The 496445-nt window shown below is 43.3% G+C and overlaps 1 protein-coding gene and 1 pseudogene across 8 annotated transcripts; both read left to right on the top strand.

Annotated features, from left to right (window-relative positions):
• LOC129147177 (phosphatidylinositol 3-kinase regulatory subunit beta-like) overlaps positions 1-3490 on the top strand; it is a 34520-nt pseudogene extending 31030 nt beyond the window's left edge.
• Positions 3491-27890: 24400 nt separating this feature from the next.
• Positions 27891-495893, top strand: CADPS (calcium dependent secretion activator). Of its 8 annotated transcripts, XM_054729904.1 has the most exons (32): positions 27891-28030; positions 28136-28331; positions 147999-148112; positions 157581-157913; positions 235310-235390; positions 246594-246827; positions 251631-251752; positions 308640-308751; positions 315459-315598; positions 335860-335926; positions 342908-343016; positions 349146-349324; positions 354293-354312; positions 357734-357744; positions 362304-362440; positions 365977-366164; positions 381544-381645; positions 383042-383105; positions 383439-383562; positions 399355-399461; positions 400422-400430; positions 405626-405782; positions 406563-406704; positions 413976-414110; positions 417405-417560; positions 421251-421398; positions 428155-428229; positions 429109-429192; positions 452313-452345; positions 458968-459075; positions 492253-492357; positions 495515-495893. In XM_054729904.1, the coding sequence occupies exons 1-32, from the start codon at positions 27891-27893 to the stop codon at positions 495692-495694; spliced, it is 3912 nt and encodes a 1303-aa protein (XP_054585879.1). In that variant the 3' UTR covers positions 495695-495893. The 8 variants fall into 8 exon arrangements, with proteins under 8 accessions (XP_054585879.1, XP_054585883.1, XP_054585882.1 ...); XM_054729908.1 differs by lacking the exon at positions 413976-414110; XM_054729907.1 differs by lacking the exons at positions 400422-400430; positions 413976-414110.
• The last annotated feature ends 552 nt before the right edge of the window (positions 495894-496445 follow it).

The following is a 496445-nucleotide window of genomic DNA, read 5'->3' as shown; positions in this document are numbered from 1 at the left end:
CATATGTCCATGCCTTTGTTTGAACATCACAAAAATGAACAAATATAAAGCACTTATTTAGGACAGTGCTTGGGACATAACAATTGCTATATAAATGTTAGCTGTGAGCCCTAGCTGGTTTGGCTCCGTGGATAGAGCATCAGCCTGTGGACTGAAGGTCCCAGGTTCAATTTCAGTCAAGGGCACATGAAGACATGCATCTATACATGGACCTCAAGCTGGCACTAATGCAATTAAATAAAACTTCTGGAAGCATGTGCATAATCCACTCCATCTAACTATACTATTGTTTTATTCACTTCTTTCTTTTTCTAAGTTTTATGACAAATTTTGGCAGACGCATTTGATACAGTTCAGATATGCTACACCTAGAAGAAGATTGCAGAGAAAGAAGACCATAAAGGGAAGCAGGATATAATATTTGGGGATTTAACAAGTTAATATACATAAAACACTCAGCATGGTGCTGGCACAGAGCCTTCAGTAAATGTTAGCTATAGCTATAGCTGCCACAAATAACAATATTCCCCAGTGCTAGTAATTTATTCATTTTCTGCCTTTTCTCTAAAACCTTTGGCTGAATGAGGTAAGCCAAATTCACCAAGCCATTTATTGGCCTCTTAATTTTAACCACCCTGGTGAGTTACACTAGAAAGAATACACTTAGCTATTTGGCAATATTCATCATGGTGACTAATTGCCTCCCAAGACCTGGGTCTCCCACGGAGCTTCCACCTTGAGCAGTGTCTCCCTGGGATGGTAATCTGTTTCTCTCCATAAGATTGCCATCTTCAGATGATTAGAAGTGCACCTGTGTTCTAAACCAAAGAAGTTTGTTACAAACTTTACAGTGTGAAACATGTTTGGATTAAACCCAGGATAGGACAAAATGGTACACCGAATTTCTCATCAGCTAGAAATGGGTGGTATGTTCAACAGGGCCAAGGCCATGATCAAATTACCAACCAATAGACATGCAACAACACAGTGCCTGGCACACAGTAGATCATCAATAAATACGAGGGTGGGTGGGTGGGAAGTAATCAACCAAAGACCTTGTTTGCATATATGTATGGCCCATGGACAGACAATGGGGCGGTGAGGTCCTGGGGAAGGGGGGTGGGGGTGAGTTAGAGGTGATCAATAGGGGGAAGAAAGGAGACATATGTAATACATTCAACAATAAAGAATTATAAAAAAAAATACATATGGGGAGGATGAATGAAGGAAGGAAGGAAGGAATTAGATTATAATCAAACCCAAAGTTTCTAATGAGAATAATATTTCAGGTCTTAAGCCACTCTGTGTTCTTTAAGGATTAAGGCAGGATATTAATTAATTGCTTAAAATCCCCAATTTACCAGTTTTATGGCTCCCTCAAGAAAAGAAAATCAGATTAGATTACAAATAATTACCTTAACAATCTTCCTCTAGGGATTTTTCTCCTTCTAATCATACTACAAATAGCCACCAAATTAATCTTTGAAGTTTAGTCTTTTATGAATTTATTCCTAACACCACCTATCATTTCTTTCTCTCTCCTAGTTTCTCCACTCATTTATCAAGTATTCAAATTAGACAATAATAACTATAATTCTAGGTAATATTTCCATTTCAATGGGAGTAAGTAACTGTTGTGATTTCTTTGTCCAAGATAGAAATGTTTCAGAAATGCACTGTTTGATGAGAAAGACAAATTTCCCTCACAAACTATGCTACTCTTTCATTCTCTTTGGATGACAAGTTATTTAAACACTTAGAATGGTGGTCCCTGGAGCAAATAGCATCATCCAGCTTATTCAGATCCTCCAATGGAATATACAGGAAAATAGATTTATGCAGCTACTTTGAAAATAGAGCATTTAGACTGAGAAAACTAAAAAAAAAAAAAATAGACTCAGAAAACTACCTCTTGTGGAAAGCTAAATGTTGCACAACTCTCTTAAAGTAGCTTGATTTATTAAGACCTTATGAAATAATTAATAATCATTTCCCAGAAAATAATATTTATACTAATGATAATAACACCTACCATTTATTGAGTACTTTTTTTGTATGTCAGTCACTATGACAAAGGTTCTAGATCTATCAATTTATTTAATCTTTACTTCTCTATGAAATAGTTACTGTTGAAATTCCAGTTTCATAGATGAGAAAACTGAAGCTCAGAAATGTTGAGTAATTTTTAAAAAGATATATTTTTATTGATTTCAGAGTGGAAGGGAGAGGGAGAGAGAGAGATAGAAACATCAATGATGAGAGAGAATCATTGACCTGCTGCCTCCTGCACACCCCACACTGGGGATCGAGCCCACAACCCAGGCATGTTACCCTGACAGGGAATCAAAACATGACCTCCTGGTTCATGGATTGACACTTAGCCACTGAGCAAAATGTTGAGTAATTTGACCAAGGTGAACACATGGTAAGAATGGAATGGGATTCAAAAGAAGTTGTTTGACACTACCTCCTCCCTTTTAACCCCTTGCTTTATTGACCCCATATATTTCTTTAAATAGTAGAGAGTTGGAAAGAGAAATAGCATGAATATTTCAGTATTTCTTCTTTGAGTTGTTGTATAGACAGGATAGCCACTGCACTAGACACTGTTAATCACTCTGATCAATAGATCAATATTTGACTGTTGACAAAGGAGAGGGGAAGGAATGCAATCATTTTTAGCATTGAACACATATCAAGTACTATGCCAAGTGCTTTCCAAAGTTATTTCTTTATGCACACAGCAGCACTGCCCAGCACTGTGCTTGCCACAGAATAAGTACTCACTAAACATGTGTTGAATCAAACAGGCAAACTAATGCTTTAAAGTAGGAGCATCAGATGACAAATCGGGGTGGGGGAACCCAAAGAGTCCTCTCTTAGTTACTGTCCACAACATTTGTAGTCAGGAGAGCTGTGAGAATCTTCTTCACAAACATGGATTCTTAAATGGAAAAACAATAGTTAAAAATGTGAATATATTTTTAGACTGGTGGTACAGCTTAAGTTTACCTCTGTAGAGCACTAGAAATAGTGGTAAAAGTGTGTTAGTTAACATATGAAGTATGAATCAGATCTGTGACGGGTCCAGGGTACATTTTCAGGGATTACATGTGAAGGCAGAGTCCACAGAGGGTGGTCAGAGGGACATGAGGACATGAAGGGAGCCCCACTCTCTGGAGAGAATCCCCACATGAGAACCCAACAGCAATGGATACAAACTTGATGTTTGCACAAACAGAGCAGCTTGCTAACCGTTCCACCCACCACCCAATTAGCTGCAAAATGCTCCTCCTGCCAGCCCCCAGGGCCCAGCCCATTCCAGGCAGGGGTCCATATGAAACCAGCGTTGGCAAACACTTGGCGAATGGTCATGCATCCCTTTTACCTTCACCTGTGCTTTTTATTCTCCAGGTGTTTGACGGTGTTGGAGGAGAAAGAGAACCAGAAGCAGCTATCTCTGTGTTTAGAGTGTTTCATTCCTGGCTAACCGCAGGGTAATAGCAAATAGATACAAAGAGAACAACTCAGAAAATATTAAAGGTTTTGAAAATCCAACCCAGAAGACCACCTGTTGCCCCATTTTACAGATGAGGAACTGGGGGCTCAGGGAAGGTAAGTAGTTGCTTGAAGTCTTGGTGTGGGCGGCAGAGCTAGAATCTGAGTTCAGTCTCTTTGTTTCCAAAGTGTGTACTCTTAGCTTAATGTAAAGAGGATAACACAGAGCACTTTCAAAATAACTGTTCAATTTAGAATTCAAAACAGATGTTATGGAGAGGTGGTGACAAAAATCAAGCAGCAAGATTGATTTTGGACATTCTGCTTCGGCAACAACTTCAACACTTAAATAGTTGGAGCTCAAACAACAGATTGGGGCATGGAGCTTGTGGGGTGGTATCAACAGATTGTTTAAAGAACCTCGTTAGAGGAAACTACTATCTATTTGTAGAGTACTGAAGGTGGAGAGGGGGAAAACCCATTTCACACAATCTGTCATGGTGGCATAAAACTATGTGGATACTTTGGAATTGAAGGTTTAAATTACTTGTACAATTAGTTAAGTCAGAACTAAGATTATGTGCTTACCAGCCAGAAACATGCCCTTCTTGGTTGTCATGACTGCCTACTGTCAAAGGATTCACATGAAGCAAACATATCAGACACATCATTTGCCCGTCTTAAGAGTCTTGAGGACTATTTTATCTGCATAGGAGCCACAGCAAACACAAAAGAAGCAATAATGCAACAACTCAACCTCACTCAAAGGAGTAAACTTTTATAACATTCTGGGCAGATTACAACCCTTTCTAAAATAAAGACTGAGAAATTGTTAGAGGATGCAGAAAGCTTGGGGGCGTGCTGGAGAGATGGGAGGCATAATAACTGAAGGCATTATAGATCCTTAAAGTGGATCCTGGAACAGAAGGAGGACATCAATGAAAAAACTTGGAACCCAATAAAGTCTGAAGCTTAGTTGATAACAACATGCCAATGTCAGTCTCTCAGTTTTGACAGTGTACCGTGCTAATATACGTTGGGGGGGGGGGAATGAGTGAGGGGTACATGGGAGCTCTCTGTAACTATCTTTGTAACTTTTCTTACATGTAAAATGATTGCAAAAATAAAAAGTCAATTTAAAATACCTGGTATAGCCAACTGCAATATTTTTCCAGTGGTCTCCCAATTCAGCATTCTCTTCCCCATCACCATAGTAACAGGGTTCCCAGAGAGGAGGAGGAAGCAAGCAGGCAATGTGACCTTGGTTCCCAGTCAAGGACTTTGCCCACAGAGGGCTCCTCCAGAAAGCTTGTATTGTCAGTACTTAGTATCTCGGGCTATAGAACACCTGCCCATGAACATGGGAAGCATCCCAGTTTGTTCTGCTGATGATCTTGGCATTTAAGGATATTGCTTAGTCCATAAGTGTGGTGCCTGGTTTCAAGAACTCAAGGATCATAAAAATGTTTATAGTACATAAATGTACCCATCCCAAAGGGGAAAAGGCTGAACTTTCTAAGAAAAGACTATGTGGGAAGACCCTAACCTTAGAGGTAAAGATTTCCAAAGTTAGAAAACTACCATGGTATCCAACGTAGAGATAAAAATGAAAGATAATTACCAGCCACATTCTAACTCTTCAAGAGAGAGGAGAAAAGACACAAAAAGCTCTCACAACTGGGAAAAGCCCCCAAAACATTTAGGACATAGGATGCTGTCTTCTGGGAATTCTATTATTTAACATCAACTAATTACTTACTAACTCCCCACTGTGTGCTAATTGGACTCATGGATATGTATGATTCTTTTCACTTGAAGAGTGATTAACAGCTTTTAGGAAAAGTCTCTATAATAAATTGCTCAACAGAAGTAACTGATTTGCTGAAATATATGTGATTCCCCAAAGTATGAGATAAAACAAAAAACTAAGATGCAAGCTGAATTCAGCATAAACTGAGAAAAGTCTATAAGTTCTAACGTGGTAGACATCCAAATGGACTTTTGGTTTTAAATGTAAAGTGATACAGAATATTCTGTGATTTCCATTGTAATATATATCTTACTATAAATCAATGAAGAATATAATTTAAAGACTAAATTGCTCACTTCTTTACCTGCAATCCAAATAATTGAATAAAATAATTTAAAATATTAAATAAATAAAATTTTAAGAAATAAAGGAGGAAAGAACATAAGAAAGAGAGAGAAGGAGGGAGAAAGGAGGAAAGAGACAAGGGAGGAAAGCAGGGAGGAAGAGGCGAGAGGGAGGAGGGAAGAACAGATTTGTTCAGATACTTCCAGGGGCCTAATTTAATCCACCAGCATTTCTTCTCCCACTCGAAATGCTTAAACAGTGCTCTTCTTCCAGGAATACTGAGTTTGGGAAACACTCCCACAGTTATATAATGCTTTCTAAGAGGGAAGGAAAAGAATAGATTTGTCTACTTGGTCCTTGTTAGGCAGTAACCATTCTACTGGTTTCATTGAAAATGCTATTATGAAGGAGAACGTTAGTAGATAACAGCCCAACCTCTCCCTTTTCTTGGATTTGTTATTGTTTTTGGTCATAAGATGTAGGTTCTAAAGATCAGAAGAATCTCAGCCAGCAGCACCTGTGCTGGCTTCCCAGATCACTGGCCAGGGGCAACATTCAGGCACAATGGTTGCCTTAAAGCACTTTCCTTCCCCCTTCTCCCTTTATTATTAACTTTAATTTATTACATTATTTTAAAAGTATAAATTGTACAGTCATGCATTGCTTAATAATGGGGATGCATTCTGAGAAATGCATTGTTAGGTGATTTCGTCCTCATGCAATATTATCAAGTGCACTTGTACAAACCTAGATGGTCCAGCCCACTACTACACACTATGCTGTATGGTGCAGCCTATTGCTCCGAGGCTATAAAGCTATACAGCATGTCACTGTACTGAACACTGTAAGCAACTGTAACACAATGGTAAGGATTATGTATTCAAGTAGATCTACACACAGAAAACGTACAGTCAAAATACAGAACAAATGGTAAAAATGGTGCACCTGTATAGGGCACTTACCACAGGTGGAGCTTGCAGGACTGGAGGCTGCTCTGCGTGAGCCCCTGCGTGAGGGGTGAGTGAAGGTGATGGCCCAGGACATTGCTGTGCACTACTGTTGACTTTATAAACACTGGGCACTTAGGCTACACTAAAGTTATAAAAAACACCAGATCAAAGCAAGCTCAAGAGAAATGATGCAATCAAAAGACATGGTGTCTGAGGCTGCTGCTGGTGTAATACACACACGATTTTACAACAAACTTTTTATTTTTGATAAGTACAAAGAGTACACTTTAAAATAACAATAAAACATATAGTAAAGTTAATAATAAACCAGTAACATGATCATTGATTCTATTTTCAAGTATTGTAGCACAATAAGTTTGTTTACACAAGCATCACTACAGACACACGAGTAACACATTGAGCTAAAATGTTACGACAGCTGCTAAGTGGCTAGGCGATGGGGATTTTCAGCTCCATTATAATCTTACTAGAGGCCTGGTGCACGAAATTCATGCATGGAAGGGTGTGTTCCTCAGCCCAGCCTGCACCCTCTCCAATCTGGGACCCCTTGAGGGATGTTCAACTGCCCGTTTAGGCCCGATCATGATAGGATCGGGCCTAAACAGGCAGTTGGACATCCCTCTCACAATCCAGGGCTGCTGGCTCCCAACTGCTCGCCTGCCTGCCTTCCTGATTGCCCCTAACCGCTTCTGCCTGCCAGCCTGATCACCCCCTAACCACTCCCCTGCCAGCCTGATTGATGCCTAACTGCTCCCCTGCAGGCCTGGTCCCCCCAACTGCCCTCCCCTGCAGGCCTGGGTCCCCCCCAACTGCCCTTCCCTGCAGGCCCAGTGGCCCCAACTTCCCTCTTCTGCCGGCCTGGTCACCCCTAACTGCCCTCTCCTGCAGGGTTGATCACCTCCAACTGCCCTCCCTTGCAGGCTTGATCGCCCCCAGCTGCCCTCCCTTGCAGGCCTGGTCCCTCCCAACTACCCTCCCCTGCTGGCCATCTTGTGGCGTCCATCTTGTGTCCACATGGGGGGCGCCATCTTTGACCACATAGGAGTAGCCATCTTGTGTGTTGGAGTGACGATCAATTTGCATATTACTCTTTTATTAGCTAGGATTAGAGAGGATGAGATAACCATCATGTATGTGATCTGTAGTTGACTGAGAGTATGAGGTTCATAACTATACTTATACAAGTCAAACAAAAATTAATAATATTCCCTTCCTTCCAAGCATCCTTCCTATTCTGAAGCTTGTTTTTTTTTATTTGACAATTATATCATGAACATCCCTCCAGGACAATACACACAGATATAATTTACTTTATTTTTGTTTATACCTATGTAGTACTTCATGATATAAATGTGTGTCATAATGTAATCAACCTGTTCTCTATTGGTGGACTTTGTTTCTGCTTTTATTTTCCACTATAACAATCCTATATAATAAAAGGCTAATATGCAAATTGACCAAACGGCGGAACCACTGGTTGCTCTGATGTGCACTGACCACCAAGGGGCAGATGCTCAATGCAGGAGCTGCCCCCTGGTGGTCAGTGTGCTCCAACAGGGGGAAAGTCGCTCAACCAGAAGCTGGGCTCACAGCTGGCGAGCGCAGCGGGGGTGGCGGGAGCCTCTCCCGCCTCCGTGGCAGAGCTAAGGATGTCCCACTGCTAAGGATGTCCCATTTAATGTCCCCAGGGCCTAAGCCATCAGCGGGACATTCCCCAAGCACTCCTGGACTGCGAGAGGGTGCAGGCCAGGCTAAGGGACCCCCCCCCTCCAAGTGCACGAATTTTGTGCACTGGGCCTCTAATGTTACAATAAATATCTATATCCATCTATATCTATTTATATATTAGATATCTACAATTTTATATAGACATAGATGCTTTATTTCTGTAAGAGAGATACCCTGAAATGAGATTACTGTCTCAAGAAAGCAACCCACTTTCCAAGCCAGATGTAGAGACAATTACAAGTATCCATTGTTCCTCTTTTAATATTTGAGTCCCCTTGAGAGTCATATGATAACACAAAAAGACAATGTTCAAAGTGAATTTATTATCACAAACACCCTGCACAACATGCAACCAAGCAAAGTCCCCAATTGAGCTTGATGGAAAGAGCTTTTCACAGAGATTTTGTAAACCAAAGTGTGATGATAACTTCACTAGGCCTTGCTCCACCATCGGCCATTCTTATCACCATGACAACTTCTTCCAGGGAGTAGGAAAAGAGGTTTCTAATAGTACGTTAGTCAGGGTGCTTGTCTCCTCCTGGAAATGCTAAGATTTATCCATCACTAATTTTTCCTGTTTTGAATAATCATGGACCTTCTTTTTTGGGGGGAGGGGTTGTGGCAGCCTTTGAAGCTAGCAGCAGTTGTATAAATAATGAGTTAGGGGCATACAAATGACAAAGGAAAGCCATCTGATCTGCAGGGTGATGTAGCCCTCTGTGACCTCAAGAAGACTTACTAGGGAAGGGGGAAAAGGTCATTTTCTTAAATCAGAGCACATTTGAGATATTAGATTCCTTATAATGAACATCTATTTCTTTATGATTATTAATGTTATACCTCAACAGAATCTTTGGCACAGGGATGGCTATGAAAACAGATTAGTCTCCTTTGGTCTTTCCAAATGCCCAGTGAAGAAGAATTTCTGTTATAAAAGTCCAAGCTAGAATCTTAACTCAGCCACTTCTGCTCAACATAATGGCAACTACTTAGATTAGAACTCAGGAGACCCTGGTAACATTGAGTCATATAAACTGAGTTTACAGTTCCTTTTTGCAAAATGAGGCTGATACTGCTTCTTGCTCTCGTTACCTACTGTGGCCAATGGAATAGCACACCTGGAAGATCACTGAAACCCATATAAGGGTAGAGCTTGAGCACACAGCCTGGAGTCACCCCATCTCTGACTGTGCTGCTCCTCACTACCCATGAGCAATCTTGATCTCGTTACCTGCCCTCGGAGCTTCAGCTTCCAAAAAGAGGATACATACCTAATCTTACCACTGATTTAAGGATGAGATGGGATCATACCTTCAAAAGTGCAAGTGCAGTCAGTGCCTGGTGCATCCTGAGAGCTCACTAAATGAGAGCTGTTATTTGTAACGCTCTAGTCCAAGGGGATAATTCCTTAAGGAAGCTCAAGCTTTCCTCTAAGGCCACTTACGCATTGTCTTCATTCAGTAGCTGCTTTTCTTCCTCTCCCGAGCCCTCTGTTCTTGCTAAGGCCCATTTGTCTTGTCTCTGAAAGATAAATAGAGGCCTCAGTGATAGAACCAAGGCTGCAAAAAGGGGGTGAGAACATGAGATCTAGCCTGTGGTATGACACAGGCCACAGCGCAAACACCACATGAACTGCTCATTGCTCTGCATCTCAGAGCAAACGAAGAGATCAAAGAGCAGCGAGGAGAGCCAGATGTAATTAGAGAAACTTCCTTCAATCCACTCTGAGATGCAGTATGTTGGTTTGGGGGAACTGAGGAATCAGCAATGTATTCCCCTGCCTCGGCTTTCACTAGCTTCCATGTCATCTTGATTTCTACTTATTGCCCTCAAATCACGAAGTAGAGATTATTTGAATCAGTCACTTCAGAATAAGTATGGAGGCCTCTTCTATTTTATTTTATTTTATTTATTTTATTTTATTTTATTTTGGCTCGACTGGGGCTGGATTATTCTACCAGCTCTGGGGTAAGGGACAGCTCTGACTTGAGGTTGTACGGCCTGAGGGAGGTCGTTTGGCCCTTGTAACATGGTGATAAATTAGAGAGCTGGGAGTCCCTTCTGGAATTACACAACTTATGGACACTACAAGTAGTAATAGTTATGATCCAATATTAAACTTCTGTTTTCTGCTTTGTAATTCCCTTCCTTAAGTTTATTAAATACCACAATCTTGTTATCATTGCGTTTTGGAGGGCTTAGAGAAGGCCCTGTGGTTATGCTTGGCGTGGATAAAACAAAGAGGAAAACGTATTGCAAGACGATGAAATGAACTGACCCATGTTGTGCTGAAAGTGTAGTTCAGACCAAAGAGGGGTGCCAGGAAGTCTCCAAGACAGATTGCAGAGTGTCCCAGAAATTACCGAGGGAGTTGATCATGGTCTACTGAGTCTGGCTCAGGGTATTATCTTGTCGGTCTTAAAAAGTTGATCCCGCAGTCTGGAAAACTCTGTGTCCTGTGAGTTATGTAATCAGTATAACAGTGACTTCAGCAGCTGCCAGTTCTTGGCTACCAGACACTGTGTCAAGAACACCAATGACGACGTAAGGTAAGTGGTCAATACCATTTTAAGTCCATTTTATAGGTGAAGATCAGAGGCTCGAGCCACTTATTTGAGGTCCTTCCATAGAGGTATGTGGTGATGTGGAGTTCAGAGCCAAGTCTGTATGTCTCAAAAAATGAGGCTTTTCACCACACAGGCAGTAACCTGTAGGTTATCAAACTCAGACTTTTATGTTCAGCCCCACCTTTGGCAGGAATTCCTGCCAACAATGCAGCCAGATTTTCTGCCTGAAAACTCAGAGTGGAACTTGGGGGAAGCATGGCAGTTATGAGCTATTGACTTCTGCCTGCTGTGGCTGTAGAGATGCCCAGAGCAGTGTGCAAGGGGCGGGGCATGGAAGGGCGTGGCTGCCCATTTGATGAGGAAGGACACTGCAGATAGGGAAGGGCAGCCAGCATGGTGAGGAGGGATGCTCCACTGAAAACAGTCAGTGCCCCCTCCCCATGTCAAGATTGAAAATGACATTTCGAATTCATCTACTATTGCCACCCGGTAGAATTTTCTGTGAGAATAAAATAATAAAATTGTTCTGTATCTGCACTAGTCACCTGGGGCTATTGAGCACCTGAAATTTAACTAGTATACTGAAAAACCAAATGTTAACCTAATTTCAATCTAAATGGCCGCCTGCGGCCAGTGACATTTTGGAACAGTGTAGGTACTGACCATTTCTCTGCTGTCCAGTATGGTGTGCAAGTCAGGGAACCAGGTCCTGATCTCCAAGTCCACACCCCTGAGACTTGGTTTAGGGGAGACTCTCCATTCAGGCTGCCTGGGCTGGAACACGGATCCTCTATTCACTACTGTGTAACCCCTCTGTGCTTCAGTTTTCTCATCTATAAATGGATATTAAAAACTGTAACTACTTCACAGGGTTGTTATGAGGATTAAGTTAGTTAGGTTTAAAAAGTGCTTTACATAGTGCCGGAACCTAGTAAAAACTGAATAGATTAGTTAGGTGGGCATGCATTCATTCAACCAACATTTAACATGCCAGATCCTGTGCTCAGTTAAATGATATAAAGATGCAGAAATGAACTAGATATATTGATAATTTTCTATCCTCAAGAAGGTGTTCTTTTAAAAAACACTGCTGTTTCTTTAGGATTTTTATTTCTTTCACTACCCCAATCCAGTGTGTCTAAATAGTATGCATACATCAGTAGTATGAATCTAAATAGTTTGTATAGATTAGCAATATCTGCTGTGTGTGTGTGTGTGTGTGTGTGTGTGTGTGTGTGTGTGGTCGGGCATGGCACCTGGTCCATTGTAGAAACTTGCTAAATCATAGAATTTTTATCTTGTTGAAAGAGATTATGTGATATGCTTAGCTTCCTGTGCACTGGACTCAGTGGTAGGACAAGCAGGTGGTAGCATGATAGGGTTTGCCTTCCTGCTTCTTTTCCCTTGGCCATATTTTAGAGGCTTAATGAGATTTGGAGGTATGAGGGACCTGAGGGTAGTAGGTGCTCCCCCAAATTCAGAAGTCCAGCAAGTGACTAACAGTCACCATTTGTAATCAAGTAATATTAAGTTGTTTTTCTTTTTTCCCCCAACATCAACTGATTTTCCTCTGAAGACCAAACACTTATTTTCCTTAAGAAACCACTCCTTCCTCTCGAAGTTCATGTCCTTCTGTGGGCGATTCTGTCTCTGAGGCTGAGCGTGGGATTTTGGATTGCCTCATCAGAGCACTGCACACCCTTAGCCATGGCGATTGAACATGAGTGGCATCTGGCTCAAGTCAGTCCAGTGAGGTTCAAGTCACAACTTTTGGAGGTTTCTTGAGAAGAAAGAGTATTTCTTTCCAAAGGACTTAAACTGAAAGGACATTGTCCGGAGTTGCCTCATACGAAGAAGATCTGACCTTGAGTAAAGTCAACACAAGGCGAAGCAGAACTGAGAGAAAAGGAACGGAAGAAGCCTGATGGTTTCTCCTGAGCTCTGGACCGGCGGTGCCCAAAGCTCTGTCACTGCACATTAGGGAGGTGAGCCAATACATTCCTTTCTGTGCTTAAACTACTTTGAGTTGAGTTTCTATTCCCTGTGACCACAGGCCGCTTCCTGTGCCATTTCCTCTGTGCTGAGTGTTTGCTCCCAGGAACTCTGTAGGAGTCGAGGCCAGATGTCCTGCACTCTGCTTCCCTCTGGAGCCCTAATCATAACAGAGCAAATGACCAAACGGCTCACGTGCTCATGGCAGCAATTTAAGGATGTCCTGTGTAAGACTGACCCTAAGAAGGGATTCTAAAAGGCCTTGCTTATGTAATTTAAATTCTTAAAATAGCTGCAGATTGCGTATGAGAATGCCGCTGGGGCTCCTGACTGCCTAACCTGGGGTGGGAAGGTCAGAGATTCTCAGTGAATGAAAAATAGGCTGACAGCAAAACAGGCTAAGAATGAAATGCTCTCTGATCCTCGCTGAGCATGAGTCAGGGCTCCAAGGGGCAAAACTAGTGACTTTGCAATTATCTAAGGACTTCTTAAAAATACCTTTAGCAGCACAGGAGGAGAGCTGACCCATTTCTGGGTCTGGAATCAATAGACTAATAAAAGGAATCCTTAAAAATAGCTTTCCTGTCTTAAAATATATTTCCCATTGAGCAGTAATCAGAAGAAAATTTTTATCTGGGCCCTGGCTCATTTTTTTTATGGTTTGACATAAACCTTGGTGTTCTGGGTAGTTCTTTGCCTGGACACTGGCCCCAGGGACTCCATTCCTGAGTGGAGACTCCAGCCCAGGTTTCGCACTCTCTGTGGTGAGCAGCTGTTTCTCCCTCAGGTGGGGAAGGGGGCGAGGCCAGAGAGGCTCTCAGAGGTCACTTTGCCAAGAGGGATGAACCTGGCGTTCACATTCTGTTTCCATCAAACTGCAACCTGGAAGCTAAGAGTAAGAAGCAGGGTCTGAAGTGCTGAGAATGATGACTTGAAGTAGGCCTAGGAAGTCCTACGGGAGGGAGGAGTGGCTACTTAGATGATCCGGGAGCTGAGTGGATAGGAGAGGGAGGAAACCAGTCTTCAGAAAAGGGCAGATCCTTCAGGACTGGTGGTAATTTGTGGACAATGTTCTTTTCCTGGGCTTCAGTATTTCCTGATTCTGACTCCTTCAGAATGAGACTGTCATGAAGCCATTCTGCCCTGCCCTCCCCCGCCACCCCATGGGCTCTCTTTCCTACATATGTAGATGAAAATGTCTTTCTTCCTTCCAGGTTCTGTCCAGTACTTCCTACACAAGTAATAATTTGGGATCTTGTTTCATCTCCTCCATCTATGTGTCATCAGAATGAAAATTCCCTAGGGAGCATTTCTCTAACAGGGACATGGACCATTTGCACCAATTCTTTCTAGGGCATCTGACAAAAATGTGTATTTCAGAAATCTACCACAGACCAAATACATCAAAAACATGGGGAATGGAGTCCCAAAAGTTCCATCTTTAAGTTTGTTCCCAGGCATCCTTTATGCACACTAAAATTGGAGAGCCATGGCCCAATGGTAAGAGCAATGTATTATGCAAAGTGGGGCTTCCTATCACCAGACCCCTCCGATCATGTGGAAGGCCCCACATGAAGTTGTGGTGCTCAAATATGATTGAATGGGAAAGTAAAAAAGAAAGGACAAAAGTAGTGGAAACCTGCATTTTCCTTCCCACCTCATTGCCAAAGCAATGAGTCCTGTTTCTTCCCAGTTCAGGGGGAGAGACCTTAAAAATTCCAGAAGTTCCAAGCTCCTTCCTAAATGCAACTCAGTGTCACTTTCACGAATGCTGTGGTTAATGCTATTTTATGGACCTGAGAGGTTTGTCTCTCATGCCACACAAGATGGCGGTGTGCTCTGAAGCTCACTTTATTGCAGAGCATAATGTGGATTTTTGTAATGGGGACAGAGGTGATTTCACAGCCATGCCTTTTGAGCTTCGAGGCTAAAATAATGCCCATGGGAGGGACAAAAGAAAAATGAAAAACTTGTGTCTTTCAAGATTTCTTAATGGAAATTTGAAAAGGATGAAAAATAGAGGTTAATAGCTACAGGTTACTGATGGGACATGGAGCATAAAATTAACAGATGCAAATTGAACAAAAGGGGCTTTCTAGGAAGCAGACAAAATAAGGTAAGAGTTGTCCATAATGGTATTGGAATGTTGTCCATGGAGGCAATATAAAGGTGGGACAATGATGATTAACCCCACAAGTTCAAATATATTTATTCAGGAACCTTCCCTTAAAGTGAGAAGACTGAAAATGAGAGAGAGAGAGAGAGAGAGAGAGAGAGAGAGAGAGAGAGAGAGAACCAAAGGAGAAGTCCTGCGCTATGCTGTTGCTGTAGTAGCTGTATCCATCAATAGGGAGAAAAAAACTAAGAGATGATTATGATGAAATCAAATAGTTACATTTCTTAAACCTTATTTGAAATGATCCTTTGAAGTCCCATAGCAAAGCAAAACAGGGGCCTGAACCATTAGTATCTTGCTCAAGACCCATTTATTTATTTATCAGGTAGTATGGCCAGGATCTGATCCAGGTTACTGTGGTAAAGGCTTTGACTCATATCTTTTATTATTTCTTTATTTCTTTTTATCCTCATCTGAGGATATGTTTGCTGATTGTAGAAAGAGAAATGGAGAGAGACAGAGACGTCAGAGAAATGTTATAGGTGGGCTGCCTCTGTATCCCCATCTGCTACTGGTGGAAGTGGAGTTCTTGTGATGTCACAAGGAAAGTGTTAGGTCTGATCAAATAATTGAATCAACACCCCCTCCCCTGGGAACTGATCTTTAGACCACTTCACAACTGACAATCCCTTTTGCTTAGACCACATTCCATTTGCTAAGACCATTATCATTCCCCTCTGGACTTGCCCAGGATCCAGACTGGCCCAGAGAATTCCCTGCTGAAAAAGCCCACCTAGAGTCCTTTAAAATCTCTGACTCCCCGCCCCTGGGTGCTGGTGCCATTTTGGGGCTTAGCCCGTTTAGGTTTCCAGATGAGCTAATAAATGTGTAATTCTTTACCACGTTCAGCCTCGCGAGTACCTCCTTCGGTGACTCTAATAGAAAGGAATTCCCAGAGACTCACACAGGCGGAGAAGTGATCTTTATATCCATGAAATTAAATCTCTGAGTTTCCAATGTTGCATTTTCCTCCATCCCACCATGGAAAAAGTCCAATCTTGTCTTCAGCAGGGCAAGAATTAAAGCCACTGCCCAGAGTCTCCATTCATATTAAAACACAGTCCAGTCCAGCATCCTGGAGTCTGCATGGCCCTGGACCATGTGGCTGCTCAAAGCCGTATGGCTATGACTAGAGGATGGGTGAGGGTGGGTCACGGAGCAGGAGAGAAGCAAGTAGGCAAGAGCAAAGCAAGAGAGAGACAACTGTGTGGGGATTATTACTTCCAAGATTTTCTACACTTACAGTGCTCCACCCCCTGGCCAATGATCTTTTCCCCAGGTTGGACAGACAGGCAAGCACCTTCCCTACCTCACTCCGACTTCACTGTCTCCCTTTTTGTTTGATCCCTCCCCCCAGTGATTTGCAGGGAATGTTTGCAGGGAATGGACCAGTGGTTTCCCTGTAGCTTCCTGATGAAACAGCCAAGATGACCATGCTTACAATGTCTGTTCTTCCCTTTGCTCCCCTCCTACTATTAATACCAAGAACTAGCTGATGACTACAATAACAAAACAACAATGAACAAGTGATCTTAGAACCTCATTTGCCCATGGTATACTGAGGTGTCTAACAAAACAAGTTCAAATCAAGACCACAAGATGCTTTGTTAGAAAAAAAAAATTAGAGAAAACTTATAAACCCCTTAGTGTCTACGTAGATTAAGCAAACACCTCATTAATGAATGCTGTGTTCATCATCATTATCTCAACAACAACACTTATCATTATGAGCATTACCATTATTCCCCAAATAGGATAAAATTTTAAAGCTTACTAACCTTAGACTTCTCTAAAGCTCACAATAAAAGTCTAAATTAAAAATAGAAAAGTAAAGTGGGTTGTGAGACGATTCAACTGCTCTAGGAAATTTCTACCTAGTTTAATGTTAGCTAGAGAGTCACAGAGTTGGGATTTGAACCCAGGCCCACCTGATTCCAGTATCTGAGCAGATCCTTCCATGTACCATTCTGCTTCACATAGTTCTCCCTACCCAGAAAATCCCCTCTGCCCCTCTCCTTTTATTTTATTTATTTATTTATTTATTTATTTATTTATTTAATATATTTTATTGATTTTTCCACAGAGAGGAAGGGAGAGGGACAGAGAGCTAGAAACATCGATGAGAGAGAAACATTGACCAGCTGCCTCCTGCACACCCCCTACCGGGGATGTGCCCGCAAGCAAGGTACATGCCCTTGACCGGAATCGAACCTGGGACCCTTCAGTCCGCAGACCGACGCTCCATCCATTGAGCCAAACCGGTTTCGGTAGCCCCTCTCCTTTTAGAAAGCTATCACCTCACGACCTTTCTGCCACTATCATGGAGACATATTTCAAAATAGAGATTCTCCCCAGATAACCCTCTTTGATACACTTTCCGTGTTTCAGACACTTTGGACTGTATAGCCCATTGTCAACTGTGCTTTTCTAGTTCCTCATACTATTTCATATCCCAGTTCTAGGTTCCTCCTAGCTGATCCCATAACACCCAGGGGCTATAGCTATATGCTTGGACCTCCCAGAGGACATTATCATTTTCTTTTACTATCTTCCCAACTAGTCTGTGAGATCGTTTGGGAGTAGGATTAACCTGGTGCTCAGGATCCAATCCAGAAGCTTGTACATAATAACAGTTCAATGTGTGTTTATTAATCAGTGAAAAAAGAATTAAACTCTAAAGTCGAGTTACTTAATGAGTATTAGAAGTTCCCATATACCTGCCATAAATTATAAAGTTTGTCAGAGCCTCTGCTCACAAAATCTAACTTAAATGATAAGGGATGCCTGTTGCAATGGTAGAAATGCATTCACATTTCAACAGCAGAATTGAAATGCCGTGAAGGCCTGGAATGCACGGTCAGGGCCCACACACCAGAGCTCTTGGCTCACTGGAAGATTTCACATATATTTCTTGTCACTTAGCATCCCCAGGCTTGAAAATTGGTGCATGCTGAAAGGAATCTCCCAGATAAGAGAAAATCCCGATTCCCTGCTATGTTCCAGCAGGGACAGAAGGATTGCAGTTTCATTTCCTGCCAATTTTTAAATTATGAATATTTTGGTATGATTATAAGTAAGCAAGACAAGCCTACCAGGGAATCAAATAATCCAGGAACATGAAAACATGGATTATTGTTTTCCTTCCCCTTTCCTCTCAACTTGATTTGTTTTGCTTTTGCAAAAGAAAATAAGGTCAGGTGGCAGGAAAACTACTTTGGGAAATTTAAATCTACAGAATCATAGCAAAAGAAAATGTGTTCTCTCTTACTCAGTCACACCATCCATGTGCATAACTCTTCTCTGGTGTCCTTAGAATTACAGACAAATTATTTAATAATTTTAAGCCCTCTTTTATGTAAAAAAAAAATCACCTTGCTTGATCCCCCAAATACCTCTGCAGCTGAGGTAAATTCCTTAGGAACCACCTCTTTGAAATATTCATAGTAAAATGTAGACAGTTTAAAAAGAATTCCTAATTCAGAACAATTAGAGGTGACAGCAGACTTCCTTTTAAGTTTCTGGAGTGAAATAAAAAAGCTTAGCTTTTATGGCATCTTTTTGTAGTAACCTGAAGCCCGGGTTTTGTTATGTTAATGAAACACGTTACTATTTGAGGACTCACTATATTTTCCTTTCATACAAAAGCACGTTCAGAATCCAGACAGATTAGATTAGGGCAAGACTACCTTTCTTTCCCATCACCATTTTATAAGCAAATCTACCCACATCCGCCATATGTTAGTTGAGTTAATGAGAGCAATAAACAAAGAAACCAAGATTAGTGATGAACACAATCAACAGAAAACTTCACTTTGCTCTGAAATCTTCCCTTGTTTTTGTTATTTGAATGTTATTGCTAACCATAAGATGAGAATGCTTTCTTGTGTACTTCCCTTTATGTTCACAGACTTTCTGACTCACCGCTATTCATGATCAAACACAAATTTCACAAAAGGTTTAATTGCATCTAGACTTTGATAAATATTCTATTTGGGATCTGCAACTAAGACTATAGGAAGGTGGGGGGATCTTTTTGTTATGCAAATGCAAACCAGTGGAAGCTCTTTCTGAAAGCTATTTAGCTGAGCCCACAGAGAGCAATGTTTGAAAGGCCTTTTCTTTCTTTTTTTCTCCTAGGAATGTCAACCTCATTACAAGTCTGGTTATAACATCTTTATTTCATGGACATTTGGCAAATCAGTTCTTTTTGAGATGACTTTTGATAAAGTATGTAATGATAACTTCATGTATTTTTATAAGCTGTCTCAAATGCAGTTCTTTATTCAGGGATGGAAGGTCAATTTCTTGATAACACAGAATTTTTGCAGAAGTTTCTCCAAGAGGACTTATCTCTCTGCAGAAGGCAAATGTACATATAGCTCTTCTTTTAGTGTTCCCATTCAGCAGGACACAAATTCATAGCCTCTTTCCTGAACTTGTGCCAGACATTGTGCTGAGCATTTTAGATGGAGCCATGAACTTGATTCACCTTTATAAAAACTCTATGCATTGTTCGTACGTTCATTGCCAATTTCGAAGTTGAACTGAGAATCAAAGAATGAACTATCTTTTTCCAACTCACACAACTGGTAGAATCAGTATTTGAACCTCAGTCTGTCTGACTCCAAAGGCACAACTCACAGCCTTTATGAAAATGAAATGATTTGATTTTCAGCTTGAGTATTTTTTTTCTTGAAACAACCCAATGAATAAAACAATAGGTACACAGACACATTTTATCCAGTGAGTCATGTCTATAAGAATAAGAAAATATGCAAACAATGGCAATAACAAGGGTAATTGAGAGGACAAATAATAATTATTTGACCTTGGGACTTAATAATTATGGACTATAAGGTTGATATGGGGATGTCAGAAATTTGCCGATATCACCTAGAGGCCAAATAACCTGGGAAAACTTAGGGGGGAGAAACTCACAACAGGCTACAATTTCTCTTATTTTTAAAAGAGTTACTCCTATGAAAATTAATTTTAAAGGTACATATTTAGTACCATGAATTTGGGCACAGTTTTAATATTTATCACTTTTTATCACTCAATTGAAAATGTCAACAAGGAATTGAAGACTCAGTTGCCCTCAATAACCCTGAGTAGGTCATTGAGCCCCACGATGAAGTTACTCCATGGTTAGTCATTCCTACTACCTATGAAGTCTCCAGAGACTATGCATATGTTTGGGTGGGAAAAAAATGATTACTGGGTTTCATGGGATTACTCAACTGACTGCCTGAAGGCGTCATCACACAGGTAAGGTTTTCCCTTTTCCACAAATATTCTGAAGTAATCAAATGGGTAATGGCCACTGCATGGCAAATGTGCTGTTTTAACGGCTAACAGTACAAATGACTCCATGACTCATAGGCAGCTCCTTTTGTTATGCAGTATAAATAATAATGCAAGGAGAGTTGAGGCCTTATCATTTAGGTCTAGCTTTTTGCAGTCTCTCTACTGTGAGTTGACTTCCAGTGCATCATTTACTGCATTTTCTGTGATGAGTTGATTAAAATGCAGATGGACTTTCTCCAATCCAAGGAAAGTCTGTATACTGGTCTTTCTAGGGCATGAAATAACATATTTTCCTCTGCAAGGGAAATATAGGAAAGTATTTCTATGGCAGTTGATGTGCCTGCTCAGATATGCTCCACAGTTCCCCTTAGAGTGCTTGCCAACTCTTCCAGCTTTCCTACTTTGCCCCTTTCTTTCATTTAATTCTCCTCTTTATGATAATGTACCTTCTCAAAGTATAAAAGTGGACCAAGATATCAGAGTGGGTGAAGAAGGGGTAGGTATTACAGGTCCACTACTGAACTGAAAGAACACAGGTCCACTACTTCCAAGACCTGTGCTGTGCCTCTGATGTTGACTCTCTTGGCTACTGCAGGTGTCTAGTCTTAACTTGCCTTTCTTTTAAGGGGCAAGAGGTTTGTCACTGGGCTCAGTTAACTGTGTCCCCTCCCCCCAAAAATAGGGCCTTGACTTGTTATTCGCAATAAAAGTTTCATAGTAGTTAACTGCATCTCCACTAGCATACCAGAAGCTTACTATGGGCTAGAGTTTATTCTAAGCACATACATGCATTATCTCCTTCAAAGATATTGCCAAAGTAGTGCCAAAAATTCCAAATAAGTACAACTGATGAAGAGAGATCCACTCTTGAGGAACAAGTACAGGGGCCCATCTGGATTCTTGGTTGCAGGACAATTAGGGGTCTGACAGCCTGATCCACTCGGTGAAAGGTGGTAGCTTGAGTTATGATCTTGTATGGCAGCAATTTTCAACCTTTTTAATTTCATTGTACACATACATTTTAGTTAATAAAATTCTGCAGCACATCAACATTTGTTATATTTTTTGCTGATCTAATAACAACAACGAAAAGGTATAATTTTTATTCATTCACACCAAATGGCTATTGTCGTATTGGTTGTTGTCATTTTCTTATCTGACAGTCTAAGGTAAAAGAGGTCATTGCCCCTGACTAAATAGTCAGTTATTGCGTGTTTTAAAAATTCTCATGGCACACTGGTTGAAAATCACTGCTGTAAGGAGAAAGGCAAGCTTCTAGCTCTCTGCCAGCCTGCTTTGCTACCCTCTTCTCTCTCCTCCACTAGAAGAGGGCATAGTAATCAGATTGATCAGGTGATGTTTGCCAGTTGGGGCATGTTTATGAGCGGTCAGGTCACCATGCAATAAAGTACTCTGGCACCCAGGTATATATTTTTCGCTTTCTTTTTCCATGTGGCTGGGCTGAGTTGATTCAGGGCTGGCAATCTTGGGCAGGCTCTTCTCTCTCTCTCTTTTTGTAGGCATGCCTAAATGTACTAATTTTTATTTCAGTTTCCTGTACCTTAGCACTGATAAGAAAGTGATACAATATCAAGAGATGAATTCTGGATAGGAAAGGCTGAGATTTTGTTTAGATACGAAGCCTAAAATATATGTGTAAGTCAATTAAGCCCTGGCCCTGTTGTCTTCGTAATGGCATTGTGATTTTAATCTGCAACTGTTCCTTGTATATCTCTCAGGAGCCACATGGGATGAAAGAATGAAAAGACAGAAGTTACAGTGGTTGAAATAAACCAAAACCCCATTATAATACAATCCAAGGTTTTCATAGAAGTCCCTTGCTCCTTACCATAAATTGTTAGGTATGACTTAAAATGAAAAATAATAGCATGTCAGCATCTTCCTAAATATTCTTTTGAATCAGCTTAGGCTGAAATTTCTTATTGATGATAGAAGAATAATGGCATTCTTACAAGCACTGGGCTGGACTAGTGAACTCCACCAAGAAGACTCAGTGTCACCCTAAGAAGAAGAGGAAGATGAAGAGGTACACTTAGGAGCAGAGCGCAGACCATAAACTGTGAAATTCCCTTTTGCTAGTTTGGTTTGGCATTTAGGTGACTATACCTTGCTTAGAGCATTTTCCCCAATATGTTCACACCTATCAGCCCCTGACTCAGATGGTAGTCTTTTATGGACCCATCCTTACTTTTCACTTACTTTTCCTTCATTCATCAAGCTTCTCTTGACTTCTTACTCCTACTCACTTTCTTCCTCCAAAAGATTAAGACTCATATTTTTTTGAATAGTCTAAGTTGAAAGAACTCTCCATTTTCAGTTGTATAAATGAAACTTATTAATATGAAATGCTGATTCCATCATCCCCATTTACAATCTGCAGAAATCCTCCCAGTCTAAAGCCACTGTAGTTTGTGAAAATAAATACAACTGAGACAATCAACCTAGAAAACTATTTTGAGAAGGTAGAGATGTAAAGGCAGCATTTACTCAGGTAAACCAAACTGAAGAATTGGGCTAGGCAAAGCATTTACCTAATATATTATCATGTGGGAATAGCTAGCTATTTGGGTATGCATTTCAATGTAGACCACATCTAGCTACCCACTTCTATTCAAATAAATTGTGTATGCAAGAAGTTTGGTTACCCTTGTGAGTAGTTGATTTTCAGAATTCAAGTTAAATATTTATTGTAAAATATATTGTTCTATTTTTCCTTTTTATATTTTTTTCCTTTTTACCTTTTTATATTGATTTTTGAGAGAGAGAGAGAGAGAGAGAGAGAGAGAGAGAGAGAGAGAGAGAGAGAAACATCCATTTGTTGTTCCACTCATTTATGCATTCATTGGTTGATTCTTGTATGTACCTTGACCCGAGATCAACTCCACAACCTTGGCATATAGGGACAATGTTCTAACCATCTGAGCTACTCTGCCAAGGCTCTTTTATATCTTCTTAAGTAGGAAAACCTTAATAAGGTGGTTTTCCAAGACCAATTCCTGCAATTATCATTATTTATCATTCCAAAGCATGTTTTATTGCCTACAATGAAAGATATATTTGTGTGACCTGATTTTATTATTTTTAGTCTTATGACTATCCTTTAATTTCATCCTAACCCATTTCATTTCACATCAGCAAGAATCACCAGATGATAAAGAGTAATGATGAAGAGAAGATTTCTCAAACAAATAAGCCACTAAGTCCCTGAAAATACTATCTAAAATAAGACAAGGATCAATTAAATAAATTAGCAAGTGAACATTGTTTTACTCAAGAATCTATTTCTAGATTATTTGATTTTTTTAATTTTAAAGTTTTTATTTTTTATCTTCACCCAAATATATTTTATTGATATTTAGAGAGAGAGAAACATTGATGTGAAAGAGAAACATCAATTAGTGATTAGTTGATTCCCTGACTGGGAATCAAACCAGCAACCTTTTTTCTTTTAACTGAGCCACTCAGCCAGGACTTGATTTTTTTAATGTTGTTTTTTCCATTCAATTATTTATTTCCAATTTTGGTCATCTCATTTATTGCAAATTCCTCTTTTACTAGTTGAAAAAATATTTAAGCCAAAAATCTGTTGAAACAGATTTTTAATATAACATCTAATTTAATTTTCATGTCATTCCACAGTGAATGCTATTATCCCTTATTTTACATGAGGAATTTCTATCTAAGTCATTAAATAATTTTCTCAGAATAATTCTGCTATTAGGATTGAAAGACCAAGCATTTAACTCAACAGAGGCATACCATAAGGTTCAAATGACCATTTTGGTGCTTGTGAGCTATTCTTCAAATTACAAATAAAATGTTGATTGGATGAGATTATTACCCTCTAGATAACATAAACTTTATTGTGAGATTTAAAAAATTTCACTTGGCCAAACTCTTTTAGTAACAAACACACAAAAACATTAAAATAGGCATTAAATTCAGTTTTATTTCACTGAAACATGTTATATGAGTAATGTAAGGATGTGATTGTTTTTCACCAAAGTGTCTATCAATTGCCAAAGAGTTAGACATCCGCTCACACTTGTGGTCTTTTACATAATCACATCAAACACTGCAGAGGAGAATGGTGATAATCTAGGTCTAGATTAGAAAACCTTGGTTTAGTGTCTTACTTATTTCCATTTCCTCTAGACTTTGCTCCTACTTGGTGGGATTAAAAAAGCAATGCTATAACTACTACTTTCATGATATGGTCTCCAGATGGCTGACTAAAATTTATTCCATCACCTTGAGATTATTCAAGTTATTCCAAGCAGAACTGGAGGAGGTGGGGGTCAAACATGCAAACATAAAAGAGCTTATTTGAGGATATAAATACTTGTGCATATTGGAATCTTTGGTAGAATTGTATTTTTCTAAAATAAGAAGATGGATGTTAACAAAAGGTGGATGTTAAGAGCCTTTGAATGTGTTCTGGGGTTATTTTCTTTCTTATTTATCAGAATTTGAATCTAGGAAAGCTATATTTCCTGGTTAGATGTCTGAGTCCTGCTTGGCATATCTGATCTTCAGCAGTAGAAGAGTTATGATATCACCAAGGACATTGACTTGGCTTTTAGCTAATGTAAAAAATATCTTTGAAAGGATATACATTTTAATAGACATCAAACAGACATTAAAATTATAAAAGTATTTATATTAAAATCTGTTAATGTCCATTTGAATATATATGGGGGCATTAAGAAGAGCATTATATTTGTCTAGTTTATGTTATACTTAATAACCAAAGCAGAGATTTATATGATTAACGAAGGTAGATACTGAGTTTATATTTTAATTAGTTTAATAGGCAAAAACCCACAAATCTAAAGGAATTTGTAAAATTATAAAACTCGCTCAGCCAGTGTGTCTCAGTGGTTGAGCATCAGCCTATGAATCAGGAGGTCATGGTTCCATTTCTGGTCAGGGCACATGCCTGGGTTGTGGGCTCGATCCCCAGTGTGGGGTATGCAGGAGGCAGCTGATCAATGATTCTCTCTCATCATGGATGCTTCTCTCTCTCTTTCATATATATATATATATTCACAACAAAACCTTATTATAGCATTTAAGAAGTTCCAAATGGTTCTGAAGACAGAAGTCATGGTCACTCTCTACCTGTGTCTAAAAAAGAAACATTTGATGAATGGTCTTTTTCTGACCTTCAAGAGCACCCCTTCCGCAAATCACCACATGCTCCTTATCTAACTAAATTCATTTGTGTCTTAAACATGGTCCCTCCTTTTGGCCAAATGAGTTATTATTTCAGCTCTTTTTTTCCCTTCTTTGTTTCCCCCTTACCTGCCCACACCCCATCTCCATAACACTTTGTACCTCATTTGGTCCCTTGTCCTATCACTATGGCTTGGCAAATCGCTTTTCCCATTTGTAATACCTTCTCTTTGCACCATCCATGCATATGGTTCCTTCCTTTAAAACAGAACTCTTTTCTTTGAGAAATATGTGATTCTGTTCCATTCTCAGTTACTTCGTCCATGCAAGCTTTTAGCAGTGTACTAACTTGGATTTGTTGGTATGTTGTCTTGAAGTACGTGCTGTCAGTTTTTTTTTTTCACCTGTTTATGTTGTATCTCCTAAAGGAGATTATAGACTCTTTAAGAGAATGTCTTCTAAAAATTGCATCCACCCTAAGTGCCTAGAACCATGTTCACCCCATAAAAGGTGCTGAAAAAAAGTTATTGCTCAATTGTTTGGCTTGCTACATTTTCTGTTCCAGGGAAACCAGTACAACATACTTTGGACATCTTTTATGTCTTTAAAATAATTATAACGTGAAGACTGCCAAATTGTAACAATTTCCACATCACTTGATTATTTATTTTAAATTGGTAGAGAATGAGTGATGACCACAAAAGTTATGCCCTTGAAGAGAGTATGGTAGTAAAGTCAAATATATTATTTAATTAAAAAAAATCAAACAGGGGTGGTTAGGGTTAAGTTGAAACTTAGGTTTATTTTTAGTTCTCAGAGACTAGTTAGGGAGCTTCACTTGAATATCAAAGCCTCTAGCAAACTCAGATGCATTTGAAGGTACATAAAGACAGATGTGATGTAAACTTTAAGTTCCCACTACACATTTACAACAACTCCCACCAGTACCTACGAAAAATTAGAGCATTAGAAAATACATAAATATAGCCCATGGGGTGGAAGGGGGGGGTGTGGAGAGAAGTCTCTAGATAGCTTAAGATCCAAGGGTGCAGAGTGTTGGTTTGTTTTCAATCCATCTGCGGGTCGCTGATTAGATTCAGCACGCTGGCCAGCTCCGCTCTCGGCGGATTTATTGGCCTAAGAGCACAGGGAGGAAGGCACCATCTGCTGCTTTTGAATTAATAGATAACTGGGAGCCAGGGATGAAGACGGTGCGACAGAGTCATCGTATTAGATGTTGATGCCACGAGTTTTCTTTTTTTTTTTTTGGGGTGGGGGGAGGAGACTTTGTCTAATCTCGGGGTCCCCACGCCTCTACCCAGATCCTCCAGCGAGCTAGAATGGAGAAAGGGCCGAAAAGCAGAAACCCTTCTATTTCTCTGCTTGGCTCATCACGGCAAGAAAGTGTTCCCAGTTCTTGGAATTGAAGAATGTCCATCATAGCTTTTTTTCTACTTAAGTTAGTTGAGCTGCAAGGCCGATACACAAACCCGCCCTAATCTGATCACTTTTATTTTAACGAAAGGGGGCGTACGTAAAGCAAATTGCTGGAGTCCGAGTTTACACAGGTGGGACACAGACGCTGCCCACGCCCCAGGTGCGCATAAGACTGGGGAAAGGCGGTGGGCGCTTTACCACACCGCATCTCGCTGGCTTTCTCTCGGTGAGACCTCTGGATTAAGCATCCTCGCTAACAAGTCATCACTGGTTAGTGTATTTCTTCCTCCCTCAAGAACTTTTGTCCGAGGGAGGGGGAGAGAGGTCGGGGCAGTGAGAGCTGAGGATCAAGGGGGAAACTGTCCACAAAAGGAAGGGGGAGAAGAGGGTAGGAAAGCGTTAGGGTCAGTGCTGAGGCTCTGAGGCTTTGGGGTCGCTCGCGCTCTCCTCCTCCCGCCCTCTGCAGCCACCCTTTACGCCACGGACACTGGAGAGTTAAGCCAATAAACACGTAAGCGCCGCTCCCTCCCCAATCGGCAAGTTGCCTCTTCGGCTCTTGGCTGCATCGACAGCTTGCAACACTCGGCATCTTTTCTGCAGGCGCCTCCTTCAGCGGCTGCAGATGGCATTCGGCTGCGGGCTCCGGGCTTGCCATTGACTGTCGTCCCCTTTGCCCACCTCGGGCCCACGGACGCACCTCTCTCTTCCCTTCCTCCCCTCGCGCTCCTGGGTTTGAGCGCAGCTCCGGATCGCCGGGCGAAGGAAGCAGTCGCGGCGGCCGAGGCTGAGCTGTAGGGCGCTCGCTCCCTGATTTGGGGAGAAGCGCCCATCCGGGAGAGCCGACCCCGGGAGCTGCCTCCAGCGCCCCCCATCTTTTGCACCCCAAGTCGGGGCTCCAGGGACCCCCCTCTCCAGGCGGCACCATGCTGGACCCTTCGTCCAGCGAAGAGGAATCGGATGAGATCGTGGAGGAGGAGAGCGGCAAGGAGGTGCTGGGCTCGGCCGCGTCCGGCGCGCGCCTGTCTCCCAGCCGCACCAGCGAGGGCTCGGGCGGCGGCGCCGGGCTCGGGGGCGGCGGCGGTGCGGGCGCCGGGGCCGGGGTAGGCGCCGGCGGCGGGGGCAGCGGCGCGAGCAGCGGCGGCGGGGCCGGGGGGCTGCAGCCCAGCAGCCGCGCCGGCGGCGGCCGGCCCTCCAGCCCCAGCCCGTCGGTGGTGAGCGAGAAGGAGAAGGAGGAGTTGGAGCGGCTGCAGAAGGAGGAAGAAGAGAGGAAGAAGCGGCTGCAGCTCTACGTGTTCGTGATGCGCTGCATCGCCTACCCCTTCAACGCCAAGCAGCCCACCGACATGGCTCGCCGGCAGCAGAAGGTAGGTGCGCCCGGGAGGCCCAGCAGCAGCGCCGGGAAGTCGCGGGGCGGGCGGGCGGGCGGGGCGAACAATGGGAGCTGGCGGCGCAGCTGGCGGGGAGGAGCAGGGGGTGGAGACCGCGCCCTGGGGAAGGGGCTGCGAGGCCCCCTTTCCGCGGCCGGGACCCCGGAGGGGCCTGGAGTGCAGCGCCGCGCTCCGGGCCTCCCCGGGAGCGCGGGATGCGAGCCTCGCAGGTCCTGCTTGGTGGCCCGGGAGGCTCTGGGAGTGACTGGCAGCCTGCGGCGCCCACAGAGGCCTGGCTCGCTCGCGGGCTCCCGGCACCCTCCGGCGGCGGGCGGCGGCTCTCCGCTCCAGGCCCGCCCTCCTGGGCGTGCGCTCGCCCGCCCGGCGGGGGCGCCGGCAGGTGGGGGCGCCCGAGTGGAGCCAGCAGAGCGCCTCTGTGCGGCGCTTGGCTCTCGGAAGCGGAGAGCCACCGCCGGCCCGGCGGGAGAAAGCAAGCTCGGAAGGCGAAGCTTCCAGTCTCACCGGGAAGGGCACCCTCCTCCCTCCCCCGGGTCAGCAGATCGCGACTGGGGTCGTCTAAGGGTCCTGGGGCACCGCTTCCCTGGGTGCCCTCCGATCCCCCATCTTCTTCCTCACTAACCCCAAAGCAGGGCACCCCCTCTGGTCCTTCTTGCCCGGGTCAGGCCCTCTACCTTCCTCCCTATATGACCCTCTTCCTCCCAAGGTGACTTCGCCGCGACCTTCTGGCTTCCCGAGGCCCTCAATGCCTGGCCGCCGCTGGCCCCTTAAAATGCTCCAGCAAAAAGCCTCGCAATGATAAGCTTGGGAAGCTTTCTGTGTCTGAGGTTGGAGCAAGGCTGAGGCGGCTGCGGGCCGCCTTTGATGTGAAAAAAGCGCCTATTTCTATCTGCTGTTCTCCAGCCAGAGAAAGGAGGCGGGTGGCGCCTGCAGGAGGAGGGGCCAGAGGGGAAGGAAGGGGTCAGCGCTCAGGTGGAGCGAGTCAGAGAAGAAAGTCAGCGATGTGTTTTGTCTCCTCCCTCCGTGAATGTGCAGCACGTGAGCTCTCAGAACAGCCAGTGAAGGCCCCGAGGGGCGCTGTGCGAAGCCAGCTCCAGCCCCATCGAGGTTGTGAGACCAGTTTCTTAAAATAGTGAATTTCTGGTTGCTGCCAGTTAGGACTGAATTTTATGTTGCTGTAGTAGAGTCTGAGGTTTTCCTGTATTTATCCACCCTTATCTTGAGTGAGCCCAGGTTTCTCTATTTACTTTGCTTACATATGTACACACACCAGCCAGCACTGATGATTTATTTCAGCTAGCTCAAGCTTGCGGACCAGTTTTATTAAAAATAAAACTCATTTCCTGGTTGAGAAATAGCAGGTGGACTACACACTCCATTCTCCACCCCCGTCACCAGCTCCTTGCTTTTTCAACCTGTATTTGGGACTACAGGAGAGCAAAAGGACCCTCAGAACAGTAAAAGTTTCTTGGATATTCTTTTATTACTGGGTGAGGGGTCCACACATGGGGCCTGATATTTCAGGTTGCAGTTTGGAATTATTATGGTAACTGTGTCTTTAGAGCAGGGGAAATTCCATCTTTAAAATCTATCCCATTAATAAATCACCAACAATCAAAGATGTCCTAGTTATTGGGCAATGAAAACTGTTGTGATTTACAGAAAAAAATAAGAAACTTCCCTTTATCAAGCAAAAGGCTCTTGCGCTGTCCTTTAAATAGACGCTGACATCCAGCACTAGAATGAGAGAAATCTGTTCTCACAGAGACCCAGTTCTAAACAACAGTCAGCCACCTGAGAAAGATTATCAGGAGGCTCAAGTCTTCTCATCTGATTGTACCTTTTATCTGAATCCATTCAAAGCTGTGCTTTTGAGGAGCAAGAGGGTTTTGTTTTTACACATGACCTTAACATCAGAGAGTCCACAAAACAGATTGATAACACTGGTATTTGGTCAAACTATTTTTAGTTATTGCAACAAATTAGTGCTAATACACATCCTAGCAAAGCTGCCTCAGGAATGTTGACTGTCTTAGGAAGCTGAGTATCTGTCTTCTTATTACAAGAAAAGCCAAACTTTTCCATTGCTATATCTTTGTTTTTAGAGTCTTTCTGGAATAGGGTGTTTTGCCATTTTTTTTTTCTCCCAGTAGAAAGCTTGGAACTTTGAAGGAAATAATAATTTTTAAAAAAGGACCCCGACCAGTGTTGCTCGGTGGTTGAACGTTGACCCATGAACCAGGAGGTTCCCCAGTTTGATTTTTGGTCAGGGCACATGCCTGTGTTGCAGGCTTGATCCCCAGTATGGGGACATAGGGGAGGCAGTTGATTGATGTTTCTCTCTCATCCATGTTTCCATCTCTCTGTCCTTCTCCCTTTCTCTCTAAAATCAATTTAAAAAATTAAAAAAAAATTTAAATGACCCATCATTGAAAGTAACTAAAATTTGCATAATTACTGTGGTAAAATTCAAATCCAACAAATAAGATTGATGAACTAAAATTAGTCTTGGAGAAATATAAACAAGTTGTTAACTAAATATGAGTTTGTAGTAGACTGGATATGAATGAACTAGAATTGATGTAGAGAAAGGGAACAGAGTGACATGGAGGGAGAGAAAGATAACTGCCTATGAAAAAGAGTTGCTGAATTGGGGAAAAGAAGAGATCATATCAAATCATCATACTATGTGCCTTCAACTTAGACAATGTTATATGTCAATTATCTCAATAAAGCTGGGGCTAAAAATAAAAATCATATCATACTGCATATAATGCACATTACAAAACCAAAGAGTCTATATTTATAATACTGGCAACCATTTTTCAAGCGCCTACTATGTGCAGGGCACTTTACTTAGGTCATATTTAAAAATAGACTTTATTTTTTAGAAGTTTTAGATTTGCTAAAATATTGAGAAAACTGTACAGAAAGTTTTGATATAACCCTCACCTAGTTTCCCCCATTATTGATATTTCACTGTAATATGGTACATCTGTTACAACAAAGAACCCATATTGATACTTACTATTAACTAAAATATATAGTTTATTCAGATTTTCTTAGTTTTTACCTAAATTTCCTTTTCTGTTCTTAGGTCATTTTAAATTTCTGTTCTTAGGTCATTTTAAATTAACTCTAACAACATAAGGGTAACCATCCTCATTTTTAGAAGGGAAAACAGACTGAGAGAGGTTTTGTAATTTTCCTAAAGCACTGTGCAAATAGGTGAAAGAGTGGGGACTGAAGCACGGGGGGGCATGCTGATTCCAAATCCTATCTTTTTAAGAAGCAACACTGGCCAGAAATATTCTAAAGTGAAAAACAGCACCCTAGCATCCTGAGAACATATGTGTACTTCTTACCCAGGGTTATTTCTGTTTGAGTTGAGAGAGGCCTACACCCCTTCCTTAGGGCATCTGTCACGTCCAGTGGTCCCCTCTGAGCCACAGCATAAGTTCCAAGGCGTCCAGGGGATGCCTGAAACCACTTATGGTACCGAACCCCATATGTAATTTGTTTTTCCTGTACATACATTCCTATGGTAACATTTAATTTGTAAATTAGGCACAATAAAGATTAACAGCAATAATAAAAATAAAGTAGAGCAATTTTAAGTTATGCAAATGGCTTTGGGGTCATTATTAAGTAAAAGTGTTACTTGAACATAAGCACTGTGAAACCATGACTGTCAATCTGATAACCTAGGCACTCCTCAGTGACTGATGGAGAGGCGGCATACACAGCCTGGACACGCTGGACAAGGGGCGATTTACAAGGGATGGAAGGGGGTGACACGAAATCAACATGCTACTCTGAAAGGCACACAATTTAAAACATGAATTATTTATTCCTGGAATTTTCCATTTAATATTTTTGGATCATGGTTGACCACAGGTAGCTGAAACCACAAATAAGTGGGGACTACATGGGCAATATATACATTTAGGTACTAACGTCATAAAGAATATGAAGGAGAGAAATGTTAGCTGATAAATCTGAACACCAGATTGTTGTCAGTCTTTCTATGTGGTTCGAGCTGAAAAAAAAAAAAGAAAGTATTTTAGCTCAGAAGACCAACAGGGAAGGAGCAGAGGCTGAAGGTGCTGTTGCTAGATAATTCTGATAGTTAATTACTTTGGATTTACTTTTACTGGAAAAAAGAGTTCCGGGGCATTCCAACAATTGTCCCAGTTAAAAGATGAGACTTTAAGCAGACTGTGTGAAAACATAGTGTATCATTTACAGGTGTATTTTTCTGGTACTGCTATGAATCTAAATATAACATGCTGGTAATGATAATTTATGACCAAAATAAAAACCTGACCATCATACTGGCACAGTGTACCATGTTTCAGGAGCTCAAAAATGATGATCTGTAAGACAGTTCTGTGCTTAGTTTTCTTCTTTTGTCAAAATGCAGAGTGAATACCTAGAAGTTGGCATGGCAAAGTGACACCATATGTTTGTAAATTCTGTAGTGGCGGCGATGGGTGGCTGCCTCCTGTGAAACAGCTACTATAGATATTGCTGTGGGAATGTAAAAGAAGGCACCGTAAACAGTTGTGTACTGTTTAGATGGACATAACCCACTTTTTAAAAAGTGGATAGGAATTATTTATAATGCCTGGATTACAAATGTCCAAAATGAATATTGTGTGCATGTGTAGGTTTGTGTACATGTGTGTCTGTGTGTGTATGTATGTATATGCTGAGAAAAAGAGGCAACCCTAAAATTATGCCTATTCTATATGAACTCCCATATCGTTCAGGAGGACTTTAGACCAGGTGAGTTGTAAATTCAAGCTACTCACTTCCATGTAATTTAGCTTATATCTTGCCATGAAAGTATGACTAACGTTGAATCACTGTTAGCCATAGAAATTCATCTTTATTCACTTACTTACTTGACCTTGTTAGTTGGTCATGACTCAAGAGCCTATACCTTTCATAAAATTTAATAAGACCTACTGCTAGTTAACTATATATATATATATATATATATATATATATATATATATATTAATTAAGTTTATTAGGGTGAAATTGGTCAACATGATCATATTGTATTTTAAGTCAATACTAGTGATTCACCCATTCAGATATGTTTTGAAGCATTTGGATTAGCTCCACTACTCAGAATTCTTAAGGGTTGCTTAGTCAGTGCAATATATGATTTGCATTTCAGAAAATAAATATTTTAATCTTTGAGAAAACGAAGTGACTATTAAACCAGACTGCTTTAAAAATAATTACATGTTTCTCTCCTCATCAAGGAAAAGATGCATTCTTTAAATATGCTTTTTGGCACCCCCACCCTGCACACCTCCTCGGTGCAATAGGCAGGAACTGTTATGCACTGCTAGCGGCAGAGGCATTCTGAAGATGTGAAACACTGCAAAAGTAATAAGAGAGGTTCTTGCCTCATTACACATTTGGAATAGCCTTCTGATTCTCTAAAAACTAGACTGAAGAACAAAGGAAATTAAATATTTCATTCCAGAAGGATTGTACTGTGTAAAGTGGTAAAAGTCAAATGACTCAGAGATCTTTCCCTTCTAAAGGCAAATTTAATACACAAATTTAATAGGCTATACATGAAAATATACTCAGTACTTGTGACTTGGGGCTAGGCGTCTTTACAACTTAAGCTGGAGTGATCAGTAGAGTTCTATTAACTTAGAACTAAGTTTTAATATGTGTTCTCCTTGCACTAAGCACTCTCCCAGGCTTGGTGATTGAACCAGAAGGTACCTGTGAGATATGCAGCTGAATTGGGAATCTATGTTCTAGTTTGGAAGATAACATATAAGCTGATAATTAGAAAGTGTTTAATTAAGATGCTGATGACAATGCAAAAGTAGTGGAGAGATATGCATGCCCACACAGGATTGGATTTAATAGTAGGAACATATTTATTGAGGAAGTTAGATCTTAAGGAATTTGTATGACCTGTAAGCATAAGGAAAGACAGGTATTCCAGTCTGGAGAAGAGCATGAGATAGCAGAAGTATGGAAAGGAGTCATTGCTTGTGGGACACTATTAGTCTGATTCTTTTGGCTCCAAGCGACAGAAACCTAACTCAAGAAGAAAATAATGGGAAGGGGACAGATTTATTAGTGCATGTAATTAGAAAATCTAGTACAGAGGTGACTGCAGGAATGGCTGGATCTATGAGTTCAAATTACTTCCTCAACAGAGTAAGAAAGCTGGCTGGTGATGGAAAATGATTATATTAAAACCTGTGTCTGAGCTCAAACTCTGCAACTTGATTGTAGGCAAGTCATCTTCTGTCTCTGTTGTCATCTGTCATGTAGAGATGGGGGATGGAGAAGCTTCAGATATTGTCTAATGTCCCCTCTATATATAATAATTGATCTTTTTTTTCTGGACAATGAGGTTACTTATTACCAAGACTTAACAATTTCATTCAAACTTGTATTTGGTATGTTTTTGCATTACAAAATAAGGCAGTGTCTTCAAAGAATCTGAGGGGGGTTATACACACTGAGTGGCCAGATTATTATGATCTCTGAATGCATAATAATCTGGCCACTCAGTGTGTGTGTGTGTTTGTGTGTGTGTGTGTGTGTGTGTGTATATATATATATATATATATATATATATATATATATATACACATACATACATATATGTGTGTGTGTGTATATATATATATGTATATATATATATATACACACACATATAGTATCTCTCTTAGAACAAGCATAGTTTTAGTTAAAAGTGATCAACGTGCCACTACTAGTATTTATATAGTAGTATATATATATTAGAGACCTGGTGCATGAATTCGTGCATGGGTGAAGTCCGGCCAGCCTGGCCAGGGGGAGGGGACATGGGTGGTTGGCTGGCCTGCCTGCTGGTCGAACTCCTGGTTGAGGGGACAATTTGCATATTAGCCTTTTATTATATAGGATATACACTGAGTGGCCAGATTATTATGCATTCAGAGATCATAATAATCTGGCCACTCAGTGTGTGTGTGTGTGTGTGTGTGTGTGTGTGTGTGTGTGTATGCTAGGACTATCTGGTTCTTGCCAACAACATCTCTTCTTGCCACGGCTGCACAGATATTGATGGTCTGACCTTGGCATCTATAAGGCATCCAAAAAGAGAAACTGGAATTTGGAACTCTATGTTCCTGTTTCTGGCAACAGTTTCCATGTTAGGATCAGATTTATCTTTTCTGCAGAATCGGAGAGCTTATGATCAGAATTACTTTGTTACTTTTTCATTTCTCAGTCCAAGCATGTGATAGAATTACTTCTCTGTCAATTGCAGGTAAAGAAAGGGGAATGAGGTTATTCAGTGGGTTGAGTTCTGATCATTGTTTTTGACAGACGATGGACAGTGAAGAACAGTAGCTAAGAGCATAGACTCTGAAACTCAACTGCCTTGGTTTGCTTCTTGGCTATCCGCCTAACTGGCTGTGTGATACTGGCCAACTTAACCTCTCTATGACTCAGTTTACTCAATAAAATGGAGGTAGTAGTGGTGTCTTCTTCACTGGGTACTTGTGAAAATTAAGATAATACAGTAAAGCTCTTAAAGCAATATCTGGCATGTGGTAAATGTTATGTGTTGTTATTGCTAAGTTGGTATGTACAATGTTGTTTTATTTTTATTGGTGAAAGGATTAAAAAGTGTAATATATGTGACGTACTGACCATAGTAAGCCTTGTTTGTTATTGCTGTCATCATTGTAATCATCATCATTATTGCTATGATAAGCAGACTTGCAAGGCAGTGGATATGATTACAGCATTGTCTATGAAACAAATGAGGTAGAAGGTACAATGCACCCCTATTCCTCTTTTGCTGAGACATTTCACTAACTCTGCAGTCTCTGGTGCAAATCCCTAGTCAGTTTTGTGACCTGGAGGCTATGTGACCTTGGACATATTTTCCAACCTCTTTAAGTCTTAGTTTCCCCACCTGTAAAATGGGGGGAAGTAATATTGAGTGTTACAAGAAAAAAAAGCATGTTAATTGCTTAACAAGTCCTTAATATGGGATAAATGTTATCGGCAACAGTTAAAATAGCCTTCTTGCATTTTTGTCCATCAAAGGCTCCAATGCTATTTTATACTACAATTTCTTATTTTAGAACATCTTTCTCACCTTTTTCCCCTGACTTGCTCTTGTTTGTCCTTTAATTAATTCAGGTATTATCTCCTTCAAAAACCTTACCAAACCTTTATATTGGACTAAAAGTTCCCGTAACTCCCTGGTTCATGCCCATGTTACATCCTGTACACTATAATTAACTATCCTTTTGTGTGGATTCATCTCTTCCACTAGACTGTAACAACCTCAAAGACATGGACCACACTTTATTACTTCTCGATTCCTCATCTCCCAAAACAGTGCCTGGCACATAGTAGGTGCTTGTAAAAATTCCAACTGTTTAAACTCTGCTGCTTTATTTCCCAAGGAGATTCCAGGAGAGGAAGTGGAGTCATAAATACAATCTGCCTCTATTAAAGAAAAACGACTTATTTACTTTTATCAAAACTTCTCAGTGGAAAACATGAAGGGTAAATAAATTACCAAATGATTTCAAAATTATTTATGTTGCAGAAACATACCATCAATCACTTCCCAACTTAGCTTCTTTATACCAACAACTGATTAATTTCTAGATTCATTACAAAGAAAAGTCTTCTTTCAAAAACCATAAGCAATTATGAATTTCTTGCAATGGCTGAATCCCAGTTGAACTTGAATCACTATAGTGCATGTTTAAGTGGCCAACATCAAGTCAGGAAGAGCCCAGGTGAGAACAGAATCTCTATATTGGAAATATGTTCTTTAGGATGTTTTATTTGCTTTAGTTCTTTATGAAGGAAAATAAGGCAGTCACAGTATTATATTGAAAGTTAGGTGTTTTTAATATTATCAGTCTCAATGTTGCCAAAGTTATAGAATAGAACCTATAAGTTCTATATATTTAGACACAAGTAAATATGCTGCTTTTCTCTAATTTTATTCTCTGTAGGGTTTGGGCACTATTTTACCTCTTACATTGGAGGTCTTTTATGATTGTAGTTAGGATATAAATAAATAATAACTATGGCATACTGTATTGGATAGGGGAATAAGAATATGATGGGTGTGAAATAGCTATAAAAAAGTAAAACCACTTAGGTATGGATTTTTCTGATGCCTTTAGTCAAAGGGAAAATTATCCCATTTCTTTCATTTTAACAAGCAGAGGAAACGCTGAGAAGTTTAAAAAATAAATTGAATTATCAATCCCCAAGTGTTCCATGCTTCCAGCTACTGTTCTAAAATTGAGAGATATGGAGTAAACTGACAATGTGTTAATAATAGTAATGATACTGATAATAATCATTGATAACGTATTATACAACAGCCAATGGGAGGAAAATATCAGCCTGTCATATGTATGGTGTTTATCAGTAGCTCTCATGTGCAGTAGGAAAGTCGGGAGAGATTTTGAAGTTAACTTTTAAAAATTACTCCTACGTGTTCCAGGAGCACATGCCTAGTTTCCAACCAGAGGCTGTAGTGCTTTCAAAAAATACAATAGGATTTTGGCAAACATGTGGAGTGGTACAGTGAATCTACTGTGCCACTTAGGAAAGCAAACGATAAACATTGAAAATTTTTGCAAATAATTATGCCTTCTGTTGCCCATGCAGGAAAACAGCCTTTTGGTGTGGATGATAGGCATGGAGTTGTTTAAGCAAATGAGTTAAAACATATCTTGAACATCTACTTTGGCGATTTTTCTGACAAGTACAGCAACTGTTGTCTATATGGCAGAGTGTCATAACATACTCTGTTCAAAACATTTCTTAGGGGCTCTTCCATATTCAATTTTTGTTTGTTACACATCATCAGACAACATTGTTTTGAGCTACTTATACATATAAGAAACTCACTAAATCCTGTAGGCAAAATATGCAAAGGCACTTTAGACAGTCTTCCTGATCTCCAAAAGCCTACCCATCTGGTTGAGAAGTTGAGGTGCACCAACTTAGAACACACCTTGTACTGTAAGTCAGGGTGTGATGAGTATCTGAATCTTAAATATTGGTGTTCTTCGGGTCTCCATCCTTGGCTCTTGTTATGAGTTGTTTGTGTCTGCACCCCCCCCCCCCCCCGCCCCCACTCCCCAAATCCATATGTCTAATTCTTAACACCCTTCCTTCAAAATGTGACCTTATATGGAAACAAGTTCTTGGCAGATGTAATTGTTAAAGAAAAACTTGTTAGGACCCTTATCCATTATGCCTGGCATCCTTATTGAATAGGAAAATTTAACATAGACATGCACATAGGGAGAACACCATGGGAAAAAAGAAGGCAGACATTGGCGTGACACTTTTACAAGCAAGGGACACCAAAGATTGCCAGAAAACCACCAGAAGCTAAGGGGGAGGTAGGTATGGGATATATTCTTCCTCAGAGCCCCCAGAAGGAACCAACTCTGCCTACACCTTGATCTCAAATTTCTAGGCTCCAGAACTGTAAGAAAATAAATTGCTGCTGTTAAAATCACCTGGTCTGTGGCACTTTGTTACAGCAGCCCTAGTAAACCAACACAGCCCTCTTTTCATCTCTATGCTGTCTCTCAGCAACCTCACCTCTGAACAATGGTAGTAGCTACTAACATTTCTACGTTTCCATTCTCAGTGATCTCCAGCACAGGTCTCTCAGGAGACCTCAAACCCATATATTTAGTAATTTACTGAAGGTGTGATCTCAGACTGGTCCTAGTCATGGGTCTATAAGAAGGTAAGGAACTTACATTTAAATGCAAATCAACTCTGCTCTCTTCAGGAAAGTCTCCCTACAAAAAGTCATCAGTTGAATAGTTTAGTGATGAAGTTGATGTAATTTCCAGCACTAGAACTTTATCTTGGTGAAGACCAATAAAAACAGTTCACAGACCGGACAGGTCTACAGAGTAGGGAGAGCACTGACCTCTAGGACACCTCCCCATGGAAGTCTTCCGACCACTCAATAATAGAACCTCTCACCCCTTCTCTTTTCTAATTCAGCGAAGACACACGTATTGTCTCATGGTTGTGGAGTACCATTCTGGTGCTACTATATAAGCAAGGCAGTAATGCAAAACTCCACTTCAAACCTTTACTGTTGCTCATCCTCACCACCAAAGGGTGCACATGTCCTGTTGATGTTCCTGCTGAGAAAATTTTCTTCTCTTTCTCCTCTTCTTCTTCATCACTTGTGCCATGCTTTGGGTCCTTATGACTATTTACATGGACTTTTGAGATAACCTAACTGTTCTCCCTGCCTCCTTTCTTGCCTACATTCCATCTAGCTTCCAGAGTGATCATTCTGAAACAAAAATTTAATCACGACCTTTCCCGGCTCAGAATTCTTATGTAGCTTTTAGTTGCATGCACAGGATAAACTCTAAACTTATTGGCATAGTATAATTGCATCCTACTACACCATCCAGCCTCAACTCCTGCAATTCTGTACACAACCTCAGCTTCAGCCCATTAAATCATGTAACATTCCTACACTGTTGTATACTGTTATCTGTGCCTCATTGTCTTTGCACATGCTGTTTCTCCTGTGTGAAAAGCCCTTCCTACCTTGTCTTTCATCACTCTCCTAGGTAGACAATGACACTCATACTATATAATAAAGAGGTAATATGCAAATTGACCATCACACCCTCACAAAGATGGCTGGCAGAGAGGTTAGTGAAGGAGGACCGAACGACTGAACAAGCAGGCTGCATGGGGCAACCAGGCCAGCGGGAGGGCTGTGAGGGGTGACCAGGTCAGCAGGGGGGGCTGTTGAGGTGACCAGGCTGGCGGGGTGGGGGAGGAAGTTAGGAGCGACCAGGCCAGCAGGGAGGGGGCAGTTGCGACCTGGCCGGCAGCGGGGGCCAGTTAGGGGCAACCAGGCCGGCAGGGCAGGCAGTTAGGGGCGATCAGGCTGGCACACAGAGGCAGTGAGGGGCGATCAGGCCAGCAGGGGGGACAGTTAGGGGCAACCAGGCAGGCAGGCAGGTGAGCAGTTAGGAGCCAGCAGTCCCAGACTGTGAGAGGGATGTCCTGGATTGGAGAGGGTGCAGGCTGGGCTGAGTGGACCCTCCCCCCCATGCATGAATTTCGTGCACCTGGCCTCTAGTTCATTATAAAGAACAGGACTGCCCTGACCGGTTTGGCTCGGTGGATGGAGCGTCGGCCTGCGGACTGAAGGGTCCCTGGTTCGATTCTGGTCAAGGGCATGTACCTTGGTTGTGGGCACATCCCCAGTAGGGAGTGTGCAGGAGGCAGCTGATCGATGTTTCTCATCGATGTTTCTAACTCGCTATCCTTCTCCCTTCCTCTCTGTAAAAAATCAATAAAATATATTTAAAAAAAAAGAACAGGACTAAATAGTGACTATTGGATGTTTACTTAGACAGGTACCATTCTATACATTCATAAGTCATAGCTCATTTAATCCTCACAGTAATTCTATAAGATAGGTACTAATCATCTCAATTCTACAGATAAAAAACAAAACCAAACAAACAAACAAACAAACAAAAAAAAAACCAAGAGGCAAAGCAGTTAAACTTGCCTTGGATATATACATTTAGTCAGTGGTAGAGCTGCGTTGGGGCCCAGGCAGTCTCACACCAGCATGCACTCTTAACCATGTGCTATATTTACTATATTAAGGCATTGAGCACACCTTACTTCATTGTATACTTGTTTCTTTCTCCTAACTCTACAGAGATGATTTCATTTAGTATCCCCTGGTGCCTGATGGATAGCATATTACCTATAGGTGCTCCAAAAAATAGTTGGTGCACAAATTCATGACTATTTAGAGAACAGCAATTTCTCACCATTTATGCATGTTCATTAAGATGATCTCATTTCTTCTTTAAAGCAACCTTTTTTAGTAGGTGGGGCAGGAACTCTAAAATCATGTTTTGTTAATGGCAAAAGTGAGGTCCAGAGAGGTCCCACTGGCTGGACAGAACTACAGAACTTCCACCTGGGCCTCCTAAATGCATGTAGGGCTCCCTACTGTGCAGTCAGGTTCAGATTCACACTAAGTATGGCCAGGCCATTGCTGACTTTTGAAGGTCAGAACACACTTTCAGAAGGTCCACCTCAGCTCGTAGCAAACATGTACCTCTCATCTCACATCCACTATCTTTTTTGTTATGAAAAAAATTGGGAAATTTTTTTTAATCTTTGGAAACTATTTGTCTACATAACTTGGTTAATAAATGACTATGATATCTGAGGAATCATGGTGTATTCACAGGAATCCTTGTGAACTGAAAAAAAAATCTCATCAATTGTTTTTGATTATTAGTACTAAATTTAACAATTAGTGAATTTGAATATGTTTTAAAGTCATTTAATTGAACATTTAGTAATTTCAATTTTCCAATTTTAGTTTTCCATTTGGGAAACAATACATTTTATTTAAGATCTTGGGCTTTTTAGGGCCCTGGGAAGTTTGATGTCGCTGGTCGCCATGCATCTGTTGCTTAAGCCTTTGATGAGAATTGATGGAAGAAGTGGTATTTGAGGTAAGCCTCAAACTGGGAAGATCAAAGGATAGAAATGTGATATGTTTTGAGAAGAAATATACTTTCAAGTATTCAGAGATGAGATCATGCAAAGCAAGTTTGAAGACCTCTGAACAAATACAATTGTATAAGGTTCCAAAAGTGGAGATAAAAGAAAAAAGAACAGAGGTTGGTTCCTGATCATGGATGAACTCCTGAGTAAAAGGGCTGGTGGAAGGGGTGGGGGCTTTATCTTGTAGGCAGTGGAGAACCACTGAGGAATTCAGAGAGAGCAGCAACCTGAGTAGTATAGTGTTAGGAGATTGATCCAAGTGACGTGTGTAGAGAGTATGGAGAAGGGAGAGAAAGAAGGAGCACAAATGTCTCCACATTATGAAAAAGGTCACAAATTATGCTTAAATGTTTTAGCCAGCCCAGTCTATCTTTACCATTTTGTGGGGAAATTGGTGGAAAATCTCAGAAAATTAATGCTATAGGTAAAAGTGTCTTGAATTACTAGTTCAAAGTCATTTTGTTAGGACAATTGTTGATTCTTGTTTTTGTTTTATTTTAGTATTTTTATGTATTTGTCATAATGTGTAAGGTATGAGTGTTCATTTCTCTTCTTACAAGCTTAAAAATGTGAAGCAAGGTGCCTGCCCTCAAAATTATACTTAATTTCAATGTCCAATGTTCTTATGCCTTCCTGTGCAGGTGCAAAAACACTCCTGCATAACATTGCGGAGAACATAATGTTTCTTGGACAAAGATCATAGAGCCAGACGTGATGTAATTTCAGAAATGGTACATGTGATTCCATTCCAGGTTCCAGCTGACCTAGAGGATTCATATGGAGCTTAATATGGGCCCAAAAGGGAATGAGCCTCACAGTAAGCCCAGGTTTATATCAAGCTCACAGGAGGATAGAGGAAGGAGACTGGTTTATGGTATCAGTAAGGAATCTGGAGCGATAATTTCAAGGCGTGCCTAACCAGACTAGAAGAGAAACTTGGACTTGTCCCTACCACTAAAACTGATGAGGTTTGCATAAACATCCAGGGCATTGGGTACATTTTTCATCCCTGCCCTTCCTCATTCCTAAGATTTTGACCTTAGTGATGATTGGAGAAAAGATATTGGATCACATTTATTAGTGGTGAGAGTCACATCAAAAGGGTAGCATAAGGTTCCCAATAATTTTTCTGTTCTTGCACATCCTTGGGAACCATTATCTTTTCTATCTTTCATCTGTTAATAGAAATGGTAAGATTTGGAGGTGGGCATTCCTGTAGAGAAATGTTACACACTTCAGCCCAGTCTCCTAAAGTTCTAATAATAAAAAAGAGGTTTTTTATTTTCCTTCTGTCATTTCTGGCTGTGTGTGTAGCTCTCCTGAGAAGATAGGTACTTCTGAGTCACCATGTCATTACACACATCTTTATGGCCTCAGGACACCACACGACTTACCAGAAGTTGCGTTGTATCTGGAGAATCGGTACTATTTGAACATGAGGAGGCAGGAGAATAGGTACTCTGGGGACATCATGAGCAAAGACAGAAGCCATACAAAGCTAGAATAAAGAGCATATACAAGGCATGAGATTAGAAAGGAGGGCTGGAACCAGGTAGTGGTAAACATTGACTACTACTAGACTTTGTCAGTTATCCTTTATTTAGGCAGCTGGCAGCCTTTAAAAATGACCTGTACCCCTGTGTAGCCCCAATGGAAATACCACTGAACTGAGCTATAGGCTCAAAGATAATACAGCCATGTGGGTGACTGCCAAATGGGAGGGTGATTGGTCTTGCCCTTATCTTTTTTTTTTTTTTAATATATTTTATTGATTTTTTACAGAGAGGAAGAGAGAGGGATAGAGAGTTAGAAACATCGATCAGCTGCCTCTTGCACACCCCCCACTGGGGATGTGCCTGCAACCAAGGTACATGCCCTTGACCGGAATCGAACCTGGAACCCTTCAGTCCGCAGGCCGACGCTCTATCCACTGAGCCAAACCGGTTTCGGCGGTCTTGCCCTTATCTTGAAGTGATGAGTTTTTCTATGAGGCACTTAGAGATTAAAATTTTTCAAAGAATATTGTCAACACAAGCAAAATGTCTATTTGCAAAGGATATGCTTTGCTCCAGCATTTTTGCATGGCCAGGTTAGATACAACTTCCTATGGGCATTGACAATGGCCCCACATAATTTGCCAGTTTTCCTGTTTACCTGGCAGCGGAGAAAAGAAAAGGATTCTTTTCTTCTATTTACTCTCCACAGGCAGCCTATATACTGCTGTGTATTATGATTCAGCATTAACAGACCTTCAAAGGGAACAGACACTGGGTAAGATTTGTACTTGTTTTAATTAATCAGAAATACCTTCCCCTACCTACCCCAGAAAGCAGCAGTTCTAAACCATTGTCAATCTGTCATTTAGTCCAAAGAGCTTTTCATATTTTCCCCTTCATTTCTATGCACTAAGAGCTCAAAAGCTGTCTTTTAGTCAATATTCAGTTAGGCGTTGAGACAGAAGGCCGTGTGGAGTTCTTATAAAGAGGCAGAATGTAGCCACTTGCTCTCGCCTCCATTTGCTTGTGTAGAAAACAAACCATAATTTTTCACTTGTACGTCTGCTCCAACGTAAGTTAAAAATTATGCCAAATCAAGTGTTTACTTCCTTACAACCTCATAGTAAATGACAATGTAAGAAAAACAATTTTGGAAAAGAAAACCAAATTCAACATTATATGTTTTGTATATGCCAAAATTTAGGAGGATTTATGACCTAGAACATTTCCTTCTCTGTTCACAGTAAGAACTCTGCATTTCTGTTTTGTATATCAGCCAAATTCCTTTATATAATGCTTTCTCTAATCACCGTCCTTTGATCTATTCTTTTTTTTCCAGCACAATCTATTACTCAAGATTATCGTTGTCACTGAGCTATGGTGTCAGAAACAAAAATAATTTACTCCTAAGATTTAACAAAGATTTCCTACAAATATGATAGCACCAAAGATACTTAGAGAATGCATTCTTTTTAAAAAATTTGATTTAAGCTAAATTTACCTCCCTATTTTAAATGCCTTATCTTTAGGAACAACCATCAATATGAGACATTTAAGTTGGATGAAAATTTATACTTGTTCCATGACCTCAGATTTATATAAGCAACACATAGCATTCAAGTGATGTGGATAATCCCCCAAATTACAGAGTAAATTTAACCAATTTAGCCAACCAATTGAAATATTCCAATAAAACTATCAGTTGTATCTTGTAAACATATATAGATATAAATTTATATATCCTATTTTTAGTGGAAACTATTGGTATCTATTATTTACACCCCAATCCTAAACAGAATTGCAGTTTTTTAGGTAATTTTCCCCATACCCAATGTTAGAAATAAATGCAGATTAGTCCAACCCAATCAACACATAGCATTGTACTGAATGTACAATTGGCTCATGAGTAACCATGTGTCCTAAGTGGATTCACTCATACTGAAGGGAAAACTTGTATTTTATGCTTGGGAGAAAAGGTTTACTCCTCTCTTGATGGACAGACCAAAGAAGCACGTGCCATCAGTGCTATTGCCATCTTAGAACAATGAGACCTAATTTTGGCTGGAGTTGAGGTTGAAGATAGTGAAGTAGTTGAGATTTGGAAATAACCTGAATTTCTGGTGACTATATTGGGCCATTCTCTTATTGTGTAAGTCATTTTACAGTAAAGTTTTCTTTTTTTCCATGATGCTAGCATTACCCTATTTCCAAAACCATATAAAGACATTACAAAGAAAGAGAATTACAGGCCAATATCCCTGATGCACATAGGTGCTAAAATCCTCAACCAAATATTAGCAAATTGGATCCAGCAATACATTGAAAAGATTATACACCATGACCAAGTGGGATTTATTCCAGGGCTGCAAGGCTGGTACAACATTCACAAATCAATAAATGTGATCTATCACATAGATTGCAAGACAAAAATCACATCATATCAATTGATGCAGAAAAAGCCTTTAACAAAACCCAACACTCTTTGCCAAGAGTTTGATAAAAACGCTTAGCAAAGTGGGAATAGAGGGATCATACCTCAACATAATAAAAGCCATGTATGACAAACCTACAGCCAACATCATACTCAATGGGCAAAAACTAAAACCATTTCCACTAAGAACACGACAGGAACAAGACAGGAATGACTGTTTTCAACACTCTTGTTCAACATAGTACTGGAAGCCCTAGCCATAGCGATTAGACAAGAAGAAAAAATAAAAGGCATCCAAATTGAAAAGGAAGAAGTAAAACTCTCATTATTCACAGATGACATGATATTGTACCTAGAGAACCCTAAAGACTCCACCAAAAAAAAAAAAAACCTACTAGATTTAATAAGTGAATTCAGCAACATAGCAGGATACAAAATTAACACCCAGAAATCAATGGCATTTTTGCTATATACACCAATAATGAACTCTCAGAATGAGAAACTAAAAAAACAATTTAATTTACCATTGCAACAAAAATATTAAGATACTTAGGAATAAACTTAATCAAGGAGGTAAAAGACCTGTACTCAGAAAACTACAAGACATTGGAAAAAGAGATAGAGGAAGATATAAACAATGGAAGAATATACCATGTTCATGGATTGGTAGATTCCACATCATTAAAATGTCCATACTTCCAAAGCAATCTATAGATTCAATGCAATCCCCATTAAAATGCCAACAGCATATTTCACAGATCTAGAACAAACATTCCAAAAACTTATATAGATCCAAAAAAGACACTGAATAGCTGCAGCAATCTTGAGAAAGAAGAACAAAATTGGAGGAATCACAATAACAGATATCAAGTTATTCTGCAAAGCCACTCTACTCAAAACAGTCTGGTACTGGCAGAAGAACAGGCATATAGATAAATTGAATAGAACAGAGAATTCAGACATTGACTCAAGTCATTATGCTCAATTAATATTTGACAAAGGGGGCAATAGCATACCATGGAGTAAAGACAGTATCTTCAATAAATGGTGTTGGGAAAATTAGACAGGTACATGCAAAATAAATGAAACTAGATCACCAACTTACACAAGAATAAATTCAAAATGGATAAAAGAGTTAAATGTAAGTCGTGAAACCATAAAAATCTTAGAAGAAATCATAGGCAGCAAAATCTCAGACATCTCTCATAGTAATATGTTTATAGATACATTTCCTAGGGCAAAGGAACCTAAGGAGAAAATAAACAAATGGGAGTACATAAAAATAAAAAGCTTCTGTACAGCAAAAGAAACCGTCAATAAGATGAAAAAGGAGGGTAGGGTGGTGGGAAAGGAGTGATTAACCAGGGAACTCAAATGCATATATGCATAACCCATGGACACAGACAGTAGAGTGGAGAAGGCCTGGGACGGGTGGGTCCAAGTTGGAGGGGGTCAATGGAAAAAACACACACAAAGGGGACATCTGTAATACTTTCAATAATAAAGATACATTTAAAAATATTTTTATTGATTTTTAGAGAGGATGGGAGAGGGAGAAAGAAAAACATTGATGTAAGAGTGAAGCATTAAAAAAAAAAAAAAAAAGAGTGAAGCATTGATGGGCTGCCTCCTGAATGCTCTTCTGGGGAAATTGAGACCCCAACTGCTCATGTGCTCTGACCAAGAATTGAACCAGCACCCTTTTGGTGTATGGGATGGCCCTCAAACAATTGAGCTACACTGGTCAGGGCTAAAGTAGAGTTTTCTTTACTTACTTTTTAAAAAAAATATATATATTTTATTGATTTTTTACAGAGAGAAAGTGAGAGGGATAGAGAGTTAGAAACATCTAAGAGAGAGAAACATCAATCAGCTGCCTCCTGCACAACCCCTACTGGGGATGTGCCCACAACCAAGGTACATGTCCTTGACCAGAATCTAACCTGGGACGCTTCAGTCCACAGGCTGACGCTCTATCCACTGAGCCCAACCAGCCAGGGCTTTTTCCTTACTTTTAAAATTAGTCTACCCATGCTCTTCAGAATAGAAATTCTGGAACTTGACTTAACTATGTAATTTATTTTTTATATTTAGATTCAGACATAAGTACAAATAAAATCTTATTTACCATGTAAGAATAAAAAAAAACAGCAACAACCACAAACAAAAATGAATTATTTCTTTCTAACTCTATAATTTGTCCAAAAAATTTGTTAATAAGGTATTAATCATGTATTACCACAATGCTATCTTTTATTATAACTAAGAGGCTAAAGTGAATTCAATAAAATATTCTTCCTCACTGACTTAAATTGGTTATTTTAAATATTTTCAATAAACAATATAAAACATGTTTATTACAGAAAAATCAAATAATATGGAAACATATAAAGTAGAATTAAAAGTAATCCCCTAGCACTAACTGGTTTGGCTCATTGGATAGAGTGTCCACCTGCAGTCTGAAGGATCCCAGGTTTGATTCTGCTCGAGGGCACATGCCCGGGGTTGTGGGCTCTATCCCCAGTAGGGGGTGTGCAGGAGGCAGCCAATCAATGATTCTCTCTCATCATTGATGTTTCTATCTTTCCCTCTCCCTCCCTCTCTGAAATCAATAAAAATATATTTTCAAAAAGTAATCCCCTGGTCCCACCACCCAAAGACATCCACTCTACATGTAAAATATATTTTTATCATCTTCATGGATATATAGACGTATGCATATATAGATATGTAAATATATAGATAGATCAATATTGTATATACTTTTATATGAAAGTAATAATCCTATATAAGTACACTTTTACATCCTGCTTCTTTGCACAAAAATAATTTTTTTCATGTTAGTAAATATAAAAAAATACGTCTTCTAAATGGCTTGTAGCAATTCAGTTTATGAATGCACCATAACTTAACCAGTTGTCTGTTGATATTTGTTCCTTACCACAGTATATACTCTATAATGAGCATCTTTGTGTACATATTTTAGTACACGTCTACAAATGTGTATGCCCTTAAATATAAAGAGTATGTTTATTTAAAATTTTGTTACCAATTTCCACAGCATCTATTAATAGTTACACTCCCACTAGTGGGACATGAGACTGTCTGGTTCCCCACATTAAACCTAGACATCTTTTTTTTTTTTTTTCCAGTGTTGCCAACCTGTTGGATGGCTTTAAAATTTTGTATTGCATTTCCTTTTTTACATGTTTATTGCCTCTTTTGATTTTTTAAAATGTAAATTTCCTGTTTCTTCCCATCCATTTTACTGTTTGTTTTTAAGAGCAGTTTCTATTTTAGTGGTATTAGTGCTTAGTCATATCTGTATAATTTATGTTCTGTAGTTTGTTGTACATTGTTTTCTGTTTGTTATTTTGTTGGCCTATTTATGTTTACCTGGACAAAGTTTCTTAATGTACTGAAAGCTACCCACTTTCCCCCTTTGTGGCTTATGGGTTTCATGCAATGAAATACCTTTTTCACCCAAAGATTATAAAACTGTTCATACATATTTCTTCATGGTTTCATTTTTGCCTCTATATTTTTGATTCATCTGATATTTATAATGGTGTAATGAATGAAGTATGAAAGCGGCGTACTTTTCTTTCCAAACAACTAGCTAGTTTCAACATCATAGATTAAATAACCTATTTGCTCTCCAGTTATGTTAAATGTCTCCTGATCAAATACGCTAAATTCTTATTAATAGTTGATTTTATTTTCAAGTTGTGGGTAGAAAGCCTTTAACCTAACTTTACCTTCCTGTTCCAAAATTACTACGATTTTATTACTATAAATTATGATAGGTTTTAGGATATTTTAATAGGGACGTTTCTCCTATTACCCTTCTTCAGAATATCCCTGCCTCTTCTTCCATTTTTTTATTCTTTGAGGGAAAATTTTTTTAATGATTCTCTCTGTCTAAATTAAAGACTGTTTGGATTTTGATTGAAATTCCTTTGCATCTATAGAGTAATATAGAGAAAGCTGACATTTTTGTGACATTTATGACTAATCATAAGAACTAAGAATATCTCTGCATTAATTCAAATATTTTTAATATACCTTAGTTTATTTTTTTATCTTTCAACATATATGTTCTAAATATTTATTTTTAAATTTATTTATCAGTAAACTATAACATTTATTAGATGTGTGCCCTTTCCTGCATTAACCAAAACCCCCCATTCCATTTGCAAAGCATAGGTGCTCAGGGCTAATGGGCTACTTCCTAATACACCTGGCACTTCTGCCCTATCAGCTGAGATGTGTGCTCAAGAGTAATTGTGTTTCCCAAACCTGTTGAAGCTAGTTTCAGCAGTTATTGTAATTTCATAATTTAATATTATATAACTTAATACGATATGATTGGGGAAAAATTGTGTTTATGTTAACCAAATTAATTGCTTTGAGAAAACTCAATTACATCTAAAAATGTCTTATTTTGTAGCTGGGCAAAACAGTACAATTCTGATGGAAAAGTCATACAATCTAAAAATTCTTTGGTCAGATTACTTCACAATTTTTAAAATTTTTTACTCTTTAAGCAAATTAAAACTGAAGATTCTAGACTATATACTCTGGGTGTTAATGAGGTTGTGGAACTTTAATCAGTGAATGTATATATAAAGGCAAGGGTGTAATTTTTTTTACATTAAAAAAATCAGAAAATGAATAATTATAAATTTTAAGTAAAATTAGATATTTGTTACCTTGTGTGCTAAGATTCTCTACTTCAGCTAATTTTTAAAAAATTAACCCACAATAATGGCATTGAGAGGAATTCTACAGTATTTTTGTTGTTGTTGGCATGTAAAAAAATATAAACTTAAAAATATTTTTTTGCTTGTCATTCTAAATAATTTTAAGGTATTTTTAGTGTCTCTTGGTCCTGAATTATTTCAAATTAAAATAATTTTCCTTGTTTTCCTATATGTTTACCTTTTCTTCTAATTTCATTGGCTAACATTGACTTCTCTGTCACTACTAAACATGGTACACTTTGGCATACATACATTTTGAAACACTTAAAATCAGGACAATTAACTTTATTAGGGTCTATAGATTTCTTTGAAATTAGAACTTATATCTAGTAAAAATTGAGTTTTCCTCAAGAAAGGAAAGTCCAGTTTTCATGTGGGGAGATCTCTTTATTGTGAATAGGGCTCATTCTTAAAAAGCTCATCTATACTAATAATAGAGGAATATGCAAATTGTCTGGGACTCCATCACAGTAACAACCAAACAGCAGGCTGTGTGGAGTGACAAGGCTGGCAGGGGCGTTAGTGAGGGACAACTGAACAGCAGGCTGCATGGGGCGACCACACCGGCAGGGGGGTTAGTGAGGGATGACCAAACAACTAACCATCAGGCTGCGTGGGGTGACCAGGCTGGCAGGGGGGACAGTTGGGGGCGACCAGGCCAGCAGGCGGGGGGGGGGGGGCAAGTTAGGGGTGATCAGGCAAGCAGGCAGGTGAGCAGTTAGGAGCCAGCAGTCCCAGATTGTGAGAGGGATGTCCAACTGCAGGTTTAGGCCTGATCCCCAATCAGACATCCCCGAGTGGTCCCAGATTGGAGAGGATGCAGGCTGGGTTGAGGGGTCCCCCCGCCCCCCTGTGCATGATTTCGTGCACTGGGCCTCTAGTACTAGAATAAAAGCTTAATTAAATTCATTTGTATTAAATAAATATTTCCAGTTTTGAATCTTAGAAATATAAATGTATAAAATAAAAGGGGCAACCAACTTTTAAAAAGCCAAATAACTAGCACCTCATCACCATTTAAATTTCACTATTATTCTACTGAAGATTTTATCATGCATTCACTGGGAAGTGTTTTCAGGCTCAGGTAGGAGCTTTGTATTGGGAAGAAGAAGATGAGGAACAACATTTTGCTTATGACTGCACAATCCTAGACAATCAAATGATATATGTCATCTTTTGCAAGCTGGACTTTTCCTGCCTGTTCATATTTCTCACCCACATCCATGTAGGAAAGCTACATTTAAACTCCTGAGATAGGAGTTAATACTCGTATTGGTTTCCATATTCCTTGATAGTTGAGAACACTCAATCCTTATAGGCATTTCCCAAAATCCCCTTTGTCATTAATGAGTATTCTCCCTCAGAAAGGTACGATTTGAAGCTTGAAATTACGCTCTTTGTATTAGAGACTCTAGAATAAAATTCCCTGCACCAGAAAAGAAAAGATGAATGTGCCTGTCACCAGTTCATGGATAGCTTGCTATGACCTTCACAGGGCAAAACTGTGAAAGAAATGTACGGAGTGAAACTTACTGCTCTAACAGGGAGATTAATAATTTTATTCTACAAATCTCAACCAAATAGGTTCTATCTCTAGTTTGCATACTTAAAAAAGTAATGAACTGTCGACTGGTGTTTTTAACAAGCAAGTAATTTTTAAAACTTTCTGAGCTGTGATTGTGATATTTTTGTTCATCCCAAATATTTTTTTTGAACAAATGGTCTTGAAAATGCTGAGATACATGACACCAAGAGAGAATTCAACCTTTTTGCTTACTTATTTTGTCACCTGTATTGTAGATGCTCTCTCACAACATCACTATATCCTTGACTACAGACCAAAGTCCTGAAAACTGTGCATGAGTGTGATGGTAGAATTGTGTTTTATTTTCTAGAGATTCTTTCTGCTTTTAGCCTGCTTATAGAAAAAAGGTAAAAAAAGTGGTTGTGATCACTGTGATGTTTTTCTGATTAATTGGCAGTTCCTTTAGGAATTCAGTTCATTCTGTTTGTGCAAAATTAATATGTCAAGTGTAAGATAAAGCGTTTGAACCATTGCTCAGGCAGACTTCCTAGGGCTTGCAGCTCATTTACATATCACTGGAGAATTGGGGAAAAGATGCTAGGAGATATTATCAATCTGATATCTTTTTTAAAATGTATCTTTATTGTTGAAGGTATTACATATGTCCCCTTGTTTCCCCCATTGACCTCTTCTAGCCCCGCCTCCTCCCCAGGCCTTCACCACAGTATTGTCTGTGTCCATGGGTTATGCATATATGCATATACTAGTAAGTTCTTAGGTTAATCTCTTCCCATCCACCGACCCTCACCCTTCTTCCCTCTGAGATTCCTCAGTCTGTTCCATGCTTCTGTGTCTCTGGATCTATTTTGTTCATCAGTATATTTTGTTCTTTAGATCCTACATATGAGTGAGGTCATGTGATACTTGTCTTTCTCTGTCAGTCTGATTTCTTTTAAACATTTTTTTTAAAAAAGGAACAATGGAATATAAAAAGAAAAAAACAGTAACATAGCTCTGATCTGAGTATTTTAAGTTTGTAGTTATTTATTCATTTTCATGCTATGTAGATATGTGGATAAGTACCTAAAATGTGAAATATTAAGTATAAAATGTCATAGTGAAGAGACAAAGAAAGATGGTTTATGGCTTTTAAAAACTCCCAGAAGGAGGTGGCTTCTAACCTGTGTCCTGAAATATTCTGGAATTTCAAAAAGTGAAAATTATGATTAGCTTAGGCAAAGTCATGAGGTAGAGAAGTGCAGGGAATTTTTGAAGAATTGGGGTAACGTAATTTGGCTGGGGCATAGGAGATGCTTCAGGAAATTCAAAGTAAAATGGGGCTAATGGGTTAAATCAGGTGAACCTCAAAACTCAGTGAATTCAGACTTAATATATGTTTAATGAGGATGAGCTACTAAATATTTTAAAATATGGGTAAACTGCTTACTCATATTTTAAAATATTTTGGTAAACCTATAGAGTGTGGCTGAGGAGGAGAGATTAGAGAAAGAAGGTCAAGTTAAGGAGTAAATGTTAACAATCTGTTGATGGGGCCATTATGAATTGAACTTGCCCCTGGCAGAAGGAAAAGAAAGAAAGGATGAGAAAGTCATCTCAAAGGCTGCTGGTGGGATTTTGTAACTGAAAGTGGTGGGTTGGGAACATTTTGTTATATCAAAAAGCAAAGAAGTTATCAACAAAGCCACAAGACAACGAGGACCCTGCCAGAAGGATCCCGAGTTACTATAATAGACTCTGACAGGCCAGAGATGGGCCACAGAAGCATTAGTAAGGACAATAACTGAAACAGTTTGAACCTATTAAATGTATTCAAATTCATAAGATTATGATAATACTAGGAAAAAAATACTCATTTATTAATTGGTCACTTTTGGAAGATGCTAGAACACCAGTTTTTGTAAAAACTGGTAAATGTAGGTAAGGAAGCATTTATCCTGTCCTTCCTTATGACTACATTTTAGGGCAACCAGAGAAGGGAAAGTTTTTTCTTACAGAACATTTCGAGTAACATATTGCAACTCCTAATTAATCAGCGGGTCTAGGCAGTGCTCTAAGTGTTGACAAAATAAAAAGACAAATAACTAGACATTATGTATCTTCTGATAGGAGCACAACACCCTGCCTATGGAGAAGTCTTGCCAGAAAATTGAACTTGAGTCTGATCAGTCATCAACATCTAACTATCAAAGTACAGAAAGTCCAAATGAGAGAAACTGTACCCCATGCCAGATGGGGATGAAATCAGGAGAATTTGGGCTGTCAGAAACTCTTCAGAATAAAATATCAGGTCTCCTTAACCACAATAACAAAATTGGAGGAAGAGATAGATGAGAATAAGAGAAAGGGGAAGGAAGCAGAAGAGAAGGAAATGTTGATAGATTAAAAGAAATTTAAGAGACATATCAACCGATTACGTCAATATTTTAGGGCATCACAGATGAAATGGAGTTTGGAATTTAAATTCTCAAAATCCAGTTATGATGATGATAACAGTCAAGAAAATTGTTAATGTTGGTGAAATCACCATTTTTCCTCACAGCTGCATGTTAGGCCATTGAATGCTTACTATGGGCCTCAAAACTTAGAGTTACATGTATAACCTCATTTGATCCTCAAAATGACCCTAGGGAGATATGCATTAATTATCTCTTTTATAGAGGTAATGTATTTGAGTCCCTGAAAGTTTATGTAACTTGCTCATGATCACACATCAGACAAGTTGCAGTTTCTATGTGCACAGCTACATTTTCACTGCTCAACATCTGGACACTCCTATTTGGGGGACATAGCAGAAATGTGAGTCTTGGGATATTGGGCTGTCTTCTACACCAAACTCTCAAAAGACCAGACTTCTGACAAGGCCTGAATACTGACCTAAGATAGACCAATCTGATGGACATTTCTTTCTGAGCTGAAAAGTGTGGAACAGTTGAAGCAAAGGAATAGGAAGCACTCAGAATGCATTCTCCCCACAGTATGCTATATTCAGTGGGAATAAGGGTGTCAGAGTTACAAGCTACCCTGCCTGTGATGGTGAGGGTCCATGACTGTCTCCAAGTATGATCTGGCTCTTTTCTCAGGAGCCCAGCTTTGGTTTGAGCCTGTTTTCCAAACCCATTCTGCCTTCCTAAATACCCTGAAGCCTACCCATTTTTTCCCAATAAGTTCTTTTCTTGATTAAGTTAACAGAATTAGTTTCTCTTATTTTCAATCAAGAACCCTGATTAGCTTGGCCAGAGTTTGACCACATGTTTGTATGAGACTGAGCCTGTGACTTTGCCACATAACTAAATAAGATGAACAGTCAGAGAGCAGTCAGCTATTTTTCCTAGTTTATATATTATACTAAGAATCCATTTTTTTTCACTTGCATTGGTATGTTGAATAATCTACCCCTTGAGATTAATGTGTGTTTTTTTTTAATTTCAGAGAGGAAGAGATAGAAACATCAATGATGAGAACCGTTGATCAGCTGCCTCTTGCATGCACCCCACTGGGGATCGAGCCTGCAACCCAGGCATGTGCCCTGACAGGGTATCAAATCGTGACCTCCTGGTTCACAGGTTGACACTCAACCACTAAGCCATGCCAGCCGGGCTCCCTGGAGATTTTTAAGTCTCTAGTTTTAGTCATTAAATTTAGTTCCAAGATCCTGGTAACTACAGATCCTATGACCTCCTTAAATTTAGATTATTTGCTGTTCCCCTCCAACCTGGGTGCTGTGTGTCCTTGGGTTTGACAAGCCATTCGGGAGAGGGGATTGCTCCTTAGGACAGGATAGTGAAAAAGATAAAGCAGAAAGGACAGGGGAATCTTCCCATGAATTGAACATGAAAAAAAAAAAATCTGAAATAACCCACAGGCACAGGCAATTATGTCCAAGGGGGTATTATCTGTCTGAATTGGATTTCCTTTGGTCACACAATTTAGCTTGAATTCTTGTTCTCAACAAGGTGGTTTTGCTGTTTTATATTTCCCCTTTTATAACAGTTTTGCCAAGTCTAAGACTTCTGTCATTTGTTAGCCTGGTGAGTTTATATCTGATGAACCACAGTTGGACTAATGACATGCTTGTTAACTTTATCAGAAGAGTTCTGACCAGAGCTCAGTGGTCTGGCACTCCCCCTCCTTTCCTAGGCAGTGGAGGTAGAGGCTCAATGAAAGACCTTTGAAAAGACCGTAGCAACAGCATCCACTCCTACGTATAAAATGCCTACATTTGGCCCTGGATCACCCGATCCCAGTTAAGATTGTATATAGTTGCCAGGGCCTAGGTTTGGGGCTGAGAGGGGAAAATGTGTACAAAGATCAAAGGTATTAGCTTATTTAAAGGAAAAGAGTATTAATCTTTTTATATTCGTAAGCTCTGATAGAGACTTGGCCATGAATCTTCATCCATTCTCCTCTTCTTCCTAAAAGCAGGGTCCTAATTTTCAGCTGGAGACAAAATAAAGACACTTCCCAGTCCCCCTCTTGTAGCTGGATATGGCCTTGGACTAAGTTCTGGTCAATCAAATGAAAGCACAGGTTTCTGTGTGATTTCCAGGACATGTCATTAAAAAAGGGCCCTCCCGTCCTCCCCCTCCTTCCTGCCTGCTGTCTGGAAAGCAGATGTGATGGCTGGAGCTTGAGCAGCCATTTGGGACCATCAGGCAGAATTTTGCTTTGAAAATGGTGGAGCAACAAAATGGAAGTGGCTTGGGCTCAGATTCGGTTGAGTCCAACTCTGTACCACTCTCCCCAGCTTTAATTTGCATGTGTGTGCATGCAAGCGCACGCGTGCGCACGCACACACACAAACACACATACACACCTGCTACACGTTTACTAATATGTCACTGTTAATAATTCAATTGTATTTCCATTAGAAATATAAGCATGAGATGTTGTCTGTCTGTAACGTAGAAACCTCAGATATATCTGTGTCATGAGCATGAATCTTCATTATTTACTAGAAGCCCGATGCACGAAAATTCATGCAAGAATGGGCCTTTCTTCCCCCGGCTGCCGGTACCACCAGCTTCTCTCCGGCACCCGGGACCCAGGCTGCTTCCCTCCTCCGGCTGCCAGCAGGCACCTGGGACCCGGGCTGGCTTCCCTTTGGCCCTAGCTTTGTCAGGAAGGACATCTGGAATGATATCCAGAAGACGTCTGGTCTAATTAGCATATTACCCTTTTATTATTAGAGATTGATTTTACTAATAATGCAAAATACATGTGGTTTTAGACAAACAGAATAAAATAATGTAAACTTAATTTTTTTCTGTTTAATAGTGATTATTAATAATCACTGAAATGAATATTTACATCTAATACTTGGAAGATTAATTTACTTTAACTTGAAACAGCATTATTTGTCTCATGGAAAAGATCATTTTGATAGAATTACCTGATAATGTTTTTGCAGTTCAAAAAAATTGGAAATTAATTATCCCATGGAAAATGGATAAAAAACATTTCATTATAGCAGAGCCTGATAGTGACACTAAACTTGATGATTAATCATCTTTTTATTTAAACACATTTGTCATGTGTTTCACAAAGTGCCATGCCTCCGTGGCTATGAAGAACTTGAGTTCTCAACCAGGCTCCTTGGCTACAGCTCAAAGAAACTTTGAAGCAAACTTTGGTTAAGCAGTGTGACCTATTGCAGTGCACACATATGTATGCCTAGTCCTGTCCATTATGAAGGGGAGTTTAAAATTTTATCATAACTCTAAGCCAAAGCTATGTCTATCGAGTGAGATGGAAGCAATATATCATTATTGGAGGCCATGGGCTATGAGGTCTGCATTCCTGACTAGCTCTCTAACTTTTTGTTTTTGACCTTGGGAAAGGCACTTAACTTCCAGGAGCCACAATTTTCTTATCTATGAAATGAGTCTCATATCTGCCTTGGTAGAATTTTTATAAAAAAATCAATTAAATGAGTTAATCTAGGCAATGTACCTATTATAATGCTAGGCACATCATTGGCATGCAATAAAAAGCTCTTATGATCATTATTATTTATATGGTGGTGATGATTAACTAGATAATTGAGGTGATCATGCAGAAAATTAAACACACAGTCTTGTTGTGAAATAAAAAACAGGATTATCTTGATTGGCTGTATATTGGACAGACTTACAAAAATCCTCACAGTGGTTTAGAGTGCAGATTCTGGCACTAGATTACCTGGATTCTAATCTCATCCCTACCACTTATCAGCTGTGTGATTTTTGGCAAGTTACTTGACCTCCCTGTGTCTCAGTTTTTTCATCTGAAAAATAGGGATGGTAGTACTTCATTGGGTCCTAGTGAAATTAGATGAAATACTATTTATGAAGCTCTTGGAACACTGCCTGGGCACTGCTAAGTGCTATATTAATGCCTGCTCTTGTTATTGCTAAGTAGATGTGCCATGTAGACCTGTGAACATTGTGCCCTTTTGACCCAGGATGGATGAGGTCCATGTAGATTTTATCTTCTGTATAAACTATCCTGAATATTTTGCTTTATTTCAAATAGGATTATCTGCTTCTTGGATGTGGTTTCATCTGAGGGTATATCATGCCTAGATCTACATTCATGGCTAAAATCCATGAATATGAGAACTTTCATGGAAACATTTTTAGTAATGAACAATGGCTTTCACTTAAAGGAAATAAATAATTTTTCTCAACCTTAATTTGTAGGGAAAGAGATATAATATATTGATGTATTTGGGAGAGAACAGTTTAGTTAGCAGACATAGTTTCAAAGCTCCTTCTTGGGGAAGTCCCAGTATTACAAGGGGATGCCACGTGACCATAGGATTTTCTATCTTATATTCTTCTGAGATGAATTATTTTATGTATTGGAGACCCATATGCCAACATGAGTACTTAAAAGATAAGGATTTCCCCCTCTCCAATGAGATAGTAAGGTATTTGTGAGAGAAACTCATACAGACACTTTTTATTGCTATTGTTAATCCTCACCTGAAGATATTTTTTCAATTGATTTTTAGAGAGAATGGAAGGGAGGGAGGGAGGGGGAAAGAGAACGAAACATCAATGTGAGGGAGAGAGACACATCGATTGGTTGTCTCCCATACATGCCCCGACTCAGCCTGGGGATTAAACCTGCAACCCAGGTATGTGCCCTTGACTGGAAATTGAACCCACAACCCTTTGCTGCATGGGCCAAGGCTCTAACCACTGAGAAACACTGACCAGGGAACAAATTCATAGTGTTTAAATGTGCCAATGTCCTCAGCACATGTCACTCTGAGGACTATACAATGAAAATCTCTGCTAGTGGCTTTCCTTTTGTTTGTTTTTGACTGAAAGTCTTTTCTTCTTACTTACTCACTAGTTGATAAGTTTTTCTCTCAACATTTTGCATGCTGGTTGGTGCCTAATAGTGGATTTAGAGTTGATGGGTGGTTATTATTCCCATTGAATTGATGGAAAATTTAAGGCTGAGAGAGGTTAAAGAAGAACATGTGAGGCTCATGCTATAAGCTAAGGGCCATAGTAATGCAGATAATTAGTTTTTTGTAGTTTACAAGTAATCCATGTGCATCATCTAACTTAATCTGTATTAGTGACCTAGTCAGAACTCACTCAATACATTCTACTCAATTTGCTCCATCACTATGTCCCATACTGAGCTCATGCTTCCCCTAAACATATCATTAGCTCCTGCTCACTTTCTTAATTTCAGAATCACCACATACATACTTAGTCACCCAAGCCAGAAATCTCAATGGTTATACTTGAATGCATCTCCCTTGCATCTCATGTGTAATCTATCTCCAAGTCATTGAGATGTTTCATGTATCTTTCTTCCTGGTAGTATCTCCTCAGCTAAGAACCTAGTACATACTTGGGCCTTTGTTCTGGCCATCCTTGTTTCTCTCTTTGTATATTTCAAAATCCTTCCATCCCTACTCTCTTCTATCCATTCTTCACACTCACTGCCAGATTCACACCTCCATGGAAATCCTATAATGTTCCCTATGGGATAAGTCTTAGCTCCTCTCCAAGGCATCCAGCCCTGCATGGTCTAGCCGCCCCCGCCCCCACACACACACCTTTTCCTCCATCTCCCCACTGCTCCCTTCTCACCACTTCTTGTCCCATAGTTTGGACTCTAGTACCATGAATCCACCTCAGCCCTTCACACTGTGCATTGGTGAACTCGTCTCTTGGCCTCTGCTAATACTCTGTGCGTGTAAGACCTTTGCCATTCCCTTCCCCTAAAGTACCAGAGCTTTAAGCAAAACTTTCCTAGACACTTCTTCCCACAACTGAATTAGCATCTCTCATGTGTGTCCCCATAAGCCTCTGAATGTAGTTCTGTTGTTGAACTTATCAGTTAATTATAACGATCTCTGCTTATTTTGCACCTATCTACCCATCTCAGACCACGAGTTACTCCAGGGAAGGGCATATCTTACCTTTATATTTAGAGGGCTCCCCCAGTGCCTGGTACAAAGCAGGCCTTGAATGCTAAGATATTAGAGCTGAGAGGCATCACATTATATTGGACATTTGGTGCCCAGGTTTCTCAAGTGTCTTGTTCATTAATTTGAGGGCAAGGTTTATTCAGGACCCAGGGATAAGCGGTTCCTTCTATATCCAAGATTATGATGATGATGAATGAACACTATGTCCCAGGCACTTTTCTGCTTGTGTTATAAATGTTAACACATTTAATGATCTTAACAGCAGTATGGGGTACATTTTATTAGTATTCCCAGAGAGATTAAGCAACGTTCATAGCAATCACACAGTTAGAAATTAGGAGAGCTGGGATTTGGGCAGAGTCTGTGCCCTTAACCCTTTTGAAAACATACTCTACCAGGTACACAGTCATAGGGTCTCTGAGGACCATCTGAGAATCCCTTGTTTGACAATCCCAGCTGAACAACCCTAATGTTGGATTTTCCTACTTAGAGTATCTGAAAGCTATTTGATCTTCAAAGTATTGCATGGTGTATACTCTTTCCCTCCTGCCCCATGACTTTGATCTTTAAATTTATCTTCTAAAAACCAACTGTTTTCCCTCCATCACATTTTAAATTGTGTGCCTCACCTCTGTCCAACCAGGGACGTGTTTCTGAGGCATCTCCAAGTCTCATCACTCCATTGTTAGTGAGGACAGTAGTACCCACAGCCAATGAGACCAGCCCCTGGGCAGTCCTCCAGGTGCCCCATAGGTATCATGTCTTCTCAAGTCTGCACAGAAGCTGGCTCTCAGAGCCCGCTCCTTGGTTATATACTTAAGGCGCATGAGGATTTCTCACCTGTATCAGAAAGCGACATCTGCTTTCCTAAAAGCTAGTCCATTCATGCAAAACCAGTCCTCTCTGTCCACTTTAGCATGTCCATTTTGGAAGCTGTTTCACTAATGCCAAATTAATCCATCTTTAGTCATAGCAGAAGCAAATTCTACATTTGTTGAGGCCTCACAATGGGACAGGACCTTGACTTTCATGTGTTATGTGGGCCAGTTTCCCAGCATTTCACAGATGATGAAACTGAGAGCCAGACCGGCTAAGTCTTTTGCCCCAAGTCAACTCAGTTAATAAGTGGTAAAACAGACATTTAAATTTGTATTTGACCAAGTCCATACTCTTTGCTCTATAATAGCTTGCTCTGTGTTCTGCTTATGTCAATAAATATTTATTACTTAGTTATATCCTGATATACTGGCATTGAGTCACCACACAATTCATTGTGAAACATAATGTAGGGAAGCTCAAATGATTAAAAAAAAAAAAAAAGCAACAAGTGTAAAGAGGTTGGAATATTGAGTAACCCACGCCATGAATCAGGGACTATTGCACATTTTGCTTTGGCTATTGCACATTGCTTCTGGAAGATACATCCGGCACATAAAGCTCCCCTGATTGGCCCCATGCCTGGGCCCTAATTAGCACTCACGAGGCTCTGACCTTGTCACTGAAAGAAACTGGCCATGCTTTCCTCACCTTCCCTTTCAGGCTGATCTTCATGTCAGGGCTGTTATTGAGGGCTTTGGCTGGGTGGCTGATGCTGTGGAGTCCCCACCTGCTGGCAGGCCATGGGGAGCAGGGACCCCCATTCTCTGAGTGGGCTGGGAACTCAAATGTGTGAGATGAAAGAGCCCTAACTTCACAGTCAGATGTGAGTTCTCTCCCAGCTCAGTCACATACAAGCTGTGTGATCTTGGGTAAGTTACTGAGCTTCACTGAGCTTCCATTTCACCTTATGTAATAGTATTATTACCGTTGTGTTACCTGAAAGAGGAGTCTTAGTATCTTTCAAATACTAAGAAATGGTAAAGGCTTCCCCTTGCATAGAGACAAGTTACCTACAAAAATATTTAATAAATTCAGGCTGAGCAGTCGAGTGTCCACATTGGCCTAAAGATGGGTGGAGAAATTGAGTACTGTGTAAATCTTGGCGTGAACAAATTTGTTCCTGATTCCTTCTTGTATCAATAGAAGGTTCCAGGATTTGCCTCAAAACCTGGATCTCACTAGTTTCACGTCCTGCAGAGCTTCTCCGTAGCCATCAGGGCCCAGTTCCAACTCCTGGGTGTGGCAAACGATACTTTCTTATAATCTCACTCTAGCTTCTCCGATTGTGCTCCCACATGTACCTTTTACTGGTATTTCAGTCCCATTGACAAACCCACGGCTCCATAGATGCACAGCCTTCTCATCTTTATGCCTTTTTGCACATGCTCTTTCCCTTTGACTATAATGCCCTTGACATAATATATGTATACGCACCCGTGTATACACAAGTGCACATATATATGTACGGGCTAACACCAGCTCCACAGTGAACATTCTGGTCACATATTACCTCCTTAAAAAGACTGCTCCCTAACCCTATGTTCTGGATGGCCAAAGGGCCTTCCTTTTGAGATCCCTTTGAATTCAGTGCTTATCTTTTCCCTCACCTTATTTTTTTTTTAATTGATTAAGAGAGGAAGGGAGAGAGAGATAGAAACATCAATGATGAGAGAGAATCAGTGGTTGGCTGCCTCCTGCATGCCCCACATTGGGGATCGAGCCCACAACCCAGGCATGTACCCCTGACTGGGAATCGAGCCATGACCTCCTGATTCATAGGTCGACTTTCAATCACTGAGTCAAATTTGGGTCTGATTTAGGCTGATGATTTAGTAAGTTACTAGAGAGGGGAAATGCCTGATTTATCTTTGATAAATCTCATATGTTTAGACCAGCTATTCTCAAACTCTTACACACTGAATTAACCCAGGATCTGTAAAAGATGCAGATACCCACTTTCAGTTTCTTCTTTCTCTTTCATTTCTAATTCCGTTGGGCATGGTCAAGTCTAGGTTTGGGATAGGGCAGCTGAGTGTCCCTGAAATGCTATGCGTGTACCTTGATAAACATCACAGTGAACAGGAGGTGCCTGGCAGTTCCTCCTGTCAAGACCACAGGACTCAATTTTGCTCCTTCTGCAACTTCCATGTCCCCTTTGTGAGGTTTGTGCAGCTGCTCTCATAATGGGACAGCTAATACTGACCTGCATAATTCATGATTACAAGGTGTATACTGGTGATGATAAAGGAAACTGATGTTTAATTTACTTGGCCCGTATTTTCTCTTAAAGGGCCAAGCACAAACAAACCACAGACTCAGAAATGAAAAGTAACAGGGAGGATGTGTTTGGGTGTCTTTTACAGAGATAATACAGGAAAATTGAATTTCAAGATGATGCTATAAATACCTGTATCAAAATAGGGTTTTCAAAGATTCTACTCCTGTGGCATTTTACATGGAATTTTCTGGATTAGACATACCAATCTCCTTACCATTTTCTGATTAGGTTAATTTGCTGCAAAGAAGCCTATAATATCAGTTCTTTTTGTTTTTATTTCAAGATAGTACTACTTAATGGGAAAAGTAACTCTACTATCTTATATATCTTTCTTTATTTCCATGAAACTAAAAAAAAAAATGTGCTTTAACTTTCTTTTTCCAGTTCGAAACCTATGTTGTTTCTTATAAAATGGATTTACATTTTGCAAAGATTTAGAAAACTTTCAAATTAAATTATATAAAGATCTCTGCTTCATCAGACTTTATAATTTGTGTTCCAAACAGTGAGCCATGCTTCTCCAAATATTATCCACTCTTTTAAGCAAATGGAAAATGGATGTAAAATTCCATATTTGAATTTGATGACAGACCGGATATGATTCTAACCATTGTTACCCATTACCTGGGCAGCATATTTGTGTAAGAGGATTGTAATTGGGAGAACATTTCAGTCTCTTGCCTTATTTTCCCAAATGTCAGAGACACCCCTTACCTAAACTTATGTTGTATCATCCTCTGTAAGTTGGCTGAACTTATAATCTAATACAATTTTGATGCTTCCAGGGAAAACAGATAGATGGAGGAGCAAAAGAAATACAATAATGATATTTATTGTGCTAGTAGAATTTGGTGAGCCCTGACCAGGTCCAGCCCTGTGTTAGCCAGCATTCCTGAGATCTTGGAGCTACACCTCACAGGGACTGCACACACTACTATCATGACCCAATGTTTCAGTGGGGAAAGCTGAGGCATGGAGAATGTAGGCGGCCTTCGAAGCTGATTAGGGGTGGAGCCAAGATTCGACAGATGTCTAACCCCAAAGTTGGTGCCTTTAACTCTAAGCTTCTGACTCAGTTTGTCACTGAAGAAGGGATAATACCCAGTTGACTGAGAGGACCTCAGGAGACCAAGGATCAAGTCCAGATTTTCTGTAACCAGTGTGTGGTGGGCATCAGCAATCACTTCTCTGTCCTCTTGTCTATAAAAGCAGGGCATCTGCTCAAGTGCATTATACTGCTCTTTAAATCTGAATGGCCTGCTATTGGATATCCCACCACCATTAGATGGGAAATGGTGATTCTATAGGATGGTGGGTGGGGTCAATGGAAAGCCAGCAGTGTGCCCCATTTATGGATGTGGGAGCTTCATAGATGCCCAGGGCAGGTGCTTCCACACCAGGAGCAGGGTGTTTCCCTCAAGTGGCATTTCTAGGAGTGCATCCTCATGTGGTACCCAACCACACCTTCATGCCATGAGGAGTCCTCAAGGGCTCAAATGTGTTGGATACATCACTTTTCTTTTTTAACTACACTAGTGATTCTCGTTTCTCCTCACAAAACCCATGACAGAGAATTTAGAAAATACAAGTAAGCAGAACAGTGAAAATATGAATCGTTGCTAATTGCATCAGTAAGAGATAATTCAGTGCACCTATTTCTAGTATGCTTTTTTCTGGTCATTAAAAACACACACATATATATTTTGAAAAGTTAGATTATCCTAAACACATGGTTGATAATCTTTTCTTCAATTAATACTTTGTAATAACAAATAGTTTTCTAAAAAGCAATCTTATACAGAACCCCCATAGGTAAAAAGATAAAAATGAAAATGATCTTTTTGGGGGAAGGGGTGCAGAGGAAGAGGAGTGAGCCCACACTCAGCACCAACTTCTCTTTCTGTCTCCCTTATGCCCTCACAGGGGATCTCGAAACACCACAGGCCAAAGCCCAGAACTTAGATAAAGAACATCTCCTTTAGGATAAAATTAGTAAAAGGTAGTAGTCCTGGCAAGTGTGGCTCAGTTGGTTGGGTGTCATCCTGTGCACCAAATGGTTGACAGTTCAATTCCTGGTCAGAGCACATGCCTGGGTTGTGGGCTTGATCCCTAAGGCGGGTGCAGGAGGCAGCCAATTGATGTTTCACTCTCACATTGATGTTTCTCTTTCTCCCTCTCCCTTCCTCTCTCTCTAAAAATTATCAAAAACATACTTTATTTAAAAGGGTACTAGTATTCATAATAGTTGAAACTATCATTTGTCCAAAATTTCAGAATAATAGAAAAACCTGTGCTATCTTCTCCCAGGTTAGAAAAGTAGTCTAGATTCTCCCTAAGCCTAGACCTTTAAAGGAGAAATGGGGACAGAAAGTACCGAGTGGTTTTCACATTCTTTTCTAATTTTAGACATACAAACATATTGAGAACACTCCATACCTAGAAGCAGTTTCTCCAAAAATGAACAAGAAGTTGTTGGTTGTGTTGCTTCTTTTAAAGAGGCGGAGGGGCTCTTTAGTCTATCCAAGCGCAAATGTATCTGTAGCCAGCGAGAAGCAGATGGCCCCTCTCCCTGCCCTTCAGTTCTGTGACTGTGAGGCTGGGAGAGTTTTCAGCAGTTGCAATAGTTGGCTTCATCTATCATACAAGCCTTAGTGGCAGCCACTTGTCTCTTTACATTTAGGATCTATAGATACGAACTAAGTAAGCTTTGTGCTTTCACATCACAAATGATGATGAGCGACGTGCGGAGAGACAGAGTCAAACGGATTCTGTCCCACTCTCCATTTCTTAGTCCTATTGGTGACACGGAGCTTCAAGCTGGCATGATGGTGCTGGGTGAAAGCTCTGCTCCAAAGGTGCAATAGATTCTCTAAACGTCCTCTGATGGAATGAAATCACCTTCCTGGTCACATTTTTATGCCATCTGCGGTAGCAACAGCATCTTTATCTCATGAATGCTTCCTAAGACCCAGGCCCAGGGTTTCTGGAATCTGTTTTATCTTTGACATATTACAGTGTGTGGCCTTGGCCAAGCCATTTACGCTTTCTGCTCCTCTGAGATCACGTGCTACCTTACTGATCCCTTAGAGCTTAACATAAGGCACTTTTTGAAGAGATTTGCATGGTTTGGCTATCTCCTAGGATCACCTGGAGTATTTTTTAAATTACTAGTACAAGCATAACTTATTTTACTGTGCTTTGCTTTGTTGTGCTTCACAGATGTTGATTTTTATTTTTTATTTTTACAAATTGAAGGCAAGACTTTTCACCAGCAAAAAGGTTAGGATCTGCTTTATGGCAGTGGTCTCGAACCAACCCCACAGTACCTCCGAGGTGTGGTGTACCACGCTCCAATGATCCTACAGTACAGCCAGGATTCAGCAACACTAGCCTGGCAAACCCATTCACAATTATACTCCTGTGTTTGCTGTTTTTCTTGTATAACTCTTAACCCAATAAGTCCCATTTTTTTCTTTCTGCAAGTAGCTTGCCTATGAATGAACTACAGGCTTCCTGAGAAGAGACTGATGCGTGCTTCACTTTGCATTGCCGTCATATCTTGACCAGAGGGAATCTGGGTTCAAAAATTAGCTTTAAGGCTCATTAGCTGTGCATTCCTGGACAAGATCCTTAGCTCTTCTGCATCTCTTTCCTTACCTGTTTCATGAGTGAGATACAAGTTCCCACGCTGAAGGGTGGTCTTGGGACCCAATGAAATTATTTAGAGTAGGTTGTAGCATCTAAAAGGTAGTCAACTCAGATCAGCTGTGCAATAAATGTTTGTTGAATTTAATGCCGTTGGTGTAGTGACTTTTCCTTGGTTGCATCAACCATTTATTTCACTCAACAAAAATTTTTTTAGCACTTTCTACTATGACTCCAGGTGTTTGGGATACAGTGGAGAATATGTTCATGGGATTTACATTTCAGAAGGTCATATCTGTGACCTTATTTAATTTTTACAAGCTCCGGTGTTTTCTTATGCTTTAATCAAATGAGACTCTGAAGGTTAAGGAGATTAAGTGATTTCTCTAAGGCCTTACAGCGATTTGGTGATGGAGCCTGCCTGCAATCCAGGTCTGAAGACATTGACCCTATGCTCATTCCAAAGGACAAAATCACCAGCTAACCAGTGACTGTGCCAATGTGGCTGTTGTCACAGAAATAATCTCATGTAGGGGATAAGTCCAAGGCTGGCCCAAGTGTGACTAGTGACTCACTTTTTAGCTGTGCGAGTTTGGAAAAGTTTTTTTTTTTTTTTTTTAACCTTTGCATTTCAGTTTTTTCATCTGGAAGATGAAGAGAATAAAATTTACTTCAGAGTTTTTGTGAGGATTAGGTATATATAGTGTTGCCTAGTACCTGGCACATGGCACGGAATAGATGTCAGCTATTATGATACTTATTATCATATCTACAGTTAAAAGTGATTTGTCTCTGTTTGAAAGCTGTCCAGGACTTTAGAGACGCTCTATAGCCTGCTACCCTTAAAACGGTGGGTGTTTGTTATTAAGTTAATATCCTGGTTATAATCTTTGAAATGTACATACTTTTATAGAATTGTATGTCTAGGAAATGCACTGACATTTGTGCGTATGAAGAAATAAATCCTCCCCAGGAAATTGGAACTGTTCCATGGCTGACAGTTGGTAGAGTCCACAACTTGCATGAGCATATATGAGGATGTTATATATCCATTTATTGAAAGACTGACTGGATAATAAAAATGTCCTACTGCATCTACAGCCTGGGCTTGGATGAGAGGATCTCTTGTGTGTGTTTGTGTTCTCCTAATGTAAGAATAATCTAATTGAGTCACCACAGAACATGGGGAATATTATCTTAGGAGAGAAACATCCAGCCCCGCACACCACATCAGTCAGTGTAATAGCTTTAACATCATCGGAAAGGCCATGGATTGAAAGATTTCTTAAATCATGTCTGTGCTGCTATAGACCCAATTTCCTGTCGGGAGACTTTGTTTATGACTGAGTGGAGTTGTGGGGTTTCTAATTAATTTAGCTTCTAGCATTCAGCATAGCCATTATCCCTTCACCTTGTCTTTCCTGTATTTACTCTTCTAGGGAAAAAAACAAGGCGGGGGGAGGGTGACAAAGATAAAAAGCACAAATATTTTTCAGCATTTCTCTCAGTGTACCAATTTGGTTGATAAGCATATTCAAGGGGTGGGGGTAGGAGGGAAGATGGCTAGCAGATGATTAAGATTAAAGTGGACTGAGAGAAAGCTTTTAACTCAGATGGGGGTAAATGTTCTCTTTTATGTTAAGATGATCCTGATTTGTAAAAATGTCAGAACTTTGGTGACTAGCTGTGTGCTAGAATGGAGGGAGAATAAATTTTCAAAGATGAACTCTAGATGGATCTTTCAACAGGCTTCAAAGATGAGGAACTACTAAGTGCCAGACCTCCACCTGAGCCATGGCATTTTGTGAAGATGCTTATGTTCTTTTGTAATGAAATGATTGCAATAGGATGTGATAGGTTCTTTGATAGAGCTCAGCACAGGATACTATAGGAGAAAAGAAAGGGGAGCCCATCCCCCTGGCATGGATAGGTTGACATTTCAGTGGAGGAGATGCCCTTGTTTATTGACAACAGGTTGGCTATTGGGCAGAAATAGCTCCTGAAAGTTACAATTAAGTGGTAGTTGAAAGTCTTCTTGCGTTCTTCTCAGTATGAACTATCATTTGGTCCCATATCGAGAGCTGGCTGTCAGAAATGAGTGGAGTAATCTTTAATGTTGAGTTTGAAGCCTAAAGAGCTAATACCAGCTCTGTGAAGTTTTGACTTGTTCATTTTTCTTGGCCCAGAACCCAAGAACCAAGAGTGTCTAGTAAATCGTAGGCTCTTGGTAAATAGTTTGTGGGTGGGTAGATGTTGTACTTTGAGATTCAAAGTGTTTTCATATTTATCTGTTAATTCAATCTTCATGTGATATGGGTGGATTTATCATTTATCATAGGTACATTTTTTTTTATGCTTGGAAACCAAGGTCTCAGAAGGTGAAAAACCTGAATAATTTTAAACTATTAGCCATTAGGTCCCTAAGATCTTGATATGCCATCATTTTTGTCAATTCTCAAACTTTTTTTATTTGTGATTTGATGACCATATAGAGGTGCACAGATCAGCCCTGATCTGTGCACCTCTATATGGTCATCAAATTCAGTTGCCTAAAGGGATTCTATATAGGAGGTGAAAGACAAACTAAACAAAATGAAATACAGTTAGAAGTGGTGGAGACTGTGATGAAATGGAGCATGTGTTCATCAACTGAAGGAAAGCAAAATAAAATTCTTAGTAAAACACACAGGTAGGTCAAAGCAAACATTCTTATTTATTGATAGGATTGGGACCATAAGCATCCATTTTGCAACCTCAACAGAAAATTTGAATATAAAATAAATCCTAAGCAGAATAATAAGCATGAGAGATAATTTTTAAAAAGCTGTTGGTATACTATTCTATAGAGTTGCATGTTAAGTAAGATAATATATGCTCATTATTTAGCACAATGCAGATTCATTTAAATAATATAGTGATGATATGCCTGTGTTGAAAATGATTATATTTTCTATTTGAGAAATACTAGTCAAGATTTGACCCTTTGTAGTCCCTTTATTTGTATTAAAAGAAAACACCTTAGACCCCTCAGTAAAGACATCTATGATGCCATGTTAATAAAATTTTAGAACTTAAAAAAATCTGTTGATTATATATTTACATGTTATTTAAAGCATACTTAAAGATCTAATTTTGCTTCTCAAATATAAACATACCATTACATTAAATGAAATAGTCAAAGGTTACTGATATGAGAGGTACATCTAAACCTAACCTTTGTGTCCTACAATGCTCTTTTGTATCCATTTGCCTTTTGGTGCAGATTCTGCTAACTTACTTTTTAAAAAAAGCTTTCATTGCAAAGGTAGGATTATTTCAATGACCAATTGGTCATTTTCTTAGTTCTTTAGTGATAATCTTAGTTTTGCTCGGTTACTTTAAAATGCTCTCTCTCTCTGGTGAGTGAAACAATAGGAACTGTTTTACAGAGCCCGCCCATTCCTGGTTAGGCTGCTGCACATTTGATGGTTTAGAAAGGCAATGTGGTAGATAGAGTGCTAGTATTGTTACCTGGAGACCAGATTGGAGCCCCTGCTCCATGACTTATAAAAAGTGTGACCCCATCCCGACCTCCGCCACGTATCAGTGATTCTCCATAGGATGTGGGGTTCAACTCCCCTAGAGCACATTTGAAAATGTGGTTGGGTGGGGTGTGGTTGTGACAACAACTAGGCAGAGCTCTTGCCATTTAATGGGTGGGAGCCCAGGACTTCACTGGACGGTGCACTGGACACCCCCACACGATGAAGCAGTGACTGGGACAAAACTTGTGAGTTCTCTTTGAGAAACTGTGCTCTAGGCAATTTATTTACCCTCTGCGAACCTCCTTGTCCTCACCTGTGAAATGTTCTACTGAGCTTATAGGATTAAAATGATCACATGAGATAATATATGTGAAAGTGCTTTGTAAGCCCTAAAGCATTGTGTGCGTGGGAAGTGTTAGGATAATTTCTCCAAGTGGCAGAGAGGCAAAGCTCTTTACAGAAAATTGTGAACTCTACAGCCCCACAATCTCCCTTTTTATTTTAATATGGCTTAATCTGGACCATCTGGGCCAAAAATGTTTTGATCCATTAAGACTTTTTGGTTCTTTCTATTCTTAGGAAAACCCCTCAGTTTACACGATGTGTTTATTTTTGATAGTGTCAATTTACCAATAGCTAACATCAAAGCTATTCAAAATTTGAAAGAATTGTTTCCAGGTCATTTATGAAAAATGCACAATTGGAAAGTCTACATGGTGTGTGCAGCATAACTGCAAGGAGTATGAATTTAGTATCCAAAGGCATCAGGTTCGAGGCCTGACCCTATCACATTCCTACTGGCTATGGGATCTTGGCAAATTCATTCACTTTTCTAATTCTCAGTTATCTATAAAATGGGGATTAAAATACTTAGCTCATGGGTGTTGTAAGGATTAAATAATATATCTTTGGCATAATGAGTATGTCCAATAAAAATATATTTCATCTTGTTCAGTTCTCAACATTTGCTTGAAAAGTGGCCATCCTGCCTGTTTTCACACCTCACTACTGATGAAAGCATTCATTCCACTTTTAGACTTCTGGTTAGGGACTACATTGTATGTCTGGTCAAGGGGTGGGGAGATTCCTTCATAAAACTGGAGGAAAAAAATAACAAATAGCTTCCACCCTGCTCTGCAGTACACTGTCTGATCTCTGCTATCAAATTATGTAGTGGAAGTGAGCATGTCACATCAAGCCTCTCATCAAAACCATTAATAGCAGATAGGCAGTCAGTTGATGTGTCATTCTTGGCTCCCAACAACAGCTTAGGTGTATTTTTAAATACTCCGTCTGGCAGTCCGGGGTGGATGGGGGTGGGGATTGAATAGACAGCAACCAACAGATTTCTTTCTAACAAAGGTTCTTTCCCCACAACATGTCTACCCCTTTCTAGGAAGAAATGGGTTGAAATATGCTGTACCAATATAGCAGAGTGGCCATGTTACCTAGCAACCATGCCCAGGATAGGTGCTAGACGTGCCCACCAATTGCTAGGTCAAGGAGACCTTCCCTCAGAGTGTGACTGCAATGTGAGCAGAAGCATCTGGTCTCAGTGACTCTGTGAAAGGGTGAGATGATGTGAGAACCTCTCTTTCAGCTGCTTGGGAGCAACAAGGACTTGAAGGCCCAGAAAGGATGACAGCTAAGGATCTAAGACAGTATGACCCCAGGTTTCTCTCCCCAGACCACACTTTCTGCTCTTCTTGCCATGATACCAATTTTTTTGGTACCAGCTCTATTGAAGTATGATTGGCAAATAAAGAGGATCTATATTCAGGTTGTACGTACATTCTTTTTAAATGTGTATGATGTGATGACTTGATATCTGTATACTCTGTGAACTGATTACCACAATCAAGTTAACACGACTAGTTTTTTACTTTTTGTGTGTATGTGTGGTAAAATACCCATAGCCACCATGCTATATGTTAGATGTCCAGAACTTATAACTGAAAATTTGTACCCTTTGATCAATATCTCTCCATTTCCCCCATCTCCTAAGATGACACCAATTTTGTATAATTTTTTTGAGATAATAGTAGGTTCACATGCAGTTATGACAGTACAGAGAGGTCCTACATACCCCCATTCCCAAACCACACCCAGTTTCTCCTAACAGTAGCACCTGCACAGTTACGCTACAATATCACCACCAGAAAATCAATAAAATCCATCAACCTTATTCAAATCTCACAAGTTTTACCTGTACTATGATGCCAGTTCTAAAGAAAATATAAACCTAGTGTCACAAATCCCATTTTAAATAAGTTCTTTATGATAACTCCGATCAATGGAAAACATGGCCAGAACAAAATGGTCTCAGGAAGGTCTCAGTAGCTCCACAGAATCTGCCTGACTGTCTCCCTTGCTCTGTCTTCTACCTCACTGTGTCTTCTATCACCTGGTTCAGAATTCTTGGGATGGAGTGAAGTGTTATGTCTCAAGGTCACATTAGGATGTAGGATAAGGCTCAGCAACCCATGTTTCAGTTACGCAAGCCCATGGCCCGCGTACAGTCAGGACGTTGCAGTCTGAATTCTGCGAGGTTAAGAAATTTGAAAATCTGTCACCCTGAGCTACTACTCTGCTGTTCACTTGCTACAGGGGTTCAGATCCTGGTCTGTCAGACAGAGCTGCGGTAAAGGAAGGGTTTTGACTGCCGGTGTACACATAGGAAGCACTATTACACCGTCATGCCTGGCAAACTGCTTCATTTCTGGGCAATGAAGCTATTTTCTTTAGTCAACAGTGGCCAAATATTGGACGCTGCATGGAAAGGGTTCAAGGTTAGAGCCCGAACAATTGGAGTTTAAAGTCCCAGTCCCATTATTGACCAGCTATGCAACAAATGACCTCCCTCTCAGCTTTGCTTTCCTCATCCTTTGAAAATTGGAGATGGAGATGACAATTTGTCCTCATAAGGCAGTGACGGGGCTTAAATGCTCTAAAGCCATGGTTCTCAAGCTTGTGCACACTTTCAAATCACCTCAAGTCTGATCCCGTAGGTCCTGGGGGAGGCCTGAGAGTGTGCATTTCTAACAAGTTTCTAGGTGCTGCTGGTTTGGGGAATCACACTTTGGGGACCCCTGTGATTCCTTTGGGATCCCACTTTGGGAGCCCCTCATATAAGGGATGTAAAGTGCATTCCTGACCACTGGTATTCACCCAGGGGAAGCTAGTTCCCCTCCCCACCAATAAGCAATGAGATACCCTCCATCCCTGCCCCCCGCAAAAAAACCCTCCAAAACGGAGTTCTTTGAATTTCTAGAAACTGACACTCTGGGTTAATTTGTAAACAAGCAATGTATATCAAAAGGCTATGAAATTATTAAGCATATTTGACAAGCGTGCACAGCCACTTTTTATATTTCCCAGTTTAGAAGAGCCTTTCCCCCTAAAAGCAAATTTGGGGTTAGGGGCTTCATGCTAGAAGTATGTGCACATGTGTGTGCCGGCATGTGTGTATGCACACACACTTCCTGGATATTTATGTGCCAGCCTCGCCCAACACATACTGTTTTACCCAGTCAGGGCCCACCCTACATGCCAGTTTTTGGCATGTGTATGTGGGAGAAGGAAGCTGGGAAAACAAGAGTTCTTAGAAGAATTGCAAAGAACCTCTCATTAAAGAGGCGAGTTAAAATATTTCAGTCTCTGGGCTATTCTCTAAATACACTAGGTTACATCAGTTCTTGATAGAATAAACTGTAGGCTATGAAATTGTCTTTTTCTAAAAAAATAGTGATATAATTCACTTGTGCTATGAGTGCAAAAATATCACTCTACATGTTATTTTCTTTGCCATCACTGATGCTTTCTTATAAAGTGGGAACCCCAGGTGGGAACCTAAGAGATTACTTTAATAATCTTCAGCGCCCTGGATCTCCTGACATTGCCTGCAACCCTTGGTCTCTTTTTACTAATTCATCTTCCAGACTCCTTACATGCTCTGACTTCCAGCACTGAAGACAACACTCTCACAGTGTGTGATAAAACTTGGATTTATTGTGTGAGACTCAAACTGACGTCCAGATTCTAGGTGTTATTGAACCCATTGCTGCAACAAATGGTATAATTGACTCCATTTTTAGCAGATGCTAGCTGTTGAATATTCATGCATTATACAAACATCAGTGACTTCAGCTTTTTGTCCAATAATTGGCTGGGTTTGAAATGTATCTATGAAGATAGACCGTTTTTTTGTTTTGTTTTGTTTTGTTTTCTGAGGTTACAGCAGCAGACACCAAAACACAAGCTGCAAAATGTTTCAGAATCAGGAAATTTGAATGGCAATGGCGAGCTCAGCTTTGGATGTCAGTTTGGATTTGTTTCTTTGTCCAAGTCCTCCTAATCAGAGATTATTTCGGGCCATTTCCCCTGGTACATTATGTAATGTCTGCAAAGAGAAGTCGGATGGAGAACATCAGCACAGCCATGGCAGAGAAGCGTGGCAGGGTCACTGCAGGCCATCACTCAGCTTTAAACCTGCCGCCCCCTGAGGGCCAGCAAAGATGGAATTGCCCGATCCCCAGTCAGTTCATTCCTAGGAAAGGCAAACCAGCAGAAATTGAATTCGTAATTGCTTTCCTTCATTCAAAGAAATCATGGATGAAACAATTAATCAGATGAAGGCTTACCTCCTTCAGTGCACCAGAATAAATGTAGTCTTCTTTTCTGATAAGACTGTGATGTCAGTCAAAGGGTTAGGCCTTTAGGGGGTGGAGAAAAGGGACAGCCTTAAAATGTATTTTTAAACTGCAGCTGTGTATTTTAATCTAGAGGTTCACATTAATCTTGCCCCCTCTTTGACATCTGCTTTTCTACTAGCTACAGGCTCTGTGCTCCCAACCATTTTTCTTACATTATGGATAGACTTGGAGAGCATTATGCTAAGTGAAATAAGCCAATCAGAGGAAGTCAAGTACCATATGATTTTGCTCATATTTGGAATCTAACAAACAAAATAAACTAACAAACAAGATAAAAACAGATTCATAAATAGAGAACACACTGGCAGCTGTTGGGGAGGGGGGGCTGGTGGACACTGGGTGAAAAAATGGGGAGGGATTAAGAAAAAAAAATTCAGCCCTAACTGGTTTGGCTCAGTGGATAGAGCATCAGCCTATGGACTGAAAGGTCCCAGGTTCGATTCTGGTCAAGGGTATGTACCTTGGTTACGGGCACATCCCCAGTAGGAGGTGTGCAGGAGGCGGCTGATCGATGTTTCTCTCTCATCGATGTTTCATACTCTCTGTCCCTCTCTCTTCCTCTCTGTAAAAATCAATAAAATATATTTTTTTAAAAAGAAAAAATATTTATAGGCACAAACAACATATGGTGATTATAAGAGTAAAAGGGGGGTGGGGAGAGGTAGAAGGTGTAGGGGGATAAATAATGATGGAAGGAGACTTGACTTGGGGGGTGAACAGACGATGTAATATACAGATGATGTATTACAGAATTAAACACCTGAAACCTGTATGATTTTATTGACTATTATCATGCCAATAAAATCAATAACAAGGGGAAAAATTAAAAAATAAAAATTTTAAAACTCAGTTAAAAATAGTACTGCACTGAGTCACCGGAAGGGGAAATGTAATTAAACATAATCATTTGTATTTCCCTAAGCGAGGACAAACTTCAGAAGTGTGCTTAACTTTGGAATATATGAGTCTGATTATTTCATCAGAGATGCAGCATTGTATATTTAAATTTTTTTCCAGCCCATTCGGGATTTTGTACTTACAAGGAGGCTGTTTATTGATTTAGCAATGCAGCTGAGGGCGAAGTGTAGGCTTTTAATCTTAGCAGCACAAGTATGCCTATGGTTGAAGTTGCATCAGCTGAGTTAGTACAGCTGCAAAAGGCACATACTGTTTTCGCACAAGCTGTCATAGAATTGTCAGCAGCTATTAATTTTTTGAAAAGGTAATAGATATTCCTGGAGAAACCAAGAGAAAGTGGCAGAGTAAGTGGCAGGTCATTCCTCATTTGGTGACAGAACGTAAGCTTTTGTAAGTTTCTTTCTGACTGTCATCAGTCACAGTCTTGGGTTCATTATCTCAACCTTGACACTGGGATTCTTAATCTACAAACCCAACTTCTTCCCACCATTTTCCTGCCTGAAAACAAAAGTCCCATTAGTCAAGACTGTGTTTCTTAATGTTTCTATATCAAATGAACAAGCTAATGGGTCAGCTACTATACCGATAGAAATCCATTTATCTTTCCATCTGCCCGTCCATCCATCCATCCATCCATCCATCCATCCATCCACCTACCCACCCACCCATTTGTTGATTGATTCATTCAACAACAGCCTTCTCAGTCTCATGCTTGGTTCTCAAGACACCAGTTGTGAACAATAAGCATTTACTTCCTACCCTCAGGAAGCTTACATTCTAACATGGAAGATGAATTTTAAATAAGGAATTAGACATTTGAGGGAAGCTGCTAAAGAGACTGGCAAAGAAGATATGGTGGGCAGAATTCCAAGTGATGTCCAGGGCCCCTCACCATTGTATAATGCTGTGTTTTGTGAGGGTAGAACCTATGAATGTAAAAAGATATCACTCTTTGCTTATGTTGTACTAGAGGCCCACCATGCGAAATCAAGTGAGACTCAGTCCCAGCGCACTGAGGGACCCAGCGTCAAGTCCCCGCCCACCTGCTCACGCCTCGCCGCAGCCCCGCCCACCTTGAAGACAATTGTGGACAGAGATAAGAATAGTTTCCTGCTCTAACCTTTCCTTCTCAGGAGCACTCAAATTGACCTTCATTGGAAGATGAGAATTGAACAGAGCAACACTTACTTGTTCCCATGAAGAAATCATATGACATTCAGCAGGTGCCTTTGGCATTTGGTCGTTATGGCCTCACGGCATCACGGCCACAGGGTTTTTTTAATAGAGGTCATAGGGCAAGAGGGATATTGTCCCAGTGGGCCTAATCTAATTACATGAGGCCTTTGAAACCAGAGCATTTTTCTCTAGCTGGAGAGCAGAAGAGGAACTCAGAGAGATTTCAGTCCTGGGAGGATTCGATGCTCCATGGCTGCCTTGAAGATGGAGGTGGCCATGTGGTGAAGGGTGTTGGTGGCCTCTAGGAGCTGAGAGCAGTCTCTGGCTGGTAGTCGGCGAGGAAACAGAGACCTCATTTCTTCCTCTCCCTTCCTCTCTGAAATCAATAAAAAAATATATATTTTTAAAAAGTTAGGTTTCGGGGAGGAACCAAGATGGCGGCAAAGTTAAACAACTAACTGCCGCCTCGCAAAACAATTTCAAAAATACAACTAAAAAACAAAACGTCTATCACCCAGAACCACGGGAAAGCTGGCTGAGTGGTAGATTTACAACTAAGAAGAGAAGGGAGCGCAAACTCTGGAGAGCTGAGGTACAGAGGTGTGTGCGAAGCGGGCTGGCGGCAGGCGACTGGGCATGCGGCTTTTCTTCAAACCGAAGGGAGACAAACTCCCAATCACTCTGAACTCCAGTTTCTGGGGACACACGGGGGACCCAGATGCCTACGGGGAGAAGCTGGGCTCTCCGCCAACGGTCGGAGAGTGAGAGTGACTTTTCTGCAGAGGTGTGCCCAGCAATCAGGGTTTGCTGCGCTGGAGCATGGGACACGGGGACTTGGAAACACAGAAAGGCAGAGACGACTGAAGGCAGCCATGGCCGTTGGCCACGCCCCAGCCAAGTGACGCCCTGAGATCCCGTCCTGCCCTGAGACCCCACCCCGCACATTCTACAAACCCACCCAGGCTCCACACAGCGGCCTTTACATATAAATGGCTTGTTCTGTGGCAGCTCAACCAAATTAACTGCAGCTCCAGTCAGACTGCTCCAAAACCGCCCAAGCAAAGAGGAGAAAACTGTAGCTCTTGCTGTAGCTCCTGCTGGGAGGCCTCAGACCTGCACCCCATTGGAGATCCAGACACTAGGGTAGCTAGTGGTCGGTGTGGACGACACCAGATTTCAACCATTCTCATAAGGGACACATTCAAGAGGCAGACTCAGTGAGCACCAAAGCCCTACTGTGTCTCCAGCACAGCAATTCTTCCGTTATAGACATAGCAGGTCCTCACAGCCAATTGGCCTGGAGGTCAATTCCTCCCAGTGTACCAACAGCAATCAAGGCTTTTAACTATACCAAGGCTTTCCACTCAGCTCACAAAGGGGTGTACCAAGAGCGACCACCTAGAGTGATTGGGGAAGCTGAGCTACCGGCCCCTATAGGTCACTGACCACACAAAGCCACTCCATCAACACAGGGAGGCAGCCAAAATGCGGAGACACCGAAGTATGTCACGAGTAGGAGAGATGGAGGAAAGCAAACTAATGGACGACACAGTGTTCAGAACCACATTTATAAGGTTACTCAAGAATCTTCTAAAAACCGCTGAGAAACTTGAAGAGACCTTCAAGAACCTTAATGAGAATACCAAAAAAAAAAAAAATGGAAAAGGACCAGTCAGAAATTATGCATACACTGTCTGAAATAAAGAATATACAGATACACAACTGTAGACCACCATACTCGAAGAGTCAAACCAAAGATCTGGAATATGAGGAAGAAAAAAACACCCAACCAGAGAGGCGGAAAGAAAGAAGAATCCAAAAGTGTGAGGATAGTGTAAGGAGCCTCTGGGATGGCTTTAAGCGTACAAACATCTGAATTTTTGGGGTGCCAGAAGAAGAGAGAGAGCAAGATACTGAAAACATATTTGAAGAAATAATGACAGAAAACTTCTCCCACCTGGTGAAAGAAATAGACTTACAAGTCCAGGAAGTACACAGAACCCCAAACAAGAGGAATCCAAAGAGGACCACACCAAGACACATCATAATTAAAATGCCAAGGGCAAAAGACAAGAGAGAATCTTACAAGCAGCAAGAGAAAAACAGTTAGTTACCTACAGGGAGCACCCATACGACTGTCAGCTAATTTCTCAACAGAAACTATGCAGGCCAGACGGGAACGGCAAGAAATATTCAAAGTGATGAATAGCAAGAACCTACAACCAAAACTACTCTACCCAGCAAAGTTATCATTCAGAATTGAAGGGCAGATAAAGAGCTTCACAGATAAGAAAAAGCTAAAGGAGTTCATCACCACCAAACCAGTATTATATGAAATGCTGAAAGGTATTCTTTAAAAAGAGGAAAAAGAAGAAAAAAGTAAAGATAAAAATTATGAACAACAAATACATATCTATCAACAAGTGAATCTAAAAATCAAGTGAATTCAAAATCTGAGGAACAGAATAAATTGGTGAACATAATAGAATCAGAGGCATAGAATGGGAGTGGATTGATAATTCTCAGGGGGAAAGGGGTGTCTGTGTGGGGGGTACGGGAAGAGACTGGACAAAAATCATATACCTATGGATAAGGACAACAGGGGGGAGGTAAGGGCAGAAGGGGGGTGGGAACCGGGTGGTGGGGAGATATGGGGGGAAAAAAGGAGAAACAATTGTAATAATTTGAACAATAAAGATTTATTAAAAATAAATAAATAAATAAAATAAATATATTCATACTCTTGGTTACCCAAGAATAATCACTCCAAAAATAAATAAATAAAAATAAAAAGTTAAGTTTCTACTCTATAATTTCTTCATACTGATTTGCAGAGCATATTGAATAAGCTATCAGCTTAAGGGCCTCAATTTAACCTCAAAAGAAAAGATTAACAAAGAATTCTACCAAATTATTTAATAAACCCTGGACATTTTCTCTTTAAAGGAAACTCCAGATTTGGAAGTTGTTTTGACCCTTGTTTCATGATTCTAGAGGGTTAAAGAGTAAAAGAATCAGAGTATTTCAGGAATCAAAAAGTTTCTACAAACATAGGCATCTGAAAATGTAGCTATTGATGGGCTCTCTTTCCCAGGATGCTCTACTGCTTTAACAAGCTAATAGAATGATGACATGCAGTTTGAATCTTATATGAAAATGCAGAGTGATGTGGTTTCCCAGAAAGTCATGCAGAGGCCCTTCCCTGTTCCTTAGGAAAGTGGGAAGCAGCTGATTTGCAATGCCCACCATCCCTAAGCAATAAAGCATCTTTTTCAATACTGTATACTTGGCCTTTCAAGATATGAGGTTCTGAAGTTAGCCAGAGAGCAAAAGCAAACAAATTACGCAGTGTCTATTAAATATTCTGTTATCGCAATGTTTAAAAAGGCTCATTAATCAACCTTTGATTCTCCATGTGAGTGGAAGCAGATATTTTAAATCCTCAGGAAGGAAGATGTTCAAATCCTCAGAGGCTCTAGGGACCTTCCCTGTCTTTGTTTTTATTTCTGGATCTTGGACTATTTTGTGTTATTCTTAGTAGGTCAAGGTTGAGAAAGACCAAGGAAAGTTCAACCCAGATCCTTCGCTTCATTTGCAACTCTGGCTGGAACATTTTGCTGAGGAGAAGACCAAGGACAAGCTGAGCTGCGTGCAGCTTCTGGGTCACTAGTAGATTTCCGTTAGCCTGTCCCTGCAGACTGGGGAGATTTGAAAGCTGGGGGATTAGTGCAACGTGCTGAAATGTGAAAAGAGTGACGACTATGTGTCAGCTCTGCTCGATGTACTCCAGGAGAAACCACGTTTTAAAAACTCGCCTGTGTAAAACATCGTCATGCTATTCTGCACCGAGGCAGGTTCCTGCAGATAGCAGGGTCATCTTTCCCAGTAGTACCAGCAAGGCTTCAGTTAGCCATGCCTGTATTTTATTTATCTTTTAAAAAAAATATATATTTTTTATTGATTTCAAAGAGGAAGAGAGAGGGAGAGATAGAAGCATTAATGATGAGAGAGAACTATTGATCCGCTGCCTCCTGCCAATCCCCTACTAGGGATTGAGCCTGCAACCTGGGCATGTGCCCTGACCGGAAATCCAACTGTGACCTCCTGGTTTATAGGACAATACTCAACCATGTAACCACACCGGCTGGGCTCTCTCTTTTAATTTATTTTTTTCAAGTTGCCACAAGGGAAAAATTTATTCTCTTTTCTCACCCTGGAGTAATGTGTTTGCTCTAAATGACTGCCCTAAGCTGTGAATAGATTTTTTAAAGTTCTCTGATCACATTATTTTGTCCTTTTGGCCACACCTATATTTCTTATAAATATGCTAAGTGTTCATAGCAAGACAGGGTCCGCAGTCTATCATGTAATTGTTAAATGTATGGCTTTATAAAAATAGATTCATCTCCCACAGTCACTCTCCATGGGAGCTAGATGGGTGGAGAAAAATTGATCCCTTGTCCTGCTCAAAATGAAAAATAAAATGAGAAGTGAACAGTAAATATTTTAACTATTCAAGTTCCACACATCACCATCACAAGATTAATTTGAAGCTTTCAGAGACAACCGTCAGCTGTTCTGATTCAATCAGAAGTTTTGTTATGACTAATCTCGCTTTTGTCAGTGAATTTGCCCACCTGAAGAAGAGAGTAGGCCCGGGAGAGAGAAACAGTCAGACAGAAAGGGAGAAAACAAAAGTTGGCAGGCACACGGAGAGAACATGCCTTTTATGTAAAAGCCACAGAAGTTGTTTTATTTCCTTAGAAATTCAAAAAGCAGAAGCACGAGGCAGCATAAGGTGACCAATCTTTAATAGAAACACATGTGGCAGGAGTGTATGCCACCAGGCTTCTCTCTTACATATCTAGTTATTATTTTTTCTTTTTTTGTTGTTTTTTACTAAAATTTATCTTTATTGTTTAAAGTATTACAGATGTTTCCTTTCCCCCTACCCCTCCACTTCCATCCATCCCCAGGCCTTCACTGCACTAGTGTCTGTCCCTGGGCTATGCATATCTATATATCTAAAATGCTAATATGCTAAGTATCCGACCATCTGAGCAGTCACTATGATGCGCACTGATGACCAGGGGGCAGATGCTCAATGCAGGAGCTTGCCGTGATGCACCTTGGCCATTTAGAGAAACGGCACTGCCGGCCTGGCAACCACAAAGTAACACTCAGCTTCCCCCAAGTGGGACACAGGCTCTACCACCACCACAGAGTGACAGCCTACCAAATTGCAGTCAACACTGCCGAAACCCCATGGCGTAAAATGTGACCCACAGCCCAGCGCAGCCCAGAAACCATGGCTGTGGGCGCCAGGTAATGACGTCACGTAGCAACGCCCGGCTTCCTCTCCCTAGTGACTAGCCTCCTTGAAGTTTCTTCAGCCCAGGGACCTGACTTGCTTTATAGCCAGGTGGAAACATTTTACACTTTAACCAAATGTCTGTGAAGCGTTTTCTCATGTCTCATCTCATTTGAGCCTCACAGAAGTCCTGGAGTAGGTAAATAGGAGACTCGGTGGAATCCTAGTTTCTTTTCATTAGCCAGAAAACGGAGATTTAGAAAGTTTAGAAACTTGACCCAACTGAAAAAAAGTAAGAAATGGTGGACCTTGAAAATGACTTCAGGTTTTCTCACAGCACAGAATAGAGTCAAATACTGCTGCAGTTAAATATTTTACCCTTTGTTCCCCTCGCGTGATCTACAATAATAATCTGCTTTGTGTTGCTATTTGCTGCCATGTTGCTGACAATTACCTGAAAGAGAAGTTGGGGTGGAACTGGGCTGGAAAAAGTTTAGCTAAATCAGCAAGTTTATTAGTTGACTCACTCATACACTATACATATGAAGCTCTCACTGGCGCCAATTACACGCGTGTGTTTTGATCTATCATTGTTGATTGTGAATTTGGTTGACACTTCTATTATAGAGAAAGGGCGAATAGTGATATTAAAATATTTCTTCTAATTAATTTCCTTTCAATGTCACGAATTCATGCACCAGGCCACTAGTATGCATATAAGTTCTTTGGCTAATCTCTTCCCTCTCCCCACCTTTCCTTCTGAAATACATCAGTCTGTTCCATGCTTCAGTGTCTCTGGAACTATTTTGTTCATCAGTTTATTTTGTTCATTAGATTCTGCATATGAGTGGGATTATGTGATACTTGTCTTTCTCTGGCTTATTTTGCTTAGCATAATACTCTGCAAATGTTATCAAAGGATAATGAACATACAGAACATTGCACAGATCTTACATGTACACACCTGTGTTATCTGCATTCAGATCAAGAAATAGATGTTACCTGTCCCCTCTCAATCACTTTCTCCGCTGCGGGTCACCACAGTTCTGAGTTCTGGCATCATGGATTCCTTTTGCCTGTCATTGGACTTTATATAAATGAAGCATACAGTGTGACATCTCCTTATCTGGCTGGCTTCTGCCGCTCACTGATTTGTTTGTGAGGTTCATCTGTGTTGTTGCATGCAGCAGAAGTAGACTAATTTACATTGTGTGTATATTCCATTAACTATGCCACATGTGTTTAGCCATTCAGCTGTTTGCAGTTTGGGACTATTACAATTCACGATCCCATGATCAACCTAGTGTCAGTATCCCCCCACTTTTAGAAAGTTTGCATTATGCCTCTTTGCTTTTATGAAATGTAATGTCCTTTAGCATCTGTTGTTGCTAACTAAAAAAAAAAAATCAGAGAGGATTTTGCTTTTATAAAAAAGGCAGAAATTGAGAATAGCATTCAATGTTTGTCAGGGAGTCATTATGGAGACAGGGTACCCCCAGCAGCAAGAGTGTCCCTGCCAGGTCCTGCCCAGGAGCTACACTCCGCATCACATTAAGGCAGCTTAGCTTTGAACTGTGTCTGTGAGCATCTGTGCTTTATCTCCATTTACTTTGTGAAACCTTTAGCAAAATGTGACTTGGGTGTCAAAAAAGCCCAAGAGAGCTTGTAAGGGCATTACCACTAGCGTAAAACTGGATGGAATTCGGTGTTTCAATCATGGTCTATGAAATAAAGACATTGTGGGTGCAATGAAGGTGCAAGCATCCACTATCCATACTATTTTCACACAGAGAAAAAGAACCTTGGCAGCTGTTGGAGTTACTATTGGTTCTGTTAATAGCAAAGTGATCCTGTAGTAGGCAGGTAACTATTTCATCACTTTATGCCATTTAGGCTTTAAAAACATTTCATAGAATTTCACCACCTTTGGATAGCAAGGGCAAGGGGGTACCTGTACATTATTTTTTTTGGAGAATATATACATACATATTTTTGTATGTTTTTTTAAATAAATCTTTATTGTTCAGATTATTACAATTGTTCCTCTTTTTTCCCCCCATAGCTCCCCTCTACCTGGTTCCCGCCTTTACCGCCCCCCCCCCCCCCGCAACACTGTCCTCATCCATAAGTGTACGATTTTTATCCAGTTTCTTCCTGCACCCCCTACATCCCTATCCCCCCGAGAATTGTCAGTCCACTCCCTTTCTATGCCCCTGATTCTATTCTATTCACCAGTTTATTCTGTTCATCAGATTTTTTATTCACTTGATTTTTAGATTCACTTGTTGATAGATATGTATTTGTTGTTCATAATTTTTATCTTTACCTTTTTCTTCTTCTTCCTCTTCTTAAAGAATACCTTTCACCATTTCATAGAATACTGGTTTGGTGATGATGAACTCCTTTAGCTTTTTCTTATCTGTGAAGCTCTTTATCTGCCCTTTAATTCTGAATGATAACTTTGCTGAGTAAAGTAATCTTGGTTATAGGTTCTTGCTATTCATCACTTTGAATATTTCTTGTCACTCCCATCTGGCCTGCATAGTTTCTGTTGAGAAATCAGCTGACAATCATATGGGTGCTCCCTTATAGGTAACTAACTGTTTTTCTCTTGCTGCTTTTAATATTCTCTCTTTGTTTTTTGCTCTTGGCATTATAATTATGATGTGTCTTGGTGTGGTCCTCTTTGGATTCCTCTTGTTTGGGGTTCTGTGCACTTCCTGGACTTGTAAGTCTATTTCTTTCACCAGGTGGGGGAAGTTTTCTGTCATTATTTCTTCAAATAGGTTTTCAGTATCTTGCTCTCTCTCTTCTTCTGGAACCCCCATAATTCTGATGTTGGTACACTTGAAGTTGTCCCAGAGGCTCCTTACACTATCTTCATATATTTGGATTCTTTTTTCTTTTTGTTTTTCCAGTTGGATGTTTTTTGCTTTTTTGTATTTCAAATCTTTGACTTGATTCTTGTGATCCTCTAGTCTGCTGTTGGATCTCTGTATAATATTTTTTATTTCAGTCAGTGTATGCTTAATTTCTAGTTGGTCCTTTTTCATATGCTTAATTTCTAGTGGTCCTTGAGGGTCTCACTAAATTTATTGGCCTTTTCTAGAAAATTCTTGAAAAACCTTATAACTGTGGTTTTGGACTCTATATCCAGTCATTTGCTTTCCTCCATTTCTTTCATTTGTGACCTGTTTCTTTGTCTCTGCATTTTGGCTGCTTCCTTGAGTTGATAGAGTGGCTTTGTGTGCTAGGTGTCCTATAGGGCCCAGTGGCTCAGCCTCCCCAGTTACCTGAGGTGGACACTCTTGGTGCACCCCTTTGTGGGCTGTGTGCACAGTCTTGTTGTAGTTAAGCCTTGATTGTTGTTGGTATCACTGGGAGGAATTGACCTCCAGGCCAACTGGCTGTGAGGATCATCTGTGTCTACGATGGGAGAACTTCTGTGATGGAGACACCCTTATGAGGAAAGACTTGCTTCAGTGGGGCTTTAGTGCTCACTGAGTCTGCCCCCTGAGTGTGTTTCTTATGGATCTGAGGAGTTGTAATCTGGATGGTCCCACTCTGACCCCTGGGTACACTGGCTCTTGGATCTCCAAGGAGGTGCTAATTTAGTCTCTGCCTGAGGCCACCTAACAGGAGCTACGGAGAGATCTGCAGATTCCCCTTCTTTGTTTGGGTTTTGGAGGTGCCCAAATGAGACCCAGCTGTGAAGCAATGCAAGCTGCTGCAAGGCCTTGGACCTTCTTTTGGATGTTCTGGGTCTCACTGACTCAGCTGCAGTCTGTTAGGTAAGTTTAGAATTCAAAGGACCAGGGCATTCATATGCAAAAGCCTCTACGCTCAGCTTGGATGGGGTGGAGTCTCAGGGTGGAACAAACAACAATGGCTTCCCGTCAGCCCTGCCCTTAAGAGGCCTCTGGGTCTCAGTGTCCCATGGTAATCGCTGCAAGCACCTCTGAGAGAAAGCTGCCCTCGAGTTCCGCCCACTGCCAGACAGTCCAGTTTCTCCCTGTATGAGTCTGGGTCCCCAGAGTCTCACCCGGGACTGGAGTTCAGAACAGTTGGGAGCTTTTGTCTCCCTCCCGTTTGCAAAAGACAGCCGCATTCTCAGTTGCCAACCCTCTCCATGTGTGCGCCTCCATACCTCTGCCTTCTGCAGCTCCTGTGAGTCTCAGTGTGCTTTTCTCTTTTCTTCCAGTTGTAGAATTTTCACTCAACCAGCCTTCATGTGGTTCTGGATGATGTCCATTTTGTCTTTTAGTTGTAGTTTTGAAATTGTTGTGCGAGGCAGCAGTTCAGGTGTTTACCTATGCCGCCATCTTGGTTTCTTCTGTTTTTATTGACTTTAGCGAGAGGAAGGGAGAAAGAGAAACATCAATTGGCTGACTCCTTCATGCTTCCTACTGGGGCTGGAGCCCTAAACCCAGGCATATGCCCGGATCAGGAATCAACTGATGACCTCTTGGTGCATGGGACAACTCTCAACCAACTGAGCCATATCTGCTGTTTTTCACCATTTATCTTAAGAACTATAGTCTTATAAAAATATAAGAAACAGGAATTTAAGTGTTCTGTTTTTTTTTTTTTTACTTTAAAAAATGTATTAATCCAACCTGAAGATATGTTTTCATTAATTTTTTTGAGAGAGAGGAAGAGAGAGGGCGAGAAAGATAACAATATGAGAGCAAAATATTGATTGGTTGCCTCCCATATGCATCCTAATTGGGACTCACAACCTGGGTATGTGCCCTGATCAGGAATCGAGCCCACAACCTTTTAGTGTCTGGGACAACATTCCAACCAACTGAGCCACACCCACTGGGGCTAAGTGTTTTTTGTTTTGTTAAACTGTATACTTCAGAAGAGGAACAGAACAATTTTAAAAGGGTTGACTAGCTTTGCTAAGGGAAGGAGCAAAAACAAGGTAGAAGTAAATGCCCGACTGGCATAGTTCAGTGGTTGAGCATCGGCCTATGAACTAGGAGGTCACAGTTCAATTCCCTGTCAGGGCACATGCCCAGGTTTTGGCCTCTATCCCCAGTGTGGGGTGAGCAGGAGGCAGCCGATCAATGAATCAATGATTTTCTCTAATCTTTGATGTTTCTATCTCTCTTTCTCTCCCTCTCCCTTCCTCTCTGAAATCAATAAAAATATATTTAAAAATATGAGATAGAAGTAAAGCAAAACCTGTTTTGTGAAGTTTGTGTCTCTGTGGAGCCCCCAGAATTGAGTTTGCTTTTGAAATGTTAAAATGTTTAGTGATTTATATTTTTTACTAATTGCTTTGATATTTAAAGTAATGAAAACAGTTGAAAGAGGAAGAGAGTGGGTACTTTATGGGCTCAATACTTAAGTTTCATGGAAATTATCCTTAATGATAACAAAACACACAGAGTATATTTCAGCCTCTTTGGAAACATAATCTCCCAGTAACAAATTCACATCAACATTTTCAGAATATGTCTTGCCAGTGTCAAAAAAATTGAAATTTGAGAATACCATAGTTTAGGTCCTTTCAGAGTGTAATTTCGTCCTGAGAATAAATTAGACATTTTGGAAACTTATAGTCCTGTATTGTGTAAAATACAGATTTAGAAGAACCAGGAAAAAAAGTCATATGAATAACATTTTATTTTGATTACATTTTAAAATGATAATATTGTAGATACTAGTAGCCCATTTGCACGAAGATTCGTGCAATAGACCTTCATTCACCTGGCTGCCTGCACCAGTTTTCTGCCGGCACCGGGGACCCAGGCCTTGGCTGTGGCCACCGCCTTCTGCCTTCTTTCAGGGTCCGAGCTTGGCCCTGGGCGGTGGCCTTGGGCTCGGCCGCACCCAGCGTCCCTGCGACCCCATCGCAGGAGCCGACCCCCAGTGGTCTCCTGCGATCGGCACAGGCACCCCGCTGGCGCCCAAGGCCGGGAAAGCCTCGGGCGGCTTTCCCGGCCTTGGGCTCCGCCACACTCCAACGTCCCTGCAACAGTTTCCTGGTGGGCGTGATTGATGGGCGTGGCTTGGTTGGTGGGCGTGGCTTGGGCGTAGCGAAGGTGCGGGCAATTTGCATATTTGTCTATTATAAGGTAAGATATTGGGTTAAATATATTGTTAAAGTCAATTTTATCTATTCCTCTTTATTAAGACAGCTACTAGAAAATTTAAATTTACATATGTGGCCCACATTACATTTATATTGTACTTTTAACCTTCACATCACCAAAAACCAGTGGTTTGGCTCAGAAAATAATGAGTTTTGATGGGATTAGAGAAATGAGTTTTAGATGTGCTTACTTTCTAAGTGCTTACTTTCTACATCTACCCACAGATCCATAGCATATGTGGACTTAGTTTGGTTGTAACTATATTTTACTTTGTTGTTTCATAGTTTTTATCCTAACCTCAGTAGACATTTACTAAGTGCCAACTGTGTGTAGAGGTAAGAGAGCTGTGTTATATAGTCAGTGCCTCTGGTTGAAAATAAAAGCCCCATATGTTTGTTTAATTCATTCATTAATTCATTCATTAAATATTTATTAAGCTTCTGCTGGCAAACAGGCAAAGCATGGGGATTTAGTGATAAACAAAGCACAGCTTCTATTGGAAAGGAGCTTAGAGTCCAAGGGAAGAGAAAGACAAGAACACAGAATGTGTGTATGGCCAGTAGAGACCCGGGAGGGAGCAGGGCAGCATTATGGATTCTGCCCTGTTTTAGATACTTTTCACTAGTAACCTTCTACTCTCATGTCTCTCCCCATCCCCAGACAAGCCTGTTTAATTTCTTTTTTTTTTTTATTGATTTTTTTTACAGAGAGGAAGAGAGAGGGATAGAGAGTTAGAAACATCGATGAGAGAGAAACATCGACCAGCTGCCTCCAGCACACTCCTTACTGGGGACGTGCCTGCAACCAAGGTACACGCCCTTGACCGGAATCGAACCTGGGACCTTTCAGTCCGCAGGCCAACGCTCTATCCACTGAGCCAAACCGGTCAGGGCAAGCCTGTTTAATTTCTACCAGCAAGTCAGAAAATGTAGAGGGCCACCAACCAAGAGTGAGTGATCTGAGAAGGGGTTCTTACATATCCTATATAATAAAAGCCTAATATGCTAAGTGTCTGGTCATCCACTCGTCTGTTCAACCAATCAAAGTGTAATATGCTAATGATATGCTAAGGCTGCTCAACTACTCCCTATGATGTGCACTGACCACCAGGGGGCAGATGCTTCAACTGGTAGGTTAGCTTGCTGCTGGGCTCTGGCTGATTGGGACAGGCCTGACACACCCTGAAGCCCTCCTGTGGTCCCTCCCCAGCTGGCCAACCTCCTGCATCCCTCCCCGACTTCAATCGTACACCGGTGGGGTCCCTCGGCCTGGCCTGTGCCCTCTCGCAATCCAGGACCCCTTGAAGGATGTCAGAGAGCCAGTTTCAGCCTGATCCCGCAGGCCAGGCCAAGGGACCCCACTGGTGCACGAATTTGTGCACTGGGCCTCTAGTAGATACATAAACTAGTTGCCTGTAGAACCATGCCTTTGAGCTGATGCTTTGGGGCACTGCCTCAAATGGAGTGATGGAGAATTCACTCGATCACTTATACTTTACAAAAGAGTTCAACATCAGTTCCCTAAAAGAATGTGTATATGTTGTTTCTGAGATGGAGTGGTCACATTTTCCTGCCCCTGTGACTGACTTGCATAATGCCTATAGGACCATCAAGGCAGCATGTGTGGCCTGAGGCAGCACATGCCAGTTGTTTTCTCTGCTGCCTTTACAGTGAGATTGCGTTCATATCTGAAGCTGAGAGACGTGTTTTATGATTGCATCTTACACTGACCTCAAATGTAAAAGAAGGCTTTTTGTTGATTCATTTCTAGCAGGAAGGAATTATTTTAAATTTTAGTTTGATGTTTCTAGATTCAGTTTTCAGCTCTGATTCACACTAGCTGATTAACATTGAGCATATTAGCTAGGCAGTCTGGACATCATCACCTCACAGTTCAAGGTTAACTTACAAATGAAAGGACTTTTAAAAAGCGATGTTTGCACATCATCTTAAGGAGGTGGGTCATGATTGTGGCATAGGAAGATCCTGAACTCACCTCCTCCCACAGACACAGCAAATCTACAGCTACACACGGCACAGGTCTCTCTGAAAAAAGACCTTGAAACCAGCTGAACATCTCTCACAATCACAACACGGGATACAACAGCCACATTGAGTCAGGTAGGAGAAGCAGAGATATGGTCTTGCCAAAACTCAACCCATGGTGCAGCCACTCACAATCAGGTGTGATCTCACAAATACAGGACTATTCCCTGGGGAGCAAGGGGTTCATGTCCCACATCAGTCACTCTAACCCTTGGGACCTACACCAGAAGGACAAACCAACAAAATGTCTGGCTTTGAAAAACAACAGGTTTACTTCCAGAACCATAGGGATGTAGGGAATGCAGATTCCACTCTTGGAGGGCCTGCATGCAAACTCACTCACCCTGAGACCCAGTGCAAAAGCAGCAGTTTGAAAAGGGCCTAGACCATATGTGAAGCAGACTTGTTTACTACCCTTAAAGCTTCTACCAGAGGGGAAGAAGTCTGCCGGAACTCTCTTGAAGGACAGAGGCACTGATGGGTGTCATTTCTGCATTCTCTTTTTAACCTGCTGATGCCAGCCGGGGCATCTCATTCTTGCACTGCAAAGGCCAGCAGAGGAGTGCAGCCTGTGAAGCCCACACAGGGATGCCCCTTGACAGTCTGGTTGTGGTGGCCAGGGAGAAGAGTGTTTCTGGGCCCCGCAGGTCTGAAACAATTTGAGAGATGGTTCTTAACAGGCTACCATTCCCAGGGCACTGCACAGACAGCATACTGAAACACACCACAGTTTTCCTGTACAAAAGGCCTATTAACTTTTCCTAGAACTTCAGCCTAAGGGGCACAGTTCAAGTTTACCACACATCTGAAGGCTACAGAAATGCCCTCAGAGAACATAGGCCTGGGGACACCATCTTTGTGTTCTCCCTTGGTCTTGCTATAGCTCACCGGTACCTCCCAGGAAGAAATATGTACACTTGTATGGAGCCCTAACTTTTGCAACTGTCACCAAGGGGACACCTCCAGATCTCCTGGCCTGGAGGACAGAAGGGTTTATGATTTGGGTCCTACAGGACTGCATACATTTGCATACCTTAAAAACTGCTGCCTGAGTGTCTAGTCCCCAATCAGCTTGAAACTAGTTGCTTACTGAGACTCCTCTCTCTGGAAACTAACAGGTATTAACACACCCTCAAACACCAAGACCTATCAAGAATAAATCATGCTGCTTAGACAATCACAAAGGTTCAAGAGACAACTAAGAGCTAGGGCAAGGTTAAATGATAAAGTTCATATCCAACATAAGACCACTTTTTCAAAAACGAGAGAGATAAATGTTTTTGCCTAATGCATAGAAACAAACACAGAGAATAAAGCAAAATGAGGAAACAAAGGAATATGTTCCAAATGAAAGAACAAGATAATCTCACCAAAAAAAAGAATCCTTGATGCAATGGAGATAAGTCATTTACCTGATAGAGTTCAAAGTAATGGTCATACAGATGCTCACCGAACTCAGGAGAAGTATAAACAGTAAGAACTTCAACAAAGAAGTAGAAAATATAGGAAAGTACCAAACAGAAATCACAGAGCTTAAGAACAAATAACTGAACTGAAAAAATAACATTAGAGGGGCTCAACAGTGGATTAGATGAAGCAGAAGTAAGAATCAGTGGTCTAGATAACAAAACAGAGAAACTTACCCAAACAGAGCAGAAAAGAAATTTAAAAAGTGAAGATAGCTTATGGGAACCATGGGGCATCAAGCAGAATATCATTTGTATTATAGGGCTCCATGAAGGAGAATAGAGAGAAAAGGGGTCAAAATTATTTGAATAGTGGTTGAAAACTTCTCCAACCCAGAGAAGGAAACAAATGTCCAGATCCAGAAAGTCCATAAAGTTACAAGGAAGTTGAATCCAAAGAGATCCACACAGAGGCACATTAAAGTGTAAAAAGTTAATGATAAAGAGAGAATCTTAAAAGCAGTAAGAGAAAAACAATATGTTACCTCAAGGAAATACCAATGAGACCACTAGCATATTTCTCCACAGGAACTTTACAGACCAAAAGAGGGTGGTGTAATATATTCAAAGCGTTGCAAGAAAAAAAAAAAGAAAACAACTTGCAACTAAGAATATTCTACTGGCAAGGTTATAATTCAGAATTGGGGGTGAGTTTTCCATATAAGTAAAACATAAAGGAGTTCATCATCACTAAACCAGCCTCACAAGAAATGTTAAAGGAGATTATTTAATCTGAAAAGGAAGAGCACTAATTATTAACAGGAAAACATATAAAAGTAAAAGTGTCAATGGTAAAGGTAAATATATAGTAAAGGTAGTGGGTTAATACTTACAAAGCTATTGTGAGGGTCAAAGATAAAAGTAGTCAAAATAACTATAACTGCAATAATTAAGGGCTACCAAAATAAAAAGATGTAAATTGTCACATCAAGATATGAATGGTGTAGGAGGGAGTAAAAATGAAGAGTTTTAGAATGCATTCAAACTTAACTTGCATTCAACTTAAAATACTGTTATATATGTTGTCTGTGTGAGCCTCATGGTAACCACAAAACAAAATCCTATAGTAGATACATAAATGCTAATGAGAAAGGAATCTAAGCATAATATTATAGAAAGATATTAAACCATGAGGGAAGAAAACAAGGGAGGAAGAAAGTAACAGAGAACTACAAACAACAAAATGACAATAAGTAAATACTAATCAATAATTAAGTGTAAATAGACTATAAAGTCTTTAATTAAAAGACATAGAGTGGCTGAATGAATAAAAATATCAAGACCCAGGTATAAACTGCCTATAAGAGACTCACTTCAGATCAAAGACACACAGAGACTGAAAGTAAAGGAATGAAAAAATATGTTTTATGCAAATTGAAACCAAAGGTAAGCTAGGGTAGCTAAACCTACATTAGACAAAATACACTTTAAAACAAAGATTGTAATAAAAGACAAAGATGGGCATTGCATAATGATAAAGGGGTCAATCTAATGGGAAGATATATCATTTGGAAATATTTGTGTACCCAATATAGGAGCACCTAAATATATAAAATACTAACATATCTAAAGGAATATGTAATAATGGTAGGTAACTATAATACCTCTTACATCAATAGATAGATCAGCCAGACAGAACATCAATAATATTGCCCTTAAGTAATACTTAACACCAAATGAACTCGATAGTTATATACAGAACATTCCATCCAAAAGCAGCAGAATACACATTCTTCTCAAGTGCATGCAGGACATTCTCCAGAATAGATCACATGTTAGGCCACAAAACAAGTCTCAATAAATGTAAACAGAATATAATCATATCAATCATCTTTTTTGATGACAGTGGATAAATCTAGAAATCAATTACAAGAAGAACACCAGAAAAGTCACAATTACATGAAAAGTAAACAACATGCTACTGAACAACCAATGAGTCAATGAAGAAATCAAATAAGATATCACAAGAAAAAATATTTTTGTAACCATCTATGGTGGTTCACGATGAATAGACTTATTGTGCTGATTATTTTACAATATATACATATAAAAATCATTATGAAACTCATAAAATCTTCTGTGTTAATATCTCAATTTTTTAAAAAAGTGTATAACTTATCTGTGTATATCACATAAATTATCCTCATTTTAGAGAGAAAGTTACTCTCCAACAAAAATCAACTGATGAACATTTAATAAACATTGGTCCTTGCTCTGTATGAAAAATCATGAGTTACCAACTACAATATGATGCAACTGTTCAATTGCTTGAGCAAAAATATTTGATGTCAAACCTCTGAGAGAGGAAAGAGAGGCAGTCACTGGAGAAGGTTTCAGGGAGAGGTGGGTGAGCCATCCTTCTCAGCTGGGTTTGAAGGATGGGAGAGGATTGAAATAAGTCTCTGTAGTGCAGGGCTTTTGACAGTCACATGGCATATCCCTTGATCTACAATTTTTTTTGTAATTATCCTATATAATAAAAGGCTAATATGCAAATTGCCCCTTTGGGAGTTTGACCACTCGCTATGATGTGTGCTGATCACCAGAGGGCGGTGCAGAATGAAGGAAGGCCCTGGCCGGCAGCCAGCAGCTGGGGGAAGGAAGGCCCCAATTGGCCCTGATTGTTGGGCAGGCCTAGGAACCCTACGCATGCACAAATATTGTGCACTGGGCCTCTAGTTTATTATATACATTAATACAACAGATGTAAATCCATACTGCCTCATGCATGCATTCTCTTGAAGTTTGCAGGGTGGACAATATGTACTTCTGAGAGAGGAAAATGCCACACAGCTGAGTCTAGTGGTGATTATGCTGTGCACAGCACCAGAGAAGTGCAGGAGAAGGTCATTGTTTCATATTGCCTGGCAAGAGGAGTGGGTGGAATATGCAGAAGAGAGAAAGAGAAATTAGGTAAAAATGCCAAATAGTAAAAATGTTGTGGCGAGTTTGACTTGATTCAAGGGTGCTTTACATCCAACTCCTTCTGTAATTCCCATCTCTGACTCCTAGCTTTGGTTGGGTGATCAGCCTCCTTGAAAGCTTAATGGAAGCTAAGATAGCACGCGCCCCCGCCCTCGCCCCGACACCAAAAAAAATAGATTGTGTGCATTCATATTTCAACATCTGTCTTTTTCCTTACAATGCCATGGGCTCTAGGTGAAGAAGGGCTGGTTTATAAGCAATGTGTAGTAATATAAATACCACATCCCATGTCTGGGTTTGGTTTTCCCTTCTAATTCCTTTGGTTTTCTTACTCCGGATCATAAGAAGTGAAAGGAGAGAAGGGAGCTGGGCTCTCCTGTGTCCCTCCACCCCCAGCACTGTTCTTGGCACCCAACACATACTGGGGCCCTGAGTCCTTCCAATAGCTCTCCATGGGCAGGTTGCATCTCTACTTAAGGTCAGGTAGTGGAGTGGAGAGTTATGTTTATCCTGCTTAGAAATACTTCGATAAAGTAAGACTTGCTGTAATAAAAGACAAAGATGGGCATTGCATAATGATAAAGGGGTCAATCTAATGGGAAGATACAATATTTGGAAATATTTGTGTACCCAACATAGGAGGATACCTAAAACTGCACATGAGAAAATGTCATATTGCCTAAAAACTAACATTTAGATTTTGCAGAAGTTGGTCCAGGAAAATGAGCTTTGGTAGAAAGAATGGCCAACGAGAAAATTCACTGTGGCAAAAAAATCTTTGAAGTCATTGTGAATAAAATTGGATAGATGAAACTAATGCTTATTAAAGTTTTTCAAAAGGAATGAGCTTTCTCCTATGAAAATAATTTTGATAAAGTAAAAATGAAAATGGAAAAATTAGAGATGATTCACTTGTGCTGAAAAGAAATTTGATTAAGGAATTCAATTGACTTAATAACATTTACCTGAGAAACTCCTGCCTTGATGAAGATTCTGCAGTGTTGATTTAAATCTGATTAATGTTTGTAATCAAAACATTTGTGGTGTTAAAATGGCAGGGTCAAACTCTGGGGCCAAAATGTCTTATTCCTTGCGAGGTCCATTTTGTACAATAATGCACTGTGAATTCTACTGTCTCTAAGGTAGAAGCGTTCATTACTGTTCCAGATATTAAGGCCCATAGAAGTAATTCTTCATTTCAAAGTCCTTGATCAAAGAAGTGAATGAGTCCAGCTGTGTGGCTCAGTAATTGGGCATTGACCCATGATCCAGGACAGTGGTCGGCAAACCGCGGCTTGCGAGCCACATGCGGCTCTTTGGCCCCTTGAGTGTGGCTCTTTCACAAAATACCACGTGCGGGCGTGCACTTATAGTGCGATTGAAACTTCGTGGCTCATGTGCAGAAGTCTGTTTTCGGCCTGGGCGAGTCTATTTTGAAGAAGTGGCGTTAGAACACTCAAAGGGCCAAAGAGCCGCATGTGGCTCGTGAGCCGCGGTTTGCCGACCTCTGATCCAGGAGGTCATGGTTCTATTTTTGGTCAGGGCACATGCCCCAGTTCTGGGCCTAATCCCCACTGGGGGCCTGCAGGAGGCAACCAATGGATGATTCTCTGATCATTGGTGTTTCTATTTCCCTCTCCCTCTTCCTTCCTCTCTGAAATCAATAAAAACAAATCTTTAAAAAAAGTGAACGATTTTAGACTGCAGTCAGTCTTTGCTGTTGCAGTTAAGACTGTAAATGTTCGAGAAGAAATAATTATGTTAGAATCTTATTCAGGAAGAGCGCAGATTCCTTGCCTGAGCAAGGACAATTTCTGAATTAGCATCATCTGAATTAGTGCCTTTTCAACTGGAAACAATTCTCTCTAAAATACTTGATAGTTTTTATGCTTGTTTTCTTTAAATTACATTTGGTTGCAATTGAGGTTAATATTAGTCAAATTTGACTCTACTTTGATTGCTAAATTCAGTAACAGGCTCTGCCTTTTTCTGAATGTGTGGCCTTAAACAAATTATGTAATCTCTCGAATTTAGTTTCCTCAACCTTAAATGGGAGCACACACATACACATACACACGCACACGCACACACCCCTGCCCAATGTGGTTATTGTAAGACTTATGAGAGGAAGACTTCAAGTACCTTGGCTTGAAGTAAATGCTCAATAAATTGTAGTCTTTACTATCACCACTGTTACTAGTATTGCACATTTTCCATGCTCACAATGTACTTACCTGCTTGGTTTGATGATTTGTTCTCTGATTGGGTTGAAAAATTTCCAAGACAAGGGTTAGGCTCTGTTCCTTTATTAGCTCCTTTCATTCCTCTGTGTCAGTCTTCAGAATCCAAGCAAAAAACCCAGCTGGCTCACCCAGACTGGGCAATTGAGGTATGCTGAAGGAAAGGGTTATGTCAGAAGAGTGGGTTGCTTTGCTCAGTGGTTAGAGCGTCAGCCTGCTGATCAAAGGGTCAAAGGTTTGATTCCAGGTCAAGGGCATGTACCTTGGTTGCAGGTTCCCCAGCCCCTGTAGGGGCATGCGTGGGAGGCAACCAATCAGTGTGTCTCTCACCTCGATGTTTCTTTCTCTTCCCCCTCCCTTCCACTCTTTCTAGAATCAATGAAAAAAATATCCTCCAAGAAGATTTAAAAAAAAAAAAGAAGAAGAAGAAGAGTGGGCAGAGTAAGGGAAACCCTTAAGGCATGAACAAGCTCCCTGGGGCTAGCAACAGCTAGAGTCCATAGCACCCGTGGCTTGACAAGACAGTAGAGGAAGGCCACCCAACAGGAGATGTGGCTTTAGATAAAGAAGCAGCAAACTGCTATCTGGCAGAAAGGGAGCCAGTAAGCAAATACTCCAACCTCCCTCTCATCCCTTCAGAGGGATCTCCTTCTGGAGCCTCTCATTAGCTGAGCCCAACAGAAAGCCAGAAGACAATGATGCTGAGTAAGACAGTCTGCAGAAATCAACATCCCTGAATGCAGGGGAAGGGAGGTGAGTGGGTCTGAGAAGTAAACCCAGCTGCAGAGCCTCCTCTAGCCCAGTGGATTGATAGAGCTGCTTTCTATGTGCCAGGTGCTGATAAATGTTTATGGAAAAGAAGGGAAGGGACGGGAAGGGAAGGGAAGGGAAGGGAAGGGAAGGGAAGGGAAGGGAAGGGAAGGGAAGGGAAGGGTTTCATAAAATGTCAAAAAATCATCTCTAAATATAAATCGAGAAAGACTTTTCCTAGTAGCAAGGTAGTTCGAAGGTAAGGTTTGGAAGCAGACCAACCCAGGTTTGAATCCTGCCTTTACCACTTCCTTTGAGATCAAGGGTTGTGATGAAATAAGTTTAGTTTCGTCCTTAGAGAAAGGGACATAAGATTAATATCTACTTCATAGGCTGCTTTTGAGGAGTGAATATGATGTATATAGTATGCCTGGTACAGAAAGAAGTGCTGAAGAAATGTTAGCAAATAAATTATAGTTCTCAACTGGGGGCAGTTTTGACCCCGGGGATGTTCTGCAACATCAAGAGACATTTTTGGTTGTAACAACCAAGGAGTTACTGTTGGCATCTAGTGGGTAGAAGCCAGGGGCCTAATTGGCCATCTTACTATGCCTGCCTAGGTCAGTCCTCCACAATGAAGAATCATCTGGCCCACAATGCCAGCAGTGCCAAGGTTGAGAAACCCTGGCCTAGAATGTTTCCATCTCACATCTTCATCCTTGTATTATGGGATACTCATGTTTAAGACCCATGATTACTACTCCTTTTTCACTCTCAGTAAATTTGAGATTTCTGTCCTCCCCTCCCATAAAAAAGCATGAGGCAATATTACATATATAACACTTCAACACTTTGTGACATTTCCTTCCATTGTGTTAAGTAAATGAATACATAAATAAGGGAAACATAGAAATCACTGTGATATGTTATAATCTGAGTTACAACTACTCAATATTAAAGCACTTGGGTCAAATACATATTATAGATTTCTAAGGAAGAACAATGCAGAGCTATTTCTAGGGGCGTTTCAAATCACCAAGGGGCGATTGGAACCCATTGTTGTGTCTGCATCTGTTATCTCTGGTGAGGCCCTAAGGCCACAACTCTTGACAGTAATGGATCTGCAATAGGTCAGTAGAATTAAACATTAATTTAAATAAGAATCACCCTTAAAATCACTTGGATGTGTGTTTTTCTCTCTCTACCCAGAGTTGTTACCCCTGGCAACAGTAGACTTTACTCTTGAGAAAGTTGAGGTTATTAAAGCGGAATGTCTCTTGACGTCAAGATGGCTCTGGGCCTTCACTATTTGCTTCATTTCCTCCAGCCTCAAAGGAAGAGTGCTTCTCTCAGTTATCCAATTCATTTGTTCATTCATCAAATATTTACTCCAGGCCTTGGCCAGGGCAGAACAAGGCTAATGGTCCCTGTCCTCTTGGAGCATGGGGACATTAATCAATTAAGCAAACAAATTAATAAGGTCTGCTTGTGACCAGGGCTGTGAAAAAAGCAGGGGTGATGACAGAAAACACAATCTAGTCTTACTTGGGCAGTCTGAACAAGGAAGGTCTCTTTGACGGGGCAACATTTAAGGCAAGGCAAGAAAGAAGAGAGGTTTTTCCAAGTGCAAGGCAGGGGGAGAGCCCTCTAGGAAAAAGGCTAGAATGTGCAGAGGCCCCCTAGGCAGGAAAGAGTTGGATATGTTCTGGGAATAAACATTGAGGAGTGAAGTTTCGGTGGTGAGAGGATATGGGACAAAATCAGCTGGAGAAGAGAGAGCAGGGTCAGTGAAGATCTTAGAAGTTATTCTGAAAGGAGTGGGAAAATGGAATTATGTTATGCTGAGCATCAACTTAATATTTCTTGTTTTTCCTTTATTTATTTATTTAAATATATATTTTATTGATTTTTTTACAGAGAGGAAGGGAGAGGGATAGAGAGTTAAAAACATCAATGAGAGAGAAACATCGATCGACTGCCTCCTGCACACTCCCCACTGGGGATGTGCCCACAACCATGGTACATGCCCTTGACCAGAATCGAACCTGGGACCCCTCAGTCCACAGGCAGACGCTCTATCCAAACCGGTTAGGGCTTTCCTTTATTTTTTAAAAAAAGTCTGAGTAAAGTTATTTTTTTTTTTTTACTTTATTATTTTTTAATCCTCACCTGAGGACTTGCTGAGAGAGAGAGAGAGAGAGAGAGAGAGAGAAAGAGAAGAGAGAGAGAGAGAGAGAGAGAGAGAGAGAGAGAGAGAGAACGGTTGCCTTCTATACATGCTCTGACTGGGGACTGAACCCACAACCCAGGTATGTGCCCTGACCAGGAATCAAACTGCAACCTTTGGTGTACAGGATGATGCTCAGCCAACTGACCCACTCCAGCCAGGCAATATTTATTGTGCATTTTCTACTAGTATGGATTGAGAGCACTTAAGGGATGGTAACTCCTTTAATACTCACATCCACCTCGTGAGATAAGTATTATTATACCCACTTTTACAGATGAAAAAAAAGAGGCACCAGGACGTTATAAAACCCCAAGTTACATAGCTATGTATCCAGGTTTCTCAGCCTCACCATCATTGACAGGTGGGCAGGGGCTAGGGTGTTTAGCAGCAATACTGCTCTCTACCCTCTACATGCCAGCAACAATTTTCCTCTTCCCCCAGTTGTGACAACTGCAAGTCCAGTCTTTGGCAGCTGTCCTGGGGGTGGGGATAGGAGGGTAAAATCATCCTGGTTGAGAATCCCTGATGTATAGAAAGATAAAAAATTCACAACCTCTCAAACCCCATCAGCCAGTAATGACTACCCTGATGTCTTCCAGGCTCCTTCCTAAGCTTTTTCTGTATTTGCTTCAAAATATGGTTCTTGAAAAGATCCACCTCAGAGCAATGGTCCCCTCCTTCCCCAGCTAGTGGGTACTCGACCCCCCACTCATCACTCACCCAGCGAGGGTAGTGATATGAAGTTGTGTGGCTGGGCTCTCCTGAGCGTTAAAATAGATCTTGAGCCCTAACCGGTTTGGCTCAGTGGATAGAACATCGGCCTGCAGACTGAAGAGTCCCAGCTTCGATTCTGGTCAAGGGCATGTACCTTGGTTGTGGGCACATCCCCCGTAGCGGGTGTGCAGGAGGCAGCTGATTGATGTTTCTCTCTCATCAATATTTCTAACTCTCTATCCCTCTCCCTTCCTTTCTATAAAAAAAGTCAATTTTATATATATAAATCTTAAAGGTGGAAGAGTGGAGACGTGCAGGCAGGTTAAGGAGCAGGCCAGTGTTCTCTGCCTCATGCCCTCTCCATCCACAAGGGTTTTTCTTGCTCATCTCAGAAGCCCTACCTGGTACCCTGAGGCAGTGCCACCTCTGAGTCAAAACTAGTGCCTCTTAGCAGTGCAGGGTCCTGGTTGATGATGACCTAGTTTGAGGACACAGAAGAGTGTATCCTTCTCTGGATCAGCACCCAGGACCAGAGAACAGTGGGAAAGAGGATGGCTGTGGTGTACTTTTGGAAAAAAATGACATGCCATAATGAGCTTGGTTCAGATTATTGATTTGAAAAATGTGAAGGTGCCTAACATTGTGAGTGTCATTTAATAAGTGTCCATAAATGTTTGTTTATTCATTCAACATCTGGGATGTCAAGAGGGTGTGTTGAGCTCTTTTCATTTCAAAACCTCCTCCTTCACCCAAGGTCTCTAACTCTACCACCTTCAAAGTCCATCAGCCAAAGATTTGCTAACTCATTCATGAAAATGTATTTGGTGTGTATTGTGTGCTAGGCAACACCATGGAGTTCATGATATATTAGAGGAGGAAGAAATCAAAGAAGCACATGAGTAAATGTCAAATGACACCTCTGACCACCAATTTGAAGGGGTGCTCAGTACCTGTTAGGGGGACTAAGGGGGTTGGATCTAGCCTTGGAGTGGGGGAGTAGAAATTGCTCAGTGGGTGTGAAGGCTGTTCATGAAGAATGAGCAGACATGAATTAGGTGAAGAAGGTAGAGACAAAGAATGCACTCCAGGACGAGAGTTCTGCATATTCGAGGCCCAGTAGACAGGCTGACTTTATCTCAGGAAGCCCAGCAGTGCATCTTACCAGTATGCAGGTTTGTGATATATATGTACAGGTGTGTTTTAATCTGCCATCACAGGCCACTGCCCACACTGGATAATACTAGGTCCGTGGTCGGCAAACTGCGGCTCGTGAGCCACATGTGGCTCTTTGGACCCTTGAGTGTGGCTCTTCCACAAAATACCACGGCCTGGGCGAGTCTATTTTGAAGAAGTGGCATTAGAAGAAGTTTAAGTTTAAAAAATTTGACTCTCAAAAGAAATTTCAATCGTTGTACTGTTGATATTTGGCTCTGTTGCCTAATGAGTTTGCCGACCACTGTACTAGGCTATAATCAAAACTCATGTGTCCTGTGGTTCAGTCAGGTTTAGTTTTCATGGACATATATTAGTTGCATATGCAGAAGTGACTTTTGCTGTTTAGCTCAGCTTTGGAAGGCAAGTTTCCAATCTGAGTGTCTGTCTTTATGAAAGCCTTATTATACAATAACCAGTCAACACAAACATAGCAAGACAGAGGAATGATGCATACAGCATTGTGTCCAACCAAACAAATAACAAATAAAAAAAAGGAGACATATGTACTACTATTTGTAATAAACAGTAAATAAAATAAAAACAACAACAAACCCCCACAAATAACTATAAAAAGAAAATCAGGATCCAAGAACATCTAGATAGGAAAGATGATTAAAACTGGAAGTACTATGACATTGTGGAAAGAACATACATTTTGAAGTCTGAATTAGCTGCATTCAAACCTCAGCTTCACCTCCTATGGAAGCCTGAACAAATTGCTTTACCTGTCTGAGCCTGTTTTCTTATCTGTAAAATGGGCTAATGACACCTACTTCAGAGGGTCAGCGTGAGAAGTAAAGATTACTTACGAAAATCGCTGGCACATTGTTATGCTCAATAAATGGTAGCTGCCATTATTCTGACTCGTAATTTAAAGTTGGTATAGCTGGATTTCAATAATTGAACCACAGATTTCACTCAGAGCTTCCTGGTGTCCATAGTAAAACAGGAAAGTTTCAGGATTGACAGTGTTAATGAAGTAAAGGCATAGGAATTTCTCTTAAGACAAAATTATCTGGGGAGTTAAGCATGAAAGAAATGTTTTACCCAGATCTTCACTGAGGCCTCCCTGAACAACATAGGGACAATATCTTTTACATCATCCCTGTAGCAAAGAAATATAAATCCTATGCATTTATTTCTTCTTTAATCTTTCAGAGTAAGCCAAAGAATAGTTGTTGGCAGGAATTATTTTTAATTCAATGTTATATATCTGCTAAAAAAACATTCTTGCTTTTTGTGGCATTTAATATGCAGATCATATATTTTTTATTTTATTTTATATGCATGCATTTAAATAGTGTTTATGAAGCACTGTCTTTCAGACCTCAAGTAAGTCTCAGAGATATGTGATAATGCCATTTTACAGATGAGAAAATTGGGGTTTAGAGTTCAAGGTTAGTCACAGAGATGGATCCAGGACTTGGACCAAGGACCATTTAACTTATTCTGTTCCATCCTTGTCTTCTACCCCAGCCTGCCACCTTCACAAATAGAGCTGGACCGCATGCTCCCAACAAGGAAATAAAGGGCTTTGTATAAAAATAGAATGAAGGAACATTAAAGTGGGGGTTCTTGGTATAAAATAGTTTTATTACTAAGACATCAAAGGAGAATGTTTTGTAAATGAGTTTTCTGGGAGCAATGCTTTAATCCTTTTGTTGTTTTTTTTCTGGTTTATTCCAAACCATTTAACTAAAATGACATAGATAAAAAAGATATCAAGAAACATTCTGTGAGATCATAGCAGTACAATATAGACACCAAATTGCACAAACGGCTGTTTTGAACTCGTAGCCTTCAAAGCAAGCAGAAATAAACAAACCTGTTTATATTAACAAGGAATATGCTAATCCGCAATTTGTAACTTAAATGTAATTCTATATTTAATTAATCAGCTTAACTCATATCCAGTAAATACAGTCAAATTTAACTGGAATTTAAAAGATCTTCCAAGTTCATTTAATTTTGATTTTTCTACATGATTCTGAGAGTATAATAAGTAATCCATGGTACATATATTAAAGTAAGTAATTAGTGCCTTCTAAGGGAGAGGTACTCCTGAATCATCCAAGGAGTTTCATTTTCAATAAAGACTTTACTATTTGCTTTCAACATTTTTTTTTCACTTAAAAGAATGATGATGATGATGATGATGATGATGATCAAGAACTATGAAGGGTCTGAGATTTTACTCCACTTGCTTGCTAACAAGCTAACTTGCCAGAAATTCATAGATATTGCAGGTGACACAAAACTCTTGTATCCATGAAGATGGACTTGCCTACTCCTGACACAGCAGATGGCATGTGCTTCCTGTTGATACCAGTTCCTCTTGCTCCCCAAGTCTCACCGGAGTGACATGGAGATGTCCTGGTAGATACTGCATATTCAGTGGGTCTGTGTCTAGGTGAGGCACCCTGAGCTTAGGAAACCTCAGACATCGCTGCTAGCAAATCTGCCCAACTTTTGTCCTTGAGGGAGACCACATCCTTATTATCCTCATCAGGAAGCAAATCCTTCCTCCGCCCTGCAGAGAAACCCTATCTCCATCTTCCAAAATATAAACATCCTTGAAATGATAGTCAAGAATAAAAGCTGTCTCAAGAATTGTACAAACACCACGAGGAGTCACTGCCCAACAACGATGATGGTGCTGCTGCTGGTGGGTAACATTTATTGAGCTCCTCTTTTCCAGACATTGAGTCAAACCCTTTTATACATACTCTCATCTGACCCTCCTTACAATCCTAAGCTTAGACAGTATTATCTGCATTTAAACAGAAACACAGTGGAGACTCAGAGGTGTAGCAACTTTCTCAGGGTCACATATACAGAAAGTGGCAGACCCAACGCTTGAGGGCAGGTCTATTTGACTCCAGAATCTGTGCCCTTATTCCTGACATTATCTCACTACTTAACAAAATATACTTATACTGAATATTTCTCATAGAGGAAACACGTTGCTCTGTAGAAGTAGAAAGAATTTAGATTGGATCCATAAAGGTCTAATCTGTCTTCTCACCAGTATGTCAAGGGAGAGTGCTTCACAGGGGAACTTATTGGGAGAATAGGTGACAGAGCCCAGATCTGAGTGTGGGAAGTCTGTCTCCAGAGAGGGAGCACTTCACAGGCTGACTAGCCGACCCTGGACAGATGAACCCTCAAGTCACAAAAGCAAGAGTCCCGAGTCTGGGCAACTAGTCTCCTTATTTGATGCTTTAAACATCCATTTAAGAAATGCGCAGTCTCTCAAAACACAGAGATAAGTGTTGTCAACACGGGTGTACTATCTGTGAAGTGCTGCTCTTCTCTTGGGAATGTGGGCAATTTAGAAGCACATGACTCACATGGGCTATACAGAGAGGATGCTGGAAAATGACAAGCAGCCAAAACTTGGGTGAATAGTTCTAGAGGGTAACACCAGCAGCATCTAGAGGCAGTGAATTCTCCATCAGCGCGTGGAGATTCTGAAATTTTAAGAGCCAGGTCAGATCATTCATTCATTCATTCATTCAACAATCTCTTATAGACTGTCTACTTTGTGTGAGATCTTTGTTCCCGGTCTGGCCCTGCGAAGGCATTAGGGGTGAGTTAATTAAATGTTTGACCAAATATAGCAGGCCAATTTTTAAGCTGATAATCTTGTATGGACTATGCACGATGTTATAGATATCCAAATGGCCCTTGGAAGAAAAAAGGTTCCCCACCCCTGCAGAGGCGCTAGAGAGGGTTTTATTCAGGAGAGAAATCTCCAGGGGAGTTGTTAAGTTCTTTGGATTTTTAAGAAACATCCTCAAAGCTTTCTTTCCTTTAGCTCCTGAAGAACAGCAGTTTGCAATGTGGTCAAGTTAAGGGAAGGGGTGATGAAGTCCATGGAGGAGTTATATAAGACAAATGCTGTGTTTAAAAGTCATTACAGAAAAGATGGCGGCGGAGGTGAAAGGCTGATCTGTTGCCTCGCATGGCAGTTTCGGAAATACAACTGAAACATGGGCTGGTGAGGGTGGCGACTGCTGCTCGCGTCTCCCCAGACCGGGCAGCTGCTCCTCTCAGTCAGTACCGCAGCCGGGGCCATGGACTCGTGGGCGCCGCGGCGGCTGCTGTGGCAGCGGCCGCGGACTCGGCGCAGCAGCTCTCGGTGAAGGAAGAGACCATCTTTCTGCAGGAGGGGCTAATCCGCGCCACCGACCTGGCCGAGCTGCGCACTGAGATCCTCGGGGCCCCGGACGCCGCCAACACCGATTTGGAGGATTCTTAGGAGTTCTCATCTTACATTCAAGTCCTCTAGCCATTTTGACGGAGGAGAATCAAGAGGACGGCTGGGCTAAACAGGACGGCTGGGCTAAACAAAGGAACTGCGAACTGCGCCGCGCGCAGCAGTTTCAGGGGCGCGACTGGAGGACGGAGCGTCTGCAGCCCAGAACTACAGGAGAGATGGCTGAACGGCAGATTTACAGCTAAGAGGGAAGAGGAAACCAGCTAAATCGGAGGGGACGAGGTGCGGAGGCGCGTGGGTCGGGCTGGTGGCGGGGGAAAGGGGCTTTTGTTCCAAACCTAGGGGAGATTAGCTCTCCATCACCCTGAAATCCAGCTTCTGGGGACCCGCGGGAGACCCAGATGCCTGCGGGGAGAGGCAGGGCTCTTGCGGAGGTGCGCCCAGCAATCAGTGTTTGCTGCGCTAGAGCGCGGAACGAGGGGACTTAGAAACTTGGAAGGCAGAAGGAGCAGACTCGCAGCCATTGCGGCTCGCCGCACCATGGCCTGTTGGCGCCCTGAGACCCCGCCCCACCCTGGGACCCGACCCGCCCTGAGACCCGCCCCGCCCTGGGACCCGCCCCGCACGTTTTGAAGACCCGCCCCGCAAGTCTTGCAGGCGCATCTACGCTCCAAGCAACGGCTTATGCATGTGGGTGGCCTGCCCTCTGGCAGCGGACCAGATGAACTGCTGTTCTAGTCGGACTGCTCCAGGGCCACTCAGACAGGAGGAGGAAACTACAGTTTTTGCTGTAATCCCTGCTGAGTGCCTAAGGCAGTGGCTGATCTACGCCCCATTGGGGACCCAGAAACGAGGGCATCTGGTGGTCTGTGGGAAATGACACCAGACTTCAACCACGCGCATAAGGGACACATCCAACAGGCAGATTCAGTGAGCGCCAAAGCCTTGCTGCACCAAGACCCGGCCCATAGGAGTGTCTCCTGCACAGCAACTCTTCCTTTATAGACAAAGAGAGCCCTCCCGGTGACACCAGCAACAATCAAGACTTAACTATACAAGGGAGGACCGGGATGGAGGCATAGGGCGGAGGCCTGGATGTTGCCTGCCACAACAACTTTGAGGCTGCGACGGGAGAATGGAGCAGACACCACCCAAGACCACCGTAGGGCTGGCTGAGTGGATGCTCTGCAGCTAGAATAAAAGAGGGGTATGCGGGATGATGCTGATGCAGATGACCCAAGGACCACACTTTGGGAACTGCGGCTCGGGCGACGCAGTGGCGACCTGGAGCGTGCTTGGCGCGGTCCCCCCGGCGGTCTCTGGCTGAGGGGGCGGCTCCACTGGCTGCCGAGCACGGACAGACGGGCCCCTGTGAGACGTGGGGTGGAGGACTCCGCGCTTGCTGGCCTCCGAGTCCTTCAGGAATCTCGGTGCCCCGGGGGCGGACGGGTGCGCATGCTCGGCGACCGGCCGCCGCTGCGGACCCAGGGGCCGGCGCGGTGACGCCGGACCGGCCCGCCGCCACACACCGGGCGCACCGGAGCTTCGCCGAGCAGCCGCCCGACGAGTTCTGCGGCGGCCGTCCTGGAGCTCTGGCAGGATGGCCGGGGGGGTTGCTGGGGGGGGGTTGACCGGCGGGAATTGGGATCGGGAGGACGGGGCCCCGCTGGGACCCGGGTGCGGGCGGGGTTGCGCGCCTCTGGGCTCGGGAGTGGTCGCGCGCCTCCGGGTATGGGTGGAGCCTTGCGTCCCTGGGTCTGGGTGGGGCCCCATGCCCCTGGGTCCAGGTGAGGCCGGATTCCGGGTCCGGGTGAGGCCAAGTGCCCCTGGACCCGGATGACGCTAGGTCCCGTGCCCGGGTGAGGCCAAGCGCCCCTGGGTCTGGGAGAGGCCAAGCGCCCCTGGGTCCGGGTGAGACCATGTGTCCCTGGATCCGGGGGAGGCCTTGTGCACCTAGGTCCAGGTGAGGCCACATGCCCCTGGGCCTGGGAGAGGCCACGCACCCCTGGGTCCGGGCGAGACCATGTGTCCCTGGATCCGGGTGGGGCCTCGTGCACCTAGGCCCGGGTGGGGCCGCGTACCCCTGGGTCTGGGGGAGGCCAGGCGTCCCTGGGTCCGGGTGAGACCGTGTGTCCCTGGATCCGGGTGAGGCCTCGTGCGCCTAGGCCCGGGTGAGGCCACGTGCCCCTGGGGCTGGGAGAGGCCAAGCGTCCCTGGGTCCGGGTGAGACCATGTGTCCCTGGATCCGGGTGAGGCCTCATGCACCTAGGCTCGGGTGAGGCCACGTGCCCCTGGGTCTGGGGGAGGCCAAGCGCACCTGGGTCCGGGTGAGACCATGTGTCCCTGGATCCGGGTGAGGCCTCGTGCACCTAGGTCCAGGTGAGGCCACGTACCCCTGGGTCTGAGAGAGGCCACGCACCCCTGGGTCCGGGCGAGACCATGTGTCCCTGGATCCGGGTGAGGCCTCGTGCACCTAGGCCGGGTGAGGCCACGTGCCCCTGGGTCTGGGAGAGGCCAAGCGTCCCTGGGTCCGGGTGAGACCATGTGTCCCTGGATCCGGGTGAGGCCTCGTACACCTAGGCCCAGGTGAGGCCACGTGCCCCTGGGGCTGGGAGAGGCCAAGCGTCCCTGGGTCCGGGCGAGACCATGAGTCCCTGGATCCGGGTGAGGCCACGTGCACCTAGGCCCGGGTGAGGCCACGTGCCCCTGGGTCTGGGAGAGGCCAAGCGTCCCTGGGTCCGGGTGAGACCATGTGTCCCTGGATCCGGGTGAGGCCACGTGCCCCTGGGTCTGGGAGAGCCCAAGCGTCCCTGGGTCCGGGTGAGACCATGTGTCCCTAGATCCGGGTGGGGCCACGTGCACCTAGGCCCAGGGGAGGCCAAGTGCCCCTGGGTCTGGGAGAGCCCAAGCGTCCCTGGGTACGGGTGAGACCATGTGTCCCTAGATCTGGGTGAGGCCACGTGCCCCTTAGTCCGGGTGAAGCCATGCCCCTGGGTCCGGCCGAGACCAAACCAGAGGGAGTCGGACCTCCGTTACCACCATTTGTCCACCATCCAGAGCTGAGGGGTCAGTGCTGACATGTACACATAAGGAACTGGTGGACATTGAAATTGGGTCTCAAAAGAACTGTTGGTCCAGAAAGAAACTCACTACAGACTGATCCATCTGCCTGTCAGCATAACTATTATTGCTCATCTCACATTCAGTTCTCATAAGTATATATCTAGTGACATATGATCTCGCTCATCTAGGGGAAATGATGAACAACATAGACTGAGGAACAAGAACCGAACCAGAAGCAAGGAGGCATCGATCGGACTATCGGGCCTCAGAGGGAGGATAGGGGAGGGTGGGGGGAGGGGGAGAGTTCAACCAAAGGACTTGTGTGCATGCATATGAGCCTATCCAACGGTTAAGTTCAACAGGGGGTTGGGGCATGCGTGGGGAGGGGGGGGATGGGAATGGGGGGATGAGGACAAATATGTGACACCTTAATCAATAAAGAAATTAAAAAAAAAAAAGTCATTACATCTTTTTCTGCAGAAGACCTATAGCATAGTTTAGGCATGGGTATAATGGCAACTCTTTTTTTATACTGGCATAATTTTCTCAAACTAAGAGATGATTTCACTCTGATTAGAAACCATTTCTGACTCATCTTAAATGACCTGCAAAAATATTTTATAACCACTCTGCATCAGCATATATGAGATTAAGCTAGACTACTTAATAAACTTGTATGTGTTAGTGCTGCAGAGAAAAAGTAAAATTTGAGTAAATGTAGGGAATCTATATATATAAAAGTCTAAGCGACTGTTACAACCAGGACCGAACGACCAGTCGACCAGTCACTATGACACCACTGACCACCAGGGTGCATACGCTCAATGCAGGAGCTGCCCCCTGGTGGTCAGTGTGCTCCCACAGCCAACCTCCCACAGCCGGCCAACCTCCCGTGGCCCCTCCCCCCAGCTGGCAGGCCCTGATCAGCCCTGATGGGGACTGGGTGAGATGACCCCAATCAGCCCTGATTGCCAACCAGGCCGAGAGACCCCACCTGTGCATGAATTTGTGCACCGGACCTCTAGTGTTGGAATAAAAAGGATGTTGACAGAAATTCTTTGGATCAACAAAACATAGATAGGAAAACACTGGTCCCCATTAATTTAGTTTTAGTAATCACCTACTAATTTAATAAATCCTAGGATCTTTCTTTCTTTCTTTCTTTCTTTCTTTCTTTCTTTCTTTCTTTCTTTCTTCTTTCTTTCTTTCTTTCTTTCTTTCTTTCTTTCTTTCTTTCTTTTTTTTTTTGTTTGCTGTGTTAACTTTTTTTTTAAAAAAATAATGTCTTTATTGATTAAGGTATCACATATTTGTCCTCATCCCCCTATTCCCATCCCACACCCCTCCCCACGCATGCTCCCTCCCCCCTGTTGTCCTTAACCACTGGTTAGGCTCATATGCATGCACACAAGTCCTTTGGTTGATCTCTCCCCTTTACCCCCATCCTCCCCTACCCTCGCTCTGAGGCACGACAGTCTGATCCATGCCTCCTTGTTTCTGGGTCTGTTCTTGTTCATCAGTCTATGTTGTTCATTATTTCCCCTAGATGAGTGAGATCATGTGCTATTAGAAATACACTTCTAAGAACCGAAAATGAGACAAGCAATAATGGTTATGCTGACAGGCAAATGAATCAGTCTGTAGTGAGTTTCTTTCTGGGCCAACAGTTCTTTTGAGACCCAATTTCAATGTCAAACAGTTCCCTATGTGTACATGTCAGCACTGACATTTCAGTTCTGGATGGTGGACAAATGGTGGCAATGCAGGTCCGACTCTCTCTGGTTTGGTCCTGGGCAACCTGCAGTGATGCACAGCTGCTAACTGAAATCCAAGGATATTTCTAAGCAATCTGCTAATGACTGCTGCTTGTGTTGTGCTAGGGAGTGCCCAGGAGTGGCCAAAGTGTGAACCTTGGCAATCTGCTGATATTGTCAGGCCTGGTCCCCTTATTGAGAGATATGGGGTACACTGAGTCCAGCTGCCACTTGTTTGAGAGATTTTAGGGAAGTCTGAAGCCTGAGCCAGAACAGGCCATTCGTATGGAAAAGACCCTGCCAACAGCTTGGGTGGGGTTGCAAATTGGGTGGGGTGGGATCAGTTCTGAGGGAGGTAGTTCCCAGCACTTTTGTCTGGGAAAAGCTGTCCCTGAGTTCTTGTTCTGATGCCAGACAATTTAGTTCCTCCCCATATGTCCTTGGATCCTTTCAAGCTGCTGCCCCAGCACTGGAGCTGAGAGGGAGTGTTTGAATAAGTCTGTGCACTGGTCCTTTAAGAGGAACTGCCTGGGTCTCCAGCAGCCTCCCTGTCACTCAGCTACAATCCCCACTGGGTTTTACAGCCTGAAGTTATGGGGATTTCTCTTCTCAGCACTGGAACTTTGGGCTGAGCAGTCTGTGGTGGGGCTGGGACCCCTCGCTCCTCAGGGAAACCTCCATAGCTGAGATATCCCTCCCGATTAAAAACATGCCACATGTGTGAGTGTCAGACCAGCCCCTTCTAGGTCTCTGCCCCTCCTACTAGTATCAATGTGTTTTTCTTTAATTCTCTAATTGTAGAGCTTCCATTCAGCCAGATTTCAGGCACTTCTGAATGATAGTTGTTCTATATTTTAGTTGTAATTTTGATGCAGTTGTGGGAGGATGTGAGTACCACATTTACCTACGTTGCCATTTTGGATCCCCCTATAATAATGATTTTGAGGAAGAAAGTCATCAAACACTCTCATGTGTATACACACACACACACACACACACACACACACACACGCGCGCGCGCGCATTCATGTTCAGGATTGTTTCCATGTTTCCTTTAATTTTCTTTGAGAATTGGATATCCATAAACATATCCATTGAAATTTCAGATAATCTGGTTAAAAGCCAGATGAACTATTCTCAGTGTAAAAGAACAAAGTTTTCTGTAGTGAGGGTCAAGATGCATCAGGGGAACGGACCCAGTTATTTGGAGCACTCACTTTTTAGCAGTGGTTTGTGTCAAAACTTCTGTGTTCTGGGTTAATAGTCATGCTGGAAAGGAGAAAGGATGTCCAATGGATGGTGTGCTGCATATATTAGCTCAAATGTTGAGTTTGTTTTTCCAATCTCTTCCACAATGTTTAACAGTTCATGGATACATTTGGCAGCACCACTAAACCCGATTTTGCATAATTCAGCTGTGTTGGATTCTTTCCAAGAAGACTTGGTTATGGACAATACCAATGGAACCCTGCCTCACATAGATAACTTGGCTCTATCTCTAACAGAAACATTGGCTCTCAAAGATGCCAGGAAGAAAAGCTACCGAGTGATGTCCTTGTTCCAAGAAATCATATAAGTAGTGATGCTGTAATCTACACTACAAAATTGCTTTTGGTCACTTGGTGTTCACAAGTGCTTGCCACATTTAGTTTGAAAGCTGAATAAAACTGGGGCAGGACTAATTTGTAAGGAAAAGACTACTTCCAAACACTTTTTAGGCTGATAACCTTTAGTCAGTTCTTTTTTTTTTTTTTTTTTTTGGTCACTTGGCTGAGTAGTTTTTTAAAGGTGCATGTACATATGTACATTTTTATTTTATTCGCCAGCGGTGTCTTTCTAGCTTGTATTTACTGAGCTAATAAGTACCTGACACTCAGTCACTGGGTACTATAAATGTATTAGTTCACTTAATCTTTACACATCGCTGTGAGGTTGATATTACTATTATTCCCATTTTACAGGTGAAGAGAAAATTTTGCTAGTAGGTGGCAGAGTGGGTAGCTTGGGTCCAGAATCCATGCTCTAAATCTCTACTACCTCCCCAAATTAGGTTATCAAAGTATTTGTCAAGTAAATGAATTACTACGTGTTTTAATTGGTCTTGTGACAGAGAATATGGCCTTTAAAAATTAAACAATACACTATTATTCCAATACATTGATTACCTTATGCTATTTTACCTACATGCTGAGTTTTGTGAGAATAACATTCCTTGAGAAGGTAGCATCCTTTCAGCATGGGCTCTCATCTGTCACAGGGACCATCTGAACAACTGGTCTTCAGAGCTGTGGCAGCTGCGTTCTAAGAGCCTTGATAAATAAAACAGCAGCTTATTATGTGCTAGACATGTGCTAAGCACTTAATGTTCATTATCTCAGTCTTCACAAATGGTTTCTGTTTGGGAGGCACTCTTGGAGAAGTAAAATAACTTGCTCATGGTACATATTTAGAAAGGGATGTTGGGAGAACATTTTGGCCCACGCTCATGCTCCTATCTTCATGCTCTACTGCCCAGGGCCCATGTTTGATACCTTCTTTATTTCCCCTGCTGTGCCTAATCCAGTGCCTGGTACCATGGACAGATCCTGGTACCTGATAAGAGAGCAGTTCTAATTAGCTGACTCATTGAAAGATCAGCTGATTACTTGATTAATTGATGGAATATAATGGAAAGTTGAACAGCCACGAGAGTCGTGCCTCTCATGTGTTATTTTGTGTCCGAATCACCTGGGGATGCTGGATCAGTAGGCTCCAGGTAGGGAATGAGATTCCACATTTCTAACATGCCCCTAGGTAATTGCTGCTGGTGGTTCATGGACCACACACTTCGCATTGCAAGGTTCTAACCTGAGCTGTTCAATGAGGAAACCACATGTTGCTAGTTATTTTTAAAATTTTTAAGTTGTTTTAAATTATAATGCTATTCAATATTATATGAGTTTCAGGTGTAAAAAAAAATGGTTAAACGTTTATATAACTTATAATGTGATCCCCCCATAATACTAGTACCCACATGGTTTTTATAATATTATTAACTATACTAGAGACCCGGTGCACAAAATTCGTGCATGGGGGTATGTGTGTTCCTCAGCCTAGTCTGCACTTTCTCCAATCTGGGACCCCTCGAGGGATGTCCAACTGCCAGTGGGATCGGGCCTAAATGGGCAGTCAAACATCCCTCTCACAATCCAGGACTGCTGGCTCCCAACCGCTCACTTGCTTGCCTGCCTGATTGCTCCTAACCGCTTCTGCCTACCAGCCTGATCACCCACCTAACCATTCCCCTGCCAGCCTGATCGATGAGTAACTGCTCTCCTACTGGCCGGATTGCCCCTAACTACTCTCCCTTGCCAGCCTGGTCACCCCCAACTGCCCTCCCCTGCAGGCCTGGTCCCCCCCCCCAACAGCCCTCCCCTGCAGGCCTGGTCCTCGCCAACTGCCCTCCCCTGCATGCCTGATTGCCCCCAAACTGCCCTCCCCTGCAGGCCTGGTCCTTGCCAACTGCCCTCCCCTGCAGGCCTGATCGCCCCCAACTGCCCTCCCCTGCAGGCCTGGTTCTCCCCAACTGCCCTCCCCTGCATGCCTGGTCCCCCCCCCCCCCAACTGCCCTCCCCTGCTGGCCTGGTCACCCCTAACTTCCCTCCCCTGCAGGCCTGGTCACCCCCAACTGCCCTCCCCTGCTGGCCTGGTCACCCCAACTGCCCTCCCCTGCAGGCCTGGTTCCCCCCACCTGCCCTCCCCTACAGGCCTGATTGCTCCCAACTGCCCTCCCTTGCAGGCCTGGTCCCCCCCAACTGTCCTCCCCTCCTGACCATCTTGTGGCGGCCATCTTGTGTCCACATGGGGGTGGCCATCTTTGATTACATGGGGGCGGCCATCTTGTGTTGGAGTGATGGTCAACTTGCATATTATCTCTTTATTATATAGGACTAGAGGCCCGGTGCACAAAATTCATGCACTGGGGGGGTGGTCCCCTCAGCCCGGCCTGCACTCTCTTGCAGTCTGGGAGCCCTTGAGGTATGTCCGACTGATGATTCAGGGAGTGGGCCTAAGCTGGCAGTCAGATATACTTAGCACTGCCACGGAGGAGGGAGAGGCTCCTTCCATCACCACTGCACTCGCCAGCCACGATCCTGGCTTCTGTCTGAGTGGCAGTCCCCCTGTGGGAGCACACTGACCACCAGGAGGCAGCTCCTGCATTGAGCGTCTGCCCCCTGGTGGTCAGTGCACATCATAGCGACCTGTGGTTCCACCATTCGGTCGATTTGCGTATTAACCTTTTATTATATAGGATTCCCTTTGCTATACTTTATATCCCCCAAAGGTGAAGGGATTAAGAAATACAAATTGACAGGTGCAAAGTAGCCCCATGTAGCTATTTAGAGTTCAGACAATTAAAATTCAGTTTCTACATTCACACTAGTCACATTTCAAGTGCTAAATGGCCACATGTGACTCTTGTCCTCATAGTAGATAGACAGGTCAGCACTGCTGTCAGCACATCGGTTGGACTGCGCTGCTGCGGAAGATGCGGTTACTGTAGAAAAAGAATCTTTTGTGAGAATCCCAAATACATTCTTATCTTAGTTCTTTGGCCTGAAAAAGAGTATCTTTCCTCATCATCTCTTAGGTTATTGAATATTGCCCAAAGGGTGCTGAGAAATATATTTATTTTTATTTTGTTTAGGATGCAGTACATGTGCTTGAGAAAAAAAGGCACTGTTTTTAAAACAGGCAACCACAGGATTGCCCTGACTCCAAAAACAACGTGTTCTCATTGGAATTTGAGAACCATGAGGTGCATCTGCAAACCCAGCACTCGTTCGTGCTTTCTAGTCACAACTATGACTTTTCCCCACACACAGCTGTGTCAGGGACTGAACTTCTATGGATGCCGAGGGGTCTAAAGGCCATGGTCATTGCCAGAGTAAAGAAATCATTTGATCATCAACAATTTGCTTAAAAATCATTCTGTCCAGTCCTGCCATTTTGCAGGTGGGTAAACAAAGGCTCAAATAGAAGATGGAATTTGTAGTTAGGGCTGGTTAGAGCTGTTCTTAGGTGCACGGTGATATTTGCTGAACTGATGTGAATCAAGTCCCCCCTGCTCCCGCCTCCCACCACCCCTCCACCTCTCCACCTCATACCCACCCCCTGCCACCACCAACTGGATTATCTGAATGACATAGTGAGCAGTGAAAATAATGTTTTTACTTCTGTTTCTTTGCATTCTGTCAAATATATACATGGAGACATTGGAATCAGAAACAGATTGTCTGGAATGGAAATGAATAGGGCTATAATATTTGTAAAGTAATTTCTTTTTGTGTCAGTGGTACTATTCATTATAGGAATTTAGAAAGTAGAATAAGAAAAACTTTTAAATCACCTATAGCAAAGCTATTCAGAGATACTACTATAAATGTGATGGTTTTGTAGCCTTTTTATTTTTCTGTGTGATTTATAAAAATAGATCATGTACTCTTTTTCATTATCATCAACATTTTACCAAGTAATTTTATAAGATTCTAAGTCTTTTGCAGTGGCTGACATAATATTCCATTGTATGGTAATATCAAAATGTATCCATTTGAATCACAAATATTTCCTTTTGTTTATCATAAACCTTGTGATGAGCATCACTGTAGGAAACATTGACATAACTTTCTGTAGGATAAATCTGTAAAATTAGAATTGTTCATTCAAAATTTTAAAAAAGATTTTAAGCCTTCAGTGAAAGTTTTCAAATTTCCCTCCCAAAAGCTTATAGTCATGTATCCAAAATAAAACGTGAAAGTAAACTCCTTGAACATATTAACTGTGGCTATTTTATTCAAGACTCTATCTATAGAGTTCAGAATGGTGTCTAAAACATAGTGGAATCTCAATAAATAATTATTAGCCCAGAGCCTGGCATGTAATGATGCTTCATAAATGTTAATTACAATTATTAGTTTCTTTAAAGTTGTTATAATTCTTCTCATTGCACACACATTCTCAGTGCACGGAAACATTTTTATAGGTTTAGTTGGAATTATGTCTGAGAATAAACATAAAACTTCTGAAAAACTCCAACCTATCTCTTCTATACTCTCATGTGGATTGCTTCCTTTGTTGAGTATCTCTGGTTGCTGTCTCTTTTATTTTGTTTTTGTTTTTTAGAAGCCTCATTCATGATAGCCAGCGTATTTTTCTGCCAGCGTGTTTTCCTTGCTGTCACTGGATGTCTGCTCAGGCTCAAAGAATACAACCCTTGGGGCAAATGAGCTTGAGCAAAATACTATTGAGTTTATGAAAAACAAGGAAATGATAACAATCATGCCATCTCCAATATGGTGCTTTGTAGAGCGTCTGCTGGTTGGCCTCCCACGGTCCTCCCCCTTTAGGGGGTGGATATAATGGGCTTATTAAAAACATTGGCTTTTGGTTGGAACTTGGAGTCTGCTCTCCAGGTTCTGTGTCTCTGTGTCTTGGTTACCTCAGTTGTCAGAGCAGTGCCTACTTCTCAGGTTGTCAGGAACAGCCCATGAGACAGGGCACATAAAGCTCTTAACACCAAGTCTAGCTCAGAGTCACGCCCAGGAAGCGGTGGCCGCTGATACCAGAGCTGCCTCCGTAGCAGCGATGGAGAACGGAATGGACTTGACATTGGCATCCAAATTCTAACAGATTAATAGGTTAAATTTTGCTGAGCCAACCACTTGGGGAAATCTTGGCAAATTTTATTGAGCCCATTTTCCACTTGGAGAAAAATGGGACCCAAAGTTGCATAACAAGTGCTTCTAGCATGCCAGGAATCCAGAAAAATGTTGGAACTGGAACTTTAACCAAAGTGTCTCTATTCCTATTTCAAATTGCCAGATGTCTCCATGATATCATACTAATATGCTGGTGATGATCATGATCATCAGGATGCTGATGAAAGCTTGCATAAAATGAGCACTTATTTTTGGCCAGGCAGTGTGCGTCTATATAGTTTCTCTTTAATCTTCACAACCACCACCATGTAGGTGCTATTATTCCCAGAAGCTGAGAGAATTTATTAATTTGACCAAAATCACATAGCTTGGAACTGTATAGTTCTATCAGTTCTATATGGAGCCATAACCTGTGTATTAACCAACACATTCTGCCCCGCAACACCAACCATCCAGAAGCTAGTCTCTGCTCTCAGCGGAAATCAGTGAGAACATTGTTTCTGATCATTGAAATGACTTCCAAAGCACCAGGATTGAATATGTAGCCAGATCAGATCCATATTAGAATTTCAGCTCTGTTCCCTATCTGCAGTCCTATTTAAGTTCAGTGAAAAATATACTAAACCACTAGCTTTTCAAACTTGAAGTTCAGTGGAATTTATCTTCAAAGTCTTCTTGGAAAAATGTCTGCGTGAAATCCTGCTTTTCTTTGTAAGAAGAGGTTTATTTTGCCTGCATTCATTAGCTTTTTGGTTGAGCACGCACAGCAGCAAGACAGCAGATTATTCAAACAAACAAGTCGTGCTGGCGAGCACAGTAATAACCTCGGGATTTAGACGAGGCCTGGCTGCGGGAAAGGCTCTAGCAACAAGGCCTGCCAGTGACTCGGGAGCTAGATCTGGACCGCATGAACATGCGGTAGCTTTGCAGAAGGATAACACGCAGCTCTGTGGGTCGCCCAGGCCATTCTCATGCATCTTTAAAACACATGGATTGAAGGCATGAATCCTAGTGAAGCAGACATTGAGAAATGAGTAACTTTCCATGAGTCACCAACTTCCTTGGTATCCCCACAATAAAGTGCATACTTATCTCAACTTCCTTTTAACTCTGTTCTCACCTAAGGAAACCTAGGGATACAGATGCTGCATCGTGCCATACACGCAGAGCCTGAGAGAAAGCTGGAGAAAGAAAGGTGGGGTGACAGGTGCTGGCACTGAACCTCATCTCATTTCTCCCAAGAGCCTAATTTTTTTTTATTTGAAAACAAATGAAGGAAGGTAACTAGTAAGGAAAGGTATTGTGTGCTCTGCCCTTCAGTTATTTCAGAGTTGAATGTGTGTGGACAAACCATGCCATTCAAACTAGCCATGCCTTTAATAAAACTGCCAAAATAAGTTATGGAATTCCTTACACAACTGTGAGGATCCCACAAAGATGCAATGGAGGCTACTTGAATCTTATTATTTAGGACATGGCATGGATAGTGGTGACTAGACAGCTGGACTGTATCATGATGGTTGATGACAGGGATGATAACCATGATGATGATAGTACCTAACATTTTGGTTTACCTACCATTGTGCCAAGGACAGAGCCACAACTTCATACATTACCTCATTTAGTCTTTGCAACACTTATAATGAAGACACTATTAATATATCTATTTTACAGACCAACAAACTGAGGCTTAGAGAAGCCAAGTTCTTGTCCCAAGGCCACAGAGCTAGTGAGCAATAAATCTAGAGTTCAAACTCAAATAATCTGACTCCAAAATGAAGATCCTTAATATTCTTGGTCTTCAAATATTTTTGAACACATATCCAATCAATAAAACTTTTTGAGAACTCCCCCTTTTTATAGTTATTTATAACTAATACTATACTAATATACTATGTACACAATAATATATATATATATATATATATATATATATATATATATAAAGTACACTTAAAAATGAATCACAGATAAAATAATATTTGATTTTATTATATTTATCAATGAAAGAAAAGTAGCCGAAACCGGTTTGGCTCAGTGGATGAGCGTCGGCCTCGGACTCAAGGGTCCCAGGTTTGATTCCGGTCAAGGCATATACCTTGGTTGCGGGCACATCCCCAGTATGTGCAAGAGGCAGCTGATCGGTGTTTCTCTCTCATTGTTTCTAACTCTCTATCCCTCTCTCTTCCTCTCTGTAAAAAATCAATTTTAAAAAAAATAATAATAAAATAAAATAAAATAAAATAAAATAAAAAGGTAAGTATAATTAATGTTTTGATGTCAGGAGTATGTATAAATATGCTTCAGTATTTCTGAAAATTTTTATTTAATATTTTATGGAATAATAACTCAAAGGCCCAGTTTTGAGTTTTTCATTACTTGACCATGACTGAAATAGATGCTTTAGAAAGGTCTTTAGGTCCAAATGGGAGGTAGGTGTCACTGGCTGCACTTTTTAAATCAAGATTTGTGTGTTTCAGCTCCACCTATCTGTTATGCAGAGGTTTTTTTGAAATCCAGCTAGTAACTTGCTGTCTTCCCTGATGACAATCTATTGTTATGCAATAAATATTGGGTCTTTATATCTTTTAAGAATTTGGGCAAAACTTACTAATACTCTTTTTCAGAACCTCTAACATTGTTTCCAACATTTTAAAGAGATTTTATAGGTACACCAAGTATATGGACTCACCCTGACATCACACAATAAAAGAATCATTTCCAAAAACAGTTCTGCTTTCAAATTGCTCTCTCTACACTGAAGTAAAAAAAAAAAAAGTTTATCTTTATGTGCCAGCTGCTTGGTATTTATGTGGCTTACTGGTGTGATGGCTTCAAACCATCATTAGCATATGTCTCAAGACAGTATGCAAGGAAGGGCATGTTCAGTGTTGGTGACTATTAGCCATATTTCAAATATTTTCCTCATAATCTTTTTAAAAATATATATTTTATTGATTTTTTTCATAGAGAGGAAGGAAGAGGGATAGAGAGTTAGCAACATCGATGAGAGAGAAACATCGATAAGCTGCCTCCTGCACACCCCCTACTGGGGATGTGCCCGCAACCAAGGTGCATGCCCTTGACTGGAATCGACCCTGGGACCCTTCAGTTCACAGGCCAATGCTCTATCCACTGAGCCAAACCGGTTAGGGCATTTTCCTCATAATCTTACATTGAGGAGAAGCTCGTCTTTGTTTTTACCTTGTAATGTGGCTGATGAGGAGTAAAGCAGAAGTGTTGATCCAGCCATTTTCCTACTCACTGGTGTTTGTCTTATTGCCATGACCTTAACCACCGTAGGAAGGGAAGGGAGGTGAAAGCTGACAGGCCTCTGATGACAGCACATTGCATTCTTTTCTTGGGTTTTCTTAGTTTGGGGAATGGCCAGAGATCTCCCCATTAGGAACTGGGTGGATACTGCAGTTCTTTAAGAAGACTGCCTTGCTATCAACCAGAAAAAAATTGCTGGATAGCAAAAGGAAGGCTCAAGGTGTATGACATTTTAAAATCCAGTTCTTTAAAAATGTTCAAAGAACAGTATAAGCAAATGAAACTCATGGTAGTAGGTGGCTGGGTCTCAACCATATCATGGTGAAGAAGTTAAATTGCTTTAACTAACTGTGGTCATTTACATTCCTGCACCAGCGTTAGATCGTGCACTAACTTAAAAAAAGAAACCTGTTTCTAACTTATGAAAATATCAAAGGTATGTGTATAAGTAGAGAGGTTAGTGTAATACACCCGCATGTACCCAACACCCAGCTTGTTAATTGTTACTTCATGGTCATCTCTATTCCCCAGGCTTCCCTACTGAATTATACAAAAGGAAATCCCAGACATATTAATGTATCCATAAACATTTTAGTCTGAATCTTAAAATATAAGACCCTGTTTTTAAATATAACCTATGGTACCATTACTATACCTGATACATTAATATCTCTCCTAATATCAACTATCAAGTCAGTTTTCAACTTCCCTGAAAGTCTCACACTTATTTTGTAGTTTGTTCATTGAAATAAGATTCAAAAAAAGGGAATTACATTGTAATTGACTGATACAGCACTTTTGTTTTGTTTTTTTGTTTGTTCACCTGTTTGGTTTTGCCTCCAACATTTTGTAGAATGTACCCGGTCTCAGAGAGTTTCCATATTCTCCATTTTGCTGATTGCTCCCTGTTGGTATTATTTCACATGGTCCTTTGCATTCCCCATAAAATGGTAACATGATCCAGTGGATAATCACATTAAGATTTGACTCTTTTTACCAGAATACCTCAGAGGTACTATTTATATTTCTATCAGTAGTCACATAGTGACTAATTTCCTTTTGGGAATGTTAGTAGCCCTCCATGACAATTGCTTAAGTGCATTATTTTATTGGGGGTTACTACAGGGTGACAGTTTTTCACTATTTTTCATGTATCAGCTAGAACAAGTATCTAAAGGGGAAGTTTCCTCCATCAATTATTTGTTTACTCTGAGGTACAGATCATACAGGAGAGACAGAAAAAGAATATTTGATACTTACTCTTTATTTACATGATCAAAATAATGGGTTGGTTTCTTAGCATCTTTGGAAGGTGACCAATTACATTTTTTGTTCTGTTTTGTCTTGTGTATTTTAATACTGTTGTGCTTTAAACATATTTGACATTACATGCTGTGTAGTCATTATTTTTATCAAATCTCAGATCACCTATGGCCAGTGTGAGCCTTCTCTAACTGGTTTCTGAGTCCTTTAAACAAGATTCCATAAGTCTTTGATGGATTCCTTAATTTCTGGTAAGACAAGATTCATTGTGTATATTTCATGCCTTAGACAGGGAATCAGCTGAGGAAACCTCATCAGTTTTCATGGGAAATGGTATTTATAGATCTCAAGTAGAAACCATTTTATTTTAAGCATTGGCATATTCCCCATTTTAAAAATAAAGTTGATCCTTGAACAACACAGGGGTTAGGGACACCAAATCTCTGAGCAGTTGAAAATTCACATATAACTTTTGATCCCCTCAAAACTTAACTACTAATAGCCTGCTGGTGACCGGAAGCCTTACTGATAACATAAATAGTAGATTAACACATATTTTATATGTTACATGTATTATGAGCTGTATTCTTATAATAAAGTAAGGTGAAGAAACGAAAGTGTTATTAAGAAACTCATAAGGAAGAGAAAAATACATCTACAGGCTTTATACATATAAGTAGAGTCATGCAATTCAAATATGTGTTGTTCAAAGGTAAACTATATAAGCATGCATGTGTGTGTATGTGTGTGTGCATGTGTGTATTTCTCTCCCTTTCTCTTAGATAAATGGTACCATATTTTACACACATTTCTTTGACTCATTTTTTTCAATTAATAATATGTATTGGAAGTCATTTCACATCAGCATCTAAAGCTATTCTTCACTCCTTTTTTATAATATAGTACTCCATTGTATGGTATGGTGATACAATAGTTTATTCGATCAGCCCCAAATAATGGATATTTGCTATTATAAGTAATACTTGAATAAATAGATTTGCATATATCTTTTTTTAAAATTTGTCTCACCTCCCTTTACAACCATGCCTAGTAGGTTAAGTTCATTACTCATGTCACACAACTATTAAATGCTGAGCTGGGATTCAAATCCCAGGTTGCTATTCAGCTCCAGAACCCAGGTTTGTATTTGCTGTGTCTTTATTATCCCAAGACTAAAACATTGGACCTGGAGTTGTATCAGTTCAATGTAGAGGTACTGATGACTGAAGTTTAAAATTTACCCTCCCTTTGATTAGTAAAAGTAAGGAGGCAGGTGGGAGGGAGACTAAGTTTTAAGAAGGAGACAATTCAAAACTTAGATCCATAGGGGGAAAAATAGAAGTTCCTGGTGGTGGAAAAACTTAAGGTGCACCATTCTTGACTGTACTTGAAACTGGGGCACAGGCCAGAAGCCTACAGTAATGAGACAGCTCACCCAGGCCTCAAACTGGCCACTTCAGTCGTCTCTGTCCAAGGAAAGCCATACATTTTGTTGTTTGTTTTCTTTCTGAAACTACAGGAATATTCTGGATGGGGTGGCAGATGATATTATTGAAAAGATAATAGTCTAGACTATATTAAAAACTCTTGGAATAAAATACTTAAATACCAGACAATTTCCGAGGCCATTTTTCCTCTTGTCTAGGGTTTGGCCCCCAGGTAACATAGTATCTCTGCTCTATAAATGTGCATGTCCTTCTAGAGAGAGAAATTTAGCCATCCTTCATGGCCAAACTTGACCCATGAAGACATTTTTCCTGTGTTGACTACAGGGAAACTTGTGAGTCAGAATTTACTTGTTCTTTTATTATGCACTAAGAAATGGACATGAACTCATGCCATCCTGAGGGTCAACTAGAATAGTGGCTCCAAAAGGGGAAGGTTTTCTGCTTTTTAAATCACTGTTGAATCCTCAGTGCCTAGAACAGTGATTGATACATAGTGGTGCTCAATTAATAACTGAATGAATGAGTACATGGATGAATAAATTTGGGCTCCAGAAATTTGAACAGTAAGTGCTCATGTTAAACTTTACAGATACTTCATTAATCTGCCTTGTGCAAAAATTACCAAGGACGGAAAATGATTTTCCCCCTCAGTCTCCTGCCTTTGGATATCTCTCCTTCCTCCAAAGATTTCCAACTAGTTCTAGAATGATGCTTCTCTTCTTCCCTGCCCTCACCACCAGTCCAGATCTCCATTTCAATAGAGCCTATGTCAGCTTAGTATTGGAAGGTTGGGGTGGGGGTGCTTACAGCATTAGGATATGAATGACTAGAAATAGATATTTAGATTTTTAAAAGAGCTTCTTAGAACTAAAAAATCTCAATTAAAAAAAAAAAAAAACATTATCAAAAGGAGATGAAGAGTTTCAGTGAAGTGGAGGATGCAAAACCTTCTCTGGTCTCTTACTGTTAATGTTTAAAATCAAAGAGGCAGTCTTCCAAAAGGTGGTCTCTGAGATGCAGAGACTTGGAATCCCAGCCTCTGTATCACCTTTCCCTCTTGTGGTCTGCTTGGCTTTGGGTACCAGCTGCCCTGGGGCGCCCTCGCTCACTCCGCTGCCATCTGCTCCCCACACAAATGCAACATGCCCCAGCTCCCAGCAGTAGTTTCCTCTGAAGTCTAGTCCTCTGTGCCCTCTCATGGAATTGACCTTACTCTTTCCAGAAGCCTTGTCCCACATGGCCCCCTTTCTATTTATGCTCCAGGATTCTCGGCTGCCCATGCTTGTTGTCAAGTGTGTCATTGTCCCTTCATCCTGGTCTGTCAGAGGCCCAGGAGGCCGACCCAGCACATCTGCTCTTCTCTGGGCTTCCACACCCAACTTCAAAGGTGCTTGCTCTTTGAAAGAAGTAGGTCTGTGTAGGAATGGCTTCTCTTTTTCTAAATTGGAGTGTCTCAATGGGGTGCATGTCCTCACATGCCCCTAAATTTCTCCTGCCCACAGATTCACTGCTTTTGTGTTTGGCAGCAGCCAACTCAGCAAAAGGGCTGATGGCTATGTCTGCTGTGAGTCCTCAGAGCAGTAAACACTGCTGAGAGGGACTGTGGAGTCCCCCTCCTGCTTATGTGCTATGTGAGTACAGTAGTGTGTCCTCTCACCCCCAGGAAAACACATCTCCTACAACCCAAGGTTCCCTGTCTCCAAAATGCCTCATTTACATCAGTAACCAGAGTCCCAGATCATGAAGCAAATTGGACCCTATTAAACATCAGACAACTTTTTCTTTTCATAAATGTAGAAACTGAGTCCTGGAGAGAGTGATCAGGACTAACACTCACTGGGTAGCACCTAACTGTCAAGTCCTATGATAGCCTTTATCTGTACTAATAATAGAGGAATATGCAAATTGTCTGGGACACTTTCACAATAACAGTAATGACCAAACAGCAGGCTGCTTGGGGCGACCAGGCTGGCAGGGAGGGTTAGTGAGGGATGACTAAACAACTGAATAGCAGGCTGTGTGGGGCAACCAGGCCAGCAAGGGGGGCAGTTGGGGGAGACCAGGCCAGCAGGGGAGGGAGAAGTTGAGGGTGACCAGGCAGGCAGGGGAGCAGTTGGGGGTGAACAGGCCAGCAGGGGTAGGAAGTTGGGGACAATCGGGCTGGCAGTTGGGGGGGACCAGGCCTGCAGGGGAGGGCAGTTAGGGGCAACCAAGCCGGCAGGGAAGGGATGTTGGGGGCAACCAGACCTGCAGAGGAGGGCAGTTAGGGGCAACCAGGCCAGCAGGGGAGGGCAGTTGGGGGTGACTAGGCCTGCAGGGGAGGGCAGTTGTGAGCGACCAGGCTGACAGGGGAGGGTAGTTGGGTGTGACCAGGCCAGCAGGGGATGGCAGTTGGGGGCGAGATCAGGCCAGCAGAAGAGGGCAGTTGGGGGTGACCAGGCCAGCAGGGGAGGGAAGTTGCAGGGGACCAGGCCTGCAGGGGAGGGCAGTTGGGTGCAACCAGGCCTGCAGGGGAGGGCAGTTGGGGGTGAGATCTGGCCAGCAGGGGAGGGCAGTTGGGAGCAATCTGGCTGGCAGGAGAGCAGTTAGGTGTCAATCAGGCAGGCAGGGGAGTTGTTGGGGGCGATCAGGCTGGCAGGCAGAAGCAGTTAGGGGCAATTAGGCAGGCAGGCAGGCAGGCAGGCAGGCAGGTGAGCAGTTAGGAGCCAGCAGTCCCGTATTGTGAGAGGGATGTCCGACTGCCGGTTTAGACCCCATCCCACAGGGATCAGGCCTAAACCAGCAGTCGAACATCCCCCAAGGGGTCCCAAATTGGAGAGGGTGAAGGCTGGGCTGAGGAATACCCCCCTCCATGCACGAATTTCGTGCACCAGGCCTCTAGTCTATAATAATAAAAGGGTAATAGGCTAATTAGACCGGATATATTGCAGATATCCTTCCTGACGAAGCTGGGGCCAGAAGGAAGCCAGCCTGGGGCCCAAGTGCCTGTGAGCGGCTTGGGGGAAGCCAGCCTGGGTCCCAGGTGCCTGCCAGCGACCAGAGGAGGAATGCCCGGGTCCTGGGTGCCAGAGGGAAGCTGGTGCTGCAGCTGGGGGAAGGAAGGCCTACTCTTGCAAGAATTTTCATGCATCGGGCCGCTAGTATATTGTAAAAGCATGTTTTCCAAGTTCTTAACATGGCTCTCATGCAAATACACAATGAGCATTTATCAAAGATTTCTTTAATTCATTATTGAAAGTACCAGCAGGAGGGAATAGCTGGTTCAGAGAGCACTAGAGGATATAGGATTTATAAAGTCAGCCAGCAAAGGAATGCTAAAATAAGTTTGTTAAGTTATATTCAGAACTGGATACTGTCCTACAGGCCAATCGAGCTTTAACTTCTGGGGTTATCTTTTTCTACCAGATGGAAGTCATTTGCAACTTATCAATATTCTACAAGTTAATCTCTAGGTTCACAGAGTCTGGACCCTCGTCAATAGAAACAAGTCAAACAAACTTAGAGTTTTCCTGAGAATGAGGTGACCTCTGCATAGGTATGGTAGACAATGCCCTGTACAACAACAAAAAAGGTGACAGTCATCTTTTATCTTTATTTCCAAGTTTTAGGTATTTTTTCTTAATAAATACCCAATTTAATCTCCAAGAATTTGAGATGTAAATATCAGCATCTCCATTAGACAAGCAAACTTAGAGGACGTAAGTAAAATGCCCAGTCACACAGCTCCACGGGGTGAGAGACAGGGAGAGCACATGGTTCATCTTCGTGCCCCACCAGGGATTTTTAAAACACTGTGTCCTGTTGTATCTTACAGTATCCATTTACCCAACAGATATTGAATAAACAACTTCTCTGTACCAGGCCCTGTGCTAGTGCACAAAACCGAGTGGAACAAACTCAGTCCTGCCTTTATAGGCACATTGTAGTAGGGAGGGTGCATGTGCACAGATGATTGCAAGGGTGCTGAGAATCACAAGTCCCAGGAGCCACAGGAGTAGAGAGCCTTCTCTGGGTGCTCGAAGGCAGATTCCTGGAGAAGGCGACGTTTCACTTGAGTTTAGTATTAAAATTGGCATGGGCGATGGGAGGTAAAGCAGCTCAGGTAATGCACTGCTGCATTGAGACGGAGTTGGTAGCTGGATGACTGTCTCCCAGTTTAAAAGTCTAAATTTTAAAGGCATGAGATCTAGTTGTTAGACCTTTATCAGAACATCACTGCAGCTTCCCCAGGAGGAAATTCAAAGCCAACGGTTTATTTATCATGTTCAGAGGGGATAATGAACTGCTCTTTATCTCCACTGATCAGACATTTCTAAGATTAGAAAATACCTCCATAGAATAAAGTGCCATAAACTCTGTGGGCTGTGGCCACCACATACTCCAGTTCTTAGTTCAGCAATGACAGAAAGTAGCAAATACTCTCAATGACAGAAACTCTGCATTGAAGGGCAATCTCATTCATTGTTTTAATTTCCAAATAATTGGAAGTCTGTCTTGATGTTGCCCCTACATCGGCTTCCCTGTGCCTTCTACCCAGTCCTAGTTTAACCTTCTGGAGCTTCCTAGACAAACCTAGTCTCTATTTCACATGAAATTGCTGAATAATCAAACCATGCTGAAGAGAATAGCAAACTATCTGCAGTCCCTTACAAAAACATACCATAGTCCGTTCAGTCTGTAAGCTTGCCTTGCAGTGGCTCTGAACTTCGGCTGTGCATCAGAAGTGCTTGTGAAGTTACTAAATTGGTTCATGCCTAGGTCTCAACACCCAATAGCTGAGTGAGTGGGTCTGTGGTGGGGCCACAAGCATTGATGTTTTCTACAAGCTTCATGGGTAATGCTGACACCAATGGCGAACCCCCAAATTTATTGAGTCTCCTGGCTTCTACTGGGACTTGGAGTTCAGTGGTTTAAATAAAAAAGGTTCCCCTCCTTAGGAGCAGTGGAGCAGGAAAGACAGACAGAGTTCATGCCTTACATTAACTTTAGAATAAATGCCAGGGGTCGGGATGAAGGAGTTCAGAGATGGGGCTTTCAGCTCAAGGGCTGGAGAAGCCATCACAGAGGGGTGACCTTTAACAGCATTTGATAGGCAAGTAAGATTTAGCCATGTGAGGAAAGGGAAGGTAGAAGACAAAAGGAAAGGCCTTTAAATAACATCAGTAGCCAAAAAAGAATAAGGAATAAGTGCAACCGTGAACACATGTAGAAAAATGGAATTTGAATTATTGTTAACAAATCATAGGGGCAATCTTCTAGACATAGTATAAAAGTCTGTCGTTTCCCAATTGTGGACAAATATTACAAAGAGTAAAAAAGTTTCCTCAAGGAGATTTCAGTAATGTTCCATGCAGACTACCCATGTGCTCACCAGTGTGTGAAATAAACACTGCTTGGCCTGGTCGGCATGGCTCAGTCACTGAGCATTGACCTTTGAACCAGGAGGTCATGGTTCGATTCCCAGACAGGGCACATGCCCAGGTTGTGGGCTTGATCCTCAGTAAAGGGCATGCAGGAGGCAACTGATCAATGATTCTCTCTCATCATTGATGTTTCTATCTCTCTCTCCCTCTCCCTTCCTCTCTAAATTCAATTTAAAAATACTTAAAAAAATAATTGCTTGTCCATTATTAGGACAAATGATGTCACTCAGGAAGAAAGTTCACCCTCTAGGCTGCTTCCCAAAACTACTTCTTGGTCAGATGGAGCAAGATTAGATCACCGATGCCTTTAAAATATCAGGAACACAACATCTTGGGGGAGGGACTGAGCCGTGATAAATACCATTTTAATGAGCCAGAACTCATGTGTGAGTGCAGAAAAGTCCCTGAAACGCCTGCACAGCCCCGCTGGTTCCCACTGCCACGAGGTGTTAGGAGATGGAACTCAGAAACACTGATGGCTTTTTATTCTTTCCTGCCTCTGACTTTCAGGACTAACTCCAGTGGAAGGATTTCTGTTCTCCCCCCCGCCGTCCAGGCTTAGTCTGCATTACGTATGCTGTTATGCTTGGCTTCCTTTTTATATAAACTCTGTGTGTTTAATTAATATACTTTATTTTTTAGAGCAGAAAATACAGAGAGTTCCCACATTCCGAGTATTCCCTTCCCCCAACACAGTTTTTCCTATTCTTAACATCTTGCATTAATGTGGTAAATCTATATATATAAAAGCCTAATATGCAAATTCCCCCCTGGCAGGAGTTCAACCTACTGGGAGCTCGACCGCTCACTATAACGTGCGCTGACCACCAGGGGGCGGCATGGAATGAAGGAAGGTCCTGGGGAAGGGAGGCCCTGGCCAGCAGACGGCAGCCACTAGGGACCCTACCTGTGCATGAATTTCGTGCACTGGGCTTCTAGTTTGTTATAAATAGGGATCCAATATTGGTACATTCTTATTAACTGAAGTTCATCATTTGCATTAGGGTTTGCACTGTCGTTCTAGTGTTTCCCAGTTTCAGAGCACTTTGACCCATTTCTTCTCTGCCCTTCTGGATCATGAATCGAGATCGTTGGAGCAGGGTAAGGCCTCCACATCCCTCACAATTCCCCAGTAGCCTGAAGAGTGACCGCTGATCAATTCTATCCTCTCTCACTGTTCATGACGGACAGGACAGGTTCTTACCTAAATCAGTTTCAGTAATTCCATGTCACAGTTTGAGAGGTGATACATTAAAGTGGGGGTGGGGAATGCTGGCCCAAGAAATCATTTGGTCTGGCCCTACCAAGGCATTATGGGTAAGTTAATTAAGTGTTTGACCAAATATAGCAGGCTAATTTTTTGGTGGTTGTTGTTAATCCTCACCGAGGATATATTTTTTCCCATTGATTTTTAGAGAGAGTGGGAGGAAAGGGGAGAGAGAGAGAGAAAGAGAGAGAGAGAAACATCGATGTGGGAGAGACATGCATCAATTAGTTTCCTGACCCTCTGGTCTGCAGGCCAACACTCTAACCACTGAGCAAACTGCCAGGGCTAGCAGGCTAATTTTTAAGTTGATAATTTTGTATGGCCCGCAAATGATGTTATAAATATTCAAATGGCTCTTGGCAGAAAAAAGATTCCCCACCCTAAAGGGTCTTCTATAACCTGTATGTAGACTGCATTCAGATGTTTAGGTTTTCCCTCTGAAAACGATTGCCAATGATAATTCACAATGAAAACTCATAAGACTCAGGATGGTGTTAGTAATTTCACACGTTGCTGAGCTGGTCTTTTTCATCTGGGCTCAGCCAATTGGGAAAATCAGCTGTTTCCATTTATAATGTCCCTACTGAGAGCTGCCTTTAATCCCCACCTTTTTTTTTTTTTTTTTGAAGTCTATAGGGTCTAAATTATACATTGACAAAAGAAATTCTTACTGTGTCCCCAAATAGGCCCCACATGTTCTCTTCTTTCTCCGTTCACTTTGTGCCCCCACCCTGGAATGCCTTTCTCGTCCCTTCACCCACCACCTGCCCTCCTCCTGTCTCCCAGCTATTACTGTCTCTGCCAACTGAGATTCTCAACACCACTCAAGACCCTTCTCTGCTCAGATGTCACCGCTAGCATGAAATGTTCTCCTGATTCTACACTGAACTCGAGAGCTCATTACTGTTCCCTGACCCTGCATGCTCTCAAATCATGTCACTCCCTTGGCTAAAACATCTCAGTGGTTGCCCATCCTACTCTGAGCTAAATCCTGACTCCTCTCTCTGGCACACAGGCCCTGCACCACACTCTGTTCCCTGCCTCTCCAACATCGCTGGACCACTCTCCAGCTTCTGCAGCAGCAACAGCTGGTCAAGTTTGTTGATTCACTAGGTCAATGGTTCTCAAAGTGTGGTCCACAAACCCTTGGAGTGGTTTTCCTAGTAATACTGAGACATTATTTTCTTTTTGCCCAGCTGTGTTGACAGTTTCATTCATGGTACAAAGGAAATGGTGAGGAAAACTGTGTGTCAGTACAAAGCCAGGCAGCACTGGCAGATTGCACTGGCCATTGCCTTCCTCCAGCCATGCACTCATTGTAGTATCCTATCTAATAAAAGAGTAATATGCAAATTGACTGTCACTCCAACACAAGATGGCCGCCCCATGTGGTCAAAGATGGCTGCCCCCATGTGGACACAAGATGGCCACCACAAGAAGGCTGGCAGGGGAGGGCAGTTGTGGGCAATCAGGCCAGCAGGGGAGGGCAGTTGTGGATGATCAGGCCAGCAGGGGAGGGCAGTTGGAAGGGACCAGGCCTGCGGGGGAGGGCAGTTGGGGGCAAACAGGCCTGCAGGGGAGGGCAGTTGGGGGTTACCAGGCTAGCAGGGGAGGGCAGTTAGGGGCAATCGGGCCAGCAGCGGAGCAGTTAGGCGTCGATCAGGCTGGCAGGGGAGTGGTTAGGGGGTGATCAGGCTGGCAGGCAGAAGTGGTTAGGGGCAATTAGAGAGGCAGGCAAGCAAGTGGTTGGGAGCCAGCAGTCCTGGATTGTGAGAGGGATGTCCGACTGCCCGTTTAGGCCCGATCCCTGGTGGATCGGGCCTAAACGGGCAGTCGGACATCCCTCGAGGGGTCCCAGATTGGAGAGGGTACAGGCTGGGCTGAGGGACACCCCCCCACACCGTGCACAAATTTCATGCACCAGGCTCTAGTTTTATATAATGAAATGCTAAGTAAACATCAAGTACGTAACAAAGGGCAGTGGTTGTCTTCTGGACAGGAGCTTGTGTGACTGAGTTGTCAACTGAACTTTTTTTCTTAAAAGGTCTTTTTAAAAATATATTTTAATTGGTTTTAGAGAGGAAGGGAGAGAGAGAGAGAGAGAATCATTGATTGGCTGCCTCTTACACGCCCCACACTGGGGATCAAACCTGCAACCTGGGCATGTGCCCTGACCGGGAATCAAACTGTGACCTAGTTCATAGGTCGATGCTCAACCACTGAGCCACACTGGCCAGGCATCAACTGAACTTTTTAATGGAATATCAGTTTTAGTTGAAAGAAATACTGACAGACAAACTAAGGTTAGTCAAACTTAGGTAGTTGGAAGATGTTTTCCAGAAAATAAATGGAGGAAGCCTGTTACTTTAAGATAAACCAACTTATAGTATTCTTTTGCTGATAATAAAATTTGAACTATAAAGCCCTGAAGACTTTTTGTGATACCAATGGTGATATTAAGCAATATGATTGTTTACATATTGTGGAATGAAATGTTTCAATATTTGGAATATTTGTATAACTCAATAAACTAATGTGTTTTTTTTAAAACATGCATGGGTAAAAAATTCAAAGAGCTGAGATATAGCAATAAGTTTTAATGCAATAGAGGACAAAAAGTTCATTGATGAAGTTTACAGTTTTACATTGCAACTAACATTTAAGAAAATGCCACTGGTTGAACTTTTATTTAGTATCAAAGAAAACTACCCACATGTTCCTGAAAGGGCATTAAATTTCTCCCTTTTCCAACAACCATCTGTGGGGGCCACATTTTCTTCACAATCTTCAACCAAAACAGCACATCACAGCAGACTGAATGCGGAAATGATTCGCAAACCTAGCCCTCCTCTCTTAATCTCTAAAAGAGACTTGCAATACTATAACAATGATGCCAGGCATTTCACTAATTTTTTGCTTCAGCAAATACAGTGATTTTCATAAAAGTCTATTATTTAGGTTAATAGGTAATGAATTTAATGTTATTTTAATTAATTAGTAAATATTTCAAACTCTAATTTTACTACCAATATAGTACATATCAATAGACATGACATAACTTGCAAAACAAAATAAATTTTAAGAGTGTAAAGAGACTTGAAACCAAAATGTTTGAGATCCAAGGCAATTAAAATAACTCTTAATGAGGCCTCCAAGTCTAAAAATCTATATCTGACCACCTGCCAGAAGAATCTAGGTGAAATATATGTACTTCATTCAAGGGTTGGACACTTGATCTGTTTCTTAATCTGCTTTGCTGTGTATACCCGTATGTAGGGCATTTTCTCCTAATCTTTTCCTCCTCTCATCCCATCTTCAGTCAAACCATTAGCCCAACTCATTTTTTTCTCTTGTACTGAATAATTGCTTACTAAGAGAAGTCCAGCTTCATCAATGTTTAAATTTTGTTTCCAAGTTCACTGCCCTTTAGGACATAGAACCCTTTGTATGTTCTCACCTGCCCAAGTAGGTCTGTAGGCATAACATGGCTAGTTGGTCTTTCTATTTTCTAATGATTTAAAAATGTAGAGTTGATTTTCTAAAAGTAAAGCTTCTGTTACCCTATTTTTTTTTCAATTAGCAAGAGCTTTTATAGCAGATTTTAATTTTTTTTTTTACTAAAGAAGCTCTTCCTAAAATGTGGTAGATATGTGAGGATGACCATACTTACTATTTTAATGATAGTACATAAAGCCTACGATTTCACAGATATCATTGCTTAAAACAAGTTCCAGCTTTAAAAAAAAAATCATGTTATTTGAAATGTATTCAAGGCAAAATAGAAAGGAAATAGTAGTACATTGGGATATGGAAAGGGCATATTCATGATGATGTTACGTGAATTGTTGAATTGGGGGAAACCATGTTCCAAAGAGCAGACCAGGGTCACAGACCATCAACAGTCCCACCTTTAATACTTTGCCCCTCAACTTTCATTTCCAAATTAGTCAGTCATGCTTTTCCATAAAGAGGTCTTTCTAATTGATTTTTATTTGCTCAAGCCAAATGAATGAAACTCACTTAAAACACCTTTCTCAGAATAGGTTATGTAAATGGATGTAATGTAGAAGGTGAGAAGAATTTTATGTAATTAAGTAATATTTGGTTAGTGTGATACAATTTCTAAATTTCCCAGAAGCACGACCTCATTTAGGGCAGAACACATTTTAATCTAATTGTAGGAAGAGGAGATTTTAATTATTAAAAATTTAATGGACCAATATCAATTTTTGATAACCTTCAAGGAAAGGAAACTGCATAAGCATTGCTATCAAACTTATGGCTTTTAAAAAACTTGTGGACGTCACATTTTTGCCAGCTTTCTATAGTGAAGAAGAGCTTAAAAAACTGTTTTTCCCAAGTAATGATTTTTTTTTTAAAAAAAAAGAAAAGGCATAGCTCATATTATTTGGTTGTAATACATAATGCTGACTTATACTTTAGAGAAGGACTTTATTTATGTGTATAATTGTAACATCTCCTTATACCCCAAAACAACTTATATTACTGATTGCCTATGCTTAGCAGGCTACCATTTAAATTCATTCCCTTGGGACAAACATCGCTTCCCCCTCTTCTACAATACAGTTGCTGCTGTGATAGGAGGCATATTACCAATAAAAACCTTAGTGAATATGCTTTCTTTCTTGTCTTGAGAAAGCCACATGTATCCATTAGGCAAGAATTTGGCTGCAAGTAAGAGAAAACACTTAAACAAATGACTTGAACAAATAGTCATTCATATTTCCTCACATAATGAGAAGGCCAGAGATGGTGTTTACAGACATGTGTTCAGCTCCTCAAATATATAAGGACCAAGATCCCCATGATGCTCTTGGCCTTTCCTTTGTGGTCACACACTGGACACCAGAGATCTAGACAATGTAGTTGTATTCTCAGCAGAAGGAGGGGCAGCAGGAAGGAAAAGGGTTATACCACCGGACATGTTTGTTTTATGAGGATTTCAAAAGTTTCTCTAAAAGACCCTCAACAGCTTTCTGCCTCTGGCACATGGCTACTCATAGATGCATAGGCGATGGGAAAGAAGTTGGCTTCTCAGCCTCTAAAATGGGGGGCCTAAGAAGAAGGGGGTAAAAAATACCACATAAGAGTAACTGTAAAAGACTAAATAAATGAGTAAAAGGAGCATTGAAAGAAGATAAAATATTAATGAAAGTGAAAAGGAAAAATTAAGTCATAAAAAAAATCTTGTTTTTATTAGTTGAGTCCTAATTCTGTTCCATAGACTGTGCTATGTACCTTACATAAATCATCTCTTCTAGTCCTCATGGACATCCTGCAAGGTAGATAAGAGTATCTCCTAAGTACTGAGAAGGAAACCAGAGTTAACTACTTGCCCAAGGACTTGTATTAAAGACACACTTTGGCCTGAGATGGCTCTGCTTCCCCATCGCCTCTCCTGGGGCCAGCACAGCAAATGTGCAGTTGCCTTCACTATGGGTTGGTCCCATTTCAAGCTGCTCCAGATGCTGTACTTAATGGCAAACTGCCTGAAATTCAAGTGAGACTTTCCGGGCCTTGCTTAATGGGTGGGTTGAACCAAGAACGCCTGAGTAGATCTAGCAAACGCTGCTGCAGCACTTCCTTCTGCAATGGTTACCTATCATTAGTTCAGGTTTTCTGCTCCTGGAACTCATTAGTTCAACTCTGAATTCTGATCCAAGGCTCCGTGGTTTTTATACATATTGAATGCTTGTAAATGGACTTCTATTTCAGGAAGTTCTGTTTGTAAACAGTTCATAGAAGCCTGGTTGTCTTCTTAGAGTTGTGCTGTCAGCTACTCTGGGCTAATTATCTCTGAGTGTTCATGTAAGGTCACCTTCAGGGTTCAAGCTTGTCTAGGTCAGTTAACTTTAACCTGGAGATAAATTCTATCCCATAGTTTGGTTCTTAGACTGATTATTTATGGGAGCTCCTAGGAGAGATTTCCATTCACTCATACAGTCAGCAGAAGTATGGTAAGAAATCAAAGAGAGCATGTGATCTCTGACAATACTGTAAGAAAACTGAAGACTTAAGATTGTGCCTTGGTGATTTTATATCTCCATAACCTAACACTGTGCCTGGTGTATATTAAACACAATAAATTTATGTATTCATTCAACAAATAATCGTTTATAGGCCATTATGTGCTAGACACTAGAAGCCTAGCAGTAACCTAGAAAGACATAGTTCTTGAACATGTGAAATATATGCTCTTACAGGGAGATAATTAATGAAAAGTAAGCACAATTTTAAAATAAAGAACAAAGGCCCAAATGTCCATCAATTGGAGGACAGATACAGTTTGGTATAGTCATACAATGGAATACTGCTCAGTATGAGGATGAACAACTGTTGCTACCCCCAACTACATGGCAGAATCTCGTAATGCATGACTGCATAAAGATCAAGTTCAAAAATAGGCAAGACCAACTTATGATGCTAGAAGTCAGGCTACTGGGCACCTTTGGAGAGGGGCAATGACCTTGGAGACATGCAGGAGATTCAGGGATCCGGGTTATGTTCTTTATCTTGAAGAAGAGTTGGTTCCATGGGAAAATTCACTTTGTGAAAATTCCTCAAACTCTGTGCTTATGGCATATGTTTTTCTAAATCATGTTATAATTCAGTTAACTAAATTGATCTTAGAGAAAAGTGCTGACTATGATGATGGCTATGAAGGCAATGCCTAGGGTCCAGGGCACCGTTCTAGGGATTAGCTTGGGGGACACTATTGTAGACGGGGTGGTCAGGGAAGATTTTCCTGGGTGATGCTGGGTAAGCTGAGCCCCAAGAATGAGAGGGTAGCAGCCCTGGGGAAAGGCAGGCGAAGAGCATCCCAGGCAGGGGAATGGCAAGTGCAAGGGTGCTCAGGCAAGCAAGGTTGGGGCACATTTGAAAATAGAAAAAAGCCAGTTTGGCTGAAGCAGAGTAAGTGGAGAGCAGAGTGGGACGAGACAAAGCAGGAGCCAGCAGAGGCTCCACCTTGCAGAGCCACTGGGCCCTTATCACTTGACTCTTTTTGGTGCCAGGCAGTGTACTATGATCCTTAAGTACATCACCTCATTTCCTTTTCATCTTTACAGCAGCCCTGGTCTAACAACTCCCATTTTATACACGAAGAAGCAAGGCTTAGGGAAAGCAGCTTGTCAAGGCCATCCAGCTTGGAAGTGTGTGGTATCCCCAGAACTTGAACCCATATCCTTTGAACACAAGCCTGTGTTCTCCTGACCCTGCCTCTGGTGTGTAGATAGCTACTTCCTGCATGATCCATGTACCTTTCAGGTTGTGAAAAAAAGCATTGATTAAAGTAGCAAACTCCACCTGGGAAGGTCTGGGAAGGAGCACATGGGCTGGATTTTGAAACTACAAATAGAATTTAACACAGGCATGCTTTCTTGAGGGAACAGTATGTGCAAAGACTCAAAGATGAGAATTAATCATTACAACAACTAGTGTTTATTGAGATTTCATGTTGTTCTAGGTTCTGCAATGAATGTTTTACTTATCTGGGTTAATCCTCACAACAATCCTGTGACGTCAGTACTGGCCCCATTTTACAGATGGAAAAACTGAGGTGTGGAGAGGTTAGTCGTTTGCCCAGTGAACCACGGCTAGTGAGGTGGCTAAATATTGTTTAATCAGTGGTGAGAAAAGTAGTGAACGTGGACGGGCAGGTATCCAACCTAGACATGGACAGAGATCTGCCTCTAGCGTCCATGGCCCCACCTCTCCCTCTGAGAGCTTGAGGTGTCCAGGGAAGTGGGGGATATTTTTTGGGGGTTCATGATAGGCATTCTTGAACCTGACTTAAATGATATTGCTGAAGGTCCCCTCTTTTTGAGAGTTTTATATTCTGCAATTTCTCCCTTCTGACTTTTTAAAACATACCTTTGTGCAGTTTTTACCTGCTTTTTCCTCTCCTCTAGACAACAAGTTCTCTGAGGACAATCCCTTATGGCTTTGATTCCGCTGGGCCCTGGCCTGGCCAGTAAGATCAGAGATTGAGTGTGTTTTAATAATCATTAAACCCCCAGGGCTCAGGCAGGTGGTAGGTGCTCTGTAAATATCTCTTGAAAAATGACACTATGCTTATCGAACAAAAGGTTAGAGTGAGAATGGATTTGGTCTGAGTGAACAATCAATCATCATCATTCAGAGGGTGTGCACCTAATTTTATTTCCATTGCTTAAGTATTTAGGAAAGCGAGGTTTATTGGTCTCCCTTCCCTCTCCTGCCCCATCACTCCATTCCATCTTACCCCCCAAATCACACAAAATTTATATTGACCCAGTCTTGGAAGGAATTCTGAGCAAGAAATTCTGTGAGGCTCCTTAGTTGGTACTACACAGTAAAGATTTATGATCTAAGCCAGTTAAAGCTGGCCTGCTTAAAAGAAATTCATGGTAGGGTGTCACTTTTATGAGCAAATCAACTTCTGCCCAATATTTCAGTTTAAATGGTTTCAAGTACATACAAAATAACTATGATTTTTCTGTCCAGCTCCACTATCCCTGGTGAGAACACAAAAGCTCAAGTAGCTTAGAAGTGAGTTCATTCTGACTAGCCACTAGCATATGTGATATTGACCACTCGCAGTGTGGTTATTCTGCCCAGGATGTACTGACAGTGACACATACATAGATTTCAGACATCACATAGAAACAGAATGTAAGATAACTCATTAATAATTTTGGATATACCAGGTTCAATAAAGTATATTAAAATTCATTTCACCTGTTTCTTTTTACTTTTTAAAATGTGACTATAAGAAAATGTAAATTTATACATGTGGTTAACAAATATGACTCTGATAAAAGCCTAACTCCTGGCTGGCTCAGTGGTTAACTATTGACCTATGAACCAGGAAGTCACAGTTCGATACCTGGTCAGAGCTCATGCTTGGGTTGTGGGCTTGATCCCCAGTGTGGGTCATGCAAGAGGCAGCCGATCAATGATTCTCTCTCATCATCATCAATGTTTCTATCTCTCCCTCTTCCTTCCTCTCTGAAATCAAGGGGTTGGGCTTTATATATATATATATATATATATATGTATATAAATGTATATAAATGTATATCTAATCTAATAATAGACAAATATGCAAATTGACCGCACCTTCGCTACACCTAAGCCACGCCCACCAGCCAAGCCACGCCCACCAACCAATCAGGACGAGTATGCAAATTGCCCCAACAAAGATGGCGGCTAATTTGCATATCAAGACAGCGTCCAAAGAAGCCAAGAGCTGCAGAAGGGAGTAAAGCTTCGAAGAAGCAAGCAAGCCGGGGGAGGGGGGGGGAGGAGAAGGGCGTGGCGGAGGTGGGGCCGGGGGGAGGAGAAGGGCGGGGCGGAGGCGGGGCCGGGGACGAAGGGAAATGCAGGCGGGCTGGAGGAGAAGGCGGGGCCGGCGACAAGGGCGGGGCCGAGGCGGGGCTGGGGGCGAAGGAAAACGCGGGCAGGCTGGAGGAGAAGGTGAGGCAGGCGACAAGGGAGGAACGGAGGCGGGGTAGAGTGCAACAGGAAATCCTATTGCAGGATTTTTCCTGCAACGGGAAAGCTAGTATATATATAAATGTATATAAATGTATATATATGTATACACACACACATAAAAGAGTAAGATGCAAATTGACTGTAACTCCGATGCCCTCCAGCCAGCCAATCAGGAGTGAGTATGCAAATTAACCCAACAAAGATGATGGGTTAATTTGCATACTCAGGCGCCCAGCAGCTGGGGGCAGAGCGGGGCAGGATGTTTGCGTTTTCGCCATGGCAAAAACACAGGTGTTCTGCACCACCCCAGCCGCTCCGGGCCTCTGGGCAGTGTGGGAAGACGAAAAGGCAGCTCCGGGCCAGAGCGAAGGTGGTAGCGGCAGCCAGGGGAAGGAAGGCCCATTCTTGCACGAATCTTCGTGCATCGGACCTCTAGTAGACAGTAATGTTGTGAAGGCCTGGTGGGGGGCAGACAGTGGAGGTTGAGTGGAGGGGCAAAGGGGAGGGAAAATGGGGGACATCTGTAATCTTACCTAATAAAAGAGAAGCATGCAAATTAACCATCATTCCGCTATGCCCACAGCCAATCAGAGTGAGTATGCAAATTAACCCAACAAATATGGAGGTTAATTTGCATATGCAGGCGCGGAGTGGCCGGGAAGGGCGTGACGCCTGCTATGAGGGGAAGGGGGGCGGCAGAGGAAGCTACTGGAGCAGTGCTCCAGACAAAAGCGAGGACTTGCCGGCTCCCGGGCAGCCAAGGAGCGGGGACTTGCCAGCTCCCAGGTGGGCCCTGGAGTGGGGATGTGCTGGTTCCCAGGTGGCTGGGACTGAAGCTAAGGGAAGGAAGGCCTATTCTTGCCTATTCTTGCATGAATATCATGCAATGGGCCTCTAGTGTGTGTGTGTTTGTGTGTTTGTTTGTATATAAATTTAAAATGCTTTCATCTTTAAAGTCATATATATATATATATGTATATATATATATATATATATATATATGACTTTAAAGATGAAAGCATTTTAAATATATATAGAAACTCATAATTTTTAAAAAGACCTCATATTATGTCATTGAATAGCTATTAGAATTATCACCATTTTCCCAGTGAAAGTTTATCTGCTTTCTAAGTGAGAAGACTGAGGAGGTGATGACATTTACTTAGTTAAGCCTGGCCTCTTCCAGAAAGACATTTAACTCCCTGGCTAATTGAGAGAACAGAAGTGGCTTTTCCAAGATGACACAGAGGTGGGTAGAACGGGGACTGGAATTGTCCTCCTCCTCCTACTAGAACAGCAGTTCTCAGACAGTATCCCATTCTTGTTATGAAGAGCAACTTTATAAATAATGGTGGAATGAGCAAAGTTTTTAGCTGACTTTTTTAGGTAAATTAGAGCTGATGAAAGGATATTGAAAATAATTTATCTTTTGTGCACTTCATTCACTTATTTATTTAACAAGCACTTCATTTAGTGCCTGTCGTGTGTAAAGCATAAGTTGGCCCTGGGGAAACATTGCTGAACAAAACAGCAAGACAAGACAGATCATCTAACAAATTCAGCCATAACTGACAAGTATTATTGACATATATTTAAGTGAAAGGTGTACAATGTAATGATTTGATACATGTGTATTTTGTAAAATGATTATCACATTAAGGTTAATTAACATCTCCATCCCCTGACATAATTACGATTTAGTATTATTAGCTATAATCACCATGCTGTATATTAGATCCCTAGAGCTTGTTAATCTTTTACTGGGTGTTTATACCCTTTGACAATATCTCCCCACTTCCCCCACCCCGACCCCAGCTCCTGGCAAATACCACCCCCTCTGCTTCTCTGAGTCCAGCTGTGTGTGTGTGTGTGTGTGTGTGTGTTTTGTTAATCCTCACCCAAGGATATTTTTCTATTGATTTTTAGGAAGAGTGGAAGAAAGAATAAAAGACAGAAACATGGATGTGAGAGAAACACATCAATTGGTTGCCTCCTGCATGAGCCCTGACCAGGGCCTGGGCTGGGGAGGAACCTACAACCAAGGTACATGCCCTGGACCTGAATGGAACCAGGGACCCTTTGGTCCGCAGGCCGATGACACTCTATCCACTGAGCCAAACAGGCTAGGGCTGAGTCCAGCTTTTTCTAGATTCTACATGTAAATGATATCATCATGTATTTCCTTTTCTATGACTTTTTTAACTTAACATAATGCCCTCAAGTTTCATCCAAGTTGTGGAAACAGCAGGATATCCTTCCTTCTCATGGCTGAATAACATTGACTTTATATATAATCACGTCTTCTTTATGTATCCATCTATTGACACTTAGGTTGTTTCCATATCTTGACTATTGTGAATAATGCTGCACTGCACATAGGGCTGCCAGAATCTCTTTTTAGAAAGGAGATCCATTTTCATTTACTTTTGATATAGACCCAGATGTGGGATTGCTGGATCATGTGGTAGTTCTATTTTTAATTTTTGAGGAACCACCATGCTGTTTTCCATAGTGGCTGCAGCAATTTACATTCCCATCAGCAGTGCACAGGAGTTCCCTTTTCTCCACATGGAGGACAACACTTGTTATTTCTTGCCTTTTTGATAATAGCCATTCTAGCAGGTGTGAGGTGATATCCTCCTGTGGTCTCGATTTACATTTCCCAGACAGTGTTGAATACCTTGTCAAGTACCTGTTAGCCATTTGTATGTCTTCTTTAGAAAAATGTTTATTTAGATTCCTCCTCATTTTTAAATCAGATTGTTTTTATTATATAGTGTATGAGTTCCTTACATATTTTAGATATTAACTCCTTATCGGATAGTTTGCAAATATTTTCTCTCATTCCATAAGTTGCCTTTTCATGTGGCTGGTAGTGTGGTTTCTTTTGCTGTGCAGGAGCTTTTTAAAAAGTTGAACAAGTAAAGTTTTTGCATTTATTTAAAATTTGTTTTTAATTGTAGTTGACATATAATATGATAAGTAATATTATATTAGTTTCACATGTACAACATAGTGATTCAACATTTATATACCTTACAAAATGATCACTACAATAAGTTTAGTAACCATCTGTCATCATATATAGTTATTATGATATTATTGACTCTGTTTCCTATACTGTGCATTACATTCCTGTGACTTATTTTGTAACTGGAGTTTTATACTTCTTAATCCCCTTCCCTTTTTCCAGCTATCCCTCTAATCCCCTTCCCTCTGACAAACATTAGTTTGTTCTCTGTATCTGTGAGTTTTGTTTCGTTTGTTCGTTTTGTTTTTTATATTCCATCTATAAGTGAAATTATATAGTGTCTGTCTTTCTCGGTCTGACTTATTTCACTTAGCACAATACCTTCTAGGTCCATCAATGATGTTGCCTTTTAATTGGATTCCTTTTTCTTCAGTTTTTGTGTATTTTTATTTAGTTTTGCTTTATGGTTACCATAAGGTTCATATACACCCATCTATATCTATAGCAGTCTACTTAAAGCTGATAGGCATGTAAGTTCAATTGCATTCGAAAAGCACTACATTTTTTCTCCTCCTCCACTCTTTATGTTTTTGATGTCATGTTTTATATTGTTTTGTTTTGTGTATCCCATGATTATTTATTGTAGTTATAGCTAATTTTGCTACTATTGTCTTTTAACCTTCATATTAGTTTCTTAAGTGGTTAATTCACTGTGCTTATTATATACTAGAGGCCCAGTGCACAAAATCGTGCACGTGGGAGGGGGTATCCCTCAGCCTGGCCTGCACCCTCTCACAATCTGGGACCCCTCGGGGGATGTCTGACTGCTGGTTTATGCCCGATCATCCCTGTGGGATGAGGCCTAAACTGGCAGTTGGACATCCCCCTCACAATCTGGGACTGCTGGCTCCTAACCACTCGCCTGCCTGTCTGCCTACCTGCCTGATCATCCCTAACCACTTGCCTGCCTGCCTGATCACCCCTAACCACTCTGCCTGCCTGCCTGATTGCCCCTAACTACTCACCTGCCTGCCTGATCACTCCTAACCACTCTGCCTGCCTTCCTGATCTCCCCTAACCACTCACCTGCCTGCCTGATCACCCCTAACCGCCTCTGCCTCAGCCCTCACCACCACGGCTTTGTCTGGAAGGACATCCAGAATTTACATCCGGATGGTCATTCAGCTATCTGGTCTAATTAGCATATTATGCTTTTATCATTATAGATTTGCCTTTATCAGTGATATTTTTCCCCCTTTTTTGTATTTTTTTTTTTTTATGTCTGGTTATGACCCTTTTTTTCTGGATAAAGAAGATCATTTAACATTTCTTGTAAAGCCAGCTTAGTGATTGGGAACTCCTTTAGTTTTTACTTATCTGGGACACTCTCTCCTTCAATTCTGAATGGTAACCTTGCTGGATAAAATGTTCTAGGTTATAGATTCCTTTCTTTCAGCACTATCAACCACCACTCCCTTTTGGCCTGTAAAGTCACTTCTGATAAATCAGCTGATAGCCTTAAGGGGTTTCCCTTGTATGTGACTTGATGTTTCATTCTTGCTGCCTTTAAGATGGTCTCTTTATCCTTAACATTTGCCATTTTAATAACAATATGCCTTCGTGTGGGTCTCTTTGGGTTCATCTTCTTTGGAACTTTCTGTGCTTCCTGGACCAGGATATTTGTTCCCTTTCCCAGATTAGGAAAGTTTTCAAACATTTGTTCAACTATTCTTTCTGCCCCTTTTTCTCTCTCTTCTCTTCCTGGAATCCCTATAATGTGAAGTGTTAGGGCACATGACGTTATCCCAGAGATCTCTTACACTATCCTCATTTTTTAAAATTCTCTTTTTATTTTCCTGTCTGATTGGGTGATCCCCACTATTCTGTCTTCAAGGTCACTAATCCATTCTTCCATATTTCCTGATCTGCTATTGATTCCTTTTAATATATTCTTCATTTTAGATATTGTTTTCTTTTGATTGTTTCTTTATTACATTTTTTTATCTCTTGTATTCTTCTATGTACTCTCAAGTTTTTTGAACATACTTATGACCATTTCTTTGAATTCTTTATTACTTATCTCCTTTACATTGGGTTTTTCTCTCAACTTCTTTCTTGTTTCTTCATTTGTGGCATATTCTTCTGTCTCCCCATTGTTTGAGTTTCTATGATGTGGCTAGAATAACTGTCCCTCCCAGTCCTGAAAAAGTGGTCTCAGTGTAGGCTCTGATTTGGACAGTTTGGGCAAGCTGGCTAGTTGGAATGGGTGCTTGAGGTGCCTGATATGACCTCTAGTCTGAAGGAGTGGGCTCCAGGTGGGGCAACCTGGAGTGTTTTGCTTCCTTGCCTTTCTAATCTGGGTGGGGCTGCCTGATGTAGAGGGGGCTGCTCGGTGTGCTCTTAGCATGCCCTGTTGCTTTAACTGTCTGTGATCAGGGCAGGGTCTGGGCAGGGCTACTTTTTAGCTCAATGTTCCACCAACTTTGCCCTCTCTGGGTGGGACATGTCTGTTCTGTGTGCATGGCTGCACTTCACTAGTTCTGTTCCCTCTCTAGGGAGTACAGCTCCTCACATACTCAGTCATGCCCCTCATTCCACATGGGTCATCCCTGCCTGTGTGCCCTGTTGCTTTAATTGTCCGCAGTCAGAGCAGGGACTGGGTGCACTACTGCATGCCTGCTTCTCAGTGCCCTACTAGCTCTGCCCATTCTCCCCAAGGGAAGCCTTGTGTGTGCACAGCAACATCCCACTTATTCCACAGAGGGCACCCCTGAGTGTGGCTGCCACAAAGTTTTGCTAGCTCCACACTTCCTTTGGGCAGGAAAGCTCCACATGGGCATGCAGCAGTGCCCACTGCCTCAGCACTTTCTCTGGAGGAGGAAGCCCTGCAGGTGTGCACCACAGCATTGTGTCAGCACCTCACTGTTTTCAGGCAGCGGAGCCCCTGTGTGTGCATCCCAGTGTGTGCTATGGTGCCCTCCTATTTCTGCTTGTTCTGGTTCCAAGAGGGGTGCCTGGGGACATGCCACAGCGCTCAGCACATCAGCCAGAGAAGCTGGATGGACTCCCACCCACTATCCATATTCAGAAAAAATGTAAATAATGGCGCTCACCAGTTCCTCTTGTTCCGGGTTGTTCCCTCAGCTCCCGGAGAGCTCTCATGGTTTCCTGGCCTTCTCTATGCAGTCCCTCTCTCTTGCTTGTTGTGCAAAAGCTGTTTGATTGGCTCATAGTTGTCTCTCAGGAAGAATTGCTCAAAATATAGGCATAAGTTTAATATGGTCTTGGGAGGGGGTGAGCTCAGCACCCACCTAAACCACCATCTTGGACCCACCTCCCATGTAGTTCCACTTGTTTAGTGGAATGTAGTTCCACTTGTTTGTTTTTGTAGTTCCACTTGTTTGTTTTTGTAGTTCCACTTGTTTGTTTTATGTAGTTCCACTTGTTTATTTTTCCCTTTTTTTCCTTGTGTTTTTCTGGTCAGAAAACCACTAACAAGACAATGTTAAGGAGCCTTTTTCCTGTTTTCTTCTAGTAGTTTTATAGGTTTGGGAGGATTAATTAATTATGTCTTTAATCTATTTTGCGTTATTTTTTGTGAGTGGTTAAGATAGGGACCCAATTTTATTCTTCTGCATGTGAATATTCAGTTTTTACAAAATCACTTATTGAAGAGACCATCTTTCACCCAGTGAGTATCCTGGCTCCCTTTTCAAATAGTAGTTGACCATACATGCGCGGGTTTACCTCTGGGCTCTCAGTGCGGTTCCGTTGGGTTACGTGTCTGTTTTAATGCCAGCACTAGACTTTTTGGCCACTATAGCTTTGTAAAGCAGGGCAGTTCAGACCACCCGAGGCGCCTGTGCAGTGGTTTGTGGAACAACCATCTCTAAAACAAACAAACAGCCCGACTTGCAGCAGTTGCCAGTTTCCATGCTGTAATTACTCCCACCTTGGCTGATATCTGGCTTCCAATAACATGTCACTGAATGTGGAGTTGGGGAGAGACGTGGGATAGTAGCCCATATATATCGTCTCTATAATACAAACAATATATGTAAATAACCCCAAAAGTACAGATCATAATAACGTGTGATAAAATAATAAAAAAGCAATGAATGTTGAATATGTATTAACTTTTGTTTTAATATATTTAACTGTAATTTGTATTAATTTTTAGAAATGGCTGTGTTTAACAACTGCCTCACAAAATTCCTGCAAACTTAGCATTCAGCTCTCACCTGCCTGTGCAGGCCGGCTCCGGCCCACCAACGGGCCTGAGTGTAAAGTCCCATGATCCTTGGGTGGAACCAGTGCTCACTCTTCCTCTCCCTCTGTTTCTTCCAGATCAGCAAACAGCAGCTGCAGACCGTCAAGGACCGCTTTCAGGCTTTCCTCAACGGGGAAACCCAGATTGTGGCTGACGAGGCCTTCATGAATGCTGTCCAGAGTTACTATGAGGTAAGACACCATAAGGAAGGATGGCGGGACTGCTCAGGCCTGCAGCCCAGGCTCAGTGGGCACAGCAGCCTTGGCCTTCCATAGAACCACTCCTCCTGAGGCAAAGCGGTGGGTGACTGGTTACAATTTTAAGGAATAATTGTATTTTATTTGGGGGAAAACTGTAAAAGAAGCAACTGTTTACCAACTGATTTTTATACCAGGCCCTGTGCTGAGTGCTTTACATGCAATTTCTTGCTTAATCCTTATAACAGTCTTCAGAGTTAGGTCCTGATATTATTTCCATTTTACTGATGAAGAGACTGAGGTTCAGAGAGGCTATGTCAATTACTCAAGGTCACACTCTTTAAATGCCACAGCTATAACTTGAAGCGAATCAGGAGCCTTTTCCCTCCACTTACAACCTTTCTGAAGGTTTTATCATCTCCTAAGGACAGTGCATTCACTGTCTTACTCTCCTCGATATTAAAATGGTGCTGTTCTTTTTGTAAGTTAGAACACCGTCCAAAATGCACCACTATTCTCAGGAGAAAATCTAGAAGCGAGAGAATATATCTTGAGTATATATTACAAGTAATTTTTCACCTTTAAACCTCAGTGACTTATTTATTAGTGAAGAGAACTTAGAATTCTACTAGTACTTTTTTTTAGCATTAAATATTTATTTACTTGTAAATCTAAGAATGGCAGTTGCCAGTGGTTACAGGGGGACAAATGGAAGATGTTGGTCAAGGGTACAGACTTTCTGTTTTAAGATGAGTAAGTTCTGAGTATCTAGTGTACAGCATGATGACTGAGTTAATGACACTATTGTACACTTGACATTTGCTGAGAGAGTAGATCTTAAATAAAAAGAAAATGTTAACTGAGGTGATGGGTAGGTATGTTAATTAGCTTGATCATGGTAATCATTTCACTATATATGTACATAAAATAATCACATTGTACACCTAAAAAACCATGGGTACAAATTAAATATATACAATTTTACTTTCAATTTAGCAATTATTCTTACATAATGTGCGTATTGGCTATCATTGGTACATCATTAATGGCAAGTGGACATGCCATGCCTTCCTATTGGCAATGTTTAACTGACATACACATTTTCAAAAATGATTATTTGGTCATTGAAAGACATTTTACTTTATATGAATCTATTTTCATATGATCCAAATATTCTCTGTGTTTGGAATCCTGTGCCTCAAAAGTCTTACCCATTGTCAAGACTAGATTAAAAGCATTAGAAATTATCCCCTGAGCATGGAAAAACTTAAAAGTCATAACAAGAAACTCTAAAATAGGTGTAAGGAAATCCAACAAACTGAACTTTTCACCATGGATTACTTTCTTTTTAAAATGATTAGGGAGCAAATTATTTCAGATCAGAAACATCGGTGCTCCTCCTTCCACTCCTGCTGGAGCAGGTGACTCCTCCTTTCACGGGGAGTGGAGCAAGACCACAGTTAGACCCTGGGAAATGTTATTGATTAGTTTGCCAATTACTTTTTCATAGTAAACAGCCTCTGTCTTTGTGATATTTGCCGAGTCCGGCCACAGACTCATTTTACATGCCATTTCCTCAGTGAAATTTCTATGCAAATCTATTTTAGAAGTTGGGTTCATTTTCATACTTATCAAATTTAAGCTTTTCCTTTATATTTTATAAGCAGTATCAATTATTGACAATAAGGGCCAAACTTACTGCTTTACCTAGTGTGATGTAATGTTTCGGTTGCATTTAATGGAAAGTGGAAATGAGATTTGGAATCACAATGAGGGTATGGCAGTGAATAACTTGAATACAGTTTACAAAATTTCTGTCTAGAAACGGCCAGGAAATGAAATGAATCCCTGTCCCCCCACCCTTTCTTCAAGTTCTGAAAGCCAGTTCTGACCAGATGAAACCTTATCGATAGTTCATGTTTAAAGTCATTCACCAGTTTATAAATTTCGAGAATGCTCATCTTAATTAAAAAGCTCATTTGACTAATGACATAAATTAAAAGAAAGTGCCATTTCTATCCATTAATTAAATTTGAAAATTAGAAGTCATCAGCATGCTAACGCGTCTCTGTCAATTACCATTATATCTACAGTGACCCTATATTTTCTTCTGTCCTGGTCAGTTTGTTGGAAATCACTTTTTTTTTTTAGTCTGATGAGAATCCAGGCTTTGAGAAATTACTGAATGTTTAATGTTGAGATTTGGGTAACAGGAAATAAGGTGGGGTGTGAATTGTTAGCCACAGTCGTCAGTAAAGCTCGAAAGCCTTAGGGCCACGTTTCCTGGGATCCTCTGCAGCACAGACCCCCGGCCAGGGGTCCGGGGAGCACTGCCTGGCAGAGCCCAGGTCTGTTCCCCTTCTCTCGCCCCTTTCCCTTTGCTCTCGGTGATGGAGAAGCTAATGTCTCTTCCTCTCCCCGAATCTGAAATGCAATTACTTTTCTGTCAGTGTCTGTCTTGGTCACGAGTCTTTGGATTACAGATGACAGACACCTCCTTCAAACTGGCTTCAAAATGAGATTTATCTGCTCAAGCCTTTGAAAGCCCAGGGAGGCCTGGCTTAGCTGTGGCTCCATCCTGAGACGCAAAGGTGCAGCAGGACGAGCATCATCCTCCACACACTCGGCTTTGCTCTCGTCCTCGGCTTCCTGCTTAGGCAGGTTGGTCCCCTGCAGCCCCAGGAGCACAGAGAACCTCTTCACTGAGAGTCCCAGCAGAAGGCCAGGTGACTCGGATGGAGCGACATGGGTCAGGCGTCTTTTCTGAAGCCAATCACAGTAGAAGTGGGTGGAACAGACCGGGACTCAGGCCTAGGACACACAGCACCTCTGAGCCCGAGTGCAGGCTCAGTCCCAGCAGAGCCATCTGTATTGAAAATGCAACGGTTTCCCAGTGTGAAATTAGGGTGACTTTTACCAGGAGAAGGGGGAATGTATGCTAATCAGAAAAACTTCACATGTATTCTCTTTCTAAACTCTCTCAAACACACACACACACTTTCTCACATACACATATACTCTCACTCACATACACACACACACACACACACACACTCACACACATACACACACACACTCACTCACACACTTTCACTCACACACACACTCTCACTCACTCACACACATATACTCACACATATACACACACTCTTACTTACACACTCTCACACACACTCACACACATATACTCACACATACTCACACGCACACTCTCACTTACATAACTCTCACTCATGCACTCACACTCTCACACACACACTCTGTCACACATACACTCACACACATACACTCACTCACATGCATACACTCACACTCACCCACATGCACACTCTCTCACACAAATACACTCTCACACACATATACTCACACATACTCACACGCACATTCTCACTTACATAACTCTCACTCATGCACTCACACTCTCACACACACACTCTCACTCACACACACCCACTTTATCACATATACACTCTCTGTCACACATACACTCACACACATACACTCACACACACTCACCCACATGCACACTCTCTCACACAAATACACTCTCACTCACACACATACATGCACATATACTCACATGCACACTCACACACTCAATCACACACACTCTCACTCACACACTCACGTACACAAATATACACTCTCACACACATTCTCACATACACACACTCACACACACTTTCACTCACACACACACATACTCTCTCTCTCACACACACCCCACCCACCATGTCGCACCTCCAGTTTACCAAGGTAATGTCATTAAGAAAAAATCTGTTCTGAGATTATTGCACTAGGCAAAGTAGAAGTCAGTGTCAGGTGTTGGCCTTGTGGTACTAAAGGATAATGGCTTGTCACACACTAGAGGAGTAAAGACAGTTCCCACCTGTGCCCATCAGCCCAGCGTGGCCCCGGCTGGCCAGCACTAACCGGCAAGCTGGTGAGGCCTGGGCGTGAGCGGGGCCAGGAGAGAGGGAGGCCAGGTTCTCTGAGGCGCTCCAGAGCATGTCGGCTTGCTTTATCCTTTCCTGGTGGCCCTGACTGTCAAAGCCGATCACACAGGACAGCAGGTTAATCCTTAATCTCTTCCATTAGGGCTTTGAGGGCTGGGCACTCTGAGATCTGCCCAGCAGCCCCAGCCTGTTCCCACAGCCACAGCCCTAAGGCACCAGAGAGCCACCCATTCCTCCATGGCCCCCACGTCTTTTCTAACCCTCAGCTCCAGCCTCACCCACACCTCCCACCTCCTTGGTTCCTTCACAAGCTGGGCCGGGCCCTCAGAGAAGAGAGGTGGTGGAAGAGTTTTACAAAGCCCTTCTCATTCAGATCCCACCTGGAAGGAAACGTGGGATGTGGTGGGAAGTGAGGGTGGAGATCGGTGGAGACGCACACGCACTGGAGCACCACAGCTGACATCAGGCGTCAGCCATGCCACTGCTCTGACTTCCGCTTGTTGTATCTTGTTTTTAGCTGATCTCCTCTAGCAAAGGCCTGGGTAGCATTTGTCAAACTGCCTTTGAATGTGTATCACAGAATTCTCCAGTTGCTAGCAACAGAAACGGACTGCGGTTAAATTAAGCCTTAATAATAATAACAACAAGAACAACTGTTTGTTGTTTTGCTATTAAAAGAAATAACCAAGCATGAGAAAAAATGGAACCGGAGCAGACTGACTGTAGGAAGCCAGGCCACAGAATATAACAGGCGCCTGTCACTGGTATGGATCTACTCCTATCCCATTCCGTCCGGTGGCACCCCACTCTGAATCTGAGCCCCACCATCCACCACAGGGCATGGCCCCAGATGTGCATCTGAAGTTTGCACCAGGATCCCTTAATTTTTGGTGAGGGATATCTTTAAGATCCAAAGGTGCATTTTATTTTAGAAATTAACATTCATCTTGCCTCAACAAAGGTAAATTTTGTATTTCTTTTCATGTAGAAAGACTTGTTTTAACTAATTATGAAAGTAAAGCATGCCAATTATAAAACTAGACAGTGTAAGAAAAAATCTTAAAGAAAATGGCTAGAAAAATACCTGTAATTCCATCATCCTAAACAATTACTATTAAATTGGGATATATATCTCTTCAGATATTTTTATATGTCTGTACACATACCGATAGCTATTTGATTTCTGTATTAAGATGTAAAATTACTATGATATATTAATAATCCACTTGTTTTAGTAGCACAGTAATTTTCAATCTCCTTTTTACCTTTGCGAAAAATCACACATATGACACCCTCATCAGTAAAAGATTTTATTACCTATGATGTTCTTGATCTAGGGTCATGCTCCTATCCTCCTAGCCCACCTCACCCTTACCATTGGAAATCTCCAGGTTAACAACAGATCATGGACATCTTAGATGCCAGTGGAAAAAATAGCTTATTTCATGGCTGCATGGTAATCTGTTAAAAAACAATGGGTAATTTTAGTTACATTCTTACAGCAGTCACCATGCTCACCGGTTGACACTCATTGTCTGGTTGAATTCTTTCCCAAGTCCTACAAGGTGGGTAGCTATGATTCCCATTTGAGAGTTAAGGAAACTGAAGCCCCTAAAGATTAGGCTACTTGCTTAGGAGCAAAGCTAGCAACTGGTAAAGTCAGGATTTGAACTCAAGTCCTCTAACTAGAACCTGCTCCTCTTATTATGCAGCCATTCCCTAGTAGTAAGCAGGTGTTGTTGTTGTTGTTGTTGTTGTTGTGTGTGTGTGTGTGTGTGTGTGTGTGTGTGTGTGTGTGTAGACCTTATTTACTTTAACATCTAGGTCTTTTTTGTTCTTTATTTTGGGTGATGTGCTTTTGTAGAGCAGGAAAGGGGCTGTCTTGGTTTCTCAGCCTGTCAGCAAGGAAGTGGGCGCTGGGCCAGCTTTGCCCCGCACCGTGTACAGTCATTACAGTACTGGTGTGCTTATGGGTTTCTAAAACAACCTTGAGGTTGCTTGGCTCTGGCGAGGGAGGGAGGGACTGATGGATGAGGGCGAGTCACTGAATTGATTGCCCTTCACCATTCCATATTTATTTGTTCATCTTCTGTCTCCCATTATGACCTATCTGGAAGTTGGCAGAGGAGTAGGGAGGATTTATGGCTGTGCCGCAGAGAACTGTGCCTGGGGTTGATGTCCCTTGGAACAGCCAAAAACAAAACAAAACGAAAACACCGGATAGCGCTCCCAGTACAAATGAGCTTCAGGGGTGGTTTTAGAGACACAAGCGCATGGGTGCTCAGTGGCTGTGCTCAAGACAGGGCAAGGCTGGCCCAGGCTCGCGTCCCTTCTGATGGACTAAGAAGCCAAGACAGGATGTGCCTGGAAAATTAGTTTTCTGCCGCCACCCCTCTGCCCCTGGCTGTCTCGCATTTCATCTTTACTGTCTCCTCAATCTTCAGCCTCCTTCCTCACACTCTTGACATTCCACACATCTCCCCTCCTTCCAGGCCTGGCCATCATATCTCACTTCTGGACAGATGGAGCCCTCTACTTTTCCAAGTCCTTTCAGAAAGTTTTATCCCCATCAGAGAAGGCTGGCTGCATGAACGCCATGTGACAGGGAAGGAGGGTGGGGTTCATAGAGGTAAAGTGACAAATATTTATTGAGTGGCCACAGGAACGAAGGAAGGGACTATGTCAAGCAGATGATGTGTGTAAGATCCAGGCGTCACCACGAGGTATAGATGCCAGCTGGGGTCATTTCCTTCCACTGTTATCAGGTCCCCCAGATATCTAGCTTCAGTCCATTGTTGCAGAGACCAATATATTGTGCTTGCTGGTTTCGCCTTTACCTTCTTGCCCCATCCAGATAGGCTCTCAATAGGATCTCTGCTTCGAGAAGTCTGCTTTGTTCTTATTCATTCACTCATTCAACGTAGTACCAATTGCATGCCAGACACTGTCTTAGACACTTGAAGAAAAAAAATAGGGAAAAGCAGTTACAACTCCTGCCTTCCTCACACTCAGATATTAACCAAGAGTCACAAAGACAGATGACAAATGGCAACTATGGAAGGCTTTGTGGGGGAAGGAGGATGGTGCTGAGGGCTTATGACTGGCCCAGCTTTATGGGACCTTGGTATGAACAGATGAAGAGGAGAGTGTGACTCATTGTTCACTGTTTTCAAGTACCCTCTCATGCTCATTAGGGCTGAAAACAGAGTTAACCCCAGCCCCTTTGAGTTCTGCAAAGCTTCCTGCCAGTTCTCTTGGCCCCTTTCAGGCCTGTTTTCCACAGTAAAGACAGAGAAAGTGAACTTGATTTTGTTACGTCTTAGCTTAAAACCTTCAGTGGCCTCTCAGTGCCCTTCAGATGAAGACCAACATACTGCATGTGGCCTCCCATGCTTTGGGCCACCTGACCCCTCCCTGCGCATCTTACATCGGTCATTCTCCCACCCTCACTGCCACAGCCACCCTGGATTCTTATGTCCTCAGACACTTGGGGTCTTTACACATATTGTTCCCTGTCTCTGAAAGACTGTCTCACCCTCTCGTCACCTAACATCTTTCACATGTCCTTTCCAGCCAGTCTTTCCTGACCACACTAGAACAGATTCCTGGGTTTAGGGCGGACCCCTGTACTTTCCCTGGTAACACTTGTCCCAGCTTGTAACAGCTGTTTGGGTGGGATTATTAAGATGATGTCATGGAGGCTTGCGGGCTGGGTCTGCATCTGTTTTGCTCACCATTGTATCCCTGGCACCTGGCACGGTGCTTCCCACCTTCTAAGAGATCAAAGAAAGAAGAAGAGGTTCATAAAGAAGAGTATAGATATCACAGCTGGAAGGACAACCCCCCAAATATGATAGTTCAACTCCCTCAGTGTACAGATTAGGAATTGGAGATTCAGAGAGGGGAGGTGACTTACCCAATATCACACAGCAAGCTAGTGGCAGAACTGGCCTGGGACCATGGTTTACAGCTCCTGCCTCCCCACAAAATTTCTCTATTTGCCCCCAAATTTGTAAGTTCTTTGAGATCTAGATCTAAAACGGAGACACGGTGTGTTAGATGGGGAAACCATCTGTATTAACCATTACAAAGTTTCAGGTGAATTCTTCAGCTCCTTAAGGGTTATAAGGCCTAAGGATTCATTTGAATATTTTTTTTCTAACACTGATTTTTAAATGAACTCTAACATCTCAGCTGAGGACCAGTTCTGAGGTGCAGGCGAGTGGGCCATGGCCTCCAGCCTGTGAAGCAAGCCCGCAGCCCTCCTTCTTCCTAAGTGAGAGCATGGAGTCACAGTGAGCGCAGGCCACCTGTCTAACAGCTCTCACCAAGGGAGCCCCGGTGATGAAGCCCCAAGCGATGCCCTCTCCTGGCCAACAAGGGCGATTCCTGAACCCAGACGAGGAGCGAACGTTTGTTCTGCCTCTGAAAGGGCATGTATGCTCCTCTGAAGGGTGACCAGGACACAGCTCACAGATGTCAGGTGTTTCCTCCCCGTGGATATGAAGCAGCCGCTTCTCCGCCTTGTCTACACCCCAGGACCAGGTGGCTGGGCTGGGCACTGGAGCAAGAGCAAACTGATCTCAACGAATGTCTTGGTCCCAAGACCCAGGCAGCATCAACAGAACAACCCAGGGTTCCCCGCCAGGCAGGGGAGCCCCTTAGGGAAGGAAGGAACCACAAGGCCATGCGTTTATAGTCAGCCAGTGTGAGTTACCAAGCGCAAGTCCCTTCCCCTCCCTGGAGTCTCCGTTTTCTGTCTACAAAATGGACTGAATGTAACACCTGCTTTCTATGTTCACTTCCTCTCAAAGTGCCCGGTAACGTACTGGGGACACATGACATTGGGGGAAAAACAAGGACACGGTCCTTGCCCACGAGGTGTTTACATTTTGGAAAGGGAGACAGACATTAAATACAGATTTGCTTAATACTGGTTCCATTTCAACTGTCATCAGGATCACTGAGAGGCTACTAGTAAAATGAGCTGTAAGTAGTGGTTAACATTTAAGTGCTATGTGGGGACATCGGGCCAATTGCTTTACATATGATTGTAATAACAGCAACCACAACCCATTAGGCATTAATATGGGCTATTTTTAAAAGTGCGTATCATATATTAACTCATTTAATCCTCATTTTAAAATACCTGTGATGTAGACAGAACTATTATCCCCAGTTCAGAGATGAGAAAACTGAGGTACAAGAGATTAACTTGCTGAAAGAAACATAGCCACTAAATAGCAGAGAACGAACCCAGCCAGCCTGGGCTCAGAGTCCTATATACCTTATGCTGCCTCCCGGAATATCACTGCCTCATTGATCCTTGCTAAGTACTGTTGTTACTCTCATTTTCCACATTTGGACCCCAAGCCAAACGTGTGACTTCTGAGTTTGCACAGCTAAGAGGCGGTGGGGCTGTGACCACACGGGCCTTCTGTGACGCCTGTGAGCTGGTCTCCAGGACAGACTTTCTGATGTCTTTCCCGGCCCTGTTCTCGCTCAGGTGTTCCTGAAGAGCGACCGCGTGGCCCGCATGGTGCAGAGTGGGGGCTGCTCCGCCAACGACTCTCGGGAGGTCTTCAAGAAGCACATCGAGAAGAGGGTGCGCAGCCTCCCCGAGATCGACGGCCTCAGCAAGGAGACCGTGCTGAGCTCCTGGATGGCCAAGTTCGATGCCATCTACCGTGGGGAAGAGGACCCCAGGAAGCAGCAGGCCCGGATGACCGCCAGCGCAGCCTCTGAGCTGATTCTGAGCAAAGAGCAACTCTACGAGATGTTCCAGAACATTCTCGGGATCAAGAAGTTTGAACATCAGCTCTTGTACAACGCTTGCCAGGTAAGCTGCCTATCACCTGGGCGCAGAGTGGTGAGTAAGCAGGGCCACGTGATGACTTCTGTGTGCTCTAGACACCATTGCCTTCTCGGGCCATTTCTTGATTTTAAAAAAAACACACACAACATTAAAATTATATTTTACAACTACATTGGTAAAAGTTGAATGTAATTCAGGCTAAAACAGGATAGGAAGGTTTTCTTCTGATTTTAAAAGGAAGTAAAACATTTTGTGAGCCCCTAGAAGTCTCATGGGCCTTAGGTACTATGCTTAATGTATCTAAGGGTGAATCAGCCCTATGAGTAAGACCTAGCTCCCATGTGTCAGAAATTCAACAAGATCAAATTAATTGATTTTTTTAGAAAAGATTGTTTTGCTTTTAAAACAGATGGTGTTTCCCTCTTGAGGGACTTGTACTTCCTCAGCTAGGGAGACCATTGGCCCTCCGGCCTGGTCATCAGGAGTAATTATTGGAAATGGAAAGCTTCCAGAGGCCTGAGTATGCCATGCCCCGGTGTTAGTTACATCTGTAATCTCTGAGAGGATCTGAAGGGGCTAGCCGGGGGCTCTGCTTGGGCCCAGCTCAAAATGGGCTTCTGTTTTCTCTGGATCAGGGGTTGGGGGAGTGAGGTACTTACCCTAGGTCTTCATTTCCTGCAAACCTTTCCATTATATTCCTGCATTCATATAACCTATATTTATTGAGTGGCAGCTTTGCAATCTCTGCAGATTTTAGTGATGGGCACTTGGGAGCGTTTGTTAAATGCACACATCCAAGCCCCAGCCCTAGAAATGCTGCTTCTGCATTCTCAGGGCAGGGCCATGGAATCTGCATTCTAAACACAAGCCCCCCTCCCTGGTTGTTTTGCTGCCCTCTCCTTCTGAGAACCATTAGAGAAACTGAGCTATGTCCTGGTTCACCTGCGCCAACACTGCCCCCAAGGTAGGTTGAATGGAGACACTAGCTTATTGGCTAAGATTTATGCCTTGCTCAGTATCAGACAGACCTTGGTAATCCTAATATGACCCCCTCACTAGCTTATGGCTGCAGGCAGATAGTTAACCTCCCCACACGTGAGCTTGGGATGAAATTATTATAAGGAATCAATGTGTATAAAGCCCAGAGCAGCATGGTGGTGGTTAAAATATATTGTGTCCACTGGAAGAGACAAAAAGTCAACGCGGTATCAGAACAGTGCCACAGGTGATTGACATAAGAGCTACAGGATTTGGAGGCTTACTTTTTTCACCTCCATGGCTACCTTCTAGTTCAAGGCACCAACATCTCTTGCCTGGACAACCAGTGTCTACCCAACTGGTAATACTGCCTCCTCCCTTGCCCATGGTAATGCACCCACCAAGCACAGCTGGAGTGATCTTCTGGATCATGCCAGTCCTGTCCCAAAACCTTCCAGTGGCATCCCATCACCCATAGAAGGCACCCCAACTCCTCTCTAAGGCTTGAGGCACTACATGAGCCAGGGATGCTCACACCACTTTCGCCACATGCTTACTCACGGGCCTTCCCATTTCCCTAGCACTTCACATTCGTCTGGGCCTTTGCATTTGCTCGCCCCTCAGCTTACTATGCTCTTGCCAAGACCTTTGCACACTGGCACAGCTTAAATGCCAACTTCTCCAAGAAGCCTTCCAGGCCACCCCATCTAAAGTTCTCCCTTTCCTCACACCTCACTGAGTCACTCCATCCCATACCCCGGTCCTATTTCCATCATCGCCTTTACCACTATTTTCCATTTCTTATTCATCCATTTTTGCCTGTTTATTATCTGTTTTCTTCTCCCTGCTCATTTTTCACCAGTTAGCCTCATTCACCTTTTCATTATTTGCTAATATTTCCAGTACATGAAACAATTATTACACATAGTAAGTGATCAATAATTGCCTACTGAATTAATAAATGGATGGCAGCAGATTATTTTAACTGGCAAATAGGTCTTGTTGTCCATCCTATGGCTTACCCAGAATTTTCTGGGTATGTGAGTAAGTAGGAATCTATTTAGCATTTCATAATATAATATGTACATTACATTTAAAGATTTTCTGACATCCTATTTTCTCCTCAGCCACATTAATTCAGAACACTGATTGCCAACCAAAAGGTAGAGGGTTTCATTGATGGGTCAAGAAGTATTTTAAAATTCTCCTCAATATAAAAATAAATTGTTTTTCAATTTAAAATATTATTGCATCTCTCATGGTGTAGGCAGGTGGTATTACCATCTACCACAACCACTAACTCCACTGCTACCTTCTCCACCACAAGGAGGTGGGTTGTCAGAACTCCAGAAAGACTGACAATCACCCACCTGGGTGGTAAGTAAGATTAGAAATTAGAGATAGTCAAGTGTTCCTAACTCTGACAGGCAAACAATTATCCTAGGGCCGTGGTCGGCAAACTGCGGCTCGAGAGCCACATGCGGCTCTTTGGCCCCTTGAGTGTGGCTCTTCCACAAAATACCATGGTCTGGGCGAGTCTATTTTGAAGAAGTGGCATTAGAAGAAGTTTAAGTTTAAAAAATTTGGCTCTCAAAAGAAATTTCAATTGTTGTACTGTTGATATTTGGCTCTGTTGACTAATGAGTTTGCCGACCACTGTCCTAGGGATTAACTTTTCTTTTAATTGCAACAGTGTGTTATGTGTGTTTTCTGTTCTTGCTCAAATGTCAGCATCATTGGAATGAATCCATTGCTATGCCATTTCTTATCTCAGTATTTTTGAACTTGTTGAATAGGGCTATGTGGCCAGACCATAGTTTGTTGTATTCTCCTAAAAAAATCAATTAATTTGACTCATATTTTCAAAATCTTTCCCATGAGTTAGAAAAGAATACAATAAAAAATAATGGCCTCTCTCCCAAAAATAATGATTGTCTTTAGCTAAAAGGGAATTGTGAGAAACCTAAAGTACTTCTTGGGACAGGAATACTTAAGGCATTTAGTACTATATTCTAGTCTCACACCTAAGTCTGATTATTACTTCAGGGCTTCACATCAATAGAAATTAAGATAAAGGGCATATGCAGATAATTCATACAAAAAATAAATGAATTCTAAATATCTGATTAATTGTATGTTCCATGTCTTTAATAATCTGAGTTATGTAAGTATATTGGAAAATAATGCATGTATTTTAAAAGAAAGATAACAATGGTAATGATAACACATGGCAAACGTTATAGAAATAGGTATTCACATCACTGACTATTGGGATAATTTATTATTTTAACCTTTTTGTAGAGTAATCTGTTCATTGTTAGCCAAGCACATTTGTAAAGGGCAGACCTGTTGACCTAGCAGCTCTCCCTCTAGGAACTGGTTATAAGCAAACACTCGGAGGTGTGTGCAAGAGTGTTGAGTTAACCACATAAAAGATACTTTTCAGCCAGTAAAATAGTTGTTGAAGAAGAAAGCTTACCACACAGGAAACATTCACTGGCTCTTTTAAAATGGAAAACCAGGCTCTGACACCGAGTACGAAGGCTTGATTTTACTTTTATGGCAAAAGAATTGGATGGTGAAAAACAAAACCATAACTGCTTGTTTTTAGGGGTAGCATTATGGTTGGGTTTTTTTTTGTTTTCATGTGTGCTTTTCTGTGTTTCTGAATTTTCTGCCTTAACCATGTATTTTGTAAATGGAACCAAATAGCAAAAATCTCAGCAAAAAAGCTCTCAAAACAATGGGATAAGGAGAAAACAATCTTCTGCATTGTTTTCTAGACTTCAGCGATTAATATACCACTTCATCATTGTTGTCACTTCCAAGTACTACCTGTATGATTACTTATTTAATATTTCTAATTAAACCAACGCCTAAGTCACTTTTTAAACCTACCTTTCTCTTTAGAAGTAATGAATGTAAATAAAATCACAGCTTTGAAGTATTAGTTAAAAAAGCAGCCAATATGCATTAAAGTGACATATAACCAGTGAAACAGAAGCTCTTCATTAGTCTGCCCTCATGTATCATCCACTCACCAGTGATGTGGGAGGCATGGCTGGGGCGACCAGTGCCCTGACGTGCTGAGGTTGGTGAGCCCCTGATGCCATCCCTGAAAGTAGCCCCAGACTGACCAGAACAGCATTCATATAAGTCTGCATTTCTCACTACCTGCAATCAGCTTTCCGAAATTATAGATTTGAGGCCCAGGCTAGGTAGCTCAGTTGGTTTGAGCATCGTCCCAATACACCAAGGTTGCAGGATCGATCCCCAGTCAGGGCATATAGAGGAAGTAACCAATGAATTCATAAATAAGTGTAACAACAAATCAGTCTCTCTCTCACTCTTTCTCCCTTAAGTCAATAATTAATTTAGAAAATAAATTATAGATTCATTTCCTTGCTTTCTCATATATCACACTGAACTCAGCAGAGCTCTATTAACATAGGGGAGCAGAGCTAGAGAAGGGAAAATCACATGGCTTTCATTCTCACTCTGTTTAAATCGTTTTTGTTTTGTTTTGTATTTTCTGGACCTTCCTCTGAGACAAAGCAATTTCTAGGTGCTTCCAAAACCAGAAATGTACACATTTTCTTCTCATGCACGTTGCATCCCAGGGGAAGCTGTCATCTGAGTGCTGCTGCTGCTTCTGAAGGTTCCCCTGATCTCTGTAAGGTTCGTCCAGGAACTGCAGTTTGCATCTCAAATGAGAAATGATGTTTATCAAAGAGAAATGATCTCAGTTATATTCTACGTGTCTGTTGTAACTCGAACCATGTCTAGCAAAACTTTTTAAAAAGTGAGGAGGCTTAACGAACGTCTTCATATTTGCATATGGGAGTTTGTACATTCTATCTGGCTTATTTGAGAATCCTTGGTCCTATCTCATAGAAGCATTTGCTTATACTCAACATAATAATCAGGAAACTCTTATTACTAAAATCAGTGTTGTTTTTATGTTCCAGATATTTTATGTAAAATATCTGGAAACTCTTATTACAAAATCAGTGTTGTTTTTATGTTCCTAGACTCCGGGAGGAAGAAGTTAATTATGTCCCTATTGGGGCATTTGAGTTAAATTCTAAACCTAACCAAAAAAAAAAAAAAATAGGCTAGTCTCTTTGAGAATGGCTAGAACACCTGGGAAATGAGACTAAGACAGATTTTCTTGCCATCTTCATAAAAGGCAAAGTTAATTATGATGATGGTGATGATGATGATGATGATGGTATGTTTTTAAAGTTTTAAAAATGCAAAGCACCATCCCTCCCATTCCTCTGAAAATGAGTTGATTTGATGTCCAGTTGTACCAAGTATCTGCTATTTCTGACCCCTCTGCTTAACTGGACAAGTTATTCTTTTTTAAAAAAATATATTTTTATTGATTTCAGAGAGGAAGGGAGCGGGAGAGAGATAGAAACATCAATGATGAAAGAGAATCATTGATTGGTTGCCTCCTGCACACCCACACTGGGAATCAAGCCTACAACCTGGGCATGTGTCCTGACCAGGAATCAAACCATGACCTCCTGGTTCATAAGTCAGCGCTCAACCTCTGAGCAACACTGGTTGGGCTCAGTTTGTGTCTTTTTCTCCTTGACTCACATTTATCTTGACCTGTGATCAGATCACGGTTCGATTCCCAGGCAGGACACATGCCTGCTGGCCTGGATGAGTTATTCTTCATTGCTTCATTCTCAACCGTGTGCACATTTTCTCTTGAAGAACATTGCTGAGGTGTGTTTTAAAAGAAGGCAAGTCTACATCTCCATATGTTTTTAAATGTACATAAACTCTTCTTAGGGAAGCCACCCAGCTCATCTCCAAGGGGGGTATGTTTCTTCATGTTTGGAAGCTGCGCTGTGAGAATGGCATTTCTGGTTGTCCTGTTATTGATCTCACCTGTAGCGCCTCGAAACATCAGCTGTATGACTCTGACCTTCTGCTCAGCCAGCATTTGTGCCTACGGGGCATCAGGGATAACACGCTTGTTCCAACTAATGGAAGATGACAGCATTCTCTTCATTTATCTTCACGGAGTGTCTAGAGATTTTTCACTTAATCTGCAAGACTTCGCTAGAGACACATGGATTATAATTTTCCACTCTACAAACACCTGTGCATTTTCAAAATTGAATTCCCCATCATTATTGATCTACTAATTTTCTTAACATTTTATTTCTTTTTTTCCACACCATCATCAGTGTGGCCTTTGATGATGTGGTTATCTTATTACAGTGCCATCTTCCTTTGACTTGATTAGCACTTGGCATATTTTAGACGCTGAAGAGAAACCTCAAATTAGCAGGCGTTCAACTGTGACCCAGATTACTGGGTTGTATCCATGCCTCATTATAGAGTCTGTAATCCAAAAATGTCCAGGAGATCTATCTGTTGGCTGAGATTTTGCTTCTTGGACTGGCCTCTATTTCTTAATCACTTTCCTTAGCCCTCTAAAACCAACACAGTTCTTTGCACATAATGGTTTTTTAATTAATATGTTACTGAAAAATGGTTTAAAATCTGAGGGGGCTGGCAATGAGAGTCTAGTATTAACACTTTAATTTAACAAACCTTTCATTATTCATAAATTCACCCACTTATTGCATATATATTTTAAGTACCTACTATGCACTAGGCACCAAATGTCAAGTGCTAGAGATGAAGCCTAAACTTTCCTATGTATCATAGAATGACCCATGACCTAGCTTCTGACCATCTTTCTCTTTGCTAACCACAAGACATCTCCCAATGACCTTATAGCTTTTGTCCAGCTTAGATATTGTATTTGTATTTGTTGTTTTGCTTTGTAACAAATGAACTCAGTGGCCTAAGAGAATACCCATTTGTTATCTTACAGTTTTTTTTAGGTCAGAAGTCCAGGCACAACTTAGCTAGGTTCTCCACTCTGGGATACAGAAAGCTAAAGCTAGAAAGATGGTTTTGTCTAGGTTGTGTTCTCATCTGTAGGCTCAATCAGGAAGGACCCATTTCAAGCTCATGTCCTTACAGCTGTAGAATTTTTCAAAGCCAGCAAGAGACAGAGAGACAGAGAGACTGAGGGAGGGAGGAAAGGAGAGAGGGAAGGAGGGAGGGAGGGAGGGAGAGTATTGATGCTTCAAATATCTGATTTCTAGATCCTCTTTTTAAAAAATCACCTGATTAAGTCAGGCCTACCCAGAATAATTACCCTTTTCTATTAAAGCCATCTGATTCAATACTTTAATTACATCTGAAAAATCTCTTCACTCTTCTCATATACTATTGATCAGAAGCAAGACACAAGCTCTACCCAGCAAGGGGGAGAGACTATAACGGGGTGTGACTTACTGGACGTTATCCTAGGGTTTCTGCACAAGTGTTCTTCCCCATCTTGATGATCTTTATATGGCTGGCTTCTTCAAGCATCAGTTTACAACGTGTCCTTTTTAGAGAAGCATGCTTTCATCACTTTGCCTAAAGTAGGTTTCTTCTTGTTTGTTTGTTTTGTGACAGTGACTTGTTGATTACCATTATAGAATTTCACATAATATGAAATTACCTTGCATATTAAATGACTTATTCATTCTCTTATTGTCTAACCCCTGCCCCACCCCCACCCGGACACACACACATCCATGACTATCTCTTTAAGAGAAAGACTATGTCTGTTGCATTCACAGCTATATGGCCAATATTCAGCACAATGCTTGGCACAAAATAGATGTCCAACTAAATCAGTAATGCAGAGGCCAAGGCATGTATGGCCTCCTGGGGCTTACATACCCACATTATATTCCACAAAGGTGTGTGTCGTCTGGCCATTTGTTTCTGGTAAGATAAAGTGCAGCAATGGAACAGGCATGTCCATCTGAGACCTGAATCCACCTGCCGATACTCCTCTAGTATAGTGTGGATTTCACCTGAGGTTCACGGTGTGTCTTCAGCCATGGACTTTCCCTCTGGTCACACTCAACTTGTTTCTCCCAAAACAGGGTTGCAAAACTTAAATCTTGCTTTCCAAAGTCACGCACAGCCTCTAGCAGTCATTAGATATTTGATGGATTGCTGGTTTTCAGCGGCTTTGCTTGCCAAGTGTACTTTAATTTTAGTATTCTTGGGATGTGGAAAGAGGCCAAATGCATATACCCCATGAACATGTTTCCTTCTGTTCTGAGAGACAAAATTGGAGGGCATTAAAGATGTGGAGGGGACAAAGCCAGATAGAGTATTTAATTTCCCAGAGCAACAATTCTCTGAAGACCCCATCATGATTTTTTTTTTATGATGGGGTAATCAGAAAATTCTTCTCTATAAGTTCTTCCTGGAACACGTGGCCAGATATTTCCATCTGGCTGCACCTGCTGTTGTTGAAAGACTAACTGTAATGGGAAGTTGAAATTGAAAGACGGTGGGCATCCTGCATCTGAGGAACACAGAATTGAGTATTTTTTATGCAGCCTTCAAAACTGCTATAGATGTTTCAGCAATCTTCCCTTTGTTGCCAAAGTGGAGCCATCAATGTGCTCTTTTATTCAAAGTCTGTTCATAAGCAGTGAACCACAAAATTGTAATCAGAGGTGTTAAAGAGGTGTGCTTTCAGAAAAAGACATACAGAAATGTTATTTTCTATGCTTGCCATCTCTCACTTAATGATGGAAGCTATTATAAACCATCTAACACAGCTTTGCAAATAGAGATGTTTTCTAAGTTTTATGACATGTGCCACCCAGACCTCCCATTGCTAATGATTTGAATTTAACTTCTCCCAACATGTAGCCTTGCTTCTTCGGTGATTCAGACCTAAAGTTTGCAGAGACTTGGGAACTGGGGTGTAGTAGACTGCTTAAATGCTGTTGCTAAGTGTTTCGGCTTGAACCCTTTCTGAAAATAAGCATACGCTCTCTGAGTTCTGTGTCCTGCCTGGCTAGTGAGTGGTCCTCATGGACCATTCGGGGAGACTCTGTGACCTGTGTTCTGACCTCCAGTTTGAACAGTAACGATGCCCACCAAGTGGGAGCATCTACTATGTGCCAGGCACTAAGTGTAATCCTTTACATATATTATCATATTTAAGCCTTATAATACACTAGAGGCCCGATGCACAAAATTCGTGCCAGAGGCTCTGCCCTCGCAGCCCCGCCTGCCTTGGCCAACCCTCACAGCCCCGCCTGCCTCGGCTGGCCCTCACAGCCCTGACTTTGTCCAGAAGATTGTCCAGGTCATCTGGATGATTGTTCTGCTGTTCGGTCTAACTAGCATATTAGCTCTTTATTATATAGGGTTTGCAAACTTGATATTTTACCCACATTTTAGCAAGGAAAAAAAATAAAGACAGAGAAAAATTGAACAATTTTTCCAAGGTCAAGCAGCTGTCAGCAGCAAAATCAGGATTTGGCTCAAAATTGCATGACTCCAAAATAAAATCTTCAGCTCAATTGCTAAAAACTGTAGTGTTTTTCATCGATATAGGAAGTTCTGGAGAGTAAGTAGAAATTTTGCTGTTCCTGCCTATACGAATATGTGTGTGTTAGTAAATTCTAAAAGCCTGGTCCTGTTTTTCCTAAAATTTATTGGGGTAAAAGGAAGATCAACAGAAGTCTCAATTCTGTGTATTAACTAATTATGATTTTAGTGGGTGTGTCTTCACTCAATGGAGACCAATTAGGTTTGTTTCATTCATTTAGGTTTTATCTTATTAATGCTAATGTTTCCTGGTTTAATTTTTGAAAACAGACATAAAGCCCCACAGTGTTTGGAGGATGGTTAAGATCAGATGTATTTATCTTTCTTGTCTTGTCCTTGCACATGTGGGATCCCGCCAACTCTGACTTTAAAAAGTAGCTACGTGGTGCTTCACAGCATGAGCCCCTTCCTGGCGGGCTCAGGGACCCAGAATGAAAGCAGAGTTGCTCTCTGGAGGCATACCCACAAAAGCACACGTGAAAATTCAAATTACAGAGGTCTTAAATTAAGAATTAAGCCAGGGCGATAAATATGCTAGGCTTTGTGGATCCTACAATTTTTGTAGCAACTACTTGATTCTGTCATTGTAGCAAAAGCAGCCCTAGACAATATGTAAGGAATGGGCATGTCTGAGTTCCAGTAAAACTTTCTTTCCCAAACAGGCGGCTGGTAGAGATCTGACCCAGGGCGGCAGTGTGTCGACCCCTGGATTAAATAAATATCACATTATAACAAAGAATTTTTTTATTTTCCATAAACTTACCCTTTGGATATAAGATGTTACCTTTTCAATCCAAAAGGTTTTCACATAAAACTTAGCTCATCATTGTGTCAAGAGTGGGAAATTACGATTGTCTACAATGTTGGAACTAAAGACAATTGTTATATAACACAGGAGCCAAGTATGTTGTCAGAATCTTCATACACCAGACTCATTGCAGGCTCTGCTCCTTAGCACTGTAAATCTTGGACAAGCCACTTTATGCCCCTAAGTGTCAGTGTGCTTGTCTGTAAAATGGGAATAATAACAGGTTGTGTTTTACTGAATTTATTCAGTGAGACTATGGTAAGTTAACAAATGAATCACTTAGCACCATGCTTGGGCATATGCACATTAAAAAAATAGAATAATCATCATTTATATTACTTGAGCCAAGTAATATAAATGAGCCAAGACTTGGCCCATGATTGGGCATTTACCAAGTGTTGGTCTTCGTAGAATTTCACAGCTAAAACCTCCAGCATAGTTAGAATTTAACTCCAATATTGTACAGAAATTGAACACTGAACACCAGAGGTAGAAAATAGGACTCCAAAGTTGCAGACATTTGCATTCTGGCTCTACTACTTACTCTGTGTTCTTGTGCCAGTCAGTGAACCTCTATGAGCCTCATGTTCTGCATATACAAAATCAGAGTAATGATAGCTCCCACCTAATAAGATAGTTGGTACTAGTTTTCGTTAGCCACCACTAATTAATTGAATTCCTATGACTTGGGAAAATTCCATTCTGTTGAATAATGATGTTTAGGATTGAGCTGGTTCTCTGGAATCAGTTCTTGAAATCAAACCATCAAATTGTGCTAAAGAAAAATCTTGCCTTCAAGAAGTATACAATGTAGTTTGAAGAGACAAAATTATACGCAAGCAAAATCCATCCACAATACAGAGTCAATTTATAACATAGTAGACAGCTGTAATGTATAAGGGTAGCATAAAATGGTAGTAGAGATATTGTGTGGGTATGAATCTAGGCTCAGCTACTTATTATCTATTTAACATTTAGCAGGTTCATTAACTTCTCTATAAAACATAGATATTAAAGCTATTGGATAGAAATAAGAGTCACATGCTAAAGAGTCATTATCATGACCATAGCTTGAATTGGTCATGATAATTAGTGGCAATGGTGATGGGGGTAGTGAGGGTGGTGACATAGTGGTGTAAGCTTCAACAGTTGGAGGACTCTGGAGATCTCAGATAACAATGGGGTTTGATTGGTCAGTAGCCTCTCCATAGAGGAGATACTAGTTGAATTGGGTTTAAATGATGACTTGGCAGTTTAAGCTAAACGAGGAGAGATTATTTGAGATGCCTGCTATCCTCTTTTGCCAGTAATGAAACAGAGTAGAGAATAAATCCTATCTAATAATAGACAAATATGCAAATTGACCACACCTCCAACACACCCACAAGCCACGCCCACAAGCCATGCCTACCATCCAATCAGAGCGAGTATGCAAATTAACCCAAACCAAAATGGCTACAGCCACAGAGAGCAAGGTTTCCTAGGTAACAGAGGAAGCCAAGCTTTCTGCCAGCCATTGCAGGCCTAAGCCTCCACTCAAGCTACAAAGTTTCAATTATAGAAGGTAAACAAATTCAAACAAATGGCGGCAGAATGGAGCTTGAGAGAGCAGGCCAGGGTTGCTGCCGGCAACAGGGGAAGCAAAGCTTTCTGCACACCCTGGCCGGGCCCACCCACTTAAGGCAACAAAGTTTCAATTATAACCCCAACACAAATGGCTGCCAGCCTCGGAGGGAGCCCCAGGCTTGGCTCTGCTCCAGGCTACAAAGTTTCAATTGTAGAAGGAAAATAAATTCCAGATACCAGAGCCTCTGCTTGCGTTGCCAGGGGACGTGGCCCGCCTGCAAACCACCATAGGCCCCTCGCTTAGGCCACCCCACGCCCCAAGGGAACCCCACCCTGATCAGGGACACCCTTCAGGGCAAACCAGCTGGCCCCCACCCCTGTACCAGGCCTCTATCCTATCTAATAAAAGAGTACTATGCAGATTGATCATCACTGCAACACACAATATAGCTGCCCCCATGTGGTCAAAGATCCTGCCCCCATGTGGACACAAGATGGCCACCACAAGATGGCCAGCAGGAGAGGGCAGTTGAGAGGGACCAAGCCTGCAAGGGAGGGCAGTTGGAGGTGATCAACCCTGCAGGAGAGGGCAGTTAGGGGTGACCAGGCTGGCAGAGGAGGGAAGTTGGGGGCAAACAGGCTGGCAGCAGAGTGGTTAGGGGGTGATCAGGCTGGCAGGCAGAAGCAGTTAGGGGCAATCAGGAAGGCAGGCAGGCAAGCAGTTGGGAGCCAGCAGTCCTGGATTGTGAGAGGGATGTCCGACTGCCCGTTTAGGCCCGATCCTGGTGGGATCGGGCCTAAACGGGCAGTCCGACATCCCTTAAGGGGTCCCATATTAGAGAGGGTACAGGCTGGGCTAAGGGACAACCCCCCTCCATGCACGAATTTCGTGTACCAGGCCTCTAGTATATATATGCGTGTGTGTGTGTGTGTGTGTGTGTGTGTGTGTGTGTGTGTGTGTATATATATATATATATATATATTCATTTCAGAGAGGAAGGGAGAGGGAGAGAGAGAAACATCAATGATGAGATAGAATCATTGATTATCTGCTTCTTGCACACCCTACACTGGGGATCAAACCCACAACCTGAGCATATGCCCTGACAAGTAATCGAACCATGACCTCCTGGTTCATAGGTTGACACTCAACCTTTGACCCACACTGGCTGGACATGAAGCTGATATTTAACGGGCAAGATGGTGAACTTATTGTCTGTGTGCACAATTTAAGCTGTCTCATGGCCAACACATTGATTTTTATTGCACTAGAAGAGAGAGGAAGTGGTAGTACAGCTGCTTCTTTTTCAGGATGTAACCCAGAAATTGTAATCACCTCCACTCAGACCCCATTGCAAGAACTTAGTTACATGACCATATCCTTTTACAAAGAAGCCCTACAGATATCTCTAGCTGAGCAGCCATGTTGCCAGCCAAAACTTTGTGGGGATCTAGAGATTCATTCATTTACTGATAAAATCAGCTTGTATACCAGGGCCTGCTTAGCACTCTCAACCACTTTGGCAGACTCATTGTTATTAGGTACTTTTTAAGACATGCAAAATGACAGAAAATATAATAACACCAAAACAGGCAAACCCATTATCCAGGTTAATAAACAAATGTTATTGGTGCAGTGGAAGTCTTAATCCCTAATCCTGCCCTAAATATGAAGTAACCATTTTCTGCTGTCACTGTTTATCCTTTCCATGCATTTCTTTCCTTTTTTAAAAAAAAATATTTTAAAATTTATTTTTAGAGAGAGAGGAAGGGAGAGGGGAGAGAGAGAAACATCAATGTGAGAGTGCAACATTGATTAGCTGCCTCCTTTACACCCCCAACCGGAGATTGAACCCGCAACCCAGGCATGTACCCTGTCCTGTAATCAAACCAGCAACCTCTTGGTGCATGGGTAGATGCCCAACGAACTGAGCCACACCAGCCAGGGCTCCACACATTTCTTCATACTTCTTCATTTCTTCAACATCTGCACTCTGAACAGGTCTAGTACTGTTGTGGCTATATGAATCTTCATAGACGACATACTGGACTGTAGATTTTTTTGCACCTAATTTTTTTTGGGGAGGTGTTCATCATGATTTGAGAAATTTATTCATATTGATACATGCAGATCATTTATTTTCTGGATGATATTACATTATGGGTATGTTGTCACTTACTTAAAAAGAAATTCCAGTTTTTTACTATTACAAAGAAATGCTATTGTGAATATTTCTATACATGTCTCCTTGTGCACATGTACAAGAATCTCTCCAAGGGAACATACCTAGAAGCATAATTACTGGTCATGAGGTAATTGCATCTTCAAGTTATTAGATATCACTAAATAATTCTTCAATTTGTTGTACATTGCTTTGAACAGCATATAAATAACTATTTTATTTTTTACAAAGAGTCAGTTCAAAATTTAAAACTTTATTTTAATGCAGGAACTGGACTTCTCCCACATTACTGTGGGAAGGATAAGACTCAGCAATTCCACCCCTTGGTACTTATCCAAGAGAATTAGCATTTTTGTCCACCAAAAATATGCACAAGAATATTTAGAGTGGCTTCATTGCCAATAGCCCAAAATTGAAAACAACTCAAATTCCCATCAACAGTGGAACAGATAAATACAATGTAATACTCAAGCAAATAAACAAAGAACACTGGTGCCTTTAACAAAAAGGATGAATCTTACAGACATATACTGAGAGAATATATCCCAACCCAATGAGTACATATTCCATTACTTTATTTATGCTGAATTCAAGATCAGGAAAATCTAATCTGTGGCAACATAAATCAGAATAGTGATTGTGCCCAGCTGACATGGCTCAGTGGTTGAGTGTCAACCTATGAACCAGGAGTTCACGGTTCGATTCCTGGTCAGGTTGTGGGCTCAATCCCTAGTGTGGGGCATGCAGGAGGCAGCCGATCAATGATTTTCTTTCATTATTGATGTTTCTATCTCTTCCTCTCTGAAATTAATAAAAACATATTTTAAAAAGAGCATAGTAAAAAAAAGAGAGAGAGAGAGAGAGAATAGTGGTTGCCTCAGCAGAGGAGGGGCACTGGGTTAGTACTGATTTGAAGATACTCAAATTCCAAAATGTTCAATATCAGTAATATCTAAAATGGTAGCCACTAGCCTCATTAAATAAACTTTAAAATTTAGTTCCTCAATCACACTAGCCACAGTTTAAGTGCTCAATAGACATGTATGGCTTGTGGCTGTCAAAATGGACATGCAGATAGAACATATCCATCCTTACACAAGTTCTTTATCTTGAGCTGGGCGGTGTCTGCTTGGTACACATATGTCAAAATTAATCAAGGTGTATGCTTGAAATGTGTACGTTTACAGTGCCTATGCCTCATGAATAAAATGTACTTCAAAATAAATATGCTATGCCTCATAAACTAAGGGGAAAGGGCACAGAAAAGAAATAGGAAAGAGAAAGAAAAGCAGGAAGATCTTATAAATAAGAGCTATTCAAATTTGAATTTTAAATTATAATATGCAATGTGAACTCAGAAGAAAAAAAGCTCCATACAAAAATAGCAAATTAACATGACTTTAAAAGGAGATTATTTATCATTGGCTTAAGTCAGCTCCTTCTAGTTTGCAGGTTTAGAAAATTATCGAAACATAAAACCCTGAGCTCTCAAGCAAGTTTTCTCAAATTGGAAAGCATGCATGGAGACTCTGGCTCACTGTCCTTGTTGCATTTCTACGTAACTAATCTATGTTGCTAATTAGATTCCTTCATGAAGCACGGTTTCAATCCTTTGTCTGTGTGGAGATGTGTGACCCCAAGCATGGGTAAATGTGTGCAGAGTAATGAGTTAGATTAGAGTGGTCTGATTTCTGTTTTATGAAAGTCAATTGGAAGTGCAATGTTAATCTTTGTCACAGAGCCCTGATTAACCCATTGCCTATCTTGCGTTCGCAGTAGAGGATTCTTTTTAACATGTATTTGGTTTAAGATTATCAAGAAGCATACGGGAGAAGCAGTCTGAGAATTGTAGATCGACATAGACAGTCGTACACTGGAGATATACTCATGTCCTCCACCATGTCTGGACAGAGCAGAGTGAATCGGAAGAGCTATGTGACCTTGGGCAACTTCTTACCTTCCTTGAGCCTCAGTGTCCTTACTTCCTGCCTTTGCTGACTGCCAGAAGGAGTTGTTGTCTCTCTATTTGTTCCCACCACGAGTCAGGGCAACCACTAGGACAGCACAGAGCACAGCTGTCCTACAATCCATTACCAGGCGCAGGACTGTGAGCATCTGAGGACTGTGAAGTGCATCTTGTTTCCATAGCACCTAGGCCGCTGCCTGGCTCCAACGTATCTCACAAAAGATTTATTGAATAAGTGAGACAGTGAGTGAATGAATGAATGCTGTAATATCTATTGCTATGTAACATATAACTCCAAATTTATACACCTTTATTATCTCACTAAGGGCCCAGTGCACAAATTCGTGCACCTTGAAAGGGACTGTGGGCCACAAGGCTGCGGTGGGCACAGGGGCGGGTCTTGGCCCATCCTCTGCGCCCCCACCCGGCCCCTCCTGCCATGGCCCCCAGTCCCCTGTCTGCCGGCAGCCCTGCTTCCACTGCCGCTGCTCCCACATGCTAACAGTGATGGCCCAGCTCACACCCGCTGATGGCGTGGAGTGACTGGGGCCAGTGCCAGCAGCGGGTGCAAGCAGGGCCAGCGCTGTCAGCGGATGCAAGTGGCAGCTGCTGCCCCAATCACCCCTCAGGAGCAGGGGGAGGTGGAGAAGCCCTGAGGAGTGATCAGGGCCAGCAGCCGCTGCTTGCACCCGCTGATGGCGCTGAGCAATCGGGGCCAGCACTGGCAGCAGGTGCGAGCACCCAGCAGGACCACGGCATGTGGGAGCAAAGAATTTTCAGTAACCACCAGAGGCTCGCCCTGTTTACAGCAACCGGCACCCTGCCTTGGTCTGGTGCCCCCACTCACCTGCTCCACCATCCTGCTGCAGCCAATGCCTACCATGTTTCGCATTCTGCCGCCTGCTGTGGATGCCTCCCATGTTCCGCACACGTGCTCCCTGGTGGTCAGCACACGTCATAGCAACTGGTTGTTCAGTTGTTCGGTTGTTCTGCCATTCATTCTATTTGCATATTAGCCTTTTATTATATAGAACTAGTGGACCGGTGCACAAAATTCATGCACATTAAAAGGGAATTAATTAGAGGAAATATTTTAATATTGCTATTTGCCCTTTCTCTATAATAGAAATGTCAGAGATGAAAGAAAATTAGTAAAATATATATGAAAATCTTTCTCCTGCCAGAGTCTGGGGCACACTGCGGGACCCAGAGTTAAGTCCCCGCCCACCTGCACGCACCTCAAAATCATGTGAGACCCAGACCCAGCTGACCCCACACTCGTCAAGCCCTGCAGGGTGGGAGCGCAGCCTCAGGTCCCCCATCAAGCCCCATCGGGGTGGGGGGCATGGCCTCATGTTCCCCGGCCCTGGCGCCGGGGCGGGGAGTGCACCCTCAGGTCTCCTGCCCTGGCCTCAGGTCCTCCTAGACTTCACAGTTACTCAGAGGCTCAGGCTGATGGAGCAGCCAACAGTTACAGTGTCTTGAGCTGCCATGCAAGAGGGAAAAGAGGACTCTGGTGAGTCTCACACCAGCAATCAAATGCTTATCCCAGTATATTCACAGCATTTCTCTCACAGTCCATTGGACAGAACTAGTCTCACCAGCTGCAGGGAGACAAGGAAGTGTAGCCTTCCTAGGGGCCCAGCAGAGAGAACTGGAAATATTTGGCAGGTAGCATCAATGACCACCACAGGTGCAAAGGAGGGCTCTCTCTTCCCTGTTGATGCAGAATGAGAAAGTGTTCAAGGCAGGACATACAAGGTTACCCAGTATTTCCAGGAAACAACCACAAGAACAACACTAATGTAATATTAATTACAACTTGAATTGTGCTTATTATATGTAAGAAAATTAATTGTCATACAATAACTCATTGTTGGCCCTTGAAAAATGTGAGGGTTAGGGCACCAACCCTGTGCCATCAGAAATCCACATAGGACTTTTGACTTCCCAAAAACTTAACTATGAATAGCCTACTGTTGACAAAACGAAAGCCTTACTGATGATATAAACAGTCACTTAACACATATTTTATATGTGATGTGTATGACATTATTCTTGCAATAAAGTAAGCTGGAGAAAAGAATTTGTTATTAAGAAAATTATAAGGAAGAGAAAATACATTTATAGTACTCTATGTATTTATTGAAAAATATCCACATATTAGTGAACCTGTGCACATCAAACCTGTATTGTTCCATCAACTGTACTTTGATTCTTTTTATTTTACAGATTATGAAACTGAGACACAGAATGCTTCAGTAACTTGCCCAGAATCACATCACATAGCTAGTAGGCAGCAGGCCTGAGATTTGATGCAAGATCTCTCTGACACTGAAGACTGAGCACTTAAACCTCACTTTATAAATCCATTCAGCTGTTGTGCAAATCACTTCCTCTCACTGTTGAGTTGAAGGAGCAAGTTGCCGCTCCTGTAACTTCTCCGCATCTCTGTGGTTTAAGTTACAGGTGTGATTGAGATGGATTTGCAGAATGTTCCATCCTTTCATTCCCTGATCGTGCTCAGAGAAATAAGTAGAATGTTTGTCGACATTTAGAGGCAGCACTGAGCTCCGTATCCAGTTGGGTACTAAGAAAACAGGCTCCTACACTCACTCACTCAGCAGCATGGACACATAGGATGCTGGGACGACTTCACCTGAAGCAGGGCCAGGGCCACTCATTGTTTCCAGATCTCAGATGCTTTTGATCCCAGATGCAAAAGCAGACAATAATAAAAATGACTAGCATTTGCGCTAGGGATTGCTATAGGTATGCCTTTTCTCATGCAGATAAATACTATTCATTTATCTATCACCATTTTAGAGATGTGAAACCTGAAGCTAAGAGAAGTTAACTAACCAAGGCCACAAAGCAGGTTTTTGGAGAGATTAAAGACTTGATTCCAAATTTCAAGCATTTATCCACCCTGGTAGACACATGAAGTTGCTTAACATTTTAATATCTCTCTCTCTCTCTCTCTCTCTCTCTCTCTCTCTCTCTCTCTCTCTCACACACACACACACACACACACACACACACATGCACACACCCATTTCTTCTAGTGTCTTTCCCATTCTCAAGTCCAACTTATAATATTTATTTCAAAGATAAAGGAGAATAAGAGATACAGATATATTTCACTTGTTTTTCCCTTGGTCCAAAAGATTACCTGAGTCATTGAATTTATTTTGTATCATAACAGTCGAGCTTTCCCAAGCAGCTTCAGAATAACAGCACTTACTCACTTATTATCACTGAAAGGATCTTTAAGTTTGGATATGAAATGGCACTGGCTCCAAAGTCTCCCTCAAGCTCAAACTTTCATTTTATTTTTTTCAAATTAAAGTGTAGTTGATATACAATATTATGTTAGTTTTAGGTGATTCAACATTTATATTCCTTATAAAGTGATCACCATGATCAGCCTAGTAACCATATGTCACCTCACCGTGTAAAGTTATTATGATACTAGGGGCCCAGTGCATGAATTTGTGCACCTTGAAAGGAACTGTGGGCTGTGAGGCTGCGGTAGGCACAGGGGCGGGTCTCAGCCCATCCTCTGCGCCCCTGCCCAGCCTGTCCCGCTGCGCCCCGGTCCTCTGTCTGCTGGCAGCCCCACTCCCACCACCCCTGCTCCCACATGCTGACAGCGCCAGCCCCGCTTGCACCCGCTGATGGCAGGGAGCTATTGGGGCCAGTGCCATCAGCGGGTGCAAGTCGGAGCTGCTGCCCTGATTGCCCCTCAGGAGCAAGGGGAGGTGGAGAAGCCCTCGGGCAATCAGGGTTGGCAGCTGCCGCTTGCACCCACTGATGGTGCTGAGCGATTGGGACTGGCACTGGGCACCAGCAGCAGGTGTGAGCGGTGGCTCCAGTGCCAGCTGTGGGTGTGAGTGGGGCCAGCATTGGCAGTGGTTGTGAGCAGCAGCTCTAGCGCTGGCAGCAGGTGCAAGTGATGGGCGGGACCGTGGTGTGTGGGAGCAAAGTATTTTCAGTAATCATCAGAGGCTCACCCCGATGACAGCAACCAGCGCGGGCCTTGGTCTAGCTGCCCCGTTCAACTGCTCCACCATCCTGCCCGGCCAACGCCTGCCATGTTCCACGCATGCTCCCTGGTGGTCAGTGCACGTCATAGCGACTGATTGTTCGGTTGTTTGGTTGTTCCGCCATTCAGTCTATTTGCACATTAGCCTTTTATTATATAGGATTATGACAATGACATTTATTTTATAACTGAGAGTTGTGCCTCCCAATCTCCAACTTTTTCGCCCATCCCTCACCCTACCCAGCCTCTGGCAACCATCAGTTTGTTCTTTGTGTCTATGAGTCTGTTTCAGTTTTGTTTTATTTGTATTTGTATTTTGTTTTGTTTTAGGCTCCACATATAAGTGAAATCATATAGTCCTTGTCTTTCTCTGTCTGACTTATTTCATTTAGCATAATACCCTCAAGATCCATCCATGTTTTCATAAATAGCAAGATTTCATTCTTTTTTAGGTCAAATAATATGCCATATTATATATATACCACATCTTTGTTATCCATTCATCTATCAGTGGGCACTTAGGTTGCTTCCATGTCTTGGCTATTATAAGTAATACAGTATTGAACTTAGTTGTGCATATATCCTTTTGAGTTAGTGTACTTGTACTCTTCAGATAAATATCCAGAAGTGAAATTGCTGTATCATATGGTAATTCTATTTTTAAATTTTTGAGGAATCTCCATATTGTTTTTTATGGCAGCTGCACTAACTTACAATCCCACTGACAGTACATGAGGGTTCCCTTTTTTCCACACCCTCACCAACACTTATTTGTTGTCATTTTGATAATAGCCAGACAGACAAGTGTGAGGTTATATCTCATTGGGGTTTTGATTTTTATTTGCCTGATTTATTAGTGATGTTGAGCATCTTTTCATGCATCTGTTGCCATCAGTATGTCTTCTTTGGAGAAATGTCTGTTCAGGTTCTCCGTTTCGTTAATCGGATTTAAAAATATAGAGAGTTCTTTATATATTTTAGATATTAACCTCTTATTGGATATATACTTTAGAAATATTTTCTCCCATTCAGTAGGTTGCCTTTTCATTTTGTTGATGGTTTTTCTGCTGTGTCAAACTTCAGTTTTCAATCCATATTTGAAGGATCTATTAAAGTTATTTGGTAATAATTATTGGTAAACAAATGAGGATACAGTAGGAAAAGACAATGAGATGTGGCTCTTAGTATCTTCCAAAAAATTTAAATGACTTTATTTGAGGAAAAAGTAGGATAGGTGTTACATTAAAGAAAGGTTTCTCCAATTAAGTTAGCAACGTATTGTTCAAGGTAATAAGGGAGCATATAACATCTCCCTCCCTGCAGAAGTCTGAGAGGCCAGGCCCTGCTAGATAGAAATAACCAGAATGGCAAAAGGAACATGGACTTTGTAGGTAAACCATTCTGGATCTGAATTCCAGCCTTGTCATTCACTAGCTGTATGAGTTTGAGCCGTGACTTAACCTTACTGAGCCTCAATTTCCCCATCTGCAAAATAAAATAGTAAAATGTGCTCTCTTGGCCTTGTAGGGCTATCTACGTAATTGAAGGACATAGAGCCTTCAATTATAAATTTATAAATTGATGAGTTATGCAAGCACAAGATGATCCAAAGTTGAGTGTATGCCACTTCTTAAAACCTACCCTGCTATAGAATGTCCAGAAAAAGAACAAGTCCAGCAGCTAGAATAATCTCATTGTAGTTTCACTCCAGGTAGAGTCACACTAAGTATTTGGGGGAAGCTTCATTAGGATTTCCAGCAGATGAGTCACAGGCTCCCAGGACTGAAACAACAATGCTTGCTTCTAAATGAATGTTAGTCCTGTCCCTCAAGACAGTGGTTATGAAGGCCTCCATGGTGATTCCATTCACACTCGTGTTAGTATCATCACTTGCAAAACCTTTCTCTAATGGAAAAGAGTGTAGGAAGCCCACATCCTTGCAGGTGCCACTTGAACAGGGCACTGGCAACTTTCTCAGGCAGCTGGTGAGGATGACAATGTTTCTTTTGTTTAATAAACTGTCCATTTTAGAGTCTGTGACTATTGCTATGGAGACAACTGTGAAATCAGAAAAAACTAGGTATTGGGCTTTAAAAATCAAAATTTCTCCCAGATGTCCCACCAACTGAAACTGTTCTTACAGATTAGTTTTTCTGTTTGAACTTACCTATAAATGAAATTATATATATACTAGAGGCCCAATGCACGAAATTCATGCAAGGGGCTATGCCCTTGCACCCCTGGCTTCATCCAGAAGGTCGTCTGGATGGTCATTCTGCTGTTTGGCCTAATTAGCATATTAGCTTTTTATTATATAGGATATAGATAGATAGATAGACAGATATAAATATATAGATATATATACTCTTGTGTGTGCCTTCTTTTTCTCAACTTAATGTCTATGACGTTTATTTTGACAATTGCAGGTAACAGTGGCTCATTCACATTCATTGCTATGTAGTATTTCAGTGTGTGAATGTACCAAATTTGATCTATTCTACTGTTGATGAAGATTTGGGTTGCTTCTGTTTGGAGCTATTAGGAGTAAAGCTGTTCAGAGCACTTTGATACATGTTATTTAATGGGTGTTAGGACTCATTTCTTTTGGTATATACCCAGGATTGGAATTCTGGATCATGAGACTGATATATGTATGCAGATGTTTATCTTCAGTAGATATTGCCCAACCATTTTCCACTTTATAAAGTGGTTTCACCAATACGCTCTGTTACCAGCAATAAAAGAGACACTCTGGTGCTTCACATTTTCACCCACACTTGGTCCTTACCAATGTTTTTGTTTTTATTTTATTATGAAGATATAATATTAGCAAATAAAGTTGAGGCTGATGAAGGACTTGGCCAAATAACCCATGTTTTACATTTTGCCAGCTTTGGCATAAGGCACTTAGAAATAATTAATTTAGAGCATAAAGGACCTTTTAGAAAAAAGGACATGAAAAATGATCCAGCTGAGTGTTTTTCAAGTTTCTTTAAGCTGCAGAATATCTTCCTGATAGATACTTACCAATGTTTTTAAAGCAACGACTTTTTTTAAAAAAAAGAGTTGCCTTTGAAAAATCTGTCCAAGTCCTCATAACACTCTCGAATACCTATCAATACAGATAGAATCATGAATAGAGCAAGAACCTGACTCTCTTGTGGGTGGTGTTTCTGATCTTACTGTGCCATTAAGAAAGAAAGAGAATTTTTATTTGAGAGTTTGGTTGTTGGTCAGTATGAAAAACATAAAGGAAGCAGAAGGTTAATTACTTTGAGTGAAGTGTTGTTTTTGCTTTCTTTTGCCAGAATCCAGGATTATTTATCATTAGCTATTGATCAATATGCTTAATGGGTCACTTAAAGATATTGCACATCCCTTGCATAACTAGAAATGGAGCAATCTTAGATCCTGTAATTAATAATGAAGCAAATTAGCCTTCCCGGCAGAGTGATCTCATGTCATAAGTTGACAGCACGTCTCCTCCAGTGCAGACTGGGTCGATGGCTCATGTCCTCCCGGTATTTGTGGCTAAGATCCGGTCTGAAAACCTCAAGGTTGTTTTTGTTTAGTCCAAGGAATGTGACTCTTCACTTTCAAATTGAATGTAGACAAGTCAAGAGCTTAAGTTTGGGAAAAGAGGTATAAATGCATTACTTATGCTGTGAAGCACGAAAAAGAAAATAGTGTAATTATCCTTCCAACAGAATGAATTCAGAAGTGCCTCCATGGACCCAAAGAGGCCATTTCTCTCCCTGTCCCCTCGCCTCATCAGGGTGGGGAGTTACTTCCAATAGCTGCGGACAGTAGCTGCTCAGCAGCTCCTCACTGCTCCATGCTGTTACCCAAGGAGAGAGCTTTAAAACACCTGCACTGCCCCTCCCTTGACCTGCTTCTCTCTCTTGTCCATTCCTGGTTCTATGCCTTTCATCAGCGTAACATTCCTCATGAGCATGGTCAGGCGTCCCTCAGTGAACTGAGCAGGCAGCGCAAAACCGTGTTGAAAGCCTGGTGCTCAATTCCAGCTCTCATGTTCCAGCTGCCCGGCCTGGGAAACTCTCTCTCCCCCTCAGTGACCCTCTCTCAGAGATGGGGAGTGGGCACAGCACCTCCTAGTGGGGCAGTAAATTTCAGGGAGGGATTCACAGGGGTGATGGTCTGTTTCTAGGGTGACGCCTCCAGAGCATAGATTTAGGAGCAGGCGGACATCCCCCAAGAGGTCCTGGACTGCGAGAGGGCGCAGGTTGGGCTGAGAGATCTTCCCTGCAGTGCACGAATGTTGTGCACCAGGCCTCTAGTAGTGCTATAATAGGTGGTAGGAATTCTTTGTATGTCTTTACCAGAAAAAATAAGATGTATGTCTATGCCTCGATTTACTTATTTTAAATTATTATTTTTAGTGCATGAGTCTGCAAACCTGGGAAGTGCTCAGTGGTGTCCATCACAGCAGTGCCAGGTGACAGATGGGCTGTCAGGGAAGGAGGAGCCAGATTTGAGAGACAGATAAGCTCGCAGACCTGTGGATGGGGAAAAATCAAGGAGAATTCTCAAAGAGCCTTTGGTTTCTCCCTGCCCCAAATGAAGCAGGGGTGTGAGGATTGATCTAAAGCCCCACTACAGGGCGTACACTTCTGTTCCCCCCTGATCCTGGGCCCTCTTGAGCATGCGTCCTGAGTACACATAGCAAGGTCAAGTGCACGTAGGGGAACAGTTGGCTTCCATCTCTCAACCAAAAAACCATAGGCACGATCCCTTGCATGCCTCAGGACTCAAGTGTGGCCACCTGACCTGTGATACTCTCTACCCTGAGCCCTTCCTCTCCCTGTTCCAGAGACATGGCCCCTGGAGAAGTTCTCCAGAGCACCCTGGGAAATTGCGCCCTCCCCGAGACCATGGCTCCCACAGTGCCTCTCAGATGGAGCCCGCAGAGGTGGCAAAGGACAGCCAGGCCTCCAGCAGCAGGCATTTTGAGCAGCACCTGCAAATTAAATTAGCAAGGGTTCCACTTCATCTCCTGAGCAGCTCAGCCACACCCCCAACCATTCCCAAGCCAAACTGACCCAGTTTGAAATTAAAATCAGGTTTATTTTTAGAGGGATGTATTTTCTGCTTGCCTCAGTCTCCATGGATGCTTTTTCCATCTGGCCCCGTAAACATTGGAGTCCATTATCCCCAGAGCTGCTGAGCCCTTCAGAGGGCTACTTGAGAGAAGATGGAGGCCCAGTGGAGTCTCGCTTATGCACATTCAGAGGCAGCCCCTCACTTGTCTTGGGCTGTGCCTACATTGCCAAAGCGGGGCTGTGGACAGCTGTGTCCCTTTTCCTCTTCTGTCTGCTGGTCTCGAGGCCGACATCAGGGTCCCTTGGCCTGGAAAAACCTTCGAGTTCAAGGTGATTTACAGCCTGGTCACACTCGGGTTTAGCAGAATCTGCTGGCATTCATTGGAGACCTATAACATCTTCTCCTGATAAAAATCCAGACGATATGAATGGCCTCTTTGCAGCCAGGCTCAAGCACATTTGTCATCGCAGCTGAAGGCTCTGTAATTTTCCTTTGTAGCACCTTCTGCGAGGGAATTTTTCACAGGACTGCCTGGATAACATCCAGCTCTTTTCTCAAAAGTGTAAGCTTCCTAAGGCCCCAGCCACCTCTCACGTACCCTTCACCAGGCCAGAGCCCAGTACTATAGTCAGTCCTCAGCAAATGAGTGAAGTCAGCTCCTAGATCAGTGGTTCTCTGCTGGGGAGTGTGACACCTATTGCCCACACCTCCGGGACATTTCCAATGTCTGGTGATATTTTTTGGTTCATCTCAGGGATGGAGGAAAGGGTGCTACTAAATCTGGTAGAAGCTAAAGAATGCAATGCTATTCAACATTCCACAGGGCACAGGACAGCCCCACAACAAAGAAAGACCAGTCCCACATGTCATTAGTGCTGAGGTTGAGAAGCCTGTGCTGGATGAATCTGGTCCCCAGTGGCTGTGCCTGCACTTGGCTGGCCTGCCCTCTCAGGGATTAATATCCTATGGCTTGGAGTAAGGCAGAATCAGGCTCCACCTCTCACAAACAGGCTGGCGTTGCACATTGATCTGACCTCCCTGAGCCTCATTTCTCCATCTGTCAACTGAGAATGAAAATATGACTCTCTTATACTGTTCTTGCAAGGTTGCTATGAGATCATTCCTATAAAACCTATGGAACCATATGTGACATATGTTTAGTTGGGGGCCGGGGCTGTCCAGCAGCCCCTGAGCGATGGATGAATGGATTACTCCATCACAACATTTGCTGTCAAAGAGAGGGCTAAGGGATGGCCTGGCCAAAAGAACCAGGCAGCCTCAATTGCCTGCCTCATTAGCCTTTTATTGTAACAGCAGTTTGAGTTTATCTTTTAGATACAATCAATAGGGTGAGTAATCTTGGAAGGACACATGTGTTTACATTGTCCTCTAGGCAAGGGCACCCAGCGATTAAGTATAAGGATTCCAGTAAACACCCGGGGGTCTGCACATGCACAGACTTGTTTGGAAAGAATAATTAGGGGCGCCGCCTTTGACCCTCCCCTAAGTCTCCCTTAAGTCGGAATTGCGATAAACAGGGCAGGTGGCCTTCCAAACACTTCCCTTTTCTCCGGCTATCCTCCTTACAAGCTTTCCAACCAAGTCTCATGCTTCCCCACAGTTGGGTTGTGGTCATTCTTATTTTTGCTCCTGTTACTATTTGAGCCAGGAAGTTTGGATTTAGCTCTTACACCAGTCAGGATAAGCTACATTGTGCTGTAGTAACAAAAGCCCCACATCACTGTGGCTTGAAAGACAAGGGCTATTTTCTCTTTTGGGTTGTGTTCACCTTAGGTTGGCAAGGGGGCCCTGTTCATGAGACTTACTCAGTAATCGTTGGCACAGCCTCATTTCAAATTATGTGCCTACTATGCCAGCGCAAAGGAAAGCTCTGGAGGGTCTTGCACCAGCAAATAAAGGTTCTAGCCTGGAAGAGATACACAGCACATGTGCTCCCAACTCAGTGGCCAGAACTAGTCACATAACCCCACCCGATCCTGACAGTTATAGGAAGTGGAGTGCTACCATGTGAGCAGAAGGTAGGAGGCTGGAAATGTTTGCTAATAGGACAAATGACCATTAGCATAATGATAGGGTAAATTTTTTCTTTTGGCATTGGCTGCATCTTTCAGGATGTGTATTTTCCAAGAATGCAGCACCCTAATTTACAGATTACCCAATTACTTATAATTAACAAATACTTGCTGATGGTGGGCCCTGTGCTAGGCACTGGGAATATAATGGCAAGCAAACCCAGATGAAAATCCCTGTACCCATGTACCTTACAGACCAAATTAATGGAAAGGTCTCAGCAATGAGTTTATACTTATTAAGAACTCTGAAGGAAAGAAACAGAGCTCGGTGGGGAGTAAGATATAGACTAGGAGTGAGGGGTAGCCTGTCTTACCTCATGTTTGAGCTGTGTGTAAAGGCTGCGTAGGCATTCACAGGTGAAGCAGGGAGGGAAGGAGGGAGGGAGGACCTTTCAGGAGAGAGGCCAGCACATGCAGAGGCCCCGGCCAGGAAAGCATGAAGGGCTGAAAGCAGGTCTGTGTGGCTAGAGCAGGACTGAGGAGGGCACAGTGGCAGACGGGGCTGGAAGGGCAGGCAGGGACCAGGTCATGCAGATCCCTCGAGGTCTGATTCTGTATCTCCACCAGGAGCTGAAGCCTTTGAGGGACTTAGTGCACAGGTCTAGCGTTCAAACCCAGATGGTGCCCATGAACTCCAAAGTTACAAAGGAGTCCTTGTGTTTGGAAGGCTCCTGATTCCTGTCCCTCACCAGACGTGTTCTGAAATCACAGACCCGTACCTCACCTGCAGCATTTACAGCAAGTACTCTGAGTCTCTCTCTAAGCCTGAAGCCCCGAGCCACCTTCTGTATAGCGAGCGTCCCCTTGTGAGTGCCCTTCTCGCAGTCAGGGGCCTCCCACAGACGCTGAGGAGGACACACATCACTCATTGCAGTGCACCTGCCTGCGGACAGCAAAGCTCCCCGCGGGGCTGACGTACTTGTTCCCTCCTGTGAGTGTGAGGTGCACCCAGCCTGTCAGACATGCAGGGTTGGAATATGTTATCTCCTTGACCTTGGAGGGTTGGAATTTCCAGATCTGCTGTCCAAATTGGTTCACTCACTGAGCCCAGCCCGTCTCACATCACATCGGAACATGGACAAAAAGATGTGAGCAAGTCACTCACCTGGAAAGCGACCAGGACTGGCAAAGTCATAGCGTAAGCATCTCACCTGGCCGTGCTTGTCTTAGAGGAGAGGAGAGACACAGCCTGGATGTTGCCCTTCAGAGGGGGACAGAAAAACAGCAGACTCTCTGGCCATTTCCTTTTGGGTTGAAAATAATAGTTTGGGAACTCTCTAATGGTGGCAATTGTTTAACCTCTACACCCTCAGACAAATGTTCCTGGTTTACAGTGGGCTCTCACACATTGAAATGGACAGGGTTTTTGTGTGTGCTTTTTTCAATGCACTAATTCATTTCCTAGCAGGGCCATCATCCATTGAGTACCTGCAATGAGCCAGACACTGTGCTGGGTCCTGGGAAGGTGACAGGTGAGACAGTGCAGGCGTCTTCTCTATTCTGGGAAGCTTTCATTCTGGTGAGACAAGATGAATAAAAAACATGTAAATAATTAAATATGATAATGTAGGGTCCTGGAGGGGAGGGGCAATTTCTTTAGCTGGAGTGGCCTGGAGAAAAAATCACTCTTAGTGAGGTTAGATTTGGCCCAAGAACTAAAAATGAGGAGTCAGCCATGAGCTGGGTGGAGGCCAGTTACCTAGCAGAGGGAAATGCAAGGAGAAAACTGGTGTGAGGTGCTGTGGCACATGGAGGACCAAGAGGAAGGTGGTAAGAAATGAAGTTAGAGAGGTGAGCAGGATCCTGATCTCACAGGACCTGGTAGTAGTCCATGATAACCAGTTTAGATTTTATCCATTGGTAACAGGACACCAAGGGTGAAGTTTAAGCAAGGAAGTAGTAAGATTGTCTGTATGCCTTGACAAGGTCACTCTGGCTGCTGTGGAGAGACCACGCTGAAGAGCGAACAAGCATGGTTGTGGGGAGAGTAGATGGGAATCTGAGCAGTGGTCACACGAGAGATGATAATGGTTTGGAGATACGGAGAAGCTATCAGATTCAGCAGAAAATACAGAGAAGGGATCAATAAGAATTGCTGCTAGACTGGACACGGAGTATGAGAGAAAAGGAAATAAGGGTGATCCTCAGGTTTCTAAATATGAGTAATGGGTAGATAGAGGTGTTATTTTCAAAGAGGAGAAAAGAGCAGACTTGCTATAGGTGGAGCTAAAATGTCTCTGCTGTGCAAGTCAACTTTGATACTTTTATTAGGTATCTGAGTGGACATGTTTAGTAGGCATACCATTATGCCTGGAGCTCAGGGCTGGATATATACTTGGTGTATTCAGTTGTATAATAAATGCCAAATACCACAGAGCTAATTCGTATTATTTTATCAGAACATTTGGCTTTGTTCTATTTTTTCATTCAACAAATAATGTATTTAATAGGACAACATGTGATATTCTGTACTGAACTCTAGCAGATCTGATCTCATTTTGTTTTTGATGGGCATCATTCTATCTGTCTAGTCTTGAGTGTAATGGATCTGTTGAAAGAGAGCCGAATGAATTGGAGATATTGGCATATAGTAGAAGAAAAAAATCGATCAGTTCCAATGTATAGACTTTCTCTGGCTATATCTACAGAGTAAATGGCCCTGCTCCTGAGAAGTTCTGAAACAACCTAAGATGGGAGAGCTGGCTTGGAGGCCTCCCCTGTGGACATCACTGTCTCTGAATTATCTCTGCCTTCCCAGAGTTGGTCTCATGAACCACCAGTGTTTCTAGAATATGAATTTATTCCAACAGGAGATTGGGAAAATAGGATCATTTGGAATAAGAACACTCAATTTTCAAGATTTTGTGATGCAAAATATCCACCAATTCAGCTTAAAAGTTAATCAAGCTACATGATAGAATTTAGATAGTCATAGCAAGCAGATGATGAGGGATCACTATACTCTTCAGCTAATTGTAATAACCTATAAGTCTAACGTAAAAGATAAAGATTATATCATCTCTCTGCCCCGATACTGTCAGTTTTAAAGGTTTTGGTATAGACAAGTGGTAGAAATAGCAGCAAAATCTTCCCATTTGGGTGACAATATCTAATGTAATGCCATTTTCAGAAAATGGCAAAGTGCTTTGATCTGTCAAACCATGTAGCAAGCAAGTGATACAGAATGTTTCAATTTGGCATAAAGGTCTGGCTTCACAATTAAACACCTATGATTCAAGGAACTAGACCAAAGCTTTCTGGAGTTTTCTAGAAAACTCATAACATTAAAGATGAAAGCTGGCATTTCTACTGGATCTAAGTTTACAATAATATAAATTGAAATGTCGTACCACCCATAGTAATCTATTGTTTTCTTATCTATAAACAAGAGATAAATGTGAATATGCATAGTCTGATAATATTCTCAAAATTACACTGAATTTTAAATTACTAAACAGAATATATTTTCCTGGCCGGTATGGCTCAGTTGGTTGGGCATCGTCCCAATAATATCATTCACTGGCCATACAAAATTATCAACTTAAGTTAGCCTGTTATATTTGGTCAAACATTTTATTAATTCACCCCTAATGCTTTGGCAGGGCCAGAACAAATGATTTTGTGGGCTTCATAAGGCTCACAGGCCGGGCATTCCCTACCCCTGTCCTAAAGGAAAGTGTAGTACTTTATCAGGAGAAAGAGACTTGGTCTGGGCAACAACACAACAACAACAACATGCCCATCTCATTATCTCACAGAGTTTTAATAGGATTAAAGAATATAACATAAAATTCCCAGCATCTGGCATTTGGGAAAGTTTCAATAAATGGTGACCAGTATTATTATTGCAGTATAAAAGAGAAAATGAGCAACAATTCAGCAACGATACAAGGCTATAGAATTCTCAGAATTGGCCAGGTTTGATGTTGGCTTATTTGTACCCATTAACTTTATGATTGTAAGTCTTAACATTTTGGCCAGCTCCTCCATGTACAAAACAGTGATGATAATAACACGTTATGTCAGAGAACTGCTGAAGAGCACAATTTCTGACCAATTGTCCAGGACTCAGGGAGAGAAAGGGGGATTTTAGTGCCAAATATCTCCTGTGGAGTCCACAAGAGGAACTGAGGTAAGCTGCATTCAACTCTAGTTTACACATTGAAAAGTGTTTTTTATTTATAATCCTATCTCATTCGAAGAGGACTTTGCCTGCTCATATTTTATATAAGTAGCAATGATTCATCTTTAATGATATTAAAGAAATTCAGAGGTGAGCAATAAGGTTTTGTTTTAATTCATCATCTAAGAAACATGTTTATAATCTAAACAGGAAAATGAGCAAAGAGCATAAACACTGAATAAATACAAATCTACACTAATAAAAGAGAACTATGCAAATTGACCGTACCTCCGCGACACCCACCAGCCAATCAGGAGTGAGTATGCAAATCAACCCAACAAATACGGCGGGTTAATTTGCATATGCAGGTGTGGAGCGAAGACTGAAGGCTCCAGGCCAAGCAAAGACTGAAGACTGAAGACTGAAGAGGCTTGGCTTCTCCACTGCAGCTGGAGCGAAGGCCTGGGTCCCGGGTGCCAGAGGAAAACTGGTGCCAGCAGCCAGGGGAAAGAAAGCCTATTGCATGAATCTTCGTGCAACAGGCCTCTAGTATACAATAAATATGTGAAAAAAGTTTCAACATTGCTAATAGTTGAAGAAGTTAACAGTATCAGATTTTTTACCAATTATAGAAATAACAAATTATTTTGTTGTACACATGAAACTACCTAATGTTATATGTCTACTTATGTTTAATTCATTACCTCTTTGCCCTGATAATTAACTTATTAAGATTCATCACATTATTTCTATCCTCTATCACCTAAGGAAGAAATTGTCCAAAGACCAGTTCACCAATGTGGTGGAAGAGGTTAGAGATGGCAAGTCCGATGCTCTAGGATCTGAGTCAGTGATTCTCAAACCTACCTGTACGTTACAATCACCTGAGAGCCTTCAAAAGGCTATCAGTGTGGGAATAGAGGTCATGTGTGTTACTGACTGAGGGGCCTTCTAGATAGCTGAAAATATTTCAGGTCTTAATTTTGGGGTGGTTAAATGGGTGTACCTTTATATAAAAATTCACTGAGCTGTACATTTAAGATTTGTGCAGTTATACCTCTTTTTAAAAAAAAATAATTTCTATTCTCAAACTTTTTCATTAAGTGAAATAAAGTACAGGTGATAATCGTCACTATTGCGATGCTAGCATGTAACATAGGAGGTTGTGCAGCTTCAGGGTCCATCCTCAGAATCACCTGAGGAGTGTGTTGAAAATAAGGTTCCCAGGCTGCACCCCAGAGATGCTGATTCATCAGGTGTGGTCTGGGGCCTAAGGAATCTGCTTAAGGAACAATAAATAGCGCAAGGTCTGGCACATAGTAGGTGAACTGTAAATAACTTGGAAGCGTGAGTTACTGGACCAAGCACTTCATATACAGTTTAATAATAAGCATCAAGTTTAATAATAAGCAACAACTGGCCTGGCTGGTTGAGCCTGGACCTGTGAACCAGGAGGTCACGGTTTGATTCTCGATCAGGGCATATGCCTGAATTGCAGGCTGGATTCCCAGTAGGGGGCGTGCAGAAGGCAGCCGATCATTGATCCTCTCTCATCACTGATGTTTCTATCTCTCTCTCTCCCTCTCCTCTCCTCCCTGAAATCAATAAAAGTTTACTTAAAATAATAATGATAGTAAGCAACAACTCTCTAACAGTGTGCCTTCAATAGCACTCAGTTCTACACAGAAGAAAACGGCAAATTGGAGATGTTAAACAATTCGTCCTAGGTCCAATAGCGAGGGTCTGGAGAGTCACCTGTCTCTCATAACGACCAAAAGTCTGAATGCTCAAGAAAAAAATGTAGTTTTGTTTTTCACCCTGGAGGAACTGGTGTGATGGGAAGAGATGGGAAGAGGAGGAAGTGCCCTGATTAATCGGAATATTGCTTTGACACCCTCCTGTGGGAGCAGGAGCTGGAGACACCCTAACGAATGAAAGCCAGTCTTAACTGAGATGCTGGAAGACAGACTCTGGAAGCTCTGAGTCAGCACTTGCAAGCCCTTCAAACGCCGTGCAGTGAAAGGGAAGGTGCTCTGGCATTGGAGCCGGTTCCTCTCATCCCACAGAGATTTCTTCTGGGGCGGAGCCCTGGCAAAGAGAGAGGCTGTTAGCTAATTGTTCCGTCTGCACTTGCTTTCTGCCCCACATCAGTCCTTCGGGCTTCTCTGAAAGTCAAAACCTCCTTTCCATGCCTCTGCCCCTTTCTTTATCCTGTTCAGCTTCTGCAGGTGCCACAGCTGCTTGGCTTGGCTGCATCGCTGATCCAGTGTGGAGGCAATTACACCAGGGTCACAAGTGACTCAGCTGGGTTCTTCATTATGTCTGATTAGGCTCAGGCCTAGTAAAGACTGGGCAGGAGGTTCCCTTTTCCTACAGGGCTCTACGTGCCCGACTCAGGCATTGGTACCTCTCAGTGCTTTTGCTCTCTCCAAATAGATAACTCTCTCGTGGAAAGGAAGCAGTGTGTGAGGGAGTGGGCTCTGGGGCAGGATGGCAGGATTTAAATCACCACCTATTGATCTTGGGCAAGTTACCTGGCTTTTGGTTAGCTCACCTTCCTCCTCTGTGAAATGGAGATGATAACAACAACAACAACAACAATAATAATAACATGCATCACATCATGAAGATTAAATAAGATTTTGCACATACAGTACTTAGCACAATGATGGGTGCATAATAATACACACAGAATATATACACCAAAAGTGTGTGTGTGAGTGTGTGTGTGCATGTGTACATATATATATATATATATATATATATATATATATATATATACATATATATATATATACATATATATATATATATATATATATATATACATACATACATACATACATGTATATACAATGTCAATATGTACTCAACAGATAGAATTACTGTGCTGGCTACTTTTTCCTTCCTCTCCTTATCTTGACACTTTCTCTGTGCTCTCAGCTCTACTTATACCCAGGGCTGTTTGATATAAATCTAATGCATGCTAATGCATATTAAATAAAGTAAAAATAAGCAGGTAAAATTAATTGTAATGATATAATTTTTTTACCCAATATAACCAAAACATTATTATCTCAACATATAATGAATATAAAAATTATTAATATATCTTACCACTTTTTTTATGAAGTATTTGAAATCTGGAATGCAGTTTTCAGTTGTAATACAAGTGAATTGGGACTAGTGTGATATTTCAAGTGCTCAATAGCCACGTGGGGCTAGAGGCTAAGGTAATGGATAGCAAAGCTTTACCCTGGCACCATCCTTTATGAAAACTTACCAGTCCAGTAGGGCCCAATATCAGCTTTTGATTCTTTCATTCAAGAAGAGTTTATTAAGTGCCTACTATGAGTCAGACACTGTATTGAATGTTATGAGGCAAAGGGACACACTTGGGGATAAAGTGTGTCCCCCGGAAACTTGTGTTTTGAAGGCCTAACCACCAGGGAATATAACCCTATTGAGAACAGAGGCTCCACAGAGGTAATCAAGTCAAAACAAAGTCCCTAGAGTGAGCCCTAATGCATTATGGGTGGTGTTTTTATAAGAAAGAGACATCTGAACAGACACATAGGACACCACCATGTAGAGACAGACATTCTGTTGAGAGCAGAATGGATAGGAGGGGAGTCTAGGAGGCCCCTTTCTATGCAAGGGAGGCAGATCTTACCAGTTTTCTCCCAAGCAACTCCTCATCTTAGTCACAGGAATAAGAGTTTGTCACAGATTATTTTTAGCACCAATCTGGAATCCAAAGCATCATCAAAGTATGGGTTTCTGGGCTTGATTAACTTAAGTGGGGAATTTTTTTCTGTGTTCTTCATCTTTCTACTTTACTAACTCTATTGGGAGTGTTCTCCCCTCCATTGGGCTTTCAGAAGTGGAACAATGAAGAGAGAAAAGTCATCTTTCTGTGCTGTAGTTTGTTAATTGATTAAAAGTTTGCCTGTCTAGAGAACACCTACAAAGGCTGTAAAAAAAAAAAAAACACAACAGGTGCTATTGGGTGCTATTTAATTCTGGATCCTTCTATGCCTTCTGAATTTTATGGCATTTTCTTAGACTTTCAGGAGTGCTGTGTCCAGCTGGTATTGGCTTTGCACCAGGAAACGACCCTCAATAATCCCAGCACTTGTTAATGATGACAACTTCAATTTCCAGGTACAAGTCTGCCTTCATTAGCATTCGCTCCAGTTCAGAGTGGGCAGATGAAGGAAAGTCTGCCAGACCTAATTAGGGATTTTAGTTGGAGGCAAAAAGTGAAGAAAGAAAACAGTAGTTGAAATAAATAGAACCCAAAAGGATACCAGGAAAACTCTTAGATGTCATTAAATCATATGTGAGTCCAATGAAAAATGGAATGAATGAAATTCAAATGTACACACACATGGGTGTAGCACAGACAAGTATCTCCCCGCTACATTTTACCAGGAGTGTCTGGTAGGAAAGATTCAAAGACCAGGGAAGGAACATTCTCTGAGAGTAAAGAAGCTTTATCACTCAGGCCAAGGGGAATGTCCGAGGCAACTAGTCCATGGTCTCAAAGCATCCTGTTTTCTTTCCTGCAGCACAGGTATAGTGATCTGAAATGGTCCTCTTTGTTTCATTTTCTTGCTTATTGCCTTCTTTCCCCACTAGAATGTTAGTGCCAAGTGAGAGAGACCTTATTTGGTTCATTTAGTGCTGTTTCCTCAGTACTGAAAATCTTGCCTAACATGGATTAGGTGTCCAATATATGGGTGGAAGGAATGAACAGAGTCAATCAAGTCCTGCAGCATGATGACCTAGTGTCAAATAGCCAAAAATTCCTCATGTTACCAGGAAGTCACTGTGGACACATTGCTTAGATGAAGGACTTGCCAAAGAAGATGCTTTGCTCTAATGATGGGTCAACTGGATTGAATAGTGTGTTATATACAGCGACTAGGTCATTGGGGATTTTTACTCATCTTTCAGAATTGTAACTTTTGCAACTAAGGGAAAATATGATCTGGCATTTCACCTCAGTATGATATGCCTGCTTTTCAGCTTGGTGTTAACACGTTATAGGACCTCCGCTGGTATCCTGTTGCTGTGCCCTAGTACCCTAGCAGCCATTGGTTCAAACCTATCATAGAGCCCCATAGTTCCTTTGGACTCTCCCTGGGGTCTGCTACTTCTAAGACTTTTCTCTTCAATTTGCCATTAATTCTACTGAAGAAAAAAAAATTGGTATCAGGATTTAATTTCAGCTTCCTCGCAGGGCAGGCCAAATGGCAGCAATCTTTGAGAACAGTGGAAAGATGTTCCCTGGAGATTTCTCAAACCCACACAACAGTTTCCCGCTGTGTGCTCTAATGCCAATTCTAATCCACAAGTCAAAAAATGCCCAGCGGTTTCCCTGAGATTAACCACAGAACCATTCCCTGTTCCCACTAAGAGGGTCCTCCCTGGATTGAGTGACTTCTGGTAGCAAAGACTTTGGAGCCTCTTAAGCAGTTTACTACATTTTCGGAAGTAATGATGTAGGGTCACTTTGTTGGAGGTGTGAACCATCTTAGCAAATTCCTAATCCTATCTAATAAAAGAGTAATATGCAAATTGACCATCACTCCAACACACAAGATGGCTGCCCCCATGTGGACACAAGATGACCACCACAAGATGGCCAGCAGGGGAGGGCAGTTGGGAGGGACCAGGCCTGCAAGGGAGGGCATTGGGGGTGATCAAGCCTGCAGGGGAGGGCAGTTAGGGGAGACCAGGCTGGCAGAGGAGGGAAGTTGGGGGCAACCGGGCCTGCAGGGAAGGGCAGTTGGGAGGGATCCAGGCCTACAGGGGAGGGCAGTTGGGGGTGACCAGACCTGCAGGGGAGGGTAGTTAGGGGTGACCAGGCCTGCAAGGGAGGGCAGTTAGGGGTGACCAGGCCTGCAAGGGAGGGCAGTTAGTGGTGACCAGGCCTGCAGGGGTGGGCAGTTAGGGACAAACAGGCTGGCAGGGGATCAGTTAGGCATCAATCAGGCTGGCAGGGGAGTGGTTAGGGGGTGATCAGGCTGGCAGGCAGAAGCAGTTAGGGGCAATCAGGAAGGCAGGCAGGCAAGTAGTTGGGAGCCAGCAGTCCTGGATTATAAGAGGGATGTCCGACTGCCTACTGGGATCGGGCCTAAACAGGCAGTCGGACATCCCTCGAGGGGTCCTAGATTGGAGAGGGTGCAGGCTGGGTTGAGGAACACACACCCCCATGCACGAATTTCATGCACCGGGCCTCTAGTGATATATAAAAAAGTTAAATCAAGGTGTTCACACATGAATTCATTTAAAGAACAAGCTGTCTTAATACCTTATAAATACTTCTACTGTCAAAATTTCACAACCTTTTGATATGTTTGTTAAATAATGGGGTTTACCTCTACAGAGAGATGAGTGTGAGCAGAATGCTGACATCATAATGGAGTGACTGGGAGCATGGGCTCTGGAGCCAGGATGTGTCAGCTCAAATTCCACTTGCTGACCATGTCATCCTGCTCAAGTGACTTCCCCTCTCTGTGCCTCAGTTTCTCCATCCATGAAATGAGGCTGTGTGGCACCTATTGCATAGAATTATTGTGAGAATGAAATGAGATAATTCATTTAAAGTGTTTTAAATTTACATTAATTAAAATTACATGAAAGTTAAATCAACCACCTGCACTCGCCATATTTTGGGTGTTCAATAGCTGTGTGTGACTAGTAGCTACAATGCAGACAAAACATTTTCTTCATCGCAGAAAGTTCTGTTGGGTAGGGATTTTCAGATATAGACTTAAATCATCTCAGTAACTCCTGCACTTCCTTTGCTTTCTTCCAGTCAGTCACCAGGTGCTCTTGAGTTTGTATTTTTGTGTTCCCTTTTCTCTGTTCTCATCATTTACAATCCATTTGTTCCTCGATGATACAGGTCAACTGGTCTCCCAATGACTCTCCTCTGTAGTATCCTCTAGAGCTTCCCCAGGCTGAGCCCACAGCACTTGCTTCTTTCCTCCTCTGTGAGGCTCAGCCCATAGCATTGTGACTGATCCCTTGGACCTTAGTCTCCACAACCCTCAAAGGCAGAAACCATGTTTTGTTTATTTTGGCATGTAATAGGCATTCAAATGTTTGCATGAATGGATGAGTCAGTGAATAAATGAACAGACCTTCCCCTGCCTGGGACCAGGAGGCTATATCTAGTTCTTAGTCATTCTGCAAGGCACCCTTCTCTGAACTGCTCCTGTGCCCGAGGCAGTGCCTACAGGCGTGAGCCTGGAAGTACCTGCTATGAAAGGAGATGACAAGCAGGGCATCTCCTCCAAACATTACCTTCCCTTGCTTTTCAGAGAGACTCCCCAGGAGTCTCATGGTCCCCTCAGAGAGCCTGGGAGCTATGCTCCTAGCCACATTCTGTTCTTACCTGCGCCTTTAAGTTTAAAGGGGCAACTCTGGGCCCCTTTACTGGGATCTTTAAGTACTGGAACCCCACCCCTCACAACCACCAACACTAATAATAACTTTTCCCCAAAGTAGCTGCTCTCTCTCTCTTGTCCTAGAAGAGCAATGTGAGTGAGAATGCAGTTTCTAGGATCCGATTAAGGGTTCCCATGCTGCCTCTATCACTTACTAGATGTGAAGCCTTGGGGACATGACTTAAAAATCTGTGCTGTGTTTTCTCAACCATAAACTAAGGATGATGAGAGTACATCCCTCATAGAGTTAGTGTGAGAATCGAGGGAGACAAAGCATGTGAAGTTCAAGCACCTTGCCTGAGGCCTGGTAAAAGCTAAGTAGAGATTATAGTGTTGGTCCTAGAATTCCAGTTTAATGACACCAATGAATGATAGGATTAGCTCCCCAATTCTTCCCTTTAAAATGAAAAAATAAAACCAACAAAAAAAACTCATCCCTAGTAGAAGTGAGCCACTATTGGGGATTGAGCATTGATAATTATAATAATGAGAACTAAGATTTATGAAAGGAGCATTTACTATGTACCAGACACTATACCAAATGCCTGACCTGTATCATCTAATTTCATCCTTGGAGGAATCTAAGAAAGAGCAACCAGGATGAAAACCACAATGCCTTTTCAAGCCCTAGTCCTAAAATCACAAAAGATCACTTCGGCTGAATTCTATTTTTTAGAAGCATGTCATTAAGTCCAGCCCACACTCAAGTATTAGGTGGAGAATTAGGCTCCACCTCCTAAAGGGAAGACGTGCGGTGACTTTGTAGATGTGTTATTAAAACCTGCACAGACATAGATGTGTTTCCGACTCTAGGTTGTGGTCTGAAAAGTGCAAAAGTCACTTCTCTAGGTTGACTGTACTATCCAATTTATCAGATAGGAATCATGGGTCCGTAGTGTGGGAGAGAGAGACCCACTGAGATCACGCAGACCTTAGAAAAGGTTGGCAAACTTTTCCTGTAAAGGGTCAGTGAGTACATATTTTAGGCTTTGCAGGCATGTGGTCTCTGTAGCAATGACTCGGCTCTGCTGCAATAGAGCAACAGCAGCCACAGGCAATATGCACACTACCAGGTATGTCTGTGTTCCAACAGAACTTTACAAAACAGACCATTGGCCAGATTTGTCCCGTGGGCTATAGTTTGTCAACCCCTGGCCTAGACAATATTTATCAACCCTGGCTTTATAATAAAGTCGATTATTTTCTTAATGACCAATGTCTAGGCCACAACTTAATTAAATCAGAATCTCTGGGCATGAGAACCCAGATATCAGTATTTTCTTAAAAAGCTTCCTAGCCTGGGCTGATGTGGTTCAGCAGTTGAGTGTTGACACAGGAACCAAGAGGTCTTTGGTTAGATTATTGGTCTGGGCACATGCCCAGGTTGTAGGCTCAATCCCCAGTAGTGCGCGTGCAGGAGGCAGCCAAATGATGATGTTTCTCTCTCATTGATGTTTCTATCTCTTTATCCCTCTCCCTTCCTAACTCTCTAAAAATCAATACAAACATATTTTTAAAAGCTTCCCAGGTAACGTCAAAGTGCAGCCAGCATTAAGAAGCTCCACTGCTGTGGGGGTGATCACTTCACTTGAGGAAATTGAGGCCCAGCTGGGAGAAGCGCCAAACCCCGGTCACGGCCACATAGAATGTCAGAGCCAGGATGAGCCACTACTTGCCAGGAGAAGGGGTCCCAGGTTGCTGTATTTGTGTAGTTATTCACCATCGGAAACTAAGTGTGAGATGTGGCCTGCACAGGACACACCTGGGGGTGGTAGGGGTGGGGGCTTCCAGAAGAATTGTGTTGCTAATGAAAAAGTGTGAAGGAACTTGAATGCAAAGACAAGAGTGAGGCCTGAATTCATCCCTTAATGACCCTGGGCAAGTAAGTTCCCTCTCCAGTGCTCTCTCCTCTGTCCATGACATAACAGCACGCATGTCTGAACAGCCATTGCATAACGCAGGACGCTAAGTGCTTTATGTACCTTCTCTTTCCTGACCATTGGAATCGCCCTATGAGGTGGGCGATGCTAGGGTGTCCATTTTTGAAGCTATTTAAGTAACTTGTCCAAGATCCCATAGGTAGGAAGTGATTGAGACAGGATTCAAACTCGTCTTCCTGTCTCTAAAGTCCATGTGCTTAACTGCCTGTATCTCTCAAATGTTCTTGTAAGGATCGAATCAGATAATCTATGGAGATGTATTAAAAGCTTTAAAGTGCTGTGTATATGGCAGGCATTATAATAGAAGGCCAGTTTTCACATTCTAAGTGCTCTGAAAATGTTAGCATCGTTTTCCCACGCAGAGTCCTGCTCTGGTAGATGGGGAAGCTGTCCAGACCAAGGCCCCACGGAGACATAGGTGCAGCCACATCAATGAGTCCAGGCCACTGGGCCTCTGTCTTCCCACTCCTGCCACAGGACAGCTTGATGGCCATTGATAGGGTTGGCGCGCCATCTCCATGTTGTTTGGGGTGGCCTGTTAGTTAAATGAAATGGCTCCCTTTGCCAACACGCTTTTCCTCTGGCTGTGTCACCTCCCCTCCTAGCAAGGCTGGGACCTGCTCTTTTAGGCTGTGGCAGTGCTCACGGCTGCCAGACTGTCTGCCTGGACTAGTCAGGGCCAGTCAGGAGACACACTGGTTATGTGAAGAGAGGACTTACTATGAAGGATTGTTAGCTAGTTATAAAGTTGTCAACTAAGTAACTCAGAGGTGAAAGGAGAATGTGACGGTATCATGGAAGCTGCAGGAGGCAGCACTGACCCAGGAGTTGGGGACAGAGGGCAGGCTGCTAGTAAGAGGGGTGCACAGAGCTGAAACTTAGCCCTCCAAGGACCGTGTGGTTGCTGATGCTAGTGCCATGTGAGGACACAGGACAGCCAGCTATGAGCCAGGAGGCGGACACTGACCAGACACGGAATCTGCTGGTGCCTTGATGTTGGGCTCCCCAGCTCCCAGAACTGGGAGAAATAAGAGTCATCTGTTTAAAAACTGCCCGATTTAGAGCAGCTCCCATGGCTAAGAAAGCCCTAAATGTAGCCCGTCCCATGGTTCTTCCGTGGACGTCTACTCTCTCAACAGTCCCTCCATCTCAGTGGCCTTCCTTCAGGGACATCACCTGCCTTTTTCATTCAGGTGGTTCCCAAGGCCTTGCCCTTTGCTTCGGTCCCGCCATTATTTCTTAATCTCATATTTTCCCTAATCTGCCCAGATCCCCGACTCAACATATCCAAACGAGCTCCTCATTCTCCCCAGTTTCTCCTTCCAGCTTTGCGGTTTCTGATGCCAGACACTCAGGAAGCTGGAAGGAAAACCTCAGAGTGTTATCTTCTCCCCCGACGTCTGAGGTACTGCCGCCCAATCCGCCGCTACTGCTGCTGGCCCTGCACAGCCCCTTGTCACCTGGAGCCCCTAGTAGCACAGCCACCGCTGCTTCTGTTTTCTGTCTTCGAGCATTCTTTCTTCTTTCCCAGGTACTGTGGTTTCTCCTGCCCAAACCGAGATTATGTCATTCCCGGCCCAAAAACGTTTCATCTTCCCAAATCCAGAGGAAGGGGGTCATAAGCTCAAAATCTAAGAGTTCATGGATATGAGTAAAGACAGTTGGTGTAAGAAAATTCAACTTTATTTGTCATGACCCTCAGTATAAAACAAAATATAATACAACCATGAATTTCTTGGATATTATGATTATCTACCATAAAAAGGATTAAACAATAAATCACAACTGCCTTCTGTCCTCACTGTGTGGTGAACACAATAGGGAATGGTGAGGACTGTGACCAGCTGGAGAATGAACACCTCCCCTAGCAGGGCAGCTCCGCTGGGGCACCAGTTCCAGCAGGATCAGAGGCCCACTCTTCACAGGTCTTCTAGAATTTCAACAGAAGCTAAAAATCTCAACTAAAAATATATCATAGAACAATCAAAGCACACCTTCACTCTAAACATGGCAAACAAGATGCCTGCTTGGGTCTCTAGTCTAAAGAAGACTCATACTCTTCCCTGCTAAAATGCTCACTACTGTTCTCCGCCAGTGTTGCCCCTGGTCAAACAGATGTCATCTTTCTAAATTTGCTTTGAGCTTTCTTACCACCATACTTCGCATCTGCTGTTGCCTCCATAGAATGCCCTCTCTTCTCATCTCCCGTTGCCATATTTTGAAATCTCATGCATTCTGCCCATCTCAGGAGCTACTTCTTCCTAGAAGCTTTTCCAGTCATTAATGGGGAATTTATCTCCTGGAAGAGAAACCCAAGAAGGTACTAGCACATTTGTGGGAACTGATTTATCAACGAGAAGAAGAACTTAAGGATTTGAAAGATTAGGAAATGGATCTGATACCTTTTGGATACTTGGCAAAAAGAAATTCTTTTTGTCAAGTTTCCTGTTCAAAGGATTATACAAACATGTCATCCAAATACAAATTAGTGTGTTGTTTTGTTCCAAGTCTTATATCTTTCTGAAACCTGCAAGAATGATGGGGAATTGACTAGCTTTAAAAAAACAGCGATTCAGTTACCACTCAGGGAGCACTGGGGCACTGACATTCAAGTCCAATCTTGGCTGATGCCCAGCCTGCATTTGTAGGCATCGGTTTTCTTCTCCTTCCACACTTTCACTGCAATTGGAGGTCATTATCTCAAGGTGACACTCTATTCTCTGGGAATTATATCTTAATTATGTTCACATTATGATTTAAAGTTCATTGTGTCATCTCTTTAGTCATAGTTCATATTATTCAAGTGTTTATAAGCCACCCTATAAACAGAAAAGATGGGGTTGATGTTTCTATTAGATGCCACCCTCTTTCTTAGATTCCTCCAATGCAGATGGGGTTGATGTTACCTCATGGGTAATAGAGGGATGCATATTTTTTCCAGCTCAGGTGCAGTGTGGAAAAATTAATTGTACTGTTTTGCCTAGAGAGAACACTTTACTGCTTGGATGAAGTCAAATGTCAGGCCTTTCTTATTCAAGATGTGGTCATTCTTAGGACGTGGACATTTTTCTATAAATAGAAATCACTAAGACTCTTGAAAGCTGTCAAATCATAGCCTAGTAACAAAGGAAGTCAAAAGAAACTTTAGTTGTCATACTATTATTTTTATTCACATTCTGAAAAGATTTATTTTCTGAGACTCATTTGGAGAAAATTGCTGACCATGTCAACTCAATTATTCTCTTCCTCTTTTCTCACGTCACCTCTCACTGCTACCACGGACTCATTGGGGACAATGGGTCATAGTTTTCCCAGGTCCCTCTGATGCTAGCCATTCTGAGGGCTGTGTGACCCACCGTGCAGGCTGTTCATGAGAACAGGGAGCACCATGACATGGAGCCTCTGAGATGGCCAGTTTCTACACTGTCAGCCTGAGGAAAGCCTTTCCAAAACCTGCAGGCTTCCCTACAACTAGGTGACAAGAGATGATGACAAACTAGGACAGGACTAGGTTACAAACAGCAAGGGAAGGAATTAAATGAGTCTTTTGGCTCGCTGGAGGCCAGGAGGAGTTGCCAGTGCTGGAACCATGGAGCACCACATATGAAAGGCAGGCCTGGAGGTGAGGGCCTGGATCTGCCTCCACCCTCCTGTTAGTAGGCACTCCATAAATCCTGGGAGACCTGAATAAGACTGATAACACAGCAACATCTCCCACTTACTGGTCACTTCTTGTCAAGTCATTAGCCACAGCAATGCTGTTAGGCAGAGACTGTGATACCCATTTTTTATGAACTGATAGAAGCTTTAGAAAAGATCCTAATCTCTCCTCCCAAATAGTCTCCTAACTGCAGTGCTTTATGCCTCATCAATGTAATGTAATTGTGCACCTAGCACAGTGCACAGTGCGTGCTCACTAAATAGTTACTGAATGGATGCATAATGGGTTTAGAGAAATGATAGACTGGCGTTTTTCTGTACCTTTCTGGGCCTCAGTTTCCTCAACTGTAAAATGGGTTTGACTTATTTCAATTGTACCCACTTCACAAATAGAATGCACCCACCTACCGCACATCATGCAGTTCAGGTGAGATATAGTGTCTTTGAAAGTTCTTTGTAATTAAAAAAAAAAGTATAATAATATAATAATACCATACACATGTTAAGATAGAAGTGAAAAATTGTGAAGGGTAACCAGGAAGATGCAGGAAAAACTTTTAATGCACAACATTGATATTTAAGGACAAGATTTCAAAATGCACAATCTATACTAATGAAAGGGTAATATGCTAATTAGACTGGGAGACCTTCTGGATGTCCTTCCAGACAAAGCCATGGTGGCGAGGCCGAGGCAGAGGTGGTTAGGGGTGATCAGGCCAAGAGGGGAGGGCAGTTGGGGGTGATCAGGCTGTCGGGGGAGGTGCAGTTGGGGGTGAGCAGGCTTGCAGGGGGGCCAGTTGGGGGCAAGCAGGCCAGCGGGGGGGGGCAGTTGGGGACAATCATGCCAGCAGGGGGGGCAGTTGGGGGCAATGAGGCAGGCAGGAGGCAGGTGAGCAGTTAGGAGCCAGCAGTCCCGGATCATGAGAGGGATGTCCGACTAACGGTTTAGGCCCGATCGGATTGGACCTAAACCGTCAGTTGGACATCCCCGAGGGGTCCCAGATTGGAGAGGCTGCAGGCCAGTCTGAGGAACCCCCCTCCCCATGTACAAATTTCGTGCACTGGGCCACTAGTCTATATATATATATATATACACACACATACATATATATATATATATATATATATACATATGTATATATATATATATATATATATATGTATGTGTGTATATATATATATATATATATATATATATATGGCTAAGTGTCCATCTGTCCATCCGACTGGTAGCTATGATGCGCACTGACCACCAAGGGGCATACACTCAATGCAGGAGCTGCCATGACACGACTGGCCATTTAAAAATAAATGGCACCTCAGGCCTGGAGCTGAAAAACCAACACTCGGCTTCCCCCAAGGGGGACACAGGCCCTGCCACCACCCTGGAGCGACACCCCACCAAATTGCAGCCAACGCTGCCAAGACCCCAATGCACAAAATGCAGCCCACAGCCCAGCCCAGCCTGGAAACAGTTGCTGTGGGCGCCCAGTAATGATGTCACATAGCAATGCCCAGCTTCCTCTTCCTAGTGACTAGCCTCCTTAGAGTTTCTTCAGCCCAGGAACCCAACTTGCTTTATAGCCAGGTGGAAACATTTTACACTTTAACCAAATGTCTGTGAAGCATTTTCATGTGCCTCATCTCATTTGATCCTCACAGAAGTCCTGGAGTAGGTAGATAGGACACTCGGTAGAATCCTATTTTCTTTTTATTAGCTGGAAAACAGAAATTTAGAAAGTTTAAAAACTTGACCCAACTGAAAAGAAGTAAGAAATGGTGGAACTTGAAAATGACTTCAAGTTTTCTCACTGCACAGAATATAGTCAAACACTGCTACAGTTAAATATTTTACCCTTTGTTTTCCCTGTGTGATCTACAATAATACTCTGCTTCGTGTTGATATTTACTGCTGTGTTGCTGACAATTACCTGAAAGAGAAATTGAGGTGCTTCACTGGGCTGGAAAAAGTTGAGCTAAATCAGAAAGCAGGTCTAATTAAGCAAGTTTATTCTGTATATATAAAAGACTAAGTTTACTCATGCATGCGCAATATATATAAAGCTCTCACTAGTGCCAATCACATGTGTGTGTTTTGATCTGTCATTGTTGATCGTGAATTTGGTTGACATTTTTATTATAGAAAAAGGGTGAATAACGATATTAAAATATTTCTTCTAATTAATTTCCTTTCAATGTGCATGAATCCGTGCACCGGGGCACTAGTAGATAATATTAACAGAAGAAGAAGTAGTCAGGATACCACTGAAAATTGAAAATGTTTAAGCCAATCCATCCTAGTCCTATCCTGGTACCCTAGGGTCTCACAGGCCTCCTATCTTGTTATTTACCTGCTTGTTATTTAATTTAAAAAGAAAGAAATGCCTTTAGTTGGCAGCATTTCAGTGCTTTTTCTTAGTATTTATAAACAGTATTCTAATAAGATACCCCTGGCTGTTGGAGGAAATCATTTCTACTGCAATCTGATGGCACTTTGCAGCATTTACTGGCCCATATGGGACTTTTTCACAAACTCCCGAGGAAGTCAGTGTGAACTTACAAACTATAAACTGATACTGAGGGCAGTGAGTGGGAACTTTAGCCATTTTAAATTGTCCACTGACATCAACCCTTTAGAAAACATGAGCAGATGGGAGAGATTTGTGCCTCCTTTTAGGTCCCCCTTAACCCTAATCCACAAACAAGACTGTTGATCCCCCTTCTCTGCCATAAACAAAGCTCCTCCTGCTGCTTGAGCCACAAGCCTTTGGCCATAAAGGAAGCAACATTCCTGATGGAAGTTCTCAAGCTGTAGCGACAGCGCTGCTTGGTGGCACTCACAGCAAACACCACCATCACCACCATGTTACTAAGAACTAGCATGAGGCCGGCATCTTCTGGGCATCACTGTGTGGGAAGGAGCACGAGACCAAAGGGTGTATGTAGTAATGGCAGATTCTCTAGTCCCTGGTGGCTTACAATACATCCCTGCCTAATTACCCAGTAAGTTCTGTGACACTCCCTAGTGGGAGCGATTCTCAAAATGCATAATGTTAAATAAGTGGTCATTTTGACATGTCCACCAAAATACAAATAAGTTGGACCTCATCTAGTTTGAGCCGCCAAGACAAGCTAGGCAAGGGACCATCTATAGTCCATAAGCAGGACATTCAAAAAGGCAAACACAGAAAGAAGAAAAGGATAAATCCTCAAGCAAATGCCATTTTGAAACCTGGGATTTCATTTGCTTCTGCTTGTCTTCAGACTAGTCACTTTTTTATTACATTGTGACTTATAATGTACATGAACTGCAATTGCTAAAATAGAAAAAAATGCTTCAGAAATTCAAGGGAAAATCTCTCAGATTCACAGTTAACACATATGTGTTTCTGTTGTTGGGACCAAACACACCTTCCTGAAGTCAGCTGACCCATTGCATCTTTATCTGCCTCACTTTCTAAAATAACTTTAAATAAAATTTTGTATTGTTATTTTCTCTCTATAGAAAGGCCAGGTATTTTTTGCATCTAAAATGTTATGTCAAGAAAAATAAAATGCTCTTTTGTTAGCTAAACACATGCAGGGTTTTTTCATTCACTCAATGCAGTTAACTTGTGTCCTCCCCCATGTCCCGCTCTTCTACCCCCGCCCCCCCAGCCGCATTGCTCCTCATCTGTAGGCTCCTCACTGCCACCTTCAGGCCTGGTGAACAGGTCACTTCACACTAAGCTTCAATTCACTAACCTTTAAGCTGAAATGTTAGGGTTAGATTATTTTAAGCCCCTTCTCTTCCTAATATTAGCATCATTATCACCACTCTTTGATTTATATGGTATATTTATACTCCACCAAATGCCCCCATAGAAAGTTTATTAATTGTTTGATTATGTATTCCTCTAAGTCTTTTATTTTTCCAGAGCAGACACAGAGCATTAAGTCTTTTATTTTTATTGATTTTCATTGGTTGCTTCTGGTATGTGCTCTGACAAGAGATCAAACCTGCAGCCTTGGAATATCAGGATAATGCTCTAACCAACTGAGCCCCAACCAGGGCTATATTCTTTTGGTTTTAATCACTTGTGTTAGGAATATGTGTGTGTGTGTGTGTGTGTGTGTGCGCGCGCGCGCGCACACATGCACGCATGTGTGTGTGTGCACATGCATAAGTGTGTGTAAGCATGTCAAGTTTCATACCTATGAGAAATGGTTAGCTTTGGTCTGCTCCATAACCACATTAGACCTTGGTGACCATCTTGCATTATAAGAACTAAACATAAGAAGTATTCATAAAGGCAAAAAGTATCACTTCTCTACTTATCCATTTTTATAGTTTACTAGAGGCCCGGTGCATGACATTCGTGCACGGTGGGGGGGGGGGGTGTCCCTAGGCCAGCCTGCACCCTCTCCAATCTGGGACCCTTCGAGGGATGTCCGACAGCCCGTTTAAGCCCGATCCCAGTAGGATCGGGCCTAAACAGGCTGTTGGATATCCCTCTCACAATCCAGGACTGTTGGCTCCCAACTGCTCGCCTGCCTGCCTTCCTGATTGCCCCTAACTGCTTCTGCCTGCCAGCCTGATCACCCCCTAACCACTCCCATGCCATCCTGATTGATGCCTAACTGCTCCCCTGCCAGCCTGATTGCCCCTAATTGCCCTCCCCTGCATGCCTGGTCACCCCTAACTGCCCTCCCCTGCAGGCCTGGTCCCCCCCAATTGCTCTCCCCTGCAGGCCTGGGTCCCCCCCAACTGCCCTTCCCTGCAGGCCTGGTTGCCCCAAACTTCCCTCCTCTGCCGGCCTGGTCACCCCTAACTTCCCTTCCCTGCAGGCTTGATCACCCCCAACTGCCCTCCCTTGCAGGCCTGGTCCCTCCCAACTGCCCTCCCCTGCTGGCCTGATCCCTCCCAACTGCCCTCCCCTGCTGGCCATCTTGTGGTGGCCATCTTGTGTCCAGATGGAGCAGCCGTCTTTGACTACATGTGAGCAGCCATCTTGAGTGTTGGAGTGATGGTCAATTTGCATATTACTCTTTTATTAGATAGGATAGAGGCCTGGTGCATGGGTGGGGGCCAGCTGGTTTTACCTGAAGGGTGTCCTGGATCAGGGTGGGGTTCCCTTGGGGCGTGGGGCGGCCTGGGTGAGGGGCCTGTGGTGGTTTGCAAGCTGGCCATGCCCCCTGGCGACCCAAGCAGAGGCCCTGGTATCTGGGATTTATTTATCTTCTATAATTGAAACTTTGTAGCCTTGAACGGAGGCCTGGGCCGGCCAGGGTGTGCAGGAAGCTTGGCTTCCTCCATTTTTGGGGAAACCCAAGCCTCCTGCTTGCTCCATGGCTACAGCCATTTGTGTTGGGTTTTATTTATCTTCTGTAATTGAAACTTTGTAGCCTTGAGCAGAGGCCTGGGCCAGTCAGGGTGTGCAGGAAGCTTGGCTTCCTCCATTGCTGGGGAAACCCAAGCCTCCTGTTTGCTCCGTGGCTGCAGCCATCTTGGCTGGGTTAATTTGCATAATCACTCCAGATTGGCTGGTGGGCATGGCTTGTGGGTGTAGTGGAGGTATGGTCAATTTGCATAGGACTCTTTTATTAGATAGGACTAGAGCCCGGTGCACGAAATTCGTGCATGGGGGGGATCCCTCAGCCTGGCCTGCACCCTCCCCAATCCAGGACCCCTTGGGGGATGTCTGACTGCCTCTTGCAATCCGGGACCACTGGCTCCTAACCACTTGCCTGCCTGCCTGCCTACCTGATCGCCCCTAACCACCTCTGCCTGCCTGATCACCCCTAACCACCTCTGCCTGCCTGCCTGATCGCCCCTAACTGCTTCCCTACTGGCCTGATTGCCCCTAACCTCCTCTGCCTTGCCCCGCACCTGGGACCCAGGCTTCCCTCCCTCTGGCCGGCCACAGGTACCCAGGACCCTGGGCGGCTCCACCCAGGCCGCAACCATAGGTGCTGGTGCCCGGGACCGCAGGGCAGGCGGCTTGTCCCCCTCCTGGGCTGCAGCCTGGCTGGTCCCCATTCCTCTCTCATGAGCTCATTTGTGCCTGGCTGGTCCCCATTCTTCTCTCCCCAGTGTTGAGTGTCTGAGCCATTATAGTGTGAGGGCGTGATGACCATTTGCATATTAGCTCTTTGTTATATAGGATTATTAAAGAAGGGAGGGGTTAAATAACTAATTTATGTTAAAATAATATTTTAAAAGTCAGAAAACTACATAGAAGGAAACAAACAAGCCCTGAATTTTTTTTGTTTTAGTTTTCTGTCACTACATAACAAACTACCCCAAAATTTTGGCTTAAAAACGCAACCACTTTATCATTTCCACTGATTCTATGGGTTGGCTGGGCTTGGTTGGCTGGTTCTTCTGTTCTGTGGGGTAACAGCTGGGACTGCTGTGACCTACAGCGCTCCCTGAGCTGGTACATCACAGACGGCTTCTCTCATGGCAGCAGTTAATGCTGTTCATCTTTACAGAGAGCTTCAGTTCACTACATACCTCTCCACACATGGTGGGCTTTTCCCAGCATGCCAGCTGGGCACCAAGAGGCAGGAAATAGAAGCTTTCAGCCCACTTAAGGTTTGGCCTCAGAACTTTCAGAACATAACTGAGCTACATCCTATAGGCCAAGGCCAATCACAAAGCCAGCCCAAACTCAAGGGGGCTGGGAATAGATTCCACCTCCTGACACCAGGAGTGGCCCGTGCCTGCAGGGAGGAGGCTTGCTAGAGGTGATTTTGGAGACTATTCCCTATATATTTATGTGTCCACTACTTCTCTGCCCTCACGCATGCACATAGTTATGTTTCAGTGTCAAATGTAGATTTTTTTTTAAAATGTACTGTCAGTTGCATTAACAGCAATATGTTTATTGGATTGAAGTCTAGATCGGCTCTTCCTGAGGTGCTGGTGGACAACCTGCCCTCTATGCAGACCTCTCTGTGGTGTGAGGTACCCACAGGGAACTCAAGACTCAGTAGAACACAATTCAGAAAACACTGACTCCAGATGGTGGACAGAACACATGTAAATGTCATCATTCCCTTCATCAGCCTCTCCAAACTAATAAGGAAGGGGGAGAAATTATGACAAAGTGATGTAAGTTGGTTAGTAAAATAGAGGTAAATGATTTAGCAACTCAAAAGAAACATAATCCTAAGCCAGTAATAAGGAAATCTGAGAACCCTATTATATATGTATCCTTAAATGGCTCAGGAATTGATGCCTCTATGTATCTCTGAAAATGGGGGTTAAAGAGAGAGCTACAAATAAGGACTTGTTGAAAGTCTAAGGAGCATTGCTACACTCAGAAAACCAGCCTCACCCTGCCTGGAAAAGGATTGGGGAGGGTAGTCACAGGGCCTCTGGATGGGTACACCAGGCATAGTTGACTGTGTAAATGAAATAGTGAATGGGGAATAACTGGGCAGATGCAAACTGGATGTTGAGATCTTCAGCTTTCTTCTGCTGCATAGCAACCTGATGCTGTAATTAGGTCTTTATCCTTCAAGCAGGAGACAGGAAGCATCATCCAGGGGAATCTGTAGCATTCAATAAGGTATATATGGAGATAGCAACATTGGAGATTGCCCCAAGTAAGACCCCCAAATCATCCTAAGTGAAGCTCTGTTCTCAATCTTTCTAACTAGATTTTTAGCTCCCAGTTCTCTTCTTAAAGACAACCAAAAACTAACGATTATCATGCATCTGAGCAAAGCCTCTAGCATGAAAGAAAGATAGAGACCAAAATGAAAATCAAAGGCAACTTGGAGGAAACATAGACCACAAGAGAGAAGAAAATGTCAACAGATGTTAACATCCTTGGTAGGATCAGAGAAGATATTGCAACCATGAAATAAGAACAGTGTGTTATAGGAAAAGGAACATTTGGAGATCAATAAAGGACTCTTAGGAAAAAAAAAAAACTTTAGTAACAGCAGTTAAAAACTCAATAGATGAATTGTAATACAAATTGAGAAAATTTTCTAAAATATGAAGCAAAGACTTAAAAAGATTTTCAAAATAGTAAAGAAATCGTAAGAAAATAAGAGAATCAGTTGAGATTCATCATCTAAATGAGAGAAGTTCCAGAAATAGAGATCAGAGAAAATGAAGGTGAGCAAGTCATCAGTGATATAATCCAAGGAAGTTTCAAATTAAAGATTCCAGATTAAAATGTTCCACTAAGGGACCAGCAGAATGGATGAAAACAAAGCCATACCAGAGTACTTCAGAGTGACAGTCAGAACATCTAGCTTCAGGAGAGGTGGAGGGAAAGAGATTTAAATAACTAAGGGTAATATAACTGGGACATTTTTTAAAATTATATATATTTTATTGATTTTTACAGAGAGGAAGGGAGAGGGATAGAGAGTTAGAAACATTGATCAGCTGCCTCCTGCACACCCTCTACTGGGGATGTGCCCACAACCAAGATCCATGCCCTTGACTGGAATTGAACCTGGGACCCTTCAATCCACAGGCTGACGCTCTATCCACTAAGCCAAACCGGTTAGGGAGTAAGTGGAGCTTTTTGACAGCAACACTGTAAGCTACAAAGCAAGAGAGTAAAGCTTTCAAATGGTTAGAAATGAATAGTTTCCTTTTTTAAATTTAATCCTCATCCAAGGATATATTTTATTGACTTCAGAGAGAGAGGAAGAAGAGAGAGACAGAGAGAGAGAGAGAGATTTCGATGGGTTGCCTCCTATACACGCCCCAACTGAGGATCAAACCTGAAACTTAAGGCTTTGACTGGGAATTGAACTGGCAACCTTTTGGTGTATGGATGACTCTCCAATCAACTGAGCTACCCAGTCAGGGAGAAATTAATAATTTCCAATCTAAAAAGCTACATACCCAGTTAAACTATCAATAAAGTTTAAAGAAAGAAAAAGGAATTTTCAGACATGCAAGGTCTTAACAAAAAATTATGTCCCATATATCCATTCTTAAAAAGCTGCTGAAGGGAGTATTCACAAAATAAGGAAGTAGGAATACTTAACCAAGAAATAGGAATACTTAACATAGGGGACAAGGAGAGCTAATACAGGACTGGAGAGAAGTGAGGGGAATCCCCCTCCTCAGGTGACATGCAGGGAGATCCCAGAAGGAAATCTACATATCAGTTGTAGAAGACAATCAGCCCTCAGAGAGCAGGTCCGAGAACACAAAGAAAGGTTTCCTTAGGAAGATGAAACATGGGTTAACTGATGAATCTGAACATTTGCACATCTCCAGAGGAAGGTTAGGTTCAGTGGAGAATCTGGGCTTGAATAAGTAGGAAGTACATAGAAGCAATTAACTCCAAGGAACACAAAAAGTTGTTCAAGAAAGGAAAAGTAATCCGAGTTCACTAAGCTTCAGCTGTGAATAGCCATTACATAGGGATAATAATGCAAATCCCAACCAAGTCTGACTCCAGTCAGAATTCTTAACTATGCTTTACTGAACTCAAAGCCAGTTTTCATTTCCCTGTCATCTGCTATGCATCTCCAGTTAAACATGAAACCAAGCCCTGGCCTATTTGTTCAGTGGTTATAGCGTCAGCCCACAGACCCTTGCCTCAGGTTCAATTCCTGGACAAGGGCACGTACCTCCTTTGCAGGTTCCCCAGCCCCAGTGGGAGTGCGTGGGAGGCAACCAATCGAAGTGTGGTTATGAAAACAAAGTAATTTGTCATGTTCCTCATTTTGCCTTTGGTGATAAGGAATTCACAGTCTTGTTTTTGCTCAATTTCAGTGAGTTTCCTTAGCCTCAGTGTTTCAGTGAAATTACCATTGCCACTTTTTCAACCAGTTCATGTCCTTTGCAACCTTGTCCATAGAGGTTTGATGCATTCATATCTTGTTGGAAACCACCTAATTCTTTTCTGGAAGTAAAGTAGATGTATTGTAAATTAAAGGTAAATGAATGGGTGAATCATTTACCATCTTTAATTGTTAGCAGAATTTTCAATATGATCTTGTATTCTACTTTTATTGTAAACTACTGGGTCCAGGGACACAGTGCACTGTATAGTCTTATCCTGCAATAGATTCATCTCACAGTTCCATCCACATCCAGCAGGAAGACAGAATTCCCCCCAACATCTCTCTCAGAAGAGTGAGAAAGTCTCTTACATGGAAAGCCTCTAGAAAATGTCATCTTGTGTCGTATTGATGCATATACTTTATATCCAAGTGTGGTGTCCATGACGCAATCACTGTGGCCAGGTGACTGGGATCTGCCAAATGGCTTAAGCCAGAGAGAACCCTTCCTGGGGCTGAGGATAGGATTAGCTTCCTCCAAAGCACATGGGCCAACTAGGAAAATTATGGGTATGGAATGAAATTTAGAGTATTTTTACAAAGGAGCATTGAGGAAAGGAGGTTTGGTGGTTGCTTAGATATGTTCTTTACTTGAGCAAGTGACTGAACTTTTCCAATCATCAGTGTGAATTGAAGATACAAGCCCTTCTTTCCCCAGCAGCAGTGAGCCCGTGCAATGCCCGTATCTAGATTTCTAATACTATTCTCCTGTAAAAGTCACCAGGGCTCCTCAGAGAAATGACGAATTCTAGGGCTAGGGTAGGCAACATGCAGGAGGAACCTGGACTATCGTGGAATACGGAAAAGTAAGGAAGTGCTTAAAGAAAAGCTCCAACAACGGACGTATGTAAAAGGGACACAAGGGGAGCTAACAGAAAGAACTCTCAGTGGCCAAATTCATAGCAATTATAATGACACAATAAACAACTTATTGGGTTATTAAATGTAAACTATACAATAAGCATTCTTATATAAACAAATTACATTAAATAAATGGAGGGTAAGAGACAAATCCCCCACACAGGAGAATTCCAAATAATTTATGTAGTTACTACTCCAGGAGATGGCCCATAGCCCACCCACTAAGTTTGGTTACACTTAGTGACTTACTTCCAGGGGGAGGAGTACAAAGGGGAGAGAGAAGGAAGGTCACTGCACAGTGGAGAAAGTTGGAAAACATGATGTTAGCCAGGTTGATCAAGGTTGATCAATAAAGAGTCCCATTGATAGCATGTATCCTCAATATGATATGCTGAGGATAGCTCTTCACTTCTGTGGTCTTCATCTTCAAAACACACAAACACAGAACCCATGAGAAAACCTGAAATGGCCCAAATCTAAGACGTTCTAAAAATATCTGACCAGTACTGCTCAAAGCTGTAAGGGCCATCAAAAACAAGGAAAGCATGAGACACTCTCACGGCCCAGAGGAGTCTGAAATGCAATGACAAATGTGACGTGGTGTCCTTTAAGGGATTCCTGCAAGCAGAAAAACTAAGGAAATCCATGTACAGTGTGGAGTTCAGTTAATAATAATATATTGATACTGGCTCGTTCATTTTGACAAATGTACATGGTAAAGTAAGGTATTACCAATAGGAGGTCCTGGGTGTGGGGTACCTGGGAGCTCTGTACTGTCTTTGCAACGTTTCTGTAAATCTAAAACTAGCCTAAAAGAAAAGTTTATTTAAATATAAAAAAGACCTTTATGGGATTGTCGTCTCAATTAAATGAGTGCATGTGCACTAGAAAGCACCTAGCCTAATGTAGGCACTTGGTATGTTTAGTTGACTGGCCACTATAGGCAAGATTCACCCTTAATCCTTCCCATCTGTTTTCCATATAAGCCATATGAAACGCTAATGTAAGCTTCTCATCCCTCCTTCCCGCATTTCCCATCCTACCTCCAGCTTTAACCTTTCCAGTGGATTCCTACTGCTTCTAGGATAAAGATAAATAATCTTCCCACAACCTACAAGACCCTCTGCAGAGACTTTCCATGACCCCAGGCACAGCTTGACCTCTGCCTATCTCCCAGCCTTATCTCATAGAACCCGCTCCTTGCCGTATACTCCAGCCACACCAACTTGCTCCCACATTCTCTCTGCTACAGGCCCTCTTCACATACAATTTCTGTCTGAAATGTGCTTCCCCACTCTTTCCCTAGTTAGCTTCTACTTATATTTAATTCTCAATTCAAGAGCCACTGGGTCAGACTTCTTTGCAGAATCATGTTCTCATCCTTTGGAACAATTATCTACGTGTAATTTACATGCATGTGCATGGTTACTTGGTTGTTTGCATCCCTCACTGTTGTATACATTCCATGAGGGAAGGACCAGTTCAGCTATGCTCATCATTGGATGCCTAGCATCGAGCTCATTGCTTGGCACAATCTATGTTTAATAAATGTGGAAAGAAGGAAGAGACAGAAGGAATGAACTGCTTCTGTTACAATCTCTTTTATTTTTTTAAAATATATTTTTATTGGTTTCAGAGAGAGAGAGAGAGATAGATAGTTAGAAACATCAATGAAAGAGAAACATCATCTATCTGCTGCCTCCTGCATGCCCACTACTGGGATCGAGCCCACAACCTGGGCATATGCTCTGACCGGGAATCGAACCATGACTACCTGGTTCATAAGTCAACACTCAACCACTGAGCCACACTGGCCAGGCATAATCCCTTTTAGAAACATTTTCTTCTCCAAAGATACAGATGTCTTGTTTTGTTTTTGTTTTTGTTTTACCTTATCATATTCTTTTTTATTCAACTTGAATGATGTTTGCCTTGGACCTAAAATAATGAGCAAAGTGTAAAATTTACTTTGAAATCATAATCTGAATATTTTAAACATTTCATTAGCAAATAACTTGCTTTCTATTTCAATATGTCATTTTTAAGTTTTGCTCAGTTAACCCTTTAAAAATTGGTGCACATATGTAATAAAATCACTTAACTGATACTGACATCTTAAACCAGAATTTTGAAATGTTAAAGCTAGTTTCCTGACCTCTCAGCTCCCAACTCTAGTGAATGGCAAAGTGAGAGAGAGTATTAATGGACTAGTTTGGCCCGGCCAGTGTGGTTCAGTGGTTGAGTGTTGACCTATGAACCAGGAGGTCACAGTTTGGAATTGTAGTCTCAATGGAATGAGGGCAGGGCACATGCCCAGGTTACGGGCTCAATCCCCAGTAAGGGGTGTGCAGGAGGCAGCAGATAGATAATGTTTCTCTCTCATTGATATTTCTATCTCTCTCTCCCTCTCCCTCTCTCTCTCAAAAAATCAATTAAAACTTTCCAAAAAAATAAAAACAGACTAGTTTGAAAGTCCTGAAAAAACAGACTAGTTTGAAAGCTTCCAGATCTGGTTTGTGAAGCACTAACATTGAATGCTGGAAAGAAATGCAACTGAGCAGGTGCACAAGGCAGTCACGAAGCGCTGGCATTGCTGGGGCTGGGGCTGCGAGTGAAGATTCCCAGTGAAGTTCCTTTAGCATTGCAGTGTCTCACATCACATAGACTGAGCGGTCCGTTTCTGGTCATTCACAGGCTTCCTAGGGGTATCGGTTCCTTGTGCTAAAGTAGAAGAAACAGTGGAAAAAATAGCTCCGGTACCTATCTTTAAAGTGAGAAGGGGAAAGCTGAGCTCTTTCCTTGATTCCAGAAAACTTTTATTGTGGCATCAAGGCACAGCCACAAAATCAGTGGACTGTGAAATAGGATTTCAATTATTAAAGAGGGAAGCCTCCACCTTTCCCAATGCCCTTCGTCTGGTGTGCTGCTGAAAATAGCTCACTGCCCCCCTTCTCATTGTCTCCGTACTGCCTTTGAATTGCTCGTTAACGAGGCAGCCCTGCAATACATACTTTTCAATTCTTCTACAGGTGCAAACGTGGGTGTCTACTGCAATATGATTTTCCCCAGCTAGGTCTTCTGGAGAACAAAAGGCCTACAATGTCATTCTTCCCTCTGTTTGTCCCTTCTTCCCCATTACATGTCAGGCAGGACAGAAATCAGGGTCAAGCAGAGGAATTTCGTAGATCATGGACATATTGAAGTCATTTAGTTGTGACTGAAGAATCAGAATTCTTCAAAACAAGACTGTGTATCAGGGGCTCCAAGGGTAAGTATTGGATAAAAAGAATCCAGGGTAGGTTTCTGTTCATGAAATCCATGGAGAAACCAGATACAGTTCCTGCCCTCAGGAGTGTCTGCTCTTATAGGAGCACTAGAGGCCCGATGCATGAAATTTGTGCAAGGGGCTCGGCCCTCACAGCCCCAGCTTCATCTGGAAGGTTGTCCAGAAGGACTTCCAGAAGGTCGTTTGGCTGACCGGTCTAATTAGCATATTACACTTTTATTATTATAGATTAGATGTGTGTGCAATAATAGTAATACCAAGTTCCCCAGTGCTAAATGTTGTGAGAGGGGCCAGCAGGAAAGCTACACACAGGAGGTTCGTTTCCTTCTTTCTTCCCACAAGAATTTATTAAACCCCTAGGTCAGGCTCAGTGCCAGTCAGCATACACCTGGCAGGTGTTAGAGAAGCATGCTTCCTGGACTCGGCTGCAGCTTTTCTCTGGAACCAGGCAGCTACAGCAGGCCAGGCATGGAACAGAGTGATTGCACCCGCAAGGTGCCAGTTGAATCCCCACACCTCCGTGAAATAGCCTCTCAAACAGGGTTCCGCAAATACCTGCCCGGAGTATTTTTGCTAATCTGGTACCTTCTTGAACAAATTTCTTAACCATAGTATGGATTTCTGAAATTCCCATTCTTATCTCTTTCTTTCCTTAAAGTATTTCAGATCTCAGCCCGGCTGGTCATCTGGGGGAGAGTCTGGCAGTGAGGGGATTAGCATGCAGAAGTTAAGCCGTGTCAGCTCAGCAGCGCGCTCTAGGCCCCCACCAGCAAATGCCGTGGCAAACACGCTGCTTGCCCGAGGTCGCATCTGCAGCAGAGTCTCTCACCCTCAGTACTGTTGACACTTGGGGCTGGATAAATGCCTCCTTAGAGGCTGGCCTGTGCATGAGAGCATGTTTAGCAGCTTCCATGGCCTCTTACCCACTAGATGCCAGTAGATCTCTCTCCTTCAACTCCAACAGCCAAACATGTCTCCAGACTTTACAAAATGCTCCCGGGAGTTGGGGGCGGGGGTGTGTGGTGGTGGTAAAAATCACATGTCACTCTTCATCTGGTTAAAAACCAATTGCCTATAGAGATCATAGTATTTTGTCAGAAAAATCTCAATCTGCATCTCTTTTTAATTTAAACCTATTACTGGGAGGAGACCATGGTCAAGGAAATATCTGATGCAGCCATCTCATACATTATGATGCCTAATATCCCAGTTTATGCTGAAGATTGTCTCCTGCAGTTCTGGTGAGAAATTGCAGGTCGCCATGAAAAATAACTGCTTCAGAGGGGTTTGCAGGGGAAGGGATAGCAGCTCCAGTCCTTGGCTGTTCCCCAGCCCTGACTAGCATAAACTGCCAGTACATATTGACTTAGAGATTAATTATTAATGGTAGGGGAGCTTATGAATTTTTCAGAATTTTTCCTTGTTGGGTGCAGCAGTCTGACTTCCTACCAGGAGCCTAAGATCCCTCCCACTGTCCTGCATCAAAGCCACGGCTGTCGCCCAGGGCGTTATCTTGTTCTGTGCAGGCTGCCTGCATATGTTGACTCTAAATTTTTTAATCGGCCGTTTCCAACTCAACTGCACACGTCAAACTGCAGAGACAGAATCCATTAAGCAGCGTCTGAAACCCAGGGGCTGTGGCATCATGATGTGATATCTCTATGGCAAAATTTCACAGTCAGAAATTACAGGAACATATCATTTGCTGAAATGTCAGCAAAATGCCTGCAGGAATTAAAAGGAGGCAAAACACCACCAACAATAATGATAATATTTCTGTACACTCCTTTCAACTTTTTGGAGGATTTTATATTTATTTAAGCATCTCATTTTCTCTAAATCCTGTACTTTTAGACACTCCCTTCATTTTATCAAGTAAAATTAATAGGTAACTGATCCAATAATTACTGAATCATTAGAGCTGATAATAATGACTGTTATAGATTGAATGATAAAAGCATAGAGAAAATGTTTTAAAATTTTAAAACATATATATACACCACATAGACCAGCTTCAGATACTGAGGGTTCCCTATTACATGGAGGATAAAATATTTATAGGCAATTGCTCAATAAATATATATATTTAACACCTATTTTTCATCAGGAACTAGCTGAGCAGTTAACCTGAAAACTATCTGGGTTTCATTTCATGTTAAAACCATTTCTCAAAGATGTATTTTTCCACTCTCCTGCCTTCGCATACAACAAACATCTTGATTAAAGTTAACACTTTGCAAATCAAATCTGTGTCCAGGAATGCATGAAAAAGGCAGGGTATTAACCTGACACATACATTTGATATTGCTTTTTAAAAACAATCCCCATTGCAAATTTGCTTTTTTTTTTTTAAAGTAAATTTTAAAGGTGATTATTTGAATCTCTGGCTAATTTTTTTTTCCATTTGATATTTCATAGTAATTTAAAAGACAGAGGGATATTTGCTGTCATTGCTATAGTTTTTTCTCTGAGGGCCTAAAAAACATCCCCTTTGCTAAGAAAATTCAACTTAGGTGCTTTTGCACATATGAATGGGCACCATCAGCAAATGAACTGTCCAGTCTTAATAACAGTTTCTTCTGAATTGCAAATAAATTTTAAAAAGAGGAGAAATCATCAGTCTTGATAGTGGCCTGCCCCTCAAAGTGTTTCTTAGCCTGGGCAATTGACATAGATTAGAAATACTGTAGAATGGATTGCGAGGAGATCCTGGGCCATCTTGATTTGAACCTCTCCGGCGCCAGAATTGTGTATTTCAGTCACTACTGTGTTCATTTATGCTGCTTACAATACTGTTTATTTGCAGGTTTCTCTCTCAGAGGAGTCGTTCTTTCTTTAATGTCTCTCCCTATTCGCTTCTCACAATGGAAATTTAATTATAACATGTTCTCTTGGGTTAAGTTGAATCGATGTAGAGTTGTCCACACAGGTCAGGTAAAATAGAGAATAGAACAATTTTCATATACTTAAGATAGACTTTATATTATAGCACTCTAACCAGTATTTTCATGGCAGAGACAGTAATGCTCACAAAATATTTTATGTCCCCTTACATTTCCTAGCTCCCCTACAATTAGGTTAGGGCCGCATGACTGGTTCTACCCAGCAGGCTGTGAGTTCTCCATGCTCTGTGTTCCCCTGTCACAGTGACCCGGGAAGCCACATACTGAGATGACAAGATCACAAAATCGTGGTGCTTCCATCTTGCCGAGTGAGTGAAACACAGTCCCTCATGATCCCATTGGACATGTAGGATAAGCAAAAAATAAACCATTATTGTCTTAAGACACTGAGATTTCAGGTTTAATTTGTTACCATGGAATAAATTAGCCAATCCTGATGAATGTGTCCTCCTTTTGACTTTACTTTAAAAATATTAATTTATATTTTTAGGATAACACATGGTTATCCTTGCTTATGACTGACTGGGATTAATGACCTCAAGTTCATCAAAATCACAAAATCTACTTCTGAACACCCCCACCCCCCAACTATTTCTAACTTGCTGAATATGGCAAGAGCAGCAGTCATTGATATATTCCCACAAATAAATTAAGAACTGTTGCCTGTATTAGAATAGATGACATCCTGATACCTTTGCTCGTCTGCAGCTCATGAGTGTATTGTGGGCAGGAAGCATTTAACATGTGCTGGCAATGTAACTTGGGGTATGCTTTGTTGTTTCTTTTTTCTCATCTATTGGGAAATTTGGAATCTTATATTTTTTTTAAATCCTCACTTAAGGATATGGTTTATGTTGATTTTAGAAAGAGACGAGGGGAGAGGGACAGAGAGAGAGGTGAGAAAGAAACATTGATCAGTTGACTGCCGTACACACCATAGCCTGGGTATGTGCCCTGATGGGGAATCAAACCCTACGACCTTTGGTGTACTGGATGACATAGCAACCAAGTGAGCCACACCAGCCAGGGTGGGACCTCATTCTTTTTAATGCTACCTGTTCTTCTTGCCCACAGACACTTTTTAAAAAACTAGTAAAATATATATATAATTGACCCAGCCAGTGTGGCTCTGTGATTGAGTGTTGACCCATGAACCAAGACGTTCCTGGTTTGATTCCCAGTTGGGCACATGCCAGGGTTGCTGGCTCAATCCCCAATAGGGGTCATTCAGGAATCAGCCGATCGATGTCTCTCATCAATGTTTCTAACCCTCTCCCTTCCTCTCCCTCTAAAATATAAAAATAATTTTAAAAAATATATAGCTACTTGGTTATGGATTTGACATAAAATAATTTTTAAAAATATATAGCTACTTGGTTATGGATTTGACATAAAATAATTTTTAAAAATATATAGCTACTTGGTTATGGATTTGACACCAGGAATTAATGTTCCTTTGACAGGTCTTAACCAAGGTGAAACACACCCTTTATAAATATTTTTGGCTTTGAACAATGGTATCACCAATGTAGACATACTCTTCAGGGCAGGAAAAATGAGATAATGATATATGTGGGTAGACTTGTGAATACACCCAATTTCTACCAGCTACTTGTGTAATGATCAGCCTGGGACTAGAAATTAAGCATGTCTTGTATTTGTGACTTGCTGCTCAAAAGTAACAGAGGTGCATGTGGCATATACCCTGGAAATTATACTACTTGCCTCAATTTTAATTGATGTCGGCAGCTCTATAATTTAGAGCTCTGCGTGTTTTCTACTGCCTGAGGTATCTGTTACATACACACACACACACACACACACACACACACACACACACACACACCTGCATGCACATATACATTCACTAAACCATAATTGTAAAAGCTGCAAAACTTGGTTTCATTTTGACCTTGTGAATAACTTTTATATTGCATCATAAATATTTGAAAAATGAAGGTCACTTCCTCTTAAAATAAAGAGCAGGTATTTTTAGCAAAAGTATCTGATTTTATTGTGTATAGAGGTGTTTTAAACATCATCGGATGTTTCTGGATTTCCCCTGGGGCGCATTATTTGTGCCAGTTACAAATTGCTTCTCACCAGAACTTGATGCTGCTGAGATACAAATGTTGTTCAACAGCACAAAAAGGCATTTTATCTTTTTACAAAATGTCAAAATCAGCAAAACCAAACAGAATTTCAGAAATTAGTAGTAAATAAATCCAAACTAATGGCAATAAAAATAATAATTTACATTTGTTCAACACGATAATTTTGAAAAATAACACTTCTTTTCTGTTTTTTGAAGGGATTCTGAAAGTTATCCTTACTGGGTGTAATGACAGTGTGATGGTTAAAAGCATGCACTCTGGACTCAGAACTGAGTTCATATCCCAGCTCTACCACTTCTTTCAGATGTTACTCTAATCCCTCTGTGCCTCGGTTTCCCCATCTGTAAAGTGGTATTGATTGTGATAGGAATACCTATCTCAAGAATTAAATGAACCCTAGTCGGTTTGGCTCAGTGGATAGAGCATCAGCCTGCTAACGGAAAGGTCGCAGGTTCGATTCCAGTCAAGGGCACATGTCCGGGTTGAGGGCTCGATCCCCAGTGGGGGACTTGCAGGAGGCAGCCAATCCATGATGCTCTCTCATCATGGATGTTTCTATCTCTCTCTCCCTCTCCCTTCCTCTCTGAAATCAATAAAAATATATATTTTTAAAAAGAATTAAATGAGATAGTGAATGAAGCACTCACTGTGATGCCAGGCTGCAGTAAATACTCAATATTCAATACATGTGAAGGTGGACCGTAAGTGCATAGAAGGCATGTTCTGTGTTTATCCTGCTCTCACAGCTCATAGTACAATGCCGAGTACAAAGCAAGTGTTTAATGAATATTTTAAATGGTGAGCTGAGTGTTAATATTTCCAGTTTCCAGATGAGGAAACTGAGGCTCCCAGAGTATAATTGGTTCACACCTCTATTCTTCACACCCTTTGAGTCAATTATTCTGTTCCCTTTGTACCTTAATACTCAATTTCTGTTATACACTCAACAAAGGCTTTATTAAGTTTAAAGCATTTCCAGTCAGATTTCTATTTAGGTCATGATTTGAGCACCTATTAAGTGTCAGATGCCGTACTAAATGCTTGGGAAAATTTTTCTCATTAACTCATCAAAACAGCCAAGCAACCCAGCAGATATTATTATCTTCATCTCAAATTTAATTTTGTAAATATTCTTGCTCAGCTGCCATGCCTCAGTCACTGGAGACTCTATAGGATAAAACAGACAAAGCCCCTGTCCTCCAGGCAGGTGCAGTCTTACAGAGAACATGCCCTGGAGCACATAATGCAAATGTGATGGGAGTGATGAAAAAGAAAGTTCAGGATGCTATGGGGACCTAGAGGATGTGACCTTGGCTGGGGCCAAGAAGCCTCCTAAGGGAGCAATATTGAGGCTGGAAGTCAGGTTAATGAGTATGTGTTAGCCAGACAAAGATGGCAAAGGAGGGCAGAGCATGAGCATCAGCCTGGGGCCCTGAATGAATGTCACGTTTGAGATCCAGAAGTACAGAATGGCCTGAGCCTGGAGGGCAAGACCCAGTAGTGGGAGATAAGGCTGGAAAGCGGAGCAGGGCCAGATGGCAACAGCTCCCTCAGCTTTGATAAGAACCTGGGACTGGGGCTTCTATTGCCAAGGAAATGGAGCATTATCCAAGGGTCTTAAGCAGGAGAGTAACATGAGCAAATGCACATTCCAAAAAGATGAGCAGAATGCAGTGCTGAGCGTGGATTCGGCCCTTGCTCTCAAAATGTGGTTCACAGCATCAGCATCCCCCAGGAATTTGTTAGAAGGGCAAATTCTTGCATCTTACCCCAGACCTACTGAGTCAAAGCTCTCCTGGGCTGAGCCCATGATGCTGTTGTGCACCATAGTTTGAGAATGACTAGCTTTTGGTAGCGGTTCTCATTCTTTGCTGCACATTGGAATCAGCTAAACAGTTTTTAAAAATACCGATGCCCGGGCCCCAACTGATTTAGTTGGTCTGGGTGCAGCTGGGATATAGGGATTTTCTTTCATTTTCCCCAGGTGATTCTACTGTGTAGCAGGATTGAGAACCGCTATATCAGAGAGGATGCAGGTGAACAGGTCAGTGGTCCAGGATAGAGACCATGGCAATCGGGCCCAGGGAAGTGGATACACAGAATAGGTGGCTTCAAAAGATATTTAGAGGCGACTCACAGTTATGCGAGGATAAACCGACCTGGTCCCAGCATCCCGTCTTCACAAAACTACCTGCTTCTTGCACACCCTGGGCTTCAGTTGCCACACTCTCACCCAGAAAGACAGTGCCCACTCTCTTCTTTGGCTTCAGTTCCCCATGTCCCAAGACAGTGCGCGTGAATCGGACCATCTCCCACCCCAGCTGTGAAGATCATTAAGATGACCCATAAAAAACGCAGCTGTGTCCTGCACGCTGGACCAACTGCGTAGACCGAGCGCAACAGTACTATGATGGCCTCGACTTTGTGGACCTGCTCCGCGCTGGACGAGCATTGCCTCCTTTTATTCTCACAACAAGCCTCTGCCCTTGGCATTGTTACTATCAGCACTCCCGCTTTGCAGAGGAGGCCACAGACAGAGCTCGGAATATTGTCCAGTGTCATGGGTCTGGGAAGGGGCAGAGCAAAGACTTGAGTTCAGATATGACTGTTTCCAGTCTCTGGGTCCCTGACCACTATGCCCTACAGCTATTCTGGCCCAGAAGGGAGATCTAAGACATGTGACACTTGGAAGGTTTCGATACTGGACTGGCCAGCAATGTCTATAAAAGCAAGATGATACATCGCTAAAGTAATCAAGGGGGCTTTCCTGAAGGAAGGGAGTCTCAACCAGCCCCTGAATGACGTGGAAGATGGGAAATGGTGGAAAGGAGAGAAGAGGTCACTCCGGACTGGGGTGGGCAGGGAGAAAGCCTGGTTGAGCACTACAGGGTCAGAAAGAAATGGGTTGGTTTTCCGTTTGAGGTGTCTTTTATGTTTATTTGCTTCTTGCTCAGAGAATTACTGCCTTTGGAGCGCTTGTGTTCTATTTACTGCATAGCCAGAAGCCAGCAAAGACATAAAAGCAGTGACTCAAATGCAGAGGATGTTCTTATTGGCTGGCACAGCCCGGAGCTAAAGCCTGCATTTCGCAATCAAAGAGACGTACACCCTTTAGAATGGAAACTTTGACCTGCTCAAGGTCTTCTCCTGGCGAGAAATTAAGGCATAATAAAAAAAGACACAAATAAAAAAAAAGATCTTATTTTAACTCTTCTACAAATGAGGTGGAAAATCCTTGGGGGATTTTTATAAAAACAGAAGGGAGCTGAGTGTGAATAGGGCACCAAACCACATTTTCACTACAGATACCCCTGGAGCAGAGCCTGGTGGAGACTCAGAGGCGGGCAAGGCTGCAGGTTACATCAGATTCACCCCAGTTGTAATAACAGAATAATAAACCCACATTGTATTGAGCCCCTACAGTGTGAAAATGTCTATTATTATCACTATTGCAATAGTCCTTGGAGGATATTATTTTAGAGCTAGAGGTACAATTGCTCAGAGAGGTTGAGTACCCTGGCCTTAGTCACACTGTGAGGATGTGAAAGAAGTAGGGTTTGATTTCAAGGTTTTCTGATTCCAAAATCCCTGCTCTTTGTTCTAAGGGCTATCCCTTCAGTGCAGGGCCAACTATCTCTGGACTCCTGGCAAACTATTTATTCTTTTCTGTTTGTTTGTTTGTTTGTTTGTTTGTTTGTTTGTTTGTTTGTGGTTGGTAATCTTCACCCAAGGATATTTTCCCCATTGATTTGTAGAGAGAGCGGAAGGGAAGGCATGAGGGAGAGATAGAGAGAGGGAAAACATCAGTGTGAGAGAGACACATCGACTGGTTGCCTCCCGCACCTACCCCAACCAGGGCTGGGGATCGAGCCTGCAACCTAGGTACATGCCCTTGACCAGAAATGAACCCGTGACCCCTCAGTCCATCCGCTGTTCTAAGCACTGAGCAAAAGCGCCTGGGGCAAACTATTTAATCATTTGAAGCTGGGTGTCTTGCCTTTAAGTGGGGGACGCCTGTCCTGCCACTTTGTGTTATTAAGATCCAAATTTGCACAAGTATGCGGGCTGCAGAACGCCAAGTGCTAATGGCCTCAAGATTGACTAAAAGCAATGCCCTGTGCTAAGTGTCAAGCACACACCATCTCATTTAACCCCTTACCAATCCTGCAAGGTAGCGATTAGCATTCTTGTTCCCATTTAGAGTTAAGGGGGTTGGGGAAAAGTTAAAAGCTAAGGCTCAGAAAGATCTAATAACTTGCTCAGCGTCCCTCAGCTTCCATGGGGACAGGCACAGATTTGAACCTGGACAGTAGAGAGGGGGGCGCCTGCCAGCCACCTCTACAAGCTCCGCATGGAGGTGGACAAGGGGAGACAGGCAGTAAGAGAAGGAGAAAAGGGACTGGAGGGGCACCAGGTGTTGAGCGCAGTAATGCAGCCACAGTCCCAACCTCAGCACGTCCTGGACAGGAGTGTGGGCAGCCACCGCCTGGCCGGGGACTGACGCTGTCCAGGCTGTAACTTTCCAGACTGCAGTGCACCAGGCAGGCAGCATGCCCTGGAGCTGAAGGAGGGCAAAAAGGTGGAGCTGTGGATAGGAGTGATTTACAGGGAGGCGCCGCCCTCCTCTGCAGTAGCTCTGGGCAGCCTCCTTCTGACACTGATCCCTGGGACCTGAGGGGCCGGGCTGGGAATGGAAAGGAAACCAGGGGAACAGATTGAGCTAAACCCAGGTCAGCAGGTGGCTTGCCGTGCAGCTGCTTGGGCACACCTGCCTCAGCCCCAAAGCCTAAATTTAAGGATGTGTTATCAGGATCGTGCCTGCTTATATGCCAGCAACGTTTCCCTTTTTCCAATTTCTGCAGAGAATGGCATTTCCCGGGACACAGCCACTGAACTGTAAGGCAGCAAACTAGAAGTCAGCAGTGTGGGAGTTTGGTCCCAGCTCTCTCACTGGTGATTGTGTGACTGTGAGCAGGTCACTTTCCCCCTTTAGGTCACAGTTCATTAGCCGGTAGTCATCAGAGCCTGCTGTGTATTTGACATCAGGCTAGGGTCCAGAGCTGCACTGGTAAAGTAAGCCAAGTCGCACCCATCACTGCCCTCCTGGAGCTGACAGCTAACATGCAAATGCCAATAATCATGGGAATGCATGTAAAGTTACAACTGTGGCAAGTGCTAACCAAGGAGAGGTGCATGGTGCCTAGGGAGCAGGTGACAGGAGCAACTCACCAGTTTGGAGGCGTCAGAGAGGCGTGCAAAGCTGGGGGTGAAGGAGAAGAAGCGATTGGCAATCAAGGGGACACAAGAGAGTGCTCCGGGCATGAGGAGAAGCAGCAGGTGCAAAGGCTTGGCAGCAGGAGGGAGGGACCCAGTGGAGCATTCCAAAAGGGGGCGTGATGCCCCACAGGCCACAGGGCTCAGCAGCGCCTACCCCGCTCCCCTCCCCCCGCCACCAGCCTGAAGTTACTGCATCATTTCTAAAGCTGCTTCCAGACACAACTCTGGATTATTATCACTTTAGTCCTTATGCTGAAGTGGGTCTGTTTGCTCTGATGCTGAGTATCATAGACTCTTTCCGAAAGCAGAACAATTATGCAAATAATGCATAAAGTAATCTGCCTATTTCTGCTTAAATTCTCTATACATTTGAATCATGCCTTCTCTTGGCTTGACCAAAGGCTATCTTGCAGCCGTAAAATGATGACTTTGAAAGAGTCCAGCGCTGGCCTCACCTCCAAGTCATTGAAACATGTGAGCTCCGGGGAATTCAGGCATTCCTCAGGAAAGCCAGCGATCAAGGCCAGCCCCCTGCCTCACTGCCCGGGGAAATCCTTCAGGGATGGAAGTAAATGCGGGGCCTCTGAGCCTGGGCCCTGTGGTGACTTCTCCATCACCCTAGAGGTCAGACAGGGCCTTCACCAGTAGCTGCCTTTTTACTGAGATATAGACCCGTTTGCATAGCAGGGTTGCTTCCTCCTCCCAGCCCCCCTCACCTCTACCCACCCACAAATTCTGTCTATGGACACAAGAAAAGTGAAATACACACGAGAATTGCATAGACGAGCATATGCCCAAATGTGCTGTTGGGGTGCTCAAATGTATTGCACGCTTGGTCAGATGAGTTTGGGGGATGTGGGCCACTGCAGGCTGCCTGAGGTAGGCTTGAGGCTCTCCAGGAAGAGGGGAGGCCCAGCAGACTTTATTTGGCCACAGAACCCTTTCTCATGGAGCATCCGCAGGACTAATGTGCCCCCAGAATATAACTTTGAGAAATGCTCATTGAGGTTTCAGAGACTCATGGGACATCGTCTCAGATGAGGCGATAGTGACAGAGAGGTCCCGACTCGGGCCCAAGATGCTCCAGCATGTCCACTCCAGGATCCCCAGTTCCTGTATCTGCTTTCGTCCCTAAATCACAAACATCAGGGAGAGGAATTGGTATCTGATGAGTGCCACCCTAAAATGGGGATAAATCTAGAAACTATTGGCTAAAGTATAGGACCTACTATGTGCCAGGACCATGCTAGGAGCTTAGCACATTTATCTCATTTAATTCTCCTAGCAACATGCTGAGGTAGGTCTCTTATCCCAGTTTTATAGGTGAGGAAACTCAGGCTCACGAAGCTTCAGTGACTTGTTCGATCCCTTTAAGTAAGGAAACCGCAGAGCCAAGACTCGACCCAAATCAGCCTGATGTGCCTCGAAGCACGCCTCACATGGTCTCATTTAGTCCTCTCATCAGCCGTGCAAGATAAACATGATTCCCACTTTGCAGCTGAGGAAACTGAGAGGTGAAGAAGCTCGACAAGGTCATGGCACCAGGGAGTGGAATAGCTGGGCCCAGGCTGCCCTTCACCGGTTCCCAGGCCGCGAGCTCTGCCACGCGGTGTTCCTGCAGGTGCTGGCCTGCATTTTTGTCTTTGCATTGACTGAAGGGACAGAGCCGTGACCTGCAGAGACTCCCAAGCCGTGGCGAGGCCTTGAACTGGTAGTTGAGGCGTTACCTGTCTGTACTTGGGCAGCGCTGAATCAGTTCCACGGGACTTTAAAAGAAAAGCCCAGCAAATGGGAGAGATCTGTAATATTATCAACAACAAAACATATATTTAAAAAAAGAAAAGAAAAGAAATAAAAGAAAAGCTCAGGGAGAGAGTTCCCTCTGTTTGGCTGGCAAATCCAAACAACCAGACTGCCTCTTCTTGACCTGTGCTAGTGGGAAGATTATTTGCCTAATTAGGTAAAGAGCCTTAATGCCCATGTCCAGCTTCAACCCTAATGAGCTGTTAATGGGAAAGGCTTGCCCTTGGCCTGGCTCCCAGGCTGACCTTCCCCCGCCGGGTGGAAAGGACCAGTGCAGCAGACCGAACCTTGTTTCCATGGAAGCTCATTCTCTGGCTTTCTTTCCAGCACTTGAGAAGATAATTACTTGATTTCTCTTTATATTTTTGGATTTCATGCAGTGGGGCTGTCAAGCCTTCGGCTGAGGATGTCCTTCTCGATCACGCCAGGCTATTTCAGGGAACTTCGGCTGCATTTCCGTTGTCATCTTCCCTTCAGATGGTTAGCGTCAGGCCGCAATGTCCACCTTCCACTCGTTCCTGCTGATTAAAGTCTAAGGGAGCAAAGGGACTTGACCTGGAGAGTGTGAAAGAGAAACCAGGGAAATTTGTCAAGAAATAGGAGCCCCTGATTGCCTTCCTTTCCTGTGGGGACTCTCACAAGAAGACCTCAGATCTACATCCAGGGGTTCTCCGTCCCATCTGACCTATTCTCCTCTGAATCTTTGACGCCCCATTGTGGCCTCTGTCAGAAATACAGCCAACATGGGCGGCTTAATAACACCAGGGCAGCCCCCATTTCCCGAGGGTTTGCTGCAGGCGGAGTAGTGGGCTGAGCCCTTTATATCCGTGTCTCAGTGAATTCTCATGACAGCCTTACGTAGAGTTATTATCCTGATCACTCAGATGAAGCACAGAGAGGTTGAGTAACTGCCCAAGATCACACAGTTACTAAGTGGCAGAGCCAGGATAAGGACACACCCATTGCTATTTCTTGGAAGTGGGGTGGGGATCTTTTACAGCTGCCCCAGAAACCAGGAGAAATCAGCCAGTCATGACAGGTGGCGAAGGGTAGATAATTTATATGTCTCCCCGCCCCCCTCTCCCCCAATGGAGGCTCTGTGTGTGAAATCGGCCCATGTGTACAAGGAACAAAGTGAGGGCATTGGATTAGTTCATTGTCAGGACCAATGAGAAAACCAAACAGGGCATTGGAGAAGGAAGCCCATGTGGCACAGAGCAAAGAGCTCCACTTCGAGGAGGGCAGACTCCCTTTTCAATGGCTCATACCACTTTCCCAGCGGTGGGACCCGAGGCACGCTCCTGAACCTGACTGAGGCTCAGGCTCCTCACCTGTAAAATGGGGTAATAGTGATACCTGTCTCATAAAGTTTGTGGGATTTCCCAAACTGCTCTGGGGGAATATTTGCTTTCAGTGGTATAATTGTGTAAAAGACAAAGCTAAATGCAGTTAAATAGTCTTATTTACTCCAGAATTTCCCAGAATCTTTATTTTACTGACATGTATTATAAATGTGCAGGAGGGAGCAGCATTTCCTGAGCCCAGAGTCCTCTTCTTGGGAGAATTAACATTAACATCTGTTTCTTGGGATCCTTTAGAAAAGACTGTAATATAGGTCATGAGGTACTTGGGCTTGATGTAAGCATCAATGAATACTAATCCCCTCTCTTTTGTGCCTGAGTTGTTCAACCATATCTGTTCTTTAAGGAATTGAAGTGTCATAGAGTCAGGGTCTGGGTCTGCCTTGTTCTTTTTGGATCTCAGTGTCTTGGCATATCAAGACATTTCATAGACATCTGATGAATGAATGAGTAAATGAGTGAACCAATGAATTAATGAAGGAAGTTTAGTGTAGACCTAGCCTGCTCTTCTTCAATACCGTCATTCTCTGCTGTTTTCTAGTTTCATCCGATGGGGCCGGTGGGAGAATTCAGATGCCTCTGCAAAACTTAGTAATGGGGATTGTTCTATTATGCTGTTTTCCCCTTTTCAGTTTTTTTAATCATTTTCTTATTGCTGACACTAGAGACCCGATGCACGAAATTCATGCAAGGGGCTCGACCCTCACAACACCAGCTTTGTCTGGAAGGTCATCTGGACAGTTGTTCTGCTATTCGGTCTAAATAGCATATAGCTCTTTATTATATAGGATTCTAACAGATATTCCATTTTCCCCCCTTTGCCCACCTCTACCCAGCTCCTGTCCCGCCTCACTCTAGCCATCTCCACACTGTTGTCTATGTCCATGGGTTATGCATATATGTTCTTTGATTAAACCCTTCATCTTCTTTCATCCAGTCCCTCCCTCCTCCTCCCCCTCTGATAGCTGTCAGTCTGTTCCTGTATTCATGCCTCTTTTTCTATTTTATTCATCAGTTTATTTTGTTCATTAGATTCCACATATAAGTAAGATCATATGGTATTTTTCTTTCTCCAATGGGCTTATTTCACTTAGCATAATACCTCCAGGTCCATCCATGTTGTAAAATATAAGATTTCCTTGCTTTTTATGGCTGTGTAGTATTCCATTGTGTAAATGAACCACATCTTTTTTATCCACTCATCTACTGATGGGCACTTGGGCTGTTTCCAGATCTTGGCTATTGTAAATAACATTGCTATGAACATAGAGGTTCATGTATTCTTTCTGATTGGTGTTTGAGATTCTTAGGATATAGTCCTAGAAATGAGATCACTGGGTCAAATGGCAGTTCCATTTTTAACTTTTTGAGGAAACTCCATACTGTTTCCCACAGTGGTTGCACAAGTCTGCATTCCCACCAGCAGTGCACTAGTGTTCCCTTTTCTCCACATCTTTGCCAGCACTTGTTTGTTGATTTATTGATGGTAGCCATTCTGACAAGTGTGAGGTGGTACTGTGGTTTTAATTTGCATCTCTGATGATTAGTGACATTGAACATTTTTTCATAGGTCTATTGGCCACCTGTATGATGCCTTTGGAGAAGTGTCTATTCAGGTCCTTTGCCCATTTTTTAATTGGATTGTTTGTCTTCCTGGTGTTGAGTTGTATAAGTTCTATCTATATTTTAGAAATTAACCCCTTATCTGATGTATCATTGGCAAATATGTTCTCCCATACAGTGGGTTGCCTTTTCATTTTTTATGGTTTCTTATGCTGTGCAGAAGCTTTTTAGTTTGATGTAGTTCAATTTATTTTTTTTCTTTGTTTCCCTTGCCTTAAAGCCATATCAGCAAAAACACTGCTACAAGAGATGTCTGAGATTTTACTGCTTATGTTTTCTTCTTGGATTTTTATGGTTTCATGCTTACATTTAAGTTTTTTTATCCATTTTGAGTTTATTTTTGTGTATGGTATAAGTTGGTGGTCTGGTTTCATTTTATTGCATGTACCTGTCCAATTTTTCCAGTACCATTTTTAAAAAAATCTTTATTGTTGAAAGTATTACATATGTCCCCTTTTTACCCCATCCCAGTACCATTTGTTAAAGAGACTATTTTTACTCCATGCTTTTGCCTCCTTTGTCAAATATTAATTGATCATATAGACCTGGGTTGATTTCTGGTCTCCATTCTGTGCCATTAATCTGTATGTCTATTCTTATGCCAGTACCAGGCTGTTTTGATTACAATGGCCTTGCAGTATTATGATACTTCCAACTTTGTTCTTTCTCACAATTGCTGAAGCTATTTGGGTACTTTTGGGGGGGGATTCCAGATAAATCTTTGGAGAATTTGTTCTAGATGTGTGAAATTAGTATTTTAATGGAAATGCATTGAATCTATAGGTTGCTTTGGGTTGTATGGATATTTTAATGATATTTATTCTTCCAACCCATGAATACAGTTTATGTTTCCACTTATTTGTATCTTCCTCTATTTCTTTCTTCAATGTACTATAGTTTTCCAAGTACAGGCCTTTTACCTCCTTGATTAATTTATATCTAGGTACCTTATCTTCTTGTTGCAATAGTAAATGGGATTGTTTTCTTAGTTTCTCTTTATGATAGTTCATTATTGGTTTATAAAAACACCACCAATTTCTGAATATTAATTTTGTATCTTGCCACTTTGCCAAATTCATTTAGTAGATTTTTGGTGGAGTCTTTAGGGTTTTCTATGTACAATATCATGTCATCTGAGAATAATGACAGTTTTACTTCCTTCTTTCCAATTTGGATGCATTTTACTTTTTCTTCTTGTCTGATTGCTGTGACTAGGACTTCCACTACTATGTTGAATAAGAGCACTGAAAGGGGACATCTCTGTCTTGTTCCTGATCTTAATGAAAATGCTTTCATTTTTGCCCATTGAGTATGATGTTGGCTGTATGTTTGCCATATATGGCCTTTCTTACATTGAGGTATGTCCCCTCTATTCCCACTTTACTCAGGGTTGTTTTTCTTTTTCATAAATGGGTGCTGGATTTTATCAAATGCTTTTTCTGCATCTATTAATATGATCATGTGGTTTTTATCCTTCATTTTGTTTATGTGGTGTATCACATTTATTGACCTGTGTATATTGTACCAACCTTGCATCCCTGGAATAAATCCCAGTTCATCATGGTGTATGATATTTTTAATGTATTGCTGGATCCAGTTTGCTAATGTTTTGTTGAGGATTTTAGCATTTATGTTCTGACAGAATTCTCAACTTTAGCCCCTAACCAAATCTCATTGCTGCCTCTCAGTGAAGTAGTCAGATGTTTCCTTTGCATATGTATTTTGAACGAGACATTTCTGAGTGTTCCCGGTGGGTTTTCACCTGGTTCTGAAGAACTGTTGGGCTTCAGGGGGAATCAAATAGAAACAGCTCATTGGAACTTAAAAACAACGTTAAGGATATATTGTTTCCCACATGTATCTAATGGCACACAGGGATCAGTGTACCACTGGTCAGCGATGTGACTGTTTTCAGGAGGTTCTCTTTACTGAGAACAGGATTTCCAACTCATGTTCTTTGGACATTATGCAAAAAAATACAAATTTTAACTTAGAAAATCTTAGTTGGTCAAAGTCTAACAGATATCCTTACTGCAGAACTTCTCAGACACTTTATGCATTTCAACAGAGAATTTTCCCAAACATTTTTGGCCATTTCTCTGGAGCCTTCTAGAACCCTTTGTTCTGGAGTATCCAATAACACTGATGTTTAGTAGAACACCCTTTTGGAAATGGTACCATAGAATATATTGCCAAAAGTTGCTGTCTTCGTGGTCTATGAAATAGTCCTGCTCCTCAAAACTGTGGAAAGGAGAATGGAACAGAGTGATAAAAAAATACACAGCATAGCCTTGGCCTGTGTTCTTAGTGGTTAGAGTATTGGCCCACACTCTGAAGGGACTGGGTTTGATTCATGGTCAAGGGCAGATACCTGGGTTGTAGGTTTAATCCCTGGCCTGGTCAGGCCACGTGCAGGTGGAAACCAATCGATGTGTCTCTCTCACATCAATCTTTCTCTCTCTCTAAAAAACGTTAATGGAAAAATATCCTTTGGTGAGGATTTTTAAAAATGCTCAGCATAAAGCCAGATGGGCTTCTATGTATTTTGCAAAACAAAGACTAGCCATTATGCTTCAAAAGTATGACCATACATTTTCTAGTGTTCTTATTTACCTCTTGGTACAAATAACTTCTTTTCTATACCATTTTATAGCATAGATGACATTATTTCTTTAGCATGATCCTGAGTTTTCATTTTCAAATTTCTGAATAAAAATTTCATCATTTTCAAGTTTATGAATAAAAGTAGCTTTTAAAAGAAAGGCACTTAGAAAACTCACAGACTTCCTATGCTACTTTTTGTTGTGAGTTAATATATACTAAAAAGAAGATAAAGCCCATCCTGGTTGAATGTTATTCTTCTCTACTTATGAACCTTTATTCTGGTTAAAATAAGTCATAAATTACTAAACAAAGCAGACTCAATTATGGTTTGAAGGATGACACTAGGCTCATTTAAAAATAAAGGAAGAACTTTAATTCACAGGGCAGGGATTAGCAGCTCTGGCCTGCCACCTATTGTTGTACATAAAATGTTATTGGAACACAGCAGTGCTCATTTATTTATATACTTGAGGCCCAGTGCATGGAATCCGTGCACTGGTAGGGTCCCAGCAGCTGCCAGCTGCCGGCTGAGGCCTCCCTCCCTTCCCCCGGCAGGCCTCACCCCCTGGTCGAACTCCCAGACGACCTCTGAGTCAAGGGGACAATTTGCATACTATGCTTTTATTATATAGGTTTGTCTATGGCTGTTTTCACACTTCATTAGTCATTGCAACAGAGATATATCTATGGTCCTCAAAGCCTACAATATTAACTATATGGCCCTGTACAGAAATGGTTGCCAATCTCTTTCATAGATTCATAGAAAGATGTGGAAAAGATGGGGATTACATAACCACCCCCTCCATTCTATAGGTGGGAAAATTGAAACCAGAGATATTAAGGAATTTTCTGGATTTATTTATGCTTGCATGTTCTGATCCTTATACCATAATAGCTCTAACAACCATGGAAGACAAAGATAGATTTCAGCTTAGACAGCAACCCCAGCTGAGTGGTAGTGGCCCTCTGGAGTGGTGGTTGGGAAGGCTCAGTGAGAAGGAAAGCAATGGCTGACTAATCTTTCATGGTCCATCGGTGGGAGAGCAGAAGAATATGTGCCATGTAGGCACTATGGCTACACACTCTGCTCCACACATTATAACAGTTAATCTCTTTCCTTGCATATCTGCTGTGTAAGCACTTTCTTCATTGGGCCAAAACAGAGGTGCAGCATGGGGCCTCCTTGAAAACACTGCTCCCTAGCAGTTCACACGTGGTTCTTGTACAAGTTCATTCAGATATCTTTCTTAGCAACTGCCAACCACTTCACACTCCACCTAAAAGAATGTACCATGGGATTTCATTGAAACTGGACTTGTCTGTTACAAGAATTTTTACTTTCAGTGAAACATGTCCATGGAGCACAGAGTGAGGGTGTGAAATGGAAAGCCTTGAGTTTATTAGCTTTTGTGATGTAGACTGAAAGTCTCAATGTTTGTGTTTCTCGCAGCTGGACAATCCGGATGAGCAGGCAGCACAGATCCGACGGGAGCTGGATGGACGACTCCAAATGGCAGACCAAATAGCCAGGGTAAGGAGACTGGGGACATTTGATGGGGACCAGGCCAAAGTTCCCCATGGGATTACACAGTATTAAGAGCCATTAAAAGATAAAAAATGAGGATAATCACTCTGAGCCTCCACCCTCCTTTCTCAGGGCAACTCTTCCAAATGTAGCACATGTATTTCCCAGATTCTATTCATTACACAAACTCCAGCCTCACCTTTCTGCTGAGTCCCAGATTGCTCTTTCCACTGGCTAGTGAACATTTCAACTTGGACAGTGCCCTGGTATTTCAAAGGGAATGTGTTCAAACTCTGACTTCTTTCTTCTTCCTCTGACCACATACATATACCTACATTTATCCCCCTCACTATTCTCCATCAGGTGCTATGGATGAAACTTCCTAATCAGTCTCAACTTCTCCTTTCTCCCCACAGCACTCCACACTCAACCACACATCCAGTTCATTGTCTCTGCCTCCTAAGTGTGGCTCAGATCTTGTATTGCTTTCTAGCAACACAGCAAGCACTTTGATTCAGACCCTCATCTTCTATTCCTGAATCTTAAAATGGTCTCCTAATGGTTATCCTTGCCTCCAGTCCCTTCCCCTCTCCTGCCCATTCTTCATGCAGTTGCCATTATAAAACTTATATATGAACATCTCAAAACAGAGCCTCAAAAATCATTCCATAGCACTCCCTATTGTCCCCCAAACAAAACATTACCTCTTTAGAATGATATCCAAGGGTCTTAACCATGGATTATATCCTTCCTTATTAGCATCACCTCCCACATCTTTCCCACCAGAAATCCCCATTCCAACTACGGAGAATGTCTCCCTGTGAATATTCCAGGCCTTTTCCAGCCTTATTGCCTTGGTACCCACTGGTGTTTCAACCTGGAATGACTTTCTTTCTCCTCCGACTCAGCCTCCAGTACTCAACTTAAAACCCTTCTCTAAGAGCTTAGCAGTTAGTTCTTCCTACTTTTGAGCTTTATTCATGCCACATATGAACCTTTATTATAACAGTATATTGAATGGTGGTGATGCGTTTACCTGTCTGAGCATCCCAGTAGATTGGATTTTCCAGGATTGGGATTATATCTTACTATTGATGACTGTTTGCCTAAATATTATTGCTATCCCTGCCATTTGTGTTATTATTAACAGTAGAAATGCTAGCAGTGTGTATTGATTGCTGACTCTGTGTCAAGCATACTAAGTGCTTTACATGTACTATCTCATTCAATTCTCAAAGCTACCTAATGAGGACATTTCAGTTATCACTCTTGTTTAGAGATGGGAAATCCAGACTGAGGAACTGTTAAGAGGCTACACTGCACCCTTAACTCAAGTCTGAACTGGGAAAAGGGTGAGGTACTCAGCTCAGGAGCAAAATTTAAAAGTGGGGGACAAATGCATTCATAAAAATATATAATATTTTAATGCAATTATTTTACACTCATAATTAATACAGAAAACATCTATGAAAAAACAAAATACCAAAATATTAAATAAACTATCTTACTGGTTCTATGGTAGTGACAAGCATGTGTGCATGTGAGGGTAGGAGCTGTGGGAGAGGGGAGGGAGGATGGGCAGAGAGTGGAGCTTGGCATTCAACCTTTCTCTTTATGGAAAGAAATATCTCAGGATGTGGACACAAGGAAAGAAATTCTACTGGAAGCAAAACTGAAGAGAGATTCCAAGAAGCATGCAAATCCCATTTGTGCTCAAGCAGTTTTATTGAAATGTTTTGTATCTTGTTTTTGGACACCTTCAAAGTTTATAGTACAGTCAGTCTGGTGGTTAAAATAGTATGCAGTTATGGAGTTGGCTAAAGGTAGTATAAAAGGCTCTTATGTTTGAAAATCCTGCTTAACATGGGAGTAAATATCAATAAGGCTTTAGAATTTACTTCGGCAAACTCAGTATCTCCACAATAAATTATGTTGACAGTGGAGGTCATTTGCTCCATTCCCTGCCTTTAGGTAACAATTACACCCCAAACTAAGTATTCATCCCATTTAAAGAAAATCACACACACACACATACACCCTTCAAAAACAAGATCATGGCACCTTTATTTTAGTTGTTTTGTTTACTTTGAGGCTTAACATGATAATTTCAGAACCTAGTGTAGGCTAATTTTAGTAGTTAAAAGACCATGGATGAACAACAGTCATATAGTGATCCAAGTTGTTCATCTCTGAACAGTAGACCGAAGAACTATCTCCAGCCCACACTATCAGATATTCTGATACCAAGTAGATTATTATTAACAACTTAGAATTAAACTTCCTTAGATAATGAAGTAGGCAATTAAAGCAAATTTTGGTCATTATTTTTAGAGCATGGAGAATAATTTCAAAGCAGATGGAAGGCCCCCCAAACGTTTAGGGTACAGAGGATTTGTATGCAAATCTGCCCACTGCTATCTCCTGTTCTACTCGAAACAGACTGCCCACGTCGGGGCTCATTCATGCCAGTGGCCCCTTGGCACAGTTAGTTGGTCCTGGAAGTGATCTCTTCACCTAAGCGGAACCAGTCGCATTTCTCAGCCTGCCCTGGCCATGGTAACTGGTCCAGAACTGGATGCCTGCCCAATGCAACTAAACCAATGAGTCCTTTCCCTGGTCTATGGACTACATGCCAACACGGCTGTGCCTTTCAGGGGTAGAAAGATGTCTGAAGCTATTTTTAATTCTTTTATGTAGGGACAAGAAGAGGGAAGAGTGAGGCCAACACAGAGAAAGAACCCAAGACGGGGACTATACTGAAATTCTCAGGATGGTCAAGTCTCTGGATCTACTTATTCTTGAGACTTGGCTGCGGAACTGCTTTTCCCTCAGTGTAGTTGGGTTCCAAGAAAAATACATTCTCTTTTTGCCTTAAACCAGCTCATCCACTAGACATTAAGTAAAATATCAAGATCTCAGATATTGGCTTATTCATGAAGAGATACCGAAACGGGTACCCTGCTCTCTTCTTTCAGCACGCCCCGATTTTCCCATCTCCGGCATCCCAGTGAATTTTAGTGCGGGTGTGCAGCCCAGCCCATATGGCTGAACATCAGCTTCTGTACATATCATAACCAGAAATTCCTGGATGAGGATATCATCCAGAGAATTCACTCTTTTCTCTCAATTAAAACTGGGTAGAGCATTTTGATTGAAAGTTAGAGGCGCGAACTAGAGGAAGCTTATGTAACAGTGAATTAACTCTAGGGATTTAGGAGTGTCTCACAGAGCCCATGGGCAAGATGCAGCCAAAACCCAGAAAGGAACTGGAACCAGGGCCCACCAAGTGGTCAGGACTTCCCTCATCTCTTAACTCAGTGTGTTCCGTTCATTTTTCCTTCTTTCTCTGCAAACCAGCCTTCTTTGCTTCTCAGATGGGAACATGGCTGCTACACAGCTCTCCGTGTTTCCAGTGTGGCCAAATAGGAAATCATTTAGCCAATCAACCTCTCTCTCAAATCTTCTCCCTCCCTCACTTTCCCCTTTTCTTACTACCACCTTCATTGTCATCATTTCAAGAGGCAGGCCTCTGATTGGCTGACTTTGTTCAAGGGCCAACCCCTGGATACATTAATAATCCACTGTGGAAAGAGAATGAGGGCCTCAGCAAACACATGGATGTTGGAAATTCACCACTGAGAATGAGAGTGGTACCTGAGAGGTCAGGCTGTGGGTGAAGTGGTCATTATGAATTGGGAGACACCTCAAGATATGCCCCAAATAAATAGCTATGACTTATATGGTATTTACTATGTACCAGACTCTCTCATAAGCATTTTGTATTTGATAGCCTATCTGACCCTCCAATAACCTTATGAAAAGGATGGTATCATTATCCCCATGTCATAGAGGAGGTTGAGCAGAGATATCAGAGGACTTGGCCAACGTCACTCAATGACCAGAATCTGCAGTCTTAACCACTATGCATACATTACCATTATAATAAGCCTTCCCAGATGCAGGCCCTCATTTTCCTCATCACCCCAGTCCACAGCTCCAACATGCCTTTCACCCAGGCCTTCACCTTACCTCATCCTGACCTCTCTCTCTCTGCTAATCAGTCCTTTATTAAAAGTGTCAGGCTGTGTGATTTCACCTAAACTTGAGAGTTGCTTTTGACCTGTGGCAAACAATCCTGGGTGTTACAGTAATTCCCCCGCTTTCGGCGCATTGAAGAGTTTGTGATGTGCCCAAGCTAACTCAGCTGGTAGGTGGGAAGCTGAGTGCTTTAATGCCAAGTTTCATGCTCCTTCTCTGAGTGGTCAGGTGATAAACAGGAAGTTATGCCAGGACAGGCCTGCCCCAGGTCCTCTCTCCCTAGGGGTTGCTCCTCCAGGAAGCTGCTTTCTCTCTTCCACTAAACTTAGCTGTGTATTCTCTTCAGTTTATCCAGAGGCCAAATGAAGCAACAGCATCAGGCAGAACTGGCTCCTTGGAATTCTGAATCCTTTCTACTTTGATTTCTTTGGAATCTGGAAAGGAGGTTGTAGGACCCAAGATTGTTCTGCCCCCAGCATTCTCATCGTCACACACGTATGAAAGACACATGTTTGCCTTTTCTTCTTAGGAGAGAAGGGAGGCAAGTGCAAGGTGGCTTTCCTCTACCCACAGTCCTGACACAGTTCTACCAATTCAATCACACCAGCGCCCCACGAATTATCAGACAGGAACCGCTGCCCTCACCCCCACTGTGAACACCAGACATATGCTGTCTGCAAAGTTCCATGAGCTCTAAATGTATTTTTTTTTAATTTGGTAGAAAAGACTTTTTAATCGCTGTTCAAACATTTTCCCAAATCCTCTCAGGTTGATAATAAAGGGTCTCCAAATTTTACCCAGGGATTAAGTCTAAGTTATTTAAACTGTGTGATCAGTAAATGACACTGGAGCTTGAACAGGCAGATTGTGCATTGGTGCTGCTATGATATTTGTCAGTTCTTTTGGCCACAGTTTAGGGTAAAATTCCAAAATTCATGGGCTAATTAGATAAGACAAACACTACAGCTTTTGTAGTATTAGTAGCAGAGGTCTGGATGCAAAATAGCATTGTTTTTTCAAGCTATAATTTAAATGTGAAGTTGCTATTTAGACCCCTATTCTCCGCAGAGCAAAATTCCCATCTCATTACATGGTCCTGTTGCAAACATTGATGAGACTATGCCCCCAGGAAAGAAATAATATCCAAACATTTCCCTGATGGAAAAGTTCTGCTTCATACATTGCCAAAAATCAGACAATGGATTCCTCTCCTACCAGAGAATGATACTGCCCCCAGCTAATACATTAATTTTGCTGTACCCAGCATCCACCCTGCGCATGAAGTGGTACAGTATCCGTGAGCACAGAGGAGCTGAGCTCATTGTTTTTCCTGAAAGAATTGTATAGGAAGCATCTGGCCTTTGTCAGGGAGCTAAGAACCCAGGGAAATTGGAGTTCAAGGAAAAGTCTAAATGCCAAGAGGTCTTCTGAAGTTTATTCCAGTCACGGGAAGTCCATCCAATTCATAAAAGCTGAGGAAGTAAGACCAAGCCACTCAAAGAAAGGTTTGAGTAAAGAAGCCAACCCAGGCAACTGTGATACCTTTACTGCCAAGACCTTCATTTTCTTGCTTAACCACCCCCCCTCCCCGTACTTCACCCCTGCCTATCATCCACATTCACTGGTAATAGTGGAGTGGCCACATCCCTGCCCACCACCCTCATTCACTGGTAATTGTGAAGCGGCCACTGCTGTGGAGAACAAACTGTCACAGCTCTGTGCTGAATCCTGGGACGTGAGGCGATGCATGCTGCGAGCCCCATCATGCTTACCTCAGCTCTGCCCTACTGTATGATAGCTAAGAACATGCTCTCTGGGTTTCAAATGCAATTCTGCTAATGACTGATTTAACTTCTAAGCCTCGTTTTCCTCCAGAAAGTAGGAATACATAATAACACTAGCCTCAGTGGGTTGTTTGACAAATTAAATAAGGAAATACAACTGCTTAGACTAGTGCCCAGTACAGTTACCACTCAGTAAATGCCAACTAGTATCATGACCTTTACTATCGTCACCATCATTATTAGTGGTATTGTTGTTGGCGTTGTTGGTGGTAGCATGGTGCCTGATGTATATGGATATGCATATATGTATATGTGTATTTGCATATATGTATGTATATATGTATACATGTATGTATATGTATGTGCACATGTATATGCACACATACATATGTATATGTTAATATATGTGCATATGTATATGTGAATATGTATATGAGTATACTAAATGTGTATATGTATACATATATGTGTGTGTATATATACATATATATACATATATATGTATATATATGTGTGTGTGTGTGTGTGTATATATATATACACATATGTATATATATGTGTATATATATAGAGAGAGAGACTCACACACATGCACACAGTCAGTGGCCAAAGGAATTAAAGTTATTATTTCTTACACTTAACAATAACTGTATGAGATTTGTTATATCCCCATTTTTGACGTGGAAACTAAATTTCAGACAGACTAAGAAAGCTATCTAAAGTCACACAGCTAGTACGTAGCAGACCCAGGACTTAAAGGAGGTGAAGTCATTCTTGCTGATGTGGACAGGATATGGTTCCCTGGTGGCTTTTGTACCCTGCACATGCCTCTGTCACCTCATGTGTCATATAGTGTCTGATTGGTTGCTTTCTGCCATGGTCCCCCATCCCATTGCCTCTCTGCTGACTCCTTTGTCCCCAGCAGCAACCATATTACCCGACACATGATAGGAAGCACTTTAGAGATGGAATTGAATGACTGCGCCACTGTTGGTGAGCTCCCGTGTCTCGTCTAGGAAGTGTTCTTCTGCCACTTCCTTTCTTCTGATTGTCCGTCAGTACATGTCATTTGAATCCTTGGGGTCTGACGATCCCCTATGAGTGGAGTACGCTTGTTAGCTTTTACACGTCCCCACTTCATCCTCTGTGGGTAAAAATGCAAAGGCAGAAAAGCAAAGCAAATGGCTGACAGCTGTTAGCACTTTCAATTGCCATTTTTCAAGATGTTCCCCAAATCTCTCCATGTTGCCGAGCACACACTAGCCTGTGGGAACTGTCCTTGGGAGGCCCTCCCCACTGAGGAATGTTATCAGCCCAAAACCAAAATAAGTGTCCAGCTAACATTTTCTCTGGAAGACTTTGTTCGCTGTATGCCCTGTCTTTCATAACGCAGTATGAAAAAGCAATCCTTTGGTCGAGGCTAATTTACTCTCGCTTGGGAAAGTACAATCAAGATGGATGTCTCTGCTTTCCTTATTTTGGCACAACTTCAGGTTTGACATGTGTTTGTGATGGGTCTGCTGCTGAACACTCCCCTCAAGAACCTCAGCTTAGGTCGACACGATGCTATTTCTTCTCAAGGCTTAAGTACTTGGGGCAGAAAAATGGCCTTGTTGACCCTTGCACACTTCAGTTTTATGTGCCTGTTTTACGATGTCATTGGGGATTGTCCAACTTCTGAGGGGAGTATCATTCTTTAGATTTTTCCAATATTCTGCTGCATAAAAGTTTGGTGGACGCTAACTCCAGGCCACAATGATAGTATCAGTGACCACTGGGTCTTCTTCCAAAACTGCAAGACTGTAGAGTTAAACAGCTGTGAGTAGTCTCAGAAGATGCTTGTGATAAAAGGATTCTGTACTTGATGGTAAGGTCTCTCAAGGTTGATTAGCAGGAAAGCACACACTTCATAGACATGATGGCTTTTTCGCTATCTCCATGGCGACTCTAAGGCCAGTAGCTGCCAGTAAAAATCAGAGATACCACTTACCCAGCTGTCCAAGAATCCCAGGTAGTTATGAGGTTTGACTCCAATATGAAGAGAAAAGAGATAGGTCAGTGTAATAGCCCTCAGGCTGTTAGGATGTAACCTTTGCTGCTTGGCCTCCTTTAACATAGCCTTAGAGACTATGAATTAACCTACCTCATTTTTCCCTTTACTCTCACAAGAGGCAATCTTCAAAAGTAAATGGGAAAATATACAGTTATATATACCTTCTTAGGTTCATGGTTGCCCACTATGTTCTCCATGGAAAGGAGAAAATAGCAGTGGCCCTGTCTCAACCAACTCAGCTTGGTGGAAAACTCTTCTTTGTCGATCAGATTCTTAGCCCAAGGGTCACCTCTTCTGGAAAGCCACCCTAATTCTCTCAGGAAGCATTCATACCTCAGAGACTTCCATTACCACATCAGCTTTGATGCTTACTCATAGATATTTCCCCCCACTCGCTGCAAGCTCCAGAACAGTCTGTCTCCTTACATCACAATCATCTTGTGCCTAGTATTGATGTAAGTGTTGATGGCATTAAATGTTTTCCAAGTGATGATGGCCCAGCAGCCAAGTCCGCACATTTCCATATCCTTCCACAAAGGATACCTAAGTTTTTGAGGTGCCCTGATGAATCCAAGAATGATGAAAATCAAGCCCACCATGCAGAAATTTCAGAGAAATAAGACTCTTGCATTGAGTCATGACTAGCTCCTGTTGAGCTCATCTGCCCATCATCTCATTTCAGAGCATCGATCCTGCTTCTCCCCTCACATTCACTCACAGAATGTTCAGAAAGCACCACGCAGTGGGCTGAGCCCAACTGTAAAGCGGGAAACAATTGTACCAAGAGGTTCCAGAAGGAATCGGTACTCTAAGGCTGCTGGGTTGGTTTCAGATCCCCATACTCATTTACAGGGAAGAGCAGAATCTCAGTGTTCTTCCAGAATTTAGTTCATCATCTCTTCACCTGCTCTTCACAGATGAGTTTTAGCTGCATTGGTATTTACCATGGACATTTTGACAAGCCATCATTCATTTAGCCAACTCATATGTATTGAATATCTACTGTGTGCCAAACATCATTCAACAGAGGTATCAAGAGAGGTATGGTCCTGCCTGAAGGACATATAAACATTGAACAAATAAATATTATAATATTAATTAATTATAATAAGTGTTACCAAGAAGGTAAGCTAAGAATTACAATAAAAATACAATAAAGGACCCAACCCAAGGAAGTTAAGTTTTGAGGCTGAAATATGGAAGGTGACAAGATGGCTGAGAGTTACCTATGGAGGCAGAAGAAAGGGAAACAGTTATGACGGTCTCTGTAGGAAGAAGACTGGCATAGCAAAAATGCATCTCTGAGTCTCTATAGAGAAGCCCCTGTGTGAATCTGAGTGAAGTTTTATGGTGTCAAAGGAGACATACCCTTCTAGCTAACTAGGGGGTAGGGGGATTTATTGAAAGCAAAATAAGAGACTCTCAAGGAACTAGAATGGAAAAGGAATAACTAGACTTTGTGGGAATTACAACACCAGTGGAAGTCAAAACTCCTTTCCTGTGACTCTAGACAGCTTATTCCCCACTCTTCTCTTCCCTCCCACTCCTCTCCTTCTCTTCCTCTCTCTCTACATCTTTCTCTTCTTTGCCAGGGGTCTTATTCTGCTTCCACCAAGTCCAATATGGCAGCCACTCATGAATCTACATGATCTACAGTTTCAGCTCCACCACTCACTGCAATCACAATATCTCCCAGTTCAATTGCTTGCGAGAATAAATCTGGTTGATCATTGGCCTTTTAACCCTTTGCACTCGCTTGCTTTTTTTCTCGATTCCTTTATTCTACTCGGGATTTAATTTTTTAAATACCCCATATTTTACAAAGCGCGGCAGTAGAATAAAAAACTTGAGTTTCTTTTCATACAAACTTATTTATTTGGATTTTTTTATATTTCAAATTATTGATACATTCAAAGAGTATAAAAAGAGCTGCTACCGATGCTAACCATGTCGAGTCACACTCAACATCCGAGTGCAAAAGGTTAATAGTATTGGTTGGTTGACTTTGAATCAGGTGCCCATGTAATAAACATATTATTTTTTGCCACCCAGAATTGGCAAACCAATTCATATTCCTGTGATCTAGGTAGAGTTCTACCCCCAGCCTCAGGGATGGAGGACGTAACTCATGCCTAATCAATTCAGCACAGCATGCTTCTGGCCTTAGAGATTGGTCCCAAGTATATACATAAGTCAAACTTTTTGGGAGAGGATTCTCAGATTAAAGACTCTCATCTTCCATGGGCATTACAAGAGGAGATATTCACTCTTCCTTTTGTGATGGGATATTGTGAGGTTTGGATCTTTAGCAGCCTTTTTGTGACATTAAGAGGAGCAAGATTGAGCATGAAGCCAGCCTAGAGGAACCCAAACCGGGATTTGGAGTAAAAACTCATTCAGTTGTGGTGATGTCACCTGAGTGCTGATTACAGCTGGGTCTACCCCAGGACATTTCAAGCCAATAGATTGCTTTTATTGTTCAAGCAGTTCAAATTGGATTTTTCTGTCACTGGCAAAATATAAATATATATCAAACTGATTTGTCTTGCCCCTCACCTGATCAGTTATACAGCATGGCTAAGGAGGGCTATTTGATGTTTCCAGTAGGAAATGATTATTTGAGAAGGTGACAAATCCAAAGTATATTCAAGGCACCTGGACAACTTAGAGGCATGAACACACAAATAGCACAACTAAGGCATATTACTATTACAACTGAATCCATAAGCAAGGAAGTGAAAAAAAGGTCAGTTTTGATACTGAATTGCTTTATATTCTTTTCTAAATAATATTACTCATGCTTTTCATTGCTTCATTAATTTTTTCAAATTTTTTTGAAAAAAGTAACTATTCTTTCAGAAATAGCCACAGGCTATGTTCGAAACATCTTAAATGAGCTCCTTTTGAATTATTCATGTGAGAACATTTCTATAGATATCCAGAAATAAGGTGTCTTTCTGTCAACATAATTAAAAACAACTGATTGCATTTCTCTAAAAAGAAACACTGTTTCAACTGAAACCAGACTTGAAAAATATCACCCCATTTTTCTTTCCACAAATCAGAGAAAACTGGGGGGGGGGGTGGGGGGAGAGAATAGAACTATAATAAAACATTTGACCCTTACTTCCTCTATATTTACATCCGTTTGTAACTATTAGGGATTATAAGTATAAGGCAGGCAGCTGTCTACTCAACTAGGCTGAACATTTTTCTAGCCCGTGCAAAGCTCCTGGGTGGTGGCTATTACCCTAACTCTGGGCTTTAAGATGTAAACCTATGTAAATCTCTCTCTATTTATGCCACTGTTCATATTTTGCCTTTTCTCTGCCAGGAACGCAAATTCCCCAAGTTTGTATCCAAAGAAATGGAAAACATGTACATCGAGGAGCTGAAGTCGTCCGTCAACCTGCTCATGGCCAACCTGGAGAGCATGCCGGTGTCCAAGGGCGGCGAGTTCAAGCTTCAGAAACTCAAGCGCAGCCACAACGCTTCCATCATCGACCTGGGCGAGGAGAGTGAGAACCAGCTCTCCAAGTCGGATGTCGTGCTGGCTTTCTCCTTGGAGGTAAAAAGCTCGAGCCCCTTGGAAGTCTCCTGGCCCAGCAAGCAGCACGCGGTGATCGGAGGCCTCACAATCAGCTTGTGTCTTTCTTGCACCCCAGGAGCAGTTCCTAAAAGCACAGCTCGCTGAGCAGGGGCCAGCTAATCAGCAAGCGATTCCCTGCCTCCGGCAGCCCATGCTTTTCTCAAGGAAATGCAGCCTTAAGAACCACTTACTAAATTTCATCTCACATTACTTTCACTGTCTTAAGCCAGTGATCAAGGATTTTGTAAAGAGCTATGCCATTTAGAAAGTTCAAAGTCTGGGCAGCCTGGGTTGAAGTTATGAGAGAAGCAATGGAGCAGCATTTGGTGGTGAGTTGTAAACTGTCTTTCCCACCATCTCTCCTGTTGGCTCCGTGCAGAGAGCCTGTGATTGTGGGGGAGCCTTTTTAGTTTACCTCACAACCCAAAGGAAAAACCCATTGGGGCCAGAATTCTGGTAGAATGCTCAGGATGTCATTACACTTCTCCATAACTTCTACTCAGACGTTTGCTGCTCAGACATACACTCTAAGGAGTCGTTCTGATCCAGCTTCATCAGAATTCCGCGGAAGCTCGTTCAGACTGCAGATCCTATTGACCCAAATCTCTAGGGGGTGGGAATTTAAAGTGGTGCAGTCACTTTGGAAATAGTTTGGTATTTTCTCGAAAAGTTAAACATAAAACCACAGTATGTCCAGCAACTCCACTCCTAGATATCTACCCCAGAGAACTGAAAACACGTCCCACAGAAACATGCTCACAACCATTTACAGAGCATCCTTCATAATAGCCAAACAGAAACAGTCTAAATGTGTATCAACTGGGGAATGGAAAAAGTTTTGTACGTCCAGGCAAGGGAATATTGTTCACAATTCAAGGGAATAAACTGATATATGCTTTGATATTTAAAAATATATGATTTTTTTTATTGATTTCAGAGAGAGGAAGGAAGAAGGAGAGTTAGAAACATGAATGATGATGGAGAATCATTGACTGGCTGCCTCCTGCATGTCCCCTACTGGGCATGGAGCCCACAACCCAGGCATGTGCCCTGACCAGGAATCAAACCATGACCTCCTGGTTCATGGGTCCATGCTCAATCATTGAGCCACACCGGCTGGGCATGCTTTGATTTATTGAACCTCAAAAACATTCATGCTTTGTGAAATAAGCCAGATACAAGTGACCACATGTTGTTTGAGTTCATTGATATGAAATGTCCAGAAAAGGCAGGTCTCCAGAAACAGAAAAGAAATTAGTGTTTCCTGAGGCAGGAGTTGGACACGGACATGAGGGACCTAAAACTAATTTATGATGATGGCTGCACAACTTAGTAAATTTGCTAAAACTATGCCTCAATAAAGATATCAGAAAAAAAGAATCTCTAGGCGAATGTAAGCCAGGAATATGCATGTTAATGAGCTACCCATATACTTCTTTTTTTAAAAAAATAAATATTTATTGTTCAGATTATTACAGATGTTCCTCCTTTTTCCCCCCATAGCTCCTCTCCACCTGATTCCCACCCCCTATGCCCTTACCCCTGCCCCCCCCCCTGCCACTATCCTCATCCATAGGTATAAGATTTTTGTCCAATCTCTTCCCGCACCCCTCACGTCCCCTTCCCCCCGAGAATTGTCAGTCCACTCCCTTTCTATGCCCCTGATTCTATTATATTCACCAGTTTATTCTGTTCATCAGATTTTTTTATTGACTTGGTTTTTAGATTCACTTGTTGATAGATATGTATTTGTTGTCACTTTGTTGTTCATAATTTTTACCTTTACCTTTTTCTTCTTCTTCCTCTTCTTAAAGAATACCTTTCAGCATTTCATACCCACGTACTTCTATGCCCTCCCAAGTTTGAGACCCATTCATATCTTATTACAGCTCTACCTCCCAGGATTTTATGATGGCCCTAGATTTGTGGAGACCAAGAGAATAGATCAAATTTCTGTAGATGTAATTAGATTGTGTAAAAACTGAATTAATTTTCTAGAACATCATTAAGGCTTGCTGTGAATTAACTGCGGGTAATTTGCTTGTACTCAGTTTGGGTTGAGATAGCCACATTACAGTATTTCCGACATGCATTTTGCTGTCAAAAGAAGCAGTATTCGGTTAAATATAGACCATTTGTTGTGTGAAAAGTCATCAGTGTAATTTCACAGAAACTTCCTTTCTTTCTTTTTTAACACCACTACCCGAGGCACTGAATGCTTTTTCTTAGGTGTCTTTGAATTTGATTATTGCCAATTAGAGGTGGCAATTTATTCCCAGCTGCTTCTTGTCGTTCTACAGAGAGGAGAAAATGTGCTTTATTGATTTGCATGAAGCTTTTAAATCTATAATTTTTTGATTCTTTACCAGTAGACAATATTATACAGCTGATTAGCTGAAATGCCAATGTAGGCGAGTCCCCAGCCATCCTCACATGTGTACATGATTCAAACAGGCTTTTTAACCTGTAAGTACAAGCACAGAATAAAGCGCCCCAGGGCTCCCCAATGCTTTTAAATTAGAACACAAAATCGCACATCACACCGAAATGGCCAGCAAAAATCATTGTATATCTATTTGTGAGCATGTTTGGGGGACACAGACAGGAGGCAAGAAGAGGGAGAACGGCTGTCATCTCATTAGGGAAGGCTGGTTTGAGTTTTCAGGTTGGAACAAGACAGACTTCATGTAATTATAGAATTACCTGCTGGAAGGGACACCAGAGAGCAGTTAACTGCAGCAAGAGAACCGAGGTCCAGGAGGCCGAGTGGCATGGCTGTGGGCAGCAGGGAGCTCTGATGAAAACTGTAGCTACTTAAAGAATGCCACTGTGGACCAGGCTCTGCCACTATCCACTCAGTGATCCTCACAACAATCTTTGGTGGCATTTGCAGATGAGGAAACAAAGCCTCAGAGAGGTTAAGGAGCTTATAAATGATTGCACAGCTAGTAAAGATGCAGATTCGGGATTTGAACTCAGACCTTTAAAGTTCCAAAAAGTGTGTTCTTTCTTCTGTGCCTCCCATTTCTACTCATTTCTATGATTCTTCCTCATGTAAAATTTTTCAATTACATACATCATTTGGTCCTCACACAAAAGCCACAGTGAGAGAGGACACATTTGTCCACTTTACAGATGAGGAAACTGAGGTTCAGGAGTTTGAAAAGAAAAGTGGAGTGACTTCCAGAACAAGTCACTTGCCCAACATCAATGGTTCTTAGAGTATGACTCCTGAATCAGCAGCAACACGTTAGCATCACCAGGGAAATAGTTAAAAATAAAGTCTTGCCCAACCAGCATGGCTCAATGGGTGTAAGATTTCTGTCCAATCTCTTGATGATGGCTGCACAACTTAGTAAATTTGCTAAATTTGTTCGATTCCTGGTCAGGGCATATGCCCAGGTTGTGGGCTGGATCCCCAATTGGGGCATGCAGGAGGCAGACAACCAATAATTCTCTCTCATCATTTATATTTCTATCTCTCCCTCTCCCTTCCTCTCTGAAATCAATAAAAAAAAAAATATATATATTTTTTTAAAGTCTTAGGCCCCACCCCAGACCTACTTATCAGAAACTGGTGGTGCAGCTCAGTAGTCTCTGGTGTCACAAGCCCTCCAGGTGATTTGTATTCACACTAAGTTTAAGAGCCACTGGGCTAATGAGCAGCAAAACTGACTTGTGAATCCTGGTTCAATGTCAGCCTTATTGTACTTCCTGGAATCAAGCCCATACAGAAGTGTACTTGTTTGCACGCCCACATCCCCTCCTTGTGTAATGCCATTACCTCTTCGAGAGTATAATTGATTTTTTTCAACATATATATTACTCATTTTAGATCTCTGATGCATGCCATTTGTTTCAGATTCGTATACCAGTGACTCTGCCCTCGCCTCATTCCCTCCCCCCTCTCTGATAGGGAACAGGGCATACCAGTGACTAGGAGAATAACAGTAGGTGACTGATGAGTTTGAGGGTAGAGGTGGGAAGTGGCAAGACTTGTAAATCAAGACACTAGCCTTTTCCTTCCATCTAGAACAGTGTATGCAGCCACAGACATGTTTTTGGTTTGACCCAGCAATGTTGTCCTGCACAAAGTTTGGGTATTTTATTCCCCCCTTTTTGAATTATTATCAAAATTTCAAAATCAGATATCTGACTTGGATTCTGATTCAGATTTCCATTTCCTGGTAGGAAAAATGAGAGTATCTGGCAACAGTGGGCCAGGGAAAGACAAGGCCACGCGAGCTGTGACGACTATCAACTGCTCCACTTAGATGGAGTATGCTCTCCAGTTGCCACTGCCCCCTACTCCCTCTTGTCTCTGACCGTAATGCTGAATGCTACTTGCCCTTAACTTTAGCACTTCCATCATCACTATCTTACTATGAAGGCTGATGTAAAGTCATGGGCCTGTGTCTCTGCCAAGTGCTGAATTAAAAACTAGATTATTTTTCAAGAAATAGGAGATAGCAGATTTCTCTGTGGAAATGGAAACGGATCCTGTGACTAACATAGAAAAGAGTAGCCATTTCACATTACCTGTCTGGCCCCCATGAGCATATGAATTAGTGAGACTTGTCTTTCCATCTGGGAGGCAATAAGCTACACAGTCAGAATTACATCTTCATGCTAGACTGGTCCCAGCGTGGCTGGTAGAAACCTAGTAGACGCCATCAGGTATGTGCTGGCTTTTTTGTAACTTCTTCTCATGAATATATTTCCTCTAGATGCATCTGCCCATGCTCTTTGGCAATAACTCCCACTTTGTGTGATCGTTTCCAGGTGGTGATCATGGAAGTGCAAGGCCTCAAATCCTTGGCTCCCAATCGCATTGTGTACTGCACAATGGAGGTGGAAGGGGGAGAGAAACTACAGACCGACCAGGCCGAGGCTTCTAAGCCCACGTAAGTGTTGTTTCTCCACCATTTATTGTCCACAAGGCTGTGATCATGGGCTGCAAGGTCCGGTTTCCATGGAAAATTCTAGAAAGCATATACTTTGTTGATTTTTTAAACAAGATGACTTGATTACACTTTATTTGGCAGCCATAACACATGCTCAAGTTCCTTTAAAGCAGAGAACAGAAGGAAATCAGAGAAACAACTACTTCTCTGGAGGCAGAGAGTCCCAACTGCCATCCTTCAGTGTGGTGTGCAGGAGAGTTGGACATAACTTGGTCTTATTATATTTTCTAAATAATATTTGTTTTATTATAAAAACAATTATTTTTTTTCAAAATCATTATGTGTCACAGTTATAAATATATTAGCAAAGCAATCTGTTATGTTAAACCTAATATATCATTCTATGGTCTGTGCGTATTTGTCAAACTCCCAAATAGTCACTGTTACAGCCCTGTAGTCCTTCACTTGAGTGTGGGCAACAGAAAAATAATCACACAAATTGATAACTACAAATAGTTATAAATGCTGAGGAGAAAAGAGTGCTTTGAGAGGAGATAGCAGCGGCGCCTAAACCAGTTTGTGGGAACAGTCAGAGTAGGTTTTCCTTAGGAGTTACAAGCCATTTGGACTAATATTTTGAAAGTTGAGCAAGGGCTGTGGGAATGGAAAGTGGGTTCCAGGAAGATTCAGCTTGTGCAAAGGCCCTGTAGCAAGGAGGAGTTGAAAGGCCAGTGGAGCTGGTGGTCCGAGAATAAGGTATTCCTAAGCTGCCACTGAGGCAGGAAGGGGACTCACGATGAAGGACCTTGTCAGGCCATGAGGAAAAAGCCTGGGGATACATGAGTGATGATGATGAATTCATTTAAGTCAACAACTCTTAGATCTCAAGGATTCTTGAGAGATCGCTGCTCTCTTCTCTGCCTAACGGGTGCCTCTCTCTCTTTCTTTTCTATCTCAATTAAACCAGTTTAGACTAATGAGAATCTTATTGTTGTTAATTCATAAAGAAATCATAGAAGGGGAAGCTCCAAACAGCAGCTTACTGCCTCTCCTCCCTCGCAGTATTATGCACTCTTTAGCAGAACATGAATAACTTGCCAGGATGTTCAAACAAAATAGTTCGAAGAAAGCACTGAATGTTTCCCAGAGTAGAGAAAATATGAGGGCATTGTATGCCTTCAAGTGGTTCTTTGCATGAATAGGCAAAGGCCTCAGATGCTCAGAAGCTGCGTGAAATTAATGAGCATCTGCAGAAGGAAATTGAAACGGTGCAACTTGTCACTGGCCACTCTTCCTCCCTTTTTGAAGCTTAGTTTCAAACTGTAAATGAATGCAATTTTTAAAAAACTATTATTGATGAAATCCCAACGTTTCCCCCACTGTCGCCATGGCCTGGTCATTATCAATGCTATTATATCATGCTGCGTTATTTGCATGTGCTTTTAAAAAGTGCCATATAGCCTGGCTGGCATGGTTCAGTGGTTGAGCGTCAACCTATGAACCAGGAGGTCATAGTTCAATTCCTGGTTTCGGCACGTGCCCGGGTTGCAAGCTCGATCCCCAATGTGGGGTGTGCAGGAGGCAGCCAATCAATGATTCTTTCTCATCATTGATGTTTCTATCTCTCTCTCCCTCTCCCTTCCTCTGGAAAAAAAAAAAGTGCCATATACTTGATATTTCTGCCAACCTTTTAAGATGTTGAGCCCAATATAGTGTCACAAGTGAAATAAGGAAGGAAAAGGCTCTGATTATCCTATCAGGCTGTTGCTTTATACGTGGTATTTTAACTAAAAAATGTAATTCATATCATCTTACTGGGTTTAAAGATGTCAGTTGCCAAGGTAAATGATGAGCTGAATTCCATGTGCTTGTGAACATTTAAAACCAAGTTTCAAATTACAAATTAATATGGAATACTTGGGTCTGCCTACTTGAAATACTCACATTTCACATATATATTCACTCATATCCATACGTGTACACCACTATGTCTGTATAAAGAAACATCTCACACTGAAGCATTTTGCTTTTCTAGCTGGTGTATATTTTTATTCCTCTTCAATCAGTGAGTGGGTATTACCAAAACCCCACTGAGGGAGGGTAGGTTGGCTGCTTGTTTGGCTGGCTGGTTGGTTTCTTAATATAGTAGAAATGCAAGTCAAATCAGTGCACAGTGGCTACCTAGAGTGTTGTGATGAAAATGCTTCTAAAGCCAAATCTGTATTCAGAGGACAACAGTGCAGTGATCAACTTATAATGTCTGCCATGCCAATGGAAGGAGTATGATTGCCCTGTGTTTGCCATTTCATACTATCCCAAAGAAATAGACCCAGAGTTTGAAATCTGCCAATGCTCTTGCTTCTTCCTGTCTTCTCCTTTATCCTTTCTATATAAATTCTCCTTATAACCTCTACTTATCTTCCATCTAAATCTGCAGTTCTTTTCATGTGTGTCTTCTTTATCTTTCCTTTGTCATAGCCCGTTCTGGGAGTCTGCCTCCGCCACCAGTTCTATCTGGAGGATAGATGAGCCTGTTTGTGCAGATGCGTTTCCTCCCTCCCTCATTTGGAGAATCCTCTCCATCATTTCTTTTCTTTGAAGCTTATATTTCTACTCCTTTCATCCCCTCTTCTACTTACAGCTTCTCCCATTAGTGATCTCCAGCTGTCATCTCTGCTATTTGATTTTGATTATCTCAAAAAGTATCCTTTGGAGGGTTAGCTTTCATCTGTTCTAAAAATTCTTTCATCGTCTGGCAAGTTTAGCCTTTTTTCTGCCCTATTCTTCTTCCGAACCTTGTCCTTGGCCCTTCTTACAGCCAGCTGAAACTCATATTTATTTAGTCATTTTAAAACTAAAATTCCATTCAAGCCAGTTTTATTTATTACTCATAAATTCTACTGATGCTACTACCAAGTGTTTCACCCAATAACTGGAACACAAACACCTATCCTATCATGTATCTACAAGGAATTTGGCTTTTGTCTTTTTTATCAAGTACAGTCATAAATCCAGGAGTACATTACATAACCCAGCTTGACCAAGAGTGGGCTTTTAGGACTGTAATGTATAGAATACGCTAGGGAAAACAGTGGCAGGGAGAGTGGCCTTTGGTCAAGTAAGATTGGGAAATATAAGACATTACATCTCCCTGTCATCCTGAGTTTTTCATGGTGTATGTCGTCATTTCAAAGGCTGTGAAGATTTCTAACAGTAAATAAATTGATTTACCAATAAGTTTCCCAATCTTTTTTTAACTAACACCTATTAGCACTCATTGGAAATGCTGGTCTATATCGTACAAACCCAGTAATAGAGGTTCCAAATTTTCCTTCACTTCCTTTATCAATATCAACTCTCCACTTGGAGCCAGAGGCCTGTCTGGCATGCTTATGGTGGATCAGCTGTACATAAGAATGCTGTGTTCATGAATTAATTATACTTTTTGTTTGGGGGGGAAATGGCATGTGGGTAGTCCTAACTTATCCTTCATTTTATCAATCTCCTTTACAACGTGTGGGCTATTTTCAAGCAGACTATATAGCCTGGGTTTTTAATATAGAAAGCCAGGAGAATAAATGATCAAAAGTGTTTAAGATTTATATTTGTTTTAAACAATGTATTGCCTACATTTGCTCCATTGTTTCTGCCTCTTATGGGAAACCATTGGGGGTGGAGGCTGGCGTAGCTGAAATCGTGTTTTAGGTGAGTAACGTCAGGAAGGCATGGCAATGGAGAAGGGAAATGCTCATGCTTGTGGATTCAAGAACCCAGATAGATTTGTCCAGCTCCTTTGAAATAGAGCAAAGGACTTTTCTTGCCACGAGGTAGCATCTCTCAAAGGGTTGCACTCTCACCTCTGCTGAAAACAGAGACCGTGTTCGGTGTTAGCAACATGGCACTGAGTAACAATCACGTGATAAGGAAGTTACTTTTTCCCCATTTCTTCTCAAGTTCTGACCCAGTCAAGGAGAATGTTTTGATTTGGTTCTAGTAAATCTTTAACACCTGCAGTTAGAATTTAATAGCATTGCTCAGATCTCATTTGATCAAAGAAGTTTTCTGTGCTGGTCCTTGGTATGGTTAAAATGGAAACATGAAATGTAGGTCTGAGGAATGATAGGGAGGATAGGCACCTGCATTCTCTCAACAAGTGTGCAGGCAATGCTCCACTTGTTCTGACTAATGCTGGGACTGGCCATGAATACCACAGGTCAAGCCGTGGCCTCATGGAGCGTCCATTCAGTAAAGAACAGGCAATAGCAAAGGAACAAGTGAGATAAAGGGAAATAGCAGGCGGGAGTTGTGTTGCCTCCACTCATGGCTGGCGGTGCCCCTTTGTCTATGGCAGCAGTGACATGGTTTTCTTTTCTAAAGAAATATATTAACATTTAAAAGGTGAGTTAATTTAATTAAAATACATTAAGTAAATAATAGCACAGGTGGTACCCACATATGATTTAAAAATCATGAAAGTGTCTTGTGTTGCTATGTGGAAATGGCAAAGATTGGGAGGATGGTATGCAAATTACGTTGGGGAAATTGATGTAAGAAAACCTGGCGTAGTCCCTGAGGGGAAGGTGTACTCCAAGACTCTCTCCCGTGGATTTGTTCACTGTAAGTTACCCTCTAAAGAAGCACGCCCTGACCAGTAAGTACCAGAGAAAAGTAGGTCATCCGGTTGAAAAGAAAGGCAATTGGAGTTAGCAGCCCAATATTGTGCTGACTTATCTGAAATTATATTCTTCTAAGTTGAAACCAAGGACATCATTTGGCATTTGATTATATAACAAGTTCACTATTCCGTGATAAGCATGGCTTCATGATGCATGGATTTCATTATTGTCAGAAATTCAAAAACAATCAACCTGTTTGCTGCCACTTTCTGAGGGATAAAAAATAAATAAAATACCTGAACTGGTAAATCTTGCTATAGTCCTGGCATTTTTCAATGGCATCTTATCTAATGAGACCATATTTGTTTTAAAAAAAGCAAAACACAAGTACGTTCTGTGAAATATATTATTTGTCCTAATGGCACAACTCAGACTGGGCTCGGCTTATTAACCCGGTTGTTGGTAGAAATGCAGTTCCATTAAGTCAATTAAAGTCAGAACAAGGAAGCTGAGGCCTCCAGTTCCCTGCCTCGTGTATCATCTTCCTAATGGTACTTCCTTTCTCAATACAACTAGAAACGTTGTCTGTGTGTTGGGCCTTGCAGTGGTTGAAATGCAAACAATGTCTTTCCTGAGTGGCTCCTTTGAACTTTGCATGTGAGGAATGATAGGACGGGTAGGCACCTGCATCTCTCATCAAGTGTGCAGGCAATGCTCTGCTTGTTTCTCACAAATGCCGGGGCTACAGCCAGGAATTCCACAGGTCAAGCCATGGCCTCATGGCACGTACATCCTAGTAAAGGACATGGGCGATAGCAAACAAACACATAAATATACTATAAGATATTAGAAGACTGTATTTTTGTTCTGAAAGAAATGAAAAGGCTGTTGCACTAAAATGTAATGGAGCTGGAGAGTACTCTACCAGCCAAGGAAGCTGCCCACAGTCGGTAACGCCTGAGTTGGTACCTGAAGGAAGAGAAGGAACCAGCCACTGGAAGAGCTAGGAGAAGCATTTTAGGCCCAGGGAACTGTAGGTGCAAAGGCTTTGAGGTAGGAAGGGGCTTGATGTGTTCCTGGACCAGAGCGGAGAGCAATGTGGCTGGAGTTTAGTCAGCAAGGGGAAGCGTGCTACAGGAAGGGTCTACAGAGCCAAGAGGGCCAGACATCCAGGACTTGCAGGCCTTCTCCAAGACCACGGGAGGAGCCACTGAAGTATTTTAGGCCAAGGACATATGATTGGATTTTTATCTGGACACTGGAAGCATCTTTAAGGATCAGAGTAAACTTAGAACACACATGGAGCGCATACTGTTTGCCAGGTACTGGTGGGGACTAATGCAGACGTGCCCCTTGACATCACAGAGCCCTGGAGAAAAGCTGCCTGGAAATATGCAAGCGCTGGGCCCAGAGTGATCAGTTCTTCAGGAGCCACCACATGGAAAGCAGCCTCCTCACAAGCAGCTCCTGTCTGTCTGCCTTTCTCAAAACCCCACGCTCAGGGTCACAGTCCAGGAGATAGTTATGTGGTACTGAGTGGGAGCGTGTCTACCATTTCTCTTTGTTTTTCCTTTCTGAGAAAAGGCTTAGCTTCTCTCAGGGTTAATTAAATCATAGATGGTAAAGGCCAGCACTGACCCAGAAATTCAATTTTGCTAGGCTCCCTGAAGATATGTGAGTTGGGAGGAAGCAAAAATATAATCACAGTTTGTGATGCTTAGAGACTCTCCTCCCAGACCAGTAAGCTGGGTCCAAAAGCCACAACTGTCATTGAAAACCAGTTTGTGATCGCGCGTGAGCTGGAGGGTGAAAGTACGCTGGCGGGTAACACAGCAAACAGTGCAGGAGCTGGAGAGCGAGCTGGGGAACAAGCTTTGCGACGGGGGCTGGAGAACGAGCTTTGCAGAAGGAGCTCCCAGTGCTGCACCGACTTTGACAGAAGGTTGCCGCCTGTGTCATATAGGTCACCACGCTTTCTAGCATCGCCGTGTGCTGAGAAGTGGTATCCAAGACCCCTTCTCCCTCAGCAGTCCTATGGTCCTTTGTCACCCAGCTGATCCAGAGGAAACCCAGAGTGGCAGAACTGAGGGCAGAGTTTTCAGGAATTGCAAGTTTCAGTTGGTGAAACTTCTAGAATTGGTAGGAGTTCCAGAATTGGATGATTGGGTAGTGGCTGGAGTTTGGCAGTTAGACAGTGATGCTCCATCCAAATGGGAGACATCCTTGAAAGTTCTGATTTCATGGGAACTATGTTGGGTAGCAATGACACAAGGATGTTCTTGGTTTTTTTGTATGTTTGTATACTTTTATTGATTTCAGAGAGGAAGGAAGAGGGAGAGAGAGATAGAAACACCCATGATGAGAGAGAGTTATGGATTGGCTGCCTCCTGCAAGTCCCCAACTGGGGATCGAGCCCACAACTCGAGCATGTGCCCTTGACCAGAATCAAACCTGGGACCTTTCCGTTTTCAGGCCAGCGTTCTATCCACTGAGCCAAACTGGCTAGGGCAGATGTTCTTATTTTTTAATCCTCACCCAAGGATAGGATGTTTTTTTATTGATTTTTGTGCCAAGGACCGAACCCACAACCTACGTATGTGCCCTATCCAGGAATCAAACCCAGAACCTTTTGGTGTATGGGATGATGCTGCAACCAACTGAGCCACTCAGCCAAGGCAAGGATGTATTTTTTAATGGCCCTCTAAGGACTAAGTGACAATAGGCCCATTGGCTGGCTTTCTGGTTTAGCTCTTGAATACTGTGCCTGAGCTTACTTGCCAATTATATCTAACTAGAGGCCTGATGCACGAAATTCGTGCAAGAGTAGGCCTTCCTTCCCCTGGCTTCTGGCACCCAGCTTCCCTCTGGCACCCAGGACCTGGGCTTCCCTCGCAGCCCCAGCTTCGTCCAGAAGGTCGTCTGGAAGGACATCTGGTCTAATTAGCATATTATGCTTTTACTAGAGGCCTGGTGCACAAAATTTGTGCACGGGGGCAGGGGATGTCCCTCAGCCCAGCCTGCACCCTCTCCAATCTGGGACCCCTTGAGGGATGTCTGACTGCCCGTTTAGGCCCGATCCCAGTAGGAGCAGGCCTAAACGGGCAGTCGGACATCCCTCTCACAATCCAGGACTGCTGGCTCCCAACTGCTCGCCTGCCTGCCTTCCTGATTGCCCCTAACCACTTCTGCCTGCCAGCCTGATCACCCTCTAACCACTCCCCTGCCAGCCTGATTGATGTCTAACTGCTCCCCTGCCAGCCTGTTTGCCCCCAACTTCCCTCCTCTGCAGGCTGGTCACCCCTAACTGCCCTCCCCTGCAGGGTTGATCGCCTCCAACTGCCCTCCCTTGCATGCCTGGTCCCTCTCAACTGCCCTCCCTTGCAGGCCTGGTGCCTCCCAACTGCCCTCCCCTGCTGGCCATCTTGTGGTGGCCATCTTGTGTCCACATGGGGGCAGGATCTTTGACCACGTGGGAGCAGCTATATTGTGTGTTGCAGTGATGGTCAATCTGCATATTACTCTTTTATTAGATAGGATAGAGGCCTGGTGCATGGGTGGGGGCCAGCTGGTTTTCCCTGGTGTCCCGGATCAGGGTGGGGGTTCCCTTGGGGCATGGGGCGGCCTGAGTGAGGGGCCTGTGGTGGTTTGCAGGCTGGCCACGCCCCCTGGCAACCCAAGCGGAGGCCCTGGTATCTGGGATTTATTTACCTTCTACAATTGAAACTTTGTATCCTGGAGTGGAGCCAAGCCTCCTGCTCGCTCCGTGGCTGGCAGCCATTTCTGTTTGGATTTGTTTACCTTCTATAATTGAAACTTTGTAGCCTTGAGTGGAGGCTTAGACGGGCCAGGGCAGGGGAAAGCTTGGCTTCTTCTATCGCCTTGGAAACCCAAGCCTCCCTCCTACTTTCTCCGTGGCTGTAGCCATCTTGGTTGGGTTAATTTGCATACTCGCTCTGATTGGCAGGTGAGCGTGGCTTGTGGGTGTAGCGGAGTTAGGGTCAATTTGCATATTACTCTTTTATTAGGTAGGATCATTATAGATGCTGAGTAACCTGAGAACTGAATTGATTGCACATCACTGTTCAGTGAAATCCAATTTGATACACTTCTCCCAAGTGGGAAAACCCACTCTACTTCTTTTTTTTTAAAATATATTTTATTGATTTTTTTACAGAGAGGAAGAGAGAGGGATAGAGAGTTAGAAACATCGATGAGAGAGAAACATCGATCAGCTGCCTCTTGCACACCCCCTACTGGGGATGTGCCCGCAACCAAGGTACATGCCCTTGACCAGAATCGAACCTGGGACCCTTGAGTCTGCAGGCCAATGCTCGCAGAATGGAAAAGGGCGGTGTCCTCCCTGAGTCCCCGTCCAGAGTCACAACACACCGTGGCATCAACCCCTATAGCCGGGTCTCCTCAAGCCCATTCTTTCAGCTTCTTTCTGGGTCGGAGCCTTTGTTCAGAGAGGTTAGCTGCTGAGATCATCCTTTCCACGGCTTCCTAAGGGCCGAGCATCCCCCTGCGCTGTGATATAGAGCTCATCTCCCTGCAGGGATGCAGGTGAGTGTGGGGCCTCCGGGAAGACAGATGCTCTTCTTGGCAAGAGGCCGACCATCAGGGTGTTTGGAAAATTCCGGGCCTCTGGTGCTTTAATTGCGGAGTCCTTCAAAGTTCCCAGGGTTCCTTGGTAAGGACTTGAAAGCTGTCCCACCTCCATAGTCTCTGGTTGAGAGGGTTTGGGTGGAGCAGCTGTTTCTTGGAGCTCTCATAGCTGGAATCTGGTTGGAAACATGTTAGCGATTCTATGGAAAGTAAGGTGTAGCATAGGCATCAGAGAAAAGCTTCAGGTGAGACAAGACCTAGCTTGGATCCCAGTTGTTACATTGGGTAAGCTACTAAATCCTCTGAACCTCAGTTGATGGCTAAAGACTTGTTGATGAGGATTCAAATTTAATTATATCAGCAAAGCGCTTGGCACAAATGTAAAACTGTTATTCTTATGTTTATAATTATTGCTGCTATGAGGGGAAGCCTAGGTAGAAAGGAAAAGAGATAGTACAGGCCACAAAAGTCAGGTGATAGGACCTAAAGAAGCGTAAGGTGTTTTATCGCTCAATTAGATGCCCTTTTACAGTTTCCCTTGTAATGTGTTCATTTACATGTAGATTTCTTACTTGCACTTGGAAAAGTCTGTATGTCAGGCTAGTTTTCTTATGATGCCTGACATGGTCAATAATACTCAGAGCTAAGCCTTACTGGCTAATGGTGAAGGGCTCTGGGAAAAAGCTAAAAAAGGAAGTCCATACAATAGGATACTATTCAGCCACAAGAAAGGACAAAATGCTACCATTTGCAACAACATGGATGGACCTTGAGAATATCATGCTAAGTGAAATAACTCAGTCAGGAAAAGCTAAGAACCACGATTTCACTCACATGTGGGATATAAAACTGAAACTCATAGACACAGACAACAGTATGGTGGTTGCTAGAGGGAAGGGAATAGCGGTTAGTAAAGGGTAAAGGGGGCCAAATATATGGTGACAGAAGATGACTTGACTTTGGGTGGTGAGCACACAATACACTATACAGATCATGTATCATAGAAATATACAGTTGAAACCTATATAATCTTATTATTAATGTCACCCCAATAAATTTAATAAAAATCAATAAAAATTAAAAAAGAAATTAAAGTGTTTAAACTATCCCTTTGCATGAAAAACATAAAATAAAATAAAAAGGAGGGACATGTGATGGACTTGGAAATCTCTTTGGAATACTGATGATTATCTATACTAATAATTGACAAATATGTGAATTGACCGTACCTCCACGATGCCCACAGCCAATCAGGAGTGAGTATGCAAATTAACACAACAAAGATGGTGGGTCTGTGGGCAGCGTGCACCACACAGGCGCTGAGCTGCCAGGGGTAGGGCGGGATGCCTGCCACATCACTGTGGCAATGCAACGGGCATTCCCGCCTCCCTGTTGTTCCAGGCCTATATGCGCAGGCGCTGAGGGGCCAGGCGTGGGGTGGGACGCCCACCCGCCCTCTACATAGCCAGGGCAATGCAGCAGGCACCCCCAGGACCCCACCCGCTTTGAGCCTGTAGCCAGCACAAACACGTGCCGGCGCCAAGTGGCCAGGATCCTGGGGACGCCACTGGAATGTTCGGTCCTGTCAGCCTGGCCTGTGGGTGGCTGGAGTTCACAGTCCTTTTGGCTTATGCAGCCCCTGTACTGGAAATGGAAACCAAGAGCACGGGGAGCACCAGGAATTCTGGGAATTGTAGTTCTGGTGGCAGATGCATTGCAGGATCTCTAGACACTAGAGCAAAGTGAGCCTGGAGCAAGTTACTGTTGCGGGTGGGGGATAGAGGGAAAGCAAAGGTGAGAGACATAAGTAAAGTCACAGTGATGAGAAAAAATTAAAGGGAAGATATCCTGCAACTTCTAGGAAATCTCCACCAATGGAGCAAAGAAAAAAAAAAAAAGACCTCTATTATTCTGTGAGCACCAAACCAAACTGGGTTGGGGTCTCAAACAATTCGTTCATATGATTGCAAAGACAGACACAAACTCCCGGATTGGAGAGGGCTCTCCTGAGGGCTCCCAGATTGGAGAGGGTGCAGGTCGGGCTGAGGGACCCACCCCCTGTGCACAAATCTTCATGCACTGGCCCCTAGTGATGATATAATGAGCAGAGAAATTTCTCCATTCAAATAAGTACTAAATATTCAAAACAACAGAAATGGCAATGGCTGCAAAATATCCACACACACACACAAAAACAAACAAACAAACAAAAAAAAAAAAAACAGAAAAATCTAGAAAATAGAGTGAATCCAGTGTATGAGCTCTTCTTGACACTAAACCACCGTCACTTTTCAAGTAATGACAGAATACACACACACACACACACACACACACACACACACCCCAAGGAATTGCTAAGTGCATCCCAAATTAAACTAAATCTCTATAAACGTGGAGATATCTTGCCATTTAGAAAACAAGTTGCCCTGTAATCTAATGAAGGAAGGGTTTTATTGTTTCAGATTTTTTCTTTTGTAAATTTACTAGTGAGATAAAAGGAGTAAAAAGAGGGGTCTTATCTATCACTTGTTTACATATCAAGAAGTTCCATAGAATTGCAATGTCACTATCTGAGGACTGTTAAAGGGGAATTGGAGGCAGGAATCTCAGCATCTGCATCTGAGGTCCTAGATGCTGGGACTTCAGCCCTGCCATGTGCTGTCACCTGTTCTTCTCCCCCAGGCTCAGTCATGCCGTTTCTACTCCAGGTACAGAACCAGATTTTCTGTTGCACTGAATGTGTCAGGGCTTGGGACCTGGAAAATGCTTCTCTCTCCCTCCCACTTTCCTACTTTAGAGAGACCCCAAACAAAACAAACCTCAGCCAGCCTGTCCTCTAGAATGGCAGCCTCCAGAGCTCATTGTGCTCTGTTGGTTATTGTGATCAGGACTCATCTCCAGGGCCTGCCACGTGACTCCCCAAATACATGTGAATCGGGGTGAGAATCTGTTTACAGAGAGAGGAGCACACGATGCTATTCACTCCATTCAGTCCGTCCTTCCTTTTTCTCACCCTGGGAGTGGCTTTTATATGTAAACACTCTGCAAGGTGCAGGGCATACAACAGGAACCAAAGAAGCAAAAGGCCTACCACAGTGGCACCATATCGAATGGGACAGGCAGATATTAGACAAGACCATTTGTAACCACTGGGTAGAGATGCATCCAAGTTTGGCTTTGGCCTGCAGTTCAATCAACATCTACGCTACAGCTTTCTCCAACCTCGCCTTCAGAAAGCCTAACAGTCAAATGTCATTTCAAAGTCATGTGTGGCGTCTCTGCACTTGTGCCCACTCCATGATCATGCAACACATAGGTAACCCTCATGGCCAATTGGTGTGACAAATGTCTGTAACACAAGCAAGGCATGCCATTCTTCCTCGTAGTTCATACAGAATATTCATTTGAAATATCACTGAGCATTCCAAATGCATTTTGAAGTCAAAATGGTTAAATGTGCTTTATGTGCTGGAATCCTATCAGTCAGTGCAAATGCATAAATCAAAATGTCAACATGTAATAACTGACTCTATAAAACTGCTTATTTTATATGAAAAATATTAAGATTTTTCAAACAGATGAATAAATAAGTAGATGAAATAATGTAACTTGATAGCTTTAGGATGAATATAATATCCCTTTTGAGCCAAGAAATCTTTATATAACATAAATAATAATGCAAGGCAGAAAGATTAAGATAAGGCTATGTTATAATTCTAATCTTTGCAGACCTGCTTGGCGTAGTAGCAATCATCCCATTAATCAAAATAAGGTAAAGCTTACCTTAATCCATCCCTATCCAAAAGGAAGGAAAGCTGTTACAGCTAACAGTTCCCCACACTGCAGAGCTGACCCCAAAATATCTCCTCCACCAGCCCTCGAGGCAAAATAAACATCTATTTGGTGTCTATCCTCAATGTGTCATATGAAGATGCAAGGGGCAGTTTTTAGCTGATAGTGCTAAGAAATTATCTTTCCTACACCATAATAGCAAAAGTTTAAATGTTGACTATTAAAATTTTATAATAAAGTTGCAATGATAACTACATTGTTAATAATTTTATTTGATTCTTGTATTCCCAGAAGCTTATTCTGTAATGTCGATACTTTGGCCAAATATTTGCTTGTAACTCTCAGCTCATGCAGCATTCAGTCAATGTAGGGTCAGGGCCCTCAGCTCTGCTGTGATCGGTGCAGATGAACCACGTTGGAGAGAGAAACTGTTTTTGTTAGATTGGCCAGAAGGTGTCCCTAAGATGTGACAACTGGACAAGAAGGAACCAGTCTGGCAAAGTGCATGCTGCTTAGAGAGAATGGGGAGTTCAGAGACCCTGTGATAAGGAGCCTGCATATCTGAGGGGCTGGGAGGAGTGAGCAGATTGAGAGGGGAAGGAAGGGAAGGAGTCAGCAAGGCCATACCCCAGGTCTGGAGGCCCAGGTAAGAAGTTTGGATTATAAGCCCGAAAGTAACCTGGTGGGGTTTACATCTCGGAAAGATCCCTCTGGCTGCTGTCTGGAGCGTGGCTATGCAGGGCATGGGCAGCAGTGGAAGCTGGGACCAGCTGGGAGGCTGCTGTCGTCATGTGGCCAATGGTAGTGGCTGGCGGTGGCAGAGAAAGGGGAGTGAAAGGGACACGTTCAAAACACACTGGGGTCCCTGTGTCCGGGTGAGATCATGTGTCCCTGGATCCGGGTGAGGCCTCGTGCACCTAGGCCCGGGGGAGCCCAAGTGGCCCTGGGTCTGGGAGAGGCCAAGCGTCCCTGGGTCCGGGTGCGACCATGTGTCCCTGGATCCAGATGAGGCCTCGTGCACCTAGGTCCGGGTGAGCCCAAGTGGCCCTGGGTCTGGGAGAGGCCAAGCGTCCCTGGGTCCGGGTGCGACCATGTGTCCCTGGATCCAGATGAGGCCTCGTGCACCTAGGCCCGGGTGAGCCCAAGTGGCCCTGGGTCTGGGAGAGGCCAAGTGTCTCTGGGTCCGGGTGAAGCCAGAGCCTGGGTCCGGGTGAGGCCGTGTGCCCCTGGATCCATCCGGGTGAGGCTGGGTCCCAGGCCCGGGTGAGACCACGCGCCCCTTGGGTATGGGTGAGGCCACGTGCCCCTTAGTCCGGGTGACGCCGTGCCCCTGGGTTCGGCCGAGACCAAACCAGAGGGAGTCGGACCTCCGTTACCGCCATTTGTCCACCATCCAGAGCTGGGGGGTCAGTGCTGACATGTACACATAAGGAACTACTGGACATTGAAATTGAGTCTCAAAAGAACTGTTGGTCCAGGGGGAAGCTCGCTACAGACTGATTCATTTGCCTGTCAGCATAACTATTATTGCTCGTCTCACATTCAGTGCTTATTAGTATATATCTAGTGACATATGATCTCGCTCATCTAGGGGAAATGATGAACAACATAGACTGAGGAACAAGAACAGAACCAGAAGCAAGGAGGCATCGATCGGACTATCGGGCCTCAGAGGGAGGATAGGGGAGGGTAGGGGAAGGGTGGGGGGAGGGGGAGAGTTCAACCAAAGGACCTGTATGCATGCATATAAGCCTATCCAACGGTTAAGTTCAACAGGGGATTGGGGCATGCGTGGGGAGAGGGGTGGGATGGGAATGGGGGGATGAGGACAAATATGTGACACCTTAATCAATAAAGAAATTTAAAAAAAACAAAAAAAAAACACACTGGGACCTAGAACCAAGACCCTCCTTCCTTCCCTAGTCTGCCTTTTCCAAAGAGAGTACCACGGCCTCTGGAGGCTGCATTCTAGCCCTGGACAACATTTGGCTCTTCTCTCATGAGTTTGCAATTGTTTATTACCCCCAAACCTGGCTTTGCACATACCGCTTGCCAGTTTGCACCCTGTAGTTCCAGCGTCTTGGGGAACGACCTTGAGTGAGTTGAAGCCAGTCAGCCAGCATCTCTTACAACCTTGTGGGCAATGGATGAGCAGCTGGGAACTGGGACAGTCAGTTCTCCAGCCGAGTCTTCTGTTTCCTCCAAGGATTACTCCACAGCTGTACCACATTTGTTCTTTCTCCACATTTGCAAAGACGTGTCTTTTACAGAACGTTACATGCTGATATTAGGGTGTCATTGACACCAAATGAAAAGAGAAAATGAACACGTTCACTTCCCCCAGAAGGTTTTATTTGCTGCTTCATTTAAAAGTCAGGGTGTACTGTGCTACGGTAATGCTCGCCGCTGATGGAGAGTTAATGTGAAAGGATCTCAAGAAATCGCCTACAATGGGTCCCATCTCACTGCGCCAGAGAGTGGTTCTCCGTGGATAATGGGAGTGTTGGGTCCTTGAAGGCTTTCAGGAGGGAAGTGTTTAATTGGATGTAAGTAAGTCAGGCTTGAGTCCAACTTTGCAGGGGACTCTCAGACCCAGGGCTCTCCTAGCAGAGGCAGCTGCGGAAACATCTGGGCGGGAAATACGTATTTTTTGCCTCTATTTCCAACAACATTTTCTTTTAGTCTCTATATTGAATCAAGCTGTACTTGGTCTTATTATTGGCTTAGTATTTAAAATTAGATCTGATGTTTCTGATCAAAAATCATTGCCAAAAACGGAGAGAAAGAGTAAGTAAGGAAAAGTTAAATATCACTCATGATCACAATACCTGGCGATAATGATTGTAAATGTTTTGGTGGTGTTTTCTAGTTTGCTCTTCTGTATTTCTTGAGTGTGGGTACACACACCCACAGATGTATGCACGTGATAGGTAATCTTTTACGGAAATCTTTACCCTCACCTGATTGTTTCTTTCGGAGAGATTCCTGGAAATGGTATTATATGTTCACAGCTAGTTATTTCCTTCATGTTGGTGAGTAAGGTGACCAGCTCATCCTGGTTTGTCCAGGGTTTTGGTCTTAGCACTGAAAGTCAGTGTCCTGGGTAAATTGGTAGTTGGCCGCCCTGTCTGAGTGACATAGTCCTGGGGAAAGTGTATGGCCCATCGTCACTCACTGAATGTATTGGTCAGAAGCCCTGTGTTCTCAGCTTCCATCAGGATGCGCCTTTGTCTCTGGCCACCTCAGAGAATTCATTGCCGCTTTTAAGCTTGAGCCTGGAATTAAGATGCGGGTCGATTCTTCATATACAAACAGCAAACAAGTCATTGTGCACAGATGAAGGTCACTCTCCAGGCTCACTGAGCGATCTCAATCTGCTCCATTTGTCCGGATAATTAAAAAGCTTCACAATTAGAATTAGTATATAAACAGCGAGCGTGGTGTTTGTACATTGACGTGAGAACCATTAATGCCTTCGTTATATTTGTGCAGGATCTTGTTTAACGCATCAGGAGAAAACATCAGGATTAAAGTACACAGGGAGAGACAATGAAGCAAACGTGGCTCAACTTCCAGGCCCTTTGCAATAACTAGTCCTTTTCTTAAACAGTTTGTTCGTTAATCCCTTCGCATTTTTTTTAACCTACCAGGGATCTGGCCACCTATCCATATTGTAAATGTCTGCCAAGCAAGTGCTAGGACCGGAGTTAAAACCACTGGCTTCAACTAAACTTTTCTAGGGTCTAGGGAAAATGATTATATATAAAAACTATGCATGTGTAAATATAAAAAACAAATATAAAAATAATTTGAGAAAAAAAAGAGAGAGAGAAAGGGAGAGATAGAAAAAAAGGAATCTCCTTTTTGGCTTTTATTATCTCTTTTTAATATATACACACACAAAAGTTTTGACCCACATTTGAAATGGAAAATATTGAGGAACTTATGAAAGAGGATGAGAAACCTATATAACCTTGAAGATACTCTAAGTAGAGAGGTGGTTAATAGGACTTCATTCTAAACCCAAGTGGCCAGGGTGATTAAAACCACAAGGCTCTTGAAATTGCCATCAAACACCTCATTAAAAAGTGGGGGTAAATCACACAAAACTTCAAGCCAGCAGTATTTACACTGATTATTTGGACCCAAAGTGCTGATCAGAAGCGCATACTTTCTCTGCATGAGGTTAAACCTAATCAAGGTTGATGAGTGATTAAATTTCTTCAGAGGAATGCTTATTTTCAAAAGAAAATGGGAAAGCACAGATCCAAAAATATCATCAGTTCAACTAAGCAAAGGCCATGGTTTGGTGCGTTCTGCTGTCCGTTGCCTCAGGTCTCCAGATCCACTTCGCACCCTGATTTTACCCGCTTATTCTGCGCCCTGATTCATACATTTCCTTTTTCATTAAGTAAATACTCGTTCACATAAAATGTGGATTCGACAATGGTCCAGGCACAAGGCATAGGCCCTGCCCTCAGGGTGGAAACATACACATGTAAACCAATAAGATGATTAAAGACAGCAGTAGGACTCCAAAAACAAAACAAAACAGGCTGATCTGATGGGAATGACTGGCTGGAGAGAAATCCCCTTTGGATGGCTGGCCAGGAAGTCCCTCATGAGGGACTAGAATCGAGGTTACAGTGTCAGGGTCCAGTCACTGTAGATCAAACACAAGCATTTAAGGGAGAGAACAAAGCAAGTTGTAAGTGGGGTGGGAATCGCTTGTGATGTTCCGGGGACAGAAAGAAGGACATTGCGTCAGGAGTATGTGAGTGAGGGGAAAGTCATAAGAGAGAAGCAAGGTCCTTGTGGGCCATGAGGGGATTTCATGGACTTTGGGTTTGATATTAACGGTCACAGGAATTCATCAGGAAGTTGAAAGCTGAGGATGACCACCGTGTCAGTTGTTAGGTGGGCGACAGATTGAGGGAGAAATGGAGCTCTGAGTAGTTTTGTAATATTCTAATTCGAAGTTGAGTGATGGCTTCCTGGTGTTTGTTTACTTATGCTTCAGAAATTACATATACGGGTGTACTATTTATTAGGCAATAAAAAGGAAGCAAGTAGTAACGCATGCTACAACACTGATAAGCCTCAAAAACATTACAGGGAAAAGAAGCCCGGTGCCAAGGACCACATGTGACAGGATCCCATTTACACGAAGGTCCAGAAAACGCACATGTATGGAGACAGAAGGTCGACTAGTAGGGGCCTAGGCTGGCAGGGGGAGAGGGACAGGCTGCAAACAGGCACAGAGCCCTTTAAGGGTGAGGGTTACATCCTAAAATTGGATTCTAGCTGTGCCTGGGCAGTGTTGCACATGTACTAAGAATTCTTGAATTGTACACTTAAAAGAGATGATTCATGGTATATAAATTATACTTCAATAAAGTTGTTATTTAAAACACTTATCAGGGAAAAAATTTCATATTGTAGCTGTTCAAGCAAGAGATGATGGTGGCTTAAACAGTACTGGCAATAAAGAAAAATAGGTATGCTTTGGAGAATGTACAGAAAGGCTTGTAGTTTAATGAAGAGTGTGTGTGTGACTGTGTGTGAGTGTGTGTGTGTGTGAGTGTGTGTGTGTGTGTGTGTGACTGTGTGAGAGTGTGTGTGTGTATGTGTGTGAGTATGTGTGTGAGTGTGTGTGTATGTGTGAGTGTGTGTGTATGTGTGTATGTGTATGTGTGTGTGTGTGTGTGAGTGTGTGTGTATGAGTGTGTGTGTGAGAGTATGTGTGTGTGAGTGTGTGTGAGTGTGTGTATGTGTGTGAGTGTGAATGTGTGTGTGAGTGTGTATGTGAGGGTGTATGTGTGAGTGTGTGTGAGAGTATGTGTGTATGAGTGTGTGTGTATGAGTGTGTGTGTATGTGTGTGAGTATGTGTGTGTGTGTGACTGTGTGTATGTGTGTGTATGTGTGTGTATGAGTGTGTGTGTGAGAGTATGTGAGTGTGTGTGTATGTGTGTGTGTGAGAGAGAGAGAGAGAGAATGTGTGTGTGTGAGTGTGTGAGAGAGAGAGAGAGTGTGTGTGTGTGAGTGTGTGTGTGTGTGTGTGTGTGAGAGAGAGAAAGTGTGTGTGTGAGTGTGTGTGTGTGTGTGTGTAGTGGGGTGAAAGTCATCCTGAGTAACATCTAGGTTTGGAGTTTGAGCAACCAGACAGTTGAGGTGCCTTTCCTGAGCTGCAGAAGAGCCGGTTGTTGTTTGTCACCACACCTGGTGTGTCACCATCAGTACGAAGCACGTGACTGGTAGTGAGTTACTAAATTTCGCTGACACAGAAAATTTAACCAAACATAGACGATTGGGGAGCGTCCTCTACTAAGATCTCTCTCGTTCTCTTGTGCACTTTTTGAGTCTGAGAGAAGGTGGACTGCCTGATGGTAAGTAAGTCCTGGGGGGAGTGCGTGTCGCCTGCAGCCTTCAGGGCTGAGTCATGGCCCCAGCAGTGGATGCGGCTGGGGATGCGCTGAGCACCTTCTCTGTTGTCACAGCACGAACTAGACCAGAGCTTCACTCCCTACACGGCAGGGCGCTTCTTTCCAACCGGTTACGCCTTTGGGAGCAGCCGCACAGCAGAGCACCTTCCTAAGTGGTTTCTCCCTAATTGGTGACTCTGAAGAGAGAAGGAGGAACACCCTGCTTCACCTACTGTAGAGAAGACCCAGATATTCAGACATTATTAGCGCGAAACTTGTCCCTGCAAAAACTTCCTCAGGGCAAGGAGCCATCAACTGATTTATGAACATGTTGCTCACCTGGGGCTTCTCAATTAGCATTTCATTGGACCAGTCCAGACTGGATACATTTGAAACCTCAGATAATAATGGCTTGTTAAGGAGAGAGGAATCCTATTTCATCCCACTGGTTGTTAAAGCAATGACGGCGACACAGTCCAGATGGGGGGAGGGGAATAGAAGCACCCTTGAGTGACCTCCGTGATCAAAATGAAATCACCAAAACCTGCATTGGTTGGAGTCTTATGACTCTATACACTGAGTAAACAACAGCTTAAATGGTGAACATAAGTAATGTGCATATATACCACTTTTGAATACCCTATCAGCATATAATTTAAAAGAAAAACATCAGATAATGTTTTGTTTTTAAGATTAGATTTTCCTGAGAGCACTACTCTGTTTAATAATTTCTATGGTTATGATATCAATATAGTTGATGTCTTTTAAATCCCTTGGTTTGAAATTTTCAGTTTAGTAAACAGGCCATAAAGTAGGTCTTATTTGCTTTCTAACAAATAAGGCCGAACAGCTTGCCCAGGGGGATTTAAATCACAATTTACATTTAGGTTTATTTTTATAGACAGGCCATAAGTACAATTCATAAAGCTGGATAAAACTAAGGCACTAGAAAATTAAAAAGAGAGATTTATTTTTTCCCCTTAAAATTGAGCTCAGTTGTAATTTAAAACTGCTTTAATTACACAGGATAATTGGATTAGGCAGGAGTTTGCATAGTTCGTCAGCATCCCAACGTGACAGTATTTGTGGTTCTGTTGAGAGCTGGGTGCACACATACCAAAACACACACACACACACACACACACACACACACACACACAAAACAAAAAAACTGGAAAGAAAGTAGTATGTAACATGGAAATGATTCAGAGGAATTAAGGACTTAACATTATGTAAAACTAAATCCTCCTATATACATATTAATGATGAGTCTTCATAGAAAAATCTATTCCAAATATGGCTTTGTGAAGAATTAGGACAGAGAGCTACTTTTAAGTCATCCTCCCTTTTTCAAATCCGAGATATTTTTAACATTCACTGAAGTTAAATCTACAGTAGCACGAACTGCATTTTTCTGAGATTTCAGTCATTCCTGACCACCCTCATGCCTTACCTGCACACCGCCAGAACTATTATTTGTTTTACTAGAGGCCCGGTGCCTGAAATTCATGCACTTGGGGGAGGGGGGTGCCCTCAGCCCAGCCTACGCCCTCTTGCAGTTGGGGAGCCCTTGGGGCTTCTGGCTGAGCGGCGCTCTGATTGTGGGAGTGCACTGACCACCAGGGGACAGCTCCTGCATTGAGCGTCTGCCCCCTGGTGATCAGTGCTTGTCATAGTGAACGGTCAATTTGCATATTTGCCCTTTATTATATAGGACTAGAGGCCTGGTGCACGAAATTCATGCATGAGGGGGGTCCCTCAGCCCAGCCTACACCCTCTCCAATCTGGGACCCCTCGAGGGATGTCTGACTGCCTGTTTAGGCCCGATCTCACAATCCAGGTCTGCTGGCTCCCAACTGCTCTCCTGCCTGCCTTCCTGATTGCCCCTAACCACTTCTGCCTGCCAGCCTGATCACCCCCTAACCACTCCCCTGCCAGCCTGATTGATGCCTAACTGCTCCCCTGCAGGCCTGGTCACCCCTAACTGCACCCTCCTGCAGGCCTGGTCCCCCCCAACTGCTCTCCCCTGCAGGCCTGGGTCCTCCCCAACTGCCCTTTCCCTGCAGGCCTGGTTACTCCCAACTTCCCTCCTCTGCTGGCCTGGTCAACCCTAACTGCCCTCCCCTGCAGGCTTGATTGCCCCCAACTGCCCTCTCTTGCAGGCCTTGTCCCTCCCAACTGCCCTCCCCTGCTGGCCATCTTGTGGTGGCCATCTTGTGTCCACATGGGGGCAGGATCTTTGACCACATGGGGGCAGCCATCTTGTGTGTTGGAGTGATGGTCAATCTGCATATTACTCTTTTATTTGATAGGATAGAGGCCTGGTGCATGGGTGGTGGCCAGCTGGTTTGCCCTGAAGGGTGTCCCGGATCAGGGTGGGGGTTCACTTGGGGCGTGGGGCAGCCTGGGCGAGGTTCCTGTGGTGGTTTGCAGGCCAGCCACACCCCCTGGTGACCCAAACATAGGTCCTGGTATCTGGAATTTATTTATCTTCTACAGTTGAAACTTTGTAGCCTGGAGCGGAGCCAAGCCTTCTGCTCGCTCTGTGGCGGCAGCCATTTCTGTTGGGATTTATTTATCTTCTATGATTTAAACTTTGTAGCCTGGAGTGGAGGCCAAGGCCGGCAAGGGCAGGTGGAAAGCTTGGCTTCCTCCATCACCGGGGCCAACCCAAGCCTCCCTCCTGCTCTCTGTGGCTGCAGCCATCTTGGTTGGTTTTATTTGCATATTCGCTCCTGATTGGCTGGTGGGCGTGGCTTGTGGAGGTACGGTCAATTTGCATATTACTCTTTTATTAGATAGGATCTTTTTCTTTCAATCTGCCATTTTTAAACTTATATATATATTTTTTGTTTGATGGCAAATAGTTGCCATAAAAACAACTTCAGTGGAAACAAAATGTTAGTAAATTCTAGATAGATTCTGTTCACTGAAAAAGGAGGCTACAAATGTCAACCAAACTGTCCTTTCTCCGAAATGAAAGGATGACACATCTAGACCTTCTCCTGCCATACAGACACCTCCTGAGGTCAACAGAGAATGGGAGAGAATGGCGTCTCACTCGACCACTTTGGTATCAGTGGGGTGTCTTCCATGTCCCCACATATTGCCAATTAAAGTGGGCTCCTTGGGGTGTCACAGGGAAAAGAATTTCCAGAGGCCACCACAGGAGGATGAGGTATTGTGGAAAGCTTTATTTTTGTGGAATTAAACCCCTGAGTTTCCAAGTTCCCATCTCCTCCTGTCCCGCCAAGGAAAAGAACTATTTTGTCTTCAGCAGAGATAGGATCAAAGCCTTTGCCCAGAGTTCCTGCTCCACATTTGCATGGTCCAGTCCAGCATCAGGCTAGCTTTTAGCTTGTGTTCCCAGCTGCAATCCATTGTGTGTGGGGTCCACACAGCCATGGCCATGCACCTGGCTGTGGAGGGAGCACTGGTGAGTGCAAGAAAGCAGGAGTGAAACAAGAACAAGAGAGAGAATTCCTTTGTCTTGGGATTATGTATTCCCAAATTTTTGCAGGAAGGCTTGCAGTGGCCCAGCTTTCTGGCCAATTATTGTTGTTCCCATACTTTATCCTGACTCATTGGGCATGCACCCATCTTCCCCTTTGTCCAGTCCCGTTTCCCAGTGATCTGCAGGGCATGAACCTGTGGTTCCCTGGGGAGTGTGAAATTGCAGCTTCCTGGTAAAGCTGCCCAGATGGCCTTGCTTGTGTCTGGCGTTCCCTTTGCTCCTTTCCTTGTATTAATACCAATAGCTAGCTAATTACAACATTAACAATATTTGCTGTCTCATCTTTGTGCCACTTAAAATCATCTCCAGGATACAAAGTCTACATTTTGAGAATCACAATGCCCAGTCTCCATTTGTTATATTGTTTAATTATGCTCTGAATTTCTCTGGTTAACATTCATTCTAGAACATGCCAAGCTGTTATTCAAACATTCCATGGTTTCTTTTCTGCTTAGTAAATCTTTCCATGACAGCTGCAAGTGAAGTGAATGAGAAACATTTAGTTAGTGGTATTGTTGAATGCCGATAGTCATGACAAAAGAAAGAACTTGCCTTCACAGTTGGCTTTGTCTCCTGAATTATATGAATAAAATAGCAAATGAAATTGTTAATTCCTGATGGGAAAACCAAAGGAAGTTCCATGGGAAAGGAAGCATTTGAAATAGCGCCTTACTTCTCTCTGAATTTTATTTGTATATACATCAACATTTTAGTACAGGCTTAAAAGAGATAAAATGATAACTATTGAAGAAGTTGCCAGGCTACAAATAAATAGAGTGAATAATTTTTAATTTGATAAATTCAATTTAGTATCTACAACTTAGTTTGAGAGCAACACTACTAGATGCCAAAGACGAAGAAAAGCAAAGCCAAGATTTTGCTCTGAGGACACACAGGGCAATGGGTCGTATGTATTAGTGATCAATATAAAATAGAAAAGATTCCCTTCTGAGAAGAACTGTGGGCTCCTTCTTGTTGGAAAAACCAAAGGATGCTCCTGGAGGAGATGGCTTTTGGAAGTGGCCTTGAGTTTAGCTTTTTTGCAAGTGCAGGGTTGGCAGGGAGGGCATCCCAGCAAAGGAAGCCATGCCCACCATCGCCTCGTCTGCGAGGTGCAGGGCTGTGTGGGAAGGGATCTTCTACAAAGGCAGAAAGGGAGGGGGAAAGAAATGAAATCTATAAATAGGTTGAGTCGTGGTGAAAAAGAGCCTGGAAAATTAAACCAAGGAGCAAGAACTTAAAGAAATAAGTACATTTAGAAGGACAACTGGAGGAGAATGCTCAGAAGAAGGGGATCTGATGGGCTCAGCCTGGTCAGGTGCTCAGCTGGACCCGTCATCTCTGGCCAGGAGGGCAAGGCGTTCATATGCCACAGGTGTGGCTGCTGGAGGCCAAACCAAGGCACGGAGAGGGAGCCAGAGAGAAAGGGTTGTCCTGAGCTGGACACTAGGCGCACCCACCTCCGAACAACCCTGTGAAGTAGGTGTTGCCCCATTGACAAGTAACAGAACCATCAGGAAACTTGCTCAGGGGATGGGAAGGAACTTGAAAATGCCACAGGAAGTTGTTAGACAAATCTCTCTCTGGGAATCTCCAAATTCTCAGTAAAGCAGGAAGCAGATCATTTAAAAAAGAGATGGGCAACTTTCTCTCTCAACCCAGCCATAGGATGTTTTTTTAAGGAACTTTTTAAGAGTCTGGAGAAGTTTTGGAAAAGTTTCCTTAAAAAAAAAAAGAAACACAAACGCATATTACCAGCCCTGATTTAAATGATTCTTTGCACAGCTGTGTACTTTGCTGAGAATAAGTCATTTGCATTTTTGGATTTTTTTTTTTTTTTTCTGGAGACAGATGGATAGTCTGATGCAATTCTTAAACAACTGGGGCTGGAAAGGGTGTGCAAATGAACTGGGGTGGGGATGAGAGGGGAGGGGAGATATTCAGGGACCAAACAGTCAAGACCACCATCAGTCCTCCTACAGACTGAGTATCTCTCAGAAGTGCCTACAATTCCCAGGCCACTGGATGAAGTTGAATGATCTGGGATCAGGGTATCTCAGCCTCGCACTCTTGACATTTGGGGCCAGTTAACGATTGTCCTGTGCATTGCAGCAGCAGCCCTGGGCTCTGCAATGTTTAAAAGATATAAAGGGGGGAAGAGAACCAACCTATACTAGATATATGCCGAGCAAATGCCAGTAGCACCCCCAACCCATGGTGACAACCAAAAACAATATCAACAGACATTTCCAGGTGTCCCCTGGGAGGGGCGGGCAAAGGCACCCCTAATTGAGAACGATTGATTTAGCTATTAACCCTTTTTATCTGTGATAGCAAACCATTTTAATTTATTTCTACTAATGGGAACCGTGGTTTCAGAAAATGATTGTTCGGCTGTGGGAAGTTGCAGTTTGTGTTCTTTGGCTTTGCAGGCAGGATCATCAGTGAAAAACTGTAGCAGAGAGTCTGGGTGCCTGGTGATTAATGCAGAAAAATGAGCCAACTGGCCAGGACCAAACTCGCCTCATATTGTTGACAAATAGTGACTAAGAAGGCTAGCTATTTGTTGTAAATCAATTTAGGGTTTTATTCTTGAGTCCTATGATCTTCTCACGTGCCCACAATAAATAGAAATGCATTCCAGTCTAGTTTATTTCCTGATGATGTCCAGGGCTGGGGCCTGATTGACATGATTTGATCAGAGGAAATGGAGGGGTTGAGTTTCAGTATTAATGAAATACTAGGGAGTCATCAGCTACCAATAAAGAATAATCCAGTGGCACTTCCCATTCAGATACTCAACTCTCTGCCTGTGCATCTCCCTGGTCTAACTTTCACATTCTCCAAAGTATGGCAGCGCTTCGACCTTGTGTCTGTCCCTGTCACGGTCAACCCTAGCTGCAGTTCATCTTTATTGTCAATTAACTCTACTTAGTTGAATTAACAAGGTAGTTAAGAATGCAAAGGACCCAGTGTGTTCTTCCACATTTCCATACCCGCTGAAATATTTCCACAGCAAATGGGAATATGCTTGGGAACACGGGGTAAAAACACACTGTGGTTGAAGAAGTATTGGGGAAGCGCTCTGAAAATCTCTCGCCAAAACCAGAGACGCATTTACAGCTTGCAGTCGCCATCTAGTGGCCAAATCCTATCATAACTTCATTTTCCACCTGGACTTCTGGAGTCTTTTGTCTCACTTTTATTGGTGAACACATGATGAAATAGGCCAGTGTATCCGAAAAGTCCGGCTCAGAGATAAACAAGAAAGAATTATATAAGAAGAAGGAGCCAGGATCCCTAAAAATACCAGCAGCTAATGTTTGGCACTTTTCATTTGTAAAACATTTTCACCCTTTTTATTTCATGAAGGCTGGCTAAGACAAGAAAGCCTATACTTACCATGTTCTGGAAAACACATCAGATGTACAAATGCATACAGGCCTGATTGTTCAGCTTTGGGAAGAAGTTTCAATGCCTCCACACACATACACACACACACACACACACACACACACACACAAAGAAAAAAAAAAAAAAAAAACTTCACAAAGGCCTGGTGCACCCGTAACAGAGCTGTGTCCGTCTGTCCTGCATTATGTTCATGGCACCAAGAACTCAACCCACACGCCAGTATTTGCTGAGGGTGGGAGGAATGCAGAAGGCAGGTGCACTGAACTCCACTGCATCCTCTCACACTACGGAGCCTCCGGGATGTGGGGAGGGACCACCCACAGGCAGCCCTGTGCCAGGGTCCCTGGGGATCCACACCAGCTCCAAGCTGAAACCAACACAAGGGAACCAATTAAAGAAACTCTGGTTGGTAGGGGCAACTGCAGAAGGAGGAGAGATGAGTGAGAGCTGAATTATTCGGAACATGCACTGAGGGGGTGGGACTTGAATGGGGGGAGGTTTGGGAGAATGAGGTCACCATTAGGAGCAAGGAAAAGGGAGCTTGGGGCATTGGGATTCTGCCAACCAACCAAGCATTTCCATGCACAGAAGGCTGCATTCATACCTGCCTGCGTGGCATCCACAGCTCTTGACTTCCTGTCAGCTGCTTCTCACACTAGCAGCCTCTTTGTGCTTGTCGTCCATCCTTCTGTCCAGGTAATGGTCCTCTGGACACAGAAATGCTCCCCATGAATGTACATTCAAAGGCCACTTTTCAGAGAACTCTGCCTCCCACAGCCAGAAATCTGTCTATACTTTGTATTCACGTAGGTTGCAATGATCAGAACCATAATTCAAACTGGTTAGGACTGAGAAAAGATTCCATCATTCCATGTAACTGAAGAGTCTAGGCCCACAGGCATGGCTGGATCCAGATGCTCATGTGATGTCATCAAGAGATGCTCATGTGATGTCATCACGTGTTTCTCTTCTCAGCTCTTTCCTCTAGGTTGCCCTCATTCTCAGGCAGCCTCTTTCCTTATGGAGGCAATCTGGTTGCTGCCAATAGTTCATGGGTTACATTCTATGAGAATAGTAACCCCAACCGAAAAAGCTTTGCTTTCCCTGTGGATTTAGCCGAAGTCTTGTACTGAACCTCATTGAATCAACTGAGGCAGGTATCCACCTCTGAACCAGTCATCGTAGCCGTGGAAATGCAATTGGGTCAGCTGCACCCAAACCATAAAAGCCAAGGTTGGGGAGAGGTGGTTCCCAAGGAAGAACTGGAATGCTTTAAGCAGAAGGAGGCACACGGGTGTTCAGCAGGAAAAAGTAACAGATGTCCATGAACTTCACCCATTTTCCCTGGGCCAACTCTGCCTGCCCTGTGGTAGCTCATTCACCATACCAAACCTACAAGTTTCTACCCTTTATCCAGCGGCCAAAGTCAGCCACCCTCCATTAAAAAGGGAAGAACTGACTCCATGGATGTTAGATGCTATTACAGAGCTACAGAACAGCCTTCCCTTCTCTCCTTCCCACATTAAACACTCTCCCACATCGTATGGTCCCCTAGCCCCTCTACTTCGCCCTTCATAAATATCATCATGCCTTTCATTTTGGGTTTCTCCACCAGCCTGGGAGCCATGAAAGTGGGGACCATGCTGGCAATAACTCTAAGCACAGTATGTGCTTGATAAGTATTTATTGATTGAAAAAGTAAGCATGGAGTTTTCACTCATTGGAGAGCAAAGGAACATACTGAAGGACTTTTTCTGAACCACAGTGTTCATTGCCTCCATTATGCATTTATCAGCTCACTGTATTCTGCCTTGGGACATTTTTTTAACTATCTTAAACTACTTAGTTCCTCTGTGCAGTTTCTTTAACTGTTCAGGTAATTATTTAGTTTTTCAAATGAATTAGGACAGAACCTTGGGGCCAGACATTTTTGTAGCACCTCAAAACTTAACATTGTGGTGTACAAAGAGTAGATTATCAATTAATGTTTATGAGGAGATTGATCATACATCATTTCCCAGGGTATTACAAAATTTAAGATGTCTATCTTTGTCTGCAGGATTTTTTACAGGGTTAGAGGGACATTTGAGTAAATATATTTCTAATATAATAAATGTTCCTAAGTTTCCTCAAATAATAAATTTTGGACATAATAACAATATATAGATAGACTCTATAGATAGACCATATCTACACTAATAAAAGAGAAACATGCAAATTGATTGCACCTTCGTGACGCCCACCAGCCAATCAGGAGTGAGTATGCAAATTAACCCAACAAAGATGGTGGGTTGATTTGCATACACAGGCACTGAGCAGCCATGGCTATAACGCAGGCATTCTGCACCGCCCCAGCAGCTCCGGGCCTCTGGGCAGCTTGGGAAGGCAGAAAGGCGGCTCCAGGTCAGTAAGCAGGCAGAAAGGCAGCTCTGGGCCAGAGTGAAGGCAGTGCTGGCAGCCAGGGGAAGGAAGGCCCATTCTTGCATGAATCTTCATGCATCGGGTCTCTAGTCTTATGATAAATAACTGTGGTATTAGACCCTTAAAAACTGCCCTCAGTTTTGGAGACTCTCAAAGGCACCTCACCTGTAAAGTAGAAGTGTTCATACCTACACCATTAGGTAGTTGCAAGGATTCAAGCAGATGATGCCTGTACAGTGCTGGGCATCATGTCTCACACATGGTATGCAGTCAATCACTGTTGCTGACAGTATGCAAAAGTGTGGAATTGTAGATGAGGTGTGCTGTAATTTGATCCAGTATTACAAATAAAGCAATGCCCAAGCCAAGGGCCTTGTGGTAGTTAGATGAGACTTTCAACTTTCTGGGGAGCTGTTGGGATATACCAGTGGTTGGCAACCTGCGGCTCGCAAGCCACATGCGGCTCGTGAGCCGTGGTTTGCCGTTCTGTTGACTAATGAGTTTGCCGACCACTGGGATAGGGGCTTAATCACAAAGAACAACAACAGCCTGTAATTATTGGAATCGAGAGTCTAGGTCAGTGGTCAGCAAACTCATTAGTCAATAGAGCAGCAAACCGTGGCTCACGAGCCGCAGGTGGCTCACGAGCCACAGTTTGCCAACCACTGGGATAGACTGAATGTAATATATGCCTGTGAGAAGAACATGAATTTTGGAGATCCAGGGGCAGACTGTTATAGTTTGACTGTTGTATCCCCCCAAATTTCTTATGTTGAAGCCCGAATTGCCCTTGTGATGGTATTGGGAGGTGGGACTTTTGGGATGTAAATAGGTCATAAGGATGGTGCCTTCATACATGGTATTAGTGTCCTTATTTTAAAAAAGACACAGAGAGAAGATCTCTCTCTCACCCTCTGCCAAGCAAGAACAGAACCAGAGAGGGGTCTCTCATGAGACACTAAATCTGCTGGTGCTTGGACTTCCCAGCCTCTAGAACTGTGAGAAATAACGTTTGTTGTTTAAGCCACCCAGTCTGTGCTATTTTTACAGAAGCCCAAGCTGAGCAAGATATTGACAGAATTGCAAAAATGTGGAATTACAGCCCAGCGGGCATGGCTCAGTAGTTGAGTATCGACCTGTGAACCAGGAGGTCATGGTTTGATCCTGGTCAGGGCATATGCCTGGGTTGTGGGCTCAATCCCCAGTGGGGGTGGCGGGGGGCGGGGGTTTGCCAGAGGCAGCCAATCAATGATTCTCTCTCATCATTGATATTTCTAACTCTCTCTCCATCTCCCTTCCTCTCTGAAATCAATAAAAAAATGTGGAATTACAGACAAAATGTGCTATAACACGATCCATTATTACAAATAAAGCATTGGCCACGCCAAGGTCCCTAGGCATGACCATCAAATTGCAATCTAACGCATTATGATAGGTGTGAATATAAATCAAATATATAAACTTCCCAGCAACACCGCTGCTGTAGCATAGCTAAACTATATGTCAGTCAGTCATTTGTATCACTTATCTGATTTTTTGGCATTTCCTCTCACTCTCCACCAAAATATAGCTTTTTTTCCCATCCTCCATGAAGGATAAGAGAACATTTCAACACCCTAAATATCGCCAGTATTTATGCCTGACATAAGACAGAAGGAAAAAAAGTCTGCTGATCCAAACAGATCTCCATTTTCATGTTGATTTTTAATGATGCAAATAATTCATAAAAATTACAAGCAATCATAATGGATAATAAAATATTTAATCACTTAGAGTGATGGAATTAATGACCACAATTCTATGATTTTTCTTGGATGATTGGTGGAGGGAATCAACCTGATTTTTGGCCCTGTAACGAACGGCTGGAGCCTAAGCTACGGACAGTCAGAGGGGAGGGGGCAGGCATTTGTAGGCAGAGGGCAAAGGCAGTCTTCTTTGGGAGGATGTGGACAAGAGCTTCACTGAAAGGCAGTGTAGCATTGGTTCTGCTCCCCATCTGGGAAGGTGGTGAAGCTATGTGGCCTTACTCAGAAGTCATGCAGTTGTCTTATTATCCATGTCAATCAGAGAGTCATGAAGGGAGAGGTTAAAATACTATTGGTTACTGAATTTCCATTTTCAACAAATTTACATATCACAACATTTTACTCAGAGACAAATGTCTCCTCCTCCTCCTCCTCTTCTTCCTCCTCCTCTTCCTTCTCTCCTCCTCCTCCTCCTCTTTCTTCTTCTTCTTCTTCTTCTTCTTCTTCTTCTTCTTCTTCTTCTTCTTCTTCTTCTTCTTCTTCTTCTTCTTTCTCTCTCTCTCTCTCTCTCTCTCTCTCTCTCTCTCTCTCTCTCTCTCTCTCTCTCTCATTGGTTCCATATTGTTGGTTGCTCACAATATTGTGAGGTAGTCACAATAACACAGACCTCTTTTTCTTCAGGAATCCAGTGCTTACTTTACTAAATGACATGGTTGGTGTAAAACCACACAGAAGAGTGATTGGCACATAGCAAGTACTCAGAGCTCTGTTATTATCATCATTCTTTACTGAGTAAAAGACTCCCTTTTATAGCTACTACTAAGAATCACTGTTATAGTAACTTTCAAATAGTCATTTCAAGAACCACTGTTGCAATGCACCCATTAATGGCTCTCAAACTAGAAAAGAACTTACCTATGGTTAGCATCTCAAGGAAACTGAGTAATTACTCTTTCTTCCTTCAAGGGCCTCCTAATATTAGGGGAAATCTATGACTGGGCAACCAAGGCCTGTCTATTTGTTCATCTTTGTGAACCTTAATCAAAGGTCTGATTGCTGCTTGTTCCACATGCTGATAAGAACTGTAGACTCTGTGGTAGTCCACAAACATAGCCAAATAGCAAAGCCACCAAGGAAGATTATTAAAAATAAATACTCTACATAAATTCTTGCATAGTAGGTATGGAAGAGAGCCTGAAAATCTCTATTCTAGTACCTCACTATCCTCCCTTTAACTCATGATTTTGAGACCCTCATATTGTCCCATATAAATTATTATATACTCCCAGCCTCCCCTTACTCTGAACTATTCTGTACATTCTTTTTTCTTTTCCTTTTTTTTAAATTGTTGACAGTATTACAGATGTCTCCCATTTTTCTCCCACTTTACCCTCCTTCACCCAGCCACTAACCACCTCCCCAGGTCTTCACCACTTATTGTCTGTGTCCATGGGCTATGCATATAAGTATGTAAGTTATTTGGTTTATTTCTCCTCTTCCTCCCATCCCCACATCAAGGTATGTCAGTCTGCTCCATGCCTCCATGCTTTGAGTCTTATTTTGTTGGTGAATTCGTTTTGTTCACTAGATTCCACAAATAAATGAGACCATGTGATATTTGTCTTTCTCAGATTAGCTTATTTTATTTAGCATAATAGTCTCTAGATCCATCCATGCTGTCCCAAAGGGTAGGAGATCCCTCTTATTTACAGCTGCATAGTATTCCCTTGTGTAATGGAATTAATTTTTTTATTGTCTAAAGTTTTACATATGTCTCCTTTTTCCATGCTTGACCCCACCCCCTGGCCCCAGCCATTTCCACCCCAGGCAAGCCCCCACCGCCCCAGTGTCTGTGTTCATTGGTTATGCTAATATGCATGCATACAAGTCCTTTGGTTGCTCTCTAAACCCCCCTCCCCTGCCATTTGTCTCTGGATCTATTCTTGTTCATCAAATTATGTTGATCATTATATTCCAAATATGAGTGAGATCACGTGATATTTATCTTTCTCCAACTGGCTTATTTCACTTAGCATAAGGCTCTGCAGTTCCATCCATGCTGTTACAAATGGTAAAAGTTCCTTCTTTTTTATAGTGGCGTAGTATTCCATTGTGTAGATGTACCACAGTTTTTTAATCCACCCATCTGCTGATGGGCACTTAGGTTGTTTCCAAATCTTAGCTATTGTAAATTGTGCTGCTATGAACATAGGGGTGCATATATCCTTTCTGATTGGTGTTTCTAGTTTCTTGGGATATAGTCCTAGAAGTGGGATCACTGGGTCAATGGGAGTTCCATTTTTTACTTTTTGCGGGAACTCCATACTGTCTTCCACAGTGGCTGCACCAGTCTGCATTCTCACCAGCAGTGCACGAGGGTTCCTTTTTCTCCACATCCTCTCCAGTACTTGTCGTTTGTTGATTTGTTGATGATAGCCATTCTGACAGGTGTGAGATGGTATCTCATTGTTGTTTTGATTTGCATCTCTTGGATGATTAGTGACTTTGAGCATATTTTCATATGTCTCTCAGCCTTCTGCATGTCCTCTTTTGAAAAGTGTCTATTTAGGTCCTTTGCCCATTATTTGATTGGATCATTTATCTTCCTTTTGTTAGGTTGTATGAGATCTCTCTCTGTAAATTTGAAAATTAAACCCTTATCTAAAATATCATTGGCAAATATGTTCTCCCATGCAGTGGGCTTTCTTGTTGTTTTGTTGATGGTTTCTTTTGCTGTGCAGAAGCTTTTTTATTTTGATGTAGTCCCATTTGTTTATTTTCTCCTTAGTCTCCATTGCCCTAAGAGCTGTGTCTGTAAAGATATTGCTATGACATATGTCTGCTATTTTGCTGTCTATGGAGTCTTGTAGGATTTTTATGGTTTCCTGTCTTCCATTTAAGTCCTTTAGCCATTTTGAGTTTGTTTTTGTGTATGGTGTAAGTTGGTGATCTAGTTTCATTTTTTTTGCATGTATCTGACCAAATTTCCCAACACCATTTATTGAAGAGACTATTTTGACTCCATTGTATGCTCTTGCCTCCTTTGTCAAATATTAATTGAGTATAATAGCTTGGGTCGATTTCTGGGTTCTCTGTTCTGTTCCATTGATCTATACAGTATGTCTGTTCTTGTGCCAGTACTAGGCAGTTTTGAGAACCATGGCTTGGTAATATAGCTTGTTATCTGGTATTGTGATCCCTCCAACTTTGTTCTTCTTTCTCAGGATTGCTGTAGCTATACGAGGTCTTTTTCTATTCCAGATGAATTTTTGGAAAGTTTGTTCTAGATCTTTGAAGTATGCCATTGGTATTTTAATGGGGATTTCATAGAATCTATAGATTGCTTGGGTAGTATGGACATTTTAATGATGTTGATTCTACCAATCCATGAACATGGTATGTTCTTCCATTTGTTTATGTCTTCCTCTATCTCTTTTTTCAATGTCCTGTAGTTTTCTGAGCACAGGTCTTTTACCTCCTTAGTTAAGTTTATTCCTAGGTATCTTAATATTTTTGGTGCAATGGTAAATGGGGTTGTTTTTTTTCATTTCTCTTTCTGTGAGTTTATTATTGGTGTATAAAAAGTCCATAGATTTCTGGGTATTAATTTTGTATCCTGCTACATTGCCAAATTCATTTATTTGGTCTAGTACTTTTTTTGATGGAGTCTTTGGGGTTTTCTATGTATAGTATCATGTCATCTGCAAATAAAAACAGTTTTACTTCTTCTTTTCCAATTTGGATGCCTTTTATTTCTTCTTCTTGTCTGATTACTATGGCTAGCACTTCCAGTACTATATCAAACAGGAGTGGTGAAAGTGAGCATCCCTGTCTTGTTCCTATTCACAGGGGAAATGAGTTTAGTTTTTGCCCATTGAGTATGATGTTGGCTATATGTTTGTCATATAAGGTTTTTATTATGTTGAGATATGATCCCTCTATTCCCACTTTGCTGAGAGTTTTTATCAAGAAAGGATGTTGGATTTTGTCAAATGCTTTTTCTGCATTGATTGGTATGATTATGTGATTTTTGTCTCTCACTTTGTTTATGTGATGTATCACATTTATTGATTTGCAGATATTGTACCATCCTTGCATTCCCGGAATAAATCCCACTTGGTCATGGTTTATGATCTTTCTAATGTAATTCTGAATCCGATATGCTAAAATTTTGTTGAGGATTTTAGCATCAATGTTCACCAAGGATATTGGCCTTTAGTTCTCTTTTTTTGTGGTGTCTTTATCTGGTTTTGGAATTAGGTTAATGCTGGCTTCATAGAAAAAGCTTGGAAGTGTTGCTTCCTCTTGAATTTTTTGGAATAGTCTGAAAAGGATAGGTTTTAGTTCTTCAATCTTATTTATCCTTCCCAAGAACCAGCTCTTGGTTTTGTTGATCTTTTGTATTTTTTTTTTTTTTTTGGTCTCTATATCATTTATTTCCACTCTGATCTTTATTATTTCCTTCCTTCTGCTTACACTGGGATTTTCTTGTTGCTCTCTTTCTAACTCTTTGAGTTGTAGAGTTAGATAATTTATTACCATTTTTTCTTGTTGTTTTTTTTGTTGTTGTTGTTTTTTGTTTTTTTTGTATTTTTGTTTGTTTATTTGTTTTTTGAGGTAGGCCTGTATAGCTATGAACTTTCCTCTCAAGACTGCTTTCACTGTGTCCCATAGATTTTGGATTATTGTGTTTTCATTGTCATTTGTTGCCATGATGCTTTTTATTTCTTCTTTGATCTCTTTGGTAACCCAATCATTGTTTAATAGCATGCTAATTAGCCTCCAGGTGTTTGATATTTTTAATGTTTTTATTGTAGTTGATTTCTAATTTTATGCCATTGTGATCTGAGAAAATGCTTAATATGATTTCTATCTTCTTGAATTTGAAGAGACTTTGCCTCTGTCCCAATATGTGGTGTATCTTTGAAAATGACCCATGTGCACTTGAGAAGAATGTATATTCTGTGGCTTTGGGGTGAAATGTTCAGAAGATGTCAATTAATTCCATCTGATCTAGTGAGTCATTTAGGATTGATGTTTCTTTGCTGATTTTTTGTTTAGAGGATTTATCCAGTGGTGTTAGTGGGATATTAAAGTCCCCTACTATGACTGTATTGCTGTCAATCTCTCCCTTGATATCCTCCAAAAGTTTTTTATGTATTTGGGTGCTCCTGTATTGGCTGCATATATGTTTACCAGAGTTATATTTTCTTGTTGAATTGCTCCCTTTAGTATTATGAAGTAGCCTTCCTTGTCTCTTGTTATGGCCTTCACTTTGAGGTCTAACTTGTCAGATATAAGTATTGCTACCCCAACTTTTTTTTTCATTTCCATTCACCTTAAAAACCTTTTTCCATCCCTTCACCATCAGTCTGTGTGAGTCCTTTGTTCTGAGTTGGGTCTCCTGTAGACAGCAGATATATCGGTCATGTTTTCTTAACCACTCAGCTACCCTATGTCTTTTGTTTGGGGCACTTAATCCATTTACATTTAAAGTTATTATCGATAGGTACTTGTTTGTTGCCATTTTTATTCTTTATGTTTGTGTTCCTTCTTCCCTTCCTATTTCTTCTTTTTACAGCAGTCCCTTTAGCATTTCTTGCATTGCTGGTTTGGTGGTAATAAACTCCCTTAGTCTTTTTTTTTTTTTTTTTTTGTCTGTGAAGCTCCTGATTTCACCCTCAACTTTGATTGATAGCCTAGCTGGGTACAGTATTCTTGGATTCAGACCTTTACTTTGCATGATTTTGTATATTTTCATTCCATTCCCTTCTGGCTTGATTTGTTTCTGTTGAAAAATCAGTCAATAGTCTGATGGGAGATCCCTTGTAGGTAACTTTCTGTCTCTCTCTGGCAGCCTTTAAGATTCGTACTTTGTCGTTGGTGTTTGACAATTTAATTATAATGTGTCTTGGAGTCAGTCTTTTTGGGTTCATCTTGTTTGGGACTCTGTGAGCTTCTTGGAATTGTGTGAGTTTTTTTTCTTCTTCCCAATATCAGGGAAGTTTTCTGTCGTTATTTCTTCAAACGGGTTTTCTATTCCTTGCTCAGTTTTCTCTCCTTCTGGTACCCCTATTATGCGGATTTTGTTTCATTTCATGTTGTTCCAAAGTTCCCTTAGGCTCTCCTCCTGTTTTTTAAGTTTTTTCCCAAGTTGTTGCTCTGCTTGGGTATTTTTTCCTATCTTGTTTTTAGCTTACTGATATGGTCCTCCACTTCTAGTCTACTATTGATTCTTTCTATTGTGTTCTTTATTGCAGTGATGTCATTTTTCATTTCTTCTTGGTTCTTCTTCATTTCCTCTTGGTTCTTACACATATTGTTGATTTTGTTTTCTAACCTTTTCAGCATCCTTATGACCATTGCTCTGAACTTTTTTCTCTGACATATTGCTTGCCTCCATTTTGTTTATTTCCTTTTCTGGTGATTCCTCCTTTTTTTTCGAATGGGGGCTGTTTCTTTGTCTCCCCATATTTGCTCCTCTCAGGGTGTCTGGTCAGGATGTCTGTCTCTCCTGCATTGACTTAAAAGCACAAAATACAACATGACAAGATACAATGCACAGGGCACAAAACAAATGTATTCATGATACCAATAACCTTAAACAAAGGTGACCACCAGAGAAAAGAGAATTAGGGGAGAGAAAAGAGTGCAAAAATGATATTGAGAAAAGGAAAAAATGTAAGAGAGAAAAGAAAGAGAAGAAAAACAAAGGGGAAAAAATATATGTATATGGGGGGAAAACTCCAAAATCCCAACAAAAAATGCAAATAACAAGCACCCAGAGACGAATGCAAACAACAAACAACAACTAATCCAAAAAATGCAAACAACAAACCCCCAGATGAATCTGAGGAGGCAGAGCTCTCTCTAGGCAATCTCTGACCTTTCCGTCCATGGATTGCATCACCAGCTGTGTTTAATTCGCCAATTCCAGGTGGATGTTGTTCGATTCAGCTGTTCCTTCTATCTGCTCTATGAGAAGGCACAAGGCCTGTCCACATATTCAGTGCTGCTTTGTCTCCTCCTGGACAAACTTTTTAGGCACCCACAGTCAGGGAGGCTGGAGTCTCGGTGTTCTTGGGTTCACAGCTGAGGCAGTTGGTCCCTGGGCAGTGTGATTGTAAGGTCTTGGGAGGTATCCCTGGTTGAAGGTAAGACTGGGCTTCTGATCACAGCCACGCTTCCCTGCAAGATGATGTGGTCCCTGCAGCAGAGCCGGTTGCTCTGGGAGAGATTTCAGCAGTAGTAGAGGCTGCCCAGCCAGGGGAGCCTGATCCGCCAGTCCCCAACAGTCCTGTGGAATATAGCTGTCCCTCACTCACAAATACAGACACTCCTGGAACACACACACATTCTCCTTTCACTCTCTCACTCACACACTATCTTGCAGTCTGCTGTCCTGTCAGTCGCCATCTTGGATCTTCACCTCACAGCTTTTTTATTCATTCATCTACTGATGGGCACTTAGGTTGTTTCCATACCTTAGCTATTCTAAATAACGTTGCTATGAATATAGGGATGCATATGTTATTTCAAAATGGTGTTTCGGGGTTTTTAGGATATATTTCCAGAAGTGGGATCACTGGATCAAACAGCAGTTTCATTTGTAATTCTTTGAGGAAACTCCATACTGTTTTCCATGGTGGCTGCACCAATCTGCATTTCTACCAGCCATGAACTAGCATTCCCTTTTCTCCACATCTTCGCCAGCACTATTGTTTTTTGACTTATTAATGATAGCCATTCTGACAGGTATGAGGTGATATCTCATTGTGTTTTTAATTTGCATTTCTTTGATGATTAGTGACTTGGAGCATTTTTTCATGTTTGTTGGCCATTGGTATTTCCTCTTTGGAGAAGTGTCTATTGAGGTCCTCTGCCTATTTTTTAATTTGTTGTTTTCTTCCTTTTGTTAAGTTGTATGAGTACTTTATATATTTTGGAGATTAACCCCTTATCAAATGTATCATTGGCAAATATATTTTCCCATACAGTGGATTCCTTTTTCATTTTGATGGTGGTTTCTTTTGCTGTTCAGGAGCCTTTTACTTTTATGTAATCCCATTTGTTTATTTTTTTCCTTTATTTCTCTTGCCCTAGGAGATGTATTGGCAAAATTCTGCTATGTGAGATGTCTGAGATTTTACTGCCTATGTTTTCTTCTAGAATTTTTATGGTTTCATGGCTTACATTTAAATATGTTATCCATTTTGAGTTTATTCATGTATATGGTGTAAGTTGGTGGTCTAGTTTCATCTTTTTGCATGTGTCTGTCCAGTTTTCCCAACACCATTTGTTGAAGAGACTGTCTTTACTTCATTGTATGTTCTTGCCTCCTTTGTCAAATATTAATTGACTATAATGGTGTCGGTCAATTTCTGGTATCTCTGTTCTGTTCCATTGGTTGATATGCCTGTTCTTGTGCCAGTACCAGGCTGTTTTGATTATAATGGCTTTGTAGTATAGTTTGATGTTGGTATTGTGAGCCCTCCAACTTTGTTTTTCTTTATCAGGATTGCTGTAGTTATTCGGGGTCTTTTATGGTTCATATAAATTTTTGGAGTATTTGTTATAGTTTTGTGAAGTATGCCATAGGTATCTTAATAAGGATTGTGTTGAATCTATAGATTGCTTTGGGCAGTATGGACATTTTAATGATGTTAATTATTCCAATCCATGAACATGGTATACTCTTCCTTTTTTTTTTTCTATCTTCTTCTATTTCTTCTTTGTTTTTTCCCAATATTCTATAGTTTTCCAAGTACAGGTCTTTTACCTCCTTGGTTAAGTTTATTCCTAGGTATCTTATTTTGTTGTTGTTGTTGCAATGGTAAATGAGATTGTTTTATTAGTTTCTCTTTCTGAGGGTTCATTATTGGTGTGCAAAAATGCCATCTGGTTCTGATATCCTGCTATCTTGCTGAATTCATTTATTTATTCTGTACTTTCTTGACCAATTATCATCATAAATTACAAACCAGCTAACATTTATTGAGAACTCTCCATTGAGAACACTACCCTGAACCTATAATATTCACTGTCTCTCATTTAATCCTCAAAACCCCTCAAAGAGGTAGACATTATTATGTCCCCATTTACAGATGAGAAGCTTGAGGCTCAGAGGGATTAGGAGATTTTCCCAAGGTCATAAAGCTGCTTAGTGGTCTGCCACATCAGTATCAACATCAACCCAGTGTGTTTGATTCCAGAGCTCCAACTCCTAAATGTTACATAATCATGATTACATCATTATGTACATACATACACAATACTTATTACATCACTCCCCTGCCAAAGGCTCCATGTTCCCTGCAGCAAGGATTGCAAATGTAAATGTTTGCAAAGGCCAAGCAACAAATACCGATTCCTGAAGATGGTGGGGATAAGGAACAGAGCTAAGCTTATCTTAGCAAGCCTGTCCAGATACAATGCCTTTTCAAACAGTGGCCAGGTCCTTGGCTCTCTGCCTTCATGAAATCAGCAACTACATAATCAACAAGTATCACTGATTGAAGAACTGATCTTTATTGTTCTTTTTTAGAGCTTTGCTTCTTAATAATGACAATTTCTATATCATAGCTCAGACACTAACTTTATAAGCAGGAGTCAAAATTTCCCTTTTGGAGAAGAGAAAGTTAAAAGGTCCAGAGGCTAAAGAGCTCAATCCAGCTTCTCTTTCTGACCACTGCCCACCCACCTACCCACATACGTGGAGCATTCTAAGGTCTGCTGACTCCACCTGAGATCCTATAGTCAAGTCATCAAAACAAAGTGGCTAAGAAAGGGACTCAAACATCAGAAAGAGGGAGTCATATCTACCACATAGCAAATATGTGACTTTCCTCAAATTACTTAATATTTCTAAGTTTCAGTTTCTTTATCTTTGAATGAGGCTAACATCCCTCAATACCCCATAGCATCACTGTGAGGATTAAATACCAGTAAGAGAACGTGGGGGAAAGCTCTTGAAACAGTGCCTGGCTCATAGTGCTCAATAAATGATAGCTGTTGGGATGAACTGATGACCATGGTAGTGATTAGTAATTAAAATGATTACATTACTCAGCTGAGAGTATGACAATTTGAGATTTCCCCAGGCCCTTCCCCTATGGCAGATGGGGAATTGGGATGGGGAAAGGGATATTCTCTCATGGTGATGCTGACTGGTAATAACTCCGGGAGAACAGAGAGGGTTAGGGAGATCTGTGCTCCAACATCTTCCTTTCTCCATGTCCCCTAGACCTATCCCACCAACAGTGTCACCCACAGCAAACTGAATGGCCTGCCTTTCTTCCTTCTAACCAAGCCTTTTATGTTATTTCATTATTTTCCCCTACAGAGTAGCAATCAGTTTTACCTGATTACACCAGGACAGGAGGAGGACACTCCAGTCTCAACATCCCTTAGAGATGACCTTGGTTATCCAGAACAAAAATTATTAGCTAATAATAATTTCCTGGTGCATTGGTTAGTTTCATCCAGTTTCCCAAAGTATCACCCACTAAACATTAGCCATTTGTCATGCTCTTTGGGGGAAAGGGCTCTATAATCACTTAAGTTTGGGAAATGTTATATGCTGTGGGCCCTCTTGAAAGTTCATAATAAAGACTGAGAAATCCTACATAAAGAAACCAGTCTTTGTGAAAGTCAGAATTTCCTAAACTAATTTTATCATGAGGCCCTTCTTTCTCATAACATCTGCTAACTAAACTGTGCATGCTCAGGCACTTTCACCTTGGAGCTCTTGCAGAAGGGGGAGTAGGGGGAGAAAGGGAAAGGGAGGGAAGCGGATAGGGGACTAGAAGGGCTAGGGAATGGGAGGGGAGTGGAGGGGAGAAGTGAAGAAAGAAGGAGAGAGGGAGGGAGGCAGGATATCAAACCAGTTCATTCACTCACTGAGTACTTTCAGGATGTTGGAGACCAGAGATAAAGTAGAGACCAAGAGTTTAGGTTCCTCCCTTTCAGTCATTTTGAATCTGTGATCCCCCACCTCATTCTCTCTTTTCTTCACTAAAGTAGGGAACAGAATAAAGGTGAGCAGCTTGATGGGGACCCCTCCTCTCTGGTCTCAGCTCAAACTCGGTGTTCTCTGGACATCCCCTGATCATCCTACCTAGTGTGGCCCTACTCCAGCCATTCTGTGTCATGAGCCTGGTCTACTGTCTTCATAGCTCCTATCCTTCTCAGAAATTGTGTTTATTTATTTGGTTATTGTCTGTCTTTCCCAAACAATAAGAACTTCTTCATGAGCGTAGGGTCCTTCTCTTTCTTATTCATTGAGTCTTGCCCCGAGCTAAGAACAGTGCCAGGCACTTATTGGACAGGTGGGTGGATATGTGACTGGATGAACAAATGAACAATACATGGAAGCTAGTGAAGCTAAACCAATAAGCCTTCTCTTATTCACTGGGAAACTCAGAGTGAATGACAAGGGAAGCTCTCCAATCAATGCTCTGTTACGCCCATTTCTGTGCTATTGCTCCAGCCTCCTGTCTTGCAAGTCTAGGGCAGAAGTCATTTGCCTGGTGCCCAGGGACTCATCTCCATTATTGGCATAACAGTATCCTTCAGCAATAGATTTCTTATCTATTGAATTGATTTGGATTGAAATAAGTGGAATCAGAGGGATCAGAAGTCTAGAAAACTCTGGACCTGACCTAGAAAGTCTAGCAGGGGGAGGGGAAAGAAAAGAAAAAAAAGTCTAGCAGGGATGGATGGGGGAGGCAGATGGGACACTCTGGGAGAGCATCTGAAGTTGCATAGGATTCGGTGGTAAATGTATTACAGCTGGTCATAACAACCCAGCTATGCCAAAGGAAGGACTTGTTACAGCTGCAGTCATGGCCTTCTTCAAGAAACCCTCCAAATTCAACCACTTGGGTTTTTAATGGGTCTTTTCAAGCACTGCCACCTCCAGGACCCTGTTAATAACAGGAACTCACATTTACTCAGTCAACCACTGTGCTAGTGATTTTCCTGAATTCCATAATCTATTCTTTACAACAACCCCATGAGGTGGGTATTTTGACTATCCCCAGCCTACAGGGGAGGAAACTAAGGCTCAGAGAAGTTGTGTGTCTTGCCCACAGTCACCCAGCTCCTGAGATGAAGCCAAGACTCAAACCAGGCCACCTGACTATAGAGCCCACATTTTTAAGCACAGATACTTAGATTTCCTCACAGGCTACCCCTGGCTCTGTCTCTGCCACTCAGTTTTCTAAGGTGCTGAGTCTCAACATGGTGGAAACCTTAAAAAGCAAAACAGAGCACCTGACAAGCAAGAGCCATGGGAATGGAGAGCCACCAGAAGCGGCCGTGCCCCAAATGGATCTCATTGCACACCTTGCTCCCATCTCTAACCAGGGAGAGAAGGATGCAGGAAGGAAGGAAACAGGCAGGCTGATGTGACCAAAAAGAAAAAGGCTCTACTGTACCCCTGGCCAGCATGTGAAGTGGTTAGAGTGTCAGCTTGGGAACATAAAGGTTGCGGTTTCAATTACAGTCAAGGGCATGTACCTGGGTTTCAGGTTCCCAGGTCCAGGAGGCAGCCAATTGATATTTCTCTCTATCTCCCCCTCCCTTCCATTCTCTCTAAAATCAATGGGAAAAATATCCTCCAGTGAGGATTAACAAAAAACAACAACAACAAAACAAAATAGAACACAAAAAAAAGGCTTTACAGAAAATGATAACTAACATCGGTAAAAGTCTTGGAGGCACTGAAAGGCTTTTACAACAATTATCTACCCAGGGGGCAGAGGAGGGCAAGTTGTGTTACTGTCAGATCCATAGCAAGTGAGAAAACCTAGTCCACAGGAGAGAGATCGGCCCTTGTGTTGGGCCTCTCAGGCACCTTCCTTTGACTCTACGTCTCCCTGGTGCGAAGACAAGAAGAGCACATGGACCTCCCAGGTAGCAGCACATGGCAAAAACACCTGCCCACATACTCAGCCTGGGCAAAGGACATGGAACTGATTTCTACTGGGAGGGTGTGTGCAAGTTGGCCTTGAAGGAAATTAAAGTTAATTCTGGCACTTACGAATTAGTGAGCCTTGGGATTTATGATTTCGGAGTGAAAACCAAATGCCAGGCGTGCAGTTTTAGTTACACCTGGCCCATGACAGCCTGGCCAGCAGAGTGTCTTATCTGCTAGACTCAAGTCGATAGTGTCTGGGGCAAAAATCATTTCCAAGGGTCTAAGAAATGATCCAAACCTCAAAAGGAAGAGGATTAACTCTAAAATAAAGATAGCTGCAAAATAAAAAATAATGTTGAATTATTTTTTTAAATGTAACCTTATATCTACTGGTTGACTGCAACTCAATGTTCATCCAGGTTTTTATTATTTTACAACATGTTCTGGAGTGCCTTTAGTATGTTCACTCTTATGTGAGTAGGAGTCCCGAAGTAGGAGTATCTGGGCCCTTGGGGGACCCGGATGGTGAGTGCAGGAGAGTCAGATTTGACTGGCAGCGCAGGTAGTAGTCTCACTCTGCTGAGGCGCGTTAGTATATCATGGTCTGGTTGAGTGGTGGTGATATTTCTCCACAACTGAGATTTGTCACTTTTCAAAAACAACTCTCTGCCTCCTGATTGGGCCCGTGCCATGCACTTTCCCCAGTGCTTTAAGAAAACATCTCAGTCCTTACTGAAGGGCATCTGGCCAGCTGGCCCAGTCACCATTTCCCTTTGAGACTCCTGGCATTTGTGACCACTCCCAGTGACTTCTCATAAATGTTAAACAGAGAGAAAAAAATAACAAATCCACAAGCCAGTCCCTGGAGGTAGAGACAAGCATGGCTCACAAGAGTGTCCTCAGGGACCCCTCTCTGTGGGATGATGGGAACCCAGCCCATGAAAGCAAAACCAACAACAGCTCCCATAATCCCTTCTGTCAAAGGCAACAGGGAGGTCTCACAGGATGGGGCTGGCTAGTCGGAGGGCAGCCAAAGCTCTGAAAGGCCATCCCTGAGCCCCCCAAGTGCTACCTCTGAATGCCCCCCACAGCTTGGATATCCATTCAGATAGAGCCACACATGTTGGGGCGCTCAGTGCTGCTGAGGTTGGCTTGCTGCTCATTGCCTCCCGTGTGGGAGGCTTGATTGGAGTGCCTTTGATGTGGTTGGGCTTCCCCTGGGAGCACTTGACCACCAGTGGTTTGAGAGACATTGGCTGCCTGCCTGGGCCTTGGAACACGTTGACACTCTTGCTCATTAGGGGACCTAGACAGAGCCTGTGGCAGCCTTAGCCAGCACAATCAGGCCTCAGGCCAGTTCTCACACTGTGGAGAGACTGCCTCATTTGACATTGCAAACAGGGTGGTTATTCTCTGAGGACATGTGAGCTAGGAACTGTTTTTCCAAGCCAGCAAGGTCATTAGGCTGGTGTTTATTGAGTGCCTGTAATAGACTTTCTAACTATGTGAAAGGACTGTAAAATGTGCCTGGGCTCTTCAGGATGCGCTGTGCTAACTGAGGACTGCAGCCCAATCTACAGGACGAAGAATAGAACCAAGATGGTGTGATTAAGTACCCGATAAAGGCACTGTATCCCTTAGCTATGGCCTCTTTGGCTATCAAAGCCCTCCCCCCGACAGCTGTCAGTCTGCTCGGTGTATCTGGTGTATCCGTGCCTCTGGTTCTTCACTTTCTAATTCCCTCTTCGAGTGGCCTAGCGGACTGTTGTGTGGCTTCTGTGCACCCAGGAGCCTTCTGGAGGCTGCAAGCCATCTCAAAACTGAATGCCTTCAAACCACAGTCACTTATTCCATTCACTGAGCTGCAGATTGACTGGGGTTGGCTGATTCATACGAGGCTTGGCTGGGTAGCTGCGTTTCAAGCTGTGGGTCTGGTTGACCTTGACTCCTGACCTGTAGGATGCTCTGATCATGGGGATGACAGAGGCACCAGAGAGGCAGCCCAGCCACACCAGCACATTTCAAGCCTCTGCTTCCATCACATCTGCTAGTGCCCCACTGGCCCAAAGAGTCACACGGATAATTTCAAAGTCACGTTGTAGAGATATATATGCTCGACACAGAAGGAGGCCAACGCAAGTAGTCACATAGACAAATCCAACATCAACGGGGCAGGAAGAAAACTCTCCTGTTGAGGAAGGCAGGAGAGAGGAAAGCTCTTTGAGTAATAATCTGATCTAACTCAAGAGAAGGCCAGAGAAGAAAGATATGTGGGATGGGGATGAGGGGAAGTATTCCCAGCACTTAGAGAAGGAAGGAAGTCCAAGAAAGTGAGGACGAGTTCTCAGCTCCTTCTCCTTTGCCAGAGGAAAAAAAAAAAAATCAAACCTGAATTCAAGTCCCAGTGTTATTTTGCTCAGACTGAGAACACAAATGCCATTGCTCAGATGGTTTTGAAACATCTCACATCTTCATGTTTGAGTCTAGTGCTGGCACTTGGATAAGTTGTTCATGTATCTCTGCGATGTCACTGAATAATTATGCAAGGCTTATCGACGATCAGGCTGGGAGGCATTTTCCCATCTAATTCGACCAAGAGAATGCTCAGAGGGGAGCACCATTAACATACCCATTTTATAGGTAAGAAAATAGAGGCTGCAGGAGACTCAGTCACCTGCTCAGAGTCACTAAAGTAGGACGTGGCACAGCTGGTGTGGAACCTAGGCGGCCAGAGTCCAGACCCTCCTACTCCCGTGCTCCCTGGTTAATGCGAACTGCCCTTTAGTGAGAACTTACACTGCGCTCAGTGCCTCTCTCATTTCATTGAGAGATAGAAGCCCTGTGAGGTGGAGGCTGTTAACATGCCCCTGCTGTAGACCTGGAAAGTGAAACCTGAGAGGCTAGTAAATTTGTCAGAGATAATAAAGCTGTTAGATGACAGAAACAAGTCAGTCTGCCTCCGAACCCGTCCCCACTGCTGCAGCTCCTCCCGTGTAAGTGATGGGCGTGGCCCAAGTGCTCTCGGGGCTCCTCCCCTCTCGCCAGCCAGCGTGTCTCTCACCTTTTCTCGGGTGGCTCACACCCTCAGTGGAACTGGTTGGAACACAAAGGGGTTTGCAATGCATTTTCTCTTTTTTTTCCTGGTCAAGTTCCCTTTTGTTCCTTAAACTTTATTTTTATTGTTGACACTATTACAGGTGTCTCCATGTCTCCATTTCCCCGCCTTTGCCCACCTCCACCCAGGCCACACACCCCACCCCTCTGGCCATCAAATGTTGTCTGTGCCCATGGGCTATGCATATATGCTCTTTGGCTATCCTCTTCACATCTTTCATCCGGTCCCCTGCCCTCCCCCCGACAGCTGTCAGTCTGCTCGGTGTGTCTGGTGTATCCGTGCCTCTGGTTCTTCACTTTCTAATTCCCTCTTCGAGTGGCCTCGCGGACTGTTGTGTGGCTTCTGTGCACCCAGGAGCCTTCTGGAGGCTGCAAGGTGTCCCAAGGCAGATTTGAGTTCTAAAGACACAATTAACCATAGGGCTTCCCAGTTGCTTATGAAAATCACAGGTTACAACCATAATAACCAGCGCAGGTTGTAAGAGCGATGACAGGGAAAAGCCCAGTGTGGGAAATTAGCTAGGAGCTGGCTGGCTGAGTCAGAGAGGAGAAAGTGAATGAACGTATTCCCAGCAACTCCTTGAGAGCTCCCCTCTGCCTTTTTTTTTTTTTTTTTTTTTTTGCCTGTCATGCAGTGAGCAGTTCATTTTCTCTAAAGGTCCTTAGGAACTTGGAATAAATCGGTGATTAGGGTTAGGCAGCTAGATGATGGAAATGCAGAGGAATCACAGGCTGCGACACAGCCATCATTTCCAATGACAAAAACCTCACCTCCTTTCACAATGACGGATATCTTTGGGCCACACTGTAAACTCCATCTGACGCTCAGGCCTCAGGCCATGTGATGTGTTGTCATCCCTATGATTTAACCCTTGAAGTCCTTCCCACTTCACCCGCCCCACAAACCCAGGACACCCAATACCAGGCTCACCCCACCCTGCCCACAGCACTGCATGCCACCCACCCTCCCTAACCCCTCACCATCAGGCTCACCCCACCCTGTCCACAGCACTGCATGCCACCCACCCTCTCTAACCCCTCACCATCCTGCTACTTAGTCCCAATAGTGAGCTTTCCATTTAGATCTTCCTGTTGACCACCTAGATGTTTTATCATGCCTCAGCCTCCGGTGGAGAATACCGTCTAAGCTCTCAGGGCTGGGTAGGGTCCTGAAATATCCGGATTCTGGTGGATTTCTGGTTTCCGGTCTGACATACATAGAGGGTGGAAGTCTTGGTTCCTGTCCCCACAACAAGAAAACCGCTGAACAAACTGAAAATCTGCAACTTTTAGATCCACCAGAGAATCCAGGTCACAGAGCAAACCGCTGTCCCCAAATTAGAAAGACAGCCAGCTGCGGCAGAGGCCAGGCGCAGAGCCTGCTGCTTGCACACACAGCTCCCTTTACCCAGTACATCACATTCAGCTTTTCACAAAAATGAGAAGGCAGACTAAAAATAAAAACACATCGGAAGAGACAGAGCAAGCATCAGAACCAGACTCGGATCAGGCAGTGGTGCTGGGATTATCAGACGGGATTTAAAACAACTATGGTTAGTATGGGCTCTCAGGAGAAAATAAAATAGGCATCATGCAAGAACAGATGGGTAATATGAGCAGAGAGATGGAAACTCTAAGAGGGAATCAAAAGGAAATGCTGGAAAACAAATAACCAGGATCTGTCTTTAGGACAAAAATATAGTAGGCCGCATTATACAGGTCAGCAAACTGAGACTCTGCCAGGGGCCTAAGTCCACATATCTAAAGAGGAAGTAAGGATTGGCACACAGATCTCCTGTATTTGAGTGAATCGTTGTATATATTATTCCACAGGCACCTGGCACTGAGCTAAACTGGAATACAACAGTTAGCAAGACAGACTTGGTCCCTGCCCTTAAAAAGTTTATAGTATCGAGTTTGCTTGAACATCCTCTTGAACCATCCCAAAGAATATTAAGTCCACGATAATCAAGCATTGCTCCAGTTAAGTTTCAACTTGAATCTCATCACACGTGTGTGCATGTGTGTGGAGGAATTCACAATTCAGGGATTTCATTTCTTCAGCAAATGCCCACTGCGCATGCCCCATGGTGTCAGGCACTGTGCTAGGTGCTGGGGATAAAGCAACGAGGGAGACAGAGATCCCTGCCCTTGTGCAGTTTGCATTCTAGCAGGAAGAGGCAAACAGAAACACAAGGAACTACAGGTGATACTGGCTGGCCGCTGTATTTAAATATCCCACCCACCCTCCCGGCACTCCCAACCTCCCTCTTCCGGTTTATGTTCCCCTGGCAATCTATGATATACGTAGGAGGTCTGAAATGCCCGGTGATGAAGTGGACGTGGGGTGAAGAGGAGATGACAATAATGTTGGGTGGCTGGCAGTTCCTTTGACTACGCCGGGTGCCTTAGGAGAGCAGATGTGAGGGAGGGAAGCTAAGCGGAGGCTTGTGCACATTTGATTTCCTATTCCTGGGAGGGGGCACCAGTGGAAATGTCAAGTAGGCGAACTGAGCCTTCATCTCTCTGCCGCTCAGACAACCCAGTTTCTGCAAAGCAAACATCTCATCTGTGTAGATAGGAGGTAGCCTAGCCTTTCTAGTACATTGGAGGAATCACACCCTATCAATCGGTTTACAGGAGACACGGCGGTGGCACGATTGATCTGCTTGCCATAGACCCTCCTGCAGCCTGCCTGCAAGCAGGCCAAAGGTTTAATGCGGTTATCTCCGGGCAATTATTAACTCTCCCTCTCAGCAACGGGACCAAGGCGTTCTCATTCCCTGAAATGACACTTCTCCCTTGTTAAAGCCCACACTTAATTTTATGAACCAAACCAAGTTAACACCCAGCTCACACGAGCCATACACCTTGAATAAATGCAAATCCAGGCTTCGTGGCAGGAATTACGGCCTTATGCTCAGCATCGCCATGGCAACTAATGACATCATCCCCCGGCACCAACCTGCACAGAATCCAATTCTCCAAGGGTCCTTCTTCGCTGAGAGTGGATGCGTTCTCGGCTGACTCACATGCGCCTTCATACATATCACTCTGCTGTCAAAGGTTCGCAGGGGATGTTTGCTGTCATTTTGGGAGGTATATTCCCTTTGTGGCAAATGTTGATTTTTGTTCTTGAGGGCGGGGGGGAAATTCTAATGAAAATTACTGTACTTGATTAGCAACATTTGTTGATAACATATGGTCTGAGGAGGCTTCCGCAAATAAGAGGCTTTAAATAGTAAACAGAGATGTGACTGCGATGAAGCAGATGCTCTCCAAACACACAGGGAAGGGCGCTTTGCCTGTGAATTTCTCCTCCGCCCCCCAAGCCCCCCCGCGCATATTTCTCTCCCCTAGTTTCTCCCCCAGATCAAAGTGTTCACTTTCAAAGCATGGCACTGTGGCATAGGCTTGGAGAAATAATGTGCTGTGACTTTAAAAGTCATCTCTACCCCCCAAAATATGAATTATCTGCTACTCATGTTTATTATTTGGTATTAATAATGATGTAGTGTGACTAAATGAGTCAGCCAGCTCAAGTGGATCTGGAAGCAGCATTTGGGCACCACGTGTCTGCAATGCTACGAAACACAACCCAAGTTTTCCAGGGCGCCAAGACTGCAGGAGAGAGCTCCATGAAGAATTGCGAGCAGCAAATCGGATCGCCGTGGAGTGAGCTACCCTTGTCGGTTCATCTTTATGGATGCACTGGGGCGAGCACACTCTAATTCGCTAATGAAAATAAAACTATTCACGTTAGACTGAGCCAGCGATCTCTCCGTGTATAGTAGGGGTCGGTACACTTTTTCTGGAAAGGACCTGAAAATAAATACTTTAGGCTCGTTGGCCATAGGGTCTCTGTCATAGCTCCTCCACTCGTTTTGAGAAATGAAGAAATGAAGCACAAAGCAGCCTAGGCGACATGTAAACAAATGGGCTTAGCCCTGTTCTAATTAAACCATTTATGGACACTACATGTCAATTTCAGATAATGTTCATGTGTCATGAAATATTCTCCTTCTTTTGATTATTTTCAGCCATTTAAAAATATAAAAACCATTCTAAGCTCATAAGCAGGTAGTTGGCCAGACTGGGCTCATGGACCGTAGCTTACCAACCCCTGGCCTATAATCCTGAAATGAAAGACATATTTTGTGTGCTTTCTGTGTGCTGGGTATTGAGCTGAACAATGTGTATATAAGAGCTTATCTCCTGTTTGTCCTTCCATGGACCCTGTCAGTTCTATTCTTAGCTCCAATTTACGATGTAAAGCCAGGGCTCAGACTCACACCTAGTAAGTGTATTCATCTGCACGTGGCATCTCCTGAAATAGGATATAAGGTCCATAAGGGCAGCGCTACCTCTCATTCACCTTCGGATCCACAGCAGCACCTAACACAGTGATCTGCACATGGTGGACATTCAGGGAGTGTTTTCTACATGAAGGGAGAAGTGAGGGGCTAATTAGGTAGGATCCCTAAGCAGTGGAAGTCAGCGCTTCATCCCATGCACGTAAGTTACAGGAGTGCATGTAATACATGGTGCGTGGAGCCTAGTGAGCCAACTGTTCATCTATTTATTCCTCACCCTCGCACAGAAGGTATTTGGTTTGGACAGGGCACACATGTCTCAATACTCATTTCTTCATATTTGGAGGTGCCACTGGGGGTGATGGCATTTCTACAGTCTGTGCTTGTGTGCTGGTGGCACTGTCTATCATTATACCTATTGGCCTCCACCTGGCTTCCAGGCCTTGGCCTCATCAGGGAACCACTCCTTGACCTTCAAGGGCCTATGCCTTGTTCCTCAGCGAGCTGTCCAGCTGTGCATGCTGCTCCTAAAAAACCCCGAATCCTCTGGTTCAAAAGAAGCAGTCACACCCGTGGTTATCTCATGTGTCACTTCATTCCAGAATCTCCTGAATTTGGTGACACGGTTATTCTGCAATTGTCACTTCTTCCTTAAACTTATTGAATGCCAGGCCCTGTGTTGAGTGTAGGAGATTTTTTAAAATCATGCTATGCTCCCTGCCCCCACGGTGTTCTCTCTCTAAAGAGAGAGCCAGATACACACTCTACTCACTCTAAGCTGAGCTGAGTTATGGGGAGGCAGTAAGCTCTGGGGTTCCATGCATGGGCTTTGGGCTCAGAGACTCTGAGGTTGAATCCCAGCTCCGGGATAGCCTGAAGCCCTGGCCCAGTTACTTAACCTCTCCAAAGCCTAGTTCTCCTTGTATAAAGTGGGGATCATAAGAGAACAGACCTCACGGAGCTGTCAGAGGATTAAATAAGATAATCTATCGCAAGCAATCAGCCCAGGTCCTGGCAAATCATAAGCACCCAGTAATTGGTGACTATTTTTATCACTTTTGCCAGCCAGCTGTACCGTGTGAGTTCAGTGGTAGACAAGATGGGGTCAGAGCAGGGGACCCCCTCACCCACTGTCCTTGGTCTGCCTGTGTTCAGAGAGAAGTCAGTCAGTTAACCTTCCCAACCATCAGCCTCTTCAAAGTCTAATTTTATTTCATTTGGGGAAACTTTGAAGAAGAGGTATTCATCTTAATAACCAGCCCGTGCACAGCAAAGGAAAAGAAATGAGCAGAGAGGGACGGCACAATGAGACGGAGATTCACTGATCAACTCTGGCCCCGCAGGCCGCTCGCCACTTCCTGCACCAGCTCATTTGGCTGCAGGAATGTCGCACTCTGTGGCGTGTACTGAGCATGGGACTAAATGCAAACTGAGAGGTTGGAGCAGCCCGGTCCAGTTGGTCTTGAAACGGAATCCTCCCATTGAGTTCACAGGTTAACCGGATCAAGCCACAGAGCAGAGAGTTGGGGAAGGTGTGAGGAAGGCAGGACGGAGGCAGGGGTAAGAGTGGGCTGTGGAGTCAGACAGGTGTTTGCTCCCTGCCGGTGGCCCTTTGCTAGCCTCTCTGAGCCTCCGTTTGTCATCCGTGGCTAGGGGGCTGTAATTGTAAGCCTTTCACAGGATGGCCAAGATAAAATGCATGCGGGACTGTAGAGCATTTCTGAGGCAGGGAGTTGTGCCTTGCACATAGTACTCTCTGAATAAATATCAGCTGTTTTTAATATAAAGATAGTCAGGTCTCCCCATGGCCGGAAAAAGACAAAGAGTGGACCTTTTCATGATGTTTCTTCCCAAAGGGGAGAGGGACAGGGAAGGATGCTAATAATTAAACCTCCTCGACTCTTAAGAATAGAAAGATTAACAACAAGAAGCCAGGAGAGGTTTTCACAGAGTTCAATGACTGTAGCGAGGGGCAAAGGTTTCATGTCACACCAGTGGCAGCCAGTCCCTCCTCGGTCCACACAGAACAGCCTCCCACTGCTGCCCACCCCCCACCCCGACCTCTGTCCATGCAAAACAGCCTCCCAGCCATCCCTCCTCTGTCCATGCAGAACAGCCTCCCACTGCTGTGCCCCCTCCGTCCAGGCAGAACAGCCTCCTAGCCGTCCCTCCTCAGTCCGGGCGGAACAGACTGGAGGGCACTGGACTCAGCGCCTGACTCGTGGGCTTAGATCCGTGCAGCTGCTCAGGCCCCACGCTCACACAGGACCTGTGTTGGGTGAAATGCTCTGTTGTTGCCATCTTGAAATTCTTAATAATTTTATCTTTGGACTTGTGTTTGCAAGTGAAGTTTGATGACACAATGGGACATGCATTTGGGCAAAGGAAATACTCAGAGAAAGGAAAATGCTACACATCTTGGTACCTTGAATGGCACTTTTTTCATGCTTTTTGAATTAGGAGCCTCTCACTTTAATTTTGCGCTGGGCCCTGAAACTGTAGCCAGTTCTGATTAGACTGGAGACTTTCTCTTCTAGCCTGCTCCACGGGGCCATGTTACCATTTTGAAAGCCGATGGGTAAAGTGGGGTTCAGGAGTGACCTAATAACTTGAGGTGAGCCGAGGGTCAGGGTAGGAAGCCAAAAGCACAGCTGCAGGCCTGGTGGGAAGGGAAAGCAGCTCAGTGCCCGGTGGCCAGGGGTGGTCAGGGAGGCCTCCAGCAGCGTGACCTCCTTCCAGCTGACCGGGTCTTGGAGGCCTCGCCCTGCCCCACAGTCTGAGGCATGTTGAATGCCTTGTGAGCTGAGCATCGTTGGATAGTAGTGGGGTTCAGGCAGACTGGGCTAGTGCCTGCTGAGCGGGCCACAAAATCCCGCAAACCAGGTCCAGGGACAGCCTCCTGGGGATGCAGTGTGGGGAGCCCCAGGCACTGGGATCAGGGCTCTTGGTGGCTCAGTGTGAAAGCATCTCATTCCAGAACTGTCCTGGTTTCCAGCAGGAGTCTTCCTCATCCCTATAACCAACCATGATAAATGCCCAAAGAGATTATTAGCACAATGAATCATAAATAATAATTTAATGCTCATGTTTTGCCTGTTTGCTAATCTATCTATATAAAACCCGAATATGCAAATCAACCAAACGGCAGAATGACCGGTCGCTATGACGTGCACTGACCACCAGGGGGCAGATGCTCAATGCAGGAGCTGCCCCCAGCCCATAGTCTCTGACCAGCGGCGGTGGGGGGCGGGGCCGGCGAGCAGGCAGTGCCAGGCCAGCCAAGGCAGGTGCGAGCAGGGGCCCAATCACCCCACCAGTCGCCCCACAGATCAGCCCTGATCGCCGGCCCAGCCTAGGGAACCTACCTGTGCACAAATATCGTGCACCGGGCCTCTAGTCATTAATAGTGCTTGTTGTTGATAATCATGACAATAATAGAAGCAAGAGCTGTAAATTAGGAATTGAGAGATTTGTGTTCTAGGCCAACTTAGGTGCAATTCACTGGCATAGATAGACAAGATCTTGCGTTTCTCCTGTTTTTTTCAATTGTGAAATAGGGACGATACTAGCAGTCTTACTACTTACCTTGTGTAGTAGGAAGGACAGTGTCTGTCTTGCTTGCCCAGCAAAGGGACAGACTTAGTTAAGGAGCTTCCTAGATATGTGTTGAGTAGATAACACAACATATGAGTGATCATCACCCTTAGGAGAATACTTCTGACATATCCTTATTCGGAGAAGGGAAGGCAGCCAAAATGTGTTGTGTTCTCATCCTGTTCCAAGCCTGCTACTCTTTTCTCTATGAAATGAGGTTATTTTATTGCTGAGCAAATGAGATAAAGGAACATTAATTAGTTTGCCTCAAATCCCACAGTTTGTAAGTGATTAACCAGGATTTGAACTAAGGATGTCTGGTTCAAAATGCTATGCCTTGGCACATCGCCTTTGCTAAGACAAAGATTGCCCTATCTTGGGGCTTGCTGCAGTTGCTGACAAACAAAATTAAGACTTTCTATCTATTCACTGAACATTCTGATGTTGAGTTGAAACCTGTGGCTTCTTGTTCTGCTCATGCCCTTGTCTGTGTCCTCTTCCTTTCTCTATTGTGGCTGTTATGTTTCCACATTGTTCTGGTGCTATCTTGCCTCATTGTTCTGGTGCTATCTTGCCAACTCTCTCTAGAGCCCTCAGGACTTTGAGTTTATTTGAGTGCAACAGTGAGATTAGAAGTCAGATTTCTATCACTTACAAAAAAAAAAAAAATGCAACCAAAGAACAGAAAAAAATAGTCAAGCTTGCTGTTAGTCAAAAAATGCCCATGAAAATGATAATGACAAAATAGGACAGAAAAAAAAAAGTGACTAGGGACATCCAATGATGGCAAGACGCCCAGTGATGTGCACTCTCATTCCCAGGTGGTAGGACAGTCCCCACCTTTATGGGAAGCATTTTGGGAATAGGTATCCCGAGCCTTGACAGTATTCATGTTTATGGACACATAAAGAAATGACCTCCCACCTGGTCTCTATCCCCAGGAAATGATCAGAGACGAAATAAAAAAAGTAATGTCTACCCCAGTCTCAATAATAGAACAATGATTAAATAAATTATAATGTATCCATAAGGTACAGTATGAGAGAATAATTAAAAAGAATAGCTAATGAATATTTTACAATATGGAAATTGGCCACTGTAGAAGGAAAAATGAAGAAACGCCTCTATATGAAGTTTTATCTCTTCCTGATTCCTAGTTTTATAAAAGAATATATATTTGGCATCATTTAGACAAAACTCATTAAGTGCATTCTAGGTGCTAAGCACTAGGTACACAATATAAATAAAACACAGTCTCTGTGCTTACAGAACTTACAGAATAATAGGGGATTCAACTATTAAACAATCATACAAATCAACAGTTAAAAATCCAGTGATTGCCAGGACAGGAAATTAAATAATATGTTTAAGAGAGTTTAACACTGGAATTTACACCAGGAGACCATGGGCCGTGATCTCTGGGAAAGGGGTGTCCAAGCTGACGTAAGAGAGAACCAAAAGGAGAGTGGTGGGAAGAAGCGCTGCCAGCAAAGGGAACAGCCCTGCAACAGCCCTCAGGTGGCCCAGACAGAACGCCCATGGCACCGCAGCGGGTGAATGGGAGACCATGCCAAGGGGTCTGGATGGCATCTTATGTGCATTGGAGCAGCTACCATGGGAGGGTGTAGGGCAGGGACTCACTCAATGCAGTGACACTTCCAGAAGGTCATGCTGATTCCAGGTACAGAGTGGGTGGACATAGCCCTGTAATATCAAGTAAGAACAGTGATGAGTGAATGGAGAGGCCACATCTGAGGGGCCCATCAAGGGCTAACGTCAGCCCCGCCTGGCACTCTACCCTGATGCTAGGTAAGCCAGGCTTCCCTCTGGGGTGGTCTGACACTCAGATGCCCACAGACCATGAGTGAGGAAGGGGCTTTACCACATCCCTCCTTCCATCTTTCATGACAGACTGAGCTCCCTCCACTCTTCTATCCCACTCACCTTTGAATGCCAAGAGAAAGGAGGCTCCCCACACCCCACCCCACTCCCCACTCCTACTGAAGTCTCATTTTAAAGGCAGGTGTTGACTCAGACCAAACCTCAAAATCTGGAACTGCAGCTTCTAAGAACCAGGGACTCTGAGGGTGCGAGGAAATGTTCGTTAGTGGTTACCTGGGAATATGTGTAGGTGGGGGGAAAGTTCTCACCACTTGATTTCATGCGAACTCCTCCTGATTCCTCCCAGTGCTCTGTGAAGACCCGTGGCAACTTTCTGAGCATCTGTCTTGCATTCGCCTAACAAGTTAATTAACACTTTTTGTCACTCTGGCAGCTTTGGAGGGGAGGGGAGGAGGATGTGACAGCCAGCGCCGCCTCCGTTAACCCTGCACTCACCCGACCCAGGCAGAAGGCAGCTGAGTTTAGCGTCGTCCAGGCAGAGGTCTCCACACTGACCTCTCCCGTTCTGTCCACAGCTGGGGCACCCAGGGCGACTTCTCCACGACCCACGCGCTGCCTGCTGTGAAGGTGAAGCTGTTCACAGAGAGCACCGGCGTCCTGGCCTTGGAGGACAAGGAACTGGGGCGGGTAAGTGCTCCCCTCACAGCCGGTATGCACGCAAGTTGCTCCAGAGAGCGGGGTCTCCCGGTCCCCCGAGGCAGCGTTGCCAAGAGCTGAAGGACTGGCTTTGCCATTCAGATCCCGGGGTCCTCTCTGCATGGACTGTGCAACCCTGAGCAAGCAAGTGCTTCAACCTCTCCCAGCCTCAGTTTCCCCGCCCCCAATCTGGTCACCACAGTGTGCACTGCCGAAGACCGAATACCAAGCAGGGTCCTCCAACCTTCCAACCCAAACCCCCTTAGGCCAAAGCGCTCCCTGCCCTTCACTATCCTGGAGTGAAAGTCTTAGCTGATTTAACAAACCGACCCACCTGACAATCTTTAAATCAACACAACATCACATAAAGGGAGAATGAAAGGCAATGACTCAATAATAATATAATTTCAAAATGTGAAGCTCCAGGCACGACTGCATTAGACCTCAAGAAGGGGTCCCAGGAGGAGACTCGCTGTGAAGGGGCAGCTGCAAAATCCGCTGTGGAGGCTGGCGACTCCAAAGCTGAGCACCAGTGAACTGACTTATTGAATCGATAAGCAAGTGTTGATAACAACGTTGCTTTTATTTCCCTGGAAAAGGGCTAAAAATACTTTGAGTGCATGTGTAACAAGGTTTTTTAGGAGCTGGACTCAGGTTTTCCCACCTCCATTTACAGTCAGTGGGAATACTCAAAAGTCAGGTGGGATGCGGGACAATCCCCTGTTGGAAAGGATTATCTCACTCCTTTCCCGGATGTTTATTATCCCTGGGGCCCACCATGCAGTACCAACAGAGCTCAGCACCAATTCTTTTTCAACCAAAAAAGTCCTCCCGCCCAATTTTTGAAACATCCGGTGGATAATAAAGACATTTCTTCTTGCATCTCAGCTATGGACGCTGCACCAAAAAGCCAGTGGTATTTTCAGACCGGAAGTGAATTAGCTTGAAATGCTTCCATCACCCCACACTGCGTAGAATAAAATCTGAGCTCTGAAGTGCAGCCTACGAAGGCTCGGGTGATCATTGATCAGACTTCTGCCCACCTCCTCAGCCCTCTGCTGCCACTGAGCCCCAGCATCCTAAGCCAAATTTGAGTCCCTCAAATAAACCAAATGCTTTCCCACCTCAGGGGCCTTCTTCTCTGCCTGGAGCCCCGGCCCCACCTCCCAAGTCTTTGAAAGGCTACTTCCTCCCTCCTTGGAGAGCCTTTGCTGACTGTCCATCCTCCTTTCATTGCTACCGCAGCCCCTGTTCACATCCTCCACTGAAGCTATCACCGCTGAGAGAAAGAGAGGAAGAATTTACAGAAATGTTTACCTCTGTCCTCCCCACCAGGCTGTGAAAGCTCCATGGAGACAGAAACCTAAACAATTTTGTCCGCCACCCCATTCCCAGAGCCCAGCACATAGACTCTCAATAGATATCATTTCCCACTGGCTGAAGGTATAATCCCTCTGAAAGCTGTGTGACTTCAGCCAAGACTTCTAACCTCTCTGGGCCTCTGATATTTTATCTAGAGAATAAGAGAATACCCCAAGATAGGCACACAGGTGTGCGCACCTCACAATGCCGGCAAGAAGACATTACCCACGCTTTCTTCTTTCTTCCTTTGTCTTTTCACTTCCTTTTTCTGCCTTTCATCTGTAGACCTGACCTGGAGTCATATTACTGGGACCCGCGCCACAGATGGAAGTAAAATACAAAGCAAACAAAGCTAATAGCAAAAAGAGTGCTTCCCTCCCCCAAAAAGGAGCGGGATGAAAGGAAAGAAGACATTTAGTGTTTTCTTTGAGAAATGACAAGTATCCATTTCTGCCCCTAGGGAGAGGCACACAGATGCAGAAGTAGCCTGCCTTTCATTTTTCTGCAAACTTCCTTTTCCATGAAGAACCGTGTCAAGAATCCTGAGTCCCAGAGAGCTAGGATATTCATGTTAGAAGAGACAAGCCCAGGAGCACTCAACCTGAGTCCAGGGAGGATTGAGGGGACCCGGGAGCCCCTGGAAATTGTCTGCAAATAGTGTGTGTGGGGGAGGAGGTGGGGGGGGGGGGGGATATGTGCATTTTTCTGGACTCACTAGTTCAAAGCTTTCACCAGCTTCTCAAAGCTGTTCCCACTCAGAAAAGTTGAAACCACGGGGCTAGTCAAAGCCTTTCATTTTGTAGATGAGAAACTGATTCCTGAAGAGGAAGGAAGCTTGCCCAGAGCCCCCCGGTTTTGCTGGGGACCAGGCAGTGCTGGCCAGCGCTGTCCTAAGCCCTTAATGCGCAGCCCCTCGTCCAGCCTTCACCATGGTCCTGATGAGGCAGCTGCAGATGTCCCTCCCGTACTGACACGCACGCTGGGTCCAGAGGCGGTAATTCACCAGGAGTGATGTTGCCTCAGCCGCAGGGCCACTTTCACTCCACCACAGCATCCTCAGCAAAAACACAACCCTCAGCTCTGTGGCCCTGAGCTCGCCACAGCCCCCACACAGCCACTTTTCTTAGTAAATCATTCTCTCTTAGATATTCCCCCAGATACTAGTTTACACTTGTTCCTGCCAGTTGCCCTGGCGCTGGCCTGCGGGCCCTCGTGCCAGCTGGGGCGCCCTCTGCTGGTGGCACCGCCACAGGCCGCAGCTGTGACTGCTAAGTGCTCTTTTTCAATGCCAAGTTCCTTGGAGCCCTCAGGAGAGTGTTTCTATGCTGTACTTCCAAGCGAGGCAGGACACAGCAACGTTCAAAATCCCGGTTCTACCTTCATTCCCACAGTAATAATTTGTTTCATCTTTATTATGTTTCATTTTTATTAACCTTTCTAATAAAAAAAAAGCCATGCATGCTATAAAAATATTAAATGGACATGTAGTGAAATGGTGGATCCCTTCCACCTCACCCTAGTATCATTTCCCAAAGCAAGAGTCTTGTTTTCAGTTTATTGTATATTCTTCCCCAAATAGTCTATGCACGTACAAGCATAGCATATATAGGCATATGTGTATATATCCCTCTTTAAAAAGAAGCACACACTAGAAAATTATTGTATGCATACTGCTCTGCACTTTGCTGAAATTATCAGTGTATTTGGAGATTAGTCCAAATCAGCCATACTGACTTCCCTCCTTTTTCATAGCTGCATAGTATTCCATTGTGTGGATGCATCAGAATTTATGTAGGTTGTTTTCAGTCTTTGGCTATATAAACAAAGCTTCGGGAAATAATCTTCAATTTATTTCCTTGCACATATGTGTGTATCTGTAGAGGATAAATGTCAAAAAATATTTTGCTGAATGAAATTTGAATTTTGATAGGTCCTGCCGAATTGTCCCCGAAGGAGTCGTATATGCCAATTGATACTTCTACAAAAGGCACGAGAGTGACTATTTCCCCAAACCCATGCCCATACTCCAATATCATCCAATTTTTATACATCAAAAACGACTGTGGGCCCATGTGTCCTGTTATTTGTGCTATGCACAGAGCAAACGGGAATGATGGCAGGCAAAAACTTAACCTCAAAAAACGTAAAGGCTATGGACATAAAAACTAGGACTTAGAGCGCAGTGTGTGGGAGCACATAGCCGGGGACACAGTCCAGTCTGAGGGGTGGGGGTGCCTTCCAGCCAGGGGAACACAGCGGTAGGGAGGGGTATCAGGGTGAGACAGTCCCCTGGGAGGGCCTGCCTGGGTGCCCAGGTTCCTAAGAGAAGCCGGGGCTGGCTGGCATGCAGCTCGGCGCTCCTGCATGGGGCCGGTTGTGTTCCCACATCAGCATCACCACATCAAAGCACAGCACACATGGCTGCGGCTGCGATGACGAAGTGCTTGATTAGCAGCCTGGAATGTCCAGATGAGGTGTCTGGGCTGCGCCGGGCTTACGTGCACCCAGAAGGACCCTAATAATTCAGCAAGGTTGACACATACAAAGGAGTCGTCGACCGGTCAGGAGGGTGGGGATGAAGACAGAGGAGAACGCAGTGACCTCATCTCCCATCCATGCTGGAGAGGAGGTCCCCCCAGGAGGCCCCCACGTGGGGGAAGCAGTCTTTGTAGAGAGGCCAGTACTGAGCTGAGGCCATTTGCTTTGGCAAGTGGACATCATACTGGCCGTGGGAAACGCCCGGAACCATATGGTGGGAGGCCTGCTGACGAGCTCCGGGCGCCCGGGGCACTGCTCCCACTGACTTTGCCAAACGGGCAGGAGGGAAGGAGGCCCAGGGCCTGGCCTGCTGTCTTCCGGCCCAGGCCGGGCTTGTCCTCTTAGCTCCCTGCACATCACCCCGCCTCGCCTCCCAGGAGAGAGGGTCAGCCCTCCTCCCCACTCTCCAGGCTCAGGTCTCGGGGTACAGAAGACGACAGAGTTCTCTTGAGGGCAGGGAGTGGTCTGTCCCCCCGCCCCCTTCCCCCAGTGGCCCCCTGACTCATTTCTGTCCAGAGTCCTCCAGCAAGTCAAGTCCACTGGTGCCAGTGACGAGAACTTACCCATTTGATGACTGAATCTTAGCTAAGTTAACCCGCACAGAATGAACAAATGCCTGAAGAGATGACCACAGAGGAGCTCTGATTTGAAGTAGTCCTAATATTCAAGCCTGGCAAACAGCATGAAAACGGTGGCCTGCCGCCAGGCCTGCTCACAGAGTCCCGTCACCCACCCGAGACAAAGCGGCCAGTGATCACACAGGACCCACGCCAGTCAGGACTATGGGAAATGCAGACTCACATCCCGTACCCTTAACAACCAGCCGTGCCCTCAACATGTACAGCAAAATAAGGCTCATAATAGAGCAAAGCCACACAATTCGCAAGGCACTTAGACTATAGTTTTTTGTCTTTAGCCCATCTTTTAAGACGTCTATATTTGTGTGTGTTCTATGATATATGTAATTAATGTTAACACAAAGTAGACATATAAATGTGAAATATATATATATATATATATATATATATATGTACATATTTTTACTGATATTTATATATAGGCATATCTCATTTTCCCATTTTTTTTTGGGGGGGAAGGGGGTTAAAAATTGATGGTTTGTGGCAAGCCTGAACTACTCTATCAGCACAATTTTTCCAACAGGCTCATATTTTAGCAAAAAAAGTACTTTTAGCCATAATGCTGTTATACATTTAATAGACTGCAGTATAGTGTGAACATAACTTTTAGATACACAGAGAAACCAAAATCTTTGTGTGACTCACTTTATTGTGATTCTCGCTTTATTGCGGTGGCCTGGACCTGAACCCGCAATCTCTCTGAGGCGTGCCTGTATTCATATTGACATATTTTATATTGATAGTGATGCACTTACAGACATTGGGCTAGTTGCTCAAAAATATCTTTCAGACGTAGGGCACGGTCAAAAACACGTTGGCAGCCTGTGGTCTGAAATATCGGGGTTTCTTTTATTTCCATCATAACTCATTGAGAAGACTCTAATTTTGTCTTTAGCACAAATATACAAATGTCCCTTCATCAGAGAGAGGGAATTTAATGGAAAAGAGAAAAAAGAAGGAAGAGTCAGGCTTGGAGCCAGAGGGTGAAAAATCAGCACAAGCGAGGCCTGTGAAAGGGGCAGATGGTCCTTTTCTGCCTCGGTCCCTCCTCTTCTCGGAGCTCTTGATGCACAGTCGCCCCGAGAGCCCTGGGTCCCTGCCCTCCGAGCCCAGCCTGAGCTCGCATGACAGCAGTGAGGCCTCTGCAGGGCCCCTCCCAGCCCCTCCAGCGGTGACAGGAGCCCAGGTGAGGGGCCGGCCTGCCCACTCCTGGAGAAAGTGGCTTTGAAAGCAAAGCCAAAGCCACCAGGCACGCTGCCAGCTCAGAGGCAACGCTCAGCCAGCCCAGCTTCTGTTGCCCTGTGTTTAGTTCCCATTCCCGTGGTTCAGGGGATTTTCCAAATTCCGCTCCTCCCGAGCGCACGCTCCCCAGGTCCAAGTGGCTCCTTGGAACCCGTTCATCTCCAGTGCAGAAGGGGAGTCACTGAGCTTCACTCACAGCCACGGAGGCAGGGAGACCTGAGGCACAAGCCCCACAGGGCACACCATCCCCGAAGCCCCCTGTGGAGGCTGTCTCAGGCCGACCCTTCCCGCCAGGGCAGAGCGGGCGGCCCCGGGATGAGATGAAGGTGCAGCTGAAATCGGTTGAGATGTGTGCCTGGCAGCAGGTCCCTTCCCTCTCTAAATGGCACATTTCCCATCCATCAAATCAGGTCCCCCCACCTTCCCTGCAGCCTCTGAGGGATTCTCCTGCTGCGATGGTGGGAGGGATCCCAACGGATGGGAGAAGGGTGGGCTAGCAGTGCCCTCTGAGATGTAAGGTGTTTCTTCCCTTCACACCGTCTTCTCTGTGAAGAGGGCGATGGGCGGAGAACTCTCTCTTGCTGTAGTACTTCTGAGCTTTGGAAAAGTACGGAAGCAGGATCCCGGAAACCACAGTCCTTACTTTTAGAGAATTAGCCAGGGAGAGAGAAAAAGGAGCAGAGAACATCATTTCTATCCTCGGGCCAGGCTGGTTGGCAGGAGGCAGCTGCAGTTGGGAGGCAAAGCCTTGGTTCTGAGTCCGAAGGCCAGGACTCTGCTTCAAATGGCTCCCTTCCCTCGGGCGATGGAACCTGGGCAAGACACTCCTTCTCCACAGCAAAGTTTCTCATCCACCAAAAGATGCCCATAACAGTGCTTCTATTTCCTGGCTAAGATGGTTGTCCTCTGTCCCCACAGGTCATTCTCCATCCCACCCCCAACAGCCCCAAGCAGTCAGAGTGGCACAAAATGACAGTCTCCAAAAACTGCCCCGATCAAGACCTCAAAATCAAACTCGCTGTCCGAATGGATAAGCCTCAAAACATGAAGCATTCTGGGTAAGTACTCCTTCTCTGAGGGGCAATTTTGGACACGCTTCCATTTATTTCTTAAAATATTTTCTAAATAGAAAAACGGATCCTCAGAGAACCACCTGGAAAGAAATACAAAGGATCCATGGGAGGTTATTAAAATACTTACTCTCATATTTACCGTTGTCTGCGGTCTCCATGGAGGACTGGGTCCAGGACCCCCCACGGGTGCAATGGCGTAGGGTTTGCATGTAGCCTGGGCACATCCTCACATATATTTTAAATTGTTTCTAGATTACTTAAAAATTCTAACACAATATCAGTGCTATGTAAACAGTTGTTATTCTATATTGTTCAAGGAATAATGACAAGAAAAATGGTCTGTGCGTGTTCAGTACAGACTCAGCCCTCTAGGCCTGACTACATAGTAGACACTGGCCACAACCTACCATTTTTAGAATATTTTTTATCATAGTTATTTGGATCGCAGGACACGGAACCCATGGATGCAGAGGGTGGCTATGCCATAAGCTTCCTCTGATCTTAGGATCACTGCACTCTGTTTGCCTTGGTGCTAACTGTCAAGATAGAACCATTTCCTTCTCCTCTGAACTAGGATTCCCAGGACATCCACTGCCTCACTAGAAGCATGCTGGGTGATTCCGGTTTCAGAAGTTTTATTGGCTTCATCTACCTAGTCAAAGGCATTCTGATTTCTCAGACTATGAATCCCTCCCTTGCACCTTCGTTAACAACCACATACAGGAGGTGTGAACAGTTGCCATTGGCGACCTTCAAACAATCAACTCATATGGAGTCAGCTTTTCCTCCTTCTTATATTCTTGGCATACACTGAGTGGCCAGATTATTATGATCTCTGAACACATAATAATCTGGCTACTCAGTGTATATCCTATATAATAAAAAGGCTAATATGCAAATTGTCCCCTCAACCAGGAGTTTGACCAGCAGGCAGGCTGGCCAACCGCCCATGTCCCCTCCCCCTGGCCAGGCTGGCTGGACCCCACCCATGCATGAATTCATGCACCGGGTCTCTATATATATATATATATACTGAGTGGCCAGATTATTATGCATTCAGAGATCATAAAAATCTGGCCACTCAGTGTATATTCCAAACTGTTGAATGGGAATTCTCCTGCATATCTCTCTTATTCAAGGTACACATCCAGGTTTCAAGCAAACGGTTGGAGAATTCTGTGGAGTTTCAGTATCACAGGGAGAATTTGGCATCTTTAGCAAAACCCTGGCTCACAGAGGGAGACAGAGAGAGAGAAGTGAGGAGGGGAGGGCAGACCAAAAAGAGAGGCCAAAAATATAAATGAATATCTGTCCTCAAAACTGCTCTTTAAAAATTTCCTTAAAGGGATCAGTAGCTCAACCCACATCTCGGGCTGTGGGAGCCCCAAACCAGGAGTTTCACAAATACTCCCTCATGTCATCCCCAGAGCAAACACTTGGCATAGGTATTATTTTTCCCATTGGACAAGTTCCCACATTTTTTTTTCCTTGACTCTGTTGGAAATTGAACTAACTGATCTGGATTCAGGAACTTTTCTGTTGATTTATTTGTAAAATTATTAACATATTTCAGGTACCTTGATCCTATAGATGAAAGAAGAAATATGTAGCTCACTTTGACCTGTTCCATAGCTATTTAATATCACTAGACTGCCGTTTAAAGATCATCCCTGCCGGGACATATACCAGGAGGGCCTAGAATAGTCCTGAAAAGTGAACAGTGGGCACCTTGATATAGCACCGTCAGAGCCAGCGTGGGTGAGCCAGGGGAGCAACCTGGGAAGTTGCACAAGGGAAGATTCAGGGAAAGTGGAAATATTATGAACTACTTTTTTTCCACTTAAATTTAAAATAGCTTTACTGAGCCCCATTGTGTGGGGAGAGTGATAGAAACATCCGAGCAGTGTCACCGCTTAGAGGATTAGAGAGAGGGATTTTTAAGAAGCCTGGCTGAGGTCATGAGTCGTATTCACTTCACTGTGTATCCTCTCTAATAAAATGGTAATATGCAAATTAACCATCACTCTGCTACATAAGCCACACCCACCAGCCAAGCCACGCCCACCAGCCAATCAGGGCGAGTATGCAAATTAACCCCATCCAAGATGGCTACAGCCACAGAGAGCAAGGTTTCCCAGGTAACAGAACAAGCCAAGCTTTCCATAGCCATTGCAGGCCTAAGCCTCCACTCAAGCTACAAAGTTTCAATCATAGAAGGTAAACAAATTCAAACAAATGGCGGCAGAATGGAGCTTGAGAGGGCAGGCCAGGGTTGCCGGCAGCAACAGGGGAAGCAAAGCTTTCCGCACACCCTGGCCGGACCCACCCGCTTAAGGCAACAAAGTTTCAATTGTAGAAGGTGAATTAACTGCCACAGAAATGGCTGACGCCCCGGAGGGAGCAGCAGGCTTGGCTCCACTCCAGGCTACAAAGTTTCAATTGTAGAAGGAAAATAAATTCCAGATACCAGGGCCTCCACTTGGGTTGCCAGGGGGCGTGGCCGGCCTGCAAACCAACACAGGCCCCTCGCTCAGGCCGCCCCATGCCCCAAGGGAACCCCACCCTGATCTGGGACACCCTTCAGGGCAAACCAGCTGGCCCCCACCCGTGCACCAGGCCTCTATCCTATCTAATAAAAGAGTAATATACAGATTGATCATCACTGCAACACACATTATAGCTGCCCCCATGTGGTCAAAGATCCTGCCCCCATGTGGACACAAGATGGCCACCACAAGATGGCCAGCAGGAGAGGGCAGTTGGGAGGCACCCGGCCTGCAAGGGAGGGCAGTTGAGAGGGACCAGGCTTGCAAGGAAGGGCAGTTGGAGGTGATCAACCCTGCAGGAGAGGGCAGTTAGGGGTGACCAGGCTGGCAGAGGAGGGAAGTTGGGGGCAAACAGGCTGGCAGGGGAGCAGTTAAGCATCAACCAGGCTGGCAGCGGAGTGGTTAGGGGGTGATCAGGCTGGCAGGCAGAAGCGGTTAGGGGCAATCAGGAAGGCAGGCAGGCAAGCAGTTGGGAGCCAGCAGTCCTGGATTGTGAGAGGGATGTCCGACTGCCTGTTTAGGCCCGATCCTGCCTAAACGGGCAGTCGGACATCCCTCCAGGAGTCCCAGATTGGAGAGGGTACAGGCTGGGCTGAGGGACAACACCCCACCGTGCACGAATTTCGTGCACCGGGCTTCTAGTTGAAACATAAAAGGAAACTCAGAATTACTCCTGGTTGGTGGACTGTGGTTCATTGAATGAGCCCCTGGCCCATTCAGAATAACTTTCTTTATTGAATAGAAAAATGTCAGTAAGAACATCATCGCTGCCTTTTGGCCTTAAGACATTGGTACCTGGGCATATTTGAGACTTAGCAACTCCTCCGTGGCTTTCTAATTATTATCTTTTACATCCATGTAGTGTTTTAAGCTCAGGAAGTGCATTCACTTACATGATCTCATTTCATCCCTGAGACAGCCTTATAAGGATTAGGTATTATTATCCTCCCATCTTAATAAATGGCCTCTTTCTTCACCCAGTTGCTCTAAGATCCTTGGAGTCATCTTGGTCTCTCTTTCTCTCTCACCCCTCATCTCATCCATCATCCAATTCTCCTCACTCCACCTTGAGAATGAATCCAGAGCTCAGCCCTCATCACCACCTCCACATCACCATTTGAATCCAAACCTCCAGTACTTCTCCCCTCACTTGTTAGCACTTGCCTTGTAAATAGTCCCCCTTCGGTCTTGCCTCCCTGTAGTCTATGTGGAATAATTCTTTTGTAAAACACAAGTCAGATCCCATCACTCAAATGCTGGAGAAACCCCCACTGATTCAGAGTAAAAGTCAATGCTGTTACCATGGCCATGGGGCCCTGTCTGATGAGGATTTCATTACTTCTCTGACCTTGATCACTGCTCCAGTCATACTGGCCTCCTTGCTCTTCCCAAAGACTCCAAGTGGACCCCCATCCCAGAGCCCTTGTCCCCACTGTTTCCTCTGCTTTGAATGCTCCTTCTCCTCCATGCAGATGTCCATGTGGCTCACCTTGGTTTCTGCATGTCTCTGCACCTTATCAGAATGCCTTTCTGGGCCCACCTGTGTCCCCCCTCTCTTTCTTACTCTCCTTTATTTTTACTAGAGCACTTATCAACATCTCACATATCATAACTTTCTTTATTCGTCTGTTGTCTGTCTTCCCCACTAGACTGTGAGCTCCTTATCATTAGGGACATTTGTCTCCTTGGTTCAAGGAAGCAACTATAGAGCCTGACATGTAATAAAAGTCTAATAAATTATTTTTTTAATATTTTTATTGAGGTATTATATGTGTACATATCTTACTATTACCCCCCCACCCCACACCCACACATGCCCTCCCCCCCCAGAGTTTTGCGTCCATTGTTTATGCTTATATGCATGCATACAAGTCCTTCGTTTGATTTCAAAACTCCCCCACCTTTCCCAAACTTTCCCCCTGTAATTTGAAAGTCTGTTTGATGCTTTACTGTCTCTGTATCTATCTTTTTGTTCACCACTTTATAATGTTCTTTACTATCCCTAAATGAGTGAGATCATGTGGTATTGTTCTTTCATTGACTGGCTTATTTCACTTAGCATAATGTTCTCCAATTCCATCCAGGTTGCTGCAAATGATGAGAATTCCTTCTTTTTTATGGCAGCATAGTATTCCATTGTGTAGATGTACCACAGTTTTCCGATCCAGTCATCTGCTGATGGGCACCTAGGCTGTTTCCAAATCTTAGCTATTGTAAATTGTGCTGCTATGAACATAGTGGTGCATATATCCTTTCTGATTGGTGTTTCTAGTTTCTTCGGATATATTCCCAGGAGTGGGATTACTGGGTCAAATGGGAGTTCCATTTTCAGTTTTTTGAGGAAACTCCATACTGTTCTCCACAGTGGCTGCACCAGTCTGCATTCCCACCAGCAGTGCACGAGGGTTCCTTTTTCTCCGCATCCTCGCCAACACTTGTTGTTTGTTGATTTGTTGATGATAGCCATTCTGACAGGTGTGAGATGGTACCTCATTGTTGTTTTGATTTGCATCTCTCGGATAATAAGTGACTTTGAACATGTTTTCATGTGTCTCTTGGCCTTTCTTCTGTCTTCTTTTGAAAATATTCTGTTTAGGTCTGTTGCCCATTTTTTTATTGGATCATTTAACTTCCTCTTATTAAGTTGCATAAGCTGCCTGTAGATGTTGGAGATTAAACCTTTATCAGTGATAGCATTTGCAAATATGTTTTCCCATGCAGTGGGCTTTCTTGTTGTTTTGTTGATGGTTTCTTTTGCTGTAAAAAAGCTTTTTATTTTGATAGTCCCATTTGTTAATTTTCTCTTTAGCTTCCATTGCCCTAGGGGCAGTGTCAGTGAAGAAGTTCTTGTGGCATATGTCTGATATTTTGTTGCCTGTGGATTCCTCTAGTATTTTTATGGTTTCCCGTCTTATGTTTAAGTCCTGTATCCATTTTGAGTTTATTTTTGTGTATGGTGTAAGTTGGTGATCTAGTTTCATTTTTTTGCATGTATCTGTCCAGTTTTCCCAACACCATTTATTGAAGAGACTGTCTTGACTCCATTGTATGTTCTTGCCTCCTTTGTCAAATATTAATTGAGCATAGTGGTTTGGGTCGATATCTGGGTTCTCTATTCTGTTCCATTGATCAATATGTCTGTTCTTGTGCCAGTACCAGGCTGTTTTGAGAACAGTGGCTTTGTAATACAGCTTGAAATCTGGTATTGAGATCCCACCTACTTTATTCTTCTTTCTGAGGATTGCTGAGGCTAGTCGGGGTCTTTTTTTATTCCAGATGAATTTTTGGAGAGTTCTTTCTAGGTCTGTGAAATATGCTGTTGGTATTTTGATGGGGAGTGCATTGAATCTGTAGATTGCTTTGGGTAGTATGGACATTTTAATGATGTTGATTCTACCAATCCAGGAACATGGTATGTTCTTCCATCTGTTTACGTCTTCCTCTATCTCTTTTTTCAGTGTCCTGTAGTTTTCTGCGTATAGGTCTTTTACCTCCTTAGTTAAGTTTATTCCTAGGTATCTTAATTTTTTTGGTGCGATGGTAAATGGGATTGCTTTTTTAGTCTCTCTTTCTGTAAGTTCATTATTGGTGTATAGAAAAGCCATAGATTTCTTGGCGTTAATTTTGTATCCCGCTACATTGCCGAATTCATTTATTAAGTCTATTAGTTTTTTGATGGAATCTTTTGGGTTTTTTATGTACAATATCATGTCATCTGCAAATAAGGACAGCTTCACTTCTTCTTTTCCAATTTGGATGCCTCTTATTTCTTCTTCTTGCCTAATTGCGATAGCTAATACTTCCAGTACTATGTCAAACAGGAGTGGTGAGAGTGGGCATCCCTGTCTTGTTCCTGTTCTTAGGGGAAATGGTTTTAGTTTTTGCCCATTGAGTATGATGTTTGCTGTGGGTTTATCATAAATAGCTTTTATTATGTTGAGGTATGAGCCTTCTATTCCCACCTTGTTGAGAGTTTTTATCAAGAAAGGGTGTTGGATTTTGACAAATGCTTTTTCTGCATCTATTGATATGACTATGTGATTTTTATCTCTCAATTTGTTTATGTGATGTATCACGTTTATTGATTTGCGGATATTATACCATCCTTGCATTCCTGGGATAAATCCTACTTGGTCATGGTGAATGATCTTTCTGATGTACTGCTGGAGCCGATTTGCTAGAATTTTGTTGAGGATTTTGGCATCAATGTTCATGAGGGATATTGGCCTGTAATTCTCTATCATTGAGTTGTCTTTATCTGGTTTTGGTATTAGGGTGATGCTGGCTTCATAGAAGGAGCCTGGAAGTGTTCCTTCCTCTTGAATTTTTTGGAATAGTCTGAGGAGGATAGGTTTTAGTTCTTCCTTGAAAGTTTGATAAAACTCTCCTGTGAAGCCATCTGGCCCCGGGCTTTTGTTTGCCGGAAGCTTTTTGATGACTGCTTCAATTTCTTCCATAGTTACTGGCATGTTGAGCTGTTTAGAATCTTCCTGATTGAGTTTTGGAAGGTTGTATTTTTCTAGGAATATGTCGATTTCCTCTAGGTTGTCCAGTTTGTTGGAGTAGAGTTGTTCGTAGTATTTTGTAACAATCCTTTGTATTTCGTCGGGATCTGTTGTTATTTCACCTCTTTCATTTCTGATTTTGTTTATTTGGGTCCTCTCTCTTTGCTTCTTGGTGAGCCTGGCTAGAGGTCCATCAATCTTGTTTATCCTTTCAAAGAACCAGCTCTTGGTTTTGTTGATCTTTTGTATTGTTTCTTTGGTCTCTATGTCGTTTATCTCCGCTCTGATCTTTATTATTTCTTTCCTTCTGCTTACACTGGGCTTATCTTGCTGCTCTCTCTCTAACTCTTTGAGTTGTTGGGTTAGGTAATTTATTACTATTGTTTCTTGTTTTTTGCAGTAGGCTTGTAGAGCAATGAACTTCCCTCTCAGGACTGCTTTCGCTGTGTCCCATAGATTTTGGATTGTTGTGTTTTCATTGTCGTTTGTTGTCATGATGTTTTTTATTTCTTCCTTGATGTCTTTGGTAACCCAGTCATGGTTTAATAGCATGCTGTTTAGTCTCCAAGTGTTTGATTTCTTTGGGTTGTTTTTATTGTAGTTGATTTCCAGTTTTATGCCACTGTGATCTGAGAAGATACTTGATATGATTTCTATCTTCTTGAATTTGGAGAGACTTTGCCTATGTCCTAACATATGGTCTATCTTTGAAAATGACCCATGTGCACTTGAGAAGAATGTATATTGTGGCTTTGGGGTGAAATGTTCTGAAGATGTCGATTAATTCCATCTGTTCTAGTGAGTCATTTAGGTTTGATGTTTCTTTGCTGATTTTTTGTTTAGAGGATTTGTCCAATGGTGATAGTGGGGTATTGAAGTCTCCTACTATGATTGTATTACTGTCAATCTCTCCTTTGATATCTTCCAGGAGTTTTTTTTTTTTTTTTTTTTTTTTTTTTAAATGTATTTTATTGATTTTTTACAGAGAGGAAGAGAGAGGGACAGAGAGCCAGAAACATCGATGAGAGAGAAACATCGATCAGCTGCCTCCTGCACACCCCCCACTGGGGGTGTGCCTGCAACCAAGGTACATGCCTTGACCGGAATCGAACCCGGGACCCTTGAGTCCGCAGGCCGACGCTCAATCCACTGAGCCAAACCGGTTTTGGCTTCCAGGAGTTTTTTAATGTATCTTGGTGCTCCTGTATTGGGTGCATATATGTTTACCAGAGTTATTTCTTCTTGTTGGATTTCTCCCTTTAGTATTATGAAGTGGCCTTCATTATCTCTTGTTATGTCCTTCACTTTGAGATCTAATTTGTCAGATATAAGTATTGCAACCCCCGCTTTTTTTTTCATTTCCATTTGCCTGGAAAACCTTTTTCCATCCCTTTACTCTCAGTCTGTATGCATCCTTTTTTTTGAGGTGGGTTTCCTGTAGACAGCAGATATCTGGGTTTTGTTTTCTTATCCAGTCTGTTACCCTGTGTCTTTTGATTGGGGCATTCAATCCATTTACATTTAAAGTTATTATTGATAGGTACTTATTTGATGTCATTTTTATTCTATACCCCTGTGTACCTTCTTTGCTTCCTATTTCTTTCTTTTTTTTTTTTTTTTACAGCAGACCCTTTAGCATTTCTTTCATTGCTGGTTTGGTGGTGATAAACTCCCTTAGTCCTTTTTTGTCTGTGAAGCTCCTGATTTCACCTTCAATTTTGATTGATAGCCTTGCTGGGTACAGTATTCTTGGATTTAGACCCTTCCTTTGCATGACTTGGTATATTTCATTCCATTCCCTTCTGGCCTGATGAGTTTCTGTTGAGAAATCAGTTGCTAGTCTGATGGGGGTTCCTTTGTATGTAACTGTCTGTCTCTCTCTGGCCGCTTGTAAGATTCTTACTTTGTCGTTGGTGTTTGCCAACTTAACTATAATGTGCCTTGGCGTCAGTCTTTTGGGGTTCATTTTGCTTGGAACTCTGTGAGCTTCTTGGATTTGTGTGGGTTTTTTCTTCCCTATATCAGGGAAGTTTTCTGTTATAATTTCTTCAAACAGGTTTTCTATTCCTTGCTCAGTTTCCTTTCCTTCTGGCACCCCTATTATCCTGATGTTGTTTTGTTTTGTATTGTCCCGAAGTTCTCTTACGCTCTCCTCAATCTTTCTAATTTTTGTTTCTAGAAGCTGTTGTAATTGGGTATTTTTTTCCATCTTGTCTTCTAGCTCACTTATGCGGTCCTCTGCTTCATCTAGTCTACTCTTGATGCTTTCTATTGAGTTCTTTACAGCAGCGATGTCATTTTTCATTTCTTCTTGGTTCTTCTTCATTTCTTCTTGGTTCTTACTCATATTGTCGAATTTGTCTTCCATCCTTTTCAGCCACTTTATGACCATTTCTCTGAATTCTTTCTCTGATAGGTTGTTTGCCTCTAAATCGTTTACTTCCTTTTCTGGTGATGCCTGCTTCTCTTTCCTGTGGGGGCTGTTTCTTTGTCTCCTCATGGTCTCTCTTCTCCGGATGTCTGGTTATATAGATTTCTCTCTCTGGCGTTGATTTAAAGGTATAAAATACAACACAACCAGGCACAACAGACAAGGCACTGAACAGAATTGTATTCATGATATTAATAACCTCCAATAAAGGTAACCACCAGAGAAAGACAAATTAGGGAATAGGAGTGGGAGAGGGAGAGTAAAAAGAAAGAACAACAACGAAAAAAAAAAAACAAAAAACAAAGAGTGTGAATCTGAACTTGGGAAAAGAGCAGAAAGAAAGAAAAGAAAAAGAAATAACAGAAAAGAAAAAGAAAAGAAAAAAAAAGTAAGAGAGACAAGAATGATACTAAGAGAGAAAAGGGGAACAAACTATATATATGGGGAGTAAACTCCACTAGAACAACCACTATTCCCAGCAAATTCCAGCAACACGAGCCTGGAGATTAATACAAACTGCAACAGCAGCTAATATCAAGTGAGGCAAGGGAAAGCAAAAGTAAAAAACAAACAAATACAAAGCAAACAAAAGAACCAACCAAACCAACAAAAAGAATAATCAAAACAATCTCATAAAAAAGCATAAAAATTCAATCTAATCAACATTCAAGCAAACAACAACAAAAGGCCCGAGAGAAAAATAATTTTTTTAAGGTAGCGTAGAGAGAGGTTTGTATGGATTTGGAGCAGGGGGTTGGGAATTAGATATATAAGTAGGGTGAAGTTTTAGCAGGGAGTAAACTGAAAAAGTAGGGAAAATCTAAAGCCAGAAAGGGTTAAGATAAACTGGGGACCAAGGGGGAAAGGTTAGGAGGAGAGTGATGGCATAATGTTAGCTTTGAGATAGGGTAAAGCGATTGTAAGGGAAAGATGCAAATCGAATGTAGGACACTAATCCAAAAATAAAAGAAAGAGAAAATCAAATGACATTAAAAAAAAAAAAAAAAAAAAAAAGTAAAATAATAGTAATAATAGTGCTGATTGAAAAAAAAAATGTAATAATTAAAAAGGTGAAAATCGAGTGAGGAAAAAGAAAAAAAATTAGTTTCTTAAGTAAAAGATGCAAAAAATGAAAATAAAAAATATAAGAATAAAAAATTTAAAAAATTGAAAAAAGAATTGAAAATTAAAAAATAGGAAGACTAAAATGTGCAGTAGCGGCTGTCATTCACTTCCTCTATTATTCTGTTTGGTACGCCTTTTTCCCAGTCTGGGCGGTATTTCAGTTCAGCTTCATTCCAGGGCTCCTCAGTGTTGGAAGCCAGTCCTGCTTTTTAAGCCAGCCGTGTCTTAATTTCTCGTATTTATTTTTTATTACACCAGAGACAATTAGCGTTTCAGCCCCTGGGTGGCAGTGTTTCTGAATTGACTTCCGGGCCTCTCTAGCTCTTTTTTTTTTTTTTTTTTTCCCTCTATGGCACTCACTACCGGTTTGTGGAGGTGTGCGCCTCAGAGCTTGTGGAGGTGTGCGCCTCAGAGCTGCCTCTCTGATGGTCACACGCAGCTCTGGTCCCCAGGTTCCGAAAAAACACCTTCCCCCTGCAGTCTTTCAGGGTTTCCACCTGGGTTTACCTCTGTATTGGGCTTAGCAATCAGAGTCGGAAAGAGCCCAAGTGTGCGGACCGTGGGTCTGTGCACCAGGCTAAGGAGCCTGCACTCCTTTGAAAATTCTTAGTCTGACCCTCCTCGTCAGATTAAAATGAGTTGCTTTCAAGAGGTCACTTCTGTTAGCAGCTCAGAAGACCCCCCTCCTCATTCACGGATCACGGCAGTTCCAACTGCCGCCGATTTTTCTAGGCACAGACCTCCCGGCTCCTGCCGGTCCTGTGGCTGCCGCGCTTCCCTCACCCAGCGCTTCCCTCACCCACCGCGGGGATTAGAAACCGCCCCTCATTTCAGGCGAAATCTGACCTTTCCGTGGTGCAGTGAAGAGTTCCTTTGAATCCGAATGTTTGCGCCGATAGGGGACCGGTGGTCTGGTGCTCCCAGCAGTTCAGTGTTTGCAGTTGTCGCGGAAAGTCAGGTTTCCACTAAAATCCTCCTTTCCTTGCAAGATGGCGAGGCGCCCGGCGAGCCCGCAGCTCCGGGAGGGGACCCAGCCCCTGTGGGTGCTGCGCGGTCAGAGGAACACTGCCCAGCACTCCCCCGCCTTCTCCTGGAGTTTAGCTGTCCCTTGGCTTGCCCACATACACTCCCTCTGCGAGCCTCTGCTGCTCCGACTCTCCGCCCCAGGAACAGACTCCAAACCCGACTCTATTCCGTCGCCATTTTTTCCTCTTTTCTAATAAATTATTTGTTGCATAAATAAGTGAATGAATGAGCCCCCATTTTACAAATAAGGAAACTGAGGCTTAGAATCCACATTTTACAAATAAGGAAAATACTTGCCCAACTCAGAGTAAGCCTCAGAGCCAGGTCTAGAATAGTTTCAGTACAACCTTAACTACAAACCTGAAACTTAAATTCAATGAACCACTTCAGTCCATCAACCTGAAGTAATTCACAACAATACTGATTTTCCTTTTATGTTTTAACAAGTTTTTTTAAAAAATAATTTTTTATTTATTGATTTCAAAGAGGATAGGAGAGGGAGAGAGATAGAAACATCAATGATGAGAGAGAATCATTGATTGGCTGCCTCCTGCATACCCCCATCAGGGATCGAGCCTGCAACCCAGTATGTGCCTTGACTGGGAATCTAACCGTAACCTCCTGATTCATGGGTCAAGGCTCAACCACTGAGCAACACCAGCCAGGCTGTAGCTCTGCCTTGTAATGAGAATATTTGTTTAGCCTATTTATATTTAATATAATTATTGAAATGGTTAGGTTTAAATTAAATTGCTGTTTGTCATCTTGCTAGTTGTTTTTTGTTTGTCCCATCTGATATGTTTCTTTTTTCCTCTTTTTCTTCCTTCTTTTGAATTAATTGAATATCTTTATTATTCCATTTTATCTTCTTTATTATGTTAGTATATAGAAAGGCCAATTAGGTCAATTGCCTAGACCAGTGATGGGCAACCTTTTGAGCTTGGTGTGTCAAACTTCGCCAAAAAACTGAGCATAACTCGGGTAGTGTGTCACTTTGAGGAAAAAACATTATTTCACGATATTTATAGTTTAAATAACATAAATGTATAATTGTTATATATAATTGTATTTAATAAACCTCAGCGGCCGCGTGTCATCAGAAATGGCTACATGTGTCAGTGCTGACACGCGTGTCATAGGTTCGCCATCACTGGCCTAGACTGTAACCTTTGGCACTACCACTTACTAGCTGAGGGCAAGTTGCTTAACCTCTCTGGACCTCATTTTGCTCAGCATGAAATGGAGGTAATGATAGCACTGGCCCTGAGGGTTACTGTGAGGATTAAATGAGTTAATAAATGTCAAGCATTTGCTGTAAGGTGAGAGCTACAGCTACAGCGGAGTCGGTGGTGTTTGTTACCATTGGTGTTGTTTGCATTCGCCCATGCTTTGCACCTTTCCTCAGGCATGGGCCCTGCTAGGCTGCTACAAGCAGACTGAGCCACTGGAGTCTCAGCGCCCACCCCTTGTTCTCTCTCACTTCCCAGCGGGGCGGGAGGCCTTCCAGTAAGAATTATGGTTTTTGTGTCACTGTGACTGCTCTTCTTAGAAAAAAATTGTCATGAAGAATTTCTGGGGGAAAAAGATTTTGCTCAGAAAAAACAAGTGCCTCCCTCTGCACCTGGACCAGGGCAGCACCAACCCCCATTTCTGGGCTTGTCAGTCACTCTGGCTCCTTTGTGAGGCGCTCACTGGCTGCCCATCCCCCGACATCCTAACGGAAGATACACAATAAAACGTTTTCCCCATGGATACCTGTTGAGTGCCCATCATGTGCACGCTAGTGCTAAGCACAGTAGGTGCTTAATAAACAGCTGAGGTCCTGCTTCACTTACAGTCACAAACACCACGTGAAGGACACTGTCCCATTTTTTTATTCCCCCCGGGTACTGCCCTGCCAAGTAGTCCAGGGCAGGGGACCCTGAGGCCAGGGAGTCTTCCATGCATTTGACTGGGATTCCTGGGACTTAAGTTGAACCCAAGTGCACCTTCCTCATCTCTCTTTTTTAAAAAAAAATAATATATGTTTTTATTGATTTTAGGGAGAGAGGAAGGGAGAGGGAGGGAGAGATGGAAACATCTATAAGAGAAAAATATCAATCGCTGCCTCCTGCACGCCCCCTACTGGAGATTGAGCCAGTAACTTGGGCATGTGCCCAGACCAGGAATCAAACTGGTGACCTCTTGGTTCCTGGGTTGATGCTCTACCACTGAGCAACACCGGCTGGGCTTCCTTGTCTCTTGTTAGTCCTCTGGACTCTCATCAAACTAAAATGCCGCAGGGAATGGCAGGGATGGCAGTGGCCCACTGGCATGGGATTTACCAAAATGCCACAAGACAGGATGCATTGGAATCATGATGCAAAATGCGACCTGGAGACCCAAACCCAGGCTTCATCTTATTTCCCAACAGAAAATAAATTGAAATAAAGCAGAACATACATTGAAATAAAGAATCCAAAGGTGACGCCTTTGCAAAGTTGGTAGTTACAGACTCTTTCTACTACCACTAGTAGCAGCAAGAATAACAACACTCAACAGCAATGCCGAACATTATCAAGATCCTACTACGTGCCAGTTACTGTGCTAAACACTTGACATGCATCATCTCCACCAGCCCTCACAACAACCGATGGAGTAGGTGCTGTGCTATCCCCACTTACAGCCGAGGAAACTGAGGCACAGGCAGCTACACCAAGGGACAGCTCATGACAAGCCCAGGACTCTCACCTAGGTGTTCCTGAGATATAACCACCAGGCCAGACTTCGGCTCACTGCACCACAGTGCTGATTTATCTGCTCATAAATCCAGATTTCCACATATCCAGGAGGCCTGGGGAGAGAGTTGGGGGGCACCAATGCCCACACAGACAGCTGTCTGTAGGGTGAGGGCCAGGGGCACCTGTGCGTCTGCAATGACAGACTTCATCTGCCCCAGGTGCTTCCCCTTCAGTTTATGAGCACGGCTCACCCTGAGAGAAGACAGCGCAGGAGCCCACCAGCCAGATGCAGGACGTTGCAGCCCTCAGTTTGCTCCGTTTTGACACCTTCTGGCATGTGCCACATTAGTGATGGGTTCTGAGGAAAACCTCCGAGGGAAAGCCCCCTCCACACAAATCGACTGCCTCTTTCCATAGGAGGGCTGCTGCGTTTTCTCTGATCCACTCGGCTCGCCCTCCCAGGGCCTTTCCCCAGAAGCCCTCTCTCTCTCTGTCCAGCTGAAATAACTATTCCTGGTCTTGTTTCAATAAAGAAATCAAGCTTGTCCTCTAGACCAGGAGGAGATGGTAGGGAAGACAGTGCCCTAGAACCAGGCTGTGCTGATGCCATTTACCGCTGGAGCCCTAGGGAAGGTGCTTGAACTTTCTAAACATCAGTTTCCTAAACTGAAAAGTAGGATTAACAGCAAACAATAAGTGTTTGTGTTGTGCCAGTTATTGTTCCAAGCACTTTATCTCTCTCTCTAGTTACTTCAATCCTCATGACAGCCTTTGAAGTAGGTCCCGTTGTTATTATCCCCATTGTACAGGTGAGAAAACTAAGGCCGAGATAGGTCTAGTGACTTGCCCAAGGTCACACACAAACCTAGGCAGCGTGGCTCCACAGTCAAGCTCTTAACCCCTCCGGGTGGGCGCAATGAACTCCTGCGACGTGCTTGGCATAGCACAGAAGGCGAGCAGGACTTCTCTCAGCAGTGGCTATTGTTTTTATTCTGAAGAAAAGTTAGTGATTTCATCTGAGTTACATTCTATGGGAACCAGAGAACTCCTTTTCCTACTTCCATTCTCATCAAGTAAAACTAAATGCTTTAGATGTAGTAGCTTCGTTCATTGTTTCTAATCTCTTTATGTGGATTTAAGTTAAGGGGGAAGAGAAAATGAGTAGTAGCTGCTAGTATAATTTCAGAAATTATGAGATGTTACAACCTGCCAGTCATTACTAAAAATATAAAATTCTTCATGCACTTTTTTAATTTGATATTTTATCTTATCCATGTACAGATGTCCAAGGAGATCTCCTTTCACACATCTAGCTATTGTTTACTACAAGTAATGCTATGCTTTCCTCTGTACAGGGAGTATCCTATATAATAAAGCCCTAAAATGCAAATCGACCAAACCGCAGAACGACCGGTTGCTATGATGCACACTGACCACCAGGGGTCAGACGCTCAATGCAGAGCAGTGCTCCCACAGCGGGGCTCTGCTCAGCCAGAAGCCAGGCTCACAGCTGGCAAGTGCAGTGGCAGTGCTAAGGACCCCTTGGGGGATGTCCGCCTGCTGGACATCCCCCGAGGGGTCCCAGACTGTGAAAGGGTGCAGGCCTGGCTGAAGGACTTCCCAGTGCACCGGGCCTCTAGTCTATACTAATAAAAGAGAAACATGCAAATTGACCATACCTCTGCTATGCCCACAAGCCACGCCCACCAGCCAATCAGGACTGAGTATGCAAATTAACCCAACCAAGATGGCTGTAGCCACAGAGCGAGCAGGAGGCTTGGGTTTCCCCGGCAATGGAGGAAGCCAAGCTTCCTGGCTGGCCCTGGCTTCCGCTCAAGGCTACAGTTTCAATTATAGAAGATAAATAAATCCTAGGTACCAGGGCCTCTGCTTGGGTCACCAGGGGGCATGGCCAGCCTGCAAACCACCACAGGCCCCTCACCCAGGCCGCCCCACGCCCCAAGGGAACCCCCACCCTGATCCAGGATACCCTTCAAGGCAAACCAGCCAGCCCCCACCCATGCACCAGGCCTCTAACCTATCTAATAAAAGAGTAATATGCAAATTGATCATCACTCCAACACACAAGATGGCTGCCCCCATGTAGTCAAAGATGGCTCCCCGCATGTGGACACAAGATGGCCACCACAAATGGCCAGCAAGGGAGGGCAGTTGGGAGGGACCAGGCCTGCAAGGGAGGGCAGTTGGGGGCGATCAAGGGAGGGCAGTTGGGAGTGACCAGGCCTGAAGGGAAGGGCAGTTAGGGGGGATCCAGGCCTGCAGGGGAGGACAGTTAGGGGTGACCAGGCCTACAGGAGAGGGCAGTTAGGGACAATCAGGCCAGCAGGGGAGCAGTTAGGCATCAATCAGGCTGGCAGGGGAGTGGTTAGGGGGTGATTAGGCTGACAGGCAGAAGCAGTTAGGGGCAATCAGGAAGGCAGGCAGGTGAGCAGTTGGGAGCCAGCAGTCCTGGATTGTGAGAGGGATGTCCAACTGCCCGTTTAGGCCCGATCCTACCAGTAGGATCGGGCCTAAACGGGCAGTTGGACATCCCTCAAGGGGTCCCAGATTGGAGAGGGTATAGGCTGGGCTGAGGGACACACATCCCCGTGCACGAATTTCGTGCACCAGGCCTCTAGTTTTATCATAAGACAGCTTTTATTGGGCATCTACTTCCTGCCATGCCTCATGCTTATACTTCTCAAGCATCACCTCACTTAATTCCCCCACACACCCTTGGCCCTGTTTGGAGAACACTGGGAGGTTAAGCAGCTTGCCCAGCATCTCAGGGTAACTGGCAGAACTAGTGCTGGAAGGCTCCTCACCAGCACAGACAATAACCCTCTCTGTCCTTGTCCCTGGCCCAGCCTCCGTTTCTGCATGAATATGATAATCTATTACTTCAAGAGGGTTGAGAGCTCTGTCCAGGACAGCAATGTGGTCCACATAATACAGAGCTGACAGAGTTGGCTTCAGGGTGAAGAATAGCCATCCAACCGTCCCCACAGCCTCAGCCTGGGTCCGGCCCACCCCCTCTCATCTGCACACTGTCACCCTCTCCTGGTTGGCTTCCTGCTTCTCTTGCCCCTCCCATCAACAGCACATTCACCACCACGGCCACTGGGGTCATCTTAAGTAGAAATATAACCTTGTCACTCCCCTGCCTAAAACCCTCCCTGGTTTTCCATCCTTATTTAGAATGAGTGTGTTAATGCTACAATTTACCCAGTTAAAATGTCACTGCTGTGAAGTGAATGGAGTTTGGGGCAAGAGTGGAAGAGGGGAGACCAGAGAGGAGCCTATTGCCATGGCCCAGGTGAACTTGACGTAGTTTGGGGAGTAGCAGTGGAGATAGAAATAGGCAGGATATACTTTGGAAGGAGAATTCAAAAGACTTGGTGATGCATTGCATGTCTTTATGCGATGTTTTTAAATCTCATCCGAAATCATTATAAAGGTTGCTCTGCTTTTTCAAGAACATGGCATTCAAAACCAATTAAAATATTGCCAATACTTATTGACCACCTACCATGCACAGTTGACCCCTCAACTGTTCTGCAGTCAGAGACACCGAACCCCCGCACAGGCCCTTCACATCCGCAGATTCACCCAGGGTTGCAGTCCGCCAGAATCCGAGGCTGGGAAACCGCATTTGGGAATGCAAAATTCTGTTTTTGATCCACTACTGGTTGAATCTGCAAATGTGAAACCCTCAGATACGACAGGCAGACTGTATTTACTGAAAAAAATCGGTGTATTAGTGGACCCACACAGTTCAAGGGGCAGTTCTACCGGGAACTGCACTAGGAAGTTGAAAAGGAGAGGTGTCTGTGCCAGAAACCTAGAAAGAAAGGACCAGGTTCCTTCCCTCCAGGATCTCACAGTCCAACGGGTGTGTGAGGATAAAAGCAAGTAAGTGACGGCTGCCAGCACAGAATTGACTTACATGGCCCAGGAGGCGGTGACATCAAGTAAGGACGGAGACTCAAGAAGAACGTGAGAAGGCACTCAGGCAGCATAACTGTGCAAAGTTACAGATGAAGGTGTGAAATCACGTGGTCAGGAATTACAGACAATACAAGGCGCCAGCTGAGCCTGGAGAGTTCACCGGGGCCAGAAAAGGCAGCGCGGCCAGGTCTGGTCAGGATGCTGCATGTTGTCTTTAGAGGCCAAGGCTTCCCCGAGTGTATTCACACCACGAAGGGTACACAAGATCGTCCACGGATGCACCGATAAGCATGTATTAGTTAAGTGGATCCTAATGCATTTTAATGTGTGCTGCATAAGTTCTAATTGGTGTATAAAGGCTACAATGTAAAGTTTTCTTTCGAAATAAATGTATTCATGTTAAATAAGTCAACTTGAACTTTCAAGTGAATCATAGGATAAACAGGCGGGCAGATAGGGGAGAAATCATGAAAGTGGAATGTGAGCGGCCAGAGTTTGGGGCTCCCTTCATGTAAATGGGGAGACCCACTGGAGTTCCAGCGGGGGAGGCGTGAGAGCACTGCAGACGGTGGCCCTGTCCCAGGACCAGGAGGAGGAAATCATGCTGGGGTCCCTGAAACCCCCGCAGAGGTTCCCCCGCACTGGCCCTGGGCACGGCCCTGTGGCCGGGGCTGACTTGGCGGAGGTGTGAGGGGAGGACTTGGTGGAGGTGTGAGGGGAGGACTGAGCAGAGGAGGAACTTTGCAGCAGGTGAATCGGCTGTACTTGGCGATTGAGGAGCAAGGAGGCGGGGACAGAGGCGCCAGGAGACTCCAGGTTCTGGCTTGAAGGTCTGAGTAGATTTGGGCCACCAGCCACTCCAAGGGCCCCTGGAATTTGTCAAACAGCATCAACTGTAATTAGGGGCATTGTTCTTTCTGCTCCAAAGCGGAAATTCTGTCTGATTCTAGGTGAAGTGAGGGTTTGGAAGTTGTCCCGTTGGTTCTGACAGCAGATGAAGCCAGTCCTGGGCTGGAGTGTTAGAAAGTGTTGGGGTTTGACCAGCTCTCTCCTCACCTGGCCTGACAGAGTCTGAAAACCACCAGCCTCCCTTCCTGGATCAGCGCCAGTTCAACATGTAACCATCCACAGGCCTTGGGGTAATTCATGAGTGAATTAGCAACACTGGTCTTAAAATCTCCGGACAGCCTTCCAGGCGTCCTCAAACTACGGCCCGTGGGCCACATGCGGGTGTTTTTGCCGTTTTGTTTTTTTACTTCAAAATAAGATATGTGCTGTGTGCATAGGAATTTGTTCATAGTTTTTTTTAAAACTATAGTCCTGCCCTCCAACGGTCTGAGGGACAGTGAACTGGCCCCCTGTTTAAAAAGTTTGAGGACCCCTGGCTTTGACCTTGCCTCTGTGGTCCTCAACCCTCCTTTTTTTATTTCCTGTTTCTGTATAAAGATGAATTTCCACCAACAGGAGAGCGTTTGGGGAAGAGGGAGGAGTACAGGGAGGACTTTCTCTGTCAACTTGAAACTTCTTCCAACTTCTTCCCTGTAACATATACACCTGCCTTTGGCAGAAAAAAAAAAAAAAAAAAAGAACCTGAGGGAAGGTTTTCCTGAATGAAACGTGGTAAGAGGTAAAGAATTGGTAGTTGTGAGATTTAGCACTAATTTTTTTCTCTTTGCACCACACCTGTTAGGAGTTTCCCCGACCTAAAAGACTTGGCGCGAGTCCACATTGAGGCACAACGTAACTCTCTCAGGGTGCTCCGGAGCCAGTCAGGCTGAGGATGGGAAGGGACTTGGCTGCTGTTTCTTGCTCAGCTCGAATCTGCTTTCTCTTTCTGGGCCGCGTGCATGTCCTTGTTTCTGAGCACCAAGCCTCACGGTAAAGTGTATTAAACGATGCACTCACACAAGCATTAATGCAACGGTGTCTTTTCCCTTTTCCTTAGGTATTTATGGGCCATCGGCAAGAATGTCTGGAAGCGATGGAAGAAAAGGTTCTTTGTGTTGGTGCAGGTAACTCTTCAACTCTAATTAATCAGCCTTTGGAGCCATCAGTTTTAACCACGTGGCAGGATTAATGGATAGTTTTTAATGGATGTAAACTACCTGAAGCACACAAAGCTCAATCAGCAGCTCAATGAAGTTTTGCCCTTACAGATCCATGTAACCACCGATCAGAGGCATACGCACATTTCCAGAATCCAGGGTGTTCCCTGTGTTCCTTTGCCTATTTTTATATCACTTTAAATTTTTTAAAAATCCATGCATGCTCATTAATTTCTATTCTGATAATACAGAATTATGTAAGACTAGAGGCCTGGTGCATGAAATTTGTGCACGGGTAGGGTTCCTAGGCCTGGTCGGTGATCAGGGCCAATCAGGGCCTTCTGGCTGCGGGCCGGGACCTTCCTTCATTCCGTGCTTCCCCCTGGTGGTCAGCACATGTCATAGCAAGCAGTCGAACTCCCAAGGGGACAATTTGCATATTAGCCTTTTATTATATAAGACCAGAGGTCTGATGCATGAAATTCATGCAAGAGTAGGCCTTCTTTCCCCTGGCTGCCGGCATTGGCTTCCCTCTGGCACCCAGGACCCGGGCTTCCCTCCAGCCCCAGCTTTGTCTGGAAGGACGTACGGAATGATGTCCGGTCTAATTAGCATATTACCCTTTTATTATTATAGATAAGTAGGAGAACTCCCACCATGTCTGTGATGGGAGACCCCAGGGATGGAGCAAGCCTTTGCCTGTTTAGGACAGTGGGACACCAACATTGTTTTAGAAGAATCTGCTATTTCTAAAGACACTAAGATACTCCTGAGAAAATTCAGAATTTAGTTGGACTTTTTCACATCTATTTTATTGTTAGTGTGTTTATATTTAACTACCTGTAGGGGAGCACTCCACTCTTCTTGCTGCCTGGGCTTCCAGAAGTCTCAACTGACCCCCTATAATGATGTTTACAGTCTGGAACGTATGTTTCCAGATAGACTTTCTTTAACCAAAAATAATCAATTTTTCATGTTGTCCTGCAAATTGCTTTAAAAAAATCATTGTAGACATTTTCCCATGTTTGCACATATACTTCTGGCTCTATTACCTGTAAATTCCCCCCCCCCTTTTTTTTTTTCTTATGATGGGAAATTTTAAGATTTACTCTCTCAGCAACTAGAATTTTCCTTTTTGATAGACTTCTGGGCTTCCCCAAATGGGACTATTATTAACCATGCAGCACAGAACATCGGTGTATACAGATATAGATATGGATGCAGATATTGATACTAGTAATACATTAGTAATATTTAAATAGTATCTTTGCTCTCAAGTATTTCTTTAAGAAAAAATATCCAAAAATAGTAATACATATCTTTGAAAATCCCTCCTTTTTTGTTTGTTTGTTTGTTTGTTTTTTGCATCAGGATTTTTCAGTTTGCAAAGGAATTTGCCATTGCCTCTTTTTAATTGCAGGCTCCACCAGAGCATATAAACTATAATTCAATTTGCAAAAAGTTAATTTCTGCTGTACTCTGAACGACATCACAAAGTGTGCCACCTTAATTTAGTGACTAAGGTGTTTATCGGGTTACTGTGTTGGCTCTAAGCACTGACTGGTATTTAGATCACTCTCAGTTCTGAAACCTCACCATGGCGCAAACGCCTCTTAGGCCTTAAAAGTTCCACCAACCCTGAGCTCCTAAGACTAGACCTCCTACAGATCTACTCATGTGCCTGCCACTGAGGCAAAATGCTTCTCTGGCTGTAAGCAAGAGGTGACCTTTGCTTTCATATTGCTATGGGGTACAGCAAAACCTTAAAGTAAATTAGCCAAATAAAGGGTTTGGAATTATGTGCAACCTCAAAAATAATCCATGGCTAAGCAATAAAGGAGATTTTATTTTGAGATACATTTCCTCGGACTACCAATGGACCAATATCTATGGAGCACCTACTTTGTATAGGGCATGTTGGTAGGTCATAGAGGACTATGAGGCCCTGTCCCTCACTTCCAGGAGAACTCTATTTGAGTTCTTTATAGGCAAACAGACTCAAGCTAATTAAGATTTTTTTTAAAAGGAATGTATTGAAAGGCACTGAGGTAGTTCATGGGATTGCAGAAAAGGTTGAATGACCAGTCCTTATTACAAACAAAACCAGTTCCAGAAGTCTAGGTCGTGGGAACCATGGATAGCGACATGACAAACTCAGCTCTGACCATTTTCTGTCCTCCCATCTCCACTCAAAAGCCAGACCTGAGAGAGAGAATTGGGTTGGTCCAACTTGGATCACGCACCCAACTTATAGCAGGGGCCAGCGATGGCATTGTGATGATCAGGCCCACGGAGCTGTCTCCAGTGCAAAATCAGGATGCCAGTGCCAGGAGAAATGGATGCTGGGCAGGCAAGAAGAGCTGTGCCCAGTCTGAAGAACACAACATAAATGGAGAGACAAGCTACACCCAAAGAAGCAGTGCTCAGTTATGGGCGGTTCTCGCCTCAGTACGCTCACGTGGCCCGGCAGCCTCTCTGACTTCCCTGGGACTCTGCCTGGCCTCCCCCAGTACACTATGCGCTGTGTCAAGACCAGTTCTGTTTCTGAGTCACCTTGACGTCCTTCCCTCTTTCCCTCACCGCACACATTCACTTCCTCCAGCTCAGTGTGTGGCACGGCCATTCGGGAAATAGTGGAAGGAGGAAGGAAAAGGAAGAGAGGAGAAGAGCCTGGATAGTGACAACTCCCCAGAGGAAGAGGGATGAGAGGCCCTCTCACCATGGTAGGGAGTCTCCCCTCCCATATTATCGGCCCACTGTGCCCCAAAGATTTCAGGTTAAAATCAGTTTTTGTTTGGTCTTCAGCCAAATTATTTCAGAGATACCCACACACCCTCCACTCCCCTGTTTAGCAACATACAAACCATAATATTCTATGGTTCCTCTAATAACGTTCATTATTGCTTATATTTACATGGTCCTCAGAGTTTACAAGGTGGTCATGCAGTTGGTCTTTACAATCTTTCTGTACTACAGTGAGGGCAAGTCTTATCCGCCTTTTACGTGAGAGAAAACTGAGGTTGAATGACTCGCCCAAAGCCCATGGCCCCTAGGCAGCCAATGGAACCTAACACACGTCTGGTATTTAGACTCTGTGGTTCTTCATACACAACCATGTCACATTAAAAAATGGTCATTGGTCCCAGGAACTGTATGCTTCACATTATAAAAGTGTTCTCCATCCTCAGATCTTAGCTCTGTGATGTTTTAGTCAATGTTTCCTCATTAAAACCTTCCCTGACCACCCAACTACACTAAATCCCCAAGCTCTTACAGTACCATAGATCTCTTTTTAATACTTATCACCATTAATGTCACATTTCTGAGCTAATATAATTAATGTCTACCTTTCTGCTAGGCATGAGGGCAGGGACCACATCTGGTGTTGTACATCTTTATATTCCCAGCACCCACTTACTACCTAAGTATTTGGCGAATGAACAAATAATTGAATGAATGAATGAATCTGCCATACAGAAAGAAGTCTTTTCTAAAATATATGTGTGTGAACTTTGAACAAGGGCTAGTGACCAGGCTTCAGTAAAAATGACAGCTGGATCATTCTTAAAGAAAGATAGTAAAGGCAAGAACAGGGGATTTAGACAAAATGTATCTCATTAGTTGTAGGTCCAAGTACTATAATCTCCCATGGATGCTGGGAGGAAGAAGCGGGTGAGTCAGGAACAAGAAAACCCTCCTATCTGAACTCTAGTTGCTAAATATAATTGAAACTCAGGGCAAACTTAAAATTTCAAGACAGTTCCTACATGTTAAAACAGTGGTTCTCAAGCTTTAGTGTGCATCAGAAATACCTGAGACACTTATGAAAAGTAGAGATTCCTGGACCTCAGATTCTGTTTCAATTGTTCTGACTTAAAGAATCTGCATATTTATAACCTACCCCCACTAGATACACACACTCTAGGAATGTGGCCTGCCCACTCTGTACAAAACATTATTGCAAACCTTTTCCTAGTTTAAATAAGTGGTTGGAAGTAAGCTAAGGGCTTCCTTGTGTATCTGAAGTTTTAGCTACCTTTAAAACAAAAGCAGGAAGATTGTACCCTCGGGAGTCCCAACAGCCAACTCCATGATTCCATGGAAAGGTGAAAGGTGCATTCCGGCTGAAAAATCCCAAGCATGTGGAAGTTGTAGTCCTTTACGCCCATCTCTCCAGAGTGCATTTTCAGGTTCTGCTGGACAGTTGAGGTCACGAGATCTTTATGTTTTCTCATGTCCTGGTCCAGGCTCTCAAGCTGGGCTGGTTGACTCTCTGACTCCCAACGTGTGTTCTAGACTCTTCTATGCTATTATTGCAAAGATGCTCACTATTTCATTAATTCCCTTCAAAATACAGTGTCAGTAGAATTCTACGGGGACATAAAAATATGCATTTCATTGGGAATAGCTTTCGCTTAGTGATGTCTTGTGGATGCTTTAAAAAAATAAAAAAGCTGCCAAACTTTTGCTATCCCTTCGCCCTCAAGCACTCTGAAAAAAACAGAGGTTCCCCACAAACTTGAAATATTCAAAGAGAAATCATTTTTTACCCCTTCCTTGATTTCCTAAAGTAAGTCATTAAACCCCAAATTAAAATGGTCCTAATAAACCAACTACTTGAGCTCAAATGTTGTCAGGAACAACTTCAGCAGTATTACCAGAAGGGGGCAGCAGTGTACAGCATTCCAAGAAGCAAGCAACTGAAACAAGAAAAAATCAAACAGCCGGGAGCCTATAGTGAGAGTAAATGCAGGATCTTGAAATAACACCCTTCTGTTGTGATTTTTTTTCTGTTCTCAAGTGAGTGTCTGCAACTCTATATTTGTTTGGAAAATCATCACATTAGCAAACTGTACCATGTGGTATTGCCAGAGACAGGTAAAAATCCTGTCCACTGTTCCAGCAATATCTATAATTACGGTCACATCACGGGGGATCAGCTACCTATAGAACCAGTAATGGGTTGGAAAATCCTGGTGCTGTGCTTAGAGTCATACTATATGTCAGTTAATGAGAAGAGAGAAGAAGAAAAAAACAAACCTCTTTATTAGATCAACTTTCTAGAAAAAAAATCAGGCTCAATTAGTGAATACCCACTGTATGGGGAATAAAACCAAGATATATGACTCCATAAGCCAACTCTATATTAGAATGTCAGTGCCAAATGCCAGGAAACTGTTTACATCCATACATGTGTTGAGCATTTTCTCGGTGAGGGTCACGCACACTGTATAAAGCCCTCCACTGCTCAGAGAATCCCCCGGCACCCATAAGACGCAGGTAGAATACAGGTGATGACTCAGACTCAGATAGGTGACAGCTTATCAGAGCTGGGGTGGGGCATAGGCCTGTGTGACTACCAAGGTTGCACTCTTAACTCTCATTTTAAAAATACCACTTTAAGAGAAGCGGGTGCTATTGGGTGTTCTGCTTGTCACGAGAATAATACATATCCACTTATGAAAATACTCCTAGTGACCTGGCTGTATGTTTCCCTTGGAGCCCATCAAGGCCTTGCAATATAAGGAACAGGTTCTGCAAACTCCATGCATTATAAAGGCACAAAGTTGTGCCGAAAGGTTTCATCAGAAACCAACAGAGGGCAGCAGCAGATAAAGCAACCAGTAAACGCTGTCCCTTTATCTCCCTCTGGGATCCTCGGGCCTCCCAGGTGGAGGTGCTGCAGGGCTTGAGAGCGCCAGTTTCTCTTGCCTTCAAAAAAAGAAGCCAACTTCACCATGGAGAAGGAGACTAAGAATGTCCCCAGCAGCGATCAAAGTTCACTTAGAACACGTCTCTTTCAATAAAGGGAACTAAGAGATGAGGGATACGGCACTTTTTCGCCAAAGCATTTGACATCGTGGATGCTAAATATGCCACGAGCCTGTAGCCTGAAGCCCGAAGGATGCTCACTCTCCCACGGGCTCCTGGCAGACAGGCCAGAGCAGTAATGTCCACCCGGGTCTGGATGCACCGTGGCGACAGGTCCTGAAGGCCGCTTGCAGCCGCAGGCCCACCCGGCACAGCATCCCGCCCGTGTGGGTAATGTGGGCTACATCCGGGACCACGGCCGAGCCGTGGGAGAGGGTGGCTATACCATGACTGGCTCCCAGCAGTGGCACGCTCATTGCTTATGACAGCATGTCACTCCTGCGTCTGAGATGAGCAGGAGACTTTTCAGAGGAACCAAAGGCTCTCCTTCAGTGGACTGGGGTGCGGGGGGGGGGCGGGGGGGGCAGGGGGTGTAAAATGGGAGGCTTGATGCTGAAAATGGGCCTGGAAAAATGAAATACTAAAAAAAAATTTAAAAGTTGGAGCATAAATAAATGAATGACCAAAAGGCCTGTGTTATGATGTGAGCTTGGCAGTCGCAGCTAGGGCCACAGTCAATTGCCACTATTTGACCTGCAAAAATGGCAATTTCATGTGGCTTATCCCAATTAAAATATCAGCAGTGACGGTAGCAGCCAACTGTTATTCGGCAATTACTGAGCACCAGTAACTGAGTCTAAGTGCATTCCATGTGAACCCATTCAAATTGAGTGAGGAGGTAGGTTCTCAGATTATATCCAGTCTACAGATGAGATCACAGGGAACCAGAGAGGCTGAGTAACTTGTTCCATGCCACACAGCCAAAGGTGACAAAACTTATTTTGAACCCCGTTCCTGCACACAGGGCCTCAGGGGAAAGGACATGTTAAAGGCTAGGGGTGCCTCCTGGAAATATGGGGGAAGGATGTGTTAAAGGCTGAGGTGTCTCCTGGGGAGGTGGGGGGGGGAGGGGATGTGTTAAAGGCTGAGGTGTCTCCTGGGGAGGTGGGGGGGGGAGGGGATGTGTTAAAGGCTGAGGTGTCTCCTGGGGAGGTGGGGGGAAGGACCTTAAAGGCAGAGGTGTCTCCTGGGGAGGTGGGCTCTGAGGCCCGGCCTCACCGTCTGTCTCTCCTCCAGGTCAGTCAGTACACCTTCGCCATGTGCAGTTACCGGGAGAAGAAAGCGGAACCTCAGGAGCTGCTGCAGCTGGACGGCTACACTGTGGATTACACCGACCCCCAGCCAGGTACCAGCCACCCACAGGCCCTGAACCCACAAAGCCCTCCCCCTTCCCAAATCAATGCTGCACTAATATTTGTTGGGCATTTACTTAATTAAGCCGTGTTCCCAGGGTTTCAGAGGCAGGTGACCAGGACAGCCACACAGGCCCTGGCTTGTGGAATGTCCCTCTTGGTTGAGTAAATGCCATCCCGATCAAGAACGTTGGTTTTATTCAGTGGATCCCTGTAAAATCAAAACAAAACCTATACATAAGCTATCCCCCCAAAAATGTCTATACACACTTTGAATAATTATAAAGGCAGAGTTGATTAAAATACGCTTCATTTTCAAAAGTGAGCTATTGGCTGTTAAAATGCATACACATTTTTTGGGACACCCTGCATATATTTTTCACATAGTTGTGCCCACATCAAGTGTATACTCTACCCTAGAATGCTAAAAAAAAAGAAATTCCTGAAAAAAGAAGTCCTATAGGAACACCAAGGACTGTGTGTGTGTGTGTGTGTCTGTGTATGTGTGTGTGTGTGTGTGTGTATGTGTGTGTGTGTGTGTGTGTATGTGTGTGGTTCTTCACCTGTGATGGTGTATTGTGGTTGTATAGTGTGTCTCCATGTCCATCCTGCCCTGTACATCCAGACCTGCTAACCACACTTCCAGGCTGGCCGATGGCACGTGAAAATAAAGCACTCCCTAAATGTCTTTTTTCCTAAGAAGACACCAATCCACAAGCATAGACATCCAAGCCCTTAAGCCTGTGTAACTAAGAGAACCACTCAAATAGTAGTATTTCTCACAAGTTCTACTTCCTGCCCCTCACACCTCTCCCCGCCACCACCCATTTTATCTTCTTCCCAGAAGAAAATGAATAGAAATCAGCCTCAAAGAACCTTCAAAATGGGTGGGGGTGTGAAATCATTTCAGCATATTAATGAACAACAAGCACCAACAGCCCTCTCCCAGAGAAGTTTATTTTTATGCCAAATCTGCACAAGGAAGCATTTCCAACCATACTGCATTATTTGGCCCAAAACCTTTTTTTCTACTCCCATATTGCTCTTCCACATGCAACAAAATACACATAAAAGAAAAACAGAGTTTGAGAGAAGATGGGGTGTTAACCTGGAAGAGTGTGGCTAGGAAGGCCCTGGGCCCAGTCCACTTAGGGAGATTCGCACCCGAGGGACTCAGGAGGTGGTTAGCATCCCCCCAGAGCCGACCACAGAAAGCCTGAGTTAAAGGCTCTGCCTGGAAATCCTTCATCACAGATAGAACCTGCTAGAGTCTGAAACAATGTCACGCAACATCTCATTGAAAGGATGTGGCTCCTGCATTAAAAAGCCAACCCTCGGGTGTTCTGTGATGGTTTGCGATCTTCTCAAACCATTGAGTTCCCTTCAGAGAAATGGGTTCCACCTTTGCTGAGACCTGCAGGCTAAGGTGGGAGGCTAAAGGGCCAACATGAGAGGGGAAATGGTCACACCTTCCGACAGTGATTCGTTTAAAGCCAGTTCGCTTTTCCCTCCACATGATTGCACTTGGTCGTCTCCTCAAACCCCCCCCCCTGCCCCCCGATGGAGACAGGACCAGGGTTTCGGTCCTGTTTTGTAAAGGGAGAGACTGGGCTGGGACTCGGGGCCAGCCCATGCCCCCTTTGGCACTTGGAGTAGCTGTAGCTGTCATGTTATCCCGAAGCACATCCTCTCCCCACAGGAGGGCAGGAAGCTCTTCCGTCCACCAGCCAAGGAATGTGCGCATCTATTAGAAAGCTTCTCTTCCTTGTATCACGTTGACCCCATGGGACATAATTGATAAGTTCCTTTACCAGTGATGTAAAGGAGAAGTGATTTGATTGTGTTCTTGAGAATAATAAGCAGCAGCTTCTTTGCCTTGTGTGTGCCACGTCCTATTTATTTTCCAAGTAACATCTGATTGGAAATGAGATTTAAATACTCCTAATTGTCATAAGAAAAGTCTAACTCAGAATTTCTCAAAGAGCGCTAATTAGAAATGAAGTTCCTGGGCCCCAAACCTGAGCTTGGGAGAGGGGAGGGCAGAATCCTCATATTTCAGCAAGTTCCTGGGCCCCAAACATAGGAGAGGGGAGGGCAGAATCCTCATATTTCAGCAGGCCTTGAGGGGCATTGTATGCACAGTCAGGTTTGCCAGCTAGCGGGGGAAGTAAGGTACAATTTAGCCAGTGCCCACAGAGGTGTGAGGAGTCTCCCCAGCTGCCCTCTGAAAGGTGAGTGTGCGAATGGAGAGGACTTCTGAGCCCATCTGCACCCCCCGCTTCTTGGCTTTATCCAGGCTGTCAGTGGGCCCAGGTAGCCTTGTAGTTGTGGATGTCCTCGCCTTCGTATCATCCTGGGACCCCGTGGTCACCCAGACACAAGCATTCGCACTCAATCGGCTTTACCTTGCGTAGGGGCCTTGGCCTATCCACCTGGGGACCTGGTAAAGAACTCTGGAAGTGTTAAATACAGCTGCTTGTTTTAAGCTAAAGACTCTACCTTTCCCTGGGTGTGGTTCGGAGAACATGCGACAATCTCTCAATTCCCATTAGAGTAAGTGGTGAAGTTTTCAAATGAAAGGATATTCATTCAAAATAATTCAAACCACTAAATTCATTCTTTCACAGCTTTACCATTGTAAATGGCTCCATCCATGTGTGCTATCGGCCAGTCTCTCCCCCCGGGAGCTGGCCAGCACTCTGTGCCTGGTCAGCCTCCGTCCGTCCCCGGCGTGTCCCACTGTGCCTGACAGGACAGTGCCTGTGCGATGCGCCACGGAGAGCCCATGCACTGCCACACGTCACGTTTCGCAGGTCCCGTCCCCGGGAACTGCTATCTTGTCTGACATGCTGCCCGGAGGAACGTGCCGATGCTCACTGCGCTTTCTCTCCCCGGTTTCCTTTCACCCGCTTGCTCGGCTCCCTCCTTGCTCTCCTTGGCGTGGCCTGGTCTCCGTGTTTTCTGGAAAAGCTCTGTTGCGCTCCACTGTGGTCATGGTCACCACTGCTGCTGCTTTAGATGCTTCTCTTCAGCCTGATGCCTCCAGGAGGAGGTTCCACTGCTGCTAATGGCCGATCGCAGAGAGCTGTCACTGTGCCCGGCCGTGTGTTTGGGCCGTGTTGCCCAGTGGTCACAGTCATCAGTCTCTGTGCCCGGCCGTGCGGTCAGGCCATGCTGCCCAGTGGTCACAGTCACCAGCTCTGAAGTTAGATGGCTGGGACCGGAAGCTCACCTCTGATGCTCACAGCCCTGCTTTGAGTTCATGGGCTAGTTATCACCTTCTCTGTGACTCCATTTCCTCATTCAGAAAATGGGAATAATGTACTTATCTCAGAGGGCTGTTGGGAGGATTAAATACAAATCTGAAAACTTCTTGGCATCCTTCTCTCTCTACCTCTGCACTTTGAGGCAACCCGTGAACTGACTTTGTGACCTTAGCTGCAGCCCTGGGGGAGCGGGGTGGGGGGGGGGGGGGGCAGGGAAAGTTCCTACCCGTGGTGTCTACCCGGCATTCACTGACAGATCAAAGCAGCTCATCCACGGGAGCCTGATCTGCAGCAGGTCTGATGGCTACTCCCCTTTGAGCTCCTTCTTGCTCGCTTCTTAGGGCTTCAATCATCCCTCAAAGATCTTCATCTTTCTCTTGGGCCCTCCAGAATTTTCCTTCTTATCATGTCATCCATCCATTTCATCAGGTTTTCCCAGCTTGCTCAATGTACATTAGCCTATCCAATTTGCACATTCTAAAAAAAACCCTCCTTAAAAAACTAGGAAAAATATCCCCCCATAATTATAACCACTCAAGATCTTTCATTAAAAATGCTGTACCATCAGACCCTCCATATAAAGGAGTAGCCCCTGTTGTTCTAGAATGCCTGGAAACTCTAAGTGCAAAACTGCGAATATACACCCACTCTTGTGGAATGGACTCCTGGGTTAATATTATCAACATGATGGCAAAGTCCACGCGTCACCTAGTTCAATGCCAAATGTCAAGCAGATTAGTGGCTGAGCCTTGCTGGAAATTTGGGGCTGCTAATCACTCCAATCATTCTCTCAGTTTTAACTGATAATTGGGGGGGATGATAAGGAACCTGATGAAGATATGAAGCTTTATATCTGGCCACTGAGTTCCCAGTAACCCCAAAACACCGGCTTTTGGAATATGTTGACAGACACGATGTAACTGTGGCCTGAGTTCAGAGAGGCTTCCACCTCCCTTACTCTAAATGTTAACCTTGAGAACTCCTCCTGGGAAATGATGGACCTTAGAGCATTCATTCACTCAGGAAGTATTTGTTGAGCACCTACTATGTGCCATGTACTATTCTAGGTACAAGGGACACATCAGTGAACAAAACAGATAAAACCTCCCAGTCCTTATGAAGTAAAGTAAGTTATTTAGCTTGTAAGATAGTGATAAGAACTATGGAGAAAAAAGAAGCAAGCTAAGAGAGATGAGTAAAGAGGGGAGAGATCAGTGAAAGCTTGAACAAGAATTTGACATTTGAGCAAAGACATGAAGGAAGTGAGGGTGTGAATCATATAGACGTCTAGAGGAAGAGTGATCTAGGTACAGAAAACAGCAAGTGCAAAGGTCCTGAGGTGAGAACATACCTGGAGTGGTTCAAGGAATTACAAGAGGCCAGCGTGGCCATCATGAAGTGAGTTCATACATGTGCATGAGAGAGAGAGAGAAAGAGTAAGCGATGAGAATAGAAGTAGTGGAGGGTTAACTCACGTGGGCCTTGCAGGCCTTGCCAGAACCTGGACTTTTCCTGCATGAAATGTGGAATCACTGGCAGGTTTTGAGCAGAGGAGTGACATGACCTGACTCTTGTGCTCAACCAATTACCCTCAACTCTAGAGGATGAGGGCAGACAGAGCAGGGAGGAGGCTGTAAAATAATCCCAATGAGAGGTGAGCATGGCTCGATTCGGGGTAGCAGCACCAGGGGTGGAAGAAGGGGCCAAGTTCTGGTATAATGTCCTAAAGAATTAATGGCCGTGAGAATTCCCCTGGAAGTGAGTAGTGAGATAAAGTTAGCAGTATGAAGTGAGCTGTGGGCTTAAGCAACTAGAGGGATGCGCTCAGCTTTACTGAGATGGAGAGGCATTCGGGAGAAAGACCAGGAGTTCAGTATTGTATATAAACGGAGAAGTCAAGAAAACCATTAGGTATTCAGGCCTGCAATTCAAAGGAAGATGTCCGGGGTGGAGGTAGAAACATAGGGACCATGAGCATGTTCCTGGTATTTGAGAGTGGATGGCATCACTGGAAGACAGGGTGTAGATAAAGAAGAGGTCCAAACACAAAACCCCAGGATGCTCCAACATTTAAGAGGCAGGAGGAGAGGAGGAACCCCAAACAAGACTGATGAGCATCAGCCAGGGAGGGGGAAGAAATCAGGTGAACTTGAAGCCAAGTGAAGAAAGCATTTCCAAGAGAATGGAGTGAGTGTCACATCTGGCTGATAAGTAGATGGATGGAATAAAATGAGGACTTTGAATTGACCATCGGATTCAGCAAGTCACTGGGGACCTTGTCAGTTTCCGTAGGGCAATAGCCTGCTTGGAGGGGCTGTGGACAGAATAGAAAGAGACCCTCAGTATTGGAAGTTTGGTCCTTGCATGGTCTGGAACTGCATGGTCTGGAACTTGTTAGAAATGCAGACTCTCTGAATCAGAAGCTGCATTTTAACAAGATGCCCAGGAGACTCACACCTGCACTAAAATCTGAGCAGCTCTGGTAGATATCTCCTGCTGCAGTAAGGAGAAGGGAGACGTATGGGTCAAGAGATATTTTTGTTGTTGTTTATTTGTTTGAAAGATGAGGAAAATAATAGTATATGAATAGGCAGACATTTACCCAGCCAGTAGGCAGCCGCTTGATAATTCTGGCCCCAGACCAAGACAGAGACAAAAGCCATGCTCAAAGCTGCCTCTTTACCATCATGGCCCCCCTCTGGCCGAGTGGCGGCAGCCTTCCACCCCACTAGAGTCAGATCAATTGCCCCTGCCCTCTCTGGCCCAAGGAAAAGCAGCAGAATCCACCTTTCTCAGGGCTCAGTCCAGCCAAGAACATTGAGCTCGGCTTAGTCGTTTTTATTCCTTTTGTTCCAGGTTTGGAAGGTGGCCGAGCCTTCTTCAATGCAGTCAAAGAAGGAGACACCGTGATATTTGCAAGTGATGACGAGCAAGATCGCATCCTGTGGGTCCAAGCCATGTACCGGGCCACCGGGCAGTCACACAAGCCTGTGCCCCCCACCCAAGTGCAGAAACTCAATGCCAAGGGAGGGAACGTGCCCCAGCTGGATGCCCCCATATCCCAATTCTGTAAGTAGATCTGCCATTTGCTCAAAATAGTTCTGTAGAGGCAATCTCCAAAGCTGAATTAGAAGAACCTAGTTGCTTTAATATGAAAGATTCATAAAATCATGTTTGCTGGGGGGGAAAAAAACACAGTGAGTCCAGGGGGAAAAGTTGGGGCAAAATGTTAGATGAAAGTAATTTTAAAGTGCAATACTTGACACTTTAAGGACTAAGCAAAGGGAAATATATTTTAGATGGATTTGTATCTCTTTGTGAGAGTTTGGAATTCACAATCAAACATGTATTTGCTTGAGTCCCTCAAAAAGAGTAGAGTATGCATATCCTTGCCTCATTTCTTCCTATTAAAATAGGGTTTGATTGGAAAAAATAATGTAAATCTGCAACCTAGAACCATTTAAAAATCAATGATGACATTACCACATGCAGTGGAAACAAACAAAGAAGAACCAGGGTACCTAAAATCCCATTCTGAGCCAAAACACCAGCACCCAAAAAGTGAAACCATCTCCTTAAATAGCCCTCATTCTCTTCCAGTTTCTCCTCCTCTTACCTCTACATGCATTTTAATTTCTTTCCTCTTTGCCATGTCTTCTTGCTACTAGGAGAGTTTTTTTCTCTCCTGGGCCTTCTGATGCTCAGGGTCAGGTGAAATTCGGCTTAAAACAGAGAAGATGGCAACATTGGAAACATAAAGCACCCAATAAAATAATTCATTTTTGTTACAAACATTGACCCTAAACAGTGGCTTTTGCCTTTCCATGATTATCAAGTCAGTTAGAGAGAGCTCAGGGACAAGTCACTTTTAGCTATAATCATGGCGATTCCTTACTTTAGCATTGAACCCACCCATTCCGTCTGGTTCACTGAGCAACTACCTAGGTGATGAGACACACTAATGAGAAAGACAGTCGAGGTCCCTGCTCTCAGGATACCTGCATCCCAGTGGAAGCATCTATATAGCAAGCAAGTCAGCAAAGAAATAAGATCGTTTCAGACACTGAAAAATACCATGAAGAATGTCATGCCCAGTGACTGAGTGAGGAGAGGGGATATTGGACAGTCGATCTGAGTATAAATCCAAATGATGGGGAGTCAGTCCTATAAACATCTGCAGCAAAAGAAGTGTGCAGAAGGGAAAGCGAGTGTGAAGGCCCACAGCACAAGCCTGGCTGTTAGCACAGTGCTCTGACATAGTCCCTCTCCTTAAGTTGCTCTTAAACGAAATGTGAATATGGATGGTATAATTTTGCAGCTACAGCAACTAAATAGAGATAAAATGCTCTTGCCAATGAATTCCACTGCCATGTCCATTTCTGTCTAATGAGAATATCCTCTTAAACCTTGTAACATCTTTGCTGATGGGGAAAAACTCTTTTTGGATGACAAACACTATTAATCAGGTGCTCCCAGGAATTTCTGTCTAATACTGATGGTTCTTAAAGGAAGATGCATTCCCTGTGGAACATTGTAAGTAATCACACAGCCACTGTAGATTTCCATGCAAAAATCCCAAAACAATGAGGAAAAGATTGAGAAGGGAATGGGGAGAAGGGACATCCCTTCTGACTATAACCACCCCAATGTCCCCACTTTCTTCTTGTGGCATTCAGGTTTCATAGCTATAAAGAGAGCAGGCATCATCTCTTTTTAACTGTTTAGTTGTTAGTTGAGATAAACCATATCCAATATTTATTTAATTAAAAAACAACAACTATGTGGTGAAATTCCTCCTTTCACCTTGCCCAACAGGCTCCTTTAAAAAATATATTTCTTTAAATATGTTTTTGTTGATTTTTAGAGAGAGAGGAAGGGAGAGGGATAAAGAGATTGAAACATAAATGATTTGAGAGAAATATCATCGATATGCTGCCTCCTGCACATCCCTCCCTGGGGATTGAGCCTGGAACCCAGGCATGTGCCCCGACCAGGAATCTCACCATGACCTCTTGGTTGATGGGTTGGTCGATGCTCAACCACTGAGCCACACAATCCAGACCCAACAGGCTCCTTTTTAATACATTTAGAAATAACACACCCTCTGAAAGGGGTGTATCAGCAGAAAAGTTTCCTAATTATAACCTCCATCCCATTCAATCTCATAAAACATGTATCTCAGGTGATATTTGGAAAATTCAAGTGTTATTTCCAAATAATCTCCATTTTTTTTTTCCTGAAGTCATTTCACCCTACATCCAGTGTGTCTGTTCTCTCATCTGCCATGATTAAAACATTATTACTTGTTTGTGTTTAGCCCACTATTTCCTCACTAGAGTAGGAAAGAGGAAGGACGTTCAGGAATAATACTGATAAAACAAGAAGACGGCTGATGGGAGCTGTGGATGGATGTCTCCTCCTGGACACACTCAGGGGCTCTTGACTTAGATTTCCCTCTGTGGGCAGGATCATTTGGCTTGAAGTTGAAGTGCTAGTCATCGGCATCAGCAGGAAGACTCGGTTGGGTACACAGGAGCTTGATGTATGTCACTCCCCCGTTCACGTAGGAACTTTTATTAGAGAGCATGGAAGGTAGGCTTTGAGATGCTTGAGATCAGATAACTCATGCCTCTGGGATTTATCAGGACCTGGCTGGTGAAGCCACCTTCTTCTTCTCTATTGCCTCCTCAATCGCAATAGAATGGGGATTCTCCAAAGAGTGTGAGGCCCAACCACACCCACCAGGTTCTGTAAGAACAAGGCCACCACTGCCAGCCATGCACAGGGTGCTGCGGGAGGCATTTTTCACACAGACAGAACTGTGAATGGCCCCTACTGATCTGTGCAGCGCCCAATCTACACAACAGTACACCACCACCCTGTAATAAGTGACAATCCTTACCCAGAGATAGTCAAAAGTGTTGAACCCATTAACCCCATAGTGCCTTTACTACCCCGGAAACAGAGTCTCAGTTCTAGTCCAGATTCAATCTATTTGCTGGTTCAGGCACTTCACTATTCCAGGGTACCAGCCAGTGAGGCGTCTGCTCTCATGACTTAGAAGCCCAAAGAGGTAACAGGTCAGGATCCAACCAACCCAACACCGCACCTGATCACCTGCAGTTATGAGTATATGAAACCCATGAGAAAGATCATAAAGGGAACCAGGAATGTTACATTCTGTGGTGCCATGAGTGGTTATACATATACCCCTAAAATGGCTACGGGTCATAATTTTATTAGACTTACATCACAATTACTTCCCAGCTGCATTTTATTTGTTAAATTTAAACTATCACTATCAAAGAGATCAGTCAAACCCACGGGCAACCAACTCATCCAGATTTGCCCACGACTTCCCTGGTTTTAGCACTAAATCCTGTGTCCCCAGGCCTGTGTCCTCAGTCCTGGGAAAGCTGGTGCAGACGGATCACCTGGTCCTACAAAGCCAGCTTATAGGGAAATGAACAACAATCCCAGCACAGTAACAGGTGGAAAACGTTGATCCTCCACGTACCTTCTCAGTCTCGACACCCATTTGCTTTGTGTCTCATCACATACTTTAAGTCAATCACAGATTCTCTAACAAAAAGAGTCAAAACAATCAAGTATTGCATTTTAAAAAGGTTTCCTTGACTTCTGAAAGGTAAGGGTCATTGTTAAATACTTTATTCTGTACACACCTCATCAAATCCTGTCTTGGAATATATGTTCAAAGTATTCACCATTCTTGCAAGTAAATAATTGTTAAGAATGACTTTCAATGAGTTAACTTTGCAATTACTTTATTAGTATTTACATGGCAAAGGGAAGCTACAGATAAATGGGAGAGGAATTTTAGGGTAGAAAAAAATAAACACTCCAGTCCTGTCACGTCACTGTCTGTTCAAGGGAAACTCGAGAATGGAACATTTTACAGATTGGGAAACTTGGGAGTAATTGTGAGTTTATTTGGGTCTTTCTAAATTCAGTTTAACGAACTTCTGGGTGCAGTTTTTAGTTTTTGCAATTTCAAAAGCTCAATTTCAGAATGAAAAGACACTTCTAAGAAAGAGTGGAGTGGAGTATTTATATTCAACTGTAAATACCGGAAAAAAATAGATCCTGCTATTCATTAGTTTGTATGACTCTACAATGATTTTGGGAGGGTTCCACCAAACCTTAACTTTTTTGTTCTTTTGTGGTTTTTTTGATGTGTGTTGTTGTTGTTGATTTAATCCCCCCCTTTTCGGTTAAAACTTGAGAAAAATTAAGTCAGTGCCTAGTTAAGCAACTTTTTTAAACAACTAAATGCAATTTTCCAATTTTAAGGCCAATAGTGCTTACCTTGGAAACTATGTCCAAATCTGTATTTGAGTTTTGCCACAATTTATTATGTCAGTGGCCTCTTATGGAGACACCTACTCCCTGTGTTAGAGGAATGGAGAAAATCAGACCTCAGAGCGGGAGGGGTGGTATTTTAAGCTTTGTATTTGGTCAATTGATTGATATATCACTTGCAATGAGTCTCATTTTAATGTCTGTTTCGCAATTAATAACTGTTTATCACATCATAGATCCCCAAAGTTCAGTGTTTTTGAGAATTGTTCTATTTTTGCTTCCACCTGAACAGTCTTCCACAGTTAGAGGGGTCTTGGTTACTGTTGGTTTGGGGAGGAGGGGTTAATTTTTGTTTTTGTTTTTGTTTTGTTTCATTTAAGTTTTCTTGTTCAATCTTTGCTCAAACCCAAGAACTTTAGCTGCTAGGTTAGAACTCCTGTCTGCTTTCCTGAGCCTTGTTGCTAGTCTTTATGTTATTCTGGTTTGTTCCTTCTTACCCTGCTAACTTCTAGCTGGACTGAAGGGTAAGTGTTCCCCTATAGCTAGCACAGCTCAGATAATCAGACTAGATTATCTGACACCTGCAATGTGCTTCCTCCCTCTCCTCTTATATCTTTCTCCTGTCTAGACTTTGTAGTAAAAATTTTCATGTTATTTTCCTGACCTCAGGTTTGAAATGTAAGCTTCATACTGAAACTAGGATGCATGTGACGTGTGCATAATTGCCTCCTCTCCTTGGCTTTCATATTGGCATCAAATGATCCTCCGAGTAAAGCCAACGATTAACATTTCATTTTTTTCATTCCAAGAATATTAATCAACATCACAACAAAATGGCACATAATGCCTTTGTTTCATGGAATTCACAGCCACCTGACTGCTTAATGCCTGAAAACAGATCATCCTGCTCTCTGACACTGTGTTGCTGCTTTTGTTTTCCCTTTCCCATCCCAAAGACCGGAATGGTCAGTGTCCCAATGGTGTGGTAACCATAGATGCCTTAACAAACAGAAAGGTGGGGTAGGAAATGGAACAAAACTTTAAGAAATTGCAGAATACCATTAATAAAGTAAATGTCTTAATTGAACACTAAAGAATGAATTCTACCTGGCTTGAGGGTGTGCTCTAAGTAAGACCCAATGGAGGATTAATTTTGAAAGGAGAGCAGTACTGCATGGGACTACCACACACGAAAACAGGAAAGTTAAGGACTGGATTGCGTCCATGTAGCTTGTTCACAATCTCACAGTGCCAGGGAGGGCTTTGACTTCTGGTCTCGAATGTCTCTCTGCTACTCCCCCAAGAACAATGACAACAGTAACTTCTTCAACATCACTTGTATTTGTATTAATTTTTCTAAAATTACTCCTGAAAGAGCAAAACCTAAAGCTTAGGAAAACCTTTTTTTTTTTTACTATTTGAGTTATGAATAAAAGAGAGTATACAGTTTCTTTGTTCATGTAGGAAAACCTGACCACCAAAAATTGTCTTGAGGCAGACTTGACATTAGAGGGAGCTAGAAAAATTGGTCAAGAGAGCAGGCAAATATGTACTTCAGTATTTTGAATGCTAACTTAGAAGTCGTAGGTCATATCATTTTTCCTGATCATTTAATAATAGTCCTTCTTCTGATTCTATTTGTTTCTTGAATTTGCTTTCTTTTCCCCTTTATTTTTTTTTCTTTTATTTTGCATAAATGTACCCCTGGCTAGCAGACAGATTTTTTTTTAACACTCCAAGCAGATAAATAATGTAACTTTATTTCCTTTGAATGTCTCATGAGGCATTTTTAAAAGCTTACCATAGAATGTGAACTTAGTGGGAATTTAGGATTTTGCTTTACTTTTTTTAAAGAATGAAAGAAAGGATGGATGAATAGATGACTGAATGGATTTTGTTCTGCGTAAATTTACATGTATTTGCACAATAACGCATTGCTATCCTAGTAGATTTCCAGATACTCATTTGCCTTAATTCCTTTCTACAGTTTTATCTCTTGAGATTTTTGCTATATATTCTTGTATTGTCAACTTGCAGTTGCTACATTGCAGGAGTGTGATATCAAAGAATTAATTCAATATTAACTTAATTTGCATGACCCCAAACCACACTGTAAATCAGTTTCCTTCTCATTGTAAAAGAAAATGAACATTTAAAGGAACGAATCTCCACAATCAGGCCCCAAATTTTCCAAATACCATGATGTAACCTAAATAGACCACGTTAAATGAAGCTTCATTTCTTTATTAACTACTTCAGGCACATTTAATATATTAATTCAGTCAACTAGAGAGAGCTTATTTTTGCTCATGTTGTAGGGAATGTAAAAACATCAGGTACTCTGCAAATTAATTGAAGATGTAATAACTACAGCAGGGAAAATTAAATACCATTTCTTTATTATGAAGTCATTAAGAAAAACTCTGTTATGATTTTTATTCAAAGCAGCTGTCTTAAAAAGAATTATAAAAATTAACATTAAAATACACATCACATGTTTATCCCCTTGTGTGTATTGTGTATTGCCATAATAGGTTTTTAAAACATTTATCTTTATTGGTGAAAGTATTACACATGTTCCCTTTTTGTCCCCGCAATGCCCTTCTCCACCTTACTCCCACCCCCTCCCCAGGCCTTGACCACACTGTTGTCTGTGTCCATGGGTTATTATGCATATATGCCATAATGGTTTTTAATTCAAAGTTTCTGCAAAATTCATTGTGCCCTTCATAGCTTCTGAAGAAGCCATCCTCTGTTGGCCATGCAGTTAGCTTGATTTCGTCGGAGGGACTATGAAGGGATTGAGTTGATTCTTAAGGGCAGCAGGCATGGGAGGACCAGTCTTTTGTTTGCTGCGCAGAGCTCAGGAGGGGCACAGCAACATCCCCTGGTTACTCGATCATGCCAAGAAAAACTCTTCTCGAAAATTCTGTGAACAGCCAGCTGCCATTAATCATTGTCACTTCTTTATTTCATGTCTTCTGATGAGGTTGACTACTGTCATTGTTCGTTATTGTCCAAACCATACATTCACTCTTGTACTGTCAAGCAGATATGACAAGTACACATTTTCCATATAAGAAAGACACAAAGTCACCTTTTAATTTGCAGTTTGGGTTCACAGTGACTTTAGTTACATTAGCTATTCTCTTGCCTCTAGCATCCATCCGGAGTCACAACAGCCATAACAGTGCTCTGAATTTCAGAGATAAAACAGCTACCTCCAGCTTATTGTAAAAGGGATTCATTAAAAAAAGGAGCCTCTCTCAGACAGCTTATTAATACAGTCATAATTATTCTCAGCAGCAGAATTTCTTTTTCTCCAGCCCACAAAAAGTCCAAAAATGTAATATTACAAAATAGAGAGATTGAACTTTTGTCTTCATTCTTTTAGCTGTTAGAATAATAAGAAAATCTCAATAGAATGAAAAACTGAAAGCTCTATTATTCCCCCCAAGAAAATTACATTTATTTGGTAGAACTTATTGCAAACTTATCTAAAAATGGTTATATCTGAAACAAAATCACATTATGCTTGTTATTAAGACAAGAAATCATGAAAAAAATATCATATACATATTCCCATTGTGAAGGGGGGAAGGGGAAAGAATATCAAACATGACATGGTTGAGAATATCAAACATCATGATCAATTACAGAACACTATAAATGGTAGGGTGGTCAATCAGGAACATCACTTGAATTTAATCAATAGATATTTTTCCAACATTGCTGAAATGCCAAACCAAAATTGTTTCTCAGCAAACCTGGGTTAAAGGATTTGGTTAGTTTCTACTTGGAAGCGCTCCTTCCATATGTCTCTGTGTCCATCAGCCTGCGCTTGTGCCGTCGATACTGCTGATAGTGCGCTAAGTTTCGAGTGCAGTTAGGTGCCAGTACCAGCTTTACCCATCTAAGTTTAGTCTGAAGTCAGTCTCCTATGCCCATGCCGTAAAGGACTTCGCACTCCTGATGCAGTTAACTCCCAGAAGTGAAACAAGCAGCATTGTTGGAAAGATGTGTTGGATTATGCCTGAGCTGCAGGTCCTATACAGTTGCAGAGCCCATTGCAGTACATTTGAAGCCCTTGCCAACCTAGCACAACTTAGGAGCTGCCCAACCAGGCCTGGAAAAGGTAAAGGGCAAAGATTAAAGTCAATCCGTAAAATGCAGTCGTCAATCTTTGATTTCTAAATAATAATGATAATGATGATGAACAGTAATAATAATAAGAGCATGGGTATGCATCTCCCTAAAGCAAGGGATAATACAAACATCATTGGAGTTTTAAGCAGCCACTTGACTCTCCTAGCTCTCTAATTTGCTCACCCTACTGTTAAAATTCATTTTCATTCTGTTGACACCTGCCAAACATTGGCAAAGGAAGTGATCCCAAGGTGTCCTGAATTCAAGAATTAACTTTCTTATACTTGGGCTCTGGGCTATTTCTCGCTTGTTAATGTCAACATTGGAGTTTTCATTTTTTTTTTTAAATCAACCAAGTCCAATTGTTTGTAGAGGGGGAAATGGAATTGCAAGGAGCATTTAATTTTTAATGTTTGGCACTGAAGGAGAACAGTCTGGGACAGTGCAAGAATGACTATATGGTGTTGCTTGGGAAGCACCCACAAGTTCTTTGAAACAGAATTTGGAACAGCTGGACCACTGCAGTGTTTTATTTTAAAATAGACAACATATGTAATGCATATGGTCCTAGACATGTATGGAGACACAGGCAGACAGTCTGAACGGTAGCCAAAGACACCTGCACCTACAATTCTGTTTCCTTCTATGAGATTTTTTCCCCTAAGAGCACATGTTCCCACTTTGGGATTTGCAAGATGCCATCTGAATCCCCATGTGTGTGACTCCTTATTCAAGTCGGTGGGAAGTTTCCTGGGGCGGGAGTGTCAGAATAAGTCCATTAGTGAACACCTCCGGAGGGCCCAGCTCCTCTGGGAGCTGGCAGGGGAAATTACAGATCAGAAACTTACCCTCAAGGAACATATTACCCACCAAGGGACTCCACAGAGAAACTGGAACGACCCCAGTGAAAACACAAAGACAGGACATAGGAGTTGGCTATACAGGGGCCAGGAGGAGCATAAAGCGGAGCGATTGGAAAGGACTCCCAGCTTCAGAGCAACAAAACAGTTTAAGAAGCAACCTGTGACTCACAGTAGCTTTCAGTTTGGAGGCAGCCCTCACTCGCTGAGCACATTAACAAGATGGCTTTGGGAGCACGAAGAAGCCTGTGCATTCACTCGCAGGGACAGTGTACTGAGCACTTACCCTGTGCCAGGCTCCCGCGCTTCCCAGCCCCTTCTCCTGGAGCCTCTCCACAGCCCCCTGAGGGGAGACTCACACTAAGCTCAGCGAACAGGTGAGGAAATGGCACTCAGAAATACGAATCCACCTGCCTCGCGTCATGCTCATAAAGGCAGAGCTGGCCTCAAAGTCAGTCTGGGAACCCCTAAGCCCACCCACTTAACCACCTGCTATTTTAGCCTCAATAAACTTGTTCCCGTTGAATTTAGTATGTCAACATTCCAAGAAATAGAAAATACTTGTTGAAAGAGTGCATTTATTTATTTTGATGAAATAAACTCATTATATTAATATGTATGTGCCAGGTACTAGTCTAGGTTCTGGGAATATAGTGAGAACAACCACAAAAGAAAAAAAATCCCTGCTTGAAAGGAACTTAAAAATCATATCCCTTCCACTGACATCTTAAAACAGCATTCCCGGCCTCCACTCCTCTTTCTCTTTTCTGAATATAACAAGCTCAATGAAACTCTCAAAGATTCCACGGAAGCCAGCTACCCTTGTAAGTGCTCTTGAGTTGTTGGAACCGTTATTAAGATTAGGAGCCTAATTCTGAGTAAACGATGATTTTGTGTAAGCAAAATCCAGGGGCTGCTCCTTTTGCTTGCTAGAAATTGCCACTCCATTAAGTTCCATCCCACACATATAGAAGGTGTGCGAGGGATCGTAAGGATGGTCCAACGACAGTGACAGCAGAAAGGGAACGGAAAGCTCAGCTCAGTTTGCACACAGGAAGCGGAGGGTCAGAGATCTCTCAGCCAGCAGCCCACGGCTATTTTGTAACGGAGCTTAAACTTGAATCTGGACCTCCACATCCATCCCAGGCTCCTTCTACAGGAGGGCCAGAGAGAGAAAAGAAAGGAAGATGGGAAAAGGAATCTGTATGTGGATAGGGTTACTTTCTAAAAAGAAAACCAGCTAAAGCCTGTTTTTCGGTAAGCCGGTGTTGAAACATAAAACCAGGATTGTTCTTCAGATGTGCTCTGGGCTGAGAGTTGGCAGGTGAAGGCGCATTGTGGTGGGCGGGGAGGCGGCGCGTGGATCTGCATCCAGGTCTTTGCGAAGGAGCCAAGTCGCCTTTGCAGATCCGTTTCCTGAGTGGGCAGCAGGCAAAATAGTTCCTCGCGAAGTTTTCAAGTGGTTCAACCCAAAAAGAAGGACTAAGAGACGTGAGACACGTGCCATATTTTTAACAGCTACGAAAGAGCCCCCTTCTCTTTGAGCTAAATGACCGGTGGCACCATCATAATTGGAGAGCAATAAACGAGCTGAGCCAAGCTGGCAGAGAAAGGGCCGGCCGATGTATCAGCTTGCAGTCTCCTTCTGAGAAATCCCAGAGCAGGAAGCCGTGCTGCCTAAGAAATGCCTGTCTGTCTGTTCCAACGGGGAGGCAGGGCGGGGGGTGCCACCGGATGAGCAATCCATGCACCCCCCTGTCAGTCTCTCCTGAATTAAAGTGGCCGACAGGATGAAGCTGAGCGATGCAGAGATACCCCTGGATTGCAGGCATGCCATTCTGTGGGGAGGGGGGCCTGAAGTCGGAGCAGCTTTAAACACTTGTCTTGGGCCAGAGGAGGCACCCCCCCCACACACACACACACACACACACACGCACACAGAGGCACACACACGCTGGAAGCAGCTAGCTTTTGTCCCCAGCACCAACTTCTTGGCCACCTCTCTTGCCAACCACCCCGAGTCAAGGGAGAAAGTAGCTTGGAGACCAAACAACCAGACAAAAGGATCCGCCTAAATACAGCACCTACCCTCCCGTGGAAAGCACTTCCTTGAATACAAATCTGACAAGTTAACACAGCAAAGAGGATTCTTTCAGATCCTCTAATATAATTTCTGCACATGTGATAGTCCCTCTAAAAGTCTGTGTTTTCTCCTCCGAACAGAGCGATTTGGCTATTAAAATACTCATTCTTCGCGTGCCTTCTGGAAACAGTCGCTTCTGGGTGTCTCGGGCATAAACAGCACCCTCTGCTCAAACACTGACCACTTGCTGCTTCTGTGAAAAAATGACTGAAGATTTGAAAATTCTGACACTAAGGAGGCATAAATCTAACATTCCATGCATATATTGTTTAGATCCACAAAATCTATAATGTGAGGAGAAATCATCACTTTAAATAAATCGTCATCTTAAATCATCATCTTAAAGTCACACTGCTACCATAACCCAAGTTTTCAGCCATTCCCCGAGCATGGGAGGGGGACAAGGCTGCCTGGAATGAAGGCCATGTATGAAAATATTATCCAAACACCCTCTCAAGTCAAACATCGATTTTCCCTGTGCCCTGACAGCGTTCCTGGTCCCTGGCAGGCCCCCACACTCCAGTAGAACAGTGCAGGCAGGGAATGAATAAACTCTTGCTTGATTTGAAACGAGATTCCTTTTCTCCACAGTCTGCATATCAGGAGAGTGAACACATGTGAGGTGGAGTGAGCTGACTCCTTTAATGCCTCAGACCTTCATTCCTACCTCGTCAGGATTTGCTTGGATTCTCTGAGTTCTTTTGCCGATTGAGTGTAGAGTATTTTTGTTACACATATTGAGATTAATTAGTTAGCCCCTAGGAGGTTTTGCCTACAGCCTTCACCCTGTAAGGAAAGGTGTGAATACATTGAGATTATTAATTCGCAATAAATGGCAGATCATAGCCCTTGCCGAGTACATTGGTTTGTCTCTTCCATAAGCTTTGCTAGCTGAGTACACACAGGCAAAGGCGATGTCCCTGGCTTCCCCCAACTAAATCCCCTTTAACTTATTCTCAGGTTTCAATGAAAATCTTTTGTTATTGTTTTTTTTTTTTAATTTTGGTGGGCGGGGACCCAAACCTTTTTGTGAAACCAAATTGGCAGTGGGGGCTTGGAAGGGGTGGATACAAATATTGTCACTTTGCTGAAAATCAGCCTGACCCTTTTCCAGATAATCCCAATAATTGTAGAGAAATTGCTCTAGACATAACCACTGGAATGGCAGAATCTATTCAAAACCTACAGAGCTAAATAGGCTTTTCGAAGCAAAGATCCGATCTGCTTTCAGTGTTCGGTGAAAAGCAGGTGAAGTTACGGTCGTGTGCTTAGTCTTTAAAGAACGGCATAAAGGCACTGGAGTTGTGATCATTTGATAAACATATTGATGCCAATATATCCTTGCCTAAATGCAATAAACTCACCAGTAAGTGATGCAAGTTGACAATGGGAAGGTGAAAAGAATATCTTGGGGATGTTGGTGGGAGGCGATGGGAAACAGCTAGCGTTCGTAATGCCTAGTGAATTCCTGTGTATTTGAAATGTCAAAGAAAATATGATGTGTTTCTCTAAATTGTGTCTCTCTCTACATGTATAAATGAACAGACGCAGATAGAGCTCAAAAGCATGGCATGGATGAATTTATCTCGTCCAACCCCTGTAACTTTGACCACGCTTCCCTCTTTGAGATGGTGCAACGCCTTACTTTGGATCACAGACTTAATGATTCCTATTCTTGCCTGGCAAGTATATTCTTTGGTCTACAGCAATTTAAACACGATGACATTTTTTTTTAATTAAATATTTCTTTACCTTGCTGTTAGAAACTCTTTTCTCCAGTACAGAGCCCCTTTAACAATGATAAATGTGTCCTTGATTTCCTGGGTCGAGATAGTTTTTCCTTCCCAAAGAAAGAAGTCGGCAGGAAGTTGTCAGTAGAGACGATCCAACTCCCCAGCCTCCATATCCGAGCTTCCCCCTTTTCAGCTGCTACATGAGAAATATTCCCAAGAGGGGAACCGAGTTTGGCATCTGCTGGTGGAGAACTTGTAAAACCCGACTGGGTTTCTAGACTTGAAGATCCGCCTCCCTCCCCATCCCAGATAAGACCCTGTGCTCCTGTCTCTGAAAGGAATGTGTCCTTTCCGTTTATTTTTGAAAGATTGAAGTGATTTGTACATAAACTCCACTTGATTTTGCAGAAGCTCAACTGGGTTGGGTTTGTTTGGGTGGGTGGCTTCTTTTTCTTAGTGGTGTTTAGAGCATTTCACCCTTTGGGGGAAGTTTTTATGACGAGTTAGACGTTTGGAAGTCCAGCTCCCAGCAAGGGAGCATGTCTCTTGCAATTCTGTTTTAAGCCCAGATTTAAATCGGTTAAATTCAAGAGACTGCTATTATGTCATTACTGGATTCCTAAAGAGACATTTGTGGCTTTATACTATCAAAATTGGAAGCCTAAAAAGGACCCAATTTCTTTTCTTCTGCAAACCATAAATTACTTCATTTTTAAAAGGTAAATATTATGAATTCCACTTTATAGATGGGAAAGGTGAGGGAAATGATGAAATGACTTTACACAGAGGAAAAGCCTCCTCCCTCTTCCTAGGGTTAATATATCTGCATATTATTAATGTGATATACTTAAGTAATTAATACGATAAACTTAACATATCATTGATACTAACATACATATAATGAAAATATTTTCCTTTTTAAGTGGCACAGCTATATCCTAAATCTATTCCAACTAATTTTTATTTTAAATTCTTTCGTTTTTTTCTGTACCCAAAGCCAAAATATTAAAAATAGTAGATAAAATAGTCTTAAAAAGCAAAGCAGTATTATGTGGAATAATTTATTAATCTGCATCTCATAAAAGATTCATTGATGATTATCTCAGGTTTGGAATCACTTTATCAGAAGAATCTGAACTTTGCCAAATTGGAAAGGAAAATATCATTTTGACTTTTAAAAAAATAAAAAGGCGGGGGGGGGGGAAGCTTACCTTGCATTGCAAGGCAATTTTTCTCAAATGTATTTCCAATGATTATGTGATTTTTTGCGTAATTATAAATTGCATACATGAAACTTGTAAGAAAATGCCTCTGAACTTTGCTCATTACCTTCACATATAATTTCTATTCTCTTGAAAAAAAATTTTTTGAGCTGTATTATTTTCAGGACTTTTTTTACATCATCATTTTTTTAAAACCAATTTTCTTTTTCACTGAGAAATTTATCACTAAGGAGACTTGACTTTCTAAAAAAAATAAAATAAATAAACCAGAAATAAAATTTTGATTTTGAAACTGTGTTCTATTAGTCATGTATAAGCTTGCAAATATGCTCCCAAATCCAGAATTAATTATAATAGCATAAAATTGTTTTCTTCCCCATTTGCATACCTATATCTATTAATCATCATCCCAAAGTTTCAGAAAATAACAGCAATTAAAAAGCCCTATCTCCTGCCTCTCTATCCCATTTTCTCATTATTACAATCTTTTTATTTCAGTTAGTTTTGGAGACCGACCAGCAGGGATACATAAATTTTTCTGTGTCTTCGACTGAGTTCCTAATTGATATTTCTTCAACTCTTTTCAAAGCAGCTATTTTGGCATCTACAAAAGACGTGGTGTCATCCGAGTCGTAGAAAATATATTTTAATCTTTCACAGCAGTGTTGTTTCTAAGATTTAGCATTTGGGGTAGCAGATGGAGTGGCAAAGAAGTTGCCTATAGGGGCAGCCCACTGCCTCGACTACTCTCCCGCCCTCTGCAGTAACTTATCATTTGAAATAGGAAAGATGCCGTCTCGTTGGATGCATTGCTGAGCTGCATGTTGTCAGTGGAAGAGTCTGCAGATCACTAATATGAGATCGGAGGGCTGCAGAGGCCTCCCTCACTGCACTTCTGTGGCCTCTACCTGCACCCCGTCACTTTCCCCTTTTGCATTTTCTCTCCCGAGACAAAGCAGTACTCAAAAGGTGACTCAGAGGAGACCCTCCGAGTAAAAATTAACTTTATATTTAGAACAATCCTAAATCCCCAGCTCACAAACTGCCACCGAAAGTGGTTTATTTCTTGATCCAGAAAAGTACTGAAACCAAAAGAAGTCAGTCATGATTCAGGCTTGGCCCAAGGGTGACCTTGAATGGCAAGTCCCTTGGCCTCTCTGAGCATCTGTTTTCTTGCGTGCCTAGTGCCTCCCAATCTGCTCAAATCGGAGATTCTCTTTTATGGCAGAGTTTCACCTGGTCCTTCAGCAAGCAAATAAATAATAAGACAAATAGTTTCTTCGGGGGGTGGGGGGGGGCCTATGGCAGAAGCTCCTCTCTGTTTAACTGAACCGTATCTGACTCGCTACTTCAAAACTTAGTACGTTATTCTCTTTGGAAAAGTATCATCATTATTTAAAAAAATTAATGACAGTTAGCATTCAATATATTCTGTATTAGTTTCAGAGGTGCAGTATAGTAGTTAGACAAGGATGTACTTTACAGAGTGGCCCCCCATCCCTGACACTTTAAGTACCCACCTGGCATCATACACAGTTATCACAATATTATTGACTATATTCGCCCCAAATTTTTGCTTCCAAAGTGGAGGATTTATGGAGTCCTGGTACACATGTAGACCAGTCACAGTTCTGCTTAATGCTCCAGAGTACTAAAACCAGAAGACGCGGAGTCAGACAGAGCTGAGTTTGAGTCCTGCCTGTTTGTGGTGTCTGGGAGTCACTTAATAGCCCTGATTCCATTTCCTCGTCAGTTAAATGAAGATGCATCTGCCCTGTCTCCCCTGCGAGGCTGCCCTGGGGCTCGGCTGAAAGTTCTTTGTCAAGTCTGGAGCACTGTCCCACTTTAAGGCATTCGTGTTTTTATTTTTCTTGTCAGTAATGAAGACTGCCCCACGCCCACACCAACACTCTCCTACGATGTCCAGTTCAGTGTTGGGAAGTGGGAGACCCCCCCTCTGGAATCATGCTTTCTGCCAATCAGACACCTCCACTCACTAGCTCTGGGACTCTGGGAAATTCCATGTGCTCCCAGACCTCGAGTTCCCACCCATCACCGGGGCTACCAGCACCTGCTCACAGGGCGGGGACGAGGTTACCCCGAACAGCACACCCAGTGGTTAGCGCCGCAGCGGGCACTCAATGAGCAATCAGCTCGGGCTATTTTTAACCCTCTACACTCCCCCCCCAGCTCTTGCAGCCCTCCCGAAGAACAACAACAACCCGTATTTAAAAGAAAGTCTCTCCTTTATTCCCCAAACAGGGCTGGTTCAGTCCTGGCCAGGTGTTTGTGCTCGATGAGTACTGCGCCCGGAATGGAGTCCGAGGCTGTCACCGGCATCTCTGCTACCTCAGAGACTTGCTGGAGCGGGCGGAGAACGGAGCCATGATCGACCCCACCCTCCTCCACTACAGCTTTGCCTTCTGCGCATCCCACGTCCACGGGAACAGGTGAGCGCCCGCCCGCAGGTACTCCTCAGGGTCATGTTCCTGGTTTATGCCTGGTCCTGCTTTTTAGGGTCACCGCTAACTCTCTGCCCTTCCCCATTCCCTCAGGAGGACACAGAGACGAGTGCACAGACAGGGAACACAGAGGGCTAGCGTAGGTTCTTCTCCTTTCCTTCCAGAGACTTAAAGGAAGTGGCACAGGGACTTGGAGAGCGGTCTGTGAAGTGAGAGCCGTCCAGGCCTAGATCACGGCCCCTCCGCTTGCTAGCAATGACCTGGTGGTAGTGGCACCCTCTGTGCCACTTTTCACTCTGTAAACAGGACAGTCATGTCCTAGCATGGTTGTTGAGAGGCTGCAAGGGCGCAGAAAGGGCGCAGCCCCTGCCTGGGATCTGGGGAGGGGTTAATCAAGGTTCGCCTTGCTGTTACCATCACTCTTTCCATAAATATTAAATGATTACCGAGTGTCAGGCACTCTGGAAGACAGTCAACGTGCACGATGAACAAAAACTAAACACCGAACGAGGGCAGAGGGACACAGAGACCCGTGCTCTGAGGAAAAGGGGTAAAATGTCATGACAGCATTTAATAAAGGAACAGGACTCCGAGGGAGTGGCAGGTCGGCAGCAGGGCCTCCCGGAGGGAGCGATGCTCGGGCTGAGATCGGAAGCAAGCAGAGGAGTTGAGCAGCTCCAGGCAAAAGGAGCAGCATGTGCAAATGCCCTGCACAGGGAGGAAGCCAAGTCCATTTCAAGAGCTAGAACAAGCAGGTGAAGCTGGAAGGCGAAGATAATCGCAGCGCCTTCCGTGTAGCCATGGAGCTGGGAAGAACGTCAGAGGTCACCGTGTGAGCAGCCCCCTCGTTTTACAGGTTTTATAGACAAGACCAGAGCATCCGTTCTCCTAACTTTGTACAAAGTACTTTCTTCCTTTAGACGTTGCCCAGCTCCTGGAGGAAGAGATCCAAGTTCTGAATAATGCAAAACAGCAAATAATTTAAGAACGTTTCCATTTGGCTCTGAAGACGTGGAATACATTTCAACACTGCCACAGCCAGTTTACTAGCCCAACGCATGTTGCCTCCCATGGCTGCAAAGATGAGTCTGCCTTACCCCAGGGCAACCCACCCAGGCGCCAGGGAAGGCACCCCCAGGGGAAGCTAGGTGCTTCAGAAGCCCGGCCTGTGATGCAAAGGTTGCTGCTCTGGGAAATTCTCATGTGAGGGAACCCTGAATTGACTGCATTGATTTCAAGTCAGAACCGTGTCAGCCATCTTCATCTTTGCAAGCTACACAACTCAGGAATGTCCGTGGGATCTGTTCTGTGCCTTTCCTTTCTCTAGTGGTGGTGGATTTTATCAAATGCACCTTTAGCATTTAGAGCTAGATAACAATAGCATTGCAGGTTTGCATAGTTAGCAGGCAATCAGGTTTTCATCATCTGCCATTATTATCAGGTTCACTAGCCCTGCATATGACCTTTTATTTGCACAAAGGATATTTTTGAAAACCTGATACCTGAGAAGTATCTGTGCATAATTCTGCTTTTGATAAATATGTACACTTTGATGACTATCTGTTACAGCCTCTTGGACTGAATTCTTGAGAGAGAGAGAAGTTGCATTATATTCTCTGGGTTGTCACACTGTATTCTACATATGTTACTGAATAAGAAAGTGTTATAAAATAATGAAGTGTTGTTGTAAACTCCCTGGTAAACATCATCATGAATTATGATACACATTGTCTGGATTTCATATTGTAAGACTGCCACTTGCTTCACAGTTAGGTTTATACATCTTGTCACGGAAACAGTTTGGGGTTTCTTATTTTCTTTTCAGTTCTGATTTTCCTTATGCAAGTTTGCATCTTTTTTCCTTATTATTTTGGTTTGAATGCATTTGCTCTTGCTGTTTGATGCATCCTTCTTTTTATTTCTTTTGTTTGTGCATGTGTGTGTGCTCTTGATTCTCCTGTACTGGCCACTCTCTGTGCATGCCCCGTGCCAACACCCCCTCTCCAAAGTCAACAAATGCATGTGTACCTTAGTGGGCTGCCACCACACACAGACCCTGAAGGGAGCAAAACTCCCTCCCCATCTGAACCAGAGGCTAAAAAAGATACAAAAAAGGAAAGTAAAAGAAGAAAAGATTTCAAAACTCAGGCAAACCCAGAGCCCAAAAGGTAAGCCGTGACATGTGTATTGGCGTGTATTTTGCATTGTCTGTGACCTTCCCCTACACCCTCCCCCATCCTCACCACAACCTCTACCTAAGCAAACAGCAAGCTTTTTGTATTCCTGAGGTCTCTTTTCCTTCAAGGTTTATCAAAAGCGCACTTTCAAAATAATCCTAGCAATGGGTGAAAATACCATGTATTGGGGCTGAATTTGAGTCAGGTGTTTAGTGACTCTTGAAACATGTTCTTATTTTTAAAAACTAATTGAGCAATATATAAACAGAATCATGAGTCAGATTGCTGTTTTAGTGGCATCTAGTTAGGGTCCTGGTACCTTACCAAGTCATTCATATTAAGCAACCCGTGCTTTATAATTTTGAAATTATGTTTCAAGAGCAAATAAAATGTGTTGGCATAAGATGGGTCTATACATTTATAGCGGCTCTATCGTTTTCAGCAAGCTCCCCTTAGTTTCACACTAATTTGTGAAAGAAATTGATCTTCAAATACAATTTACAACAAAGACACAAAATAAAGCCTCTCACTAAGTTAATGGCTCTTCGTAGAATCACTTATATAATAAGCTCACCCTGAAGGCACTTTTAAGTTCTAAAATTGTGTTTCTCCTCTCCTGTTTCCTGTGACCTTTAGGGACACTCTCTTGGTGAATTGGTAAAATGGCAAATTGGTGGCTTTTTTCCCCCTTAAAACTAGATTTACAGTTATTTCCTGTGCTACCCATGTGTTCTTCTTCACCTTTCCTACCCTCACTCCAAATTAACACTAATATTTTCAAATGTCTTTGTTGTGGTTTTGAAACTGATTTTATGGCCCTGGCTGGCATTGCCACGCCATACAGAGTTCACAAGCGGGTATGCTTTGTGCTTCAGTATAAATTTATCCACTGGAATATTTCTAAGCCCTGAAATATATGCAGTTCGTGTGTAGGCAGACAGATGACAATGCCAGCTTTCACTTCCTAGAGCAGGTGGCAAGCTGTCCATCAGTGTACCCAGGTCTAATAGTGAAGGTCACAGAAAGCCCTGATTCCCTGTGGACATCCGTCTTCTGAACTTGCATTCTGTAAGGCTGGAGGGGAAGTGGAGTTTCTATGTGTGCCTCCCTGTGGGAGGTGCAATGCAAGGCAACCTTGGTTTGCAGCCAGTAAGAAAGTGACTTGAGAATGTTGCAGGTGCCCGGAGACTCTGGCTTCTGTCCAAGGTGCTGCTTTGGGGAGTGATGAGAATTGAAACAGAACAGAGAGCGAATGGTCACACTTTATGGAACCTGACCTAGTCCCTGTGCCATGAAAAATTATCCAAAAGGATCTTGAATGGTACTTTGAGAGGATTATGTGTGTCCTAGGGTCTATGTTTGCCTGCATTTTTTAAAGAAGAAGAAATCGTAATATTAAGTATCAGTTATGTAACATTCTGCAGTTTACAAAGCGCTTTTATATATTCTATCTCACTTGCTATAACATTTTCAATTTGGCTATTTTTACATCCATTTTGCAGATGGTTAAACTGTATGAGTCGCTCATTGAAGCAGCAAACCTGGATGTTCTGAGTCCTCAGGCCTTTCTCTTTGCATATATCAGCACTGTACATAGATTCTAAAGATCTGAGTATTAGAGCCTGTTTTATGTATATCTAGGATTACTGTGGCTCCTTTCTGTGCCTCAGTTTTCTCATCAACAAAATGAGTATACAGAATCATAGCATCGGTAATATCTCACCAATCTCTAATATCATCTTCCATGGGTTATAATAGCAAATGAAGTAGTACATTGTCAGATTTCATAAATAAGGTTTAATTAAAATAAGGACAAATGCTGCCATTTAATAAGCACTCCCTACATGTCAGGCACTGAGTGAGATTTACATACGTTATTTTATTTTATCCTTATTACATTCCTATAAGTATTATTATTACCTTCATCTAACAGATGAGAAGTTTGTGGCTCAGATAAGTTTGGTCACTTACACCATAACAAATACGTGTGTGTGCCTAATGCAAGCATGAATATTCTGACATGGAGTTTGCATTTGCACCTCTCTGCCTGCCTTACTGCCTGCCCTGCATTAACACTGTGTACACATGGCTTCAGCCATTTGATATGAGTTTAAACATCTCAGGTGAGATAGATAGTAGTCATGAATTAATTTAAGAGTTTTCCATTTTTGTCCTAAAAATGTTGAAAATCCATTTGGCCCTCCTGACAATGTTGGACGGTCGAGAAAGCCAGCGCTGCATCTGAAGTGTTAGATCCCCCAAGGGAGAGTCTCCTTTGAACACTAACCACAGCCCTTGGCGTTGACCATTTTCCTAACCTGTGGCACCAGGATGAGCACTGTTTGCATGGAGAGATGTTATCTATTCATTGACCCAGATTAGGAAGGAATTCATGTGTCATGGACACCAATGGCCCTTTCACTGGATTTAACTGAACAATAGAACCTGTTTCTATTGTCACCTCACAACCAGCTTCAGATTAGATAGCGAGTTGCTCTTTACTTAATTATTAACTTTTTAACCTACTATTAACGCAGCAGCCCCAAAGGTGGAGGCAGAGCTCTGCCCTGCTGCAGCTGGAAATCATCAGTGAGTGCCCAGGTGCCGATGACCGAGTCTCTCCCACCTTCCCTGGAAGCCTGTGTCACATCTCTGTGAAAACCTTGCCGATGTGAATCGCAAACACCTCATCCAAAGGAGACAGTCACTCTGGTCAGCCAGGAAGATGCTTGCTCTCCATCAGCTCATCCACTGCAAGAGATGGAACCACCCACACTTTGGCATCTTCACACCATAGCAAATGTGTGTGTGAGCCTAATGCAGTGGTTCTTAACCAGGCATGATCTCCCACCCCACCCCCCCACCCCCCGCAGGCAACAGTTGGCAACGTCTGGAGACATTGCTGATTGTCACACTGACAGGGTTAGTGCAATGTCCTTGAGCAGGTAGAGGCCAGGGATGTTTTTAAATATCCTACAAAGAACAGGATGACCCCCTATAAAAAAAAAAAAAAAAAAAAAAAAGCCTTTCAAAAACTCCCTGCTGATGGGCTGAAATTTCTCCCCTCTACTCGGATTTTTGTTTCTTTTACACAAATTTATTCTGTGTTTAAAGGCATAACAGTTGCACTACTGATTTTCAACTTGCGCAGTGGTTCCCACACTCTAGTCTGCATATAAATCTTTTCGGTCCCATCCTAAAAGAATTGGGTTCAGCAAGTCTTAGATGGAGCCGGGCACCTGCTCTTCTAATCAGCTCCTCCCGGTAACTGAAAGGCGTTTTGCCTTCAGAGTCCACTGGTTTAAGGTCTTGGTTGTCAAATGTGGCTGCACATTAACTGTCTTGGGGAGCCTAATCAATGCTGACACATTAGCCCCACCTTCAGAGGTTCTGTTTTGATTAATCTGGGATATGGCCTAAACACCATGCTTTTAAATCTCTTCAAGTGATTCCTTACAGGTAGCAATGTTTGAGGACCACTCATTGAGGGAACGTTAGTTTGGGCCAGCTCTTTAAAACTGAACCTATTTTCTCTGAGAGGGAAAAGGAAAATATATGTTCAACCGGTTGCAGTTGGCGATCATAAAATCGACAGATGTAAATCACTGTATCTCCTAATTTTTAAATCAGCTCCTAAGGTTGAAATACTTAATTTTCACCATAATATTTTCAGTATTCTTTCCAGATGACATTTAGATTAGCATCACTTTGGTCACTGTCCCACAGTGACAAGGCAATCAAATGGCTCCGATGATGGCAACTTGCGTCAATGTTCCTTGGATCCCTTTAATATTGGGATGGGGAAATTTTCTCATTTACATTATTATTTAACATTTCTTGAATGCCAGTGCTGCTCTTCACATATGGCCTGCAGAGAAAGTACATTGTATCAGCAATTAACAAATCCATAATGCCAACCGCCCCAATCCAAAGTAAGCTGCGTAGATTAATGAGTCTGCAAGCAGACGTTAAAAGGGCAGGAGTCCTAAAAATCTTTAAAAATGTGTCCAAATATTCTTCGGGGAGATGTCTGAGGAGCCAGGGGGCTGCTTGTACACAGGAACCATGGGATGGATCCCTGTGGGTTAGATCTGAATGACTGGGCAATCAGATGGAACTCATTTTTCTCCTGTTACTACACCAGGGTCCCTAAGTCAGTAAATGGTTCCATCTACCCAATTGCCCAAGACAACACCTCAGGAGCCATCCTTCATCCATCTTACTCAACACATCACAAGGATTCAGTTATTCTGCCCTGTCAGCGCCCTTAAGTCTCAAGTCCATCCACTTCTCCATCTCTTCATGCCACTACCAGAGTTCAGGTGTGATTGACTCTCCCCTGGATACAGGGATTGCCTTATTGACTGTGTTCTTGCCTCCAGTGTTGGTCCATGTCACACAATGATTTCTTTTATTTTTTTTGTGTGTGTGAATTCCTACCTGGGAGTAAATGAGTGCTTTTTGCATATTTTTATTTTTCCTTTTACTCCATTCTCACCTTCCTCCCTCTCCCTCTGTCACATACACAAACACCTATTATGACATTACTAGAGGCCCATTGCACGAAGATTCGTGCAATAGGCCTTCCTTCCCCTGGCTGCAGGCATCGGTTTTCCTCCAGCACCTGGGACCCAGGCCTTCACTCCGGCTGCAGCAGAGAAGCCAAGCCTCGAGGTTAGGCTTCTCCGCTCCAGCCGCAGCGAGGCTTGGCTTCTCCGCTCTGACTGCAGTGGAGAAGTCAAGCCTCTTCAGTCTTCAGTCTTCAGTTGTCTTCAGTTTTCAGTTTTCACTCTTCGATCTGTGCCTGCATATGCAAATTAACTCGCCATATTTGGTGGGTTAATTTGCATACTCACTCCTGATTGGATGGTGGGTGTCACAGAGGTACAGTCAATTTGCATATTTATCTTTTATTAATGTAAATGTCTGGGACTTTTTGACTCTCCTCTCCCCAAAGAGAGAGAGAAGACTGTAGCAGGGATAGCTCTATTTTACTGATTTCTGAATACAGCTCTTTAGTAGCAGGCAGGTGTGCATGGGGGGTGGCAGTGACCCTCATATTTTTGGCCTCATGTTACACACTGACACAGACATTACTGCCCTTGTGGACAGGAGCTCGCAGCCAATTGGCCTTCAGGCTCTGAGCAGGTGTGGGCCCTGCATATGGCTGAGTCATGCTCTCTAAATTCTTAAGAACCAGCCTCACCTAATAGGAAGTACTTGTAAGGGAGAGAGGGAAAAAGTCCAAACACATTTCAAAGAAAGTCTGCATCACAGGGCGAAATTCTCTTTAGAACTTGCATTGTGGCTTTTTATGTGACTCTCTTCCTGGGAAAATTTGACCCAGGAGAACAGCAGAGTATCCAACTCAGACACAAAAATCTTATAAAATGTACTGAATTATCTGTCCCATCAGTGCAATCTTTCTGACACATGTTCAAGTAATATGCATTGCCCTTCTAAAATTCCAATATTGTGTCTGACAACTTAAAAGTCTACACATTGGGTATTCAGGTGGAATCTAAAGTCAAATTAGCTGTGTTTGTCTGGAAATAAAGAAACTCATCTCTTCCCTTAATCCCCAAAGAGAAAAATCTATATCCTATCAAGTTTGGAAATTGGTCCTTCTCTGGGGAAAGAAATATAAGCTCTCCTACATTTTATATCATTTTTCTATCATCTGTTGGATTCTTGTTTCATTCCATATCTGGGCCTACCCTGGGCCACTTTGATGGATGTCTTTGTGTCAATAGCATCCATGCTCTTTGAGATTGTTCAGTAGGAAAAACTTCTTGACCACTCCCACCTGTATAATAGACACCTTCTGATATTGCTGGGCTATTTACTGTTTTTAGAAAAACAGTAAACACGTCAGAAAATACCTCACTGGTATATTTTCTGCCATCTCCAGGCATCTTTTTCAAATTGCCAACCTCAAGGAGTGGCAATGCACATTTGTAATGTTGTAGAAACTGCTCCTTGTTGCTTTGTACCTTGCCCTTTGTGATACAAACACTTTGATGTATTTGTTTTAGCAGCATGTCTTGGCCCCAGGGCGTCGGGGCATAATTAAAAAGGGCCTCGCTGGAGGGAGAGGAGAAGGAAAGGCTAAGGCTGGGCTTCCTAATGAAGCAGTGACCATGGGAGTGAGAGTCCTAATTACCACTCATCATTAACCTAGAGATTACACAAACCATCCCCATGAGCAGGCAGGGAGGTCTCCTTTTGAAATGACAATGCTTTGGTGCTGTCTTGAATTTGTAGTTATTAGCCACAAAGCAAAATATTCTAGTCTAGGAGTAAATTCAAAGGTCATTCTAAAAGTTGCAAGGATAAAGAATTTCTAGAAGTCAGTTAAAATAAAAAGAAGAGTTAAGAGAGTGCGTTCGGCCTGAAAGTTGTATTCAAGGAGCGCTGCCAGGCACCTCAGTAAGAGACTCTGTCCCACTCTGGCCCTTGCCACTCTCGGGTTTCTGGGCTGGAACAATTCCGTAGCGAGTAGGATTGTTATCATGCTTGTTTGAGGACATTTTTGTGGATCCATAATGCAGTCTTCAGGCATGCATCCATTTGGAGAGAGAGAATATATCATGTTTACAGCGCCTGCACCAGCATATGTGGACATTTGCATTTGGAGAGAAAGTCTATTCCCACTTCAGCTGGAGTTTTACCCCTTGTTGGTGGTGATTGGAGCTTAAAGCTGGCTGTGTGTGGAGAGGTGGGCCAGACATTCTCTCCTCTTTTGTTGAATCCAGACCTTTCTCTTTACACCTGGATTCTGATGCAATATCTGAACACACCGACCAGCGTAAGCTTGGAATGAATGTAGTAACCTGACTTCCTTGAAAAGATACCTGACCTTGCAAAGCAGGGTTTTGTGGCCCAGCTTTCAGCATAATGTGGACACTATGCCAGTAGGATCATTAAACGCCGGGAACCTGCTCACCTGGGTGTGTAGGGACTGTTTACCGACCCAAAGAGCTACGTTCACTTTCATAAGACTTGCCGCAGCTCCTTTTCTTCCACTAGGTCGCTCATACTTAATTTCAAAGATCAAAATAAGATGTTTCCCGTTAGAAGCCTAGTGCCTGATCACATTGGATTAATCCTACAATAGACGTTAATTAACAAGCTCTAGCTCCGAAGCATTTGGGGAAAGGAGAACAAGCTGTGTAGCTAGTAACTTAAAGGATGGGCAGCTGGGTCGGGGTAGTTTACATCTGACAAGGGGAAGAGAAACAACCCTAGATATATTATTATTTGTGACACGGCTCACGATGGGAGCCTGTGAGGAGAGTGAAGATGACAGAACTGGTGCTAACCACGGTGACAAGGACTTGAAGAGCAGCCGACGTGACATCTTTCCTATCATGCTGCTGAAAATGTCAGCTTTGTGAAGGACAGTGAGAAAATGGTTTGCCGAAAACTTGAAAGGTGGGTTCCGGAGATGCCGGCCGTGTCAGATGCGATATAGTCTCCAGTGGCCGGGGAGATCCACTTCTGGCCGCAGCGATGGCCTGCAGGTGGCAGGGAGAGTGCCCCGCCTGCCGCCGGCTCCAGAAATGCCTGCACTTGACCTGCATATTGTCTCACGTTTGCGGGATCATGATACACAAGGAGTGAGTTGTGAGGCAGCAGTGCAGTTAGGTGGAACCAGAGACCAGGAGCCACCTTTCCTTGGCGTGTGTGTGTGTGTGTGTGTGTGTGTGTGTGTGTGTGTGTGTGTGTGTTTCCACACTGAGGTTCAAAGGTATCAGTGCTTCCACTAAATTGGGAGCCTGGGAGGTGATGCTGGGAGCTGCAGGGAGTGGGAGGGGAACTGGAATGGGGCAGTGGCAGAGAAGTGGGAAACAGACCACAGCTCTGGTTCTCAAGCCGTAACTGCCGTTAGAATAACCTGGGGGGCTTGAGCCATGACGAGGTCTAGTCCCCGCTGCAGACAGATGAACCAGAGCCTGGGGACGGGACCAGAGCTCTCACTGTTCCAGAAAGTACAGCCAGAGCTTAAGAGCGACTGGCCATTGGGGACCGTCTGGTGAGGGCACAGCTGCTGGACCAGCAAATCCGCCTGTGTCTTCTCTTCTGTCCATCGGGCTGAGTTTAGGTCACTGGACAGTGTACAGTGACCACGAGTGGGAGAACTGGCCCATGGGAACTTCTTCAGCATCAACAGCAGGGAAATAGGCACCTCGATGTACCCTTCCCCAAGGTCCTCACACTGCTGCCAAGGTCATTCCTCCAGAGGAAATTGGGGTGCTTTTAGGAAATGGCAATGGGCACTAAGCCACAAAAAAAGAGGCAGAAAATGCACCAGCCAGGAAGCGAGAGGACTGGGGTATTCAGGCCTAGCCGTGTGTTCTGAGTAGACACATCTTAGCTGGGATTTACTGGCTGAGAGTTTAAAACCCAGCTCCATCTCTCCTCCTCTCCCATTCTGTGTGACACCCTAAGTGTTAAAAGTATTGAGAAAGGAACCAGTTTTATGGCAATTATAGAATCACCCCCAAATGTTTCTAGAAAAAACAACAACATCAGCATGGCTTCCGAGACTGGTAAGCTCTTCTATTTCCTTCTCGATCAGCACCGCTGGGAACACCTTGGAAGCAGCGCAGACAGCACTTTGGGAAGGGATTGCTGGCTTCCCCAGTGGACCAGGCACTCGGAGGAGATCTCTGGTTTTATTTTTATTTACTTTTTAGATATTTAAATGCTATTATTTATTTGTGTGGGTTTTTTTTTTTAATCTTCATCTCTTGTTTTTAATTCACTCCAATCCAAGAGAACTTGGGAACTCTGGATCAGAATACCCTTTCAGCGTCAGGAAGAGCCAGCCAAAAATATTTCCCTGCTCTAGGGCAGAGGTTCTCAGTGCGGGTTCCAAACCAGCATGGCCAGAGAACTTGTTAGAAATGCAAATTCTCAGGCCCCACCCCAAATTTACGGAACCAGAAACTCTTGGGTGGGGCCCAGCCATGCGGTCACGGCAAAGCCATCCAGGTAATTCTGAGGCACTGCCCTAGGGAACGGGTTTCATTGCTTCTGTGAGAAGTGCTCCCCAAAATATTGAACAGGACTTTTCAATTGGTAGCTCTGTAAAAATCTTACTAAACCTGTACAATTCACATGGGCAATCTAAGGGTCCATGAAAAATAAGTTGATGTTTGATAGAATGTTCACAAATAATTATGTTTTTTAAAAAAGGATATTTTTGCTCTTTAACTGACAGGATTACAACCTGTGATCTTTAACAGATTCTATTATTCCCTCATGTCTCTTCCTTTTGTAAAATAACATCCCCTGTTACCACTACCATTTCAGAGCCGTTCTGGCAATTGCAAACAAATTTGCATTCGTTGTCAAAATCCTGATTTTTTTTTTTTTATCACCTGGGTTTTTGGTTTTGGAGTGTGTGTGTGTGTGTGTGTGTGTCTGCACTACATGCCTTACAGGTGTTGAGTTAGTTTCATTTATTTTAAAATAAAAGTACTTATATGGACATAGACAGTTAAGCGAATTTAAGAATAGATTACAACAATACATTTTAGTTGTTTACTTTTTCTGAATAGTAAGATAACAGTTCAGAAAGAAGAGATTGTCAGGGAAGTGGGAGGTGCTAACTGACACCTTTAATCATTACAAATGTGAGTCATCAGAACAAAAGGGAAAATCATAATCAAATTTTACATTGTAATAATACCCTTCACAGTGAGAATTAACTGAGAAGGCCAGGCACACACGAAATGTTTAGTTTTTATCATTTCAAACACAAACCTAAAAGTTCCCTCCTAATTGCCTAAGTTAGCCATATAAGACTTGTTAGTTAAGGAATGAATGATTTTATTCCGAGAAGTTTATCTCCTAATAATGGCAGCAGGCATCTCTGGGCTGCCCATCCTATATAATAAAAGGGTAATATGCAAATTGACTGAACAGTGGAATGACAGAAATGCCTGCGGCCCCTCACCCGGGCTGGCCCCACCCACTAGTGGGCGCCCCCACCCCAATCTGATCAGGGGCGGGGTCGGCTAACTGCCCACAGCCCCTCACCCCAGCTGACCCCTCACCTCAGCCAGCCCACCCCCCATGGCCCCATTGAGGCAGGCCAGCTGAACCCCACCAGTGTGCGAATTCATGCACCGGGCCTCTAGTGTTAAATAGTTCCATGTCAAAACCCCTCTGTGACTTGTAAATTATATTTAATAGCATTTTCTCTGGGTTAATTCCCTGCTAAGAAACAAAATCTTAAAATGGCCTATTTTTTCCGAATGGAGTGTATGCACACACATGCCAATTGTATAAACGTGCGTTTGGTGTGTTAGCCGAATTTTGTGTAAACAAATTCCAAAAGCTACAACTAAAAGGAGTTGTAGATTAAACATGAGACTTTAGCACAGAAAATGTCACATGTATTTTGTGGGGGCCAATGAATTTAACTACAGATTTTTAATAAACTTTTTGAGATTTCTCCAGAAAATTTGAAAATAAGGGCACATTCATAGATTACCAGAGCCTACCCAATATTTACCACTTGCCTTTTTTCTTCCCTCTTCCCTTAAGTTCAAGGGAGTATGAAAAAGTGGATCATAACAGGATTTTACCATTTAGCAGTTTTTTTAATAAAGTGTGTGTGAGGGGGTGGCGGAGGGTTCTAATTATTTTCCAGTGGGACATTTTCAGTATTTTAAAAGAAGGAAACTGACTGATCAACCCCTAACAGGAGGTACATTGCTATCATTTGCCAAGTCTTTTGTGTAGTCAGACTGGTCTAGTGTACAGGATTTTCCCAACTTATGCTGGATCCTTGAGAAGGCCTATAAATAAGACCATTTGTTTGGTCTCAAGATGACTTGCATTTGCAAACTGAGGAATGTTCCAATAGAAGTTTCATGGTGACGCACCAGCCTGCAAACTGGCTCAGGCAGCAGTCAAAACAAGTCACTACGGATCTGGGAAGCTGAAGTCTTTGAATGGGTCAGATTACCCTCCGTCTAATTTGGCACAGATAAATTTGAGCTATAGATATGCAGCGTCCCTTTGTATTTTCAACTTAAATGGTCCAAACCGAACAGGGGAAATGTGTGTGGACCTAATGCTGATTTAGAAACACAGGAATACCATGATTAAACTGAAGTTCACTTATTTGTGCTAAGGTCCGTTGTATTAAAATGAGCAATAGTTTGCTAAGATTGAAAAACATCGTATGTGGCTTTTTTTAAATCTTTATTAAGGTATTGACAAATATATGTAAGTTTAAGGTATACGATGCTATGATTTGATACACAGATATATTGTAAAATGATTATCACAGTAAGGTTAGTTAATACCTACATCCCCTTACATAATTACCATTGTTTTGTGTGTGGTGAGAACATTTAGTATCTTCTCTCTTACCAACTTTGAAGTACCGTATTTTCCAGCGTATAAGACAACTTGGCGTATAGAAGATTTTCCTGGGTTAAAAAGTCGTCTTATACACCGGGAAATATGGTATATAATAAGTACTAGAGGCCCGATGCACAAAATTTGTGCAAGAGTAGGCCCTCGCAGCCCCAGCTTCGCCCTAAAGGTAATCTGGAAGGTCATCCTGACAGTCTTTCCGCTGTTCAGCCATTCAGTCAATTTGCATATTATGCTTTTATTATTATAGATTATTATAGACTAGAGGCCCAATGCACAAAATTCGTGCAAGAGTAGGCCTTCCTTCCCCTGGCTGCTTGGCACTGGCTTCCCTCTGGCACCCGGGACCCGGGCTTCCCTCTGGCTGCCGGCAGGCACCTGGGACCAGGGACCCGGGCTTCCCTCACAGCCCCAGCTTCATCTGGAAGGATGTCTGGAAGAATGTCTGGTCTAATTAGCATATTATGCTTTTATTATTATAAATTATTATAGATTATTCACTAGAGTCCCCCTGCTGTGCTTTAGCTAGAAGTTTGTACCGTTTGGTCAACACCTCCTCATTTCCCCCAACCCTCAGGCCCCGGCAACTACCAATCCACTCTCTATTTCTATGAGTTAGATGTTTTTAGATTCCATATGTGAGAACATACAGTATTTGTCTTTATCTGACTGACACTTCACTTAGCATCATACCCTCAAGATCCATTCATATTGTTGCAAAAGGCAGGATTTTCTTATTTTTTATGACTGAATATTTCATCATATATAATAGCTTACATTTCCTTTATCCTTTGTGTATATATATATATATGTTTATATATATATATATATTGTATATATATATATATATATATTTTATATGTTTCATATGTTATATACATATGAAATATATATGAAAATATATGTGAAATATATATCCATTTATCTGTCAGTGGGCACTTGGATTATTTCCACATCCTGGCTATTGTCAATAATGCTACTATGAACATGGGGATGCAGATATATTTTCAAGATGGTGATTTCCTTCCCTTCAGATATACCCAGAAGTGGGATTGCTGGATCATCTGGTAGTTCTATTTTTAATTTTCTGAGGTTCCTCTATACTGTTTTCCACAGTGGCTGCACCAAATGACATTCCCATCAACAGTGCACGGGCGTTCCCTCTTCTCCATAGTCTCACCAATACTTGTTATACTTGACCTTTTGATAATAGCCACTCTAACAGGTACAAGATGATATCTCATTGTATTCTGATTTGTATTTCCCTGATGATTAATGATGTTGAGCATCTTCTCACCTACCAGTTAGTCATTTGTATGTCTTCTTTGGAAAAACATCTATTCAAGTTCTCTGCCCAATTTTTAATCAAATTGTTTGGTTGGGGGTTTTTTGTTTTGTTTTTTGTTGTTGTTGTTTTTCCTAATGCCAGTTGTTCCAAATTTTCAAGAGATTGTATTATAAAACTTTCCTAATTTAAAAAATGTTGACAAGTAGTTAAAATTTTTAAGAAACTGTGAGACACACAGACCTAAAAGCTGAACCTTCAAGCCACTAGTTTGTACATTTTACCATTTCACAATAAATGAGCCACAATTTTGCAAATGTCTCCAAATGATAACCCCAAAACACCCCACCCCCTTTAGTAACCAGCTCTGAGAAGCAGGACTTCTCCTAAGGTTACATCTGTCATTGCCATTGTTCTTCTGAAAGAGACAGTTTCCTCCTGCTAGAGATTTGATTTGATGGTGTCAGCACACGAGGTTCCTGTCACTTCATGCCATGTCTTCCTTCAGGCCCGATGGGATCGGAACTGTGACTGTGGAAGAAAAGGAACGTTTTGAAGAAATCAAAGAGAGACTCCGAGTTCTGTTGGAAAATCAGATTACACATTTTAGGTAAGGATACGGGGTAGAGGGGCTCCTTAGGAGGGTGAGACTAGGAGGGCTTGATTTTCTGAAACTGTAAGTCAATCAGATACACATTGAACATTTAGAAATAACGGAATGAAAAAGCAAACTGATAAGACTGGGTTCCACAATAGCTCAGAGACTTTGAAACCTTAAGGTCATTTTATTTCCACCAAAGGAACAACCCCTCCTTGTACAAGTTGACCCTGGTCATCAACCTATTTTTTGTTTAATCTATTAAAAAGTTGTATTTGAAGCTCCTTCAAGTTTCCTAAAGAAAGCACTGAAAGATCTTGTGAACCACATCATGTGATCAGGGAAGGAAGGCAGTGGTACCCACGGGAGAAGCCACTTTCCCCTCAGAGACAGGCCGAGCTGCTCCTCAGGGAGGGAAAGTTGATGGGCCTTGCAGGTTGGCTCTTCTCCACACGCTGGAGCCAGCGGCAGCATCCGCCTTGAGCCTTGTGCCATGTGGCCCACTTCTCCTTGGGACAAATCAGTCATTTCTAACGCTGCACTTGTGATTCCGGACCTGAAGCCTGAACTAGTAACTCAAAATTAAGAAGCACATTTATAATGGCATAAATCAGGCCCTTCCAGATACAGGGGCTGGATAAGCATCTCAATATTTTTTTATTCTCAGAACAATTTTGTAAGGAAGTTATTGTAGTCCCCATTTAAACAACAAGTAAACTGAGGCTGAGAGAGGTTCAAGACTTGCCCCAGGCCAGTCTGAGTGTAAGTAGCCCTTGCTGGTCCCTTTGTATCATAACCAAAGGGCTGGTGACAGCCTAAAACAGTCAATGGAATTCCTAGTATTATCTAAAGCAGACCGCGCCCCACCCCACCCCCGCCCGCCCCGGATAAATCTCTATTGATCATTCACTATATGCAAGATGCATTGCCAATAATGAAAAATCCAGTAACAATTAAAAACCACAAGCAAGGAAGGACAATTTGCAGAAACATGAATTTTCTCAAAAGACCTTCCTTCATTTTCCATATGAATCCTTTAGGGATTAACCTAACGCTCTTTCAACTAATATTTTTGTAATGCTGGTCTTTATAATAATATTTAAGGTCTCTGTTGAGCTAACAAATGGTTCTCTTCACAATAGAAATCTACACAGAGCCTTGTCTTCACTCTAAATATTCTTCTCTGCTGCAGACGTCTGCAGAGTCTCTCTTCAGTCATCATTCACACATACACATATATACATTATATACACACATAAATGGTGTGAATTCAGATTAACATAACACAACGTGACAAAATAGAAAGCACTTTCTGTTCCTCAGAGAATTTCTATAGGAATCAAATTTCAGTATATTTCATGCTAAAGTATAATAAATTGGGCAACCTGAAGAACTTTATCTGTTTTAGGTACTGCTTTCCATTTGGTCGACCTGAAGGTGCTTTGAAAGCTACTCTCTCACTTCTGGAAAGGGTAAGAATGAAAGTCAAAGACAGATTCCACATCTACAGAAACATGAACAAAATTGTAATGGAATATTGTGGTTGAATGACCTAGACTGTAATTTTTGAGGTATTGTTTGCCATTCATCAAATATCAAAAGAAGCGTGAAGAAACTGCCCACAATCTAGGTGTTTCCTCTCCAGACAACAAATAGTTGGATCTATTGAAGATATGTTCCTCGTCCTTCCCTGGTTCATGGAGAGGCTTTGCCACTCTAACCCTGCATCTGAACTCTCTAAGAAATATAAATGAGTAACGCATTTAATTGAACCATCTGAATAACCTTTTCTTCCCCACCTTAAGGTTTTGATGAAAGACATCGTTACCCCAGTGCCACAAGAGGAGGTAAAAACAGTCATCCGTAAATGTCTAGAGCAGGCTGCTTTAGTCAACTATTCCCGGCTATCAGAGTATGCCAAAATCGAAGGTAAGACTCCCTTCTGCCCCCAGGTTTTCATTTAAAACTTTGTATGCCTCCCTGGGAAAGTCTCTCTTTTCAGATGGGCACCAGGAAACAGGGATCCATCTGAGTATGTTAAGCTGAAACTTGAAAGCACTCAAAATATGAAAATGTGAACTCTTCCTTGGATGTGGCCAAATAAATGAATGAAAGATGAGAGGCTCAGAAATCAGTCTTTGTAGGGGAAGAATATTAAACATGGGATGTTATCCGATAACTGAGGTCTCTCTGAGAGTCTGTTTCAGCCCTAAGTGGCTGATGTCTTCCAATGAAAGAGTTCTGCGGGATTACTACCTGCTTTAAATAGAGGAAAACAAAGTTTGTTGTCCACTGTTGATGGCATTGCAAGTAAAACAACAATTGAATAAAGCAACATCAAGATTTTGCTGAACTCTTTCTTGTCCCTTGAACTTACGAAGAGCTACCTTTGGTAGCATTTCAAACTTGACGGCAAATTAATGTCCAGCCTCTCTGGTGGCTCCTGGTTTGCTTTTGATCTCATTTGTTATTGCTACATTAGACTTAGGATGGTTGTCACCGCTGCCCTCTCAAGTTTTAGGAAAGCAGTCACTGATGACCAAGTAATTCCCAAAAGTCACCTTGAGTAAACTCTACTTGAAAAGGTATGGTTCTTTGGGACCTATTCATTTGCAGTTTATTAATCACTTTTCATTGTTACCCTGTTGGCTGCTATAGGGTGATTTGAAAACCACACCCAACTTGACCAGTGGTGTAAGTGTATAAATGTGGAAGTTCTGTGTGCAAAACTCAATGTGTTCGCATTCTGGAATCTGATGTTCTCTCACATGTGAAATGCCAGCAAATACCCATTGTTTGCTTTTAGGACTTGACTGGGAGGGAAAAAAAAAGACCTAACCAACCACCAAAACCCATCAGTTATCCTGCCAAAGTCCTTATTTCCCTAGAGAATTAGGCTAAGATCATGTCAAATTCACAGTGTTCTGTACATTACATGTCTCCCTCTCTCAATTTTGTCTGTCTGACAATGCAAATTGTGTACCAGTGGTAATGAATTCATTGTTATGCATCCAGGGAGAAACACCTAAGAATTGGGCACTAAAAGGATGTTTATCAACTCTTGACTTGGTAATGAGTGACAAAAATAGAGGAACAAGAAGATTGTTAAAAGAGCTATATTAGAAAATAATTGTTCCAGCATTTACCTTCCCAGGACACAATGATTGGTTGTATTTGGTAATGCCAGCCGGGCACCTAATAATTCTAGGTGAGGCCAGAGATGGGATGGAATCAAGAAATGTTCGGTTGCCATGGCTGCTGCCTCCTAGGTCTTGGTCTAGCTATTATTAGTCTTGGTAAGATCTGCTCTCTTCTTTCAGATAAATATATTCAAAAACAAACTTTAAGATCTGTAAGTAAAAATGCATTCATTTCCAAAGTAGATCAGCTGGTCTGTAATTTCCTTTTGTGCCTCAATTCTTCTTGGTTGTGTTAATTATCTTTTGCACTGTGACTTTTAGGTCTGGGGATTCTTTGAAGAAACCAATCTTTTTTTTCCAACTCTCTTTTCAGAGAAGTACCTCATTCCACACTACCTGCTCTCTTTGCTTCTCTCCTTCCTTGTTCGCGATTGGCTCAGCCATTTTTTGACATTATCTCTGCAAAAGTGGCTGTGACACCAATTTCAAAGCATGCTGGGATTGTTAATTCAGACAACCCAACATCCTCTGGCTGCATGTATCAGGTTTTCTTTCATGAACATAGTCCACCATAGGCTGAGACATTGCAGCTATAAAGGTATTACTACCAGACAACTTTCTTTTACAAGGTTCCAATCCTACACTCAGAAAAGAAACCGTCCATTTTTACATTTGAGCCCCTCTGTGAGCACTGACAGCTTAGTTTCCAGAGAATTTTGGAAAGAAGTTGTAGTAATATTGCTGGAGACTATGTTTATGAAGAAATACCTCAAGAGCCTTAGATACTAAAGTCTGAAATCCTTAGTATCTTGGAGCCTTAAATCAATGAAATTCTGTTTCCCTTTACTCATGATGTTTTTGGTCATTGTATTCTTGCAAACAATTCTAAAGAGACGTGTAAAATCATGGTCACAATCTCTCTCGTGACTCACGGCATGCTGAATGGTTAATCCAGTAGATCTCCGATTTTGAAACTCCTTTTTCCTTTATCCTGTGTTTATCCCAAAATACTCTGTGGCTATTTTCCTTTGAGCTAATGTAACGTTTTCCTCTAACCTATGACCTTTAACCTCTTTACCTCTGACCTAAGCCTCTTGCATGCCCAAATCCTCTTTTATAGGGAAAAAGAGAGAAATGTATGAGCATCCTGTCTTCTGCTTGGCCTCCCAAGTGATGGATTTAACCATTCGTGAGTACCTACCACTCCTCGCCATGCTGTCTTCACTCTTTCTGTTTTCATTATTTCAAGAAAATACAGATCCAATCAACTCACTCTCCTTGCTTCAAGTTGTTTAGCATTGGCTTGTCTGTTGATTCTGTCTGTGAAATCCAGTGTGAGAAGTCCAGTCACTTTTTATCAGCCTAAAACAGGTTAGACAATTAAGCCATTTGTTTGTGATAAACTCAGATTTGTCTGTAAGTTTTTCAGTTATTCTCTGTCTGTGACCTGAATGCATTTTTACTTTGCTTGTGTGTAACCCCAATTTGTAAAGTGCTTGTCACTGGTACACAATAAAAAGGTAGCATCTAGGCCGGGAGCAATACGTTAGGTGTCAGATAAAGGACAGCTGGGGCAAAATCATGCCTTCTTTTTCATATTTAACATGTCAAACTATTGTGGGTATAAGATCACATGAGGTGGTCTATTCTCTGTAAAAATTAGATCTTACATGCCTCCTGTCTCTTTTCTCTCAAGCTGGAAAGCTTTTCCTTGTTCTTTCTGGAGATTTTGACTTGTCCTTGTCCTCTAAGCTTTGGCTAGAACATATGACTTAATTGTCACTTGGAGAGTTCATGTATGTTTCATAGCTTGATTTCACATTAAACTTAATTTTACTAATTTTCTATTTGTGCAGCATTTTTCACCTCTGTGAAGGAGCCTTTTTTTGCTGGCCCCCACACTTCGGGGCGGTGGGAACCCAAGGGCGACCTTTTCTTCCAATGTCATGTATCACACATAAGTGGGGGGCATTTTGGTCCACTTGCTCATTAATCCTGCATATGTGTTCTTGTTTCTCTCTCTCTTCTCTCCTCATTGTGCTCTCTCTTTCAAATAGAGAATCAAAAGGACGCAGGTGAACCAACTGTATATGTATTATAAACTATCAGGATTGTTGAGTTATATTTAGTTTCTTTTTTTTTTTTTTTAATGGCTCCTTAATGTATGTACTCCCAAAGACTGGTGTGGAGTTGCAATGATACTTAAGGAGTTAATTTGTGCTGTCTAAATACCACTCATGCCCATTAGATGTTAACCTTTATAGAGTAGAATTTCCATAAAGGCATAAGCTTTGGAGGAACAGAATTCTGGTTTGTACGGAACTTTTCATCCTTGGTTTCCAGATTCCAGGGATTTGGCCTCATGTGCTTTTTAAAAAGTTACTGAACCAAACGAATCTTTACTTTTGTTTTTCATTTCTTTTTTCTGTTTCCTACCCTACTGAGAAGTTTGTGTTCTTTGATGAATGTCTATCAGCCAAGATGGAGAGAGGTTGTGTTTGTGCTGTTCTGTGTATCGTGTGGTGAGGCAGGGCGCAGGCACAGGGTGGAAGCTTCGCGAGAGGAAAGCTCTTAGAAAACTCTCTGACTTTGGATGTGTTCTTCTTGTTTAGTCCAAAAAATTCTAAGCATTTTGTCAGGAAAGCTCTAATAACTAAAAATATAGTATTAACTTTTGTTCTTAAGGTCTAACGGATTCTCAAAAGATTATTATCATTTCATTGAAGTTAAACCTATTTCATTTAATCAAAGATGAACATATTTCAGATCAGATCAGCATTTTTGAGTACATGCCAAGCACCAAACTGGCATTAAGTATTTGAAGACTCATGAACCTATGTTCAAGACACATGTGCCTTTCTCTCCCGAGAAGGGAAGGTATTCATTCATTCATTCACTCTTTCATTCATTCAACAAGTGTTTAGTGAGGCCTACCATGTGCCAGGTGCAGTGGTGAAAGCCAGGGACTATGCAGACAACAGGAAACAGCTGATAACCTTATGAAGCCTGTGTCCAAATGGGTGCCTAGTGTCACTTACACATTAAGAATGCAGCTGCACCAACCAGGACAGCTATGCATAAGAGGACACTGTCAGACGCCTTGGAAATCTTCACAAGGTTGGAAAGATTAAATTGCATCTTGAAAGATGAATTAGAATCAGTGAAAGGGAGCTGGGATTGGAAAGTGGAGAGGCATCCTGGACAGAGAGAGTAATATGTGCAAATACGTAAAACCATATAGCTAATAAAAATAGCTAATGCTTATTCAGTGTGTATTATGTACCAGGTATGACTATTAAGTGCTTTATATGTATTAACCTTATTTAATCTTCAAAAACCCTTATGAGGTGGATACTACTATTATTCCCATTTTAGAGAGGAGCAAACCAAGATACAGAAAGGTCAAATAACACAATTCTAGTAGAATAAGGGTACAGACAGAATCTGAGTCCAGGCAGAGGCCACAGTCTTAACTACTTTGTAATTCAATGTGGTTGCAATGAAATGATGGCAGTAAAGGGTGCTGATGATGGCAATGTAGACAGGAGGCAAGATCTCAAAAGCCTTGATATAAAGTTCAGATTATATCTCATGGTCCAAAGTTTTTAACCTGGAATCTATGCCAACTTTTGAAGGCATATAGATTTTTCAAAGGAAGAATTCCACACATCTCACATCCAAAGGTGATAAAAAGCCATTAAAGGCTCTTTAAGCAAGAGGGTGGCTTGATGATTGGCACTCCAGGACAATCATACTGGCTTTGACGGAGAGAAAGGATTGAGAAGGAGGACTTGAGTAAAACTGGGTCTAAAAGTTAAGGTCCAAGCAGAGATGGGTTTGAAGCCTGGTATATCTGAGGCTTCTAAGCAAAACAAATCACAATCACAATCATAATGATTTCTTTCCGGATCTTTTCATCTTTTTTCTTACCCTCCCTCTCCTTTTTCAATTCCCTCAGAGGGATCTAAGCATAAATACATGGGTGGGTATTCAAAACCAACTGTATGGAGGTGGCAGGACACAGCTGGAATTACATGCCCTAATTGGGTGGAATGTGGACAGCTAGGAGCCCTTTGCTCAGGCTGTGCTTTGAGAGGCTATGGGACTCGGCAGGTGGCATTTTGGTGGACTTGTGCTTTCTGTCTGGTGGCATTATTAGAAATTAAATATTCAGTTTAATTACAGTATCTCAAGAAAGTAAAAGGCTGCCACTCTATGAAAGAAAAGTTGTGACTCCTGCACATAAATTTATTATTTTAAATATATTTTCACTTAAGCCATCACATGTTCTGAACCCAGCAAGCTCTATGGATACACTACTATTGCTGTTTTGCCTCAATTCTTGATTAAATACTTGTATAATTTTCTGAGCATCATAAAAATTCAATCGAAACTTGAAATAAAAAAAAAATTTTCTTCAACTATACCAAAGATTTGCAAAATTAGATAGATTAATAGATAGGTAGATAGATAAGCAGATGTAGATAGGTAGATGATAGATAGATAGATAATAGATAAATAGATGATGATGATGATAGATAGATAGATAGATAGATAGATAGATAGATGATAGATAGTAGATAGATAATAGATAAATAGATGATGATGATAGATAGATAGTAGATAGATAGATAGATAGATAGATAGATGATAGATGATGATGATAGATGATAGATAAATAGATGATGATGATGATGAAGATGATAGATAGATGATAGATAAATAGATGATGAAGATGATAGATAGATGATAGATAGATAGATAGATAGATAGATAGATAGATAGATAGATATAGAGCCAGCCAACCCACTTATGGGCTAAGGACTTCATATGGAGAATCGGATTCCATCTTTACCCCTTTTACAGGTGAGGGAGCTGAGGATAAGTGAATTTCTCAAGCAGGATTTAAACCAGATTTTTCTAAATTCAAATACCATGCTTTTTCATCTCTTTTCTCACTGCCACCTTTCTGGTTGATGTGGTGGGCACTTGGATAGTAATCAATGAATGGATAACTTCAAAAATACCTACAACTTTTAATCCAGGAAAACTACCCAAAGACAGAACAGTCCTTTCTGAGACCAGATCACTGCCACAATCTTCCCATCCTGAAGTCTTCCTCAGGGCAGTTGAGATTCCCTGAGATTACCAAGGAACTGAAGACTTTTGTCTCCCCAATTGACAGAAACCCTCTAACGCAGGACAAGTTCACCCAAAGGACTTCCAAGCAGATTCTGTAGTGCTGAGGTTCAGTATCATTCCCTGTCTCCAGCCAAACTTCCTTCAGGTCCAAGGCCAGTTGAAGGAGAAGAGACAACTAAGCTTGCAATCTTTGAACACACAGTGCAGAGCCACCTACCCAAGGGCAAATCCCCTCCCACCAAGCACCAAGCCCTTCCGAAATGAGCTCCACCTCAGGCTTCATTTCTTACACAAGAAACTAAATGTTTCCCTTTCCTTCCTTCTTGTTTCAGGGACACATCAATCAGGGTTTCCAAGCCCAGATTATTTTGTAGACTAGCACCTCATCCGTGTTATAAAAAGTGAGGAGGGCAAGGAGGAACATGTTTCCAACACTGTCCCCATGGAGGATCCCGGAGGAAAGAAGGAGTTAAAAAAGATGCCATAAACCAATAAATAAGAGACCAGTGTCTCTTCTACCAGAAAAAGAATAGAAGCCGCTGCTGCTGATGATGACAATGGTGACAACTGTCCTTTATTGAGAATTTAGTATGTATTTAGTAGTTACAGGCATATCTCAGTTAATTCTCACAACTCTATAAGTAGTATGTTATTACCATATTTCTTTGGCTCTAAAAGGCCATCAATTATAAGATGTACCATTAATTTATATACTCCTAAGAACAAAACAATGCTGCCAACCTAATTGTTAGACGCCATCAAATGTAAATGCACCCAACTTCAGAAATGTTAAAATATGCCACTTACACTCAATGAAATAAGAATTCACTCTTTGTATATAGAAATACAAAGAGAAAGAAATAGAGACATGTTAAGTAAGTTGCCCAAGAATACACAGCTAGTTAGTGGCAGAGACAGAATTTGAACATGAGCATAATTCCTAAGCCTACATGTTGAAATTCTAAGCTATGAAACACCGTGGTTGTTAGTGATAAAATTGTAAGACTAAAAAGGGGTTTCTCAACCATCTAGTCCCAAACAGTCACCTGACAGACAGGAAAACTGAGGCCTAGCAGTTTCTAAATAAGATGGGCAGTTAGTGACTCTAGTTTGGGATCCTGCGCACTATTCAGTAGCCTTCACCCCCAACCAGGTGACCTCACCTTTCAGCCAAGAGATAATGGCGCCACCCCAGCCCGTCTGGCCTGAAGTTTCAGCATGACAGCTGAAGATGCACAGTGTCCACAGGCAGGATCCTGTATACGCAGCTCCAGGGAAACGCCACCTCAGGACCAGCCTGGGTACCAAAACTTAAATCACTATCCTGGCTCCAATGAACTTTTTAACCTCTTTAAACCTCACTTTTATTTTCCTCCCCCAAATGGTTGTTGCAAAGATTGAAACACATATTCTGAAAAGAGCTACTAGCACAGTGCCTGTTAGCATAGTTAGCATCATTATATTTATTATGTTATTATTTGCTTATTATTATTTAAAAGAAAACATCCCAATCTAAATGTGTAGCATGGACATAATGTTTTATTTCAGAATTGGAATATAAAAGAATACATCTCAAACTTTAAAGTTCATAAAAATCCCTGAGGATCTTGTTAAGACATAGATTCTGAGTTAGCAGGTCTGGACCAGGGCCTGGAAACCTGCCTGTCTAACAAGTGCCCAGGTGATGCGGAGCTGCTGATCCAGGGATTGCAATTTGGATGTCAGTGGAATATAGGAGGCAGTTGATTGATCTTTTTATGATTAATTTCAAAATAAAACATAGCAATATAGCTCCACACATATTAGTAGTTAAATACCTACTAAGTTCCAGGATCCATGCCAGATACCAAGGGACTGAGCAATGAGCAAAAGCAGTCGTGGTCCCTACCCCCAGGGAGCTGATATTATAGAAGAGAGCACAGGCATAAAACACGTGGTTACATTCTGCCCGTAGTAAAGGGAAATGCCAGGTGCTGCAGGGTCTTCACCAAGGCCAGGGTCTTTGTCTTTGATGCATTGCAAGGAGGACGTCATCCTGGAGGCCAAGGGCTGGTTCCCCAAGGAGAACTGTCTAGGCGGTCCCTGGCCTTGCTAAAATATTTGCCTCTATTCAGCATCCTTCCAGATGCTCCAAGATCCTGCCCCAGAGAGCTTGTGGCCATATACGTGAAAGCTTATTTGGGGACTGGTTGGATATTTAATAGTACTATTAAATCAGTATTATTGCTAAAGCAAGTGACAAAATACACACACACACACACACACACACACACATACACACACACACAACCCTCATATACTTTAAGCAAGAAAAGGGAATTCTGGGCCAGTGTAGCTAGGAAATGCCTGGAGGAACTGGTCTCAGGATAAAGAATTTTAGTGTGTTTAGTCTCTCCAACTGCTGACAGGTATGTTTAATGTGACTGGAGGTCATGGTAGAGAGGTTGGGAACAACATGGTCACAGATAGCACTGGCTTTCATCCTAGCTAAATAAACCCTAAAAGAAAACAAGCTTTTCTCTTCAAGCAACTGTATAAAATTCCAGAGAAGGGTCTCATTGGCATGCTTGAGTCACATGTTAATCTCTGAGCCAATCAGAATTTCCATAACGGTGCTGGTGTATGGTTGGCCTGGCTTGGCTCACATGACTGCCCCTGTAGGATTCATTGCTTGACATTCACACCAGAACCACATAAAGTGGAGGAAAGGCAATTCTCCTGAGGAAGGTTATTACCCGTACAAGAATAACAGATATCCACTACTGAGTGTGTCTATCCAGAATTAAGCTCACTTTCCTTAAGTTCAACAGCTCATTGTTTAGGACAAGGATACCAAATTAGAGAAGAAAAATATCATAATAGCATTATTTCTTCCTTGTAGATACAAATTATTTTAATTTAAATCAAAAGTATTTTTAACTATCTTAAATCATTTTAAATTGCATTGAGACACCTGAAGTCGTTCTCAGGTTTGGAAGTTTAGGTTATACTGTTCACGATTCACAATTCAGCTTAGTACATGCGTTAAGTAACCAGGGACTTTGGTTAAGAGATAAAAGTTGCTGCATCCTGTCTATGCATGTTGCAACACCGAGTCTTTGCTTTGCCATGAAAGCAGTGCACTGGGTGGGATCCACTGAGGATTTCTTTCCACCTCGAGGACCTGCCCTGGGCAGGCTCTGTTCAAGCCCCAGAAACACATAATTCGCTGGGCATAGAGGGAGGGGGATATGTATGTGGTTTGCTATTGTTAAAGGCCATAAGTGCACAAGTGGAGATGTCAGCAGAGGAGTCGAGCTTTGTTATGAAGGCACCCTCTTGTTATGGAAAGGGATCTCCTAAAGGCTTTGCATAGGAGTAGGGCAGGCTCAGAGGCATGTTTTACAGAAGAGACAAAGACAACCGCAGTGAAAAGAGCAGAGAAAAGGATCCATGATTCATCCAACAGTCTGTATTACCTTATACTTCATACTGCCCTAAAGACGGAATCTTCTGAAAGGGAGTGATGGTCCTGCTAGGGGATCAATGTATATAATTTACAGCCCCACTGAGGAAATGGTGCTGAATTGTAATGCTGCATTAAACGCATGGTCCATGGAGCCATCCTTTGAGGGAGGCAGGGTACCCTGGAAACGTGACGTGGCTATCTCCTTAGCTTTCTGTTCCTATCTAGCTTTTACCCACCCCGCGTCCCACATCAAAGCAAATGGCTACAGGCTAGTGATTTGCAGTAATAGCACAATACAAACACTGGCATCTTCAGCAACATGCCCATAGATTGGAACCGTAGTAAGCGGGCTTCCATCAAGCACATCCATCTCTCACATGGTATTTCAGGGGCTGGCACTTCGCTCACTGGAACCCGGATGCTCAGGTTATTTAAGGGCTAGTTGGAGTGCCTCTCGCTCCTGGATGCTTCCCTTCCTTGGCTGAGCTGAGCAGGCAGAGGAATTCTCTTTTTGTTTCCTGCAGTCACATTTAACTCTCTCTTTGGAAGCCAAACAGATTTAATTGTGTAAACATGAGCAATGGTAATTGGGTAAATGAAGTTGGAAACCAAGGTATGATGTTTTTGTTTTGCTCCGTGAGGGGGAAAAAATAGGGAGCTTGTGTTTCTATAGTGGCAAACCTCACTGTCAGAATTCTGGACAGACACTTGGCAGCCGGGAATCCCTTCGCAACTTTTCATCAAGACCCATTGGCTGAAATATGTAGCTGCTGCCTGGCGGGTTACAGATCAGCCTGGGACCTTCCGTTGTTCTATAAACCACAGTGCAAGTGTTTCTCTACGCAGGCCCTGTCCTCTGGTGAGAAAGAGTGAGCGTTCCCATGAGAACTGCACACTCAGGTAGCACGCATTCATTAAAAAGCCAGGATGTGTTACTAGGTTGTGTTAGCAGAAACATCCCTAACTTTCAGCTCAGCTGTAGGTAGGAGACCAGATTTTAAGAAAAATTAAACAGGAATACTTTTTTTTTTAAATAAAAAAAGGCTCAGTCGTTCCCTTCTTTTGAGTAGCTGTGATTTAAAACTGATTCTTCTAAATTCCATTTACACACAATCTTTCACAAACAAAAGATTTAAATAAGAGGAGACTGCTAAATAATTATGTTTAACCCTGCATTCAAAACTTTGAGGTGACCCCACAAGAAAAAGATTTCATCAACTCTTGCTTTTAATCGATAGTTTTGCCAGAATATTATATTTATTCATATTGCAGATATTTTTATTAATGTCGCTAGAATTACAGTTTCCTATAAGCCTGCAGTAAAAATCATTTCCCCGGTAGAAAATTCAAGCAAACTTGGCAATGGAGTATGTCCCCTCTCACCGTGCACGCTGCTTTATAAACGGGAACTATTGGGAAGCGGCAGGTCCAAGGTTAATGAGGCGCTTGTCAAAGGGAGGGAGTGGGGAGCTGAGGGCCCTATGCCTGTGGAAGGAGCGGCTATTGTTCCAGGATGTTTGCTGTGCTGATACTGTAAACCACAAGACAGATGGGTCAAGTGCTGATTACGGCATTCTAACATTTGGAATAGCAAGTAACATATTTGATAAGCTGGCAAGCTTTTATATATGATTCAACCCACAATATAAAAGCCATGAAAATTCCAAATTGAAAATAATTAAATGAGCTGGAAACAATCAGATACCACACATCCCCCCCCCCCCCCCCAATGACAGATTTTGACATGTTGAAATTCCACAAAGGGAGCAAGAATATTCCCTAGCGCACTTGAACTAATAGCGGCCCTTCATCTGCTCTTGCAAGGCAATTAATTCCTGCCTTTGCACAATATTGGAGAGAACAATAAACATTTGTAGGCACCTTAGGCTTTGCAGAGATCTAGCCCATGCATTGTTTCACTTGCTCTTACCAGCAACCCTGCAAGGTACACCAAAAAGATATTAGAATTCCTGGATCCTAGATGAGGAAACTGAAGCACAGAGAGGTTTAAGTAGAAGGGGCAAGGTTCCTAGGAGGTGAAGCAGCATATCAAGGGTGAGATGCCAGTCTCCCAGCTATGACTGATCAAGTCCCATTCCTGCTCACGGGGAGGAGGAAGCAGTGTTTGCCATACGGGCGTCCGTTACTGTGCAAACGTGTGTCTCATTTCGGTCAGTGATGCTGCCACCATCCCTCTGGATAAAGACCTCCAGTCTGCGTATTCAGTTTGTGCATCCCTCTGGACCTCCAGTTTGTGCATCCCTCTGGATAAAGACCTCCAGTCTGCGTATTCAGCCAGTCAGTGTCTCCGTAGGGTGGTGCTGGTGGCACTGGTCAGAGTCCAGTCCAGAAATGGGGCAGTAACGCCGAGAACGCAGCGGCTCCCCATTTGTGTTTTATCATTCTTGCTTGTGTGGTAGTTCTTTTCAGAGTTCGTCATCCTACTGGTCACTCTTTGTGAAAGTCACTTTGTCTCTTTACTTTTTTTACCGTCTGTCTTCACCCACCTGAGCAGCTCCCCGGCCACCTCCTGGGCCTCCTCCGCCCACCCAAATGCAGACGAGCATTTTATATCAGAGGCTCAACGGCAGGACTAGGCCAAAATCAAGTACCATAAACTTCTCCCATTCCTTTACTCGGCAGCTTCCTAGTTTGGTTTGCTTTTCCGTTCATTTTCCTTCTTGAAATGTTGTTTTGGATTAGAATACTAAGCTGAGGCTCGGGCTCTCAAGTTCGACACCAGGTTTTGGGAAAGAGAGCATTTATTTCCAAATGTCCACATTTTTTTTTTTTTGTCTAGCTATGTCTGACATATGCAACATTTTCAAATCTCAATGTCAGCACAAAATAACATTGTTGTTGCATAACATTTTGCATGACTATTTCTTTTTATGTTATGAGCTTCAATTCTGTTGTATGAAATGTTTACTAAGTATATTGTATTTTTAGTTCCTCTTCAGTGCTCCAGCTAGTACAAGATTGGGTGATAGGAATATTGCGATACATTTTAAGACAGCAGAAGAGACCAAAAAAAATCATTTCTAAGCGCAAATTTCTCCTTGACCTCTGTCGGGGGAGGGAGGAGGTGCTAAAGGATTTTGCACAATATTTTCTTTAAAGACAACATCTTAGAGAAGTCTCTTTTAGTACCTTTTTTTTTTGCCATTTAGATACTAAGTTAGCTATGCAAAGAAAGAGGAAAAGAGTGTTATGTCTCAATAAAGTGGCTTGATCTCCATACAGTGGAATTGCAGCTAATTAAAGGTAAATGAAAGTCTGGCTACATGGGTTAATTGGAAGATCAAGCATTTTAGATTAAAGGATCCTTAACCTGCATACTCTCATGGTTGCCTGTTAAAGTAAAATTGCAAAAGGTTTTATTAAACATACTGTCTGTATATATACATCAGGCATACACATGTCTGTGTACATGTGCACACACCCAGAGAATGGCTGCGTACACATGTACACTTTATGTGTATCTATCGATATATATTGTAGTCAATCTAAAAGTACTGCATATTAAAACAAATCTTCAGGTGGTCCTAGCTTAAGCATCTTGGATTTCTCCAAACATAAATATCATACACAGTTTTTAAATGAAAGTGCATAAAAATATTGGTGGGAATTATTTTATTTCTACATTATATATCACGTGCAGCCAAAATTCCCTAGGTTTGGTAAGTATTCCACCCAAAAGGACAATGCTGCCTATTTTTAAAGCAAGAGATTTCAAAATGCCCAAGTGGGACTTCCTGCAGATTTGTATTAATGTGCAGGCTTGTCTGGTTACTAGAAAATGTATGTAAGTGTGTGATGTGTGTATGTGGGTGTATGTGTCAAATGGGTAATAAGCATAGAATGAGGAATTTGCAAATTGATGTGTAAATGTGAATATCAACTAATAAAAAATAGTAGCCTATGCATATTTACTATCAAAATGCAAGCACCTCACTCTACACATATTACCCAAACATATATACACAGTATGTTTGTAGAAATGCCGGAAAGTCTACTAATGAAATTATCATAGTCCATTTATGAAATTATAGGCAGGCCAGGTGCCCCCAAAGCACACAAACCCCTCACTATTTCTCCAAATATTGATTGCTCTGGCCCAAGCGTTGTGCTGTCAGCTCAGCTCCACACACTTGCCTGCTTGGCTGCCTGATCTGCATATTTATGTTCCCTCAGTTCCCACCTTCAGGCCCTAACCGTATCCAGCCACGCTGCCACCTGAGCACGGCAGAGACAATGGAGCTCTCCGTTGGCCGGAATCCAGAAAGCCCATTTTCACACTAGTCACCAGGCTTGTTTGGCTAAATTCCCTCAATAATCTTACCAGTCCCAGCCACCACTCTTAGCTCCCAGAGGGGCTGGGACATTCATTTTGCATAGTGTTTCACTGAACTTGTTTTTCCTTTTTTAATCCTAAATTACTGATCACCTGATATATTCATCACCTATCTAACAAATGCACAAAGAGAAAATTATGGGGCACTTTTTTGTAAAGTTGAGACCAACTTCCTAGGATTTTTTTGTTGTTGTTAATCCTCGCCTGAGGATATTTTTTTCATTGATTTTTTTTTTTAAGAGAGTGGAAGGGAGGGAGGAGGGAGCAAGAGAAACATCGATGTGAGAGAGAAACATGGATTAGTTGCCTCCTGCACACGCCCTACCAGGACAGGGATTTTATGTGCCCTTGACGGGGAATGGAACCCAAGACCCTCAGTTTGTGGGCCAGTGCTCTAACCACTTAGAAACCCAGGCCAGAGCCTATGATTTTGTTTAAACACCCCCCCCCCCCCCAATAAACAAAACAAAATAACAAACCTTCCTGTGAAGCATTAAGTAATCTTCTCTAGCAAGGAAAATCCTGAAGCCAAAACACATCTGCTTTGATGAAGAGATGAAATAAGTTTCGGCAGCCCTTTTTTGCACACACGTGCCTACCTGTGGAATTGGGCTAAGTGATCCTTATTGCCATTATACCCCAGGGCTACAACTGACTGAGGCTTCAAGGTTTGAAGGGGTTTAAGCATGAAATACAAGATCCCTGTGAGTTCAGACTGTTTGAATCCAGGCAATTTCATTGGCTAAGAAAATCCTTTATATGTTAAATATTACTTTTTTCCCCGCCAGGAAAAAAGTTTGTAAGTTTGCATAACATGATGATTGCTAAACATTCATGAATTCAGCTCTATAAAGGGTGCAACATAAACCAGAGTTTGGTTTGTGCTTGAGTCAGCTAAAAACAACCCTTTCCACACAATAAAAACTAAAAATAGAGAAAAACTTGGAGTACATTGTTGCCACCTACCCTATAAGATTTCAGTGATCACTACTTCAGCCAATAATCTACCCCCAACACCCTTTCAACAATTTGATCCTTCCTTCTACCTAATGGCCCAGGAATGTTCAGTAAGTTTCAGTCTCCTCCCTGGACAGCTTAAAACAGCAAGATCTGTGACTCTGCTTTTTTTAAAACGAACATTCCAATACCTGTTAAACTTGCAGACTTATAATGAAAAGGATTCTGTAGTATCGCATGTTTAAGGACAAATCCAGGCAACAAACGTAGCAGCAATCAAGATGAAGCTCCTGTAGCATCGTCCCCCCCGTGTAGCACAGCACAGTCTAGGCAGTGCTATTAGATAGAATACTTATGCTGTCTTTAAAGAACGCGTGTACAAAACGTCACTCAATTTGAAATGGGCTGTCAAAGAAAATGTAGCTTACCATTGCCAATTTGAAGCTGGAGCACTGCTTTCCCTTAATATCTATGATGATGATGATGATGATGATGGTGATGATGATAACAATAATATGGCTTTCTGGTTTGCTCACTACTAATCTTGTGGCTCTTAACATTTGCATGACACTTTTTTAAAACATTGCTGACTATTCAAAATGTCTTATCCACTCGTGCTAACGGCCACTAAACCAGCCCGATGCTTTCGCCGAATTTTAACGCAGATTCTTGTACTTCAGAAAATGTAGGCCGGTTAATCACCCCTGCCAAAAAGCTCGAAGACACAATCCGTCTGGCTGAACTAGTCATTGAGGTTCTCCAGCAGAATGAGGAGCATCACGCAGAGGTGAGCGGCGTGTGGGAGATGGCCCGGGTTCCTCAGCTGCGGCTGCGGAACGGAGGGGACAGGTGATGTTGGGAATGAGGTGCCTTAACCCCCTTTGCTCTCCACTGGCCTTGCCAAGACAGTGCAAGTGGAAGGTGGGTGAGGAGAAGCCTGGGAAAGGCTGTTGAATACAACCCAAAAGGGATTACGTGTTGTACGTTTCAGCTTAAGTTTTCAGATGTTTCTAGCCACAAGCCAAAGAGGTGAGTGTATTTTAAACTACTATGCGAGCAGCATATGGTTATTGTCCGGAGCACGCAAAATACTTTCTGGTCATTTGTGGTTGTTTTTGTTGCCACCACTGTTGCTTTTATTTCTTTTATTTGGTGTGTGGATCGCAGGCCACGTTGTGGATTTATCTTCATTTGTTAACCTCAGGTGACCTGGGTGGCTACACTCAGGGTCAGAGTGAATTATTCTGTGTTGTTTTACTTGTCGATTCTCCAACATCCATCTAAATAGATACAGCTTCCTTTTTCTTACAGACCACTGTCAAAACTGTGGTTTTGGTGATAATAATGATAAACCAAGGGATTTCAAGGCTAACTAAGTCCCAAACCTGTAAGGACTTAAATAATCCAGTCCTCCAAGAAAGACCCCAAGGTTCCATTGGGGTCCCACTGTGAAACACTGCCTCCTTCAACCCTGAGGCTTCAGGTCATAGCTCTTTCTGAAAACCGCACTAACTCTCACTCTTCCTCCCCATTCAACTCGCCAGCAGAAGGGGAAGAAAAGGCATTCCATAACCGTAATTCCTCAAGCACCTAAAATGGTCATTCCTGCGACTAACTGAAATTGACAGTACAGCTAACTAATATCTAATACCCATAAACCCAGTCATCCCGAATAATGCCTGATTGCATATTTAAATTTCCTCCCTGTTTTTCTACTGTTCCACTCAATCGTGGCTGATCGTGGCAGGGGAAAGAGGTATGTGCCTACACCGAATGAGCCAGCCACCTTCTGTCATAGTCTGTGCATGCCCTTCCAGTGCCCTGTCTCCCGATGGGACTTTCCCGGGGCTCCCGCTTTCTAACACTGACCAAAGGAATGTAACAGCAACTTGCAGGGGGCTGCTTGTGACAAAGGAATGTAACAGCAACTTGCTGGGGGGCCCTCCACAGCGGGGGCAATGTGGGGGGATCCTCTCGTGCGTGCATGAAGCAGTTGATACACCTGACCACGACTGCAGTTACATCCCGACACGTGCCTCCTTCCTGCCGTGACTCTGTCCTCAGCCTGTCCTAGTCCCTCTGTCCGTCTGTACCTACCGCAGATGAGTCCCGAGCGTGGTAACCAGTAGCTGCCCAGAGTGATACTAATCTCCCTCTACGACTGTCTGTATGTGAACCGTATATACAGTATTTATATATAGAGAGAGTGCCACAGAATCGTTGCTTGTCTGGAACCCGCCCAGGAATGGGGTGAAGACCCCTCAAGATGGGTGTAACTAACTCCCGCTTCCTCAGCAACACACAGCTGGGAGCTGGGAGAGGGGCCAAGCCAGCACCCTCCAAACAGAGGCCTAGGACTAACATCCAGACACATCAAATTAAGTTGGGCTAGAACTGTGTCCTACTCTATCCCATCTGATAACAGTTCTTTCCAGGTTGGGGGCATTTGGGGTTCAGGTGATGGTAAGTATGTTCTTTCTGGGTGTCCGCAAGGGTAAACTCCAGAGGCGTGGCGGGCTCGGGAGGCCCTCCCCTGATAACAACCCAAATCACACATTTTTGAAGACATGCACACAAAGAAGAAGGTCCTCCTCAGTCACTGCTGTACTTTTCATTAAATGAAAGAAGGAAAATGGCAGGTGTCCTTGATTTCTAACCAAGTTATTTTTGAGGCGGCTACGGGCTAAGAAAGGATGACTATTTTCCCGAATTACGCAAAAGCGGTACCAAAGGAACGTTGATATTCCGAAAAAGACAGTTTTCTTCTTCACTTTTCCCCAAATACCTTTTCACTAAGGGCTAATCATCATCTGAAGCTGCCCTAGTAACCATGATCACAAAAGTATTTTAATCTTACATGTTCAAAAGCCAGCCAGGGTAAACATCAGTTCAGTTCTGTTTTCATTCACTAGCTTTGCAAGTTAGGAATGAAAGCTTCAGCATGCTTTGGAATTTGGAGACCCAGTTGGTTTTTAGATAAAAGTACAGGATTATTTCCTGAATTAGTCATTTCACCCAAATACAAAACTTCCTCACTCACTCAATCAAAAGCTACCTGTGTGCTGAGCACTGAGGCGATGGCCTCTGCGCTCCTTTGAAGGACAAGGAGGCAGAGGCAGTCTTACCTTCGAGCAGAGAAGGCCGAGTGGCCGGGAGCGTGGGCTCCGTGCCAGAGATGCTGGCGTTTGAATCGCAGTTATGCCTCTTCCTTGCTCTGTGATCGTGGCCTGGTTACTTAACCTCTCTTGTCCTGTAAGTTGGAGATAACTATAAAATCTAGCTCATGTGGCTATTGTGAGGATGGAAGGCTGCATGAAGCTCTGTAAGCACTCAACAAAACTCTACTGTTGTGTGATGAGGAACAAATTGGTATGGAAACAAAATATATAAAAAGACAGAATATGTTGAAAGGTGAGTGGGTTTGTTTCAAGGTGGAATTGTCCACACAGGCACCAGCACCTGTCCTCAAGGTTCACTGGCAGACTGCAACCTTCTGGAAAGCTCTTGACAATTGCTGATGCCCAGGTTTTACCCCAGCTCAATTAGTTGGAATCTCATGGGAGGGACTTAAGTGTTGGTCATTGTTAAACTGCCTGGCTGATTACAGTATGTAGCCCGGTCAAGAGCCAGGGGTGCAGCCACAGGTAGGATTTGCCCTGGCTCGCTAAAGACAAGGCTGAAGTATGAACATTTTTTCTGCTGCCCGTACTCACTGCCACATTCTCTGGGCGCTCAATAAACTAGCAAATTACTAAATCCTAAGCACGGATCTTGGCTGTGCAGCCACGATGTTTGGTGGCACCACAAATGAAAGTGACAAGCAGACTTGATCCCACACCAAAAATCAATAATCCTTAAAGCCATTTTAAATTCCAATATAAAGTAATTAAATGCCCCAAGAGAAAAAATTTTCCATGGCTCCAAACACATCACATACACACACATGTAGTATATGGTAGCAGTGTCATGTTCATCTCTTACCTGCAGCATAATTCTGCTCTCAGAGCCTAAGTTATTCACACACACACACACACACACACACACACACACACTACATTTTCATGTATTGTTGCTTCAACTTCCCAACCTCTCTCTCTCTATGTATATGTATGTATATGTATATATGTATTGTGGTAGTACACAGAGGGGTACATATATATATATGGAATTTGTGTACAAAAATACAGTGTGTTCAGTGTGGTTGACTGTACCCCTAAAGCATACATCTTTGCCTTTAAATAATGAAAAGCACTAGGTAAGTATTTAGAAGCCGAAGTATAACTTCTTATTTTCTTTGGAAAAGATTTCTAAAGACTTTCAATGCCCACAGACGTTGAGTTAGCTCATGTACAAAAATAGTGTCCACCTGTCTGAGCAAACAAAACCAATAGATATTGTTTTGGTTTTTAATTTTGAAGACTTGCCTTGCCCAATCCAGTCACACAGACTCTGTTCATTTTTGGTCATTCCTGCCCTTGCCAGAATCTTTCCTCCTTCTCGGAGGCGGGTTCAAGGGTGAGGTTCTGAAAGAATCCCCTTGGGCGCACAGAAACAGCTCTGGTCTTCCTCCCCTCGCAGCCGTACATGTCAGTTCTCTCTGTTCACTAGAACCCTAAGGCCCTCTGCCGGAATTCAGGAGCGAGCATTCCTATCACAGCAGCCATTGTTCTCCGCAGGGCTACCTACCTATATGATTATTCACACCACAACTGCAGACAATCGCTCAGTCATTTATTAAATTCCAAGGAGGGACTGAGTTCTCCAGAGATAGTAAAGGAGGTGCTGGTTATGGTCTCTGGTTTGCAACTTTTAAATAAAGGTGGTAAGAAACAGGTTCAAGGTTAGGCTAAACAGTTTTTAATTTCAGGCATTTAGGGCTGGTGTTTTGTCCTGTCATCCTAGGGGGGGAAAGCAACTCAGTCTCTCCAGTAACTGTTTTTATCAAATAACTAAAGAATAAGTAGAATAAGTACCAGCCAAGATTTCCGTGTGCCTTCGTGAATTCTGTGAATATCCCGCATCAGGACTGATGACAGTCAGCCCTCCAGTTAGGGTGGGGGCGGGGCCCCAGGTCTCTGCCTAAAAGGCTGCTGGCTGGGAGAGCTCAGGGCGGGCTGGAGGCGTCCTGCCTCCGCTGGATTCCGCCAGGTAGTCAGTGAGCAAGCCCCACACCTCAGGGCTCTCATCTCCAGGTGGTAAACCTACAATAAAACCTCCTTGATTCAGACCCAAACACTTGAACTTTGTGACAATTCCATGGCAGATGTGTCTCTTTTAATTTTTCTTAAGTAAAATGTGTAACATGATCTCAACTTTCTCTGGAAATTCTAAAGGCTCTTCTTACAAGTTTTACCTCGGGACCTGCCAAATTAAACCTTTGTGTCTTGGACTTCCATTTATATGTCAATTTATCTATGATTATTAGAAATTTTGAAAAAAAAAAACTTTTACATTTATGATGTATTCATATAACACCCAGTGAGTACCTTCTACTTTGATGCTCAGACTGCATTGGAAAGCAGCAACTACCTACTTTTAGGAGGTCCAACAATTTAGGCTTTTATGCTGACCGCCTAGCCCTTCTCCACGGCATTACTCTGAATCAGTGAGGTTTTGCTGTAAATTAAAATGGAAACAGCAGGTGTCTATTTCCAGCCAAGCTGACCTTGAAGAATGGTCCATGACTTGATTTTTTCCATTTAATTTGCAAACCAGCCACATGTTGATAAAGGAGAAGTAAGTAAAATGAAATCCCATGAAAGAAGAGAGGCAGACCGCTATTCTGCCTCCTAGTGGCTGTTAGACTATCCCCGAATAACAATAGATTACAGAAAAGCTTGGCTATTGAACAAACACTTTCATTTATGGAATTATTTCCATAATCATCATTCATGTTTCAAACGCCTTCCATCTTTTTTCGGTGAATGCTCCTGAAAGTGTTTCTCATGTAAATACTTTACGGCACTGGGTGGGGAGGTGGGGGACAAGACGAGGCTGGCGATGTTTTTGTTTTATTGCTGTCTTTGAAATCAGCAAAAAAAAGGGCCTGTGACCGCCACTCATTCTGCATGCTCCCTGCCAGAAATGATTAGTCAACATGCATGCATGCCTTTGAATTGCATTCACATCTGGCCCAGTCCGATGTGAATGTCGCCCCGAGACCCTGCACAATGATTTCCAAGGACCCACGTGCATGAAAATGAGTTACTTCACTGATATTTTTTGGTTTTCAATGTACATATGTGTCCAACCCCACCCCACACCCCTCCCCTGAAAAGTAGAAAAGTAAGTCCTCATCTTACTGGTTCCCAGAGTAAGCCTGATCTTCCCTACAGACAGAATATAAAACCAGAGGCTCCCCACTTAAAGAGATTTTGACTCAAACGTTTTGTGACAATTGCAACAATGGTTTCCTTTGCCTTGGTATGAAAGAGGAGCAACATTGCCAATGCGTGGAGAAACACGAGTCATCGACCTTGTATGAGACTGTAGACAATTAAGCCCCACACGTGTAGATCTAAGTGAACACTCATTGCAAATTTTCAAGTTAGACCAGCAGAAAACCCATAAACACAGTGAAGAAACTCCCAAATTCTAATACCTCAGAGCAAGAACCAGCCAACAACACTGATAAAGAGCATGACCCAAAACATACTGAGTTATTGTAAACGGAACAGAAATTCCACGTCTGTCACAGCTACAGCTGAGTCCTCTGACCAGTGGGTCAGATAAAAGACTCTCTAAGGCAGGACTGGAATCCTGAAAAGCATGGCCTTGGGACGCTTAAGAGGCCCAGCTGAATAAAAAATGCTGTTCTCTTTACAATAAAACTACCAAACCCTGCTGATGCACACTGAACCTTGGCCAGCGAGGGCTTCACTTCCCACCTCATGTTGGGGAGCGAGAAGCTCATTGCCTTTTTGTCTGTTGTTTTTCTGCCAAATTTCAAAGGCCTTTGCGTGGTGGTCGGACCTGATGGTGGAGCACGCCGAGACGTTCTTGTCACTCTTCGCGGTGGACATGGATGCAGCGTTAGAGGTGCAGCCCCCAGACACGTGGGACAGTTTCCCACTGTTCCAGCTGCTGAATGACTTTCTGCGCACCGACTGTACGTATCGCCTTCGACTGTTTGGCCTGCCTAAGTCGTGTGCAGATGAGCACCTTGTTAAAATGCGTGTATCCCAGACAGACTACAGGTTGGACATAGCTCTTTGTAGTTTCATTATTAATTCAAAAACAAACAAACCTACAGGTGATGGACTTTCTCCCAACCAATGTTCTGTGACAGGGAAGCCCGCTCTTAACTAAGCAGAGGAACCCCAGAGCAGTGTCAGGAGTGGTGTCCGTGGGGTTCTTTTGTTCTGGAACAAGCTAATTAACCTCTTCACATTTTTCAATTTTTATCCAAAGTTGCTTTTTAGATGAAAAAAAAAAAAAACAGTCTAGCTAAGTAGCACCCTAAGCATCTTGGAGTATCTTACACAACACAGAGCCGTAAAGTGGACCTTCCTGCCCAGGGAGAGTGATGAAGGAAGGGTAGCATAGTCTCTCCTCCTGGTAACACCGTGGGAGGAAGGGAGTGGGTGCAAGGAATCCTAGAAGAGGGTCGGTTGCTGTTTTGTTGCTTTTAAAGGGAAATGATTGTTTTTCTTTTTGAGAAGAGGGACGCAAATGGATAAAATGTTTTAGAATTCCATTTTCTTCCCACACAGATTGAAGCATGAACTTTGATGCTGTTCCTGAACTTTTTCCTTTCTCTTGTTTTGGGGGGGTAGGGGCTCTCTTAGAAGCCATAGATTTAATGTCGAAGACAGTCCTCTCTGTGTGTATGTTGTATGCTGACAAAGCAACTGCGGGCCCTTACCAAGACTTTGCTTCTCTGTTCTAGATAATTTGTGCAATGGAAAATTCCACAAACACCTGCAAGACCTGTTTGCCCCACTTGTGGTTAGATATGTGGATTTGATGGAGTCCTCAATTGCACAATCCATTCACAGGGGCTTTGAGCGGGAGTCATGGGAACCAGTCAAGTAAGGAAACCTCTTTTGATACCATCGGAGTTTGGGTGCAAATAGCTGGAGAGTCATACAGAAGTGGATTAACGGTGTCTTATGGTTTTCAGTGTTAGCGTGATGGAGAGCAAACACTGGCTGTGTTTCTAACTCAGATGTGTATGGTCTCCTTGGCCAAAGGGGGAGTGGGAAAGAGGTTGATAAATGTTTTATGAAATTAAATCTTTGTTTTATTCCACAGGATAAATAAGGAATAAGGGCTAGAACCCTGGTTGTGGTATTTGTACTGTGTATCTTATTCCAATGATGTTTTCCCTAGGAATTAACGTTTCCCAAAGTGTGTTCCACAGGGTCTAGACAAGGGGTCAGCAAACTTTTTCCATGAAAGGCCATGTGATAAATCTTTTGGCTTTTCAAGGTACGTGATCTTTGTCACAACTCCACTTTGCTGTTGTAGCACCAAAGCAGCTATAGGCAATTGGTAGAGGAATAAACGTGTGTTCCCGTGAAACTTCATTTGGAAAAGCAGGAGACTGGCCTATAGGCCATAGTTTGCCATTCTCTGGCCTAAGCCTTTGAGACGTACCTCAAGAAAAGGACTCTGTGGACAAATACGGTTAGAAACGTCTATGCACTCCACACCCTTGTCTCCTGGGGAGCCACAAAGCAACCAGTCAGTGTATTTCAAAACTCTAACATAGTAATACAGAGCCTTGCTTAACTCTGCTTAACCCAGGGTTATTTGACCACAGTACTCATTTTTGTAATGGGATATCAATCTAAAGGACAAATTCCAGGAAATCCTGTGGACTGTGAATTTAGCATGTCCACACTGCCTGGGGAATCTACTTGAAATGTCTAGCGGATTCACTGCCATCTCCACTCCCAGGCAAGGAGGAGGGCCGGACTCCAGATGCCGGAAGGCAGTGTCAGACTCTGCTTTCTGGGGACATAGGGTCTCCTAGAGAAATTAATGCAAATTAGCTTTCTCAGCCCTCCTGCCACATCAGAGCTGGGGAGGAAGTGTCTTAACTTACCCTACTGCAAGCAGGTTACTAGGCAGTAGCTCTTTATTTGCAAACACATACCAAGAAATCTGGACTTGAGCTTGTTATTCTCAATTCCGTCTCTTACTATGGCCCTGTGACTTTTAACTCATGAGAATAAAACTGGGTCCCTTGATTAACAAGGGACTCTATTTTTTAATGCTCACTGTAATTCCTACAGTTGTGCTTAAAGAACTATTGTGAAGGAAAAGGCTAAAATGAGTAATATTCACATTTTGAAAATAGCTATGATATTGAAATAGCATTTGCTTGCTTGGGTTTAGATGTGGAGGCTACTACTGTGGACACGCACGGGAAGAAATGATTGGCATCCTGCACTGCTTCTTAAAGGGCCCAAGAACGAGGGCCTCGCCCTCCACTCACTAGCCCAGTGGTCGGCAAACTCATTAGTCAACAGAGCGGCAAACGGTGGTTCACGAGCTGCATGTGGCTCGCGAGGCACAGTTTGCCGACCACTGCACTAGCCAGAAGGCTAACAAAGGCAATGAAATTATTCTCTCATCTACAAAACTGACTTTTAAAAATGTCCCTACTCGGTGTCCAAGAATTGTTGAGAAGTTCTGTGACAAGGTCACTAAAGCCATTTTATAATCTGTTCAATTCTTCAGACATCAAGCAAATTGCTGCTAATTCTTTTTTAAAATGTTGACTATTCTTAATATTGTCAGAAGTAAAGACAGAATGAAACTGATTTTCACAGTTGGAGGTCTTACTGTGGGAATATTTTGTTGGGTATTTACAACAAAGTGATTAACAAAATAAAATTTGAACTCATGGATCAGTAATTTAAAGGTCTGAAAATTAGTGAAGGATTAATAGTCATAAATAATAACCTGAGAATATTTTATGTTGATGTATTTTTTATGTAGCTTTTAACATGATTATGGTTTATCCAATTCATGCTAAATAGGATATGCCCTTCAGAGTATGTAGATATATTTGAAAGTGCCAACTAAAACATAGGCTAAATTAAAATTCATGGAAACCACGTATTGTATTAGGGGATTTGTATACAAAGTGTGGATACCCTGGGACAGATTTGCAGAATGGTCAGCAGGAAACGAAGGGGAAGGATCTTGGTGACATGCTTACATGCTAAAAGGAATGAGTCTCTCTGTACTCCCTTCCATGTGAAGAGAAGCAAAGTAAGAACAAACATTGATCTGACCAGCTAGGGGGTTGATAAAGAAGCAGAGATTCATTTTTCTTTGTGGATGTTTTTCTAAGAAAAGAATGATTTTTTTTTTGGAACGTTTTTCATCAAACTTACTCAAAACAAGAAACTGACTTACATAAGTAGATTTGGTTTCCTCAATCTTTTCGAAATTTGGCACATGATCCCCCAATACACACACATAGAGAGACCACAGCCTTTCTTTCAAACATTTGTTATGCTCAGTTCTGTTCTTCCACTTTTCAAAAGTCATAAATATAGGTATCTGATAATAGGTTAAATGACTGCAAAATGCACTGTAAAAGCTTCCTTCCTGAGAACTGGTGTTCAAATGTTAAAGAAAAACAGCATCCTGACAAGCTCGCTAAAAACAGGTTTTAAATATTCTTCAAGTTTTCTTAATTTGAAATATGGTCAAAGAAAAGAAAATATCATCATCATTAGGGTTTGGTACAAGTTATTTGGCAGGAAGGATAAAAGGCTCAGTCCTAGAGCTGCCTTCTCTAGAGTGATGACCTCCCACCTCTGCAAGGAGAGCGAAGGGAGGCTCATCGCTGTTCCCATCAAGCCAGAGAGCGTCACGGTTAGAACCTCTGTGCTTTGGCAGAGAATGTTAGCACTTAGCTGCTCGCCACAACTGAAGACAGACAGCCTCCCCAGGCCAGGCTTGAGCTGGAGCCCGGAGCCCTCTCCTGGAAATGTCACCGGGCCACCACCCAAGCGGGGCAGGTGTGCACAGCCCTCCGGCAGCCCTGAGTATCAGCTTTTGGTCCTAACTAGCAGATGGACAACATTTCCACCAGCTCTTTAGAGTTGGTTCGCTGTTAGTCATCATGGAAGAAAACTTAGAAAGTGTCTAATCCAAAGCTTGCCAAGCCTAGTACCTTCTCCACACTACCCTCTCCTTGGCAGATCCTCTCTTGATCTCCAGGTGAACACCTGCAGGCACAGGGAATCCCAGTGTCATGGCGGGGATGACTCTGAGTGGGAGAGCTGAACCCTGCTTCTTGCTGTATATACACGGAAAATCTGCATTTCTCTAAATGCACTTTCCCTCTCTCTGCCTGAAGTATACATATGGGAATTATTTTAAAAAATAATATCATTTTCCAGATTGTCAAAGATGTCAGTATCTTAACAAATAATAAACTGTCAGCCCAAAGACACCTTAGCAATATGTAGATGGCCTGGTTTGAAGCCGACAAGCTGTAGGCACACAGTCAGACTCCCAACTCTGCCAGCAAAGTGCTGGGTCACCTTGGACAAGTCAGCAGTCCTTGCTGTGCCTCAGTATCTTTCTTTGAAAACCAAAGACTTTGAATACCCAAGACTTTTTCAACACTAACCTTCTAGAAAATGTGATTTTCCATATTCACATTTAATCACCATTGCCTCCTTAGCACCTAGAACAGGGCCTGGGACATAGGTGTTCAGTGAGTATTTATTGATTACCTGACCTTTATTAGGGAACCCATATAGACTGAAAATTGTAAGGATACAATAGAAAAACTATGGGGAAGGAAGAAGAAAAAGATATATCCCCCTGTTGGTGATTTCAATCTAGTTGGTTCTGAACAACAAGCATGCAAGAAAAATGACTTTAAATATTCACCATTGTATTTACCAAATAACATAAGGAAGAGCTTAGCCTGGAAGGGGATGAACTTCCCCTGAAGAGTCATGAAAGACAGCTGGAAGCCTAGGATTTCAAGAGGCGCAGAGGTGCTGGGAAAGGGCATGAGCAGAAGTAGAAACACGGGGGCAAGTGGGGTGTGCAATGGAAACTCAACGCCCTGTTGGGCCAGCATGGATTATAAAGGAGGCAAGCAATAAGGTTGGAGAAATGTGTGGGACCTTCTAAAATCCCAGGAAGTTTGAAACTTTATTCTCCAGGTTGTGCATTCTAAACAGGGGCTTTACAGCTCCCAGAGCTGGTGCAAATTGGTTCTTGGAGTCGGGGAGGGAAGAAATATCTTGCTCTTGTTACGTACATTCACATGCAGTATATTGGTGCTAGTACATTTTCATGGGGAAGGCAGTGGGTGGTTCAATGATGATAATGAATAAAAGGTTGATAAATACTGCTCAAAGCTCTGAGACTTCAGAGTGCCCATGCCCCACAGGAGGAATCAGACTTAAGAATAAGCACGGAGAGAGACATTCGTGTCCAGAGCACCGAGAGACGACAAGATGTATTACATATATTCAGCAACAAATGGCTGATAACATAGGAGACATCCGTATCTTACTTCTAACCCATCCATAAACCTAAAACTTCTTTGAGAGAAGACCCAACCATGTCATCTCTGCAGGGAGACCCAGTCTCGATTATAATCAATTCCAGAAACAAGGAATGACTCTCACTCTAGTCATTGCCATCAGCAGAAATGATGAGGTGCCCACATAGTTGTAGCTTTCATCCATGTGGGAGCGAGTAGATGAGAATTTTCTAATCCAATGTTCCAGAGATGGAGCCCTTTGACATGCATGGGAGTGATCCTTTTTTCAGCACATCCCCAAAATGAATGAGTCTAATTTTTAACATGTATCAGATGTGAGGATTGCAATTCACACTTCTTCTACTATTCACAGATATCCAATTATGATTCTCACAGAGAAGCATGATGGACTTTTTAGGTAGTTGCTAACGGGCCCTCTAAAATAATAATTGGTTATATCCATCAGCAGATCCACATGTATATAATGCTTGGAATTGCCTCTCTAATTATTAATATGTTATTAATATCCAAATGAAATATTAGTAACCTTAGTAATGCACTATATTATTTTGCTAAGAGCAGAAATATCAAGCATGCTTCAGCCTTCTGAAAGCAGAGCATTATAATATGTCACATGAAGGAAATGTTTTATGAGTCCAGCTCAGCAGTCCAGCCAAAATATCATATTTTACAAGTACAATATGTTCTGATTAATATAAGTATTTTTTAATTTTTGTGTGCAAGACGAAGCTCATTTCTGATTTGTGTACCCACCATCCACTAATATGTTTAAATTAAGTTGCTTTTGCATACATTTGTATGTTATTCATTTCTAGCTACTTTTAATTTGCTCAGAATTGACATTTTAACTTTCCACACTGCCATCTCTAAAGCTCTCCTAATTCCTCAATCATTATTCAGTGTGTGCCTCATCTAATGATCACATGTGCTTATGTGGGCTTACACATGTCTCAGTGGAAATCGCCAACGGTTTTGTTACGTGGCAGTGTTTAAGACTGAGACCCACCAGGGACTGAATGCGAAGGCAAATTCCCAGTTAAACAGAGAAACGTCAACAGAAAGTGCCATTTTCCCTTCTACCGAACTGTCATATTTAGCTTCTTCTTTTGACCGTTCCCACAAGAGCACCCTTTAGTCCCAGGTAGAAAAGCACAATTAGTTTTCCCACCTGTGAAGGGTAAAGGACACACCTGTGAGACACCTGTGTCCCTTAAGGAAGAGAATGTCAGGTTGGCAATTTGCATTCTATGTTTTTCCATCTACAAGCCAGGTTTTTCCATCTGCAAGCTATGTTGTCATTGTGAAAGAAGAACTTGTTTCTAAAGGGAGACACCTGTCCAGACTACCTACAGGGGCCAGATTTTCTGACTTGCCCCCCTAAGCAAGCCCAGAGGCAGCTCCAGCCCTTGCAAGAGTTCTGTTAGTCAAACACAGCTTGCCCGGGGCAGATCTGCTTTGGCAAACTCGCTCTTCTCCTGCAAGATCCAAAAAGAAAGCCTCAACTCCTTTGCCAAAGTGCTGTCAACCCTCCTTACACAGGAAGGCTCCTCTCAGATGCATAGGCTGGGCTCCACCGTGCCAGTGACTCTGGCTGCATGAACACCCTTAAAATGCCACTACAGAGTCACACGATGCCAGCCTGGGACAGCATATGACACAGTCCTTGGAAGAGACACGGTTGACTCAAGTTGGGGTTATTGATTTGTTTTATTTTTCTCTCTCCAGTCAAAAAGCCCTTCCGCTCTCTTTCATCACATCAGTTGATTGATCTTTGTTCAAGAACAAAAAGCTTCTATAAAGTCACACTTTTAAATGATTTATTCATTTTTAACTTAAATTTTAACTTCTTACAGAAAAATACATCTTTAATTTTCACAAACTCAAAACACCTATAGAACAACCACACACATCAACAAACAGCCCCCCTCAACACCCCAGGACCCCCTGCCATTCATTCTAAGGTCTCTATGTCACATTTGAGGGCAATCGCTATAACATGAGGCCACATTTTAAATCCACTTGTGGCCAAAGAATTTACTATAAGAGCTAAATTTGTGTGTGTGTTTTTCATTTGCAATGTGTCAATATTTCTTCATTTTAATTGGACTTAGTTTGAGAGGGGACGTTTCCGTTGTTTTCAAGTATTCTGTAAAATTATTTGAAGCCAGACATTCTTGATACAATTTCTTCATCTTTGCCATCAACCTAGATGCCCCATTGCACACACAGCTGTTTTCAGAAGTAGCGGTTGGAGAGAATTCTCTTTCTGTCCTCCACCACCTTGTGGGTACATTTCCTCTTACATCGTGTAGCTAATATCTGGCCCAAGGAATGTGCCTCCATCAAAAATAGGTTACAAACAAAAGTAAGAAAAATAAGGTGCTCCGCCCTTTCTTTCCATCCCAGCTACTCCTCAGCACCCTCAGCCACAGCAATGCCAAGGATTCCACGAACTTCAAGTTTCTAGCACAGGACAAGTTCTAGAGGCTCATGGCCATGGACTTGGAAGCTGCAGACCCTGCACAAAGGCATTGAAATATGTGATCATGGTGGAGAGGTGTCCATGACTATCCACGCTTTTAAGTTACTCTGCGGTTAATTTCTCCATTAAACTCTTGTCATTTCCTCTGACTGCTGAGCCACACCACCGCTGCCCATCTGTCAGCTACTTTCTGAAGTGTGTCGCTGTTGTCTTGCTGTGGACTTAGCCAGTTTATTTACACCTGTTGTGTGCTTCTGCCTCATCTGCATTGTCACTGTGATGGTATTTTTTCTTTCTGTCTGTTTCTTCCACAGGAGTTTAACCAGTAACCTACCCAATGTGAACCTACCCAATGTGAACCTTCCCAAAGTACCAAATCTACCAGTTAACATCCCTCTAGGCATCCCACAAATGCCTACTTTTTCGGCACCGTCATGGATGGCTGCTATATATGATGCTGAGTGTGTATTCAGTTCACATTAGATCTAATTTAAATTTAAGTGATCTTGGCATGGATATGTCTTGTTTATTTCTATACATCCCATATAACAGAGATGGAGAGGGATAATTAGACATATTTTGCTGATCATACAGAGACAATATTGTTTATTTCTGGCATGTGGCGTGTTTGTAAGATATTTGCTATATATACAGCACTAACAATTTTTCTTACGCCCACTGAATGCTTGAGGACTATGTTTCACTTCCTGAATTCTTTTGCAAAAAGATCCTGCCCATGTTTTGTTGTTTTGTTGTTTTTTTTTTAATACAGGTGGCATGGCTTTAGGAGTTATCCATCCAGAAATAGTCCAGGAAACCTCTTTCATGGGCTGACCCGTCATCTCTGGCCTGATCCAAATTTAAGAGGGAAGCACGCCTACCTGGAGCTTTCTTTCTTTAAATAAATAAATAATTCCCAGAGACTGTTTAAACCAGAAAGTGTATTTCTGGTGTCAGCAAATGGCAGGCTATAGTCGCAGGACGTTGGGGGCTAACTGAAAATTTCTGAATGGATCAAGCCCCAGTCATGTGCGTAACAACACTCTCCCAGGTCATCATGTAGCACTGTGTGCTGAGACCTAGGTAGCAAAGTCTTTAAATGCGAGACTGCAAGACTGAACAAACAAATAATGAAGTTTTTGGGTAGCGGTATCCCCTGTGGTCTGAGTGTAGAAACTCTGTATAAATGCCAGGGCCACGCGGGGTTTGTTTCCTTGGAGGCCGAGCCATCCCTTTCCTGCCAGCCAGCAGGTCAGGGGAACGGAGGCTGAGCAGCCATTTGTCCCAAGGCTTTGGAAATGAATCCTCTCTTTCCTCAGCAAGAAGAAGATCCAGCACCTCTCAATTCCACCTCAGGGAAATGAAATGAGAACCACGTGCATGATTTAATGAGTGAAATAAGGCTTTGCGATGCGGTGCCCCTTTGATCCTTTTCTTAGACCACAGCTAATTATAGGCCAGATAAGCTTTTTCTTGAAAGAATAAATTGGCACGTTTTCAAAGGGAAGTGTTAGTATCAAAGGAATAAAAAATGATCTGAAACTGGCAGTGGGTTTTGAAACCTCGAAAGCACATCCGTCACGATGGCCCCGGACATTTCCATTGTGCTGTGCTGCAGGTAGAGCACGGGACCTGAGAGCCACTGCTCCGCCGCGCTCCTCCAACGCTGCCCATATTTTTTAAAAACTGAGCTTGTTCACAAGTTCACAATGAAATCAGAGGGTCAGGGTGTCTGTTTCTCTTTTAAAGATGAATCACAACCTCTAAAAATTTATATCTGAAAAAATCTAAAAAAAAAAAAAACACCATAAGTCATATTCATGCTAAGATGACTATATTAAAAGTTAGATTAGGTATTATCTGTTAATAATTAAAAATAAATATCTGAAAGCTTTTTACCTTCTTCTCTGCATGCTCTGTGACATTGTTTTTGAAAAGATATGAATCAAGACATTGTAATAAAGCAGATAATGGTCTCTGTCGATTAATTAAGGCATGAGTGGGAACACATTTTGGTAACTGCTCAGCAATCAAAATAATCTTGGTGCTATTGCCTTAACATTAACAGTTTATCTTAAAAATAAAAAGAAAATATTCTTTTCCTCATGTCAAAACTTAATAATAAGCTCTTCAAAGAAAAAGAAAAAAACCCTAGAAGAATTTTTTGAAACTCTGAAACCAGATGGGTGTCAAAATGTTGTTGTAATAAATACCAATTATTGCATTCATATGTACTTAATGATTTAAAACATACAACCATGCAGTTCCAAAACGGGGTTTAGACTAGACAAAGTTGGGGTTTCTTTTTCCCAAGCCTAGGATGGGATAAGGGGGAAGGCGAACCTCCGTGGAGAAACAAAGCGTCCCCCCACTTTGGAGCAATGCATATGGCAGTATCTGAAAAGAAGGCCTAGATTCTCAATCGCCCACCAGGAAATGCCTGATTCTATATCTTTTCATAATTCCAGTTTCCTCCTTTGCCACCTTTCATTTGAAGGTCGTGTTTCCATGTTACCTGCTCCTCCGTGTCAGATACGTCTACGTACTGACCTCAGACTGGTCTGTCCTTGAAAACATGTCCCTGTTGGTCGAGGCCGTAGGCTCCCTCTCGGCATGTTGGGAGCATCCCCCCGCCACCCCGCAGTAGCTGTGTATGCATTTATGCACTAGCTATATTTCTCTCTGAAGCATTAATTCAATGCAGCTGGCATCTGTCACAATAGAAACACCCACTCTCATCTGTTTCTATAGACGATGTCAGAACAAGTGGTAATGCATGGTGTGTTGGACATTTTATAAATTACTGTGTTAGCATTAGTGGTATGCGAGGAAGGGGGTGGGAGGTGGCCACCCCTCAGAGCTCCAAATGGGATTGTTACAAAAGGGAAAGCCAGCCAGAGAAGGGCAAGAGGGTGAGAGATGGAGCGTTTCCCATACACAGGCTTTCCGTGGATGCCCCAGGTAAAAGTTTCTTACACATCATTGTACAGAACGGAATCAAGACCAATTCCTCCATCTGGACTGGGTAAGATGGTGCAATGGTTTTAAAAAAAAACACAAGCTTTGCAAATATCTCTTGTCCACTCACCTCCCCACCCCCAACCTCATCCTGGGGCTGCCTATGCAGCGGGCTGGTCTATTGGAATAATAACCAATCTGAACAGATGCATGGATTCAAGGTATCCTAGGTGGACTCGTCTCAATTTGAGTCACCCCCACTTCTCTCCAGCTCTTCAAGAGAGAAAGCAGGTCCTCGCTCACCACTTTGTTAGCACTGTCCCTTTAAAACTCCAAGTCTGTGCAGTCTCCAAGAGGCCTCCGTCTGGAGGGGAGCTGGGGAAATGCATGAAGCCCGAATTTTAATAACTGCATGTTGCCATGTAGTTATTATTTGTTGAGACTTACTTCTCCCTCTGGTTCGTGGCCTTCATCTGAATCATCACATGTGTTAATGTGGTTATTAAAAGAAGGCTGATTTTTACCATACACTGTTCTCCTGGCCGTTATGGGGCAATACGTCCCTCAGACTTCTCACTGGTCTGAATACTTGGCTGAACAAAGCCGACTAGGTCATGTATGGTAAAACTCAAAATCTGCCGGTGGAGAATGCCCCCACCTCCACCGCCAACACGCGTCGTTTTGTATGTTGAAGCTACTGTTTGCCCCCAGCCTTCTAGTCCCAGTTGTCTTTGTGTCCGCGTTTCAGAGCCCAAGGCCAGTGGGTGACTCTTGGCTTTTTATTTTTACCCTGCCAGCAACGGATCAGGCACCTCAGAGGATCTGTTCTGGAAGCTCGATGCCCTTCAGACCTTCATTCGGGACTTACACTGGCCCGAGGAAGAGTTTGGGAAGCACCTGGAGCAACGGCTGAAGCTGATGGCAAGTGACATGATAGAATCTTGTGTCAAAAGGTAAGCCCATTGCCTGGGCGATCTCTGCACGCCTCTCCCACCACACACTGGCCCGGGGCAGGGCTGATTGGCCATAATTTGGAGGGTTTTTTTTGAGAAAGTGATTGCTTATCAAAGTCAGTGCGAGTGGTGGCTACCCAAGTCCAGCTTCTATTCACCTGCCCCACATCTGCCCCAAGCAAACGATGTGGCTGTTATTTCACTGAGTTCCATAGGAAAGACTGCATGTCGGTTCTTGTTTGTATCTCTGACATCTAGCAGCATCTGGCACAAAATACTTAGTAAACATATTTTAAATGTAGGAGTGCGGTATGCGTGGTGGGCAGCTAGATGGAAATCAAAGAAGCACATCCTATTCCTGAGCCAGCGAATCCAGTGCAGGAGCAGGAATCTAGTGAATTTCCAGCCATGTGGGCAGGACCTGCAGCATCATTCATTCTCTGCATGTGAACCGAGCCTGTACTACCTGCCAGCTACTAGTTGTCTTGTGCAAAATGTAACTAGATATCAACAAGAGGGCATGAGACATGTTGCCTGCTTTGTCCCTGTGGAGTGTGGGATTGAGGTGGGAAGACTGCACTTGCAGTCCCCAGGTAGACTGTTCCGAAGGCAAGGAGAACAGCACACATCCTTTCTACAGGAATTGTTTGAGCGCCTCCTCTCTGCAGGCACAGTACTGAGTTCCCGGCGTACCAAGGACTGCACCCTTCCCTCATGGAGTGTCTGTATCCATACAGCCTCCGATGTGACACCATTATCATCACCCTGTCTATCCCCAGACACATGTCCAAGTGCTTTTGCCAGTTCCCAACAATTCCATTATTATTCCTCATTTAAAAAAAAAATAAAAGACCACAAGCATCACAGGACACTTGGATTTCCAGATGTTGTGTAATTTAGTTGATGGACCAGTTGTGGGAGTTGGGGACTGGGTTTGGCTGGGAGTGCTCCGAATTCATCGTGTTGTATCTTGGAAAAAGAAAAGGGATGTAATAGCATCAAAACTGGAACCGAAAGGCAGAAAAATGACATAGTCGCAGGTAGGTGAGCTTCTTGGCAGGAATTAGAGAAAGAGCAACGTGCTATGGAGAATCCTCAGGAAACTCAAGTCCCGGTGATCCAGATGCTGCGCTTTGTCCTTTTCTTCCCACTCTTGCAATCCAAGGCAGGCCTATTTCTCAACCCCAAGGTCAAAATGTTTCCTTAGGGTTTTGACTCTCACCATCTCCTACAGAGTCTGACTCAGTTTTAGGAAAAGCCGATCTTTTCCTATGGCTGAACCATTTCACACAAAAACTGCTCGTCAAAGTGGCTCCTCGGACAAAGCTCTTCCCTGGTCGTCCCTGGGACTGTAAAGCATTAGGATGAAGGCCCAATAGCTTCTGATCTGTGCACACGGTTATACAGAAAGACACGCGTGCCCTTCTCTGGAGAGCCAGTCCTTTGAATAGATAATAATAGGAGATGACAGATAGGTGGGATAGTGGGTCAGCCACTCAATGAGTGTGAGCTCCTCAGCGGCAGGCAGTGTATCTCATTCATTTTGAGCTCCTCGCCCCTCCCAGGTCCCAGCATCATGCTTGACACATGGTAGCTGTTAAGTAACTGTTTATTACTAGGAGTCGGTCGCCTGCACATGTACTCCTGACCCTGGTGTCCCTTCCAGTTAAGGCCCCAGTCTAAGCACAGACCAGACAAGAGCAAACAAAAGTGGAAATATCGTCCCCAGACAGCCTGAGTCAGAGGGTAAGGCATGCAGCAGTCCGTGGGTGTGTTAAGACATAGAGCCCACAGTAGGAGAGTCTAGAACCTTGGCTTTCCTCTTTGGGACAGAATAAAGGGCCCCTGTTCTAGGATAAGAGAGTAAGGACATGATTTCATGGATGTAAATATGCAACACCCAGCGTCCATCGGTACTCCTCATTGCCAAGTTTCTAAGAAAGTGAAATCACTCACTTGATGACATCATCCACGTAATGAACCTGACAGAGCCTCTAGTCTAGTCAACATCAGGCGCTGTGCTCCACACAAAACACGGCGCCCGAACTCTGCCCTCAAAGAGAGTCAGCTGGATTAAGTGACCTCTCCGTTCCTGCCTTTTGTCCCGTAGAGCCTTCTCGGTCATATTAATTTTGCATCCGGCTTCCTGTTTTCACAGCCCCACGCTAAGGGCTATGAGCAGCTCTCCTGTGAAAGCAGCAGATGATTACTTCATTGTAAGGGATAGATTTAGCATTTCCCTGTCTCAAGTTGGGTCGGGACTGGCCAGTGAGCCTCAGAAGATCAGCACAGGGACCTGTCCAACTCAGTCCCCATCAGGCCTCCTTTGCACAAAACCAGAAAATGATGTATTTGCAGCGTAGCTTAAAATGATCATCGTGATTAGAAAGCTACATCAGTGCACCGAGTCTTTAGAAGCCAAGATACATTTATCTTTAACATGATCATATAATATATAGGAGTGTTTTAAGGCATTTTTTTAGTAGTTTTCTTAAGAGCTGGGCTTCCAACCTTAGAAATTATACTTGGCTTCCCTTGTGCACCCAGGGTGTGTTAGCAAGCTGGCATCCTCTCCGAGCTAGCTAGCTGTGTGGTCCCTCTCTGCACTGTTAGGAAACTGCTACAAATGCCTCTTAAAGCGATGCCTTCCTGGTGGCTGCGTGATCTCCAGAACCTGACGGGGACAATGCTGAAAAGAGGCATTGGACAAAGGACCTTTAGTAAAATCACTTACTAACCAGGTGCTTTTCTCTAAAGACATGTGACGAGGATGTGACCCGCTTCTCTGAAACCTTTCAAACCATAACTGGGCCCCTGTGCAGGCTGATATCAAGGATGAGATCTCACACCTGTAGCACCAGCTGGCCATGTCGGACCGAGCTCTTCCGTGAGCAGTTAGCACATTGCTGGGATCGCAGTTTGACCTAAGTCAGAATTATGCCACAGTAAATTTCCACCATTACTCAGGTCTTGAATTGGGAAGTATAGTATGACGTTTTTACTTATCAATATAATGTATTCTTTATTGCAAAATAAAGCATTGACATGGCAAGGCAAACAAACAAGCAAGCATAGTGTAAGTCCCTCCTTACCACCTCTCCTGATTTCACTCTCCTCCGCAAAGGTAGTCTTCTCATTTTTTAGTCTTTAAAGCAATATATTAGTTGTTGTTTTTTTACTTCAGTCTCTTTCAAAGCCAGGGTAAAATTAATAAATAAATAAAACAATGAGTGTCATTTAAGATTTTTTTCCCACCAGGAGATTGTGAAGATTAGAAACTGCTTTTTTTTTTTTGGGGGGGGGGGGGCAGGGTTTAAATGAAGGGATTCAAGGTAGGCAGTTGCCAGTGTGAGACAACTTACATATGCTATAATGCTATAATTGGGTTTTTGTTCAATCATTCATTCTGCTGCAATTAGTGTTCTCCATAGCATGTGAGCGATAGACAGAAATACGCCGAGCTACAGGTGTCCCGTGCACTGCCGAGAAAGAAGGGTGTGCATGGCTGTCTCCCTGAATAGGCCTTCCTGAGCTGGGAAAGTCATATTTAAAAGAACACATGTGAAGTCATTGTCGATTGAAACTGATTACAGCCTTCAATTTTCTTTTCCACTAACCTCTCAGAAAATGTCTCCTCCTCCTGCTGCCATCTGAATGCTGAATTGGTCTTTTCCTACTTTGTTTTAATAGAACCAGGATTGCATTTGAAGTTAAGCTGCAAAAAACCAGTCGATCAACAGATTTTCGAGTCCCACAGTCAATATGCACCATGTTTAATGTTATGGTTGATGCCAAAGCTCAATCAACAAAACTTTGCAGCATGGAAATGGGCCAAGAGGTAAAAAATATATATATAGATTTCTCCTCCCTTACGCGTCCCCCCCCCCCCCCCGCCATTGATCATGTAGAAGGAAACTTCACAAATTCCTTCCATCTACACTAGTCTGCTAGTTTCTGAAATATACTCTAACATTTGTAGATTAAGCCGCAGATGAATGTTTGGTGTCTGTTTGTTAAGTAAATGTCTAAGGCTTGTGCTAATGAGCGTGCCAGTCACTTGGTAGTGATTCTTGGCTGGAGTTGGGATGGCCATTAAGATCCTTTAAGTCCAATGATGTTTGATGATCTTATTTATTAGGCTGGTATCTCCAACAGATGTTTGCCAGAATGCAAGTCATTTTCACATTTGAAGTGCATTTTATCACTTTGAACATCTGGACGGCAGGAGAGCTCTCTTTTTCGAATCTAGCATCTTCCAGGATCTGTAATGTTGGATCACCCTGCTACCCAGTCCCCAGCAGCAGGCTCTGAATTTTTAAGAAATCACAGAGATTTTTCCTGAGATTGATTGTGCATCTCCCCTGACCAAAAGTTTAGTCCTTTGCTAAGTTTCCAGTTCCAAAGTGGCATTTAAAATGTAAAGGAGAAAGAAACAGCAACTTGGGCTTGATTAAAGACCATCGTGATCATTTTCCTCTGATGGCCTTAAGCCAGCTAGATATTCATATACCAATTTAGAATTAATTCAAAAACATTTCTGGCAACTCTCATGTTGTTGCCAATTGGCATAAATTGCTCCTAAATCAGATCTTTCGATACCAGCCCTACATGCTCAGAATTTTTTACTAAATTATATTTGCTCCTTATTCGTTATTTATTTTCTCTTTCGGCACCTTCCTTTTTTAAATGTGGGTTGGTGGTATTCTCTTCCTGGCAAGATCATCTTTAAGCTCCTTCTCTCCCCCTTCCCCCCCCCCCCCCCCCCCCCCCCATCAGCTTCCTCCACTACTTTTGTGAGCCTCTGCCCCTGACTGATTTTCTGGTTGGGGACTTTTCCCTGGGGTTATGTTCTAGGCTTTGGGTCACATGCAAGGGGTTCTCTTTGCCGGTTCCCTTTGCTGCAGGTGAGCGATTTGGAGCAGCAGATCTAACGTCAGTGCACCCGACGAATCAGAGAGCTTCTCAAACCCAGATTGTTGGGTCTCACGCCAAGAGTTCCCAATAGGTCTGGGGTGTGGTCCAAGAGTTTGCATTTCTAACAAATTCTCTGGTGATACTGATGCCACTGGCTGGTCTAGAGACCACACCGTAAGAAGCACTGGTCGGGAGTTCAGTATCCAAACCTGAGTGAAGGAGAGGGCTCAGGCAAGAAGGTCAGCCTCCTGGGGAAGGCTCAGGCTGGGGACAGCCTCCTAGTTAGGGGTCTCACCCGGGCTGTTCTGCCCACTAGAACTGGTCAAGTGACTCAGCCTTTTTGGGCCTCGGTTTCTTCATCTGTAAAATGATAGCACTGTTCTAGTTTTATTCAGGCTGCTTTTAGCTGCAGAATCAGTTCTTCAGATCTTACCGGGGAAGGAAAAGAGGGGGCCAGCATGTGAAACGAATAAAATTTCTGGATGCAGTCGGGGCATTACCCACTCACATTTCTCTGGGCGACTCTGAGCCATCTCTTGGGCTTCACAGAGCCCACTTAAAAAACCTGTTTTGGATGATCTCTAAGAATCATGGGTGACTTCCAGAATCCTTCTCCTCCTGAATTTTTCTCTCTTTGGAGTTTTATTTTTTTAAATTGAGATATAATTCACATACCATAAAATTCGCTCTTCAAGTATACAATTCAGTAGCATTTAGTATATTCACAAAATTGTGCAACCATCACCACAATCAATTGCAGGACATTCTTATCACCCTAAAAAGAAACCTGGACCCATTAGTATAATTCCCAACCCTCCCTCCCCAGCCCCAGGTAACCGGCACTCTATTTCTATTAATAAGGACTTGCCTATTTGAGCATTTCATATCAATGGAATATACTAATATGTGGCCTTTTGTGCCTTCTTTCGCCTGGCATAATGTTAAGATTTATACATGTTGTTCCATGAAATTTATGGAGCCATTTCCCAGGAAAAAATACTTTTTTCACATACAATTTCAAGGGACCTGTGAGGTTTGTCAGGCCAAACTAAAGACCCCGTTGGAAATATGTGATAGGAAATAAGTCCTTTGAGGGACCTTGCTCTGTGGCTGTGACCTTGAGTAGAACTTCAGTGCGAAGTCTCATGCGAATGGTCCCTCATCAGCTCTCCCTGTTTTCTAGAACGGGGACATTTATCTCCAAAGTAAAACTGAACAGTTAGAACGACATTGGCCAAAGTCGATGACTGGAAACATCCTGAAATTGGGAGAATAGATAAAAGTTTAATTTTTTTGGAGTTTTCACTTTGTGAGTATTTGATATTAAACTCCTATTATAGATCTAGTTACCAATGCCTGTTTCCACCTGGATTCCAATGCCCTTGAGGAGTATTAGAATAGATTCTCCAGTTTTCAATCACTTCCTGAATTTCATTACTGGGGTAAAGTAGCATCTAAAGGCAGCTGTTGAAACATTTGTTAACCATACTTTTCCATCTTAAATATTTATTTTTTCATTAAAATTTGCAAAGCACCAATAGAGAGGAAATTGTATATTAAATACGTTCTCACTTGGTCTAGAGTGTTTTCATCTCATTTCCAAGGTCAGATGGTCTTAACAGAAAGACAACATACACACAATCTGTTCCATGACAAGGCAAAATGTGCAGCACTGGGAGTCAAGTGGAATGATTTTTGTGGTGTGATTGTGAATTTGCAGCAACTTAGCTCATTAGAAGCAAAAGTGAACTTCCCAAACTTTCCACGCCATTGAAGATTAGTAGTTCCCTTGCTATATCATGATCTAGGGCCCCAGAATATAATTTATTATTATTAATTATTATTATTAATTATTATTATCAAGCCAATCCAAGAAGGCCAACAGAAGGGACTGAAAAAATGCAAAACTAAGAAAGAGCCCTCTTTGTATCCAAATTGGATAATTCATCTGACTGCAAAAAATGTTGTGACAAGATAATCTAACGGGGTGGGGAGGGATGGTAATTAAACGATATCTGGTAGTATTTATACTCCTTCCTGGAGCGTCACATCTGCATGGAACAATTACTCTCCCGAGAAAGAGCAGAGTAAAGGCAGAGTACTCACTGTTGCTCCAGAAAAGTTAATCAAATACATCTTGGGAGAAATTGATAAAGCAAATCCATGTATTTGGTAATTACTTGTTTGTGAATGAAGGCTACTTAGATAAATACCCCTTTGCGACATAATAAGCAGAATAGATATTACCCTGCCCTACTATATCTCCAAAGTGGATTTTATTTCATTGAGATTATAATTGACATACAACAAGGTATATAGATTTTAGATGAGTTTAGAGAAATACACATAACTACCATGCTAATCATTAGTCACGGCAGCAGTAATATTGCCATATAGCACTTCTAAGTTTCCAAACCATGTGTCCATGCATTGTTTCATTACTTTGTAGTGATTTCTATATTCACAACAGGGATAATTCTAGCTAGCCCCGTTGAGGAGATGAGGAAATAGACTAACGGAGATGACATACTAAAGTTTCCTCTAGAAGTAAGAAGCAGAATAAGCATATCAAAACATTTTTTATAGCCCTAGCTGGTTTGGCTTAGTGGATAGAGTGTTGGCCTGTGGACTGAAGGGTCCAGGGTTCAATTCCAGTCAAGAGCACATGCCCGGGTTGTGGGCTTGGTCCCCAGTGTGGGGCATTCAGGAGCAGCCAATCAATGATTCTCATCATTGATGTTCCTATCTCTCTCTCCCTCTCCCTTCCTCTCTGAAATCAACAAAAATATATTTTTAAAAAACAACACTTTTTTATAAGCAGAATAAAAGAAATGTGGACAGGGGTGGAGATAATATATTCATAGATAGTGAAAGGGAGAGACAGTGGGAGTACCTGGGAGGAGTCAGGGCCAACTTTGGCATGGAAAACATGAGAGCAAGGAGAGGTTCCCACAAACCACCGTGTCTCCATATACTGTCGTCCGGAATCCTTAGAGAAGGGAAGAGAAAGCTCGTTTGTCTTTCAGAAAAGACATTGTTAACTCCTCAGGACAGATTGTGCCTGAATCTTCCGTGAGTGATGCATAGAGAGCATGCTCTTGATTCTTTTTGCCGTTTCAGCTAAGTTTTTTGAGAGACTGTTCCTGTTCTCAATGATGTTCTTTGCTTGTTTAGAAGCCCCTCATTTAATATTTCATATTCTATTATTTTTTGCCTACAGCTAGCTTTTCTGAATTAAATCTCATCATTAATGTCATAAATGTGAATCACTTATAGCGATCCAAAGAGAATCTGGGAGAAGGCATAGTCACGTGAGGGCAGGTGAGGGTGTGACTCGGGATCTTATCACAAGACCTAAAAATGAGTTGGGAGCCCTGTCAACATTCCTAAGGTCCTTCGTTCTGACATCTTCCTGTGTTTCTAGCACAGAACTCTGCAGATAGTTTTTGCATTTAGCTTCCGGTTTCTGCCACTTCCTAGTAAATTCTTTTGTGAAGTTAACAGCAGAGCCAGCGTGGGTTCTGTTTATCAGGACTGTGCAACATGCGCCATTTGCTTTTTTTTTTTTTTCTCTAGTCAACTAAAAGGCAAGTAAAAGGAGATGACTGAGCAATAAGACCATCTCCCCCTACCCTTTCTTTCTACTTTATGAATTTCAACAAATACCAGTAATATTGGAATTGCAATTATAAGTTGACAAAATGTTTCCACATCTAGACCCTCAGTACATCTTCAAACTAGATCTATGATTCTGAGAGCAGGACTGCCAGGAAAAAACTTGACCCTGATTTTTTAATAGCCCTGTCTGAGTGGCACCTGGTTGGTGCATTGTTCTGTGCAGCAAAATGATTACAGGTTCAGTTCCAGGTCAGGACACATACCTAGGTTGTGGGTTCAATCCCCAACCATCCCATGTGGGCTCATATCAGAGGCAAACCATCAACGTTTCTTCTCCCTCTCTCTCTGCTGTCCTCTCTTTCTGGAATCAATAAGAACATATCCTTGAATGAGAAAAGAAAGAAAGAAAGAAAGAAAGAAAGAAAGAAAGAAAGAAAGAAAGAAAGAAAGAAGGAAGGAAGGAAGGAAGGAAGGAAGGAAGGAAGGAAGGAAGGAAGGGAAAGAAACCTGCTAAATATCTACACAGGGTCTGCCTCATTCTCATTACAAAATCATAAATAATTTGTACTGGCTTCTCCCCTCCCCCTTTGATCCTGGGTAGTAGTAGTATCTGTTGTGTGTTTTTGTGTGTGTGTGTGTTTTATAGGTGAAGAAACCGAACTATATTTTCTTAGGCAACATAATAACCAACTTTGCACTGGGGTTCGGTCTAGGGCAGTGGTCGGCAAACTCATTAGTCAACAGAGCCAAATATCAACAGTACAACGATTGAAATTTCTTTTGAGAGCCAAAATTTTTAAACTTAAACTTCTTCTAACAACACTTCTTCAAAATAGACTCGCCCAGGCCGTGGTATTTTGTGGAAGAGCCACACTCAAGGGGCCAAAGAGCCGCATGTGGCTCGCGAGCTGCAGTTTGCCGACCACGGGTCTAGGTCTTCCAATTACAAATAAAACTCCATTATGACTTGAAATGAATCAACCTAATTCACATCCCTTTGCTCCCTTTCAATACTTCTGATCACCAGTTATCAGAATATCAAACCACATTAATATGGCTTATTATTTCTGCATGTTTTCATAGCTTTCTGGATGGTTTGTTTAATTTTTCTTTTCTCATGTGCCCGATGGTCCTAATTTTGATTTGCATTGTTCCCTTTTCTTTCGATTCCTAATTACTCATCCCTCTGAAAGTTTGCTAACGAGTGGGTAAGTGCATTCTTCTTTCCGGAGAGCAGTGTTTGGCATTGTTGTTTTCCATTGAGGAAATACGGAATAATTCAATGGATACTGAGATGATCTAATAAATGTCAAGGAGCTGGCACACAGTGCTTTCTGTTGAAATCGCTTTTTCTCTCCTCCTGGCATGTGCGGCAGATTTTGTTTGTGTGGGGTTTGTTTTTGCATTACTATTTAAATTTAATAACCGACAGCAGCAGTTAGAGAATTTGAAAAACTTAGTAGCCGTCTCATTAGTGCTCTGAGCCTGGGTCCGCTTGCCCATGATGGAGAAAAACGAGTGGCAGCCACCAGGGTTCAGGAAGAGACACGGAGGTGGAATGAGGGGCGCGGAGGCATTAACCCCACATAGCCAAAGGTCTTAGAACAGTTTTTGCAAAATCATTCACAGTGTATTGGTCAACTTCCCTTCGGAAGGATGTACTTCCGAAGCCACATCTCCCAGTAGTTTCCCAAAGATAATTTTCATCCCTGTATTAAATTATGGTGGGATCGTGCTTTGTACGACCCAGACCGACGCGCTGCGAGGCTGTGAAGCCGTCCATGCCAGCTTTTGTAAATGCGTGTATGTCTCCACACATATCAAAGCAATTGGACGCTTTGGGTGCGGAGCAATGCGCCTGGTAATTTTTTTTTTAAGAGCTTCGACTCTCTCCTCATCAAAGACGCAGAGTCAGAATCTTACAGCTGCGTCTGGGACTGTGGAAAGGAACGGGGTGGGCAGGCCAGGCTTTAGGTATAAATTGCGTTGTCTAAAAATTACCGGCGGATGCCATGCCATCACCTCCCAAACATGCTAATATTTGTCTCTCTGTGTTCTTCAGCATCAATACCATTCAAAAATAGACGAACTAATTGAAGAAACTGTTAAAGAAATGATAACACTCTTGGTGGCAAAGGTAACCTTCCGTTTCAGGTGAAATGTTTCGTTGTGAGCATTGCTTTGTTATGTCTGTATTCCCGTTAAAATGTCACACGTTAAAAAGTTGAGCTGGGTACTTATATTTCTCAGGAAACAGGATTGTGCCTCGCCCAGCCTCAGCGCCGAGTGATTTTTTCTGATGATTGCGAGCCGAGTGAGGATGCAGCGATGAAGTGGCATATGTTAACTTAATAAGAATTTGTCCCCAAACGCTGCTCTAGGTTATTCAGGAAATGTTTGTTTTGTTTTTCAGCATTGACAAAGTTAGGTTTTTAAATACAGAAAGTTAAACGGTAATAAGGAATTCTGCCATCATAAAAACCCCCTCCCCCTAGTTTCACATGCAGTGAGAGTCATAATAAAACAGAAAAGTCAGATAAAGCTATTTCAGTCACCCTCATGAATTCTAGAATTTTAACTAAGTAATGTTGAATGGGAAGACATTTATATTTGCCAGTGCTAAACTTCTGTTTCCCCCAAATTACTGATAAAATACAAATAAAAATAGATTGGATTAAATGTAGTGCTAATATGTAACATAAAGACGGCTTTGCGCAGTTTGGGATTTTGAAAAGTGCATTTAATATTATCGCATGCTATATGCAACGCAATAATATTTTGTCACTTTGCACTTCTGGAGCACTCTCTATTTGCAATCACATAATAATGAAGAGAAAGCCGGATAAGTCAAATATTTCTGTGTAGAGGCGTCGACTCCTCTCCCCGCAGGCTGCAGTCACATAATAGAAGGCGAATGTGAGCAGAGGCTCCGTGCCGGTTGGAAATGTTGCTCTGTATCGCGAGCAGTTCTACTCTGAAACACTAATTCTTTTCTCTCTTTTTGCGGTTTTTCTAGTTCGTTACTATCTTGGAAGGAGTGTTGGCAAAATTATCCAGATATGACGAAGGGACCTTGTTTTCGTCTTTCTTGTCATTTACCGTAAGTAAAGAGGTTTACATCGTTTTGTTAAGGAAATATGGAATGCTTCAGATGGATAACATGAGCTGGCAAAGGTCAAGGACCTGACATGAGGAGGGTGCTGCTGTGGCATTTGGTTTGGGTGTGTGTGTGTGTGTGTGTGTGTGTGTGTGTGTGTGTGTGTGTTAATTTCGGTCAACCATCAGTGTATACTCATAACACCAGGAGAAGGACCAGGACACTTCATAGCAGCCGGCAAGTCAAACCACTTCTGTTTCATCTGTGAATATGCACTATGTGCACACATGTACGCCTCTATATATTCGTATCCCAGGAGAGTTGGTGGACTGAGCCCACCTTAGCTTCTTAGGCTAAAACACTTACCGTTTCTGAGCTACCATCTCCTCGTCTGCGAATTAATTTTAGAGGTTGCAAATGGAGACCTACGGGTCAGAGAGAGCTTGTAAATATGTTTTATTTGGTCCTCGCCGTGTCGGGTACACTTTCCTTAACTGAATTAGTTTCCCGCATTTAACAATCAGGAGAATTCACAGAGAAGCCTGAGGCCCAGGACTTTATGAAGTGACGGTCAGCAGCTCAGTGAAGGCCTGTCTGTGGGCACAGCAGCCGTCTGGGGGGCTCAGTCACAGAGTCTCCACAGTCCAAATGTTTTCGCCAGTTTCCTGGAGCCCCTCCGGGCTGTCTTGCTCATTCATAGACCCGCCAGGGCTTGGGGACACTTGAGTTTACACCTCCGGCACAGGTGATCAAGTCTGTACAAATTCCGAGCGGCTCTAATTCCGTGCCAGAAGCCGGCATGGCCATGAAGTTAGTTAGGTGGTGGGCAGAGGCCAGCCTAACTCTCTGTAGGTAAGTGGGGTGGATCGCTGTCAGGGGACTGCTCCGGGGCCCTTCTCCGTCCCTGCCTGTGCTAGGCGGGCACTGCAGGCCTCCTTGCCATCTCTGATGGCAGGGGACTTGCTGGCTCTGGGACCAGCTGTTGTCCTCTGGCAATGCCATAGGAAAGGCCATTTAGGACCCACAATCTTTGAGTCTTTAAAAGAGACTTCATTTATGAAGAGTTTCCTAAAAGGGCATTGAATGCCAAGGCAAGGCCCAGCACAGGATAGAGGGTAGCCCATCATCATCTTTGGAATCCAACAAAATCGGGTTCAAACCCCATTACCAATATTAACCAGCTGTGTGATCTTGAGCAGGTGTCTCATCCTCCCTGAGCCTCATCCTCCCTGAGGTTGGTTTTAGTTTTGGTTTTGGTTTTGGTTTTGTTTTAGGGAGGTGTGCTGTTGTGTCATTTTGCCGTGTGTGTGTGTGTGTGTGTGTGTGTGTGTGTGTGTGTGTGTTAATTGCAGTTAACTACCAATGTTGTGTGGAAGTAGGGAATAAATAATGCCTTCCACCATGAGCTTTTTAGAGGATAATAATATAAGTGAAAGAGTTTCGCATAGTCCTAGCACACAGTAGGCCTCAATAAATAGCAGCTATTATTAATAAAAGTTATCTAATATGTTTACTATATACAGACATACATACACACAAGTTCTTTCCAAACATGCCCTTCTTTGGTCTTTCCCTAACCCATACATTAGACTTCCTGGGAATTAAAGGAAATCTAGACAGAAAACATCGAAAACAATTCTAGACAGCATCCACGCCTCTGCAGGCCCATCTTGTTTTGATATGCAGCTCTGACCTTCCCAGGTGTGAGAATTGAACTCAGTCCCAGAAAGCGTGATGACCCCAGTCCCAGGAATTTATTGGCAAAGGTGGGGTGGGAAGAGGGTGGTGACAAAAGGAACTGTATCCGATTTCACTCTGTAGAACCACCCATAATGTGTCACAGCTGAAAGGAAAACCTACCCAACCCACTCCTTTGACAAACAAAGAAACCAAGGCCCAGAGAGGGGGAGTACTTTGCCTAAGGTCACACAGCAATGGGCAGCATGGGAACAGGAACCCAGGTTTCTGCCAGCTTCCCCCCACCGCCGAACAGCTTCCTGAAGAGAGTGGGATTCAGCTGGCACTTGCCTGGCACTAGAAGGCAGATGGGCAACTGAGTGGCGAAGATGCATGAGGAAGGATTCAGGGCTCACGAGTGGGAAATATTAGATAATCTTTCCTGCCTCGGCGAAGTCACGGAAATGGTGGAAAGAGGCAGAATGTAAGGCAGCACTTCTGGGAGATGTTCCCTGACTCCCACAGAAGACAGCCCTTTCTCGGAGTCTTTATTCTGAGCAGCGGTTTTGACTGCACCGGCCTTGACCCAGCCAAGCTCCTCTGCCGCTTCCTGGGCAGCATCCCATCCCCCAGGGCCCCACCGAACTACTGCCTTCGCTCGAGGACCAGTGAAAGGTGGTCCCAGGGCAGCGATGCCAGGGCCTGGCACCAGGGAGCTTCTCACGGGAGCGTTTGAAACAAAGACCGCGCAGAACGTGCAGGAGTGTCCCAGCCGACACGGTCACCCTCTCCTCTCCCTTTTCTGACACATTTTGCAGCCCCACGGCATGCCTCGTGGAGGCCCCGCCACTGCAGGTCACTTCCTGCCGGTGCTGGCCTGTACCTGCCCTTCCTGGGTGACGCTTCTCCCACACACGCGGCCACCCCCAGGCCAAAAGCACCCACTTGGCGTTGGCAGCGCGTGTTCTCGTCTCCTGTGGATTCCGTGTTGGAGACCGAGCTGTGCTCAGAGGCGGCAGGAACATCTCCGCGCGTGGATTCTGAGCTCCTGCCCAAATCTGAGCGGGCCCCCGGAGCCTTCCTGCAGCCCAGTCACGTTGATTACCGGGAGGAGGGCAGGGGACAGGGAGCAGGGCAACGGGTGTTGTGGGAAGAGCCATCAAGGCTGAGAGAACCAGGAGTCCGGGGGCCCCGGACAAAGGCGGAGCCTTAGGGTGCCACCTGGCAGGATTCCCTCCCTGGCTCCCACTTCGGATCCACTCTGCAAGTATTACTGCGCACTTACCACGTGCCCACCCCAGCGGGGCTGCCAAGGATGAGCCATGTGCTCTGCCCCCCAGAAAGCTGACAAGTATCGACAAATATGCCACCCTTTTCCCCCTCTTTCTCCCGCTGAGCGCCTCCTTTCCTGGGCTTGGTTTCGTGGTCCAAGCCAGACATTTTGGAAACTGCAGTGGCACAGAGCAGGCAGGAATATTTATTTCTCATCTCCATCTGCATTGCTTCCTCTCTTGGAGAGGAGCTGGGGGGAGGAGGGGGAGGAGATGGGGCTTCTTGTGCCAGCCCCGGCGCCCAGGCGCCCGCCCCTCCTCCGCCGGCTCCCTCCCTCCGCAGCGGCAGCAGCCCGCGTTTCTGGAGGCAGGCGCCTTGGAACTTGGGAAAGATCAGCCCAGTTGGAAGTCGCAATTAGCAACTACCCGCCCATTTCCCCTGCCCGCAAGATGTGCTTTTGTGGGGGCTGCCTGCCGGCACGCCCCTGGCTGTAGGTAGCTTCACGCTGTTCTTTTAGGAGGCCAGGGAGGAGGGCAAGCAGGTGCCCGGCCCCTCTCCCAGCGAGTTAGCATCCTCTGCAGGGTCTCTCCAGGCCTTAGCGAATATGCTGGTTCTGGAAGCCGTTCGCTCGTTCATTCATTCATTCATTCATTCACTCACTTGTTCATCCACCCAGCATGCTGACCGAGCACCTCTGTGTCATGCCGCGTGCCAGGAGCCGGGACACATGTTCTCTGTCCTTCTGGAGCTTACACTCGGGAAAGGAGACAGACAGTAAAAAAAGAAAGAAAACTGTAGAATAGGAGAAGTGCTGACAGGCCACACACTGGAAAGAGAGGGAGAAAGAGACGGGAGGTCAGGGATGGCGTCAATTCAGCTAGGATGGTGGTGGACGTGGGCACTGAGCTGAAACGTATAGGGCAGCCGTGGGTAAAGAAGAGGAGAATCTTCTGGACAGAAGGCCTGCGATGGCCATGAAGCAGGGAGGCAGGAGGGATTTTTCTAGATACTTAGGCGGTGAGAGAAACAGGATTTGGGGTTGAGCAGATGGAGGTGGGCCAAGGTGGAAGGCGGGAGCTGTGATGCCCGAGGAGCTGGCCGAGCCGAATGAGTCCTGAGAGTCGGTGGGCACAGTAAAGAGCCAGGAGTGGGGAGGCCTGGGAACCCCAGCGCCACCCTCACTGGGGAGCTCTGTGACCTGGGCTAGGCGACCACGGCTGGGCTTCTCATTCCCTTCGGTGTACTGTGACGCCTGTGGTATTAGATAAATTCCGGAGTTTAAAATAGCTATGAGAGCTTAAGCACTTGCTAAGTGCCTGGCACAGGGCTAGATGCTTTCAATAGATTTTCTCGTGAATCCCCTGAACAATGCCATTCCAGAACACTCTTCCAGAGATGATGAAACTGAGGCTCAGAGAGGTTAAGCCCTCCAGCTCGACTGGCATCTGCCCTTCCTCCCCACACTGCAGCCTCCAAGGAGAAGTGAAGATGTGGGAGGAGCCCTCCCTCCAACAGAACAATTACATCAACTCCTCTGAAGCCCCCCTAGAGTTCACCCAAGATCCCCCATCCACCAAATTTATTTGAGATGGTCATACTATAACATGGAAGCCCCTGGGGACAGGATCCAGAAAGTCCACTTTAGGGTTGTCAGAGACCCAAACCCCATTATATGTCCAATCTGCTAGGTCTCAACTTACCCTCATTCATGCTTTTGCCCCCCCCCTTTTTCAAGCACTTTTTTTTGCCACTTAGAAACAAAACAAAGCAGACATGCTTCTTCTTGCTAGAATCCACAAAGGGCTGGGGTTATCATCGATCCACCAGCAGCCTGGACTGCTTTTGTGCCGGTGACTCGATGTCACGCCACATAACAAGACTGCCACCTGGTCAAAGCCAGAACTGGACCACCGAGATTCACTTCTGTCTACAGAACATTTTGGTTGGGAAGCAGTTCAGATTTTAGTGTGGGGGGAATGTTCACAATAGTTGGCTAGTGGTGTCATCGATGGCATTCCATTTTTGCTTTGGGTTTGGAGAATTCCCTGCGTGGGAGAGGTGGCTGTTTGCCCTGTGGGCTGGTGATGGTGGCGCAGACGAGAGGTCTGGGGCCACCCTCAGGGGGTAACATCACCCAGTGATCAGAGGCTGAATTCCTGGAGATTCCAATCAGTTGGTCTCTATATTTCAGAGTGGAGATAAAGCTGTGGTAGTAATAGCTGATGTTTATTGAACACATACTATGTGACAGGCACTGTGCTAAGTGATTTACTTTCTCACCGGATCCTCACATTCACCCTTTGCAGTAGATACAATTATTATCCCCATTTTACAGATGAAGGAAGTTGAAGAAGGTATGCAAAGTCACACAGCTACTAAGACTCCACCCTAGAGTCTCCTGTATTATCATCAGAATGCTATTCCCATAGAAGCCCAGACACTCATAAGTGAAGTCAGTTAGTGACTCTTCCAGGAGACTAATGGCTATCATTCCTAAAGGAAAGAGTCATCATTTTTCACATCTGAACAGAAAAAAAAATTATAAATAATTTAGCAACCAGCTAGTCAGTTTTGCAATAACACTGAAGGAATAGACATTCAAAATTTCCTACTTCCTTTGTGGCTTTCCAGATAATCTTTAGTTTCATGTTAATTATTCATTCAACACATGTTTATTGATTGTCTATTTTGTGCTAGGCCCTGGGGGCTCAGCAATGGATGAGGGAGATCTATTCTCAACAGGTAGTTTACAAGCATGGCAATTATTCAAAGGAGCCAATACAATGGGACCATATCCAAAAGGGACCCAACCTCATGTGGGAAGCCATGAAGAAATTGACTGACATTTGAGCTGAGATCTAATACATAAGAAAAATTTCACCTGGAAAAGAAGAGAACAAAGAGGTTTTCAAGGCACAAAGACTTAGAGAAGAAAGCGAAGGTCAAGTACATTCTGAGGACTGGAAGTTCCTTGTTATTTGGGGAAAGGTCAGATCAAAGGAAGAAATGACAGAGGTGGGGTTACAGAGCTAGTCGGGAGACTGATCATGAAGGAGCTTGCCCATGGTGATGGAATTTAAGGGTTTACACAGATCCATTATCAAAATTGATTCAGCTGGAAAGCTAAGAGAGGACACAGAGAGACAGGCTACCTGGTATAAGTTGGTGTTGGGTCTGTGGTCTTCTCTGATTTTGAAACCTTGAGCCACCATTGGAAGGCAAAGCTTTTTTTGTCTAATGTATTTTGTTCACATAGACCAACAAAGCACCGTGCCAGACTATAGAGCACTGATCCTCCCAACTTCTTTTATCAGCCACTCCCCAACATTTCAGAATTTGACATCAACTTTGGGGTCTATGACAGATAATTTTGTCACCTAGTGGGACATCCTCCTCATTTCCAAGACATGCCTTGAAAACACGGTTGACAATTAACATACCTGCTGTCCAAAGTAACCCTTGGGAAGCTTTTCAGAAGGAGAAAATAAGCATCCAAAGTTAACCATTCCTTAGTATTTTTTGGTAGACAGAAAGATGATTATCACTCAAAGTGAACATAAGACAAACACAGTATTTTCTTCAGACTATAAGGTGCAAGCACCCAGGTCACATAAATGTCAGCTATGGAAGAAGTACCTCAGGAATACGAATTTGGCTTCAAATATGAAATAATTGTTCTGAAGTAAAAAGTTAGAGATTTTGACCTGACCTCTCAGCCCATGCAGTGAGAAGCTCATCACCAGAAAGTCAGAGGGAGAGATGTGACTGTGAAGCCCAGACTAAGAGAAATGTGGGCAAGTAATTGACTGTTTGTGAGTCTCAGTTTCTTCATCTGTAGAGTGGGATTGCTGATGCCTACTTCAGAGAGCTGATGGGACAAATAGAAATAAAGTAAGCAGTAAGCCTTGCATGGTACCTGACATGTTGTTCACATGGACCAACAAAGCGCCATGCCCCACAAATAGCCATTTTAACCTTACCTTCCACTTAAACCTGTAAGAAGGTTTAAATGGCCCTAGTGATTTTAACAAACAATTTTCTCACCTGTTCAGTCCTTAGCATTGCAATCATTCCTCTTAAGTAACCCAAATTATTATCTACTAGAGGCCCGTTGCACAAAGAGATTCGTGCAATAGGCCTTCCTTCCCTTGGCTTCCAGCACTGGTTTTCCTCCAGCACCCAGGACCCAGGCCTTCACTCCAGCTAGAGTCTGCCTTCTTCATCTTTGCTGCAGGCTCCGGCCAGAGTCTGCTGTCTTCCTCTTCGCTGCAGACTCTGGAGTCTGCAGTCTTTGTCTTCACTGCGCCAGAGTGCCACTCCTGTAGATCCCTTCACCCGCTGCCCTCGCTCTCATAGCAGGCATCCTGCCCCGCCTGGCCACTCTGTGCCTGGAGCAGTTGGGTGGCTGCCATCTTTGTCCTTCTAATTTGCATATTCCCTCCTGATTGGCTGGTTGGTGTAGTGGAGTGATGGTCAATTTGCATGTTTCTCTTTTATTAGATAACAGGACTAACCAAAACTCTCTTAGAACTTCTATTTCAGCACATTCTTACACTCAAGACTTTGATTCATCGAAGATATCTTCCATTAAGCATAGTGTATTTTTAGCGTTTAGTGTTTTATTTTAATTCTTCAAGAACTTTTCAGTCATACATGGTCTCTAGATTACCTCTCTATTAATCCAAATATTTACTTAACCAGAATTCAATAACCCATTCTCCAAGCATATTTTGGATTGAATCTGATTTATCTCAATGTACTTGTTTGTTCAGTTCTGCCCTTATTAGAGTATAACCTTGAACATATTAACTCCTGACCTCAGTTTATACAATGGGAATAATAATGACCTATATTATATGGTCTTGTTAGAGTTAAATTCTCCACATCTCCCCCATCTCTCCAGTTACTAATGTCACGTTGGTAGCTTGAAATGGACCATTTGCACCACTGAATAGGCAAACACTATCAGCCAGGGAGGAAGTTTCTTCCCCTCTTCTTCTCCTTTCTTTTCCTTCTCCAGAACCTTTTTATTAGTACATAACTGAGTGTTTTCCAAGCATAAGGTAGGTACCACCTGGCACCTGGGAAGATATCAGATGCCACAAAAACTCAGCATTAAATAACTCCAATAATAGTGTGAGAGGGTTAATCCCTTTATAATTTTATTTTCATTCTTATCCTTATATTAAAAAGAAAGTTTCCATTGGGTGCTGATCTGTCTCTTAAACTTTTCTAATATGTCAAATCTTCATGTGTAAAGGGAGAGAGAGAAAGAGAGAGGAGAGAGAGAAAGAGAAGAGAGAGAGAGAGAGAGAGAGAGAGAGCATAGGCCTTGGGCTCCACACCCTTATCAGGCAGCCTTGTCTACCTAGAATGTAATAACTTTATTTTACTTATACTGTATTTATTTTTATTTATATTGTATTTATTTTATTTTCTTTTATTGAAAATGATATTGATTTTCATGTGTGGCAGTGATATAACATTTCCTTTTATGATTAAGTATTTTAAATTGAACCAATTTAAAGAAGAATATTCAGAAAATGAGTAAATATAGTATAGATGGCATATAGGCAATAGCGAAAATCAGAAAGGTGGTATGGATGCCGGAGACTTGGGAAGCTGTGACACATTCTAACCACCCCATTTTCCAGTTGTGTAAACTGAGACCAGAAAGGAAAATGGCTTGAACAGCTAGCTCAGGCGCAGAACCCAGACCTGCTGTCTCTTCCATTTGTTTGTTTTCCCCACTCGATCTGAGCAGAGAAGGGGAAAGAAGTAAAAATACTCCACTGTGTAGATTACCTAGGGCTAGGCTGACAATAAAGGACCAGAAGTTGCTGGCGGCAGGGATTAAACTATTTATACCCTCAAGTTCAGACTGAGGCAGCCAAGGGGGGAAGGGCAGGGCATCGCGGTGACAGGTGATCGCTTGTGCAGAGACATTACTGTTCAGTGATGACGGCACAGCCCCCCCTTGCCCAGCACCAGGGCCATGCGGAGCCAGGCACACAGGTGAGACCTGGCCCTTGCGCTCTGGAGCCTGCGCTCTATGGGCTCCTTCGTGTTGAGAGACGTTCAAAAGGCAAAGCAAAACCCGAAAGTGCCAGAGTGGGCAGAGGCCCCCACTTACAATCAAATAAAAACAAATAAAAATCTCTTCCTGCCTGCTTAGAGATTTTACAAAATTAAAACTCCCCATCTGTACATCCGAGTTTCTTCTAAAATGAGTGTTTGCCACGTGGACAAGTAAAAAGGCAGTACAGTGTCTTTAAGAGGGCAAACTGAAGCCCACAGACCCGTGTTTCCAGGCCGCTCTGGGATGCACCAGCTGTGGGTCTTTTAGGAAGGCGCTGCACCTCTCTGAGCCTCAGTTTCCTCATCTGTAAATGACGATCATCAGCATGCCCACCGCAGTGAGGGTGAATTACTTACAAATCGCTTAGCCTTGTGCCAAGCAAGTAGTAAGCATGCAGCCATTGTTAAGTCTTAGCAGCATCCCCAGGGTGGGTTTGAAGGAGCCCGCGAGCCTTGCAGAAATCCTTTCTGGGAAGGAAGGGTTGGGACAGAGACGAGGGAAACTGGAAGGAAAACGGTCTACTTCAATCGGGCATCTGTTCGGAAGCCCCGGGGGGGAAGAGAGATGAGAACATACACTTCCTGGACCCAGTCTCGGAACACAGTACCCTGAGCAACAGGAGACGCGAACAATTCTCCTCGTTAATGAGGCTGCGGCTTCTAATCGGTGCGTGGAACAGAATGCCTTTGTTTAATAGAGATCATTTCCCTGCCTCTGGCCCAGCTCCCCAGCAGTGCCAGCAGCTCTTTGTTTAAAGGAAGGTGGGGACTTGGAGTGGAGTGGTGGGAAGGGCTGTAGGAGGCATCATTACCCTCATTACTATGATAATAGTTTAATCACAATCAATATTTATGAACATGCACAGAAGCCGCGCAATCAGCCCAGCAGCCCTGCAACTCAGGGTTCTCGTGTTCTCGCCTAAGGACGCTTTCCAGGAGAGCTGGGCTCTCTCCCCGCTCCCGCTGGCCCCTCCGAAGCTCTCAGTGGTCGCAGGGGCCACTGCAGAATGCCCATGACGGTTCCATCAATAGTTATCGATGAGGTCTTATTTGTGATCCTAAGTGTGTATCCTCATCGCTATAACACTTTTTGGTTTTCAAAGTCCTTCCAAAGTCATCTTCAGACTTTGGTGAACTATCTTGTGAAAAGGGCAGGGCAGTATAGGGGGCAGCATAATCCAGTAGCAGATCCTTTGAGGTCAGACCCACTTGGGTTCAAGTGCCAGCTCTACCACCTTTTAGCTGTGTTCCCTGGAGAGGAACTCCCTAAGCTCTCTGAACCACAGTTCCTTCATTTGCAAAATGAGATGGCAAGTTCTTATAAGAATTGAGTAAGATCGTGTAAACCAGGCATTCAATCACTGGCAAATACATCCATATTTGTATACGAGACTCTGTATCACTATTAAGTATTTCTATGTTGTCTATTTGAGAGCCAAACAATTGCTTTCCTCAAAGTCACATAGACAACAGTTGAAAGTCCAGACTTGGCATCCAATACTCTCTTTCTGGTATCTGAAAAAAAAAAAAAAAATCAACACTCATCCCATTTAACACTGACATCTCAGGGAAACGTTCTTTTAAAACATTCCAATGCTTATCTCTTATCTTTCAAATACGAATCCGATTTTGAAAGCCAGGACCATGTTTCTAAGCAATGGCCATCTGATGAGCTGCCCATAAAAAATGTTGGGTGTCACAGTTCCCACATCTGTGGAAACAGGGTTTCTGAGCCCTGGCCCTTCCGAAAAGGGAAACCAGGGGAGCTGCGTGTCCACGTAGCACGTCCAGGGTACTTCGTGGGCACAGCTTCCCAGGTGGCAGAAATGCCGCTGGTCTTCCGCCAGCTCTGAGGACGGGTCAGCGCCTCCAGTGACAGAGCTCGGAGGATTCATCGCACCGCCTGTGACTGCAGATAGGCTTCGGGGACTGTTTTCTCCAGTCCCAGAAAGGGTGGGGAGGGGCTCTCATTGTAACTGTCACTTGGCCCCAAGCAGGAGCCCCTGAGGTTTGCTCAACTGCTCACCCGCACGCACAGTCCCAGTACATCCACCCACCGGCACATTCTGTCTCCCCCGAGCAGTCGGTCCCTCAGTTGGCACTTGCAACGCATTCTTCCTCCCGAGATGCACTTGAGCATCCAGATTATGTACCGAGGGAGGTGTCTGCTAGGCTTTGCTTGTGCCTTGGCAGAGGACACGTCTCGGAATCCTGATTTCAGCCCAGCAGAGAGCCTGGAGGCCTTCCTGCAGAATGCCCTTCCCCTGAGTGTTAAACATTCTATCACTTGTTTTGTTATTTTCTCAACAAACTTTTATGAAAGAAATATAGAGACAGACATGGCTAAAAAAATGAAATAGTACAGAGGCACTTGTGATAATAGTTTTTTTTAAAGGCGACATCCCTCTGTCCTACCACTCTCCACCCTTAATCCCTTACCCTAGGAGGGACCTTTGAAACTATGTTGTGTTTATCTTCGTTGCCCTAGGTACTGGCCTTATGTTGATGGATCTCACAGGCTGACCCTCCCTGTCATAGAGCGTTAGCCCACTGCACCATCTTCCCCTTCTCCTCCTCCTGTTACATTGGGTAGCATTGTTCTTCTCTTTACAACGTTAAATAACTCCCATCCACCTTTAGTCCTCATTTCACCCACAAGACGAAGCTACGGACACCCACGCCCTTTCCTTCCCCTGCTTTCTCCTCCAGCTGCTCTCTGGGTCTAAAATGGGAACTGAATGACCATCTCTTCATTCCGATCACTACAAATGGATTAGTGTGTATTGATGAACGTCTCTTGCATCTAGACCAGCACAGTTCAATAGGGCTTTCTGCAATGATGGAGATACTCTATAGCTGAACTGTTCAGTACAATAGCCACTGCCACATGTGGCTCAGGAGTACCTGAAATGTGGCCAGTACCACTACAGAGTTGACTTTTTCATTGTATTTTGTTGAAGTTCATAAATTTACATAGCCACCTGTAGCTCTTGGATCGTGCAGGGCCAGACCAAATTTACTATGGAAACCTGATTACCTGGAGCAGCCTGAATTTCCAGCAGAAATGATAGCCATCACTGGCACCTGGAAAGTCCTTACTGTGCCCTGAAACCTATTCTAGGAACTCAGTTAACAGCCCCACAACTTCATAGGGAGTCCTGTTCCTCCCATTGTGTAGATGAGGAAAGTGAGGCACGGAGAAGTTAAGTAACGTGTCTAGTGAGTGGTAGAGCTAGAATAGTGAGTGGTAGAGCTAGAATTTGGTGCCATGTGATCCAATGCCAGAGTCTGTGCTCTAAACCACTTCCCTCTAATGCCTCCAATCCCCATCAGAAACTCCCTTTTTTAGGAACATCCATTTCCAGTGGTGTGGTCACGGCTTTTTCCACGTTATTGGCCCACACGATGCTTACCGTGCATTTAGATGTAAGCCCTGCCCTTCCCATTTCTGCCACAAAAGGAGAACATAAACAGGAGGCTGAGGGGGGGCGGGGATATGGGCAAGCAGCAGAGGGGCAGGAGCCCAGCCACAGGAAGCTGTTCTTCGGCCTGGTAATGCCAAGAAGAGTCATCTAGTGGCTCGCACGCACCGAGGGTTTGCCATGTCCCTTTGTTATGCCCCTTTGCGTGTAGCCTCCTCATTAATTTTTACAACAGCTCAAAGAGGTACAGATGAGGAGGCAGCAACCAAGGGGAGCTGGGAATATGAAATGAGGTGGCTCGTGAGAAACACCGAAAACAGCGCTGGCACCGAGTAAACATCAGCACATGCTGCCTATTGTACTGCTTTCATGTCTTTGCCAAGTCTACCCACTGGCCACGCTACACTGCCTGTACCTGGGTGAATGGTCTTTATTTATCTCGAATGTGTTTTTTTCCCCTTTTCCCTGTTACTACAGTTTTCCCGAAGCCTCCTTTCCAGAGCTCTTATTAATGCTGAAATAGTAGTAGCCTTTTGCTTTCTTGCTAGAGTATGTATAACCCTTCCAAGGTGCGAAGTGCCTCCTATTCCACATTCTAACCAGAACCTGCCTCGCACACCAGCCAACAGTCACAGACGTTTTTTGTTTTAGCTCCAGAAGGAATTCAGGAAAGCAATCAGCCAGGCACCCTATTACACTAGATAAAGTCGTGAGGCCAACATGGGGGGGGAATTAGGATCAGAAATGTACATTTTGTGATTCTTCCCACACCTCGCGTCTCCCACTTGAATCATGTTCTATCCAGAAGTCAGAAAGGTTCTACTGGGAAGGACCAGACAAGAAATACTTTGGCTTTAGAAGCTCCAACGTCTCTGGCCCAGACACCCAACCTCTGCCCTGGTAGCATGAAAGCAACTGTACACAAGATGTAGGTGAACAGGCGTGGCTGTGTCACAGAAATGTCAATATCCTGTAATTTTCACATGTCAGGAAAGAGTCTTCTTCTTCGGATTTTCTTTCAACCATTTAAAAATGTAGACACCATTTGTAGCTTGCGGGCCATGCAAACACAGGCAGCAGGCTGGCTTTGGCCCATGGGCCATCGTTGGCTGACCTTGTTCTAGTCCCGTGGTCGGCAAACTGCGGCTCGCGAGCCACATGCGGCTCTTTGGCCTCTTGAGTGTGGCTCTTCCACAAAATACCACGGTCTGGGCGAGTCTATTTTGAAGAAGTGGCGTTAGAAGAAGTTTAAGTTTAAAAAATGTGGCTCTCAAAAGAAATTTCAATCGTTGTACTGTTGATATTTGGCTCTGTTGGCTAATGAGTTTGCCGGCCACTGTTCTAGTCTGTTATGGATAGATGGGAGCAGACGTGGCCGTCAACGCCCAGTGAACCACAAGTGAGTTAAACACCAGTAACAATATTAGCCGATGCTTCTTGAGCTCTTACTGTGGACCAGGCATTGTGTTGAGCACTTTACATGATGTCAACCCATTTGGCCTCACAAGCACCCTCTGAAGAAGATACTATATTATCCTCGGTTTGAAGATGAGATCATAGAAGCCGTGGGAGGTTAAATAATGCTTCCCAAGCTCATTCAACTAGTAAGTGATGGCACGTAATGAAAACCAAGAACTGGCTGACCCAAAGCCCCCTGTACGTCCCACAAAGCAGGCCCCCTTCTCCCCGATCCCAGGTGGCCGGTAGGTAAGAAATAGATTTAGAATGACATATCATTTTCAGAACATCAACGACTTGAGGTAGTGAAAGGACTCTGCACATTATAACCAGACCTGGGCGTGTATTCCACTTCACCACTTACTGGTTCACCTCTTGAGAGTTGCTTAACCTCTCTGAGCCTCAACATTGAGTGTTCTATTGCTCAGTGCTGATTGTGTTAATTATACAGAAGGTGCCTCGCACGGTACCCCACACGCATGTGCTCAATAAATATCATTAAAGATCAGGTGAAAATCAGGTTGCTCATTAATGGTGTTTTTAAAATTTATTTCTTGTTGACAGTATTAAAAATGTCTCCCATTTCCTCCACTTTTACCCCCCTACATCCAGCCCCTACCTCAGCCCTGGCCTTCCCCACACTATTCCCTGTGTCCATGGGTTGTGCATATATGCATATATGTTTTTTATTTAATCTCTTCCCATCTCCTCTACCTCCCTCCCCACTGAGATTTGTCATTCTGTTCCATGCATCCAAGCCCTTGGGCCTCTTTTGTTCATTGGATTCCACATATAAGTGAGATCATGTGATGTTTGTCTTTCTCTGACTGGCTTATTTTGCTTAAATATAATAATCTCCAGGTCCATTCATGCTGTCGCAAAGGGACCTCCTTCTTTATTACAGCCACAAAGTATTCCATTGAGTAAATATACCACAGCTTCTTTATCCATTCATCTACCAATGGGCACTTAAGTCTGCTTCCAGATCTTAGCATTGTAAATTGTGCTGCTATGAACATAGGGGTGCATATGTCCTTTCTGATTGGTGTTTCGGGTTTCTTAGGATATATTCCTAGAAGTGGGATTAATGGGTCAAATGGCAGTTCTAAGTTTAATTTTTGAGGAAACTCCAGTCTTCCACAGTGGCTGCCCCAGTCTGCATTCCCACCAGCAGTGGACAAGGGTTCCCTTTTCTCCGAATCCTCACCAGCCCTTGTCATTGTTGCTTTGTTGATGGTAGCCATTCTGACAGGTGTGAAATGGTACCTCATTGTCATTTTGATTTGCATCTCTCAGATGATTAGTGAGTTTGAGCATGTTTTCATATGTCTCTTGGCCATCTGTATGTCCACTTTCAAAAAGTGTCTTTTTAGGTCTTTTGCCCATTTTTTGATTGGATTGTTTATCTTCTTTTGGTTAAGTTGTATGAGTTCCCTATAAATTTTGGAGATTAAACCCTTATCGGATAAAACATTGGCAAACATGTTCTCCCATGCAGTGGGCTCTCTTGTTTTGTGGATGGTTTCTTTTGCTGTGCAGAAGCTTTTTATTTTGATGTGGTCCCATTTGTTTATTTTCTCCTTAGTTTCCATTGTCCTAGGAGCTGTATTGGTAAAGATATTGCTACAACATATGTCTGATGTTTTGCTGCCTATGGCTTCTTCTAAGATTTTTATGGTTTCCTGTCTTACATTAAAGTCCTTTATCCATTTTGAGTTTATTTTTGTGTATGGCGTAAGTTGTTGGTCTAGTTTCATTTTTTGGCATGTATCTGTGCAATTTTTCCAACACCGTTTATTCAAAAGACTGTCTTGACTCCATTGTATGCTATTGCCTCCTTTGTCAAATATTAATTGAGCATAGTGGCTTGGGTTGATTTCTGGGCTGGCTGCAGAAATTTTTAAAGCCAAACATTGTAGCCAATTTTGCTAGTCTCTTGAGAAGGTGGTGTGGTCAGCGTTTCCAGGCAAAAGCGGAGAAATCAGCTCAGAGCCCTTGTGAAGTCAGACAGGCAGGGGTGGAGTGTAAATTGTTTCCTTGGCTAATTTTTTCCCCCCAAGAAACCGTGGGGAGAAAGGAGAGCTCGGGCAGTCACTAATGCAGTGCTATCTGTTCAGACTTTTTCCCTCCCATCTTTGAGTCTGACCCACCAGATTTCTGTTTGCAAAAAGGGCCTAATCTAGTTTTTTTTTGTCTGTGCATTGATTTAATAGTATCAAACCCTGAGGCCCGCGTGGTCTGCACCTGGGTTGCTTTTTCCCCTAATGAAGCCAGGGAAGTGGCTTAAGCCCCCGCCGAGCTTCCTATCAAAGCTTCACAATGATTAACTCAGGTCCCCTTGTTAGGAGCAGGCAGAAGAAAATCCCTTAGTCATCAGCATTGTGAAAACCCCGGAATGGTGAGTGCTCAATGAAAAGATTACCTTGGGCACCTGAAAAATAATGGAAGAGCTCCACGGAGAACCCATTAAGCCTGTCTACACACGCTAAGTCAGGTGGAGGGCCGGGTAATTAACTGGGACATTCAGGCCAGAGAAACCGTGTTGGACCTTCTGCCCTGAATGAGTCAGCACAGATAATTATTCAAATCCCTCAGACATGGTCCTGGAGAGGCCATTTTAGGTGGTGTCTACACACACACACACACACACACACACACACAAACACACACATACACACACACACACACACACACACGCAGATCAAGACTGGTCAATAGAAGTGGTTTGATAGTGTATGTTTTTAACTGAATAACAGGCATCCTAGGTCCAAAGCTGTCACTTTTTAGCTGTGTGACTTCAAGTCAAGTTGCTTCCTCGCTCTTCACCTCACTTTCTTCAACTGTAAAAAGGGAATGTTACTAGGACACCCCCGTCCTCAAAAGGTTGCTGTGAGGATTAAATACAACAAATGCAATATTCCTGGCTCCTCACCCGCAAGTCCTCAGCACTCAAGAAGGGTTACTTCCAGATCTTAATTGTTGGCTGGCCACGACTCCGGTGAGTGCCGGAGAGATCGTGCCTTCAGACAGCGTCTAAGGACGGGCCCGGGGCCCGGGGCCGCGGAGCACAGCCTTCACCTGCAGCCACACGAGCAGGCTTCTCACTGTCGGCTTATCCCGGACCCTCACCCTCGGTCCCTACAGCCCCTCCTGAGCTGCGTCTCCTTTTCTAAATCCCTTTCCCAGCACTGGCTGTCTCCAGCGGTCAGGTGGGAATGGGGCTCCTGGATACTACTGGAGAAAGGGTAGTCATCGTCCCACCAGAAGGGATGTTGAGAAAACAGGGAGTCTCAGGAAATGAAGTCATACTTCTTGCCTCTCCTTCGAGGGTACTGGGGTCCCTGCTTAGATAGGGTATCAGACCGGGTGTCTGGGGCAAATCCCTCTCCCTTCCCCTAATCCCCCATGCCCAGGGCACATAGCTGGGTCCCAGAGAGCAGTAGGTAGGTGTCATTGAATCACAGAGCACACTGGTCTAATGAACGCCCCAGTTCAGCCATCCTGAGGTAGGGACAGAGGGCTTTGCCGTCTGCCCCAGTGCATCAAGGGCAAGTTCTCCGATGCATTGGGGTGTTCACAGAATTGGCAGAGAGTGTGCCAGACCAGGAATCCACTCAGACACCTGCTGGTAAGCTGGGGAGTTCCCAGCGTCCTTTTTTTATGGTAAGAAATTGCCTGTGGTCTAGAGGTGGGGACGAGGAGCTACACCAGTGAGCCAGTGTGTCCCCTAATCAGGACAGGGGCAGGTACATTCTACCGGGCGCCCAGCACTGCTCCGCACGCTTATCTGATCGCCTCATTCAACCCTCTCAGTGTCCCTTGAGTCACATTATTATGGCCCCATTTGCAAAGGAGGCTCAAAGAAACGAACTTGCACCAAGTCACAAGCCAGGAAATGGCAAAGCCCAAGTTCCGACCAGCAATCCCGCCCCATCCTCTTAGTCACGCCACTAGCAGGATTTCTTCTAACGTTTTTTAAAAAGAGAGAGAAAATGACACACACACTTTTGAGAATCATGGGTGGGGAAAAATACATGGTGACAAAATTCTATAAAGCATGTAGTACGTCTTAAGACTTTTATATTTTATTCATCAAAGCATCGACATGTGATGGAAAATAGTTTTGTGTCGATTGTAAGGCCTGCTGTGGATCTGATCTGTGCGCGTGGGTTTCTAACCTTGGCGATCATTTCAAAGGCTCAGGGTGGGGGGTGGGGGCGGCGGGCATGGAGCTGGCTCTTCCTCTCTGTGTAGAGCGCAGCTGGTAAATACATATTCCTAGGGCTGCTTAAAAGAAATAACGCGTAAAGGTAGCACTGGGGACATGGGGCAGGAGGGGCTCCAGGGACCAGAGCTCTGACCCTGCTTCTGCCGGTGCCCGCTCTGCTGTGTCTCACCACGTCTGCTGTGAAAACGAGCTGGTGGCAGCTGCCTGCCGCTCAAGGAGATGAGCATGAGAGAACAGGACGCAGCTATGGAGGAAGCCTCGCACGGAGGGCTGAGCTCGTACCCAGAGCATCCCATGGCCTTGGCCAGAGCTGCCCACAGAGCAGGCCTGGGCATCCAGGGATGGCCCGCACCCGGCTGGACTGAGATGGGTGTCCGCACCTTCTTTGGGGCCCCTGTCATTTCACTCATCATCTGGATGCTGTGCGCCAGAAGGACCATGGACAACACTCCACCTGCATCAGCCCTTGCGTAACTACAGGAAGACTATGGTTGTCTTTGCCTTTAGCCCTTTTCCTGCAAGATGCCTCCGCTTTCACTCCCTTACACAGACCCTTCCAGACTCCCCTGTACCCTTATCAACACCCTTCTTAAAGCTCAATGCCCTGAACCAAAAATGGCCTACCACATGTTTCTAACAATAATAGGACCACAATTTACTCTGAGCCAGTTTTTCCTGTTGTTATGGGACTGGAGGAAGATCGATAAGACCCCGTGCAAGGCAGCGGTTACCAGAGAAAGAAAAAAAAGCCTCGGGAACTGAAGGCGGTACCTGTAGCTGAGCGGATGGCTTTCATTCATTGCCCAGAGCTTGCTTCCCGAACTGCCTGGAAAGAAGCAGGATGTGACTGGTGTCATTCTCCGGATTGGAATGGCATGTTAGTGGTAAATGGAGAGTAGGCGTGTTTAAAGGTTGATCATTTCAGCTGCAGCAAAACTCCTACCAACTGCCAAGCACCAACTCCATGGAGCAAAGGAGGCCATTTCCCACTGAGCCATTATTTTGCCAGCACCTGCTCTGACCACTGATGCTTGAATTCCCTGCCCGATTCTGTCATTGGTGAGGAGATCAGGAGTTCCAAAGGGAAAATTGGGGCTCAGGGGTCCTGGCTTCTCCACCTCCTGGCTGAGGTCATTAGCAAATAAATTCTTAAGTTCTGTGGGTTTTTTTGTGTTCTCAGTCATAGATCTGACTCACAGCCCCCACTTTACAGGGTGGCTTAAAGAAGAAACTGCACAGCCTCAGCCAGTTACTCAGTGGTTACAGTGTCAGCCTGCAGACTGAAGGGTCTCGGGTTTGATCCCCGTCAAGAGCATATACCTTGGTTGCAGGCTCAATCTCTGGCCCAGGTCAGGGTGTGTGCAGGAGGCAACCAATCAATGTGTCTCTCTCACATTGATGTTTCTTCTCTCTCTCTCTCTCTTCTCTCTCTCTCTCTCCTCACTCCCTTCCACTCTCTCTAAAAATCAATGGAAAAAATATCCTTGAGTGAAGATTAACAACAAAATGATTTTTTAAAAAGAATCTGCACATAAAAGTGCTTTGCAAAGTGGAAAACATCCTAGAAGTGTTAGATGTTATTTTAAATGGGGGAGACTTGGAAGAAAGGAAAGCTACCTTTTTTCCCAAACTAAAATCTGGAACAGGAATGGAGAGGAATGATTTGGGGTTGTGAATCATTTAATAGAAGTATTATTTGTGCAAAATTGGGAACACATTCCTCAAACCTTTTACTGGCCCAGAGCAGTTTGCTTCTCCCGCCAGCTTTGCAGGGGGGGCAGCTTTATATAGAAACACTAGTGTCCCAGTGCACAAATTCGTACACATTGAAAGAAAATTGATTAGAAGAACTATTTTAATATCACTGTTCTCCCTTTCTCTATAATAGAAGTGTCAACCAAATTCACAATCGACAATGACAGATCAAAACACACACATGCGATTGGCGCCAGCAAGAGTTTTATATGTTTTGTGCATGTGCGAGTCAACTTAGCCTTTTATATATATAGAATAAACTTGCTTAATTAGACCTGCTTTCTGATTTAGCTAAACTTTTTCCAACCCAGGGAAGCACCCCAACTTCTCTTTCAGGTAATTGTCAGCAACACAGCAGTAAATATCAGCACAAAGCAGATTGTTATTGTAGGTTACAGGGAGAACAAAGGGTAAAATATTTAACTGCAGCAGTGTTTGACTATATTCTGCACAGTGAGAAAACCTGAAATCATTTTCAAGGTCCACCATTTCATACTTCTCAGTCAGGTCAAGTTTCTAAGCTTTCTAAATCTCTGTTGTCTTGCTAATGAAAAGAAAATAAGATTCCACCAAGTCTCCTATCTTCCTACTCCAGGACATCTGTGAGGATCAAATGAGATAAACCACGTGAAAATGCTTCACAGACATTTGGTTAAAGTGTAAAATGTTTGCACCTGGCTATAAAGCAAGTCCTGTTCCTGGGCTGAAGAAACTCCAAGGAGGCTAGTTGCTAGGGAGAGGAAGCTGGGCGTTGCTATGTGACGTCATTACTCGGCGCCCACAGCCACCATTTCCAGGCTGGGCTAGGCTGTGATCTGCATTTTATGCCATGGGGTCTCAGCTGCAATTTGGTGAGGTGTCGCTCCGGGGTGGTGGTGGGACCTATGTCCCACTTGGGGTAAGCCAAGTATTGCTTTGTCAGCACCAGGTCCACAGTGCCATTTCTCTGTAAATAGCCAGTGCATGTCACAGCAGCTCCTGCATTGAGCGTCTGCCCCCTGGTGGTCAGTGCACGTCATAGTGACCAGTTGGACAGTCGGACACTTAGTATATTAGTCTTTTATATATAGATGTCGGCTTTCAGTAGCTTCTCGATCTGGTCATTCCTCTGCTGTTCCTCAACCATCCTGCAGCCAGAACTGCTCACTAGCCTTCTCTCCTTCCTTCCTGCTACAAATTTTCCCCAAGTGCTCTTTCTAAGACAGGTTCCAAGTGAGTCGCTGGAAAGATAGGCATGAGCGAGATGTGCCAATCTATGAGAGTCAGACATTGCACAAAAGTGCCTGGCCTGCGTAGCCATCAGGGCAGCAAAGGAAAAGTGTGGGGTCCGGGAGAATCCATTAGATGGGGGCCTGCAGATCGTCTTGGGCAGTGGTCAGCAAACTCATTAGTCAACAGAGCCAAATATCAACAGTACAACGATTGAAATTTCTTTTGAGAGCCGAAATCCGACTTCTGTGCACGGGCCACGAAGTTTCAATCGCACTGTACATGCGCGCCCGCACGTGGTAATTTGTGGAAGAGCCACACTCAAGGGGCCAAAGAGCCTCATGTGGCTCCCGAGCCGCAGTTTGCCGACCACTGGTCTTGGGTGCTGGCCATGGCTCCGGAAGATGGGATGCTTTGCTCTCTCAATGATGAACCAATGTGTGCTCAGCCCTTTAACGTTTACGAAGCACTTTCTAATATTTTTTTCACCTGATCAGGCTCTCAACCCTACAAAGTACACAGTATTAGCACCCTGTTGTAAAAATCTAGAAACCAAGACTAAGGCATAGAAGTGATTATCCCAGGGCCAGCTGCTCCTGTCACTTATGGAACTTCTGACTCTAAACCCTAGGCTCCTTCCACCACACACGTTGGCTCATTGGTTTCTTGCCCCTGGGAGATGACATTTTGCAAAGTAGCTCTGGGAAAAGGGGAGGAGTGAAAATCCTCCCTGGGTACTTTGATATGGGTGGAGGTGTGATTTCCGATATGGATCACAGCCCAGTGTCAAGGGGAAGCCTACCTGAGAGGGGAAAATACACCCTAACTGCTGGGTGTGCATCGCCGCCTTTGTGGTCGCCCATAATACTGGAAACCCTCTCTGACCCCAAATATAGCCCCGTAGTCTTACCTGTGCCTAGAGGAACACGTGTGACCAAATGCGAGTCAGAATGAGACACACAGAACCTCTGCCGGACTCCCAGAGATGTTATTGCTCAAACCCCACTGTTGATTGGCCCAGGTTTGCTGAGGAATTTCACATCTTAGCTACCATTTGTTGCACGCTTACTATGTCCCAAGACTTTGTGTGTGTTCACACTTATGGCGACGGCGGAAGTAGGTTCTAGTAGGATCTCCATTTCGGAATGATGCGACTAAGCCTCAGAGAGATGAAGTAACTTGCCCAAGGTCACACAGCTAGCAAGTTGAAAAGGCAGAATTTGAACCTGCTCTGACTCCGAACTCCATGCTCTCCAACACTCTACTCTGCCAGACTACGTCTCCAAAAACTGAAAATAAATTTCATAGCCACTTCCTGCACTTCCTTCTGGGCTTTCCAGTATTTAAATCCAAGAGACACAACGGCACCCTTGGGACAGTTTTGGAAGGCTCTGGTACCCCTTCTAACACCCACCCGCAGACACCCACTTCCCTCTGGGCTAAGGATGCCCACCCACCACATCCCTCTTCTTGAGGAGAGTTCGTTGAAACTGAGAACTGAAGGATTCAATTCAGACAAACCTGCAGCCAAATTACACAAAGCCGAAGACTGACACCAGTCTTAGGTGCTTTTCTAGACTGGGGAGCCCTCCACTCACCAGCGGGGTTTAGCTACAGTCATTTTTGTCCCTTTTAAAGGGAGGGAGGAACATGCTACCCCCCCAGCTACAGAATCTCAGTCAGGAAAACTTCACTCTCTTTCTCTTTCTGTTCCCTTTCTCTCCCTCTCCTCTCCCTCCCTTCCTTCCTTCCTTCTTTCCTCCTCCTTTTTCTCCTCCTCCTTCTCCTTCTCTCTCTGTCTCACACACACACACACACACACACACTTTCTCTCTCTCAAGCAATAAATAGCTATGGCTTGGGGAAAATAGCAAACAGATTTTATTTTTTCGTACCTTCCCATGGTTCCTGGCCAGCTCCAGGTGCCAGCGTATTGTTTTAACTCTGATGGGGATTCAGCATTGAGCTGTGAACAATTAAACGTAAACACCAGCCTCACTCCCATCCTCTTCTTTCCTTCTTAGGTGAAGGCAGCTTCCAAGTATGTGGATGTACCTGTGAGTATATGCAAATTGTCTTTGTGGGTTTGGTTGTGTGTTTTTTTTTTGTTTGTTTGCGGGGTTTTGTCTTGTTTTGCTTTGCTTTTATGAGAAGTTTGATGGTGCTGTTTTCATGAGTTGCTGCTAAATTGTGTATTTTCCTGAACTGAATCACCAGAGGGGGGAGGCCAAGAACATTTCCTGGTAAAACTGTATCAGATGAGAAGAGGGTACCGTTTCTTTCATCAGGGAGACGCGTCCTATCTGAGGGTAAACCCAGCTTACTATCATTTTTATTTTCATTAGTTTCTCTGACATATTTCAGTCTGTGGCCACTCACCTCCCCGCTGCATGCACCCCTTAGAAGTAGAGTCATAACCTAGAAATGTGCACAGGGTGCCATATTTTTAAAAAACAAATAAATTCTGAATTTGTTCATTTTGGGGTCAATTCTGCAATTGTTTTAAGGAAACCTTACCAAACTGTGTATGATTAGTGCAGACCTCATTAATGAAGAGAGCTCTCAAAGTTCACAGCCGAAGCACTTGAAGGTGCCCAGGATTTACATTTAAATTGAGGTTAAGTACGCACATGGAGGCTAGAGCGTGGGATTACCTGTGATGAACAGGACACGTTGGTAGGCGGACTCTGCCCTGCCTATTAGCAAAATAAAATTGCAGAGATTTCAGTATATTCCAATGAAGGGGAAGGCAAGTGATTCTGCATCTCCGTTTCTAACAAAAGAGGTGGGAGTCTATTATAAAATATTAAATTTAGAGAGCTTATCTCAACAGCCGCCGAGGGTCTCATACTGAACGTTTCTCATTCTGAACGTGGTTAAGTGCCCTCCTTGTTCAAATACTTATTTGTTAAAATTTGTGTTTTTCTAAAGGGATTTATATTAACATTTAAATTCATTTCCCCAGGAAGTTGAGTGTGTAATGGTTTATTGGCTTATTTCTCACAGGAAGGCAAAATGGAAAATTGGAGTGAATTTGGCATTAGCATATATTTTGTTTGTTTAATGAAAGAATGTACAATCAATAATTGTGCTTTGAATTTATATAATATTTCTCATCGAGGGACCTCAGGCTCCTTCACATAGATAATCCTTACAATGAGGGAGGGAAACGTTAAGCAATTTATTTTCCTAAACTTTCAGTTCACAGGGAGCAAACTATTCACATTCTCTGGGCCTGTTTCTCCATCCTTAAAACAGGGATAATAATACTCAAGACACAGGTTTGCTGTGCAGATTAAATGGCACACGTGTGTGGAACCCTGGGCACCATGCCTGGCCCTCATCAGACATTTCAGCTGCAGGAGCAGGGCACGTGGTGAGGAGCAGGGTGGGCGTGTGAGGCCCACAATCCAGTGCAGGAGGGTGGGAGTGGGGGCTGGATTGGTTGATGACATTAGCTCTGGCCTTCCATGGTCTTCAACAGTAATAGAAACTGGAATTCTAGGCTTGTAACTCCAAGATCTGGTGGCTGAGGTTTGTTTTCTGTCGCCTCAAAGAAGAGGGAAGATCACACCAGTGAGGGTAGAAGAGGTGAGGAGTGGGCAAGGCCCAAATACGCAGAGAAATTTGATCGGGCAATTGGTACTAACAACTCAAATTGACATTTGGGGGAGGTCAGAAAAGTCAAAAAATAGCCATTTCCTGTGGTTCAGATTGATGGTAAAGTTGAGGGAAAATGCACAGCAAAAGTGCCCTGCTCTGTAGTCATCCCATGTCCAGGGATGGTTATGCCACAGCCGAAGCCTCGCTGGGCTCTGGGGGAACAAAAGGAATTAGCAGAGTCTCCGCCCTCTAGGGAGGCATTAGAAAAGGAAGCAGCATGTCCCCAAATGTGGCACACTTACCAATGCTGATGACAACTGCAGCCAAACCTTTTAAAGCCCCCACTCTGCGCTGGGCACCCTTCTAAGCACTTTACATTTAATCTTGATAACAACCCCACTTTAAAGATGAGGAAACTGAGGCCCAGAGAGGCTCACTTCCTTAGGGCCCCAGCTGCTAAGTGGCAGAGCTGAGATTTCAGCCAGTGCTCTTAACACTGTGCCACCTGCCAGATGGTGTTAGTGAGTGGGCAGATGAACATCTTTATTTGGTTAATTGAGTAATTACTGTACTTGAGTATTGGAAAAACTAAAAATCATGATTTTACCAATTATAATGGCTTAGAAAAAAAAGATAAACTTTAAAATTAAGTCGATTAAAGTGTGCTTTATAGCAAATACTATTATTGTAATATTGTAAATTATCGTAATAGAGTAACACTAGTATTATAATAATTATATAGCAATAGTAGTATAAGTAATGTTTTAATAAACAATTTTAGAGAAAATAATAGTGTATAGAAGACATATTCTACATGTACATTGTTTACATGTAGTAAATAATAGTAATCACTTACTTCTCAAAACCACCCTACGAGGGGTACTGTTTTCATCCTGATCCATAGCTGAGGAGAGGAGGAGGTTAGTTGCAGGCCCAGGGTCTCCCTGCCAGTAAGCAGGAGCGTGAACCGTCAGGTGCTCGCCCTTGGACTGAGTGGAGGGAGCCTGCTGGCACTGGCCCCCAAGAAAGAGCCCAACTGTGTGCGTTTCTTCCCAACTCTGTCTTCGATGAGGGCACATGAGCAGCAGCAGCTCGGCCATGGAGAGAGTATTTACACCATGGACATTGGCAAGCGCTACAATTCAAGGTCTGTTGTTTGTGGTGTTTGGTTTTGCTGTTTTGAAGAGCCAGTGTGCCAGCACACCAGTGGCCATCACCTATTGAATGAGTGGTCCCCAAACCAGAATGCGCAGCAGTCATACTTGGCGAGGATTTGGGTCTTATCTTGCTTTGTTTTTTAATTGAGGTTTCTAGACCCTTGTCTCCAGAGATGCTGACTCAGTAGTTCTGGGGTGGAGCCTGGAAGTCTCTTTCTCAAGCTCTCCACGTGATTCTCATAGGCAGTCCAAGTTTGGGAGCCAATGGGCTCCATCGGTGATTCTCCACCTTGCCTACGTAGTGGAAACACCTGGGGAGTGCCAGGTTGCTTGCCAAATTAAAACAATCTGGGGTGTGGGGTCTCGGCATCAGTGTTTTTAAAGCTCCCCAGGTCCTTATAATCTGTAACCAGGCTTAACAACTATTGGATAAAATCATCTCTCAGGTTGTTTCTAGCTCTGAAGACTGAGCTCATTTGTGTGGCTCTATGAGGTTGGCACGTAGTTCACTGGTTTAGTTCTATGTGGGAATTAGTAGTTAGTTACCTTAGAGACTTGTCTCTTAATTATCCACATTAATGGAGAGAGGCATTATTGCCAGTCATTGAAAACGTGGCATAAATCCCAAAGCATCTCTTTGTCTTAGACGAAGTATTCGAACATGGTATACATAGCAGGTTTGCATTCCCAATTAGGGCTTGCTAAGGGTACTGAAAATCTGAATTTGTTTTCTCAAACTCAGAGGTATCCTGGCAGGAACAAACTCGGATTTAAATGCCTTATTTTTTCTAAGCCACAGAGTGGATCCTTCACAATGATTAACTCAATGGATAGAGTTAACTACATAGAGATGAATGTATTTGTTGTTTATTTCATGTCCAAGCCACGTTTAAAATAAGCACTGTAATTGTGGGGTATTAAAACCCTTGCCTAGCGTTTTCCCCACTGTTTGTAGATAGCAATGTGGTATCAAGCCTAATTTCTCTAATAGCGTCGGTTGTTTAGCCAAGAAAAATTTCCATCTATAATTACAAGTTAGCTTGTTTGTGTGTAAACAGTTTTTATTTTAACCATTTGGTTGGAAATCTACTTAAAATGCATTACACATCCTCCCCTGCCTTTTTAAATAGGGAACTGGCCGTACTTCAACGTTTCCCCCATGACAGAGGATCACCGCTGTGACTGTGGCTCCCAGGGCCCCGAGGTGTAGGGTAGCTTGCCTCTCCCAGACCCCAGCCGGTGGTGACCCTACATGTGTGGAGCTACAGTTCGGCAGCCTTTCCCCCACACAGGGCCCCAGCTCTATTATCAACACACCCCTTGCTGGCCACCAATGGGATGGAAAGCAAACTCCTTAGAATTGGATGGAAAGCTGATTAGAAAGGAAGACGGTTGTGAGTGGGGGCCTGAGGACTCTATTAAAAGAAAACTACATATTTTCCAGCAGAGATTTTGTCGTTTTTTATTTTAATGGTGGTTTCTCTGGGGCCCTTTTCTTTCTTCTTGGTTCCAAAGTAGATTATAAAGGTAGGTAAGGCTATGAAATAATGTAACATTCGGGGGCTCAATGTTTATATAGTAATATATGGCTTTTAAAGCACTTTAACATACTTTATCTTAGCTGATAATCATAATAATGTTTAAGGTAAGTAGGGAGCTTTTAATCCCATTTTACAGATGGTATAACTAAGGCCTGGAGAAATTTAAATGATTTTCACAAGTTTTCATTTGTGGGGGAATCCAATAAAAAGCCAGGTATAGTAAGTCCTCACTTAATGTCATCAATAGGTTCTTGGAAACTGTGACTTCAAGTAAAATGACAACTGACAAACCCAATTTTAGCATGGCTAATGGACATAAACAAGAGTTAAGTTCCGGGGGCATCTTGTCAACGTTATAACAGAAAGACATGGAAGGAAACAACGTTAGTGAGGACCTGCTGTAGAGTGACTGAGAGCTTTGGAAAGGAGGTGGAAGGGACTTATTTATTCATGGATTTGTTCATTCAGCAAATATTTACCAAGCACCTACTGTGTGCCAGGCATCAATCTATGTGCTGAGGATACAGTAGAAAATAGAGCAAATAAAGTCCCTGTAGTCATGGATTTTATGGTCTAGTTGTCCAAGACAGGCAAAAGGCAATAACTAAATCCATAGTACAATGTCAGATATTGGTAAGTGCTATGAAGAAAAATTAAACACAGTCAAGAAATAGAGAATTATGGAGTTTTTTAACTACCTGGGGAGATGAATCATCCTGTGAGGGGTTTTATTAATCAAAGTTTTTAAAACTTAAATGCCCCTTTGAGGATAGCAAATGTGAAAATACCAATTACTGTAGATCGCTGTTTCTATCATGGAGGGTCACTCATCGGTCTGCAGGCTTTGGCTTTGGCTTTGGGTCTTAGCTCTACTGTGGCTGCGTGTGTCCTGGAAAAGGCCATGTCTGCCACTAGCAGCACCAGGGAAAAATGGAAACAGTAATAATAAGTGTCTCAGGTCCCCCAGGTAGGGGTCCCTATCCCCACGGAGATGCCTTTTGATGCTGCCAAAGGGAGAGGAGGACAGAGGTGCCTTGAGAATGGAGAGTATCACTTCCATCTCATTGGAGAACCTCTATTGCTGCCTATCATAAAACTGCCGCAATTATAGGCCCGTCACAGAGCCTGCTCAATCCGGTCCATGAAAATTGCTTGAAAGTCTAACAGTTGACTGCTGTGGCTTTGGGTTGTCTTCATTGTTTTTCAAATTAATACCTTGTCATTGTTTCAGCAGGTGTTAAGAAATGTTACTAGCATCCCAGGGGCCAAGCATTGGCCCTTTGCTTGATAATTGTTTGCTTTGTATTTGAAAAATATACAGTCCTACTGTTTCCAAACCTTCCTCATTTTCACCCTGGAAATTACACAGACGTGTTAACTAACTTCAATTTGCAGTGCTTGACAGTCCCGTCTTGTAGAGAAATGATACTTTGTGATCTAAGGTAAATCACAGTAATGAAAGCTAATCTTTTTAGTTATTAGCAAACATACATATGTACTGTGGGAATTTAAGGGGTTTGTGGCAGCTCTCCTAATGACCCATATTACAGTGTTTTAATAGGTTTCTTTGGAGATAACTTTGATTACGACATGTCAAGCAGTATGCATTCTGAATTGTTGTTTGTTTTTTTTCTTACAATAAATCATTTCCTATACTGTATGAACCACCTGCTTACCTTTCCAGAAAATCTAATTTATTTAAAAATCAAATCCTTCGCCCCTGCCCTTTTTTTTTTCTTTCTTTTTTCTTTTTTTTTTTTTTTTAATCCTTGGACTATAAGCTGCACCCAGGAGCAAAGACAAATGGTTGAATGTCTCCTGAGTAAACTGTTGATGAGGAAATACTACATACTCTGGTTAAATTACCCCCAAAATGTGACTTGGATGGGTGGAAGGGGTATAGATTGAACTCTGATTTCTTTACTTAGCACTTTCTTAACGTTTTTAAAAGGAAAGGGGGCCGGGAAGGCTGTCACCTTTCTGATGTTACAGTAAGGAGAGAACATGGAAGACAGAGTACATGTGGGTATTTTTTAAAGGGGGAGAGGGTTCAATCCAAAGAAAAGCCAGATAATGTCTCTGGGTTACCCAGTGAATGTTTATTCATTAGAGTATCTTTGCCAGAAAAATATTAATAGTAGAAAAATATGTATAAAACCCTGTAATCCCGACTCCCTTCTTAGCCAGGTTTGATTTCCAGAAAGTGCAGAAGGCTCAAATACCCAATTCTGACCAGTCCGGGCTGTGAACAGCTGTGACATACACCACGGAGAGCTTGGAACTCCCGCAAGGCAGTGGGGAGTGGGAGGGTGTGGGGAGCGGGCGGGAGGAAAATGCAGGGGTGAATTCCCTTTTCATGTTTTCCTGTTTCTTTGCAGAAACCCGGGATGGACGTGGCCGATGCCTACGTGACTTTCGTCCGCCACTCTCAGGATGTCCTTCGTGATAAGGTCAATGAGGAGATGTACATAGAAAGGTTATTTGATGTAAGTAAATGCCTTCTCCTCCTTGCAGACCAAGGAGGAGACCCTCCAAAATGTGACAAAATAAGAGACAGGAGGATAAGTCACATTTTGAGAACATGGATTGGTCCCAATTCAAACAAAATCTTTTCCTCTCCCTCTGCCTTAGGCTCTTATCTGTCATGTGTCTGTTCTGAGGCCACCCGGGTGTGGCGTGTCTCAGCCCCAATCTGTGTGACACGTGGGACGGCGCACAGCCTCTCGGCCAGCAGGCTCGGTCCTGCGGGACCTTGGGGGCAGCTTTCTCTAACTGGCAAAGACCTTTCCTGGTCATGGCTCTCCTCCTTGCAATCTGGCCTTGCTTTAGGGAATATTCTCGTGGGGGGGCTGAGCCAGCTCCCCTCCTGGGGGCGGGCCCTCCCGGACACCAGCTGTGGTGTGCAGATGTGCCTAACGGTGGCATTGTTAAAGTTTCAAAAAGGATTTCGTTTCTGGGAGACCAGAGATCCTTCCTTAGCCCTGGGTTAGAGCTGCTCTGTCAGTTGCCGTTCTAAGCCCAGGTGCCCCCTGCCCACCCTCCCACTGGAAAATTTGGGACAAAGTGCACGCGCATCAGGCTGCCGACCCAGACTGAACATCAGGCACACGGATTTCCGATGGCTCACGGTGGCCGAGCGCTCTCCCTCCCACCGTGACTGTGTCTGCACTCCCAAAGCAAGCCACTGAGCCAAAAGGAAAAAGGAATCTGCTTTGGTCTCAAATCGCCCACCTCTTTCAGGCCAAAGCAGACGGGACGGGGCTATCTGATTTAGCCAGATATTTTGCCGCGAGTTTCCACCGAATTTGCCAGTGTAGACCTGGCCAGAGTGCAGGGACGCTGACGCCCTTGTCTCGTGTGGCTCTAACCGTGCCGCCTACTTCTGTCTCGTGCAGCGTGAGCTCCTCCTGTCCAGGTTCCTGTATTTTCGGTGCCAGCCCGAACATTAATGTTTGGTCTACAATGGGATCCGTGTTTCTATATTTTCCTGTGACTGTGTTCAGTTTGCATTGCGTTTGTGTGTATGTGTGTTTTTGTTCCGCAGCTCAGTGAGCTCATTGTTGGCACCGCTGAGGGTACGGCAGCTCCTGACTTCTATCTGCCTTGTCTTCCAGCTCATTTGCTTTCCTCGTGCGCTGAAAAGGCCCCTTTCTTTTTTTCTTTCCCGATCATCCGCTTTCTGTGCTCAGTATCGCTCCTTCCTCCGCATCTTCTTCCTCCGAGAAACCCTTCTTACTTTTAATTCCCACCCGTCCCCTCTCGGGTTAAAATGGAACTTATCTCTCATGTCAACTGTTTTATCACATTATACCAAGTGGCATGAATCAGAATCAAATAATCTTCCTGTGTACATCTTCTAGCATGACCCGCACCCACTGAGAATGCCTCATACCTGCACTGAGCTCTCAGCGGGCCCTCCCCCTGCCTGCATGCTGCCTTTATGACAGTCCCGAGCCCAGAATGCCCGGGGGGGACGGTCACCCACCCCATAGGCATTGAAAACAGGCAGGCAGCACCCTCGGGTCTGCAGTTGGGCGTGTGGACACGCTGCCCAGCTCCACTGAATTAAATGCCAAACCACCCATTTTCCAGAAGCCTGTGGATTGTTCTTTTCAATGCCTAGGTTGCCTTTTCCCCCCTTTGATCAGTATCTTCTGATTCTCAGTTTTGTGTGACCTTTGCGTGCGTGTGCGTGCGTGTTCCTGTGTGAGCGTGTATGCGGATAACCTCCTGCTCTCGAAAACTTTAAAACAACGGGCGCTGAATTGGACGCTTAACCTGCAGTTCCGCCTGCCGCTCCGTTAACAAATAACCCACGCTGCCCTCTTAGTTTTTTTAATTAGAAGGGCAAGGGGACATTTGTCTAAGGTAGCCCTCTCTGAGGCAGCCGGGCAAATTGTCCTCTTCTGTGACCTTTTTAAAGGGAAAGTGCAGCTGAATTATTTGCAAAGTAAGAGTCCAGGCGTGGCTCGCACAGATGGCAAAAGCAGACTCGTCCGACTACTGAGGAACTGAGGAACGCAGGCAAACTCAAGCCCTCGGGCCTTTCGTGTGAATTAATAATGAAAAGAAAAGTGAATAATGAAAAACAAAAAATGAATGTGTTTTTCAGAAAGCAAGTTATGTTTAAGGTGATGCAAAAATTCACAAATATCCCGGTCCCTTGTTGAATTACACCCTGAGCAGCACGAAGTGGCCTCAGCAACGTGGTGAGAACCCCCACCCTTGAGTCTTGGGTTGTCCCGGTTGTGTTTTCCTGAGGGAGTCTTAGCTCCAGCCCCCTGAGGATCGGATTTTCCAGACTTCAGCATTACAACCATTCCCCGAACATCGGTAGCTTGTTTAGAGATAAATTCCTTTGCCATTTACTTCCTTACCTTTCAAAATAACCTGCTCCCCTAACTCCCAGGACATTGGCGCCAGGCAGCCTCCCTGAGGAAGCGCAGAAAAGTTACTGACTCTGTCATGGATTTGAAACATTTGTCGTTTGAAAAACCCAGAGTTGCTCAAGAAGCTTCATTACCATGCCGTCTCGGTAATTTAATTCAGTCCTTACTGTTTTTCTGTAATCTAGCAGCAAAACATCAGATTACCAACATGTTTGATTATTTTCGGCTTCTGTTTCCTCAAGCATGGTGTTTATTTCTTTGCATATACGCGCTGCAGGGCCCTGGTGTCCACCGAGCTGAACCAGGGGACAGGGATAGGAAGGCAGAGGTCTGTGAAACCTGCCACCCTAAATTTCCTGCAGCAGCGACCTGGCCTTTCCACGCATTCCTCTATGACAGGGGTCCTGGGGCAGGTTGTGAAACAATTGGCAGAAATCTAGGGAGAAAAACGTCGATCTGAGAGGTTTCTCTTCCAAATTGTTGCCTTTTGACAAATGGCAAAAATGAATAATAGAGAATTAGCATTTTGAATGAGGGGGGGAAATCTATATCTCTGGGGTTGTTTGCTGTTTGACTGTTGTGGCGTTCTCTGGTGGTTCGCTCCTGCTGGCATCTGTCATTTCCAGGCACGTTCTCGGGGATCCTGTTGTGTGTTTAGCTGTGTTTCTAAGTCTTGGTTTTATTTACCTGAGAAGTCCTTTACGTTCTTGCTATTTAGTATGATCCCCCTTTCTGTCATTTCGAGAGTGCCTTGTAGGGAAGGCTGGGTGGCATTAGTGTGGGTGCATATCTGGGAATATTTGGACTAATAGCTGGTCATTGAATGCGTGCATCTTCCGTGTCAGCCAGGCCTTCGTTTCACTGCTCTCCCGGAGCTGGTTTTCTCTCTGCCTCGTCATGTTCTTTTGGCTGGAATTGGGTGCTTGTGGGGGATTATCGGCATAGCATTTGGGGCTCTATATTTGATGTTCTGCATTTTTATCTATTTTATTATGTAACTTAAGAACAGCTTTCTAAATTCATCTTCACCGATTTTTTTTTTAAACAGGCATTCTCTAGATTTATTGGAGAAATATGTTCAGACATAACGTTGCCTAACCAGGTCTTTTTAATGCAGTGAAAGATTGCCTGTGTGTTAATATAATTGATTTACAGAGGCCTATAAAATGCCATCAACTGTTTTGGTAATGCCCCTAACTGGTCCAAAATTAAGTGCTGATTGGAAAAGAGCCCTCATACGGCTTCGCATAGTATGTCAGATTCGCAGCTATACATTTTTATCTGTGTTTTGTCTTTTTATTCTCTCTCTCTCTAAAAAATGACATGCAATTGCAAACTGGTTTCGGTTACTGCAAAGTAACAGTTTACAGAATTTTGAAACAAAGGCAAGAGAATGTGTACAATAGCAATGAATTTAAATTTTATTAAAGATACTGAATTTTTAAAAGAGAATCAGATTGCTGTCAGACTCAAGTGGTAGCCTGGCCTCCTTGAAAATTATTGCTGACTTTTAAAGAAAATATAAAACATGAATACGAAATAATCTCCATCTTCCTAAAGCAGCAAATGAGAAGGATCGCACAGCCCAAGAAATAAGTCAAAGGCAGCGATTTAAAAGCTTGAGTGTCCATAAATCATGCAGATGGCTCTCCCCCTCCTCTGGTGATTAATTCAACATCTTCCCCAAAACATGCTTTTTGAAATTAGAGATCAGATCATCAAGAGAAGCACCTAAGATTTCAAGGTCTAAACAAAAATTAATTTCTTTTCTTTCCTCCTTGTACTTCTTGAAGACACAGACTGAGAAGAAAATCAGGATTAAAAGAGATTTTAATGCTTAGGGCGAATTCATCTGCTTAAACCTCCCAGGCCCGGAGATGAGTGATTAAAAGCCACCCGCACTTGGACCCGGTCCACACTGGGTAACGCGCACCCGCACTGGCGCGTGCACCCGGCCGGGAACATTTGCCTGGAGATGATATGTGGATTATATAGGTCAATTATACGCTTAATCTGCCTTCTGGAGGATTAGGTTTCCGCAGATTGACTCTGCGTTGGGCTTCTCCGTGGCGGCTATCAGATCAGGGAGGGGCGCGCTTCATCGCCCGGGCAGTTCCCGGCGGGGCCCTGGTCCTTTGCCTCGCGCAGATTTCCACTTGCTGTTCCATTTTCAAATCGTAGATGTGTCCACTTTAGGTGTCAGCACAATCATTGAGTGTGACGATCTCCCTTGAAAGGGGCAATTTGAAAAATGAAACCTCTGCCTGTTAAGATCTACAGGGTGGGGCAAAAGGAGGCTTATCGTTGCAAGTACCCCAAACAGAGTTCATTCTTGTATTATTATTTATTCATTATTGTATTATTTTCCAGCCTACCAACTGTAAGCCTACTTTTGCCCCACCCTGGCTTTGCTGTGTTCGTGTGTGAAACCACAGATGACCTTGTTTTAATAACCTTACTAAATCACAGACGTGCTCTCCATGTGCACATACCAGTCAGAGTAGGAGTCAGTCTGCTTGAGGGAGGGCGTACGGAGGAGCGGGCCACAGGAGAACGTGTTACTATGTAAAATCTGTAAGGTGTCCACCCACTGTCCGGTGAGGGAAACCACTTCCAAAAGTGCACAGCGGGGAGCGGTGCACAGGGCTCAGCAGTCACAGGCTGCAGCTCCAGGGGCTGACTAAACAGAAGCCAGGCCTGTGGCCCCCTGGACACGGAGAGGGTGCGCTGTCTCCCCTGGAAGCAGTCAGCAGGTTTGACTGCCCCAAGTGGGGACTCTGGGTAGTGACCCTGGGCCCCGCTTCTGGAGCCTCCAGACTTCACCCCTGATCCTTACAAGCTGGGTGACCTGGGACAAGGTGTTTAGTCTCTTAACCGGGGTGAGATGCTGTGCGCAGCTGCAGCCCCGGGCCCTGGGGAAGCCTCTGGTAAGTGTCAGCACCACCGCCATCAGCACCATTTCATCATCACCGTCACTGAGGCGGGTGCTTTCCTCAGACATCTTTTCTTGTGAAACAAAACTCCATACCCGCTCTAAGGTGCTGTACGCGTCTTGCTGTCACTCTCAGACAGTAACCCCCAGTTGGCTTAGAACTGCTTGGCAGAGGGGCCTGGTGGTGGTTTTTACCTGTGGTAACACACAGCTCCCAAGCAGGCAGGATAGCCGTGGTCAGGACCGGGGCTGGGAATCCTGATTTTGCCATGCTGAGTTGTCTAACTTCCGGTAAACTATGCAGCCTCTCTGAGCCTCAGTTTCCCCATCTGTAAAGAAATTGAGTCATAATGAAATATTCAGCAAGTCTTTCATTATCATCATCATCATCTCATAGAGCTGTTCATTCCTTCAATAGATGTTGAAATGACCTAGGCCCACCCCCTAAGCTAAACAATTCTGATTTATTTGCATTGGCAAATAAATCAGAATTCACCTTTTGAATGTGAGGAGTTTGGGGGAGAGGAAGAAAGGGAGAAGAGGTTAATAATACCTCTTATTATTACAGATGCAATATACATACATTGTAGACATTCAGAAAATACGGCTAAGCAAAAATGAGAAAATGTTATATTCCCAGCACCCAGAGATTATTACTTGAGTGTTTATTCATTTGGATCTTGTTCTGCGTGCTTATATACATTATGTACTTTTTACTAAAATAAGTAAGGAAAAAATTGCTTTTTTAAGTTAGTGATCTTCATTTTCCTTGTCAACAAATGTTCATCTAATACACTATCCATATTCAAAATTCCCCACTTGTCCCAAAATATTCTTTTTTTTTTTTTTTAACCCTCATCTGAGGACATGCTTACAGAAAGGAAGAGAGAGAGAGAAACATCAATTGGTTGCCTTACGCCCGTGCCCCCACAGGATAGAACCCCAACCGGGAATCGAACAGGCAGCCTTTCGGTGCACAGGGCAGTGCTCAACCAACCGAGCCCCTCTGGCCAGGCCCCACGGTGTTCTTTACAGCTGCTGTGAGCCAACGCGGATCCAGTGCAGGCCCCACCCGGCATCTGGTGGTGACGCACTTCACATTTCTTTCTCCCAGCACTGGCCCTTTTTTCCCGAGCCTGACTTGTTAAACGGACCCGCGCCAATTGTTCTGCAGACTGGAGGAGTTTATTACTATCTAAACATAGAACTGATCTGAAGAGAAAAAAAAAAAAAAAACCTAGCTGAATTCAACCAAGTAGTTTTTTTAGACATAATTAGTAACTCAGCATAATCCAACCAGGGTTTTTTAAAGCTGTCCTTTGTGTGTAAGGAGAATTTCTGAAGCTAGTTTTAAAAAAAGAAAACAAAGACAATAAATCCACAGAGGCCAGGGCACAGGTTGGCCAGGTGAAGACCTGCAGGGGTTTTACTTCGTGAGTTAAGGAACAGGTATCTGAGCGCGATAGGTAAATCTGAGGTCCATGGTCACGGTCCAGTATTTCCTGTGTCACTGAAATGGCTTTGGTGAAATCCTGGACCAGTAACTTTGACATGGACCCCCTCCCCCCAGGTCATTCGGAAGGTTCCTTTGTTAATTCTGCTAGGATTTTCCTGCGGTTATCAATCTGAAATGGCGCCCTGCAAGTCAGTCTGAAGCTGAGCTTGCAATTCTCTTCAGATCAAATTTTAATTGAACTACAGCCTCGCCCTTATCATCCTCAATTACCAGCTGGAGAGCACGCCCTCCCTCTGCTAGGACTGCCTTTGGAACCTGCGTAATTGTATACATTGGGACCGGAAAACAGACCCAACACGGACCAGGAAAGGCAGCTGGGGAAAGAGAGGCCACTGATTTTCCACTGACGATTGAATTCCAAAGTGAATTCTGGGAGTTAAGCCATGTCCAGGGTCGAGCACTAGAGCTGTCATTTCCTGAGAATCGTGTGGAGACTGGACACAGAGTCAGAGGGCGTGAGCAGTGGAAGGAAAGAGAAGGCCTGGCCTGGCCCCTCTCGCCTGGCTTTGTTACACTGTAAGATATCTGTCTGTAATAATATATATTACACATATTTAGCCAAAAGGGCAGCACTAAGAGAAGTTTCTGATCTTGGACACGACAGAAAGCAAGCTGTTATCAGGGTGAGAGAGTTGGAAAGAAGTTCCATATCCCCTCTCCCCCATGCCTTGTAACAGTGAATCTCACATTCAAACGTGAATCCTCTCTCGCCCCATGGCCTTCACAATAACACGTAAATAATAACAATTAATTACTTTGCTTTTGGAGTTGTTAGATATAGAACACATTTTTATTCCACATGGACATTGGAATGTTTTTCTCCCAGGCCTGGGCTGTTGGAGGTTTCAGCGATCCTATGTGCAGAGAAGATAAGGGTCATTAATCGTATTGGATTATTTGGATTGTGTCCAATGGGTTATTGCGATCCAAAGGGAATTGTTTGTTTTTGTTAGCATCCTCCTTACAGGTTTACACTTCAGTGGCATGGCTTTAAGTAGCTCTTTTCTAATCCAGCTTCTTCCCCCTACAGCCAGTCATAGAAATAGGTCTTGTTTACTTTGGGGCAAACCTTATGTAAAACCAGTCTTGCAGTTTCTCTGGAGCCGTGTGCAACGCTAAGTGTCTTTACCGGAACAGCTCCCTGCGTTCCAGGAGACATTTGGTGGTACAGTCAATTTCTTTTCTTTTTCAAAGGAGAATGTTCCAGTATTCATCCTAAGAAGCCAGACTGATTGCTCTGTTATGTTAAGGTCACAGTATCCTTGCTAACATGACCCATAGGATACTCTTGTGTCTTAGAAAAGGTGTTTTCCCCTGTGGCAGACTTACAGCATGGAGGCAGTAAGGGACACCCTTACACCACACATGTGCACACATGCATGCACACACACACAAACACAGTCAAGGTGCATTTTGTAGAACAAATATTATCACATTGTGTTGCAAGATACAAGATATAGTAAATCCTCAAATACTTCCCATGAATTAACCAAGTAACTGTTTCTCTCCCTGCTCGGCTATGTAGAGGCTACTTCCTAAAGATTTCACTGTCTAAGCATACCTAGACTCATAGTCACTTGCTGTAATATTTTTTAATGAATGAATCTAAGACATCATCTAGGTTCTTATTATTCAAAGTGTGGTCCAGGGACGCTCAGCATCAGTCTCACCAGGGAGTTTGTATGAGGTGCAGAATCCAAGCCCTAACCCCAGTCCAGATGATTCTAAATCTGCATTTTAACAAGATCCTCTGTTGAGTCAAGTGAACATTAAAGTTTGAGAAATACTGGGTAAGATCAGTGACTAGATAAGATCACCACTCACAAGAAACAAGGTTTACATTGTAACCCAGTATGTGTATGTACACACACCCCCACACACATGAAACAAAAGTTTCTGAAATGATATTTACACTATGCTACACTCTGTCTAGTCCCGTGGTCGGCAAACTGCGGCTCGCGAGCCACATGCGGCTCTTTGGCCCTTTGAGTGTGGCTCTTCCACAAAATACCACGGCCTGGGCGAGTCTATTTTGAAGAAGTGGCGTTAGAAGAAGCTTAAATTTAAAAGATTTGGCTCACAAAAGAAATTTCAATCGTTGTCCTGTTGATATTTGGCTCTGTTGACTAATGAGTTCGCCGACCACTGGTCTAGTCCATCTTCGAAAAGATTGGTGGTGACCAATCAAATGATTCCACACGCACTGATAGGCCACCACCTTGCACCAATTCTCATCCTTAGCCTCATTGGCCTTTGACCAGGTGGTTCTTTGCTGTGGGTTCCAGCTTGTGGATGGGAGCTTGTGGAGCAGCATCCCTGGCTCATACCCTCTAGATGCCAGAAGCATCTCCCTCTCAGTTTTAACAACCAAAAATGCCTCCAGACATGGTCAACCCGGGAGCTCGCTCGGGAGCTGTGCCAGGCTCCGAAGTAGACTGTGTTGGGGAGCTTGGTGCAATGGCTGGAAAAGCTTGTGAGACATCCCGACTCCTTCCCCTCCCCCTGTCTCTCCCCTGAATAGTCCCACTCCGAGCCCAGGGAAGTTACCGGGCAGCACGTTAGATGAGCAGTATGGATGCCCGCTTGCCTCCCTCAATTGCTTTGCTTTGTATAATTCCACCTGGACCTTGGTTGATTTTTTGTTTGTTTGTTTGTTTTTTGCTTCAACCAGGTGGCTACTAGTTATTTTAGTGTGTCCAAAAACCTGCAAAGAAAGCTCACATTGAATACTTCATTCATTCCAAACTCCCAATGCAGGGGAGAAACGGGTTGATTGAAAATCCGGTTAATGGAGCCCAGTGATTTGCCTGCAGTGTGGATATTCCCACGTTGGAAGGCATGCGATGATAGTGTCACTTGCCATATTGGGCGCCTTGACTGCCTTTGGCAGATTTTTCACTCTGACCATCCCTGGACTAATGCCAGTTACACCAGCAACCCCCCAGGTCTTGCCCAGGATGGGGATATTAATTACCAGATCTGCATGCCAATTGGGATACAAAAGGCCCTCTCGTTTTTTGTGTAAAAAAATTTTGGAAAGATTGAATAATATGTCAAATAAGCTAAGTTCATTTCATGAGCTTTCTTATGAAATTCTCTAACTCAGTGTTTAAGGAGGTGAAATAGCATTCCCTTTTGTTCAGAAAAGTCGTTATTCGGCCGAGGAAACCATCCTGTTCGAGAGAAAGCGCCGTGCTTGGGTGCCTCGCTGGCTGTGGGAGCACCGGGCCAGTGTTCCTCACCAGAGGGGATTTGGCCCCACCGGGACATTCAGCAGCAGGCGGACACATTTCCGGTGTCACAGGTGGGAAGGTGCTGTGCGAGGCGAGTGAGGAGGCCAGGGAGGCTGTAAGCATCCTGCCATGCACAGGAAGGACCCACGGCCAGGAATGGCCCGGCTCCACAGGTCCATAGGGAGGAGTTAAAAATCCTGTCTTGAATGGTCTGGGCCCTTTGAGAGGGTCATTTTCCCACCCAGGGGCTCCAATGAGTGTCTCTGAAGAAGACGCTACTTGGCAGATAGCTCAGAAATTAATATCAAAAATCCTTTTGATAAGCTTCATCCAAACTACCTTTTTAGGATCTAAAAAATGAAAACCAAGGAGTTGACACCTTGAACTTAACACTCGCCCATGTGTGTTCCCACGGAGCTGCAGTGCTTCAATGAAACTCCAATCGTGTCCGTTAAAGCAGTGGTCGGCAAACTGCAGCTCGCGAGCCACATACGGCTCGTGAGCCGCGGTTTGCCGCTCTGTTGACTAATGAGTTTGCCGACCACTGACCTAGACTCTCAATTCCAATAATTACAGGCTGTTGTTGTTCCTTGTGATTAAGCCCCTATGGATCACAGCAGCCCTAGCTGGTTTGGCTCAGTGGATAGAGCGTCGGCCTGTGGACTGAAGGATCCCATTTTTCATTCCGGCCAAGGGCATATGCCCAGGTTACGGCTTGATTCCCAGTGGCGGGTGGCGGGGAGGTGTGCAGGAGGCAGCCAAACAATGATTCTCTTTCATCATTGATGTTTCTATCTCTCCCTCTCCCTTCCTCTCTGAAATCAATAAAAATATTTTTTTAAAAACATTTTAAAAAATAAGGATCACAGCAGCTCTTCTACTGGAAAGTGACCCTGGAAGCGTTTAAGGAACTGGCTCCCTTACAACGAACAGACAGTAAGAGCATAGACAGTGGAGTGAGGCACGCTCGCGTCTCATTTCTGGGTCTGCCACTCGCTAGCTGGGTGACTTTGGGTAACTTACTTATCAAGCCTTAATTTCCTCCTCTGTAAAATGGGGATAAAAGCATGACCTGGCTATTTGGATTAGGAGGACTGAATGAGGCCATGCCTATAAATCATAAACCACAATGGTTGCCTCATAGAAGTTACTCCACAAATGCTTCTCCTTTCATCCCCGTCACTGGTAGTAATAACATAAAAATCAGCTGACACCCTTACCTAATATCAAGATAAGCTTTGCAGAGAAAAGAAAAGTGGTGATACGTTCCAGGGATTCTCAGAGCCAGAGATGAATTGGTCAGAGGTCATGATAATAAGTAGCAAAGAGTCCAGTTGTATGCAGGGTCCCTAAAAGAAATTTGTTTTAAAGTAGAGGAAGAACCCAGAGCGATTGGAGCCCCAGAGGGCACAGCTCCCTGGTTGGATGCACAGATGTCTAGGATTTGGAAAAGAGAAAGCAGGAGGGTTCTATGCTCAGGCACTAAGCAGAGAGCGTCCCTGGCCCACGAACACACGTTTCAAGAGCCTTAGCGGAGCGTCCCTTTGGAGAGGTCCTTTTAGAATTGAGACGAGGGATGATTTCACCCAGGCTGTGGTGATACCGATCGAGGCATCTGGATATTTGCTTTGTTGGCATTGGCTGCTCCATAGCCCTAAGGGCTAAATTCTCTTTATGTTAATACTAGAGGCCCGGTGCACAAAATTCGTGCACGGAGGAGGGTTGTCCCTCAGCCCAGCCTGTACCCTATCCAATCTGGGACCCCTGGAGGAATGTCCGACTGCCCGTTTTAAGGCTTGATAAGTAAGTTACCTAAACGGGCAGTCGGACATCCCTCTCGCAATCCAGGACTGCTGACTCCCAACTGCTTGCCTGCCTGCCTTCCTGATTGCCCCTAACCGCTTCTGCCTGCCAGCCTGATCACCCCCTAACCACTCTGCTGCCAGCCTGTTTGCCCCAACTTCCCTCCTCTGCCAGCCTGGTCACCCCTAACTGCCCTCTCCTGCAGGGTTGATCACCTCCAACTGCCCTCCCTTGCAGGCCTGGTCCCTCTCAACTGCCCTCCCTTGCAGGCCGGGTGCCTCCCAACTGCCCTCTCCTGCTGGCCATCTTATGGTGGCCATCTTGTGTCCACATGGGGGCAGGATCTTTGACCACATGGGGGCAGCTATATTGTGCGTTGCAGTGATGATCAATCTGCATATTACTTTTTTATTAGATAGGATAGAGGCCTGGTACAGGGGTGGGGGCCAGCTGGTTTGCCCTGAAGGGTGTCCCTGATCAGGGTGGGGTTCCTTTGGGGCATGGGGCGGCCTGAGCGAGGGGCCTGTGGTGGTTTGCAGGCCAGCCACGCCCCCTGGCAACCCAAGTGGAGGCCCTGGTATCTGGAATTTATTTTCCTTCTACAATTGAAACTTTGTAGCCTGGAGCGGAGCCAAGCCTGGGGCTCCCTCCGCGGCCAGCAGCCATTTCTGTTGGGGTTATAATTGAAACTTTGTAGCCTTAAGCGGAGGCCTGGGCCCGGCCAGGGTGTGTGGAAAGCTTTGCTTCCCCTGTTGCCAGGGGCAACCCTGGCCTGCTCTCTCAAGCTCCATTCTGCCGCCATTTCTGTTTGAATTTGTTTACCTTCTATAATTGAAACTTTGTAGCTTGAGTGGAGGCTTAGGCCTGGCAAGGGCAGGCGGAAAGCTTGGCTTCCTCTGTTACCTAGGAAACCTTGCTCTCTGTGGCTGTAGCCATCTTGGTTGGGTTAATTTGCATAATTGCTCTGATTGGATGGTGGGCGTGTCTTGTGGGCATGGCTTGTGGGTGTGTCAGAGGTATGGTCAATTTGCATATTTGTCTATTATTAGGTAGGATATGTTGTCTTTTACTATGTGCTTCCTAACCAGGGTGTGCATCAGCACTACTTATGTGTTGTTTTTAATATTTAAAATGTCCTCATCCAAGTTGTATACCCAAAATTCTGAGTCAGTAGATCTAAGGAAGGGCTCAGGCATGTTTTTTAAAATAATAAATAAATCCAAGGGTGTGATCGGATCAAAACCCACTGATTTAGGGGAGTGATCCTCCACGGTGGGGGATTCTGTCACTCAGGGTATATTTGGAAATGTCTGGAGATGCTTTTGACTGTCAAAGCTTGGTTAGGAGCTGGATGCTTCTGATGACAGAGTGGTACCATTCTGGTGCCATGGTAGATGGTCAGCATCCTACACTGCACAGGACAGCCCCTCAACAAAGAGTTATCTGGCCCAAAATGTCAGTAGTGAGGTTCATGAATCCCGATTTAGGGCATAAAAAATACTGAAAACATCTTTATTTCTATTACTTCTATACATACTGCTCTTACTTTGTGTCCTACAAAACAACTCCATAACCTTATTTATTTGTTTGTTTGTTTAGCAACAGTAGGAAAAGATAGGGGAAGGTACTATTATTTCTACTTTTAAGATAAGAATCTAAGGTCCAATAGAGCTCGCCCAGCATTCCAAGGCCCCAGGGACCCCATCCTGAGAGCAGTGATATTGTTTATATTATTCACCGTTGCACCCCCAGTGTCTGGCATATGTAAGCTCTCAATAATTATTTGTTATTTGTTAATCTGGTATTGATGAATTCTTAGCCCCTTATCAAGGATAATTTCTATTTCCAATTCTAACTCAAGAGTAGTAATTAGAGCCTTTATATCTCACTATTAATTATTGCAATTGTCACCTGATTTTTTGGGGGGAGACCTTGAAACAGTTTCTAAAATGTTTTAGTTCTGTGTTCTGCCTGACGGGGCATTTGAAACAGAATCTGATTCTCTGGGTGGAGATCTTTGAAACTCTGGCTGTGCCCTACTAGCCCCTAGCATCACCCTCTAGACATTGGGATAGAAAAAAAGCGAATTATCCAGGATCGCACAGCCAGTACCTTCCCGCACTCAGAACACAGGGCTCTTTCTGCCACAACTCGTGTCTGAGAAGGTGGGGCTGAAATGTTATTAGCACGAAAACATTCTGAAAGCTGCTCTTTTGATTCAATCCCAAAGAGGACTTTTGGGAAGAGGGAGAAGGGCAGCTTTCTCCAAAAAGGCAAATGCCAATAGGGAAAGATTGCAATTGATGGAAATAAATGGCTGTTTAATAATGACAACACTGATAACTTAGAGTTTCTCTTGTGTATATGTTCCTGACTGTGCATTGGAGACAATAGTACCATCTTATTAGAGATACTCTTTCTCTTACATGCCCTTAGCAGCCCCGGGAGGTGGGTAGCTAATGATTCCCCTTTTTAGCTGTGGAGCCTTGTAAGAGTTCATATTTACTAGGTCCTAGCTATGTACCGGGTATTGTGCCAGGCACTTAAATGTAATCATTTGTGTAATTTTTATAACTTCCTGTGAGGCAGGTTTTCACAGATAAACTAGTTGCACTGGGAGGTCAATGACCACTGCCTTCAGAAGCCTGGGAAGTGATCAGTTCTGAATCAAACTCTTTTTTTTTTTTTTTCCTGCTGCAGACTGGAAACCTAACCACAATGTGTTAGGCAAAAACCTGCACTGTTCACATATGTGCCCCAGACTCCCTCCCACAAAGCGCTCTGCAGCCCAGGGCATCCAGTGCACTCACTGTGAAGGTAGTCGCTGTTGCCCACATGGCAGGACACAAGACAGAAACTGCGGTCCCGTGACCCCCTGTAGAGAGGGGCTTGCTAGTCACAGCTTGTCCACGAACCATTTGGGGAGTTGTATACCTAACCGGGCAGACCCCTTATGAAGAATTCCACCCCGCTGGGGCAGGCCTCCTCCTGGATCTGAGGACACTGTCACGGGGCTCAAGTCCCAGGAAAACCAGCAGAATCTGGACCTAACGGTGGGAGGCCCCTAGAAGCATGACTGCCCCCCCCCTTCGGGGTGAAACCCCATCCTCAGCAGAGAGGGACCGTGGCGCCATGGGGAAACCTGCACCCCATGTGTGCTGCAAACCCACGTCCACCTAGGCCCCGCTGAGGGTGGGCTTAGCTTTCCGTCTTATCTCCCTCTGTGTTCTGTCTAGGATCTTTTCTCCCATAAGAATAAAGTTTTGTGATTTATTGGAGGGAGAGGGAAGGAGAGGAGGGAGAGGAGGTGGTGATGGTAACACAATGCCATTACATCCCAGACAGTTGATAAATGGTTTAGGGTAGCAGCTGAAGTTCCTTAAGCAAAGCTTGACCCGCTGGTATTATTAAACATCAACGCTCAAGATTTTCCTACGAGGCCTTGTTGACTCTAACTTACCCACAGAGCTCAGTTTTCAATGGCTCGATGAGGTTTCACAGATCGGCCATACTTTACAGGGGGGCAAAGTAATCCAGAGTTACAGAATAGCCTGGTTATACAATCTGTGCATCATACAAATGTAGCTGCAACTAAGTCGTTACGTGGTCTTTATCCAATAATGCCTGAGGTGTCAGCAAGGTGAACATTTGCGATCGGGTATCACCAAAGTCCTTCCTGGATTTGTTACCAGCCACAGCTTACAATAAACAATGTGACAAGGTAATGAAAGGGCGAGGGAGGGAGGGAACAAAGGGAGGAAGGGAGGAAGGAAGAGCAGGAGGGAAGGAGGGAAGGAGGGAAAGAGTTGGTTTTCCCTCTTGAGGCTTTAAAAGAGCTTACCAGATAGATCGTCAGCTGTTAGCCAGCTCTTGAACGTGGCAAATCCCTTGGCCTGTGGAAAGTCCTCTCTCTGCATTGTTTCTAAAGAGTTTGTTTATTCAAAATATGTCTGCTTTCGGCACTCACTTTCCCAAGTGAGTGGGGCGCCGGGGCAGTAGCTGAGTCAGCACCGCGCACCCTGTAGTGAGGCTCACGCCTGCCTGCGGGTTCTAACATCACCAAGTCGTGGTGACCCAGCACAGGGGACGGGACCGGGACCTGACAAGATTCTTTGAAGGCTCCCCGCTCGGCTTCCACGGAACTAGAGGAATGGAGGCCTGTTTGCATTGGTTGGTGCACATTAGAAATGGACGTGGGCAGCCAGCTTCAAGAGCTCGCTAATGGCAAGATGCACAAAGAAATGCTTTTGTGTTCGTAGCAGACTTTGTGAGCTTGGCGGGGCAAGGGGGGTCTATCAAAAGAAATATGTAAATAACACAACCTGCTTTACAAAGGGAAAGAGAATAAAATTAATCCAAGACATCCGCGGGGTAATACTATGTTCTGCCCTCGGCTTTCTTTTTACTACTTCAGTCAGACAGCCAAACAATCCAACACACACAAGAGCACGCTAAAAAAAAACACACCCAGACCCGGGCCATCCCTCAGCCCCTGGGAGAGAACTCCAAATGAGTCCTCAGCCCCACGCACAATATTATTATTAAATCTAACGTGATCGTAGCCAAATCGTTGGCTTGGGCACAATCCCCCTCTCCCCCTCCTTTTTATTTTGGGGGGGGGGGGTAAGGAGGGGTGTATTGGGCGGGGCGGGGAACCCAAGCCAATCAAAGTTAAAATAAAGTCTCTTTCTAGCAAGACTCCTGTCTATAACATGTTGTTCCTTATAGAAAGTGGGATATGGTGGCATTTGCTTGATTAACTTGCTCGACAAAAGTGACAGCTGCTGCGGGTGCATGCGGATAAGCTGCACGGCGCAGTTCCGCCTTTGTACATCTGTCAGCAAAAAGGGAAGAATAAAGAGTGAAAAGAGACAAATTGGTCCCAAAAGACTCTCCATTCAACTTAGGAGGTTTGCCCCATTCAGGCGCTCGCTGTGCGCCTCAAGTACTGAGAGCTTATTCAATTTCATTCACTCTTTCGAATGAACCCACAAGTGTTTAATTTCTTATTCTGTCGCCTCAAAAAAAAGTGGGGGGGGGGGGGGGGCGGAGAGGGGGGCAGGAGGCTTGCGGACCGGAGCATTCATGGCAGGGCAGGGTGATCCCCCGGCCGGCGGCGCATTAACTCATGGCTGATGTAGGTGCAACTCTGTGCTCGGCCCTAGACCCGGCTGAGGGCTTGGGAGGGGAGGGAGTTGGGGGGCTCTGAGCCGGCTTCTCCTCCCCGCCAGGGGGTCCAAAACCAGCTGTAGATGCGGAGGGCACCCAGCAAGGTCCAGCGTGTCCTGTGCAAGGACAGTGGCGGGGGTTCGTGCCTTCTCCAGGGATGGGCAGCAGGTGCCCCAGGAGGGGGTTTGGGTGAGCGATCTGGCAAATGTGGGTTGTTGTGGGGGTTTGTTTTTTTTTCTCCCAGAAAGAGAAGAAAAAATAGAGCCACGCGCAGTGAGAAGTAGTAAGAGGGGAAGATGGTTTCCAGGGATTAAAAATAAAGCAAGAGGAAAGGGCGCCATTGGAGGCGGGCCCCAGCTGCATGCGGGGAACACATGCTCACGGCTCCGAGGCGGCACTGCGTCTCTCTTTCCTGAGCCCCGAGCCCCGAGCCCGGGCTTCGGCACCTGCTTCCGGCCTCCCTCGCAGGGCGGGGGCTCTGCACCCCCGAGGTTTCCTCTGGGGGTCTGGGAAGCCTTGGCCAGTCCCTGTGCGGCCGTGCCCTGCGGTCACTTCCCATCTTTCTCCCGCCTTCGCCACTCCTCCTTCCCTGTGGAAACCCACCAGTCCCTCCCAGCGCCAGGCCACCATCCGAATAGCATGCCCGCACCCAAGCCTTCTTTGTTGACCGCTTTTTGGAAACCGCTCAGTGCCAGCTCTGGCTCCTAAAAAGATGGTGCCCCTTCTTCATGAGAAATCAGCCCTCAGAGAGCCCAGGCTGAGCACGTGGACACAGAGCTCATGGTAAGGTGCTTCGAGGACTTGCACATTTTAAACTGGCCCCAGTCGCAGTTGCTAGCTTTTGTTGCCTTGGCATTCGGGGGCTCTGGACGGTGCCCCCCAGGCTGGTACAGTCATGTCCTCTCATCATCCGCTGGGAGACCAGCTGGGTGGTTTGACCTAAAGCACTGATCTGTTTACCTGAGCGTGTTCCGTGTGGTAACGTGGGAAACATGGGAATGCACACATCACGTGTGTTTTTATATTGAGGGTCACGAATCAACAACCCCAGCCACCAGAACAAGCCCCTGAAGTCAAGGTGAATTTTCCGGCGTAAGAACTTTAACTTCGACTCACAAAACTCTCATGACTCAGAACTACAGGAAGTTTAATATGTGCAAATTATGAAATTAGCCCTCATGTGATTAACCAACCACATTTGTTTTAAAAAGACAACGTTGGCACTCCACTTGGTCTTTCTGTTCTGTTCATGAGTTACCATCCTTATTTTAGAGTCTGATTTCTATAATCATTTCTATATGGTATGCAAATTTCTTGTTCAGTTGCTTACGTCAATCTGCTTGTGAATTAATGCAGTTAGCTCCGAAGGCAGTTCCTGTACCTAAGAAGCAATCAGGGGGTGGGCAGATGCTGTGCGTGAATAATCTTGAGTTCAGCTCACAGAATGAATCCCTCTCGTCACCTCGGCGGTCCCTGAATGCATATCAGAGAATAGTTTTCAGATCAATTATTCCCACGCCTCTCGTGGATAATAGGTGGGAGGATGTGCCACCAAAACTAGAATTTTGTTTTCAACATAATTGAGCGGAAAGTGATTGAGATGGCTTGAAAGTGTGAATTTGGATTGTAACTATACATTTCCTCAAAACAGTGGGTTCCTTTGAGAGGACAGAGGCGAAAGGCATGGGGGTCCATTTTCTCAATGCACAGGGAGGCCTCGGACTAAATCCCCAACATACCCAGAGGAAAATAGGCCCCAGAAAAAGGTATTGTTAACCAGAGTCAGTTTGTTAATTCCCAAACTGCACACCTGCCCTGGGCGGCCCAGGTGGCAGACAAGGCCTGGTCAGAAGCTGATTGGGGCTTAATCACATTGCACTCATTATTTATGTCTCTTGAAGAGAGAAAGAGTCTGAGCTGAGGAAATCCAGGTACATAAGAGAACTGTTTCTTTTCTCTTAAATATCACAGTTCCCCCAGTCCGCTCACTGAAAGTGACATTTGCTACAAAACTTGTCTATTTAACAGCAGTCACACGCTCGAGTCCGTCCTGATTTGCTGTGATGGGTCCTGCTGACCAGCCAGGGGGCATTAGAACAGCTAGTGGTGGGCCATTTTCCATTGTTCATTCGGGGCTTGACCACTGGTTACATTTTTATTCAATTACTTAGACGCCCAGCAGTCTCAGAAGTCAGATTGTGTACAGGCCAGCACAGATCTAATTCTGATACCGAAATTGGATTCTTTCTTTCGGGACAGGAGGGCTTCGGAGACTAATGACGAGAGAGAGAAGAGAAAGGTATATTTTGCTATTTGGGCACCTTAACTTCAAAGGTGGAAGGGTTTTGCAGGAAGTCATGCCTCGTTCATTTAACTTGGTATTAAGTAGGGCATGGAGTTACAGGAAGAATTCGTTATTGAAGAAGCCCCATGTGCTTCAGGATCTCTGGGGAGTCGGAAGCAGGAAAAATATAATGCAAATTAAAAACCAATTATTAGATATGGCTTACTATGTTTCCCTTTCTCTCATTTGCAGAGAGAACAAATTCATATAAATAGTATATGCTATAGAAATGTAAATGGGATTTAAAAAGTAACTACATCTTGAGGTTGTTAGGTAAATTAGAGTTTGATATAAACTCATTAGAATAGTGCTTGACACATAAATGCTCCCTACATGTTTACTCATTATTTTAATTGCTAATTTTTATTTTATCTCATCATTATTGATAATTATTATTATTAATGTCACTATAGAACGTTTTTCCACAGTGAATTCAATGGAACGTAAGTGCCCTAAGAGATATTAATAGGTGGCTCAGGAAAAGGGTTTTGTTTTTTTAGTCAAATACATTTGGAAAATACAAACCAAAGTCAAATGGAGATGTTCTTTTTTTACTGCAGGACTTCTCAGAGCGTTTAATATGTTACTGTAGCCTTATGAATCTGATTGCCAGCCGTGTTCAGACACAGTGGACAGAATGCCTGTGTGTATTCACATACACATTTACGGGCCAGAGGAAAATGCAAAGCTGGGGAAATTTACACGGCTGGTACTGTTGTTTCCTCTTAAAAACTTGCAACCAAATCCCTCTGGGTGGTTTTGTCCTGTCTGCCTTTAGCGCCACTGATGTTATAAAACAGTCACCGTTCCCCATCACAAATGTTGGAGCTTGTGATGCTCTCCAATTTTCCCCCTCCCGAACTTTGGGGCCGGTAGCTGGAGTCTCAGGCTGGGGCAGGGCTTCCCCGCAGCTGGGAGGCCGCTGCCTTTGATGCACAGGCTCTTTGCTTTTCGGTGGGCATTGTTCTGTGTCTTCATCATGTTTTTGAAGGCGTCCACCCACCCACCCCCCTCGAATCCACGAACTTCAGAACCACCTTGGATTCAAAAGGTGAAAGCCCTTACTCAAATTTTCAAAACATGTTCTTATCCTGGACAAAGAGGGGGGGTGGGAGGGATAGCCTCTCTCTGGAGCTGCCCGGTCCAAGTCTATGTCACTGTTTAAATGAGTAAAAAGACACGAACTCTCTGGATTGGCTCAGCTGGGCTGGAAGCCCTGCGATAAGAGGTCACTGGTGTGAGTTACTATGGTAATTGAGTAGTACCAGCAATAGTTTTGCTCTCATGAGCATTAAAGCACATAATAATAGGCAAACAACAGTGGTTAAAGCAAGCAGGTAGGATTACTACGTCCCTTTGTCAGAAGTATATAATGTCTTGTAGTCAGTTTTAAAGACTTCTCAACCCCCAAATCCACCCCACCGTCACCTGCTGAGTAATTTTGTATGCTTAATCTCCTGCCCTCAACTCCAAGATCTCTGCTAATTTGAGGCAAATGGGTATTTCTGACATTAAATAGGGCAGCAAGGAAGCTCTGACCTAGAAACCCGCATTCTAAAGCACCGAGAAAAATATTCCTTTCAATGACGAGGGGGGCGAAGAGCTTTCACTGAAACGGGCGGTCGCAGCCTCCCAAGGAAGGGTTTCTGCAGAACAAGAAAGAAAAGAGAAAGAAAGAGAAACTTGCAGAGCATCCCCACTCCCAACTTCCCCCATAAAACTTGTCACTTCGCATTGCCATCCGCTACCCCAACAATAATCACTCCGTGCCTATTGCTAATTGCAAGCACAGCTGAGGCCCAGCGGGGAGCCCTTGCACAGTCTCAGGCCTTTATACGAGGCTCAATCTGTTGTATGGCACTTGTTCACACACAAAAAAACTACCAGCAAAGGCAGAAAGAGGCAGAGTCACAGGTTTCTTGTAATCCCTCCGCCTCCCCGCTGACAGCCCAGCCCTAGAAGCATTCCTGGTTTTGTCCTCCTCTTTACAAAATCCGAAGTGACCTTAAGCTGTGAGCATGTCAGCTTTTGAATGTCGAGCTTCTTCAGGTGCATTAAGGAGCAGGAGGGGGGCTGCATCTGGCTTCTGCGTGTCTGTTTGCAGCACCCCTGGGGCGCGCTGGGGCTTCCTGTAACATGTAAAATATGAGTGTGAACTCAGGGTTCATGGCAAGGAACAGGAGGTCAGGCCTCCTTTCGGATCCAAGTAGAAAAACTGGGAGTTTGCAGCTGTTTTTCTGTACGTGTAATGACACCACCCCCTCCCCAGCCACCAGGCACCCGAGCGCCGTTTTTTGATAAAATGTGCCACAATCAGTGTGCTACTTGCAGATTTATTCATATCAATTTTTGCAATTTATATATTCAGAGACAAGATTGCTATTTCGGCGACTTTATGTTGGAGGTGGTACGTTTGCGTCTAGAGAAAGGGGGAAAGAGGTATGGGGCAAGGAGGGTGGGCAAGAACGAAAAGAAATGAAGTCTGTTCCTCGGGCCACCAGCTGGGGTGTTGTCAAGGAGACAAAGCGTCCCACAGGAGGGTCTGTGTCCCCCTTTTGCCCAGAGGTCACTTTCTGCCCAGACTTGGAGGTGGCGAATCTATTGCCTCTGGCCCAGAAGAAGGCCATGAATAGCTCCTATGAGGAGGAGAGAGAGTGGGCTTGGGTGGTGGGGAAAACCCCTCAGAGACAAGGCCACCTGAAGAAAGGCCTTCTTCCCAGCCTCCCTCAAGGTCAAGAACAGGCGCAAGAAAACCCTTGGCCTGGGCCTCCCCTGGGGCCTGGCCGGGAGCACCCAGCCCTTCCCGAGTACCTTGCACCCTCTACATGACCAGGGAATTGAGCCCCCTGTGACGTGCCCACTTGCAGACAGTCTCTTCCCTGCCCGAAGTCTCAGGCTGTCTTTCCACCGAAGGAAGACATGGTGGAGCGAGAATGGAGATTAAGCCCCCCAGCCTGGGGAACGAGTGGTCCTCAGTGGGACGGTGTTAATTGCCGAGCTTGGTGCAAAGATCATTTCGAGGCATTTAAGAAATACATGATTTTTATTAGTATAACTGTTCCACGTAGGAGTTATTTCTCAGCAAAGGGCAAAAGCTCTGCCAGCCTCGCATTATTAGTCTAATTCTACTTAATTGTTTCCGAGAATAAGGGCTCCCTGAGCACACATTCCAAACCTTAGTAAGTCGGTGGTGGTGGTGGTGGTGGGAGTGATTCCTGGGTGGGGAGCTGCTGCCCTTTTGGGCTGAGGGACGGGGTGCCAGGGCTGAGTGCTGCTTGAACAAATCTGTGCGTGGCAAGTCAGGGGTGGGGGCCGGTAGGGGGAGTCTACGTGACAGTGTGGAAAATGCGCCCTTTTTTGTTGTTTGGACCCGATTCTCTGTGAGGATCTCAGTCCTCATCTCTGGGCTTCATTTAATTCTGTTTCACAGATTTAGAAGTTGGCCCTATGGCATGTTTTAAATAAAGCAAATAAGTGACAGAGCAAATGTACCAGATTTGTTCTTTGTTCTTCAGTCTCAGAATTTGGCCTCGAGAAATTGTCTCAGTCCTGGTATTAAATGAGAGGCCCGTGTTCTCTTACAAAGAGTGCGGGCGTTTGTGAGACGCGGCTGTGTTTCCAGTTATTGCTCACTAGCCGAGCTTTCTTACGGAAGCGTTCCTTTCCAGGGTGGGAAGTGACTTTCCGTTGCCCAGCTTTTTGCTCTAATTATAGCAAAATAAACATAAAATTTACCACGTTGACCATTTCAAAGTGTTCACTTCCCATCGTGTTAAGCACATTCACGCTGTTGTGCACCCGGTTTCCAGAACTCTTTTCGTCTTGCAAAACTGAACTCTGTCCCCATTAAACAATAACTCCCACTTTCCTCTCCCCAGCCCCCCGGCTGCCGCCTTTCCATTTCTCTCTATGGACTTGACTTTCCAGATACCTCGTGTACGTGGGAATCAGGCAGCACCGGCCGTTTGTTCACTGGCTCATTTCAGTTATGTGTACACTACCCTCAAGGTTCCTCCACGTTGTAGCATATGGCAGGGTTTTCTTACTCTTTAAGGCTGAGTAATAGTCCATGGTGTGTGTATATCCCCTTTTGCTTATCCAGTCATCTGGCAGGGGACACGTAGGTTGCGTCTACCTTTTGGCTATTATCAATAATGCTGCTATGAAAACGAGTGTGCATATATCTCTGGGAGATCCTGCTTTCAATTTTTTTTTTTTTTTTTTTTTTTTGTGTGTGTGTCTGTTCTCTAAAGCTTGATCTCCATCTTTTTACAGAGCACTTACTTAGGTTGTGGAAATGGTGGCAGCGTGGTATCTCTGTTCCAGTTGATTCCAGCTTCTGCTCTAGGTAGATGTTAGTGCCTTCCTGTCTTTAGGTAGAAATCTGAGATGATTGGACTTGGTTTTTTCATTGAGAGGTAGAACGCCATGTGCAGCAATACCTACTGGAAAGTATTAGAGAAGAAAGCCTTTCAGAGACCATCACATCTCCCTGCAGATAACCACCTGCCATATTGAAACATGGGGTTGGGCAGGATACAAGAAAACGTATGACTTGTTGGGTTTTATACAATCTGACTGATGCAGAGGAAAAAAAACAAAAAACAAAAACTCATTTCTAATCTGGCTTTGACTAGCTTGGGTAGCTTACTAAGATTGCTAACAAGTAGCTCTAGCCAGGTAGCTCAGTTGGTTAGAGCATCGTCCCAATTCCAACGTTGCAGGCTTGATCCCCAGTCAGAGCACATACAAGATCAAATAATGAATCATACATAAGTGGAACAGCAAATTGATATTTCTCTCTCTCTCTTCTCTCTCTCTCTCTCTCTCTTTCTCTCTCTCTCTCTCTCCCTCTCTCCCTCTCTCTCTCCCTCTCTCTCTCTGTCAAATAAATAATAAAAATTTTAAAATATATTGCCAACAAGTTAATCAAACCACTTAAAAAAACAAAGAATGTGTCTTCCAGAGAGAGTCTCCCATGAGCTTAGCTTTGAATTGTAAACTCTCCTTGATTTGCTTTCAGAAAGGCCCTTCAGGTTGGACGTGCCTTCTATGTCTCCACAGGCAACTGATAGTGACAGCACTGGACTTGGGTTAGAAGACTACAGCACAGTAGGTCAGGAGTCCAAGTTTGGAGTCATCATTTTGAACATTCATATGAAATCTCAATACTCAAGGCACTTGTTGGTTGGTATTTCTCACATTTCAGGATTAGAGACTTGAGATTTGGTATTGAACAGGTAACTACTTAGTTCTGTGATTTTCTGCCAGTGTGCTGCAAGATTATTTAGTTAGGGACACTGTCTTCTCTTTTCCTTTAAAAATGGCATCAGCCAACACAATAGCCTCCCAGTGTGAATGAATCAAAATTATATCTTTTTTTGTCAGATTGGCAAATAGTAGATTTTTTGGTGTGCCACAGACTTAGTAATTAGTTCATGTGTGCCATGAGATGAAAAAGGTTAAAAATCACTGACTTATTTTAATAAAAGATTAGTAAAGTAATATGTAGGCCCTTTCTAAGAAGGTTAAAATAGTATTTCTCCCAAAAGCTAAATTCTATATACATTCCTAGAGAAGAAGCAAAAATTTTGAGCAGTAAAAGAATTTCAATTACGTTTTAAAAGTTATTTTTTGGTTGCACCATCTCTTCTTAGAAGAGGAAGCTAAAGGCGAAAGCATAGCTGAATACCCTGGGCATCAGGTTATAGAAACCACAGCCTCTGGGACCGTGGTTTTCAACCAGGGAGCCTGCCTTCCCCATCAGGCTGGATGCATCAGACTTTCAGGGGGTGCAGTCCAGAGTTGGGCACCTTGAAGAGCCACGGCACTGGGACAGTTGTACGAAGACTTTAAATAAAGGGGGTTTCGGGCACTCAAAGAATTACAGATGTTGAAAAACAACACCCTCAACTGCCAAGAACCTTTGGGACAGCCTTTAAGGTCATTCCGACAACCTGTAGCCTCTGATTTCCGGGTCTTTGTGCTCTTAGCTGAGCGTCCTGAAGCTGCGACTGGGAAATACCCGTTTCTAGGAGCAGTTGTTCTGGTAAATCAAATCCTGGATTATAACAACACTCAAATAAGGCAGAAGCACTCAGATGACGTGCCCTTTGAGATACGCCCCGAGGGAGCTCTGGCAAGTCCTGAAACTTGCACGCAGTCCTTCAGTGCTTTGCCCGCTTGGTAAGGAAGACTTGAGCCTGCCAAGGTTCCTTAGGCACAGCCTCTGTGAGTCTGGGTTAGAACACGAATGCAGCCACAGCCTGGCCATCCTTCCACCTCAGAGACAGGGCTGTGGATTGCGGCTCAGGTTAATGAAGCTGTGGGCACTTTGGTAGAAGGGTAAAGAACCCCTGGATGATGCTTTCACGTGCTCTTAAATTGCCCAAATTGTAAGGAAGAAATAAGCATTGAAAGCTTCAAACATAAAGTATTTCATTACAGTAGTTCAATCTATCCATTTAAATAGGCTGTGGGGGTTTTTCCTAGCTAATTATAACCCACTTTTGGTCACAAAAAGCAAAGAGAAGAACTTTGTCACATGGGTGCGGCACCAAGTATTATCTTCCTCTTTGACTCCTTGCCAACGAACAAAATGCCCTTCTCCATTAAACACTCTAGGCAAGATACTGAGTGCGAGAAAGGGTACTTTCCAAAGAAAAGCTAAAACCCCTCCAGCATTCACTGTGTTTCTTCGGTCCAGAAATTCAGGTTGGTTACCAAGAGGTTACAAATTACCTGTTTGCTCAGACCTTTTTAGAATAGAACCTGCTCGGAAAGCTTTGCACAGCCCTGAAGAGCTTGTACTTAAGGAGATGTGTTTTCTTACTCATGGTTCAGCTCCTTACAGCTAACAATTGGTGCATGCCTGACAGTGTTGTAAACACTCTGCAAATATTAACTCATTGAATCCCACAACATCCCTACGTAGTTTTTACTACCATCCCCATTTAACAGAGGAGAAAACTGAGGCACAGAGAGGTTAACAGGTTTATGAAGACTCAAGCACAAGAGAAACCTGGTTCAAGGCCATTCTCTTAGCCACTAGGATGCACTGCCTGTCAGCTCTTGAGTCCAGGCTCCATCTCTTGCTAGCTGCTGGACCACTTTACTCTGTGAAGTGAGACTATAGATGATAATAAAGACTCAACTATTGAGAGTTTGGCCATGAACTATCCAGGCACTTAGTGCTTTGCCTGCCTGCAGTATAATGGCTGGAACATGCCAGTTTCAAAGGAAATACATATTTAGAAGTGAACTAACAATAGAACTCACATCCTTGTGAATTTCAACCCATTCGTGCTTAAGATATATTGGACTGAGTCACGAGTTTTTTATCAAAAAGGTGTGTGTTTGTGCATGATACAATTATTGCTCTTTAGGCCAAATACCATCCAATTTCTAAAAGAGCTCATGTTTACTATATTGGGCAAAATATTGCCCTCAGTTATAGGCCTGGGAAAACATGCCTTGTTGGAAGTGTGTGTATATGTGGGTGTGTTTTCCTGAAAGTGATACACCACTGCATGCATGTCACACTTCAACAAAATTTTTCTTTAAAGAAAAAAGCAGCACAGAAAGAGCTGAGTTTTGCACCAGACTATTTTCATGAGACCGTCTAATATTGTCCCTCTCATAGACACCCTGATGACATCTTCTTTAATTTCACAGGAAACTGAATTTCCCCAAGGTTCTATTTCACTCCCCCTGTTCACTGACAATGTTAAAGCTTATGGTGTATACGTTTTCAGAATCAAAATTTTGATCAGTGTTAGAACTTTTTTATCTGCAAAACTTTGTTAGGAAAATTCAGTCCTTGTAAACTCAAACTGCCCACAGTGAGAATTTCTCACTTTTTCCTAGTAGCAATGGCTGCGTTACCAACCTAAAAGGAAATAAGTCAGGCAGGGCTACAGGGGAGAAGAAAAAATATGTTGATTCTTACTACCAAATGGCACCCCTCACTCCCACCCAACTTCTAATCATGTCCCTTAACAGTCAGTAGTGATTGACTCATCTATCAGGTCTCTACAGCTGTTGAGTGGTTTTCCATGGGAATCCCCTTGACTCCCCACACGGGGCTTAGCAACTTTCTAAGCCCATAAAAAGTAGAATCCCTTCAACACCAAGCCACGCTCGGGCTCTGAGACGGGTTCAGCAGCATTGTCCTACCCACACGCTTCTCCTTTGAGAAGTTCCAAGCTGAATGACTTTGCCGAGGGAACTAGAGCTGTTTCTATATAAACAAGCCATTCGTTTTTTAAAATAATTGAGCTGAATAACAGGCTACTTACTTATTTAACTTATCTATGCCCCCCCCCCTTTTTTTACAGAGCTGTTAGTAGTGTCAGCGTCTTATGTAATTATGTAATGCTTGTAGAATGCCAGGCATAGTGTCTGCACGTTGTAAGGGCTCAGTATTCAAGGACTTGGTAGCTATTTTTATTAAGAGAGAGAGACAGAGAGAGACAGAGAGAGAGAGTGTGTGTGTGTGTGTGTGTTAGGAACCTTGTGTGAAACAGTACTTGTTTCAAACAGGAGACTCTGATATCTTATGGAATGGGCTGGTCTGACAGGGTTGTGTAAGTTAAGGGGAAAGTTACCCTCATGATTAGTGAGTATGGAAGCAAAGTGAATAGTTCCACCTCCTTTCAGCCTCTGTTCCTTGTTTCCATTGCCCCTCGTGTGATGTATGATTTGCTCTGAAAACAAGTGGATCACTAACAGTAAGGTCTCTTTAGGACATCAAATGAACACCCGGATGGGGATCTAAGTGGAGGTGGCCATGGTCACTGTAGTGATGCTCCATCTTGCTGATTAGAGACCTTCCAAACCCAAGTGAAGGTCCATTTTCTGTGACTCTGTATTGTCCAGTGAGGTGTGAATTATCTGTCTTATCTCTCAACCCTGCAGCTTCTCTTAGAGATGATGTTTCCAGGGGAACAGTGAACCCAAGGGTGGGGAGGAGGGAGGCACATGAGTCACTCCTCAGTTGCAAAATTTTGGAACTTCTCAGTTTCAAGAAATATAGGAATCAAAAAAAATAATATTTTAATACAACATTTAAAAAATCAGAATTAATGCCAAAAATACATGAGGAAAAAACTATCAAAATATTAATTAAAGGTAGTATCCAATCTTGTACTTGCAAGACCCTGCCTCCCTTGCTTCTCCCTAACCCTGGTCATGTGCAGCCTGGCACTGCAGAGGAGACATGTTATGTGTAAGGGTGCTCTGCGTGGCGTGTGTCTTTGCAGGGCAGAGTGTGTGACCTGGTATATCTGCATGTTAATGACCTAAGCTTCTACTAGAAATAAATCCAGAAAATGCCTTTGTGTTCCGTATTGAAAGTACTTATATCCGTCATATTTCTGAGAGTAATAGTAGCAAAGGTGGCTACATTTCATTGAGTGCTTACTATGTGACAGTCACTCTGCGAGGCACGTTACATAAAGTTATGGTCTCTTTTAATGCTCGCTGTAACCCTAGGAAGTAGGTACTGGTATTCACCCGAGAGGGAAGTGAGTCAGAGAGTCGAGTCGCTTGCTTGAGCTCACCCAGCTAACGGGGGGCAACCCAGGATGAAGCTGTAACTTACCCATTCAGGGTTTGAATCTAGATCGGTATACTGAAAAATGTGCTTTCTGCCTCCGGAATGGTTTTGCAGGTTTGGGTGATGGCCTATCAGGATTGCATTGCTAAGAGCTAGCCATGTGTCCTTTAAGACGTATGCTTACCATTCCAGAGATACTCATTAAGAATCATTTCTTCCTCCACCACACAGCTTTCCCCAGCCACTTGCTCTGCTTTCCCCCTTGTTTCCTGGTATTTCTTGGGAGGAAGGGAGGAAGGAGAGAGTGAGAAGAGAGGGGAAGATGATGACGATGGTGATGGGGGTGGTGGCGATGGCGGCAGCATTTACTGAGGCCTTTAACACATGCCAAGTACTGTGATGAGAGTTTTACGCATGTTACTTCATTTAGTCATCAAAAAGGCTAGGAAAGGCTGTTTAATCTCCATTTTGGGTCAGAAAACTGAGTCTCTGAGAATATAAGTAACTTGTCCAAGGTCACAAACTCAGGCAAAAGACAGGTAAGGTCTGCGCTCTTACTGACCACATTGTAGGATGGAAGGAAGAAGAGCTAAATGGTACTATGTTAGATCAGCCCCCAGCTCGTCTTCGAGCCCTCGGAAGTAGTTTCTGCTACTGGAGCAGCCCCCAGCTTCCCAAGGGCCCGGTTGCCCTGCAGGCCACAGCTATGACAGCCGTCCTTTCTGGTTCCAACTACAAAACCCTTCCAGCATTATCCCCAGAGGGCATACTGTACAGCTGTCCAGGGTGCTGGGATTTTATTCCTCCAGTGCTTTTTTAGGATTAAAATAGCCTTACTTAGGAAGTTTCCAATGAATTTACCCAAGTTAAGAGCAGGCAGCAAAGGAGCCGTGATTATACCTAAATACTTAGTGCATGTCATCAGCTCACAATTTTTATTCCTAAGGGTTTAGAGAACATTTTGCCAAAATTGTAGTGCCCAGGTGTTAGAATATCTCTGGAAAAAGCTTATCTGAACCACAGAGAAAACAAAATGGGAAGAACTAATAATGTTGTATTAATTTCCTCTTCAGAAAAATCATAACAAATCTGCTATATTAGCATCAATCTCAACTAAAGCAAACCTGGCGAATAAGCCCTGTAAATTGCATGGGGAAGCACAGGAGCTGCCCAGAGGCCAGGAGCTTGCTGATCACGGTTTAACAACGGGCTTTCTGGGAGGGAGAACGCCCTGGTCTGTGCCGTTAGCCTATTTCCATGGTGTAAATATTCCCACCATGGCCTATTTCCTGCCTATCAAGGTACTACCCTGGATGTGGAGCTGGGAAGAGACGCGCAGGACTAGCTCTCATGAAGAGCACACCATTATTCTAGCCTCTCAGGGAGGAGAGATCAGATGAGCCACTATTTCAGTCCTGGCGAACTGGACTCTCTCGCTGTGTGACTTGGGCAAGTTGCTTCACCTCTCTGGGCCTTTGTTTTCTCCTCTGCAAAGGATAATATGAAAGATCCCTTTCCCCTCTGCCATTTTAAAGTTCTAGAAGGCAGGGACTCCTGCTTCCTCCAACATCCAAATGCCTCTAAGCGCCTTTGCAGAAAACCAAGTTAGCGCCGTGCTGCGCCAAATGTGCCGCCAACTTCATCTCCTGAGCAGAAGGTTTGGAAGGAGCGATTCTCCCTTTTGCCTCTTTAAATGTGTAGCCAATGGGGCACCATCCACTTTTTACACTTCTCCTGCTGGATGTGAGATCCAGGAGGAGTGGATGTTCCAGGGCTTTCTTGCTCTCCTGGGGTGGGAATCTGTGCGTGCGATACACGGAGCCGCTGCGCTCTGCAGTGCCCGCCCGCCACCCTTCCAGCAGCCGGGAGAGTCCTGGTGGGGCTCTACCTTTGTGTGTGTTTGCTTTTTACTCCCTGGAAGCCATTTACAAGAAGGGGAGCTACTCTTGTAAAACAGGGGTGGGGGTCGTTATCTTTTCCTGGAAGGTGGCACGTCTCTCAGCAAAGAGAAAAGGCATGTCGCCCAAGGCTTGCTGGCAGTGATCTGAGCCAGCGCCGGTTTGCCTGTTGTCACAGCCAAAGCAAAATGCCACCTCTGCCTAGAAGCCAGAGCGCCACATTCCTCTTTGTGTCCCTGAGAGACACCCATCGTAAGGCCCTGGGCTTGCAGGTTTGGCCAGGGGGTCATCCCGGTCCCTTGAAGGTCATCTTTCATCCCCAGGAGCCGGGGGTGGAGGGTATAGAGGGATTGCTCATAACTCTCAAAACTGGTTCTTTGAGTCCCCAGATTGCATGGCAGAAACAGCCAGTACATGCGGGATTTGAGATTTGGGGTGAACACAAGAGCATCCCCAGTTGCCCGGAGTAAGGTAGGACTGAGGAAATGCCAGTGACCCAGTGACACCCCCGTCCCCAGGCCCCTTCCTAACAAACCCAAATGCAGTGACAGCACAGGCTCCAGAATCCCAAGGCAGGAGGTGCCAAAAACACCCCAATAACCACTACCCCCCTTTAAAAAAAGTTTCCGTAGCATGTTCTCACTCCTAGAGGGGAAAACCTGTCCATGCCTGAAGCTGCCTGACCCGGCAGCCACCCCTCCACGGAGTGGAGTGCAGCTCTCGAGACAGAAACCCCCACCCCGCCGCCTGCTCCCTGGGGAGGGACAGAAGGTGCCTCCGCTGACAGTGTCGCCTCCTGATCTTTAAAAGAGCAGAAGTTGGCTGTGAGGCTGCGGCGCTGCCTTGACTGGGGTGTGTGGTCTCCGGTGGAGGCTGGGCTCCAAGGAGAGCGCAGTTGGCTCCGCCGAGGCAGGAGCCCAGACATAAAGGATTTCAAAGAGGCCACCGAACGCCATGGCTGAGCCACCGCCGCTTCTTGCAAGGTGAAACTTGGCAGTCCTACCTTGCAAGTGAAAACCCAAATTAATTTTCTTTAAGAAAATTAAGTCAGAAACAAGGCTTGGGAAAAACTGTGAGTGTTAGGCATAAACTGATTTTGGATGATCTTTAGGTGAGAAAGGGTGGAGTTACCATCAGAAACATGTTTTTATTTATGCTTTTCAAATCCCCACTGGTGTGCAGTGTGTGTGCGCGCGCGCGCGTGTGTGTGTGCATGTGTGTGTGTGTGTGTTGGTTAGCATGAGAGTGTGCCTCGTCTCAATTCTCTAACCACTCTTCTTTTCTTTTTTTTTTCTTTTTTTACATCTTTTCTGTGCCCAGTTCATATAGATGCCCAATAAAGAACTCCATAGGTCCATCCACACCTTTTCATTTTATTTGTAAATTGTTTGGTATAAGCGGCAATGCGTAATGAAACCTGGTGAAGTTTAAAAGATTAGATTTTTTTTTTCATACTGACACTTCATAACACTGTTCATATGTCTCCGAGTGAGATTTATGAATATATGAGCAGTGCTGCAGAATTAAACCGCACCAGAGACTTCCTGCTCCACAGGGGTGGCAGTCTAAAGTGACACAGCTTCAAGCATTTTTCACAGACAAGAAGCAAAATTTAACCCCCTTCAGGGGAAGTATGATTTCAACAGCTTGAAATGAGCTCATTTCTAGATGGTTTTTTTTTCTCTCATCTTCCATAATTTTTTGGTGTTAAGATTAAAACAGATTGCACAGCCCATGTAAGGGCACGGAAGATGCCCAGAGTATAATTTGGCCATTAAAGAGAAACCCTCTTTCATTGTCTTTATCCAAACAGCCCAGTGAGGAAAATGAAAGTAAACTTGGTCCTAGATTTTTTTTTAAGGCTCTTAACCATGATTCATGGAATTGTCCTTAGCAGACGAAGGCTGGATATTCCAAAAGGTAAGTAGCAAGTGGCATCAGTGAGTTCAGTTGAGAAGCCCTATCTCCCGGGCACCAAGACAACGGCATTAGGAACTAAACAGAGACTTGAGTCTCCAGTGAGGAAAACTGACCAACAAAACGGAGAATCAGAAGAGAACGTGTGAACTATGTGAATCGATCATACAGCACATGAGGTGTCTAGAGTGGAGGGATTCTGTTTTACATTCAGAGTCCAGACCCATGTCTTTTAGGCTGGTCTGGTCTCTTGAGATTTTGTGTCAATAATTGTTCATGATCTCTATGCTCTCGAATCCTCTTTAACCGTTTTGTTTCCCCTTGGAACAGAGTGGGGCGCCTGCCCTTCTCTGCTCTATAAACGCCCCATGACGTGTCGCTGGAGAACTTTTGTCTCTTTTTTCAGCAATGGTACAACAGCTCCATGAGCGTGATCTGCACCTGGTTGACGGACCGGATGGACTTACAGCTTCACATTTATCAGTTGAAAACACTAATTAGGATGGTAAAGGTAAAAGAAAAGCATTCTTCTTCTTTGCAAATAGCTTACTGAAATGTGTTTCATTGGCAAACTGCAGAACTTCCTTAACACAAGGAATGTGGGTTTACATTTAAAACAAGATGATTTCCACAGCAGTATCTCATGCAAGAACAACCTATCAAGTTATTGTGGGATGCATGGTTCATTTATTGCTCAGACAGCAAAGGAAAAATTCACAGAAAGGAATTTGACATGTTATCAAGGCTGCAAAAATACTTGATGCATTTGCCATGCAAATATACCATCAGGGCTTCGGACCCTTTGCATTATACTTTCAAAAGCTGACTGTTGGTACCACCATGCTAAGCACGTCAGTTACCAATTTTATTTATGGTTGAATTAAATAAATGTTTGTCACAATTGATTTAATAGAAATATTTACCTCCAGCTATTTCTAAAATATGTCCTGAGATCATTATCAGGATGCAAATCAATATTGTTCTGTCGTTAATTGAAGTAGTTTCTCTTACAATGCGTGTGTGCGACCCAATGGAAAGGCTCACAAAGGTGAGATCACATACCCTGAAAGTAGCTTTTCTCCTGTTCTTGTGTGTGTGCCTTGGACTAATGATAATTATTTCAGCGTGAAACCTCAGTGGTTTACATGAAATAATAAGATCACAGAAGGGGGTAAATACGGTTTTGATCATTTCAGTTTCCATTCAACGCTTCTCCATAGCAGGTTTAAAAACAGTGGTGTGCGAAAATCTCATTCAAAGTCTCTTTAAAAATATGGTAACAATACAACGTAGCTGAATTTATAGTATTACTTAACAGTTTGCCAAAGGTCCCCCCACCCCTGCCGCCCCACCCCCTCCCCGGTCCCTACCCCCTCTCCTTAGTCTCCTTCGGATTAGCACCATTTCGCTGAGGTGCTCCTCTCCCCAGTGCGGACAAAACCCACTGCTGTTCCGCTGGGTGTAATTAAGGAGAATCATTATCATCTGCGCTTGATCTGGCAGCGTCCACCCAGGGGAGGTTACAGCGGTGCACTGCCGCCCTTAAAAAACAGTATGTGCGCTCGGACCGTGGGCCCAACCGAATTTCCACATTTTTATTTCAGTTCCTTAAAGCAAACTCACTTAGCCATTATTGTTTGACTACCTGAATTCCATTTTCTGGGTATAAATTCTCTTTGGGGGAATTTCTGTTTGACCCTTACTGAAGAGACATGAAAAGAAGACATTAATTTTAATATTTTAAAATATCTTCCCATTACTGATATCTCCAGGTCTATGTTGGGAATGTTGGAATCAGCACTATTTTATTAAGAAAAAAAGATATGTCAGAGAGGAGGTTTATTCTTAGCCTTGTGCAAAAAAAAAAAAAAAAAAAAAAAGACATGAACCATAGGGAAGGGACACAGAAACATCACTGCCAAAGGACCCCTTCACTTTTGCCAAAAGTGGGCCCGCCCCCCCCCCCTTAACTAGAGCCTCAATATGGGAGGGTGAGGCGGAATTCGCCCCCCTCTTTACAAAGTAGGTTACCCAGTCTCCTTCTCCAAGGCAGACATCAGAAGGTAACTGGCTTGCTTTGCCGCCTCTGCAGCTATCCACCCAGCCACTCATTATTCAGCAGCATTTCCTCATCCATCCAACATGGGACAAACATTAGTTGAGCCCCTACTTATATAGTACAAGGTGGAGGACTGAAAAGTAAGGAGATCCAGTCCCTGCCCAGCTGGAGAACACTGGAATTCGCATAAAGGGGAGAACACTCAAGTGCTTTCCACCTTTTGAAATAGTTAAGTTATGCTAAGTGGCCGCAGGATAAATGAAAAGTACAAAATAATCAGGTTACCTGCCTGGTATCTGGTTCCTACCTTTACTCAGCCTCCTAGCTTTGCCCCTCAAGGTGAAGACAGTTCAGGTAGCTACCTAGAGAGCTAGCATGACCTTTGAACTTAGTGTCAGAACCCGGTCACTTGGCAGGGGGAAAGCAGGTGCCATGAAACATCAGGCCGGGACAACGGGTATGAGCTGGCAAAGTAGACATGGAGTCATCCTGTCAATGATCTTATACGATCGGCCTTTGCGAGCTGAGTGCCTTCCCTCGTTAACTGTGCAGTCATTACAACGCGTGACCTTCACGAGGGGTTGACACTGGGACTGGGACACGAGGCCTGCATTAGAGGGACTGCGGAGACACAGAAATGCGGCCGGGAGGGGCGTTGCCGTGTGTCCCGGTCCTTCTCTCGCTCCCGTAGCAAGTTCCCCACGTCAACAGGGAAGCAAACGGCAGATCGCCGCTAAATGATATGCAGTGTGACGGGAAGAGCTGTGGCTGGAGAGAGACCTCTCTCAGCGCAACTCCCTACGAAGGAGACGACAGCCAGATGCTTCTGGTCATGTTCAATTAACGCGAAAGGGTTTCTAGAAAAACAGCCCGTGGGATACCTAAGGAAATCCGAGAGAAATTGCCTGAAGGAACAAAGAAAGAATCTGTGGTACAGTAATCCCAAGCCAGTCCTCTTGAAAGGGGGCCAGATTTCTTCCCTGAGACCCCGACGCTGTGAGCGGAAGAGACGTGCTTCTTTCCCGAGGAGCTGAGACACGAGTCACACGCCTGCAACATGCGGGCGAGGCTCTAGCGCTCCGTCTCCCGCAACCGCTGCTGCGCCTAATAGGCTTCACACACAACATGCATATGTCTGTCTTGTGAGCGAGACAGAGGGCCATGCAGTTCCGAGCCTCAAAAATACTAAAGACCAGACTGCAACACGGATCGCAAAATACCATAATCACTCGATCCATTATTTATATGCTAATAGGCCCTTCCACTGTCTCTCATATCCTATTACAATAACGTAAGAGAAAGAACCAGCCCAGTCCCCCTCCCCTTAAAAAAAAAAATAAAACAATTCTGGAACATTTCCCTTTATGGAACTGAATAAACACAAGCTTATGTTCTTTGCTTTGTCTCATCTAATACAGTGTATCCTGTCACAGTGTCTCATTTTCTGTCACTCAACAAGTCTGTTTCGGTGCCAGTGCAATCTGAGCGTGGTGGCTTTTCATTTGACCACGCGTCAAGTGTGACTGCCGCTGACGGCCAGTGTTCTCACACCCCCCCCTGCTCCGTCCTGTCCCTCCCCTCCCTGATCCCTGCATCTCTTCCTCCCTAGAAAACCTACAGGGACTTCCGATTGCAAGGGGTCCTGGACTCGACCTTGAACAGCAAGACGTATGAAACCATCCGGAACCGTCTCACTGTGGAGGAAGCCACGGCGTCGGTGAGCGAGGGCGGCGGCCTGCAGGGCATCAGCATGAAGGACAGCGACGAGGAGGACGAAGAGGACGATTAGGAGGCCCGGGCCTGGACCCTATAACCAATGCATGTCCTTAGTCTGTTAGGTACCCCACTAGGGAATTTTCTGTCACCCACCATGCCCATGAGATGTTTACCAATACAATTGCCATTTTAGCTCTGTGGTATCAAGATTAGCAAATGACCTTCAAGCCCCCCATCTCCTGCCCCACGACTATATGTTTACAGCCATCTGGAGCACCATTCTTTAAATCCTGTTCATGGAGAACACGTAGTCCCACTGCTAGGCGTGTCCCTTTGCCAGCGAAGTCAAATGATGCTTCATTAACGTACCGTGTATGCGTTGACAATGAATGGATGTGAGGGCCAGTCCACCCAGTACTTTCACTTCTTGGTTTCACATATGTGGATGTCAGTTATTTAAATGAGTATAATAAATTAATTTAATTAAGACACGTAGTTCTGTTTTGTTTTTTTGAGAAACAAGAGGCAATGCTCCAACAACCAACGTTTGGTTCCCTCTGTTCCCTTAAAGCTAAAAAAAATGAATCCCTGGTGTCCTTGTTACCATCCTTCCATTTATCCTCATAGTTAGCCAAAACAGGATGGCTACACACCCGTAGGTTGATCCTCCTCGTTGCCATGGCAAAGGTTAGCCTATCGAGACTGAACATCAAGCACAGTTCAGAGCAACTGTCTTCTGTCCATGTTTATCCTATTACATGTTACATTTTGCTTTTCTGTTTCAATAACCGTGTATGTAAAAAAACTGAATATTTAAATTACAG

This window comes from Eptesicus fuscus, chromosome 18 (assembly GCF_027574615.1).
Source record: "Eptesicus fuscus isolate TK198812 chromosome 18, DD_ASM_mEF_20220401, whole genome shotgun sequence".
NCBI lineage: Eukaryota > Metazoa > Chordata > Mammalia > Chiroptera > Vespertilionidae > Eptesicus > Eptesicus fuscus.
The sequence above is the reverse complement of the archived record's forward strand: the minus strand, read 5'-3'. Positions and strand labels throughout refer to the sequence as shown.

Bases quoted from the DNA above. Each gene is read 5' to 3' on its own strand.
- CADPS (XM_054729900.1), top strand. From the start codon at position 27,891: ATGCTGGACCCTTCGTCCAGCGAAGAGGAATCGGATGAGATCGTGGAG. The intron at 459,076-492,252 runs GTAAGTAAATGC...CTCTTTTTTCAG, and splicing joins ACATAGAAAGGTTATTTGAT to CAATGGTACAACAGCTCCAT. The intron at 492,358-495,514 runs GTAAAAGAAAAG...CTTCCTCCCTAG, and splicing joins CACTAATTAGGATGGTAAAG to AAAACCTACAGGGACTTCCG.